Source organism: Mytilus edulis, chromosome 7, assembly GCF_963676685.1.
Source record: "Mytilus edulis chromosome 7, xbMytEdul2.2, whole genome shotgun sequence".
Lineage (NCBI taxonomy): Eukaryota > Metazoa > Mollusca > Bivalvia > Mytilida > Mytilidae > Mytilus > Mytilus edulis.
The window spans coordinates 22,165,439-22,742,154 of record NC_092350.1 but is presented as its reverse complement, the minus strand read 5'-3'; the positions used below and the strand labels follow the sequence as shown (position 1 = coordinate 22,742,154).

Here is a 576,716-nt window from a genome sequence, read left to right as displayed (position 1 = left end):
TCGTTTTTTTCTGGGACGTAGCGATTTCCCAAATTTGTAAGGTAACAAACAGCTAAAAGATTATTTAGCTTAAAACGTAAGCCTTGGGGAAATGCTCTTGTTCATATATTCTACATATACATCTGCTAGGAGGTATTTTAAAATGACAGTTAAATGGCAACATTGGAATCGTATTTTATTTTTTATTAATTTTGATTAATATATAATAATTTCCCGGGAGGCACTCATAATAAAATAAAATTTTGTTTTGTTTATAAGCGTAAGAAAGCAACAACATTCTAACAAGAAACCGATTAGTCGAGTATCATTTTGGTACTCGATACTCGGTACTACCGAGCGACACTTGAGTCCTCGAGTACTCGTTGACATCCCTAATTCATACCCATTCATTGGCAATATGAAATAATATTGCTATAAGTGTTTTATACTTTTTTTATAACACAGGCACGTAACTGTATAAGATTACAACAGCTTCAGACTAAAATATTGGACAACGGCTTCAATATTTGCTCGATATGAATTGTTACTGCTTAATGATTCATGAATCAATGATACATTCAAATTGCTCATAGAAAGCATTCCCTCTTGCAAGACAACCACAAGCGAAGAAGATCTCTCATTTACAATAAAAATCATCACAAAATGGTAAACGATCACCTGGGACCGAACATAATACTAGTAGCCAAATTCATCTAACGTCAAATATGTTTGAAGGAGTTGGAACATTAGTTTCTTCAAAATTTCAAAATTTATTATATCAACGGATAGTTGATTATGCTTATTGTCCCTCAACCACTATAAATTAAAGATGTCCCAAAAGTATAAAATCAATTTAATCAATAATGTGTTTAACCTATATACGTATCTCTTACGTTAAATTACTTTAGTTTCTTCATAAAATTAAAACTTAAACAATAGCATTCAACATTTATTATAACATATATACCTTAACGAATCGTTATCAATATCTAGAATATTTAAAGCACCGTTTTACAATAAATACATAAACAACAATTCATAACTTTAAAATGTGAGATTTTAGATTTTAGATTAAATATCGACGTTGTGACGATTTAGTAGTATCATATGCATCCGTATGGTCGATATGATGTAAAAAGTAGGCAGGAATAAATATATACCATGTACTTTCTTAAATTCATCGTTTTGTTTTCTCTTATTCCTGGGAGATATTTATGGTCAGCTGATTCTTACTGGAGTAAATACTCATCTGAAGGAATTAACTATAATTCAGGTATGTATTATGTATTCATTGTCTGTTGAATTGATCCTTTTTATATGGAAAACCAATGTCGAATAAAAAGGGGCTACGTTCCAAAATAATTTGCAACAGGCAAACAAATATGTAGGAAATATACATATATATCATACACAAGAATTAAGAAATACGTTAGCTGTGTTTCGCCTCCTGAAATCTGTGGATTGCACATTTAACCAAAATATCGACAACCTATGGATTTGTAGAAGTACAAAAATTGAGGCAACTAGTGTTTTATATTATTACTAGAAAATTTCAATCACTGAACCACCAGTAACATGTCAGTGATGGTATTTTCTTATATGAAGAAAATGTAATATTTCCAATGTTATACGTAGTACTTATATGTCTCATATTCTTGTAAACACCAGGCGATCAATAAACTGCATATTGTATTTTGTTTCAATTAAATGGTTTTAAACGGATAACATTTTGAAAGATGATAATTAAAAGGATTCTTTTTTGTGAAAACTTGTTTAATTTTATAATTTATAAATATTGGTTAATGTTTCGATAAAACTTGTCATATATTTAGTTCGCGATAGTTCTACGTTTAAATGTTCTAACTGAACAGCACTTAATGCTGTTCGGTTTGATTATAAATAATGCATGCCACTTCATAATAAAAATTATAATGCCATTTTGTTTTTTTTCTTTGTTGACATAGTTGTTTGGTTTATAGTGATTATGATTATAGCACAATGTTGTACACCTATACTTTCATGTTAACCTATTATGCATGTCTGTTTGTTAATATGAATGCATTTTATGCGACTGTCATACAGGTGACAGATTTAGCTAGTTACAAACCAGGTTTAATCCATTTTTTTTAAATCTGGAAAAGTCAATACTTAGTAAGGGATATGACAGTTGTTTTACATTCGCATCATGTGTTTTGGCTTTTAGTTCTCTCATAATGAAAACTGTTTAAACTTGAAAAATCGAGTTCATGACATTACCAAATACAACATGTACCTTCAAGACTTGTGCAACATGTGAAGTATGGTCTGCATGCCCTTCCGGATCTTCACAGGTTTTGTTGTGTTCGTGTTGTTCATTGCTAAGTTATTTATGTTGTGTTTTATGTACTATAGTTTGTCTATTTTTTATTTTTGACATATGAGTTTGAATTTCCCTCTGGTTCTTTAGGCTTTTTTTCAGTAAAGTATATGAATAAGGAATAAATAACATGCTTATCCTGTTCATATTCAGTATTTTCCTCAGGTTTTGTCGTTTTCCTTAATGTAACAATGTCTTTGCTTAATATTTTAGTTCGTAGTTTAAATCAGAAATCAGTAAATTTTTGTCATGCTTTTTTACAAGTCTCACACTTTTTTCTCGCCTAACTATAATCTGAATATAAAATTTCATCAATATTAACAATTATCCTCGAATTAGATTGAGTCGATACTAGACCTGCTTCATTCAAAAATGCGTCCCATTATGGAATTGACTTTGATGACTTTGATGATTGTGTAATAATATATGAAAAATCTAACACAAAAAGCTTCCTTATAAAAGATTACTCTAATAGGTAGTTGAAATCTACTTCAGTAAAATAAATCGTCAATTGTGGAAGCTTATTGACTTTGATGTCTGTGTAATTACATTTTGAAAATTTTACGCAAAAAATAAAACTTTGATATAAAAGAATACTCTGATAGGTAGTTGAGAACTACTGCAGTCAACAATTCGTCCATTATGGATGCTTATTGACTTTGATAGTTGTGTAATAACATTTTGAAAATTAAACACAAAAAACTTAAATATAAAAGAATACCTTGATATTTAGTTGAGTGATCACAAAATGATTAAACTATCTTATAATTCTTGAATGACATAAAGATCGACTTAGGCAGAATGTTACTATAGTATTACCACAAATAAAATCATATCAACATAAAAAAAAACGAATTTAAAGCGCTGGCATGCTCCGACAACCTTGCCATAAAGTTTTATAACTGTCGGGAATCATCATTTAGACCACGCAAATAACTGCATAAAAGGTCCTTATGAAATAATATAAATTAATTTTTACATATAGAGGACTTAAAAATCTAGATATTTCTGTGTTTACCGATTCTTATTGAAATTTTTATTAAATCTTTATAGTTGGTCGTCAGATTATGCCAACATATTTATCAACTTAAACATATTTGGTTTGCATTTTCTACCATTGAAGTGTCAATTTAAAGTTCTACTAAAACAAATTTACTGCACTAAGACATGGATAAACTAGAATTCCTTGTTCAATGTCAAACAAATAACTCATTTTACAGGGTATATGTCAAACTACAATACTGGCCGTCGGTACAGCAGATTCTAAAGGTAACCCAGATTAAAATCTGCTGTACACGATTTCTTAATTTAATGTAGTCAAACTGCAATCGGGAACGTAGCCTCAAGTCTGAAGGACACGATAGCCAAAGCTAAGTCATATATTTTCGTATATTACGTACCATTAGCTGGTTGTAAATGTATATCAAGATCACAGAGTCATATTTTCTTTTCTTCACTTGATTCAAATGCATTTTAACCGAGAGAATCAGCGCACTAAAACATATTTGAGCGTGGCAAATCAATTTCAGGAATTTTAGTCTTCCGACCGGTTTTAGGACAATTAAAATTTTGCACTATTTAACAAGTTTATAAACGATCCTTCCTCCTACTCAGAGATATATGTGTAACAGAAAAACATAAAATCAAACTGTTACATCAGTTGGAAATGGCTAGACTCATTATATATATTGTATAAACCACGAAATTAAAAACCCATGAAATCTTATATAGAGACAAAACCACGAAATTTTGACCCCCACGAAATTAATGTTTCTACAGTAGATGAGATGTTAACTTCTAAAAATTTCAGAGCATTTTTTTTCTACATAATCAATATTGTCTCCCATTGGAATTTCCAAACATTTACAGTAGATCTGTAAAAGGCTTTAAAAATAGGATTTTACGGTTAAAGAGATTATGTGCGGGAAACGTGGGAAATATTCAATGTGTTATGCATTTTCTATGTTGTGTCTTGTGTACTACTATTTGTCTGTTTGTCTTTTACGTTTTCAGCCATGTCATGTTTTTTTCATCTATGAGTTCGAATGTCCCTCTGGTATCTTTCGCCCCTCTTTTAAGGGTTTTCAGACAAACTGACAGAAACCAATGGTTCTATACCATGATTACCTTTTGTATAAAGTACATAGCAATTTTGGAGTGGAAGGGTAATTTTAGGAGTGGAAGGGTAATTTTAGGCTAAAACAGAGCAGTGCTGCTGGCGTTGCAACTTTATATTCCTACTTTTCCGAATCATCATGTTATATTTGCTAGTCTATTAATAAACATAAATGCATATTACGTTGCTTGAATACTGATATATGCGTTTTATTTGTTCGTCTAAGTATATGGATCTTCTGGGATTGAGATTTGTGACTTAACGATGAATATTTTATCCAATATGTCGGTTTCACCGTTATTGGTGATTATCAATTCTCTTAGACAGACAGTCAGTCAGTTTTTTAAATTACATCTTTGCGTAATATATAGATTATTTTTCTATTTCTACTGGAATGTGTCAGCATTTGTTTATTGATTTTCAATTTAAAACGTAATACGTTGAAATAACCTTCATAAATAATTAAACACGTAAATTGAACACAAGATATGATTGTACAAATATATCTTTCAACGTTCAGATAGCTTCCTGGTTTACAAAGAGAACTCTATAATCGGAAAAGGTGGCAAAATACCTTTGAAAGAAATGAAGGATATATTACTATAACTTTGTGTAAAGTACTACGGGATAGATCTGCGAAGATTTGCAAAATTCTTATTTTATACTAATTGAATTGGGTACCATAAATATGATGTCTTATATCTCCAATAAATCGACAAGAATGATAAAATAAAAGTTGCCAGATGTAACACAAAATTCTTAATTCTAAATATTCGTCATTTCCTTCTTATCACACGATATAACAATGACTGCCCAAGATTAATTTTATTTCAATCGACCAATAATGAGAAATCATCCCTTGCCAAATAAAGTGCGACGTTGAGGAACATTGAGGGCCAGAGATTCCTAAACGTTTTGCCAAGTACACCTAAGGTCATCTATCCCTGAGGTACAAATTGTCCATACATTCTTGTGGTTCAAAGACCACAAATTAATAAGTCAATCAATCCTGCTATATATGATGAGTTTATTTGAACGTTTAAAATCATTTCATAGTGTTATCATTGATAGAGGGCACGAAACATTATATATTTTGTTTATTTACATTCGTATTATTAATGAAATTTTTGAAGATTAAATGATTAAATATGACTAAAAGTATATTGTAATAAAATTATTTATTAAAACTTGATTCAAATCGTCATTGTTTTGCTGGTTCAACGGAAAATAATAACATAAATAGGAAAAAAATCCGTTTGATCAACAAATACAACATTTACAAACGGTTATTTATTCCTTATAACCTTTTACAAAATATCCATGTGACCACAAATCATCGCCGTCGATTGTATTATTTTCAAATTAGCATTACATCAATACTTTCATAACATGTCCTCTTTACAACAATACAGTGACTTGTTTAAGAAACAGTCATTTATATGAATGTTATATTGTAAAGTGCAGTATTTATGTTAAGATCACGCTGTACAACTATTATCAACTGATTTTATTTTATTTCATATCTAAAATAGTTTGTAATCCAACAAAGTTCTATTTTAAACACATTATTACATTTGGTGTACTTCGGAATGTATTTTTGATAGTTTTGATGCAAAAACATAAAGATATGTTTTCTAAACAGTTTTCACTTTTATTGGATTCATTAGAATAAAGACTTACAACTGTATCTTTTTAACTTGATTAATTTTAAACTGTATCTATCGTATGATCTCAAACAAAATATTTCCGTCTCCATATTTAAACGATGTCAGTAAAATTTATGAATTCAGTTTTATTACCTAAACGGAATTAAAGTTGATCAACCCTATGTACTCCTGCTCTTACTTTTAATTTTGGCTGGCTTTACTCTTTAATTACTTTATGTTTGATTTGTCCTCCCAACTCGTTGTCCAACATTTTTTGTTTGATCGCAAATGATTATACTTTTGAATACGAAATGCCCTTCTGGTGTACCAAACTTTTAGCTTGATATATCTTATGAGTTTTTAGCATTAGACCGATGCCGCTGTAGCTGAAAGTTTGTCCACAATCCTGTCACGACATCAGTGTTGAGAACTTCTGAGTTTCAATAAGATCTCATTTACATATATTTGTTTTAAGTTAACTAACATTTGAGATTATAAAATACTTAGTTTTTCGAAACACTACGTTTTTGTTTATCTCCAAGCCTATCTTGCCTTAGTTGTTTCTGTAACAACTTTTAGTAATATTCAGTTGTAAAGCGCTTCAAGTTCAAAACGAGTTCAGTACCTTTATTGTGTTTTTTTTCACCTGGACTTGTTTTAATATCTATCGATTGATTCATCATTTAAAGTGTAATTTATTGATACAGGTTTCATAGATAATTGAACACGCACAGTAAACGATAGATATAATAATACAAATAAAACTTTTGAAGTCAAGATGACTTCCTGGTTACATTGAAATCAATATATAGAAAATGTGGCAAACTAATACCAATGAAATATATTTTGGTAGGCATCGTTGAACATATATTTTTCATCTTTGTGTTATAATATTGATGGCTGCGAGTACTCCTACTTTGTGTTTTTTTCTTTGTGTTATAACAGAGGTGGAATATTTTAAACAACATCCAACAAAACATTACATAAAATTTTTTTTTTTTTAAAAGATGACGTAATATGGCAAGCGTAAACACTACGTTTTTGTTTATCTCCAAGCCTATCTTGCCTTAGTTGTTTCTGTAACAACTTTTAGTAATATTCAGTTGTAAAGCGCTTCAAGTTCAAAACGAGTTCAGTACCTTCATTGTGTTTTTTTTCACCTTGACTTGTTTTAATATCTATCGATTGATTCATCATTTAAAGTGTAATTTATTGATACAGGTTTCATAGATAATTGAACACGCACAGTAAACGATAGATATGATAATACAAATAAAACTTCTGAAGTCAAGATGACTTCCTGGTTAACATTAAAATCAATATATAGAAAATGTGGCAAACTGATACCAATGAAATATATTTTGACAGGCATCGTTGAACATATAAAAAAAGATGACGTAATATGGTAAACGTATTACTCATACGTTCCAATTGGTTAAAGACGTTTTGGGTTTTTTTCCTTCCAACTTCGGTTCATCTCATTCTTTTTGGAGACGACAATACAAACTTCTCCTGATTTCAGTTTCACATTTGAACGATACACCACAATTTACGACAACAGATTCATTTGTGGTTCTTATAAATTATAGATTTTACTTTTTAAAACGATAAAGTTCTTTTTGTCTTTTCTAATGGTTTATATATTTCCCAATTCGTTCGCTATGGCAGTGTCTGTATTTATATTTTATATTTAATCAAACGTAATCATTTAAATCTTTGTTTAAATGATAATATAAATCAACTTTGATTTTTGATAAGCACAAATTATTTTAAACTTTTGCTAAATTATTTGACATTTTCAAAAAAGCTATAGAACGTTCGGCTGTATATATAGAATTATGATAAAAAATGGAATATAAACCAACATTATTTCTTTCGATATCGTTGTTTTAAGAGTCCACAAGTTTAGACACTGTCTATAAATTCTCATTGATCATTTGAATATTTTTTTTAAAGATTATCTATTTAACATTGTTGTGAGATCTTTGATTAAGTTTTTTTATTTGTAAGACATTGATTTTGTTTTGATTTATTTCAACACAGCTAAAACTGTATTGATGTACAGGCACGAAAACTTCATTTGTGTCTCATTTCAACACAATGCAATTATGGTCATGCTCGTCTTGGAATATTGATGGCTGCGAGTACTCCTACTTTGTGTTTTTTTCTTTGTGTTAAAACAGAGGTGGAATATTTTAAACAACATCCAACAAAACATTACATAAAAATCTAAGACTGACCAACACAAGCTAATCTAAGACTGACCAACACAAGCGCTAATCTAAGACTGACCAACACAAGCTAATCTAAGACTGACAAACACAAGCTATCAGTGGCTGCAATTACTCTTAAATCGGTATTTTTTGTTCGTGTGTTTGCGTTGAAATCTGACGAGTTGAATCAATTCCAAATAATGTGTTCAGTTTGTATGCATGCTGGTAATGGAAGCATTGAGCACTCACAAACATATTTAACCGACACATTTTAATGTGCATATCCCATGCCTGTTATACAGTGTTTCTTGTTTGTTTATGTTTGTCATATCTGTTGTGTGTTCACTGTTTTTAATAAATGAGGCCTTATTTCTTGTTTGAATTGTTCCACATTTTGTAATGTTGGGGGTTTCAATGGCTTACTATACAGTATTCGTTTCTCTTAAGTGACGTACGGTTTACAATTTATTTCAAAACTGACGTAAGACAAGTTAGAAACAGACAATGTTACACTGCAATACGTTAGAAATATACGGACAAATATTTCAAGACAAGCTACAATAGTTATCAAAGGTACCAGGATTATAATTTAGTACGCCAGACGCGCGTTTCGTCTACACATAACTCATCAGTGACGCTAATATCAAAATATTTATAAAACCAAACAAGTACAAAGTTAAAGAGCATTGAGGAACCAAAATTCCAAAAAAGTGTGCCAAATACAGTTAAGGTAATCTATGCCTGGGATAAGAAAATCCTAGGTTTTTCGATAAATTCCAAGTTTTGTTAACAGGAAATTTATGAAAATGATCACTTTATTGAATATACAAACAAACACATTATGGCAAGGACAGATAAATAACGTCAGATCTAATAATATTTCAAGGTTCATACATTAATGTCAAATCCAAGACTATACGTCAACGAATATACAAAAATATATCGGTCTATATATCAGACGTCAAGTTACAGATTATTCTTGAAGAACAAACATTACAAAAACGATAGGGATTACGCCGAAATCACACGAACAGCAAAAGTAATAAAAAGTACATACATATTATTAAACAAAATTTTTAATTTATACTGTGTAACTATTCATATAAATTAATTCGATTCAATTGATAAGTTGTTTAATCACAAATATAGAAACAAACTCAGCATTGTTTTCTGTACTTACACTAATGACTTTGTACAATTTGAAGCAATAATGGAAAAAAAATACATTCCATGAAAGTCGTAATTTCTTTTTCTATTCGTATTATTGACAGCACCAAATATTGTTTTCGTTTGTGAGTTAACAAACTTAAAACTATTAAGCATAGTGGAATAAAATTGTCGAACCATTTAATAAACTTCATTTAAAACGCCATTGTATTTGCTGTTTCAATAGAAAATAATAAATAAACGAGGAAAAGTACTTTGATAATGATCCATTAATAAAACATAAACACACATTTGTCTATTCTTATATTCATCTAACACATTATCCACACTTTCACGCCGTCATCAGTATTATTTTCAAATTTACTTCAAATAACACTTTTTCAACCCATCTCCTGTTTCAAACAGAACAATGTTTTGTTTAATATATTACAGTTTATAGGGATGTAATATTGTAAATTACAAAACTTTGGTTAAAACTATCCCATATAACTACAATTAACTGACTTGACGAGCTTTTGATATTTGAAATAGTCTTTCTTCCATATTTAAAGATTCATCTTAAACAATTTACTTCTACGGAATCTGTTATTGGTTGTTTCGAAGCTGAAACATAAAAATATTTTTCAAAACAGTGTTTACTTTTATTGGATTCGTGTACAATTAATCACAGACTGAAACTTTTTTTCATCTTAATTACACTTTGAACTATTTCGTGCAATGTCAAATATTAAATTTTGTCACATAATGTTCTTAAACAAAGTCCTCTAACACAAAACAAAAATTATTCAAGTTGTTTATTAAAAAATTAACGGGTTAAACAATGGAAATCCTATGTAATACTGCTCTTTTCTGATGTTTTTGATTTCCTTTAAATTTGATTTTGGCCTTCAAAATTTTAGATTTGAACACCTCTGATAAATCTTATGACGCAGATGTCATAATCTGTCAGGATGAGTTATTCCAATTAAGAATTGAATGCTTCTTTTTGTAAATTCATTTGGGTGTAAAAGGGCTGACCGCAGTACGATTTAAATGAAGCGTGGAAGCATTCAATACGTAAAATAACATTTTTTTCGCTATGATCATGAAAAATTGATTTTTATTATTTATTTATTTACCATGTTCACGGCATAACCTGTGCACCTTTTTGTGATAGCACGTGTCATCATGAATGTAATCTTCAAAGGATATGAAGGTGAATTTTAGTATGACGCACAAGCATTGTTATCCAATAAAACTAACAGATTCTTCTGAAACATACATGTAAGGTAATTAATATATTATAAAGCACTACTTTAAAAACAGTATAAAAAGATAATCAAAGTATGTTTCTTACATGATTATTACTTTCAAAAAATTTATTTACATATCCACTATGTCTCATTAAAAAATTATAGTGTATTGGTGAAATTTTTTAATCTGCTATTAAAGTCTGAATTTTTCCCTTCATGCAATTTGTGGTACATAATCAACTTATTGAAATATTAGTTATAGAAAAAAATAGAAAAAATGTGATTTTTATCAACAGGAACCATGGCGAAAGCAATAGCTAGTATGTATGTTTTAGTAACTTATTTTCACGTTTTATTGAATATAATCAAAATGGCAAATACACGTCTGGCATATCAAACTTTAAGCCTGGTGACTTTGTTAAATACTAATTTTTCAAGAATATGAAGATAATAATCAATCAAATAATGAAAATGTCTCTTTAAAAAAACCCACCTAAAATGTTGAAGTGTTTGAAAGTGTCATATCACTCACGCGTTTAAAGGGGGGAAACGGTTGATAATTTATTAAACAAGGAGTGGCATAAATATTTCTCAACACATTAAATTACCTGGTAGAAATGATCCGTGATAATCTTGTCCGTTTTCTCGGACAAGGAAGTTCACGTCGTACATTTCGATAACTATTGGTAATTAGTGATATTATTCAAACATTTTCTACGGAATCCATGTTAATTCATTTGGTTGTTGTTTAAAAGCTTACTTTACTAACATTAATCCTAATATTCTGTAAGATTTTTTTCTTACAATTTTATTTCCCAAATACATGAATATGCAGTCATCAAATATGAAGAAAAAATTTGTTTGCTGCTCACTTTCAAAATAAAGAATTTTCCATAAAATAAGTATATATTAATAGGGGATTAATTGAGGAATCAAAAAGCAAAAAACATATAGGCGTCAATGTGCTTGTTTTCGAGATATGTTATAAAGTATTGCAAACTAACATTATTTGTAATATCTTGCATTAGGACAGGTTTCGTTTAGTTGAGTGATTGTTATGAACGTTTTTCCTTAACTTAAGTTACTTTGTCTAAAATGAATAAATAATTTAACTTAAACCGCTCCAATAACTGAAATAAGTTAAACAAGCGACTTGCATAAAAAACAAATTTACTTTCAAGTCTTCAAGAGTAGTATAATCGACTGTTTTACAGACCAATAAATGAATGAAATAAACAAAAAAATACGGTATTGCCACAAAATTTCAAAATCCTGTTACATACAAAAATATGTATTAACACTGATTTATTGCATTTCACACTTTAAAAAAAGTATAACAGTGTTAATTTGAAAACGTTTACCAATATTCTTCCCTAAATGTGAACTAAATAGGAAAGGAAAACAGTTATCAAGTAAATTTCTATTTTTTTTTTATCAATTTACCTATCAGATACAAGAAAATGATAACTAGGATACACAAAAATGTATTCAAAAGTGATTGTTATCAAGGATTTACTTTTATTAACTGCAATAAACAATAAGAGTTAGTTTTCAAATTTAAATATCCTATGTAACTTTAAATCAAATGTTGATTTGTTTAGTTTGGAAATTTACGATTTAAATACAATAACTGTGCACTTTGGATTTACTCGGGTGCAATGGGCCACTATACGACCTTTTACTATAGCTAACCTTCATTTGACACTTTTAATACTTTCCTTTTATTATAGTGTGCAATGTATCGACTGGCGTTGTGCTTGTTATTTTGTCTACCTTTGGTGAAAAGTTATGGACTGCACATTCTTATTGGAACGCTAGGTATACCCCTCATGGAATAAGTTACAATTCCGGTAAGCCAACAATTATTCTTCTGGTGAAGAGCAATTTTTATGTTTGCAAATTATATAGTCAAAAACCTATTCTATATTTCTTAAAAGAAACCTCTATAAATATGGTAATTTTTCAATTACATTGTTGTTTTTTTTGTTTGTTTTTTTATAACGTTTACAATATTTTTAACCAAGACATCAGGATTAAGACTGTTCTGGACTAATGTGCTTAGCTTCCAAACTAGTGTGTTAAAATATCATCAAAGACACCTGGCTTTAGATTAAGTGTATCAAATGCGTTATTTCCACATAAAATATATCTTTCCTTCAGTGCAAGTATATTCCCGTTGAGCATAAAGAGAAACCAGACTCGAAAGTAGTGCCGAAAATAGTGAAGACAAATTTACTGTTTAGCTATTTATGAATTCTAGTATATAAAAGTAATGTTTTCTTGTTGATTTTGTTATCATTGGCATATATAGTGATTGTAATATATATAAAAGCAAATACTGTCCTTCATAATGTTAATGGTTGATATTCATCAAAATAACAATATCATCATCAATGAAATATGTGTTCAAAAGAGATGAAATAACACATCAAAACTACTGAAAAGAAGAAAATGATAATTTTGTTGATTATGCGAAAAATATTTCAAATAAAAGTATTTGGCTGTAACACAATGTCTTTTCAAAATGAAAAATATGATAAATCATAAATTTTAAACTATGTAAAAAGTTAAAATAAAAATAACAAGATATCAAACACATTTTAACCTATGTTTAATTGGTTTATGACAGATATTGATATAGCTCGAAAATTAGTATATAGAAGGAAAAAAAACCCGGAGGAGTAACAATTTATTAGTGAAAACTTTAAAAAAAAAAATATATATGTAGAACTCTAAAGTAAACGACTGTTAACGTCATAATCGAACTACGTTTTAACGTCTATATTTTCGCGGACCATCGGACTTTAGCGTATAGAACCATCGCACTTTAGCGTAGACCATCGCACTTTAGCGTTACCATCGTACTTTAACGTCCTATCGCACTTTAGAGTCCTACATATATAAACATCAAGAACTGATTACGCTTTATTAATTTAAAGAAATAAAAGTCAAATGAAAGACATATTATGAGGATTATCGCTTCATAACATTTCCATTGTTAACTCATATATGTTCTAAGAACTTTTTCTTATGGGTTGATTCACAATCGGAAACAGTTGATCATTGATTTAACCATCAGCAGTTTTAAAATTTTAAAAAGTTCAAAAACGCACCATTGAAATATTATAGAAGTATCATTAGTGCAAATGTAAATTTCAAGTACATTCCAGCGCATATTTAAAGTAACTGCACGAATTCATAAATTACACCTTTAATCAAGAGCTTGCTTACCTACAGAAACGAACTCGAGGGGACCAATACATACAGTTCATGTGAACAAACAAACAAACAAACAAACAAAAGATAGACAAAGCAATAATCGTAAAAATATACGCACCAAAAATTAATTATAAACAAAATGAAAAAAAAGTATAAAAAATATGAAAAAGAACAAAATTTGATAAATTTGGGATGAAGTCGAGTACTTCATTGGGCGAGCTTTTCTAGATCCAAAAATGGGCACCAATCATGTATATAATGGACAGATAAACCATGCAGATAAAATACAGATGAATGTGATAAAAAGTTTTAAAAACAATAATACCGAACAGAAAGTCCCTAATCAAACGACAAAATCAAAAGCTCAAACACATCAACGAATGGATATTAACTGTCATATTCCTTACTTGGTACAAGCATTTTCAGATGTGCAAAATGGTGGACTAAACCTGGTTTTATAGCTAGCTTAACATCTCAATTGTACTACAGTTATGATCGGAAAATTTCTAGCTACCTTAAGTAGAAAGTACCCGTTTTTATCAGTAATACATATATCAAATAATAGAACCGATTACACTTTATAAAATTAAGGAAATGAAATATATATGAACGACTGATTAACTTAAATGTTATCGCTACATAACAATTACCTTATTGTTATATTAACACATATATGTAATAAGAACTTCTTTCAAGGAGATGATTCATTTGATTTAATCATCAGCTGTTTAGAATTTTTAAGAAGTTAAAAATTCCACTATTGAAATATTATAGAACTTTCATTGGTGCAAATGCAAAAGAAGGAATTAAGCTAATCCCTGAAAACAATGTATACTATTGTCATAATTTTTCCTCTATTTAAACAGGATTTAAATTTTGTAAGATTTGAGACAAATTATTCCATAAAATACTTCCACATTTAGTCATATATATCATTCATTTTTGAACCTCTAAACCAATCTAAATTTTCCGATGTTAGTTTGTCGGAAGGGGATGATAAATGGCTGACCTGTGTTAAGACAGAGCAATATATCTTTTGTACATAAAAGACACCCTTGTAGTTTATGCCGCTACAAGGCAGCACTGGCACCCGCAAAGTTGAAAGGGATTAATATAAGTTGCAATGACTTGTTTCCCAATCCACTTACTTTTGAACCAGTTGAAAACAAGAAATAGTGTTCTTAGTCATATAAAATACATTTGATCTTTATATATATATGTAAAACTTATGATTACAGGTACTTTCTTTTTGAGCAAGGCAGAATCCCGATCACATTTTTGCATTTATGACTTATCTGCATATTTCATTTTGTCAAATGGTGGGTTCCCTTTTAAATCGAGACAAGCCTACCTTATTAAGTACCTTACTTAATTTCAAGTTTATAAAATGTTATTCATATCGTAATTAGTTTTGTTTCCATCATTATGTTGTTAATTCAATTTTCTTTTTAACGAATATGGCTTTGCCTTGAGAAATGTGTTCACATTTGGTAAAGTGTTGGAGACTAGTAGTCTTATAAAACCGCAAAATGAATGGTGGAATGTGATAAGATACTTGTATTTACCTCTTATTGTTGCAAATATCGTAGCGATTGGATCCTAATTTACCTCTCTTCATTTGTGTTTTGAGTGTTAAGATACCGTTTATTAAATTGAAAACTTTATGAAATGATCCCAGAGTTTCTTAAAGGTGAACGAGCTCTTAATTAAAGGTAAAATTTATCTATTTTTGCAGTTACTTCAAATATGTGCTGGAATGTATTCAAAATAAGAAAATAAACGTTTATATCATTTACATAGTCACTGCTCTGCTGTTTCATATATCACAGTACATTGTTTTATTTCTCTTGTCTAACCTTTACACAATTCGTAATTGAAAGTTGATTAAGTAATTATATGAAATGATCGAACTATTAAGTTTGAAAGGCAAACAAGAAGGATAGACAAAGCCATGACAGACAGAAATAATACTGTCTTAATAGGTTAATGACAATACCAACACAGAAAATTAAAGCAAATGATTACTATAGAACAAACCCGTCTGTGGTATTTATTGATGCAGAGGGAGCTTAATTAACTTATCTTAGAATAAGAACGCAAATTAACGAATCTATTAGTGAATACATCCATTCGTTTGATGTGTTAGAGCTTTTGATTTTGCCATTTGATTTGGAACTTCCCTTTTTGAATTTTCCATTTAGTTCGGTGTTTTTATGAATTTAATTTTGTCTATCCTATTGGACTAGAAATAAAGGATACCTGCAGTTAAGTCTGCTTCATATTTTGACTTACATCTAGAAGCTGACAACAAGAGTCGGTACAACTAAATTTTACAACAAAAATAACGATTTCAGCTTTCAAATTGTGAACATTCCAATTCAACGTAGCAATATCCAGTACCCCCTGCATATTACATATAAATCTCAAAGTTGATACCATATCACAGAGCTTGCGTTTCACTGACTGACTGCTGTTTGGTGTTATCGTTCGGCTATCGTGGTAGATATTACGGACTAGAATTACCTATTCTTGCTGTGTTGGATCTGCTGTTCTTTTCCCTTGTTCCGACCTGGTGTTGGGGTTGGTATGGAGGGTCTGGTCATTCTAGTAAGGCAAGGCAGTTTGAATGGCCTCTGGATCTGGGATAGATATCGGCAAGGTATGAGATGGTTAAATGTGCGAAGTAGGTCCTAAAACGCTTACTTCTAGGTTTGGATGGAGTATACGAACGTTTTTGCGGACTTATAATACTTCGGTAATGAAATATCCAATATCAAGGATAAATTTTTATATTCAGATTTATATAGCCACCGTTTTGTCCTTTTTTCTTCGATTGTGACATTCCCGGGTGCGATTTATAATCGTTTTTGTAATTGTCATGAGCAACATGGAGGCCAAGTTTCAGTAGCAGGAGCATATGTGCTTATCCTATCTGAGTTCACCTGAGAACCCCCTCCTCCCCCCTATTTTTCATGTTGTGTTTTGTATACATGTAGGACTCAAATCTATGGCGGGTTCCAAATCTATGACAGTTTCCTAATCTGTGGCAAATGTGACGTTACAAACGCCAAACAACTCAAATATATGGTAGATTTTTGTTTTCTACAATTCTATGGCAGATTTGAGGGAAGGAGTTACATAAAACGTCTGATTTGAATAACGCCATATTACATCTTCGCCGCTGCTAACGATGGCGGAACCCATAGATTTTAATACCATTCAAGATGAAAGTATTACCCTGACAACAATTTGAGGGAGCCTGTTTAAAGGAAAATGTGACTTGTTATCCCGAAGAGGAACAACATCTGTACCGGTCAATGCACCGCTATTTCAGTACCGCGTATTTTAGAAAAGGAGTTTTAATAGTAGTTTACTGTCTACGGCTGGCACAGTTTATAAAGTGAAAGATAAAATTACAGGATACAAATTTGATTTAAATAGTCATCAAATTAAAAAAATGTAATAATTAACGATATTGCTGAAATAAATATTATTTAAAATTCAAACTTTATTTTTATTTGTTATTTTTTTAATTTTATTTTTTATAAAAAGTGGCCTTCTTGTTTGTTAAAAGACTTATTAGTTGGTTTAATGAATGGGTTAAGCAGGTACCATGCACAGATTAAAAAATGTTTATTTTTGAAGAGCTCATCATTTTAATTTTGAAGTCTATTATTAAGGTATATGAATTTAACTTTTTTTTTTTGGTTGACTATTATGGAATGTTTATTTCACAAATGTTTATAGACATGCTCCCGTTGTCGTATATTTTCACTTGCTTTAAAAAAGACAAGTCATTGGTCGAAAAAATACTGCATTGTTTTCCATGTGCACAAAATTTGCCATAGATTTGGAAACAACATAAATCCGCCATAGATTATAAAATTACAAAACTTCCCATAGTCGTATATTTTCACTTGCTTAAAAAAAATACAAGTCATTGGTCGAAAAAGTACTGCATTGTTTTCCATTTGCACAAAATTTGACATAGATTTGAAAATAACATAAATCCGCCATAGATTAGGAAATAACAAAACTTCCCATAGATTAGGTTGTACAAAACAAGCCATAGATTTGGGATGGTATGACGTCACATTTACCATAGATTAGGTTGTAAAAAATCTGCCATAGATTTGGGATGGCATGGCGTCACATTTACCATAGATTAGGAATCTGCCATAGATTTGGAACCCACCATAGATTTGAGTCTGATGATATTTTCGTGGTTTTCCCTTTAAACTCGTCTGACTCTTTTGTAGTTAGTTTGCATCGGTTTATAATCATAATTTGAAAACCGTGAGTACACAATATGAACCTGGTTCTACGTAGAAAACGTTTCTATATTGAACAGTATATTTTGAACATTGCAAACACCAATTAAAAAATCATACAGTTTGCATTTTTCTCCTTTTAGATGACTCAGAAAATGGAATGTGGTCAGACGATAGTGGCGACCCTTACCTGCCAGACAGTTGGGGCAAATCCTGTTCTGGATGTACATGTCGGTATGAGTCAGTTTCATTAGTAGAACTCGGGACATGTACAGATAGCATGTAAGCATAATAAGGAAATTACTTATTTTGAATACTAACGTTACCATGGTTACATGCAAATTTGCTAGTCATGAAATATTGAATTATTAGTGTAATAGAATATACAGGAGTGCTGTGCACAATCTGAATGTACACGCGACGAGTAACGAGTATGTCTCCCATCTACTCATAATTAGAATTGGTTAACTGTGGGGGTTACTTCTTATATTTAAGTGTGCCGCAAAACAGGGTCGCTTTTTCATGCCCTGTTGGTTAGAACAGGGTCCCTTTTTCATGTCTGCTGGTTAGAACAAAACAATATGCTTTTTCATGCCGCCTGCTGGTCAGAACAGGGTATTGTTTCAAACAAAGTATTTGTCTAAAACAGGATCGCTTATTTAACTGTTTAAGATACAACCTAGAACCCGGGTCTAGAACAGCATCTATTTTATACGTTCTAGAACAGGCTCTACAATTTTGAGCGTGTCTAGAACAGGGTATGTTTTTCAATATTTCTGTCTAGAATCGGGTATGTTTTTCAATGTTTTCTGGTTAGAACAGGGTATGAATTGATTTGGCAAGTGCTGTCGGCACAGTTATACCCGAAAGGATAGTCAGTACCCTACCCCCTCCCAATTTTGCATCACTCCAGGATGTTTTTTATTGCTGGAATTTTATTTCATCGACACACTTTATTTTAAAACTTAATACAGTATTTATTTATTCATATTTCGTGTCTTGAACTCTTAGCATCAGATTTATTTGTGATATAATATAAATTTCATTTTTATTTGCTCATTTTTAAAAGGTGACTTTGTGCACGTCGTATGGCGACGTTTCCATAGATTTACTTTTTCAAGTGGATACTTCATGTTTCTTATATACTGTGAATGTTTTGAGTAGATTGATTCTAGATTCAATGGTCGGGTTGTTGTCTCTTTGACACATTCCTCATTTCCATTCTCAATTTTATCAACTATATAGTTTAAGGTAGATAGGGTGTCTTCCTCCATCTTGGATTTTGAAATACTAGAAAACAAGGTCTAGATCTTTGATGAAATGTGCAAATTTTTATAGTTGTAGGTAATTCATGTGTAAGAATTTTCATTATGATATAGAAAATGCCATGTTTGATCATATTTTTGATTGTATTTTACAAAAATAAGAATTCTTTTGTTTAATTCATTTTTTTCCAACTTTGTCAAATAAGGGGAGGCAACTCAAATGCAAGGGCAGATAATTCAGATAGTCTTACTTTTACAATAGAATGTGTTAGGAATTTACCCATTTTTACATGTAGCAAGAAAACGAGTCCGGTGACCCCATTTTTTCTTTTTCCTATCTGAAAGCATAATATTGAAGCTATCTTCTCATATTTTATCTCAAAATTCTATGGTGTGGTTTGCGTTTTATGGGGGAAAAATGGGTTTTCCATACATAATCTATACAAAATCTTGACAATTTTGAACAACCTGTAGCGTGAAAATAAGTCCGGTGACCCATTCTTTTTATTAATGTTTTTAAACAAGCAGGATATGAACTAAACTGGTCCGCCGTTCTATCTATAGCTTCGCACCGAAGGTCAGTGTAGCGATAAGTGAACACATCAGGGGTCCAGTTTAGATATGAACTACATTTTGGCAAATTATTAAATGATTCTATTGATTATGATTTAGACACCCCATCTACCTTAATAGCTATGTTGAAAGATGTCAACTTCCAAGCAAGGACCGATTGGCGGCGAAGCTCATAAACTCGGTAATCAATTAAACGCAGGACTTCGGGAATGTCCGGAGAGCCGACAACCTTGCTTTGGAAGTTGGAACTTCAAAGGAATATAAAATTTCTTTATTTGCCACAATACGATTAGTTTCTTTCCCCTTTCTCGTACATCTCATTTAAAAGTATACAACATCCGCTTCACAGTACTAGTGCACATGGTACAACTAAGAATGTAGTCTAAGCTTAGCAAAATAGTTAATCCATTTTCCATTAACAACATGAATTCCTGAAGATTTTCATTATACCAATTTGCTTTGTAGAAGGGGTCTTAAAGCTCCCCCCCCCCCCCACCAAAAATAAATAAATTCAAATTGGATAATAGTCCAAAAATTGTGACGTCTTGAACGGCTATTTTTTTTAAATTTTGCTATGACCCTAATGCGTCAAAGTAAAAAAATAAAATAGCTTGAGATATTTCTTAATTTTAAACAAATATTTTCAAAACCGTCAACATACGTCACAACATGCACAAGAATTAAGGACTTTTTTTTTTTTTACATTAATCTGACAGTACACGTTCTATGTCATTGATAAATCTTATAAATAGTTATACCCTGTTAAAATTTTTAATATATCTTTTTTACCTGAAATGTGATAAAAAATTTCCATAGCCATAGGCGGATCCAAGGCCCCCCCCCCCCCTTTTGTGGGAAAATTTGGTTGATTATATAGGGAATCACTGAAGCATGACTGGAGCAGGCCCCCCTTAGGTCAGTCAGGGGGTCCCCCTTATGAAAAGTTCTGGATCCGCCACTGATAGCAAGTGAACTTTTAGAAGAATTTCCAAATATATATACATGTAGTTCTTCAAAAAAAAATTTTAAGTCCGTGTTTGCTGTTGTCAATGGCCATTTGAAAATAACACGTTCTCATCTAAAATTAGAAATTCTCATTAACGGTAATTTGTCATAATTCGTACTCAAATAGGTCGAATTATTGCTCATCAGACAAACTTATGCAAAAAAGAGAAAAATAAAGAAAAAACACATTTTTATTTTATCAAGCACTTGGAAATCGTGAATCTAGCATTTTAACACCTGGTGTATGCTGAACTAAATTGTCATAAATTAACTCTCATTTCTCAGGCCTGTATGCTAGCATACGTACCTGGTGTATGCTAATGTCTACATTTAATTAATACATTGTATTTCTCAGGTATGTATGCTAGCATACGCACCTGGTGTATGCAGAACAGCAAATATTGAATCAGATGTTGTATTTCACGAGGTCTGTATGATAGCATACGAACCTGGGTGTTTAAAAAAATCCTTTACGTCAGTATAGTTGTGGTTTTACTTTATTGCCGATTTCGATTTTTTTTAAAACTAAAAGCCTTCCACTGACCTATTTATTTTCTGCCGTTGGTAAACAGAAGCGTTAATTTGCAAGGCAAACCGGTGAAGCGTTCACTGTTGTAAATCTATAAATGAAAACCTATTCTCAAGTTCCATGACTATGATCTCTTTATTGACCTAACAGGTATCTGTTTTGTTTGCAAATTAAAATTACGGAAAAATGAGGCGATCACAATTTGTGCAAGGTTCCAAGTTCGAAGTTGTTGACAAAAAAATTATATGACGTCAGGGACCTTGTGACGTAAAGCGGAAGGATATAGACGGATAGCCTTGACTTACACCAGTTACTTTACCCGTACACTTAATTAGAATAATAGCAATTGATTACAAAACAACCTGTTTTGTTTATTATACTTGGTATTGGTAATTATTAAAAAGTCAAAGAAAAAAGGACTATTTATCTGCGGAGTCACGCACTCCATCTAGATGACGTCATTTATAAGTGTAAACAATTTGAATGATCAATGAAGGAGTTCCCCTCACGGAGAAGAAAATGGACAAAAATACGCTCTATTATCTTGATTTGAATAAACCAGAAGCAAAACAGAATGGCGGATATATTTATGGTAAGTAAACCCAGCTGTTTTTGTACATTTTTGTACTTTTTTCACGATTTCCGATGATTTAACACCCTCTTTTTTGGAGGTCGGCTTTAACATGTACACATGTAGCAAGAAGAAGAATCTAAGGGGGTGCTATGCCAGTGCTTTGTGGGAAAACTTTTGTTGATTTATTGAGGGAAACAGTACTGAAGCGTCCATCTCTAAAGAAGTCATGCAGTGCCCTCCCTATCTCATCCCCCTTATGAAACTTCTGGATATTCATGTCTTATTCTTACAACTTTTAGGGAAACAACTGTCCCAGGTAAAAAAAAAGGGGGAAGCTGAGCACTCACATGTTAAAACCGGCCACACTATATAGTCTTTATATGCCTGTCCCAAGTCAGGGTTCTGACTGTTAAAGTTGTCATTGGTTCATATTTTTCCGGTTTTTCTTTTTCGTAAATTGTTTTGCTATACATTATTATTTCTTATTTTTCATGGTGTTGAACTTGGGTCCCATAGGCGGATACAAAAGGTACCTGTCCCCCTTTTGTGGGAAACATTTGGTTGATTATATAGGAACCCCCTCCCCCTTTATGAAAATATCTAATCCGCCACTAGACTGTTTAAATCAATACTGTAACAAGGTAATTTATGAAGATCTTTTTTTAAGATACTTCAGATACTTTATTTCACTAATAGTTGTGATAAAGCCCCTTAATGTTACAACAATAGCACTAAGGTTCATCCCTGTATTGTTAATGACCAATAAAACAAGGAGATTTCATTAGCAAACTTTTTATAAATCTACATATTATTACGTGTTGGAGAGCTACCATTTGATTTTTATGGATGAAAAATTTTGTCCTGCATTTTTTTTTAGCTGTAATCTCTGTCCTGCCTTTTTATGTTCACTCTGTTCAGTCCTGCCTTTCTTTTTTAGTTTATCCTGACTTTTTTTTACCTAAATTGTCGTCCTGACTTTTTTTTTTGCAAGTGTCTCACCCTGCCTTTTTTTCACTCAAAACACCTGTCCTGCCTATTTTTTTTCAAATTTCATCCTAGCCCCCCCCCCCCCCTAAAAATAAAATGGTAGCTCCCTTAGTTACAATTTTAATACATGTATACAATGAAAATGAAAACGTAGCTTCGACCGTTTTTTGTTTAGCTTTTTAGTTTGTTTTTAGAAAAGAAGTAATTCAAACAAATTATACATAAATTTATTGCAAAAGGATTAGAACAGCACATTTCAAGAGTGTTCAAATTGGAAAAATGAATGTTACTAAGGAAATGACATAATTCATTGATCTTCAATCAATCACATGCATGGCGACAATTTGTTTTTCAAGGGAACGAGTTCAATTCAACCACTATAAAGAACCTTTAGTTCATATAAACTTTTAAAAATCAGTAATTGTGATTTAAATGTAACCCTTAATGGGTCTTTGTTCTGTGTATTTTGGACAGTCATTATTTTGGATATATGTATCTGGGATCTAATCCTTCTTGTCCGTTTACATAAGGAAATAGCTATTAAATATTTCACCGTATATATATAGGCTCACTACCGTCTATATACTAGTAACGAAGTCTGTTTAATGTTCACATTTTTAATCATGTTAAAGTACATGTATTATATATGATAAATTTAAAAGGTTCACAGCTCAGGTTCACAGTTATAAATTCCAATACAAAACGTTACTTAGTTCCAACTCTATAAAACAACATGTTACTACACCAATATACGTGATCAATGCAAAAAGTTTCTTACAAAATCGTGCTATGAACCGCTGTCCTTAAATAAGATTAAACCTTGCTTTGATAAACGTCAAAATGTTATTACAATTCTACTGTGCAACTCATCATGTACCGTACAAACTGTCATATTTAATAATCATGATAAAAGATCATTCAACAAATTAAGTATAAGTGAACATCAAATCTTTGTTGTAGTTGACCACGCCACATCAATGTTAAATTTGTGAAGTGTAAAATATTTACTCGCATATATATATGTATATAATATGTAGTTTCCATTTCTCGTTTCAGCATTTTTCAATCATTGGCTATACCTTTCATGTAACTATTTATGTGTTGCTTATGAATTTAGTTGTAACACTTCTTAGTGACTGGATAGGTTAAACCAATGCCTTCCTAGAAAACTATGACACCAATGAACAACACCAGTCTTTTTGCTGTTCCTGCTAATAATGTATGCATGGCTTCACTAGAAAAGGCATCAATTCTTTGGCTTTCCTGGTTGAAGGATTTGTTTTTACAACTCCAGTGTATACACAATTGTTACCATAGTATATAGTTCAACTTGGTTGACCGTTATGGAATAACCGTTTCACAGATGATTGCTGATATGTTTCTCACGTCATAACTACAATCCCCTTCCCTTTTCATGGATTTGACTTACTGTATAAAGCTAGTTATCGGGTTTGTTAAAACATGAGCAACCCGACGGTGCCACTGTTGGACATGTAGGGCAGTATCTGCTTACCCTTCTAGAGCACCTGAGATCATCCCCAGTTTTTGGTTAGGGTTCGTGTTGCTCAGACTTTGTTCGTTTTCTATGCTGTTTCTTGTGTACTTTTATTTGTATATGCATACATTTAAGACTGGGGGCAAACCATACACTTACTGAACACCAGTTTTGTTTGACAATACTAGAATGTATGTAAAACTACAATTCAATAAAACATAGATTGGTATACAAGCAATTAAAGCTTGTATGTATCCATGCAAGAAAAATAAGTTTTCACCGTACACCAGTGTTGTATGCAAGAATACCGTGAACTGAAAATGGCAAACAAATATGCAAACTTTTATGTTCCAATGGGTATAGGATTATATGTTGGTATGCCGATAATCAACAACGGTTTATTGAAAAACCGGTTGGTATACGGGAATAAACCCCTGAGTGTTGCAGTTAAGAATTTTAAAAAGAGCTTTCTTTCAAATTCAAATGAAGTTGAAGGCTATACATAAGTAATTCCTTACATCCATGTACTTCGACCTTTTCATTTCACAATCATTAAAATAAAATTGAGAATGGAAATGGGGAATGTGTCAAAGAGACAACAACCCGACCAAATAAAAAAAAAACAACAGCGGAAGGTCACCAACAGGTCTTCAATGTAGCGAGAAATTCCCCCACCCGGAGGCGTCCTTCAGCCGGCCCCTAAACAAATATATACTAGTTCAGTGATAATGAACGCCATACTAATGTTCAAATGGTACACAAGAAACTAAAATCAAAATAACACAAGACTAACAAAGGCCAGAGGCTCCTGACTTGGGACAGGCGCAAAAATGCGGTGGGGTTAAACATGTTTGTGAGATCTCAACCCTCCCCCTATACCTCTAACCAATGTAGAAAAGTAAACGCATAACAATACGCAAATTAAAATTCAGTTCAAGAGGAGTCCAATTCTGATGTCAGAAGATGTAACCAAAGAAAATAAACAAAATGACAATAATACATAGATAACAACAGACTACTAGCAGTTAACTGACATGCCAGCTCCAGACTTCAATTAAACTGACTGAAAGATTACACATCTCCTTATTTTCTAAGGGAGGTATGCAAACATAATTTAAAAAAGAAATGTTACAACTCAGTAAATACTTAGCATTCAGGCATACAGACTTGCCAATACAAACATGAATCCAGAATAAAATTTTAGAATCCATGCAGGCATACAAGTTCCTAGCAGAAAAAAAACAAATAAATTTAAAGAATCGGTTTACATATCCCAGGTTCGTATACAGGCATACAGACCTTAACTATGCCAAAATAAATATATTAAAGTTCTAAATACACCAGATTTGTATGCAAATACAGACCTGACAAATACTTAGTTATATACGCAGAAAGTGAGAGTTTAACATACACCAGGTCGGAATACTAGCATACAGACCTGACAAATACTAGTATATGCATAGAGTGAGAGTTTAACATACACCAGGTCGGTATGCTAGCATACAGACCTGATAGATACTAGTATATATGCATAGAGTGAGAGTTTAACATACACCAGGTCGGTATGCTAGCATACAGACCTGAAAAATGCTAGTATATGCATAGAGTGAGAGTTTAACATTAACCAGGTCGGTATGCTAGCATACAGACCTGAAATATAAGTATATATGCATAGAAAAATGCTAGTATATGCATAGAGTGAGAGTTTAGCATTAACCAGGTCGGTATGCTGGCATACAGACCTGACAAATTCTAGTATACACATACAGTGAGGTTTTAGCATACACCAGGGTGGTATGCAGGCATACAGACCTGACAAATACAAGTAAGAGAAAAAAGACTTAATTTAGCATTCTGTTCATTGAAACATCTGAAATAAAGATGGGTAAATGCTATGTTATGTATATATTTCAAAAATGACATAAAAGTATAACAAAAATGCAGAATGAGTATCTTTTTAATGTTTATTTACTTGAACTATTTCCTTGGTGTTAAAATATTTCATTCTAGCATCCTATGAAAAAGGTTTATGATAAAATAATGAAATTTTGGTTCGCATTTACAAAGAAAGATCACAGATCATCACAAATCTTGCCAAAAGATGACAAACAAATATTGTTAATGCTATACAGTGAGTTTTTTACGCGAAATATATCAATAATCCCAAATTTTGTGGCCTTTTCACACAAAAATAAGTTAAGTGGCATATGAGAATTTCTAATTTTAGATGAGAACGTGTTAAATAACATTCACATATTTTCATCTTTTTCTACTATGTTTCTATTGTGGTTATTGTACCTTTGACCTTAATGGGTTGATGCTTTAACAAAATCATAAAAAATCCATTTTTCGTCGCAGTTAATTTTTCCCTAGCAGATAAGATTGTAAAATTATGAAACAATCTAATTATCAAGAAAAAAATATTTTAAATCAAATGTTTTCAACTGCATTTTGGAATGCAAACTCCAAACCTCTGTTCAACAGATGTCATATGTACAGTATACAAATGGATCGACATAATAGAAAGGCTGACTTTATAATAGTTTCTGCTTTGCCCATTTTTGGAAAATGACGCAGTCATTGTTCCATTACTGGCGACCTGAACTTCATTACATTTCTCTGCCTACCGCGCTTGGTTTCGTATTTACTATTTTCTATACAAACTGGAATTTGCTTGTGTTATCATTATGCATGAGAGGTCATTGTGTAGTAATCAGCCAGGAACCAGTTTACAAACTAACTGGTTTCTGCTTGTATTCCACTACACTCGAACAAAGTGTTGTAGTTTGACGGGAACCAGTTTAGAATTTGTAAACTACAAAACGTAATCGGTTATTGTTCATTCCGTTTTGGTGTTTCATACCGACTTTTATGGTTTGAATAAGCTTAAGACCCTTCAAACATTAATGTGATAGGTATATTAAAGACTGTTTTACAAAAGGATGGAACTGTTTTGCTTTCAAAGTCGTACTATAGTGATATCTGTTATGTACGGATTTCCACTCTCACCGGTTAATTTCTTCTTTTACACGTGCTTTTGAAACTTCCTGTTTAAACATCGCAAGTTTTAAAATTGTTTTTTGAGTGAATTTAACTTATTGTAACAATCATGAAGCGTTCCAGAATCATTTTCAAGCAGTTTCTTCTTCTCTTTGATGATGGAAAATAGGTTTTTCTCAAGAAAATACCGCAAACGATCGCAGAGGAATTGAAACGTACAAGTCAAGTCGACACCTGGTTAAATTGGCATCTAGTCAAATCGGCACCTATTTGACGTCAATTCGGCATCCAATAATATTTAATATAATATTTTCTATTCAATTAATTAATAACTGTTACCAAGTACATAGTGAATATGTTGTTGTGTATTTAGGTTAACAACAAAACCAAAGTGAAATTATGTTGTTGTGTATAAAGGTAAACAACGAAGCCCTTACCCAAGCTGTTGTTTTAACAATTAGACAATTATTAAAATAAAATGGAAAACTATGAGTCCCTTTCAATAAATTAAACTTTCATGCCAAATAATAAGCAAATTTAAGGTGTTTTTTTTCCAGTAAAGTTTAAAAAGCATTAAACAAACAATCCTGTAAAATGCTCAACTGGTTTAAATAATGCATAAAAATATCCAATATCTCATGTATTAGTCCAAATAATTATGACGTCTGGCAAGGCTATTTTTTTTTCTTTCTGTGATGTCTTCCTACGAAGTTCGTAGGAAGGCTTCGTAGGAAGGCGTCCCCGAAAAAAATTAACATAGCCTTGCGGTCATAGAAAGGTGTCCCAGAATAAAATTAAAAAAGCCTTGCCAGAAGTAATAATTATTTTGACTACTCATATATATATCATTAAAAATACACCAAAAAAGTCATTAAGTTGAGAAAAATAAATATATACAAAATGTACATGAACACCCAAAAATGTGAAAGTTAGTATTTCACTCTTTTTGCTTAAATACTGAAAAAAATTCTGGCAACCCCTTACTTATTTTTACTCTTTTTGCTTAAAATACTGTTAAAATTTATATTTAACATGGGTGACGAATTGACTATATCAGGTGTCGATTTAACCAGGTGCCAATTTAACCAGGTGCCGGTTTGACTAGAATTCTGTGACAAATGTTTGAAATTACCTGAGTTTCATTAGACCTTTGATAACAGTAACAAAAAGATTATTTACTTAATATTTTGTGGGAGAAGGGGGTTCAGACTATGTGGTATCAGGTCTGTTCGCGCCCAATACACTTTCGCACCCTACACGTTCGCACCTCGCACGTTCGCACTCAAGGTCCGTTTGCACTCTACTCATTCGCGCCCAATTTTAATTCAAATTCAAGTTGAATAATTGGAAAATCATGATTGTTGTTTTAAATTGCTTTGGTGTAAATACTGAATGTATTTATAGCTTGGTATGAGTAAAACATTGAAGATTTTAAAGGAAAAACACAAAAGATAATTGTTTTTAACAGCTTGGTCCCTTTGATCTGAAACAACGAAACAATAAGATATAGGAACCAAAATATAGCAATCCACTATTATAACCAAAACATGATAAAATCTATTCAACACACAGAAAAAAACATAGTCAGAATCTCACTTCATTTTGAAAGAAGTCAATGAAACAAAGTTATAGCAATACACTAACCAAAACATGATTAAGAGTTATTCAACACAAAATAAAACGTTGACAAAATACCACTTTATTTAGAAAGGATTATTATAATTTTTAACAATACGCTATCTAAAACATGATTAAGATTTATTCAACACAAAAAAAAATGCTGTCTCACTTTATTTTGAGACAATGACAACAATTATACTTATAAGAAAACACTTGCTTACAGAGTTATTAAACACAAAACCAATTAAGATTGGGTGCGAACATGTAGGGTGTGAAAGTGAAAGGGGCGAACATGAGTGGGCGCGAACGTACCCGGATTCAGACTATGTACATTTGTACCAGTGAGAAATATACAAGCCTTTCTACGGTATTTATTTGTACAATTCAGGTAGTCTTGACCTATTCATTTGTCTTAAAAAACAGCCAGTTGTCACCTTCACTTCACACACACACACATATACGAATATCAATTATATGCTTACGAGACATGTTGCATTGTTAAACTAACTACGGTATGTGAAAATCAAGACACATAAAACTATCCCAATATTAGAGACAGTGGCGTCATTTTTCTTCAGAGCTTTCAGCTCTTTGATCATTATTTAGAAATAAAAAGTGGTACATGTGTAATTGTTATTGAAAGTTCGATCGAATTTTAAGAGATTTGATACCGAAAAAATGTATCAAAATGACGTATTTGGTTTATGAATTTGATGTACCATGGCCATGATATATTTCGATAAAATAGAATAACACAGACATGACAGATACATTCAAAACAGAGGTAATGTCAATTTACCAAAATTATGAAGACTTAATTCAAATACACATACGAGATACCATGTGTGACATAATAAAATTATAACTCGGTGAGCAATTTAAAACTCAAAGTTTTTATAATAATTTCTTAAACAAATTGGGTTATCTCGCTTGGAAATGTCCAATATTTTCTTGAACATGAAATACCCCAATATATTTATCCTGCGGTCAACTTTTAGCAACCCCTAGTTGCATCTGACATGGAAATTTTTTATCATTTTGATATGTTTGGTTTGTCATTTAGCCATACAAGGGTAACAATAATCAAAAATGAGGAGAACCTTATGCATCTTGACTTCTAGACTAAAAGCCAAGCATGAATGAAAGACAATGAAAAGGTCAGATTTAGTAATGTGGGACAAGCACAAGAAATTAAAAGTACATGCAACTTGGAAAATAAATAAGGGAAAACATGAAGCACTCAAATATTGGCACTCCTAAGAAATTACAAGACACTGTGTTTTCCAAATGACAGTCGTGATAATTGATTACTTCAGTCATTTTTGATAAATTTCTACCAGCAGAATAAATCTGAAGTCCTTTTTGAAATTTCAGTGAACAAATAGATAATTTTTTTGGGGGAGGGGACTATATATTAACTATGTGGAGTATATAGATGTGAACTTGTTGATTAAAGTTTTTTTTCATTATATCTGCACAAATTAGGGCAAACTAAACAAAGCACATGAATGATTAAGGATCCTTGGAGCCTCTATTTAAATAGTAAGGACCAACTTCATGAGATTGTTCAATATACTTATTCATTTTAAAATTCAATCCATTTTTCAGGTCTGTGATAGGGCTCACTATTCCAGATAATGTTACAGCTGAAACATTTCCAGTCACAGCAACTTCTATGTGAGTACCTTCTTGAAATTCTCAACTTAATTTTTGTTTTTTTCATGGCTTGGTGCCATTTTGAATTGCTGGATATATATTCAATTGAGATTAAAGTCATATAAAACTTCAAACATATAAAAGAAGTGATGAGAAAATGTAAGAAAAAGTGCTCTTGAAGGTAAACAGTAATAACAGATTCTTAAAAAAAAAATTGATACAAAAATTCATTTAACAACTGTTAAGGAAAAGTTTGATTAGCAAATGGGAACACATTGAAAATTATAAAAAAAAAATATCCTGGCTCTATCAATTCATTTTTCTGTCATGTTTTCCACATTCTACATGTACATGTATGTCTTCATTGTCATTTGTGTATCAATATCATAATCTGGTAAACCTCGGCAACAAAAAATAATCAGCTAGTGGTCAACAATCACTGAATGAAATATGATTTGTCAATAAATACATTATAGATGTGTAATAGATATTAAAAAACCTGCATAATTCACTCAATTGCATATAAAAATATTCCTGATTGTTTATAAGAAGTTTGTGAAGTCACTTTCCTTAGTTCATTTATGTTATTTTTTTCCTTTTTAGAAACTTTTTAGGATGTACTTTTACACGTATTTCAGAAGATGCATTTTCCAACATAACTGGTTTAACCACATTGTAAGTACAATTTCTCTTTCAGTTTTTTTAGTCTGAGAGGCCATGAAAGTTATTGTCATCACTAAGAATCAATCTTCAATTGGATTTCCTTATATTTCAAAATTGCAGACTGATTATAAACATGGACAGGGCAAGCATCAGCAAAGGAAAGCTAAATATAACTAAGTGACATTCAAACTCATAAGTTGAAAATAAACTTACAATGCCATGGGGAAAATATTGAAAAGACAATCAACAGAATACAAAGCACAACATAGAAAACTGAAGACTGAGCAACGCAAACCCCATCAAAATCTTGTGGTGTTCCAGAATTGGCAAGCAGATCCTGCTCCAAATGTGACACCCATGAAAGTACAAATCCCTTAGTTAGTCTTATTTTGTAGGTTACATTATTCAAGGAAAAGATGACAGGATTGTGGTTATGAAATTTAGAACATATCAATCATCATCTGTGAAATAGATAATTCCGTAATGGTCAAGTAACTCTTGATTGTGTCCCAAAAAAGTTCAAAGAGTCAATTTCAACTTCAACACTTGGAACTCTAACTCAACTGTGTACACATGGTTGGCAATTAGGTTCTTTTTAGAATGCTATCTTACTCAATCTTGTATTTTAATGTTAAGTCTTATAATATTTTATTTTTAGTTTTCGACTATTGTACCGTATAGCGGGTTATTTTCGTGGGTGTAAATTTCAGTATTTTCATTGAATAAGGTATACAAAACATTTTGGGGGTTATTGATTTGAGCTTTGCACATGCACTTTTTAATTGGCGTAATTTATTTTAGTGATTTTGTTCTATCTGAGAAAATATTAGCGAAAATACACCCCACGAAAATAACCCCACAATATGGTATCATGTAATATTAGTTCTTATTTCTTAAAAGCCTGGAATTGGAACGAAAAACTATATTCATGAGTTCATAAAAATTACACATATTAATCTAAAGATATATTATACTATCAATATTATATTTTGTATTTTATTTACAGAACAATTCGGAAGAGTGGCCTGACTTTTATGCCAGATGTCAGTAAATCACAGATAACCACACTGTAAGTAAAGGATGATATCCAAAGGGTTGACTGGGGTATAGAAATATGCTAATTTCTTGGTCTTTTCAGCAGTAATACTTTTGCCAAAGTGTTGTGTCTTTTTGGCTTTGCGGGATGTATAAATCCACAGCTATGTCCAGTCAGAATGTGGACCTTAAACCAAATGCCTTGTGTAGAGTGCCACACTGTGTGAACATTTAAATACCCTTGCAACAACTCCTTGAGGGTTTAGTAGGTGGCCTGTTTGTTGCAAGACTGAAATTCTGTCCCTTCCCTCATTTTCCTGTGGTATTTCAAATTTCCTAACTTCCTTCCCTGTTTTTGGAAAGTACAGCCTGAGAACTAAGAAAGTTGTATTGTGATTAGTTGAAATCCTGGTAAGGGTGTACCAGGGGTAATTAGTGGTTGGTAAATCTTGTTGGAATCCCTAAAAATCAGTTATGACTTCCATTAAATTGGACTATTTTCAATAAACTACTGTGTTTAAAGGTATACCATGTTAATTTTGAAAATTCATTTCATAGTTGTATAGGTAAAATTTCTATTTTTATTGATATATATATTAGGTCTGAGACCACAATTGTCTTCCCTTGATATTCGTTGTTCACGAATATAGTCCCTAGTGTTGACAGTGGGTTACTTGCCATTAATTTTTTTACCCCTTCCAAATTTATTTCTCCATGTTTAATGCCTCAAATTGCATGAAGGGCGGTGAAATTACACTGTAAAAAAATTTGGGTCTCAAATTTTTAAGGTGATTTGGTCCAGCTGAAAAAAGTAAAAAATTAGCACTTCGGAAGCTGTCAAACGATTTCAAGACGCCCTATACATAAAATTGTCCATATTTTGAGTTAGAGCTGATGAAGTTTTCTATAATTTTGATATAATTTGTCCCAAAAGTAGTACAACACACTGTAAAAATTTCATTTAGAAAGCGCAGGTGGGATTTCATTTATGTTCTAAAAGAAATGCACTACAAAATAATTGTGGTCTCGGACCATATGGAATAAGTTATATCAAGAGTTCAGGATTTTGCCTAAAGAGGTACAATTTACTTGAATGACTTGACCATCAGAGCATAAATGACTCAATGTAATTTTAAAATCATGTCTCTTTCTATTTGTAGGAATTTGATAGACAACAGTATAACCCTTGATTCTAAATACAAGGGAACCCTTCCTGATACTATAGAATATCTGTAAGTTTTACACGGGAACACTACCAAGCACTATAAAATGTCAGTACAATTTACAAGGGAACACTTCCAATCACTGACTAGAATGTCAGTACGTTTTATGAAGGAACACTACCAAGAACTATAAAATGTCAGTACAATTTACAAGGGAACACTTCCAAGCACTTTAGAATGTCAGTACGTTCTATGAAGGAACACTTCCAATCACTTTAGAATGTCAGTACGTTTTAAGAAGGAACACTACCAAGCACTATAAAATGGCAATACAATTTGGAATGGAAATGGGGAATAAGTCAAACCGACCAAAGAGCAGACAACAGCTGAAGGCCACAAATGTTTACAAGGGAACATTACCAAGCACTGTAGAATGTCAGTACATTTTACAAGGGAACACTTCCAATCACTTTAGAATGTCAGAATGTTTTACGAGTGAATGCTACAAAGCACTTTAGAATATCTAATTTTTACAAGGGAACACTTCCAAGTACTTTAGAATGTCAGTAAGTTTTTATTTAGTGGACACTAACAAAACTTATAGAATGTCAGTATGTTTTACAAGGGAACATTACCAAACACTATAGAATATCTGTGCATTTTACAAGTTAATGTTATCATCTAATAGTAGATGTGTAAGTCTTCTGATTGATCATATATTTTTGATTGTAAAGTTCAGAACAACCTAGTTTAATTTGAATTCCTTTTTACTTTCAGAGCTTTGACTAACAATAAGATATATTGGTTACCCTCAGGATTTATCAATGGTTCAAATCTCCGACTAGTGTAAGTTTTATGTAGACTTAGTTGACCGACTGAATTAGACTTATAATTGGGTTTGTACGAACACCAGCAATATGACGGATGCCACATCTGAAGCCTGATCTGTTGACCCTCTAGGGCAACTGAGATTACCCCATTTTTTGGTGGGATTTGTGTTGCTCTATCTTTAGCTTTCTATGTTTTGTTTTGTTGTTGTTCTGTTGGTATTTTTCTTTTTTATGCCACAGCATGGTCAGTTTATTTTTTACTTGTGAGTTTAAATTTCCCTTTGGTATCTTTTTCCTCGCTTTAGTTAGAAGCAATAAGCAAATATAATGACCACATATACATGATATATCAATAAATATTTTGTTCATTTTGCTAAATGCTTTTTGTATTATTTCAAAAGTTTGTAATCATCAATTCAAGGATCCTTAGATGTATTAGGGCTGTCTACTTTTGGTAATGTATTATCAAATTGACTAACAAGTTTAAAAAAATAACCATTGGAATTTAATTTACATTTGTAGGAGCCTGGGAGGCAATGAATTTGTTAATTTTCCAGCAGCCTCACTTGGTGAAATTCCAAATATCATGTATTTGTAAGTATAAAAGACAATAAGATTTTATTATTGTTTCATGTTTTAAGAGGAAGATCCAATATTATGTATTGTTAAAAAGCTTTTTCAAAAAATATATAATTCAATTTTCACTTCATACTCAGAAATCTACATTCAAGCATAAGCATGTTTCTAATCATTGTACACCTATTTGTGTTAATGTAAAAAATAATTTTGTATTTCAGTGGAATAGAGAGTAATCAGCTGATACAGATTTCATCAAACCATTTATTACCACTGAATACATCAACATTTGTCCATCTGTAAGTAATATCTGTTTGGAATAAGTATTGCTGTTTCAGAATGTAATGCATCCTGGGAAATTTTTTTTTTACCATGTACACTAATTTTAAAGCGACATGATTGGTTAATAACATCCTAAAAAATTGAAATTCAACGAATGATGTGATGTTTTTTATTTTTATTTTGGGGGTATGATCAATAAAGTTATATGTAGTCCTTTAGATTCTTAAACAGCTTATTAGTATTGCTTTTTGTTTTTTTCTAAGAAATGTGTATTTAGAAATAAATTTAAACCTATCATCTAATGAAATATCAATACTACTATTATAGTTCATTTTTTTTTAGAGGTAGCATTTTACCTATGTTGATCTTTTAACATTTGTATAACTAGATGTAAGATGAGTAATGTGGTATGAGTGCCAATGAGACAACTCTCCATGTAAAAGTAGATAATTTTAGGTCAAAGTATGGTGTTCAAAACATGTAACTACAATGCAATGCAGCAAATAAGTTTTTGAAATTTTGTTTTTTGTTTTTTTTGTTTCTGATATAGGTATCTTGACCTTCAAATAGACCCTTTATTTTAGTAATATAAATTGGGATTTTTTTTTTGTCACAATTATGGAAGATGTCACATTGTTACAATCTTAAAAAAAAACCAAAAAAACATACAGATATTTGCTGTTATTCACATGAAAGACTTTAAAAATAGAATGCAACATTGGTAAAATTGCAACATATGTTTTCATATGATCAGGGGTCGAATTTAAGCTTTTTAGTGTACTGGCCAGCCAGACCAGTTGACTTTAGATCTACTGGTCCGGCTCAAAATTTACTGGTCCTGCCAAACTGACATTCATTTGATAACCACTAAATGAAATGACAGATGTTTAGTTTTATTTTCCTCAGCTGCTTTCCTCTTCTTTATTCCAAAAATAGCATCCCCAATACCCTAAAAATAATTTCTCAGGTTTATTTTTTTGTAAACAAACCGAGATAGAGATGCAATCATTGATTTTAACGAAAAATTCCTACTGGTCCGCCGGACCACCAGCTCACAAAATCTACTGGTCCGACACAAATTCTACTGGTCTCGGACCACCAGACCAGCGCCAATTTCGACCACTGCATATGAATAACATATGTTTTTCATATGTTTGAAAACATATGAAAAACATATGTTGAGGCCCGACATGAAAACATATGTTTTCGAACATATGAAAAACATATGAAAAACATGAAAAACATATGTTTTAAAATAATATGGGAAACAATTTATGTTGCAATTTTTCCTGTGAATAACTGTTCTTTAGGAATGGTCACCTCTGTTTCAAGTGTAATATATTTCCTACTGTATTTTCCTCAATTGAGATTATGCACGTCAACTTGCTTCTTTCTTCTGCAAAACATTAAACTTGCTTAAAGATAATCAGATTACAAAATCATGAGCAGTCTTAGAATGTAAGATTAAAATTAAATTTTATGAATTTACAAAAGCTTACTAAGTATTCATCCATGGTGATCTTCTATATTTATATTGATTGAATACATTTCAAAACAGCAATAAAAAAAACCCCATTATTGGCATATAAAAAAAAACTTTAATAAGAACATGTCAATTTAAATTGTTAAGATATCCCACATGCATAATTTCAAAGGAGATATTGTTTAATAATTAAATTTTTAGTACAAGTCATATTCTGTGCTTTTTCTTGCAAATCATGAAACATACATTGCTTAATATGCTTGAGTTAGTGTGATGATAAAAGTGTAATAAATATATCTCTAGTGAATAAATTTAAGAGCACAAAAGTAAAGGATTGATCATTGAGGACATAAGTTAAAATATGCCCTCTACTATGCAATTGTTAAGTTACGAGCAAAATGAATTTCAGTTTTAGTTCTATTTTTGTTTCCCACAGTACATGTTCTCTCGTTTCAAAAAGGATTAGTCAATTATCATTTCATAGAAAATACTTTGACATGTGTAAGCTATTTTTATGCCCCACCTACGATTTTAGAGGGGCATTATGTTTTCTGGTCTGTGCGTCCATTCGTCTGTTCGTTCGTCCGTCTGTCTGTCTTTCCGTCGTTCCGTCCGTCCGTCCGTCCGTCCGTCTGTCTGTCTGTCCCACTTCAGGTTAAAGTTTTTGGTCAAGGTAGTTTTTGATGAAGTTAAAGTCCAATCAACTTGAAACTTGGTACACATGTTCCTTATGATATGATCTTTCTAATTTTCAACCCAAATTAAACTTTTGACCCCAATTTCACGGTCTACTGAACATAGAAAATGAAAGTGCGAGTTTCAGGTTAAAGTTTTTGGTCAAGGTAGTTTTTGATGAAGTTGAAGTCCAATCAACTTGAAACTTAGTACACATGTTCCCTATGATATTATCTTTCTAATTTTAATGCCTAATTATATATTTTACCCAGTTTCATGGTCCATTGAACATGGAAAATGATAGTGCAAGTGGGGCATCCGTGTACTTTGGACACATTCTTGTTTAATGTCATTCAGTGTAATCTTAAAGACTGAACAAATGAAATCTAAAACCTAGAAATATTTGACTGCCAAAAAAGAAAATTTGACGCCTAGGAGCTGGGTTAAATTTGATTGTGCTGATATTTGTAGGTAAAAGAATTGAGAAGTCTAGAAAGGTTCCAAACATTATCTTTAAATGTTTTTTTCAGAAAATGAGAGTTATGAAATTTTGAAGAGAAAGTGTTACAATACTATATACTTGAAAAGCATCATGAAAACTTTTGCAGTACTGATGAACAATTTTGTAATATTGTTTTAATATTTAACCATACAACAATAGGTGGATCAAACTCTTTTTAGCTTACCTGGCCTGAAAGGCCAAGTGAGTTTTTCTCATCACTTGGCATCCATCCTCCGTTGTCTGTTGTTGTCGGAGTCCGTCATTGTTAACTTTTACAAATATCTTCTCCTCTGAATTTACAGAGTCAAATTTAACCAAACTCGTCCACAACCATTCTTGGGATATCTAGTTTAAAAATATGTCCTGAAACCCGTCAACCAACGAAGATGACTGCCATGGCTCAAAATAGAACATATGAGGTAAAATGTATATTTTGGCTTATATATTTGAAACCAAAGCATTTAGAGCAAATCTGAGATGGGGTAAAATTGTTAATCAGGTGAAGATTTATCTGCTCTGAAATTTTCAGACAAATCGGACAATCCGTTGTTGGGTTTGCTGCCCCTGAATTGGTAAATTTAAGGAAATTTTACTGTTTTTGGTTATTATCTTGAATAATATTATAGATAGAGATAAATTGCAAACAGCAATAATGTTAAGCAATGTATGGTCTACAAATAAGTCAACATGACCAAAATGGTCAGTCGATCCCTTAAGGAGTTGTTGCCCTTTATAGTCAATTTTTAACAATTTTTCCTAAATTTTGGTAATCATTAACATAAATCTTCTCTAAAACTACCAAGACATATTTAACCAAACTTGACCACAATCATCACTAGGGTATCTAGTTTTAAAAATGTGTCCAATGACCCAGCCCCCAAACCAAGATGCCAGACATGGCTAAAAATAGTACATATGGTAAAATGCAGTTTTTGGTTTATATCTCTTAAACTATAAAGCATTTAGAGAAAATCTGACAGGTGGCAAAAATGTTCATCAGATTAAGTTATATCTGCCCTAAAATGTTTAGACAAATCTGACAACCCATTGTGAGGTTGCTGCCCCAGTAATTTTATTGAAATTTTGCAGTTTTTTGCTGTTATCTTAGATATCATCATAGTATCTAATAAATGATATCTAATACTATAAATTATGATTTCCAAAGCATCAGTAAATACAGGTGAGCGACACAGGCTCTTGAGAGTCTATAGTTTATTTTAAACAAATAATTTAAAAATTGATTAGTTTTGATAGCTTATGAGTTAACCAGAATCTGCTAAAAAGAATCATGTAAAACATATTTATGACAAATTATTAATAACTAACCGGGGTAGTTGATTATTTTAGGAATCTCAGTAACAATGCTATCCAGTATGTTCAGAGAGGAGCTTTAAACAAGATGCAAAACCTGAAAATTTTGTAAGTATGACAAAGGTATTAACAGTGCATATACCAGATTTTCAATTACTGATTTATCAATTTTAAATATGAAAGCACATCAATGTTCAATTGATTTCTAGAAATATGTGACATGAGAAGATTTTGATACTTTTAAATCGACAGATTATTACGAATATACTGCCTGTGCAGTGGAGGATACTTCAATTTTCACCATCAGCCCCATTTGAGAAATATTGGATACGTCTTGAAAAAGCTACAGATGTTTCCATTGATATTTAGGTGTGTCTGTAAAAAAGCTGTAACCAAACAGATATTTAAATAAGATTTCAAATACTACTGTGTAAATATCTTTTTGAGTAAGAACTTGGGCAGTAGCAAATTTTGCTAAAAACATTGTATGAAATGTTCTTTTAAAAGTAAGATATGTAACTTTCAACATATTCATGAGGTCATAGTGACATCAAAACTGACATTTCTACACTGAAGAGTATTAACCTATACAATCTTCATCAATTTATTTATTATAAGCATATTCTTCCTCCAAAGGAGAAATATACTGGATTTTCTTTGTCCGCCTTTAGCGTAAGCTGTCAGTATCACTTTTTTCCACATTTTTCTCATCAACTACTATTCATAGTTTCTTAATTTATTGCCCCAAGCTTCATCTTGTTATATGATAATGTGTGACATATTTTCATATTTTTTCAATTCAATACTTGATTTTAGTGGAAATTTGCAACTTTAAGAAGTAATAATTTATATTTATAATTACATATAATTACAACATCTAGATTTTGCTAGCATATATGACAAGCTGCTGAAAGTGTTAATCCTTCAAACAGGCTTAATATATAAATGTGAACAATTTTAATAATAAAAAGCTTTAATTTTCAAATAATTATCTATAAAAAAATCTAAATTTTCGTTATTATAAGGTAATGAAGGAAATTATGACCAGAGCAGACTTGTTTTTCATATTAATTGTTTTTCTTCTTCTTTTTTTTCAACTTTTAATATTTTATTTCACAACTGGTTGTGAACAATGTCCCTAAGCGCTACAACAATGATGCTAAGGTTCCTCCCTGTGTTATTAATTGCTAATGAAACCAGGGGATTTGATTAGCAAAATATATCTTATATTTATATCTTGTGTTAGTTGCATTTTACAAAGTATATATTCATACGAGCACACAATACATATACATTATTCAGTGATCCTATTAATTGTTTTTCAGAGAACTGCATGGTAACAGTATATCACAAATACCCAGAGGTGTATTTGAAGATCTGAAAGAACTGATACATTTGTAAGTTAGTGTCTTTATCAGGCACATCTGAATCAAATGTTTATGTAAATTTTGTTAAATATTTTGTCAAATACTATTTAATTTTCATCTTAAAATATCTCAAATGTTTAGAAGACTATGCAACTCCAGATGTGTTACTGACAGTGGCATTCAGTAAATTAGGAGAGATATGCCTTAAATTTCAGGGCGATATCTTTTTACGCCAAAAAGACTCATTTGCGCCACAACTTAATTGCGCCAATACTTCTTTTGCGCCACATAATTTTCAAAACTATAGGTATCATTTGCGCCAATGAAATAATCATCTAATTGCGCCAATTTTATTTATTTTTATTCATATATAACAACTAAATGATTGACTTCCATCCTCCTATTTTTGGGCTTGGGTCCGGTAGTTTACCGACTGGCGGAGTTAAAGTCATTTTAATAACGAAATGTATGCTGAATTCAAACGTTCACCCGTAAATATACAGTTAAAACCATATAAAATGTCTCTGTTCATCATTGAATTAAAGGCTGGTATTTGAAAATAGACACATATTCCTTTCTGCTTACTTCTCTACTCATTAGTTCTTTACAAATGCCTGACGGAATTTGTGTTCTTCAAAAATGATGACCGGTTTTCCTCTATCAGACTCTAGTTTTTGAATGGTATATCAGACATCTTGACTCGTGAAAAAATATTCTTTTACTAAACAATTTATTTTTTGGTGAGTTTTCTTAAATTTGATAAGTGTTCAGTTGAATCTTAAGTGGAAAGGTTAATTATAATACATGTATGATATTGGTAAAAATTAACATGTACATGTATGATATAGGTAAAAAATATTTACAGGTAAGTCTGGCGCAATTTCATTTCATTTATTGGCGCAATTAATACCATGAAAATAAAAGACAGTGGCGCAATTAATACCTTTTCAAAACTGCAATTGGCGCAAATTGATTCTGCCCAAATTTCAGAAGAATTAAGTTATGTCCCTTAATGACAGTTAATGTACTAATATGGCTTTTATTATTTTATGTAGTCAGAAATATTTCTTTGAATTGTTTGTGCATAAAAACTACAATAAACTTTATGATTATATTGTAGAACATTTCTGAAAAGGTATTGAAAGTTTCATAAGATATTTTGGTAGGAAATTTTATAACATTAAAAAATTATGCTTTTAGGGACCTTCATCACAACAAATTGGAAAAACTGACCTCTGAATCTTTTATTGACCTTGAAAAGTTGATTGAGTTCAGACTTCACAGCCAGAGTCCAGCAATGTCCACCATTATGTTTGATTCTATGATCAACATTGGTAAAGCTTTAAAATATCTGTAAGTATTTAAAAAGCTGAGTCATGGCAATTGACTTCAGAATTTTACATTGAAAATATTGACTAGAATTTTTCACTAAAAGGTATGATGTGTTAAGATTGCAAATTAGAGACACCTATAGACAAGAGGAAATATACAGTCATTAGTTTTTCAAAGTGAACATATACAAAGTACTATGATACATTGCATAATATAAAAATTATGTTAGTAGTTATGCCCCACCTACAATAGTAGAGGGGCATTTTGTTTTCTGGTCTGTGCTTCCTTCCGTTCATTCGTCTCTTCATCCGTCCGTGCCTCCTTTCGTTCGTCCGTCTGTCCCGCTTCAGGTTAAAGTTTTTGGTCAAGGTAGTTTTTGATGAAGCTGAAGTCCAATCAACTTGAAACTTAGTACACTTGTTGCTTATGATATGATCTTTCTAATTTAAAAGCCAAATAAGATTTTGGTCCCAATGTCACAGTCCACTGAACATAGAAAATGAAAGTGGGAGTTTCAGGTTAAAGTTTTTGGTCAAGGTAGTTTTTGATGAAGTTGAAGTCCAATCAACTTGAAACTAAGTACACATGTTCCCTATGATGTGATCTTTCTAATTTTTATAACAAATTAGATTTTTTACCCAATTTCATGGTCCATTGTGAATTTTGAAATCTTCAAAAGTATGTTTTTAAATTGATTTTAGATATCCTTAATTCCTTTTATGTCTAAATACTTTTCTAGGTTGTTGGGTTGCTGTCTTATTGACATATTAAAAAATGCATTCTTTTAGACTTCAATTTTTTTTCTCAGTTTCTTGATAATTTCAAGTAAAAGAATATTGCTTTATTTCAAAAGATTTATTTGTTAAAAATGTAATCACATGTATGGATTTTCATATGTTATTATTGAAATATATTACAGATTTATAAGTCAAAATGGACTAACACATTTACCACATCAAGTTTTTATGGAAGCCAACTTTACAGAACTCATAGAACTGTAAGTTTTTATGGAAGCCAACTTTACAGAACTCATAGAACTGTAAGTTTTTGTGGAAGCCAACTTACAGAACTCATAGAACTGTAAGTTTTTATGGAAGCCAACTTTACAGAACTCATAGAACTGTAAGTTTTTGTGGAAGCCAACTTTACAGAACTCATAGAACTGTAAGTTTTTATGGAAGCCAAATTACAGAACTCATAGAACTGTAAGTTTTTATGGAAGCCAAATTACAGAACTCATAGAACTGTAAGTTTTTATGGAAGCCAACTTTACAGAACTCATAGAACTGTAAGTTTTTATGGAAGCCAACTTTACAGAACTCATAGAACTGTAAGTTTTTATGGAAGCCAACTTTACAGAACTCATAGAACTGTAAGTTTTTATGGAAGCCAACTTTACAGAATTCATAGAACTGTAAGTTTTTATGGAAGCCAACTTTACAGAACTCATAGAACTGTAAGTTTTTGTGGAAGCCAACTTTACAGAACTCATAGAACTGTAAGTTTTTATGGAAGCCAACTTTACAGAACTCAGAGAACTGTAAGTTTTTGTGGAAGCCAACTTACAGAACTCATAGAACTGTAAGTTTTTATGGAAGCCAACTTTACAGAACTCATAGAACTGTAAGTTTTTATGGAAGCCAAATTACAGAACTCATAGAACTGTAAGTTTTTGTGGAAGCCAACTTTACAGAACTCATAGAACTGTAAGTTTTTATGGAAGCCAACTTTACAGAACTCATAGAACTGTAAGTTTTTATGGAAGCCAACTTTACAGAACTCATAGAACTGTAAGTTTTTATGGAAGCCAACTTTACAGAACTCATAGAACTGTAAGTTTTTATGGAAGCCAAATTACAGAACTCCTAGAACTGTAAGTTTTTATGGAAGCCAACTTTACAGAACTCATAGAACTGTAAGTTTTTATGGAAGCCAACTTTACAGAATTCATAGAACTGTAAGTTTTTATGGAAGCCAACTTTACAGAACTCATAGAACTGTAAGTTTTTGTGGAAGCCAACTTTACAGAACTCATAGAACTGTAAGTTTTTATGGAAGCCAACTTTACAAAACTCATAGAACTGTAAGTTTTTGTGGAAGCCAACTTACAGAACTCATAGAACTGTAAGTTTTTATGGAAGCCAACTTTACAGAACTCATAGAACTGTAAGTTTTTATGGAAGCCAACTTTACAGAACTCATAGAACTGTAAGTTTTTATGGAAGCCAAATTACAGAACTCTTAGAACTGTAAGTTTTTGTGGAAGCCAACTTACAGAACTCATAGAACTGTAAGTTTTTATGGAAGCCAACTTTACAGAACTCATAGAACTGTAAGTTTTTATGGAAGCCAAATTACAGAACTCATAGAACTGTAAGTTTTTATGGAAGCCAACTTTACAGAACTCATAGAACTGTAAGTTTTTATGGAGGCCAACTTTACAGAACTCATAGAACTGTAAGTTTTTATGGAGGCCAACTTTACAGAACTCATAGAACTGTAAGTTTTTATGGAAGCCAACTTTACAGAACTCATAGAACTGTAAGTTTTTGTGGAAGCCAACTTTACAGAACTCATAGAACTGTAAGTTTTTATGGAAGCTAACTTTACAGAACTCATAGAACTGTAAGTTTTTATGGAGGCCAACTTTACAGAACTCATAGAACTGTAAGTTTTTGTGGAAGCCAACTTTACAGAACTCATAGAACTGTAAGTTTTTATGGATGCCAACTTTACAGAACTCATAGAACTGTAAGTTTTTATGGAAGCCAACTTTACAGAACTCATAGAACTGTAAGTTTTTATGGAGGCCAACTTTACAGAACTCCTAGAACTGTAAGTTTTTATGGAAGCCAACTTTACAGAACTCCTAGAACTGTAAGTTTTTATGGAGGCCAACTTTACAGAACTCATAGAACTGTAAGTTTTTATGGAAGCCAACTTTACAGAACTCAGAGAACTGTAAGTTTTTATGGAGGCCAACTTTACAGAACTCATAGAACTGTAAGTTTTTGTGGAAGCCAACTTTACAGAACTCATAGAACTGTAAGTTTTTGTTTATACTTTGTAAATTGTTTAGAAAATTTTGGAAGTTTTTAACTTAAAACACATCTTTCATGATTTTTTATACATGTACAATAGAATATCTCATTTTTATTATTTTACAGATATGCAGACAATAATTTGATTAAAAATGTAACAGAGCTCGGGGAAAGTGGTTATGGTGTCAAACTAAGACCAACTTACCTTAGGAAGAAAAAACAACTGGTAGCCTTTTCCACTACTCCTAATATTGTGAAATTGTAAGTTTTTGGATAATGAAAGATTGTGTTAATATTGTTGCATTTATATACTGATAGTATGAAATATCAGATATTTATTGAACCACTTCTAACAAGTGTCACAAAGGCAATTATAAAAAAAAATATTTAAAAGGTTGGGAAAACAGGAACAGAAGAACTTCAAACTATTCATTTTACTATTGTTAAAAATGCTGTTTTGTGAAATGACCTTATAAATATTATCTAGCAGTTCAGAGCAGAAAAATGACATTGTTAATTTTTTCACGCAATAACAGAAAATGTAAACATCAATGGTTACTTGACATATAGAGTGAGAAGCTAACATGTAATTTGAAGCTTTATTTAAACATTTACATCAAAACATTTTAACCTTTAGAGTTACAAAAAATAAAGATTTAAGGCAAATTGGATTAGATTTATGTAATCCTATGAAAAATTATTAAAAAAATATTTTCCTTACAGGTATTTACACAACAATTTAATAGAGATGGTAAACAATACAGATTTCTGTGAACTTCAGGTTTTACAATTGTTAAATCTGAGAGGCAATCGACTGAATGAGACACATATCCAGGAGGATGGATTCAAATGTTTACCTGTATTAAATTATCTGTGAGTTCAAGTTCAAAGTTCAAAAGCTTTTTTTATAGACGAAATCAGTATATATAACAGAAACCATATTTTTTTTAAAGCTCTATTGAGCCTTTATATTGTCTTATTACAAAAAAAAACCCGTTTAAAACATGCACATTTTAAAACAAAGCAAGCATGCTACAAATACAAGCGCTTACACAAAGCATATCATAACATTAAAGCATACATATAAAATATAATTGACAAAAAGTTAAATATGTTATACTTTGCAGAAATATGAAAACTACATTGAGCAAATAATATATAGAATATAAAGCACTTTAAAAAGTTGTTTACATATTTGAGATGTGCATTGGAAAGATAAAGATATTCTTATATCTCATTCATAATAATAAAAGTATGGATTATAGTACAGAAGGAAGAAGGTTTTAATTGTGGTGAAAGGAAAAAAAACAAAATACATTGGACAATACACAACAGAAACAAATCATAAGAAAAATCTTCAGGTTTTCAGACCATTTTTTGGCGCAACAAAATGATATCTGTTGGCTAAAATATATTAATGTTTTCATTGAAATCAGTTAGTTTCTATACAAAAACCAGCAGATATTACTGAAACTCCTCTATTAATGCATTTACCTGAGACCATAAAGAATTATTTCTATATTTTCCAGAAACCTTGGTAGTAACCATAACATGCAGTATGTACCAGTTGCACTGACAACACATGAGAGATTACCTTCAATTCAGACTCTGTTCTTAGATAGTAACATGATATCTGTCTTACCATCAGAGACTTTTACTAATGTTTCTACACTTGTCAGTTTGTAAGTTTTTAGGTTCAATGTGTGATATTTTATGAACAGGAAAAGTGGATTATTTTAAAATACACAGCATGTTGACATGCATCATTGCACATTCATGACCTTGTATCAACAGCTTACTAAGAATTGTCGTTCCTGTATTGTCGATTGATAATACAACTGCATGAAGCAGGCACATATTAACAAATTTAAAATATTATCTTAAAAATTGATAATTTTTATGGGTTTATATCTTTGGATATGGATATTTACGACAATGTTGTTAAACCTGTGAAAGAATAGATAACTTTTTTTTAATAGCTGAATTCCCTAGAATGATATTTACTCGTGATACACTGCAAAATTTTGTGAACATTCCGGCGATAGAATATATTGGGATCTGCTTTAGACATGTGTAATACTTGCAAACCGTGTTTTGGTGATGGTATTTATTGTGATTCCCTGTAGACTTTTGTAGGATTTGTCCAGCACGCTCCGGCGAAGGAATCATTTGTTTCAGAAATGCTCTGCTTTAAACTTTGTACTTGTTTGTATATTTGCAACTGTTGGCAATATGGACAGTGAAGGCAAAGTGGATTTTCCACGTAATGTCAAGCTGGTACATCTGGTGTGGTTATCCATCTTCAGAATTTATTAGACTTGGTTTCGATTCCATTGATTGAAAAAGACGATATCCCCGCGTTTAGCATTCTGCTTGGACAGCAAAAAATTTTGATGCGAGCAGTTGGAAAGACTTTTAAGGACAGTAGCGCTGAAGCTAGAATCATGTCTGTCACATGCACATGTAAAAATAAAAATGAGGCGACACAGTGAACTTCTCCTCTGATCCAAAATACTAGTGGCGCTGGTAACCGAAATGGCAACGTAAATAACCAGGATATTCATTTATGCCTTATAAAAGTTATTAAGATCCAGCAATAATTTCAGCTTATTTTGGGATAAAGATATTAAAACCATGTGAACATTTTTAATATGAAAACAATGACTTCTATTTTTCTTCATCAGATATCTTCAGAGTAATAGGATCATAGCTGTTGAAAACAACACATTTCCTGAACAACTTAGAACACTGTAAGATTTATACCATTCTGCTTTATATATATAAACAATGATAATTACAGTACTTTAGATTGCTAGAAAACAGTTTGTTACTGCCTTCCTTTATTGCTAAGTATCTCCTTTTATCTATGTTCAGTCGTATATTTCCTTTGTAAATAGTTTACTTTTGTGCAACAATTGTCATACTTGTTAACTTTTCCTTGATAGAAGGGGACTTACATTTATTATATCTGACCCAACACATACTTACAAGAGGTAAAAATATTCTTCATTGAAAAAAATTTAAATCCAATTTCTTATTTACAAAATGTTCTTTTTTAAGTGTCAAATCTATGTCCAGTGAGTGTCTCAAATCTGTGTCCATTTATCATCTCTATTTTCAAATCACTGTCCGTTTCTCCACTTTTCAAACAATATATTTTTTTACTTTTAAAAAAACCTATTTATTTCTTGGGGAGGTTTTCAAATTCCTGTTTAGTCAGGAATTGTAAAAAATTGTTCTTTGGTTGATAAGGAGAGTTTCAGGATAGTTATTGGTGGTTAAAAAGTCATATCACTCAACCATTTTGTATTTAATTCCCGACACTTTATAGATTTCTAATGTTATTATGTGACTTTTGTGTGTAAAATGTAATAGGTTATGGGAAAATTGATTGTTTTGTATTAAAAGTATTGGGTAAATTTCCAGATATAAGAAAAAAGAACATAGATTTGAGACTGTATATAGATTTCCATTCTCAATTTTATTGACTCCAACATATATTGCTGTATATATATAATGAAAAAATATGTTGTTCTCATTGTTAAAGTCCCTTTTATTTCATATATTTGTTTTTTTCCTCAATTATAAGAAAAATACAAGAAGTGATAAAGACCAATTCCAGTATAAGATTGTTCGCAAAATTACCCCCCCCCCCCCCCCAACCTTCACCCCCCCAAAAAACCAAACATGTTTTTAATAGAGACAAGTAGTTGACAGGTATGAACAATGTTTATTTGGATGTTAGAATATGTTCTGTAGGCTAGAACAGTACTAGTGTTGAGTGTGAATAAAGCAAAATGTAGTAATGTCTTAGTTTTTAGAATTTAGGTTTTCCTTGGTAATGTTTTGGATTGGATGTATAGTTGCTATCAGATATTTATCAAGTTTTAAAATTAGAACCTCATTATTTATAATGCCAAATGTGAAAATAAGAAGTTCCTTTTTTTTTTTTTTAATTTACACGAAAAGGTTCTGAATGTGAAAAATTTAGTCTTTTTTAAGGAATTTGTCCATCCATAACTATACTGGCAAATACATTATCAGAGAAAATAATTTATTCTGAAATATTCCCTCAGTCAAACATAGAACATGTTTCATAAGTTTTAAGAAAAAGATGAAACATTTGAAAAAAATTTGGCTTGCCTGATTAATCTCACTTCTCGAAAGACACTATGTTGACCCCCTTAATTTTTCATAACTTAACTAAAAAAAGTTTATATTGAAGATAAAGAGATCTTATTGAGATGAGTGTCATGGTTTTAGGCCCTCTACCATTTAAACAATTTTTCTTCCTCTATTCAATAATTGATTTATCTTGTAGAGGACCTAAGTTCACTCTTGGCTCTTGGTGGTGTTTAAAGTTGCTCAATGTTTAGTATTGTACATTAAATGTTTGGTTTTATATTGTTATTCCCCACTTCTGACTGTCTGTATTGCTTCACGTTAAGGCTTTTGATTAATGTTTTTTTTCAAGGTAGTTTTTGATGAAGTTAAAGTCCAATCAACTTAAAACTTAGTACACATGTTCCCTATGATATGACTTTTCTTTTTTTAATGTCAAATTAGAGTTTTGACCCCAATTTCACAGTCCAGTGAACATAGAAAATGGTAGTGTGGTGTACCATGGACACTTTCTTGTTTGTCTAGTTTTGACTAGTGTTTTTGTTTGGCTTTAAGTGGGTTTTTTTCTCATTCCTCTATCAAGTCATCTTGCATTTTCTATTACTGTGTCTTGATCAAACCAAGGTCTTGAAAATTGGTTTTGCTGCTTCAACACCAAGCATGTAATTTAAAATTGGACAGAGTGAAAACATTGACTGGTATAATGTGTCTGGGTATTGTGCTTTTCCAGAGGACATTGGGAACTACCAAGTTAGAAAATTAAGCTAAGATTGTCTGTCTGGTTTAAAGAAAGGTTCAAATTGCTATTTCATTAGGCTGTTCTCATCCTGAAGCATGTAATATTTCCACCGGACGTTAAAAACCAATTAACCATCATCATGATGTTAATATGGAATGAATCATCATGAAAGACCCTAATTATGATATATAATAGAAATGACTGACATCTTTCCAGGTTGCCAAAATGGTTCCTTGTAAACATATAAAAAAATAGATTATCCTTTAGTTTATGATTGAAAAGCTGCTAGAGACCTTACTATTAAACATGTACATCTACAATATATCTCATTTCTAAAGCATGGGTTTTCAATACTGCATAACTATGTAGAATGGCTAGTGTATGTATATGTATTTTCCAAAGGTGTTATTTTTGTTCAAATATGGCACAACATTTTATGTTTTCATCTAGACTTTTGCCAAAGCAACAAAAATGACACCTACATTGGAATATTTTTAGTTACAGCATACAATGATGGAAGTAAATGTGCTTCAATTATTTGTATAATATTTGATGATGTTATTTTTTTAGGTACCTTTATAATAATAGAATAGTCGCTGTAGAAGATGGTGCTTTTCCTTATGAAGTAAATACAATGTAAGAGGACAAGAGATAGATCAAATATCTCTGTTGAGCTACAACCCTGAAAAATACATCATTTGATGGTAGCAAATGAGAATTATAACATTATTTTGTAATTTTTTTGAACCTTTTGGCTTAGCTTATTGGTTTGTTAGTATCTGCTTACCAATGAACAGCATGTAAATGAACAGATTATGAGCCATTTTGCACATTGTGTTACAAGCACACCCCACTTGTTTGCTTTTAAAATGGATTGGATTTTGTCTTTGCAAATTAACTTTTACACTAGCATAGTCCAAGACAAGAAGGATTGTGTTGATGATACTGAATTGACTGTGGTGTTTCAACCATATTTTGTTCTCCTTAAATGAAGGGAGAGAGCTAAATATTTATGAAAATACAATGTATCTTGCCTTGTCCAACATCTGAGTATTCCAACATCCTCCTTTTACCAACACATTTTTCTGGTCCCAACATTTTCCTATCCTTGCAGAAAAAAACCTGAGTATTCTGACACCCTGTTTTAACCAGCATTTTTTTCTGGTACCTTCCTATTCATTTAACTGCTGATTTCCTCAGCAATTTACCTGAATTTACAGCTGTTTTCATGAATGATAATCTGTCCTTTCACAGTGTCTTCATGGGAAATATAGTGAAATTTGACAACAAATGGTTTAAAACTAGAAACTGGAAATATATAGACTGTCCCAAGTCAGGAGCCTCTGCCTCTGGCATTTGTTAGTCTTGTATGATTTTTAATTTTTAATTCGGAGTTTAGTATGACGTCCATTATCACTGTACTAGTATACATATTTTTTTAGGGGCCAGCTGAAGGATGCCTACGTTGCGGGAGTTTCTTGCTACATTGAAGACCCATAAGTGGTTTTCAGCTGTTGTCTGCTCTATGGTTGGGTTGTTTTCGCTTTAAGGAGGTAGACCTAGGTTAAGGGAAATAACTCTTAAAATCATCAGTACGTTTGTGTCAACCATTTTTAAAAATATATTCTAAGCTTCTAGGTTACATAGATTATTTTCAATCTGTTTCAGGTAAATGCTTAAAATACATTGATGAACTTGACTTTTACAAACGTACTGATGATTTAAAGAGTTATCTCCCTGAACCAAGGTCTACCCCCTTAACACATCCCCATTTCCTCTCTCAATTTTATTTGACATATCATAACTTTTTCCAAAAATGATATCATTAAAAAACATCTTCCTTACACCAACCACACATCTTTTCCCCTTGAAACATCACTCTTTCTAATAAATAAGTGTGATTTTTTAATGCAGAAGGCATATATATCATATTTTCACACAAACATTACTGAAACCATCTGAATACATTATAAATCACATTATATGAGCCAAATGTTTTTTTTTATAATTTGTTTATGACTGTGCTTTTTTTTAAGAAATGTGTATCTATGCAATTTTTGTTCCATGCAGTAATTTATCATGAAAAAGAGATTTTGATATAATATCAATATTAAATTAGTGACATTTCTCAACACATGTTGGTAATAGCATATCTATTTGAATGTGTAATAAATCTTAAGTTGAGTTTGTAGCAAAGGGATGACTCAAATGAGTTTCTTTTTATGTGTGCCATAACTAATAATAAATTTATTGTTCACTTATAAACAATCAAGTATACTTTAAGTATTAAAAATGCATTAAGCATTCATTCAAAAAGATAAGATGTAAAAATAAAAAATAAAAATCATGACATTATGATAAAATTAATGAAGATTATTTGTTTGCCTTTACAGATATATGTCGAATAATGATTTTCGATTCATACATGAGCATCAGTTCTCATACTTGTCTGAACTGAGGTCGTTAGATTTAAGCAACAATGCCATAGACTACATTCCAGATGATGCCTTTATCAATGCTACCAGCTTAGCATATCTGTAAGTTAAATTATCATACAAAAGCATCTTTCATGTAGCCACAGTACATTTGTTTTAACATGGTTGTCAAATATCTTATGATGATTTTGAGTAAAAATGGTAGACTTTATTGATAGAAGAAGACTGTTCTTTCAACTCAATTCATGTAATGACATTTTACAATTTCAGTACCTAAACTAATTTAATTTTTTGATACTCATCTGTTACCTTAGATTTGCCTGGTCTTTTACTATAGATGTTGTGTTGCAATTACCACTAAACATTGACCTTTGACATTAAATCTTAACTCCATGTCATATTTAAATTTTTTAAAGTTTCATAATCTTTTAAATCTTTCAATATTTGGCTTGATGGTATATGACCTGAAGATGGTGTATGGTATTCTGCATTTCTCTTAGTCAATTACACCTAAGTACAGGTCAACTATAGTTGGTCTATCATACAGTGTTCAAGTCAATTTAATAGGGCAAACCTCACCATGAATCCTTTCTTGCAAAATTTTTTGGATTTTTGGTCCTTAATGCTCTTCAACTTTCTACTTTATTTGGCCTTTTTAACATCTGTTGGTTGGAGCGTCACTGATGAGTCTTTTGTAGACGAAAGTGCCTCTGGCACAAATATAAAATTTCAATCCTGGTATTTTTTGATGAGTTAATTTCTCAGTTCACTGATTGACATATAGTGTAATCTAAAGAAAGATCATTTTCTAAATTGCTTTAAAATATACATGTATATTTGGTTATTTATATTGTATTATTATCTGCAATGACTCTTTGTATTAAAGTCTGACGTGAAACGTTTTTGGCTTTCTGCATCATTATCGTATCCAAACCATTTATCCACCTGCATAAGTCATTCTGATGTAAAATACATACATGTATATTAAATATGTGTATTAGATTATTCACATTTTCCCAAATATTTAATTGCAGACAATTTTCAAGCAACAAAATAACACATATAAAGAAAATATACTTTGAGAATTGCCCCTTGACATCTGCCTTATATCTGTCTAATAATGAAATTGGATGGATAGAAGATGGATCTTTGAATCATGTCAAATCTTCTGGAACATTGTAAGTACAATTTTTAAGTCTAATTTCATTGATCATCTTGTCTTTAATTTATGATTCATTGAATGTTAATAAAATTTTGATATGTTTCATAGTAAAAATTAAGCATTTGCCATAATAATTTATATCATAGTCGGTTTATAGTTCGTGGATAGCATTCCTTGTATTGAATTCAGCTAGACAGAAGGAAGCCATGTACATGTATAACCTGTAACTTTAAGAAGGTATACACTTTCTTTTGGACAAACTTTTGTTGGAGTGTTTCAGAAATTGGCATTGGATTTTTTGTTATCTTCAGAAAAATTGATATGGTTAAGTTTGCTATAAGCTAAGCTTGAGTTTTTGGTCTGAATTAAATCAATTGATTGTAGTTGACTTTTAAGAGGAATTGCTTGTGTTTATTTCAGCGATTTCTCCAGCAACAGATTGTACAAGTTGCCAATGAACGGAACCTTCCATGACTTGTCACTGTCAAGTACCAATGGTTTAAGGCTTGAAAACAACAGAATATCTGTCATACGTCCAGACACATTTAAGGATGTTAGCTGCTATAGACTGTAAGTAGTTTTATGAAATTAAACAGATGTAGTATGATTGCTAATGAGACAACTCTCCAGACTAATTAAATGAGATAGAGGTTAACTATAGGTCACCATATGGTCTTCAACAATGAGCAAAACCAATACCACATAGTCATCTATTAAATGCCTGGAAGTGACAAATGTAAATCAATTCAAACAAAAATAAACTGTAGGCGTGCCTGATTTATGTACAGAACAATGAATAAAAAACAAATATGATATAAAGCAACCAACCACAATCACTGAATTTCAGGTTCCTAACTTCTGATAGGCACATACTGAATGTGGCAGGTTCTACATGTTTGTTGGTGCCCATCCCATAACCTGGGACAGTGGTGTAACAGCAAAACATATGAAAAATCAGTTGAAAAGAGCCTATCTCATCAGATTAGGACAAAGCAGAAAAAACGTTCACAAAAACAGAGACCAGATATTTATACTTCTCCACAACCAAAAAGACACAAAGTACAGATCTGAGAGAACTCACAGCTAATGACAACAAGTTCAATGCAGCCATTTACACACAATACAAACATTCATTTATGTAAGACTTATGCATCAATCAGTACACATCTAACATCCCATGGATTTTATAATAAGTGTTCTTACATCATAAACCATCAGAGATAAAAATGACCTTTGCAATGCAAAAATACTGGTATCAATGGATTGTAGATTTTTGGCATGTTATTGATATATATGATTATTTTTAAGACATTTCAGCCATTGGCCTTCTTCAGTTCTTATTTTTCTTCACAACTACATGTCAGCCAGAAAAATAAAGAACTGAAGATGGCCAATGGCCGAAACATATAAAAATTGTTTCTTTACTACAATTATGTAAAGTATGTTCCCTATTGGAATTTTTAAAACAAGGATATATGATTATGTTAAGTCATGTTAAACTCATGTTACAAATTTTCTGATTTTTAACTGCTTCAATTTTAAAATAATTCGTTTTTCATGTTTGAAAACATTTTAGTAGTAGTTCTTATCTGAAATTAAAGTTACATGATATAATATTCCATTTTGTATTAGTGCTTGTTCAAAAAGTACTTTGATATTATAACAAAAATCTGAAATGATAATAACTATTGCTGCGTGAGCCAAGATTCTATTTTTTTGCGGTAAAGTGATCCAATGATGACCTTCTTACTGTTATTTATTAATACTTACAAAGTATTTTCACCTCCTGCATACATTTTGAACATTTGTGATTAGATTAAGCTGGAAAAAAAAAAATATTATACTGCATTTTTAAAATATAATTAAACATAAGAAAAATAGCTACTCAGCTGTTCCATCTGAGTTTTTGGACCTTGATGGAATTTTATCACTGGTCATTTCTAAAATTTCATTCATCCCCAAGCATTTCGGGGACAAATTTTATCTAAATTATTCCAGCGCCAGTTTAATAGACCCTGCTACTTACTACTTGTAATAGCACCACATGGGCTATCCCCTGATGCAGACCTTGCACAACCCGGCTGCAGATGAGATGTCTATTCTCATCCTCTCTGTGGAGACACTCCACTTCCTGGCTGGAACATTGTCGGGCAGGCAGGTTCTTCCTCACACTGAAGGTTGCAAGCCGACTTGCTCAGGCAGGAACTCAAAATTTTAATTTGGTATGCTGAGTGTTTCTCAAGGGCCAAAACTGTTTTGATTGTTTATAATAAAATTATTATTCTAACATATCTTCCTGCTTTAAACCAGAGTGACTTGCAAGGATTATGTCTTGGTTAACACACAGATATCCCTTATGTTAAATTTGTTTTAGTTGTGTTTTGAGCTGGTAATTGGTGTACAATGCTCAATATGTGGGTTGCTGTCTTGACTTTAATTGAGATTTGTTTTATCAGGAGAGTTTACTTGAACCAATTATTGAACTTCAGGACTTCTCATCAATACACACAGAAATAATTTACATAAATTACAGCTGTAAAATACAGGTTTATGCATGTGATTGTTAACTTCTTTTTTCATCAATGGAAGGCTTACATTATAAAACTTTGCTCTTTGGGATAGGTAAATGAATATAACTCAAAATATTTAGTACGCCTGTCATTTGTGACCTACATTGTTTTGTTCACTGACACTATACATTTATAAAAGAAGTTTTTGCATACCACTGGACAACAACAAAATAATAAACAACCACCTTCTTAAACTACCGGAAATATTTACATCTACAAGATTTCAGGAAAGATAAGAGACTACAAGAAAATTACAATATAAGACAATAATACAGACTGACTACATACAACAAGTTTGTATAAACATAAGAAAAAATAGCTGTCCCCAAATGATCTTTTTTTATTTCAGAAATTTGCAAAATAACAGAATCTCCCGTATTGAATCAGGAGCATTCCAAGATGTCACAGCAACTCATTACTTCAATCTTGACAACAACAAAATTAGAGTTATAGAATCAAATGCCTTTAATACTGTGTCAGCTGGTGCTTCTTATTATTATGGTACATTTTCATTTACTGGAAACCTGTTAGGAGAAATTCAGTCTTATGCATTCAATGGGTCAACCAGTAATGATTTCCAAATGCAGAACTTGAACCTAGGAGTCATACCATCTTATGCCTTTACAGACTTCACTTGCAGAAGAGCTTACTTGCAGTCCAGCGCAATAACTGATATAAAAAAACATGCATTTTACAACTTCCGAGCTAATGACTACTTGTAAGTAGCCAATTATACTAATCAAATATACAAATTAAATTTAAAATAAAGACTTTGTTTATGATGAATCAAGGAAATTGCAGATTACTTTTCTAATTACTGAAGACAATAATAAAATATAAGTTTTACATGACAAAATTCAACTGAAAAATAATGAATTATAAAAGTATAAGTGCATAAAGAGTATTCCAATTTTTTAAATTTCCATTTCAGCTATCTCAATAGTAATCAACTGACAGCAATATCATCTTCTATATTTGGTGGAACATCCTATGTAGAATATCTGCAAATGTTCAGCAACGGATTAACCAGTATTACGTCTGATGGATTTCGTAATGTTGATGTAGATTACATTTCCCTACAAAATAATGGACTGACCGTCTATCCCATAGCATTGAATGAAATTACTCCAATTCAAATGTAAGCACAACCAGAATTTTTTTTAAACTCCTCATTAATTTCACACCTAAAATTCTACATAAGTGGTAGTTAAAAATTTGAAAAATTTAAATTGTTAACTTCTGAACTCTACCCAGGAAATATACTTAAATTGGTATCCAACAAATAATGACAAACTTCATGGAATGTTTTGGAATGTGATTGAGATGTATTTAAATACATGTAAAGTAAAATTGATTGGTTTAATTTTGCAGACACTTGTACAGTAATGAGATCAGTATAATACCTAAAGGATCATTTGACAGTCAGACTAGATTACAGCGTTTGTACATGTACAACAACAATATAACACAGATATCAGCAGGTCTACTCACTCCAGCTACCAATCTACAAATTATGTAAGTACCAATAGATGGGAATTTGTACGGCTTATAACTGTTTAAATAACTACGAAAATATTTTGTGTGATGTGGGCTCTTTTCTTCAACCAAACATTTTACTTGAATCTCTGTTAACTTAAAAATTGCTTGCACAAGGGTAAACAAACTTGCCAAGATTATTCATGATACTACTAGAAGGGATGTTCCCCTCAAAAGAGGGAGCTGAACATTGAAAGTTAGACATGCTAAAGAATTTGTACTTCTGTGGATTTGAAAAAAAGTTTCCAATCTAACTTTGAAACCCTTGGAGATTGGAATGAAATTAGATGACATGCTTATTCAAACTTTTGGCCTCAAAAATATAGCATTTCATCAATCATTTGAATATATGTAAGATAAACAATGTGAATTTTACAGGTTAAGATCTTCCATTAAGAAACCAAGCTTAGGATTACAGCTGAATTTGCGAGGACATTTCTCAGTTTATTCCATGTCAGTCATGCTCGTTCATTATTTTGATAGTCTTAATTTAAGTTGTATAGAAACATATTAATGATGCATGGAAATGGTTTATTTGACTGTAAAAAAAATTCATTTTGGAAACCGACTTTTTCAGTGATTTCCACGTCAACCAGATCCAGTATATAGAAGAAGGATCATTTAATGGACTGTCCTCCTTACAGACGTTAGATTTAGGACAAAATGTCATACCCTACTTCCCGTCAGTCATACTACCAGCCATTACAACACTTGACTTGGCTGATAATAGGATTGAAGCATTAGGAGGCCTGAATCTAGGAGGTAGCACTAGTGTGTAAGTATTAATGTACACAAAGTTATGACAAGTGTGGATGTGTAAGTGTGCACACTGTTTATATAGTTAAGAAGATGTAGTATGATTGCCAAAGAGACAACTCTCCATCCAAGTCACAATGTATAAAAAAGTTAACACCTATAGTAGGATATTAATCTATTGCAATAAAAAATCATAATATCTAATAAAATTTGTAGATTTAGCTAACAAAGTCCTTATATTTGTATAAAGTAACATTCGTTTATAGTGGAAAATTGTTTTAACATTGAATAAGCTACAATTAAAAATTGCTTGCTGGTCCCTCTCTGTGATTACCATTATATTACGCTGGTTCATTTCCCAATCAATCTGTCATCAAGGGAAGATAAATAAATCGATTTTCGTTCATAGTCTTTTTCAAAAATGATGGACGGTTCTTTATATTGGTATGTAATCATTTTAAACGTTTCAAATTTATGAAATTATATTCGTACATCAATGTTTTTGATACACCAATAACAAAAACTGAAATATATTGAATTGATACATTTTGTAATTATTCAAAATTATATCAGAAACCTAAACTTAATTATAAAATAATGAACCTGTTAAGGGGAGAGAATACTCGCATAACTTTTTCGAATTGGCACATAATACAACGAAATGTCACTCTTGCAAACAAATGGCACATCAATATAATTAATTATCTGCGAAATCATCCCCCACCTTCAATGATGATTCTAAATTATAAATATAGCCAAAAGTTGTTAATCTATAGATAGCTAAGACTAATGAAAGCTAACCCAATGTTAACATATTTCTTTGCAATTTTTTAAAACTTCCTCAGAAAAATACTCGAGCCACTTGACTTTCATAGCTCAAAATTAACGTTTTTACACAATATTTGAATAAAGTAGTTGAAGATTATTCGCTTCTCAAAGTGTAAGATGCAATAAAAATCGTATGCTTGCACCATCCTACCGAAATACGGATTTAATTAAGTCCTGAACATTTCGACATTTTTTCGTATATTTTGAACAAAACCAGTTTTAACCAAATCACAAGTACGTGTTAAGATCCAACTAAATACCTATTTTCCTATATGGTCAGGTAAAGTTGCTACCTATAGGTCAAAGAACCGGTAAGGCCTTCAACACAAAGTCTTAGCTTTCATAGAACAGCAAGCTATAAAGAGCCCCAAAATGACTAAACAATTGAAAAACTCTCTCCAGATAATTATGATCATAACTGTAATTCTTTTCCCCTTCAAAGGAATATTTTTTTTTATTTCTTTGAAATGCAGTAATATTTAATGAAATTTGAGTTATATGTACATTATCACCGTCTTTCTGAGGATAGTTTTGGCCGCATAATTTTAGTTATTGTTTCATATTGTTATTGGTTTTTATGATCTTAATAAATTTAATATTGACAATGAACTTAGTTTTATCATTCCAATTTATAAAACTAAACTGGATGCAAATGTTAGATAAGTACTACATATAAAACTAAGCCGAGATGTGGTATGATTGCCAATGCAATTGCAATGAGACCACTTTCCACCACAGTTAAAATGGGAGGGTAGTAAGCAATAACAACCAACCAGATAGCCTTCAACAATAAGAAAACCTCATACTGTATTGACAGCTTTTAAAGGCCCTGACATGAAAAATGTGAAACAATTCAAACAAGAACTAACAGGCTAGTTTATGACCAAACAATTTACCAAACATGAATATGTTAGTCATAAACCAATGACAACCACTGAAGGCTCTTGACTTGGGACAGGCATGTAAAGAATGTGGTGGGGTTAAATATGTTTGTGGCCACTCAAAATTAACCCTTCCCCTAACCTGGGTTAGTGGTGTAACACCACAACATAAGAACAAATTTAAACTAAAAATCAGTTGCATTAAGCTTAACTCAAAAGATCTGTAGGGACACATAATTAACACATAGACACAAATTATTTCCAAAACAAAAATGTGTCCATAGTACACGGATGCCCCACTCCCACTATCATTTTCTATATTCAGTGGACCGTGAAATTGGGGTCAAAACTTTAATTTGGAATTAAAATTAGAAAGATCATATCAAATCATAGGGAACATGTGTACTAAGTCTCAAGTTGATGTAACTTTAACTTCATCAAAAACTACCTTGACCAAAAACTTTAACCTGAACTTTGCACTATCATTTTCTATGTTCAGTGGACCATGAAATTGGGGTCAAAACTATAATTTGGCATTAAAATTAGAAAGATCATATCATGGGGAACATGTGTATTAAGTTTCAAGTTGATTGGACTTCAGCTTCATCAAAAACTACCTCGACCAAAAACTTTAATCTGACGGATGAACGCAGGCACAGACGGACAGACAGACAAACAGAGGCACAGACGGACGGACAGACGAACGGAGGCACAGACCAGAAAACATAATGCCCCTCTACTATTGTAGGTGAGGCATAATAAAGAGTACTTGCTATTATTAAAAGATGGTATAAATGGCTTACACCACATAATGGAAAATCTCATTGTAATTATTTTCAGTAGAAAAAGAATATCTTGAGACTGTTAAATCTATTTGTTACCTTGGAATAACTATCAATTGTTCAGGAAGTTTAAATCATTCAAAAAAAAATCTTATGGAAAAAGGAAGAAAAGCTTGGTTTAAAATTAAAAAAACAGTCTCTTTAGATAATTCCTGCAGTATGCTTGAAAAATTATTTGATACTTTAGTTGTTCCAATAACTCTTTATGGAAGTGAAGTTTGGGGTGTAAGCCAAGTGTTCAAAGACTCAGATCCATTTGAACATTTACATATTAAATTTATTAAAGAAATTTTAGGAGTACAGTGCAAAACAACAAATGTTGCCTGTTTAAATGAGACAAACAGAATCCCTTTGTACTTTAAAATTCACCTTTCAGCTATAAAATTTCTAAACCACATTGTAAACTCGCCTAACACTTTAGTACATAAAATATATAATAATGTAGAGAAAACAAGTAAATGGGTTAACATTGTAAAAGACTGGTTAAATAAATTAGGTTTTGGTCATCTCACTTTTAATACTTGTAATTTAAAATATCACATAAATAGTATCCAACAAAGAGTCTATGACCAGGCTTATCAAATTATGAACTGTTCTATCAATAAATGTGAAAAATTAAATTTCTTTTGTCATACTAAAAGAATTAGAAAAAGGCCCCCATATATTGATATATGTAAATTCAAAACCGACCGATCAGTTTTCAGTAAATTTAAACTAAGTGCGCATTCCCTAGCAATTGAAAGAGGGCGTTATACCAACATTGAAAGAAGTAAACGCATTTGCTTATCCTGTAACAGACAAGAAATTGAAGATGAATACCATTTCTTCTCAATCTGTCCATGCTATAAATCATTAAGGGATACCTTTTTACAAAATATTAATAAACATCTTAATTTCAATTTTATTAAATTGCAGTCCACTATAACACTAAATCATTTGACTGTACTTTTAAATAGCAGTCTACCAGTCATTATAAAAATCACCATAAAGTATATTAATGATTGTCTTTTATTAAGAACATCTGTATAACTTTTTTTTTTTTAATATGCAACCTAATTTTTGTTTATGTTCTTTTTTTAATTGTTCATGAACATTAACAATGTGTTAACTGCTGATATTTATAGCCTTTTTCTTCTTCGCTGTGAATACCACTGTCACTCTAATATAATTATAATCAATTCAACTATTGTCAGTTTATTGTCTTATTTTTGTATGCCATAACCATTTAATGTAAATGTGTTTGTGCGAATAAAATATTGTCTATTGTCTATTGTCTATAAAACCTATAACAACTAGTAAGTATATTATGTTCTCCTAGACCAAAGTATCAATCAGTTCACATCCATGGATTTAATGTGAAGAAGTCATTAAAAACTCCCAAGAAATGTATGAGAATGTGTTGTTATAATGCAGAACAAACAAACTTAAATTGTTTAAACTAAGTACAAATAGTTCATACATAATGTATTTCCTACAGGAATTTAGACAATAATTTCCTTGGTTGTGAGTGTTCAACAGTGGAAAGTTTGTACAATGTAAAGGATGGACTGTCTGCCAATACCATGTGTTACAGTCCTACAGCATTACAAGGGGTTCTGTTTGCCTCCTCACAATCCAGCAGTCCTGACCACTTCACTAAGAAAGACGTGGCATTGTTCCAGTGTAGTAAGTCAATTCATCTTAAGTATTTAGGAACAAAACAAAAAAGTTTTTTTTTGAGAAATAATTTCAGGACAAAATATGAAAATATTTCTTGTATTCTAAACATCTTTTATTTTCTTATTTTACAAATAAGCCATAAATATGCAACTCTTACAGAAATGCTTCATGTGTGTCTAATTATTTATTTGATATAATTTTGTTAACAATACAAAAGTGGGTAATTATTTTTTTTCTAGTTTTCTTTTGTTCTTTGTATTGAAAAAAAAATTTAAAGATTTAGAATTTGATGCATAAAATTTTGCCAATCACAATTCTTTCATAGGTGTAAGATTTTCTAAAGCAGTGGATGTATTATGGATAATGGACGAAACATTTACCTACATTTTTAGCTCACCTGGCCCAAAGGACCAAGTGAGCTTTTCTCATCACTTGGCGTCTGTCGTCGTCCATCATCGTCTGTCGTCGTTATTTTTTACAAAAATCTTCTCCTCTGAAACTACTGGGCCAAATTTAACCAAACTTAGCCACAATCATTATTGGGGTAACTAGCTATAGTTTACAAAATGTGTCTGATGACCCTGCCAACCAACCAAGATGGCCACCAATTGGTAATTTTTAAAGAAACTTTGCCGTTTTTGGTTATTATCTTGAATACTATTATAGATAGAGATAAACTGTAAACAGCAATATTGTTCAGCTAAGTAAGATCTACAAATAATTCAAACATGACCAAAATGGTCAGTTAACTCCTTAGTAATTTTTAACAATTTTCATTAATTTTGTAAATTTTTGAAAGTTTTTACAAAATATTTTCCTCTGTAAATAAAGGGCCAAGTTTATTATAGATTGTAAGAAGCAAGAAAATTCAGTAAAGTAAGATCTACGAACACATCACCATCACCAAAACACAATTTTGTCATGAATCAATCTGTGTCCTTTGTTTAATATGCACATAGACCAAGGTGAGCGACACAGGCTCTTAAGAGCCTCTAGTTATTTTTATTTTTAGGTGGGGAGAATATTGTAGGCACAGCAGTATCAAGTACAAACATAACTATAACATGGGATAGACCATCATTCATTTATTCTCTTGTTAATGCTAGTAATGATGAAACTGAAACAGCAGAAAAAGTCACAAACAGTATTGAAACATGGTAAGTATATTACAGTAGAACAGGCATTTTTTACTTGGTGGAACTTTATGATAGTTTTTAATTTACACATTTTATCAGAATGAAATAGGATTTGACACATGAATAAAGATAGATCTAACAAGTCTCAAATTTTATACAAAAATTGCAAAATGAAAATTTTAATTTCATTTACATCACACTGCATGTTAAGAAACCACACTAGTCAATTATCAAAGAACATATAAGGAAAGTCATCTTTATCAAAATGTATAAGCTTGCATTCCAAATATGCCTATTTTTTTCCCTGTAGACAGTTTTTGTCAAGCCTGTGACTTTTGTCACAGAAAGCTCGACATAGGGATAGTAATCTGGCAGCAGCGGCGGCAGCTTTAGCTTACTTCTTAAAAGCTTTATATTTTAGAAGGTGGAAGACCTGGATGCTTCATACTTTGTATATGGATGCCTAATGTTACAAGGTTTCCGTCAGTCACATGTCCAATGACCTTGACCTCATTTTCATGGTTCAGTGACTACTTGAAAAAAAAGATGAGATTTTTTGTAATGTTAAATTCTCTCTTATTATAAGTAATAGGATAACTATATTTGGTATGTGCGTACCTTGCAAGGTCCCCATGCCCTTTAGACAGTTTTCACTAGACCTCAACCTCATTTCATGGATCAGATACTATAAGCAATAGGTCTTGTATATTTGTGTATGGAAGGACTGTGCGGTGTACATGTCCAGCTGGCAGGTGTCATCTGACCTTGACCCCATTTTCTTGGTTCAGTGGTTATAGTTTATTTTTTTTGTTTTATCTGTTTTTCTCATACTGTATGCAATAGGTCTACTATATTTGGTGTATGGAATGATTGTAAGGTTTACATGTCTAGCTGGCAGGTGTCATCTGACCTTGACCTCATTTTCTTGGTTCAGTGGTTATAGTTTTTTTTTCTCCGTTTTATCTGTTTTTCTTATACTGTATGCAATAGGTCTACTATATTAGGTGTATGGAATTATTGTAAGGTGTACATGTCTAGCTGGCAGGTGTCATCTGACCTTGACCTCATTTTCATGGTTCAGTGGTCAAAGTTAAGTTTTTCAGTTTTGGTCTTTTTTTCTAATACTATATGCAATAGGTCAACTTTATTTGGTGTATGGAAATATTTTATGATCTATTTGACAGTCCTGCAGGTTTTATTTGACCTTGACCTATTTTCATGGTTCAGTGCTCAGTGTTAAGTTTTTGTGTTTTGGTTTGTTTTTCTTTAACTATAGGCAATAGATCAACTATATTTGTTGTATAAAAGAATTGTTTGCTGTACATGCCTGCCTTGCATGGTTCATCTGACCTTGACCTCATTTTCATGGTTCATTGGTCAATGTTTAGTTTTCTTGGTTAATGTTAAGTTTATGTGACAGTTGTAATAAAGCTTTATATTTAGGACTATCAACATAATATCAATGATTAGTAAAGAAGGCGAGACATTTCAGCGTGTGCACTCTTGTGTTGTAAAAGGACATGAACATTTTTTCTTTGATTCAAAATGTTGATTTCTATGCTCATATTTTTTTTTCATGAAATGTAATGAATTTATGAAGAGTAATTTTGAAGGACTTGCTTCACTTGTGTATGTTTATTAGGCCAACTAAAATTAGTTAGTAGATTTTCATCCAAATTTTCGAGAAAAAAAATGGGGCGGGTGGGAGTATTTCATTTTAAAATTTTATTTCATATGAAACCTTCTTGTCACGTGTTATTCATGTATGCAAGTGTAATAATAAGTTTATATCATGTAAATACATGCAAAAGGTATCTTGTATGATTTTTCAAATGCTTAAATACATATCTCCGATTGGCAACCACTGTTCAACATGTAATTGCCGCTTTAAAAACATATTTTATAGTAAACAGCAGAAACATGGAGAAATGCTCTCTTCGGTTGGACTACTGACACCAAATTTATTTTGCTTTCTAAGCAATGGTTTGTTGTCCTAATAAAATAGAACAATGCATTGGTATGCAACACAAGTATTATAAGTACAGAATAAAATGAAAACTCAAACAGTGTTGAAATAATAAGGTTGGTCCTTAATATGCAAGATGCAATATAATTACAATGTAGAACATAAAGTTGTGTAATGACTCTATTGTGGGTATTGGGACAGAGGATGTTTGCTGTTTGTCTACAAAAATTGAAAGGCATGGCTAAATCTAAATCTAAGGGCTTGCTATAAATTAATAAATTAAAAATGTGTATATGTTTGTCGACTTTCTGAACTCAATATACGGTCACTAATCTAGCAAGTTCATGCTTGTGTCAATTTCTTTATTCCAGTCATGGTTTTTGTACTAATGTTTTCCACAATTCTTACGCTTTTGGGTTTCATTAACAGTCCAAATTTCTTGACACAAAGTCATTGTATAAAAAAAATAATCCAAGGTGTTCTAATCACAAGCATTTGTGACATACAGCGATTTGCATTCTTGTTCACAGCGTATTACTCGTAACCCGAATATTTCTTGTCTTTTTCGTAATCAATCTCTATTCTCAGTAAATAATGTTGTCATCGTAGATCAGCAGAATATATCGACTTAATCATTTAATAAAAATACTCTTCAGAAATACAAAAACCGAAATTTGAAACAGGAAGCTTTGAATGAAACAAAATTATCGACGGTTACCGGTAAAGGATATGAACAAAATCTGGAAATCATAATTTTTTTAAAAATTAAAAAAAAATTGGGGCGGGAAGATTTCAGAGGGGCGGGTGGGGATGAAAATCTATCAATTAATTGTAATTGGCCTTATAACATATGTACTTTTAGGGAATATTTAGTGACATGCACAAGTAATACGGCTGCCACCCTCACAACATTACAGACAGTTGTATTAGATTTCCCAGAATGCATTATTAATACACCCTGCAACACCACTGCAGACAACACAACAGTCACATCAAGTAACTCAACAACTTCCAATACCACTGTTACTGACTGTAGCACTATTGACTCAAATTGTACCAAATCAACTGATCATACTACATCTGTGTCGTTTGGCGATGTGGATGGGTTACTTCCCATGACTTTATATGAATGTGTTATTGAGTTGACAGTAGACAACTATACCAGTGCTAAGAGTGTACCAACGTTTATATTTACTCCAGCTGTCATTACTGGTTCTGGTAAGTAACTCACTCAGTTATTGTAAATTTCGAAAATTATTGCGTGTATCTATTATTGCTAATTTTTGAAGACTGGACAAAAGATGCAAGATCAGTTATTACGATCTCAAGAAAATCTAGGTACAGATACATGTACTATTTTATAGAATGCAAGTTCTTATTATCTTAAAAGATATATGTATATTTTTCTAGAATGCAAGTTATTAATGAGATATACCCACTCAGTCACATTATTAGCATTATTAAAAACCACGCAAAATTGTTTGACAAATGTAGGATTTGGTTTTCATCAGCTAAACTTAAAGAAAGAAATCTTTCATGTCAAGCTCTATGCTCATTTTAACATGGGTATGCATTATATTTGTCAATAGCTTTATACAGATTGTAAGCAAGGTATAAAATGTTGACATTTATAATGCCTACTTATGTTGAAATGAGCATAGAATATGTTATGATAGATTTAATTCAGAACTTTTGTACTTCGAAGCAGACCTATAGGACACAATATTCAAAAGGCAGCCATTTTGGTTCAACATACAACTGACTCAGCTATTTTGATGGTGACATCACACACCTGCACTCCATGTTCTATTGGAATTAAAATAAAATTGAGAAAGGAAATGGTGAATATGTCAAAGCGACAACCACCCGACCATAGAGCAAACAACAGCCGAAGGCAACCAATGGGTCTTCAATGTAGCGAGAATTCCCGCACCCGTAGGTGTCCTTCAGCTGGCCCCTAAAATATGCATAATAGTACAGTGATAATGGACGTCATACTAAACTCCGAATTATACACAAGAAACTAAAATTTAAAATCATACAAGACTAACAAAGGCCAGAGGCTCCTGACTTGGGACAGGCGCAAAATTGCGGCGGGGTTAAACATGTTTATGAGATCTCAACCCTCCCCCTATACCTCTAGCCAATGTAGAAAAGTAAAACAATAACAATACGCACATTAAAATTCAGTTCAAGAGAAGTCCGAGTCTGATGTCAAAAGATGTAACAAAAGAAAATAAATAAAATGACAATAATACATAAATAACAACAGACTACTAGCAGTTAACTGACATGCCAGCTCCAGACCTCAATTAAACTGATTGAAAGATTATGTCTTCATCATATGAATATCAGGTACAATCCCTCCCGTTAGGGGTTTAGTATCATACTATCATAAAATATATGAGAAGAACATAACCCGTGTCATGCCAACAACTGTTTTTTTAGAAATAAATGTGTTTAGTTCCGATGCAAAGACCCTATCAGTGAATCAATGTTAAAGCCAAAATATGCAATCTTTAATGACCTGACAACAGTATCGTAACTATATCCCCTTTTAATAAGTCTATTTAAAGGTTTTGTTAGTTTCTGAGGAGAATACTGACATTTTTGTGCTTTATAAAGAATATTTCCATAAAATTTTGGATGTGAAATACCTGAACATATAAGATGTCTGCATGTTGAGTTATATTTACGAATTATTTCTTTATACCGGTGATAAAATTTAGTAAATGTTTTGACCAGTTTGTGATATCGAAAACCCTGGTGTAATAATTTTTCAGTAATACATAAATTTCTCTCGCTAAAATCTAATACATTGTTACATACAGGAGCGAATCGTACAAGTTGAGATATATAAACACCATAAGATGGTGACAAGGGAACGTCACCATCTAAAAATGGATAATTAACAATAGGAAATGAAAAATCATCTCTTTTATCATAAATTTTTGTATTAAGCTTCAAGGTGATTTGTTCTCAATGCAAAAAAAGTGTTGTCCTAAAAAAAAATGAATTTTTGTATAATGATTGACACCTAGATTAACAAAGTAAATTTTATACATTTTATTTTGGTAGGAAATGAAACAACTGAAAACAACGTTACAACAAACTCAAAGGACATCAACATGGACATGACCTTTTACGATTTTAGTGCAGGTCATGACGATTTCAGCTCTACCAGTGGGATATTGTTTGTTAGTCCATTCCATGTGACAAGTCCCCTTGGTTCTTGGCTGGCTATTTCCAGTGATCCAACTACAGATACATTCTCTGAATGGTTTAGATCAACATCATCTAATGTTGTAGTTCAAGGGGGAATAACTCTATCTTATGACAACAGTACTACTACTTCTGTTGTTAGAAGGTATAAAAATAGACAGGTTTACAGAATGTTTTGTCTAGTGGAAAAAGAAAATGAAAACTGTAAAGGTGTAACTGAGTCGAAAATTGATATAACTTTAATTATAGGAGAAAAGAATTGCAAAGCACAACAAGAGATACTGTAAAATGGGATTTTTTTTAGGGATTTAATTCCATATAAAATTAATTGACAGCCAAAGAGGTTATAAAAGGTTGTATCCTACTAGTACTGTAAGCACAGAAAACAATTACCATCAAGCCAAAAAAAATGTATAACTTGGTGAAAGCGTGAAAAGAAAATTTTATCATGGTGAGATATTTAAGAATAAGAAAACATTCACATTTCGGAGGGGAAGTAAATTCATGTGGAATTTTTGATATCAAAATTAATGCAGACATAGAATATATATGTTTTATTATTATTTAGATATTACTCTGGATCCTTCTTTCCTGTGGATAATTCTGGCTACGGAGCAGAAGGACAGACTGATTGTGGTGGAACACTTCATAATTTTGCGTAAGTTTCATTGAAACATATTTTTTCAGTATTTTTTGTTGGACACACATCAAATTTCGGCTTTTAATGTAGTTGAATGGCACTACTTACATTAATACAATAATAACCGCTTCAAAAAGAGGTTATCTCTATTAATAGTAATAGCAAAACAATTTTTGTGTCATGTCTAGATTTTATTCAGTTTTGCATTTCTTGTTTAAATGTATAAGAAAAATGTGGTTTATATTGAGTTTTTTTTATATTGCATAATGACAGTAAATGTTGGTACAATGTATTCAAATTATTTTAGATCCTTAGTGAAAAATTGTCAATTCAATTCATGATTGCTTTTATGTTACACAATGTTTGGTTTCATGAATAATCTTGAAAAAATTTCAAATTTCCTCTTCCTGTCCTATTTGTAAACAAAAATCCATGTACAAGAAATGTATAAATGTATACACAGTTTATGAGATTTTTAATCTAAATCATTTGTTCAACCTAACCCCATATGGATAACTATGACTTTCTGAAGTTCAAAGACTTTAAAGGTATAAGTAAGAGATGTCAGACATATCATGTGAAAATGGCGCATCTGTTTCTATATTTTCTGTGACATATTGATTTGGGATTATATATGCTGTTTTGTTTTATAATTATTGTAATTGCTACAATTATTTTTTGTAGCTTCACATCAGCGATAAGAAGTGGCATAACCTTCAGTGGGTCAGAGGTCATAACCCTGGGTGGTGGAGAAGAATTATGGTTATATATAAACAAGAAACTTGTTGTTGAAATTGTACAAAATAGGACAACATCTGATATACCTTGTCAGAAAATAGATTTATCAACAGCAAATGGTAAATGCATCTTTTCTTATTACAAGCTTCTATCACATCAAATAACACACCACTTACTGATAAAACAAATAAAAATACTTTACAGCTTTTACATTAATGCTAGCAAGACAAATCTTTGTTTGGCTTGCTTGCTTTGCTTGTATCAATGTTTGCTCAAGCATGGCAATTAAGATAGACGGGGCTTTCAGCTTGTTTACATCATACTTAAATTTTATTGGCCCTTATGTTTGAGGTTAAGGACACTAAATTTTAAAACATCACAGGATGACAAATATAAAGCGCAATCGCAGAAATGGAAGCCAAAAAATTGTATTTTTTTTTCTCGATGATATGCATTTTTATCATCCAACTTAAAAGGCTGTCGTCAAGTACTTTTTGTAAAACAAAAAAGCTATTCGAACACACCTACTCTGATTTCGAGTGATTCATTACATAGGTATTTCATTTGACCCATTCATTTCATCTTTTAGTACTGTGATTTTTTTTATGTTATAACGTCAACCTGTAGCTTTGCTATATAAAAATGATAGAATCTGAAGCGAGATGATGTATCAAATATTCTTTCTTTGTACGTTTTCAACACAAAATATTCATCTCAAACACACCCTAACATAAGAAGGTGCACTTGATTTTCTAATAAAAGGGATAAATTAATTAGGGGGGATGACTTAATTATTTTAATTATTATGTCTATTGTTATTGAATATTGCGCAATTTGGATTAATTTTTGCTTGTAAACCTTCAAACTGATTATTCTTTGTTCATAGAGAAGGCAATATTAATGCTTTCTGTTATGTTTACTTTAGTAAGAAATTTTTTAAAAGTGAATAGAAACAAATAAAATAACAATTTTCTTCTCAAATACGAGTGTTTTATTGTAAAAAACAACCATTTGTATAAGTTTTTAATTTATTTATTACATAGTTAAGTAGAACAGTTAGATATCAAGTCGACGACATGGTTATCTATCAAGTTGGATGAAGAAAATTCTTCCCTTTTTTTTTTAATTAATACAGACGGAGAACATATCAATCTATAAGTTTACTTATTTCCGTGTCTGTCCTTCCATTACGTGACTCAAGAAAAAAAATCAAAAAATTGGAAACAATTGTATCAAAAAGAGGAAATCGAGCGAACCTCCTTATGTTAGGGTGTGTTTGAGATGAATAATTTGTCTAAAAAACGCACAAAGGAAGAACATTTGATACATCATCTCGCTTCAGATTCTATCATTTTTATATAGCAAAGCTACAGGTTGACTTTATAACATAAAAAAAAATCACAGTACTAAAAGATGAAATATATGGGTCAAATGAAATACCTATGTAATGAATCACTAAATCAGAGTAGGTGTGTTCGAATAGTTATTTTGCTTTTCTAAAAGTACTTGACCACAGTCTTTTCAGTTGGATGATGAAAATGCATATCTTCGAGAAAAAACAAATACATTTTTTGGCTTCCATTTCTACGATTGCGCTTTATATTTGTCATCCTGTGATGTTTAAAATTTAGTGTCCTTAACTTCAAACATAACCGTCCAATAAAATTTAAGTATGACGTATACAAGCTGAAGCCCCGCCTATCTTAATTGCCATGCTTGAGCAAACATTGATACAAGCAAAGCAAGCAAGCCAAACAAAGATTTGTCTTGCTAGCATTAATGTATTAGCTGTAAGATAAATTACAAATTCTACAAGGAACTAAATGATAGGTTGTTATATGCTTAAAAACTAGATTTAAGAGACAGAGATTAAATCTTCAGATATGATTATATGTCAATGGTATGGTTATGGTGTTCTTTTTATTTGTAAGTTGAATACCAAATTAAGTTGTTCGCCAAGAGTTATACTTTTTTTGCTCCTTCATTAATTATCAGTTTAAGTGGGATTTTTGTGTTTTATTCATATATATAGAGTTTTATACTTATTTATTAGTCCATATGCATAGCAGTTCAGTTTAAACCAGAAGTACTTTACCATAAACTTTAGAACACATTGACTATAGGAATGAATGAATAAATAATTTATTTAAGTACAACCTGAATTGCCATTATAATACATATGCTATGATCAGTGTTATTTTCAGCCAGCCTTATAGGCTTACGAAGCACTGTCATATAACATTATTATACATGTATAGCTACATTTGACTATATATCTTAGATAATTTTTAGGAGGAGGCTATGTTATTCCAGAAGGAGGTATTTTAGTAAATGGAGATTGTGTTGGGTTATCTCCCCTCACAAGTGCATCTGTATATGTAGAACTAGAGGTGAGTGATGTATGATAATATATACTTAAATATTACTCCATCTAGTGAGCTAACACTGTTGTGTTTATTTCAGTTGGAGACTTCTGAAGTGGATACTTTGGTATGCAAGGTTGTCAATATAAAATGAAATAAATTACCAATATTACCAATATTCCAACTACACTTCATAATACAATTTTATTAAAATGCTGGTCAACATGTCTCACCTCCTAGACAAGAGTCATCAGGACAATTTGCTCATGGAATAATGTTACCGAAGTTCAAAGCGTGGTCCATTGAACTGCACATTACAAGATGTGTTACTCTGTGTGAGACAAATAGTGCAAAGTAAAATATATCTTAATTGCTTTAAGATTTACAATATTTATGTCACATTTTCCATAATTATGTTATATTTTTGCTTTAGCCATGTTATAATAACTTGTTATTACATTTTTAAGGTAGGAGAAACATACCCATTTGAGATTTTCCATGCAGAGAGACATCCTTGTACGTCAGAGTTGTTTATTCAGTTTGAAAATGTAGATCTACCAGAGAATGGATCATTACCATTCAACTATCATCTTACTCCGAGAGAAGATCTTCATATCAATGGCATTGTGGGAGTTTTTAATGTCTGGGATGTATTTGCTACAGGTCCACCATTTCAAGTGGAATTATTATCAGGTAATTTATATTACAAGTTCTGAGACTGTTCTCACTTTAACAACATTACGATCAAATAACATACACACAGAATAATTGATGGTTTAATGGATGGCTTAAACTCAATAGTATTACTTTAACTATATTACTGAACATCGGTCCTACTAAAAAGCGCCCGGGAGCGCCCAAGAGCGCCCGGGAACAGAAAAAGCGCCCGGGGATGGAAAGTTAGCGCCCGGGAGAATAAAATGGTAAAATTTTATAACAATAAATATTTTCCTTGAAAATACTTAATCATTGCTTGTTTTGTCCTTAATATAAATGGGGATATGTACGATGCTACATCTAAAGTGTTGTTTCACTTTTACATTTTAGATTTCAAAATTTGTATATACATAAGTAAATAAATATAAATAAAAGAGGATATAGAAGAATCATAAGCAAGATTGTCCTCGATCAAAAAGTATATTTTGTTATTTAAAAATAATCAGTGCACGAGGTCTTATATTTTCGCAACTGCATGATGAACACTTTTTTTATGCAGATGCTGATATAGATTTATTATTTCTTTTTATAAAACTAAAACTGTTTAATAGCTATGCTTATCAGGGTTTAAATGCTTAGTTTTGAATTTAAACCACACTCCTGCGTTTTTACCCTCTTGTTTTAACTATGGTACATGTATATTACTGCTTTATTTGCCGATTTATTTTGTGTAAACTCTTTTAATTTTGATTAAGTTAATATTTATCTGCGAAATTTAAGCTAGTTTTTTACATTTTTTTCATGATTTTTTATATCGTTTTTGAAAAATAGGTCTTTTGATTTTTTACATCTTATAAATCTTCCGCATAAATTGTGATCCATTATTATCTGTCAAATAGTATTCACATATTATTGTTTAAATTGAAACATTCATACTTGTTTTTGTGCTTTATTACAAATGTCTATTATCTGAATTTGCAAATTATTTGTCTAAAATTTAAAAAAAAAATCAATGTGGATAACTTATTTCATCGACACAAAGTTGTCTCATGCCAATAAAATATCTATATATTTCCCCCGGGCGCTATTTTTTCTTCCCCGGGCGCTTTTTATATTCCCCGGGCGTTTTTTATTTTCCCCGGCGCTTTTTCTTCACCCGGGCGCTCCCGGGCGCATTTTAGTAGAGGAATTTATGTCTTAACTGTCCAATTGGTTATTATTATTGCTTTACTGTAATGAGTAATTCAAAACAAACAAAAAATCCTTTTTTTTTGTCTCTCTGTCATTTGTTCAAATGGTAAGGATATTCTATTAAACTTTTTTTTTGCTCTCTGAAGGAATTCATATAGAAATTTCTGGAAGTAGTTGTGCATCTTAGAAATGTTCAAAATGGATAGTCAATAATAATTTAAGGTTTGTGATTGTAAGAAAGTGTGTGCATGGTCTCTAGAAGAACTTTTCTAATACAGTCCTAAAAATAGTTTGAACTTTTGTCTAGAAGTCTTAGATATAAATATAGAGAAGAATACTATACAATCACAACTGAGAATATTTTTCTATAATGTACAATCACACAAGTACATTTCATAAAATGTTAAAAGATGCATTTAACAGAACACTGAAACAGGAGTTTGGTCTCAACATTAAATTTTGACATATAAAAGGACATCAAGTCATTGTTTTCATGATCTTTATTTTTCAGGAAATGAAGCAAGACATTTCACTCTTAAGGAAGATACAATAGCCAATAGAAATGCTGCTACTACAGTAACTCCACCTACTTATGAATATGTTTTTGTCAAAGGCACAAATGTGTCATATGTCGGTAAGTATTCAACCCTCTCTGAATATCAGGTTCACCATGTCAGTCTGTCTGTCAAGTTAAACAGCTAGACATATATTAATGAAAGTTTACATATTTGTAAAACTCTACATGAGGTTTGTTCATAAAGCAATATAATCCAGTACTGCATGGAGAAGGGGAGATAATTGAAATTACTTACTTTGATATGTACTTATAGTATGGAAATTGAACCCTAACTCTAAATTATTCTCCTTTCATGATTTTTCATAACCAATTGAAATTGAGACTGTAAATTCAGAATTATTGGGTGCATTTATCATTGTGATTTTGTAGTTTTAAGACAAAATTCAATTATTATTTTTGCGATACTGAAGATAATTCTGCTTCATTCATATAAAACAAATCCAAAATGTGAATTTAAATTATTGCAATTTTAATGCAACATATTATATTTGATCAACACTACTGAAACAGCATGTAACTAACTATGTGATGAATCAAAATTTTGAAAAAAATAGAGTTCCTGTTTTGAAAACACTTTAAATTTCTAACAGAAATTATGTCAAATTTAAAGCTATCATAATTCATTTATTTTCTTAAATCTAAAAATCTTACAATAAGATCCATCCTGTCCCTAGATCAATATCCCATGATATGCATAGACTGTGATTTTGCAATACATATCCTTGGACCTAGTTTATTAAGATTGTGGACTTCTTACTGTAATACTTAGAAAAAGTCTGTTTATTTCAGAATGTGCCCCTGAAGTTATGATTCCTGAACCAAGCACACCTGGATCAGAAATATTTACTATAAGTACCAGTCAAGTATTGTTGACTTTAGTAACAGAATTAGACTATGAAGTAGAACAGACTTATACTCTTACATTGAGAGTAGTAGATACAGGCTCAGGGCTGACTGGTTCCCTTGTCATAAGGGTAAGTATTTCAGAATTATACACTGAATTTGCCTTCTCAGAATCTAATGCATTCTGGGTTTTATTTTTGAAGATTACAACAAAATGTTTTGATTGGTTTAAAATGTCTTTAACAATGAAAATTCAAACAATGACGTAACTTTATATTCATCTTGGAACAAACTAACAATAAGATCACCCATAGTCCTTTAAATTATTAAAAGACAAATAAAGACTGTTTAATTGACAACAACACTGAAGTCAACTACAATATGTCAAACTGTGTCTTTAGGTCCAGAGATAGTATTTCACAGTCAGGTTTAAAATGAAACAAAACAGAAGCAATAGATTTACTTACAATATGGATGAGTTTTATGTATTGAACTATTTATACGAAGCAAATGACATGAGCTTTCTAGTATTTTAGGACAAAAGGGACCCAATTGATAAGTAATTTCTTCTAGGTTCATATACATGTGTATAAGCTGATTATAAAGAAAATATTGTGCTACTTTGTAGTCTATTTACTTTTTATTGTGGTTATAACTAACATTGAAAGAATCTTATTTATACAGGTCATTGTACAAGATGTGAATGACAACTGTCCAAGTTTGACCAGTATATCGTACATCACACCACGACCTATACTACAGTTAGATCCTTTGTTTAATGTACAGTCACAGGATTCCGACAGTGGGATCAACGCTGAGATACAGGTCTACATATCACCTATAATATATGAAAGGTTAGATCAATTAATTTTCAAAATAAAATAAATTGTTGATAGTATCTTAAAATAATGTAAATACTGTGATGTTTTAGGACACTGACCCTTTAAATTTGAACTGCTAATATTATTAAATTATCTTCAACAATTTATTCTAATGCACTTGTTTAAACCTTGTACTTAGCTTTGATTAAGCTCAATATTTAATGAAATCAGACCCTTACTTAACCCTATCTATCACAAACATAAAAGCAATGCCATTATATACTTAAGATATAATTCTTTCATGCCATGCTCTATGCTCATTTTAACATGGGTAGGCATTATACTTGTTAATATCTTAATACCAAGCGTTAGCAAGGTATTAAATGTTTACAAATATAATGCCTACCCATGTTAAAATGAGCACAGAGCATGGCATGATAGAATTATTTCGATTCTAATTGGAATATTTTGAATGTTGTACTTCAAAGCGGATCTATAGTAGACGCTCGAAATCTCACCATTTTGATTTGATGAAACGTTATTGAAAGATCAACATTTTTATCAATAAAAAAAGAACAGAAACATTTAATCTTACTTTTAGATGTTTTTATTCAATTTCCTAGCAACACCAACAAAAATGTCCATTTTGATCTCTGGCGTTCAAAATTCATCTGACATTGCAATTTTAATTCTGACGTCAATTACGTGCAGCCCATGTTCTATTCGAATTAGAACATGGCTTTGTACCCAAAACTAAAGAAGAACGTCATATTAGAATAGAGATAAATTGTCAGCATTATTAGAATTTGAATTTTCTTGTTAAGAAAGGATTCTGATTATAAAAAACTATTGCTCAGACTCAACTATCACTTTTCACTTACATTCACTTTGCATGGATTTAAAAAGAAATGATGCAGAAATATGATGCAGAAGTAGTGATGCAATAAAAGATACAAAATATTGTTCTGTAAAATAATGGTGCTTACCTTTTTCAGTCCACCAGTTGATTACACTTACATATCTGATATCAGACGTCAGGTGTACAATGGAAGCACAGAACTTACGTTAGAGATAATTGGAATAGATCAAGGGACACCACCCAGGGGTAGTGCTGTCAACGTTACAGTCAATATCAGTAACACGTGTCTGATAGATGAGTTATTGGACAGAACCAATATGTTATTCACAGTAAACCAATCGTCTGGTGATGTCTACCTTAGAATACCAGGGTACTGGGTCATTAATTATAGTAAGTTTTACCCAACAAGTTGTATCAATTTTTGTTTAGTACAGCACTGCAAATACAATTTCCTTTTTAGCTCACCTGGCCTAAAAGGCCATGTGAGCTTTTCTCATCACTTGGCGTCCGTCGTCGTCGTTGTCGTCGTCGTTAACAATTTTTCAAACATCTTCTCCTCTGAAACTACTGAATGGATTTGAATGAAACTTAGCATGATTGTTCCTTAGATTATCCTGCACAAAGTGTGTGCTTCGATTTTTGATCCGTCAAAAAACATGGCCGCCTTTACTTAAAATAGAACATAGGAGTCAAATGCAGTTTTTGGCTTATATCTCAAAAACGAAAGCATTTAGAGCAAATCTGACATGGGGTAAAAATGTTCATTAGGTCAAGATCTATCAGCCCTGAAATTTTCAGATGAATCAAACAAACCATTGTTGGGTTGCTGCCACTTAATTGGTAATTTTAAGGAAATTTTGCAGTTTTTGGTCATTATCTTGAATATTATTATAGATAAAGTTAAACTGTAAACAGCAAAAATGATCAGCAAAGTAAGATCTACAAATAAGTTAATATGACCAAAATTGTCAATTGACTCCTTAAGGGGTTATTGTCCTTTAATGACAATTTTTCACAATTTGTTCATCATATTTGCTAACTTTAAAAAATCTTCTCCTCTGAAACTACTGAATGGATTTGAATGAAACTTAGCATGATTGTTCCTTAGATTATCCTGCACAAAGTGTGTGCTTCGATTTTTGATCCGTCAAAAAACATGGCCGCCGTTACTTAAAATAGAACATAGGGGTCAAATGCAGTTTTTGGCTTATATCTCAAAAACGAAAGCATTTAGAGCAAATCTGACATGGGGTAAAACTGTTCATTAGGTCAAGATCTATCAGCCCTGATATTTCCAGATGAATCAAACAAACCATTGTTGGGTTGCTGCTACTTAATTGGTAATTTTAAGGAAATTTTGCAGTTTTTGGTCATTATCTTGAATATTATTATAGATAAAGATAAACTGTAAACAGCAAAAATGATCAGCAAAGTAAGATCTACAAATAAGTTAATATGACCAAAATTGTCAATTGACCCCTTAAGGGGTTATTGTCCTTTAATGACAATTTTTCACAATTTGTTCATCATATTTGCTAACTTTAAAAAATCTTCTCCTCTGAAACTACTGAATGGATTTGGATGAAACTTAGCATGATTGTTCCTTAGATTATCATGCACAAAGTGTGTGCTTCGATTTTTGATCCGTCAAAAAACATGGCAGCCGTTACTTAAAATAGAACATAGGGGTCAAATGCAGTTTTTTGGCTTATATCTCAAAAACGAAAGCATTTAGAGCAAATCTGACATGGTGTAAAAATGTTCATTAGGTCAAGATCTATCAGCCCTGAAATTTTCAGATGAATCAAACAAACCATTGTTGGGTTGCTGCCACTTAATTGGTAATTTTAAGGAAATTTTGCAGTTTTTGGTCATTATCTTGAATATTATTATAGATAAAGATAAACTGTAAACAGCAAAAATGATCAGCAAAGTAAGATCTACAAATAAGTTAATATGACCAAAATTGTCAATTGACCCCTTAAGGGGTTATTGTCCTTTAATGACAATTTTTCACAATTTGTTCATCATATTTGCTAACTTTAAAAAATCTTCTCCTCTAAAACTACTAAACCAAATTCAACCAAACTTCAACTGAATGATCAGTAGGGTGTATAAAATAAAGTTTGTGCTTTATTTTTTATTTCGTCAAAAAACATGGCTGTCATGGCTAAAAATAGAACACAGGGTAAAATGCAGTTTTTGGCTTATATCTCAAAAACTCCAGCATTTAGAGCAAATAAGACAAGAAGTTAAAGTATTTATTAGGTCAAGGTCTACCTGTCCTGAAATTTTCAGCCGAATTGGGTAACTGGTTTTTCAGGTATAATGCCCCTGAATTGATGATTTTAAAGAAATTTTGCAGTTTTTAACCGGATTTTTGTGACAAAAATGTCGGTTATTGATTTGGGGATGTACGGCGGGCGGGCGGGTGGGCGGGCGGCAATCAAATGTTGTCCGTGCATTAACTCATGAACCGTTCAACCAAAGCTTTTAAAATTTTAATATGTTATTACTGACAACTATTCGAAGGTCAAGTTCAATAATGGCGATTTTGACTTTTACCGTTCAGGAGTTATGGTTCTTAAAAGATTGAAAAATGGAGTTGTCCGTGCATTTACGCATGAACTGTTCTACCAAAGCTTCCCAAATTTTAATATGTTGTTACTTATGAAAGAATGGAGGTCAAGTTCAATAATGACGAATTTGACTTTTACCGTTCAGGAGTTATGGTTCTTGAAAGATGGAAAAATGGAGTTTCCAGTCGTGTCCGTGCATTTATGCATGAACTGTTCTACCAAAGCTTCCGAAATTTTAATATGCTGTTACTGATGACAAAATGGAGGTCAAGTTCAATAATGACGATTTTGACTTTTACCGTTCAGGAGTTATGGTTCTTGAAAGATTGAAAAATGGTGTTTCCCGTCGTGTCTGTGCATTTTCTCATGAACCATTCAACCAAAGCTTTTGAAATTTTAATATGTTGTTACGGATGACAAAATAGAGGTCAAGTTCAATAATGACGATTTTAACTTTTACCGTTCAGGAGTTATGGTTCTTGAAAGATCGTAAAATGGCGTTTCCATTCAGGTTGTTGCATTTACTCATGAACCATTCAATCTAAGCTTTTCAAATTTTCATATGTTGATACTGATGACAAAATGGAGGTCAAATTTGATATTGACGATTTTCACTTTCACCATTCATCAGTAATGGTTCTTGTGATATTGCCAGGACACAAATAAATGTTAATAAATCCGGTTTGCTGTCGTTGTGACAGCCTCTTGTTGGTTATTATCTTGAATATTATTATAGATACAGATAAACTGTTAATAGCAAAAATGTTAAGCAAAGTAAGATCAACAAATAAGTCAATTTGACCAAAATTGTCAATTGACCCCTTAAGGAGTTATTGCCCTTTAAAGACTTTTTTCACAATTTGTTCATCATGTTGACTTACTTTAAAAAATCTTCTCCTTTGAAACTGCTGTATCAATTTCAGCCAAACTTAGGCTAAATGAGTTTCAGAGTATCTAGTATAAATTTTATATTTCATTTCCTTGTATGTCAGAAACATAGCTCCTATGGCTAAAATAGAACATAGGAGAAAATTTTTTTTTTTTTGCTTTTGAAGAAAATAGGACGATTCAAAGAACATTTAAATAAATTGAAAAGCCAAAATAATCATTGATGAGAGATTTAACCAAAAAAATTAAGGTGAGCGATTCAGGCTCTTGAGAGCCTCTTGTTAAATTTTAATAACAATTTTGGTTTGAAAAGAATGTCAGTTACTTATGCTTATCCTTTGGTACACTTTTTTTTTTACATTTTATTTACTGTAAAGTGAAAAAAAGGAAAAATAGGTTTGAGAGCAATTTTCAAAATTTACAATGATACTATCAATAGATTTTTCCAGAATGGATATCATTTGCATGTATTATCTCAACATACATTTTATGGCCTCAGGTTTGTCATTGGCTATTCAATGATAATAATTATAGAAACTTTGAATCTAAAAGCTATATAGTCTACCTTTAAACCTTATGTATATATTATTGTATTTTATACCCCATTTATGGGCATTATGTTTTCTGGTCTGCGCGTCCATTCGTCTGTTTGTCTGTCCGTCTGTTTCTTTGTTAGTCCATCTGTCCTGCTTCAGGTTAAAGTTTTTGGTAGAGGTAGTTTTTGATAAAGTTGAAGTCCAATCAACTTGAAACTTATTACACATGTTCCCTATGATATGATCTTTCTAATTTTAATGCCAAATTAGAGTGTCCACCCGATTTTTACGGTCCATTGAACAAAGAAAATGATAGTGCAGATTGGGGATCCGTGTACTAGGGACACATTCTTGTTGATTGTGTTCACATGTGTTACAGTTATTTACCATTCATCTATTTTTAGCCTGCACAGATTATATTGGTATATATAATGGTTTAATACGAGATGACCAAATGACAGCATCATCATCCAGGAGTAAACTGACCCTTCCAGATAGAGCAAGATTAGAAAATAATGCATCTGATCGTAAGTCACATAGAAAACTTTAAAGCCATAATTAGATGTTTAAATTTCTGCTTGGAAAATTGGAGTGAAAAAAAACCACATAAATTTAAATAACAAACCAAAACAACAAAAATTGCAAAAACTACTTGGTATTACTGCACACAACATTTTATAAACCACCAACTTATAACTAAAAAAAACCCAGACAAATAAAGAAAACACCAAACACTTAAAGAATCAAAAATTTGTATTTTGACATCAAGCTGGTCAGCAAGAGTCAGATTAATATGTCAGTACATGATGTAAACACCTGCTACCTTGGTAACTATAGCTTGTTGAAAATCTGACTCAGCAGCACGATTTAAATTCATATCCCATTCGACATATTTTTGTCCTAATATGCATGTAATATATTATCACTGGACATCAATTTATCAATTTATATAATACATATGTTCTTTTACCATCGACTAATTACATATTGTCAAGAACATGACAGTTGTTTTGCCTTTGTTTGATGTGTTTGAGCTTTTGATTATGCCATGTGATCAGGGCCTTTTTGTTTTGAATTTTCCTTGGAGTTCGGTATGTTGTTAATTTTGTTATTTTTGTTCAATATCCTCCATTATCAATTGTTCTATATTATAGCTGTGTTTGGTCCTCTTGCTGGAGGTTGGGTAGCAGGTACAAATGACCTTGACCAATACATAGAGGTCAACATGGAAGAATTCTATCAGATTAAACAGATACATTTACAAGGTCAGCAAGATGAAGCTAATTGGGTGACAGCATTCAGAGTTTATTATGTTGATAATACAACAGGAAACTGGACACTTTACAAAAATGATGTGGGGGAATTTGTAAGTAAACTTGTTTTAATTAACAGTATCAGAAAAAAAAACATTTGGTCACTATTAATAGATAATATTATATGGATTTTGTCAATTTTACACCCCTAACAACACGAGACACCAATATAATCCAGAGAGCTCATCTTGAGGTACAATTTTAGTCAATTTGGTTGTCATTTGTTTATGTGTGACATAAATGTTTTTCTTTCATTTTTTTATACAAATAAGGCCGTTAGTTTTCTCGTTTGAAATGTTTTACATTGTCATATCAGGTCTTTTTTAGCTGACTATACGGTATGAGCTTTGCTCATTGTTGAAGGCCCTACAGTGACCTATAGTTGTTAATGTCTGTGTCATTTTGGTCTCTTGTGGACAGTTGTCACATTGGCAATCATACCACATCTTATTTTTATGCCCCACCTACGATAGTAGAGGGGCATTATGTTTTCTGGTCTGTGCGTCCGTTCGTCCGTTCGTTCATCCGTTCGTCCGTCTGTCCCGCTTCAGGTTAAAGTTTTTGGTCAAGGTAGTTTTTGATGAAGTTGAAGTCCAATCGACTTCAAACTTGGTACACATGTTCCCTATGATATGATCTTTCTAATTTTAATGCCAAATTAGAGATTTTACCCCAATTTCACGGTCCACTTAACATAGAAAATGATAGTGCGAGTGGGGCATTCGTGTACTGAGGACACATTCTTGTTTATATTAGATGCAGTATTATATTCAAAAACCCATTTCATTTACACTGTATTGTATATCTTTAATGGATATTTTTATCTGAAATAATTTAATACAAATTAAGGAACATGTTAGAGACTTTGTAACAGTGACTGACGTTGATGTACTGGATATACTGTTTACTTGTTTTTACTTGTATTGAGTATTTAGTCAAACCTGTATATAAAATTCAACCTTTGAGCCATAGAAAACTGATCTGATAATAGAGATGTTTGATTTGAGGGCACAATTTTATAGGTATTAATACAGCATGAAAAGAAGGTGACCTTCCAAGACAGGCCTGGCTTAAAAGAGTTGACCTTTATTGCATATAACAAATTATGGTACTGTCAGTATTTATTTGATAATAAGAACAGTATGTTAAAACAAATCCTCTTCATCTGAAGTTTAAGCAAAAAGCATTGAATATTCTCTTAGAAATAATGAACAACTTGCATGTTAAGGATGCATATTTGAAATTCATCATTTACATAGATATCAGAACAAATAATTTATTTCTAATTTTAGATATTTCTGGGTAATAATGACCAGAAATCTATAAGGACTACAGATCTTGTTCCACCTATTGTGTCTCAGTATGTCAGAATTAACCCCAGGAATTGGACAAATAACATAGGATTGAGGATGGAGTTGTCTGGATGTCCCCTATCACTACAGTATTATTGTAAGCTGGAATTGTTCACTTTAGAAGTTTCTTACTATGAGATGTAATCATTTTTTATGCCCCATTTATGGGCATTATGTTTTCTGGTCTGTGCGTCCGTCTGTTCGTTCGTTCGTCCGTTCGTCCGTTCGTCCGTCTGTCCCATGTCAGGTTAAAGTTTTTGGTCGAGGTAGTTTTTGATGAAGTTGAAGTCCAATCAACTTGAAACTTAGTATATATGTTCTGTATGATATGATCTTTCTAATTTTAATTCCAAATTAGAGATTTAACCCCATTTTCACGGTCTACTGAACATAGAAAATGATAGTGCGGATAGGGCATCCGGGTACTGGGGACACATTCTTGTTTTATTCTAAAGGCCAAATTAAAACAATATATGACAGCTTATTTTTTAAAGGATGAGTAAATATTAAAAAGATGTGGTATACTTGCAAAAGAGACAACCATTCATAAAGATGACTGGACGAGAAATGTGAATGAGAGATATTTTTCTATGAAAATCAAATAGAATTAAATTTTTTTTTTTTTAAATTTACATGTGTCAATTTTCAGTATGAATTCAGTAAACAATTCATTATAGAAATGACAAAAGCCAACATCAGCCATCTGGTATTTTAGGTTTTAATTTCTTTTAAGAAGTAAAATAATTGTATATTTGATTTTAAAAAGCATTTACCAACTTTTATCTTCTCTGATTTTACCCCCAATATTTACAGATGATACAAGCTGTGAAAGGTGTTATACATCTTCTTATTGTCTGGGAGATGGAAAAACACATATGTGTGGAAGATGTGAGAATGGAACTGACCCATGTGATAGAAGTCCTACAGAACATTCATTTGGTGCACAATCTGAGTGTTCCCCATGTCTGGATGGTTGGGTAGGTGTTAATCATTTAAGGTGGTACCCAACACTTTGACTAAAATTAATTTGGCTTGTTTAATTTTCTTAAAATTTTGACAAAGTATTTACTTTGACCCTTTGACAAAAATATAAAAATTTCAAAAAATTTGAACCAACCGTTTTATCAGAAAAATTACACTGGTTATATAGCAGTTTGATGAACACTTATTTTGATCATTGAGAAGCTTAATATTCCCTTAACAACACAATGTAATCAAAACGTTTAGCTGATTTTACAGAGTTATCTCCCTGTAGTGTTAGGTACCACCTTAATGAATAAATTGAGGCATGGTGTATATAAATATATCAATGAGACAGCAACAAATGGACACAAAAACCAAAATACATCTAATTTAAATTGTTAGAATTGTTTAGTCCTATGAAAAGGAATAATTTGGTACTCGAGGTGTTAGAATTGTTCAGTCCATTGAAAAGGAATCATTTGGTACTCAAGGTCATTTGGGAAAATATTAATAATGATAAAGAAAATGTGCTGTCTTTTATTATGACAAAAAATAAGCAGCTAGATATCATGTGATGTTCAAGGATTGGGATAGGAACATACTTTGTATGGAAGGTTATACCTTAACATATGATAATAATACATATGTTCTAGGATTACATATGTGTTATATTTTGTAGAAATATGAGGATAGTTAAATTTAACCATGTTATATTGTTTTATATATCCTAGGATTTACAAGTATGTTATGTTTTGTAGATAATACTAGTATATCTAAGGGATCATTATAATATGTCTTTTTATGTAATGTGTAATATTTTGTAGATATGTAAGGATGGTTACGCCACACCATGTGCTAATTATACATATGTATTGGGATGTAATGATACATACTGCCCTGACACATGTACACTGTGTGAGCCAGGATATGCATGTAGAGGTGGACAGAGATATGTTTGTCTTCCAGGAACTTATTCTAAGGGCAGTGATGGTAAGAGTATACAATATATGAGAATCAAATTTCGAATTTATGAATGAACTTCCCACTAGTTGAACTAGGCTAATTTTGGGGAAACATGTCATAGGACAGTTGACATCAAGTTAAAAAAAATGCTTTTGAGGTCAAATTTTTCTGGGAAAAAACACCATTTGGAAGTTTAAAATCACATCAATGCTGCAGAAACAAAAAAATCTAAAGGCAATACTCATAAGTTTGATAAAAATAATCTTTTGTTTTATATTTTCATCAGAATTTTGCACCATATGTACAGAAGGCTTATATCAGGATGAGATGGGCCAATCAGAATGTAAAAAATGTCCAGCTGGTTACTATAGTAGCAAGTCAAAAGACCGCTGTAATGCCTGTGATGTTGGATCCTATAGTCTTGGTGATGGGAAAGTAGGATGTATTGCCTGTACTAGTACTACAGAATGTCCTTGTATGGGAAATACAGCCTGTTTTGAAGCTGGGGGTAATAGCGCGGGATGTATTAACAAAGGAGCAGGGAGTTATGAGTGTCTGGACTGTCCAGCAGGATTTATTGGTGATGGAGTGACCTGTGCTGATATAGATGAGGTATTACATGTTTTATGTGACTTTTAGTTTGTGTGATACGGTATCTGGTTTTTTTCACTTTTTTGTGCTTATTAACTGTTTGTAATTATGTCATTCAGAAGAATAACAAACAAAAGTATTATTGTGACCAAAAGGATGAAGAATTGTTTTAAATTGCATTATATCCAATTATAAAAGTATGCAGCAAAATTAATAAGAATAATTGAAATAATAAGTTTAAAGTCTGAAGAGTATTAGACTTAAAAATTTGTGTCGCTCAGTCTATAGTTTTCTATGTTGTGTTTGTGTACTATTGTTTATCTGTTGGGTCCTTTTCTTTTTTAGCCATGGCGTTGTCAGTTTATTTTCGACTTATGATTTTGATTGTCCCTCATGTATCTTTCGCCTCTCTTTTAGAATTTATTTAGTGTCTCCACTAACCAATATTGATAGTGTAATTCAAATGGTACATCTATGAAAAAAACTTGTGAGCTATATGTTAATATGTTGGTATGTTTTGGGGTGTTTTTTTTATGTTTTTTTGTTTATTAATTCTATAGGGGCCTCATTCTATCTTTAACAGTGCTGAATGAAAAATGACATAAAATCTTTAGGGTTTGGTTATATTTGACTGCCAATTTACAAGCCACATTACACTTTACTATTTCATGCAAAATAATGATGTTTTGTTTGAATATTTGCTTACTGCTTTTGTTATCTTTTGTAGTGTGCATTACATCATCCTTGTTGGAACACATCAGCCTGTATTAACACAGTGCCTGGTTACCAGTGTCTAGCATGCCCATATGGATATACTGGTACCTATGAAGATGGACTGGCTTGGAATAACACAGTTCGAGTGTTTGAGCTAATGAACCAAGAGTTAGCTCCCCTACAGGAACAGATTTGTGTTGACATTAATGAATGTCTGACAGATAACGGAAGATGTGATCCATTGTCTCCGTGTGTTAATACTATAGTAAGTAAAACACAGAATTTTCCGTCATTTAATCACGTTCACCAAATAATCTCTAATTAAAAAATAACAAATATTGTAGTCAACATTGTTCTGACATATGATTACATATATATGGAAAGCAGACCCAATAATTTCTCCCATTACTGCTATGCAACTTAATCCAAATTAAGGGGCAGATTTTTTATCTCTATATAAGACTGCAAAATTTCATACTTGTATTTCCTTTAATGATCTGTTGGAGGGAAATGACTGACATTTAAGAGAGCAATACTGATTTGAGTATTACCGGTGATGGTGTCATTTTATTGTCGAGCCTGCAACTTTTGTTGCAGAAAGCTCGACATAAGTATAGTGATCCAGCGGCGGCGGCGTTAGCTCACTTCTTAAAAGCTTTATATTTTAGAAGGTGGAAGACCTGGATGCTTCATACTTTGTATATAGATGCTTCATGTTACGAAGTTTCCGTCAGTCACATGTCCAATGTCCTTGACCTCATTGTCATGGTTCAGTGACCACTTGAAAAAAAAGTTCAAATTTTTTGTAATGTTGAATTCTCTCTTATTATAAGTAATAGGATAACTATATTTGATATGCGCGTACCTTGCAAGGTCCTCGTGTCTGTCAGACAGTTTTCACTTCACCTCGACCTCATTTCATGGATCAGTGAACAAGGTTAAGATTTGGTGGTCAAGACCATATATAAGCAATAGGGCTAGTATATTCGGTGTATGGAAGGACTGTAAGGTGTACATGTCCAACTGGCAGGTGTCATCTGACCTTGACCTCATTTTCATGGTTCAGTGGTTATAGTTAAATTTTTGTGTTTTGGTCTGTTTTTCTCATACCATATGCAATAGGTCTACTATATTTGTTGTATGGAATGATTGTTAAGTGTACATGTCTAGCGGGCAGATGTCATGTGACCTTGACCTCATTTTCATGGTTCAGTGGTCAAAGTTAAGTTTTTGAGTTTTGGTCTTTTTATCTAATGCTATATGCCATAGGTCAACTATATTTGGTGTATGGAAATATTTTATGATCTTTATGTCAATCGAGCAGGTTTTATTTAACCGTGACCTCATTTTCACGGTTCATTGCACAGTGTTAAGTTTTTGTGTTTTGGTCTATTTTTCTTAAACTATAAGTAATGTGTCAACTATATATGTTGTATAGAAGCATTGGTAGCTGTACCTGTCTGCCTGGTATGGTTCATCTGACCTGGACCTCTTTTTCAAGGTTCATTGGTCTTTGTTTAGTTATCTTGGTTAATGTTAAGTTTATGTGACAGTTGTAATAAAGCTTAGCTTTATACTTAGGACTATCAACATAATATCAATGATTAGTATAGAAGGGGAGACATTTCAGCGTGTGCACTCTTGTTAACTTCCAAGTTAAAATCAAAAATGAAATTTGCACCATTTGCAAAGACAATCAATCACCCTATATATTTCAAAATACTTAAAATTCAGCAGAAGTTGAAAGTTTAATCAATACCCTTTACATATACTTAGATTTAAACATCTTTACATAATTTTAGTCTCAATAAGTAACTGAACTGGTATTCTGTAACTTGAATCTTATTCGTGTCGGACCAGATAATGATCTAAAAGGTCACCCCTTCACACAAAAAAAAATATTGAACATTTTTGGTCAAAATTCAACTTTGACCGAAGACAGCTCAAAGTGATTTTTCTTCAAGCAATGCCACTTTTCAGCTCTATGATAACTTTTTGATGAAGGACATGTTGTACAAGAATTGTCAAAATCATTTGTATAGTATTATAAGCACCAAAAATTTAGATTTTAGCTTCAGAGATAAGCAAATATATATAAAATGAGACATATCTGATGTATGTATACAGTGGCTTAAATATTTATTACTATTCTACTTCAACCAAAATCCAATAAAATAAGGAATCAGTCTTCAACAACAAATAGATGACTTTGTCAATATGTCAAGCTCTAAATTGCACATGGTCTCATAATGTTGTTAATTTTTTAAAATCATGACTATCCATTCTGCTACATACATCAGTATCCTAGATATAAAAAAGAAATTAAAATATACCAAATAGGAGGTAATGAACACCTGTAGGTTACATTTGAAAAAAGATGTTTTCATAATGACCTTTTGTTGATGTTAGTTTGTAATACACTTAGACAGATGATAAACAGTGGTAATTTATTTTAACAGGGTAGTTACTACTGTGGGTTTTGTGCAGAAGGGTATGCTGGTATACCAAGTATTAACTGTTACTCTTCTAACTACTGTCAGACTGGACAACACACCTGTTCACAGTATGCTACCTGTATTCACCTTGGACCAGGGGAATATTCTTGTGAGGTTTGTATTGTGTTGTGTTGGCACTCATTTTGACCAATTGATGATGTTTAAGAATTATCTGAGCATGCTACTTTTTTATGGCCCTCCAATGAAGTTGTCGATGCCATATAGTTTTACCCTTGTCTGAAATTCCGAAATTCAGTAATTCCATCATTCTGTCATTCCGCAACAAACCATTATACAGAGTTTTTTCTAAACGCCTTCAGATATTTGGTTGATTTTTGATATGTAAGTTAACCATGATGAGTTACAGATCAAGTTTAAGTTTCGTTCCGCTCTGCTAATTTTTGCTGAAATTATGGCCTTTGGACTTTGATAAATTGTTGAAAATCACAGTTATACAAACATTTTTTCTATACGCCTCCAGATGTGAGACTACCATCATGTTTGTGTCCACATGTGTTATTCAAATTGCAGATTTTTCAACTTTTTGGGAGGGCCATTCATGTTGCTTTAACACGTCTAGTTTTTACTCAGACCAATAACATATACCTTTTAAAATTAAAACTGTCACAAAAACTTATATATAAAATTTGAAAAGAAAATACCTTTGTGTAAAGTAACAACTAGTAATGCAGAAAGAAAAAGAACAAACAAGTTCACAAAGCACCCAAAACACTTAAATGTTAAAAGACCTAAGATTCCTTAAATTGTGGCAGCTGTTTGTTTTAATTAGTTCAAATTGAGGTGCACTCATATTCCATTGCTTTGTATTTAAACTTAAGCATTTTTCATAAGAAAAAATAAAGAATAAAGGATAAGAATAAAAACATATACACAGTTGACTGCTAGTTTGCTATGATAAGCTTTTGACTATAAAATATATATTTTGTTACAGTGTAACATTGGATATACAGGTACTGGAAAATACTGTGGTTTAGATTCCGATTTAGATGGCCACCCTGACATAACATTACCATGTACAGACTGGGGTTGTTATCGGGTATGTATGAATGGTTTCTGAGGTCATGTTATTCTTAAGATTCAACATTTAATGTCATCAAGGAACAAAAGAATTAATCTGTCTTTTATATTTTTTATGCTTGTATGCTATTATTTTTTTCACAGAATTACCAAAGGTGAAAAAAATCATGCAACAAGCACAGGTGAAAATGTCTGTGTATTTGATATATGAAAGAAAATGTATAAAAAGGAACAAAGTGAGGAGCTGTGATTGTCGATTTTTTTTGTCTTCTTACTTCTTATGTGATAGTCCTTTCTGATTAATTGTAATTATATTCAATATCATTTAGCCCTGTTCCTTGGATATCATTTCTAAATACAATTATGAAAGTATGAAGAATGGCATTTCTTCTCAAAACTTAAGCAAACTTACAATTAGGAAAGCCATATGTTTATAAAATTGAGATTGTGTCAAAGAGATATCAACCCGACTGAAGAGAAGAAACAGCCTACAGCTACCAATGGGTCTTCAACACTGAGAAAATCTTGCACCCAAAGTTGAATTCAGCTTTTAAACAAATATGTATACTAGTTTATTGAAAATAAATGTCACACTAACTCTAAAATGTTTATTACAGGATAATTGTCGGATGAAACCAAATTGTGGCCAAGAAGATGCTGACGGAGACAGAATTGGTGATGATTGTGATAACGACTCTGATAATGATGGCACCATTGATACTTTAGTAAGTCTTATTTTTGAAGGTAAACGAATAACTGATGGCTACAATAATGATTCAGATAACAATTGTATCTTTTGTAGGTATTATTAGTAGCTGTGGTTAGTAAAAATGAAATGTTGTAAACGTTCAACAATTATGGCTTGACAGGCATACCAAATTAAAAATTATACTAAAGGAGTAGGTCTGGTAAGGGCTGATTTTGGCCTCAAATTTAAGGTTCATCTAATGAAATAATTTAGACACCTTTTATACGCCCGTCAAAATTTTGACGGGACGTATTATGGTATACAAATGTCCGGTGTCCGTCCGTCTGTCCGTCTGTCCGGCGTAAACATGTCGCACCGTAACTTGAGAACGACTTATCCAAATTTCATGAAACTTAATATAGTTGTTTCTTATGATGGTCAAATGATCTGTATACTTTTTGGTGAAAATAAGATTTAAACTTTTTGAGTTACGGCACTTTGTAACTAAAACAGGGGTGTGTTTTTTTTCACATGTCGCACCGTATCTCAAAAACTCATCTTGATTATTGCTTAAAACTTTACACACTTCTTAGTTATATTAATCTTAATATCTGTATACTTTTTGGTGATGATTCAAAATTTCATTTTTGAGTTTTTGAGTATTTTGTAAAAAAGGGGGAGGGTTTTTTTACATGTCGCGCCGTATCTCAAAAACGATTTATGATTATTGCTTAAAACTTTACACACTTCTTTGTTATATTAATCTAAAGATCTGTATACTTTTTGGTGATGATTCAAAATTTCATTTTTGAGTTGTTGAGTATTTTGTAAAAAAGGGGGAGGGTTTTTTTACATGTCGTGCCGTATCTCAAAAACAATTTATGATTATTGCTTAAAACTTTACACACTTCTTTGTTATCTTAATCTAAAGATCTGTATTCTTTTTGGTGATGACTCAAAATTTTATTTTTGAGTTATTGAGTATTTTGTAAAAAAGGGGAGGTTTTTTGTCGAGCCTGCAACTTTTGTTGCAGAAAGCTCGACATAGGGATAGTGATCCGGCGGCGGCGGCGGCTACGGCAGCGGCGTTAGCTCACTTCTTAAAAGCTTTATATTTTAGAAGGTAGAAGACCTGGATACTTCATACTTTGTATATAGATGCTTCATGTTACGAAGTTTCCGTCAGTCACATGTCCAATGTCCTTGACCTCATTTTCATGGTTCAGTGACCACTTGAAAAAAAAGTTCAAATTTTTTGTAATGTTGAATTCTCTCTTATTATAAGTAATAGGATAACTATATTTGATATGTGCGTACCTTGCAAGGTCCTCATGTCTGTCAGACAGTTTTCACTTGACCTCGACCTCATTTCATGGATCAGTGAACAAGGTTAAGTTTTGGTGGTCAAGTCCATATCTCAGATACTATAAGCAATAGGGCTAGTATATTCGGTGTATGGAAGGACTGTAAGGTGTACATGTCTAACTGGCAGGTGTCATCTGACCTTGACCTCATTTTCATGGTTCAGTGGTTATAGTTAAATTTTTGTGTTTTGGTCTGTTTTTCTCATACTATATGCAATAGGTCTACTATATTTGTTGTATGGAATGATTGTAAGGTGTACATATCTAGCGGGCAGATGTCATGTGACCCTGACCTCATTTTCATGGTTCAGTGGTCAAAGTTAAGTTTTTGAGTTTTGGGCTTTTTATCTAATACTATATGCCATAGGTCAACTATATTTGGTGTATGGAAATATATTATGATCTTTATGTCAGTCACGCAGGTTTTATTTAACCCTGACCTCATTTTCACGGTTCATTGCACAGCGTTAAGTTTTTGTGTTTTGGTCTATTTTTCTTAAACTATAAGTAATGTGTCAACTATATATGTTGTATAGAAGCATTGTTAGCTGTACATGTCTGCCTGGCATGTTTCATCTGACCTTGACCTCATTTTCAAGGTTCATGATTGGTCTATGTTTAGTTATCTTGGTTAATGTTAAGTTTATGTGACAGTTGTAATAAAGCTTAGCTTTATACCTAGGACTATCAACATAATATCAATGATTAGTATAGAAGGCGAGACATTTCAGCGTGTGCACTCTTGTTTTTACATGTCGCGCCGTATCTCAAAAACAATTTATGATTATTGCTTGAAACTGTACACACTTCTTTGTTATACTAATTTAAAGATCTGTATACTTTTTGGTTTGATTCAAAATTTTACTTTAGTGATATTTGTAAAAAAAAAAAACCAGGGTGGGGGGTTTCACATGTCCCGCCGTGTCTCAAAAACAATAAATGGTTATTGCTTAAAACTTCCTCAGAAACTATTTATGATTATTGCATAAAACTTCCACACAAGACGTCGGGCGTATCATGCGCTCATGGCGCAGCTGTTTATTAAACATTGAAGTGTCTATTTCAATTGATTTAATTAGTTTATGTGAAAGATTTTAACTGATTAAGTAGTTAAAAACGCTCTGACTCAAGTTTGAATATGAAAAATCTATCAAATATGCCAAAAATCGTCACTTTTCAGATGGTTTTTGTCAAAAATGGAAGTGGCCGCATCCGTATTCATCCTCAACATTTATATATGTTATGTCTTATAATCCAATACATGAATGCGGCCACTTTCATTTAAGACTGAAACCGTCTAAAATTTTACTAAAATGCTAAAATTATGAAGATTTCAGTAATTTAGCATGACTTAATGATGTTAGTACCCGATATATGTGCATTGTATTGTCAAAAACAGCCCATATTTGTGTAACAGAAGCATTCTACTTTCCAATAAATACTTAAATGATTACATTTTCACAATTTTTATGGCCCTGCAACGAAGTTGTCAGTACCATATAGTTTAACACTTGTTCGTCTTTCCGTTTTTCAGTCTTTCTGTAATTCCTTCATTCGGCAACAAACCATTATACAGAGGTTTTTTTCTAAACGCCTTCAGATATTGGGCTGATTTTTGGTATGTGAGTTAACCATAATGAGTTACAGATCAAGTTAAAGTTTCATTCCGCTCCACTAATTTTTGTCGAAATTACTGGCTTTCGACTTTGAGAAATTGCTGAAAATCACAGTTATACAGACTTTTTTAAATATTGGACTGATGTTTGGTATGTGATTTAACCATGATGAGTTACAGATCAAGTTAAAGTTTAGTTACGCTCCACTAATTTTTGCTGAAATTATGGGCAATGGACTTTGATAAATTATTGAAAATACACAGTTATGCAGATTTTTTCTCTATTTCCCTCCAGATTTTGAGCTGATTTTTGATATGTGAGACTACCATCATGTTTGTGTCCACATGTGTTGATATTGAAATTGCAGATTTTTCAACTTTTTGGGACGGGGCCATTTGTGTCGCTTTGACACATCTAGTGTAAAACTGTTATATTTTGGGGCCAAAAAGGGGTCTTACTAACCTACTCTTTTAGGGGAACCATCCCCCTTTTTATATCTTGGTTATATAATAGGCTACATTGATGATTTATTGTTCAAAACAAAACAAAAAAGGTGTTTAAAAAAAAGTGCTAAAGGCATTAACAATTCTTTCCCACCCATATTTGTACATATTGATAAGAAATTTCATGTTAAATCATCACTTTTTGTTTGTTTTAAGCATTTAAAAATGAGAAGTGAAAACTTTTACCTGTTAACTGTTGTTTGATTACAGGATAACTGTCCGTATGTACATAGTTGGGATAGAACAGATACAGACAGTGATTCAGTGGGTGATGTATGTGATAACTGTCTGTCCATCAGTAACACAGATCAGATTGATACAGATAAAGATGGTGTTGGTGATGCTTGTGATACTGATGATGACAATGATGGTATGTAAACACTTCCCATATTGTAAAATATAAACTTTTTTAGGGTTTAATTACAAGGTACGATAAGGCCTGTTTTTGGCCCCCTATTTTCTAAATTTTGTTTTGGAAAGCTACTTATTACATTAAAATATTCCCTTAGGTTTGAAGTTAATTTGGATCAACTTCAAAACCATTAATATCAGAAAATGGGTGAGGTTAGGGGGGTAAAAGGGCATCAACAAATTACCCTGAAAAAAAATTGGCGATTTAGTCAGCAAAAACAGTTCTCATGACATTGGAATAAAAAAATTCCTGGGGCACTCAAAATCAAATTGTTGTAAACCTGCAAAATGAATAATGATAACAATATTTGAATAATAACAGAAAGTTAACCCTCCTTACCTAACACAGTTGCAAAAATTGGTGGTTTTGAAGTTCATCCACACAAACTTCAAACCTCAGGGAATGTTTTAATATAATAAGTAGCTTTCCAAAACAGAATTCGAAAAATGAGAAAATAGGGGGGGGGGGGGTTTCAAATACAGGCCTTATCTTACCTTGTCCTTCGGGATTGATCAATATCAAAGTTTCTGATATGTTTTGGTACAGGTTATTTGTGGGGTTTTAATCGCATGATCAAATGACATCTATGCATGAAATAGACAAAATGAAGTCCAAACAACAATTTGTGCTTGGCAGAATATAATAGCAGTGTCTTATACATGTACAATTGAGATTCATGTGCTAATTCATGCAGGACAACATATTTTGAAGAGTATCATTTAATGGAATTGTTTTCATAATAATATTTGTTTGAATGAAAGGCAAAACTTAAGGTTGAGAACTTTCATCAAACTTGAAATATGGTTATTTCTGGGGAGTAGCATATTCACAGTAAATATGTTTTGAATGAAAATAATGCTACTTCTTTTTTTTCATTTTAGGTATGCTAGATGGTACAGATAATTGTCCATTAACAACCAATCCAACACAAGATGACTCAGATGGTGATAACGTTGGTGATGTTTGTGATAATTGTATAAGTATAGGAAACACGGCCCAGACAGACACAGATCAGAATGGATATGGTGATAGCTGTGATCCCACTATTAATAAGGACAGGTATATCAACACAATTTAAATCATTAAATATTCTTTGTCAATTACAACTGGTTAATATTTATCTATTTGACAAACTGTAATTCAGAAATTATTGTGATGTTTTTGCTATTGCAAATAATGCAACAGGAATTTAATTGCAATAATTTAAACTTGCATTTTGATTTTTTTTTTTTTTTATCAAATGAACTTATTATCGCTATTTTGTCCATTTTTCCTTTGATCTTTTTATGTGATAATTTTTTATATCTTACTACTCTCTTGAGATGGAAAAAATATTGCTAGAAACTAAGGAGACACGTGGTTAATGAAATTGACATGAAATTGACAACATCGTCATAGGTAAAATAGCGATAAGCAGGTTATCATTGGTCATCTCAACTCGATTTCCTTTCTCATTGAGATGATCAACGGTAATCTATAATTCTTTTGTTTTCTGAGGAGGAACACATATATACATATATAAATATCAGGTTGAAGATTTAGATGGTGTCATAGAAGAGGATGTTTCTCAGCCTCAATCTCCTTGTAGGGTATAACTTGAGATGAACTGTAGCCAGGAAACATCCTTTAGTTTGAAAGACCATAGAAAATCTGTAGATCCTGTTTTCATAAGCATAGTCAAGGACATGGACTCATAACGTCATACATTCTCTTTTTTGTTTGACTAATAAAATTAAAATTACTTGAAAAGCATGATATTGAAATTTCATTAAAGCAAAATGTGATAAAATAACAATAGTGTAATTTATTTTTTGTATTTAAGTATTTTTTTATGTTTTGCTGATAACCACTATTTTTATTTCTGCATTGAATGACACATTTGTAGGAGTAATAACCTTAAACATTTAAAAAAAAAACCAAAAAACTGATTGATAAAAGAGTTTTATAGAACTTTTTTTAATGAGGAGTTCATCATAAGCTAAGGAAATAAAACAGTTGACATATTTTGACTTCAGTCTGTGTTGATAGAAATGTAAATGAAGCTGTTAAGAATTTTATGTTTAATTAACATCATATTCCAGGGATGGTGATAGTGTACTTGACATCAATGACAGTTGTCAGGAGGCAGCTAATGGTGAACAGACAGATACAGACGGGGATGGTATAGGTGAGGTCATATGTACTTTATTAAAAAATTAGATTATATTTTGTGTATGTAACAGTTGACAAATTGCTCGCTATACCAGTCAATAAATGCAATAAAAATTGCACAATGAAAACAAAAACAAGTAAAAAAAAGAGGCATAAACCATGATGATCCTTATAAATTACGCCAACATATTCAAGGAAACAAATTTAGAAAAAAAAAAAAAAAATATTATGGTTTTCAGTCATATTTACCAGCTGTTTCTTACAAAATATCATTAGAAGATGTGATATGACTGCTAACAAGTCTCCTTTTCATCAGAAATCAAATTTTATAGAAGTTAGCAATTAAAGGTCACAATTTGTTCTTTGAAAATGAGCAAATCCAATACAGCATAGTAAGCAATAAGAGGCCTTGAAATGACGTTCAAATGCATATGAGAAAACTAACAACCTGATTTATAAAAAAATATGATAAATCAGCAAAATAAATATGCAATCATTTAATAACAGGCTCGTGACTTTGGAAAGGCAAATACAGAATATGGTGAAATCACATACGTGAGTGGCCAGGGGCGGATTTAGGCGGGGGCGTGGCGGGCGTGCGCCCCCCACCCCCTAAAATTTGCAAAACATGGGTTGTCTTCAACTTATTTAAGTATCAGAAGAGACCATTCCATGTTTTTTAACATTCAAAGTATATAAAACAGTCAGTTTAATAGAATAAACGTGATTACTTATCAACTGACTACGATTTATTAAAGTTCTATACATTATTTTAAAGGAAGGTGTCAAACGCGGAGCTGCGTTTGATGACAAATATAATAGGTTTTTAGCAATTAAAGTAAAAACAAATGTCACATTGTATTTGCAATTTTTATAATCAATTTCTTTGATAATCGAAGTTCCCTTACTCACTTTCACAATTTCATCATGGCACGGTCAAGAAAACAGTCGCGATATCAGCATCTGAGATTCTTTCATAATATCCGCAATGAAAGATATATAGAAATACTGTTTCAAGCGAAAGGTTAGGTTATAAATTTGTATCTCTGTGCCTATATTTATTTCTCACTTGCAACCTAAAAATTTAATTGAATTATGTATCGTATTACATGCTTGGAATCCCAAGAAAATAAACATAACTTTGTAAATGCATATCTCATTCTGATTTTAGTTGTTTGTGGCTAACACAGTTAAGTCTGGCACGACCTCCGAAAATAAATAAAGTAAAAAACAGATGTTATGAAAGGACAATTAAAAATCGCTGGTAAAAGTAAAAATTTTCGTTAGCAAAACATAATATTATTATTGGTCAGGTGAGCAATTATGATCTGTCTTGTCTCACTTTGCGTCTGTCAGTCCTCTTGTCCATCTGTCTAACTCTTCACATTTCCATTGTCTTAACCAAGTTTGGCAGGGCTGGTGTTATGGAGTGTTAAAGTAATTCTTAAGTAAGGCAGTTAAATTTCACATTATTGAAACCATGTACAATTGGCTTAGACATATTGGCAATGTGCAAAAGAATTATTTATTTGTGGTGTTCCTGTATTTCTTTATGTCACAACTACCAGCACCATGTCTTTTAAGGTTTTTAGTTAAGATATTACCTGATATTTCTATATAAATAGTTTTACAACAGGTGCTGGTGTCTTGATTGTAGATTGGTTTGCACAGAAACACAGAATAAAAATAAAATGTTCCCATGACTACGGCTGCAGCTTTATAACTGTAGCTTTATAAACTCACTGATATATGCAATATAAATCCCTTAGTGCGTAAGTTAGGAGATTGTTGTAGTTTTTTGGGATATCTTGCCATCATAGCTCGGTGGTTCTCCGAAGAATAGGGACGTATTGTTTTACCTCTGGCCGTCCATCTGTTGGTCAGTCACTTGATATTTGGTCTGGAGGATCCACTAGGAAGCATACAAATCTATTACTAGTACGTCATTATTGCATTTCCCCCCTGAAGATATTAGATTGACTAATATGAATGTAACACCAGTTTTCCAAGCAACCATTGACATAACATTCGTTAGATTTTTTTATATGGAGGGTCAGCTTGTGTACTCCTGATTGAGGTCTGCCTATATCCTAATTGTCTTCATTCCTGTTTTCTGGGAAATATATAGGGGTAGTCTCAATGAATCGAAGCTCACATATTTCTTGTTAATTGCGGTGATTGTAGATTCTTGTCAGTGGTGGATTAAGGCGATTTCAGCTTGAAACTTTAATTTCTCGCTAATTTTACCACACAATAGTTCAAGTTATCTACATATCACCCCTATAGAAGAATATTTCAATAATTTTACCTCAAAATTTTTTTTCGCCTTGCTCTGCTCAGCGAAAAATAAATCTTTGCGCCCCCCCCCCCCACCCCCCCCCCTCATCCACTTGAAACCTAGTACATATGATATGATCTTTCTAATTCTAATGCCAAATTAGAGTTTTTACCCTAATTTCATGGTCCACTGAACATAAAAAATGATAGTGCAAGTGGGGCATCCTTATACTTGGGACACATTCCTGTTTTTTCATTGAATGTCTGTATTAATGTTGATATTTGTAGGTGATGTTTGTGATCCTGATTTAGATGGTGATGGTATAAATAACTCTGATGATAATTGTCCATACCTTAAGAACCCTCTACAGACAGATGTAAATGGTATGTATACACTTGAAGCAGTAGGGACATCATAACAAGGGTCTTTTTCATGCAATCTAGAAGTTCAGCAAATAATCAATCAGTCTATTTATAAAAGAAAAGTGAGTTTAAAGAGTAAGTGGAAAAATAGTAATGATCTAAATAATCTATTGTATATTCAGGTGACCAGGTTGGTGACGATTGTGTAGTTGACTCTGATGGAGACGGTATAGATGACAGTAATGACACCTGTCCGTATAACAACTATATATATACAACTTCCTCCCCCAATATTAATGTATATTGTATTATTCAGGAGACCAGGTTGGTGACGATTGTGTAGTTGACTCTGATGGAGACGGTATAGATGACAGTAATGACACCTGTCCGTATAACAACTATATATATACAACTTCCTCCCCCAATATTAATGTATATTGTATTATTCAGGAGACCAGGTTGGTGACGATTGTGTAGTTGACTCTGATGGAGACGGTATAGATGACAGTAATGACACCTGTCCGTATAACAAATATATATCTACAACTTCCTTCTCCATTCATTAATGTATATTGTATTATTCAGGAGACCAGGTTGGTGACGATTGTGTAGTTGACTCTGATGGAGACGGTATAGATGACAGTAATGACACCTGTCCGTATAACAAATATATATCTACAACTTCCTTCTCTGATTATTTCTCTGTTGATCTGTATCCTGGTTACAGTATAGATCCTCAATGGAGAGTTAAGGCAGTAGGCAGGGAGATATACCAGTTAGCTGATACAATGAAACCAGTCATGTTAATAGGTCAGTTTGAATGTACCTGTTTATTAGAATTGTGAAATAAATAATTTAAAACAGTATTAATTTTTTTGTATTGAAAATTTCAGTGAGTTCAGTTGTCTATTTGAAGAATTATGTTCTCTTTGCTCAAAATAAAGAATATATATTAAAGGTATTCAAACACAAACATTCAACAGAAAATCAAAATGTCTACTAAATTATTCTGTATAAAACCCACTATGACTTATAATTTCATAACTTCTGAACTATGTTTCCTTTCATTGAAAATAAAAACTTATCGTATACAGTTGCTTATATTCTAATGTCCTACAATGATATATTTCATGTTATATATTATTTTGTAAACAGGTCAGCAGACATATGGTTCTATGAAATACAGTGGAACTGTTTATGTACCATCAGATAAGGGAGATAACTACATCGGAATAGTGTTTGGTTATGTAAACAATAGAAAGTTTTATCTTTTGTCATGGAAACCAACTAATTACAACTTTGAAACTACAACTTTTCAGACTGGTGTTAAAGGACTAAATCTAAAGGTAATTCTGTAGAAACAATTTTGCTGACCTGTTTTAAGTTATGCAGGATTAGTTCATGTATTTGAATGTATGGTGAAATTATTTTCTCTTGTCTTTCATAGGAATCATGTCTATTGCATGGTAATTTTCACTCCAAAACAAGGGTCTTTTGTTATTCTATGAAATGTACAAAGTTCTTTTCAATATAAATAAGAATAAAGTTGGTTACAAAATTGATTAAGGTCCATTGGTAGTTCTGTCTCAGAATCATTTAAGGTTTCCAAAAAAAGTAGTTTTTGTAGTCCAATACAAGTAATGAACAGATGAAACACAATTAAAATCTTGACCATGGAATTTTTTAATGGGAAGAAAACAAAAAAGCTAAACAATAATGAAATTCATATTGTATGAAGAGCTTACTATCAAGTTTTCATTTTTTAAGTACTCATTTGTTATTTTTAAGGTTTAAAATAAGTTTTAATACACAGGGGTCGAATTGTTGTTTTTCATGTGTATGATATGCAGATTAAGACGTGTGGTTTCAACTAATCCTTCTGGATATTATTATTTTTTTTATATTATTTACGGGACCATTGTAACTAAAGGAGCACTTTTTTGAAACTATGATTAATATCCTTATCATTTAAATGTATTCATATTTCTTTACAAATAGGTAGTGAACTCCAATACTGGTCCTGGACAAACATTAGCTTATGCTCTATGGCACAGTAGTACAACAGTGAACCAGGATACAGTACTATGGCAGGATGGTAACATGACAAGATGGAGTAATTACACATCATATAAATGGTTCCTATGGCATTATACAGATTTAAATAAGATCAGGTAGATAAATTAGAGTATGGATCTAAAACCAAACACTAAGACATCTACAGATATTTTTATGCCCCACCTACGATAGTAGAGGGGCATTATGTTTTCTGGTCTGTGCATCCGTCCGTCTGTCCGTTCGTTCGTCCGTCCGTCTGTTCGTTCATTCGTCCGTCCGTCTGTCCCGCTTCAGGTTAAAGTTTTTGGTCAAGGTAGTTTTTGATGAAGTTTAAGTCCAATCGACTTCAAACTTAGTACACATGTCCCCAATGATATGATCTTTCTAATTTTAATGCCAAATTAGAGTTTTTACCCCAATTTCACGGTCCACTGAACATGGAAAATGATAGTGCAAGTGGGGCATTCGTGTACTGAGGACACATTCTTGTTATATCTATAAAATGGGATTGTTGAAATGATAGGTTCATTCTTTATGCAACTTCAATACTGACTACATTGTATGTCAGCACTTTCATCGATATTTGATGGAAATATATATATGGGTATTTATATCACAAATTTATTCCTACAATACTTCATACCTTACTTTTTGCATGTCACAGTTGGACTATACTTTGAATACTATATTGACTGCAAGCTCATGTTATGCTTTATTGACACCCCTGGAAAGAAAAAGAGGTCTTAAATATCGATAAATATATCCAACTTGCCTGCTTAGTTGGGTTTAATTTTGGAGAACTAGAAGACGATTTTACTTTTATGCTTTAATTATTGTGGACAATTGAATTTAAGTGAGACTTTTAGTACATTTAAATGAAATGTAAATTAGAAAAAATGAAAACACTTGGGTGATTTCTTTCAAATGCAGGCTTCATTTACTTGTGTATAATATGACACAGGTTTTTTCAAAAGTGATGATTTTCTAAAAATTGTTTAACATTTCACAGTGGTATCATACTTTAACTTTGTTTTAACCTGTTTTTTTACTTTTGACCTTAATTATTTATCCCTTATAATTTTTATTTACTATGTATTTGCATTCAGGTATCACAGATCAAATTTATTTTCGTTCATTGTGTGTTAATTTGCGTTTTTTGATTGAGTTAAGCTAATCAATTGATAATTGATTATGTGTCTTTCTATGTTGTGATGTTATACTATTGTTGCAGATAAAGAGAAGGTTTGGTACCATTAAAACATTTAATCCTTCTGCAAAATGTTTGCACCTGTCCTAAGTCAGAAATCTGATGTACAGTACATGAAGTTGTCGTCTGTTTATGTAGTTCATACTTGTTTCTCGTTTCTCGTTTTTATATAGATTAGACCCTTGGTTTTCCTATTTGAATGGTTTTACATAATTTAGTAATTTTTGGGGCCTTTATAGCTTGCTATTCAGTGTGAGCTAAGGCTCTGTGTTGAAGGCCGTACCTTTTTCTATAATGGTATTTTATAAACTGATACTTGGATGGAGAGTTGTCTCATTTGCACTCATATCACATCTTCCTATATGTATCTAAACCCAGAACCAAACAGAGAAAAACGTTATAATTTTTCATAATTATTTCAGATTCCAATTGTATGATGTAGATTCATTATTAGCTGACAGTGGTGACATCTATGACACCAGTATAACTGGAGGTCGTGTTGGAGTGTACCAGTTTGGCCAAGAATCAGTTTTATGGTCTGATCTGAAGGTCCAGTGTATCCCCAGAGACAATAAAGCTTTGTATCTTGATGGAGTGGATGATTATATTGTGCTTACCAATATTACTCGTTTAGACATTTATCAAAGGTGAGAATAGAAATAAATCCTTGTATACAAATTATTGAATTTCATTTCCATGTCCATATGGTTTTAGTGCATAATAACAAATAATGTCTTTTGTTGTAATTGACATGTGAAATATTTAATTCTTGAGGTATAAAAACTGTCAGGATTTTTCCCAAAAAAATATATCTGAATTATAACTACTTTATAACTTAATTTCTTTTAAACCCAAAATTCGCCTTTTAATAAGAAATTCAAAACATTTGGTATGTAGGAAATAAGAAAGAAAGATTAAAACATAAAATCATTATTTGAAAAATTGAAATTACATCAAGTGCTGATGGCAAAGGTTATATGACAGACACAGGATACTTATCAGTAGTTTCATCGCCTATTAAACTTTTCATGCTTTTTAACTTAAATGTTCAGTCAACACATTGAACTGACTGGATTGTGGAGTCAGTTATTTTTTCTTGGTCACCAATTTTCATGGATTAAGGACATAGTAAAATTTACTTGAATATTTGATTTCATGATTTTACAAAAGTCTTCAACAAGCCTATAGTAAATTTGAACTTCATTGGACATTTTATTGCATGGTTCACCCGTACCCACAAAATCAATAAAAGTGGTATCTCATGAATAATAATGAGTCAACAGTAATAAAAATATTCACTGTTCCTTATTTTTTTAATAAACAATCGATGTATTAAAAAGCATTTATTGCTATCAACAGTTTTTCCGTTGGACTATGGATTAAGATAGACTCATTGGCAGGGGGTGATATGCCATTATTTTGTACAGACACTAGAACTATATGTTTATGGTTAGATGGAGGTTTTATACACGGATCTTATGGAAACAATACAGTAACATCTACATCTACTATCAATACAAACCAATGGATCAGTCTGTTATACATATATGATGAATCAGGTGAGATTATACTAGAACGTTCAGTATAGCTAGGCTAGCTACACATTCAAAAGTCATAAATCTACGTAGCCCTATGTAGCCGCTACGATATTGAACGCAACCCAGGTAAGGTTGTTTGCTGGTAATGCAAATTCTGTTCCTCATGCCTTACTTCTTCAATTTTGAACCAATTGATTGATCTAAAGGAAACGAGAATTGAAATTCAATCAAAATCTTAAACATGTTCACAATTTGTACACTAGAAATTTTCTATTCCCGATAAAGTATAGAAATGCTTTACATTTGTCTCCTTTGTAACTTTAGAAAATGAAAAGCTAAACTTCAGTAAGAGGTTTCTATTAGGTGTGGACACACCCCTCCTTGATGATGAAAAAGGTGCTGACCTTGATAAGTCATTTTTGTTTACGAACATCATGGGTGTGCTATCTTATTAGAGATTGAAATAAAAATCTCCTTTTTTTTCAAAAGGAGAATTATCAATACATTTTTTCTATTAAAAAAAATGCAACAAAAAATTTTAAAATATATTTTAGAAATGTTTTTTCTTCAATTGTGTACATCAGGTTTATTTTACCACATTGTACTAATGATTTCATGTTCTATTTTTAAATTGACATATTGTCTTAATTTTTTATAGAATACTCAATGACTTTGTATGTGAATGGAAACTCAGTTGGTGTAACTAGTGATGTTACTCCTATTGACCTGGTGAGTTTAATGGATTTTAATATTTATATATTTTTAAAGACACAATTTATAAATCTGCACAAGACGAGGTACCTTGACTTTCTTCATTATAGTTAACGATAAAAAATATTTATCTACTCAAGATTTAGTTGATTTTATAGGCCCTAAAAATGGAAAAGTTATATAACATTCACATTACCAATATTGTACTTGATTCTCTTTGCATCATCTATTGTGTGTCTTTATGTCTTCTTTCATTTTTTCATTTCTTTCCAAGCGCTGTCAGTTTATTTTCGATTTATGAGTTTGACTGTCCCTCTGGTATCTTTCGTCCCTCTTTTAATGACCAATTTAAAAGATCAATAAAGTTGCTGTCATCAAATTATATATACCAGCAAGATAGCCATCTTGAATTGAATATTGAAATAATTCTATTTTAGACACAATATACCACAGATGAAGATACTTTATTTTACCTGGGGAAAGATGCCAATAACTTCTATAAAGGCTATGTTGATGAGGTAAGAACATAATAAATCTCACTTTAGGTCATAATTCCTCTTAGCTCCTTAACTTAGAATACTTTAACCTAAATCAATGATTTAGGTTCTATTCAAGTCTGATCTGTAGCATAGAGTGTGGAAGGAGGGTTCCTAATTTTAATTATAATTTGTTTTTTTATAGCATTTTTCTCTATTTATTTCGCCCATTTTTCAGTTTTATTTATGATTTAGAATCTGATTATTATCTATTCCTTTTTTATTTTATTTTTTTGCCTAATTTTTCTTTCTTTTCTTTAATTTTAGCCCTCCATTTTGCTCCTTGTGTCCATTATTCTCCATTTTATTAACCCCATCTAGACCCTCTTGTATGACAAGGGGTAAATAATATACATAAAGGCAACAGTAGTATACTGATGTTCATTAGTCATAACTGAGTGAAACAATGGAAACACTGAACTGCAACAGAAACAACAAACATACATAGAAACAGACTATTTGATAACAACTGCCACATTCCTTACTTGGCTTGGGATTTAGGGTAGTTATTTGACTTGGGGAAGAAAAGAGTAAGTTTTTTTAAGACTACAACTTTTAAAACTTAGAGAAATGTTCAGATTAGTAGTTGGGAATAGTTTTAAAGACTTTATATTTTAAGACCCTTTCTGTAAAGCAAGGTTTGGTATTATGTTAAGTAATGATTTTTCTTCATTTCAGTTTGTGTTCTATAATGTGGCACTGTTAGGAACAGAGGTTAATGATCACATCCATTTACCTTCAATCACAAAATATCCAACATACCACAGATATGGGCAGCTATACTATAAAATTGATCAGACTACTGGTACCCTGTATCTTAAAGATGAGGGACTACTTGATGTACCAGGTCAAATACATGGAAGTCCTATATTTGAAGATGTAAGTAATATGTAATTTATCTAGTTATAATGTTTTTTATGCCCCACCTACGATAGTAGAGGGGCATTATGTTTTCTGGTCTGTGCCTCCGTTCGTCCGACAGGTTATATATTTTATATTTTTATGGTTATTTTTTTTAATAATGTCGAGGTAGTTTTTGATGAAGCTGAAGTCCAATCAACTTGAAACTAAATACACATGTTCCCCATGATATGATCTTTCTAATTTTAATGCCAAATTATAGTTTTGACCCCAATTTCATGGTCCACTGAACATAGAAAATGATAGTGCAAAGTTCAGGTTAAAGTTTTTGGTCAAGGTAGTTTTTGATGAAGTTAAAGTTACATCAACTTGAAACTTAGTGCACATGTTCCATATGATATGATCTTTCTAATTTTAATTCCAAATTAAAGTTTTGACCCCAATTTCACGGTCCACTGAACATAGAAAATGATAGTGGGAGTGGGGCATCCTTGTACTATAGACACATTCTTGTTAAACTGTAGAATATTTTATAAAAAATATTTGACATACATATTATTTAATTTACTTGAAATATACTGAGTCCTATGCATAAAGCTTTCCTACAAATGGTAAAAGCTAAAATAGTGTCAAAAGTCAAAGATGAGTTAATATACTGAGGGCAAAATCATATTCTTTTGCCCCTTTGGTCCCTTTTTGAATCGAAGCAGTCAAAAAGTCAAAATGAAAAGCATTGAGAACCCTGAATGTAAGTATGTATATTGCTGTGAAATGTACACTTGGGAAGACCTGTTAAATAACTGATGTAACTTAACTCCTATATTTTTATTTTCATGCAGAGCCTCCAGGATTATAGCAGATTTAATTTGGAATATCCTGATAATTAGCAAGGAAATTGATTTACATAATTGTTAAGGACAGAAGTTCCAGAAGAAAATATCAACATATTTGGGAGAGATGATAATATTGAACACAGCAATTTACATTGTTTGATGAACTGTTATTAGATATATTGAATGAAATAAACTGAATCTGTGATATATTTTATATTTTTATGGTTATTTTTTAATAATGTTGATTGTTATACATTTTTATTTAAAACAAACATGTTATAAAAATGCAATTTATTTTATAATAAAAATTATTTGTATAAAATTATTACTTCATACTTTACTTTTTTTTAATTGACTTTTATGATTAAATATAAAAAAGGGACTTGATATTATTAAATTACAGATTAATGAAGTGTAGGTAAAAGGATTTTATTTTTTATCTGGATAGAGGTAACAAACAGACCACCAAATTAATTCCTTGGAATTGGCTTGAATTAGCTTTTTCGTAACAGTGAATTCAATAAGAATGCCATTTTCAATACTCTTAAACAATATTGGAAAACAACTGTAAAAATTCAATCCAAATCTATTACTTGCTTTAAAATGGAATAGTTGGTGAGGATGTGAAGACTTATCTGGAAAAATACTTTTTAATTTTGTTTAAAAATTAATCACACAACCCCATTTGTGTCTGAAAACAAGATAAATGCATTGCTGTTTGCTTCTGTGGCTGAAATATTTCATGCATATCTATTCACTGGTTAAGCAAGATGAGAGGATGTCGGCTCACTAGGAATCTATTAAACCAAGAGTTCCAAATAGTGAAGTTGAAATCATCCCTTCAGATTTTACGGATGCCATCACGAGTTGGTTGACCGTTAGGGAATAATCTTTTCACAGATGATATCTGATATGTTCCTTATGTAGTACTACAATACCATTCCCTTTTCATGAATATCACCTATCGAATTAGACTATCTACCGGAATTGTAATAACATAAGGAACACAACGGGTGCCACATGTGAGCAGGATCTGCTTACCTTTCCGGAGCACCTGAAATCACCACCAGTTTTTAATAGAGTTCATGTTGCTTAGTCTTAAACTTTAGTTTTTTATGTTGTGTCTTCTGTACTATTATTTGTCTGTTTGTCTTTTTATATGGTGTTGTCAGTTTATTTTTTCAATCTATGAGTTTGACTTAATTTTGTACCTCTCTTAATGATGGTACTGCAACTCATTTTATTGACAAATGACGAAGTTCAAAAGTTTGCATTTCCAAAGGAAGAAAACAATTGTCTTTAAATTGAAATAAAAATGAGCATGAAAGTTTTATAAAAAATGATTTAGTAATAACCTGTAATGAGAAATTCAACTAAGGAATTTCATTCATCATATCATATCTGAATGAAGCATTGATGGAATAATAAAGAAAGCTCAAGCTAATAATATTGAAACATTCGATGCTTTCCATATGAATAGATTTAAAAGGGGCACTAGTTGCGAGATATTAAAAAAAAAACAATATGATTTTGTTTCGCTCAATCATTAATGAAGGGAAATAATGAAGTCTTTAGTAGCCAGTTTAGTTAAACTTTGTCAAAATAAGCAAAGAAACAAATTTACAAATTTTCACTATTTATCTACATTTGTCAAACAATTTGAACAGTACTTAATTGTTCTTGACAAAGAAATTTGCAATTTTCTAGCTCTTTTGTTCCCGCCTTAATTTCGTTATTGGGACATCACCCAATGCGACTGTTCACTGAGTTATATTTGTGTGTCTCTCGTGAAGCAGGAACCGCCCCTCTTCCATTGAGTCGAATGAAGTTTAAAAAAAAGAGCGATGAATTGATTTATCCAATAAAACGGAATTTGATGCGACTGTCATATAAGTTAGAGGTTTAGCGCTAAAACACAGGTTTAATCCACCATTTCCTACATTTGAGAATGCCTGTACCAAGCTAGTCAGGAATAGGACAGTTCGTTTGATGTGTACATTCGTTTGATGTGTTTTGTCATTTGATTTTGCCATTTGATTAGGGACTTTATGATTAAATTTTTCTCGGAGTTCAGTATTTTTGTGATTTCACTTTTTGTTTGAACACATTATGCGTATACTGTTTAAATATTCAAGAGAAATACTTTGAGGTGAACGATTCTGTTCTTAAATCAGGTATAGGAACTGGGTCATTAACATATTATGCTCTTTGGGTAAAGAGGTGTATGATATGAAATGCATTACACACATACAACAAACAAGATATAATTAATTGAATCAAACAACAAATCAAACTAAAACAACAAAAATAAGCAAACGCATGCGATGAACAAACAAACAGAAATTGACAAAATACTCAAAATCTAGATTGGAACAGCTACAGTCTGTTCATATCTTATTTCTTTTTAATCATCATGATAGACTTTTTTAGTGGCGTTGTATTTTGTCTCCAATAATACCAGTAATTACCAGCACCACGTGTGTCATTGTATCTCCCATTCAAATTGGCATAATCGCAACTTCTAAACCACCAGCCAGCATGCCTGTCAACAGCACAATTACCGCTGTTTATATCGTTATCTGAATCTTTCGTGCTAAATTTCATGCCATTACCATTATGTAATCCATCGCCTGCAAAACGAGCGAAAAAAGTGTCTTAATATAAACATAGAATAAGATACAGCAGAGTTCAAATATAATATCATATAAACTGAAATCTATAGTTTAAGATAAAATTTTCCAATTAAAGCATTTCAAACTTTTCTTACAGTGACTTGACTGTTAGTGTTGCTATTCACCAATTGCAACTCATTCAAAATTTTGACCCAATTGCAATTTGTTTTATTAATTTAAATTGTTCAACTGGTCAAAAATTTGAACAAACTGTTCAGCCAAAATGTGAAAGTGCAAAGTGATAAAATAAATCATACTTACAATCCTATATGTCTGTCACTCCACTGTATTGATGTAATTCCTAAATCAGTCTATCAATCTGTATAGGTATATTACAGCCATTACCATACTAAAGGGGAACTGTTTTATTTTGAATTGCTATAAAAATGTCAAAACTAAGCTTTTATACAGTTTTTCTTTCGAAAAGTATTCTATATTTATAAGAATCACACATTATGTGAATAAAAACATTTCATATTCAGTAAAATATTTGAAATTGCAATATGTTTGTAGGAAGGGGAGATAATCGCTTTTTGGTTTCAAAAAGTCTTTATTCAAAAGAATAGTATTTTAGGTTATCTCTCCAAGGAAGCATATTGTTATTTCATACATATTTTACTGAATATGAAATGTTTTTATTCACATAATGTGTGATTCGTATAAATATAGAATACTTTTCGAAAGAAAAACTGTATAAAAGCTTAGTTTTGACATTTGCTATTCACCAATTGCAACTCATTCAAAATTTTGACCAGTTGAACAATTTGATTTAATAAAACAAATTGCAATTGGGTCAAAATTTTGAATGAGTTGCAATTGGTGAATAGCAACACTAACAGTCAAGTCACTGTAATTGGATTATATATGTTCAAGAAAAAAAATGACTAAATACAGAACAAAAGCCATAAACCTGGATATAATAGTTCCAATGACTGATACGTTATGGACCACTACAAATGATGATTAAAATTGGCACCTGCTCAAATTATAACTCTTAATAAAATAGTTATAAAAGGTACCAGGATTATAATTTAATACGACAGACGCGCGTTTTGTCTACATAAGTCTCATCAGTGACACTCAGATCAAAATAGTTATAAAGCCGAAACAAGGACAAAGTTGATAAAAGTTGATGACCCAGCTAACGACGAAATGTGTTGCAATTTATTATTTGATCATGACAGCTCTGGTTTTGATGTGAATTATTTTGTTACTTTGTTAATTTAGAATATTAAAAAAAAAGACGTATGATATATTTCACTATTGAAACATCTTAACAAAAACACCATGCGTGACAACAGTTAGAATAGTTTAGTTTGAATATACCAGCGGAAATTTATTTTTGTTTGATTTTGCGGGCTTTCAGATAGTTCCTGTGCATAAATGTGAAACACATTTATAAAGTATGCACGATTGTCGTCCTGAGCACACATTCATAGTGTAAAAATGGTATAAATGGACGGGGCAACAAACACTATTTCTTAGTTTCAGTTCAAAATATATTTCTTATTGTAACACCCTGTAGTTCATAAAATTTGTTACCTGCATCACCAACATATCCAGTTATATCTAGCAGGTACTTAGTACTCTCATCACCTATTAGAAAGTGTGAATAGTTTGCATAAGCGTGGAGGCCATTGAAGTCTTCTACATACACACTAAGATCATGATCGCCATTAGCAGAAATCAAATGTACATTATCATTTCCTGAAACATAATCCAACATTGGTATTTATAGTTTTAAAGGCTTGTGTGTTCTTTCCTAGGAACAAACATAAAGTTAAAATAAACTCGTCATTGATACCAGTATTAAAATTATGTACGCGAGCCGCGCTTTTCGTCTACAAATAAAAAACCGTAAATGACGCTCGATTTAAAAACGTAAAAAAGGCAAACACATTAAGCATGAAGTTGATAAGCATTGAGGACCAAAATTTCTGAAAGGTTTTGCCAAATACAACGAGGGTAATCTATTCTTTGGGTAGAAAATCCTTAGTCTTTAGAAAAATTTAAAGTTTTGTTAACAGCTAATTTATAATTATAACCATATCAATGATAACTCATGCCGACACAAAAGTTCTGACTACTTATTTGTTGATCATCAAACTTCATTTTAATTTTGATGTTTTATTCCTCTTGTTGAAGGATAAGGATAATAGTACTGCAACTGACATCGAAAAAGACGCTTAGTTTACGAGTTTAATGGTCCAGAATAACACACGGGTGCAAATTGTTTTAAATGATAGAATAATATCTATATTTTAATTTCCGTCTGGTCGTAAAAAGTTTCTATGGTCACATTTCTGTATTGATATTTCTAGGTCTGACCTATATGACCTCAATTTCACAAAAACGTGACCACTCTGGATTTTTACGACCAAACTTTTCTTATACATATAATTTAGGTGTGTGTTCTTCCGGACCCTTGAAGTTTTAAAAAATGAACTCTGGTTGCAGTACTATAAGTTGACTGTCCCTCTGGTATCTTTCGCTCTTCTTTTATGTGGTTTCATGATGAGTTTTTAATATTCTCTTGGTATTTTCTTTTTTTTATATATCTTTAATTTACAATGACAATATTTAACCATCTTTTATCCGTCAGGAAAAAAAAGTTACCACATAAGCACCTTCATATGAACTATATATCTCCATTCAATAAGATGTTTCAGGGCTTTCGTTTCATACCTTGAATTCATCGATAAAAGGTTACTTATATATACAAGAAGCTATATTGAACCAAGAACTAATAATAGCAAATTTCAAAACATCTCTTGGATATTAATGATGACGGAAAAGCCTGAGTTATGGTATATAAATGAAGCAAACGAACAATGATCTATACATTTGTGAAAGGAATGATCTTGGTCTCCCGTTAATAAATTATACAGAATGCACTTATTACCAAATTTATTCACGTCTGGGCATGCTACTGATGTCATCGAGTCTGCTTAATCTGCCAAAAGGCCTGCGTTTACAGCGGATTTTGGAGAGGTTTGTGTTGATCGTATTTACAATGATCAGTCTGGATATTTTGTTTAGTATTTTGTTTACGGTTATGTATGGAAACTTAGCTTCATTTCGAAACTATCAATACATTTTGCCTTAGCATTGCTTTCATTTATTTCTGTTTTTTTTTTTACTGAAGATGCAGTTTAAAGGTATTTTTGAATACTAGATATTAAAATATGCTTGAGTAATTATCAATAAGAAAAAAATATATCTGTTAAACAGTCTCAAATTATTTGAGCTAATAAGTCATTATCTGTAAAATTGCAAAAATATAATTACCTAGCCAATACTCTGTCTGAACGGTACCAAACCCAGATTTATAGTCCGACCAACTTCTATAAAAATCTTCTTTACCATTTATCCTTCTTTGTATTACCTGAACAGTACTATATAATTCATTCACCTTATGACATGCATAATTAATCCAACCAAACATATTTACTTTTGTCGGTGTTTTTCGTATGTGAAAAGCAAAATCACAAAAATACTAAACTCCGAGAGAAATTCAAAACGGAAAGTCCCTAATCAAATGCAAAATCTTATGATAAAACACACCAAACGAATGAACAACAACGTGTTCTTATCAATCTGAAATTGAAATGTCAGTTTGTGTTGCAGTGTTGTTTTTTTTTTATTAATGAAAGAAAGTGATGCATCACATTTTGATGCAGCACTGGGGTAACATAGGTTTACATCTCTAGCTAAATTGACATTGATTCCTTCCTTTTATAGTTGCTGAACGTCATTAAGGTGATCTTCAGGTGTAAGCATTATGTGGGTCATTTGAGGAAAGTGATCTCATGGTCAAGCATAGATAACTTCTACTTATGTTTTAATTTTCATATTATTTTTTTTTTGTTCTGTATCGTGTCATTTTGACAGAATTAGAATTTGAATGATTGGGAAAGCCTGCTCTGAAGAAGACACTTATCCTTTGAATGCACCCGGTCTCGCTCTATCGGGTTCGCCCCATTTGGTTTTTAGGTCAGACCCTTGTGATTTTTTATAACGATTGTCATGCTCAAATTGATAGCAATATCTGAACATAGTTTTACTTCGATTGCGTCTCCATACTATGAGTTCAGGGTCAAAGTGGTTACCAATACGAAATGAATCATGTGACAGTAATACGTGGCATAGTCCTACATTACTCTGACGCCCAAAGGTTGTTTTGCCAGACAGCTGGGCTGTAAGTAACATAAACTGTAGGCCTTTTCAAACACGTATTCATAGTTACCGTCCATTTGTTTCCTCCTCTCATTAAACAGAACACAGATATTTCCTGAGAACTTCCTTTTGGGATGATAGTATACACTCCATCTCTATCTGAGGCTATGTCAGCACATTCTGTAGGCGGTCCTTTGAAGAAAATTGACAAATTACCACTATCTACACACAAAACTAAACACAATCGCATATTCTTAAACTTATTCTTTGTTATCCATCAAAATTAAACACTTAAGATAAACGAAGTTAAATGTTTCATCATCCAGAATCAGCTAGAATATACATTCTTTTTTGTGTTTTATATATAAAAAAATCTATTTCGAAGAAAAATCAATCAAAATCTTAGAAAAAAGAGAACAAATGATTATTGATGATACAATGCATTTAAATATATGACGGACAGTTTTCCAATAACGACCAAGGCGGAGAGGACTTATGTTTAAAATATGTCCGTCTCTCTGTCTATCATTTAGTCTTTCCGTCCGACCGTGTGTGAGTCCATCGTAAATCTTAGAAAATAATTTGAATATTCTATATGTATTGTCTTGCCACTGAATGCATGTGTAATGACAGAAGATACAAGCTTGGGTTTAAAACTCTTGTTTTCTTGTTATGTATCTATTTCATAAGAAAATATACGTCTAGTAAAATAAGTTTGATTTTACGATCCTTTGAAGTGAACACTTTCTTGAATATCATTTTTTTATAAGTCAATTGTTGTCGTTCATTTGACATAAAATTTACAAAGAATAAGCTTATTTAAAGCAAAGCTATTTCTAAAGCAAAACAAATACTGTATTCTATTTTTCCTCCATCCAAATTGGGATGATATGCACATGTACAATATTATTGAAACATTACTAAATACAAATTAAAACAAAATAACCAAAATATTATTATAAATAATATACAATAAATATAGAACATTGCAAAGTAGTCTTCTAAAAGTAATGATGGTGGTTGATCCTTCGAATTTCTAATGAAAAACTGAACTGCCATCTCTGGATAATTCCAGAGATATTTTACATGTGAAGATACATGAAACTTCTCAGTGACTAGTGTAATGCATATACAATGCCCTCAGCATGCTTGTCGGTAAAATATTAGTGAACAATGATACATTTACATGATATTGGCCTTCTCTATTTAGTTTCATTTATTAATGCAGCTTTATTTGTATATTGTGTATGAAAAACTTGACAGTTGTTGGTGTGTATTAAAGACCTGAAGAACTTGTTGTAGTTCCAGTAGTACTTGTAGAGACGTGTACAGTGGTTGTTTGAATAGTCGACTGGACTTGTCCATGCAGACGGTCAATATCGTTACACAGATTATTATCACAGCATGACAGCTGTGAAGTTGACCTGGATTGTTGAATGGATCGGCGTCCAACGATAGGTTTATTGAACTGGACATCGCAAATCTGTAAAATAAATTAACTACTTGTTTGAAACGACCTTTTATAAACAAAACAAAAAAAAGTTTCAGATATAAATAGATATATAAACAGTTTTGGTACTGAAAATTAATTATTGGATTTTTGAATGTATCATCGCTCAAACCATACGCATGACAGCATTTAAATCGGTATAAACACAAGAAAACACCATGGTATAAGCCCTCGGTAAAATCTGAAGATTGTGTCTTATTGAAGATAACATGTCATGTATATGCTGTTCTATTTTTATTTACAGATTTATCGCAAATTTTCAGAGCTGTAGATCTGACCTCATCCACATTTTAATAATCGATTTATCTGCTAATACATGTATGCCATACTTTATTTATAATTCAATACAGTATAAGATGAAGAACTTACATGCTTAACTTTACACCCACTATTGTAAAACTTTTCCCCAAAATAAGACTTTTCTTCTAAATAGCACATCTAAAAAGATAAATAAACAATACTGTAAATGATTGACTGAATGATCATTGTCTCAATTTCTCAAATTACCAGTTACTTTTTCTCAATTTCTTAAATCACTAATGAATTATGTCGAAATATTGGGTTGGTTTCGTGTTACTCGGTTATTAATTTTCATATTACGTTTTGTGTAGTATTGTCGGATTTTGAACTTTTCTTTGATATCTTTCGTTTCTCTCATACAATGTCTTAATTTTTCGACTTACCAGTTTCTTTTTCTTAATTTCTCATCTCAGTAGCTACAATGTGTTAGTTTATAAACCAAACCGTTACATTTTCTCAATTTCTTACCTCAGCAGTCACATTTTGCCAGTTTCTGTACTAACCAGCTGCATTGGTTTCAATCATCAACTCACTAGTTATTAACGCCTGTGTTGCTATTCACCAGTGACAGGTCAACTCTGGCAATGTTTTTCTAGGGTTGTTTAGCATTTAACAGCGATATAATACTTTCACTTTAATTATTAAGCCCCTTTGTTTATCAACTTTGTATTGCATTGTATCATAGATCAAACTTATTGATTCAGCTAACAACGAATTGTGTTGCACTTTATTATTTGATCAGGACAGCTCTGGTTTTGATGTGAATTATTTTGTTACTTTGTTAATTTAGAATATTAAAAAAAAAAGACGTATCTATAATACTAAAATTACGAGGTCCAATTTGTCAGCCGTCATCACGTAAAAACGACGAATCAAAGAATTCAACTTTATATATAACTAATATAGTACTAAGGTGTAGATTAAAAATTACACCACTCCAGGCCCTTTTGTTTTTCACGTAATTAATATTGCCAATAATTAAGAAGTTCCGGGTCGAGTCCGATACCGATACCAATAGTATATTCACCTGTTACCGATTACCTTATCTGTACGTTCCGCACCTGACAGGCGCACCACCAAACGGTGTATTCAGGATTAATATGCTATATAGTATTACACGGGTCATAATCACAGGGTTGACACTACTTAATTGTCAAATTGTTACCTATTGTAGTATTTTAATCAGTTAGACTTTCTAAGATAACAATACGAATACTAAAAATCTAGAATAAAATAAGGCGTATAGGTACAGTTTTCAATTTGTTAGCTGGCATGACGTAAAACAGCGAATCAAAGAATTCAACTTTATTTATGAATAATATAGGACAATGCTGTTGATTAAAAAATACTCCATTCCGGGACCTTTTGTTTTCCAAATAATTAATATATTGTTAATAAGTTCCAGTTCGACGGGCTCCAACAGAAATATTTGAAAGCAGAGAAAACTGTGTATCTTAATTATAATCGGCATGACTTTATCAGATGACAATACTAATAACACATTCTGTTTCAACTTGTCAATATTCTGATTTGTCAAATATGGAGAGTATGCAAGAATCTGCTTAATAACATCTCCTTAAAATTTAGATAACTGAGGTTTCTTCCCATATCTAAGAAGACATTGACACCTGTTGATGCAAATCGTGTCCTTACGTATTTTCAGCTATTTTCTTAGAAGTACACGATTGCAAATGTGCATATACTATTTTGTTAGTCTGAGGATTTCGGTCTCTGTTTGGAAAAATATATTAGGCACAATGGGTACTTGCTTCCATTTGTGTAATCTGAAGCTGGATATACTATTTTTTTCAAATAGGACCAGTAACATATTCAAGAAGCCAGAGAAAACAGTCCAACAATTTTTTATTTATCATGTTCAAAAACAAAATAAATGAGAATATACGTTTTATTCAAACTGTTAAATTGTGACTATTTTTTTTAATGAAAATCTGTTTGTCCCAGTTATCTGTATGAATAAAAACTGCATATGTGACACCATAGTCATGACTGAATTCAGTCATCTTGCACTATAACTTTCATCTTAATTTATTTGAATATTCAATTGATATTAAAAATTGGAGATTGGTAGCAGTTGTGTGTGCAATATCCTACACAACAAGTAAATGCTCGGAGTGGTATATACAGTTTTTACAGAAGTGCATAAGAAAACTGTTGACTGAATTCAGTCAATTTACAAACATCAAGAATCATCTTCCTTTTTTCAAAACTAGATTATAGTATTAAAGAAAAAATTTCCAAGTTGATTCTAAATATACATATAAATGTTAGCAATAACGAAAATCTTGACTGAATTCAGTCACTGGCACCATTATTTATTGACATTATAAAGTACATCGGTTTGTACAGTAGAAATATCTATACAATATATACAAACAAATTTTAAATCTAAGTCTATGACTGAATTCAGTCACATACTATTATCGTTCTGTCTTATACATTATGGTATTTTCCCTGTTTTTATCCACATCATAGATGTTTAATAAGTGATCTTGTAGTTTTCAGACATCAAAACAGTTGGTCTATATTTCTATTGACTGTTTATTATTCCTTGAAACTTCTTTAAGCGTAGTAAGGTAATCTTCTAATGTTACTACTAATGATGTTACTACTAATAGGAGGCGTACTTCTATCAGCAACATATTCTTTTTAGAAACAGTGTTATATAGACAATCCCAATATCAGTAGCGTTGATAGCAAAACAGGTATATATAGCCACGACTGGGTCAAGATCGATTGGTAGTAATGCTTGGGATAAACTGTCTTTTTCATTATGATTAGTGAGGCTACTATTTATAAAAAAAACCTGTAACTATGATTAAATATTTTCCTCTCTTATTTATCTTGATCTCTATATCATTTTTATTCTCAATTAATTGTCAATCTTAACTTTTAGGTTGCCTTGGCCGTATTTGGCACAACTGTTTGGAATTTCGGATCCTCAATGTTCATTAACTTTGTGCTTGGTTGGCTTTATGAATGTTTTCGTATGGGATTCACTGACGAGTCTTATGTAGACGAAACGAGCGTCTGGCGTGCTAAATTATAATCCTGATACCTTTGATGACTCTAAGTTGTCCATTGCTGATAAAGCTTCTTCTACCTACAAAGAAATTTTATCTTTAAATTTGATGTTATTTGTGCATATATTTTGCAATTGACGACTATAAAGACACTAGTTATCTTTACATATGAATATCTAGACCTTTATCATGATCATTTATTGAATTCAAGTAAAATTAAGCTTTAAAAATAATTATTAGAATTTGGATAGGTTGTTTTAAGGTGACACACTTTACCATGTTTACATCAAATACAATTGACATTTGGCTTAGAGTTAAGAGATGAACCACAATATTCTTCTTTTATATTCACTGAAGAAGGAACACATACTTACATAAAAATTTGCACCTGAATATGACCAATCAAAGAACTTCATACGTTTTTGTTTTTTTTATAATTTGAGAAATTAAAGGGAAATAATTGATAACTTTTCGGAAAATAACCTTCCATTGCATACGTATATAAATCTTCCATACAACTGGAGATGACAGACATAAAAATCTTCCACGAGGAACGAAATGGTTTTATTATGATTCAAGGCTTCTAGATGAACATGTACTCTTGTCAAATGTAAAAATAAATCTTCTAAATATTCCTTTCGATTAGAGGAAAATTAATTATATTATAATTATGCTGCTACATAAAGTGCATCATACCGACCGTGCAAGGGCTGTATAGCCAGTCAAGGTCGTTAAAAACTTCCATTTGTTGAAGTACATCATGATGAAAATGTTGTGTACAAAACAAGTAAATATGTTTGTGAAACTGAATAAGGCATGTAACAGTTCATTGTCTTCTTGTATAAATGGCACCAATGAATTTTGACGGGACGTATTATGGTATACAAATGTCCGGCGTACGTCCGTCCGTCCGTATTTCTGTCTGTCTATCCGGTGTAAACATGTCGCACCGTAACTTGAGAACACTTTATCCAAATTTCATGAAACTTAATATAGTTGTTTCTTATGATGGTCAAAAGATCTGTATACTTTTTGGTGAAAATTAATAGATTTAAAATTTTTGAGTTACGGGACTTAGTAACTAAAACAGGGGTGTGTAACTGTTTTTCCTGTGTCGCGCTGTATCTCAAAAACGATTTATGATAATTGATTTAAACTTAATACACTTCTCAGTTATATTTATCTAAAGATATGAATACATTTTAATGATGATTAAAAGTTTTATATTTGAATTATTTAGTATTTTGTAAAAAAAAAAGTGAAGTTTTTTTTTACATGTCTCATATCTCAAAAACAATTTACGATTATTGCTCAAAACTTAACTCACTTCTAAGTTATATTAATCTAAAGATCTGTATACTTTTTGGTTTTGATTCAAAATATTAATTTAGAGATATTGAGTTTGTTTTTTTAAGGGGGGGGGGGTTAACATGTAGCACCGTATCTCAAAAAACAATTTATGATTATTGCTTAAAACTTTACCCACTTCTTAGTTAATATATTGATCTTAAGTTCTGTATTCTTTTTGGTGATGCTTCAAAATTTTAATTGTGAGTTACTGAGTTTTTTGTTTTAAAAGGTATGTTTTCACTTGTCGCGCTCAGGTATCTCAAAAACAATTTATGATTATTGGTTAAAACTTTACTCACTTCTTAGTTATATTGATCGTAAGATCTGTATACTTTATGGTAATGATTCAAAATTTTATTTAAGAGTTATTGAGTTTTTTGTTAAAAAAAAAAAGGTGTGTTTTCACATGTCACGCTGTATCTCAGAAACTATTTATGATTATTGCATAAAACGACGGGCGTATCATGAGCTCATGGCGCAGCTGTTTATTTAGTAATGCGTGAAGTACCAAGCAAACTTTAAGATCGATGACTTGGAAGGAAGAAAAATACAGATCATTTAGGCATATTTTAGATAAATAAAAAAAGAGATGTGGTATGATTAAATAAGTTTTTATTGATTCAATGTACTTCATATTTTTATGAGATCAGAAACAGGTAAAATTTTAAATTATCTCCCCCAAAGAAAAAAAGAAAAAAGGCCCCCCCCTCTTTATGCTTTAATGGACCCCAGATGTAGACCGTAGAACTAGACTCTTTGTTTGCAAATTATCAAAACATGTATCACAAGTTCACAATTGGTTCATGTTTAGACAGTAGGGTGCATAACCCAGGTTTTTTGTTAACATAAACCAAAGGAATTTGGTTAAAGTCCGGTTAACATAAAACATAAGGACAACTTTCTATATATTTATTTCATATTAAAGAATCGAAAATTCCGGAAATGAATTTGCATCAACATGATTAATGAAAATTGCAACAATAAATGTTAAATTGTTGTAAACCATGTAAACTGAGGTCACAACTTTCAATCATTCAAATATTTATTAAAATAATGAAATAACAAAATTTTTATTGACAATGATAAAAATGTAAAATCAAAATTGTAACTTAATTGCAAACAATATATGTTTGACTTTCGATCCTGCATAGAAGGTGCGGAAATTTAAACCTCGACAAGCGGTAAACCTCTGCAGAAACTGAATTCGCTAACCTATAAGTTTGTATGATTTGTCGTAGCCTCGGGTCCTGGCTCACTGATTGCTATAGCCTGTGATCCTGGGCCACTGTTTAACCATAGATCGAGTATAAGCTAACGCTTACGAAATAGAAGGCTGGATTAGGATGTCAGTGTTGCCGGAAGAAATCTCAGTACGACTTATATAATTGATTAATGATTTTTACCTAAGAAAATGGGGTCTATATAGGGCAAAATACTTTATATCGATAAAAAAACAAACAAACAAGGGGATCGAGCATTGATCAAAATTCCTTAATTGTTATTTGATAATTTGAATAACAGTTAACAACACACATATTTTCTAAATACCAGTTAACAAAAGTATGAAAGTACCTAATCAACCTAAGCAAAAAAGACCCCCCCCCCCCCATTTTTAATAAAGAATTATCCATATTTTTACATATAGCTTGGCAAGTCCTTTCTGTAATTTTGATGTAATTTAGGTCCAGCCATTTTTAAAAGGGTCCGGGTTCAAACCCAGGATAAGGGTGGGGGGGGGGGGGGGACAGCCGTATGTATACCTATTCAGACGCATTCATCGTCAAAAAGGGGGGTTCAACCACCTTAGATACGCCGCTTGTCCCAAAAGTAGTATTTTACCGTTCGCTGTGAAAACTTTTTTGAGATAGAAAAGGACTAGTGTGATTTTTTAATTTGAATTTATTGTCTGAAAGACCTGCAGAGACAAAATGTTACCCAGAGTTTATAATATAAGTTCACTGACTTGGACGTTCCCGTTCTATTTATAGGATATCTGATGAGGAGTTGTTTTTATTATTAATCACATATTCTTGCTGATTAGCGACTGTGAAAAAGGAAAGAATTAATTTTCTTCAATGCGACTATCCTGTCCGATAAAGGTCTTTGTCAATTTTGGGAAAGCGTCCTAGATTTTATCCTTCCTCCGTCAAAGTTTTATCTTTGATTATATCATCATAAATCTGTCTGAGCATCTCATTACAGTATAACCACAGTATCCGTGAAAGACTTATAATTTACTGTATTCGATACATACGTACAATATCATTTTCAAAAGTTCAGATTTCATTCCCTAAATTTGTCCGTCGAGTATTGATTTGATATTTAAAATTCCTTTTCAGTTTTTGAGAGATTTCTTTAATTGTCCTGCCTTGTATTTTAAAATCTCAATACTGGTTGGAGTGTATCATCTGGTATATAAATAAAGCGCGCTTTTCAAACAGCGTAAACACATGGCAACACTGAGATTTTTAAAAATGAAATATCCTATACTTTTTGTGTACATATGAAGAGTTTAATTATATTTTGTAACCAAAAGAAATACAGGGGTCCTGAAATATAATATGTCACAAATGGTCTTTATAGGTGGTTTTTTTTAAGAACCTCTTTGATCTCCACTGAACACGTCGGTTGTCTCGTATAAACTCTTTTCGTGTGCGTGCTACATCACGCCTTAAAAAGTCTACATGTATTTTATAAATCTAACGTCTCAGAAATTAAAGAAACTCGTGTCCTTAAAAAAAAGTTTTGTGATATAAAAGAAGTTTTGTTGAATTCTTACCTATTTCAGAGAACTAGCGCAAGGACACTAGTTGTGGTATGTCCCCAACGACGAATACACATCTAACTTTGCTCATTTTGTGAAGAAAAGGAAACTGCCAAATGAAAATCAATGTCTGTATTTAGTTTTTAACTGAACGTCTTCCTGTCAAAATTTTAAGCGCGGAATCTTGTTTACAAATAGGTTACATTAAATAACCTTAACCTTTGCACCTCAACCTATGATTTATTACAGTTGCGAACATTGGGATGGGTGTTACGGAATTTCGATTAATGACTAAACCTTAATGAGGTCAAGAGCAACTCTGCAAGATCCAAGTAAAGATAATAACAAGGTCACTTAAAAATTTCTGATTCAGCTTTAAATATTGTAAAATAAAAATGAACGGAGATTCAGACTGAGTTATTACTGTACTAAGTTATTTATGATGTTAATGCATCTTTAGCAATATTAACAAAACTATGTCTAATGATAAGTTATATCAAATTATGTGATAAATATCGTTGGTTTTATTGTTATTTAACTAAATACAAGTTTCCCATTTATACTTTGAAACTCTTGAGATTTGTAGACAGAACGTTAACTCATAATTTATATAGCACGATTTTGAAGAGGATTCCAGTTTCTAAGCTGGCTTATTCCGCAGTTTTTTAAGTAAAAATTCACAGCATTTCAATACCACCCCTCTCTCTCTCTCTCACCTTTCCCCCCAACGAAAATTAAAGCATCTCAGGTCGTTTCCTTGGATAGGACAAACACATAAATGTCGCTTCGGAAATTGTTCAGAAAATGTCAAATTTAGGACATTTATATATATAACGAAATTGAGCTATCATCTGCGAAAAAACTGAGTGACAGATACAATAAACATATTCACAACTTTCTTTTCACTTTTAGTGAATTAAACTTGCGCTTGTGTATTGTCATTATTGGGACTCTGTTCCTTGTGTTGTTTGTTGAAAGTCGTATCCATATCAACATCGCTTGCGATGACTTTTTTGGTTTGGTGCTGTTGGGTTTCTGGCTGAATTACTTTCACTCTCATATACTTTGACTCACAACAACAATTCTTCTGAAGATCTGCGTTTACCGCAGAATTTACGTTGGACCCGTGTTTATGTTACTCTTTTTTGTCATTTCTTGAACATTTCATTTTACGGTTGGACTATATTTTGTCTATATGACGTAAACATTTATCTTCTACATTAAGAAAACCTGTTTAAATTTTTATGTCAACCGATATAAATTTACAACTTAAAATGTTGTGTACAAAATAAGCAAATACATGTTTGTGGAACTGAATCAGGGAAAACAGTTCATTGTCTTCTTTTATACAAAAAGATTAAAGTTTATCTTGATGAAATTGTACCCATGATTTTTTTTAAGTATTGCATGAAGTACCAAGCAAACTTTAAGATCGGTGACTTGAAAGGAAGAAAAATACACAGATCATTTAGGCAAATTTAAGATAAATAAAAAAAAGAGATGTGGTAGGATTAAATTAGTTTTTATTAATTCGATGAACTGCATATTTTTATAAGATCAGAAACAGGTTAAATTATAAATTCACCCCCCCCCCCCCCCAAGAAAAACATAAAAAAGCCCCCCCCCCTCTTTATGCTTTAATGGACTTGAGATGTAGACCGTAGAACTAGACTAGAGATGTAGTAGATATTTTTTTTAATTGATTCTATGTACTGCATGTAAATTATAAATCAACCCGCCCTTTACGACTTTTTAAGGCGTGATATAGCACGCACACGAAAAGAATTACGAGACAACCGACGTGTTGAAGATCAAAGAGGTTCCTTAAAAAAAAATTGTTTTAAAGTTTTAAAGTATAGTCTATACATACATACCTACCTTTTGTCTTTTCATCTTCTATGTTTTATCGCTGTCTGACTTTGTAGTCTGTATACAAACATTCTTCTTGAAATCGTATGCAAATCTTTCAGTTTTCGAACGAGCTCCCGTGAATCCAGAAAATTACGATCAGCTATCTATTCGGTTTTTTTTTAATATATTTCAAAAATGTATGTAAAGATCAAGAATAAAGACTTGATGTTGGTTTTAACTGTAACCATGAATTGTTTAATTGATAAAGGGGCAATATTGACAGAAACAAGTGCGTACTATACTCACTTCAACGGGAGTCTAAAGCTACAACCGAATGTAGGTTATAACCTAACACGGTACAGTAACCGGCTATATTCTGGTTTGAATCATTTTACATTTGTGATTTCTTGCTGACTATGCGGTATGGGCGTTTTTCATTGTTGAAGGCCATGCGGTGACCTATATTTGTTTTATTTTCTGTGTCATTGAGTCTCTTGTGAAGAGTTGTCTCAATGGCTATCGCACTACATCTTCTTTTGTATATGTATACAAATTACTTAAACGGCATCTAAACAAAAGTCATCCGACCTCGACACAGATTTTATGGCCAGATCCACGAGACAATTCATGGTGACCATATTTCTATAAGGAAGTTGGGTTCGGTCACTATAGGGGTTATTTCACATATGATGAAAAAAATCATGATATTCATGATCATGATAGAATAATACATTTTTGCAGTCGTATAAAGAGGTTAAATAACAAAAATGAAGATTTCAGTCATTTATATAAATTGCAACTATTGATCTATTGATTATTTCCACTTCGTTCTTTATTTATGTCTTGTCAAATTATCCGTGTTTAATGGTAATTATCCATAATAATGGAATTAGATCCGCCCATTTTGATTTAACACAGTTCGTAGCCAGGGGGTTACATCTACTCGTTAATAGTCGTTGTTCCAACAAATTTTCAAATTTAACAGTCACAGTTCAAACAGAACGTCGACTTGAAATGAGCTTATTCGTTTTCAAAGCCTGAGATTCGTATACGAATCCCTAGACCCCTCTTTTTTTTTTGGCTACTGGTCTGTTAAATATATACTAGTATATATGTATCTGTTGGTTCAAGATTTAACCGTCTTAGATTTTGAGTTAAGATAGGTCCTTATCAATATAGAAAATATATTATGAAATCATGATTACTTAAACAAGATATTTTATTCGGATTATGTGATATTCAAGTTACAAATTTACTAAACAAGTTATTTTGCTATAAGCGTTTGGGAAGGGGAGTGTTTATTTTACGGTACTTTGGTATATTTAAGAATACAAGAATATGTGAGATCGATGTCCATGACAAATAAACCGAGAAAAAAATAGCAATACATGTAACAACCAGAGGATAACCGAATAAAGTAATACTGTGGTATCTGATGTAAATTAAGAAGACAAGGAGCACAGTAAATACAATACAGACAGCAATACCTGTCCTTTTCTAGATTTGAATATTTCACTACACTAACCGACAAAGTAGACAATTTTTCGTACCAAATTGTCATGTTTCCCTTTGATTTTCCTTAAGCCCCTTTCTCCTATGTACATGCATATTTCACAACTTGATAACCATGATCGTTACTGTAGTCCCGTTTAAGTTTCGATGAACTGTTATTTATGCAATTACTGTCCGATAAATTTTGAAGGCCGTTGGATGTGTAATTTTTTCAATCTCGCACATCCTTAATGTGCATTTCCTATAAGTCAGGTTTATGTCTGTCATGTTTTGTTACAAATGATGCCGTTATTTTTTTCTTTTGAATTGTTTTACATCTTTCATGTTGGGGACTAATATAACCGACCATATGGTATGGTTTGGTTATTGTTGAAGGCTGTCCGGTTGCCTATAATTGCATACATTCAATTTTTATCTTTTAGAATACACGTGACTGAGCTTTTGGCTCTATCTTGATACAGAAATAATCAGGCAGTGATATACGCAGCTGTTTAACTTGAATATATTTTTTTTTTATTTCGAGAATCCTGATGTCGGGGTTAACGGGTTTTAATGCGACCTTAGTGGAAAAAGGGAGATATTTTTCAAGTTTAAAGCATACTATACACTAATGACATATTTTAATATTAATGCAAATTGAACAAGTTTGTTTTGAAATTGAAACGACTGAACGTGAAAATGTATGGACAGCAAAGCTTCGATTGTCTGCCTGTTTATAAAGCTCCTTATTAATGTACATAAATACACCATAATGTTTAACAACAATAAACCTATCCAATCGGTGAATTGACCAGTTGATTCATCATTTAAATGACGATATAAAATTATGAAATATGAATGTCGATGTGAAACCACTCCTCCAGAGAACAAATGGCATATAGCAGTTAGCAACTTTCATGATATCAACGGCCTTCAAAAGTAAGCAAAGCTATACTGCACACATAGCTACATTAAAAGGCCCGATACGACAAATATAAAACAATGCAAACAAGTGAAACCTCTAATTATTTGTTCTCTCGCAGTTTTCGAGATATAGGAATTGGTATTCGGCGGCGGTGGTGTAAATGGGGTAAACTATTTTTATGAAATATACATAATTTAGAAGGAAGAAGACATGGATGCTTCATATCTAGTAAACAGATACATTATGTTACGAAGTCATCTGTCATGTGTCCATACATTGTCCTAGACATATTTTTTCATGGTTCAGCAACTACATAATAGTTAAGAGTTGTCATGTAAATTTCTCATTTACGGTATCATAATAAAAAGAAGAATTATAATTGGTATATGGTTTCCTTACAATGTCTATATGTCCGTCGGGTGGGTGTGGGCGCAGGACATATTAGCGAAAAAAAAATGAACTACAAGGAGACAATAGAGCCCATTTTAGCGCGGGATTAATCCGTTCACCTGTACACGTATTTTCGATGGCAACACTCCTTTTGCGCCAATTACTGTTTTTCAGGGGTATCATTTGCGCCAAATTTTGTTTTCAAAATGTATCAATTGCGCCAATATTCGGAACTCATTTGCGCCAATTTACCTGTACCCATGCATATCATAAATATTAATGATTAATATTTATTCTTATGTTTGGCTTAAAAAGTATCATATGTTCGGAGATATATTTCACCATGAAGATGAGCATCTGGAGATAAATGACTTGAAGTGCATTAGACAGTCCATGTACAGAGAGAGAAGAAAAATTATTGCTTTGCTGAATATTTAATACAAGATATGACAAAAAAGAGAAGAAAATAGAACCTTTTGCTGATTATTTTTTTAGCCACATATGTTGATGACACAGTGCTGTGTTACCACCATCCGTTTTGGCCTGAAACTCTATCTATCAGTTATGGAACATAAGTATTCCACAGGAATTATTAGGAACTGTTTTATGCATTTCATCTTTTAATGTTTATCTTTTTGGACAATAAAGTGAAGTTACAAGCTACTACATACATTAAATTGGGAAGTAGTAAGGCGGTAAAAAGAAAGTATGTTTCAGAGAAGGAAAATTTGCCGTGTAAACTGCTGGTTTCAAGTCCGAATAAAGGAGGAGGGAAGTGATTTTTCTTCTCTTTGGCGCAATCGCATGTTTTATTTTTGGCGCAAATGATACCATGTAACTTTAAATCAGGCGGCGCAAACGTAGCATTGGACAAAAAAAGTTGTGGCGCAAAGACGCATTTTTGGCGCAAACGGATCTCTCCCTTTTCGATAGTCCATTTTAGCGGAAACTTACTTACCTGGTTAAATAATACTCGCTAAGCTCTGGCCAAGAGTTTAGTGTAATTGAAAGCGAACTAATAATGGATCTGAGTCGTTCCATGCCATTATAATGGGCAACTTTATAATTATCATCCAGCTATATACTTTTTTTTAATATACTTTTATCGAATTGCAAGGAATAGCATATATAAAAATACGAAGTATAGACAAAATTTAATATGCACCACATTAATCTAGACAAGATAAAGAGAAAGAACAGTTCATAATGCAATTCAACAATCTTGTACATCGGGTATATCCGGAGCCTATTATGTACGTTCTCTAGGATATAAATTCCAGGCTAGAACGAACTTTTAACATTTTATTAAATCTTTTAGACTTTTAGTGCTGTATTTTGAAATTCTATAATTTTTCTCTAAAATGGGTTAAAAACCAGGCGCTAAAATGGGTTCTACTTTGGCGCTAAAACGTCCCATTTTTCTCTCTCAAATTTCCTTTCATTGCGCTAAAATGTCCTCCGCCGATGTCCGTCAGAGTTCACCTGACCTCGAACTGTGTGTGCCGTCTTGTTTGAAATATAGAAACTAAAATTTAACTAGTTAGAAGAAGATCAGTCTATTTTTTTAAACTGTGGGTAAACCGGTTCAATAGTTATCTACCTTCCAAGTTAATATCACCAGTGTTTGATGCGTTTGTCGTCATGAATACTTTGACTACTGCAGTAAATGCATATACAATATATATTTTGATAAATAGTGAAAGAGGGAAAGAGGGAAATAACAATGCGCTAGAGTTATCAAAAAAGAATATATTTTCCCTCGACATCTCAAACGATCAGATATTATATGTTTTTTGTAGTTTTGTATAAAATCGTTTTAAAAAATCTGATACTAACCAACGGACCACTACCTGTATATGTGTCATAGAAACAATACTATATATAATAGAGTCGAGTTGTCGTAGATTTGTCACTGGCTCAGACGTAGCTTATAATATAATTATTTATGTGACTGCATCCTACATTTTGCAAGATCCTCTACGATAGATAATTCAGCTGATTTTTGATATTCCATATTTATGCCTTATATATTATACATGTATTTCCCGTGCCTCAGGTAGATATGAAGATTTGTTCAACAAGGATTAGAATATTCATATTTCACGAGGGCTTATGTTTTTTGTTACGACGCTAGATAAAAATAGACGAGAAAAGGTATCACTCGGCAACCAAAAGCTTGATTTTTGTCGAGCCTAAGTGCTCGAGTGGTCTAGCGCAAGGCGATTTGGTACCACGATATCTCTTTAGCATGTCACTTCGAATCCCAGCCAGGGAAGAATAAAATTTGCATTCGCTTTGCAGGTCTAAAATTGTTGGGGTGTTATTTAGACGAATTATAATTTTATATATTGGAAATGATTACGGTTAGTTTTTCCTGACATTTTTTACTATATAAAAAAGAAGATGTGGTATCATTGCCAATGAGACAACTATCCACAAAAGACCAAAATGACACAAACATTAACAAATTTAGGTCACCGATCGGCCTTCAACAATGAGCAAAGCCCATACCGCATAGTCAGCTATAAAAGGCCCCGATAAGACAATGTAAAACAATTCAAACGAGAAAACTAACGGCCTTATTTATGTGAAAAAATGGACGAAAAACAAATATGTAACACATAAACAAACGACAACCACTGAATTACAGGCTCCTGACTTGGGACAGGCACATACATAAATATTGCGGCGGGGTTAAACATGTTAGCGGGATGCATATATTGGTCTTTCTTAACCTTCTCCTACCATTCAGTGAAACCCATGCTTAGATATCGTGCTGATCTAATATTTTTGGAAAAGGGAGGTTGGGCGTGTAAAGCCAACATTGGAAGTGATACTTGTAAAAAAGTCTATGTATTAATACATTTATTAATTTCGAAGCTCAATAAGGGAGGACGCCGGTTCTCTCTAAATCCGACGTTAATGCTTAAAGGGAAAGACTTGTAGAGAAATGCTAACGCTTTTAAATTTACATTAATAAAAGGGTATATAACAATTAATGCTAGGACAATTATACTAACAAAAAGTACTAGTGTAAAACCATTCAAAGGGAAAAACCAACGGTCTAATCCAGAGGCGGATTTAGGAGGGGGCCCAGGGGGTCCGCCCCCCCCCTTTTTGGGAAAATTTTTTGTTGCTTATATAGGGAATCACTGAAGCGTGACTGGAGCGGGCCCCCTCTTAGGTCAGTCAGTGGGCCCCCACCTAGGCCCCCACTTATGAAAAATTCTGGATCCGCCACTGTTAAATTTATATAAAAAACGAGAAAAGAGAAACAATTATGAACCACATAAACAGACGACAACCATTTTATTCCTTACAGTACGGATTCGGTTTTTTTCGTTGTTGAAGGTTCTTTACATAATAAATTTCAATTGCTGGCTTTCTCATAGGCAATCACATCACATCTTTATTTTTTATATTAATGTTAAAAAAAATCATTATTCTAAAATCTACAAAACATGAGAAATACATATACTAGTAGTATGGTGCACTGTACAAAGAATATTCATAATACAGATATATAGGAAAGGTATCTTTTCGGAAATGTTTTATCTATTACTTTCTATTTTTAAACAGTTAAAATGCAGAATGCCTGTAAGATGTGGTTATCGATACATCTGATCTTTGGTATTGTTGCAATTGGTGTGGTCGTAAACTAGTTCAGATTAAAATTGCAGTGACTTGATTCATCGAAAGTTCAGCCTTGGGTAATTAACCCAGCCTGTTTCACTTGATAAAAATCATAAATAATGAAAACAAATGTGTTTTATTTTAAGCGGTGCTTTACTTTTGCGCCAATTCGCATTTTATTTGCCCCAAAATAATCTTTCATTTACGACACAACCTAGATTTCATTTGCGCCAAAACAAAACTTTTTATTTGCGCCAATAATATAAGTAACTTTATTAAAAAATATATACTTTTATTCAAGAGAGACTTTCAATAGTAACTTGAAAACAAAGTTTTTGATTGTATATCAAAATCAAATAATGCTATTATCATATAAATCAAAAACATGATCTGTGACAAACATCAAAACACAAATCCGTCATCTTAACCATATTCACCCCGTATTTTAAAATAACCTCGAAACACATAAATTCGGATGTTAACGCGTTCGAATCAAACACCGCGTACCAATGAGTTCAGATAGTGAAGAGTGCATATTATAACTTTTAAAAAATAATCTTATATCTATTTTTCGGATATTTTGCTCCAATATATTCTTTGTCATAATACTCAATTCTAACTACAACTAGTACAACGGTTTTCAAATATGTGACATTTTATGGGCAAACATTAAAAAAACAATGCCACTGATTAAAGCAGGCTGGGTATTTTTATAATAATTAAAAACCTACTGTTTATCGTGTCTCATAGTTTTTAAAACATACATTTTTGAAAATTGCATTGTTCAAAAGTACCATACTTATAAAGATCGTGGGTTAAAATGGTACCTAAAAAAACAGAAAATACACGTTTTAAAGTGTCTTTATTTTCATGCTGTGTACGGTTCTTCGTCTTTACACTTTTTTATACTACGCTTCGTTGCTGCAAGTTTTCAATGAATTTTGCATGTGTTAAAGTATGCTTTGAACGTTGGTTTTCCCGTTTGAATTGTTTTACACTAGTAATTTTTGGGCCCTTTATAGCTTGTTTTTCGTTGTGAACCAAGGCTCCGTGTTGAAGGTCGTACATTGACCTATAATGGTTTACTTTTTAAGATTGTTATTTGGATGGAGAATTGTCTCATTGGCACTCCCACCATATCTTCCTATGTCCATTTGATATGATGTTAACTAATATTCAGGTTTAAAAAAATAATTTACAACCATTACATGCGTACAGCAACCTATAATATCCGTTGTATTGTTGAAACACTCTTGAGGGTATTTTGTACTTGGCATTTTTTTTAAAACGTCCTAGCACTTTACAACAAATAGTCACACTCAATGTACTGTTGCACCACTGTCCCAGGTTCGGGGAGGGTTGGATGCCCGCTAACATGTTCAACATTGCCAAATTCTGTATGTGCCTGCATGTCCGAAGTCAGGAGCATGTAATTCAGTGGTTATAGATATTTGTTTTTCGTTCGTTTTTTTTTTGCATAAATTAGGCCATTAGTTTTCTCTTTTGAATTGACTTACAGTTGTCATTTCGGGGACTTGAATACATGTAGCTGACTTTGTGGTATGGGCTTTGCTCTTTTTACTGTGTGCCGAAATCTAACGGATTTGTTGTTCTGTATATTATAAGCATCTTTTAAAAAGTCTATACCCATCGATATGAATTTCATTCAAATATTGACTTATGTGTTTTATACCGTCTTATCTTCATGAAAAAAAAAATCACACACACAAAAATAATCTGAAGAACCAACGATCTGGAATTGTTCTCTAGGAGATGGATATCGAGAACCCCGACAAACTCAGTGGTCTTGATTTTTCGATCCCTGGAATGGTTTAGTCCGATTGAACGATCATTTGAAAAAAAAGTGTGGAACATGTAGTATTTCTGGTGAAATGCAAAATTCTGTTACCAATGTCAGTATCTATCAGCATTTAGAAACACAAAAACTTTTTGATTTTCTTAACATTTGCCATTTTTAAATTGTCAGCATATATATAAGAATATAATAGCGTTAAAATATATAGCCCATGCACGTTCCTTCATATTTATACTCAAATTAAGAAATAGGATAAACATAAGAAATGGATTAAATCATGCACGTGTAGTTAGAATGATTGCTGTTTTCCTAGCGTCCTATGGTTAATAAAGTATACATGTACTTTAATAATTGCCAACAAATACAGTTTAAACGTCATATGATCAAATTTGATCGGGATGAGATGGTGGTGGTAGGGGGTTGACTGTCCCTTCAAAATGCCACTTATTGGGTCAACAAAGAGTTGTTGTAGTGATTCGAATTCTTTTAACATGCAAATGGCAGGGCACTCTCAATGCGGGTCATCGGAGTGAATGTCACAAATCTAAACGAACGTGTTGGCTAATTAAGACATTCATCATAGCCAAACGAACACCCAATTTCAGCACAGGTTGTACTGTCGGTCGAAAGAAGACCAAGGGGACCATATTTTTATACCCCAGTTACACATGGCGTCGTCGGTATAACTGATACAGTTGGACAAAGCATCAATCATCTACATAACCTTATATATTTGCGTTGTTGCGTCTTTCATGCATGTCTTTATAGTTATCAATAAACAATGAAACGGTTCAAAGTTGGTACTGGTGAAACTGTCCTGAAAAATTTCTGGAGCCCCATGTGTTAATGACACTCGTATTGATAATGCATGATTGTTGTTTGCTTAACGTTCACTTGCAAAAAGTTCATGAATGTCCAGGAGTAATTTCGCGGAAGTTTGGACTGGCACTGGATAAAATAAAGTACATTGGAAAAGGACAAAAATGTTGCCTTGCAACAGGCGATTTACGGACCCCTCGTAGAGTTTTTACAAGGGTTCGTAAAGTGTAGAGAGAGTGGTGCTCTTTGTTTATGAGGCATTGCATCTTATATTCCCATTCTGACTGGACGTGGTAGCGTTTACATCCCACACAGCTCAACAGATGTACCACTTCGGAGAGGGTTTACCTCCGTTCGGAAAAATACCAAAGTGACCATAACTATTCCCCAGACATACTTGTAATTCGCTTGGGTAAATCATGTTTGCAAGTCCATCATCTACTTAAACTATAACAATAGTGTAAAACACAAGATGAACCTCGTCATGAAAACCTGAAAATGCATGAAATACTTGTCACTGGATGAAATACATATGACAATCAAGCAATCTCTACTAAATCCGCTCAACCTTTACGTACGGGTTTTTTGTTTAGGGGATTTCTCTAGGCACGTATATATTTACTTTGAAAGTTTTAAAGCGGTTATAATAGATTGTTCCGCGCATACCCGAATCCCAAACGATAATCACAAGTTAATTGTTTGCATAATATTCTTTCTGCTGTTGGTCTACATGTAGCTCCAAGTTTATGACGTCTATAAGGGTAACGAGAGCTAGAAGAACGACTTGCGCTATCTTTTTTTCTTAAAATGAAAAAAAAAATCCTGGGTGAAATCTAATTCCACACTTCGTTGACTGATGGCAATACATTAAGATGTTGAGCATCATCCTGTGGTCCTATAAAACTACTGCGGGTGAATTTAACGATTTCTATTGTACACAAAAACCTGCGCAGGTATAGAATACCGGTATGTGGAGTAAAATTATGCACAAGGCTCCAAGTGTGGTCTGTAATGACATTCATGAAGATTGCTGTCGATTTCCGCTATATCGCTGTAAGCATTTTATGCCACCCTCCACGTAGTTGTCACCAATATTCTATTGTCAAATAAAAAGTATTTAGTGCATAGATTTCACAAAGGATAAGCATATATTTGTGCACTTGCAGCAAGTGCAGAAAGTGCAAAAAAAATGTGCAGGAATATGTATTTAGATTATCAAACAGGAGAAAAAGGAGTCACATGTTACATATATACCAGTACATTAGAGGGAGTACTTTTCTGACTATTTGAAAGGCTGAATGGTCAATCGAGAAAGACAATTTCACACCTCAGGAATTGCAATGCGAATTTGTTTTGAAACTTTACATGACTATGTATAGCTTGACCTACAGTTTTGTGTACCATGCACGTTCATGCTGCATTCCTACTACGCTCTCAGCAATAACGTCAATAGCATGTACCATATAACTACTGTTGTATTCCTTCTATTATTCATTTATACGTAGATTTCTCGGAAACAGTAATGCCATCATAATCTACCAGGACTCATGGGCGTGGTAGTAGGGATAGAAGTAGAGGCAGATGTTGACCTCTGGTCTATTCCTGCATGATCCAGTAGACAGGTCGACTGACCAATCCAACCTATATTAATTGCTGGTCCGTTAAAATTAAATGACGATGTTTTTAGTGAACGACAGTGGGTCGTAATATGAACGTAGTCAGTTCGTAAGAAGAGCGTGATGAGGATGGCATGAGCGTACTATAATCGTACTATAAGCTTGAACAGCGTGGTATGAACGTGGAACAGTCGAAGTAGAAGCGTGGTTGGGTCGCAATGAGAACATGATGGTCGTAGTAAGGTCGTAACATAGTCGCTGTGAAATCGTGTCGCAATCTCTTCGACAATAATCGTGCTTTTGCTACGCTCTCGCTACGATAGTACAATTACCGTTATGATCTTACCACGACCTAACTTCACTCTCCCTATTATTTCTACCGCGCCCTGATTTCGATACGACCGCATCACGATTGTTTGGAACATGTTCGAAGTTGGTCCTCGCTCAGCACGATCAAAAGACTTCATGATCACCACAAACATATACCACGACTTTACTATGATCTACACGATTGCATTTGAGATCATAGTGCGACCGTGACCAAGTGTGACGGGGTGTAAACCACACACCCTCCTCTCATGCATAATACAAATTTAACAATTCTATAGGTATATGTAAAACTTTTATGCGGTTTTGTCACGATTTCAGTTCAAATTATCACAGACACTTGTCTCAGAGTGTATATATAGAGGGATATATTAATTTTTTTTCCCCCAGACACCAATGAAAACCATCAAACCCAACTTTTACTTTCAATCTCGGAGGGGGGTCACTTTCTATGTAATGAGTGGTAGGGATGATCCCCTGGAATATTTTCACTTTTTCATGCTCCATCGGCATGGTATATGAAAAGGGTGAGAAATTAAATTCAGATTAAATATATCAATAGATTGATATTTTTACTTGCTTGATTATATCATAAGTATCTGAAACTAATCATATGTCCTTATTTTTTTGTGATGCGGTTAAACCACAGTCGTAAATGCATCAAAAATATTTGTCAAACCATTTAAACATTTAAACATGATTAACTCTATTAGACCTATGTGGTATTTCCGCTAATGCTAGATACAGATGCTATAAATCTCATCATTTTGACATTTGCACCTATTAAACATTCAAAGGTTAGTTTACATGAAACATGATAACAATTATTTAAAGAGATTTCATAGTGTCAGCTATGAGATAGAACGGCAATGTACAAATGTAACTTTTGATCAGTTTTTTATTAACTAATATAAAACTCAGTGAAAGTGTTTCTCTCGGGAGTGTTACTATACTTATCTGACCAAACATCTTATATTGTCTTTTGAAATTAAAATTTCTTTTTTAATGAAAGATATAAAAGGGGCAAATAGAGGAAAGTGTTTAAGGTGTGATGAATTTATTAAATTAATTGTGATTATTCCAACTGCTTTGCTTCTAAACAAGTACGTGAAGATAAGCGGGACCCAAAAACAAATTATAAATTCTCATATTCCAGAAGATGAAAAATATTCAAATATCTCAATAGGTTTTTTTTTTTCGTTGATATATGACAAGGTATATAGTTCTAATAAACAAAGGTTGGGTACTTGATGTATCAGCTGCTCACCCCTACAAAAAAATCTTTAAGCCCCCCTCCTGAGCTTTCAATATAGACTTTTTTTCAAGTAAAGTTTTTTTCCATTCTGTTGATGTTATTAAACCACTCCCAAAAGTTGAGGTTACGTTACATAAAACCTTGCAGTTTAAAGTGAAAAGAAGTTAATATCATGATATTATGAATTTACGTTTACAATATACATTTTTTCTTTCAACATTAACATATTGAAACGTATAATATTTCGAAAATAAGGACCACCGTATGTTCATAATGGTTATATCCAGTGGGTAATACACATGCTGGTTCTTTTCATTTTCTTCTCATATTTTATTGCTAGAGATGCTAATTGGGTGGTATATCTATATCCTTCTAGATTGACCCAATACTCGGAAGGAAGTATTATATTGAATACACCGTATGGTTAACCGTTATCATGTTTATTCTTACATCAGTAGAACTTTCGCGGTACAATAATAATTTGGGATTGTTGTGTGGCCGGTGATGGATTATGTCGCGTGTTTTGTAATACACGCATTACTGTAAAGTGAAACGAGGTCATTCTGTTGTGTACTTTAGTCAAAGGAAGAGAAAGATGGAGTCCCTTATAAAAAGAAAATGAGACTGATGGGATTTCGTTTTAAAGGAAGAAGAGTCTGAAGCTAACGTGTATACCTACGAGAGTTCTGGTAAGATATACTTTTTAATCCATAGAAAATATGAAGAGGAAAAAAAAACAAATTGTGTTGTTATTTAAAGTATGATTTAATATGATTAGGCAGCAACCATTTAATTTTCTAGGGGGCGGGGGGGCTATGGATTTTTTTCTGGACAAACTTTTTTTCGTCTGCGGGGAAAACAATCTTTCTTTCACGACAAGTCGAAAACAATTCTTTTCTTTCAATTTTAGCAGTACATATAGTGGCAGCTGAGGGTGAAACAAGCAATTTTTTTTTCTCAGAATCAAAAACAATTTTTTTTTTCCTAAAACTTTTTTTTCCAAAAAAATCCATAGCCACGAATAAAAGTGTCTGAGGCCTATTTAACATTCAAAAAGGATATTTCTTATTAAACTTCACATTTACTTAGCATGATAACTTAGTACAATAAGTGCCAATTTTTTATTAATGTTTTATGGAATGTTATATATATATAAGTGTATATATGTTATGTTATTTGCAATTGTATTAAAAATTCAGTCAAAACTATAAGAAAATATTTGTTAACATGGTTAAGTAATTTATTTACCATAATAAGGCTCGATACAGTCAGTAACCATACTTGTACTTAGTTAAAATGTGATAATTTCTAAAGCTTACTGCCATTTATGTGCCAGTTTTTTTGTGCAATTTTATATCTCTCTGATGCTCAAATGAGAAGTGGTCAATATGATGAGTACAGATATAATAAGCATAATTGTGGGTGAAATAGTACTTATAACTTTATATATTTCCACTGCCTATCCTTATTGGTTATAAAACCCACCACTTTTATTCCCCTTTAAAAGTGTCCTGTACCAAGTCAGGAAGATGGCCATTGTTATATTATTGTTCTTTCTGTGTGTGTTGCATTTTAACGTTGAGTCGTTTGTGTTTTCTCTTATTTTTGAGATAAGACGTGGCACGGTACTTGTTTATCCCAAATTCATGTATTTGGTTTTCATGTTATATTTGTTATTCTCGTGGTGTTTTGTCTGATGCTTGGTCTGTTTCTGTGTGTGTTGCGTTTCGGTGTTGTGTCGTTGTTCTCTTATATTTAATGCGTTTCCCTCGGTTTTAGTTTGTTACCCCGATTTTGTTTTTTGTCCATGGATTTATGAGTTTTGAACAGCGGTATACTACTGTTGCCTTTATTTATGTGTACTTCAAAGCAACTTAAAGAATATAAATTTTCAATGTTAAGAAATTTTGCTAGCTCTTTATATTTTGAATTGTATATGTGTTGTTATGACATTCTATCTCATATAGGGTCGATTCGTTTTTGGAAAGTTTATTGAAAATGCTTCCTATTAATGAACTCTCATTTATAATGAAGTTATAATGTGATGCAGTCTTGCGATTTTTTTCTTTAATTTTATTTAAAAACATATAAACGGTAAAAATAGACAATACCTGCTTTACATGCTTAGATATGGTCAAAATATAAAATTAGAAGATGTGGTATGATTGCATATTGGCAAAGTCAAATGTGTGTGAAAATCCTGTTTTTTCAATACATTTTTAAAGAAAAAAATATATACAATTACTTGTTGTATGCACTGTTCTAACTTTTTGTGAAACACTGTTTAAAACTGTGTAATTTGTATTAAAACAGACGAATCACCAAAGAAAAAGAATAACTCAAAGTTCTGGTGGCCTGGGTGCCGTGAATTCGAAATATCAACAGCGAACCTAAAATACAGAATATGAAAGAAAAAGGTGAGGTTACAAAATTTTATTTGCAAACTTTACTTTATAACTTCCAGGTATCACTGCTAACAGTCAGGGGAATTACTTAAATGATCAAATTTTATTGTAGCTTTAAATATATCATACCAGGCGGAAACCCAGTTGAAATCGAAGCTCTTTGTTAGAGAAGGCGACAAATGCTTACTGCAATGTTTACTATAGTAACACAATTTTTAAAAATTAATATAGAAACAAACACAACGACAATTTTCTTCTCAATAACGAAGTGTTTTATTTTAAAACACCATTTGCATAAGTTTTCAATTTATCTACATATCAATGCAGACCCAATGCTGCAGAACAATTCTATATCAAGTCGACGACATAGGAATCTATCAAGTTGGATATAGAAAATGCATAACCTCCGATTTTTTTTAAATTACCACGGACGGAGAACATATCAATCTATTAGTTCAGTAATTTTCGTGTCTGCCTTTCCATTATGTGACTCAAGAAAAAATTCTAAAAAATGGTTTAACAATTGTATCGAAAAGAGGAAATCGAGTGCACCTTTTTAGCTCACCTGGCCCTTGGGCCAAGTGAGATTTTCTCATCACTTTGAGTCCGTCGTCCGTCGTCGTCGTCGTTTGTTAACTTTTACAAAAATCTTCTCCTCTTAAACTACTGGGCCAAATTAAACCAAACTCTGCTACAATCATCATTTGGGTATCTTGTTTAAAAAATGTGTCCGGTGACCTGGTCAACTAACCAAGATGGCTACCATGGCTAAAAATAGAACAGAGGGGTAAAATGCAGTTTTTGACTCATATATCTCAAAAACCAAAGCAAATCTGACATGGGATAAAATTGTAAACCAGGTGAAGATCTATCTGCCCTGAAATTTTGAGATGAATTGGGCAACTCGTTGTTAGGTTGCTGCCCCTGAATTGGTAATTTAAGGAAATTTTGCCGTTTCTGGTTATTATCTTGTATATTATTATAGATAGAGATAAACTGTTACAGCAATAATGTACAGCACAGCAATAATGTACAGCAAAGAAAAACCTAACTAGAGGCTCTAATGAGCCCCTACGAGGCGTATGGGGTTAGTAAGTTTCATATGGGGTTCATGACGCGTTAATGGCGACGTCATCTATTAATGATGTTGTATTTCATTGTTTATTTTTCAACAAAACGCCGCAGAAAAAGTCCAGCGTCCGATAAATTCGTTATACGGTTAACTACTGACCCCCTACGGATCTATAGAGGGTGAAGAAAATTCATAGTGGACTCGGCCTCCGGCCTCACCCCCTATGGATTTTACTAATTAGTTAACCCTCTATGGATCCGTGTGGGGTCAGTAGCGAACCATATAAATTATAATGTTGCTATACAATAAAAGGGTTATTGCATGAATATTTGGAAATATTGTCCCTCGTACAACATATATTGCACTCGCAAGCTCATGCAATATAAAATTCTACTAAGAACAATATTCCAGAATATTCATGCAATAGCCCTATATTATATGAGATATCTCATATAGTTTATAAGATATCTTATATACTTTATAAGATATCTAATAAAGTATACGGGATATCTGATATATATTTTTAATATAAGAATATCTGTGGACGGCAACGACTGAATGTATGATCGCTATGTCTCGCTTTTTCGACAAAAGTCGAAGGCTCGACAAAAATGCATTTACAAAGAATGGAATTATTCTCACTATTTAAATGATCTTTTCTTTTCTGAAATAGGTCTTTAGCATAATTTATTTTCTTTTTTAGACTTTACTATCTATGAGTACCAACATAATCTTTAAGCAGATCAATGGATTTTGAATCCAGACCAGACAGTCAAGAGAATTAGCAAAAGTGACAGCAACACACGTATGTTTCGATTGGTGTGATATATTTTAGACAAGAGTAGCAGACTGTGGTGCATCGATTCCAAAATCTTGCCAAAATACAACAAAACAACAACTGAACACCTTTTTGTCTCTTTCAAGTAGGAGTGTGCTAAAAAAAAATTTAAATGCCAGAAATTAATATTGGATAGTTTGAAAGAAGAACTTTCAAAATGACACATATTAGCATAAGGATTCATTGCAATGAGACAATTTCAGATTTTGTGTATTTTCAACTTTTTATTTTTTTATAAACTTTAAATAATTTGATGAAGTGCAAGTATTGTTTAAATATGAACACGTAAGTCTCAAGTGTGGTTCATGCAGTTTTTAACTGCTTTTCGTTTAAAAAGGGATTTCCCTTAAAAGAAAATTCAATCAAGACATCGAAATAAAATATTGAACTCGATTTCAAATTCATTTTATTTTCCTATTTTTGCCATGTTTTTATCAAATCTTAGCATATTTTTAAGTGAGAAAAGAAGACTTCTTGATGCTTCTAGTGTTCCACACTTAATTTTAGACATTGTCACCTTTCATATGTTAAAATCTTGCTTTCAATATTTTATGTATTTTTTGTTTGTTGGTGAACGTGCAAATTGTGTTCTGACCAATGTAATTTATTAAGCAGTTTATTGAGCTTGACTTTGTTGTTCTTTTAACAATGAATAACCATTTTTATTAATTTAAAAATAAGGAGAAATTCATCATCTGTTCATCTCTATGGTTGCTTCTACTCAATGAGATATTACCATTTTATAGATCAATAATATTAAATATATCAGTATGTCACGTGCAGGTGAAGTCATTTCTTCTAAATGAAACATCATTACTTTCCTCATTTTCATAAAATTATAAATATTTGAAAAAATGATTACCAATGAGACAGTTATCCACGAATGTTCAGATGAGGTGAATGCGAGCAATTGAAGACAACCATACGACCTTCAACATTATAAGAAACAGCCATACCGTATATTCATCTATAAAAGGCCCCGACATAAAAAAAATATGAAACAATTCAATTGAAATTTTTTTTTACGAAGAACAATATGGCAGAAATGAACCAACAACAACCACTGAACGACCGCCTCCTGACTTTGGTCAGGCACATTGAGAATGTGGAGGGGACAAGTTTGTGAGCACTCAAACCTCTCCTAGCCTGAGACAGTGGTGTAATAGCATACCATACGAATAAGCATTTAGATTGTCCAGTATCATTTAAATACAATAGTTTCAAAATTTCACTTAATTTTGAAATCAAGAATTAGTAACAAAACAAAAATGGAAAATTTTATACAGATTAAATCACCTGGGTGCAATGTTGACAGATATGTATAATACAAGTGTTGAAATTTAAATTACAGTACTTAAATAACTAATTACCACTTTTTATCAGTGTTCTGATATATATAAATATATACAAAAAAGTATTAAAAAGTCCCAAGCTAGACAATGCTGCTTTTAAAACTCTTTTTGTGTATTTAATTTTTTATTAAAAATCGACCCTTTGCAAAAGTTAAAAGTCAATGAATCATGAATGGGGGAGGGAAAATAATCATCATGCAAAAGCTAGTACATCTTATGTAATCATCGTTAGTGTTAAGCTTTAAACTGGACCAAATCACAAACATCGACCTGTAAACTAACTATGTGCATTTATTGCTCTATTGAATATAACTGTGTAAACCTAATTCTGTGACTGAATTCAGTCATTCTATTTTTTACTTTTGCAGAATTGGTCTATTTTGAATAAATATTTACTGAATTTGTGTTGACTGAATTCAGTCATCTGTTTTATAGATGTTAATACTATGTAATCTGACTTGGTGTAATTTAAGTCTTATTTAGTTCAATTTCTTGTAGCTTCTTTCAGATGTTGTGTGACTGAATTCAGTCAACATTTTGTGAAAATAATGAATAGGATACAGAGTTAATTTCATTAAGCTGTTGTTCTGTTATATGTTGTTTGTATTTAATCTGTAATATCTGTAATCCGAATTCTGTTTCCGAATTTACAGTTTGGGCTTTATTTAAGAACCAACAAGTACAAATAAGATTTATGTTACTTTCAAATATAAAGATGAAATCGAGTGACTGAATTCAGTCACTCAAATAATAATAACAATACAATGTTGTTTTTTTCTTCTTCATATGTTGTAAGTTAATAATACTAATAAAGTATTTATGCAAATGTTTCTTTGCCACGGTTGACGTTTTAATACGTTTTAAATAAAATGGAAATGAAATGATGCACATTGCAAACAATGTTGAATGTTAAATGGTATAATATAATGAATAATATATCTATTAAGTTCAACCCTTGAGATTTGACAAATCAGAATATTGACAAGTTGAAACAGAATGTGTTTAATACTAAAATAAGGCTTGCGCATAGTAATATACTTTAATTCAGTCACGGACCCGCGATATCACGGGTGTGTTCTAGTGATATATATGAAAGAGCATTGAGGATCCAAAATTCCAAAAAATTGTGCCAAATATGGCTAAGGTAATCTATGCCTGGGATAAGAAAATCCTTAGTTTTACGAAAAATTCAAAATTTTGTAAACAGGAAGTTGGGTCGTTTTTTTTTTAATATAGATTAGACCATTGGTTTTCCCGTTTGAATGGTTTTACACTATTTATGGGGCCCTATATAGCTTGCTGTTCGGCGTGAGACAAGGCTCCGTGTTAAAGACCGTATCTTGACCTATAATGGTGTTCTTTAAAAATTTGTGACTTGGATGGAGAATTGTCTCATTGGCACTCATACCACGTCCTTTTATATCTATTGATCACATTTATCAATTATTAAATTATTTCATACGTATCCTGTCTCCTACTCATTGGGTTAATGCAATTTTAAAAGTTGTTTGCTGTTACCTAGATTGATATGACAGTTGTAATCCATTCGTTTGATGTTTTCGAACTTTTGACATGTTTGATTTAGCTATTTGATTAGGAACTTTCATTTTTGAATTTACGTCGGAGATCTTTTTTTATTTACTTTTATTTCATTATATTGATAACATATAAGTTTCCCTACAGTAAACCATCGTAACTTTACTATCAAAATGTGGTGAATATAAGTAATTGGGTAGTTGATCTTATTACTAGTAATCCTCTTTATAACAATTCAAAATTAGAAGGTCAGACACTTGTGTATAGCTTCGATTTGGTAATGAAAAAAGCAATAGGTTGATATACTATATACATTAGTTCCATTCGGTCATAGCTTTTCATTTATATGATACATCATTGGCCTTCAAATATTCGCCTTTGACCGTCCCTGATGAAGTAGAATAAAGGAAATTCGTCGAAAGCATTCAAATTATAGTCAACGTGTTGTTTTCATTTGTTAATGCTGGATGTTTGATATAAATAAATGAAAAGTTTACAATTAAAAGTAAATTTTATTTCTCTGATATGTAGTTTAATCAAAACAAGGTTTAATTGAAAATAACACTTTATAAATTTCGTGCGTTCTTATATAAGTTAAGAAGATGTGGTATGATAACTTATATTCAAACAATAGTGGTGTCAACCAAGTGCTAGCAGACTTAAAGGGGCACTAGCTGTCAAATTCATGGTCACCGATTTGACTCAAATTCTCATATTTGATTTATAACAATGAAAAACATTTATCCAAACTATCAAAAGTCTAAAATAAACAGTTTACAGAGCATGGGTAGATAATATATAGGTTCGTTTCGTGTGTATTTTAGACCTCAGATGACCATATAAGCGATGTAAACATAAATAAAGATATGAATAGATTAAACGAACACGTGCAATTGGATTTTTATAGGTCTGTTTGATTTCATTTTGTAGATATAAAAAAAAAAATGTTTCTCATTGCTTTTAACCGTATAAGAATGATTTTATGTGCATCGAATTAGTAATCAAAAGATTTACCGTAGTTTCACTTTCTTTGTTGACATTCTTTTTCTTTAAATAACCAGTGCACGTACAATGCATGCGTTGTCAATCTCTAGCTAGGGGTTAAATTGAAGTTCACATGAATACGGATTTAAAGAGGTCGACTCATTCACTTGCAAGTGAATAACTAATTATCAATGTTTCTTAGCGTAATTTGACAAAATTGAACCTTTTTGGCTGCAAAAAGCGAATTGTTATTCACTATTTCACTTTCATTATTGATTGAACAGAAACAAATCAAACTTTAGATTCTTTATATATCTCGTAGCTAGTGCCCCTTTAAATTACACTATATAAATTTAGTAGGTACGAATATGGCCGCCTGTCTGTAGTTCTTGAAAAGATAGGAAAAAAAAACATTTTTGACATATGTGAATAGAAGCCAACAAAACTGATCTAACCTCAAAACTTTCACAAAAAGATACTGTATGGCACGAGTCAGGTTTCTGTTGACCAGAACAAGCGTAACATAAAGTTCCATTCTTCGTATAATCTTGAAGAGCCAAAAAAGGGGCATATTAGTTAAAACAGATACTAGTATTTGAAACATAACAAACAATCGTTTTCCAAATGCAAATAACAAAAGCATTGTAATTATTTTTAAGCAGTAACAAAATTATGTTCTTGTTCAACGATGTTTTTTTGTTTTGTTTTGATCAATTTTCAAACGAGATTTTACAACGTAATCGATATTGTTTAAACGTATACAACATAATGTAGTTAAAATATCAAATTTACACAAATAAGATTTTTTATAATGATCAATATCGAAAAACAAATGTTTGTTTCTTTTAATTTTTTTTTTAAATATAACACTTTTACCACTTATGAAATTTCATAATCTCAAAGTACGTAATAAGCATTCACAGATTTCTTCATACTAACACATCAATAGCACAAAACAATATTTTGTTGATAATTTTTTTCGAAGATTTCAATACCTCAGGTGAAGTTTACCTCAGATGTTCATTTTTTTTCTAATTATCTGTTTATGCTTTTAATTATTGCGTCATGTGTATCTACTGTTACAGATATGAAATGTCTGCGACTTTACAATCGAATATCTATGGTATTCCAAAGGCAGTGAGTTATAAAAATGCGTTTTAAACCCAAACTTGATCATGTGACACATAACTGAAACTATCGAGTAAATTAACCATGTTTACGATGATAAAGTGTATGTATACTGACTAATGTGTAAAACAATCACAGTATTCGCTTATAATTTGATATAATAGTATAAGAAAGTACATGGTGAACCTGTAATATGACTCATACTGCTCGATGATTTGAATTTGAGATGAGGAACCAACAGAAATTTATCTGATCAGCAGAATTTAACAAATACCAAATAAGAAAAATAATTGAACATGCAGTCAAAACAGCAAAACAAAAATATGAATACTTAAACAAAAATACAAAACTAAACAAAAATTCAACGAATACAAAATCCCTAAAACAAAACTAAGTAAGTAAAAGCAACTAAATAATTATAAACATTACCATTTAAATACATTGTTCCAAAAGAAAACATTGAAAGAAACATATTAAATTCAGTGATAAGGCAATAAAATTACCAAGTTCTCCACATCCATTTGTGTAACAGAGATCTGTCGAACAGCAACTCAGACATGGCTGATTTGTACCCACGCCTACATTGCTGGTGTCGCATACCTGAAACAGTTGTTTGATAGTACCATACATTAACCAGTTACTAGTAACTCAGATACCAGAATAGAATTAAGGCACTTTGTCGGACATCCTTACAATATATAAGAATTATGTATATGAAATAAGAACTACGTGATCGAGATACTCAGTTGTATGTGACATCTTCACATAAATATGATTCAACATAACAACGAAATTATTCAATTATAATGATTTTCTAAGATAAAGCAAATGATGCAAATGAAGCAACAAATATTCAAAATTTCTGAAAAAAAAACTTATTTAGCGAGAAATCTGTGATTTAGATAATAACACAATTCTGACCCTTTTTGACATTTTCACGCTTGATGTCTGTTTGTTTAGTTCACATATTGTTGTCAATATAATGAATTTAAAGCGACTGTCATACAAGTGAGAGGTTAAGCTCGCTAAAAAACAAGGTTCAATCTTCAATTTACTACATAGGGAAATGCTGTTTCAAGTCAGGAATATGAAAGTTGTTATCCATTCGTATGATGTGTATGAGCTTATGATTTTGCCATTTGATTCGGAACTTTTCCTCGAAATTTATTATTGTTGTGGATTTTTTTTCCTGACGTAATCCATCAATAGTAAAATTTCAAAATGTCATGAAATGTAAAGCATAAGATGCAAGTTCAACATTAAAGTAACTTTCGTCAGTGTTCAGGTCTTTTTTTAAATCAATTCATAAGTATATTATGTATATGTAGCCTGTCTAACATAAAAGAGGGACAGAGCTATATCTCTTGCACGTTAAAGACATCCTTGTAGATTTCGAAAAAGAGAAGGCCAATGCCGCTACAAGGCAGCACTCGCACCCGCAAAGTGGAAAGGGATTAATATAAGTTGCAAAACTTGTTTCCCAATCCACTATAAATAAATATGTTTAAACTAAACTAAACTAAAAGAGGGACAAAAGATACCCGAGGGACATTCAAACTCATAAATCGAAAATAAACTGACAACGCCATGGCTAAATTTAAAATGAAAAAGACAAACAGAAAAACAGAAAATCAATAGTACATATGACACAACATAGAAAACTAAAGAATAAGCAGCACGAACCCACCAAAAACTAGGGGTGATCTCAGATGCTCCGGAAGTGTAAGCAGATCCTGCTTCACATGTGGCACCCGTCGTTTTGCTTATATGATAACAAATCAAGTAAATAGGTTAATTCGGTAGGTCACATTCATGAAAGGGAAGGGGATTGTAGTTACGACGTAAGGAACATATCCGATATCATTTGTGAAACGGTTATTCCATAACGGTCAACCAACTCGTGATGGCATCCGTAAAATTTACGAAGGGATGTTTTCAACTTCACCATTTGTAACTCTTGGTTTAATAGCTTCCTTGTGAGCAGCAACCCTCTATCAAGTAAATCATGATAGGAAATGCAAGCACGGGAATATCGTATCAATTGGGAGATATATAACCCGTATGCAGGTGCTGCTGGAATGTTGCTACTTAGAAATGGAAAGTTCACAATTGGAAAGCTGGAATCGTCTCTTTGGTCGTAAAGTCTTGTTTTCAACCGACCCTCATTGTCAATTTCTAGATGTAAGTCAAGATATGAGGCAGACTAAACTGTATCTGTAGTATCCTTATCTCTAGTTCGATGGGATAGATGCGTTCAACATAGTCACCAAATTTTGAATTATTTATTGAAAGAACATTATCTATATAGCGTAAAGTAGAGTTAAGGGATATTGCTAACTTCTTATCTTTCTTCCTAAGAAGTTCCTTTATGAAGTCAGCCTCATAATAATAAAGAAACAAGTCGGAAAGAAGAGGGGAACAATTTGTTTCCATTGGAATGCCAACAGTCTGTTGAAAAACACGTCCTCCGAACGTAACACATATGTTGTCAATCAAGAAATCAAGCATCTTGATAATGTCAGTTTCAGAGAATTTTTTTGTTTGAATCAGAGTGATCCTTTACAAGGTAGAATTTATCCCTCCCTAAGACAAGATACTTGTATCTAGTTGGCCATTCTTGAACTTAATAAACGTCGTTTACATCAATGAATGGGATGTCCTAGTATAACCGATTGAACTTGCAAAATTGTCCGATCCAACTTTCGGAGCAGGATCTACTAACCTTTCCAAAGCAACTCAACAAAGTTTTGGCAGGTCTTGTCTGACGTTTTTATTTCATGATAATTTATCTTTGGAAAGAGCATATCCAATGACTGTTTAACCGGGTCTGACAACATGATCATGACAAAATGATTAGCTACAATCATAATTGAAGACAATATAAAAAGAAAATTTGGTATGATTGCCAATGAGACAAATCTTCACAAGAGACCAGAGGACACAGAAATTAACAACTATAGGCCATCGTATGGCCTTTAACAATGAGCAAAGCTCATACCACATAGTCAGCTTTATCATACCTCGAAATGACAAATTTCATAACAATTCAAACGAGGAAACGAGGAAACGAGAAAATACACAGATTTATTTATGCACATAATTATGAAAAATGTTTAATATAGCAACAAACGACAACCACTGAATATTATGCTCCTGACTTGAGATAGGCATATTCGGAATGTGGAGGGGTTAAATATATAACGGGCGATCGACCCTCCCCTACCCTGAGACAGTCGGTTGTCAGCACAACATAAGGACAAAATATGAAAAATAAGGCTTAACTCATTAGATGAATGCAAATAGAAATTCATCTTACAAAACACGTGGCCGGATATATGTACATTCGAATAACAAAAAACATTAAGTACTGATCTGTGAGTACTTGCAGTTACTAACGGATAGTTCAAAGCCACTAACAACTTATAAAAAAATCATGAATCTAAGAATTAATTATCAATCAGTTTTGATTCATGATGACACTGAAAATGTATTAAAAATATTGTGATTAATATTTCTCAACGAAAATGGTAAGTGATAACGTCATTTTAGATGGCCTTTAATTTTTTTTAATGGAATATGATATTTACCTGCGGTGTCATACATCCAACGTTGTATATAATGTCCCCGTTTGACTTTACCTCTCGTTCCAACCCGCAAATCTGTTGAAAATCAATAATTCTTAAATTCCTCAAACAATACATACATTAAAGTGAGAGAATCAGCTAGATATATAACAAAGTTTAATACATGAGTTTCTATATACGGAAATGCCTTTACAAAATCACGATTGACAGTTGCGTTCTATTTGTTTGATGTATTTGAATTTTTGATTATGCAATTTGATAAGGGACTTTCCGATTTGAAATTTCCTTGAAGTTCGATATTTTTGTTATTTCACTTTTTATCATAAATATTTTGGGTTGTTCTGTACTTAATTTCTTGTATCATCGCAAAAACATGCATCTGACTGTTTACGTGTAAAACAAGTTGTTCATTATTCTTTTTTGTGTTTCTTTCCAAACTTTTATTGTATGTCATATGATATAAAAAAAAAAAAAAGAAGATGTGTTATGATGGCCAATGAAACAACTGTCCACAAGAGACCAAAATGACACAGAAATTAACAGCTATAGGTTACCATACGGCCTTCAACAATGAGCAGATCCCATACCGCATAAGCCACGTAATGACAATGTAAAACGAGAAAACTAACGGCCTTATTTAAATAAAAAAAATTAACGAAAAACAAATATGTAACACATAAACAATCGACAACCACTGAATTACAAGCTCCTGACTTTGGACAGACACAAACATACATAATGTGGCGGGGTTAAACATGTTAGCGGGATCCCATCCCTCCCCTAACCTGGGACAGTGGTATAACAGTACAACATAAGAACGAACTATAAAAATCGTTGAAAAAGTTAGTATGTTTAACTCGAGTTTTCTTATTATCCGAAATTCTATGCAATACTTCCCATCCAATTTAAATAATTTTCTCAATTCTTTAATATATGTTCCATAATAAAACTTTCTCTCTGCACGCTGGTTTTTTTTTTTTTTTTTGTAAACTGTATGATGCATTTTTAAGCTTTAAATCGTAAAACGACGAGTAGTTGAACAAATTTGAAAATATTTTTTACAGTTCTTACCTGATTGTCTTTACATTTTCTGACCTGTTCACAGAATCGAGGATGACTAATGTTTTGACAGTCAAAACATGTTAATGCTGTTCAAAAATATGAAAATTGAAAATAACTCCTGTACATGTGTTTATTAAAAAAAACACATACATCATATACAGATCTATCAAAAGGATAAATATAGAGAGTTTGTTAGGATCAATTATACTTTTATCAATCTTAAAAAATACCCAATTAGATAATAGTTATCAAAGGTACCAGTATTATAATTTAATACGCCAGACGCGCGTTACGTCTACATAAGACTCATCAGTGACGCTAAGATCAAAATAGTTATAAAGCCAAACAAGTACAAAGTTGGAGAGAATTGAGGACCCAAAATTCAAAAAAGTTGTGCCAAATACGGCTAAGGTAATATGTTCCTGCGATACGAAAATCCTTAGTTTTTTGTAAAAACCATAGATTTGTAAACAGGAAATTTATAAAATTGACCATATAATTGATATTCATATCAACACCAAAGTGCTGACTACTTGGCTGGTGATACCCTCGGGGACGAAACGTCCACCAGCAGTGGCATCGACCCAGTGATGTAAATAGTTATCAAAGGTACCAGGATTATAATTTAATACGCCAGACGCGGGTTTTGTCTACATAAGACTCATCAGTGACGCTCAGATCAAAATAGTTATAAAGCCAAACAAGTACAAAGTTGCAGAGCATTGAGGACCCAAATGTATTGGTTAAACTATATGAACTAAATATACATCCTACAGAAAATATATAAAAAGACAAAAAACAAAATCAAGGTAATTTTGTTAAATAGGAATGTTTGTTGATATGATTTCATCCTTGGCTTTCAAACTTTATGGTTGGGATGTTCCTCAGGAAGATAAATACAAAGCAGTGTTTTTATAGTGATTAAGATGATAACACAATGTTGATTTCTATACCCCTATTTTTGACATTTTTAACTATTATGTCTGTTTGTTTTGTTCACGCATCGGTGACAGTATAATGGAATGTGATACGATTGTCATACAAGTGAGAGGTTTAGCTAGCTATAAAACCAGGTTCAATCCACCATTTTCTACATTTGAAAATGCCTGTACCAAGTCAGGAATATGACAGTTCTTGTCCATTCGTTTTTGATGCGTTTTGTTATTTGATTTTGCCATGTGATTATGGACTTTCCGAATTGATTTTCCTCTGAGTTCAGTATTTTTGTGATTTTACTTTTTTCTGGCGCATCAAAGTTATAAATTGCCCAAATGCTATTTGTTTTTCATTATAAATATGTACATTGGAAATCTCTTTCATGGTGTCATTAGCATATTAATTATACATTATTGTAACAGAATGAATCATAGAATAAGTGTTTTAACCTTTTATACACTCTAACTTCAATAAACATTAATGTAATTAGCAAGTTAAAGTCTCGAATTTTAGAAAATTATTATTGCATATATATGTTCTACTTTCCCACCCTTTATTTTGTATCAGTATGTGACAAAGTGTTCCCGGTTTTTCTGGTACTGTTTAGTTTAATATCAAGGGGCTGATCGATGTTCGGCGTGTAAACTCTTGGTTAAAATATCACCACAAATGATTACTTGCCAAAAGTATATATATTTACAGTCGTAATTTACTGTTTGTACTTACTTCAGCTTACATCAGCTCTTTGGAATAGTACAAATATTTTGAGCAGTAATATAAAGCTTACCAACAGTAGATTTGCTGTATAGTACTAACAATATGAAGCCTGAAACAAAAAGAAAAAAATTAGATACACTCATTTAAATATTACTTTACTTTTGTTTTACAGTCTTGACAAAATAGCATGGCAACCGAAATTTTGGCTCATGCATTATTATTATCAAGATTGCCATTTGAAAACAACGTGTAAGTTGTATATACGGGATTATCTTAGATACTAGGAATTTAATTGTGTGCGACGGACGCACGTTTCGTTTCCAAACTACTCATTAGTTACGCTCGAATAAAAACAAAGTAAAAAATGTCAAATAAAATACGAATTTGTAGAGCATTACGAACCCATTATTTCAAAATATATTAAAAGTCTGAGTATATGATTCACATACAACATTTAGTTTACGGTCTAGAACATGACCTTGACAAAATCTAAACAAAGTCGGACGGGTCTTTATAATTGGCTACTATGGTGAATCAAGGCATGCATATAATGTACGTATTTCCCAGTTGAAACTATAATCAAGAGCGGATTTTTGTTTTTGATTTATTTAATAAAAGGTAGCTTCAAGGAACATATAGAACCAAAGATTCTTAGTGGTAAAGTTAAAGATACTTGTTCGAAGATTTACCGACGTCTTTGTGATTTGTTAACCTTTAGGAAATATCTATGTCACAGATTAAGACGAATATGTGAACTTTTCGTGTTAATCTTGTTGGTGCCACATGTGGAGTAAAATAAAGTTACTCCTTTAAGGTGGTACCTAACACTACAGGGAGATAACTCTGTAAAGACAGCTAAATTTTAATGACGTTGTGTTGTAAACAGGAATATTAAGCTTCTCAATGATCAAAATTGGTGTTAGTCAAACTGCTATATAACCAGTGTAAATTTTCTGATAAAATGGTTGGTTCAAATTTTTTGAAATTTTTATATTTTTGTTATAGTGTCAAAGTTAATACTTTGTCAAAATGTTATGAAAATTAAACGAGCCAAATTAATTTTAGTGAAACTGTTGGGTACCACCTTAATGCGTCTGTTATCACCTCTTTGTTGTGGATTTTGTTGTGCACAACATTATTCATGAAAGGTTTTGTAGATCTATGCTGCTTGTCGGTCTTTTCCATTTGTGAAGTTTGATTTGTTACGCTGGTACCTTCAGCCTCTTTTTTTCAAGAAAAAAATCAAGTCAAATAACAAAATTACTGATCTCTAAGGTAAATTAAAACAGACGAATTCGCAATGTTTTTTCTTCCCTAGCCGGGATTCGAACTCATTCTACTGAGATATCGTGGCACCAAATCGCCTGCACTGTGTCCCACGCGCTAGACCACTCGACAACGTATACTATTAAAATAGAAAAACTTTTGAAGGCTGGTTGTTACCTTTCCTCGTCAGTTTTAATCTGGCGTCTTAACACGGTACATGATATAAGGCATGAAGATGGAATTGTTACAAATCAGCCGAATTATCTAGTGTAAAGGATTTTACAAATTAATGTGAGATGCAGTCACAAAAATAGTTATATTATAAGTACGTCTGACCCATTGACGACTCTACAAAAGATTTTATCCATCGGTTCACCAGCAGGGATGGTGAAACAAGGCTGAAAGTACATTATTTATATCTAATTCGTTTTAACGTTAGCCCAACAATGTTAGATTAAATATCTATATATCTAGATCGTTTTCAGATGTCAATCTTCTAGATCAAACTTTCTGACAAATTACTCAAACTGTAATGTACATGCCTTGTAAAATACCTATACTTCTTGCTACCGATTGGAATAAAAGATATTCTAAATAGCCAACTTGGTTTTTGTAAACTTAACGTATGCTGGCAATTATACTGCGCGTAAAGAATTGTATCAACTGTCATTCAGTACATTCAGTACAAAAAATTTAAAATCCAAGTACATCAAAAACAGCTGTTTTATTCAAAACAAACTATACATAACAGCCAAACGATGAATCACGTATTTGCCTATGGAATTATATATAATATTTCCATTTTATCATTAGTTCAACCACATAACTTATCAACTGAACATTTACCAGTAAAAGGTTATTATTCAAATTTTAAAATCTAGTTCCATGAGGTAATTATGTGTAGTTGGTGAATACAATACTATGAGCACATCCACTCGAAATAAATCCCCCCCCCCACCAAAAAAAAAATATAACAGCTTATTTTTTCTCTCGTGTATGCATGAAAAGCGACATTAATTAACGATGTTTTTATTTTTATTTTCACTCTCGTTTCACTTTTCCATTTTTTTTATTACATATTGTACGCGTTATTGGGTAGTACCAGATCTCATTTGATATAACATATTTAAGATATCTCAATCAGACAAACATAAATGCATCAAAATTCACAGATCGGTACGAACTGTGGAAACAATAATATAAGAAATTATTTTGGGTGGATTCGGAAGTATAAACACAATAAACGTCTGTGTCCTTGCTATATTGTAACGAACATGCGTCGCATTGGTCAAGCACCTGAAATCAATTTTCTTTATATACTGAAATAATCCGTGCAGAAAAGAATTCAATGAATGTTTCCTTATCTAATTTTAAAAAATGAAAACCGTTATGTTAAACATAGAACGTTTAACCTTTTTCTAACCTTTAATGATCCACGATAACTTGAATTTAAAATGCTATTTTATAGATCTGAATAATTCAAATTGTAATCAAGAAAGACACATGCACAAACTTTAACTTACAATAACACAGTATAGTTTCCATTAAACTTTGTTGTCTCTTATCTTGATTGTCACTTAACGGAATTTCTAATCTTTATGCTTATCTGTCTCAAACATTGAGGGAATAGTTATCAAAGATATCAGGCTTATCATTTAATACGCCAGACCTGTGTATCGTCTCCATAATACGCACCAATGACGCTCAGATAAAAACAAATAGAAAGCCGCACAAGTATAAAGTTAAAGAACATTGAGCATCAAACATTGTAGGCAAAATGACGTGAATTATTAACTCAATTAATCAATCACTTTATATTTTCCACAATTGAGATACATTACTTATTTCTTATTCGTTTATTAATTATCTTTACGTTCTATCATTTTTGTATATGGATACATTAATTTCACTTTAGGCTTCGTGCACACGACTACCAGTTTGTATTGTTTAAGAGAGGTTAACTACTCAATTGAGTGTTATGCCGTACTTTGGTGATCATACTACTGTTCAAATCAACAATGTTCTATTTCTCAAACGCATGTATATGTAGTGGTCACAGTTAATCAGGAATACACATCAACTGTCAAACTATTAATAAACCAAAAACGGACTTCAATCCACAGTACGCGTAGCCCAATAACTGGTTAAGGAGAGAGGACTCTCTTAATAGCATGCTTAATTCACCAAACGTCTTGACCATACCAAACTGACATATAACATGAAGTCATAGTGTTTATACCCTTATTCATCTTTCAACACTGTATGTTTACTACAAAATTGAATATACCTGTCTGGGAATGTCTGCACATTTATAGAATAGTTTACTCATTGGATGTTCAAAATACAAACCAATATAAAAAATAAAAGTATGGTCAACATAGATACAAGTATGAAGTCTTAGGGAGGGATAAATCGTACTATGTAAAGAATCACTCTGATTCAAACAAAAAATTCTCTGAAACTGACATTATCAAGATGCGTGATTTTTTTGATTGACAACATATTTGTTACGTTTTGACAAAATGTCGGAAATTCGAATGGGAACCAATTGTGTCCCTCTTCTCGCCGACTTGTTTCTTTATGATCATGATGGTGACTTCATACAGGTACTTCTTAGGAAGAAAGATATGATGTTAGCAATATCCTTTTACCTTACATTCCGCTATATAGATGATGTTCTCCCACTAAATAATTCAAAATTTGGTGACTATGTTGAAGGCATCTTTTAGATCGAACTAGAGATAAAGGATACATCAGATGTAGTTAAGTCTGCATCATATCCTGACTAACATATATGAATTGAAAATGATGGTCGGTTGCAAACAAAACTTTACGACAAAGCAGATGATTTAAGCTTCCCAATTGTGAACTTTCCATTTCTAGCTATGAAGCAACATTCTAGCAGCGCCTGCATACGGAGATAATATCTCCTAATTGATAAACAGCAACAGACGGCAACTTCTAAATTACATAATCCTGACTTGGGACGGCACATATATACAATTTTGTGGGGTTAAACATGTTAACGATCGCCCCTCCCTCTTTCATTACCCTCAGCAGTGTACTAGTGATGTCAAATTACAACACACTATATAAATCAATTGCAAATGGCAAAACTCACCATTTCGAAACGACGCAGAAAAAACAATATACAAAATACAGAGCAGAAGTAACAGGGGGTTTATATTACATAATATAAAATCATTTGTCTTAGACCGTAGTATAAAACAGTATATATCGTACATCCAAAGATGTAATGTAAAGACAACATAAACAGGTAAAGAAAAATATGACCTTGTGACATGCCACAATACAGGTATGGATATATTGTAGAACCTTGAATGTGCATATGAATATGTATAACAAATAATTTACTGATTACACAAAACAAATCTTACCGATAAAAGATATATTAAAAGATCCAATTATAGTGATGAATTGGTATTCTTTTATAATAAATTCACTTGAAAAAATGATGATTTTTACCTGGAACGTATCTAAATTTCCGGGCTCGGTAAACAACATCTCGATAAAAATAAAAATGTGATATGCTATCTCGATTGAAATAAGTTTTCTACAGGTACCACCATACACACAAACCGAATATTTGTATATACGAGAGAGTTTAGGTAAGGGTTTATTACCAGATTCAGTTTGTTAACAGAGGAGTTTGTATACTTTTAAATATTGTATTAGTGAATCTGTATAAGTAGACAGAAGATAGCAGCAACGTTGTATAGAATAAAATAATATTTATTGCAATCTTTCATATTATGTTAGTTCAATTTAGGTTTGCCTCTACCATATGCATGGAGGCAACATACACCTATCTGCGGCCAAGCTTGGCGAAACGTCGTGCGACATAATCAGTCAAACAAACTTTATTAGATTAACTCTTTAAGGAACGATCGTTTTCAGTGGTCAATTCAAACCTTCGACCTCACACCTGCGAAAATAGAACACACGTACTATAACGTTGAATGGACTGATCAATATTCACGTAGCTGGTCAAGGTCATTTAAAGCTTCCATCGTCGTATTTGCGTACATGATTGTGTTCTTGATTATGCAATCACAATTCTAGCTTTTATAAATGTGCATGTGAAATTCATTGATTTTATAATTTTCTGCAATCATGATAGTAAAATTTTAAACTTTAAAATCTTAACAGGTTTCACATCGAAATATTTAATTCAAATTTGTCCTCTGGACGACACCAAAAGCTCAATGAAAAATTAAAATAAAATCAATCCACTTATTTTTTTCATCGATTTAAAATCCATTTAAAATCAAAAGCAGTACATTTATATGTCAAAAAGAAGATGTGGTATGATTGCCCTTCTGATCCCTTCTGTCCGGTGGGCGTCCGTTATTTTTACGGATGTGTTCTTAAAAAGTGACAAATCTTAACTGCGGGATAATACCTTGTATACTATAAATACATATATAAAAGAAGATGTGGTACGATTGCCAATGAGACAACTCTCCACAAGAGACCAAAATAACACAGAAATTAACAACTATAGATCACCGTACGGCTTTCAATAATGAGCAAAGCCCATACCGCAAAGTCAGCCATAAAAGGCCACGAAATAACTCAAACAAGAATTGTTCCTTATAAACTACGACATTTCTCACAAGCATTAATTTATTATTTTGTTCAACACATGTAAAAGAACTGAATAATCTTCGCCGATATAACATTTCAATTTATTACAACAACATGCCTTCACTGAATTCATTCAGGTGCACAAATGATACGATTAAAGTTATTTTGTTTCTATTTTGGGGGACAGTTTCTTCCGTTTATGGTACGCTTAGCTACTGTGTGTATGTTTTATAGCATGAAAATAATAAAAGAGGAATGTCAGTGCAACCCATCATTAATTATTGTAATCGATCAGTATTATGAGATACTTATTATAAGTGACTATGACATTGTTAGGATTATAACCTATCGTCAGTATGAAAGAAATTAAAAGTGGTTCATATATTCATCCGTATAAAAGCGGCACATGCATTTTATTTTATCCTTATATGTCTCATTATGCGGTACACGATAATTGAGTTGCTGCATGCATAAAGAACTTAGAATATTACTTAATACAAAATATCGGTATAATATTTCGTCCCCACTATTTGAAGTTAACAAAAGATTTATTTAATTCTTTTGACCAAAGGTTTATAAAATAAACAAATGCTTGCTTTTACGTTCGTAGTAACATAGTACATTCCATTATCGGTCACCTGTGTCAATTCACGTGCTTCAATCTTTGTTTTATTAACTTTCATAATTTGAATATTATTTTAAGTACAAACCTTTATCCATTTAGATTGAATAGGTTGGAAACTATTGTGTTATTTTGTTACAAAATATAATCGAAAAAAAAAACCAATTATATCAGTACTTTTAGTGAACGGTATAATTGAGTTTTCCTATTGCAAAAAAGTGTTATTCATCAAAAATATAAGGATAGCATCAAGCTATTAAGCTGTACATAGTTTTCTTAACTAGCCACCTTTATTTCAATATGAAATTTTGCCACAACACTGTATACTTGGTATAGCCTGTTTTAATTGGTCACCTTTTACATTATAGAAATGAATAACATACCTTTTGTATTGTCGTTTCATTTCTGTTTAGGTGTCATACCACCAATTAAAAAATCCCTATCTGTTCAACCAAATTTTGCAATTTTCATAGCTTTCTATATATTTTACCTTAAGTTTAACTTCAAGGAAACCAGGTATATCCTGAAGTGTACATGTTTCACCAATGTTTAAAGTCTTACTGGTACTACCAAATAACTCCTGGTTTACTGGAAATCTTAAATTAGTGTACTATGTAGCGCATTAATCCTGAATTTTTAATGCAAACTCATAGACAAATGAATTTTGGCTCAAAATGGTCTAAATACATTGGAGGGAGTAATTGTTGGTCTGACACGTAAAGAGCCAAAAAAGGTCCTCAGAAATCTTTGTTTTGCTTCATTCTTAATCCTTAGTCAATTTGTAGTTAAAAACACGCTATCTGAGCATGGTGTGACTTATATTACAAATTTCACAGCTCAATTCAAACTAATACTTGAAAATTTCATTTTGGACAACAGGAACATAAACTTTCAATATCAAGATCAGTTTTGTTGATTTTTTTTCTTGTTTGTTCTACTGCTTTAAAGACTTTCCACAATTTTTACAATGAGTTAAGTAAAAAATCCAATGTATTGAAGAGTCAAGGAATATTGACCCCCCCCCCTTTTTTTCACCTGGTGTCAGCAATGGGACTATTAATTGATCAAAAGTGCAGTCATGGTCATTTAACTGTTTTTATTTACTATCAGTTGATACCATTTAAGTTATAAAACTTTCATTTGAGATAATAAATGGGATTTTTGTAAGTTTATGCAATGTTTACATCAGGCTATGTTATCTGCAAAATTCATGTATGACGCAATGATACAAGAGATAAGAATCAAACAATTTCATTAAATCTTGATGAAAACATCTTTTTTTTTGTAGTAAAAAACCTATATTTTTATGTTTAACACCACAGAAACAACTTACTGTGCATTTATAACAATTTAGGACATTTTTTTTATATGAAAGCATATTGTCAGGGTGGGGAAAGCTAAAAAAAAAAGCACAAATTCAGGTTTAGGGCTCTAAATTTGCAATATATGACTTTTTGCTCCAAAAATGTTTGTAATGTGACTATTATTATGTCATATGATCAGCTATATGATCATGTACATATATCCCCTTTCTACATGCCAATTTTTAACCAATGTTTAAAGTCTTATAAGAAAATTCTTATCTTGAAAATACAGGTACCACAGGTGAAATTTCAACCCCACCCTATACCTCTAGCTAACGAAGAAAAACCAAACGCACAGCAATACCTACAGTTAACTGAGTTTGAATATCTCTCTGGTATCTTGTGTCCCTCTTTTAAAGAATTTTCTGAAATTGGGAGACTTTCTTACAATTTTAGAACTACTGTTGTCTTTATTCAAGTCAACTCATCATAGATACCAGGATTACAAAAAAAATGTATTTGCGCCAGACGCGTGATATGTATATATTTTGGTTATTTTCTCAAATACTGATATGTAAGTCAATTTAGAAACTAATCATAAGATATACGAATACGTATGCAATTAGATAACCCATTTACACAGGATCATGTATAATTTTATTTCAGTCAAACTTATTAAGGAATGACTGTAATATTTTTTCTGTCTATGAAGAAATAACATAAAAAAAATTGGTGCACACTGAATAACGCGCGTGTCTATTTCAAATAGACAGAAAAAATATTACAATCATTTCTTATAATTTAATTCTTATTCCATTTTAAACCGCAGAAAACCTTGAAAAAACGCTGATGACGTCACGGTCACATGACTAAATTATGTCTATGGTCTGATAACAAAATAACGTCGGCCAATTAGAAGACGCGTTACATCCAAAATTAAATTATTTCATGATAGATGTGATATATAAAAAGGTTATTTGACAATAGAAAAGAGGACACAATCCTGCTTATTCGTTTTCGTTCCTTTAACTGGTGTATAATCAAATCTGTTTAATAAGACAAAAGCTAGTAGCAAAGTTTTATAGATTACAATGAAATTTAATTGAAATCATACTTATTATGGTTTGCTTAATTAATGTTTCTATCAACACGAGGACAACGTGTACCTATCCTGTTAACGGTTTTATCTTACCCAAGACGGAATACACCGGCATTCCAATTATACAAGTAAGATGATATGCTTACATTTACGACAAATGACATACATATATATAGAACATTTATTTGTATCTGTTTTGTTTTCCAGTAATGTTTTGTTCTTATTCTTAATTTAGATAGTCTGAATATCTTATTGTAATTTATTAAAAAGAGCATGGTCATGCGTCAATCTTGTGGTTAACCAAAACTAACGTTCTTTGATATTGAATGTTAATTTCATAAATGAAACTAGATGTTAAGTAATTATTTGTATGATTAAACTCTTTTTAATTTTCATAATATTTTGGATATTATTTTTAGTGCTGACAATTGGCCATTTATATTTCATAGATACAATTGGAAGAAATTGTGATATTTCGGTACAAAATGTAATCGAAAAACTCACAAAATTATCAATATCTTATATGAAACATTTATCAAAAATATAAATGTATCATTAACCCCTAATTTTCTTAGCTGGTCACATACTTTCAATATAAAATTCTGCCACAACATTGTATATATCTTTGGATAAACTGATTTAATTAGCCACCTTTTATATGTTAGAAGTTAATAAGCTACCTTTTTGTTGTCTTTTCATATGGTCTCACATACAGTACATTATGTTTGAAATATAAAATTCTGCTTACATTGAAAACAAAACAGCAAATGATTTCAACGCTTTGTTTAGCAACTAGATATTGGTATGTATCATTCAATTTGAAAAGTTCACAGAAACTCCTTTCCAAGTTTTGAAATAATTCCGTTATATTTCCATTGCTGTAGTTACGCTATCCTTATTCATCAATTGTGGACATTTTTATTCAACGTCACCTTGATAACACAAAAAATCCAGAACACACCAAATATGTGCAAAATCCAAGAAAGAAACCAAATATGTGCAGAATCCCAGAACATACCAAATATGTGCAGAATCCCTGAACATACCAAATATGTTAAAAATCCCAGAACAAACCAAATATATTAAAAATCCTAGAACATACCAAATATGTGCAGAATCCCAGAACATACCAAATATATGTCGAATCCCAGAACATACCAAATATGTTAAAAATCCATGAACAAACCAGATATATTAAAAATCCCAGAACAAACCAAATATGTGTGAAATCACTGAATAAACAAATATTTGCAAAATCCAAGAACATACCTGGAAAAAAACACAGAAGTTTTGAATAATTACGTTTAATGTTTGGTTTAACTACTTTTAAGTTTGGTATATAATTATGCTTAACTTTGGTTATAGTGCTTGTCAGTGGTCTGTTCACACATCTTGAATCTAAATGGAAATAATGCATATTGCCTTTCGAAAAAAAATATTACTCATAATATTGACTCATGTCTCTTAAATTAATAGATATATTTTTAAAATATACACATGAAATATTCAAATCCACTCTCAATTTAAATTTAGTAAAATTGGTGTAATGTCAAATATAATTGATATAATTGGCGTAAACTATCATCCCAATCACGTAGAAAACGGAAATTTCAAATTAAAAATTGACAAATCTTTTGAAGTTGATGACACTTTAGATGGTTAAATGTCAATTGTACGTAACCTCTATTGATACATTTTGTAATGTTTTAGTTTTATATAAAACACAGGAGAAAGAAAGTAAAGTCATTTTTGTTGGTAGATTTTTGTTTGAAAAAATATAATTTTCCGAAAGAAATAAAAAAATAAACAATTGAACATGAAGCGTGTCATTAAACTTTGGTGTTTAGATTTTGTTTTTACAATTATAATATCCTTTGCAGAAACCCTAACTATACCTCTATATGTGATGAAAATATATATATTGACTGCAGATTTCGTCATTTTATGTTCAAAATGTGTTCCACGTCCATCTTGATTGTTTTTCTCATCACAGTAAATTCGGTGTCGTCAGATATTATTTCATCAGGTAGAGGTAAGACAACCATGCATGTATAAAATTATTATAGAAACTATATATATTCCGTTGAAGAAAAATATGGCGTTAACGGATTCATTCAGTAGTGGAAAAGAAAGTGTATTGATATTCAATGCGATGGCAAATAGCTTAGTATTAATTCATATCAGATATGTTGATAAATCTCTTGTTGTATTATACTAATATTATTATTACATTTTTGGTAAATTTAATAAGTGAAATTATCAAAGTTAAAAAATATTGATGTACACTAAATGTCGTGTGTAGTATTGTTTACTAGTACTTAAATTAGTTAAATTGTAAAGCGGATAAATGTTTTCTTCTTTTAAAAACAACTCATGTTATTTGTTACGTTTGAATGGTGTGTTTTTCCACAATCAATCGGCATTCATATGGGGAATCAAATGAGCTCCTGTTTTTACCGACAAGAACGAAAGGAATTTAGCATTAACCTTAACTTCAACTCTTATGTCAACTACTTTTGATATTACCAACAAGTTTCGATGCAGCTATTTAAAACAGACAAAAGGTGTCAAACAATATATTATAAAAGGGGTCCTAAAAACTCAAATACAGGGGACCAAATACTGCATGAAGAGGAAATCATATTCAAGGGATCAAACACTGCATGACGGGGGAATCAAATTCAAGGGACCACACACTGCATGACGAGGAAATCATATTCAAGGGAACATACACTGTATGCCTAGGAAATCAAATTTCATGGAACAGTACACTGCATGAAAACTATATCAAACAATACAAAATTGGCAATTGTATTTTCAGATACTAACTGTCCCGCTAGAAACCAATTCAAATGTATGAAAACTGGCAGATGTATAGCAATTAATTGGATGTGTGATGGTGAAAGTGACTGTGGTTATGGTGATCAGTCTGACGAACAAAATTGCACTGGTATGTAAAAAACAGATTTTAACTGTCAAGAAGGATGCAGCATTTAATCCCCATAATGGGTTCTTTCTGTATTTAACACATAGTACAAAATCACTAGCCAATGCACATGCACTCGACTCTAATCTTATATGGATTGTCAGTTTTCTTATCGAAGGTCGATGGTTTTCTCCGGGCACTCCGGCTTCCCCAACCAATATAAACTGGCCGCCACGAAAAAGCCCAAAAGCGGTGCTCAAAAGTGGCGTTAAAAAACAAAAAATCAAAAATCAAAAGCATTTAACACCCATTTTGACTATCATATTTAACTACTGCTTCAGTAATTCCAAAATTACATTATAAGCACTACTTTATTTTTGCCGTATTATGATTGTAAGCAAACTTTGGCAATACAACAAATGACAACCGGAATTCTAACGACAAAAAGTAGTGAGACCATGAACATAATCAGCAAATTGGCGATGATTTATAATTCAATATGTTTCTTCCAAATCGACTTACAAGATTTAAACATCGGTAAGCTGCTGTTGCCTTAATTTGAATGTATCCACATTTTTATACCGTTTATAACGATAAAGTTCTGTAAAACTTAAAGTAAAATATCTGTTAAATTGAAGTTTTGAATTAATTTAACCATTATACATGTATCTAGATATTTCTAATATATAAAATTATTTTTTTCCTTCCAGTCAACTTTAAAATAACGCCAGTCTATTGTATTGTATATAAATTTTAATATACTAACAAATGATATTGTTATTCAGTTTTTACATTTAATTGAAAAGGGTTTACATTAGTACTTACATAGACGTCTAGCTTATAACAGCATGTTAGAGATGACTTACAAATTGATAGCCCACCTTCATTTACATGTTTCTATAAGGAAAAAACATGACGATTCAAATATCCTTCTTGTAGCATTAATGAACACAGCGATAACTTCTTTTCACATTTATCCATCTTTTCTTTCTCTATTTGCACTGATCATAAGTCTTTATATCAGAAAATCGGCATACCAGAAACATTTTGTAGAGTGATCAATTGGTAGAAGAATTCGGCTCATTGCAAAGGAAAGCCAGTAGTTTTTTTGTATATTAATTTTAAAACCACACAGTTTAATGATCGATTTTCATGAACATAATATCAATATTAGTGTTTAAAAAATACCAAACTTTGATTTAAAAACCTAATAAGGAAATTCGATGATTCATTTGTACTGAATACTACTACATCATGTCAATCAACAGTTCTTTTATTTTTAAAATGTCTAAAACAGATTTCAATCAAATTTGGCAACAACAAATACCAATACAAATTTTACAAATCTGAATAAAAATGTTTTTTAGAAATACACCCCCCTTTTTTTCAAAAAAACAATCATAGAAGCCAACAAAACTATGTTTCAAGTAAAGCATGTAATATAAATTTACAAACCACATCATCTGAAGTGAGACTGTATTTAAATTCTAGGTACACACACATGTGGTGGTGACCAGTTTCTGTGTGATAATAATCAATGTATAGCAAACACATCAAAATGTGATGGTCTTCAAGACTGTGAAGATAGTTCAGATGAGTCAAATTGTAGTAAGTGTTTATACTATACATCCTAATCAAATCAAATAGACAATGTAAAATAAATATACATTTTTTTTAAAATCTTCCTACTTGGAATGCTATCATTGCGTCTGGTCAATGATTATGCAATGAAAAATCAAGAGAGAACATTTTCCCGCCAAAATTACAATGGATAATATTCCGAAAACAAGCACATTGACCCCTATATCTTTTTTGCTTATTTGATTCCTCAATTAATCCCCTATTAATATATATACTAGTTTTAATGGAAAGTTATTTACTTTGAACTGAGCAGCAAACTTCCTTAATCAGTTAAAAGAAATATCTACAAACATGAGATGTCTAAACGTATCACTACATCATCATGATTATTGTCGTATGTTTCATGGATTTTACAAAAGTTATTTTCAGAACAAATGATTTTCTAAACTATATTTTCGGCTCACCTGGCCAACAATCTTGTTTTAAAAATGTGTCCGCTCACCCGGCCCGTGTAGTTTTGTCTATCATTTTGCTGATCGTCATGAATACAGAAAATCTGACAAGGGCAAACATGTTGAGTTCTTCCAATTGTTTTGGACTTTAAAATTGTCAGGTGATTTCTTATAGGAGAAAAAATGCAAATGTGTGTATGTTTTAAATGATGCCAATGCTTCGCCGCGAACATTAATAACATACATTTCTTGAAATCAGTTAATAGATTTAAGAAAAAAAATCTCTCTCCATCATAGTTAACATTATATTATATTGGCTATTCTTTTTTATGTCCTCTTTGGTTACATACCTTGTTCAAAACAAAAAAATTCTGGCTTTTAAAATTTTGTGAGCTTCCCTGGTGAAAATTGATCAAAAAAAGCTCTTCGAACGCAGCACATATTTAAGTTTATATTTTTTTAATATAAAACTACCAAACTTTATAGCACTAATTATTATAAAACAGTTGCAACTGAATAAGTTATCCATCGACATACATAGGGTTGTATTAGATTAATTAGATACAAGTACTGTAATTGACAGTTTATGTGTTCTATTGTTTGCCCCTACATTTGTAAATAGAACAACATGTACCGTACAAGTCTTTATTGTGAACCGAGAAATGATTTTGTACTTCAGCTTTTTTTCGTGCAAATACCATTTATGACCCTTATTAACTTCTTATATTTATATTTTAGCAACATTCCAGCAGCGCCTGCAAACGGAGTATATATCTCCCTATTGATACGATTTTCCGACGCTTGTATTTCCTATCATGATTTTCTTGATAGAAGGTTGCTATTAAACCAAGATTTCCAAATGGTGAAGTTGAAATCATCCCTTTGTGAATTTAAGGACGCCATCACGAGTTGGTTGACCGTTATGGAATAACTGTTTCACAGATGATATTGGATATGTATCTTGCGTCGTTACTGCAATACCTTTTCATTTTTACGAATGTGATCTACCGAATTAGACTATTTACCGGATTTGTAATGATATTAGCAACACGACGGGTGCCACATGTAAGCAGGATCTGCTTCCGGAGCACCTGGATCACTCTCAGTTTTTGGTGGAGTCCGTGTTGCTCAGTCTTTAGTTTTCTATATTGTTTCTTGTGTACCATTTTTTTTCTGTTTTTCTGTTTGTTTTTTTTTATTTTTAGCCATGGCGGTGTCAGTTTATTTTCGGTGTATTAGTTGACTTTTCTATTGGTATCTTTCACCCGTTTTTTTTATATTTAGCTGGAATATATTTTATGCCCAACTATCTTTGAAACATACAAGCATTTTTTTAGGCACAGCTTATCCATGTACGATAAATAATGGGGGATGTGATCATATTTGTAATGAAAATGGTGAATCAAAAGATCTTTGTTCATGTAGAAATGGATACAAACTAGAAGAAAAGACCAGATGTGTTAGTAAGTACACTTCTTTCATTGAAATGGTGGATATATAGTTTAATATTTAGTTAAGACTTAAACGGTAATTTTTATTTTTAACATAATCCAAAAAGTCTAAATAAGTCAGGCATATCCATACTCAAACAACAAGTGGGCTAAAATCGGTAGTGTTCGGAAAATTCGCTTCCAGTCGATTTTAAATGCTATTTATTTATTAGTGTTTCAGAAAATTTATTATAAAGTTGATGTACAAAAAAAAAATATTGATTTTATTTCACTAAAAAAAAGTATTCTAATCAGATTTAAGCTGATTGATTGTTGTCACTGATAATAAGCTTGGAATAGCATGCATGCTATGTCTATTTATCAACTTTTTGTTAAAATTCCATACAAGGTCAATATTTTACAATTACTGTCTTTTGAATAGGTAAATATGTAGTTTTGTTCACTTTTGAAAAACTGATATTCACTGAGGCCAACCAACGGCCGAAGTGAATATCAGTTTTTCAAAAGTCAGTTAAATCACATATTTACCAAACCAAATGACAGTTATTGTTTTATTCCATATTCCGAGAGAAATGTATTTAATGGCAATTATTTACCAAAACCAATTGTACATCAAACGTTTTTTTTACCAAAATTATGCACGTAAAAGCAAGCGACATTTTGCGCGGTGAATATTCTTTTCCGCAGGTTAATATGCTTTTTTTTAATTTAAAATCCCATTTATATAGAAAAACCTACTAAAATGTTCTCAATACGGAATAAATGACATCATCATATTCCAAAAAAAAGTTTTGTGTCACTGTCCTTTGTAATTTTATTTCAGAATAATAAGGAAATATTTGGATCATTGTTTTTATAATATCTTTTCAGACATTGACGAATGTACAGTTAGCAGTGCTCCCATTTGTTCACAGTTATGTATTGATACACAGGGAACTTATGAATGTGAATGTATTGAAGGCTATAATACGAGCGTCGTATTTGGTGATGTAGCTGGTGCAACAACATGTAAAGTGAATGGTAAGAGTCAACAGCGAACAAACAAATAATCATTTGTTACCCGATATGAATTAATTTACAGCTCATAAGATATTGTGAACATTTAAAAATAAATCCTTTTAACGTTTTGTCATTAAACTTGTTTTTTTTTTGTCTAACGAATTGCATTTCAGTTTTAAAAAATACCCCTTTGTATATTGTACATCCGTGTGTATTACAAATGTTTCTGTGATAACTTCCATCGGGTATGTATGAGGCTAAAACGACTGAGGGTCTAAATATAACTCCTCTTATTCTTTGTCAATAAGAATCTCATCTGAAGTTTTAGCACAATACATAATTATACGAACTACAAATTTAAGACACAATATTTCGTTTAAATCACGTCGATACGTGAGCTATGGTTAGTTAGTCCTCGGGAAGAATTTCCACAATTAGCTGATAGTAGTTTTCTTTTGAACAACATGAATTTCTGGAATAACCTTAAAAATGTACATTAACGGCCGCAGTAAGGCCAAACATTTTGAAAAAAGCAGCACCAAACGTTAAGATCTTAATAAACTATCAAAGCAAGTTGTATTAGCATACAGCAACAGAAAGAAGGCTTGATTTTTTTTAGGGAATACAACAAATTATAATGATGTTGACAAATTATTTTCCTTTGAATATGTTATTCTAACTCATTATCTACATCGCTAATAAAGAAGATAGTAAAAAGTAAAGTCACAAAAATACTGATCCCCGAGGAAAATTCAAAACGGAAAGTCCATAGTGATAGGCAAAATCAAAAGCACTAACACATCAAACGAATGTATAACAACTGTCATATTCCTGACGTGGTACAGACATTTTTTTCATGTAGAAAATAGTGGATTGAACCTAGTTTTATAGCTAGATAAACCTCTCACTTCTATGATAGTCGCATCAAATTCCATTATATTGACAACGATGTACGAGCAACACAAACAGACATAATAGGTAAAAATATCAAAAATAAGTGTACAGCAGTCAACATGGTGTTATAATCTAAGACTTAATCACTAAAAGAAACAAATATGTAACAAAGAAACACAAAAAATTGGCATATAAATTAAGCATATTAGCAAATATTAAAGACAAGAATACACAAATTTACCATAGTACAATATCAAAAAGTATAAGCATAAATATCAAATTGAAAAATTGAAATAAGGATAGTCAAAAAATTAAACACTCGACTGCATCAATCAACAGAAAGAATCAAAAACAACTATCATACTTCTAACTTGGAACAAGCATTTTCCGCAAACAATAGTGATTCCTTGTTTTATATCTAGCTTAATTTCCTACTTATATGAAAGTATTTTCAATTCCGTTTTATTTACAAAGTTAAATGTACAACCCCAAACAGAAATAATTCATTAACGTGTAAATGTGTAAACATATATTATTTTCTACATTTGGAAATGCCTGTACCAAGTCAGGAATATGACAGATGTTGTCTATTCGTTTTGTGATGTATTTTGTCATTTGATTTTGCTATGTGATTATGGACTTTCCGATTTGATTTTCCTCTGAGGTCAGTATTTTTGTGATGTTACTTTTCACAGATATACGATATAACGGAATTAAATTCCAAACAAATAAAGGTAATAGTTGTATACCGCTATCCAATAGTCATAAATTGATTTAATTGAAACAAATCCGAGTCCCAAAATAAACTGAGGGAAACACAACAAACAACTTTTAGAGGAAACAAAACGGAGCAACAGAAACATTGAACTGCTACAAAAACACACGTCAAAACGCATGGGAATATAAAGGACATAGACATCTAAAAAAACGTAAAGTAACTAATTGCATCTTCCCATTAATCTGATGACTATTTATTAGTTTCTATGCGATGTAAAACAATAAGAAAAGTACGTTAGTAAAGCATCCTTGAAATTGTATTTCTTATTATTCTGAAATATGTCATCTTTAATACACAAAAACGGAAAAATCTTGCAATGTCAGATTATCGAGAGGTAGATTAAACCTTAGTTTAAGAACAATATATCAAATGTTTTCAAAGGATCAAATAATCTTTTATTCATTTCAACCACACAGCACATACTTAAGTGATTAGTTTTCGATAGTTACAGATTGTCTACCAGTGACTTCCGGTACTGATTTTCTCTTGATATTCTTTTAGTTCTAAAATATTAGGCTCCGTGTTGAAGACCCTACCTTGACCTATAATGGTTTACTTTTATAAATTGTGACTTGGATGGAGATTTGGCACTCATACCACATCTTCCTATATCTATACCATGTGTTAATGAAATATAATCATGAAATGTGTATTTTATAGGTCCAAGACCGTGGTTACTGTTCGCAAATAGAAACGATATTAGAAAGTTTGAAGTTGGTACTTGGTTCCAAGAAACGTTGGTGGATGGACTATCCAGCGCTGTTTCTGTTGATTTTTACAAAGATAAATATGTATATTGGTCAGAGGTGTCAATACAACAAATAGCTAGGTATTTATTGGTGATCATTTTCTTTTGATAATGTAATGACGTGTCAAGATTAAGTATTTTCTAAATTCTAAAAAAAACAATGTTTGAATGAGTTATTCGACAACTGTAAAATCGATGACGGTAAATGTATTCGGATTAAAAAAAGAAAGTGAACAGTTCTAAAATGTATACTTGCGTTATTAAGAATAATCGTCAATTGGTTGAAGTTTTTTGTAATTGCGAACTCCATCAAGCACCCATGTGAACATAAGTAAAATAATCTGTTGATTTCAAAGCTTAGACATATTTTGTTTTTTAAAATACATGTAGGTACGGAAGAAGTTTAAAGATATATGACCTGTATGCTATATCTACATAATAAAGGACTGATAAAAACTAAATCATAGTAACAAAAATGTATGCAGTCAATTAATATACAATAATTGACTTTTGATTAGGTCGATACAAAGATTTATCAACACTAAGATATGATATTCACAGAGGCAAACGGCCAATGTGTCATATTTCGTGGGTTGATAAATCATTGTATCAACTGAAATAATAAGTCAACAATGGTTTTATTATATGACTCTTTATCCTTAAATTTCAAGTTTTTGTTCAAGATACTTTTAAAATTGCTCCCTACTTTAATACTAAATATATCATCTGCAAAAGATGAAATGTTTTATAAAGTTTACCAAAAAAAAGAAAAAAAGAAGAAGAGAAAAAAATACACCAAAATTTAATGGAATGACCTTGGAATGTCTGAGCATATCTATATTTCGGTACATGGACGCTGTTTCAAATCTTATATAAACTTTCATGATTTTTGCAGCGGTAAATATACTGTTTTATCAAAGAGGATTTTCTACGGTTTTATCCAATGAGAAAGCAGAAAATTTATAGTCGTATAATAAAAACGTTGAAAGTTCTATTGGTAAAAACATAACAAAACTGATATCATTATACATCACACAATGTTTTATGCAGTTTAAATTGACAAAACAACGTATAAAAATGACATCTTTATACATGTATGTGAGAAGCTTAGCTTTAAAAGACCATGCACCGAGGGTGAACGACTATTTTTTTTATTTAGCATGGTGTGTTCTAATTTAGGAAGACACTTCTGTTTTGTTAGATTTTAATCTCCTTAACGAGCTGATAAGTAGAATATGATGGTTATAAAAAAAAGTAGCAGACTATAAGAACAATTTCAAATCAAAGCTCTATTAGATCCTGTTAATTTCTGTGTCATCTTGTATATGTAAAGAGTTGTATAATTGGCAATCGTACCACATCTTCTTTTTTTTTTATGTCTAATGATGAAAAACATAACAAAATATGCATTATACATCACAAAATGATAAATGGAATGAAGATTGACAAAACAGCATGTACAAATGGAATCTTAATATATGTGAGAAACTTTAAATGGTCATTATAATCAACGAGGTTGAAAGACAATTCAATTGTTTTGTTATTAATCATGGTGTATCTCAAATTTAGGGAGACACTACCTTATTTAATCTGACAGACCTACAGATTGTAAGAAAACATTTACAGCTTTATTCAAATATTTTCAGATCTGAAATAAAGGATGGTATGATGATCAAGAAACAAGTAATTGTAAATGAGGATATAGACGCACCTGATGGTATTGCTATAGATTGGATCCATGACCATTTGTACTGGACAGACACTGGACTAAATACTATTCAAGTATCCAATCTCGAAGGCGATAAAAAAGCAACCATTATTGATAATGATCTAGATGAACCAAGAGGAATCGCTTTAGATCCAATACATGGGTACGTTGTAAATATGTACCTCTTTGAATAGGGATAAAAATAATATGTTTCGTTTCAATTCAATTGGGCTTGAATCGGCTATGCATTCAGCTGAGATTGACTGTCATTCACTGGGAGTTTATCCTACAGTTGTTCCATTTTGGCATTTGTCTTCCCATATTTTTATTCTTTGTACACTATGATATAAATTTATTTGATTTTTTTTTTTAATTTTTTTTATTTTATCTTAAACTAATTGTCCCTTATTTGTTCAAACAAATAGAGTAGAAATTGATTTTGCGGTTTATTTTGAAAATAAATCTATAATTATAGATATTTTTATATGACGGACTGGGGAAAAGACCCAAAGATAGAAAGAATCGGTATGGATGGATCAAACAGAAAAATAATTACAAATGATGTCGTATGGCCTAATGCTATAACTATCGGTGAGTAAATAATATGTGTATACCTGCTTGCACAATAGTAGTTACAAAGCTACTGACGAGGTTTAAACAAAAATGCCTTAACTGTGTGACAATCATCTTTTAAAACTATGTAGCAATATTATTCAATAATCGACGTTTTGTTTAGTTTCAGTCGGAATTTTCATTCGATTAAAACACAAAATCTATTCAGTGTTTTGTAACGACGACAAAAAAAATAATAATAAAATTGATTTTGTGTCAGTTTTTTTTTTTTTTTTGCCAGATGTTGTTATTCGTATGAGTTAAAATATGTGTTTCCCCCGCATTTATGTCGATTTTAACATTTTGTGATCGAATTTGAAAAAAAAAATATGAATCACAGAGAGGTTGAAGAGGCAGTTACCTTCTACAACTTTCTAATAAAAATATATGAATCAAAACAACTTTATCCGTAGATATTAGAAGATGTGATATGAGTGCCGGTGAGACAACCATTTATCCAAGTCACAATTTATAAAAGTAAACCATTATACCGAAAAGCAAAAAATGACTTATGTAAAACCATTTAAACATGAAAACAAACGGTCTAATCTATATATAAAAACAAGAAATACTCATGAACCACATCAACAAACGACAACAACTGAAAGTCAGGTTCCTGACTAAGGACAGGTGCAAAACAAATGCAGCAGGTTTAAACCTTAGAATCGGTACCAACCTCAAGTCGGAAAAAATAATACATGTGTATTTTGTGCGAGAGAACTTCAAACGACACCATCCGAAAGACATTTTATATACACCAATCAATTAGCCAATATTTGTACATCATTTTTAACGAGAAAATTCAGACGAGTGATTGCTTTTGTTTATAAATGATGTTAATATTTTTGGTAAGGTTTACGAAGATAACAGCTAATTTAAAGCAGTTATTTAAGGAAAATATTTAAAGCCATTTGAAACAAACAAAAGAAATTTCGTTTTCCCTCCCAAACTTTGACCTTTGGAATATAGTGTGTTAAATTTTCAATTTCTCCACTGCAAAATGTTTGCATTCATTATCTTTTATTATTTCTTATTGTTTTACTGATAATTTCAGTGCACAAATACATTGTTATAAAAATTAAAAAAAAAAACAAAAAAATTCAGAACATAAATTCTTTAGTCAAATGGCAAAATAAAAAGCTGAAACACATCAAACGAATGGATAACAACTGTCATATTCCTAACTTGGTACAGGCATTTTCCAATGTAGAAATGGTGAATTAAACCTGGTTTTACAGCTAGCTAAACCTCTCACTGGTATTACAAAAGTCTTCTCCTGAAACCACAGAGTAAACTTAACAAAACTTGATTGCAATCACCATTAAGGTAATTAGTTTAAAACATGTGTCCGATGACCAACATGACAGACAAGGCTAAAAACAAAACATAAGGGGAACATGCAGTTTTTGGCTGATTTCTCTGGAACTTAAGCAAAAAATGTAACGGTTACATTATATCATGCATTATTGTAAATGAAAATATAAGGTGAGCCACACAGTCTCCTTTGAGCATCTACGTTTTGTTACCTTAATTTATTTTTAAATCTATAATTCTTAATAAATATCGGTCAACTGTACCTGTCCTGATTTAGCCAAGAATTCAAAAATGTCTTATGCTCCAAAAAAAGTGGATACAATTGATTATATGATAGTGTGCAAGTGACTTAATACGATATAAAAGTGGTTAATAAATTCCATATGTATGGAGTGAGTGAACCTCAAATCCCAATCTGGAATTTACTGACTCCATATAAAGGTATATCGTATTAGGTCACACACTAGCACACTGTGTACCGACTATACTAACATGTGTTTTTATACTAGTGACATAGCAAAGTGATTAAGAATAAAGAACCTGCTTCTATTGGTCTATAAAAAAACTTATGCCAGGGTTTGAAAGTTTTAAAAGTGTTTTAATGAATTCGTTTCAATCGTCTATTATCTATGTCTTCGATCGTAGAAGCCCTTTCAGATTTTGCTCAACGCCGTGTTGTTTTTTATAAGAGGACGTACATGTAACACAACTGCTAACCATGTATACACCTTATCTGCCTGCCATAACTAGATCTCACAAAAGTTCCCGTAAACTATTAACGTCATAACAGAAAATATCTTACGCAAAAATGGAAAAGTAGTTGTTGTATGGCGTTAAAAGTTCAAGCGGAACAGATAACCGGTTCAAGCGGAAAAGATTTCCAAATAGCGATATGGTGTATTGAAATAAGCCCCGCCTACTAACCCAATATGAAATATACACGTTCTCCACGCGGTTACTGTTAAACATTCATATTTCTAGAAATGTATTGGAGGTAGGATAATGCTCAGGTACATACATTTTGTAAATCAATAACTCTGTTTTAAATTTATATGCGTATTAAAGTATTTGTTATACATACCGATTAATATATTTCACTCGCATATATCCTTGGATGTCACTTTTTATTTCCCATACATTTCTTTTGGTAATTATTTTACAGATTACATTGATAGTAGAATTTTCTGGATTGATGCTAAACTACATACTATCATGTCTGCTGATTTAGATGGTTCCCGAATCCGTACCGTATTACATAATAATGAACAGATATCTCATCCATTTTCTATGGCTGTATTTGAGGAAAATATTTTTTGGACAGACTGGTCGGGAGGAGATATTCGCATGGCTCATAAATATACAGGAAAACACTTCCAAAAAACTGTACTAGGTCTTAATTCACCAATGGGTATCAAAGTGTATCATGAATCTCTACAAAATTCGGGTAAGCAAATAAGTTTCACGATGAAAGTTGAGATTTAAAAAAAAATACCGAACTCCAAGGAAAATTAAAAACGGAAAGTCCATTATCAAATTGAAAAATTAAAAGCTCAGAGGATTTGCTTATCTCAGGCATAAATTACCTTAGCCATATTTGGCACAACTTTTTGGAATTTTGAGTCTCTTCAACTTTGGCTTTATTTTGAATATTTTGATATGAGCGCCACTGATGAGTCTTATTTAGACGAAACGCGCGTCTGGCGTACTAAATGATAATCCTGGTACCTTTGAATGGCATATAGACAAAGCAATTTAGCATAAATGAAAGACAAGAATACAAAAATGACTGTAGCACAATAACTGTTTAGATTATCGCGGGAACATAACGTCCAAACTATTGCACTTGTCCATGGTCGACGACGTATTGTTAGTGACGTGACGTCGCCTTGAGCAGATATACGTCCTTGTATATTAAGGTTGTATGGGTGTCTTTTGCCATCTCGGATTGTGAAAAACAGAGAATCTAAGGTTCAGATTGTCAATCAAGTTAGCAAAATTTGATGAAGGAATGCAGTTAACAAATGTGAATCTGCATTTAAAAGAACAAATTTGTAAGATTATAACTTTAAAATATTAATATATTTATAAGTGTAAATTATCATTGCTTGATTTTTCATGCTTTTTTTTTTAATTCGCATTTTAAGGGGAGGTAACTCTAATATAGTGCATTTTCTGAAGGAATCTACATGGAATTTTGCTATTTTGTATTCTAGCTTGAAAAAACGCGCGGTGACCCTATCTCTTCTTTTGATATTCACAAAGTAGTTCCAAAAAGCTATCTTCTCGTATTTCATTTTACATTTCTATCATTTAGTTTAGCTTATAATTACATAATGATGCTTTTTCCTATATAATCCATACAAAATGTGTCATTTTGTCACAACCCGTAACTTTAGAAAATGCGCGGTGACCTATTATTTTAATTATATTTTTGAACATATATCAATAGATACTACGTTTTGGCAAAGTATGAACAAATTCGATCATTTCTAATTTAGTCTCCCATACCATCTTAAATGTATTTTCTGAACAGTTGTTGTAATTCACATTGCCTTAACTATCCTCTATAATAACCTTTGCAACCGTTTGCTTGTAAAATGTTACAAATTCTCTTTAACAAGCACTTGCTAATGAAGTTGAAAAATGAAGGACAATCATTATTTTTTTCATTTCACAAATCAATACACCAAAAACTCACATCACTATACATACATTTTATATCAACATCGATTTAATTGATAAACCATACGCAACATGAGACGAAAGGATATGATTTATACGTTACCAGGATCACAGGCATCACTAAAAAAACACACAGGCAGTATAATTACCACATCAACCTCCAAAACCAGTCTTCTACAAAAACACAGGCGTACACGCAAGGACTAAAAGCAACGATAAAAGAATAATTCAGATGACCTGACAAATGCTAAGTTTTTTTTAGCTTACGCGCACACAAATTTCACTGATACCTTGATAGATCATTTGTCGTCAATCAACATAATTATCAACAGTACAAATATAAACTGAATAAGCACTTACAAGAACAAGGTGCTTATAATCAAAAATGGCACAATTTAAAAAGCATGATCAAAATGCCATCTTTATTAAAAGAAGCAAGCTGAGGGAGCTACACGTGTTTTTGGAGACTCCTGCTCAATAAAACAAACAGATCAGAACAGCACTATTAACTGGTGCCATAGTTGTCTTTCTCATCAAAGAAATCTGCTTGAATCAGACATAATATGAAAGGTAATGAACAACATGACGATCGTAAGTATCAACATTTCTTTTTGGGGGATACTTTCATTGATTTTTGTACATCAGCTCCTAATCAAGCTAGTCCTCGATGTCTGCACTTGAGTTTGATTTAGGTTGCCTAAGCTATGAATAATGGTGTTGATGAAGATTCAAATCACCCTGTCTCTTCATTTAAAATTTTTATTGATGAAATTTGAAACTGTAACTTTTCACTTTTTCATAAAAGGACACAATGTATGTGATGATATTCAGGTGAACTGTGAATACTTGTGTTTACCAAAACCACGTGTACTGTCAGACGATTCAACTTTACTTTCGTATACATGTGTTTGTCCAGAAAACAAGAATATATCACACAACGGTCACACATGCGTTCCAAAAGGTAAGATTATTTTGATATTGTCACTTTTCAGATAAGGCAGTTTCCTCAATAATACAGTTTGCAATTTGTATATGGAATATATATTTATATGGATCATTTCTTACGATTAAAATGTTTGGCATTAAAAACAAAACCCAGAAGGAAACCACGAAAACAATACCATAACCAAACGAAAAAGACGAATAGACAATTAACAGCAGTAAATAAGAAAACTACAGATCGAGCAATAATTAATACCAATCAATCACCCAAGGTTAACTCAGTCTTTGTGCCCAATGAAATTGCAATACTGAAGTATATCAGCCAAATTATTTCATTATGTTTTTGAAATTCATGCCCAATGTAAGTTTATCCATTTGAATAAAGAAAAATGTATGAATTACTGTAAAAAGTATAATCACAAAAATACTGAACTCCGAGGAAAAGTCAAAACGGAAAGTCCCTAATCAAATTGCAAAATAAAATGACAAAACACATCAAAATAAGTTTCAGATATGAATACAGATTATCCGTCAACTGTAGTGACGACAATAACAACACCAGAGAGAACTGTCACCGATGACAACAACATACTAACTGCACAAGCATCGGCTGAATCGCAACCAACATCCATTTAGACACTTAGATTTGATGAAAGTAGAACATTATTATAGTATAAAATCATTTTTTTGTGTGTTAAAAGAACAAAAGGGGATTTTGAGTTTATGTAGATCACACATCATATACGAACCAGTGTTTACTATTAAACGAAAAAAAAACCAATATATTAGGTCAATGAGATAACTACCACACAGAACAAATAGACGAATAGACAATAAACAGCAGTAAATCAGGAAACTTAAGATCGAACAATAATTAAAACCAACCCCATCAAACCCCGATGGTGAAATCACGTACGCCGGCTTAACTAGTACATTTTGTTTGTTTATTTCTTCAGTCTTTGTGCCCAATTAAATCATAATATTGAAGTTTATCAGCCAAATTATTTCATTATGTTTTTAAAATCCATACTCTAATGTAAATTGATCCGTTTGAATAAAGAATAATGTATGAATTACTGTTAGTTTCAGATATGGATACAACTGAAGTGACGACAATGACAACATCAGAGAGAACTGTAACCGATAACAACAACATACTAACTACACAATCATCGGCTGAATCCCAATCAACATCCATGACGACACTTCGAGCTGATAAAAGTAAAATATCATTATCATACTAAGTTATTTTTTGTGTGTTAAAAGAACAAAAATGGATTTTGAGTTTATATAAATGAACTCGATAGAACAATCACATATCATATTCGAACCAGTGTTTCATAATAAACGAAAAAACAATATATTGGGTCAATGAGGCAGCAATCACAAGGCAGATAAGATCGGTCAAGGTCTTTTAAGGGTAGATTGCACAAAAATCTAGACAGGTTATTGCTATATCCAAGGATCTGCCATCAACACTATATTCTTGAAAATTAAATAACGTTCAGACGACCTTTTTTTTTCGAAAATCAAGAAGTATTAAAAATCTATCAGATCAAATATTCGTTATTCTTCATACATTAATTGTCGGATTTCTGTATTTATAAGCTGTGTTGTATGATTTATGAGAAATCTTATAAACTTTATAATATAAAGGATACAAACTCTATTAATAAAACAGAAGTGCAAAAAAATACAAAATATTCATATCTTTGAGGTCTTGGCACTTTTTTGAAGTGTGAATATGGCCCAAACCCAAATTATACGTTGCTTCAAGTTGTCTTGTACAAAGATGACGATTTAATGAAAAGATATTTTTTGGTAATGCCATGTCTCATGCCTATCTTTTTTGAATACTATGGGTAAAATTGAAATATGGCTAAATATATCCGTTTTGCTATGTTTAGGACTTCACTTCACAGAAACGAACTATAAAAGAACAATGGCCATTTTCCTTTTCATTTTAAATACAATCAAATTAACGTTTCAATCACGATTATCTGGCAACAATCATATTTTTATATATATATATTTAGAACTCACGATCAACTCAACATGCGAACATACTTATGAGTGCAGTGGAAAACTTTTATGCATAGATGGTATTTGTCAGTGTTGTAAACAGTTTGTTTGGAATGGAACTATTTGTGTCAAAAGTAAGATGTTTTATACACTAGTGAAATAGATTATGAAACCAGCAACAATATACTATTTTCAATATATATTTGGGTTTTTTTTATTAGAGAATAAGAATCTTATTGATTGTTTTATGTCATATGATACAAGTTATGTTTTGGTATTTAGAATGTGCAGTCTACTGCAAGTCACACTATCTGGACAATGACTTGTTGGGGTTTTTTATATATATATATGTGTGTTTGTAAAGAAGAAAGCATTTTTTTAAAACTTTTTCATCTTGTACAAATACTTGGATTTCCAAAAGCAGTAGTCTTTGACATTTGCGCATCGTGTCGCAAGGCTCATGTGAGCCAATCTCCATTTTGCGGGACAAGCAGCTTGAAACATTAAAAAAAATAAGTAAGAGAGCGAAAAGCTGCCTTGGTGTTGTTTTATTCTTATCTATCTTTCTCCACGAGTAACCCTAATGAACATGAAGAGAAACAGAGTATTATTGCTAAAATATAGGCTATTGTCTTTATTTTGGGGTGAATCTGTCATTTTGAATGTTTCTTACCATTAAAATCGTATGTTACTTGTCATCCGTCATTGGTTGCCAGATTATTGAACAGTTTATCATGTGTACATAAATGAACCTTTGTTTTGAAAATAAAATTTTCCAGATAGCACAAATATGAAAAAAGATTGACTCTTAAACCGCACACGATTCCTTGCATATATCATGAACAAAGAACCATAAATCATGGATCCACGTTGGATGAAAAGAAATCGTTCTCAATTTTGATAAGGTATTTATTATTGTTTAGTGTACCACAAACGTTTTTCTTTCAAGTTTTACTTATCAAAACTTCATTATTTGTTGTTCACTCAGAGAAAGAAATGGGCAAAGCTTGCACAGATTCAGTAGAATGTCAAGACGATTTGAACTGTATAAATAGTAGATGCAGTTGCAACCGCTCAACATATTGGAACGGTATAAGGTGTGCCCGAAGTAAGTTTTTATTAGTGATTTTATAAATAGTTTTATAAAATAATTATTTATATAAAAAAAAAAAGAATCTGAGTGAACTCTTGTATGTGATGCATGGTTGGTAGTTTATGCAATGTTGGAGACGCTTACCCTTTCAAAACACAAAGTCTCGCTCTTTTTAGAGTTAATGTGTTTTCCCGCAGTTATTTTCTTTGGTTTGTATATTTAAAGAAAAAAACACTCTGCAAAGATAAAAGGTTAGGATTTGGTTCGCTACACACGTTAAGTCTACATAAGACAAATAAGTGGATAACGAGTTTTCAGTATGGGTTCAAATATGTTGCTACTTATTTGAACAAGTTCAGAATTTGAGAACTTTTCAAATTTTCAACACAATTACAATATCGTGCCACACACACACATCCATACATTTATACTCCATTATTGACATTCTTACTTATTATGTCTGTTTGTGTTGTTTACACATCGTTGTAAATGTCAATATAATTTAATTTGATGCAACTGTTATATAAGTAAAATGTTTAGCTAGCTTTAAAACCAGGTTTATTTCACCACATAAGAAAATGCCAAAAAAGTCAGAAATATGACAGTTGTTATCCATTCGTTTGATGTGTTACAGCTTTTGATTTTGCCATTTGATTAGGAAACTTCCTTTTTGAATTTTCGGAGTTCAGTATTTTTGTGATTTTACTTTTTATAACGTTTAAAAAATGTTTGTTTAATACCCAGCCATTTTGTACTTCCTATATATCTGCGAACCGTTTTGTAGAATTACCTTCTGAATGTGAGGATATTTCTAGTGATAAGGATGGTGTATATTTGGTCTACCCTAAAGGCAAAATGACGTCTCGTAAAATATTTGTTTACTGCATCATGAGCGGAAACAAGAAATGGACAGTAAGTATAAATATAAAATAAATAGACCTTATTCAGTATCATGAATAATCATATATACCAGGTTTTAAATGTTATGCTTGGGCCAGAAGCGCATTTCGACTACATAAGACACGAATAAAAAAGTTAAAAAAACCCAAATAAATTATGAAATTGAAAAGCATTCAAAACCAAAAATGTCTAAAAGTTGTGCAGCCAAAGTTATCTTTTCCGGAGACCTTAGTACTCCAAAACCAAAGTTGTGTAAACAGTTAATTTATAAATATGACCATATCAAAGATAATTCAATATGGCAGCATGTTTTCAGAAAATAGGTTATGTTTCTTTTCGAACAATGTTTTCATATCTCCATACACTTTCAATAAAGTTACAAAAATGTTAATTGAGTTGCAAAAAAAAAATCAAAGTGATGGAAATCACTCATGTAAAGATTAGAAGAGTAGTTTGAATAATTTCATATTAAGGTATTGTGGGGAAAACGAACATTAATAAAGCACTATTGCTGAAAATTGCATTAACAGAAGGTCTTTAGAAGGAAAAGTGTTTTTCCAGTATGAGAATGAAATGAGTTCATTTAAATAAATAATATGGGTTTCTTAATTTGCACAATTTTATTTAAATTCCAGTTTATATATCAAAATAATGTCGCCTGTTCTGAACATGTTTTTTTGAGAAAAAAAAACAATTGCAAATCAAAAATTCTTTTTGTAAGTTGAAACATAGATTATATGACATTGAAGATTAAAAGTTGTAGAGTGCCTTTTGATAAATTTTATTTTTCAACACAGGGCATTGAAAATGTACTTTTTTGATGTAAACAAATTAAAAAAAAAATATTGTGTTAAAATGTGGATTCTTTCTTGATTGGAAAAATATATATTCCTTCTAATAATGATTAAAATAGACATAATGATTGATGGGGAATAAATTAATAAACAATGGTTTGTACGAATCTAATTTGTTGATAAATTACAGATGATTATTGGAAATTTATTAACTAAATTATTGGCCTTACTTGAATAGCTTTTAAATATTCATATTTATATTCATATTTCATTTTTTTTTAAATCTTGTTAATCCACTAATCATTTATCTTTCAGACATAATTTACAAAAATACTTTATGTATTTTAGATCAAAAGTATTAGTAATAGGCAACAAATAAATCTATCATCCTTATATATATCAAACATCTAATATATACATGTGTGTATTCAATTATGAGGTCAAATATTTGTATATTGAGATGTTCTGTATAATTATGTAAGACTGAGGTTGATAAGTAATGTGGTCAATTTGGTTGACAGTTTAGGAGATGGGGCATTGTAATTAAAGGTCCACCTTGTCTCTGATTGTTTGTTGATAATGACAGTTGTCAATACCCAATTTTATCAATACCGAATTACCTAATCAAAATGTTTAAAAAGCCTGAACATCAACACACTTTAATAACATACATTCTTGAAAGAACTGCTCCAAAAATATACCCATTTTTTCAGTTCATATGTGTATTATGTGCACATACATGAGAACTATAGGGAACTATATTTCAGTGTGAATACATTTAGTAATAGTAGCTAACCTGTCGTGTTGTTAGGGAGGCCAGTGCCTTAGTCAAGATTTAGAAACAAGTTTTAATCTTTCCAAAAACTAGCATTCAAGTGACAGAATAATGAAGCTTTATCTTAAAACAAGCAGAATCTATAAAGATAATTATAGAATAACTAATCTAAGAATTCAAATAGAGAAAAATATACAAGTGACCGAACAACACATTAATTCACGAAAGAGCGTAGCGCAAGAGTTAATTATCAGTGTTGTTCGATCACGAGTTGAATTTTTTTCGATATTTGAATTCTTTAATCAGTTATTCTTTTTATTACATTGACAAATGGCATTTTTTAAAAGAAATTAATGTAAAACATGTAAGGAACTATATCTTTTTTCTACGCGTTCACAATTTGCTTTGATCCACCGTTATAGACGTTTTGACAACGCATGACGTCAGAGAATGAAATAACCACGTTTATTTCACATGTGAAATTATCGGTTTTTATCTAACTGGGAAATCTATGTAATTCATTGCAACCAATGTAAGAAAAGTAGATAAATGATCACGAATGATTATATTGTTCAATATCAACGATGTAGCAAAGTTAAGTATCCTTAAAGGACCTAAAACATTGTAGGCTGTGTTTTGTGTGTTATTCTTTCCTTTCAATTAAAAATTGATTTTAAAAATAATAATTGAAATACTAAAGAACTCTATAATTTAAAAAGTGGACAGGTTGATGAGATCTTATAATAAAACTTTAAACCGTTTTCAATTCCGGATTCACTCATTTTTGGTTTTCCTTGTGAGTTTTTGGTATGTTTAAGTTGAGAGCACCTGTATTTATGTTTTATTTTTGCACACAGGTAATACAGAAGAGAACTGATGGATCTATGGACTTTTACAGAACATGGTCGGAATATTCAAACGGATTTGGAAGAGTAGATAAAGACCATTGGCTAGGTCATTACTTTTTCTATGATAGTTTGAACAATATGACCACGTAAATCTTATTAAAGTGAAGAAATATTTATTATGGTGTCATTATGACATTAGCTTGGCCTGAGTATTTTAAAAATTCATTTTACTCACAGCTCATGACAGGATTAATTATGTACAAACAACAGTTTTACCCCTACAGACATGTCTTCGATATCAAAAAGAGAAGGAATAATTTGGCCGTAACATCAAATGTATTTTAAGCTGACTGTAATTTCAAGAATCAAATGTTTAATCCTAAAAGCTAAATAACACAAAAACTTTTAATTTTACAATACACCCTTAAACGCCCTTCAAAGACACAAAAAATAAATAGAAATTCTCGCAAATTCTGGATTTTTTTGTCTTGCATCTGATTAGAACTAACATAGAGCACAGCAGTTGCCAAGAAAGATATCTACACACTAAATTGATTATGGTATCTATCAATCAACTAAAACCCATCTCCCCGAAAAACACAACAACATTTGGCAGACGCTTGTGGCTTATTTTTATATTCATTTATTTCTTTAAGCCGAAGTGTTCCTGCAATTAGCCTATTTTGCTAAAATTCTATAACGCCATCAAATGACGTCATAGTCAGTTTGTTTAACCAAGGCTTGCTTTATATTCATAATTCAGAATGACTTCCTTCACAAACTAAATGGATGATATTAAACATCGTGAAACAAATTATCGTTCTGGTTATGTCTGTTATTCATATCTAGATAGAAGAAGATCCTTATTTTTGCAGCCTCTACATGTCTACCGTAATTACAAGCGTCTTATAGGTTGCACTTTGTAAATTCAGCTGTTTCTCAAACCACGCCTCTTTTGGGGAGATCTTGAATATGCATAGAAAATTAATTTTGTTTACATACTGGTTCCCAGTTATGGTATCTGTGTTCCATCTCAAATAGACATTACTTGGGAATGTTACCAGTAAATATACACATGCATATTGTTTACATGGAAATCTGTGGTAACCCTTCATTCGAGGTAGGGGTAGTTAAGAAAATTAGTGTTAGTTTAAACTCTGAAAAGTTCAGGGCATATAAACGTTGAAAATATGCCGCACAGCCCTATATTTTGACCTTGGAAAACAATTGTAGTGTATATCAACTTTCAATTCTAGGTTTCAAAACTTCATAGTAAAAGTGGTACAGTTTTAGCCGTAAAAGGAGTTCCTATGGGAAATTGCATTGTCAATATTTACAGAAATGCAACCTAACACCCCTGCGAAAATTAACATAAAATTGTATTTATATAAATATATGTTTACCGATATATAGTTGTGATTATCTGAATATATATAAATAGTATTTGTTGAATTATATATTTGTTAGCTCTTTTTCGAATGCAAGGGATTGAAAAGTGGTATCTTTTTCTCTATAAATATTTTGATATGAGTGTCACTGATGAGTCTTAGATGAAACGCGCGTCTGGCGTACTAAATTATAATCCTGGTACCTTTGATAACTATCTCTCTCTCTCTCTAAAAAATTTTACCTTGCAGTCTAATACTTAAAAAAAACTATATTAATTTTCAAAAGTTACACATAACAGGCATTTTTTATGCATAGACGTATTAAACATGGTTTTGTACTAATTTCCCTTTTAAAAATTATTTCAGGAAACGAGAATATTTACCGTTTATCACAAGATGGCACACATGAACTAAGCATTGTCTTAGTAGATTGGGAAGGAAATCTAATGGAAGCTAACTATTCTAAATTTGCAGTAAAGAGTGAAGAAGACAACTACTCACTCAGTGTGTCAGGATACTCGGGAAACGCAGGTTTGACAAATTTATTGAGGTCTTTAAAAACATATTGCCAGTATTCATAAAAGGCAAGCAAAAATCATTATAACTTAAGAAGCGATTACATCACACCTGATATCCATTATGTTTAGAATGTTAGAAATAACCCCAATTGAGATATATTAATGCTTATTGTTATAGTCCCATGATCGACAGTTCAAAGGGTTATAGGAGAAAACTGTTTAATGTTTTTACGACCAACACCTCAGTCACAGATATGAAACTTTAGGAAACTATCCAGTTTTCAAAACTGAATTGATTTTTTTTTCGAAAAATTAAGGATTTTTCTTATCCCAGACAAAGATTACCGTAGCCGTATTTGGCACAACTTTTTGGCATTTTGGGTCCTCAATGCGCTTCAACTTTGTACTTGTTTGGCTTTATAACTATTTTGATCTGAGTGTCACAGATGAATCACAGATGAGTTGTTTCTGACCATGTAAAATTAACTTTTATGTTCATGAAAGGTAACATTCTGAAAAAAAAAGCTAGATAATTTAATTTTAGATCTATTGATGATGTTCTTTCCATTAATACAAACTCAATCTTTTTTGATTGGGCTCCATTAATATACACTCCAAAATCAAAAATTAAACAAACAACAGACAAGACTCATCAATGTTGCTCGAATAAAAAAATGTAAAAAGGCTAAATACAGTAGGAAGTTGAAAAGCATTGAGGACCAAAAGTTTCTAAAAGTTTTGCCAAATACAGCTAAGGGAATCTATTCCATGAGGTAGAAAACCCTTTGTATTTCAAAACAGTTAATTTATAATAAAGACCATAGCAATGATAATTCATGTCAACACAGAAGTGTTGACTACTGGGCTTGCAGCTGCTACTAAGACTTTATAAAACGTGACCAGTGTGATGAAAAAAAAGCTGATGAACCAGGGTTGTGTAAAATAAAACGAAAAAAAAAGTTAATCGGAATATTCCAAGACCTTATTGATAAGTAGTCCGTTTCAACTTCATTAATATGGCACTATAGTCTTGAAGTATAGAATATAGGTACTGACTTTGTTTATCATTTTAATAACCTTTTATAGCGATCTTTCATTTGTCTTTTTAAATTGTTACTTTTACTGCTTTATTTATTTTTCTTTATATCCATTTGACGTGGCTCGGTACTAATACATTCCTTCATTGTGTTATTATGCAATGATAATTTTTTGTATTCTTGTCTTTCGTTTTTGTTTATGTGCTTTGTCTATATGCCTTTTTGTTTCTCCTTGTTGGCATGTTTGTTTGTTTTATAGTGATTAAGATTATACCACAATGGTGACTGCTGTACCCCTAAAACTTATCTAATAATCAGGCAATATCATGGGCTCATAGTTTCACTAGGAGAAGATATTATATAGCAGGCGGAGGAATGTACCAACAAATAGTCTGATAGGTCAATATTATATATCAGGCGATAGTATGGAGTTAAAGTTGATCTAATAATGCAATATTATCTACTAGTATGTATCAGATGATGATATAGGCTTAATTCATTTCTGATACTGCAATATTATGTATTTATCAGTCGATTATATTAGCTAATAGCTGCCCTGACGGTTTAATTGAATCTCTTTTATCTGGCATGGTATGGGTTTATAGCTACTCTGATGGTTCAATACTATCTATTTATCAGGCGATAATGAGAAGCTAACAACTGCTCTGATGGTGTAATATTATCTTTTGTATCCGGTATGGCATGGGTTAACAGGCGAAGCAGGAACTTTCTATACTTACTGTTTATATCTGCACATTTGTATAAACATTATTGTTATAAGTGATCAGTATCGTTAGTATAGAACAGACTGTCCCTGGGCGATGGTACTACCTTACAGCTTTTCTGATAGTGAAATAGTATCTACTTATCAATGGAAGTATGGGATAACAGCTGCACTGTGTGATATTATCTATATGTAAGTGGATGGTATTGGCGAACAGTTTCTCTGGTAGTGCAATCTATAATACTAAATAATATGACTGATGTGTGGTCGCTTTTCCGTCTTCCTTATGAAATCAATAAATCTGTCTCTCTACCATATAGGAAGTATGCAGATTGTTGTATTTTTATTTTATCAAATAATTATTTACTGTTGATTAATTGAGTATGCCTGTTGTGTTATTTGGAAAATTACAACCATCGTAACCTTTCAATATTCCTTGTATCTAAATGATTAAATCTGGCATTTAGATTTAATGCTTAGATTTTCTCCCTTCATGCCAAATATCATAAAAATGTCATTTTCTTAACTTTATTTAATGTGTTCAAACATAAAAACGTCCTTCTTACGAATTTCATGGGTGATTCAATCGGAAAAGGGGATTTCACATTGGTCTGATGGTGTGGGCTAACATCTGCTCTAATAGTGTTCTGCTAGTGCAATATCTATTTATCAGCGAATTTATCCAACATTGGCTCTGAAAGTGTAAGATTGTAAATTTATCAGGGAATGGTATGGGCTTAAAGTTGCTCTGATATTTTAATATAAAATAGTCATAAGGGAAAGTCATGGACTAACAGCTGCTGCTATAATTAAATCTTATCTATTGACTAGGTGATGGTATGGACTACCACAACTCCAAATCATTTTATACAAAAGATCGGGACAACAAGAATGGATGTGCTGTCAACAGACATGGTGGTTGGTGGTATGGCAACTGTTACCTAGCAAACCTAAATGGGAGGTATAATGGGACAATAAATGAATCTGGAAAATATACAGGACTAGTATGGTTTAAATGGAAAAGGGACTATTCCTTAAAGGCAACGCTGATGATGATCAGAAGGAAAGAGTAAATTCATAGACTTGTGTGAAAGAAGCCAACTTATATTACTTTGCTTAATGAATGAATGCATGTATTTAATTGCTTAGAAACAAGATGATTATTCTTCTAATTTGTTCCCAATAAGCTTCCAGTGTAATCAAATGATTGACATTTGAAAGCACTGCTGCAGGATATTATGCATGAAAAGGAAACGCTGACTACACATCTTTGCACCTATTTGTGTTGGAGATCATCCACTTCAGTTGTTGAAGTGGACAAGCCAATTCACTGCAATCTTTTACATAAAATAGACAGAATGAACATGTCTTCCAATGTTCTATTAAAATGCACAATACCAAAGCTACATATGTGTTCTTTGGGGTTTTAAAAACATCATGGCATATTTTAAACATTTTAATCTACAAATTCGAAAACTTTGGGTACTTGTCCTGAAAATTAGTAAGCCCTTAGAACAATTTGACCAAAACCAATTATCTTGTAATCATGCATACAGTTTTTTTTCCATACTTCTTTTTTAATCTACTTTGTATAATATGTCATTTTGCAAAATTTTACTAAAAAACGTTTGCATTAAAATTGTATTTAGCTGGTGAGACAAAGAAAAAACACTTGTTTCTATCAAGCAAAATACGCAAATACAACTGGATAAATCAATTATCAAGTTATCCATATATTTAGTGTTAATAATTAGCTGTTTTACACAATATGAAGCAGGAAGTAATAAACTATGTTTGCGAAGGAGGATGTAAATATCTTAATTAAAAGTTCACTGATAAACAAGTTTTCTCAAATAAATGTTGGAAAATGATTTCTAGGTTCAAATACTCTATGAACAATAATAAAATTTTGTAATGCTACTTATATTTTATTTTATCATTAATATTATATCATATAGTGTTATAATTAAATGTAATAAACATAACAAGCATTAGTTGTATAATATTTGGATACTGAATTTTAAAAATACCTGGTCAACTGTAAGTTGTTTTCAACAAATAAATCAATATCGTTACAACCATTGAAAGTTATTACTATTTTTTTGTTAATTTTGTTTTTAGAAGCAGATTCCTTTATGTCTATGGACAGACTTTTAACACTAAATAAGAATATAAAAGTCTATGTAAATATATGCAATTATTTAAACAAAACTAGAAGAAGCAACAGTATCACAGTCTTAAAACGGACGGAAGAATAAAATCACAAAATAATCAATTACTATAAATTTGATGTAAATCAGTTTTCAAGTCAATTCAATCACAGCATTGGTGTCTTAGTATCAGGATAAAGACTGTAGGGAACTTGGTCATCAGTTGATGATTCATTTTGTTCCGTCACTCGTTATGGCGACTTTGGTCTTTGACCTGATGCTGGTCTTTCTGAAGTTGTCATCTCCAGATCTATTTCTTGACCAGAGGATTCTGCAGTCCTGTGACATGTGAATTCAGGTGTCCAGTTCTTTAAATCATTTGATTTTGGTCTTTTTGGCTTAAACTTTGGTGGACGGTTAGAGCCTTTCAAAGGATCTGGCATGGCAAATGCTGTTGCAAGTGAAGGAATTACCCAGTTTTCAGGATAATCCTCTTTGGCATCCTTACTACGCTTTCTCTTCTCTTTGCCTTCTATGCTGGACTTTTCAGGATGGACAATTTTTTCTAGTTGAGCTGGTTTCCTGTTTCTCCCTTGTGAATCTGGTGTAACTCCCTTTGCCTTAAGGCCCTCAGACTTTATGATAACAGGAGCCGTTGTAAAACCTCCAACTGTGTCAGATTCAGTTGGTTCCAGAGATTTTGGCTCAAATACTGGTTTAGCATTTGGTTGTAGTGGTTCTGGACTGACTGATGCGTTGTTAAAAAGAGGAAACTCTGATACAAATGGTCGTCTCCATCCTTTCTGGGGCTCAGCTTTGCCGTCTTTTTCTGGGAATAGAATTAAGCCCTGAAAGAGAGTACTTTGTTGTATCAGTATCAGTAAAATGAATCAAGATTAGCTCATAGGAAAATGGTGGGCTATGTGGGGTATAGTATAGTTCATATATTCATCAAATTTTCCAATGACTGATACCTGTATTCCAAGAGGTAAAAAAAAGGTTTAAGACCGATTATTCCAGTTGTTGTAGTAATGATCCAGTCTTTAATTGTGACATCATCGAAAGTATCATCTCACCAAATATTTACAATATTATATATTTTTTGGTATATATTTACAACACCATCGGTGCCACTTATGGAGCAAGAATTGCTTACCATTATAGAGCACCTGCTTTCAACTAAAGTTCCATGAGAACTTCCTGTTGCTTAATCTTTCATTGCAGTGTTTTGTGCACGTTTTGTTTTGAATTTTTCTTTAAGACTTGGTTTTGTTTCTCTTGAGTTGATTTTTTTAAATATCCCAATGGTACATCTCTCATTTTTTTTTAGATACTAAGTTTCATTAATTCAAAAAAGATTTTAAAGATTTAACAAGATCTCTAATTCTAAAGAAGAACTTTAAAAATGTATATTTTCATTCATTTTCTTAATTTTCAGTATTTCTATGATAAGAGGTACTGCCTAGGTGGTTTATTGTTCGCTCGATTGAGGGAGATTGCAGGTTGAAAACCCAGCAGAGCCAAATCAAAGACTTTAAAATTGATAAGTGTTACTTCTCCACTGAGTGCATAGCATTAAGGAGTAAGAGGAAAGACTGATCGCATCAGTCAGCATAATGTATGTCTTCCTGCGGACTGCTATCTTGTGAAGTAGCATGTTAAAAATCTATCTTAACATTTTGGTCAAGTACAAAGCAGGGTTAATAATCATATTACATTTACATGGTCTTGTTCTGACTGCATTTAATTTAATTCTGGACTTCTATAAACAGCTATACATCACCATCATCATGATACCCATACATGTAAATTTAATTCTTGTATCATTTTCAAAATCCTCCCTATCAGACTCCATGATCTACTAATACATAAAATGTATAGGCCAGATATTGACCTCGACATTTTATTTCTGATTTTCTGTTTATTGTTGTGTAACTATCTAACTGATTTCAACCTAATATCCTTCTTTATGAATTTCTATTTATTAGTATACCTTGTCAACAGATGATTCATTTGCATCGCTGTCAAAAGGTCCAGTTTTACCTATAAAAAGACAACAAACAAATAATATTAATTTATAACATTTCTTCATTCCTTTAACGTAAATCTATTAGATCATCATAAGCAACATGAAACAGTACATCTTACCTGATTCACCAATTTCCCCATAAAAATTATAGTAAGAGGTAAAAAAGCAAGTTTCAAAAAATAATAAATTGGATTTTATTTTTCATTTTGATATAAATGAAAATAAACAGACAATTATCAAAAGTATGTGTAATGTTTCAATTACAATTATTCTTTATGGTTTCACAGTAGAAATATTAGAATCAAACCACACATATCAATATAATATTTGGAAATACTTACCATCAGTAAAAACAAGGCTTCCGAAATTTACATCTCCCATACTGTCCTCTGAGGATTCAGATCTTAGTGATGTCAGGGAATCGTTCATTTTTCTCTTTAAGATGTGCTTCTCTACCCATCTAAAATGGCCACTGAAACAAAATACATAACATTTATTTACTGTATCAAATTAACAAATTCTTCTGCATTTAAAAATTTTAGTTACATTAAAATTGTCATAGGGTATGGTAGGTTTGAGTTCCCACAAACATGTTTAACCTAACCACATTGTTTTTGAACCTGTCCAAAATCAAAAGTCTGTAGTTCAGTAATTGTTTTGTTAGAAAAAAAGCCCATTTGTTTCTTAATTGAATTGTTTCACAGTCTTCATGATTGGGCTTTTTATAGCGGGCAATATACAGTATGTGTTTTTCATATTTTTGAAGGCCATAGTAATACCTATCATTGCCTCCTACCACATCATTTGAACTACGGTGAAGAGTTATCTCATTGGCAATCATTTCACATCTCCTCATTTTATATATATATGTACTGTAGTTCCCTAAAAACAATTTTTATTTCCCTCCATTTTAAACAAAATATCTCTAGGAGCTTTTTCAAAATCATTACAATATACAGATGTGTAAGAATACAATCATATTAATGTTGAATTTAGGGCAACATTTTTTCATCAGAATTGCTTTGCATTCAGGTCTTCCCATGACCAATGATACAAAGATGACATACCTCTTTTTGACTTTACGTCTGTAGAGAGCTGCCAGTATTATAAACAGGAACATCAATCCCCCCACCAACAGCTACTATCCATGGTTTAAAGTCACATTTAGGATCATCCTGTGGACATGCACATTTGTATCCATTGATCTGGTTGTAACATACATGGGGCTCTGTACAGGGAGAGTAAACACACTCATCTATCTCAAATTCACAGTGTATTCCTGTGTACCCTGGTTTACATAGATATCTGTAGTACTTGTCAAAGCCCTCGGCTCTGTTTGGATGCTGACAAGGATACAGTGGGAATGAACTGTCATTCTTGCCTAAAACAGAATAAATATATACCATTATATATCTGTATTACAAATCCAAAGTCACTTTGTATTTTCAAACGGATATAATGACTCTTTAAAAACCTAGGATAAGCAGTTTTAAAAACTAATTGGATTTCTTTTTTAAAGTACAACATGTTTAACCATGTATTGTCCTTTTTTATATGCGTCCCAAGTCAGGAGCCTGTAATTTAGTGGTTGTTGCTGATTCATGTCTCTTATTTTCCTCAACTGTTTTGACATAAATAAGGCTGTCAGAATTCTTAATTGAATTGTTCCATATTTTTCATGACTGGCCTTTCATAGTCACCTATACAGCATGGATTTTTCTCACTGTTGAAGACCATATGGTTGCCTATAAATTCTCACATTCACTTCATTTGGTGTCTGGTGGATAAGTCACAAGAGATCTCCTTATTTTTACATTTATAGTTAGCAACATTATTTGATTTTAATGAAATAAGACACAATAGTTAGAATTTTTCACAAAATTATTGCCCACAAACAAACATATTAAGTAATCTCCCATTTCTTGGTGATTTACAGTAAGTTCTACATTCAAAAGTTACATATATCCAGGTAACAAAAACTAGATTCTAAACAATTTTGCCTTTTCAGATTACAATTAAATTTCCTTATGTATCATATTACTGAAAATATCCACCGCTAATATTGATTGATCACAATGCTTGCTTTACCATCATTTATAAATATAATTACCTTCACAAATTCCTTCATTTTCGCAAGGCGACTCCATGATGATAAATTTAATAGTGACAACATTTGATGTGGCATTATGGGTATCATTGATATAAATTTTGATTTCATCATAACCAGAAAACAGCATAGCTTGGTCATAACTGATGCTGTAATAAATCTATGACATATTCATCCCAGCATAAGGTAATGGATGGCTAAAGTTACCACAAGGTAGGCTGTTCATCTGAAAGATATCATAATATCAGTAATTTTATATTTCCAAAATCATTTATCTTCTAGTAAGAAGTCTGTTCTTTCCAGGATGTTACAATACATATTCTAAAAATCTGAATATCATATTATTACTGAGAAAGTACATATTTCAGTTTGTTTTATTCTTTTTAAAAAACAAACAGTCTGTGGCAATATATTACATGTAAATAACTTTCCAGTTTTACTTATCATTGTCAATACAAAGTAAAGACACATCTGGTTGATATCCACAAACTCTTTATTATAAAATAGCCTTTCACTCCCTGTAATATATAGCCTAGCATTCATTTTTCAGAATTGTTGAACATTATAAAAAAACTTTAAAAAATTGTTCCTGTTAACTTTCTTTCAAAATTTTAAAAGCAGTTCTTTCAGGAGATGATTGAAAAAAAAAAAAAAAAATAGGCACTCAGGAAATAAAGTAACAACAAAGGATCACATAATATCAAGAATAGTTGTACAGTAGCTAATGAGACATCTTCAGTCGGACTTGATGTAGGCAATCATTTCTATATAGATCTGTTGCAATTTTTTCTATGTATGACCAGGTTGTCCTCTCCTTAATTTACCTACCTTTGTTTATATATTCTTACCTGTAGACTTTCTGTACATGGCTGTACATCAAAGGGAGCTGTAGATTTCTCTGTCAGAGTGTGGTTACCATGACCTCCGATGTTTATATAAGCGACATAAACATAACTATAGACATGAATACAAAGCGAACACGCGCAATAAGATTTGTTTCTTAATCTATTTAATATCATATGATAGATTAAAATTATATGTAAATCGTCGTTTTTACAAGTATAAGAATGATTTTTTGGGGGATTGAATCAGTCAATCAAATGATTTACTTTTGTTTCACTTTCAATGTTGACATTTTTTTCCTTTTGATAACTCAACACGCACACTGCATGCGTTATCCATTTTGTTAAAGCTAGGTAGGGGCTATATTGACGTTCACATGAATACCGATTCAATGAAGTCGAACTATTCAATTACAATAGAATAATTCATCATCAATATTTTTATCTTTATTTGACAAAATTGAACCGTACTGGCTGCTAAAAGCGAATTGCTACTTAGGTTTTTCACTTTCACTTATGATTAAACAAAAAAAAAATCATACTTGAGATCTTGTTATATATCTCGTAGCTAGTCTCGGTTGAAATAATAACTATCGCCTACAATACATTACATCATCAAACAAATGGGAAAAAATTATGTAAAAAAAACACATTAGGTGTATTTCATGAAATAAAGAAGGTCGGAGAAAGAACAATACATTTCGATGCTTATGCTGAATCTTATATTAATACGTGATTTAAGAGATATAGAAGGGCTATGTGTCTAACTAATGGCAACAGTAATATACCGATGTTCGAAAGTGATAAATCGATTGAGAGAGAACAAATCTGGTAACAAACTATAGCAGATGGAAACAAATCAACTAGATTGGAGGAAAACAACGAAACGACAGATACACTTAAGTGCAACAATAAAAAGTTCTTTGAACGTATTTTCTTTCAGTTTACAATTAATGCCATCAATAAAATAAATTAGCAAAAATAAAATAGTTGAAAAACACATATGGACAATATTTATTAATTAAGTGCATCAAGAGTAAATGTAATCATATAGTGTATGTAAGCAAGTGGATCGAGATACTACATTCAAGATTAAGATGTGTATTGAAAAAACAACAACGCGAAACTTCGTTCTGTGAACGTTATTTCCATTTTTAAGAGGTAAAAAGAACGTCAGTTAAAAGTTTAAACACAGACTAGAAATAAACGTCAGGGGATTCTTGAAAACTATTTTCAATTAGAACAATATAATCATGTCAGAGAATTGAATTAAAAGTAAAATAACATAAATACCAAACTCCGAAAAAAAAATCAAAACTGAAAGTCCTTAATCAAATGGCAAAATCAAAAGCTCATACATATCAAAAGAAGGTCATATTCCTGACTTGGTACAGTTCAGTTTTCTGTGTTTTGTTTTGTGTAATATTTTTTTTCTATTTTTTATTTTTCTATTTTAGCCATGGCGTTGTCTGTTCATATTCGACATAGGAAAACTTCTGACGGCCCCTAAACAAAAATGTGCACTAATTCAGTGAAAATGGACGTAATACTAAATTTCAAAACATATAAATGAACTTAAATTTAAAAAAAAAGCAACATTAATGACTAACAAAGGCCGAAAGCTCCTGAATTGGGACAGGCGCTCAATTGCGGCGGGGTTAAACATGTTAAGTGAAATTTCAACCCTCATCCTATACCTCTTAGCTAATGAAGAAAAACCAAACGCACAGCAATACCTACACTTAACTGAGTTTGAATATGTCTCTGGTATCTTGTGTCCCTCTTTTAAAGAATTTTCTGAAATTGGGTGTTATGTATATATTTTTGTTTTTTTCTCAAATACTGATATATAAGTCAATTTAGAAGCTAATAAGATATACGAATACGTATGCAATTAGATAACCCATTTAAACAGGATCATGTATAATTTTATTTCAGTCAAACTTATTTATGATAGATGTGATATATAAAAAGGTTATTTGACAATGGACGCAATCCTGCTTATTCGTTTTCGTTCCTTTAAATGGTGTTTAAGCAAATCTGGTCACATACTTTCAATATAAAATTCTGCCACAACATTGTATGCTTTTAAGTGTTAGAAGTTATTAAGCTCCTTTTTTATGGTCTTTTCATATGGTCCCATAAACAGTACATTAACATGTTTGAAATATAAAATTTTGCTTACATTAAAAAAAAACAGCAAATGATTTCAACGCATTGTTTAGCAACTATATAATTGGTATGTATCAGTAAATTTGAAAAGTTCACAGAAACTCCTTTTCAAGTTTTGAAATAGTTCCGTTATATTTCCATTGCTGTAGTTGTGCTTTCATAATTCATCAATTGTGGACATTTTTATTCAACGTCACCTTGATAACACAAAAATCCAGAACACACCAAATATGTGCAAAATCAAAGAAAGAAACCAAATATGTACAGAATCCCAGAACATACCAAATATGTTAAAAATCCAAGAACAAACCAAATATGAGCCAGTCCATGCGAAAAGGTACAAAAACGAAAAGTTTACGAAATTCTAAAAAGTGTGCATAATTATTTGTAGTAGACTTGTGATTTATAAAACACATTTACTTTTCCTCATATCCTTAAGCTGTGAGCTACACGCACCTGCAAGTGTTGAGACCCCATACCCTCCTTTTAGTTTTATCAAGATTTTTAATGAGTTATTTCATATATTACAATCATTTTCAAAGTACAGTTTAAATGGCTTGATTTGCCAATTGATGATGTTAACCCCGGTAGCAGTGGGGATAAGGCTCTCGCTTACGGTGCTGATATAAATGCAATCAGACCGGGCAACGGTTCGAATCCCGTGCAATGACGGTTGATTACTATAATATTAAAAAACGTAACTTAAATTTCAATTTCTAAAACATAAGAAGTCATTAGTTTTTGTATTTTCCCTCATGTTTTAGGGACAACATCAAAAGTTCAATGAAGGATAAAAAAACTTAATTCACATAGTTTTTTCACTGACCTCCTCACCCCCCTTTTAACTTAATTTGGGAAAAATTGTTTGACCCATGTAGATATATGTAAAAATCAATGTCGGATAACCACATCTTGCAGAAATTCAACCCCCCCCTTCCCAATCCCAAATTATTTGAACTAAGTTTTTTTTATCTTACATTGATCTTTTGATGTCGTCCCTTATTGTAGTCTTACTTTCCTTAAACCGGTAAAACTGAAGAAAATTATTGACTTTGTCTCTCTAGTGTCGTAAAATTTTCTAGTAGGTATAGCATTAGTCCGGGTAACAAATGATTTTACACTTACTCAAATACCAAAAATTCAAATATTTCTACGTCTTTTGCTGTTTTAATTGACAAATTCGGGATATAATTGACAATGTTATGAATGTTTACATTAATGTATTTTTTTTTCGGATAAAATCGTTTTTCAAAAATATTATAACAAACTTTTATTACATGTCCTGTAAAGTTTATCAAAAGGACATTTTGTACCTTTTTGCATGGACTGGTTCATATATAAAAATTCCCAGAACAAACCAATTATGCGTGAAATCACTGAATAAACAAATATTTGCAAAATCCAAGAACATACCTGGAAAAAAAAACACAGAAGTTTTGAAAGATTACGTTTGGTTATAGTGCTAGGCAGTGGTCGGCTCACACATCTTGAATCTAAATGAAAAGAAAGCCTATTGCCTTTCAAAAAAAATATTACTCATAATATTGTCTCGTGTCTCTTAAATTAAAAGATATATTTTCAAAATATACACGTGAAATATTTAAATCCACTCACAATTTAAATTTAGTAAAATTGGTGTCATGTCAAATATAGTTAATATAATTGACGTAAACTATCAACCCAATCTTGTAAAAAGCGGAAATTTCAAATTAAAAATTGACAAATCTTTTGACGTAAATGGTTAAATGTCAACTGTACGCAACCTTTATTGATACATTTTATAATGTTTTATATAAAACACAGGAGATAGAAATTAAAGCCATTGTTGTTGGTAGATTTACTTTGAAAAAATATAATTTTCCGAAAGAAATAAAAATAAACAATTGCACATGAAGTGTGTCATTAAACTTTTGTGTTTAGATTTTGTTTTCAAAATTATAATATCCTTAGCAGAAACCCCAACTATACCTCTATATGTGATGAAAATATATATATTGACTGCAGATTTGGTAATTTTATGTTCAAAATGTGTTCCACGTCCATCTTGATTGTTTTTCTCATCACAGTTAATTCGGTGTCGTTAGCAGATATTATTTCATCAGCTAGAGGTAAGGCAACCGTGCATGTATTAAATTAATATAGAAAAAAATTGATATTCCGATGAAGAAACATGTGGATTGAACGGATACATTCAGTTTTGGAAAAGAAAGTTTATTGATCTTCAAGGCGATGACAATTAGCTTCGTATTAATTCATATGACATTTGTTGATAAATCTTTTGTTGTATTATTTTTACATTTTGTGGTAATTTTGATAAGTGAAATTATTAAAGTTAGAAAATATCAATGTAAAATAAATGTCGTGTTTAGCATTGTTTACCAGTACTTAAATCAGTTAAATTGTGAAGCGGATAAATGTTTTTCTTTTAAAAACAACTCATGTTTTTTTGTTCACAACATATTTGTTACGTTTGAATGATGTGTTTTCAACAATCAATCGGCATTCATATGGGGAATCAAATGGGCTCCTCTTCTTGTCGACAAGGGCTTTTCATTACGAACGAAAGACATATAGCATTAATCTTAATTTCAACTCTTATTTCAACGACTTTTTATATCACCAACAAGTTTTAATGATGCTATTTAGAACAGGCATAAGGTGTCCTAAAAAATCAAATGCAGGGACCAAACAATGCATGACGGGGAAATCATATGCAATGGACCAAACACTGGATGAAGATGAAATCAAGATTAAAAAAAAAAAACAGACACTGCTTGTCGATGAAATCAAATTCAAGGGACTATACACTGCATGATGTTTAGAATCAAAATAAAAAACAAACAGACACTGCTTGTCGATGAAATTAAATTCATGGGACCATACACTACATGACTGGGAAATCAAATTCAATAAACTATAGACTGTATGGCGAGGAAATCAAATTCAAGGAACAGTACACTGCATAACGACAATATTAAACAATATGAAATAACAAATTTCAATTTCAGATATTTTTGATAATTTGATTTTTTTCTTCCAAATCTATTTACAAGATTTAAACATCGGCAAACTGCTGTTGCCTTGTATGCATCCACATTTCTATACCGTTTTTAAAGCTAAATTCTGTTAACCTTAAGTAAAATGCATGTTATGAATTGAAGCTTTGCATAAATTAACCCATCATACATGTATCTAAATATTTCTAATATATTGACTTATCTTTGTCCTTCCAGTCAACTTTGAAATAAAGCCAGTTCATTGTATTGTACTTATATTTTTATATACTAACAAATGATACAGTTTCATTTTTTACATTTCATTAGTACTTACATAGACGTATAAGTCTAGCTTACAACAGCATGCTGGAGATAGCTCACCTTCATTGATATGAATCTGACATTCTATAAGAAAAAAAAAACCTGACGATTCAAATATCCTATTTGTAGCAATTGAATGAAATGATTAATGACTAAACATAGCGATAACTTCTTTCGCATTTATCTATCTTTTCTTTCCCATATTGTACTTATCATAAGTCTCTCTATCAGAAAATCGGCATATCAGAAACATTTTTTTACAGTTATCAATTGCTGAAAAAATTCGGCTCTTTGCAAAGGCAATCAAGTAGGTTTTCTGTATATTAATTTTATAACCATCAAGTTTAATGATCGATTTTCATGAATAGAATATTTATATTAGTGTATAAAAAACATACTTTGATTTTAAAACCCAATAAGAAAATTTGATGATTCATTTGTACTGAATATTAGTACATCATTTCAATAAACATTTCTTTTATTTTTAAAATGTCTAAAACAGATTTCAATCAAATTTGGCAACAACAAATACCAATACAAGTTTTAAAAATCTGGATAAAAATGTTTGTTATCAATACCCCTTAAAAAAATCATTTTAAAAAACTTTTACAAAATAACATACGTTTGTTTGGTTTTAGGGAAGACCTGTTCTTCTGGTGAATTCACATGTGACTCTGGCCAGTGTATTCATATAAATTGGAAATGTGACGGAGAAAAAGATTGTTATGACAGCACGGATGAACTTAAGTGCAATGGTAAGTTCCGAATCATGAACAGACTGCAGTTATCAAAACTCAAGTAATACATTGCATTGTTAATTATTGAACTTTGATAATGCTTCTTTATCAGGTGGCTATGTAAATTCCTCTGGTAGCATTTTTGTTTCAAATAGTTACATTTCGTACTTAGCTTAATATGTTTAGATTATGATCGTGTAGACATGAATTAAGGACAAACTTAAACAATAGGTATTTTAAATAATGCAAATTACTGTCTTAAAGCACAGAAGTTAACAGAGAAACAATGAAAAGAGTGAAATAAAAACCGATCATTTCACATTTGAAATAAACATGATTATTTCATTCCTCTGACGTCATAGCCATTGTCATGACAGCAGAGCAAAACAAATTGTGTTTTCCTAGCTTGTAAAACTAGCGTTTTAAAGAGTGTTTTCCAGTAGACTTGTATTTTTTATTAATATTTAAACCATTTTAGTTTTAGAAGTAAAATTTGACTGAACTAACAATGATCACAGTATTCCATGTTTGAACCTCATAACTTTATGAGATTTGAAAAACTTATAAAATGCTGTAAATTTAACCGTGCATCCAAAAATTTGTAGTACTTAAATTTCAACTACAAATCAAGTACTGTAAAAAAAAAAGGAACTAAGTATTACAATAATTCTTAAGTAACAAAATAGTATTGAATATCAGAAGTAGATTTAAAGTACTACAGATTTTTGGTACAGAAAGAGTACCTATGCAAAAGTAGCAGTGTACCATCCGTCCTGTTGTCTATGACAAACTCTTAACTCAGATAGTCGAATCGTATATTGGTACAATAGAGGTTACTAACATTATCAGAAGAAAATAATTGAAAATCAAAAATTGAATACAAACCTTGAGGAGTTGACAAAATAAACAAGTAGACCAAAAGTATGACCAAATTAGAGCAAGGAATCAAAAAATTTGAATGTAGGAGTGATACATTACAAAATAGGATTACACCAGATTTCAATCAAACAATAAGAAACATTATAAGGCAATTTTGTTTGATTGCTGAATATTATAAAACAAAATCATTTATATTTATTTCATTTGTAATACAGAGGTAACTTGAAATACTAACTCGATTATTTACTACTGAACTGTTCTGCCTTATAAATAATATATTCGGTAGAGCAATAGGTATAGGAGACCTCTTTCATGCAGTTAGAATCATATTATCAACCAATCTCTACATATCGTCGCTGGGCTTCTAAAATGTCGTATATGACTTTTTTGGCTAAAAATACTTTTTGACACCAATGGGCTGGGCGGGAGGAAATCTTTGGTATTACTAAATAGCATGCAGTTACACCAATCAAAATGTGTGAAATAAGACACATTACAAAATTGCCAATGTCAGTTGTTTGTAAAGTTTGCTTCCAAAATGTTGTATGAAAACTTGAAAATTGTTGTAGAATGGATTTGGGAAAAAAATAATTGTACATTCCTTTATTTCTGTGAAAATAATTTAAGTTCTTGGATAATCCAGAAATGTAAAAGTTTTTATTTCACTGCTATTTACAAAAATGTTCAAGTTGACATACAACATTTTGGAAGCATGCATTTTGCCAAAATTTTCAAAGCCTGTTTGTGAGATATTTTTTTCTTGAAAAATTTGTCATTTACAACATTTTAGAAGCCCAGCGACGATATGTATCATAAGCTAGAAACCATTTTGACCTACCTGCTTTTAATATACAATCAATATTGTTGCAATTTTTCGGGAACATAAAAATTCATGTCAATCTGAGACATCAATTCAAACACACACACACAAATCTAACCAAAGAATCTCAGCTTAGAAAATAAGCTTTCTATTTTGAACGCTAGACATGCATTTAGAATTTTTTGAAATACTAAGGCTTTACTACCTCAGGCATACATTACCTTAGCTAGATTTGGAAAAACTTTTAGGAATTTTAGTCCTCAATGCTCTTCAACTTGGTACATTATTTGGCTTTTTTAATTTTTTGGGATTCGAGCATCACTGATGAGTCTTTTGTAGACGAAATCGCGTCTTGCGTATATACAAAATGTTGTCCTGATATCTAAGATGAGTTTATTTACAACCACTGGGTCGATGCCACTGCTGGTCGAGATTTATTTCCCCGAGGGTATCACCAGCCCAGTAGTCAGCACTTTTTTTGCTGACATGAATTATCATTGATATGGTTATATTTATAAATTAACTGTTTAAAAAAAAGAATTTTTGAAATACTAAGGCTTTTCTACCTCAGACATAGATTACCTTAGCTGGATTTGGCAACACTTTTAAGAATTTTAGTCCTCACTGCACTTCAACTTCGTACTTCATTTGGCTTTTTTAATTTTTTTGGATTCGAGCGTCACTGATGAGTCTTTTTTAGACGAAACGCGTATATACAAAATTTTGTCCTGATATCTATGATGAGTTTATTTGTCACTGACGCTTACAGCTTTTGTGATCTATATTGCGGAAATTTTTATTCAAAGTTATGACCATATCATCGATATATCAAATAATTTGTTTTTCACTGAATATTTGAAGGAAGGAGTATAAATAAGACGGATGAACATTATCATATAAATCTCTGACATCACAATTCAAAAATGTCAAATAAATTTTAGCATTGAATTATTCAGGGTTAGTTGATGTTATATGTGGCGTCATCGGGTATGATCGCCTTTTTCTGCAGACACAATCAAGGAGCGTCTGAAGAAAATTCAACGTCATAATTAAATTTCGACTATTCATATGCTAATAACAGATATTTCACTATTGAGGAGAAATAATTTTCTCACACCTCTCAGGAAATGTGAAAATAGCACAAAAATTAGAAAATTTTTTAAATACATTCCAAATGCGATTTCCAAACAATAAACTTGACATTTCAGCATCAACATGCCGTGCTGAACAGTTTAAATGTACACATGGAAAGTGTATAGACATTAAATGGCGATGCGATGGAGATAAGGATTGTGATGACAACAGTGATGAAAAAAGCTGTGAAACAGAGAAATTATGTAAGGAAACAGAATGGCAATGTTTTAGCAAAGAGCAGTGCATTCTTGCGAATTGGAGATGTGATGGCGAAGTAGACTGTCATGATGGATCTGATGAGGTTAACTGTACGTATATGGCCATATGCACATGCATGTCTCTACAATCTGTCGATACCTGTATCTATCATCGGCATGTACTAGATCATGTCTGTATGCCTCACCTACGATAGAAGAGGGACATTATGTTTTCTGGTCTGTGCTTCCGTCCGTCCGTGTGTCCGTTCGCTTCAGGTTAACGTTTTTGGTCAAGGTAGTTTTTGATGAAGTTAAAATTACATCAACTTGAAACTTAGTACACATGTTCTCTATGAAATGATATTTCTAATTTTAATTCCAAATTACAGTTTTGATCCCAATTTCACGGTCCACTGAACATAGAAAATGATATTGCGAGTGGGGCATCCGTGTACTATGGACACATTCTTGTTTTATGACTGTTAATGACGTATTTACATTAACTCCATTAAATGTTCTATATAAACGATTGATATTTTAGTATTAAATGACTATTTTTTTCGTTTTTTTGTTTGTTTTTTTTTTGGCTTTGAACTAGCTGTCAGTAACTGCGAGTACTGTCAGATTTGTAATTAGTGGGTTTTTTTGTAGTGGGAATGAATATGTGTACCTTTATTTTATTAAATGATGGATCAGATGATAAGTGAACTATTGATGATTCTTGTAGGATACACAATTTACTGATAATTTTGAATAATACAAAAATGTATGACAGAATTTTAAAATTAAAAGCACATATGGCCCTCTTAATTGGTTTTTTGCTTATATTGTACTGTTAATTACTGTAACATGTTAGGGAAGGGTTGGCGCGCCTACAAACAAGTTTCTATTTAACCCGTAACATTCTGTATGTGCCTTTCTGTGTCGTTAATACGTTTGTATGACGCACAGTTTATTCCCTCCGTTTTGGTTTGTGATCAGGATTTTTTTCAGTTAAAATGATTTATGACTATTGAATTGCGGTGTTACCTTATGTTTGTATTTTGCTAAAGGACATTAGTGGAATTTTTAATATGTTGTCAGTAGACTAGAAATAGCTTTCATCGTCAAATTTCCTGACATCCTAGGCTTAACAATGTATTCCGATTTTTTGTTTATTGTGAACTCCTTAAAAATAACATCGAAGGACGCATCTGAAACTCAAAACGATCTAAAAATAAAATAAAAATAGGACTTAATCGAATCTTTGAAATATAAATTTGATGCAAGATAAAGGAATCAATACTATAAAATATGTGTGAAAAGTTTGGATAATGGTTCTGAAAATAAAATAAATAAACTCCGTATTTGGTAATTGTTTTTGAATTTTTGGGTCCTCAATGCTCTTCAACTTTATGCTTGTTTGGGTTCCTAACTATTTTGATTTGAACGTCACTTATGAGTCTGATGTAGACGAACTGCGCGTCTGGCGTATCAATTTATAAGCTTGGTACCTTTGATAACTATTTACAACCACTGGGTCGATGTCACTGCTAGGTGGGTATCACCAGTCCAGTACCTGATACCTTTGATAACCATTCGACCTCGTGTGTTTTATGCCATTTACACAGTTTAAAATGTGATCATTTGCAGTGGAACTTTTCGGTATTTGATTTTATCAGGACTAAACTCAAGCTTCTAATGCCAAACTCAAATTTAAAGAATTTTAGGGAAAAAAAGTTTCTCGTTAGAATTGTTTTTCATTTTGTCATGCCGGTCCCCATAATAGCATATTAAACGAAATGGGATGTGTTCATGGGTTTAGGCCTTACATTGATATATAGTTGATTAAATCATTGTCTATTCTGAATACAATGATGAACAGCTTTTAATGTTTAACTGTTAAAAATCATAAGGTACTCACATTATCAGCTTGATCATGTTTCAAGTAAAGCATGTAATATAAATTTATCACATATTTTATACTGATATGTACGTTTTTGCATGGCCAATAATAGCCGGAAGTCAAGGTTGGTTATCAGCCCTCGGGGCCGATATCGATATCAGCCCTCGAAATCCATATCAAGCCCCCGAGTTTAACTTCCGGTAACCTGTTAATCAAAATTTATTTGTAAACAAGTTGTCAGCCGAAGCAGCAAAACGACAGGAGAGTTTTCTCTTAGATCAAATGACGATGCATGTAAATTCATACAAAAAATGAAAAATGAGAACACAATGAAAAGAAATTTAGAAATTTACGAATCTGCTGTAGTAGAAAAAAGTAGATATCAATAGTGAAAATCACAAAAGTTCTCGTAAAATTTTGATGTCATAAAGAATTTAGATGTCAAAATTTGACGCCACACTGGAATGAGTAGCGATATGGTATTCTTCCTATAAAGCATATTTAACATTGGTAATGTAACACTTTAAGTCGTTTAATATTTGCAATTCTTAGAATTAATATATTTATTGTTAATTATTTCTGAATCTTATCACAAAACGTTGCTTACCTACTGTGATACGAACTTTTTTTTTAACTCACAGTGATCATGGTGATACATATTTTGATTTTTTTTTCATTAAATGTCTTTTTGAATTTGTGATGAAATATTAAACATAATTTGGTGTATGCTATTTTTTTTCTCTTGCTTGAAAATATGTGATAAATAGATTATTACATGTCATTTTCCATATGGTCCGTGGTATCAGCCCACGACCCATATCAAGCCCTCGGGCTAAAGCCCTCTGGCTTGATATGGGAGTCTAGGGCTGATACCAGGGCCATATGGAAAATGCCATGTAATAATCTATAATTACAAACCACATCATCTAAAGTGGGACTGTATTTAAATTCTAGGTACACACACATGTGGTGGTGATCAGTTTCAGTGTGATAATAATCAATGTATAGCAAACGCATCAAAATGTGATGGTCTTCAAGACTGTGAAGATAGTTCAGATGAGTCAAATTGTAGTAAGTGTTTATGCTGAATGTCCTCTAATAAAATCAAATAGACAATAAAAATAAATATATAGTTTCTTTTAAATCTTCCTACTTGGAATCATTGCGTCTGCTTAATCAGTTAAAAGAAATATCTGCATATATGAGATGTCTAGACGTATCACTACAACACCTGTAGTAGACTCTTTTTATTACAAAAGATATCATGATTATTGTCGTATGTTTCATGGATTTTTCAAAAATTATTTTCAGAACTAATGATTTTCCAAACTATATTTTCAGCTCACCTGGCCAACAATCTAGTTTTAAAAAAGTGTCCGCTGAGCCGGCCCGTGTAGTTTTGTCTATCATTTTGATGATCGTTATAAATACAGAAAATCTGACAAGGGCAAACATGTTCAGAATGTTCAGTTCTTCCAGTTGTTTTGGCTTCAAAATTGTCAGGTGATTTCTTATAGGAGAAATGATATAAAAAGAAATAATGCAAATGTGTTTATGTTTTAAATAATGCCAATGCTTTCCCGCGGACATTAATAACATACATTTCTTAAAATCAGTTAACAGATTTTTTTAAAAAAATCTCTCTCCATCAAAGTTAAATTATATTCTGTTGGCTATTCTTTTATGTCCTCTTTGGTTATATACCTTGTCCAAAACAAACGTTTTCTGGCTTTAAAAATTTTGTGAGCTGCCCTGGTGAAAATTGATGAATAAAAGCTCTTCGAACGCAGCATATATTTAAGTTTATATTTTTTTAATATAAAACTACCAAACTTTATAGCACTAATTATAAAACAGTTGCATCTGAATAAGTTAGCCATCGACATACATAGGGTTGTATTAGATTAATTAGAATCAAGTACTGTAATTGCCAGTTTATATGTTCTATTGTTTGCCCATAAATTTGCAAATAGAACAACATGTACCGTACAAGTATTTATTGTGAACCGAGAAATGACTTTGTACTTCAGGTTTTTTTCGTGCAAATACCATTTATGACCCTTATTGACTTCTTATATTGATATTTTAGCAACATTCCAGCAGCGCCTGCAAACGGAGTACATATCTCCCTATTGATACGATTTTCCGACGCTTGTATTTCCTATCATGATTTTCTTGATAGAGGGTTGCTATTAATCCAAGAATTCCAAATGATGATGTTGAAATCATCCCTTTGTAAATTTTACGGACGACATCACGAGTTGGTTGATTGTTATGGAATAACTGTTTCACAGATGATATTGGATATGTATCTTGCGTCGTTACTACAATACCTTTCCCTTTTCACGAATGTGACCTTCCGAATTAGACTATTTACCGGACTTGTAATGATATTAGCAATACGACGGGTGCCATATGTAAGCATGATGTGCTTCCAGAGAACCTGAGACCACCCTCTGTTTTTGGTGGGGTTCGTGTAGCTCAGTCTTTAGTTTTCTATGTTGTTTCTTGTGTACCATTTTTTTCTGTTTTTTTTTTTATTTTTAGCCATGGCGTTGTCAGTTTATTTTCGGTGTATTATTTGACTGTTCCATTGGTATCTTTCGCCCGGTTTTTTTTTTTATAGTTAGCTGGAATATATTTTATGCGCAACTTACAAGCAATTTTTCAGGTACAGCTAATCCATGTACGATAAATAATGGTGGATGTGATCATATTTGTAATGAAAATGGTGAATCAAAAGATCTTTGTTCATGTAGAAATGGATACAAACTAGAAGAAAAGACCAGATGTGTTAGTAAGTACATTTCTTTCATTGAAATAGTGGATATATAGTTTAATATTTAGTTAAGACTTAAACGGTCATTTTTATTTTTAACATAATCTAAAAAGTCTAAGTAAGTCATGTTCTGTCTTTTAATCAATACTCAAACAATAAGTGCGCTTAAATCGGTATTGTTCGGAAGATTTTAAATGCTGTTTATTAGTGTTTCAGAAAATTTACTATAAAGTTGATTTATACAGAAAAAACAAATATTGATTTTATTTCACTAAAAAAAAGATTCTAATCAGATTCAAGTTGATTGATTTTTGTCACTGATAATAAGCTTGGAATAGCATGCATGCTATGTCTATTTGTCAACTTTTTGTTAAAATTCTGTACAAGGTCAATATTTTACAATTACTGTCTTTTGATGAGGTAAATATGTAGTTTTATTGACTTTTGTAAAACTGATATTTACCAAAACCAATTCTACATCAAACGTTTTTTTACCAAAATTATGCACATAAAAGCACGCGACATTTTGCGCGGTGAATATTCTTTTTTTATTCAAAATCCAATTTATATAGAAAAACCTACTAAAATTTTATCAATATGGAATAAATGACATTATCATCATATTCTAAAAAAAAAACGTTCTGCAGTTAAAACATTTTCGGTCAACAAATATTTTAATACATATGTAAAAAATTTAATACAAATTTTGTGTTGCTGTTCTTTGTAATTTGTTTTCAGAATAAAAAGAAAACATTTTAAATCATTGTTTTATAATATCTTTTCAGATATTGACGAATGCACAGTTAGCAGTGCTCCCATTTGTTCACAGTTATGTATTGATAAACAGGGAACTTATGAATGTGAATGTATTGAAGGCTACAATAAGACCGTTGTAGCTGGTGCAACAACATGTAAAGTGAATGGTAAGAGTCGACAGCGAACAAACAAATAATTATTTGTTACCCGATATGACTTAATACACAGCTCATAAAATATTGTGAACATTTAAAAAAAAATCCTTTTAACGTTTTGTCATTAAACTTGTTTTTTTGTTTTGTTTAACGAATTGCATTTCAGTTTTAAAAATACCCCTTTGTATATTATTCATCCGTGTGTATTACAAATGTTTCTGTGGTAACTTCCATCAGGTACGTATGAGGCTAAAACGATTGAGGGTCTAAATATAACTCCTCTTATTTTTTGTCAATAAGAATTTCATCTGAAGTTTTAGCACATAACATAATTATACGAACTAAAAATTCAAGACAAAATATTTCGTTTAAATCACGTCGATACGTGAGCTATGGTTAGTGAATCCTCGGAAAGAATTTAGCTGAACCTACCCATTGAAAGTATTTTTCTTTTGAACAACATGAACTTCAGGAATAACCTTAAACACGTACATTAACGACCACAGTAAGGCCAAACGTTTTGAAAAAAGCAACACCAAACCAAACATTAAGATCAAAATAAACTAACAAAGCTAGTTGTAATAGCATATAGCAACAGAAAGAAGGCTTTTTTGAGGGAATACAACAAATTATAATGATGTTGACAAATTATTTTCCTTCGAATATGTTATTCTAACTCATAATCTGCACCGCGTGTATAGCTAATAAAAAAGAAAGTAAATGCTTGTAAAAAGTAAAGTCACAAAAATACTGACCCCCGAGGAAAATTCAAAAACGGAAAGTCCATAATCAAATGGCAAAATCAAAAGCACTAACACATAAAACGAATGTATAACAACTGTCATATTCCTGGCTTGGAACAGGCATTTTTTATGTAGAAAATAGTGGATTGAACCTGTATGATAGTCGCATCAAATTCTATTATATTGACAACGATGTACGAGCAAAACAAACAGACATACATTGAAGGCCATACATTGACCTGTAATGGTTTACTTTTATAAATTGTTATTTGGATGGAGAGTTGTCTCATTGGCACTCATACCACATCTTCCTATATCTATATAATTGGTAAAAATATCAAAAATAGGGGTACAGCAGTCAACATGGTGTTATAATCTTAATCACTAAAAACAAACAAATATGTATAACTTCTAACTTGGTACAGGCATTTTCCGCACAAAATAGTGATTCCTGGTTTTATATCTAGCTTAATCCCCTACTTATATGAAAGTATTGTCAATTCCGTTTTATTTACAAAGTTGAATGTACAACCCCAAACAGACATAATTTGTTAACGTGTAAATGTGTAAACATATATCACAGATATACAACATAACGGAATTAAATTCCAAACAAATAAAGGCAATAGCAGTTTACCGTTATTCAACAGTCATAAATCGATTTAACTGAAACAAAACCGAGTCACAAAATAAACTGAGAGAAACACACCAACTATAAGAGGAAACAAAACGGAGCAACCGAAACATTGAACTGCTACCAAAACACACGTCAAAATACATAGAAATATAAAGGACATGGACACCTAAAAAAACGTAACGTAACTAATTGCATCTACCCATTAATCTGATGACTATTTATTAGTTTCTATGCGATGTAAAACACAATGAAAAGTACGTTAGTAAAGCATCCTTGAAATTGTATTTCCTATTTTTCTTAAAAATATGATCTTTAATACACAAAAACGGAAAAATCATGCAATGTCAGATTTTCGAGAGGTAGCTAAAACCTTAGTTTAAGAACAATATGTCAAATGTTTACAAAGGAACAGATAATCTTTTATTCATTTCAACCACACAGCACATACTTAAGTGATTAGTTTTCGATAGTTACATATTGTCTACGAGTGACTAATGATTTTCTCTTGATATTCTTTTAGTTCTAAAATATTAGGTTTGTGAGTCTAGGCTCCGTGTTGGAGACTCTACCTTGACCTATAATGGTTTACTTTTATAAATTGTGACTTGGATGGAGATTTGGCACTCATACCACATCTTCCTATATCTATACCATGTTTTAATGAAATATAATCATGAAATATTTATTTTATAGGTCCAAGACCGTGGTTACTGCTCGCAAATAGAAAAGATATTAGAAAGTTTGAAGTTGGTACTTGGTTCCAAGAAAAGTTGGTGGATGGACTATCCAGTGCTGTTTCTGTTGATTTTTACAAAGATAAATATGTATATTGGTCCGATGTGTCAATACAACAAATAGCTAGGTATTTATTGGTGATCATTTTCTTTTGATAATGTAAAGACGTGTCAAGATTAAGTTTTTATAAATTCTAAAAAACAATGTCTGAATGAGTTTTTTGACAACTGTACAATCGATGACGGTAAATGTATTCGAATTAAAAAAAGAAAGTGAACAGTTCTAAAATGTATACTTGCGTTACTAAAGAATAATCTTCAAATGGTTGAAGTTTTTTGTAATCGCGAACTCCATGAAGCACCCATATGAACATAAGTAAAATAATCTTTTTATTTCAAAGCTTAGACATATTTTGTTTTTTAAAATACATGTAGGTACGGAAGAAGTTTAAAAATATATGACCTATATGCTATATCTACATAATTAAGGACTGATAAAAAGCAAATCATAGTAAAACAAATGTATGCAGTCAATTAATATACAATTATTGACTTTTGATTAGGTCGATACAAAGATTTATCAACACCAAGATGATATTCACAGAGGGCAACGGCCAATGTGTCATATTTCTGGGGTTGATAAATCATTTTATTGTATAGCAATATAATATTTCCCACAGAAAGTAACCAAAAGTTAGCGTGCAATAAATTCTAATATTGCACTAGTGCAATAAATCTTCAAAATTCATGACGTCATCAACGATCAAATCTTAGTTTAAACCAGTTTTTACTTTTAAATATTATATTGCTATAAAATAAAAGGGTTATTGCATGAATATTGGGGAATATTGTCCCTCGTAGAACATATATTGCACTCGCAAGCTCGTGCAATATAAAATTCTACTTGGGACAATATTCCCCAATATTCATGCAATAACCCTATAGTATCAACTGAAATAATAAGTCAACAATGGTTTTATTATATGACTCTTTATCCTCAAATTTCAAGTTTTTGTTCAAGATACTTTTAAATTTGCTCCCTTTTTTAATACTCAATATATCATCTGCTTTTTAGTTTACCAAAAAAAAAAAAAAATAGGAAGAAGAGAAAAATACACCAAAATTTAAAGAAATGACATTGGAATGTCTGAGCACATCTATATTTCGGTACATGGACGCTGTTCCAAATCTTATATAAACTTTCATGATTTTTGCAGCGGTGAATATACTGTTTTATAAAAGAGGATCTTCTACGCTTTTATCCAATGAGAAAACAGAAAATTTATAGTCATATAATAAAAAAGTTGAAAGTTCTATTGATGAAAACATAACAAAACTGATATCATTATACATCACACAATGTTTTATGAAATTTAAATTGACAAAACAACGTATAAAAATGACATCTTTATATGTGTGGAGCTTTAAAAGACCATGCATATTGATAAATCACCGAGGGTCCAAGATTTTTTTTTTTTATTTAGCATGGTGTATTCTAATTTAGAAAGACACATCTGTTTTGTTAGATTTCAATCTCCTTAATGAGCTGATAAGTAGAATATGATGATTATAAAAAATGAAGCAGACTATAAGAACAATTTCAAATAAAAGCTCTATTAAACCCTGTTAATTTCTGTGTCATCTTGTATATGTGAAGAGTTGTCTCATTGGCAATCGTACCACATCTTCTTTTTTTATGTCTAATGATGAAAAACATAACAAGATATGCATTATACATCACAAAATGATAAATGGAATGAAGATTGACAAAACAGCATATACAAATGGAATTTTTATATATGTGAGAAACTTTGAATGGTCATTATAATCAACGAGGTTGAAAGACAATTCAATTGTTTTGTTATTAAGCATGGTGTATCTCAAATTTAGGGATACACTACCTTACTGTAAATTAAATCTTACAGACATTCAGATTGTAAGAAAACATTTACAGCTTTATTCAAATATTTGCAGATTTGAAATAAAGAATGGTATGAAGATCAATAAACAAGTAATTGTAAATGAGGATATAGACACACCTGATGGTATTGCTATAGATTGGATCCATGACCATTTGTACTGGACAGACACTGGACTAAATACTATTCAAGTATCCAATCTCGAAGGCGATAAAAAAGCAACAATAATTGATAATGATCTAGATGAACCAAGAGGAATCGCTTTAGATCCAATACATGGGTACGTTGTAAATATGTACCTCTTTGAGTAGGGATAAAAATAATATGTTTCGTTTCAATTCAATTGGGCTTGAATCGGCTATGCATTCAGCTGAGATTGACTGTCATTCACTGGGAGTTTATCCTACAGTTGTTCCATTTTGGCATTTGTCTTCCCATATTTTTATTCTTTGTACACTATGATATAAATTTATTTGATTTTTTTTTAAGGTTTTATTTAATCTTAAACTATTTGTCCCTTATTTGTTCAAACAATTAGAGTAGAAATTGATTTTGCGGTTTATTTTGAAAATAAATCTATAATTATAGATATTTTTATATGACGGACTGGGGAAAAGACCCAAAGATAGAAAGAATCGGTATGGATGGATCAAACAGAAAAATAATTACAAATGATGTCGTATGGCCTAATGCTATAACTATCGGTGAGTAAATAATATGTGTATACCTGCTTGCACAATAGTAGTTACAAAGCTACTGATGAGGTTTAAACAAAAATGCCTTAACTGTGTGACAATCTTCTTTTAAAACTATGTAGCAATATTATTCAATAGTCGACGTTTTGTTTAGTTTCAGTCGGAATTTTCATTCGATTAAAACACAAAAGCTATTCAGTGTTTTGTAACGACGACAAAAAAAAAATAATGAAATTGATTTCGTGTCAGTTTTTTTTTTTTTTGCCAGATGTTGTTATTCGTATGAGTCAAAATATGTGTTTTCCCCGCATTTATGTCGATTTTAACATTTTGTGATCGAATTTGAAAAAAAAATATGAATCACAGAGAGGTTGAAGAGGCAGTTGCCTTCTGCAACTTTCTAATAAAACTATATGAATCAAAACAACTTTATCCGTAGATATTAGAAGATGTGATATGAGTGCCGGTGAGACAACCATTTATCCAAGTCACAATTTATAAAAGTAAACCATTATACCGAAAAGCAAAAAATGACTTATGTAAAACCATTTAAACATGAAAACAAACGGTCTAATCTATATATAAAAACAAGAAATACTCATGAACCACATCAACAAACGACAACAACTGAAAGTCAGGTTCCTGACTAAGGACAGGTGCAAAACAAATGCAGCAGGTTTAAACCTTAGAATCGGTACCAACCTCAAGTCGGAAAAAATAATACATGTGTATTTTGTGCGAGAGAACTTCAAACGACACCATCAGAAAGACATTTTATATACACCAATCAATTGGCCAATATTTGCACATAATTTTTAACGAGAAAATTCAGACGATGATTGCTTTTGTTTATAAATGATGTTTATATTTTTGGTAAGGTTTACGAAGATAACAGCTAATTTAAAGCAGTTATTTAAGGAAAATATTTAAAGCCATTTGAAACAAAGAAAAGAAATTTCGTTTTCCCTCCCAAACTTTGACCTTTGGAATATAGTGTGTTAAAATTTCAATTTCTACACTGCAAAATGTTTGCATTCATTATCTTTTATTATTTCTTATTGTTTTACTGATAATTTCAGTGCACAAATACATTGTTATAAAAATTTAAAAAAAAACAAAAAAATTCAGAACATAAATTCTTTAATCAAATGGCAAAATAAAAAGCTGAAACACATCAAACGAATGGATAACAACTGTCATATTCCTAACTTGGTACAGGCATTTTCCAATGTAGAAATGGTGAATTAAACCTGGTTTTACAGCTAGCTAAACCTCTCACTGGTATTACAAAAGTCTTCTCCTGAAACCACAGAGTAAACTTAACAAAACATGATTGCAATCACCATTAAGGTAATTAGTTTAAAACATGTGTCCGATGACCAACATGACAGACAAGGCTAAAAACAAAACATAAGGGGAACATGCAGTTTTTGGCTGATTTCTCTGGAACTTAAGCAAAAAATGTAACGGTTACATTATATCATGCATTATTGTAAATGAAAATATAAGGTGAGCCACACAGTCTACTTTGAGCCTCTACGTTTTGTTACCTTAATGTATTTTTAAATCTATAATTCTTAATAAATATCGGTCAACTGTACCTGTCCTGATTTAGCCAAGAATTCAAAAATGTCTTATGCTCCAAAAAAAGTGGATACAATTGATTATATGATAGTGTGCAAGTGACCTAATACGATACAAAAGTGGTAAATAAATTCCATATGTATGGAGTGAGTGAACCTCAAATCCCAATATGGAATTTACTGACTCCATATAAAGGTATATCGTATTAGGTCACACACTAGCACACTGTGTACCGACTATACTAACATGTGTTTTTATACTAGTGACATAGCAAAGTGATTAAGAATAAAGAACCTGCTTCTATTGGTCTATAAAAAAAACTTATGCCAGGGTTTGAAAGTTTTAAAAGTGTTTTAATGAATTCGTTTCAATCGTCTATTATCTATGTCTTCGATCGTAGAAGCCCTTTCAGATTTTGCACAACGCCGTGTTGTTTTTTATAAGAGGACGTACATGTAACACAACTGCTAACCATGTATACACCTTATCTGCCTGCCATAACTAGATCTCACAAAAGTTCCCGTAAAATATTAACGTCATAACAGAAAATATCTTACGCAAAAATGGAAAAGTAGTTGTTGTATGGCGTTCAAAGTTCAAGCGGAACAGATAACCGGTTCAAGCGGAAAAGATTTCCTAATAGCGATATGGTGTATTGAAATAAGCCCCGCCTACTAATCCAATATGAAATATACACGTTCTCCACGCGGTTACTGTTAAACATTCATATTTCTAGAAATGTATTGGAGGTAGGATAATGCTCAGGTACATACATTTTGTTAAATCAATAACTCTGTTTTAAATTTATATGCGTATTAAAGTATTTGTTATACATACCGATTAATATATTTCACTCGCATATATCCTTGGATGTCACTTTTTATTTCCCATACATTTCTTTTGGTAACTATTTTACAGATTACATTGATAGTAGAATTTTCTGGATTGATGCTAAACTACATACTATCATGTCTGCTGATTTAGATGGTTCCCGAATCCGTACCGTATTACATAATAATGAACAGATATCTCATCCATTTTCTATGGCTGTATTTGAGGATAATATTTTTTGGACAGACTGGTCGGGAGGAGATATTCGCATGGCTCATAAATATACAGGAAAACACTTCCAAAAAACTGTACTAGGTCTCAATTCACCAATGGGTATCAAAGTGTATCATGAATCTCTACAAAATTCGGGTAAGCAAATAAGTTTCACGATGAAAGTTGAGATTTAAAAAAAAATACCGAACTCCAAGGAAAATTAAAAACGGAAAGTCCATTATCAAATTGAAAAATTAAAAGCTCAGAGGATTTTCTTATCTCAGGCATAAATTACCTTAGCCATATTTGGCACAACTTTTTGGAATTTTGAGTCTCTTCAACTTTGGCTTTATTTTGAATATTTTGATATGAGCGCCACTGATGAGTCTTATTTAGACGAAACGCGCGTCTGGCGTACTAAATGATAATCCTGGTACCTTTGAATGGCATATAGACAAAGCAATTTAGCAAAAATGAAAGACAAGAATACAAAAATGACTGTAGCACAATAACTGTTTAGATTATCGCGGGAACATAACGTCCAAACTATTGCACTTGTCCATGGTCGACGACGTATTGTTAGTGACGTGACGTCGCCTTGAGCAGAAATACGTCCTTGTATATTAAGGTTGTATGGGTGTCTTTTGCCATCTCGGATTGTGAAAAACAGAGAATCTAAGGTTCAGATTGTCAATCAAGTTAGCAAAATTTGATGAAGGAATGCAGTTAACAAATGTGAATCTGCATTTAAAAGAACAAATTTGTAAGATTATAACTTTAAAATATTAATATATTTATAAGTGTAAATTATCATTGCTTGATTTTTCATGCTTTTTTTTTAATTCGCATTTTAAGGGGAGGTAACTCTAATATAGTGCATTTTCTGAAGGAATCTACATGGAATTTTGCTATTTTGTATTCTAGCTTGAAAAAACGCACGGTGACCCTATCTCTTCTTTTGATATTCACAAAGTATTTTCAAAAAGCTATCTTCTCGTATTTCATTTTACATTTCTATCATTTAGTTTAGCTTATAATTACATAATGATGCTTTTTCCTATATAATCCATACAAAATGTGTCATTTTGTCACAACCCGTAACTTTAGAAAATGCGCGGTGACCTATTATTTCAATTATATTTTTGAACATATATCAATAGATACTACGTTTTGGCAAAGTGTGAACAAATTCGATCATTTCTAATTTAGTCTCCCATACCACCTTAAATGTATTTTCTGAACAGTTGTTGTAATTCACATTGCCTTAACTATCCTCTATAATAACCTTTGCAACCGTTTGCTTGTAAAATGTTACAAATTCTCTTTAACAAGCACTTGCTAATGAAGTTGAAAAATGAAGGACAATCATTATTTTTTTCATTTCACAAAACAATACACCAAAAACTCACATCACTATACATACATTTTATATCAACATCGATTTAATTGATAAACCATACGCAACATGAGACGAAAGGATATGATTTATACGTTACCAGGATCACAGGCATCACTAAAAAAAAACACACAGGCAGTATAATTACCACATCAACCTCCAAAACCAGTCTTCTACAAAAACACAGGCGTACACGCAAGGACTAAAAGCAACGATTAAAGAATAATTCAGATGACCTGACAAATGCTAAGTTTTTTTTTTAGCTTACGCGCACACAAATTTCACTGATACCTTGATAGATCATTTGTCGTCAATCAACATAATTATCAACAGTACAAATATAAACTGAATAAGCACTTACAAGAACAAGGTGCTAATAATCAAAAATGGCACAATTTAAAAAGCATGATCAAAATGCCATCTTTATTAAAAGAAGCAAGCTGAGGGAGCTACATGTGTTTTTGGAGACTCCTGCTCAATAAAACAGTCAGATCAAAACAGCACTATTAACTGGTGCCATAGTTGTCTTTCTCATCAAAGAAATCTGCTTGAATCAGACATAATATGAAAGGTAATGAACAACATGACGATCGTAAGTATCAACATTTCTTTTTTGGGGATACTTTCATTGTTTTTGTACATCAGCTTCTAATCAAGTTAATCCTCGATGTCTGCACTTGAGTTTGATTTAGGTTGCCTAAGCTATGGATAATGGTGTTGATGAAGATTCAAATCACCCTGTCTCTTCATTTAAAATTTTTATTGATGAAATTTGAAACTGTAACTTTTCACTTTTTCATAAAAGGACACAATGTATGTGATGATATTCAGGTGAACTGTGAATACTTGTGTTTACCAAAACCACGTGTACTGTCAGACGATTCAACTTTACTTTCGTATACATGTGTTTGTCCAGATAACAAGAATATATCACACAACGGTCACACATGCGTTCCTAAAGGTAAGACTATTTTGATATTGTCACTTTTCAAATAAGGCAGTTTTCTCAATAATACAGTTTGCAATTTGTATATGGTATATATATTTATATGGATCATTTGTTACGATTAAAATGTTTGGCATTAAAATCAAAACCCAGTAGGAAACCACGAAAACGATATCATAACCAAAAGGAAAAGACGACTAGACAATTAACGGCAGTAAATAAGAAAACTTAAGATCGAGCAATAATTAATACCAACCCCATCAAACACCCAAGGTTAACTAAGTCTTTGTGCCCGATGAAATTGCAATACTGAAGTATATCAGCCAAATTATTTCATTATGTTTTTGAAATTCATGCCCAATGTAAGTTTATCCATTTGAATAAAGAAAAATGTATGAATTACTGTAAAAAGTAAAATCACAAAAATACTGAACTCCGAGGAAAATTTAAAACGAAAAGTCCCTAATCAAATGGCAAAATAAAATGACAAAACACATCAAAATAAGTTTCAGATATGAATACAGATTATCCGTCAACTGTAGTGACGACAATGACAACACCAGAGAGAACTGTCACCGATGACAACAACATACTAACTGCACAAGCATCGGCTGAATCGCAACCAACATCCATTTAGACACTTAGATCTGATGAAAGTAGAATATTATTATAGTATAAAATCATTTTTTTGTGTTTTAAAAGAACAAAAGAGGAATTTGAGTTTATGTAAATCACACATCATATAAGAACCAGTGTTTAATGATAAACGAAAAAAACAATATATTAGGTCAATGAGATAACTACTACACAGAACAAATAGACGAATAGACAGCAGTAAATCAGAAAACTTAAGATCGAACAATAATTAAAACCAACCCCATCAAACCCCGATGGTGAAATCGCGTACACCGGCTAAACTAGTACATTTTGTTTGTTTATTTCGTCAGTCTTTATGCCCAATGAAATCAAAATACTGAAGTATATAAGCCAAATTATTTCATTGTGTTTTTAAAATCCATACCCTGATGTAAATTGATCCGTTTGAATAAAGAATAATGTATGAATAACTGTTAGTTTCAGATATGGATACAACTGAAGTGACGACAATGACAACAACAGAGAGAACTGTAACCGATAACAACAACATACTAACTACACAATCATCGGCTGAATCCCAATCAACATCCATGACGACACTTCGAGCTGATAAAAGTAAAATATCATTATCATACTAAGTTATTTTTTGTGTGTTAAAAAAAGAACAAAAATGGATTTTGAGTTTATATAAATGAACTCGATAGAACAATCACATATCATATTCGAACCAGTGTTTCATAATAAACGAAAAAACAATATATTGGGTCAATGAGGCAGCAATCACAAGGCAGATAAGATCGGTCAAGGTCAACATAATTTTTTAAGGGTAGATTGCACCAAAATCTAGACAAGTTATTGCTATAGCCAAAGATCTGCCATCAACACTATATTCTTGAAAATTAAACAACGTTCAGACAACCTTTTTTTCGAAAATCAAGAAGTATTACAAATCTATCAGATAAAATATTCGTTATACTTCATACATTAATTAGTCGGATTTCTGTATTTATAAGCTGTGTTGTATGATATATGAGAAATCTTATAAACTTCAAAATATAAAGGATACAAACTCTATTAATAAAACAGAAGTGCAAAAAAATCCAAAATATTCATATCTTTGAGGTCTTGGCACTTTTTTGAAGTGTGAATATGGCCCAAACCAAAATTATCCGTTTCTTCAAGTTGTTTTGTACAAAGATGACGATTTAATGAAAAGATATTCTTTGGTCATGCCATGTCTCATGCCTATCTTTCTTAAATACTATGGGTAAAATTGACATATGGCCAAATATATCCGTTTCGCTATGTTTAGGACTTCACTTCACAGAAACGAACTATAATATAACAATGGCCATTTTCCTTTTCATTTTAAATACAATCAAGTTAACGTTTCAATCACAACTATATGGCAACAATCATATTTATATATATATTTAGAACTCACGATCAACTCAACATGCCAAAATACTTATGAGTGCAGTGGAAAACTTTTATGCATAGATGGTATTTGTCAGTGTTGTAAACAGTTTGTTTGGAATGGAACTATTTGTGTCAAAAGTAAGATGTTTTATACACTAGTGAAATAGATTATGAAACCAGCATATTTTCCATATGTATTTGTTTTTTTTGTTTTTTTTTTATTAGAGAATAAGATTCTTATTGATTGTTTTATGTCATATGATACAAGTTATGATTTGGTATTTGGAATGTTCAGTCTACTGCAAGTCACACTATCTGGACAATGTCTTGTTGGTTTTTTATATATATATATATATGTGTGTGTGTTTGTAAAGAAGAAAGCAATTTTTTTAACTTTTTCATCTTGTACAAATACTTGAATTTCCAAAAACAGTAGTCTTTGACCTTTGTGCATCGTGTCGCAAGGTTCATATGAGCCAATCTCCATTTTGCGGTACAAGCTACTTCAATCATTAAAAAAATAAGTAAGAGAGCGAAAAGCTGCCTTGGTGTTGTTCTGTTCTTATCTATCTTTCTCCACGAGTAACCCTGATGAACATGAAGAGAAACAGAATATTCTTGCTAAAATATAGGTTATTGTCTTTATTTTGTGGTGAATCTGTCATTTTGAATGTTTCTTACCATTAAAATCGTATGTTACTTGTCATCCGTCAATCTTGGTTGCCAGATTATTGAACAGTTTATCCTGTGTACATAAATGAACCTTTGTTTTGAAAATAAAATTTTCCAGATAGCACAAATATGAAAAAAGATTGACTCTTAAACCGCACACGATTCCTTGCATATATCATGAACAAAGAACCATAAATCATGGATCCACGTTGGATGAAAAGAAATCGTTCTCAATTTTTATAAGGTATTTATTATTGTTTAGTGTTCCACAAACGTTTTTCTTTCAAGTTTTACTTATCAAAACTTCATTATTTGTTGTTCACTCAGAGAAAGAAATGGGCAAAGCTTGCACAGATTCAGAAGAATGTCAAGACGATTTGAACTGTATAAATAGTAGATGCAGTTGCAACCGCTCAACATATTGGAACGGTATAAGGTGTGCCCGAAGTAAGTTTTTATTAGTGATTTTATAAATAGTTTTCTAAAATAATTATTTATATAAAAAAAAAGAATCTGAGTGAACTCTTGTATGTGATGCATGGTTGGTAGTTTATGCAATGTTGGAGACGCTTACCCTTTCAAAACACAAAGTCTCGCTCTTTTTAGAGTTAATGTGTTTTCCCGCAGTTATTTTCTTTGGTTTGTATATTTAGAGAAAAAAAATACTCTGCAAAGATAAAAGGTTTAGAATTTGGTTCGCTACACACGTTAAGTCTACATAAGACAAATAAGTGGATAACGAGTTTTCAGTATGGGTTCAAATATGTTGCTACTTATTTGAACAAGTTCAGAATTTGAGAACTTTTCAAATTTTCAACACAATTACAATATCGTGCCACACACACACATCCATACATTTATACTCCATTATTGACATTCTTACCTATTATGTCTGTTTGTGTTGTTTACACATCGTTGTCAATGTCAATATAATGGAATTTGATGCAACTGTTATATAAGTAAAAAGATTTAGCTAGCTTTAAAACCAGGTTTATTTCACCACATAAGAAAATGCCAAAAAAGTCAGAAATATGACAGTTGTTATCCATTCGTTTGATGTGTTACAGCTTTTGATTTTGCCATTTGATTAGGAAACTTCCTTTTTGAATTTTCGGAGTTCAGTATTTTTGTGATTTTACTTTTTATAAAGTTTAAAAAATGTTTGTTTAATACCCAGCCATTTTGTACTTCCTATATATCTGCGAACCGTTTTGTAGAATTACCTTCTGAATGTGAGGATATCTCTAGTGATAAGGATGGTGTATATTTGGTCTACCCTAAAGGCAAAATGACGTCTCGTAAAATATTTGTTTACTGCATCATGAGCGGAAACAAGAAATGGACAGTAAGTATAAATATAAAATAAATAGACCTTATTCAGTATCATGAATAATCCTATATACCAGGTTTTAAATGTTATGCTTGGGCCAGAAGCGCATTTCGACTACATAAGACACGAATAAAAAAGTTAAAAAAAACCCAAATAAATTATGAAATTGAAAAGCATTCAAAACCAAAAATGTCTAAAAGTTGTGCAGCCAAAGTTATCTTTTCCGGAGACCTTAGTACTCCAAAACCAAAGTTGTGTAAACAGTTAATTTATAAATATGACCATATCAAAGATAATTCAATATGGCAGCATGTTTTCAGAAAATAGGTTATTTTCTTTTCGAACAATGTTTTCATATCTCCATACACTTTCAATAAAGTTACAAAAATGTTAATTGAGTTGCAAAAAAAATCAAAGTGATGGAAATCACTCATGTAAAGATTAGAAGAGTAGTTTGAATAATTTCATATTAAGGTATGGTGAGGAAAACGAACATTAATAAAGCACTATTGCTGAAAATTGCATTAACAGAAGGTCTTTAGAAGGAAAAGTGTTTTTCCAGTATGAGAATGAAATGAGCTCATTTAAATAAATAATATGGGTTTCTTAATTTGCACAATTTTATTTAAATTCCAGTTTATATATCAAAATAATGTCGCCTGTTCTGAACATGTTTTTTTGAGAAAAAAAAAACAATTGCAAATCAAAAATTCTTCTTGTAAGTTGAAACATAGATTATATGACATTGAAGATTAAAAAGTTGTAGAGTGCCTTTTGATAAATTTTTATTTTTCAACACATGGCATTGAAAATGTACTTTTTTGATGTAAACAAATTAAAAAAAAATATTGTGTTAAAATGTGGATTCTTTCTTGATTGGAAAAATATATATTCCTTCTAATAATGATTAAAATAGACATAATGATTGATGGGGAATAAATTAATAAACAATGGTTTGTTATAATTAAAAGTTTTATAAATTTTAAAACTGTTTCAAGCCAATTCCTGATGATAAAAAATAAGTGAACGAATCTAATTTGTTGATAAATTACAGATGATTATTAGAAATTTATTAACTAAATTATTGGCCTTACTTGAATAGCTTTTAAATATTCATATTTATATTCATATTTCATTTTTTTTTAAATCTTGTTAATCCACTAATCATTTATCATTCAGACATGATTTACAGAACTACTTTATGTATTTTAGATCAAAAGTATTAGTAATAGTCAACACATAAATCTATCATCCTTATATATATCAAACATCTAATATATACATGTGTGTATTCAATTATGAGGTCAAATATTTGTATATTGAGATGTTCTGTATAATTATGTAAGACTGAGGTTGATAAGTAATGTGGTCAATTTGGTTGACAGTTTAGGAGATGGGGCATTGTAATTAAAGGTCCACCTTGTCTCTGATTGTGTGGTGATAATGACAGTTGTCAATACCCAATTTTATCAATACCGAATTACCTGATCAAAATGTTTTGAAAAAAAGCCTGAACATCAACACACCTTAATAACATACATTCTTGAAAGAATTGCTCCAAAAATGTACCCATTTTTTCAGTTCATATGTGTATTATGTGCACATACATGAGAACTATAGGGAATTATATTTCAGTGTGAATACATTTAGTAATAGTAGCTAACCTGTCGTGTTGTTAGGGAGGCCAGTGCCTTAGTCAAGATTTAGAAACAAGTTTTAATCTTTCCAAAAACTAGCATTCAAGTGACAGAATAATGAAGCTTTATCTTAAAACAAGCAGAATCTATAAAGATAATTATAGAATAACTAATCCAAGAATTCAAATAGAGAAAAATATACAACAAGTGACCGAACAACACATTAATTCACGAAATAGCGTAGCGCAAGAGTTAATTATCAGTGTTGTTCGATCACGAGTTGAATTTTTTTCGATATTTGAATTCTTTAATCAGTTATTCTTTTTATTACATTGACAAATGGCATTTTTTAAAAGAAATTAATGTAAAACATGTAAGGAACTATATCTTTTTTCTACGCGTTCACAATTTGCTTTGATCCACCGTTATAGACGTTTTGACAACGCATATTATTGCATGACGTCAGAGAGTGAAATAACCACGTTTATTTCACATGTGAAATTATCGGTTTTTATCTAACTGGGAAATCTATGTAATTCATTGCAACCAATGTAAGAAAAGTAGATAAATGATCACGAATGATTATATTGTTCAATATCAACGATGTAGCAAAGTTTAGTATCCTTAAAGGACCTAAAACATTGTAGGCTGTGTTTTGTGTGTTATTCTTTCCTTTCAATTAAAAATTGATTTTAAAAATAATAATTGAAATACTAAAGAACTCTATAATTTAAAAAGTGGACAGGTTGATGAGATCTTATAAATAAAACTTTAAACCGTTTTCAAATCCGGATTCACTCATTTTTGGTTTTCCTTGTGAGTTTTTGGTATGTTTAAGTTGAAAGCACCTGTATTTATGTTTTATTTTTGCACACAGGTAATACAGAAGAGAACTGATGGATCTATGGACTTTTACAGAACATGGTCGGAATATTCAAACGGATTTGGAAGAGTAGATAAAGACCATTGGCTAGGTCATTACTTTTTCTATGATAGTTTGAACAATATGACCACGTAAATCTTATTAAAGTGAAGAAATATTTATTATGGTGTCACTATGACATTAGCTTGGCCTGAGTATTTTAAGAATTCATTTTACTCACAGCTCATGACAGGATTAATTATGTACAAACAACAGTTTTACCCCCTAGACATGTCTTCGATATCAAAAAGAGAAGGAATAATTTGGCCATAACATCAAATGTATTTTAAGCTGACTGTAATTTCAAGAATCAAATGTTTAATCCTAAAAGCTTAATAACACAAAAACTTTTAATTTTACAATACACCCTTAAACGCCCTTCAAAGACACAAAAAAATAAATAGAAATTCTCGCAAAATCTGGATTTTTGTGGTCTTGCATCTGATTAGAACTAACATAGAGCACAGCAGTTGCCAAGAAAGATTTATACACACTAAATTGATTATGGTATCTATCAATCAACTAAAACCCATCTCCCCGAAAAAACACAACATTTGGCAGACGCTTGTGGCTTATTTTTATATTCATTTATTTCATTAAGCCGAAGTGTTCCTGCAATTAGCCTATTTTGCTTAAATTCTATATCGCCATCAAATGACGTCATAGTCAGTTTGTTTAACCAAGGCTTGCTTTATATTCATAATTCAGAATGACTTCCTTCACAAACTAAATGAATGATATTAAACATCGTGAAACAAATTATCGTTCTGGTTATGACTGTTATTCATATCTAGATAGAAGAAGATCCTTATTTTTGCAGCCTCTACATGTCTACCGTAATTACAAGCGTCTTATATGTTGCACTTTGTAAATACAGCTGTTTCTCAAACCACGCCTCTTTTGGGGAGATCTTGAATATGCATAGAAAATTAATTTTGTTTACATACTGGTTCCCAGTTATGCTATCTGTGTTCCATCTCAAATAGACATTACTTGGGAATGTTACCAGTAAATATACACATGCATATTGTTTACATGGAAATCTGTGGTAACCCTTCATTCGAGGTAGGGGTAGTTAAGAAAATTAGTGTTAGTTTAAACTCTGAAAAGTTCAGGGCATATAAACTTTGAAAATATGCCGCACAGCCCTATATTTTGACCTTGGAAAACAATTGTAGTGTATATGAACTTTCAATTCTAGGATAAGATTTTTTCAAAACTTCATAGTAAAAGTGGTACAGTTTTAGCCGTAAAAGGAGTTCCTATGGGAAATTGCATTGTCAATATTTACAGAAATGCAACCTTAAACCCCTGCGAAAATTAACATAAAATTGTATTTATATAAATATATGTTTACCGATATATAGTTGTGATTATCTGAATATATATAAATAGTATTTGTTGAATTATATATTTGTTAGCTCTTTTTCGAATGCAAGGAATTGAAAAGTGGTATCTCTTTCTCTATAAATATTTTAATATGAGTGTCACTGATGAGTCCTAGATGAAACGCGCGTCTGGCGTACTAAATTATAATCCTGGTACCTTTGATAACTATCTCTCTCTAAAAAAAATTTACCTTGCAGTCTAATACTTAAAAAAAACTATATTAATTTTCAAAAGTTACACATAACAGGCATTTTTTATGCATAGACGTATTAAACATGGTTTTGTACTAATTTCCCTTTTAAAAATTATTTCAGGAAACGAGAATATTTACCGTTTATCACAAGATGGCACACATGAACTAAGCATTGTCTTAGTAGATTGGGAAGGAAATCTAATGGAAGCTAACTATTCTAAATTTGCAGTAAAGAGTGAAGAAGACAACTACTCACTCAGTGTGTCAGGATACTCGGGAAACGCAGGTTTGACAAATTTATTGAGGTCTTTAAAAACATATTGCCAGTATTCATAAAAGGCAAGCAAAAATCATTATAACTTAAGAAGCGATTACATCACACCTGATATCCATTATGTTTAGAATGTTAGAAATAACCCCAATTGAGATATATTAATGCTTATTGTTATAGTCCCATGATCGACAGTTCAAAGGGTTATAGGAGAAAACTGTTTAATGTTTTTACGACCAACACCTCAGTCACAGATATGAAACTTTAGGAAACTATCCAGTTTTCAAAACTGAATTGATTTTTTTCGAAAAACTAAGGATTTTTCTTATCCCAGACAAAGATTACCGTAGCCGTATTTGGCACAACTTTTTGGCATTTTGGGTCCTCAATGCGCTTCAACTTTGTACTTGTTTGGCTTTATAACTATTTTGATCTGAGTGTCACAGATGAATCACAGATGAGTTGTTTCTGACCATGTAAAATTAACTTTTATATTCATGAAAGGTAACATTCTGAAAAAAAAGCCAGATAATTTAATTTAAGATCTATTGATGATGTTCTTTCCATTAACACAAACTCAATCTTTTTTGATTGGGCTCCATTAATATACATGTAATGAATATGGATAACACCAGTTTACTCGGAACTACACATACTTGGGTTCACTATTACATATGTACATTCGGAAGACTACTGCGTCATATCATGGAATTCCGGGTTTCCCCATCATATATTTGACAGTCATATTATAGTTGCTATCCTGATCGGACGTCCCCATTTGATGAGCGGCCTAAAAGATAACCATTGACTCAAGCCTAGGATTGTGATATTATAGGTAATCTATTGCATACACTATAAAATCATTACAGTGGTGTCAGAAGTCGGCACGAATCCACTGATTTACACTGGTAATCGGTGACATCCATTCGCGCCATAATTTCATATTTTTTCTTTTTTTTCGCGAGAGGAAAACCTTTGTTGCTTCTCTCCCGCGATTGTATTATTTCATGGCGCGCTGATTTATCAGTACTTTTGATATTTGCGCGAGTGATATATTCGTTTCATATTTATATTGTGATTATCAGACTATCCGTGTGATAAAAAATCCCATCCCCCTTTTTGTAACACATTTACAAAATACACAGATTTGCATACACCTTGAGAATAAGATAAAAATAACCTTATAAACAAACTACTAGAGGATAGTTTTTGATTATCTATTTGGTTTATTTCAGGCTTTGTTTATTTATATAAATACAAATCAACACATTTTTCATTCATTGATATTCCGTTGAGCGTCAGATCTTCTGATGCCAGATATCATTTATAAATTTTTCTTTTGTTTTTCATAAATTATTGATACAATTGTGTGCGTCAGATCTTCTAATGTCATAGTTGTTATCAAATTATTTTTTTTTCATTTTGTTAATTTTTACCGTCTGAAAAGTGTTCACTCATTAAAGAATGTGTTGATAATAAACTGGTACTGTACTACTATCTGTTGTGAATTGTGTATACATACATCATTGTTTACAATTTCATACCTGTGTTTAAATTTTAAAAAATCTGAGTTTAAGAATTGGTATATTTGATATTAAAAAGAAAGACAAATATAAACATATTTGATTGTGTCACTTATATGTTTATTTACATGTATGCATATGTGAAAGTTTTGAATATTTAGGTCCCTTGACTTATATGATGATATACACAGGGTTATTAAAATTATTTAATTCCTGAAGTAGCTTTGCGCGTCAGATCCTCTGATGTCATAGGTGTTTTCAGATTTTGTTTTTTTTTTGCTATACTTTTGTTTTCATTGGAAAATCAGAACACAATCAGTATACTATTTTTTTCTGAAATTGTTGATTGTAGGTACAGGTGTTTGTGATTTTGTGTTGGGATTTGTGTTGTGTTACACAGTTATATTGTATATATTTTGTGTGTAATTCCTTGTAATTTTCGTTTTTTGTAAAGCTTTTATTGTAATCTTAGTAAATTACAACTAAACTCAAAGTATGAGTAGTTCAAGTCATTTTGACGGAACAGCGACGCTCGGATGGTCCCTGCTAAAAGCTGATATTGAGTCTATAGCTTTTGTGAAAGGATGGCATAGTGAACAAAAATTACAAACATTGGTATCGAGAATTACCGGGAAAGCATTCAAGTTCTATGAGAACAGGTCAAATACAGTACAAGCAGACTATGAAACATTGTGCGAACTCTTTAACGACCGATTTGACACAGTGGGCTATCCATTACTCATGTTGAAACATCTAGAGAATATCTTTCCATATCCAGATGAGTTATTGGACGAATTTACAGACAGGATTGAAGAGTTAGTAGAAGGGGCATTTCAAAATGAATCAGAAAATGCAAAAGAACATCTGGTCATAAAGTACCTCACTAATGCCTGTTGTGAGGAGGAAGGGAAAGAGTTAGTGAAAGCAGTCGCCGAAGGTTCTGTTAATGTAGCAAAAAGTTATCTTTGTGTATTGGCAAAATGTAATAGATATTTAAAGCTCAATAGTTTATGGGAACCTGAAATGGAAAACAAAAGAGATGATCCCAATTTACAGATTGAAAAGAATGAAGACCAGGATCCAATGGTCAAAAACCAGGGAAGAGAGGAATTTGTTGATTTAGATGAGAACGTTGACACAGTACAAGTACAAAACGACGAACCAGAACTGTATACCCCTTCTAAACATTTGAGTGAAGTGGAATGTAATGGAACTATGGAAAATGATGGAGCTGATACCAATTTGATGATAGAAAAGACGGAAGACCACAGTCCCGTAATGTTAGGACAAAGAAAAGAGCAAACACCTCATAAAGGAGAAACAATTGAGAAAGTATCAAACCCTGCAAAAGAATACTATACAACACCATACCATTCCAAAGATGTGATGGCGGATGCAGTATACAAAATGGAAAGTCCAAGTCCAAAGTACGAACCAGATTGGTTAAGTGAAGATGATGAAAAAATACAGTCAGAGGAAAGTCCCAGTCACAACTACAAACCAGATGCAATATGTGATGCAGATGAAGAAGAGCAAACACTACCTACAACTCCCCAATGTTTAAATAAACCGAACATTAATGGTGGATTAAAGATAAACGAAAGAAAAGTCAAAGTCAAAGAACAGACGGAGTCCCCAAGGTTAATTACACGACAAAAGCTCCATTTTATGGTTCAGTCAATTGTCAATGAAAATAACAAATTGAATAGAAAGATATTATCAAACAGACGGGAACGAATACCAGAGGAAGACAACAACCTTAGTGCAGAAGCTTGTATTCAAAAGTACGACGAGGCCAAACAAACTCAGACCAAATATGAACCAGGAGAAAACAAGGACACTAAAATTGAAGAAAAGAGAACTTTGTCATCAAAATATGAAATAAAAAGAGCTTCATGTCAGAGTCGGTTAAATCACCATGAGTTAAAAATGCTCAGTGACATCATTGACCGATTAGCTCCAACTTATGTTTATCGTTCAGATAAGTGGCTGACTAGTGAACTGAAGAGTAGGAAATATCGTTATTGGACAACACCACCAATGGTTGATGAAAGAAATACAGGAGAAACTGATAGTGAAAGGAAACGACAGATTGCTGTTCAAGGAAGTCAACAATATTTCCACGGCACCATGTGTTACCATCCCAAAGAACAGACTTTAAAGACAGAACATTTCACCCAAACTGACAAAGAATTATTCCGGATAGATGTCAGTCATGAAAGAAAGGAGACAAAAAGTCAGAGTACGCAAACAACGGTTGATTTACAAATGGTTGATGGCAAAGACAAAAAATGGACATATGATTTCACACAACAAACAATCAATGAAAAATGTGAACATCAAATGGACATACATGTAGGGGAAAAGAAAAAAGGAAACAACAGGGAAGAAATAATGCATAACAATCTGACCAATGGTAAACGGGAAACAGAAACTGAAAAGAAATTTTACAAAGTGACTCGATCATCCAAGACGAAGACGAAGAAAAGCAATGTTGTTCAGAAGATAAAATTAGAAAAACGGAAGTTGATCTACCTAAGAGGAAATAAGGAGACACACTCAAGGAAAACAATTCCAACTACTTCGAGAACACTTATAAGAAGAAAAGAACGACTTGATACGCCAGCTCTACAGAAAACCATGAGTAGGTTTAGAAAGGGACTTCAAAAACCAACAACAAAGCAAATGAATAAAAGAATACATTGTACTACAGTTGGAAAATTAGTAAGAAATACGAACACTTACAGCACTGATATCAACCATGAATGTTTGGTAACAGACACACAGTTTAGCGGTTCTACAGCATTTGAGAAAGACAAGTGGTCCTTATTTGCTACCTGACTGTTTGTATTTTCTAAAGTTCTTCTTAGATTTTATTGTAAATATATGTGTAGTTTATATTTTGTATTATCTATATTGAATGCTGTATATTTTTATAATGCATATGTCATGTACAAAATGTAAGCATGTATTTGCGTTGCTTCATAATTCTCGTTTGTCATTTGTTTGCATTTCAGACATCTTTTATTTTTTAAACGAATATTTGTTGAGAGTGAATATTAATAAGGAAAGTAAAAAAAAAAAAAACCGTAATAAACATGTTTTCTGTTTGAAAGTCTACGATAATTTCAGCTTTTGCTTCGATTATGCCGGTATAACAACTGTATTTGTTATAGAAACCAATGTGGAATTAAGAACAAAGAAGTATAATATTAGATTGCTGATCATTTTGATAGGAGAGGGAAGAAGTGGAAAGGATATTTATTTGATATTTTACGTTGAAGTTTATCCAGACACACATCAATGACCATCAGACAGTTAATCCGAAATTGTAGGATTCGTTCTGTGAAACAGCACATGGTTGGCATACATATTCAAAGCCCTGATATTATTTTGATCATTCATCTTTACAGTATATGACTATGCGTTATTCTCAGTAGATGAATTGTATACAGTCCTTGTTTGGCGATTTCAAGATGTCGTACTGAAAGCTGTGTCATCAATATTTTGTACAAGACTTTTAAAAATAAGCCTGTCATGATAAATTTTGTATATATATATAGAGAGACCGAGATTCTTTTGTATATGCGTGTACAGATGGGAAAGGTTAGCTGCGTTTCATAAAATTAAGGAATATATATAGCGTTATATTGCATAACATTGGAGAAAATATTTACATGTATCCACTACAACTTTACTGACTATAGTGAATTTCAATTAAAGGATGTATTTATTCATGTTATTCGAACTTAAACTATAGACAGTTCATACAAATTAGTGCTGGTATATAAAAGAAAGTGCCATGACTTCATTCTACAGAACGGGTTCATTTCTATGAAAGAGGGAGGAATGTAATGAATATGGATAACACCAGTTTACTCGGAACTACACATACTTGGGTTCACTATTACATATGTACATTCGGAAGACTACTGCGTCATATCATGGAATTCCGGGTTTCCCCATCATATATTTGACAGTCATATTATAGTTGCTATCCTGATCGGACGTCCCCATTTGATGAGCGGCCTGAAAGATAACCATTGACTCAAGCCTAGGATTGTTATATTTAGGTAATATAACACATACACATAACCCTATAAAATCATTACATACACTCCAAAATCAAAAATTAAACAAACAACAGACAAGACTCATCAATGTTGCTCGAATAAAAAAATGTAAAAAGGCTAAATACAGTAGGAAGTTGAAAAGCATTGAGGACCAAAAGTTTCTAAAAGTTTTGCCAAATACAGCTAAGGGAATCTATTCCATGAGGTAGAAAACCCTTTGTATTTCAAAACAGTTAATTTATAATTAAGACCATAGCAATGATAATTCATGTCAACACAGAAGTGTTGACTACTGGGCTTGCAGCTGCTACTAAGACTTTATAAAACGTGACCAGTGTGATGAAAAAAAAGCTGATGAACCAGGGTTGTGTAAAATAAAACGAAAAAAAAAGTTAATCGGAATATTCCAAGACCTTATTGATAAGTAGTCCGTTTCAACTTCATTAATATGGCACTATAGTCTTGAAGTATAGATTCTATAGGTACTGACTTTGTTTATCATTTTAATAACCTTTTATAGCGATCTTTCATTTGTCTTTTTAAATTGTTACTTTTATTGCTTTATTTATTTTTCTTTATATCCATTTGACGTGGCTCGGTACTTATACATTCCTTCATTGTGTTATTATGCAATGATAATTTTTTGTATTCTTGTCTTTCGTTTTTGTTTATGTGCTTTGTCTATATGCCTTTTTGTTTGTCTTTGTTGGCATGTTTGTTTGTTTTATAGTGATTAAGATTATAACACAATGGTGACTGCTGTACCCCTAAAACTTATCTAATAATCAGGCAATATCATGGGCTCATAGTTTCACTAGGAGAAGATATTATATAGCAGGCGGAGGAATGTACCAACAAATAGTCTGATAGGTCAATATTATATATCAGGCGATAGTATGGAGTTAAAGTTGATCTGATAATGCAATATTATCTACTAGTATGTATCAGATGATGATATAGGCTTAATTCATTTCTGATACTGCAATATTATGTATTTATCAGTCGATTATATTAGCTAATAGCTGCCCTGACGGTTTAATTGAATCTCTTTTATCTGGCATGGTATGGGTTTATAGCTACTCTGATGGTTCAATACTATCTATTTATCAGGCGATAATGAGAAGCTAACAACTGCTCTGATGGTGTAATATTATCTTTTGTATCCGGTATGGCATGAGTTAACAGGCGAAGCAGGAACTTTCTATACTTACTGTTTATATCTGCATATTTGTATAAACATTGTTGTTATAAGTGATCAGTATCGTTAGTATAGAACAGACTGTCCCTGGGCGATGGTACTGGCTTACAGCTTCTCTGATAGTGAAATATTATCTACTTATCAATGGAAGTGCACTGTGTGATGTTATCTATATATAAGTGGATGGTATTGGCGAACAGTTGCTCTGGTAGTGCAATCTATAATACCAATTAATATGACTGATCGCTTTTCCGTCTTCCTTATGAAATAAATAAATCTGTCTCTCTGCCATATAGGAAGTATGAAGATTGTTGTATTTTTATCCTCTCAAATAATTATTCACAATTGATTAATTGAGTATGGCTGTTGTGTTATTTGTAAAATTTAAACCATCGTAACCTTTCAGTATTCCTTGTATTTAAATGATTAAATCTGGCATTTAGATTTAATGCTTAGATTTTCTCCCTTCATGCCAAATTTCATAAAAATGTAATTTTCTTAACTTTATTTAATGTGTTCAAATATAAAAACGTCCTTCTTACGAATTTCATGGGTGATTCAATCGGAAAAGGGGATTTCACATTGGTCTGATGGTGTGGGCTAACATCTGCTCTGATAGTGTTCTGATAGTGCATATCTATTTATTTGGGAATTTATCCAACATTGGCTCTGAAAGTGTAAGATGGTAATTTTATCAGGGAATGGTGTGGGCTTAAAGTTGCTCTGATATTTTAATATAAAATATTCATAATGGAAAGTCATGGACTAACAGCTGCTGCTATAATTAAATCGTATCTATTGACTAGGTGATGGTATGGACTACCACAACTCCAAATCATTCTATACAAAAGATCGAGACAACAAGAATGGATGTGCTGTCAACAGACATGGTGGTTGGTGGTATGACAACTGTTACCTGGCAAACCTAAATGGGAGGTATAATGGGACAATAAATGAATCTGGAAAATATACAGGACTAGTATGGTGTAAATGGAAAAGGGACTATTCTTTAAAGGCAACGCTGATGATGATCAGAAGGAAATAGTAAATACATAATGACTTGAGTGAAAGAAACCAACTTATAATACTTTGCTTAATAAATATTCTTCTAATTTGTTCCCAATAAGCTTCCAGTGTGCCGGTAATCAAATGATTGACATTTGAAAGCACTGCTGCAGGATATTATGCGTTAAAAGGTAATGCTGACTACACATCTTTGCACCTATTTGTGTTGGAGTTCACCCACTTCAGTTGTTGAAGTGGACAAGCCAATTCACTGCAATCTTTTATATAAAATAGACAGTATGAACATGTCTTCCAATATTCCATTAAAATGCACAATACCAAAGCTGCATATTTGTTCTTTGGGGTTTTAAAAACATCATGGCATATTTTTAAACATTTTAAATCTACACATTTGAAAACTTTGGGTATTTGTCCTGAAAATTAGTAAGCCCTTAGAACAATTTGACCAAAACCAAATCTCTTGTAATTATGCATACAGTTTTTTTTCCATAGTTCTTTTTTAATCTACTTTGTAAAATATGTAATTTTGTTAAATTTTACTACAAAACGTTTGCATTTAAATTATATTTTGCTGGTGAGACAAAGAAAACACTTGTTTCTATCAAGCAAAATACGCAAATACAACTGGATAAATCAATTATCAGGTTATCCATATATTTAGTGTTAATAATTAGCTGTTTTACACAATATGTATAAGCAGGAAGTAATACTATGTTTGTGAAGGAGGATGTAAATATCTAAATTAAAAGTTCACTGATAAACAAGTTTTCTCAAATAAATGTTGGAACAATAAATTCATATCTTGAAGAATGATTTCTAGGTTCAAATACTCTATGAACAATAATAAAATTTTGTAACGCTACTTATATTTTATTTAATCATTATATCATATAGTTTTTAGTGTAATAAACATAACAAGCATTAGTTGTATAATATTTGGATACTGAATTTTAAAAATACCTGGTCAACTGTAAGTTTTTTTTACCAAAAAAACAAATAAATCAATATCGTTACAACCATTGAAAATGATTACTATTTTTTGTTAATTTTGTCTTTAGAAGCAGATTCTTTATGGACAGACTTTTAACACTAAATAAGAATATAAAAGTTTATGTAAATATATGCAATTACTTAAACAAAACTAGAAGAAGTAACTGTATCACAGTCTTAAAATGGACGGAAGAATAAAATCACAAAATAATCAATTACTATAAATTTGACGTAAATCAGTTTTCAAGTCCATTCAATCACAGCATTGGTGTCTTAGTATCAGGATAAAGACTGTAGGGAACTTGGTCATCAGTTGATGATTCATTTTGTTCCGTCACTCGGTATGGGGACTTTGGTCTTTGACCTGATGCTGGTCTTTCTGAAGTTGTCATCTCCAGATCTATTTCTTGACCAGAGGATTCTGCAGTCCTATGTGATGTGAATTCAGGTGTCCAGTTCTTTAAATCATTTGATTTTGGTCTTTTTGGCTTAAACTTTGGTGGACGGTTAGAGCCTTTCAATGGATCTGGCATGGCAAATGCTGTTGCAAGTGAAGGAATTACCCAGTTTTCAGGATAATCCTCTTTGGCATCCTTACTACGCTTTCTCTTCTCTTTGCCTTCTATGCTGGACTTTTCAGGATGGAAATTTTTTTCTAGTTGAGCTGGTTTCCTGTTTCTCCCTTGTGAATCTGGTGTAATTCCCTTTGCCTTAAGGCCCTCAGACTTCATGATAACAGGAGCCGTTGTTAAACCTCCAACTGTGTCAGATTCAGTTGGTTCCAGAGATTTTGGCTCAAACACTGGTTTAGCATTTGGTTGTAGAGGCTCTGGACTGACTGATGCGTTGTTAAAAAGAGGAAACTCTGATACAAATGGTCGTCTCCATCCTTTCTGGGGCTCTGCTTTGCCATCTTTTTCTGGGAATAAAATTAAGCCCTGAAAGAAAGAACTTTGTAGTATCAGTATCAGTAAAATGAAAACACGATGATCTTTTATATACAAATCATTAGCTCATTGGAAAATGGTGGGCTATGTTTGGTATAGCATAGTGCATATATTCATCAAAATTTCCAATGATTTCAAAATACCTTTATTTTTGTAGTATTGATCAAGTCTTCAATTGTGACATCATCAAAAGTATCATCTCTATAATATTTACAATACATAACACCATGGAGCAACAACTGCGTACTATTAGAGAATACCTGATTTCACCTGAAGTTCCATGTGAACTTCCTGTTGCTCAATCTTTCATTGCAGTGTTTTGTGCATGTTTTCTTTTGAAATTTGTCTTTAGGATCTGGTTTTGTTTCTTTTGAGTTGAATTTCTTCCTTACTGTTAATTCAGAAATTATTGTCTGCATTTATCAATGTGATTTTCATTTTAGCGATATTGAGAATAATCCTGCTTAGTTTATAGAAACAATTTTAAAATGTGTGTCTTCCTGCGGACTGTAACCTTGCAAACTAGCACATTAAAAATCTTGCTCAGCATTTTGGTCAAGTACAAAGGAGGGTTAATACTCATATTACATTTACATGTTCTTGTTCTGACTGCATTTAATTCATTTCTGGACTTTTATAAACAGCTGTACATCATCATCATCATGATACAAATGTGAGTAAATTTAATTCTTTTATCATTTTCAAAATCCTCCCTATCAGAATCCATGGTCTACTTATGTATAAACTGTATACTCCAGGAGATGACCTCAACATTTTATTTCTGATTTCTGTTAACTGTTGTGTAACTATCTAACTGATTTCAACCTATTATCATTCTTCAGGAATATTTAATTTTTAAGTTACCTTGTCAACAGATGATTCATTGGCATCACTGTCAAAAGGTCCAGTTTTACCTATAAAAAGATACAAACAAAAAATATATTTTTTTAACATCTTACCTGATTCACCAATTTCCCCGTAAAAATTATAGTGAGAGGTAAAAGAGCAATTTATGTTTCAAGAAATAATAAATTGGATTTTATTTTTTTAAGTCCTTTCTGATCAAACACTTCCTCAACTGTTTTGGTTCTTAGATTCCAAATATTCATCTTTGAGAATTCCTGTTGAAGGTAAATCCAGAAAAGCGCTTCAAACCAATGCAAATTATAAAGTGTTCTTTTCGTTTTGAAATAAACGAAAATAAACAGATACATGTGCAATGTTTCAATTACAATTATTCTATATGATTTCATATCAAAATTTATTAGAATCTTAATGTACATCATTGTTTACCTATTACATACAGATGTAAAAAGTTTTATTTCAGGATTAACCCAGTAAAAAAAAAGAACTTCCTTTCAGACATTTACTTTTGGGCTGCCTATTTTTTTAATAAGAAAAAGTGAACAAGCTGAGCATATCTGCAATCATTTAAATCTCCAATATAGGTTCAATTGAAGTTTTCCTTGATATGGTTCTTAATGACATCAAGTCAAGGAAGTTTGGGCGCATTACGTTTGTGCGCATTTGGGGATTAAATAATTTTACGTTTGCGTGCAGCTTTTTATTAAATTTGCGCTTTTAGCTTACAGGTAAAAAAGGTATCAATATAAATATAGATAATAAAAAAATATAAATGACTATAATTTGTTAATTTCCATAACAAATATGACTATAAATCAGTAACTTTGAAAATATATTTTAAATCAAATAATATTGTCATACTGAATTCTAAGTTAAAATATAAAGTGTTCATGGTAAATTGGCTGGACAATTTTTTTTTAATAATAATCAGAACAAATACAATATGTCTTTCCACAGTAAAGGGGAAAGACCTAATAATAATCAGAACAAATACAATAGGTCTTTCCACAGAAAAATGGAAAGACCTAATATTATCATAACCTGTTTTTACCTGAGTTTACCTATCAAATAAATGGGTGCAATTGTAAATCAAAACCTGCCCGCAAAAGTAATGATTTTTGCGTGCAAATGTAATGGTAATGCACGCAAATGTAATACAACGGAAAGTTTTGTGTCCTATTTTCACAAAATTGAACCTAACTGGCTTCTTATAAGGAATTTGTTTCCAATAATTTGTTCTTGCAGAAGTTTTAACCAAGGAAAGATACTTATATTATTTCAACATATATTGTTACAATTAAAGCTAATGTGAATGACCATCTGATAGACATTTTCAACTTAGGAAAAATCAACCACAATTTCCATTTAAAAAAAAAAACTGTCCAATATTACTACTACTGGCAACAAACAACACATATCAATATAATCTTTTAAAAATTTACCATCAGTAAAAACAAGGCTTCCGAAATTGATATCTCCCATACTGGCCTCTGAGGATTCAGATCTTAGTGATGTCAGGGAATCGTTGATTTTTCTCTTTAGAATGTGCTTCTCTACCCATCTAAAATGGCCACTGAAACACAAAACATAACATTTATTTACTGTATCAAATTAACAAAAGTTAACTATTTTCTAAAAATTGCATTACATTCTATTTATAAAAAAAACAAAAAAAAGATGTTAAGGTACACTATCCCTAAGCACTATAATTTCAAGGTTTTCTCAATTTCTCAAAGTTTTTGTATATCCCTCTATTCAAAACAAAAATCTCATGTACTAGTAGCTTTTTTTCAGAATTATTACAATATACAGATGCATATATAAGAATAAAATCATATGAATGTTAAATTCAATCATCAGAATGACTTTGTATTTAGGGTTTCCAGAACTTGAACTTGTCAATGATACAAAGATGACATACCTCTTTTTGACTTTACGTCTGTAGAGAGCTGCTAGTATTATAAACAGGAACATCAATCCCCCCACCACACCAACGGCTACTATCCATGGTTTAAAGTCACATTTAGGATCATCCTGTGGACATGCACATTTGTATCCGTTGACCTGGTTGTAACATACATGGGGTTCCGTACAAGGAGAGGACAAGCACTCGTCTATTTCAGTTTCACAATGTATTCCTGTATACCCTGGTTTACATGTACATCTGTAATACTTGTCGAAGTCCTCAGCTCTGTTTGTATGCTGACAGGGATATGGACCTAAAGAACTGTCATTCTTACCTAAAACAGAAAAAATGTATCCTGTTATACATCTGTAATGTATTCTCAGTTTCTTTGTATGCAAGTTCAGATGAATATAAGTGATAAAAGGTAAAAATACCAAAAGTTCTTGGTCTCTTTGTAAACCAGATAATGATCTTTTCATTTTAAAACCTGATCATTCAACAAATTTGTTATAACGACGTTAACGATAAAAAGAGAAAGTGTAAGTGAAAATAAAAATAGTTGAAATGAATATAAAATTAAAATATTAAGTCAATGAAGATATAAACGGTGGTTGGCTGCTATTCACACACGTCTAATTGGAGGTTCTGAGTGGTATCATTAAAGAGATGATGAGAGTGGATGATTAAATGTTCGGTTTAATTTCCCATCATGTTTAAGTAAAATTACCTTCACAAATTCCTTCATTATGGCAAGGTGACTCCATGATGATGAATCTAATGGTAACAACATTTGATGAAGCATTATGGGTATCGTTGATATATATTTTGATTTCATCATATCCAGAAAACAACATAGCTTGGTCATAACTGATGCTGTAATAAATCCATGACATATTCTTCCCAGCATAAGGTAATGTATGGCTAAAGTTACCACAAGGTAGGCTGTTCACCTGAAAGATATCATAATACCGGTGATGTTTTAACTTCCAATATCAATACTTTTTTTTATTTCCAAAATCATGAATATTCTTGTAAGGCCTTTCCAGGTTGTTACAAGACCTATTTTAACAAGAATGTGTCCTTAGTACACAGATGCTCCACTAAAACTGTCATTTTCTATGTTTAGTGAACCATGAAATTGGGATCAAAAATCTTATTTGTCATTTAAAATAGAAAGATCATATTATAGGGAACAGTAGTGTTAAGTTTCATGTTGATTGGACTTCATGTTAATCAAAAACTACCTTGCCCCAAAACATTAACCTGTAACTTGCCCTATCATTTTCTATGTTCAGTGGACCGTGAAATTGGGATAAAAAATCTAATTTGACATTTAAATAAGAATGATCATATATATCATAGGGAACATGTGTGCTAAGTTTCAAGTTGATTGGACTTCAAGTTCACCAAAAACTACCTTGACCCAAAACTTTAACCTGAAACTTGCACTATCATATTTAATGTCCAGTGAACCATGAAATTGGGGTAAAAAATCTAATTTGGCATTTAAATTACAAAAATCATATCATAGGGAACATGTGTACTTATAGTTTGTTTCTAGTTGATTGGACTTCAACTTCATCAAAAACTACCGAGGCCAAGACTTTAACCTGAAGTAGGACAGATGAACAGAAGGACTGAATGTCACACAGACCAGAAAACATTATGCCCCTTCTATTATTGTAGGTGGGGCATAAAAAAACTGAATACCCCATCGGTCCTGTTAACATTCTTTCAAAATTAAGCAGTTCTTTCAGAAGATGATTACAATTCAAAGGACAGGCACTCAGAAGATGGTGACATAAAGTATTTTAACAACATTGGATCACATAATGGTAAGATAAAAAATAGTTGATCAATAACTAATAGGCCATCTTCAGTCAGATTTGATGTAGGTAATCAATTCTATGACCAGGTTCTCCTCTCCTTACTTTTCCTATGTTAGTTTATACATTCTTACCTGTGGACTTACTGTACATGGCTGCACATCAAAAGGTATGGTAGAATTCTCTGTCAGTGTGTGGTTACCATGTAATGGTTCATTCACCTCAATATGGAGGCTATCACTTCTATCAATATCATAGGCACCAATCAGTGCTGTAAACGTCTCGTTCCATTTCTCTTTGTTAAATATATTCATCTGTTCTAAATATACCTAAAAGTGATACAAAATATACTTTAAAAATTATTTCATGTGGAGAAATAGTTGATCTACAATTATTTCAAAAATCCCTTCATAAAAATAATGAAGTTTAATATAAAATTTCATAGATTTAATAAATATTTTTCAGTGTGGAAAATCAGGCAATTTTGTTATTTAATGCTTTCTTTTGTGGAATAAAGACTATGATTACTAATATATTTATCAAAATGCACATACTTTAATGTAAAAGGTATAGCAGAATGAAAATATCAATTTATGCAATGTCACTAAACCAAATTACATAACTTAGGTTTCTGGAAGAAAACCAAAACATATTAATCAATCTTTCCCCTCTTTCTTATCTTAGAGGTATATATTTATTTTAAAGTTTAATTCATTACCAGTCATGTTCATGTACATTTGATTTAGTATAAAATATAACTAAAGGGTTTTCACACCTTTATTTACATGTAGTATAATTCAAAATTACCTCAATGGGTTCTGTAGGATCCAAATCTAAGACAGACCGACCATACTGTGTAACAAACATGACTGGAGGGTCGTTAACATCTATAACATTGATGGTCACTGTGACTGGTGTGTCAGCTGGTGGAATGTCTGGATCTGATTGGTTCTCCTTTAGTATGATAGGGATAGATTCCACTCCATAACAATCTTTACAAGGTGTATACAGCAGGCTATAAAAAATTAAAAAATCAAAACTCATTAAACATAAAATATTCACACCAAAAAACAAACACACTCAGGGGGTACTTAAATCAAAGAACTACAAATCATTACAAAATCAGTTTGCTGTTTCCGTGTATACATTAAAGCAAAACATGGATCATCTCACAAGTGATCTTTGAAATCTGAGTATAAACCCTAATTTGGTAAACATGTTAGAAAATTCACATGATTGTGTTCTCAGTTTCAAGTTAACGCATGTGACTAAACTTCATGATAAACCATCTTTAACCAAAACTTAAAGCTGATATGGCATGGACAGCTGCACTTCCAAACAGATGAATAGACATACTTGGTGGAAGAAACATACGGTTATCCCTCTGTTACTGTTGATGGTGCATAAAAACAAGGTCACCGCTTAGGACATATCTATACAATAACTGTACAAGAAATGAAAGAATAAAGGAAAGAGTGATTAATAATGTGATGAACAATGTAAACAAACAGTACCTTTCCCTGCCAAATTCCTTCAGAGCAGATGGTTTTCACTTTTATTTATAATTTGGACTTACATTCCATCTTCAGTTAGTAGTGGTTCTGACATTTTATACCCAGTAAAACTGTCATCTAAAATAAACTGAATCTCTTCTCCTTCATCATCAAATGCCTGTAAGGGATACTGTAGGGTACCTAGAAAACCATATATACAATGTCATATACTCTTCCTAACTTAGAATTAATTGCTCTTGAAAATTAAGACCATTGAATGAATTTCTGTATCAGGCAGCATGATAGTATTCCATTATTTTATAAGATATAATATTTTCAAAAGATATTTAATGAAAAATATTTCATGGAGATCTTCATTTTCATACTAAAACACTAGTTGTAATGGATCCTAGAAAGTGGAATAACAGGTATTCACAATGTGCTAAAATTAAGTCCTCTGTAAATGAGGCCTCAAACAATTGGGGGTTTTCCTCAATCCATGAAAATTGGTATTATAAAAACTTAATGAATCTAACGTGACGGTACCCAAATTGCACCTATTTTGACAGTTTTTTCAACTAAGTTTTTTTATGATCAAGACAAAAATTTCCATTTTGTGTTTATTTTGTAGCCGTATCCTTCTTTATTATAAAGGTACACCAATTTGATTATCAATCCATAAGGAATCATAGAAAAATTGGTCTGAACTTACCTCCAAACCATCCCAGATTCTGTAATGAGGAGTACCCAAATTGCATCCATGCTTAAATTTGCATCGTCAAAAGTCGATTAACAGAGCTTTTGTTTATTTTTTTCAAATATTTTGAACAATTGGATATTTGTCCATGCTTACTCTTCATTTTTTAAGAAAAGGATACTTGAAACGTATTGTATTTGTTAATTTTAAAAAGATGACGTTTTGATGACGTCGCATGGCGACGTTTCAGTACATTTTGCTTTTTCAGTAAACACTTCATCTGTTGATAAATATTGTAAACGTTTTGTGTATATCTAAATATTTTTACCTATGTTGAAAGACGTGCATAGTTTCAAATCATAAAAATACCATTTTTTTAGTCTCTAGGAAATCTTGTTAGATTTTCGCTGATATTTTTGATAAATAGGTGCAATTTGGGTACTCGGTGCAATTTGGGTACCGTTACGTTACAGTTTAATTTAGTATTAATTAAGTGTGTTATGCTACCCAAGAGTAATGTCAAGCAGATGTATCAGAACACTCACACATACAACGTCTCTGGTACCGTATAGCGGGTTATTTTTATCGTATGTAAAATTTCACGATTTTCATTGAATAAGGTATACAAAATATTTTGTCGGATTCAAAACTTTTATCAATACCTTTGCATGTACACTTTTAAATTAATGGAATTTATTTTGGCCATTTTGTTCTATCCACAAAAATAAGCGAAAATTTACACCCAGCTGTACAGTATTCTTTAATATAACACCAAGTAATACTTTAACTAACCTGAATCCTCTTCTATAGTAACATTATCAGAACTGATGAGCCAAGGTGGGGAATTATAGATTCCTTTGCTGAGGGATACCAGTATAAACTGGGTTTCTGTTGACAGATAAGGAGTTGTAACTTCAGCAGATCTCTTCTTCCTGTTGGACTTGTCCTGTTTGTTTTCATGTTCAATCCATGTATTACAAATCTACAATAAAGGCAATTGATTTAAACTATAGTTATACCATGAAGATTTATGAGGAAGAAATGGACACTACTTTTAATTTTACCAATTGTGTTTTAATTCTTTAGGGACATTTTGACTGAGTGTGGATTCACAGGTTGCTTGATGAAAGCATAATAGTAGACGCTTACTCTATCAACACCCAAGTCTTACTTTTTTTCATTTTTGTTTGTTACCTTGATTTTTAATAGAAAAATGAGATTTTATATCTGCAAAATACAGTTGCCTGATATTATAAAGAACAATATGATTATTTTTCTTCACTTGTTATTTAATCTAGACATACAACCTATTGGGCTATATTTTTAAAAACAAAATTCAAAGAGAAAAATAAAAACTTGTGTAACAGCAACATATAACACTTTTATAAATTTTGGTATTAAAATAATATAGAAAAACAGATAAATTATGCATATTGCAAAAAGTAGAAATAATATAAATACAATATTTTAACAAAATAGCTAATAAGAATAATGTTACCATAACAGTTATAGTTCCGTCTCCATTGACAACCTCTGAATCCTGACCACATGTTCTACTAGTTATCTCCCATTGTTGCATTACTGAAACACAGTTTTTCACATAATTTATGGGGTTGTTTCCATTTTACTCAATACAAATTAACTTTAGTTTCATGAAAAATTACTTATCATATTAATTTATTATCTAACTAATTTGATTAATTTAGAAAGAGTAACATGTGCAGTCCATCTACTATTTTCAGGTTGATATGTCCTTGTAACAACCTTATGCAAAGGTTTTAAAAATGTAATATTTTATGTATCATATAATGTGACTACAATTTGTCATTCTCATATAGATTCAATGATTATTCTTTGCCTGGGAAACAAATGCTAGTGAAAATAAATACCTAATTTTAATACCAGCTTTAATTCGTTTGACAGTTTATTTTTAACTAAAGAGTTCCAATGTCCCATTGGCATCTTTCGCCTCCAATTAAATTTATTCCATTTTCTTATTAACCCAATAGCATCTTAAGTCTTGTTCTAAACATTGAAATAAATATTGCATACATCATTGTTTGCATTCTTTGCTATAGCACACTTATTCTATAGAATCAAATTATGACCACAGAATCATAAAAAGCTATCTGAAAATAATGTATACTTTTATAGAAAGACTTGACAGTTAACACCATCTGATACTAATACATTAGTTAAATGTGATTCTTACTAGGGTTCCAATGTAAAAGTGCTGTCTTATTCTCATCATTATCACCAACTAAGTCATTGAATGTGATGTTTACTGGTCCTGGCATTGACAGATGTCCAATAGGTACCAGTGCAAAGGAGTAAAAACTGTGCAGTGGTCTGAAATAAGAAACAAATTATACAAATAAATAGGCAAAGATTGATAAATTTTAAACAGATGTTTGACTGATATGTCTTTCCTTAAATCAATCTGTAGTTATATTAGATATTCATTCCATCATTGTAATTTCCATTTAAATATTTTAAGCAGAAAACTTCAAATCATATTTTATCTATACTAGGATTTCTGTATAAGAGAAAATGTTTAAACACTGAAAAAACAAGGATATACTCAAGGTATTTTGAAGATTTCATTGCATTATGTTGCAGAATTTAATTTATTGAACCGAATCTACAAATACATCAATTTTCTACAGCTTAGCTCCAATTTAAGTTGTTTGTGATCCAACCTATTCCTGTATACTTCATACAATACACAACAAAACAGATAATATTCCACAAATTATCTGAATTGTCCAATCTTTGAATTACAAAAATCAAAGATGTGTATCTATTTATTATACCTACATTTTTCTGGGTACTTTTAAAATATGCAAAGAAAAAGGAAATTACAATCAGAGCACATAATTATGATATTCCTCAAAGCAGGTTGTTTTAGGACTTTGGCCAGGGTATCTTGTATCCCCCTTGACAGAGACTATTGTGACTTGAGATGGACCTTATTTTTCCCATCCCAGATAATTTTGAGACTTGGGTCACATTATCTAATCATGTAGAACTGAAGTCCTATATAATTGTCAGTATGCTTTATCGTATCACCTAGCGATCTGTTGATTTGACTATTCTATGTCTTCAACTATTCGTTAAAATGTCTGACCAGGTGAACAGTTTTAATGAAACAAATTTTAATTTTGTCAGAATTTTGAATGAACAGCAATAAGTTGAGAACAACACTTATAACCAAGACACATATCATACCTTTTATATAATAATCTTTCCACCATATCAGATGTGGTATCTGGGTTAACTATGTAAGGCTGGAAGTGTGGAGATGAGTCTGACCTATAGTCTGTTTTCAAGTCGTTTTCCTCTAGTGGCTGCATCATTATACTCTGGCCTGACTCAAGTCCTACAATATCAGATCAGTATTAATTAATGTAAAACATTAAAAAAAGAATATGTAGTATGATTGCTAATGAGACAACTATCAACAAAAGATCAAATGATGTGGATAAAATTGAGAATGGAAATGGGGAATGTGTCAAAGAGACAACAACCCGACCAAAATAAAAAAACACAACAGCAGAAGGTCACCAACAGGTCTTCAATGTAGCGAGAAATTCCCGCACCCGGAGGCGTCCTTCAGCTGGCCCCTAAACAAATATATACTAGTTCAGTGATAATGAACGCCATACGAATTTCCAAATTGTACACAAGAAACTAAAATTTAAATAATACAAGACTAACAAAGGCCAGAGGCTCCTGACTTGGGACAGGCACAAAAAATGCGGCGGGGTTAAACATGTTTGTGAGATCTCAACCCTCCCCCTATACCTCTAACCAGTGTAGAAAAGTAAAAGCATAACAATACGCACATTAAAATTCAGTTCAAGAGAAGTCCGAGTCTGATGTCAGAAGATGTAACCAAAGAAAATAAACAAAATGACAATAATACATAAATAACAACAGACTACTAGCAGTTAACTGACATGCCAGCTCCAGACTTCAATTAAACTGACTGAAAGATTATGATTTCATCATATGAACATCAGGCACAATCCTTCCCGTAAGGGGTTTAGTATCATACCATCATAACATATATGAGAAGAACATAACCCGTGTCATGCCAACAACTGTTTTTAGAATAAATGTGTTTAGTTCCGACGCAAAGACCTTATCAGTGACTCAATATTAACGCCAAAATATGCAATCTTTAATGACTTGACAACAGTATCGTAATTATATCCCTTCTTAATAAGTCTATTCAAAGGTTTTGTAAGTTTATGAGGTGAATACTGCCACCTTTGTGCTGTATAAAGAATATTTGGATGTAAGTAATTATATTAAGTCTATTTTTAAAATAGTATTTTGGAGCTTAGATCTAACTACTCTTCTGCAACATAATGTTGATTGCCCTCTCCCCTTCAGATATGAAGAAGTTATACATGATTAATCGTATGCTGAAAAAGTCATCTTGAAAGAGAAAAACTTAGCTATCTTATCATATGAGATGCCTAAATGGAATGGAAGTAACTATATCAAGTCTATTTTAAAATCAGCCTGTCAAATTGCCTAAAAAGCTTAGCGATCCACCAGCAAAACTAATATACATACCATCAGGTGTAGTTATAGTAAGTACATCCACACTTCTCTTTCTCCTTGTAGAATTGGATGAGAATGAATGGACCAATTTAATGGCTTCTCCATTAACAGATGTCTGTAACACTGCCTTTTTGTCGGTGATAGTGATAGAGCCTAGAGATTTGTTGGTACACAGCATTGCATCATTACAGACTCTCATTGTCATAAACAATGTCCGACCTGGTTCCATGTGGAAGACATTGGTACTTGTGTCTGTTGCATTGTTATCATTAGGACGTAGTTCTGATAATTGTCTGATTTTATGATCATTTATGTACAGCCAACCATGTTTTATTATAGCAGAGCCGGAAATATTATAGCCTACCCACAAACAGGGGAAAATGTCATCATTGTCTTCTGATGTCCCAATACACATATCTACAAAATCAAAAGTTTTGAAAAATACTCATTTTAAACTAAATATAAATATAACCAAGAAGGTGAAGTTTTATAGTTGTATTGGTTGGTACTGCTGTGGAAAAAAGTCATACATAATTAATCAACGCATTGTTTATTTTTTGATATTTTTAAATAAATGGATTCTTTGTCTAGATTTCAACAATTATCAATTGGAGGTTTGGAATCCCCTCTTCATTTAAACTACTATCATTGAAACCACCAATGGTTTAATCCACTTTACTTTATATTCTAATAATCCAATTATATTTTGATACTAAAACTATTAACAACTTTTAAAGGTGTATGTTTATGAAATATTAATCATAAACATGTTACCAGCTAGGGCAGACACCTACACATCTTCCTAATGTGACTAAGTCTTTCAACGCTACACCAAAAAATAGAAAAATGGCTGCTGCTGCATTTTTTTTGTATTCATTCATTACAACTTCATACTGCTGTATCTTTTTTATTATAAGAGATACAGGCAAAGTTAGTGCATGAAAAATGCTAAGGAAGTTTTTATCAGGCTCCCTGCATTTTCAGGTAATTAATAGGTAAAGGTTGCACTTTGTAAATACAGCTTTTTCTCAAACCACGCCTCTTTTGGGGAGATTTAGAATATTCATAGAGAATTAATTTGGTTTACATACTGTTTCCAAGTTATGCTCTCTGTGTTCCATCTCATAGAGACATAACTTGGGAATGTTACCAGTAAAAATACATGTGCATATTGTTTACATTGAAATCTGTGGTAACCCTCCATTAGAGGTAGGGGTAGTTAAGAAAATTAGTGTTAGTTTAAACTCTGAAAAGTTCAGGGCACATAAACGTTGAAATTATGCTGCACAGCCCTATATTTTGACCTTTGAAAAAAATTGTAGTGCATATGAACTTTCCATTCTAGGATAAGATTTTTTTCAAAACTTCATAGTAAAAGTGGTACAGTTTTAGCCATAAAAGGAGTTCCTATTGGAAATTGCATTGTCAATATTTACAGAAATGCAACCTAAAAGGTGTAAATTATTGTATTCAGGTTGAATTTTGAATAAAAACAACTTTTAATCTTCATTTATTTTGTTGTTTTATCTGCCATATAATACAGAAGACACCAGGGGCTCGATTCCATAGTGTATTGCACCATAAACAATGTATAATGTAATCATGGCGCAAATAAGTGGCTCTGTCCTCAAAATTTTCAGTCAACCTCCGTTTCACCCCTTTTTCTACGTCTTGTAAAAATTGATCAAATCATATTCCTCACAGGAATTGAATGTAAGAAACACATTGATATAACTGGGAACCTATTAACTAACAAGTTGTGAGTTTTGCCATAGAAATGCTGAAATATTTCCATATTTACAGCGCCGTTTTTGATTTCCGCTATTAGCATTTGTCAAAATATTTGTTTTCATTTTCCTTCTACTGATGATTTTACCATATAAATTTCTGGGATTTCAAGCGCAAACGGAACCTTGTATATCCTCCATTCATACCAGCCAAAAAGAAGAGAGGATCTGAATGAAAACCGAATGGTTTAAGAGTCTGGATAAAAAAATCCATTGTCATCGCGGCAAATGCTGCAAATAGTGTAATCAGCCATACAACTTATCAGTTGACTGACCATGCAAGTACAATTTAAAAAGTTTGTTCATAGATGAAAATGAAAATCATCATTTTGATGATGAAAAATTGAAATTTCATCATCAAAATTATGAAGTAAATTATTTTAACCTAAAAACAATTGAATAATTCCCAAAGATTAAAAATAAATTATTATCTACTCCAGGAATAATAAGTCTGTTCACATTTCAGGCAAAATTTATACTGTTGAGATAGTGTCCAGACATATTTAAGACTGTCAAGAATGTGTCCAGACATATTCAGAAATTATTTAGAATGTCAAGAATATGTCAAGAAATATTCAGACATTATTAAGAATGTCAAGAATATGTCAAGACATATCGAGACAAATTTAAGACAGTCAAGAATTGGTCGAGACTAATCTAGACTCTTATCAGATGATACAGGAAGTGTCGAGAAATTTTAAGACAATGTTCATACTGTAAAGACACTTGTCAAGAAAAATCAAGAACCTTATTAGACAAATTCATACTATGTCAAGAATTTTTTAAAATTATTCAGGCAAATTAAGAATGTCAAGTAAAAATTCATGCTAATTCAGACAAAAACTGGTCTTTTCAGACTTTTTGACTTTTGTAGTGGCTGAATACTGTGGATTCATATATTTTATGGAAGATGCATACATGAATTTTGTGGATATTTGTTTTCATGGTTTTGAAGAAGTATGAACACATGTTTTATAGAAAATTTGTATTTTGTTGCAAATTATAATTTGTGGTTCACTTATTCCCACAAAATGCACAAAAATTGGTATCAGACAAATCAAAATATTCACACTAGTGAACTTGTGGATGTCTTACCATATCTAGTGACTGATTTATCCTCACTGACTGAAAAGGTAAACCCTATACTAGTTGGATCTGTACTTTCCTTAGCATCTGAAGGTGTGACAGGGTGAGGGAATTCTGTAGCACCTGGTATTGTATTGTTTATATCATCTACCAATGGGGGTTCAAGTAAGACAGTCACTCCTGAAATTATACATGTTTTATAATACTATTAAGTCAAAGATTAAATAATTGTTGTAAAAAATAAATAAAAGGGGAATGTGTCCAAGGCATACAGATGATGCCCCCGCTTCCATATAAAGATACAAAGGGTCATAATTAAACAATGGTAAAAGTGACGCTACCAAATTCATACTTGTTCTGAGTATTATGGGTAATAAGCTTTCTGCATAAGTTTCATAACATTTGATCAAGGCAAACTTAAGTTAGAGAACAGAAACAAAACATGAAGCAATTTTTCCATTTGTCAAGGGCCATAACTCTAGAATTGTAAAAGTGACTACACCACAATTGTAACTTGGTCTGTGTTTTCTGGTAATTTGCATTGTGTATAAGATTCATAACAATTAATTGAGGCAAACTAAAGTTAGAAAAAGAATACAAAAAAATTCATCAGTTTTCCATTTGTAAAGGGATATAACTTTAGAAAAGTATAAGTGAAGCTACTTTAATTCAAACTTGATCTGTATTCTTGGTAATAAGCATTGTGCATAAGTTTCGTAACATTTGGTTGAGGTAACTAAAGATAGAGAAGGGAAACCAATTCTGGGATGAACAGACAGACATACAGACTGGTAGTAGAAGAAGTTCTTAGACAACACCTGTGAGAAATTGGTCTATTTTCCAGAAAAAGGGAAATGTGAAAGGGTTTATATATGGGAAGTAATTCTGTACCTCTATAAATGCAAAGTGTTGTCCTTACAACATACAGCAAGTTCTTTGTATTTCATGTTCTGTTGTCTTTTGTACGTCTAACAAAATTTCAAATCTTCAAAGTTTTCTTTCTTTTTAAAATTAAGAAGCATTAGACTATTTTGACTGAGACTTGATATTTCATTAATAAATATTATACATATAACAATTAAAGATCCTAGCTGACCTGTAGTATCATTCCACTGTGTTGCCTGTCCTCCACCATTTACACATCTGATTGATACATAGTACGTATGGTTATGTTGTAATATGCCTTCAAATGAACTGTTTATAGCTGAAGCATTGAGGCCTACAGATGTAAAGGGTTGTAATTCTTCTCCACCTGTTGTATTACCAATAGCCCAGAAACTTTCCTGAAAATATATTCATAAGATGAACTGGAGGGCCATAGGCAAGATTTTGATAAAAATACCAACAATTTTAATGTATTTCTAGAAGTAAAATAAGTTTTCTAATTAAGTGAAAAACAATACATTTTCATGATTATTCTCTTTTTTATCTTGTATAGTAAAAATAAATAATCCTTTAAAAAGAAATGAAAGGTGAGATCTACTACCACATATATGGGGTCATAAAACCCCTTTCTAACATAAAGAAATTTCACTGCAATATTTATTGATAAATATCTTTGTTGCAGTTCATCAAGGCACATGCAAGTTACTGGTATTGTTTAGAAATTTGAGATTCATTGTTTCTGTTTAAAATTAAGAAAGCAGCTAGGAAATAAGGAGAGGGAATCTAGTTTCTTGCATTGTCAATATTTACTTAAAAACATTGGAACATAACTGTGAAACAATAAAAAGAAAACCTTTTCAAAGTCAAATATGTTGACAGTGATTGCCTTTTGTCATATCTTAATATTTTTTTGTCATTTTGTCTGCCTTTATATGCAAATCTCCTGATAATATCATTTATTTTGTTTGTGTCAATGGGTTGCTGTCCCTTTAATATAAATCCAATTTCTCCATTGAATCATTTATGTATTTATGAATGTATGAGATAAAATTACCTTGACAGAACTTTCCTCATCCAAACATCTCCAGAATGCTTTAATGGTACTATTGGAAGCCTGGTAAACCACTGGTGTAAATTCTCCTTGTGATACATCTATATATATCTGGGTCATGACATCTGGGTCAAATATCGGTGAGGTCATATCAACATAGAATCCATCAGATGAGGCCATTTTATTGATTCCAGAACCAAGAACTGCCTTCACTATAAAACAAAGAAATATCTTTCAGGTTTAAATGTTATTGCATAGATATTTAGATATTTTTGCCCCAAAGTTGGTCCTCATGGCAAAAAGCGTCAATTTTGACGTTTTTACAGTCTTTTCCTCAACATGGATGTCTGAGGGATACTGATTGATGCATCCAACTGTAGTTTACATGTACAGTGGACCCCAGAGAACACATTTATTACAAAATAGGTAAGTGTGAAACTGATCTGGGTACATCTGTCTAAAGAAGGTCATTTGCACAAAAATTCAGAAAATATCTGATTTTTTCCGATTTTGAACTATAACCCAATAATGTCCGATTTCAATTTTTGAAATTCATATTTGAGCTCAAAATGAACATTAAAAGTGAGAACCATGACAATCAATAGTGAAAGATTGAGGAAACATGCATACACTTCAATTAAATGGCATAACAATGACCTCCAAATGTATGGAGCACCATTGGTGCCAAATAACAGTGGTCTTGGTAAGGCCGTAATATTACCGCCCCCGCATGGCAAGGGTTAAAACAGCTTTGAATTTTACTTACCTGTGAAGAAATATATTAATGTTTTGTTGATTTGATGTCCTGTGTCATTTGTTACCACGGCAACAGATTTCAGATCAAGATTGTTTAAGGTGAAGGTCATATCTACATATTCATTAGCATTACAGCTTGCATCACAGTTATATTTAGAACATTCTCCATAGCAGGGAATGCATGGTTTTATAACTTCTCTAAATGGTGCAATGTCTGTCAACAACTTGTCACTTCCAATTCCCACTTCATATCGGAGGATTGGATTGGTTCCTCCTCTAAAGGGGTCACCATAGCGACACAATGATCCTGGAGCAGGAGGCATGACTAGATCTTTGAAGTATGCCTTAGTAGAGAATACATTAAACATATCAGTTATATCTGGCACAAAGTTGTCTCTGTTCCACACATGCAGAATTAATTTAGTGGAATCACTTAGTGGAACTATTCCACAAATCCTTGTCAACTGATCCTCATCCACATGTACTGTCATGCACCAGTTCAGCTACAAAACAAAAGAATGAATTCATTTTTGTACATACCAATGGTTTATATATTTTGTAATGTCTTAGAATGATGTTAAACAGGAGACATTTATGAATTCACTTCTGTGTAATGACTTAACATTTATAATTTATGACAGAATCTTACAGCTGTAAAGAGTAAATTTTAGATGCATCTACTGATCCAGAGTACCTGAGTTCACTAACATATTCTGGTTGGGATTATCTTTTCAATCTTGTTTGAGTTTATGTTCATAATTCTCTACCCTTGTAGAACATACCTGTTTTGTTTTTTTCTTGTTGTTATTTCCTAAAGTGAAAACATCTACCTTAAATGATTTGATTTGTATCTTTTCATGTGGAATTAAAAAAAAAGAAAGTCAGTAATGTAACTACATCTTGAACATGTTGTATGAAGAAAAGATTGAATAATAAACAAAATATAGTACCAACCAAGTATTCTTTTAAAGTAAGTAAGAAGTAACATTTATACTTAGCTTCAGAGGCTTGCTGGAGAGCAAAAATAAATTCACCACAGTTTGCACGTTCAGTTCAATTTAAATAAAGTTTCCAGTTATTTCTTTTTATATAATGTAGAAATAATGATTTTTGTGGGGGTTAAAATTTTTTGGTTTTGTCTCTAAATTTGACTTCAAGGGAATTCAATTTTGAGATTTAAAACATGTAAAAGTAACATTCTTGTTATGGTTTGATATCATGAATAATGTCTATCTATAACAAATTTAAAACCCCAATAAAAAGTTCTGCTTTTACAGTATCCAATTTCTACACTAATAATTATGAATACTATAACTTAATATTACATCTACAGCTTCCTCCTTCTCAGCACTAATCTGGATTCTGTATCTATGGAAACTAGCAGATGGGTCAAAGTTGACAGGTATATTTGTTTTCATAACCCTAAAAGTGTCATTGAATGTTCTGCACCATGTTACAATGTGTGGATAGGCACCTATAACCAAAATGTAAATAGTAGTCAACAAATTAGTAAATACTTATACAGTATAATGTTTTATATTTGCAGGAAGAGAAAGGTTTTATCTTATATATGCTGCAAAACTAGAAGCTACAATTCATCATAGATTTTCAATAAACTAGAAGAGACTTTCTAGATATGAAAATACAGAATTGTGGACTTTAAATGTGTGTTGATCGCTGAATTTATGAATGCATGCTTAACACAAGCTTGCCCACAATCAGAACATGCTACTTTCATTGAATTGTTTCTGTTGTTTGGTTGCTGTCTTATTGATATATACACATAGAGTATCATTTGAAAGCAGTTTGAACTCAGTTTAATTCAAGATGTAGCTGTTTTCAGCTGAACAATATCAATTCCAATACCTTACACTTAGGTGGTGTTAAAAAAAGCTCCTAATCAGTTTAAAAATTGGCTAAAACATGTATATGGGCCCTTTATAGCTTGCTGTTTGATGTGAGCCAAGGCTGTACCTTGACCTATAATGGTTAACTTTTATAAATTGTTACCATTGGCGGATCCAGAACTTTTTATAAGGGGGGCCTACTGACTGACCTAAAGGGGGCCAGCTCCAGTCATGCTTCAGTGATTCCCTATATAATCAACCATTTTTTTCCAACGAAAAGGAGGCCCCAGGCCCCCAGGGTCCCCTTGGATCTGCCTATGGTTACTTGGATGGAGAGTTGTCTAATTGGCACTCAAACCACATCTTCCTATATCTATATAATTTATGCAATATATAAATCATGATTTACCCGAGAATATTTGTATTCCACAAGATGACTGTGCTATAGGTACACTTGTGTCCATAGGTGTGTCTACTATACTTCCATCTGGTTTGTTTACCACATGGTAGGGTGGGTCTGTGATGTTCTGAGGGGTTATTGTAGTAGTGGTGGGAGAGGCTGTGGGCACTGTTGAGTTGAAGTATCTGCTTTCAAGGTATGTAGTACAGTTTATAACTTTCCAGCATTCCTATAGACAAGAAAATACATAGGTATATACTTCATGTACATTAGTACTACACATATTTCTAACATTTGCCAAATTTTGTTCACCAAAACACATATAATTTTTAAGTTATTATCCTGCAACTGACCAGCTCTATTTGAATTTTACCAAATGCTTTTTTCATAAAAACATTTACTAAGTGCTGAAAATAAAATTTGGTCCAATAAAACAGTATGAATCAGGTAGCTTTACTTAGTTCCAGGTAAGTTAATTTATCACACTTGATATTTTATTCAAACCACTCTCTATAAATCAAAATTGTAAGGAGGATTTAGAAGTTAAACTTTGATTTTGACAACAACTGTTGTGTCATCTAAATTTCTAGTGTTTGCCACGGGCATATTTTGCCCATGACATTATATTTTAACAGAAATCATTTAACTATTCAAAGTCAAATATAATGACTTACTTTAGGTATGATATCTAACAAGCAGCACTGGGCCACAGACTGGCTCCAATCTGCCTCCTCTTTATAGTCATAGGTAGCTATACCATCTTCTGGTCCGTCCCATAACATTATACCAGTAACACCTATCCCTTCTCCTCCGGCAGCTTTTACGGATATCTGTAGTATAAAAATGATATCATTACGTCAAATTTTCATGGTGAGGTCTTTGTGAATCTACTTTTATACCAATGAATATTTTTTTAAAGAATAACATAAAGAAAATGAAATGCATTTTGGGTAATTTTAACATCAGACTGTTTTATACTCTGGTAGTACATATATATAAAGATTGCAATTAATGAATTAAGCATTTTGATTAAAGAGGCTGTACACTCGGAACAAGAGTCAATATCTAAAAATGCGAGGAAAATCAAGTTTATAGATCAAGGGACACATGCACACACCCCTTTATGAATCTGATCTGAAAAATAAATATATTTAGAGGCTCTGATACTTAAATATCAAAAATTGTATATAACAAATGAAAGAATGTATATTTTTATTTAAAAATAAAAATAAAAAGGAAATCATGTCACTTTATCTATTAAATCTAAATATGATTATAATCAGTTAACATGAGATGTTAAGATTTTACGAAGTACATACAGAGTAAGTGCCTCCATTTTCATAGTCAGCTGATCTGTATAATGCCCCAGTAAACATCTGTTTTTTATGATTGTCTCTGCCCAGCTTGATGGTCACTGTATCATCATAGACAAGTCGGTCAACATTCTCTGTACGATGGATTAGTGACCATTTCTGTCCACTGGGATCCCTCAGACCAATCTGTTGGAGTTCTGTCCACTTTGGATCATTGACCATAGATATACTTCTTGATGGACAAGCTGGACCAAATGGACTAGCCAAATGCAGCAAGGATCCTATTAAAATACTCAAAAATTATATAGGATAAACATACTATACATGTGAAATCTTTTTAATGAGCTAGGGAACACTCATATTTTCTGGAATTTCAGTATATTGTTTGAAAAAAGTATTAAACATTATTCCCTTACCATGAACACTTTTTGAACAGTATGATACTATATATGTTTTACATATGCTTAATTTTTTGTGTATTTCTCCTTTGAAAATGTTTTAAAAATTTACAGCAAAAACAATTTGAATGAAAAGAATAACAAACAACAGAAAAAAAATTGAAAATAAAGTTTGAAAATAAATGCTTATCTTCAAGAATTCAATAAAATCATATCTACATCACATTCATCATAGCTGTTTCAAATTCTGTAGAAAAATATCAAATGTTATAATTATATATCAAGATCAAATAAAATATAGTGTTCATACCTGTAGCAGTTGTAGATGAACTAAACCAGACTTGATCATTCAAGAAATCTTTTCCATCCACCACTTTACCAATGGATGGTTGTGAGACATCAAACAGAACTGGTGAAGTTTCTTGTAGTATAAAAAGGCCTGCTTGATTTGTCACCTTGAACCTTACTGTATAGGGAATGTTTTTCTAAAAGAGTGGAAAGAACAAAAATAAATTGATTAAAAGTTTCTTTTATAATTAATTTAAGTAAACAAATCATTTTTGGCTTTACAAACATAATGATTAGAGGTTCTGGCATAAGAACAATTTACTCTTATTTCCTATTTTGCTTGAAACATAGTCTCACTGTGCTTAAACGGCTGTGGGTAACTTAAGTTACCCACAGCCCAAGATGGAGCCGCCTTGCGTCGGTTAGAAACTTTTCTTCTATAGAATAACAATACCACGAATGCATCAATTAAACAACTGAATTTAAAAGTTGTATTAATCGTTTAGGGAAACCCCTAAACTGGAAAGGTGATTAAATTCTACAAAATAAACGATCACAGCACGATTTTAAAAAACACATAGGCTGTCCGTAACTTCAAAACAACTTGTCCGTAACTTTTTTCATCATACCAATAGAGATGTCCGTAACTTTCAAAGAATCGACATACGCGGATGTAATGTATAAACTGATGATAGAGATTGCATCAAATACATATTCACAAAACGAAGTAGATGTCTAGTATGATATAATTCATTGTATCGATGGAAGACAAAATTGGAAAAAATATGAAAAAAATCACGATAAATCCGCAAAACTTGGGTCTCATTTTGTATAACGTCGGGGTACCCGAATCGCCTAGTTCGGAGGGTTATTTTCGATCATAGCAGATAAACTGTTGAAACATCATTGTTCGTTTTTATTTTTGAACAAGTAGACTACACAAGTATTTTTTACAAATACATGTAGCATGTATACACTTACTGATTTTCTGCCAGCAACGACAAGGGTAGCGTGAATCCGGGATTTTGGAGGGGAACCCAAATTGCCCAGGCATGCAGTTGATAGACTATACGAGACTTAAGTGCACAAACTTTTTCCGTCTTTTTGAAAAAGCCAAAAACACTTTTCTCTCATCCCCACAAAAACAAATCCCATCAGCATTGCCGACAGTAAAATAAAAGGGGTGTCAATCTGGACACACTGGGACGTTGCGCACAGTGATATTGCGGCACCCTGGCCAAGATTTACAGTAAATGGGAAAACTTAAAAAAAGGACATTGTATAAATGAATAAACCTAGTTTTACAGCTAGCTGCATATTTCATTTGTATGCAAGTTGCATTAAATCTCATTAAACTGAATAAAACTAAAAGACACAATAGGTAAAAGTCAGTGACAATAAAAGGAAAAGAGCAGTCAACATAGTGTAACAATTCGATATAGTATATAAAAATATAAATAACTACGTAGGACAACAGGGTAATTCAATTGTCTAACAAACCCTGATAACATACAAAGAGAGAGAGAAAAAAACATACTAGGAAACATATTCAAACAAGAACTATCTTTAAAAAAGATATCCGACGTGTTTAAATTTGAGTATAAATTATGTTTAAAACTATCATTTCGATAACCTTCAGAAGCACAAAGATACCATTTAAATAACGTTTTCTCTGTTTGTGTTCAGTATTCTCGGTCCTCGTATCTTTCTGTTTACATCACCAAAACCCCGCGGAAACATATTCAAAAAATCATAACACTATAACTAACTGGTGGGATGTATAAATACCGAGCCGCGTCAAAGAGTATTCATCAAAATACACATAGAAAGAAACAGAGGTGAAGGTAAACCGCAAACATATAATTAAACTCAAAAGAGTATGAAAAAGCCTTGGTCTGACAAGCGAAAAACGTCGATAAGACGCACATCAGTAAATAAAAGTTCAAACCATAACCAAGATGGAGTACCACAAACCCCATATAAAACTTCTGTGGTGTAAGTATGATGCGTTAATCAAATCACATTTGGTGGTGAATGAGTAGTATAAACGCGAAGGTTACAAATATGATGTTAATTGTCTTCTAATTGTTGAAATTTTAATTCTTAAAATTTTAAATTCAAAAGTTACCCACATCTAAAAATAAAGTTACGGACAGTCTGCTTAGTTTCGATCAAAAAGTTACAGACATCTTATGCATTTTTTGAAGTTGACCTTGCGCTTTAGTGAACTCTATATTAACAAATTTAAGGTAATTGTTAGTCATTTCTTTATTCAATAATCCTATAAATATTTACATTCTGCATGAAAAACGTTGCAAAAGGTACATTTTGTATGAATTAAATATCAACGAGTTTAGAGTCCGCCATCTTGGGCTGTGGGTAACTTAAGTTACCCACAGCCGTTTAAGCACAGTGAGTCTGCAGATGCAGATTACAATTCTGATTTATATGTTTTTGAGCAAGGTCAATGCAGACATGGGACTAAGATTATGCTGTTACTACGCCTGTATGATACATACCTTAAGTTCCAGTTCCACAAAGTCATACTGTGTATAATTACTTGTCAGCTCTATCCAGTCAACCACTAACTCCTCTGTACTATCACTGTCACATGATAAATTCCTCCACAGTGATACTTCAAATGTATCTATGTCAGATTCAAGGTCAATAAAGTCCTTCCAGGTCACCGATATTGTTGAGTTGTCTGGGGTATAGGTTACAGGCTGAAAATAAATCAAGATGGGTTTGTACCTAGTGGAGGAATTATATTCAGTTTTATTTGATCATCAGTTTATTACATCACCAATGGAACACTTTCAAATGGAATAAATAAATTATCAAATTATATAAATATTTATCTCATACAAGTGAGAGGTTTAGCTAGCTACAAAACCAGGTTTAATCCACCACTTTCTACATAAGAAAGTAAAATTGAGAATGGAAATGGGGAATGTGTCAAAGAGACAACAACCCGACCAAATAAAAAAACAACTGCAGAGGGTCACCAACAGGTCTTCAATGTAGCGAGAAATTCCCGCACCCGGAGGCGTCCTTCAGCTGGCCCCTAAACAAATATATACTAGTCCAGTGATAATGAACGCCATACTAATTTCCAAATTGTACACAAGAAACTAAAATTAAAATAATACAAGACTAACAAAGGCCAGAGGCTCCTGACTTGGGACAGGCGCAAAAATGCGGCTGGGTTAAACATGTTTGTGAGATCTCAACCCTCCCCCTATACCTCTAACCAATGTAGTAAAGTAAACGCATAACAATACGCACATTAAAATTCAGTTCAAGAGAAATCCGAGTCTGATGTCAGAAGATGTAACCAAAGAAAATAAACAAAATGACAATAATACATAAATAACAACAGACTACTAGCAGTTAACTGACATGCCAGCTCCAGACTTCAATTAAACTGACTGAAAGATTATGATTTCATCATATGAACATCAGGCACAATCCTTCCCGTTAGGGGTTTAGTATCATACCATCATAACATATATGAGAAGAACATAACCCGTGTCATGCCAACAACTGTTTTCAGAATAAATGTGTTTAGTTCCGATGCAAAGACCTTATCAGTGACTCAATATTAACGCCAAAATATGCAATCTTTAATGACTTGACAACAGTATCGTAATTATATCCCTTCTTAATAAGTCTATTCAAAGGTTCACCTTTGTGCTTATAAAGAATATTACCATAAAAAATTGGATGTGAAATACCTGAACGTATTAGAAGTCTGCATGTTGAGCTATATTTACGAATGATGTCTTTATACCGTGCATGTACCAAGTCATAAATATTACAGTTTTATGTTGGGAAGTTGTGTTTAAGTTCTTGATTTTGCAATTTTATAAAGGACTTTTTGTTTAATATCCCTTGGATTTCTGTGTTTTTGTTATTTTACTTTTCTTCTCAAGATATATCTCGCCAGTTTAAAAAAAATTGTGAACACTTCTATTGAAATTAAAATTTTAAAAGGTATTATACAGTATTTTTCTGACTCTACAGGTAAAAAGTAATCAAGTTAAAGTTTTACCATATCATAATAAGGTCCTGCTTTGATGTGGCCAGACTGTGGTGGTGTTATATCTACTGTAAACTTGTGATAGGTCATTCCACATTCACCAGATTTGTCAGTGCCTTAAAAAATAGAAAAGAATGTTTCACATCTAGACTCCATAAAACCACACTGAATTCATATGTACCTAGATACATACATGTCTATGTTACACCATTGTAATGCTATGCTATACCTGAGTGCAATGATTAATTCAGATTTGACCTACATTTTTTCATTTAACCCAATAAACAATTCGCCTTTTCAGAATCTAATGCATTTTGGGTAAAAATTTCAAAACCTCTGACTTAACAATTTTCTTATTTTGGTATATGAACAATTTGATTACCCATAGCCCTTTCCTCCATGGAATTTTTTTTTTAATATACTTGATTCGCATTGGATTTTTTCAGTTAAAAAAATCATCAGTTTTAAAGTGTTAATGCAATGTGAAAACCAATATTTCATCAATGAAATTCAAGTCAGATAATTCTCATGAATCTCCTTTTCATTTTGGATACAATTTTTTTTAAGTCTGATGCAGACATTTTGTAGTCAAAGCATTTCAACTGAGGTACTACACAGGCGTCAAAAGGCGTCATTATGGAGGAAAGGGTTAAGTTTGTTAGTTTGAAGATAATACATTTACATAGATGGCCTTATACACAGGAAATAAGTCACATTATATATAATTACTTACCCATGACATATACATAATATGTGTGTCCCTGGTCCAGTTGTAGAGGTGATAGTGTGTAGAATGTGTTCTTGTTGATATTACTGACAGGGAAGATACTGAACAGGTGCTGTTTCTCTTCTTCGGTAGCTGATCCTCCATCAATCTATTAATAAACAATAAGTTAACACTGTAAACATGTTTAAAAGTATGATAGCATACTATGTAAAACTACTTTTTCTAAGAACTAGCTGTTCTAAAATGGCAATCATTAACAATTAACAATTAACAAGCTCCTGTGCAGCTGCCCACTCAACCAACTGCCCACTGTACATAAACACATCAATAACCCATGCCTTTAGAAGTCTAATTGATAAAACATAAATTTGACTATGTGTCTCAGTCAATTAGGTGGAAATAATCATTTTAACTTTTTTTTCATCCTGAATACAGCTTCAATGTTTGCAATAATTCACACTAATTGCCCTGCTTACTGCATTCTTTTATAATTTTCAATATTGATATTAATAGGATAACTTTTCTATAATATATTAGAACAATTGAAAACTTACATATAATTTACAGTCAGTTCCATTGAGATCTGTGTTATTAGATATAGCTACATAATACATTAGTATGTCTAACTTGGATGTAAAACCTTCAAACTGTACATCCACCTGCCTGTCTGTGTTTATGTAGTCATTCATTATAATAGTGCCAGCTGTAATAAAAATGGTTTTATAAGCTGACTGAACTCCAATATTCTAAATGTTATTTATTCAAAAAGCTAATCATACTCAGTTGTGGTAAGAACCAGTTTAACATGTTAAACTAATTAAAAAACAAAACCAAATGGAACTGCAAAATAAATTCTGTCAAAGTAATTCAGTGCTGGAATAAGTATTTGCCATAAATCTTTAATACAGAAAATATCAAAATTTATAATCTTGATTGTTTCTTTTAAACTGTTTTCTACACAAAATACCAGCATTGTAAAGCAGTTAGGTAATGGTATATCTAAATAACACAACCTTATTTTTTGAAATACCTGTAATGGTTTATTTGAGATATAACTTACGAGTAACACCTCCATCAAATCCAACATGGAAGCCATTTGATGTTACTGTTGCAACTGAATATGATGCACTGGATGCTTTAACAGTGAAATAATAAAGTCCAGTTCCAGGTACCAGATCAAGGTTATAGAAGGTCACAGTAGTATTTTTTCCTACATTTGAAAATGGCACTATATTGTCTCTGGTCTTTGGAAATCTTCGATCTGTTCCTACAGCAACCTCATAGAATGCCACCTGTTGGTTATCTGGTTGTTCTTCTAATTTTGATTGGTCCACATGAATTCCAGGATTTCCTATTAATAATCAGAATAAAAAAATCACTTTTCTAAAAATCAACTAATTAAGCTGCATGTCAGTGTAGAGTGAACAAAGAGAGCAAAACAGAAACAAAAACAGAGCTATACTTTATAATTCATGTATCTGTTCCAGACCATATGAGTATTTGGACCGTATACGTATACTCGTACGGTCCGACCATACGCGTACGGTCGGACCGTATGAGTATACGCGTATGGTCCAGTACGAGCTGACCATACATGTGATTGGATCATATGGGTTATATTTAAACAATTTATCACAATCTTTAAATTTAGTTTTACAAATTATTATTACACAAATGTATTACAATTAGATGGATAAACTGAACAAACGAACAATTGAAATTAAATATTTGTTTAATTGTATATCTGAATCTTATGTTGGTACACTCGCCCAAGGTGACACTTGCTACAACAAGTAACGTAATATTTTTTACATTTAAAAATTAGGGGCGGTCGGATCCAGCCATTTTAAAAAGGGGGAATCCCAACGGCCAGAGTAAAAGGGGGGTCCAACTATATGCTCCCATACAAATGCATCAATCGTCAAAAAAAAGGGGGGTTCCAACAATTATGTTTACTTCAGATATCTTCAATTTCAGTGATCATAATTCAATTAATGTATAACTGATTGATATGCTAAATACTAGAGATCAACGGAGTTGATTAGCGTGATTTTTTAAAATAGTTAGAATATGAAGTTTTTATTCCAATCACAATTGAACTTTTTTATATTAATTTGAGAATTAAGTTATGTTGATCTGTAATATACATTTGTAATTAATAAACTTGACCAACTTCTTAATATTAGTCAGACCGTACACGTACAGTCCGACCGTATGAGTATTTTGAAAAAGTACGCATACGGTCCAGACCGTACGCGTACGGTCCAAATACTCATACGGTCTGGAACATATCCACTTCCCCTATTTGTATGGATATGTGAAGTTCATGCTTTTTGGAAAACCCAAAATATTTACTATTTTGTTAAAAACTAAAACATGACGTTCATATTGGTACTATGTAAGAAAGATCAGATGAGGAGTTGCAGATAAAAGACACATGGCTGCTTTGATATGGGAAATCCCCAAATCCTTAGGTTAAACAAATGAAAGGCAAAAAATGTTATATAGTTCTAAATATTCTCTGAAAAACATGGCTACTTATTTAGGATGAATAGCTGAAACAAAGTGTAAATGGATGTAACAGATTCCTGCATCATATTTTACCTGAAATCACATCCACTTGAGATGAGGCACCAGCAGGGAGTCCAAATCCATCCCAGTTAGCTGTGACCATTGTTTTAGATGGTAGGAAGTTTAAGTCATACCCTGTGATATCCCCATCAAACACTTTGCCTGGTAGTAATGGATCCTGTTCTATAGTTACTCCATCAGATCTGATGATGTAGGTATAATTCAGGGCGTTAGTCACTCTCAGTAACGAGTAATACAACTCTCCATTCTTCATATGTAGACCATCATTCATTCCTGCTGTTTTCACTGTAAAATGTAAGTTGTTTATCATTTAAAATTCTTCTGATTTCCATTAAAATTTAATCTTTTCTCTGGTGTTAATGGAAACTTATTATATAGATTTTTCAAAAGGTATTATTTTCTATATCTAAACACCTAACATATTTTTTCTACAGCTCCTTTCACCTTTGAACTTAAAAACTGAATTGATACATACTTAATTCTTTCCATTTTGTTTCTTGATAATCAAATGCAAATTAGATATTTTCATTATACGGAAGATGTCAGATCTGCTAACTACCATTTATTTCCATTCATTCATCCATCCATTTTCTTTTTAATTTCATATAATAAATACTTTACAACTCACCTCCAACATCTAGCCATTCTTGTACAACCAACCCATCCAGTCTCTGTATCTGCCATTCATATTTAACAACTGGACAAGGGTCACCTGACACATCCCATGATGCTCTGTACGTGTCAAAGCTCTCCTGGAAATTCCTAAAATAGAGGGTCATAATCCATCATTATGTAACCAGAGAGAATGAACTTCATTACAAAATTCCTAGTCTCCACATCCACTGGGACTTCAACCCAGGACCTTTGTGTTACAAAGCAGCGCTTATACTGACAGAGCTAAAGAAGTACTTCCTTAGCTCAACTGCTTAGGCTACGAATCTGCCACATTTACTAATGGAAACAGTCCAGTCACACTTCCCCTACCTCAAGAGTCATCATACCATCCTGACTCTCACACACATACCCTAGCTGGAAATCCTCTCTAACAACCGTGTTTTTTCTTAATTGGGCGTCAAATTTAACCGTAGAGCATGAATTTCATTACATAACTGTTTTTCTCCACCAGGACTCGAACCTGGGACCTTTGTGTTACAAGGCAGTGTGTATTATAACAACTGAGCTAAAGAAGAACTTCCTTAGCTCAACAACTTACAGCTGACTAAGTGTCTAACGCATTTACTAAGGGAAGCAATCCCATCACAATTATATCCTCAAATTTAAATTTTTTAAATCCATTAATACTGTTTAGTTTTCAGTTATTGATGCATTAAAAAAAATGAAAACTCATCAACTGTAATATAATGTTACAATAGTAACCATCCCATATTTAGAAGGTAGGTATAAGTGCCATTGATTAACAGTAAAAGGCTCTCTACAAAAAAATCCATTCCAAACTGGCTTATGGCACTAGATGAACAACAACCTCAACTACATGAAAAAATAGAAAAAAAACCTTACTAAGGAAAATTCATTAAAAATCGCTCATAAAAATCAAACAAGAGGTGTTTTTAGTTTATAAATGGATTAGAACATACAAATGGTGAATTTTGTGTTAATCTATATATTGTAAATTCAGAAATTATTGCAATGTTTTTATTAATGCGATAAATGCAACATAATTGTTAACACAATAATTTAAACTCGCATTTTGAAATATTATACATGAATTAAAAAGAATTTTTCTCAAAATCGTAAAAATTAAAATCGCATTAATGTCTAATATGACAAAATCGCAATAATAAGTGCACACAATAATTTCTGAATTTACAGTAGTTGAACATTCCAATAAATGACTTACACATCACCATGTGATCCTTTAAGTACATCATACACTCCTATGTGTGTAAGGGGAGGTAATCCTTGGCTGATGTAAGACAAAAACAGACCATTTGATGTTGCTACACTAGATAGTCCAGCTCCATTGGTCCCTTTGATGGATACATAAACCTAAAATAGCCAATCAAATGAAGCATACAATTCATAATCAATCTTTAATTTCTCAGTGATGAGAAACAACTTTCAACCTTTATAAGAAATTGACTCTGTAATTAGATTTAATTGTAACACCAATAGTAAACTTCTAATCTTTTGGAAAGACAAACTTTATCTTGTACTTTTCAATATACAAAAGTGAACCTTTCCATTTTGCAAGTGACCAGTGGGTGTCTTGAAATCCTTTAGTTGTGCTAGGCTGGCTTAATATGTACAATTAAAAGCTTCTGTTATCACCATATTTTCTAGACAATAAGATTAATTTTTTGTCATACTTTTATTGAAAGCATATTTAAAGTATGCAGACCAGAAGTGATAATAATAAAACAACAAAATGTACTCCCCATAAACTATTAACTGCAATGACCCATGACAAAATTGACTAACCTTTCTCTGACCCATCAAATCTAGTCCTCCAAGGGTGAAATACTTTACATCAATAGATATGTCAAAGAATGGTTTAATTTGTCCTCCACCTGGAGTAGTTCCTAAGGCTATCTGGTACCTATATACAAATTTCCATATATTGTACATTTTAATGTGTTGGAATTTGTACATTAACTTTTTTTAAACCAGAATGAGACTCTTTGGGAAGTAAATTCACAAAATAAACAATTTGAAGAAAAGATAGATCATCTTATACAAGGAAACAATATTGTGACTTCAACAAATCAGCATATACTCTTATTACAAAATGCTGCATGCTTGACAGGAGGCAGATTATTAACTGTCTGACTTAAACTGGTCAAGGAGCTAACTAACAAACTAACGCTTTAAAGATATAAATGCTATTGATCACTGCCCTTTTCAGTCAATGGAAATAAATTTAATTTTTCTTCAGATTTTCCTTAAATAGAATACACATATAGTATCCTTTTGGTTAGAAAAACCAATGTCAGTAATAATATCCTACCCCTCAATACCAGATTCTTCGTCATAAAATGGTTGCCATGTTGCTGTTACTGAAGAGAGAGATTCTGAACAGGTAGCATCTAAATCTTCACACTCTATTAAAATATAAACAATGTAAATGAGAGCATTTCAATAAAATAGTATTAATTAGAACTTGTGAAAGCGATATTTATAATTGATCTTTTTATTGTATTTCAAGCACAAATTCACCAAAACAATAGTATAAGAATTCTTCAAAAACCACAAAATTAAACTGGAATTTATCAATAAAGGTACTAAAATGACAGTATTCACACCCATTTCGCTGCTTTACCTTTTTACATAACTTAGGACTATTTCTGTTCAATATATTTGTGCAACTTTCTCTACAATAGTTCATTTGAATACATATTTACTGGTGAAAAAGTTGAAGAACCAGTTAGCCATGAAAATTAGGCCAGAGTCAAATGAATCTTCACAAAGTTGTACACCTTATGATCATTATATAAACCAAACAGTTAGTTTATATCCTCTTATAGTATCTCAGAAATTGATCTTGTAACTTAACCTTCATGTGACCTTCAATCAAAACAATTTACTAATCAATACTTGCCTTCATCATTAGAACAAATCTTTGCATTCATTCTGACAGTAGCTTCATTGTCTCTCACATCAATTCTGTATGTCGTATGAAGGTCAACAACCTTCCCATATTTTGGTGGGGTTGTATCTATGGCAACAGGACCAGAGAAAGCGTAGGTTTCCATACCCACTGTGTTAATGGCTGTAACTGTCACATAATATGACTTTCCATGTTCTAACAAGCTATTAACACCTTTAAACAAAATTGGTATCAGATATCAGAATATTACATGTATTAAGTTTACTGTTAAATAGTTACTTATCTAAAATAAATGTTACATAGCTGTCTTGTTTCAGACTTTGTTTTCATAACAATGCCACATCAAGAGAAGATACAGCAAATGTGTGCCAAGGTGGCATTAAACAACAACCAATCAATCTTATTCTTGAGTAGCAGAGCAATGTTACATTAGAAAAAACAGACAACCAAAAATAGAAATTTGTGCAAAATCATTTACAAAAAAGATTTTAGATGGTCTTATCATTCAAGCTTTATACATGGAGTAAAACTTTACCTTGTATAGAATACAGACTTGTATACCCAGACTTTACCTTGTATAGAATACAGACTTGTATACCCAGACTTTACCTTGTATAGAATACAGACTTGTATACCCATACTTTACCTTGTATAGAATACAGACTTGTATACCCAGACTTTACCTTGTATAGAAAACAGACTTGTATACCCAGACTTTACCTTGTATAGAATACAGACTTGTATACCCATACTTTACCTTTTATAGAATACAGACTTGTATACCCAGACTTTACCTTGTATAGAAAACAGACTTGTATACCCAGACTTTACCTTGTATAGAATACAGACTTGTATACCCAGACTTTACCTTGTATAGAATACAGACTTGTATACCCAGACTTTACCTTTTATAGAATACAGACTTGTATACCCAGACTTTACCTTGTATAGAATACAGACTTGTATACCCAGACTTTACCTTGTATAGAATACAGACTTGTATACACAGACTTTACCTTGTATAGAATACAGACTTGTATACACAGACTTTACCTTGTATAGAATACAGACTTGTATACCCAGACTTTACCTTGTATAGAATACAGACTTGTATACCCAGACTTTACCTTGTATAGAATACAGACTTGTATACCCAGACTTTACCTTGTATAGAATACAGACTTGTATACCCAGACTTTACCTTGTATAGAATACAGACTTGTATACCCAGACTTTACCTTGTATAGAATACAGACTTGTATACCCAGACTTTACCTTGTATAGCATACAGACTTGTATACCCAGACTTTACCTTGTATAGCATACAGACTTGTATACCCAGACTTTACCTTGTATAGCATACAGACTTGTATACCCAGACTTTACCTTGTATAGAATACAGACTTGTATACCCAGACTTTACCTTGTATAGAATACAGACTTGTATACCCAGACTTTACCTTGTATAGAATACAGACTTGTATACCCAGACTTTACCTTGTATAGAATACAGACTTGTATACCCAGACTTTACCTTGTATAGAATACAGACTTGTATACCCAGACTTTACCTTGTATAGAATACAGACTTGTATACCCAGACTTTACCTTGTATAGAATACAGACTTGTATACCCAGACTTTACCTTGTATAGAATACAGACTTGTATACCCAGACTTTACCTTGTATAGAATACAGACTTGTATACCCAGACTTTACCTTGTATAGAATACAGACTTGTATACCCAGACTTTACCTTGTATAGAATACAGACTTGTATACCCAGACTTTACCTTGTATAGAATACAGACTTGTATACCCAGACTTTACCTTGTATAGAATACAGACTTGTATACCCAGACTTTACCTTGTATAGAATACAGACTTGTATACCCAGACACTGTATGACCAGCCAGAATATCATTGGAACCCTGTGATGACCCCATAGAAATGTTGAAGTTCTCTATTGGACTTTCATTGTCTAAGAACCCTGTCCATTTACAATGAATTGGCATTTCAAGCTAAAATAGAAAATAAAACATTGCATGAAAGTACTCTTTATAGACCAGTTGATAAATTATTGAATTCCCAAAAATTACATAATAAAAACTCATCATTCTCTTCTTTTGTAATGGTATGAAACATCTTTGACCTTTAATTTCTTAAAAACAAAAAGTATAAATTTTCAACAATAACTGATTCATTGATTCGTTTACTAAATGAGAAATCCTGTTATACATAGACAATACTTTAAACTTTTATTCTATTATTTTAAAAGCTAGAAACTTACACCTTTTTGGAATTGGATTAAAATGAGTAAGGATAGTATTGACATTTTGATTTATGTTAAGTTAACATATTGCATGCATGGTACCACACAACAAACGGTGTTAAACACTTACACCAACATATTCTGGACACTGTACCACACCAGGCCCTGGAGGGGTTGTGTCAATGATTACTCCACCAGACATACTCTGGCTGACCAATCCAGCTTTGTTTTCTGCCCAGATATTTATAATGTTGGGCTTTCCTAAAGAAAATATGTTTCAAATTATAAATCATGAATATAAAGGTCCAAGCTGTTGATACACAGACAACAAAATGTGTTAATAAATCAAAGGTCAAAATTTGAACAGTTAACATAATAAATTGTACGTTTTTAGTAAATTACTAACCGTAACAGAAAAACACTTTAACCTAGTAATGTATTGATTTCACATTATAATTTAAATTTTTAGTGACTCCTGACGATTAAGAACTTTTTATAGACACCTGTCTAGTGTTGAAGATTTTATTTAGCCCTCTAGATGTCTTTTTAAAATTTCAATTCTGAATTGCTGTCTCATAGATGTATACCCCTATCTCCTTTTATTTCTTATGTATACCCTTCAAATCTTGAACTGACCTGTTAAGTCAGGAGTGACTAATGCCAGTGGAAGTTCACTGAGGAGTACAGATGAAACATCCACCTCTTTCCTAGGTGAAACATCTTCAGCATAGGGATAAGTTCCTACTGAGTACCAAGCCCTCTCAATACCACTTTCTGTGTCGTTGTAATGCCACATAGCAGACAGGGAATCAGCTGATTTCTGGTAAACAGATCCTCCTGATAGTATATTATTGTCAGATGATGTGAGGCCTGTCAATCTAAATATTCAAATACAATATTCAGTGAGATAATGGATATAAAATTAATGTGCTTGGTAATGTGTAAAACTTCAATGATATCTATCAAGTACACCTAAAGCTAGAATGGGTTTGGAAGAACCCCATTAAAACAAAAGATACTATTTCAGACTATGAAATGCAAATCACATTAATTCCCCCTTGAAGACATCCTAGCATACAGACTTGTTTATACGGAAAAATATGTCAGACAAAATAAATTATATATTGCTTTGTTAAAAAGTCATAGGACAGTAGCTTTTGTGTTAGCATGCAGACTATGTACTTTGCACTTGCTTCCATCAACTGTGAGCATTCTTTTGAAAGGAATAATTTTGTTGCTTACCTTTCTTTTGTTGGCAAATTTTAGATAGTTTCTATCAAATTTTATTTACAGCTTTTCTAAATTAATGGTGATTAATTAAGAGTTTATTTTGATCTACACATTGGATAGAGAAATGTCTATTGTATAAATATGTATGTCGACCATATATATGTCTTCTGTTTTATTTATGATTAATGTATTAAACAGGAGTTTTCAAAAAATCATACACATAGTCTGAAGAAAGTTGAAACAAGTAATCAATGAGGTAAACAAAAATAAATACCTGTCAATTGCTATTATAGGAGGAGTTATATCGACAGTAAACCCATCAGATGTAGCCTCAATCACATTTCCTGCATTAGTAATACCCCTGATTGTAGTGTAGTATGTTGTCTCTGGTTCTAGAGGGAGAGTTATCTGTGCATACCCTGAACTGGTTACTCCTGAAAATTATTAAAAAAAAATTCAATATGAATTTTTCTAAATGTACGCATATATGTTAATCCTGAAAGATATTTATAAAAAATTTGATACAAATGCTGGAAATGCTGGAAATTTTGTCAGATTTTTTTAATTTCTATTCTATACATTTTTCCAACCTTTATAAAAAAAGAAGATGTGGTATGATTGCCAATGAGACAACTCTCCACAAGAGACCAAATGACACAGAAATTTACAACTATAGGTCATCGTACGGCCTTCAACAGTGAGCAATGCCCATACCACATAGTCAGCTATAAAAGGACCCGAAATGACATTATTCCTTTTTTTAACATGCATTACAACAGGAATAAAGGTTCTGTAGTATTTTTTTTCAATTTCATTTTAAAGATAGTGTGTAATGATAATGCTATATCATCTTATCCATCTGTTTACATTTATACAGACTCCGCCTATCTTATCTTGATTGACAGTTTAAACAGTTACGCTGTATTACACCTAATCTTACCATCTCCTTTCACATCTTTCTCTTCGTTATGGATGATTCCATGTGGCATGAAGGGTTGTACTTCCTCTCCTCCCTGTGAAGTCCCAACAGCCCATTCATAGGCCATAACACCATGGAGGTGGCTCTCAAACCCTGTATACTGTACACTGACTGTTGAAATGTCTGACTGGTAGTCAAGGTCGTCACCAACATCTGACATAATTGGAATTTCTGTTCTGTCTGCTCCATCAATAACTATACCTATACAATAAATATAATACTAGGTATTGAGAAATGTGTGTGTCTAATTTCATAATGCCTATGGTATGCATTAACCATGAAATTTGCCTGCTATACACATTTTTTTTTAAATTATTTAAATGAAGTGGACAAGGCCATGAAATGAATTGTATATGCTCCGGCCAGTGTAGATGAATACCTGTCCCATGATCAAAGGAAGATAACATGATGGGTTTAGATATGATTAGATTTTTGTACCTATTCTAAAATTAAAAGGAGCTAATTAACTAATGCTTATTACCTGGTTCATCTTCATCAACAACCATGATAGGTGAAGATATGACAGGATCACTCTCTAGACTAGCTCCAAGGGAGGTAACAAATGTTAAGATTTCTTACCTGGTTCATCTTCATCCACTACCATGATAGGTGAAGATATGACGGGATCACTCTCTTGACCTGCTCCATTGATAGCCTTCAGACTGACGTAGTACACTGGATAATGAGCTGTCTCATTACTGACAGTCAATGTCAAACCTTTGATGTATATATCAGTATCTGATCCATAATCTTTCCATGAGGAAATGTCTGTTCCTCCTGCAATATACAACAAGAATGAGTCCATAGTACAAGGATGCCCCACTCGCACTATAATTTTCCATGTTCAGTGGACCGTGGAATTAGGATCATAACTTTAATTTGGAATTAAAATTAGAAAGATCATATCATAGGTAACATGTGTACTAAGTTTCAAGTTGATGTGACTTCAACTTCATCAAAAACTACCTTGACTAAAAACTTTAATCAAAACTTTCACCTGAAATTCGCACTATCATTTTCTATGTTCAGTGAACTGTGAAATTGGGGTCAAAACTTTAATTTGGCATTCAAATTAGAAAGATCATATCATGGGGAACATGTGTACTAAGTTTCAAGTTGATGTGACTTCAACTAGATCAAAAACTACCTTGACCAAAAACTTTAACCTGAAGCAGGATGAAAGGACAGACAGACAAACGGACGGAGACACAGACCAGAAAACATAATGCCCCTCTACTATCGTAGGTGGGGCATAAAAATCATTGATAACTGAATTTCTGTTTATCAACAAGTTTGTACATATTCAATTCATAGTTTCTAAGTCAGATGAATAAGCTTATCACTTAACCATCTGTTCCATTCCTGATACTAAAACCTATATATATGGTGGGCAATGATTCTTAATTTATTGTACTCTATCAAATGCTTATCAAATATCATAAACACATTTTATTAGACTTTCTGTGAAGTCATAAATATCAAGGGTGAAAATGAGTTTTTTCAACAACCAATTTGCACATAATAAATCAAAATTGTACTGCTCTGAAGCCAAACCTCAACCAACTTATGATGGGCTTCTTTTTCAAAATTTGATGCCACTGGTGTTTCTATAGAGGCATAACAGTAATAGTACCTACCTTTAGTAGTACCCACAGCCACCTTGTAGCCAACCACACCAGACTGATGATCATCTGCATCCCAAGCGGCTTTAATGCCACTGGTGTCCGCCTGCCACACATAGCCATCAATGTCTTCTTCATGTCCTTCAGATAGTGTACCAACTTTCAACCAATGGATCTACAAGTACAAATATTCAATTATGTAAAGATTGAATTCTAATACATGTGTATCAGTAATTTAATTGTCCTTTGTAATACATATCAATAAATGATGAAGTGTAGAATAGTAAAATTGGGTGCCTCAAGTTCATTAGTTGAGTAGTCTAGGCAGTTGATATATAAACATAATAAGTTATCTTAGGCTGCCATCACTATTGGTTTCAAGACTTGCTAAGGCCATTTGTAGAGATGGACAGTGCACTTGATTTATTTGATGGGATAATTCTGTCATTTACCAAATGAAGGGCAGAGATAGCCTTAAATAATGTTCTCCTGCTTATATTGCATTATATTATGTTAGGTTGCATATTCCTATGATCCCTTTTTCATTTCAAATTGTAAAGGAACTTAGAACTATAAAACAAGTAAACACAGGGCAGAAAGGTAGGTCCTATTACTGTAATGTACAGGAAGACACTAACATCTACAGAATTAGTAGTTATTAATCATTCAACCTAGTATCAGCAACAAAACTTCTTTTTAAAACTAAAATAAAAGTTTTATCACTGCCTCTCTATTAATTATAAATTGTCATCAAAATCCAGTTTTGTCAATACTGTAGATTCATTAATTTTCATGGGTATCAATTTTCGTGGATTGCTGAAAATTTGCATATTCATGGATATTTGATTTCGTAGTTTTGCCAACCTCTGTATACAAAACCTATTGAAAATATGTTATTCGTTGAACATTTGAATTTGTGGTTCACCTGTGCCAACAAACCCATGAAAGTTGGTGTCAAATGAATAATAATGAATCCACAGTATGTCCCTGTTTACTTACTATAGGGGGTTCATGGTCTATCACCACCCCACTGGTATCAAAGGCTGCTACAAATCCTGCTTTGTTAACAGCCCCCACCCTGATGCTGTACAATCCTCCCTGGTGCAGCGACAGGCCTGTGTGTGTATATTTAGCTCTGTGTATATCATCTTTTACTTCTAACCATGCTCCATGTTTGTCTGAAATAAGACAAAAGGTTGTTTACATAATTATATGAAACTCTCCTCTCTACTGAAGTTGAAAGATTATTAAACATTTCCACTTATCTTTTAACAAATTTGTTAATAATCTGTTTCTCCTTTTTCATTCAAAAATGTATTATACAAAAAACCTACAATTTAACAGTTCAAAGACGACAGTATTTTTCTTATAAATGGAATAATTATTTCATTTTAAACCAATTATAAAGTAAATATTGACATAATAGCATCTACTGAATAATTTTCAGCAAAACTGACTCAATTTTACCATTTTTAATTTAATATTTATTTGACTAAAATGTATTAACATGGATTCATCTATTTTTTCGAGGATTCCAATTTTTGTTGACACAGGATTTTTTTTATGTTTGTTGATATTTGATTTCATGGTTTTGTCAAAATTTGTACTTCGTTGGATGTTTGAATTTACTTCAGCAATGAAATCCACGAAAATTGGTATCCAACAAATAATAATGAATCACCAGTATACTTTAAGTACATTAAGGCATTTAAAATAATAATATAATATCAATCCATACTAGGTACAATCTGTGTGGTGATTCCCTGATGTCTCTCATATATTTGGAATTTATAATGGTCCAGTCCAGACTCCTCATCCACAAACTTGAAGTTGGCTGACAATGTGGTATTCCCAGACTACAATATACCATTGAAACGTTCTAAACATAAATTGGTTAAAAAGTAAAGAGCTATAGTAACTCTAATGAATTATTTCACATTGACTTTTAAAAAAAATCTATCTAAAAATAACAAAAATACAGAAATTAAAATTTGAAAGTAATTTATCAAATGCCAAAATCAAAAGCTCAAACTGATCAAACGAATGGATAACAACTGTCATATTACTTACTTGGTAAAGGCATTTTTTATGTAGAAAACGGTGGTTTAAACCTGGTTTTTTATAGCTAGCTAAACCTCTCACTTGTATGACAGTCACATAAAATTCCATTATATTGATGATTTGTTTACAAAAAAAAAAGACATAATAAGTAAAAATGTCAAAAATATAATATAAATGTGTTCGAAGAGACATGCAAGGTGTATCATAGGTGGGAACTGCGGCCAATTTGAAATACCCCTATTTCATTTTTGTTTACTCAATCAGTAAAAGAAAGAGTGGGTAGCAGCTGTGGTTTTACATATTTTAAAATAAATAAAAGTGAAACTCTGAAATCACAAAAGAGAGGAAAAAGGAGGATGCAAGTCTTGCATTATAATGGAACAATGTATCATATTGGATTCATTACCTGAAATTCTATATCCTTTCCTGGTTCCAAACCATCTCCCAGACTTATTAAGGTTGGAGGTGTCAGATCTACCACAAACCCATTTGTAGTATTCACAATAGTATTCAATGCTCCATTAGTTGTTCTAAGGTTGACCTTGACTTTATCCTTATGTTGAAGGTGAAAGTTCAACCATTTGACACTTCTTGTAGTATTGGAATATGGAACCCAGTCTCTGATAACACTGTAGTCATTTGTCTGATTCCTGGACAAATGGTAAAGTAGCATTTAAAAATAATATGTGAGAAGAAGGCTATTAAAAAAACAAACATATTTTTATATTATGTCATACATGTATATTTTGAAGAACAAAATCACTATAATGATAATTTGGTTATTTACATATATATATTCATTAAATTAGAATTAAACTTAAGTTTGATAAACCTTTCCCCTTCTAGTTTGAGAGAAAATTTTGAAAATAGACCAATCAGAATCAAAGATGTCTCTCAGGGTCATGCTTTTCATCCAATGGATAAACAACAGAAAAGGAAATTATTTCTTTAATATTGGTATTATTCTCAAGTAATGTTTGGTTTTTGAATAAAATAGCATTTTCATCTGAAGAAAAGTGATATTCTCTGTACAAAACGTCTTATGTGTTTACATGTATAATCATAGCAAAATAATATTGCATAAAACAAATACTGTCCTTAATTGTTTCTGTAAATAAGTGCTTTAATTGACTTTTGAAAAACAAATTCAGATCATCCAAAAACATAGAAATTGTCTTATATAAACATAAAAACAGAACTTTTGTGATAATGATCTACATACGGAGCTCTCTCAACTTGTACTTCATACTGTTTGATGGTAGACTCGGGATCATAGTAGTTTCTCCATTGTACCTCAACCTTGGCAGGACTTGGAGAAAACTCAATATCTTTAAAACCAGTAACATTACCATCAACAACCTGTCCTGGCACTGGCTTTGTCAAATCTACTGTCACTGAAAATAAATTGTTCATCTTTTATAAATATTAGTTGCAAAAAAATTGCATAATCATGATAATTGAGTGAAATTACACTTGACAATTCATTGTATACTATAATCATGTTTACTTATTGTAATGAAAGGGTCTATAGAACTGGAAAGTATCATAAAATTGTATGTAAAATATCCGCCCGGTTTAATCCTAAATAATACATGAAATTATCATTTACCCAAGGCAGCTCATGATACATTTTTAGATAACTTTCTTAACATTAATTCTAAATGCTTGACAACACCTTCCCTTGTTCCACAATGTCACAACTAACCTCCATTTGATATTCCCACACAGTTCCTCTGTCTAATGGCTCCATTGTAAGCCCACACTGTGGTGTAATAAGTCTTTCCATGTTCTAGATATTGACCTGTAGACAAGGGTACACATGCTTCATGTGTTTTCCTGTTGTACTGAGTCAGGTTGGCAATGTCTGTAACATTAATGTCTGGTAGAGAGCCTGCACTCACCATGTAAAAGGCAATACCTGACTCAGGATCATAGAAGTGTAACCAGTTAGCACATAGCTGCAAAAAAACAATTCATAATAAGTTTTAAAACTGAAGAAAAACTGTTTATAGAACATCAACATAGCAGTGTACGAATTCATACATTATTTGTAGATTTATGAAACTGTATTTCTGAAAACATATGTGAACAAGATCTATAACAATATATCAAAATTGTAATACAGTAACTATACATTTGTTTTTAAAAAGTGGGCAAATAAGGTATGGTATAATATATAATAGACAAATATGTTTCTTTACTAAGCTTTAGAAAGCATGTAATCAAATAATGACATGCTTCGCTATTGATACAAAACATGTGTTCTTTGTAGTGGGACATGGTGGTGCCAAATCCTTTCTGTGTCTGATATCATATGCATGGTCTTATTTCCATTCCATCAAAATTTAAAAAAACCTTGAACAACCAAGTGTTTTTGTAATAATTAAATTTTAATCTACAAAGACTGAAATTCAACCAAACATTCAATAAATTCAATAAAATAACAATTTGGGGAAGTTGTATGTGAGACAAATCTTTCTCGAAATCAAAAGATAGGGTATACACCAATCTATCATTGTTACACTTACAGTATCAAAGTTTTTGGTGTAAAGTAGGTCTGTTCCATACAATGGTCCATCATTTACTGTACCAGGTTCTGGTGGGGTCTTGTCTATAATAATGGCCTGATCAGCTACACCTATAGTCCTCAAATCAACTACAAGAAGAGAACAAAAAATGCATTAATTTTTATATTCATTGAAAGGGTCAAACACCAATGGTAATGAGATCTTTAAAAATTTTGCCACATAAAAAATAAATTGTTTTACGAATTTTTCATATTTCAACTACTAATCAAAACTCTTTAAGGCTATAGGCTTCACATTCTAACATTACACAGTTGTCATGATAAATACTAAATGTAATTTTCAATTTTATAATAACATAAACCTTAAATTGTCTTGTGTCTGAACAAGAATATACAGTTATTGCATTACATATTAGTTTTTTGTGAATTGATGCACTTCTCTTCTTAGAAATTTTTATCAAATAAAACCACAGCTGACTGTAAAACAAGTTGAAGGTTTCATGTTAAAAAAAAGTCACTTTAAAGGACTTTAATAGCAAAATTTAAACACGAGTGTGTCATGAATTGATACGCTACATTTTTTTTTTCCATTTGAAGAATTGAAGTAAAATTTAAATCCTGGAACTCTATAATATATATTAACCTACCTCTATTAACTGCCTTGATTTTGATCCAGATTGGTATACCATTTGACAGTCTTTTAGTGTATGAAATGTTAGGGTTAAAGGTTAGTCTTGTCCATTCCATCTCATCACAATCACGTGTGGTGTGTCCAAAACATAAATCATTGGACTCTAGTCCAGAATCTGGATCACTAAAATGAAGGAAAAAAAATAACTAACAAGTAATCTTACTAAAAATCTAGAAAGATTAAGGAGTAATCTTTTACGTCTATATTTGGCCATACATATATATAGGAAGTTTAAAATATGATAAATGTATCAACAAAACTTACCTAGAATTGTGTTTGGCTGTCAGTTCTAATGTATCTTCATCATAGTTGATATCAAATATCTCCCACACAAATGGAGGAGAATTGTCCACTATATATGGTGTGGTATGACATACTGTTGTTGATAATGGCCCTCCATACTTAACTTCATTTAAAGCTCTCACTGTGATAAAGTATGTTCCATCTGAAAACATGTCATATAATCTATGTTCAATTTCAAATTACAAAAGTTCATGACCATTCAACTCATACTTGAAACATTGATGGATTCGTCATTAAAGCCCCTTTCAACAATGTAGTGCTATTTTGTGGGGGTCAGTTTTTATTTGTGGAGGAAGCCAGAGTGCCCTGATACAACAACCAACCTTTGGTAGGAAAAAACTCATACTTGAGATATCAGGTATGACATTATAGAATCTAAACTATAATTTCTAGTACACATGCAGTTAACCTTTTATAGGGCCTTGTTCTGATTGGTTCCCTTCCCACATCTCACAAAGCAATTAGAGAGCAAGATTTCAAGAGTTGCCAGTAGGGAATTCCTTACATCATTGGTTGTTATTAATACATATAAGCTGAACTAAAATACCCTATCTGCAATAAAGGAGTGACCTTCAACAATGAGCAAAGCCCGTAACGCATAGTTACCTGGAAGTATTGTATATGGAGCTGGTATTGGACTGATCATGGCTGAATTAGTCCACTGTGACTTGTCGAACAGATGTTTATGTGGATCATGATGAGGGTGGATTAAATCCTCACAATGTTGTTTACCCACTGTAATTGTGTATCCCAATAATCCACTCTCCTTGTCATTAAAACCATCCCAGTTAGCTGAAATAGTGATATATCTCTTTTAATGATCATGGAATCCTAGCAAGTTCTTAACACACACTTTTTATATGCCAATTTAAAAATACCTTTCTTTCTTAGAACCCATGAACAACAGTAAAAGTAAAGGATTCAGAAAGATGAAAATATGATGCAACAGTCTTAATAACTTAAATATAATCTTGAAATAAGTCTTATTTAAAAAAACTAACAATTGGTATACTGTGTAATGTCAGAGATAGTTTGGAATATATTTGATTTTAAGGCCAAATTTGGCTTCCAATGGCAATTGTACTTCTCCTTTCAAAATCAAACAGCCTGAATAGAAAAATAGTGAATAATATTGAATCTCACTAGATGCAGTAGAATCTATATTCCTTTAAAGGTAAAGCAATGACATGACATATAGATATCTTTCAAATTCTTGCACTTTCCTGTACATTTCCTATGTCACAACAAGAGCCGATTGTTCAATAATATAGTGTTATTAACTGGCTGTTTCTGTATTGGCACTGGTATAGATTCAAGGTTTGCTGTATTGGCCTCGAGACCCGTAGGGTCGAGGGCCAATACAGCTGACCGAGAATCTATACCAGTGCCAATACAGAAACAGCCAGTTAATAACACTTTTATTAAATGATTATAAGAGAATTAAAAACCGGAAGTAAACGTCCCGTATGAGCCCATGGGCCAATACAGCTTTTTTCCCGCTTTTTTCTGTATTGGCCCTGTTTTTTTCCGTTTTAAAACTTTAAGACGTTACAAAACATTGCACATCATTAAACCTGTTTATTTTATGACTTTAATTTAAAAAATATTATACAAATGTTTTTATGCATAACGATACTTCCAAAGTTAAGTAATGGCGTAAGAAAATTGAAAACCGGAAGTGAACGTCCTGTATTAGCCCTAGGGCTAATACGGCTTTTTTCCCGCTTTTTTCTGTATTGGCCCTGTTTTTTTCCGTATTGGCCCTGTTCGAAGAGCAAATATTAAATCTTGATTTATATCGACAGTGGAACGTTTTTAGTATTGCACATGCTGATTTATCCGTATTAGGGCTTATTTGCTCATATCATTTAATAATATAGTGTTATTAACTGGCTGTTTCTGTATTGGCACTGGTATAGATTCAAGGTTTGCTGTATTGGCCTCGAGACCCGTATTGGCCCTGTTTTTTTTCCGTATTGGCCCTGTTCGAAGAGCAATATTAAATCTTGATTTATATCGACAGTGGAACGTTTTTAGTATTGCACATGCTGATTTATCCGTATTAGGGCTTATTTGCTCATATCATTTAATAATGTCATTTACACTGATATGGTTAATCCCTATTACTCATCCATGAAGACCAACATGAGATACTTATTAAGGGTCGACATCAAAAGATCGATGTAGAATAAAAATCTTAAGGATGTACTTAGGTGAGGTTAGGTGAAAACTAATAAATTAAGAAGTTAATATTGATACTATAAGCTGGTAGAGCCTCAATTAAGGATAAAAATAAGCTAACAATATTGATAGGTCATGGACCTCCTTTTCAAGATATTTGAGAATTAAAATATGGCGGGAAAATGCTGACTCAGACTTTTACCTCATATTTGCATTGGTATTATTATGTCTCGAAACAAAAGAAAGAAAATTAAGAATCTTCTAAAATTTTGGTAAATGACCTTTCATGAGCTATTTAGTCATATTTGAAAAAATAAATGGGTGTTATGGGGCAAAATATTTTACATTGTATTGTATGGAAAAACACCAAGGAGTCCGAACATTTGACACAAATTCCAAAACCTCACCTAAGTACATCCTTAAATCAAATAGTTTTGGGGTGGGGGTTAAGATAAAATCGATTTTTACATATATCCCTATTGGTCAATCAATTTTTCCCAAATTAAGTCAGGAGGGGGGGAAGGGGGGTCAGTCAAAAAAACTATGTGAATTAAGTTTTTTATCCTACATTGAACTTTTGATGTCGTCCCTAAGCTTACCAGAAATATATCTGTTTGCTCTGGTGTATCTAAGGTCAGTCATCGGGTCTGGTCCATTGAACACAGTCAGAGATCCTTGCCCATCAATAATTAATCTGAAACATGCAGGATAACCATCAGCAATTCATTCAGATTTAAAAAATATATACATTTCAAAGTTCACTGAATACAGGTGTTGGTCTTTTTTTTTATATTGCATTTAGAGTGGGGTGCTCATTTTCGCCATATCTTTCCATGTTTTCTACAGTTACTGATATTTCTATAGGAAGATAACTTCAAATGCAAAATATTCTTAAGCTTGAAAACGTCTTTGTTTGAAAATAATGATCTGAAAAGTAAGATTAAAGGGTGTTTGAAATTGCTGATATTTTGTCAATGGGGGACACATATCACTGGTGGTAAGCGGATGGTCGTAACTAAAAGTTACGACCATCCGGAGATAGGAGACAACTCTAGGGATAAGTTTTTCTTTTCATATTATCGTGCAGTAAAAGGTTCATTTGAGCCAAACCGCTGGTCTCATATACACATATCGTGAGTGCGTTGATATTGAAACCAAATTTGATAGACAAAATCATTCCAATTTTCGTAAAATAGTCATTCAAAAGTTGGAGCATGATGGTCGTAACTTTGAAAGATGACCGTAACTCGAGTATTTAGACAAACTTTTATTAATGTATTTTAAAAGTAAAAGTAATAAACTCAGATGTCATACATGATTTGTTACAAACAATATTATTTGTTACCATGATAATGGTATGCAGAAATTGAGCTAGAGAATTATTAAACACACACAGTTCTGATGTTCTATTCAAAACGCTCATCATTTAGGAGGAACAATGAAAACTGTTCAACTCGCATTAAGCCAAAAAGTATGTTTGGGTTGAGTATTAATATTTTTTTTTACTGTACGTTAAGGCATACAATTATCAAATGCACGTGTGGTCACTCATATTTTTTTTTTATTTTCGACTTTTTTTTCTGCAATCATGTCGGCAGATGAAATTATTAAACGTACAATTCTGAACAATCATCGTTAACTTTTAATCAGCTATTGCAGTTCTTATAAATTATAGGGCTTCAAATATTCGGCTTTTGGTGGTTCATGCGGAAATTAAATCCACAAATACACTTCGGAGTCCTGGGTTGAGTTCAATATCGTAGCAGCTACGTATAGTGCTACGTAGATTTTGACTATTGAACGTGTAGCTATAGACTAGTTGCTACATAGATATTGATAGCAGCTACGTAGCCGCTACGATACTGAACTCAACCAAGGATATTTTAACGTGCTGTCTATTGTTTATCGATTACATAACGATTATATATAGCGGTATATCATTGATATTAGTTCTAAGTATTGGTACGGAATGAAAACTGAATCCATTGTGTCGCAATGAAAATTGTATTAATCTCTCGAAAGTAGGAATAGTGTTGATATATATATTTTACACTTCTACACGCGCTGACTTTAAGAGTAAAATAAAATACTAGTTTGAAGCCAGGCTTAAGCTTGTAACCAGGATAATATGTCAGAGACTTAGGTAGAACTAAATGTACTGCGGCGACTATCACATACAAACCCCACGGTATGCAGATTTAACATTATGTGTATGTTATATGTTTATATTGTATGAATGGCTACACGCTACTCATGGACTTCGTAATGGACATAACTGTCCACCTTATTATCAGCTTGATTTCACCAAATAACAAGATGACTTTCAATAATCCAGGCTAAAAATAAAGCGTATGTTCTTTAACTCAGGTACGGACCTGCGAATTCGCGGGAATGGTCTAGTCTAGATAACGACCTTCATAGCCTATCAATATTAACTTTTAGATTATTTTGACTCCTTACTAATGCTCTTTCGACTTAATGTATCAATCTTAAATTGTAGATTTAAAAAAAAAATCAACTAGTAGGTACATCCTCAAAAAGTTTTTACAATGTTTATTTTTAACAAAGATGCAAAATCTAAAGAAGAAAAAAAACCAGGATACTGTTATTTCATGTGATGTCCATTTTCCTAAAAATGCCTTTCCTTAAAATCATTTATTTTGTAATTAAAAATGATTTGATACATTTCGTGCTTTTTATTTCTAACTAAGAATTATCATAACCAAGGCTGTGTTTCTTGTTTTAAAATGAATTCTCCACTTTTGAGAAATTTACATTGTTAATGAATTTAATTGCTTATACATTAATTCAACTTTTTGCCTCTGGTTAGTTTTATACATTATATTTTCAGTATATATGACTGTCATTTCATTTTGTATTGTTTCGTTCGATTCGTTCCAATTTTCTTCCGTTTCGCACTTTACAGGTACCCCTCTCTTCACCCCCTTTAGATTTTATCATTGGTGAAAACAATATATAATATAATATATTCATATAATAAAAGTCACGTTTAAAACTCTTGACTTGACATGTTCGGTCCAAAACATTTGAAAAATTTGGAATTTTAAACCAATTTGAAACTTTAATCAAAATTCCCCCAAACTAATATTTGAAAACTTTTTTAAAAATTTTAATTGATAAGTGTTACACGGATTGAAATTGCTTTATTTTACGTTGTATGTAAAAATTTTAAAAAATCTTCAGAAATACAACATATAATATATATGCATACAATAAAAGACACGTTTAAAACTCTTGACTTGCCTTATTCGGTTTTATTTAAAACAGAGTTACGACCATCACAAATTTTCGTTACGACCATCCTCAACATTTTTGTTTTTTTAGTTACGACCATCATGCTCGAATTTTTGAATGACTATTTTACAAAAATTGGCATGTTTTAATGCATCAAATTTGGTTTCAATATCTCCGAACCACCGAATAGTATGTATGAGACAAGCGGTTTGCCTCAAATGAACATTTTACTGCATGAAAATCGGAAAAGAAAAACTTATCCCTAGAGTTGTCTCCCATCTCCTGATGGTCGTAACTTTTAGTTACGACCATCCGCTTACCACCAGTGACATATTCGCCGTTCTACACATCTATTTAAAACCAAATAACTGCAGCTTTGAACAATATTTATCAAATCAATTTCATTATAGATGAATAGCAAACATTTCAAATGTGTAAAGAACTGACATTTAGGGCAATCAGTCAAAGAATTACTAGGAAATACTTCTTTGAAATATTTTTTTTCATTCAGGAAATGGGCTGAAAATCCTTGTCTGTTTTTTGGTCCTTTTTGGTAAGTGCTGAAATTTTGTCTTAGTTTAAAAAATAATCATATTTGTTATAATAATATAATTTACCGGCATATTTCTTCCATTTCACCAATCCTTTGAAGTTTTTACACCTCAAAATCATAAAACGGCGAAATTGTGTCCCCGGCAATTATGAGCGCCCCACTCTATTTATTTCAATTAATAGATTTTTTATTTAAATCATCTCAAAATGTGAAAACTTAAGCTTTCTAGCATTAGAAGAAAAAAAGATGTTTTGGTGGCTAGTACTGAGATCTATTCATTTATGCTTTGTATAAAGTATAAAGTACCTGTGATTTTTCACTTTAGGATTGATCCCTTTGCACCATATTTTCCAGTCTGGTCTGTTTTGTTCTGGAATCATACTTAAACACGGAACAATTTCTAGGTAGTCAGCACTGGCATTCTTGATTAGACCTAAAAAAAAAGAAAGTTAAACCGTCTGAAAAACCAATCCAATGTGTTGCGTAGGAAGAATGACAAACAAAGAATAGTGTCAATAAAGGACACCATGCATGCTCTGCATAAACTATCAATTTCCATTTTGAGTGAATTACGAAATCTTGGCAATAACCTTACATTGGGCTACATTTACAAACTAGAGGCTCTAAAAAGCCTGTGTCACTCACCTTGGTCTATGTGCATATTAAACAAAGGACACAGATGGATTCATGACAAAATTGTGTTTTGGTGATGGTGATGTGTTGGTAGATATTGGCACACCCCTGTGATGCCATATTACTTTACTGAACACTCTTGCTGTTAACAATATATCTATCTATAATGAACTTTGCCCAGAAGTTACAGAGAAAAACATTTTGTAAAAATTTACCGAAATTTACTCAATTTATGAAAATTGTTAAAAATTGCCTTTAAAGGGCAATAACTCCTTAAGGGGTCAATTGACCATTTTGGTCATTTTGACTTATTTGTAGGTCTAACTTTGATGAACATTATTACTGTTTACCGTTTATCTCTATCTATAATAATATTCAAGATAATAACCAAATCAGCAAAATTTCATTAAAATTACCAATTCAGGGGCATCAACACAACAACCGGTTGTTCAATTCATCTGAAAATTTCAGGGCATTTAGATTTTGACTTGATAAACAATTTTACCCCCATGTCAGATTTGCTCTAAATGCTTTGGTTTCAGAGTTTTAAGCCAAAATCTACATTTTACCCCTATGTTCTATTTTTAGCCATGGCGGCCATCTTGGTTGGCTGGCCGGGTCACCGGACACATTTTTTGATTTAGATACCCTAATGATGATTGTGGCCAAGTTTGGATAAATTTGGCCAAGTAGTTTCAGGGAGAAGATTTTTTTAAAAGACAAAGACGGACGACGATGATGACGACGCCGGACGCCAAGTGATGAGAAAAGCTCACTTGGCCCTTTAGGCCAGGTGAGCTAAAAATGATATTGCACATGTTAAAAAAAGTTCAAGTTGATTTGAAACAGACCTTAAAACAGAATCCCTCCTACATCGGAGCAGGATATATTTATTTTTTATATGTTATTTTATCAGGTTTTTTTTTTATTTCATTCAAAGTCTTAGAAATTAAAACTAAACATCATCTAACCTGTTAATGGTGTAGTCAGGTCTACCAATACGCCTCTAGATGATATGATATTAGTGTAAGCCAGAACATTCACCATCATAAAATTGAAGTAGTGTATCTTATTATGCTGTAAGATCAGTTGATCATAAACAAACTGTTTTGTTTTTCCTACACCAAGTCTTTCATAATGTTCAAATAGTCCTGACTTGGATCGTTTGTAGTCATGGCCTTCTATGGCTTCAACTAGTTCACATGTAGCCTTGCCAAAGTCATAATTAAAACTCATGCATTTTGTGTGAGGTAGATCAGCACATGCCCTGGCACAATCTCCAGGTGAATTCTTGGTAGTATCTGGGCCAGCTTTGGGTGCTATCAAACGTCCTGTACGGGAACCAGTGAACATCTTTCTCAAAACTTCATGGTTAAATGGATCATCACCTAAACAATTATAAAAAGAGCAATTAAATGTTTAGGGATGAACATTATATCAACAGTACAACTATATGGCTTATATATTATTTATTCATCTAATATCAAATTAAATGGTCCTTTTCAATTATTGTTTTAACATAAACCTCCATACAACACTGTTTGTAAGAGTTAATTCCCTTTTTTACAAGACTACATTTTTGTATAAAATTTGCACACAAAGTTTTCATATCATACTAAAGCTGAACATAAATCCTATATATTTACCAATGTTGAATGTGTGCTGTTGTTCTTTCATGGAAACATCAGCCCAACTAATAACTTGATCTCCATAGATATCCTTGCCAAATCCTACACCAACCATAGACTGTTGAAGGTCTGAGTCTTCATACACTGTAATTGATGCTCTCATTACAGCTGGATTACTAGAAGTAATGTATTCCTCTTGGAAACGACCTCCAGGCAAGGTAACATCATATGTTGCTAAGTAACAGCTTGCCCTTGACCTTTGACCTGAGTCATTTTCAGCAATCATAGTGAAGTAAAGAGGAACTCCTGATGTTTTTAATCTCTGAAAAAAATATTACAATATTTATCAAATTTCATAGCTATAAAGAAGAGAAAACAAAAAATATAAGATTTGAGCTACATGTATCAATCAGAACTTGGCCAATGGATTGGCTACAAAGCAACAACACTTGGTCAACACCTCATAAGGAACAATCATGCCATGTTTGGTTTCATTCCATTCAGTGGTTCTCTGAAAGAAGTCATTTGTATGCATTTCCCATAGGGTCCTATGTTAAACTAAGTCCCCAGCTGGCTGCCATCTTGGATGATGGATCGGGGCAGCTAAAAGTAACAACACTTCATCAGCACCTCATAAGGCACATTCATAATAGGTTTGGTTTCATTCCATTCAGTGGTTCTCTAGAAGAAATCATTTGTATGCATTTCCCATAGGGTCCTATGTTAAACTAAGTCCGCCGCTGCCGGCCATCTTGGATGATTAATCAGCTACAAAGTAACAACACTTGGTCAACACCTCATAAGGAACAATCATGCCATGATTAGTTTCACTCCATTCAGTGGTTCTCTTAAAGAAGTCATTTGTATGCATTTTCAATAGGGTCCTATGTTAAACTAAGTCCCCAGCAGGCTGCCATCTTGGATGATGGATCAGGACAGCTGCAAAGTAACAACACTTGGTCAGCACCTCATAAGGAACATTCATGCCATGTTTGGTTTCATTCCATTCAGAGGCTCTCTACAAGAAGTTAAAAATGTAAAAAGTTAACGCCGCTAACTGACGACGAGGAGGGTTGACTGACGACGTACGCCAAGTGATAAGAAACGCTCACTTAAATGTTTGGATTAAAAAAGAATAGGTCTAACCAAAATTCCAAGAGTTTTAGTCAATCTACTGATGATGTGACCTTGATCTTTGAGTAATTGAGCTCAAATTTGATATTGAATATAGTGTAGGTTTATGATTTAAAAGCACATAGTGTATCCATGTCTCAAATTAAATGAAACTACTTACATTTCACATTTGTCACAGACTCACAGTATTCCTTTGCAAGATAGCCCATTCATTCTTACCTCCTTTACTATTGTAGATGGACCTCCCAGTTCTTTCTCATTCAGGACATCATGACCTCCAGGAACAGTTCCCACATTTAGAAATAATTTGACCTGACATCTGTCGTCTGCTGCTCTTACAGCTATCTCAAAACGAGGCTCAGTAAAGTCTAGGCCTGGTAACTGTCGAACCTGGCATGGTGCAGCTCCTCTCTTTTTCTGATTAGACAAATACAAATACTACTGATAGATTATAAGTCAATATAAACAAAAATATTTGAACATTAAAGTTATTGATTTAGTTACTTACTATTAATAATTTTTGTCATCTTATGTAGAACTGCTTGATATAGCAGTTACATAATATTGTTACAATAATGGAGTAAACAATTTTTGATATAGGTTGGTATTTACTGTAAATTCAGAAATTATTGCAGGGTTTTTATTATTGCGAAAAATGCGACAGAATTGTAAACGCAATAATTTAGAATCGCATTTTGAAATATTTTGTATGAATTAACCAAGATTTTTCTCAAAATTGTAAAAATTAAAATCGCATTTAGGTCTGAAATAACAAAATCGCAATAATAAATGCATGCAATAATTTCTGAATTTACAGTAATTCAAATATTGTGGATTCATTTATTTTCATGGATATCATTTTTCGTGGATGAAGGGAAATTTGCATGTTCGTGTATATTTAATTTCATGGTTATGACATAAGTCTGCATACAAGCCTCTACTCAAGAAAATTTGTCACTTGTTGAGCATTTAATTTAGTGGTTTACCAGTACCCACAAAATCGACAAAAATTAGTATTCAACAAATAATAATCTATCCACAGTAGAAGCAAATGGAAACAAGGAATGTGTACAAGAAACAACAATTTAACCAAATAGCAGAAAACAATGGGTTTTCGTTGCAAAAAATCATAATGACTAACAAGGCTAAATTTTCCTGACTTTAGAAAGGCACAAAAATGTGTTGGGATTAAACATGTCAAATTAGTTTACAAAGACTATAATAAAGACAAATTACCCTTTCAGCAGTTACTTTATCGACAAAGGAGTCTATTTCTGGAGCAGACTTGTCGACCTCTTTTTTAAACGTATCCACTATTTTGGCTCTGATGGTAGGTGCTTTGTAACCCCAGATTTTATGCTGATACAACACCTTCTTAAACGATACAAATAGTAAATTGATTTCGAGTGTCACCAGTCCTAGCAGTCTTATCTCTATTGGTGTCAGCTCCAAGTACATTGACATTCTGAAAATAAAAAACAACTTTTACAGTCTCCATCAGATACATGATGTAATTAAAATTATTTAACGAAATGGCAGCATAAATTGTTCAATGTACAAAAGTGTAAAGAGCAACTTAAATTGAAAGTATATCAACTGTTAAAATTAACAACTCCATTGAAAAAGACATATAGTTACAAAATATAATGGAAAATAACAGCACATTCTAAATTTTCAGTCAATTATATTAAGAGTAGACTAGTCTTAAATGCAAGATTTTTTTATTAGTTGTAAGTGACTTTGAACTAGCTGTCAGTTAACTGTGAGTACTCTCAGATCTGTTTCTAGTGTCTATTTGTTGTTGTGATGTACAAGTACCCGGCCACATCCACTTGTATTTTTGTTCATCTGATGAGTTAAGCCTTTTTCAACTGATTTTTATAGTTCGTTCTTATGTTGTACTGTTATACAACTGTCCCAGGTTAGGGGAGGGTTGGGATCCCGCTAACATGTTTAACCCCGCCACATTATGTATATGTGCCTGTCCCAAGTCAGGAGCCTGTAATTCAGTGGTTGTCGTTTGTTAATGTGTTACATATTTGTTATTCGTTCATTTTTTTATATAAATAAGGCCGTTAGTTTTCTCGTTTGAATTGTTTTACATTATCATTTAGGGGCCTTTTATAGCTGACTATGTGGTATGGGTTTTGCTCATTGTTGAAGGCCGTACAGTGACCTATAGTTGTTGATTTCTGTGTCATTTTGGTCACTTGTGGAGAGTTGTCTCATTGGCAATCATACCACATCTTCTTTTTTATAGTCCGACATATAACCATTCTATCTCTCAGTAGGACTAGGCTACTTTCTACTCCGACAGAAGGGTAGTATACCTTATCTAATAATGACTTCACAGTTCAGATAACCAAAAATATTGCATTTGCATACAAACTCAATGGAATCTGCTGTAAAACAAGAGGCTCTCAAGAGCCTGAATCGCTCACCTGAATTTTTTTGGTTTAATCTCTCATCAATGATTATTTTGGCTTTTCAATTTATTTAAATGTTCTTTGAATCGTCCTATTTTCTTCAAAAGCAAAAAAAAAATCATGTTCTCCTATGTTCTATTTTAGCCATAGGAGCTATGTTTCTTGACATACAAGGAAATGAAATATAAAATTTATACTAGATACTCTGAAACTCTAAAACTCATTTAGCCTAAGTTTGGCTGAAATTGATACAGCAGTTTCAAAGGAGAAGATTTTTTAAAGTAAGTCAACATGATGAACAAATTGTGAAAAAAGTCTTTAAAGGGCAATAACTCCTTAAGAGGTCAATTGACAATTTTGGTCAAATTGACTTATTTGTAGATCTTACTTTGCTTAACATTTTTGCTATTAACAGTTTATCTGTATCTATAATAATATTCAAGATAATGACAAAAAACTGCAAAATTTCCTTAAAATTACCAATTAAGTGGCAGCAACCCAACAATGGTTTGTTTGATTCATCTGAAAATTTCAGGGCTGATAGATCTTGACCTAATGAACATTTTTACCCCATGTCAGATTTGCTCTAAATGCTTTCGTTTTTGAGATATAAGCCAAAAACTGCATTTGACCCCTATGTTCTATTTTCAGTAACGGCGGCCATGTTTTTTGACGGATCAAAAATCGAAGCACACACTTTGTGCAGGATAATCAAAGGAACAATCATGCTAAGTTTCATCCAAATCCATTCAGCAGTTTCAGAGGAGAAGATTTTTTAAAGTTAGCAAATATGATGAACAAATTGTGAAAAATTGTCATTAAAGAACAATAACCCCTTAAGGGGTCAATTGACAATTTTGGTCATATTACCTTATTTGTAGATCTTACTCTGCTGATCATTTTTGCTGTTTACAGTTTATCTTTATCTATAATAATATTCAAGATAATGACCAAAAACTGCAAAATTTCCTTAAAATTACCAATTAAGTGGCAGCAACCCAACAATGGTTTGTTTGATTCATCTGAAAATTTCAGGGCTATTAGATCTTGACCTAATGAACATTTTTACCCCATGTCAGATTTGCTCTAAATGCTTCCGTTTTTGAGCCAAAAACTGCATTTGACCCCTATGTTCTATTTTAAGTAACGGCGGCCATGTTTTTTGACGGATCGAAAATCGAAGCACACACTTTGTGCAGGATACTCTAAGGAACAATCATGCTAAGTTTCATTCAAATCCATTCAGTAGTTTCAGAGGAGAAGATGTTTGAAAAATTGTTAACGACGACGACGACGACGTCGACGACGACGACGACGGACGCCAAGTGATGAGAAAAGCTCACATGGCCTTTTAGGCCAGGTGAGCTAAAAAAAGGTGTATAAAATTTTCTATTAAAATATATATTACCCAACATCAAGTGGAAACTTGTTGAAACCAATCTCAGCTGTTGTTGGAAACCTCAGATCCATAATTCTGCCTTCCAATCTAAGTTTGCCATACAATAGGAAACCTATTCCTAACTCACCCCAAACCTCTACACCACCATAGGGTACTATTGTAGCATAAGCTTTCATATCCATTAACTTGGCCCCTATCTCAAACTTCATCCCATAATAAGCACCAGCACCAAACTCTATAAATATAAGTTAACATGATATAGATTGACTTATTTTGAATAGCACACCATGCTCACACAGACATATATTCATGTTTAGGGAACCTTGAAGTTAGGGTCTTTGCTTTAACAATGTCATATTCATGTATAAATTTAGAAGATGTGATATGATTGCTCATGAGACCAAATGATGTAGAAGTTAAGTCACTGTACTTTGTTCAGAGAACCACAAAATGGAGTCAAAACCATAATCTGGCATACAATTTAATAGCACAATGAACATATGCACAACTTTTCAAGATGATATGACCATGGCTTCACAGTCAAATTATTAACATATCAAAGATTAGTATCATGACTGAGGTTCAAAAGATGGAAGTAATTTATATAAACTATTATCACAGAGATATCTGTGTTGCCTTTTTGTAATTTTGATAATACAAATGTTGAAATTAAAACAGTTGTACTTTTACATGTTAATTTTGCAAGTTTTCAAAGTCAATGCACCATGACTGAATGTACATGGCTAAACATTCTTCATGGAAATGAGATATGCCAATGTTAATACAATTGCATACTAAATACCAACGACTTATAATAAGTTGTTCCCTTCAAATAGACAGAACACAACATTAACTTGTTAACTATGTAAAATTTTCAAAGGCAATTGTTCATGATGATTTCTATGGAAATGAGACTTGCAAATGCAAATAAATTTGCATACAAATTTCATTGACTAAACATAAGTGGTTCATCTGAAACTGATTTAATCACTAACTATTACATGTAAACTAAGCAAAAGTTTCAAAGTTTCAAAGTCAAGAGACCATGACTAAATAATCAGAGGGGAAAATGAAAATGAGATCATAGAGATGTGCCATTGTTAATACAATTGCATACCAATAGGTGCAATAGCTAACCTATTGCGCCAGGTAAGCTAATAAATTAATGGGACAAATAAAATATGAAACATAAGTGCAAGTAGTCCTCTCCAAGCTTACTTACCAAACGTCATTATTATAAAGCCGCCAAGAACATAGGTCTGGTGGTATTCGAAGAAAGTGGCATGCTGTTTAGGAAAACTAAAATCTCCTTTCATTGGAACATCAAAGGATTGAAGTATGTTCATTATCTGCCCATTCATTATATGGTCAATGAACTCAGACAGCTGAAAAACAATTAAAACATAATCTTTTTTGTATTAATTTTCTCATTTTTCTCACAATACTATACAACACCATATCATTTAAATTTATATAAAGTGTGACTAACTTTGGTTAGTAAATAATTGAACTGCCAGATGTATACTTGGAAACTTCTTCAAAATATAAACTATATAAAGTGATGCCCCACACTCCACTCTGAAGTAACTGTATTATAACAAAGTCAATGTAGGACTTTCTTTGAGATATTATTGTTTCTGTGAGACACAAATGATACCCCTCAGATGCAAAGTGTTATTTTAAAATACACAAATTTGAGCATGGTAGCACATATGTCTATGGTTCAATGTAGAAGGAGTTATCAGGAAATGGTATGCATCTCTTATGCAAGTAAATTCTCCAATATTGACAAAGTTCAACTATCTCCCAAAAGAGCAAATATTAGAAAAAAGCAAAACTTTGACCACATGCACATCTTCAATTTATGTACAAACAGTCAGAAAAGTGAAAAAATGGTCAAGTATTCAAACTGTAGGAGGAGTTATCTGGAATAAAAATATACCCATAATAGGAGAGGACAGAAGGACAGACAGAAGATTGATAGACAGACTGACAAACAGGGGTAAAACAATATAACAATATCCCCCCCCAACTTTTAGTTGTGGAGGCATAAAAATAAATAATAAAATATTTTAAATTAAGCTAAGTTAGGCCAAGTAAAGAAATACCAGACAGGCTCCTCATATTTTGAATATATTCAATTTTCAGAACATTAAATATTGATCTAAAAAATAAAAAAATATGGTATGACTGCCAATGAGACAACTACTCACAAAGTTGGAAAATTAATATGTTTAGTTTTTCAAGTCTTACTTACCAAAGCCTTTGCCAAATCTTTTAGTTGCAATCCAAGTTTGTATATAAGAACTGGATCAATATTTTTCATATCAAACATAGTACCCAGGTCACCAATGGTCATGTTGGCCACTTTCTCTCCCAGTAACTTGATACCAACATTAGTCAAACCACTTCCAACAACAAATGCCTGTTTTGTTCTGCCTTTTATGTCACCAGTTACACCCATCATATCAGCTATAGCTGACCCTAGTTATCAAGATAGAACATTTTTTTATTAATATTTACCATTGTGCTGAGTATTATAGCACATAAAAGAAGTTCTTCAAATATAGGCAATAATTAATCTAAAATTGAATTTATTTTAAACAGTTTCTGTAAATATCTAAACAAAATACTAACTATAAGCTTGAAAATAAGCATTCCTATTCATCTATATTTGTTGGTACCATTTTTTTGCACAAAAAAGTGTTTATTTGTTTTTTTAATTGAGTTTGTGATGTTTAACCAATTGTATTTGTGCATCTATACACACATAAGTCTATGAAAAATAAGTATCTAAAGAAAACAAAAGAATTCACAGGCTACAGTGATTTACTGTGTTAACAGAATGTTAAATGAACACTGCATAAAAGTAAAAAGTTGATTTTAAATGACCTTTTTTTTACACCCCCCCCCCCCCCCCCCCCCCTAATAGATGTGTTTTTGTATATCTTATGAGGTACATACCCCCTTCAACAGGTGTTGGGGCAGCTACTTCTCCCGTAGTTACTATGGCTGCTGGGTTATTCTTCCCTAAAGCCTTCAGTGCAGACTTTGGTCCTATTTTAGTATCACCCGGTGAAATTTCAACACCTTCCAAATTCATCAGTTTTTCTTCTTGCTGTAAAATGTCAGAACAGGAATGGTAACTACATCCAAAACATAAAACAACACCTCTAATATATTATGTTCAAATAATTTGCATTGATGATTGTGACTTGACTGTAAGTGTTGCTCTCAACCTATTGCAGTAGTACTAGTGTATTCAATATTCTAACCAAATTGCAATGTGTTTATCAAACCTTACTGTTCGTTTGGTTACTAATAAAAAAATGTTCAGTTTGAAAAACAATTTGAAAACTTTAATTGATGCCAAATGTAGATCAAATTGACTAAATGTATTAGTTAATGCCAATAGAATAGGGTCATATTGATAAAAGATCATACTGGTTTTTGAAAATCAAAACAACGCAGAAATAAACAAAAAATATAGTGTGGTTAACAATTAGTGAAAGATGGTACTGATTGATAAACACATAGGATATTTAATGTTATTCCATATTGATTAAACTTTAGAAGGTTTTACTTTATAAATGGGATTTTGAATAAATAAGCATATTCACCTGCGGAAAAGGATATTCACAGTGCAAAATGTTGCGTGCTTTTATATGTTTTCAATTTTGGTAAAAAAAAGGTTTGATGTACAATAGGTTTTCCATTACACCCATTTCTCTTGGAATATGGAATAAAACAATTACTGTCTTTTGTCTCGGTAAATATGTGGTTTAATTGACTTTTGAAAAACTGATAATCACTTCGGCTGTTGTCCTCAGTGAATATCAGTTTTTAAAAAGTCAATAAAACCACACATTTACCTCATCAAAAGACAGTAATTGTATAATATTTAATATCCTATCCTTTTTATGGCTGGCCATAACAATAAATGAACTAAAATATCTAACCTCATGTTGTTGGACTTCGCCAATATATGATTCCATTTCTTCATTAGATGCTTTTCTTTCTGTTAGAATTCTCATTCCTTCATGGAAGTTGGCAGGGCTTGGTCTGAAATAATCCAAAGCATATAGTGTGACTAATTTCTCTTATCATGAAATACAACTGTACCCTATAGCTACAAGTGATAAAACTATTTGTCTTCTTTGCATGATGTTACATTTGGAGAAAATATTTTTCCCAATTTTAGCTTTCATTGAAATCAAAGAAGACATTGTGATTAAAGCTCAATTTAATGTAACAACAAAAAGAGAAAGAAATGTGGTATATAATGAAACAACTGTTTATTAACTAAATTTTATTGATAAAGTGTGCCTCGTTTTTTTAATTTGTTCATATTTGGGTTTTTTAAAGCATTAAATTCAAACTCACTCAGTAGCTTCCCTCCTTCTCCTTCTCCTACCAGTACATGATGGCTTTGTAATGGTTACTCCAGCTTTAGGGGTCAGTTCATATATATCACATGGTTGTTGTTGAGCTAGGTAGCATGCTTGTAGAGACATGATAACTCTAACAGATCCAGAGGCATCAGTTAGGGTATAGTTCATCTGGAATGATTGGCCCAAGTCCTCTGATACTGGGTTGCCTACAAAGTAAAGTGAAGATAAAATCTGTCTGTTGAAAAGGAAATTTTCTCCAAACTTTACGAAATTAAATGTAATAACCTGTTAAGTTTTTTATCCCGATTTCAAAATGATTTTTCAATTAAGCATTAGGCACAGAGAAACATTGCATTCAAGTTTCAAATTATATTACAATCCTTAAAGGAGTTCATCTAAGGCCTGTTGAGAATCAGGTTTCATGAACATCAAGATCAAATAATTCAAGATTTTGTAAGGTTTGATATTAATTGATAATTTATTTTTCTTGCAACATAGATAAAAAAAAAAAAAAAGGATTTTAAATAAATTAATGAAACTACAAAAACAATTTCTGTTATGCTTGAAACGTTTTATAGGAAAGATATTAATCAGGAATTTATGCACATATGGCATTAAAAGATACATAGGATACAAAGTACAAAAGTGTTTAATTTTGGTTTCATGTAGTCTTCCCCTTAGGTATATTACTAACCAGAAATGACAGACAATCCAGATTTAGTCCATTGTTTCCTCTCCACACTGTACTGTACCTCATCACAGGCAGACACAGTAAACTTAACATTAACATTCCTATTTCCAGATCGGAACTTCAGCGGCATGCAGCATTCAAAATTCTGTCCAGTGGCTGTTGCAGGACATCCTGTAATATTGATGTGAATAAAATTTAATTAATCTTACATTGCAATTTTTGAACCAATAAAAGACTAGGCTTTGCTGATATTGCAGTTGTTTAAACATTAAATTTTACAACAAACTACATGTATGAACTATATGTCTGAGCAATTTTGGTTTCACCTCACACTTTTAAATTGACTCCTGCTGGTGAAGTCTGTCTTACATAAGGAATTCAAACTAGAGGCTCTCAAGAGCCTGTGTCGCTCACCTTGGTCTATGTGCATATTATCAATGGACACAGATAAATTCATGACAAAATGGTGTTTTTGTGATGGTGATGTGTTTGTAGATCTTTCTTTACTGAACATTCTTGTTGCTACAATTATCTCTATCTATAATGAACTTGGCCCAGTAATTACAGTGGAAAATATTTCCTAAAAATTTACAAAAATTAACAAAAAATTATGAAAATTGTTAACAATTGACTATAAAGGGCAATAACTCCTTAAGGGGTCAACTGACCATTTCGGTCATGTTGACTTATTTGTAAATCTTACTTTGCTGAACGTTATTGCTGTTTACAGTTTATCTATAATAATATTCAAGATAATAACCAAAAACAGCAAAATTTCCATAAAATTACCAATTCAGGGGCAGCAACACAACAACGGGTTGTCTGATTCATCTGAAAATTTCAGGGCAGATAGATCTTGACCTGATAAACAATTTTACCCCAGTCAGATTTGCTCTAAATGCTTTGGTTTTTGAGTTATAAGCCAAAAACTGCATTTTACCCCTATGTTCTATTTTTAGCCATTGCGGCCATCTTGGTTGGTTAGCGGGGTCACGCCACACATTTTTTTAAACTAGATAATTGTGGCCAAGTTTGGTTTAATTTGGCTCAGTAGTTTCAGAGGAGAAGATTTTTGTAAAAGTTAACTACAACGGACGACGACGCCGGATGGCGACGCCGGATGACGATGCCGGACGCAAAGTGATGGGAAAAGCTCACTTGGCCCTTCAGGCCAGGTGAGCTAAAAAGATATGAATAAGATTTTTTCTAAATAACAATGATGAGGGGGGATATGATCTTTATCAGGACTCCGGGATCGGGTGTTTTTAAGCTAGGGATTTCGGGATTGACCCTTTCCGGATCCGGGAATTCTTTTTTTCGGGACCTCGGAATTCGTACTTTTAAGCCCGGGATTTCCGGATTTCATGTTTTAAACCCGGGATTTCGGGATCAGGACCCCTCCTACCCCCCCCTCAATGATCACATATCTAATATGGTAGTAACTGTAGTAATCTTTCAGAAATCATCAAACCTATAAATTTAGTACATTACCTGTTAGTGGATTAGCTCCCTTTTGGACTGTACACTCAGTTATTTTCCAGAAGTCAAAGGATAGTCCTGTTTATAAAGAAAAAGTATCATGTTTAAAATATACTATACCAAACTGATTTCTACTTATCCACTCCAGACATCTAATTTTCAAATCTTAAATGGTTTAAATGGGAGATTAATTGCAAAATATAACTTTTTTTCAATAGCTATTGAGACTTGATCAATATTGTTGAGATATAAAGTTATAATGTGGAATTTGTGTGAGTTATCTAATGATTTAATGGCAAAAGTAGAGTGCAATGATTTGAATGGATATTGTGGAGATTACAGAAAGAAACGAAAAACATTCAATCAACAAATTTGTTAATTTTGCTCTATCTTGTCAAATTGGGTTTGAATGCATGCAGAGGTAGAGAAATTGTCAGATATGTGACTAATCATAACACAGTATTTCTGTAAATCTGATACATTTACACATCACATGAAGAGTTACAATAAATGGTTAACTTTGACATAAAAAAAACCAAGGAAAATATATGCTGCTGAAAACTCTGACATACCTTTAAATGGCATCATGTTTTGTACACTATCACAGGAAGGAAACAGAAGGTCTGATGTCTTCATCACATTATACACATTTCTACATGGACTTTTACCAGCTTCAAAACACACATGGATAGAGGCATCTACAGCAAACTTTCCTTGTGATGGAATGTTGTTTACAGCATATCTACAGTGAAATTTGTATAAAAGTTTATAAGATAACTTTTATAGGGAGGATTTTTTTTGTGGTGCAAATTCAGTTTAAACAAAAGAAACATATCATATAGGTATGTAACAATTATGAAAACAAGAATGTGTCCACAGTACACGGATGCCCCACTCGCACTATCATTTTCTATGTTTAGTGGACCGTGAAATTGGAATAAATTCTCTAATTTGGCCTTAAAATTAGAATGATCTTATCAAAGGGAACATGTGTCCTAAGTTTCAAGTTGATTGGACTTCTACTTTATCAAAAACTACCTTGACCAAAAACTTTAACCTGAAACTCCCACTTTCATTTATTATGTTCAGTGAACCGTGAAATTGGGGTCAAAAGACTAATTTGGCTTTAAAATTAAAAAGATCATATCATAGGGCACATGTATACTAAGTTTCAAGTTGATTGAACTTCAACTTCATCTAATACTACCTTGACTAAAAACTTTAACCTGAAGCGGGACAGACCAACGGGCGAACAGACGCACGAACGGACGCACGGATGCACAGACCAGAAAACATAATGCCCCTCTACTATCGTAGGTGGGGCATAAAAAAGGAACACTCAGTGTACTAGATATCAAAGAAAAAACAATATATTGCTGTTGTTAATCTTACTGTTTCTTTTAAATTAAGTCAGGAAATTATACTGTTTAAAAGATTTAAAACAGATCCTATAACAATTTCTTCTAAAGGTGCAACCATGCTATTGTACATAAATTAAGGATATAGTGGAAATTAAATGAATTAAATATACTGCTTTTTTAAAATCCTTGGCTACACTTGTACATTTATGGGAAGAACAGTAACTTTAAGTTTATGTAGTACCCAACTGAGACAAACAAAAATTGCCAAATATATAAATATATGATAAACTTACTTCAAACGGAATGCTCCATGAAGTTGCATCTCTTCATTAGTTCCTATAAAAGACAAACATTTTAAACAGACATGAAAATCTTACAACAGCTCATTTGACAACAATACTTAAGAGTGGATTATTTGTTTTCTTTTTAAATAGACAAATTTAAACACATGCATAAATTTAGGACAACTCCCTCCCACAGTTACTTGCACATTATTTAAATGTTTTTAAATGCCCTATTGTTTCTGTCCAAGGTGAAGGAGTGGACATTTTAATATTAGCAGAGTGAAATTTTATCAACAAAATGTGACATTCTTATAACTATTAAACAGGGTAATATTCTGAAAGATACATACCCCATTTGTAATTCAGGAGTTGTATTTCATGTTGAAAGTCCTCTATAGTGACAGTCATGGTATAAAGACATGTATTGAGGTCTATAGAGGTAAACAGTGACCTCCTTAGGAGGTCAGACTGGACACAGCAAGTCATAGAGTTACATGTGGATGGTATGTGACAGGCTATATCACCGGAGAGATCCAGTCCTACTTTAGTCAGGTTAGAACATTCTGTAAATATAACAATGCTTCTACATGTATAACATTATACAATCAGAATTTCAAAAGTGCTTTAAAAATGTTAGAACTTCATTAACCCCAAATACAGTTTTAACGATTTTTTTCAATGTTTACACAAGTTTTAATCTAGATTACCGATGTTAGATTTTTTGTAAAACTATGTATATCAACAAACAGTTCTTAAAAGGTGCCCAATATTTTACCATTAGTCCAACCCTTCACAGCCAGGCTGTATGGGGGTGTTGTTAAGTCACATCTACTGGTAGGTCCCATGTAATCATTCAATCCTAGGTCAATAATCAAATCATTAGCTGTGACATCAGTGGCGGGAGAAGATGTAGTCAGTCCTCGGTCTGTCAACCATTTTGTTAATGAAAATGCTATAAAAATAAACAAAAGAAAATCATTAACAAATACGTAGACATCAACAGACAATCCACTGAGACAGTAGGTGGAAAATATGTTTGCTGGGGGCAAAATATTTGACCTTCCAGTAGGTGACCAATGAACTCCATGATGAGTTGTTACAAAGGGTAAATATATCATTCCTGAGAATTTTTTTATACATTGACCTTATAGTTTCCATTGAAAGTTAAAAGGATGTGGTTAGTATGACATAGACTGAAAATAGATATATGCTGATATTTGAAGATCACATGGTCCTTAATTTACAAGTAAACTGAAAAGCCAGTAAAAATTATAGATTATTCATATAGTTGATTTATTAGTTGCTTTCTAAACCAAGAAAAAAATCCTTATAAATAAGAATAAAAAGATGAAGTTGACAAAATTCAGGTTATTTGAAGCATTTCATGCACTACTTGAAAGATTAAATTTACCCTTATCAAGAAATCCCTCATCCGTACAAGTTGTCTGATTGAGGATTGTATTGTTGAAGACCTGTACATTTATCTGACATGGTCCTCCAGTTTCATAACAGACAGATATATTAACATTCAGTTTATAGGCTTTCTCCAGGCTCAGCTTGTCTATCTGGTATCTGCAAATGTGAATATAAAAAAATTAACAACTGTTTTCTTCAAATTTCCAATTTTTATTTTATTTTATAAGTTGGGAGTTCTGTTTGTTTTCAAGTATTTACACCTTATTTTGACTAAGTACTGTCATTGTGTGGAACATAAATGCTTATTGTGACTCATCCTAACCATATTCACAAAAGATTTGTAAACTTTAAATTCAGAAATTTCAGCAAGGTTTCCATTTTTTTTATACTCAAAGCAGTTTTACACTGAGGTCTTCACCTTCAAGAAACATATAAACTTACATTAACTTAACTATTCCAAACATAGAGAATGTATTCTCAATACCTGTAAACAAAAAATAGCAATTAAATACTTTTCATTATAAACATACATTCTTTTAAATACTTTTAAAAAACTAATGTTTTGGAATTTTCAGTATGAATGATTATAAAAAATTAACAAGAGATTGTATAAAGTATTAGTAAGCTTAAGAGCGTACTTTTACCTATAATGGTTTATTTTTACAAATTATGACTTGGATGGAGATTTGTCTCATCGGCACTCATACCACATCTTCTTATATCTATTAACTTCTTACTTCTGACAAATAAGGTACATTCATATTTTTATATAAAAGTCATTATTACTTATTTGATCTGCAAGGGGGTTCAATGTAAATGTTTTTTTATATCATATATTACTGAAGTAATGATGATGATTGATGGCTGTTTAACATTAGTGGTGAATCAAAATCATATTCAGGACAAGAACATTTAAATGTGAAATGAATATAATCCCTGCTTTGAATACTTCTAGTCAAAAATTCTGAGTCTGATTTTTAACATGCTAGTTTATAATTTAAAAGTTTGCAGGAAAACATGCCACCCTACCAAAACATTAATCAAACTTTACTTAGACTGACTAGTCTTTGTTCTTACTCCAAAATGCTATGTCTTTAGCTGGCAAGCAGTAACACCAAATTTCCTTGGTTTAACCCTGAAGGGGATCAAACCCAGGAACTACCCCATTTGAAGGGAGTATGATACCACAAATTCACGGAGACAATTATTTGAATTATTCACTTCTTTGAAAAATAGATATTTACTGATCTAACATATCAAACAAATATAAATCTTACCATATGGAACCTCATTCAGTCTGATGCTTGTCTGTCTTTCTCCTATCTGTACATGTAGGGTGTTTCTACAGTCAATGATGCTTAGAGAAGTTTGGATGGAGGTATTCAGTAATGGTGTGTTGATACAACAATCTAAGGCCGTACAGGATGTTGGTATAGAACATACCACACCACTTCCGGATATATCTGGTACACTAACATCATTAACACATTCTAAAAATGATACAAGCATTTACTGTAAATTCAAAAATTAATTCAATATTGTGATTCATTGATCATTTGCAAAAATGTAAAGTCTAATTAATTTTAACAGACTTTTTGTAAGAAAATCACTCCAGAAGTTATTTCAAACCTAATAATGTTGTATTTTTCAATAAATTCTGAATTTACAGTAAGTGATGGTGTTTTGATGCAACAATCCGGGGTCCATTCTTTCTTATAAATCTGGTGTGCTAATATCATTGATGCATTCATTCCCAGAGCACAGCTCACAAAAGTGAATCCCTGTCCTATCTATAAAGTTTGATCACATCAACATTACACACTCCCATTAGGTACACATTTCCTTTATATGATGTTCCAATAGAAAAAGTACATTTTGTTATCATATATCAGGGCTAACATATTTGGTATAACCCTCATATAAGCCAGTTAGTAACTGTATATTATCCAAAAACATGTAACAACAACTATTGCAATTTCCTTATTTAACAATAAATGGATATCTTTCGATTATTTTGATTGTTTGGTTGCTGCCTTATTGCTGTTTATCCCACTTTTCCATTTATTCATACTATAGTTTTATGCATACTCTTGGATATATCTGTAGCTAAATTGTGTTTTAAAAGTTAAATCCTGTTGAACAATGATATAGTAATATTACCAGAATTCCAGCCATCATCAGTAATCATAAACTGATTGGTAATATTATAACACTGTTGATCAGACAAGAACCTGGATAGTCCTAACTCTTCTCTAAGCTGGAGAACTGCCCACTGTGGAAGGCTATCTGTTCCAACTGGTCTGGTTAAGTAGTTTTCTGACAACCATTTAGTCAATGAGAAATCTAAAGAAATAAATGCATGATGGGTTTAGCTTTAAACAGATATAATAGTGATCAATACAACTTAAGTAAATAATGAATCACTATCGAGTTCATGCACTTTCCTGTCTCCTTTACATTTTCTTTGTTAAAGTTATTTTTGTCACAGTAAGATCCAATTGTTCAATGTATATATGTGCATGTCCCAAGACAGGAGCCTGTAATTCAGTGGTTGTCGTTTGTTGATATGTTAAATATTTGTTTTTTGTTAAAAAAAATTACATAAATTAGACTGTTAGTGATCTCATTTGAATTGTTTACATTTGTCATTTCAGGGCCTTTTATAGCTGACTATGAGTTATGGGCTTTGTTCAATGTTGAAGGTACGGTGACCTATAGTTGTTAATTTCTGTGTAATTTGGTCGTGTGTGGAGAGTTGTCTCATTGCCAATCATACCACATCTTCTTTTTTATATTTACTTATACAGATTGACCTCTGGTAAACCAGTGAAACTCATTCATAAAAAAAAACACCTCAAGATTGGTGTATGTTTAATACCATTAGAGATCAGTGTCAGTTCAAGCAGCTAATTAAAAAAAAAATATTTGCAACTGTTGCATTGTTAAGAGGAAACAAGAAATGCTGCAAACAAATTTTTCAATCAGAATTTAAAAAGTATGATCCAATTTTAAAAATATGATAACAGTGTGATAAAAAAATAACAGTAATACACCAACCTTTGCCTGCCGACCAATCACACTTTGTTTGTGGCAGTTTGACATTACTTAGTACAGATGTACTAAACACACAAGGTCCAGTTGTTTCAAAACAAATTTGTAGATCAAGATTCACAAGGTAACTGTCTTCTGATTCTAGGTTATGTACTGAAAAACTTGAAAACAAAAATAAAAGTTTGGTATAGTAATTTCACTAACAAGGCATTTCCAGGGTGATATAAAATAATGTTAACATTTTTTTCAACTTTCAAGACAAAATAATTAATAATTGTAATTTTTCGCTTTTTTTACTGAAGGTATTCTAGAAAACATGTCACTGCTTCTTAAATAATATTTTTACAGTTCAAAGTTGAATTTTTCAATAAATAAATTGTTAAATATATCCATACTGCTCATGTAATAGATCTCATAAAATAATGGCACTTACTCTGCTCTGAGAACTCCTAACAAGTTCAATTGTTCTTGAGTTCCTGTAACAAATAATAAAATTAATTCTCATTCCTTAGTAGAAATAGGTAACCCCAAAACAAACAAATACTCTCTTGCTTAAAAATGGTACCAGATTTTACAGTCAACAAGTCAAATCAAAATATTTATTGAAGCACTTTTAACAAATGATTTATCCAGAGTCAACACCAGTTATTGAAACCTGTAATTTCTGCTTGGTAAAAATGAACTAAATTTTGTTTACATTTTTTCTGTTGATATTATTTGTGCAAATCATATTTATAACTGTAACATGTAAAATATTTTGCAATGAGTCCTTCAAAACAAATCAATGTCGGTATAGGTTTTAGCATACACTGTTCATTCTGCAAAATTAATAAACTTCAAAAAGCCTGATAAAATATTTATTACAAAACCATACCCCATGTATAGTTAAGAAGTGACACATCCTTAGTGAGTCTTTCTAGCTGTATCGTCAGTTTCTGTTGGCAGTGGTCTATTGACAAAGAAGCCATTAAAGTCTTTCCTACTTTATCTACATCAATACAACAGTCCACAGTAGAACATGTGTAGTCCAAGTAACAACTCAATGGGTCTGTCAGGTCACTAAGACTAACATTCCTAGTACATACTAAAAGTATACAGCTTCATTAGTATTGTTGCCATGGTAAACAACTAGGTGAATCTTGTGTATTTTCACTGAAAACTTGCATGTTTTATAAAAATCATTGTATTATGATGGTTATGTATCTGGCCTCTTGCCAGATAAGGGCTCATGATTGGTTAAATAACATAATGTCTAATGTCTAATGTCATATGGAAATTTGGTTCTTCAAAAATATTTAACAGCTTGAGTTTTTGTTATTGTTTTTTTCTTTTAAAATATATCTAAAGTTTATCCTACTGTATGGGTCAAAAAGCTTTGGAAATGGACACCACTGCTTAAATTCATTAAAACTTTATTTCAAGTCCGAGAGATAACAGCCCACTAATTCAATACTTAGAACACACATAAAACATTTTTTGTATGTTTGCCAAAAATCTTACAGTTATTCCAGCCTTGTTGTGAAGGTGTATAAGGATTACTGGATCGACTACATGCTGGCGATTTAAGGTAGTATGATAATCCTAGGTACTGGAATAGTTTGGAGGCCATGTTGTCTGAGAGCTGTGATGATGGAGGTATCATGTGATCTGTCATCCAATCAGACAAGGAGAAATCTACAAGTAGAAACCATAAAATGTGTATCCATATTAGCATTGAATGACTTTTTTTATATTAAAAATGTTAACAAATATGTTGTAATGAATTATTTTAAACCTTATTCACTGCATTTTAGCTGATGCATTGTTAATTATCTATTGATCTTTATTTTTGATTCTGCTTTGGAAAAATCTAATGAGTAATAACTTGAGTTAACTTTGAAGAAAATATCTAGAATAACATCACAACAACAAATATTGACAAAGTCAGAAAAATACCACAGAAAATAAAAGAACAAGACCCATGAGAACAAGGGTACAAACAACATAAAAGTGCCAAGTTAAATGTGAAAGAACAAGAATAATCAAAGAGCTGAAGAGCTCTGAAGGGAAAAGACGGCCATTGTTCCAATTTTTAGGGGGGTATCTTTTGATATTCTACATACAAAGAATGAGCAAAAGAACAGCTAGAACATATAGAAAGGCTGACAATAATGAAACTAATTGTTGTTTATTGTTATTACATTTCCTTAGTCAAGAATTCATCATAGAGACAATTTGGACCAATGAGATCTGCACCTTCTTAATCAAAACATTTGATTTAAGTTGGGAGTTAATTATCTAAAATTCAATTGAATTTAACAACTACTACATTATATTTAAAATTTTAATTATGTACAACTGAACGGCAGGCTAAGACTATTCTCAATTTTTTGTGACAATATTCTCAAGAAAGTGAGGACTGAAAAATCTATTCAGTTTTAATTTTCCATTGATAAAGTTCCCAGTTGCAATTGCAACTCTCATCACAGGGATACATAGATAATAATACATGGCAAAATCCGTATCATATGTCGTATCATCCCGAGAACTTTACAGAAACAATGAAAACTGCCGTTTCTCTCCCCAATCTCATGTATCCCCATTGACATTGTTTACCGCGAAAGTTGACCTACATATTATCTGATTATAGCCTCAGATTCAAGCATTTCATGTTGGTGTGTGAATCATCTACACTACAGCAAACATCATTAGGTTTATATTTAACAAGTACGGATTTTAAATTAGTATACAAGTACTGTGAATGATTTTTATAATGATTCTGAATAAAGGATATCCCTGTGTAGTGTGGCATTCCAACAATGACGTCACTAGGTTAGATATATTTAGAATATTTCGTAATACTAATTTTTCCAGACTGTAAAAGAAACATATATAGTGTAAGGGAAAGCTCAATATACGATAATTTCATGATAAACAGAAGGAAAATGTGTAAAAAATGTATTTAAGTCAAATTCTCCTTGTCATCAATTTCAGTATGACATTTTGAGGGGGTTTCCAAACTATCAAAACAAAATGATTGACGTGAGGGAATGATACTCTGGCCAACCCCATTAGGGAATTGACGGCTTGAAGCCGTCTTTCCCCAAAAACTAAAGACAGGGAATTAGGAATTTCCTTTAAGGTCAAGTTACAGTAAATGGGCTATATCACAGATTTCAGTAAAATTTGGCATACAACTCTGGCTCGATGAACTCCAACTGAAAATCGAAAAAATAATGCATTTATCTCAATTATCATTTGAAATATTACTGATTAAATTCTTACAAAATGGGTGAACATTTGTATAGAAAGCACATTAAATCGGCAAAAAACATTCTAAAATTTGTCTTAAAATCGCCAAATCTCTAATTCTACTCCATAGATTTTTCTTTCAAAACTACATAAATTTCCGAAGGTTTTAGAAGGTTTTCGCCAATTTTATGTGCTTTCTGTACAAATATTCACCCATATTAAAAGAAATCAATCTGCAATATTTCAGATAATAAAAGAGATAAATGTATTATTTTTTCGATTTTCAGTTGTAGTTCAACGAGCCAAGGTTGTATGCAAAATTTTAGCAAAATCTGCAACATAGCCGATTATCCAGTATAACATAGTTCTTTTTTTACTTACTCGCCACACTGAACCCTGTATCCCAGTCACATTGTAGGACTGGTAGCAACACATTGTCTAGTATAACATAGTTTTGTTCACAAGATTCCTGACTCTCTGTACAAACTGATACATTCATGGACATCATGTAGGAATGCTCTTCACTTATCTTTTCTATGGCATACCTGCAGAAAAGTCACAGTATATTTTTTCATTTTGTCTGTTATGAAGACACTTTGCATGTGCACATGGGTAAAAATCAATAAAGGTTTCATTGTATATTAAATTTGATTAAAACCTATACCTGTCAACAACAATTAAGCAATCAGAATTTTATTGTATCAACCTGACTACTACTGTTGACTTCAGTCCAGCAAATCAGATTTTGTGTGAGATATGAATACCATCATTTCAATTTTTGAATCAATGTATATTTTCTGTCATACAAGTGAGAGGTTTAGCTTTCTATAAACCAGGTTCAATCCACCATTTTCTACATAAGAAAATGCCTGTACCAAGTCAGGAATATGACAGATGTTATTTATTAGTTTAATGTGTTATATCATTTGATTTTGCCATTTGATTAGGGACTTTCTGTTTTAAATTTTATCCAGAGTTCAGTATTTTTGTGATTTTACTTTTTGAATAAAAATACCACAATAATATGAAGGCACACATATAAGCAAACATTAGTTTCCTTGAATCAACATTCATTTAACAGACACATTGCATGTTCAACACTACCACAATTTCTTTTGTAGTTTTTATTCAAATAAAAACTTAATTTTTCTTATCACATTAAATGACTAATACTCACGAGACAGTAACTACTCCTGCTATAGAAAACTGGCTCAACTTTCCTACAACATAAATCACTTCATAATAAAATATTAAATTTTCAAAGCAAAAAAATCTATTTTCAATTATATAACAAGCACATGTAAATACCTAATAGTAATATTCAACAATGTTAAACCAAGCAAAAAGCAGAACATCTAAAGAAGCTTTGATATTTTGTTAACCTTAACCTTATTTATTAGTACCATGACTTTTTATTCTAATTTGCAAATATTGAAACAAAACAAAGATTTCTTATCATAAGATTGAAAATACATTCTTATTCTTATTCTTTTACATATACTTTAAAAGTACAGTTGAAAAATATTGTTAAAAAAAATCCAAAGAATCTGTGCAATGGGAGATAACTTTATAATTGTTTGTAATTCAGGGGAGATAATTAAACTGGAATATCAAACTTTCTTAATATTTGATGGTTAAATTCTGTCAAAAATAAATAAACAAATAACATGAGGTTTCAAATATTTATTTTCATGTGTTTTGAATAATGGATTTCTGATTTTCAGTAACATTCTTAACCCTTTCAACGCTACACAAAAAAAATAAAAAAATGGCTGCTGCTGCTGCATTTTTTTTGTGTTCATTCATTAGAACAGTATATTCCTTTTCAGACTGCTGTATCTTTTTTATTATAAGAGATACAGAAAAAGTTATTGCATGAAAAATGCTCAGGAGAGTATGAACTGTAATGTTAGGCAGTTATTTCAGTAAAATTTTTATCAGGTTACCTGCATTTTAAGGTAATTAACAGGTAAAAGGTGTAATTTGTTACATTTGTGTTGAATTTTGAATAAAAACTACTTTTCGTCTTCATCTATTTTGTTTTTTTTATCTGCCATATAATAAAGAAGACACCAATTGCTCGATTCCGTAGCGTATTGCACCATACACAACGTATTATGTAATCATGGCACAAATCAGTGGCTCCGTCCTCAAAATTTTCAGTCAACCTCCGTTTTCCCCCCTTTTTCTACGTCTCGTAATGGTCGATCAAATCATATTTCCCACATGAATTGAATGTAATAAACACATTGAGATAACAAGAAACCTTTTAACTAATTCTCGTCATCAGTTTCGCCATAGAAATGCTGAAATATTTCCATATTTACAGCTTCGTTTCCAATTTCTGCCATTTGCATTTGTCAAAATATTTGTTTTTATTTTCCTTCAATTTTCCTTCTACTGCATGATTTTACAATAAAAATTGCCGGGATTTCAAGCGCAAATGAGACCTTGCATATCCTCGATTCATACAAGGAAAAATTAGAGAGGACCCGAATGAAAACCGAATGGTTTAAGAGTCCTTATGAAAAATCCTTTGTCATCACGGCATATGCCGCGAATAGCAGTGGCGGATGGCGTATGTCATCGCGGCATATGCCGTGTATAGCGTTGAAAGGGTTTAAACACATTCTTCAAAAAGACTCACCAAATTCATACTTGGCCAAAGATATATTGTGGATGAAGTTATCTATTCCAACACTGACCACAAACTGACATGGGTCCACTATAACTCTGGTCTGGAAGTCTCTGTCTAACTGGACAGCATGTAGACAACACTCCATGCCAGTACAAAGGGAGGTAATCTGACAGGGAATTCCAACATCATGTGTCAACGTCCAGGATACAGTAGTGTTAAGAGGACAGGCTGAAATTCATTTTTAATCATATAACTGTTGCTGAATTCTAAAATGCCTATCACAATTTAAATGTGAAGTTTAAAAATTCGTTTGGAAATGATGTATGACTACATAGATGTTATCATCATTTAAATCTCTTCAACAATAAATGAAGATCTAAGAAAAAATGCGACAGAATCCTGAATTTAATTATTTTTTCTTATAAGTTTTATTGTAAATTTGTCTAAGCTAAGTTAAGACAATTGTGTTGGACAAGAAAACATATGAGACTCAATGTATTGAATATTTTTACTTGAATTCAGATTCATCTATTTCCAAATACCAACATCCTAGATCAGAATAGTCATAATATTTGAACAACTAGAGGCTCTAAAGAGCCTGTGTCGCTCACCTTGGTACAAATGTATATGTGAATATTAAACAAAGGAAGCAGATAGATTCATGACAAAATTGTGTTTTGGTGATGGTGATGTGTTTGTGCATCTTACTTTACTGAACATTCTTGCTGCTTACAATTATCTCTATCTATAATAATCTTGGCCCAGAAGTTTCAGTGGAAAATGTTAGTAAAAATTTACAAATTTTATGAAAATTGTTAAAAATTGACTATAAAAGACAATAACTCCTTAGGGGGTCAATTGACCATTTTGGTCATGTTGACTTATTTTTAGATCTTACTTTGCTGTACATTATTACTGTTTACAGTTTATCTCTATCTATAATAATATTCAAGATAATAACAAAAAACAGCAAAATTTCCTTAAAATTACCAATTTAGGGGCAGCAACCCAACAACCGGTTGTCGGATCCATCTGAAAATTTCAGGGCAGATAGATTTTGACCTGATAAACAATTTAACTCCGTCAGATTTGCTCTAAATGCTTTGATTTTTGAGTTATAAGCCAAAAACTGCATTTTACCCCTATGTTCTATTTTTAGCTGTGGCGGACATCTTGGTTGGATGGCCAGGTCACAGGACACAATTTTTAAACTACATACCCCAAAGATGATTGCAGCCAAGTTTGGATTAATTTAGCCCAGTAGTTTCAGAGGAGAAGATTTTTGTAAAAGTTAACAACGACGGACGACGGACGCAAAGTGATGAGAAAAGCTCACTTGGCCCTTCGGGCCAGGTGAGCTAAAATAGGTAAAACCTGCCAAAACCTTTCTTGTATATTAATGTCCATAGCAGATTAAAAATTTACAATGATTTACAGAACAATGCAATAGTATGATTTAAAAATCCAAAGATGTGTAAAATTGGAAATTCTATAAAACACAACCAAAGGAGTACAATAATTGAATAAAATATAAATTGTACCATCAGTCCAGACAGTCTGGTTGAACATGGCCGTATTCTTCCCACACTCCTCCTGCTGTAGATATGGTGAGATTCCAAGTTTCTCAAACAATAATGATTTGCCAAAATCTGGTAAAGAAGCATAGGGATCCATGCCATTGTGTGAAGCTTTCCAGTTTCTTAGTGAAAAGTCTGAAATGAAAACATGAATAAAAGTAACACTTTACTAAATTTGGGCATTCAACGCACTTTAATTAAACATTTGATCTAAAATTGTATTATTATTTTTGGAGTTAAAGTAACTTAATTTGTTACACACCTAAATATAAATCTAGTTTTTATACTTACTTACTATTATTGGGTTTAAAAAAAAACATCCAGATTAATTGCTCTGCTTGAAAAAAATTGAGGCAACTATTTTTTTTTTCCCCATCAACATTTCACCATAAAAATTGTTTGTTCCATCTACAACTTGAGTTAGTCTCAATTGAAAACTTTTATTTGCGTGTGAAAAATGTAACATAGTTTATCCATGTCTAGGGAAGAACTCAAATTGATTAAGCATTTTGTGAGTTATTTATTTTAATAGTAATATAATTCATGATTTTAACTACTAAGATTATAAGCACATTAGACAATAGGCAAACTTACAACATAACTGAACATTAGTCTTCAGGAAATATTCTCCACTCCAAAATTCTAGTTTTTATTCAAATTTCTTACAAATTAAACTTACTAGCAATATAGTAACTGTTGTCCATAACACATAAGTCTTTAGGTAATCTGGTTTTGTTAAGAACTATAGTTGTATTACAGGGTTGACCATCTTCAAAACATTCACTCATATTGAGGCTCACAACATAAATTCTCTCCCCTGGTAAATCATCTATAGTGAAGGACATATGGAACACACCAACTAACCATAAATCTTCTTTCTGGCCTAAAAATCCAATATAAACAATGTCAGGAATAAATATCAGTAATTGTATGACATACATGTAGGACATTAAGTGCCACATGTGAAACAGGATCTGCTTACCTTCTAAGAGCAAATGAAATCATCCCCAGTTTTCGGTGGGGTTAAAGTTGCTCAGTCTTAAGTTTTCTATTTTGTGTTTTGTGTACTATTCAGAGGCGGATTTAAGGGGGGGCCAGGGGGCCCGCCCCCCCCCCCCCCCCCTTTTTGGGAAAAAATTTGGTTGCTTATATAGGGAATCATTGAAGCATGACTGGAGCGGGCCCCTTCTTAGGTCAGTCAGTGGGCCCCCACTTATGTAAATTTCTGGATCCGCCACTGCTATTGTTTGTCTATTGGTCTTTTTTTATTTTAGCCAAAGCGGTGTCTGTTTATTTTCAACATATGAGTTTGAATGTCCTTCTGGAATCTTTTGCATCTCTTGACATCTTAGACAATAGAAATTGCTGTGACATAGTCCTAGCTGTGCTAACAAGACACTTTTAAAATTTACTACAATCCATCAATCAGATTTTTATATATAACATTTTTATGTAATACCTACCCCATTTGTAGTTAGTGAGGGAGATGTTTCTTCGGAACTTCTCTATGCCTACTATCAACTCGTATGAACATGGATCAATATGTAGGTAAAATCCAAAGGACCTTGGAATGAAATCCATATCGACACAACACTCAATACTGGTACAGTCATCCATCAGGTGACAGGAAGTAGGATCAGGAATGCTGGGCAATGAGACTGATTTGATGCACGCTAAAAAAAGATTTATAAAACCATTTTTTTTAATTTATTCATGAATTCACCTTTCATCCAAATAATATAATTCTGCCACAATTCATCTACAATATTCTGTTTATGCCCTTTTTTAATTTTGACACTTTTTGGTACATGTTTGTATATGAAATCTTGGGTATGCCTAATGTAGTTAATCCTAGAAAAATTTGAGAATGTATCATTTTTCCTTTTATTACACAACACTTTATAGAAGCAGACTTTTTGCAAACCCATATTTCTTTCATATATTAAAAGTCACCAAAAGCATTGTACCTTCAGTGATTGTATATCCCAGATGTTTATATAGTCAATACAATTTGACTGAAGGAATAGCAAGGTTGCAAAACAAAATAATCTAACTTTCCTCCAACCTTAGAATACACTATCATGCACTGAAATAGAAGCTAATCATGTAACAAACCTATCGGAGTACATATCAACCCTCAGCATGTCCTCTGTGAATACTTACCTTTATTCCATCCATTAGTACTAGGTGTATATGTGTTGTCACTACGTCTACACTGTTGAGTATTGAGATATGAAGAGATAGTTAAGTCATTGAGTAAGTATGATATCATCCAGTCCTCTAACTTGGCTCCTGGTGCTAGGCCATACTCGTTGTACCAGTTGGACAAAGAGAACCCTGTAGTTATAAAGTATAAAATTCACAAAAAGTGAAGTCTGCAGCTTAATTTGTTGCTGCCAAAATCAAATTTGGTTTTAAATTTGTTATTTCAAGGCCTTTTAAAAGTTGACTATGCTGTATGGGCTTTACTCATTGTTCATTTGTTAAAATTAATTGTTTTTCTTTGTCAGAAAAACCCGAGACAATAAAAGTTAAATAATTGTCTAGGGTAGTTTCAAATTCTTCTAGTCCAACAACAAGAATATAATTACCTGAGGGTATAGAATGACTTGACCAGTCACAATGTTGTTTAGGTAGTTTGGTATTCTTTAATACTGTGAACTTTTTGTCACTGTCACACTGTGGAATGTTAGTCTCGTAGCAGAACATCACCTCTATATTAACCAAGTACATCCTTTCTGTCTGTAAGTCCTCTATATTGTACCTATCAACCAAAAAAATTAAAGATCCTTAGTGAGACACAGTTTCCAAAAGCAACTTAAAATGACTTTTTCCTTGCTTCTTTTTTTTTTTTTTCTTTTATCTCTCTTTAAATTGAATTAATCCAAGCTGCATAAAAAAGACTGGAAACATTTTCTAAAACATAAAGAAAATTTCACAAAAAAGTCAAAAAGCTACAAAAAGAAGTGAGAGTTTAGATCTAAGAAAAACAAATATACTAGAACAAATGGTGAAATATACAACTGTTCATCTTTCCTCTTTTATTTAGTACTATGAATTAGCTAAAGATTTTGTAAAAGATATTTTCTAATATATCTTAATCCAAAAGACATGTTTGATGAAAGCATGTTCAAGTTTTTTCTTACCTATGTGATGAATCATTTTTATCTTTTGATAGATATACTATTTTTTGTTTTAATGTGAAATGAATGCATTCTATTAAGATGGAGAAAAATAGTAAAATCTTTTCTACTTTGATATAATGTGAATTCTAATATCTAATACAATTAACTTTCCTTACACATCCAACCAAGTTCCATCCAAAAAAATATAAATTTTTTACTGACCATCCCATTCAAATGAGATAATATTTAAAAGGTTCTTAGTTCATATACATATAAAACAAGAATGTATCCCTAGTACACGGATGCCCCATCCGCATTATCCTTTTCTATGTTCAGTGGACCGTGAAAATGGGGTAAAAACTCTAATTTGGCATTAAAATTAGAAAGATCATATCATTAGGAACATGTATAATAAGTTTCAAATTAATTGGACTTCAACTTCATCAAAAACTACCTCGACCAAAAACTTTAACCTGAAGCTGGACGAACGGACGGACGGACGGACACACAGACCAGAAAACATAATGCCCATAAATGGGGCATAAAAAACTTTTAACCTCACAAATATTACACTTACCTTACTCTGACAATGCCTTGCATGCTGAAATAATTATCTTCACCTGAAAAAAAAAATAAAACAATCTAAAGTATAGGAATTTCTAAAATTGTCTCTTTAGGTGATCACCCTGTTTTCAAAATCCCTTCTGTGGATACCATGTCTGTATTAATAGAACAGCCCTAATTAACTTTGACAATCTCTTATGTTGTCTTGTGTTGTCTTGTGGTAGCATTATAGCCCTCGTTCTGAGAGACCTGACCAAAGACAAATCATTTTTTTATTTTTAGAGGTTTTTTTCTAGAGAACTTGAGGCATCCAAATTAGATCACATATCTTCAAGTTGGATGTTAGCTTGAGAGCTAACATACTAAATAGTATAAGACTACAATAGCATACTCATTCAAAGGGACTCTTGTCTTTTATAAATCAGAACTCCAATTCAATTAGATCTTAAAGCAAATGTTTTATCTTGAATACGTCTAACCGATATCCACTAAAAGTTTATCATCTATTACTGTGAAAGTACTTTAATTCGTGGGTATCAATTTTCGTGGTTTCAGGAATATTTACATGTTCGTGGGTTTTTAAATTCGTGGATTTAAGTTTTCTAAAAAAAAAATGAAAAATTGAAGCCTTAGAAACGACGATTACACTTAGTCTGGATTGAAGGAAATTGCTAAGTAAACAGTGACCCGTATAAATCGTAGTGTCAACACTTATTAACTCAAGGTAAAGTGATCAACAGATTAAAGACCATCAAATGTGTTAATTAGGCCATAAACATGTCACCTAAAGAAAACAGTAACATAATCAAATGCTATAAACATATCTTGAAATGTAAAATATTTCTTATCAAAATCAAGCCCAACATAAAATTATTATTTCCCATAGGTACGAGAACTGTGAGGATATAAAATGAACACTTTATCATACTAGCATATCAATACCGGAAATCTGACTTCCATCGATCAAAAATATTGTATGAGTATTAAAAGATAAAAGTTGTACAGTTTAGGTTATTTAAGATTAAATGGATATAATCCTGCATGCAGTTGTACAGTAGTTCATAGTTCATTTGCCCTGTGACTACTATTATAGTATTCTCAGATTTGGCGTTTTTTCAATATATTCTCTAGATCATTACAGTAGTCAAACTTACATCTACATGGATATCTTTCCATGACTTGATTTTGGTTGTTTTATTTCGTTGGACACTTAAATTCGTGGATAAAGTCACCCACGAAAACCACGAAAATTGGTACCCCACGAATAAAAGTACTTTCACAGTATTCCCCCCACAAATGGTTGGAATCCCTACTCAGCTTACCCCATTTAAAGTCATTTAATGTTCTGTTATACATAGTCTTCTCTATACCAATACTGAGTCTGTTCTCACAGGGATCCAGTTGGAACATTACTTCAAATGTTTGTTGTAAGAACTGGTTATAGCTACAACAGGTCAGACCAGTACAGATATCTGAGATGTGACAGGCTAACTCTGGTTTCAAGGTTGGCAAGGTCAGGTTCATTGAACAATCTGAAAGTAATTAAAATAGAATACAGTACTTTTGATTATAATGCCAAAAGGTTTATCTTCTGTTTTATTGTTATCCACTGAACCAAATACTGAAGAAAATTTGAAAAACAAAACATTCCAGCAAAAATCATTGAAAAAAACAGACCATCTTAAGTCTTATATTTATTAAACTTTTTAAAAACATTACACTTCAGATAAAGAGCTCCAACACTATATCAAAGTGGCATTTGGTTTCTCATATATCTGGTACAAACTTTTGAGTCATCTTCAGGCTTACATAACTATTAAAAGAGGAAAGGAGGTAACAACTTATATGGCATACATCAAACAGATTTCTTCCTCATTTTATGACATACTTTGATAGGGCATCTCTGGCTTTATGTTAGACAACTACCTGTACTAACCATATCCTTACCGTGTGACCATCCGTTATTATAAGGGACAACTACCTGTACTAACCATATCCTTACCGTGTGACCATCCGTTATTATAAGGGACAACTACCTGTACTAACCATATCCTTACCGTGTGACCATCCATTATTATAAGGGACAACTACCTGAACTGACCATATCCTTACCTTGTGACCATCCATTATTATAAGGGACAACTACCTGTACTGACCATATCCTTACCTTGTGACCATCCATTATTATAAACACAACTACCTGTACTGACCATATCCTTACCTTGTGACCATCCATTATTATAAGGGACAACTACCTGAACTGACCATATCCTTACCTTGTGACCATCCATGATTGTAAGGGACAACTACCTGTACTGACCATATCCTTACCTTGTGACCATCCATTATTATAAGGGACAACTACCTGAACTGACCATATCCTTACCTTGTGACCATCCATTATTATAAGGGACAACTACCTGTACTGACCATATCCTTACCTTGTGACCATCCATTATTATAAGGGACAACTACCTGTACTGACCATATCCTTTATAAGGGACAACTACCTGAACTGACCATATCCTTACCTTGTGACCATCCATTATTATAAGGGACAACTACCTGAACTGACCATATCCTTACCTTGTGACCATCCATTATTATAAGGGACAACTACCTGAACTGACCATATCCTTACCTTGTGACCATCCATTATTATAAGGGACAACTACCTGAACTGACCATATCCTTACCTTGCGACCATCCATTATTATAAGGATGAACACCTCTGTCACATTTGTTATCTAGGAAGTAAGCAGCCAGGTTTGTCTCTTCATAGAGCTGATACAGCATGAACTTTGGTAGGGCATCTGTAGGCTTAAACCCCCTGTGTGATAACCAACTATACAGGGAAAATCCTAGAAAATAACAAAAATACTTTTGTAAGTGAATAAATGCTTAAGAAATACTTCTTATTAATCCTACTAAACCTAGGTTAATTTTCTCATGAAGACAAAAAAAATTGTTTAGAAAGGTTCAAAAGATTTAAGAGCATCTTTTTTATGCATTTAGGTACTTATCTATGAATCTATGAGATTCAAAGTCTTTATTAAACATGTGTTAAAAAATTGAGAATTCATTTCAAGAAAACATATGTTTATTACCATTGATGAAATAATCCGACTTCCATTGACAAGCCTGTTTAGGTAGTAAATGATTCTCAAAGATAACCACATGAGACTCAACAGCACCGCTGGCTTCAAAACTGTTGGTTAGGTTCATATTGATTAGGTACTTCTTCTCTTCATACAAGTTGTCAATGGAAAATCTGTTAGTAAAATACAGTCAGTGTAAAGAAAATGCAAGATCACTTCTTTTTTAAATTATCTCCTACATATAAAACATAAGTCTAATAAAGAAAATACAAACAATGCATAAATTTGTAAGTGTGTCCTAGAAGCTACTGCGGATTCATTGATATTCGTTGGATACCAATTTTCGTGGATTTCGTGGGTGCAGGTTAACCACGAATTCAAATGTTCAACGAATTGCAAATTTTACATTGGCTTATAAGCAGACATTCGCAAAATCACGAAATTAAATATCCACGAAAGTGTTAGTTTTCCTTAATCCACGAAAATTGGTACCCACGAAAATAAATGAATCCACAGTATCTGACAGACATGCACTCATATATTATGACTATAAGACAGTAGTTTGTTACCAATTATCCATGGTCTATCACAAATATTTATTCTAAAACTAAAGGATCAATGCAAGATGATTGCAAGTACATTTCCTTAATTTACAAGAAAAATCACACTACTGTATGTCTTGGGTCATGTTACATCTACTTCAGACCAGATGATGATGGTGATGAATGGCTGTTTGATGTCTATTGCCTCAGACAATATCAAAATATTGTGGTTCAGTAGAAAGAATGAAAACTAATATAAACATAAAGAACCAACTGTTTTAAAAGTTTTACTTAAGATAGAAAAAAAACAGGTGAATCTGAGAGCTACTGCTCACTGATGATACCCCACCACAAGTAGATAATATTAATAGTGTAAAAATATGCAAGTGTTCAGTAAACAGGAAGTTGTCCAGTGATGACTCTGAAAACATCTCACACAGTAAAGCTGACTTCTATAAACCCGGAAACCAAATTTCAGAAATCCTTGTATTGTAGTTCCTGAGAAAAATGTGATGAAAATTTTCAACTTGGCTATCATGTGTTAAATCATACAAGTGTTCAGTAAAGAGAAAGTTGTTCAGTGATGAATCTGAAAACGCATCACACAGTATAGCTGACTTATATAAACCCTGAAACCAAATTTCAAATTTCTCTGTATTGTAGTTCCTGAGAAAAATGCAACAAAACATATTCATGGGACTGACAGACTGACGGACTGACAGACTGACGGACTGACGGAAGGATGGAAGGATGGACAGACAGAGGTAAAACACTATACCCCCCTTTTTTTAAAGCGGGGGTATAATAAAAAAAATAATAATGTATAGACTTACTCTATCAGCATAACTCCATACAGGTCAAAATATTCCTGTTTTCCTGAAAGAAGATTACACAAATTAAAGATGACATAAACATAGCAATAAAGGGACATTTACAATTGCCTTAAATTTCATTAATTTTTTCAAACTTTTGATAATTTTGAAATATTTTTTTATCCCTTGAACATCTTATTTGTATATATGGAATGATAAAATGGTCTATGAGAAATTAAGTTAACTTTTAATTGTGTTGAAATGTCTATATGTCTTTTACTTTTTCTGTTCGACAGTTGCTGTCTCATTGATATATAACCCAAGATAAATAAGAAGATGTGGTATAAGTGCCAATGAGACAACTCTTCATCCAAGTCACTATGAATAAAAAGTTAACTATTATAGGTCAAAGTATGGACTTCAACAGCCTTGGCTCACATCCAACAGCAAACAATAAAGGGTCCAAAAATGACTAGTGTAAAAAAATTCAAACAGGAAAACCAACGGTCAAACTTTTTTATTTATTTGTATGCAAAACCAATTAGGTTTTACTCACCCCACTGGTAATCGAATAAGGTCAGTTCAAAGGTCAACTTCTCTATCCTGACTGTCAACATGAAGTCACATGGATCTATCTTGACCTCTGCCTCCATGGAGGTACTGAGCAGTCCTATATCCATACAACACTGGACATCTGTACAGGTTTGGTCAATATAACAGTTTATATTGAATGGTAGAGCCTTCAACTCAGACATGTGGGTACTACATTCTGTAAAATAGTTATGTTATTTGTATCAAGTTTACCATAGCTGTGCATGTTTTCTATAAATAAGAATCTTCCCAATATATTGTGTACAATGTAATTCGGAAAAATATGAGTCCGTTTTGGCTTATAAGTTTAAATAGAATGATACAATTACAGCAATCAGAGGGTAAAAAAGCAAAAGAAATCCATGTTAAAATTTTAAAACAAAACCAGTCAAATTCTAGGTGCTCTGTAGAAGTAATTTTAGTCAAAATTATGTTTTAAACTAACCTGTTCTCCACCCATTGAGAGGTGGACTGTAAGGAGAGTTATATCTCTGACAAGCTTTGTCACTGAGGTATGGAGCTATACCTAATGTCTCCTTCAGTTTAGAGATCTCTATCGGAGATAATGCACTGGTTAGATCAATGCCATGCTCCTTTTTCCACTCTGACACAGAAAACTCTGTCAAAAATTAGAAATAGTGGTCAAATTTGTTGGAACATAAAACCATAATTCTGATGTTCTCAAAAATACCAGTATCAACATTTAATTCTAAACAACTTTTAAAATGATAATTCAAATGTTTTGTTAAATGTCTGTATTTAACATATGTTTACTTGAAATTAGACTTGATATTTCAAAATCCTACTACTTGGTCAAATAACAGTATTTACATAGATATTTTATTTTTTTTTCTTCAAAAATATACACCAATGATACCAGATTTTATAGTAGTGACTGGTATTATATTCAGTATTTTAGGCTGATCTGAATAAACAGACAGAAAAAGTTGTTAGACTCTTACTTGGATTAACAAATCCAGTCTGCCAATCACAAGGTTTCTTTGTAAGTTTAGTGTTGGAGAATATTGCTTGTGTAAACATGCACGGTTCTGATGATTCAAAACACAGACTGATGTTCAACTCTATCATATATTGGTGGTCACTCTCTAAGTCATAGATGGCATAGCTGGGGGAAAAAATGTAAAATTAATACCAGATAGTTCAAAATCTACTTACATTTATTCAGCTCCAAATTCTTATCTTTATATCTTTCATATTGCCCTATATTTATTTCAATTGTTTTCTGAATGTAGAAATCACTATTTCTACAACATGTTTCTTGGATTCTTTGCAAGTTAAATAAAACATTCATGTATGTCCAGTGACAAATGTTTCGGTTCAATATAAGATGACAAAAAAGAAAATAAAGCACATCTATTACAATATGGGACTCCTCTCATAAAATGTTTGAATAAAATTGATCATAAGTTTTGATCTTATACGATGAGTGTTTTTACTCTTTTGGTTTTTTTTTCTGAAAGGAGAGGATGTTATAAAACAGGATTTATTTAAATTTGAAAGATCATGAGAGATTGAAATTCATGATTAAAATGCATACATGCAGTTGGTAAGTGGTTGTCATTTGATGATGTAGTTCATAAGTGTTAATCAATTCTTGTTTTTTATATAGATTAGATCGTTAGTTTTCCTGTTTGAATGGTTTAAAACTAGTCATTATGGGAGCCCTTTATTGTTTGCTGTTTGTTGTGAACCAAGACTTTGTTTTGAAGGCCGTACTTTGACCTATAATGGTATTCTTTTACAAATTGTTACTTGAATGGAGAGTTGTCTCATTGGCATCATACCACATCTTCTTATATCTAAATACAAATTTTACTGTATTTAAAGATTGAGTGATCGTTGGTGGCTTTACGCCGCATTAGTACAATTTAAAGATAAATATCCTTACTCTAAGCGGAAGACTTTATCCATGTACAGTTTGTGACCAGTGGCTGTAAAATAAATAAGGTAAAACAAGATTAATTTATATTAAGGGCAATTAAGAGTCAAATTAATTATTTGAAAATGCACTAGATTTTGTCAAGCTAGTAGAAAAAATATAAATATGCAAAATAATTTAGGGCCTTGATTGTTTTTAGTCAAGAAACATTTGACATGCTGCTAATTTTCATCATTTCAAAGATATAGTTTCAAGTAAATGATTACAAAAAAAATAGATGAGATGTAGAGTATTCTTCATTGAGACAGAATCCCAACCACTAACAAATATTTTCATTGATCAACTCTTTTCTAACAAACTACACTTTTTAAAAGTTCTAGATATATTTACTTTGGTAATATGATATATATGTGGGATACTGATGGGTTTTTTTCTAACAAATAATCCCTAAATATTTCTTTCTAATTGATTGATTGTTGGTTGCTTAACGTCCTGTTGCAATTCTTTTAAATTGTTAATTGGGCAAAACTAAATGTCAAATATCCTTTAAATTAAATTGTTGACTGGATAATTGTATTTAAAGTGAAATTTTAAATAAATGCAAACTAACTTTGCTTAGAACTCTTAAATAATTGATTTGAAGCATTTTAAAATAGACAGAAAACTTACCCCAGTCAAAGTCATACAAGGAAACATTAAACATGAGGTTCTCTATACCAATGGTCAGTCTCTGATCACAGGGGTCAAGAGTTAGGACAGCATTGATAGAATGACCTATAATGTCTACATCTAAGCAACAGTCCACAGCAGTACAAGATGACAGCAGTCTACAAGACATTCCATTCTGGAGAGATGGTATCACTGTTGTTACAGGACATTCTGTGATGAGAAAGGGAAAGCATAGTACGATAAGAAAACATATAGACAGCATATCCTTGTAAGATAACATAGACTCAAAGACAGACAATTCTGTTCGGTAAATATGACCCGACAAGTGTAAATATCAGAATCCTGCAAAAATCAAGGTACAAACCTGACTGTGCTTTCATGTAAAATGTATCTACTGAATGTTGTCATACAACAAAATACAAATTAGGAATGTATGCAGGCTTTAGCAAAACAAAGAAATCAAATATCTCTCAAAATACTAGTTTTTCTCAATCATAGGAAAATTGGTATCCACATGAACATATGAATCCACAGTACTTTAACTCGACTTCCTTACCATTCTTCCATCCCTGTACAGCAGGTGTATAGTCAGTTCTGTTACATGGTGTTCCTTTCAGGTAACCAGCCACACCCAGATCTTTAACCAACTGCAGAATAGCATACTCAGGCAGGGTGTTCCCAGGAACAAAATGTCTCTCTGTCATCCAGCTTTTCAATGAGAACCCTGTAAAACAAACTTTCTATTATTCTGTATGCTTCTACTATATTGGATGACATTTAAATTTGATTTCTTGTAGCTATAAATGGTTTTCATTTTACAATGAAATAAATTTAAGTTGCTGCTAAAATTTAAATAGGTTTTCCTGCAATAATATTAAATGGAAATTTAGGGAAAAGGAAATGGGTTTAATATACATGAGACATACTACTCCTCCAATATATATGAGGCTGTGTATTTATTGCTGATGTTCATCTTGTTAGTTGCTTGAAGGTCCTCCACAACTATTTTACAGCAAGGTAATGACTCACTGTACCTTTTTAATGTGAATTGTTAATAGTAATAATACTGAAATGTTTAATCCAATTCATGAGACAATTCCGATACAAAAATAATAAATCAGTCATTTCTATTTACTCCGTCAAACAATTTGCCACTGACCTGGTATGTTATAGTCTCTGTTCCAGTCACACTTAGGTTTAGGCATCCTTACATTCTCTGCTATGGTCCTATTGATCACACAATAGGTAGGTTCCAGACATACACTAAGGTTGACTGACAGCAGGAATTCATTGCTACTCTGTAACTCATCTATGATGTAACTGAAAATAAAATTAGGAAAGTAAATATATGACAAATCATTCACAAAAAAATGAAATGTTCAAAGCAAGTAATTTTGGAACAAACAAAGTATCTTTTTTTATATCACCAATTTAGTTTGATAAACATATATATATATATTTCAAGTGATGCAGCTATGAAATTAAATTAAAATTATACATTGGATAATTCACTCACTCAATTTTTAGCACTCCATTCATGTAAAATTGTCTTTTCTCTCCTGCAAAAAGAAAACAAATGATCATAGTTGTGACTGTTCATATTCCAGATTATTTCATTAAAAATGGTGAGGTACTGAATTGAATTACTTTTTAGAGTATTACAATAAGAATTTCATAATCTTTTATTTCTACTGTTTCAAATTTTTATGCTTGATCTTACCGGTATTTCTGTTTGTGTGTAATTTTTTTCAATACATATAAAAAAAAATTTCAACAAAAATCTCTGCCATTTGCATTTAAGTGATATTTATTCTATTTCAATGTAAAAAATATGCTTATTCTAATATGGTTGTGAAAGCATTTTGAATAACTCCATCTTATAACTAGGATATATATCAAACAAAGTTTTTAAATGTTGGTATTTCAATGACCATTTTGTTTTTTTTATCTCAATTCTGAAGCTGTAGATTCAATTTGACAAATACCGTACTTTATTCAGAGTTATACAAAGTTTTGAATAATATTTTTTTACCATATTTATAACCAATCAGTGAATGATTATGAGTCAGCTTCTCTATTCCAACACTCAGAACAAAACTGCAGGCATCCAGTTTAATAAAATACACAAATGACCTGTCTAGTAAGGACATTTCTACACAACATCTAACAGCTGTACATGTGTCCTCCACTATACAGGTTGTCTCTGTCTCTTTCAGGTAGGGAACAGATATTGGTGTTTTACATTCTGAAAATATACCAATTACACTATACTAATGTATTAATTGAAAAAAAAATATGTTTCTACAATATTTGATGAGGTGCAAACATGGCCAAGGAGAAATCAGGAAATTCAAATACAAGTTAGAAAATATTCTTTTTTTTTTTTTTTTTTTTTTTTTTTTTTTTTTTTTTTTTTTTTTTTTTTTTTTTAAATGTTAAAATATTTTATTTGAATTTTACATTTGTTAGAGATATACATGAAGTACCGGTACCTTATCCCGGCCTCGTTAACGTTAGTATATAGCATTTTATTGATAAGTTAGTACTTGTTAGTGCACAATATGTATATATAGTAATAATGACATGTATGTAACTGAATAGAAATATGATAACAAGATGTATAATAAATTCTAATTTATGAAATTAATTTAATTTTTTCTGCAACCAGATTATGGAATTTTTCATATTTGCCTTCTTTATTTATCAATATTTCGTGATATTGAAGAAATTCTTTTTTGAAAATTTCAAACATATTAATTTGTTTTGTTTTTTGTTCGGATGTATAGTATCCTTTGTATACAGTAAAAATAATAATTGTAATTAAATCATTTATACTGTAGTAACTTGTATCGTTTATTTTGTATCCGTACAAAAGTGATTTAATTGATATGATGTGATGTCCTATTTTAAGTTTATCAAGTAAAAGTTTTATTTTATCCCAAAATGATTTCAGAAATTTGCATGTTAAAAAGTAGTGCTCATAATCTTCGATGACATCACAAATATTACATAGCGGAGTTTTAGTTATTTTCCAAGAGAAAAGTAATTGTTTGGTTGGTAAAATGTAGTGCAGAAATTTCCATCTTAACATTTTGAATTTATTATCTTGTATATAATAAAAGATATAATTTAGCATTTGTTGTCTTTTGTTTGTGTTGTTTTCCAAGATAAATATGTTGTCCCATTTTTGAAATCCTATTGGTTTTTCATAATATCTATTTAAGAGGGAGATGTAAATGTCTTTGGAGGAAATGTTTTTAAGTGATACCATTTTTCCTTTTTTATCTTTAAATTTATATTCGGAGTCAGTGGCAACTTTTGTTTTTAATGATTCTTCTTTAGTTAGCTCTTGTAACCACTGTTTTGGTATTGCTTTCATTAATTTAGAATATTCTGAAAACCAGTTAGCATGACAGGAAAGTTTATCTAAGATCATGTTTTGATTAAATTTTCCTTTATTATCAATAATGTCATTTAAAAAAAGAATTTTGCTGTTTATCCAGTTTTTGAAGATGAGACATTTACCGTTTAATTTGATATTTTTATTGCCCCATATAAGCTGCTGTCTTATTTGTTTATATGATAGATGATCCAATTCCTTTTCAGATTTTGTATTTATCCATGATTTGATTATTCTTAAGTAAAATTGTGGAATTAGTTTTTTCAGTTTATAGACCAAATTAATATTGTTGAAATTCATTTTAAATATAAGGAATTCTTGTCCAAATTTATCAAAATAAAATCTTGGTAATACTTTCCAATTGGGTGATAGATCTTCGTTTTCGATGAGTTTTTTTACCCAACTAATATTTATCGCTTCTAGATATTTATCTATGTTTATCATTTTAAGCCCGCCAGCATGGTAATTTTTACTTATTATATCCCTTTTAACCTTTTCAGATTTATTATTCCATATAAAACTGTATATTATTTTTTTAAATTTTGCTAGGTATTCGTTATCAATTTCGGTTACAGATGCAACATAAGTAATATTCGGTAAGATTAATGATTTAACAAGAGTTATCTTACCTAACATAGTTAAATTTCTTTTATTCCAATCTTTAATTATTTTTTCAGATTTTTCGTATTGTCGTTGCAAGTTTAATTTTTTACACTCATTTTTATTAAGTCCAAAGTATATTCCTAAAACTTTTATAGGTTTTTGTGTAAAATTAATGTTTTCAACTTTATCTTTGCAGGCTTTTAAATTGCCGAGCCATATTCCTTCTGTTTTATTTCGGTTAAGCTTTAGGCCTGAAAGTGATCCAAAAATTTCTATAATATTCAGAGTTAATGACACTTCTTGTTTTGAATTTAAAAATAAAGTGGTGTCGTCTGCAAGCTGGCTTAATTTTAATGTATGGGTTTTATTATCTAGTTTAATTTGAAAGCCTTTAAAATTTTTATTTTGTCTTAATCTACTAGCTAAAATTTCAACAGCAATTACGAAAATTATAGAACTCGCGGGACACCCTTGACGGATACCGCGCTCAATGTTGAAGGGTCTTGAAATCCAGCCATTATTTAATATGCAACCCTTTATATCTGTGTATAAAGTATTTATCCACCTCAAAAGAGATTCCTGGAAGCCAAATTTCTTTAAAGAACAATACATAAATTCCCATTCTAGCGAGTCAAATGCCTTTGTGAAGTCTAAAAATAAGATAGCTCCATCTACATTGAATTTTTCCGAATAATCTATAATATCCTGGATTTGTCTAATATTAAATCCTATATATCTGTTTTTTACATAACCGTTTTGATCACTATGAATGATTTTATGCAATATTGGTTTCAGTCTTTGTGCAAGAGAGTATGCTATAATTTTGGTATCTACATTTAGTAAGGTAATTGGTCTATAATTATCTAAATTTAATGGGTCATTTTTCTTGTATATAAGGGTAATCAATCCAAGTTTCTGAGAATTTGTTAATTCTTTTTTTTCATAGCAATTATTAAAAACATCTACAGCAAAGGTTTGTAAATTTGACCAGAAAGCTCTATAAAATTCAATTGAGAGACCATCGATACCTGGTGTTTTATTATGTTTCATTTTAAAAACAGATTGTGTACATTCCTCTATTGTCAGGTTGCCGTCAATTTCATTACCTTCTTTTGTACTTAATTTGTAATTTATTTTAGTTTTTTCAATATAATTTTCAATTTCTGTTAGATCAGGATTAGTTGACTTATATAAATTGACATAATAATTTCTCCCCGTTTCTAATATTTTGCCTTGATCTTCTGTTAATTCTCCTTTACTGTCTCTTATAGCAGTAATGTTTTTCCTTGTTTGTCTTGATTTTTCTAATCCCAAAAAATATTTTGTATTTTTTTCGCCCTCTTCTATCCATTTAACTCGTGATCTTATTTGTGCCCCTTTTATTTTATCTGAATATAAAGTTTGTAGTGTTTCTTCTGTTTTATTTATTGAATCTATTATATTTGGCAAATTATTATTTTTTTCATCTATGTAGTTATCGTGAATTTCATTCAAAAGTTTAAGTTCTTGTTCTAGTTTTGTAATTTCATCTCTTTTATGTTTAGCTTTTATTTTACAATGTTCTATAGTTTTCTCTCTAACTTCTATTTTAAAAAGATCCCACACGATTGCTAGACTTTTTTTATTTCTTAATTTTTCATATTTATCTATCAAAGTATTTATTTTTAGTTTGTATGATTCGTCGTTAAGGATATTATTGTTTAATTTGAAGTATCCCTTTCCTTTGTTCCCTTGACAATGATTAATTTTAAGTGAAATCGCTAAGTGATCTGTATATTGAATTGTTGCAGGTCGTATATCAGTGCTGAGTACTCTTGGTCTCACATCTTCACTTACTAGAAAATAATCAATTCTACTAGCTACTTCATTATTTTTTCTTTTCCAGGTATATTGCGTTTTATTTGGATTTATAGCTCTCCATATATCTATAACTTTTAGTTTTTTTATCAGAGTTTTTAGCCCATTTGTCTTATTTTTTATTTTTTGTTGATCTTTTCTATTACTTTTTCTATCTTTTATATTAAGCGTTTCATTCATATCACCGCCTATGATAATTATACCAAGACTATATTTTTCAATGACACTTAAAGCTTTTTTAAAGAATATATTTCTATCTTTACTTGTGTTTGGGGCATAAAGGTTTACAAAAGTAAATATATTTTTGTCGATTTCTATGTTGATTAAAACAATTCTTCCGTGTTGATCTACATATTTATCTATGATTTCATACTTAATTTTTTGGTTGATATAAATCGAAACACCTCTTGATTGTGTGCTTCCAAAACTATGATATAAATCGCCCGTAAATTCTTTATCTATTAAATTGTTCGAAAAATGTGTTTCTTGTAAAAATATTATGTTGCATTTTTGTTGTTTTATCCATTCTTTTAGTCTAATTCTTTTTTCATATTTTCCTAACCCCTGACAATTTAAAGAACATATATGCAATGGATTAAGTGACATCTTGATTTTGTTTTAAAAAAGTATTTGATACATGTATTTCAAATATAAAAAGCATAATATACATACAAATATATACAGAATTTAGAGCTAAAAATACAATCATATGTGCATCTCTAGTGACAGGTTTAGCTTTGACTGTACATGTGTGAGTTGCTAGACGAAATATAATTACATGTACACACATACATTTAATTTCATATTGACTGACTTTATTAGGTTTCCACCTATTTCTATATTTAGAATTGTTAGCTGGTAAAATATATTGACCTTCACATGTAAAACGATTAATTCGCACGAGGATTAACTTTAATAGACTAATATACCGTACATAGAAATATATAAATGTGATGGATGTAATATATATCTTTCTGAATTGGTGAGTATTGAATTTATTTTTCGTTAATTGTATATTTTTAAAACACATTTCAGAAATAAAGACATTAATAACCAAGTAGCAAAAATAACGGGAGAATATTATCAAATACTTTCGTATGCTTGTGATAACAGTACAGATAATATTACAACTATTTTGTTTAAGGGGCTTGACTTTAATTATACAGATATTTAGCAGGACACGGAGATTCTGATGCAAATAATTAAAAAAATGAAGACATAATACATGAATGAAAACTTTTGAGGCTACAACTAAAAAAGGATAATTATCTGCATATAAAAACAGGTATAAATAGGTCAAACTGATTTGTTTACATTTTGTATACAGGTGTGTGGAAATAGCGATGGAATTAATTTGCATATCTATATAAATATAGTAGAGTGCTATTGCTTTTCTGTTTACATGATTATATGACATAGCGCACATATTGATATTGTGGTACATTGAAACACAAATTATTACATATATATATATAACTATACTAGTTGTTTCATATGAAAAAAGAAGAATTAGTTTCATTGATCTATACATATTATATTGACAACAATCTATATATAGAGTTTATTGTTTTATTTTGTTTTGTGCAGAGTATATACAATCTAATGTTATTGTATCATACACTGCCACATATTTTTTTAATTGTTTTTTATGAATATATATAAAATAGGAGTATATACAGATATTTGTACAAGTGCAAATTATTATGTCCATTGACTTAGGCATTGTTGTATGGATAATATATTTTGAAAGGAAATGGTATATGGTAACTGTTCTTGTACCTATGTCTTTGATGATTTACTGGAATCAGTTTGTCTTTTGTGATATTCATCTGTAGGGGTTGTTGCTGGTCTTTTCCCCTGTTTTTGTACTGGTGTTGTTGATTCAGGGTTTACAATGAATTTGTCTATTGGTCCTTTTGATTCAACTTTTGGCTTGTTTTTTGTTTTGTCTTTGTTTTTCTTTTTTCTTGTTTTTTTCTCCTGTGAATCAGGATCAATTTCTGTAACGACTTTACTGATAGCTGTTGTTTTTGCTGTTATTGCTTCTGTAGGTAGCAATATGGACTGTGAAGGTGGGGTTTCACTGTGATCAACATGATCACCAATGTCAGTCTCTTCCCCACTTTCACTTTCACTAGAATCAGACTGGTCATCTGTTTTATTAGCTTCATTGTCTGATGCTGTTTTACTAGGAGTGTCATTATCTGGTGCTGGTTTACTAGGAGTTTGGCATTCTTTTGCTTTATGCCCTTCTTTTCCACATTCATTACAAACCCAATCGTTTTGGCATTTGTCCTGTTTGTGTCCCTTTTTCAGGCATTTTTGACAAGTAATATGTGCATTTATGTAGATTTGGCCTTTGTAATATATTTTGGCATTGTACTTGCTTATCCTTGTGAATCTGGGTAGTGTGCCTTCCAATGGTTCGACAAAAAAGATTCTGTCTCCAGATTGGCAGTCGGTCATTTCGCCATTTATTCTCACTCTCTCTCTGAAATAGCTTGTAACGACTACGCCATTAGATTGAAAGAACGAGAAGATCATACCGTCCTCAGCTGATAGTGGAATGTTGGACACACGTATTCGGAGGTATTCTGGGCGTTGTTCAGCTACAGGGATTCTTGGGTTTTTATCGTATACTGTTAAAAGTTTGTTACGTATAGATACACCTCTTGTAAGGAGGTGATCTCTTGCTAGTTCTTGTGCAAGATAAATACGCCACATTCCCTTGACTCTTTGTAACCCTTTCATTTGGAATCTGGGTACCTCTGAACCGATACTTTTGTAAACTTCTTCATGTTGTAAGAAGTCTTTTTGTTGGAGTTCTGTATTGCCAAATAAATCTGTTTCTAAAATGAATACCGGTTTTACTGACCTCAGTTCCTCAAGACCTTCATGTATCGGGTAAAAGTTGGTATGTTTATGATATGCTGGTTGTGAAACCGCATCGGAATATGAGTTGATTTCAGCCATGTTGTTTGTTTTGGTTTTCTTGACTGGTTGGATATATTAAATTTACGGTGTTAAGCGTTTGTTAAAATGTTTAATATACTTTTCAAACTTTCCTGATTGTTATTTTCTGTAACACTATACAAATTGGTAATCTTAGACGAATATTTCTTTGGTTATTTAACAATATTTAAGGAGCACGACGAGTTCCGTGGATATCGTTCGATGCCCCTTACATATTCTACTACTTGGTCCAAAAAGAATACAATACCACATCCTCACTCCTAAACTTGTTAAATTAAAAATTTTAAATACATAACTAGTAAAATATTCAACAGTTAAATAATCAAAGCGCTGAAAGTCCTGGAAGTCATGCAAAATTATAGTGAGGTAATACAATGGAAGCATTTGTTCTTATGACTTTTTTTTAGATATATGGTTAAAGTTTTTTTTATTGGTTTGCTGTCTCATTGACTATTACCCCTCACATTGTATTTATCCATTTGTGCTGGCTTCAATTATCCTTAACACATTGTAATTACAATATCTCCTTCCACTGAAGTATGTAAAACTCATATTTGACAAAGAAAAACATATTAACCTTAACTTGAGAACTTAGGCATAACATTTTTTTATACTTCCTATGTTTTCCTGCTGATCTGCCAATTACAAACTGATTAAAAACTAACTCTTCTAAGTAGTGGTTTTTATGATATCAGGTGTTTCCCATGTGATTCCATACACATGACACCCATCTCTAATTAATATAAGAGCAAAGAAAACTGAGAACAATTTTACCTTTCATCCATCCATCAAAGTTTGGTCCCCAAGGTGCTACCTGTCTATTACAAGATGTGTCATGTAGGTAGGAAGACAGGTCTAAATATTCCATCATCTGGGATACAATATACTTTGGTATAGTTTTGGTTCCTTTTAGGTCCCTTTCTGTCAGCCATCTTGACAGGGAAAATCCTAAAACATTCCAAGACATCATAAATAAGGTAACAGAAGGCATGATTCATTTGTTTTGTGAGGATTTTGATCAAAAAGCATAAAACATTATTCCAAATGGTCAAGAACTGATAACTCATCATTTCTGGTCAACATTGTATTCATAGTTTACTTGCATGTTTTTTACATAAAGTAAAAGCCTACTATTTTGCAATTATTTATTGCAATATTTAAACTCAAGTTTTTTGCATATAAATTTTACACACATCTTATACAACGATCTCTGTTCTTAAAATCAGTGTTAGTAGTATTGAAATTTAGTCTCTCCCCTTAAATAAAACAGTTCTATGGTTAAGGGCCTTTATAAACAACCTTCATTCAAAAAAATACTAATAACCACTAATAAAGCTGGTTTGATATTCAAGACAGCCAGTGTACCTTGTATATTGAATCCATGTGTGAAATTGCACTGCATCTTAGGTATCAAAGAATTTTGAAGGATTACAGCTGATTCTATAGCACATGGCCCTTTCGATTCAAAACATACACTGATGTTCATGTTTACAATATACAGGTTTTCTTCTGATAAATCATCTACTGTTAATCTGTAAAATATTTTAAATGGACATTTAATCATGTTTATTTAAGACAAAATAGATACATGTAGTCAAAAAAACTAAATTATGTCCCCTGAATGTAAATCTTGTGTAAAAAGAATCTGTCATTAAAGTGTAAAATGTAGGTCAGAAAGACATGATTTCTAAATTTTGTTTTGTATTTTGAAAGAGAAACATATCAGTAAAATAATCACTGTTATACCATTTTGAATTCATTGTGTATGTTCACTGTCCAGTGGCAAATGTCTCATGCATATTCAGGTCAAGAACCAATTAATTAAGTAGGAAGGTTTAATAAAGTAAGTAAAGAATTTATATATAAATAGAGATAAGGCTAAATCAGTGATTAATAAAATAAATATTTGCAACAAAGTCTCTGCTACAAATTAAGCCAACAGTCTAAATAGCGGCCCCTAAATAGATCTTACAAATGTATATTCATATTTCAAAATTGTGGCCTGTGTGAAATTTTATTCAGCTTTTTGTCTGACCTTATTGATGATAGATTTTTTTTTGCAAAATATAAAAGATAAAGTCTTCATTTAAATAAAAAGGGGTGTAAATTTCAATGAGAGAACAAGATTAATATCTTAAGGTCATTATAAAGCTAGGAATGACAGACAAGAACTAATACAGTAGACTCCGGCAAATCGGATACCCAAAATGTCAGCTAAAAATATCCGATTATCCGATATATTCAATTAGACGATGAATGTATATTCATTGAATATTCTGTAATAATGAGTAGATCTAATCCTGAGATGTTTATAACCCTGACAATTGCTAAATGTGTGAAAGGACTGAAGGATTAATGACGTGATTTTCATTAGTTACATCAGCACGATGTTTGTGTAAAAATCAAAGCGCTGTAAGCGCTGAAGGCAGTTAACCAAAAACCAAGGCAACCGTAATTATGAAAACTGTTGCAATGTTGCCTCAACATTAAACATTCATATATAGTACATTCATGTTTATCTAATGATTTATTTATTAAGGCAAATAATTTATATGTTATCAAGGTTTCAAAAGCAATGCATATGTCAATGTATATTTTTTATGGTGAGTCTGCAGTAGTACAAGTTCCCAATGATTGCAGTTGTTCTACTTGGTAGTTAACCTTGGTTTTATTTGACTGCTAGAAGTTCTATTTGACTTAGTATGAACATGTAATAGTATGAATGGACTGGTTTCCCTGGAAAGAAAACTGAGTTTGTGTTCTATAGTACAAAAGTTATGAGACACGAATCAGACAAATGTTCACTACAACAGGGATCAAAGGTGAGGTCTGACTGACTTGCCCATAGTAAATGTAAATGATTTGTTATTTTGTCCCATACATATGAATATATATAATTTAGGGGTGGGGATCTCAACGGTTTTCAAGTTCTCAAACAGGTAGGGGTAGGCAGAGGATTTAGGGGGCAGGGGGCCCGCCCCCCCCCCCCCTTTTTGGGAAAAAATTTGGTTGCTTATATAGGGAATCACTGAAGCGTGACTGGAGCGGGCCCCTCTTAGGTCAGTCAGTGGGCCCCACTTATGAAAATTTCTGGATCCGCCACTGGGGGTGGGTGACCCTAGGGACTTCCCCTACATTTCATTCTATATGTTATATTGCCCCATACATGAATATATATGGTTTAGGGGTGGGGATCTCATTGGTTTCCAAGTTCTCAAACAGGAGGGGAAGGGTGACCCAAGGGACCCCCCTATATTTCATTTAATTAGTTATATTGATCCATACATGAATATATATTGTTTTGGTGTGGGGATCTCGACCGTTTCCAAGTTCTCAAACAGGAGGGTTGGGATGACCACAGGGACTTCCCTATATTTCATTTAATTTGTTATATTGTCCCATACATGAGTATATATGGTTTAGGGGTAAGGATCTTGACCATTTCCAAGTTCTCAAACAGGAGGGTGAACAGTGACCTCAGGGACTCCCCCTATCTTTCATCTGATTTGTTATATTGTCCCATACATGAATATATATGGTTTAGGGATGGGGATCTCGACCATTTTTAAATTCTAAAACAGGAGGGGTGGGTGACCCCTAGCGACTCTTCCTATATTTCATTTGATTTTTCATATTGTCACAAACATGAATATATATGGTTTAGGGGTGTGGATCTCGACCGTTTCCAAGTTCTCAAACAGGAGGGGGTGGGGTAACTCCAGGGACTCCCCCTATATTTCATTTTTTATTTATCATATTGTCCTATACTTGAATATATGTAGGGGCGGATTCAGATGGGGGAGGGTTGTGGGCTTGTACCCCCCTTAAATTTGCAAAGTATGGGTTGTTCTCAGCTTAATAAAGAATATTCTGATAATTTTACCTCAATTTTTTTTTAGCCTCGCTCTGCTCGGCGAAAATTTAAGTTTGCGCCCCTCCTAACCTAAAATCCTGGATCTGTCCCTCATATGGTTTAGGGGTGGGGAGCTCGACCGTTTCCAAGTTATCAAACAGGAGGGGGTAAAGTGGCCCAAAGAATGCCACCTATATATCATATGATTTACTTACATTAAGGTATATATAATATAGTTGCATTATTTGTGAAAATAAAGAATGAAACTTTAAGCTACTTTAATTGACCCTTCAAAATTGAGAAAAACAAATAACCCCTCGAAATTGCAGTAATATGTTTACACTTTAAAAGCATCTCACATGCATTATCATCATTTATCATTTATAAAGAAAATTTAGACTGTGACCATGAACATGTATATTGTTAGATATACTGTTCCCAGCTGTCACGTTGCATTGGATTTTTAAATTAAAATTTGTCAAAAAGTAATTTTGAGTTTCTGAATAAAATATTTTTCTGCTTTTTCTTTCTTGTACATATATCTTTCGGTGTACAATAATAGTGTTTATATTCATTTACCATGCATAGATGTATTTTTTCACCTGCTTGGATTTATTTTGTAAATGATCGCCAAACCCGGAATTACCCTTATCCGCTTCTGGAATCGGATCCGATTTTGTAAAATTTTTCACGGCCGCCATTGTTATGTGTTTACAATGTTGTTTTTGTCAATCAGATACGATTTTACTCGAATTTATACAATATTTGTCGGCGATTTTCTGTATAAAGCTAGCGGTTGAACAAAATGAACATCGCCGTCATGAATAATAATGATAAAAATAAGTTTTTAGCTTGTTTAATTGGAGACTTTGGTGAACATGGTGAAAAGGTTTGCAAAGTAATTTCTTATTTTCTTTCAAATGTAAGGTGACTACGTCGGGCGTAGCTAGAAACCAACTATCCTAGTCGAAATTTCGCTTGCAAAAGTGGAAGGTCGCGGAACTTGGACCACCGCTAATTTGCACACCTGCCTCCAAATTGAAAAGCTACGAAAAATTTCTTTTTCTAATTTGAAATTGCCGCCAACAGCATGAACAGTTGAACTTATTATATAATAGACTACTGACGTAGTTGTACTACGTATTGATGACAAACAATATTCCTACGACTTTTGTCATTTGGGAAATCTAAACCACTTGTCTTAAGAGATTTTCGGCGATTAAATATTTCATACAATTGTTCTTTGACATCTTAGCTAAAAGCACAAGTCATAATGAACTACACAATGATTCTTAATAAGCACTACTTCCTATGTGTAACTTTAAAACTTTTGGATAAATCGACGATCATTTAAGGTTTTTCTGGTCATTTTTTTTGTAATCCAGAATAAAAAGTATTAAAGAAGTGTTCAATTAGTTATATATAACATAGTAGCAGGCTAGATAATAACAATGGCAAGTATTTCAGGATTTATTGGGTAGAACACAAATCTAGGGTGCTCGCATAATGCAGCTTAACTGCATAAAAATATCAGCTGATTATGTAAACAGTAATGATTAAATTTGTTTGCAGTTTTTAAATCCTATATTTATTAAAATAAATTAAATGTCCTAAAATATTTACATGAAATATTATCTACCATCCATAGTTTGTGTTTTAATTTGTTTTGTAAACAAATTAATATCCCTTATTTACATTATCACACAGGTAAACTAATTTGGCTATAATAGCTCAAAGCATGTTTGTGCAGAATCTCAAAACTAAAATCGTATTTGTTATAATTTTATTTCTTTAAATAATCAAGTTTAAATTTATGAAAATAATCATTATTGATAAAATATAATTGTATAAAGTTTACTTTTGCACTTGTGAAAAAAATATTTCTGACAAAAGTCAGATTTCTCTTGTCAAAAGGGATTTATATTTACATTGCAATAAATTATTCAGAAGGAGGCACATTCTGTTAAGATCATATTTCTGATTCTGTGAGCATTTAAGAGTTTTATTAAATTCTCCCAACAGCAACGTACTGATCTTGTAAATTCTAACCATTTGAAGTAAAAGGACATCTAATTCACATGGTAAAGGAAGATAATAAATAAAGACAACAATTTATCAAGAAATGGTTCCCTTTTATTCAGTAAAAACGAAATCTTCTTGTCTGCAAGATTGTAAATTCGCAACTTCCGGGTCTATTTCCTGTCAGAAAAACATTGAAAATATCCGATTGTGCATGGATTTGAACAAATTTACCTGAACATTCTTATCCAATTTGCCGATATATTCTTTTATCCGATATTCGATTACACAATGAAATTAACATTAAACATATAGGGAAGAGTTTGGTGTTTTGAAATAATATTACAATAGCCGATATATTCGTTTAGCCGATATCCGATTAGGTGGAGTCTACTGTAATCATGTCATGATGCTTGGAATTATACACTTGGACATACTTACTTAAATCTGACAACTCCATAGAGAGCCACATCAATAACTGATCCCCAAGTATAGTCCATTAGACTGGTATTGAATCTCATCCTCTCTATACCAACTGTCATTCCTAGATAACATGGATCTATATCCACAGTGGTGTGGACAGATTGTCCTAATAGTTCAACATCCACACAACAATCCACGCCAGTACATGTATTGGGTAAACTGCATGACACTTCTGATGGCAGTGTTGGCAGAGTGTCTTCTAGGGCTGGGCAGGCTAAAATAAAAGCACAAGAATCCATAAGTGTAATCCTTGTTTCTATATAAGTAGCAAATTATCTTCTTGTTATTGTGACATCATTATCATAATTGGAATCTAATTTTAGCTAACATTCCATTTTGAGACTTTTTTCTTCCGCTATATTCAAAATGTAGAATATTAAGAAGTTCATATTTTTCTATGCTTTTCATCTCATTTATTAAAAACTATTACGAAAGAATACAAATTATATACATACAGACCTGCAAAATATCCCAATTTATGAGGAATATCCCCCATGAGGGATGTTGAGCTGAATTTTGAAATTCTTTATTCTCCTCATATGGGTAAAGTCCTCCATGGAGATTTTGAAAAGACAGCAAGTATATACATATTAAAACAAATTAGTCAGAGCTCTAAACAAGTTTGTCTGGAATGAACTGACTATAAACAATGTAATCAGTGCCTTACCAATATTCCATCCATTAGCCTCAGTAGGCTGATAGGGAAGCAATGTCCTATTACATTCACTGGTTTCATAATATCTAACAATCCCTAGCTCCTCTAAGATGTCAGTCAGTGGGTTACCAGTCAGTGTTGTTGTGGCCTTGTATCCAGTGTCAGTGTACCATTGAGTCAATGAGAAATCTGAAATAAATATTATATTTTCCATAAATTACAGAAATGGAAATGATACCTGATCCCCTCACCAATAATTCATATTATTTGTAAGTATGCTAAAAGAGAAGCAAAAGAAACCACCATAGTTGTACATTCAATGTCATAAGTCAAAAATATACTGACAAAGCCATGGCTAATAAAAAAGTAACATAGAAAAGAAGACTGATCAAAACGATTTCAACAAAAAAACAGGGATCTAAGATAGCTTAATTTCCAGTTGTTTGTTAACATGATGTTTCATCAACTGGCAAAATATTGTTCTCTACAAAGACTTGTTATTGTCTAAATATGGAACCTAACTCAAAGCCACTGACAAATGAATAACAAATAAAACGCTATAATCAGGGGATAATAAATACTCATATCAAATTAAAAGGAAACTATAAAATTATCTGACATACAAAAATCATATAAAACTATATAATTTGCCAAGTAAAGAGTTACTATTTTGCTAAATTTCTAATATTGAGGAACCAGGATTAACAAGAATATGTGTCCATAAGACACTATGAAGTTGTGGTTCCAGCTAATATTGCTGTTAACACTTACTTACCATTTGTCAGATAATCTTTATTGTAGTTACATGTAGGTTTGGGTAACTGTATGTTCTCAAAGATCTTTACACTGTAATCACATGTACTGTTGTTGTCCCAGCAGATACTGCTGTTAACGCTTACAATGTAGACTCCTTGTCCCGGCAAATCCTCTACATCAATGCTGAAAAATAGATTTTATCTTCTTTACCGAACAAATGGTAGGTAGAGATTTGTGAGAAAATTTGTTTTCTATCTACTTGATAATATAATGAATATAAATCATACAATTAAGTTCACTTTTCAATTAGAACTGCAAAATTGGTATGCCATTAACAAAGGATTTATAGATAAACATCCTTTATCCTTCTCCCTTTTTTACAATACATCTCATGCATATTACTGAGTCATAGCTGTATAGAACATTTTAATATTTAAATGTTGGTTCTTAATTTGCAGTTTCGCAAAATGTTCAGTTATTGAAAAACTTCGGAGTTTTTCAGGAAAACAATTTCAAGATCAAGACAAAACAATTGGTGACAATTTGAACTAATTTAAAGAAAATTAAAATGTTTATGAACATTCTGTTTTGAGGACTTATTTAAGCTAGGTTATGAACATAATGACAAACTCTTTCAAATTCACCTCATTCTAATAATTCCTTCCATTTCAAACACGTATTGAGACTCTGAAAAAAGAGAAGAAAACATTTCTTTAAACAATATAAAGCAAAAGTAATATATTACAATGATTAAATTAAGTATATGAATATACAAATGATTAGTGTATGAAAAATAAACTTAGATTTGGCACACTTAACCAAGCTTTTAACAATAAAACAAAACAAACGGCCCAGTCTTGAAAATTCAGAAATTATTGCATGAATTTATTTTTGCAATTTTTGATGAGTTGACAAAAATGCAAGATTATTATGGCAACTTTAAGATAATCTGCATACAAATGTGTGTATCGAAATTTAGATAGTGAGTTCTAATACTACCCTTGTCACATTATACGCATTAATAAAATCCTTGCAACAATTTCTGAATTTACAAATAATAGAAAGTATCTTAATAAATTTGAAAATAAATTAAATCATCAAAAGTATTTATCTCAGTACCATAGTATATGTACATTCCTTGTTAAAATATAATGTTAATCTGTTTTCATATATTTGTATAAAAGCTAATTATTTATAAAGTTTCGAAAGGTTATATGAGTATAAGATCAGATCTATTTACATATTCCTATACTTACTCCATTTGAAATCAAGGAGAGATTGAGTAAATGTGTATTTTTCTACTTACTCCATTTGAAATCAAGGAGAGATTGAGTAAATGTGTATTTTTCTACTTACTCCATTTGAAATCAAGGAGAGATTGAGTAAATGTGTATTTTTCTACTTACTCCATTTGAAATCAAGGAGAGATTGAGTAAATGTGTATTTTTCTACTCCAATGATAAGTTTGAAGTCACAAGGATTTATGGTAAGATAGATGTTATAATTTCTCTGGGTAATCTCATCTTGTACACAACAGTCCACTGATGTACACTCTTTACTGATGTGACAGTGTATTGGTCCATCTAACACTCCTGGGCTGATCGGTGAGGGACATTCTAAAAAATAAAAAAAACACACATAGCCGTGTATATATATGGATTCTACCACTGCATCAAGTGTGATACAATATTTCTCAAATGGAGACCATAAATTTTCAGAATTTTAAAACATGAGTCTTGCAGAGATTTTCATATATTGAAAATTTAACAATTGAGAGTGAAGAAATATTGTAGTGCACTATATTGGGTGGTGGAATCATTTTTTAAATGAAGATTAGACAATATGTAGATAAACATTTTCACTGATCTGCAAAAAGATGTATTCTTTTAATATGACCTCATCAAGCATTGTTCCATTTTCAAGACATCATAATAGGATTTTCAACAGACAGGAAGAAAATGTGACATCATACTTGAATTCTAACCAATAAAGAACTGCTCCCGAACGAATCACACGTTTGTGATAAAAAAATAATCAATTAATTGGAACAGTAAAAATCCAGTAAGAATTACAGAATGGACTTATACAACACTTCTATAATGAGATGAGAGCAAGTCTCAGAAATAAAACAATAACATATGGCAGTGTAAAGAGTCATATAACACTTCAGGGCTGTGATGAGGGGGGAGTGTGCAAAACTAAACAATTCTCAAATGTAGCAACATCACTTACCGTTCTTCCATTTACTAGAACCCGTTGGAATGATACATTGTGCATCATTGAGATAAAATCCTAATCTTGTTTCCTCCAGTAACTGTGATATTTCATACTCAGCCAGTGTGGAAGCCTTAAAACTTTTTATCTGTTTCCATTGGTCAACAGAGAAATCTACAAAAAGATCAAATACTATTCACCTTTGGACATAAAATAAATAAAACAGAAAAGATGGTCTAATAAATAGCCCCACCCACTTTCATGTTTTTGTCCAAAGACAGGAACTTCTTAAATGGTTCTCTTTTGTTGGGGAAGTTGGTAGATCTTTGAAAGTCTCAATTACAGTCTTCTCTATGGTCAATATTTCATTCCAATCCCATAAATGCTACCACATTTTTGTCTAAAATATAATTGTTCTAAGAAATCATAAGAAACATTGCAATATAACTTACCCTGAATTTGATAATCTTGTTTCCAATCACAGACCACTTTAGGTAGTTCTACTTTATCTAAGATTGTAACAGACTGTGAGCATGGCTGACTGGACTCAAAACAACTGTCAAACTGTAGAGACAGTCTGTATCTGTTGGCCAGGACTAAGTCTTCAATCTTATAACTGGAAGTACAAATGCAGTAGGTTTTAATGTAAGAATAGGGACTATCAAATGTACTTAACTAAAGGTGTATTCAAATTATCAATCTCCATATTTACAGGTCATTTCTAAAAAGCATTTTCATATCAACAAGTATAAAACTATACTTAAATGTTCATACTTTTTTTAATTGGGATTATATTTTGAGAGGAAATAATACACTATTTAAAAACATGGTGTTTCTCTAGTGGTGCAGTTTACTGTAAGGAAAGCTGAAAATTAAAAAAAAACTCTACCTAATGATAATCATATATAATTTGAGTGAGTTTGTATTCAAATATTGTAAAAGTTTTTATTTTCAACAAACTACAGAGTTCTAGATATGAAACTTCAATACCATTAAATATAAGAATCACACATGATACAGAAGAAATAGGCATTTCATTTACAATTTCAAAGTTACAACCAATGTTATTGTAGGTTATAAGAGAATCATGTATATAAATGCTACTAGGTAGATAAATGACCTACCTGAATCTAAACACCCCTCTTAACCAGAACGAATCCTGAGTTCCCCAGCTGTAGTTATACAACATCTGGCTGTATTCCATTCCCTCCAATTGGACTGTTAATCTCAGGTCACATGGTTCTAGGTTTATCTGTAAGCTAACAGATCTTTGTAGTATTGGGATGTCTACACAACATTGAATGTCTGTACATGTGTCTGTCACATGACAGGCAGAGTTTGTAGGTAGTGATGCTAGGTGGATTTCTTTGGCGCAGGCTGTAGGGAAATAATGTGAATGTGTTGAAAAGGCAATATTTGTTAACAGTTTTACAAACCCTGAGTGTCACCTCCAACTATTTTTTTTTAATCTTGCCTAGAAATCGGTAGATTGTAGACTATATTCTGTTCATGTTTTATGCTTAAAATTAAAGAAACTATATCTATCAGTCAAACAGGAAAAATGAGAGAAAAAAATAATAAAAGAATTACTCATTCCTGTCTCTTTATTGTTAAGACAAGTTTGTCCAAGTTTCATAAAATTTCATCAATGTCCGACAAAGCTATTGGTGTATAAAATTACAGTTTTAAAATTTCTGTTAAGATACATATTCATCCTTACCTGAATTCCAACCATCTGTTTGTGGTTGATATGGTGCTAGACTTCTGTTACAAGACTCTGTCAAATACCAACCAAGGTCAAGGTCTCGGTACAATTTGGAAAGGTCAAGGTTATTCATTGTTGCTGTATTAATACCATTACTGTTTGACCATGATGTTAATGAAAAATCTACAAAATAATAAGTTATTAATTTAATGTTATTATTTAAAAGGAGAGAATTTCCCCTTTTAGTTAGGAATTGATTAGATTCCATTTAAAAACAAAATTATCAAGGAGTAGACACCATATACGTATCTTGTTAAAACTCATAATAAATCAATTGATAATGTCACTTTACAAAAGTATCAAAACTCAACTTTAGACCTGATTACTTTCCAGATTCATCAGGAATTTCTGCCGCAATAGATATAAAACAGCTATTCTAAGATTCTAAAATATAAGTTCTTCCACAGTGATCTTTTTTAAGACATGTATATCAGTGGGGTTTAGTATTGTCACAGATACTTACTTGGAATATTGAAACCTGTCTGTTTATTTCTGGTCAGTTTAGGCAGTCTGGTGTGGTCAAACACTTTGGCTGTCCAGTCACATGACTTGTACTTCTCCCAACACATTGATATCTCCATGGTAACAAGGTATTTGTTCTGACTCTCCAAATTATAGATATTATATCTGATAGTAAAAAGCAATTTGTAAGAAAAGAGGGAAAGGTTTTATACAACTTCATCACTTTATTTATTTAAATTCCTGTGGATTGATAAATTTGATCAAAATTTAGATTTATTAACTTTAAATTTTTAAATGAATATTTCAAGACAAAAGGATGTATCCATAAAACAAAGAAGTTCCTAACTAACATTTATAAATAATATGATGATGGCAGACCAGTCTCTGTTAAATTGACCTTAAGTTTTTTAAAACCCTTGTCATGTGGGGGCCGTAATATTACGGCCGTACCCAGACCACCGTTATTTGGCATCAATAGCGCTCCATACATTTGGAGGTCATCATAATGCCATTTAATTCGTAGTGTGTGCATGTTTCCTCAATCTTACACTATTGATTGTCATGTTTCTCTCTTTAAATATTCATTTTAAACTCAAATACGAACTTCAAAAATTGAAATCAAACAAAATTGTTTTTTTTGGGGGGGGGGTGGGCTTACCTTCGAGGTCTGAAACACGGAGTTATGAGGACTGAAACCTTGACAAATACTGTTAATACAAAATCATATAACGACTGATCATGTTTATTATCAAAATACGCCAAGGAAACAACTACTTTCGGTTGCAAATTCAGTTAAAGTTCAAAATCGGAAAAATCAGAATTTTTTTTGAATTTTGGTGCAAATGAACTTCTTAAAACTGATGAACCCAGATCAGTTTCACTCCGTCCTAACAACTGTTGTGATAAACGTATTCACTGGGGTCCACTCTACATGTAAACTACAGTTGGATGCATCTATTAGCATTTTCGGACTTCCAGGTCGAGAAAAAGAAAGGAAAACGTCAAAATTGACACTTTTTGCACATGAGGATCAACTTTGGGGCAAACTGTTTTGTTGAAGATGTATGTTAACATCTAGATTTTGTGAATACACAGGTGTAATTTATCATTAATAAAAATGCTTTATCTATTCAGAAGTACAGCAGCTGATATAACAACACAGAGTTGAAAGATGTGAAACTAAGGTCACAATTCACCTTTTAACATATCTTGATTCACTCTACTCTATGATGAAGTACATGTATCATATCTACCTCTTAACTACCTTCAACAAAACCTCAACCAGAAGTTGGATGTAAATAAAAACTAATTGATGCTGTTAACCTGTAGAACTAAATGTCGTCCCACCTTCTACACTCACTGGCATGAAACATAAACAAAACTTTATCAAAGAATACTAACCTGATTCTGACAACGCTATTCAGTCTAAATTCATGGTCTTTCCCTAAAAAATAATGACATCAAAATGTTCAATGTTGTAATGGATAAAACTTTCTAAATTCAAATATCCAACAGTAAAAACAAAGAAAAAAGATAGCATTTTGATTTTGCTTTACTACACTGTACTTTTCATTAAAAAAAAATCTAGAAAGAAGTTTAAATTTTGACCTGAGGAATAATTTCATCACAGTATACTAACCTGATTTTTTGTTCCTATATTACCTTTTTTCACTTGAAGATACAATTTCAACATTCAGTAAAGCAGACATTTTTGCCTTTTTTATGAAAGTTTATAAACTTAAAAGATATCAACTTGAAAAACATGTATTTCAATCATAATGTATATGCATATAATATTACCCTCTAAAAAATCTATTATTAGTAACAAATCAGATTGGTAAAAATTGTTTAGTTTTGTACTATTTTAACAGCAGTGCATGCTCAATAATATACTTTAGAAGTAACATTTTATCATATCGGAGTTGAGTTTAGGACTGCAAACACAGGTATACAATTATGCATGAATCTACTTCATTTAAATTTAGAGACAATAAATATGCAAATAGCATTGACTATAATTTACCAAATTCAAAATCCAGCAGAGATATTGGAAACTGTAGTTTTTCTATTCCAACATTTAGTATTTGTGTATCCTGGTTCAAGTCTAGTATAGCCCGGAATGTCTTCCCAATGAATGGTACATCCATACAACATTCTACTGATGTACAGGAACTATGTAACTGGCAGGTCAATGGGTTAGAGGTCAGATCTGGTAGGGTTACATTTTCTGGACAATCTGAAACAGAAAACAACATTCAACTTAATAAAAGGTGTTCAATGCATATCTCACTGATTCTAAAATTCTATAAAGTGTTTTTTTTTATATAACTCCTCTGTTCAAATACAAAATTATCTTGTATTCTACTTTTGAATAAGTTATTGGTTGCAAGCTGACATTCAACTGATTTTAAAAAGTTACTAAAATTTTAGATATTTTTTAACCGGGGTCTTTTTTCATTTGTACAATGAAGGTATGAAAAGACTTTCAATTATTATAATCTTATTTCTGTTAAAAAAATTGAATTCATTACCTTTTATCCAGCCATTAGTACTATTTTTCCTTGAACACATCGGAGTATTCAGATAGTTGGTAATGTCTAATTGTTGTAATAACTCTGACGTGTGATAATCAGGAAGGACTGCACCTGGTTTCTGGTTCCTTTCTTTAGTCCATTGGTCAAGAGAGAAATCTAAAGAGTAAGTCAGGTTAAATGGATTTTATTAATTGTTGATTGACACAGAATTAGGACAAGACAGAAAGAATATAAATAGAAACATGACCCATGTGTCAATTCAGTACATTTTTAGTTTCAAAAATGATTATGTAACCTTGAACTTATACATTTCACATTTCAGTTTATGATATGGCATACATGTCCTATGTCAGCAATCTAGTCATTGGTTTTCTTCAGTTGCTGTGGATTCATTTATTTTCAAGGTTACCAATTTTCATGGATTAAGGAAAAATTAAATATTCATGGATACTTAATTTCATGGTTTTTGCTGGAGTTTGCATACAAGACTATAGGAATTTGTCAGTGGTTGAAATTTTTTTTTTTTTTTTTGGTTGCTGTTTCAATGATGAATACCCTATATCTTCTTTTAAATATAAGATTAATATCTAACCTTTGACCTTGTAATCCTCAGTCCAAGTGCAAGTTTTCTTGGGTAATCTGACATTTTGAAGGACTGGAATGCTGATGTTACAGTTACTGCTGCTCTCCACACAAAAACTCACGGTCAAGTTCATCACATACATTCCTTCATCTTTAAAGTCAAACATGCTGTATCTATTCAAACAAAAAATTATCATGTTTATAAAATGTGTTAAAAAATAATCCTGCAAGCTATATATATGGAAATAAACTCAAACATCTTGTATCATTTTTTATCTTAGTTTCTTGTGTATAATTTGGAGTTTAGTATGACGTCCATTATCACTGAACTTGTATACATATTTGTTTTGGGGCCAGCTGAAGGACGCCTCCAGGCGCCGAAGTTTCTCGCTGCATTGAAGACCCATTGGTGGCCTTCGGCTGTTGTCTGTTCTATGGTCGGGTTGTTGCCTCTTTGACACATTCCCCATTTCCATTCTCAGTTTTATGTATTAAAGGAAACAGAAGTCATAATTACTGTATTTTTAGCCAAAAGAACTATATATGCTGTATATTAGATGTATATCAGTATTGAAACCTTTCATATACTTGATATAAAAAAAAATATACATGTAAACTTTTTATAAAGGCTATAATTGTATACTGCAGATTCAGTATCATTTGTTGGATAACAAATTTCATGGATTTTGTAGGTACAGGTGATCCAAGAAATTACATGCTTCAATGATTGAAATTTTTCTAATAGTTTGTATGCAGACTACTGAAAAATCACTAAAATAAGTAACTGTAAAAATGTAAGTTAATCCCAGAAAATATTGGTTCCCACGAAATTAAATGTTTCCAAAGTATAATTACAACATGTAAAGTTAGTGCTGATTTTATCTTGACTTACTCAAATCTCAGTAGTCCAAGCAGGTTAAAATTCTCAGTTTTACCATAAATATAGTCCAGTAGTTTGTACTGGTTATGCATCTTCTCTATACCCACAGATAGCTTTTCATAACAGGGATCCAGTTTGATGTAGGCATCAAATGTTTTGTTGATCAGTGGAATATGAACACAGCAGCTAACATCTGTACATGTATCTGATATGTGGCATACAATGTTGTCTGGGAGATCAGGAACTGCTATCGGTGTTGGACATTCTGCAACAAACATTTCAAATGATCTCTTTATTGAACATTCTTAAGAGAAGAATCCATTTTTTTATTCAAGAATTGGTGTCCAAGTGGTCAATTCAAATATATAACAGAAAATCTTTTTACTTTTACAAAATTGTAATTTATCATCAAGCATACAAGATTTGTATGGGTTGGGTATACATATAACAAAACAACATTAGCTCTGTAAAGCTTTTAACAAACAAATATATGATAAACCCAAGAATACCAAAATTAAATTGCCCAAATAAAACAGCCATTAGTCATTTTCCCTGAAATGAATCACAGTTCCTTTTTAGAATTTTCATATCGATGGTTCCACCTTTCTTTTAATTTTGTACTACTAAGAAATGGCAACATGTATGAACAGCACTGCATAAAATGTAAAATGGTTTCTATTGAAATAATTAATGAAGTCTGTAATTGCATCTTAAATTTGTTAAAATAAAATTACATAAAAGGAATTTCAATTGATCATAAATTGGTCAGTGAAAATTGACTTGTATAATAATTTTTATAAATGCTTACCACTCTTCCATCCCTTAATATTTGGAGTGAATAATGGTCCATTCAATTTACATTTTTCATTCTTCATATAGGCTGCTACATTGAGATCAGAGAGAAGTTTAGATGTCATATATGGTGCCAATGTTGGTGTGGCAGTAAAACTTTCATTCTTCATCCACTGGTCAAGTGAGAATCCTACAAAACATAACATAGACATTAAGCTAAATCACAAATCTAGTAAATCATTATGTTTACAGTTTGTTCATATGTTGTACTTGTACATGACTGTGATAGGTTAGGGGAGGGTTGCCACCTTCATAGTTTTCCTGATTGAATTGTTTTATATTTGTCATTTCAGGGCCTTTTATAACCGACTGTGTGGTGTGGGATTTGCTGATTGTTGAAGACCAGGGTTTCCCCTGGATCAATTATTTTTTTCGCCACCTCTTTCGCCAAAACAATATATTTTTCGCCACTTTATTATTTTTTTCGCCAAGTAACATAACTATATTTTTCTTTAAAATTTACCTTTTTTCTACCCACCCCCGCCCCTCCCTTAAATAAGACAATTTTGCTCCATTGTGTCTATGATTATTCCCTCAAACTTATTTTATTTTAAATGAATTTGGATAGATTTCTTTTCTTGACCATCGTAAATGAAAAAGTTGAGACGTAAAACTATGCTTGAAACACGCGTGTCACTCAAACGACTTTACAGTAGTCTCCCTAATCAATTACCTATATTAAAACCAAATGATAATTAAAGTTTTAAATCGGAGACTTTTCTTGCTTTTGGACATTTTTCGTCACAACAACAGCTTTCTTTTCTAAACTATCTTTAAAAGGAGAGGAGACGTCAAAAGTTTGCTTCAAACACGTGCGTCGTGGTAAATAAATTCTGTATGTGACATTTAGCGGAAGCCATTTAACCATATCATTTTGTCAAACAATTCAATCAACACCTTTATTAATTAGTCCTTTGTTGTCGATAGCTTTTAAATGCAATCAGCTGATTATTGATTTTCTGTCAAAATCTTAATGAGGTCAAGGTGAATTCCGAGTATTGTCTGATCGGGTAAAGTCCGAGAAACTCGAGAAAAAATGAAAGTAAATAAACAAGATGGAGGAAAATAAATCGTTTTATATATTTCTTTCGCCAAATTCTTTCGCAAATGACGAATTTTTATCGCCACAATTATTATTTTTTCGCAAATTGCGAAAATGGCGACCGCCAGCGGAAACCCTGTTGAAGACCATTCTGTGACCTATAGTTGTTTATTTATATGTCATTTGGTCTATTGTGGAGAGTTGTCTCATTAGCAATCATACCACATCTTCCTTTCATATCACATAGTATAGCTTTGGAGACTAATAATAAAACAACTTTAATTCTTTTGAACCATAAACTTATGATTATTTGCTCTCACAAACTCCATTTGTGGTCTCCTTGTATCCTTTAATTACTTGTGCAAAATCATCAACAAAGCAAAAACTATCAACACTCTATTATTACCTTTAATGAAGAAGTCTGTGTTCCAATCACATGCTGGTTTAGGTAGTCTGTACTTGTTAAAGACACTGACAGTAACATAACAAGGTCCTTCAACTTCAAAACAAACTTTCAAGGTCATATCAAATAAGTACTGTCCTTCTGTCTCCAAATCAGATATAGTAAACCTGTAATAAGATTTGTAACATAAATTCATCACTGAAAATCTTGAAATATCGACTGACTGAAAATTTAACATACATAAATCATTTTTAAAGGTACACATGAAAATGAAGGTGAAATTCCTATTGAATTATAAAAAGCTGAGCAACCATGAAACATTTAAAAATTGCACCAAAATAATAGGTATTATGATGTAATTACAGTTAAAGTTTAGCAGAAAAATTTAATTGAAATGTAACACCAAGAAAAACTAAATAAGGTGAACAAGTTTGATTACTAGACATAACAACTAGTATTTTTATCAATTGTCCTGGTAATCTGATATTCAAATACATTTGGGTTGGCTTCTATATCTTCCAAATCAATCAAAATAACAATTAAGAAGAAATATTCACTCTGACTAAACTCTGTCCCACTTTGGTACAGATTGTCCATATTTCTGTATACGTTCTACTGGTATACACTTACTCCAATCTGACAAAACCAAACAGCCAGACTTGTACAGGTTGTCCCCACTCATAATTAAACAGAAGTCGATCAAATGTCAGCTGTTCTATACCAACAGTCAATTTAAACAAGCAGGGTTCAAAGTTGACAAATGTTCTGAATGATCTACCGATCTGTTCTGCAGTAACACAGCACTCTATAGCTGTGCATGTATTGTATATGTTACATGTTGCTGGGCCTGTATTGTTGGGTAATACTGCCATTGCTAACTTACAATCTAAAATTATAATTCATAAGATATACCTGTGCTATTTGAAAGAAGAAAAAACATTCAAAAATTGTACAATAAACAATAAATGTAGTAATGTAGTAATATAATAAACTACAATAAAATACACATGAAACAAAGCTACATATTATCGAGTCCGTGTCCTGTTAATTGTTTATTTAAGGCATTTTATAATTTTGAGTAAAATCAGTGAACATGAATTGGACAGCTATTGTCCTTTGAAAGATTTCTGGGTTTCTTTTCTTATCCCCCCTGTTATCCATCTATACTGTACCATTGTTCCAACCATTTACACTAGGACTGAATGGTGACTGACTTGGATCACACTGGCTGTCCTGTAGAAACTCTGTAATTCGTAATTTGTCCATTAAACTTTTCATCTCATTTGTGTTCAGGTGATGATCTGGTGATAGTCTTTTTTCACTTAAGAATCTTTCAAAGGAAAAATCTACAAAGAGAATATCCTAATTGTTATTTTGCAAGCATTGAATGTGCATATATTTTGCATATATGTGTTAGACTCAGATTGACATCTTGTCTCTTATCAATGTCCGTTCCTCAAATCGACCTCCAAATCTGACGTGACGACAGAAAATTTTATAATCATTCCTATAGGTCAATGTATTTGCAAACAGGAAGTTAGTGTCTAACAAATCCAAAAATTGCCCATACTTCACAACTTATCAAATATAAAATCATAACAGAACAACATACAGACAACAAGACCAACAGACAAGATGAAAGCAATAAAGCCCCACTTTAAGAGTGTGGGTATAATTACTAGACAAAATTAATATGTATACTTACTAGGATCTATGAAATCACTCTTCCAGTCACAAACAGCCTTAGGTAGCCTTGCATTCTTCAGAACTGGTATACTAACTACACAAGGACCATGTGATTCAAAACATATACTTAGGTTCAGACTGACCATGTACTTCTTCTCACTTTCCAAGTCTTCTACTTGGTAACTAAAAAATATTTGGAACATGTATATATCAATAAATGATTTTGCAAATAATTTAAGCAAAAAAGTTTGAAATATGTACATATATATATAAATGATCTGAAATCAAAGTCAAGCAAAAAGTAACAGAACATTCACTTTGTTAGAACATACTACATTGTTGCTGAAAAAATGTAACAGTTCATTTTCATTCCTCCAAATTGCTTTCTTAACATTTAAGGAAATTCTGTTCTCTCAGGGTAATAATAAAATAAGCATGAAAAATGTTTAAAGTGTAATTTTTTTTATAAAGGTTGCCATTTGAAAATCATGAATATAGTTGTATTTGAAATATGAAATTTTTTAAGAGAAAATTTTGGAAACAACTTTTATGTTAACTCTTAGTTACTTTATTTTATGATTTTTAATTCCCCATTCAAAAAAAGTAAGTTTTTTAAAAAGAACATAGGAGTTTTTTAAAACTTACTCCAAGTGAACAACTCCATGAAGTTTAACTCGCTCTATTGAACCAAAGTGATAATCAAACAGACTGGTATTAACACTCAGTTTCTCTATCCCTATGCTCATCTTTCTGTTACAGGGATCCAGACTGACATATGTTTTAATGGTTCTACCAATCAATGCCACGTCTGAACAACATGTGACACCAGTACAATATTCATACAAATGACAGAAAGTATTGTTAGGAAGTGGGCTCAGTGAAACTGGCTTGGGACATCCTAAAACAAAGAGATATTGATCGATTAATTACTGTAAACCAACTTTTTTATGGCATTCTTTATTTCATGTTAAGTTCTTTCTAGTTAACATCATAGTGATTTCTTCTCTTGATCTTCTCATTATGTTTTTTTTATACATTTATAAAAGGGAAGGTAAAATTTCACATATTACAGACAATATAAACACTCTGTTAGTCCTTTAACACTATGAAGTTCATAATTACCTTTATTCCAACCATCTTTGTTGGGGAAGTATGGTAGATTTCCTCTGTCACACTGGTCATCCAGAAGGAATGGAGCAATACCTAGATCGTGAAGTAATTCTGAAGTTGTATGGGATTCCAATTTCTTCAATGATGAACTGAGACCAAGATCAGTTAAGTATGACCTCAATGAAAAATCTGAAAAGAAGTAAATTTTTCTGATTTGATAATGTTATTCATGTTGAAAAAGACTTTAACCACAGATTGAACCTAAATGTTGATGCCAGCAATGCCAACGACAGAATCTAGGAATTGTTACATAAAAAGAGTTTGTTTTGTTGTTTCATATTAAGTGCACAATTAAGTTGATAAACAGAACAAGAGTGCACACGCTGAAATGTCTCGCCTTCTATACTAATCATTGATATTATGTTGATAGTCCTAAGTATAAAGATTTATTACAACTGTCACATAAACTCAACATTAACCAAGATAACTAAACAAAGACCAATGAACCTTGAAAATGAAGTCAAGGTCAGATGAACCATGCCAGGCAGACATGTACAGCTAACAATGCTTCTATACAACATATATAGTTGACCTATAACTTATAGTTTAAGAAAATAGACCAAAACAAAAACAAGAGGCTCTCAAGAGCCTGAATCGCTCACCTGAATTTTTTTGGTTTAATCTCTCATCAATGATTATTTTGGCTTTCCAATTTATTTAAATGTTCTTTGAATCGTCCTATTTTCTTCAAAAGCAAAAAAAAATCATTTTCTCCTATGTTCTATTTTAGACATAGGAGCTATGTTTCTTGACATACAAGGAAATGAAATATAAAATTTATACTAGATACTCTGAAACTCTGAAACTCATTTAGCCTAAGTTTGGCTGAAATTGATACAGCAGTTTCATAAGAGAAGATTTTTTAAAGTAAGTCAATATGATGAACAAATTGTGAAAAAAGTCTTTAAAGGGCAATAACTCCTAAAGAGGTCAATTGACAATTTTGGTCAAATTGACTTATTTGTAGATCTTACTTTGCTGATCATATTTGCTGTTTACAGTTTATCTTTATCTATAATAATATTCAAGATAATGACCAAAAACTGCAAAATTTCCTTAAAATTACCAATTAAGTGGCAGCAACCCAACAATTGGATGTTTGATTCATCTGAAAATTTCAGGGCTGATAGATATTGACCTAATGAACATTTTTACTCCAGTCAGATTTGCTCTTAATGCTTTCGTTTTTGAGATATAAGCCAAAAACTGCATTTGACCCCTATGTTCTATTTTAAGTAACGGCGGCCATGTTTTTTGACGGATCAAAAATCAAAACACACACTTTGTGCAGGATAATCTAAGGAACAACCATGCTAAGTTTTAACCAAATCCATTCAGTAGTTTCAGAGGAGAAGATTTTTTAAAGTTAGCAAATATGATGAACAAATTGTGAAAAATTGTCATTAAAGGACAATAACCCCTTGAGGGGTCAATTGACAATTTTGGTCATATTAACTTATTTGTAGATCTTACTTTGCTGATCTTTTTTGCTGTTTACAGTTTATCTTTATCTATAATAATATTCAAGATAATGACCAAAAACTGCAAAATTTCCTTAAAATTACCAATTAAGTGGCAGCAACCCAACAATGGTTTGTTTGATTCATCTGAAAATTTCAGGGCTGATAGATCTTGGCCTAATGAACATTTTTACTCCATGTCAGATTTGCTCTAAATGCTTTCGTTTTTGAGATATAAGCCAAAAACTGCATTTGACCCCTATGTTCTATTTTAAGTAACGGCGGCCATGTTTTTTGACGGATCAAAAATCAAAGCACACACTTTGTGCAGGATAATCTAAGGAACAATCATGCTAAGTTTTAACCAAATCCATTCAGTAGTTTCAGAGGAGAAGATTTTTTAAAGTTAGCAAATATGATGAACAAATTGTGAAAAATTGTCATTAAAGGACAATAACCCCTTAAGGGGTCAATTGACAATTTTGGTCATATTAACTTATTTGTAGATCTTACTTTGCTGATCTTTTTTGCTGTTTACAGTTTATCTTTATCTATAATAATATTCAAGATAATGACCAAAAACTGCAAAATTTCCTTAAAATTACCAATTAAGTGGCAGCAACCCAACAATGGTTTGTTTGATTCATCTGAAAATTTCAGGGCTGATAGATCTTGACCTAATGAACATTTTTATCCCATGTCAGATTTGCTCTAAATGCTTTCGTTTTTGAGATATAAGCCAAAAACTGCATTTGACCCCTATGTTCTATTTTAAGTAACGGCGGCCATGTTTTTTGACGGATCAAAAATCGAAGCGCACATTTTGTGCAGGATATACTAATGAACAATCATGTTAAGTTTCATTCAAATCCATTCAGTAGTTTCAGAGGAGAAGATGTTTGAAAAATTGTTAACGACGACAGACGACGACGACGACGACGGACGCCAAGTGATGAGAAAAGCTCACATGGCCTTTTAGGCCAGGTGAGCTAAAAATTAACACTGTGCAATGAACTGTGAAAATGAGGTCACGGTCAATAAAACATGCGCGACTGACATAAAGATCATAAAATATTTCCATACACCAAATATAGTTGACCAATAGCATATAGTATAAGATAAAAAGACCAAAATTCAAAAACTTAACTTTGACCACTGAACCATGAAAATGAAGTCAAGGTCATGTGACATCTGTCCGCTTGACATGTACACCTTACAATCATTCCATACAACATATATAGTAGACCTATTGCATAAAGTATGAGAAAAACAGACCAAAAAACAAAAATTTAACTATAACCCTTGAACCATGAAAATGAGGTCAAGGTCAGATGACATCTGCCAGTTGGACATGTACACCTTACAGTCCTTCCATACACCGAATATACTAGCCCTATTGCTTATAGTATCTGAGATATGGACTTGACCACAAAAACTTAACCTTGTTCACTGATCCATGAAATGAGGTCGAGGTCAAGTGAAAACTGTCTGACAGACATGAGGACCTTGCAAGGTACGCACATATCAAATATAGTTATCCTATTACTAATAATATGAGAGAATTCAACATTACAAAAAATCTGAACTTTTTTTTCAAGTGGTCACTGAACCATGAAAATGAGGTCAAGGACATTAGACATGTGACTGACGGAAACTTCGTAACATGAGGCATCTATATACAAAGTATGAAGCATCCAGGTCTTCAACCTTCTAAAATATAAAGCTTTTAAGAAGTTAGCTAACGTCGCCCCTGCTGCCGCTGGATAACTCTCCCTATGTCAAGCTTTCTGCAACAAAAGTTGCAGGCTCGACAAAAATGAAAGCATGGGTTCTAAATCCCCTATACTTATTAATGAATTTATTTGCTGTTTTTTTGTGCCAATTTTGCCCACATTTAAAAAGGCAAACAAACAATTAACTAAATTTTTACTTTCAAATCACGATTAATCCTTAAATTACCTTGAATTTTATAATCTGTGTTCCAGTTACAAGTCTGCTTTGGTAGTTTAGTTGACTTGAAGAGATGAAGATGTAGCTCACAAGGACCTGACGATTCTAGACATATGGACACATTCATATTAAAGACAAATACATCATCACTGGCCAAATCATCTATGGTAAAGCTAGAACAAAAATGTCATCTAGTATCATTATGTTATAAAATATGACTGAAGAATAACTTTTTTCAGTATCTTAAATCTTCATTGTGTCATAAATATATATTCATTTTGATAGTAGAAACTTTTTCTAAAATCATGTTTTTTCAAATAGGCTTTTCCTTATCTTGTCCATGTGCTTTTTAATATTGTTTTAAATGAAAATGATGTGTTTTTTATTGTTTTAAATGGAAATCATATGTTTTGGTGGCACAAAACAATTACCAGCCTTTGTTTTTCAATTTTTAAGGTAAATCATCTTTTAAATCTATTTACATTTGTTCTTATTTCAAATGAAAAATCATTTAATGAAGAAAGTGAGTTTCACAATGGGATATCTTGGTACTGTTTAGTTGTAAAATTCCTTGTTTTTATTCTAATCCTTTGAGATATAGTGGTGGAATTTTCAAAAACCATATATACTGTATCAAATTATAAATAAATATAACTTTAATAATATAAGCACTTACTTTAAATTGATGACACCAAGTAGAGAGAATTGTTGGAATGATCCCCATTTATAGTCCACCAACGACAAATTCAAATGGACTTTTTCTATAGCGATACTGAGTCTGTATTCACATGGGTCCAGATCAACAAATACATTGACATTACGTTTGAAGCTTGGTAAGGTGATACAGCAGTCTATAGCTGTACATCTGTCTGGGATGTGGCATGCAGCGTGGGAGGAAATGTCTTCAAGGGAGGCAACTGGGGTCTTACATTCTACAATTAGAAAATCATATTTACATTGGGATTCACATCACTCACTCACTTCAAAAGTTATATAAAATGGAAGTAATTTTTCCAGTACAAACTTAATTCTGTCCAGTAACGTATTCAATTGTTCAACCCAAACATGTGCTTGTCGTTCCAGTTTTTCTCTGTTTGAATATATACCTATTTTTTTTGGTGTGAATCTCAATAAATTTGGTTATCATTTGTTAAATATTACTTGACTAAGAATGGAACATAATATTTGATTAATCGCTTTTCACTTTGCCTTTAAAGAAAACTCTGAATATCGAAAACAAAGGAATTCAACTGATTCATAAAGGCAATATTTTTTTTCTTTTCTGAAAGTCTACCATTGTTCCATCCATTGACTTTTGGTTTATATGGTAGAGCTGATCTGTCACATGTAGGTGAGTTGAGATAAGTAGACAGTCCTAAATCTTCTGACAGTTGTGATATCACAGGGTCAGTTAATGTAGTTAGTCCTTCTGATGTCAGAAATGTCGCCAAAGAAAATCCTACAATAAACAACAGACAATTAACAAAATCGTTTAATTTCTGCAACTTGAAATATGTTCAAGTGTATATTAAGTATCCTTAACCCCCAGTACCCATCAGTAAGCCATTAATTATTTGAAAGCTTAAAAATGTTCAACTTTAAACATTTCATACAATGAAATAGACTGACCTACCACTTTAATTTATTTATTTGGCTTAACCTGTTCAGAAACATGTAAAGAAATGAGGTTCCTCTGCAACATCTTCCTCCTACTATTGTTAACAATCACAAGGTAACTGATAAAATTCTAAAGAATAATAATTCAGTTTAATTTTTGACTTACCTGGAATTTTGAAGTCCATATTCCAGTTACATGTTGGTTTTGGGAGACGAGCATTTCTAAATATGTGATGGTCCTGACAACTGCCATGAGATTCCCAACACAGACTTAAGGTCAAGGACAACAAATACTGGTCCTCAGCATATAGATCATGCAGAATAAAACTGTAAAACATAAGAAATATGAAAACCTTTTGTTCATAAGATAAACCTTAAATATAATAACTTGGGATTTATATTAAAAATATCTGTGCTATGACTTATGTTCTTATTCTATACATTGCTTTGATTTTTAGATGATAAATTTTTATTGTGTCTGTACTAAAGCCAGGAATTCATGTGCTTCTCGATAACTTGTCTGTGCATTTGATGTTATTTGTTTCATATTTTGCAAAGTAGATTTTCAGTCTTCTTTAAATAATCTTTCATTCTTGGATACATAGGCCTATTATAACTCTCCCGATATTAAATTATCTCTACATTAAATGTACTAGAATTACTGAGATTTCTCTTGCCATGATTACAAATCAAATTTAATTCTGCACATTTGAAATTAAAACTATCTAAAGAATGAAGGGGGTATAAATCAAACAGACAGCAAACCAACAATACAAATTACAACAAAACATAAAGAGGAAAGCATTCTGTAAATCTGAAAATTATTTTGAGCATTTATTGTGATTTTGGGAAAAGCTGCATACAGATAGATATACAAGAATGAGAGGTCTTACTATTGCAATACTCACCCAGTTGCATAATAATTGCATTAATAAAAAACATCCCAATTATTTCAGTACAGTATGTAAGAACTAAGTTATGCTCATACAAAAGAGAGTCAACCACTTAAATTTACCTTAACTTGATGACTCCATATAAATCAATCTGTTTCCATTTACCCCATTCATACTCATTCAGTGTAGCATTTATCTGTAGCTTCTCAATTTCAAAGGTCATTAGGTAATTACAAGGGTCAAAGTTCACTTGAACCTGGAAAGATCTACCGATGAAAAGCTCATCCATACAACATTGTACATTTCTGCAGGTGTTGTCAAGGTAACAAGTAATATAGTCATCTTGTAGTCTTGGTAACACAACTGAGGTAGATCTGCAATCTGTAAAAAAATATATAACAGGTCTTACTAAAATAAGTACTACTATAGATTACCACCATACAAGAAGTGATAACAAAGGAGGAGAACTTTTTCATTGTCTTAGTCAGCTTGGGTTGAAACCTATGTTACCTATCACAAAACCAACTACCAAAACTCTACTATCGTAGGTGGGGCATAAAAAAGAAAAGTTTACAGAAACATGTTTTTGCTTGAATGTGGAAGAAAGAACTGGCAAAATGGTAATTTATATAGCTGTACTAGTATACATATTTTTTAAGGGGCCAGCTGAAGGACACTTTTGGGTGCTGGAGTTTCTCGCTACATTGAAGACCCATTAGTGGCCTTCGGTTGTTGTCTGCTCTACGGTTGGGTTGTTGTTGCTTTGACACATTCCCCATTTCCTTTCTCATTTTACCTTTAAATTACCTGTTGGTCACACCAATAACAGAACTAACCTGTGCTCCACCCTTCATACTGTGAGGCGTACACAGAGAATGGGTCATGTCTGTCACATTGTTTGTCATTAAGGAACTCGGCAACACCAAGGGTGTCCATCAATAGTAAGACTAACCTGTGCTCCACCCTTCATACTGTGAGGCGTACACAGAGAATGGGTCATGTCTGTCACATTGTTTGTCATTAAGGAACTCGGCAACACCAAGGGTGTCCATCAATAGTAAGACTAACCTGTGCTCCACCCTTCATACTGTGAGGCATACACAGAGAATGGGTCATGTCTGTCACATTGTTTGTTCTTTAGGAACTCGGCTATACCAAGTGTGTCCATCAATAAAAGAACAGCATCAGTAGGTAACTGGGTCCCTGTTTTCAAACCCATGTTGTTGTACCATGTAGACAAAGACCAGTCTGAAAAGGTATATTAATACTGACAGATTATTTCTCATTTTGCATCTCTGTGACTGAGCTAGTCATCCTTTATGTCCCTTGCGCTACCAAAAAGTATACTGGTCAGCATTTAATGCTAGAGATAGATAAGATAGATTATTCTTTTTTATATGAAATTTATAGTTGGGTTACTATTTTTCCAACAAGATTTTTAGTAACGACATCAACATGAACCAGAAATAAAACCTTTCCAAGCTATTCAACCTTTTTCTATAAGAAGTGAGGTGAAACAAGGGGAACTAACTTTCAATTTTATTTTACAAATGTTTTACTTTCAAATCCCTAGTTTTTTTTTTTGTTTATTTGCAGTTGATATTATTTCATTTTAAATAAAACAAGTGGTTCCTGCTTTTATATCATATGCTATTATCATTAAATGAAAAGCAATATGTATTTTGCTTCGTAGATACTTTTTGATTTTTCATGTTTCAAGAAATTTACAAGCACGTTGCATCCTCAAAATAATGAGCCATTAAAGGCCTTTAACTAGAAAAATTATCATCTGAATATCAAATTATGTTTCAACAAATTTAAAATCACCTTTGATGGTGATCTTGGTTTCATCAAGAACACAATGACTGGAAAAGATATTCACAATACTTACTCGAGTCAACAAATCCTTTCTGCCATCCACATTGAGTCTTTGGTAGTTTGGTTCCAGATAAGATGTTGGTGTGTATCAGACAGACTTTGGTGTTTAACAGACCAGGTAGTCCCGGGTCATCAAAGCAGACCTTCAAGTCAAGGTCAACATAGAATGCAGCTTCACCTGGTAAATCTGTTATCTTGTAGCTTAAAAAATAGTGGTATAATGTTAGAATAACTTAATATCACAAATGTGTCAAAAACATTTTTTTTTAAATTATCAAAAGCAAAGTTGACCTTAGATGCAATTTGTAATTACAATGTATTTCTTTGATCCTTAAGTACTGTTTTTAAGATGAAGGATAGTCCAGAAAAAGAACTTTAAACACATGAAATTAATAAATTGTTCTTTTTTTTTTGTACTTATGAAATATTACTGGACTTCAAAATATCTAATATTTAAGAATTCAGTGGTTTAAAATTTCTTTTGTTACTAGTAAATACATTTCAGTACCCCCATCAACTTAACTCTATTTTATGTGCATATTTGTATAGTTAATAAAAATTCTGTGTAACAGTAATGTGAGTTGTCTCACTTGATTTTCTACTAGATATATTATATATAGGATACTCACTCCATCTCCATAACTCCTGCTATATGAAAACGTTTGCGTATTCCAAACTCAAAGTCAAGGAGAGAAAATTCAAACTGATATTTCTCTATGCCTATATTTAGTTTGTAGTCACATGGATCTAAGGTCAGGTAGACACTTATTGATTGGTCAATTAGTCCTACATCAACACAACAGCTTATACCTGTACAGGTAGAATCTAGGTGACAAACTATGTCATTGGGTAATGTTGGAACTGTTATATTGGAACTGCAATCTGATATATAAAAGGAAATATAATACTTTAGCAAGGTAGTGCATCAATTTTTCCCCCACTTGTACGTACAAAAATTGAAAAAAAACAAGAATGTGTCCATAGTAGACAGATGCCCCCAATCAAACTATCATTTTCTATGTTCAGTGGACCTTAAAATTGTGATCAAAACTCTAATTTGCCATTAAAATTAGAAAATTCATATCATAAGGAACATGTGTACTAAATTTCAAGTTGATAGGACTTCAACTTTATTCAAAACTATCTTGACCAAAAACTTGAACCTGAAGCAGCAAAACAGATGAATGGACGCACAGACCAGAAAACATAATCATTTAATGTAATGCCCATAAATGGGACAGAAAAAACTAAAGATAAATTCACTTTTAATCCTACTAAATTTTTATCCTCTATTCTCAATTAGACTGTCAATTGCAATAATAATGCTTTAAAAGAAAATATGAATTATACAAGAATGTGTCCATAGTATACGGATGCCCAAACTCGCACTATAAGTTTCTATGTTCAGTGGACCATGAAATCAGGGGTCAAAATTTGGCATTAAATTGTGTACCTGAAGCGGGACAAACGAACGGAGAAACAGACAACGAATAGACACACAGACCAAAAAACATAATGCCCCTCTGCTATCGTAGGTGGGGCATAAAAAAAATATTATACAAATTTATAACCTACCAGATTTCCATCCTTGTCCATCAACAGGACTGTATTTAGCTGAGAGTTTATCACAGGAAGGATGTAACATGAAGCCTGCTATACCCAGATCTTCTAACAGACGAGAAGACATCAGATCAGTCAAATGGCTGGTGGTGTTTGATAGTCCTTTGTCAGCAAACCATTGAGCAATACTGAAACCTACAAAATGTGTAATGAAAATAAGTTTAACATGTTCATAATTCATTTCCACTAGACTCTAATATTAAGGTATCCGACCCATAATAAAGATTTACGGAAAATTTTCCGGAGTTTACCGAGGTGTCAATTTTTTTCAACACCTCGGTATTTTCCGCCTAGTAAGCGAAAGTATAGTTATTATTTTTAAAATGACGATTAAAATATCAGAAAGGCTTAATTGAAGTATATTTTCATTAACTATAGAGTGAACGCTCATTTTTTCGAAAAATTGTCCAATTTTGACAATCCGGAAACAGAAGTTATGGTAAACAAAATATATGGACGACTCGGTCAGCTGCAAGACAGATGAAGGCGTTTTACCAAAAAAAGTACACCGATTTAATTAATTGACTAGGATTCTCAGTTTTCCTACCTAAGGTTGTGGTTCTCTCCAGGCACTTCAGCTTCCCCCACCAGTAGAAACTGACTGCCACTAAATACCACAGTAGTGTTGAAAGTGGCGTTAAACACCAATCAATAAATCATTACCACTATGGCAGTGGTTACAGATTTTTAAGAGATTTTTGAGACATCAAGTTCTAAAAATTGTGTATATTTTGACTGGCAAAATAAATTAAAATGAAATTCTAAGCAAAACTTTTTTCTGTTTTATATTTTCTTAATTGATTAATTGTTTTTCTCATCATCTTTTACTAGTTATACATGGTTGCACAAATAAATTGTATAGTGAAGAAACTTTTACAGTTAAAATAATAAAACATGCATGCAAACCAAGAGTTTATATGCCTTGCTTGCAAACTTTGTTTGGTTGTTTGCTCAGGCATTGTAATTATGATTGACAACTAAATTCAAAGGAGAGGCGGAGTAACAGTTTGTTTACTATATAAAAAAGAGTTGATTGGACAATGGATATTATTGTGGAAGCAATTTTGATATTCATTGACCAATCAAACCTTTGTGTATAGTAAACAAACTGTTATACTCCACCTACCCATTGAATTTTGGTGTCAATCTTAATTACAATGTCTGAGCAAACAACTGAACAAAGTTTGCACGCAAGGCATTTAAACTCTTGGTTTGCATGCTTTATTATTTTAACTGTAATCATTTGAAAATCTTGAAGAATATAGTGAAGGTTGATGATGCATAACAATTTCAATGACCAAACAAGAAAATTTTCTTTGAAATTTTAAATTATTATTACACTGAAAAATATATCATTCTTTAGAAACCAACAAACCTGGGACAGCAAATCCACTCTTCCAGTCACATGGTTGTTTAGGAAGTTTTGTATTCTCCAGGACATTGTAAGAATATCTACAGTCTCCACCACTCTCAAAACAGACACTTATTTTAGCATTAAACAGGAACATTTTCTCTGCCTCCAAATCTTCAATCTTATAACTAATAAAATAAGAATTGTTTACTGGTAATATGTTCTCTGGTATGCTCATTCATATTTCACGACTTAAGCAATAAATCAAACAAAAGTTAACCTTTAAAGACATCACATATCGCATCGAGTCAAACTGCCACAATCTTGACACCCTTGTATAATCATCTCTAAAGAAGACAATGATTTTTTGTTGAGTTATCATAAATAACTAATTCATACAAGAATTTTACGATTATATATGATACATCATTAATTCTGTACAGTTTTTATTAATTTACACTTTGCCTTGATTCTAAATAAAAGTTACAACAATCTTCCATATTTGATCACATTCCGGTTATTATCAATGTAAGTTTTTCAATTTGATTTTTTTATAGCTTGACAGGCATTAGCATTTGTCCTTGTTCCTTACCTTAGTCTGAACATATTCCCAAGGGAGACAACTTCCCATGTATTGTAATGATAATCAAACAGGGAAACATTTAGGACCAGTTTTTCCAGACCAATACTGAGCTTATAGTGGCAGACGTCCAGTAATACATGAGCTTCGAACGATCTGCCCAGGAGAGGAACATCAGTACAACACTGGATCCCTGTACAGTATTCTGGTAGGCTACAGGCCATGGTAACAGGTAAGGTTGGCATGTTAACAGCTTTGGGACAGGCTGAAAATGTTATAAAACGTTGAATAATTTACATAGAATATCATTCATTAAAATAAAGGCTTTATGTTTTATGAGTTTATATATATTTTTAAGCATGTACAAATTTTATATCAACCCATTTTTATGCAAGAAGTCAATATTATTCAAATTTTTATTCTCAATTCAATTAAAATAAAAAAAGATGGTTGAAAAACGACTCAGTGGAAACTCATGTAAATTGCACATTTCAATTTAATTGAAATGTTGCAGGTGATTTACATAGATCTGTTTACTGATCATAAAAGTAGTCCAATAGAAGCAATGATTACCTGTTTTGTTCCATCCGTGACCATCAGGACTGTAACCCTGTCTCTGACATTGTGTTTTCTGTAGGTAACCAGCAACTCCAAGCTCTTCCATCAGTAGATCTACTCCAAACTGTGGTAATTTTTGGCTCAGGGTGATATCTTGTTCCTTCATCCAAGTAGTCAGAGAGAAGTCTATGGGAAAAAGTATTAATCATAACTCTACTACATGTTCTACTAACAAAGGTCGTCAAACCATAAAAATACTTAATTCAAGGATGTGTAAATACCCAAAAAGTTTGGATGTCATTTTACATAATAATTAAAAATTTACAATGTATCAGATTCATTAAAAACGCACCCTTCTGGAATATTTAAAAAAAACTAGATGTGTCAAAGCGACATGAACAGCCACGTCTCAGAAGTTGAAAAATCTGCCATTTCAATAACACATGTGGACACAAACATGATGGAAGTCTCACATATCAAAAATCAGCTCAAAATCTGGTGGCGTGTAGAAAAATGTTCGTATAACTGTGAATTTCAAAAAAAATGCGGGGCCATAAAAAGTGAAATTTTGCAGGACTTCCATTTATATAGATATGGTTCTGCGGTACTCTCCTAAGATTTGAGACCAATCCCATAATCTCTTTACAAAAAGCACTGACAAAACCTATATACTATGAATGCTTTTCATCATTCATGTAATCAATCATTTCCTACTGCCAATTTCTTGACCCTCTTATAAATATAAGATGCATTCCTATCTTTGTATACATACTTGCAATAGAAAATTCTCCACTGTAGTGACAGAAAGGTTTTGGTAGTTTGACATTTTTTAGAATTTCTAACTGTACATCACATGGTTTGTTGGATTCTAGACAGACACTGACATTCACACTAACTACAAATGTCTTCTCACTTCGGAAGTCCTCTATCTTGTACCTAGAAAATGTAGTATATAAATAACATATAGTTATTGTTCCTTTTCCTTTTTGGTGTTAAAGTAAAATAAATCTTAACTAGACATCATTTAAATGGAAGCAATCTCTGTGGGCCCGCTGTAAGTAATGTGTGGTAAAATATTTGTATCTTTATCTAAGAACATGGGATTGTCAACTGAAACCAAAGTTTTTGACCTTGACATTTGACCTAGGAAGTGGTACAAACATCATGACACACCCTGTGGGTTTGTTTAATTTTCATGTCAAGCATAAACTTTGAAATCACAGCTGTTCTCAAGATATAGAACGGACACCATCTTCACCATAAGCATGGGGTTGTAAACTGAAACCAAAGTTTTTGACCTTGACCTTTGACCTAAGAAGTTGTACATACATTATGTCACACACTCTTGTGTTAGTTTATATACATGTCAAGTATAAGCTTTAAAATCATAACTGTTCTCAAGATATAGAGCGAACACAATCTTTACCATAGGACATGGGGTTGCCAACTGATACTATAGATTTAGACCTTGAACTTTGACCTAGAAAGTTGTACAAACATTATGACACACTCTCTGGTGTTGGTTAATATAAAGGTCAAGTATAAAGTATGAAATTATTATGGTACTCTAGATATAGCGTGACACAAGGACGGACGGACACACTGATCACTATAGGGTGCACGCCATGCAACCAAACCCTAATTATTATTTATATTTTGAATTCTATTATCAAACATGTTCTTTCTTAATTTGATTGTCATAAATATTTATTATTCCATATCATTTTCTTTCAATTTCTGCTTCAACATCAAAAATAAAAATACTTAATATTTCATGATTTATGAATGTAGTTTTCTTACTCTATTTTGGATAATCCAAGGAAAGAAAATGTCTCAACTCTCCCAAAGTTGACATTTAACAATGATATGGTCCGGCTAAATTTCTCTACACCCACTGTAAACTTGTTGTCACATGTATCAAGCACGACATAGGTGTTGATTGATAAACCAAGTTTACCCACATCTAGACAACAGTTTATGCCTGTACAAGTGTCTGTTATATGACATGTGACATTTGGTGGCAGTGATGAGAGGGTAAGTTGTGCTGGACATTCTGAAATATAAAATATGACAGTAACTTTTTGTTGTCCACATATCAGAGTTGACATAAAAATTAGTAAGATTTTGAATGAGTGTTTTGAAAATGGAGAATATTTGGAGTAATTATCTGATCCAAGCTTAAATTTCTGAATCATCATTTGCTTACATTGCTTCACAGTGTATGATTGAATAAATGTCCTTCTAAAATGTTATTTATAGATGAATAACTTTATTTTGATTGCTGTATAAAAATATTTTAGATTATGTGATTAACATTCAATTTTTTAACCACAGTATATATCATTCATATTTATTTGTATTATAAATGTTGTTTTTTTTCTCATTTAAAAAAAAGTAAAATTAGAAATTAATTAGAAATCACACTACCAATCCCTCCACCACATAAAAATTGACATATAAGTAACAACCATGTAATCAACATACCTGCACTAACATTCCATCCCTGATTATCTGAGGGTATATAAGGTGAGGCTCTCCTGTTACACTGTGGGACATTAAGGTATTCCTCCACTCCAAGTTCTCTTAGTAACTGCTGGACAACATACTGTTGTAGCTTATCTGTGTTGGTTATTCCATTATTCGTTAACCAATGATTGAGAGAAAAATCTAAAAATTCATAGACAATACCTTTAAATTTTTGATAAAGGAACTCTTTAAACATTGTTAACACTATTAAATTGATAAATAATATGATCACATGATGATTTTGAAACAGTATTCACTGTCTTACATCAGCGAGTACTTCACGCTTGTTTTAAGGTGCACTCTACAAGTCATATATATGTAGGACTCAAATCTATGGTGGGTTCCAGATCTATGGCAGATTCCTAATCTATGGTAAATATGACGTCATGCTATTCCAAATCTATGGCAGATTTTTTAAACCCTAATCTATGGCAGATGTTTTACAATCCTAATCTATGGCGAGTTTTGTAATTTCCTAATCTATGGTGGATTTTTGTTGTTTCCAAATCTATGGTAGATCTTGTGCAAACGTAGAACAAGGAAGTACATATACAATCAAGGACTTGTCTTAAATAAGTTGAAATGTACGACAACGGGAGCATGTCTATAAACATTTGTGAAGTAAAAATTACATAATGACCTACCAAATCGTCACAGTGATGTCAACTATAAAAAAAAAAATAACACAGAAATCAGAAGGAAAAAAAGTTAACAGTTTGACTTTTCACATTATATTTATTTCAACTCTAATTATTTTTTTTAACTATTGACGATTTGTAATTTAATTTTCTCACTTTAAATACTTTGCCAGCCGTAGACGCTAAGATATTTACTATAACTCCTTTCCCAAAATATTCACTTCTAAAAGCAGTTGTGCCTTTCTTGATCACGGGATTCGGAAATATTGTCCCTCCTATGGATAAAACATCACATCTTCTTTAAACCATCAGCAAATTGTTCTTGAGGGAAAGTGGAAAGTTTTTTCCCCCTGCATATTTTAAACACAGTACCTCAGGAAAGTTTGGTGAGCCAACAACTTTGCTGAAGTCAGCGTTATTTTGATGTGACGTTACATTTTACTCTTTTTCCAGGAAATTTACACAAATTCTAAATCTGCTATAGATTTGGAGAAAACAAAAATCAGCCATAGATTTGATTTGTTTGGAGTTTGTTACGTCATATTTGCAATAGATTAGGAATCTGCCATAGATTAAGAATCTGCCATAGATTAGGAATCTGCCATAGATTAGGAATCTGCCATAGATTTGGAACCCACCATAGATTTGAGTCCTACATATATATATATATATACTGTTATACACAAAACATGTCATTAATGTTTCATTAATTGGAGATTTATTTTGAACATGAACATTACTGTAATAAGTGTCTTTTATTCTATTATTTTTTGGTGTTGGGTTACTTTCTCATTGATGCATACATAACATCTCCTTTCATTAATCTGAAGTAATTTTCTTCCAAAGAAACAAACTTTTCAAATATTAATTCAAAACTGTGCTTTATCAGTTCTTCACATAAGTAACTGGTGAAATGTAATGTTGTCTCTAAGAGAAAGTACATCTATTGCAGCAAAATGATTTGAATCAAATAAAATAAATTGCTTACTTGGTACAGAATAACCCATATTCCAGTTACACAGGGGTTTGGGTATCTTTAGATTCTTCAATAATGGTAAATTGACAACACAGTCATTGGGTTTCCCCTCTTCCAAACATATAGCAAACTCCAGATCAAGCATAAACATCTTCTCACTGGCTAGGTCATCTATTCTATACCTGTTATAGTATTGAAAATATGTGATGAGATGTATTCTAACTGCTAATTTGTGTTTTTCTGGTCTATTTTTCTTTTGTTATTCATTTTTTCCTTTTAATTAATTTAAATTCATTAAAATATTTTCTTAGAAGGAGTATACATGCAGGCCACTAAGTGGGGCATAAAAACACATACCTAAAGAACAATATCGCTGTTCTTCATCATCTGTAAGTTCTTCAACATTAAGGAACCTTCTTTTAAAAGATTTTTTTTTAAAGATCAGAACATCCTTTATCATTTGATTAAGCAGTAATATATGACATTCTTTGAAAACAGTCACTGAGTGAAACCCAAACAGATAAATTTTCATTGTTTTACTGTTTTCATATAGCAGGAAGTTGTCTTTTAATTTACTAAGAACCAATCTGCCTATGAATCAAGCAGTGGTGAAAACATGACAAACAAAAATCTGCTCAGCTTTACATTAGTGTAAGATCAGAATATATAATGATGCATGAATATAACATTTGCTTCTTTTCCCTGTTCTGATTATTCAAGATACAATTTAGTTGAAATAAGTAAACTAGAAATTAACAATTAAGGGGAGACAACTTCATAATATGCTATCATTCTAACCAAGATTTATGTAGATATCAGAAATGAAAGACATACCATTTCTAACTCAGAATGAGTGTACCTTCAAAATAAAGTGGTTATGTCGGTCATGTTATGATTTTTTTCTAAATTGCCTGATTCTTACATGCTTCCTAATTGAGAAAATTCTGAAATCTTACTGTAGTTTTATTCCTCCTTGTAAATTGAAGGTCTCCTTTTCTCCCCATTTGTAGTTGAGTAGTGATTTTGTGATCTGGAGAGCTTCTATTTTCAGCTCCAATTCATATTTACATGGGTCCAGTGATATCTTAGTGTTGATGGTTCGACCTATGAACTTGACATCCATACAGCAATCTATAGCTGAACAGGTGCTTGCAACTGTGCAGGACACAGTTGAAGGTAAGGCAGGTGTTCCTGTTATTACTGGACAAGCTGAAATATAATATATAAGTACATTCATTTACTTATTTTTCTAATTAAACTCAATACATTATAAAAGTTGATTGTTGAGTGCAATGTAAATTTAGCTGTTGTATTCTAGTCAAGACAGTGAGTGGTGATGGGTTTTATATATGTGTAAAACCATTTATCGTTAAAATATAATATAAGTAATAGAAAAAAAAAGTTCATTGTTTATATATGCTACCAGCATATTGAAAAACTAGTAATTACATTTACAATATGGTGCCAACCTATAATTTTTAACATTTTTAAAAACATTGTGACTTAGATAAAGAGATGTCTCATTGGCACTCATACCACATCTTCTTATATTTTATACATAATGAAGGTAGCCAAATGACTCTAGACAGCAATAGGAATTATCTTCCTCTGATAAATTTATTTTTCTATCTTCATCTGACTAAAACTTAAAAAAGATAACATCAACAATCAAGAGAAAACAGCTGTTCCACTGTGCTACATATACATTTCGATTATTCTTCACATGTGACTTCAATATAAGTGAGTTTTACATACCTGTACTGTTCCATCCTCCATTAGTCAAAATATATGGACTAGAGGATCGTTGACATTCTGGCTTCACTAGGAATTTATCAACACCCAATGTTTTCATCAGTAATATTGTGGTACCACTTGAAAGAATGGTTCCTAGTTTCTCTCCCTGGCTCTCAAGGAATTTCGTCAGGGAAAAGTCTGTAAAATAAAAGATGCTTTTTTCATGAACAGAGGAAAATGTTTTTACTTGAAGATAAATCTGTTGGACTACTAAGCATCTCTATTTTGAAGTTTTGTTTATTATATTCACTTTGTATAGAGTCTTTAAGTTTAAATGATGCAGTGTTTCACTGTTCTGACATTTGACTGAGGGTAAGTCTATTATATAAACCTGTCTGTTATGATTGCCACAGTGGAAGTTTTTTATTGAACTTTTGTTAATATGTCCTAAATATGTCCATTTTCAACATTTGTTTACAATAACTAGCTATAGCCTTATACATGTACAAATCATCAATATATTCTTAAATTATGGTCATCAATGTACTTTTTTACTTATCTTTGACTGTATCACTTCTATCATAATAATACATAGTCCCTCATACTAACCTGGTATTAGAAAGCCTGTTCCCCAGTCACAGAAGACTTTTGGTAACTTTGTATCCTTGAAGACATTCATCGTAAACATACAAGCCTTCCCATCCTCAAAACACAGACTCAGATTAAGGTTCAGTTTGAACTGTTTGTCATCAACCATGTCTTCAACAATAAACCTATAAACAAAAACTATTTAACATGTCCAGTCATCTACTATATGACTTAACTTTAAAATAAAAGAACAGTTTAAAACATATTTTATCTGGAAGGATGGATTGATGCCCTGTATTTCTATGTCTCATGCAATGCTTAGTACAGGGGGCATAGATGAATATTACATTACTTAGGATGCTCATAAAAACTTTTTATGCATTCATCTTCCAAAAACATTTGTTCAAAATCTTCTCTGAAAAAGGTTATTGTAGTAACAAGTCATCTGCAATGAAATCTGAAGTCTTAACACAAGACATTTTACTTTTCTTTTCTAACATGCTCTGTATGCAAGAGTTTAAATATCTTACTGAATTGGTTTATTGGCGTTTGCTTTATACAGCATCAATATCTTACTGAAATCTAATACAAAACTTCACTTTTACATGTATATCAAAGACAACACAATATTTTTTTTACTTCTTCACATGACATGACAAATTGCTATGAAGTGACTGACTCTACTGACAATTTCACAGATTTGGTTTAAAAAGAACGTTTTTTATATGCTGGAACATAAAAGAATTTAAAGCACTTACTCAATCCTGACTACATTCATCAGATACTTTTTCTCTAGGCTTCCTAAGGTAAAAATAATAATAAATAAACTTTATTGCATAGTACCACAAAAAATGGTAAAAATGTGTATTTTAATATCCATATAATATGCAATTCTAGATCTGCATAAGGTAATTACAGAACTTTCCAATTTGTCAATATCTGTTTCTCTAATTATTTTTTGACGATACAAATGCACAACTTTTCTTTTTTATTCAATGATTTGCAAAAAGGTGTGTTCATTCTATGTGACTTCATCAGACATGGTTGTTTGATCTTGACGTCACAACAGGAAATTCAGAGGAATTCTAGAAAATTTGACTTCATAAATAAATTTTGACCTGTCAAATGCTGAGATAACTCTTTATGATTTTATAAAAGTAAAATTTCTAAATGTACAATTTATTTATACTGTAATGCACATTTAAAGTTAATAAAACAAATAAGATTTTACAAATGTATAACATTCTCAATTACAGGTGTATACACATATTCTTACCCCATTTGTAATCAAATAAATCTATTTCCTGGCTGAGTTTCTCGAGACCAAATTTGAGTTTGTAGTTACAAGTGTCTAGATCTACTCTAGCATTGAATGCCCTCTTCAGCACGTCTACCTCCATACAACAACTAACGGCAGTACAGGAATCTCCTATGCTACATCTGGCTGTGGGTGGTAAAGTTGGTAAGGCCAGATCATTCTTACAATCTGAAATATATACAGTTTTGTATCTATCATTACATCTAGCAAAGGAATGTAAACTGAAAACAGTATGGTTAACTAATGTCAGTCTCACTCCTACTAAGGGCAAAATTATATCTATCGACAATAGCTTGTATATATCATTGCAGAATTTGTAATTCATTCTGACAATCTGTACAAGGATATCATGACTAAATTTAGGAAAAGTCATTAAAGTTTTCTATCCAGGCTGAGAGTAGTGATCAGAAAAGGAATACATTAAAAACATTAAAGTAGGCAAATTAAAACATCATTTCAAATGTGTTTACAAAAAGATAAACTGTTCAAACCGGTATAAGTTCAGGAGTAAAATAAAACTTGATAAAATACACATTTTTTATAATCAATTATAAATAAACATTTAACAACAATAATATTAGTGGATAGAACACCTTGCACCTATTATACTCTCACCATCTTCAATAAAACATAAAACCTGGGGCATATTTATTTTTAAAAGTTCACATCATAATGATCTTGTTTACTATGTTTCATGGGACGCTTCCTTAAACAAAAACTTAATCCAGATATGGGTTAAACTGACAAATGGATGGACACACAGACCAGATAACATTATAAGTTCCCAATTGCAGGCATGGCAAGCAAAAGACATTTTAATGAATCTACAGATACAAACCTGTTTTCCATCCATCTTTACTGGGTGTATACTCATTCAGATGACATGGTGTATCCAGTAGGTAAGATGATATACCCAGCTGATTAAAAAGGTTAATCAGGACAGAATCTGTCAGTGTTTGTCCTATAGACAGGCCAGCATCAGTTACAAACTTCTGAAGAGAAAATCCTGAAAATAAAAAAAAGTGATCATTTTAATGAATCTCATATAAACTCCAGTAAGTGCATTTACTAATAGTTTTATTTTTTATGCTTTCATTTTTTTGAAATCAAAATTATAAATTAAATATATTTATTATATGACTATAAATTTTCTGCTTTATCATTGGCTAAAAGTAAAGGAAATCCTTTTTATAACGTTATATTCACCCAAGGAGAAATCATGAATTTTTGGCATTTTGAATGGTATGTTTTAAAAGGTTAAAATATTCATATAAGGGATTTAACTATATGTTAATGCCATGCCAATGAATAAATTTTTCAATACCTGGAACAGAGAATCCTGACTCCCAATCACAGAGTATTTTGGGAACAAGAGCATTGTTGAACAGTTCAAAATCGTATAAACATGATCCAGTGGACTCAAAGCATATGCTGATGTTCAGGCTTACACGATACTTTCTCTCAACCTTCAGGTCATCTATGTTATACCTAAAATAATAAAGTATTTGTGAAATTAGACAATTCAATTTTACTGATGATTGTCATGAAATATTTAAGCATAACCACAATAAAATCTAAATGTTTTACATAGTATATATTTTTTTAGCCATCTCTGGACAAAACTGAACTACTGTTTAAATATTTATTGAGATACTGTTTTTTGTAGATGAAAACTACTTATTTATAGTGTATCTTATAAAATACAATTATGGCCCGTACAAAAGGTGAATATCCAAAATTGTCATCATGAAAAGGTTATTTGACTGAGGGCACAGCTCGAAGTGAAATAATTTTTGAGGGTTGATAATTTTGGATATTCATCGCTTCTAAGGTACCACAATTGTTTTATTATACTAAACTAACAGTGGGAGGGCCATTTGAACCAATGAAAAAGCACTTACATAACATGCTACCTAATAGAATTGTTTATAATAAATATAAGGTATTATTACATAAATTATGTACTTACGTGACACGTACAGCTCCTTTCAAATTGAAATGATTTGTTGTTCCTAGAAAACAAAACTTTTATCCTTAACTTTATTTATAAAAAAGTTGACATGATTGTTCACCAAAAAGACAAGAAAGTTTCATCTTACTTTTGTTTATTTATTATCTGCTGTCTTTAACATTTGCATATTTTAAACTTTTCTTACACTTTTTAAAGCATTTTGTTCCCTCTGATAAACAGATTTTCAAAAGTTGTGATCAAATCAGACACCAATATTTTCTGATTGGCCAAAAGTTAATTGTTAAATGTCACATAGTCACAAGACCTACTTTACTATTTTGCTGCGAAATGAAAGCAGGATAGGAGTTACCTTCTCCTCAAAATTTTATGAAAGGCTTGTTCAACAAGAATTTTCAGTAAATTTTGTGTTTTTTTGTGGATTTCGTTGCAACAAGTGAACAAAAAATTAAAAATTTCAACGAATTACAAACTTTCTATACATCTGTATATAATCGTATGATGACTTTGAAAAAACCTCTAAATCTAATATCCACGAAAATGCATGTTTAACTGAATCCACAAAGGAGTAGGTCCGGTAAGGACCGATTTTGGCCTCAAATTTCAGGTTCATCTGACGAAAGATTTTGACCACTTTTTAAACATTTAAGTGTCTATTTTATTTGAATTAATTAGTTTATGTGAAAGATTTTAACATATTCAGTCATTAAAAACGATCCGATTCAAGCTCAAATATGAAAAATCTACCTAATATGCCGAAAAATGTCACTTTTCAGATGGTTTTTGGTAAAAATGAAAGTGGCCGCATCCGTGTTCATCCTCAACCTTTATATATGTTATGTATTATCATAAAATACAACTTACATTTCAATATTAAGGATGAACACGAATGCGGCCACTTTCGTTTTACACGAAAACCGTCTAAAATTTAACTAAAATGCTAGAATTATGAGGATTTCAGTAATTTAGCATGACTTAATGGTGCTAGTACCGGATATATGTGCATTGTATGGTCAAAAACAGCCCATATTTATGTAGCAGAAGCATTCTACTGTCCAATAAATAACTAAAGGTTTACATTTTAACAATTTTGTAAAACTGCTATATTTTGGGGCCAAAAAGGGGTCTTACTGAACCTACTCCTTTTGGTACTCATGAAAATAAAAAAATACAGTAAAAAGAAATACACCTACCAAATTTATAATCAATCAGACTGACAGGATCCAGTTTTAGTTTCTCAATCCCAACAGTGAACTGGTTGTTACAGGTATCCAGATCTATGTAGGCATGTAAGGATCTTCCTAGGAGATCTATGTCTACACAACAGTCAACTCCAGTACAGTGTGAGGGTATCAGACAAGTGGCCGGTACCTTCAGAGGTGTCATTGGTACATTTAATGGACAGTCTGAAAAAACATATACTTGCAATATATATATAATCATTAACACAAATAGCTCAGTGTCATCGATGGAATTACATGAATTAATAAGTTTATACCTTGAAACAATAAAAACCAATTACATAGTAGAATACAGGCTGTTTTTCACACATTAGGGTTAAGTCTGTAAAACAGAGAATAACATATGAATGGTTTTGCTGAAATTATTTTTATTTATAACATTATTCAACATAAAAAAGTCTTCAAGATATTGTTATTTGTTAAATATTCTTAATATATTACGTTACCTTTCTTCCAGCCATCAACAGCAGGACTGTATTTAGGGCCAGATCTCTGACAGGAGTTCTCCTCCATCAGACTACCTATGCCAAGTTGTTCAAACAGTTTTGAGGCCATGATTCTAGATAACTGTTGTCCTGATGGCAAGTTTACATTCTGCATCCAGGATGTCAGAGAAAAATCTGAAATAAATAAAGTAAATTTAACCCTGTCTGATAGTCTGTGTTCATTTACTGGTACAAGTGAAACAATTACACATTAATTGTTGTAAAATAAATCAGCCAGTTGGTTTTCTCTTTTAGATTTTTTTACAATTTGTAATATTTGTTTTCCATTTATCGCATTCTATTGTAATTGGTTTGCTCATTGTTGAAGACTGTAAAGTGTCTGTAAATGAGAAATATTTGTTCTTTTGTTTATGTATAGTTGTCTCATTGAAAATGATAAATTTTCCATATTTTTCATATTGATTGATTGTTTGTAGTTAAATGACCATTGGCAAATATTTCACACATATTCTAGGATTATTGTAATACATCAAACAATATAAACTGAATATAAGTTCAAAATGTTTCAGAAGTAAACAATTTCTTTCAATATGACAGTTTTAAGTTAGCAGTCGTTCCATTTTGTTGTTGAATTTAGTATACCTTTTACAGCAAATCCACTGTTCCAGTCACATGGTATCTGAGGAAGGGGTGTGTCCTGTAACAAGATCCAATCAAACATGCTGTTCCCAGGGTCAAATCTAACACTGATATTGAGGCTGACTTTAAATATGTTTTTGTCATCTCTGTTGTCAATGCTGTAACTGTTGGCAAAACAAAGTAATCATAAAAACACATGACAGAAAATATCTTTTGATCCATTCCTTTAATCTTTTTTAATAAATCACCATCAAGGGTTACCAAAAGCTCATAAAATCCAAGTCAAGTTAAGCCTGCATAACAAATGTATGCTCAATCTTATTATTTCCAAAAATCCCAAAATGTATATGCACATAAAAAAAGTCTATTAAATAAAATAGAAAGTTAAGGGAGCTTTTTTTTCAATAACAAAAACTTTATTAAAAGTTATGAAATGGAAGTCAATGTCAGTGTTCTTCCAGTTTTGTTAAAGAAAATTATAAAGTAAATGTACATACTCCATAACAACTGTATCCATAAGTTTATAGCTGTCTTTTACACCTGTATAAAAACATAATAAAAATGTATTTATACCCAACAACCAGAATTTTTCAGATATTTGAAATTCTAACTATTTAAAGTATTTTGAAACTACATTAAAAAAAATAGCCATAAATGTGTAAGTAAGAAAGCATTCTTATTCTAATTGGTTTGTGATTTGTAAAGCAGGATTTTGATATACTTAAAGAGATTTAAATTTAAATTAAAGCTCTAAAAAAACATTTGTAACATCTTGATACATTAAAGTTTTATATTTTCGTGCTCGTTACCTCTATTTTGTGAATGATCTAATCAAGATAACAAGAATAACTTACCCCATGTGTAATCCAAAACAGAAAGATCCATTTTGAGTTTTTCTACTCCAAGAGTTATCTTCCTTGAACACATATCAATATCTAACATAACGTGGAATGATCTTTTGAGGAAATCAACATAAATACAACAGTCAACAGCAGTGCAACTTGATTTGAGTGTACATTGCAAGGATCCTGATAAAGCTGGTAGGTCTAATTTGCTTGATGGACAATCTAAAACACACAAAGTTATTCTAAAGCAAGATAAAGTACTTAAAGGGAAATTCCGCGATTTTTTACTTATCATCTAATTATGTTCATCTTAACATAAAAAACACATTTGCAAAGTTTTAAATTTATATTCCTTCTAATAACGGAGAAAATCAAGTATTTGTAACTTTTTTGGTTGAATTCTCGAGTGGGTCGTGACGTATTAGCCCGATTTATTGAATTCTGGGAAAAATAAAATCTGTTTAACTCTTATAGCTTATCGACAATATACGTAATTAAAAGCGCACAGCTGACGAATGGTCGAAGTTATAAACCACAATATAAGAATGAACGAAAGTGAATATGCATATATATACCGTTTTGTATTGATTGAATTAAACTCCTATAAAATTATCTCTAGTAAATGTTTTTGAATAAATTTAATTAATTATTGTTGAGATTTTTTTCATAAAATATTTATTGAACATTTTTACTGATATTGAACTGAAAATATTTCAGTTCTATTTACCGTTATTGTTTTGATAATCATTTCAATGCAACTAATGTGTGAGCAGAGTGTGTATATTATTTTGTAAAGGTCACTGTATATTTCTCGGCTTGAGGTCAATTCGTTTACCTTGTAGCTATTTAGCCGCAGGTGTGAGTTCAAGCGTACACAGGTATAAATGTTGTTATTTGGAAAGGATAAATAGAAAGGATTAGAGTATATGCTGTCATGATGTTAATACACTAAGATTAAATACACGATGAGAATAAAGATACAATAATTAAATTGTGTAAATTAATTGAAAATAAAATTCAGATTCGTAATTCCGAAAGTGTATAAAAATAAAAGGAAACAATTTTTGATTACTTTCTTAGCGGCAATTGGCGTAAAGATTCAAATATGAAGCAAAAAATAGTAGTTTTAATCTTTAATAAAAACTAAATGCAATATTACCCAATTTGATATACCATTGTACATCTGTTTGATATCATTGACTTTACCGGAATTTCTTAACTTGTATTCAAATCTGGCTGTGTTTAAATGCTAATAAAACTATTGCAATTTTAAAGTTTTTAATTGACAAAAAAATACAACATACAACATGCATAATTTTTTTTAGTTTCTTTTTAACATTTTATTCTTACATAATTAAATTCATTTGACAATCATTTACACGAACTTTTTGTGAAAAGAATACTAATTATCTAAGCTAAGGCATTATATCTTTTGAGGATTTTTGAGGATTTTTTTTAAAATTCTATGATAATAGTTGTGCAATGTTGAACATGATAGCCGTCATTAATCCAAATAAGTAATACAGTAGTTGTAATAAAAGTTATACTTTAGTCATGCATTACAGATATTGACGAATTTATAATAGTTCGTTCATACATCGTTGTTCATGAAACAATCATTATTAGTATACATGTAAGTTTCCTGACGTATAAGAGCCATTGAGGATGAGCTCCAGAGAAATCAGACTAGTTGCGTTTCGTTCGTTTGTTTGTTGGGAAAGGAGAGGAAATGCAACCGCTTGTACAGATAAACGACAGAATTACCATACAAGCATTTATAGTCAACACAATCAGAAAGAGTTCCCATCGTTAGACGGGGAATATAAAGGCTTCCAAGAATGAACAAGTGACATGTCTAACTCTGAACAGTTAGAGAACAGACTATCGACATCGAACGCTTGTTCTTGATATTTGAAACTGTATGCATATATATACATATACGTTTATGATATAGTGATGAGTTCTGACAAAAACTAAATTCCTTCATGGTTATATCTTGCCATACGTTTATATTGGTTTGTAAGGTGATTACTCAAAATCGTTATTTGAAAATCCTGTTTGTGAGATGTAGATTCATTTCAATACAGAAATTTCGTCTATATATTTCACAAGTGTATAACACGGAGAAGCTCTGAAGGTTCATTACTCCCATTTTGTTTGGGTGTGAACCATCGATGTTTACAGCAATATCAAGGAATAAGGTGATGATGGTAGAAAGAACTATGGGCGTCATGTGGCAAATATTACATGCATATCGGACAATGAGTTGTCAATCTGTATGAAAAGTTTTCCAATACAACCATATTATTGAGAAGGAATGTTTACATGCTATACTCTCGTACTAGTATTACAGGGTTCTTGTGGCGTTCACCTTAGACACACATCGTTTTAACGATGTTTAAAAAAAGACAGAACCAATTTAATGTCATATTTCCCTATTTTTTAAATATAACTAAAATTCTTTTATCTGACAAGAATATCCCTATTTAGCGAACAAGTAATTTATTCTTTTTTCGGTTATTGAATACCAAGAAAGAAAATAAATCCCGAAATTAATTTGAAACTTTGATACTCAAAAGTTTCCCAGCAAAATATTCACATCCCCTGGGGATAATTAGTGTTCGTCCAGTGGCATATATAACAATTGTGATGACGAATTCCTTCCTTTGTTTGAGAACAATCTTATTGAAATATAAATCTGTGATTTTCCTAGGTCCACAGCTTCAATGAACCAATGCAAAAGTTATACATCGACCTGTATTTAAATCAAATTGGTTCTCTTCTTCTTTTGGTATACAACTGTAGTCTATCGACATTCGATGATTACATACTGTTGGCATACGTTGGCTAGTCTATTTACAACACTTTTACCCCTATTTATTCAAATATGTTTTTTTCTTATGTTCAATGTATACACGTATATATTTTAAATTGCGCTATAGTTCCGTAACTTTATATCCAGTCGTATAAACGAATCGTCGGCAAGTGCGTACATTTTTTTAAATCAATATTTCTGGTCTGTTCCAATCTGTCCTTCACTATTGACAATGACTATATATTACATTTTCCCAAATTCACCCTTGGAAAAAATATTTAAATAGATTTTAATTTCATCAAATCTTATTTTTTGGGTATTATTTATATATTATGAATTATATTCTTTACACCAGAAATGTTATTTATAAACAAGCGTATGAGTTTAGTAATGACAAGTAAGACAGAGTTGTATATTATACATCTGATAGTTCAAAATGGAAAGTTATAAGTTATAAGTTATCAGCCGTGTACACTGATCAATACCTGCAGAAGTGAAACGATGCATGAACTTGCAAGCCCGACAGGAAATCGCTTGAATACCTGGACGTGTCACCTCACACCCCTCACAATACCTTTGGAAGTAATACCTTTAGCCATGCTGGTGATCAAATAAGGGAAGATCAAAATATATTTGAAAAAAGTTTATTACTTTAAAGAATTATGAACAAATTAGATTTTCGAAAACAATTTTCACGGAACACTTATTTATGATTTCAACTTTGACTTTTCACCTAATTCCAATATCAACAGTTTAAAAACAACAGACCATGGTAATTTAAAAAAAGTAAGAATATTTTCCGTATCAAGTTAGTTAGTCGTATTAAACAACCGTACGATTGACAAGATATCGACACGCAATTACGACTACATCGGTTACTGTAGTTTTGTTTCTTTGTGGTTTATAGACATATCGTTTTTATTCATCGGGAAAGAAGACAAGATGGCGGATCTCGGAGAATTGATACTCTAAATTTAAAATCGATGGTGATCGTTTATCTAGCAGAATAAAACTTTAATATCTATGAATTTGAACATTTTTATACAGAATGAACATAATATCAATTTTTGATTTTTTTGCGAAGTTTCCCTTTAAAAATGTTTGCTATGTTACTATTATCAAAAAATATTGCAACAGGATTAGTTTTGCTTGCATTGTCAATTTTGATGACATTATTTTTTGCAGCATGTCCTGAAATCAAAAAAAATTTTAGTCTAGCTTGCATTGAATTTGTTGATCAACAATCTCACTTATCATTCTGAACAATATACTGGGGATTCCTTTATTTTCGTGAGTACAAATTCACATGGATTGAGGAAAACTTGTCTTTTCCTGGATATGTAATTTAGTGGTTTTGCCAAAGTCTGCATACAACCTGATAGAGAAGTTGTAACTCATTGAACATATAAATTCACCTGTACCCACAAAAACCACGAAAATTGGTATACAACGAATGATAATGAATTCACAGTAAAGAGTACTTCCTAATTGAGTTAACCAAAAACAACATCAAGTAATCACTAAATATCATTTGAATTTACTAACCATTTTTCCATCCATTTTTAGAAGGACTATAGGTAGAGCTATGTCTATCACACTGTGGACTCTCTAAGTATTCTGTAACACCTATCCTTTCTAACACCTGGGAAATAACATTGTTGGATAATTGGTTGGATAGTGAGAGACCCTTCTCCTTCAAGAAATCTGTCACTGAAATTCCTGTAATATAACAATGTACAATGTTAAAATTTGTTTATATGTATGATGAGAAATTTAATATATTCTTTTATAATGCATCATTCAGTGTGTTTTCTTTTCAAACCATCCTCTCACCAAACTTCCAATATGTCTAACACAATTGCCAATGAAGATTTGTTTCAATTTACAATAAGGACAATAGATAATATTTAAATCTATTCAAGTTTTGAAAAACAGAATTTCAAAACACAAAAAGTGATTTTTACCCTGCTGTCTATTCATTTGCAACATATAAGTTTGAATGTCCTCTGGTATCTTTAACCAATCATGACTTTTAAAAAAGAAAATGAGTGACAACTGAAACTTTTGTTTACCTGAGAAATCAACATTCCAGTCACATCCAATCTTCGGCAGATACACTTCATTAAATATTTCCACATTGATGTCACATGACCCTGGCTCTAGACATACACTGAGGTTCATGTTCACCATGTATTTCTTCTCATCAAACAGATCATATATGGAGTAACTAATAAAAGTATCAAAGAATATTTGAAGTCATTTTATTTGCAAAGTTTAATATTATTTTTTTCATATTTTCCTTTTTTCTTAATTCATCAAAATGAAGTCGCATTATTGATGATCAAGTTTCATTCATTTACATTTTTATTCATTTTCATATCAATAACACTGGCTAAAACATTTTTTGAGAGGAAAATCAAACATATTTAATCTTCTACATATATTTGAAGTCATTTTCATTTTGATCTTCACTAGGAATTTGCTAAGACAAAAAAGGGTTTAAATATTCATAGATCTATATGAACATGTTGAGCAATATCAACTTGGAACAAATTAAATTAACTGAAATTAACTTTTCCGGTAAATATGAAACCTTAAATATTTTCTGAAGCTAGTGTTTAAAAAAAAATGTTTCAAAACCATTTGTGTGATTACAAACTTACTCGACTGTAATAATACTGGCTAGTTTGGCATGTTGTACAGCACCTGAAAGGTAATAAAAACATTATGCTTTTGTATTCACAAATTAAACAAGTGAAACTGCGAGCTACTGTTCACTGATGATACCCCCGCCGCAAGTGGATAATATTAATTGTGTAAAAATATGCAAGTGTTCGGTAAACAGGAAGTTGTCGAGTGATGAATCTGAAAACGCATAACACGGTATAGCTGATTTATATTAACCCTTAAACCAAATTTCAAAAATCCTTTTTTTGTAGTTCCTGAGAAAAATGTGACGAAAAATTTTCAACTTGGCTATCATGTGTAAAATCAAACAAGTGTTCGGTAAACAGGAAGTTGTTGAGTGATGAATCTGAAAACGCATCACACGGTATAGCTGACTTATATCAAGCCTGAAACCAAATTTCAGAAATCCTGGTAGTGTAGTTCCTGAGAAAAATGTGACGAAAAATATTCATGGGACGGACGACCTGACTGACAGACTGACGGACTGACGGACTGATGGACTGACGGACTGACGGAAGGACAGACAGAGGTAAAACAGTATACCCCCCTTTTTTCAAAGCGGGGGTATAATAACCCTTTCATTTACTGTCCCATTTAAAAGACATTTTAATCAACTGGGAAAAAATTCAATGCAAATATATGTGAACAAATATCAGAATTAACAGGGTAACAGAGTGATAGAATCTGTGTTTCTCTACGCATGAAAATAATGGTGAATGTGTCCATGGGACACAGATGAAGATACCATTTGCATATAATGTTATAAAGGGACATAACTCAAGATCTGTATAAATGACGTTACCAAAATTTGTACTTGATTTGAGTTTTGTGGTAATAAGCATCGTTTATAAGCCATATTCATATGATGAAGACATAATCTTTCAATCAGTTTAATTGAGGTCTGGAGCTGGCATGTCAGTTAACTGCTAGTAGTCTGTTGTTATTTATGTATTATTGTCATTTTATTTATTTTCTTTTGTTACATCTTTTGACATCAGACTCGGACTTCTCTTGAACTGAATTTTAATGTGCGTATTGTTATTCTTTTACTTTTCTACATTGGCTAGAGGTATAGGGGGAGGGTTGAGATCTCATAAACATGTTTAACCCCGCCGCAATTTTGCGCCTGTCCCAAGTCAGGAGCCTCTGGCCTTTGTTAGTCTTGTATGATTTTAAATTTTAGTTTCTTGTGTATAATTCGGAGTTTAGTATGACGTCCATTATCACTGTACTATTATGCACATTTTAGGGGCCAGCTGAAGGACACCTACGGGTGCGGGAATTCTCGCTACATTGAAGACCCATTGGTTGCCTTCGGCTGTTGTTTGCTCTATGGTCGGGTGGTTGTCGCTTTGACATATTCACCATTTCCTTTCTCAATTTTATTCATAACATTTTGTTGAGGTAAACTAAAGTTAGAGAACAGAAACCAATATTTCAGCAATGTTTCCATTGGTAAAGGGAAATAAATCTAGAACAATAAAAGTGACACTACCAAAATTCAGACATAATCTGTGTTTTGTGGTAATAAGCATTGTGTGTAAGTTTTATAATATTTGGTTGAGGCGGACTAAAGTTAAGACAGAAACAAAAATTTTTGCAATTTTTCAATTTGTCCCTATGCATAACTCTAAAATGAAAAAAGTGACTATACCAAAATTCAAAAACTTGACTTGTGTTTTGTGGTAATAAGTGTTGTGTATAAGTTTCATAACATTTTCGTTGAGGCAAATTAAAGTTAGAGAACGGAAACCAATTTTGAGACATACAGACATTTCTTTCAAAGGCTAAGCTAATATGAGGCAGCTTAAGTTAAGTTTAATCTGAGTTCCATTTGAGAATTTTTTTTAAAGGGTACTAATTTTCTTGGACGACATGGAAACAAAGAAACCAACAAGCTTATAAGGTCTGGTGTATGGTTAATTTAATGTTAATTTAAAATTCTTTTTTAAAACAGCAGTTGAACTAAACATTTAAGTTAAAACCCTGAGGTGTTGAAACATGAAAACATTTTTCTTCAAATATATGTGTTTCCCATAACCTATAATTTCTCTGTATCTAAAGGGATAGCATGCAAATCATAGTTATATCACAACTAAACAATTTAAAAGTGCAGTTAATACAAGCATACCAAATTCAAAGTTGAGGTATGAGATATCTATTCCAAACTTTTCAATTCCAAGTTTTATTCTGTTAGAACAGGCATCCAGGAAGATGTAGGCATGGAAGGATCTACCTATGGGTTTCACATCCACACAGCATTCAACACCAGTACAATAGTCTGGGATGTGACATGTCAATGGTCCTGTCAGCGCTGGCAATGATAAATCTACTGGACAGGCTGTAAGTATATTTAAATTAATAATGCCATTTGTACTTTCAATAGCCAATGTCTTCCTTTTTTCCATGATTTTAACATAAAGCTGACATGGATCCACGTAAAAATGTACAAATGTACTTTTTCTCACCATTTCATAATATATATTGAACCTTGATAAACTGAAGGAGATTTAGTCAATTAATAAATACTAGTTGTTGATTCAAAAATATTTGCTATGGAAAACACTTAAATCCATAAGGATAATATAAAATTACGTTGCATGCATTTTCCTACACAAGATTGGCATGAAAATTTCATTGAAAAACAGGTCTGTAACTTAGAGAAAACAAGTGAAACTGTGAGCTACTGCTCACAGATGATACCACCGCCCAAATACTTGATGGTAAACAGGAAGTTGTTGAGTTATGAATCTGAAAATGCATCAGACGGCATAGCTGATTTATATAAACCATGAAACCAAATATCAGAAATCCTTGTAATGAAATGCCTGAGAAAAATGTGACAAAAATTATCAACTTGGATGTTATGTGTAAAATGTTGTAAGTGTTGGGTAAATAGGAAGTTGTTGAGTGCTTAACAAGTTTGAAAACTTAAGTATTGAAGGAAATATATCTATCCAGGCTGTTATACTTACTCTTATTCCATCCATTCACTGCTGGACTGTAAGGGGACATCATCCTGTCACATGGCTTCTCCTCTAAGAATTGGGATATCCCAGACTTTTCTAATAACAGGTCAACAGCATAGCCCGGTAGTTGATCTAGTATGTTCAACCCTACACTCTGAGTGAAATTCTTCAGAGAGATGTCTTAATAGAAAAAGAATATTTGAATAGAAAACATTAAATACAAATTGTAAAATGAGTTGTAAACTATAAGGTCTGTGAATCAACAGATGTTGTTTGAAGTATGCCAGACATTGTCAAAGTTATTCTAGGAGTCTAACAAACAAATCTTTTAAAAGTTGACCTTGAAATTATACATGAACAAAAGAACCAAGAAAATTATACAAAAAAGAACTTTAATTTCACAGTAAGCATTCTACCTGGGAAAGAGAATCCACTCTCTAGGTTACATAATGGTTTAGGCAGTCTAATTTCTTCTAAGATTGGAATTGATTTTGCACATGGTTTATTAGCTTCGAAACATACACTGATATCAACACTGACAAGGAACTGTTTCTCTCCCTTTAAATCATCAATGGAATATCTGAAAATCATTGAAATAATAATAAGAAAAGTGATATGCTAAAGAATCACAACTTGAATGTCAAGTAAAGATGGAAAAATGCATTTACTGCACAATTTAGAGATATACACTAAAGTATGACAAACTTAAGTTGTTAAAAAAAATGTATTTTTAAAATTAGCATCAACTGAAAATTAATACCTTAAAAGATGTGTTTTGGTTATTTTTGTCTTAGGGTTGCTATCTCATTATTGTTTACCCAAATCTCCTTTTGTCCATACTAAGATGTCTCCGGGTGCGGGAATTTCTCGCTACATTGAAGACCTGTTGGTGACCCTCTGCTGTTGTTTTTTATTTGGTCGGGTTGTTGTCTCTTTGACACATTTCCCATTTCCATTCTCAATTTTAAGATGTAGGATTTTAATGACAGCCTCTTTAAAATATATTTATTTGACATTATTAATACTAACCCAACTCTAAACACATTCATTAAGTTGAAGCTTTCTTTCTTCCCAAATTCATAATTCAGCAGTGACTGGTTGAATGTTAGCTTTTCTATTCCAGCTGCAAATTGGTAGTTACAGGCATCCAGTATTACAAAAACATCAATAGATTTACCAATCTCCTTAATTTCAACACAGCACTGGATCCCTGTACAGGTATCAGTCAATTGACAAGTTAGGGGACCAGATAATGTTGGCAGTCTATATGGAAGGTTCAATTTACATTCTGTAAACAAAGAATGTAGATAATAGTAGATAATAAGTAAAAAGACTTTTGTGACCGACCAAAATTAACCAATAATGTAAATGCATTTCACATTGTTGTGACTTTATATCGTATTATTCCAGCCATCTGATTGTGCTGAACTAAAGGGAGGTAACTGTCTGTTACAGGGCATGTCCTTTAAGTAAGGAGTTATTGTGAATTTATATCATACCTTTATTCCAGCCATCTGATTGTGCAGAGCTAAAGGGAGGTAACTGTTTGTTACAGGGCGTGTCCTTTAAATAAGGAGTTATTGTGACTTTATATCATACCATTATTCCAGCCATCTGATTGTGCTGAGCTAAAAGGAGGTAACTGTCTGTTACAGGGCATGTCCTTTAAATAAGGAGTTATTGTGACTTTATATCATACCATTATTCCAGCCATCTGATTGTGCAGAACTAAAGGGAGGTAACTGTTTGTTACAGGGCGTGTCCTTTAAATAAGGAGTTATTGTGACTTTATATCATACCATTATTCCAGCCATCTGATTGTGCAGAGCTAAAGGGAGGTAACTGTCTGTTACAGGGCATGTCCTTTAAATAAGGAGTTATTGTGACTTTATATCATACCATTATTCCAGCCATCTGATTGTGCTGAGCTAAAAGGAGGTAACTGTCTGTTGCAGGGCGTGTCCTTTAAGTAAGGAGTTATTGTGACTTTATATCGTACCATTATTCCAGCCATCTGATTGTGCAGAACTAAAGGGAGGTAACTGTCTGTTATAGGGCGTGTCCTTTAAATAAGGAGTTATTGTGACTTTATATCATACTATTATTCCAGCCATCTGATTGTGCAGAGCTAAAGGGAGGTAACTGTCTGTTACAGGGCATGTCCTTTAAATAAGGAGTTATTGTGACTTTATATCATACCATTATTCCAGCCATCTGATTGTGCTGAGCTAAAAGGAGGTAACTGTCTGTTGCAGGGCGTGTCCTTTAAGTAAGGAGTTATTGTGACTTTATATCGTACCATTATTCCAGCCATCTGATTGTGCAGAACGAAAGGGAGGTAACTGTCTGTTATAGGGCGTGTCCTTTAAATAAGGAGTTATTGTGACTTTATATCATACCATTATTCCAGCCATCTGATTGTGCAGAGCTAAAGGGAGGTAACTGTCTGTTACAGGGCATGTCCTTTAAATAAGGAGTTATTGTGACTTTATATCATACCATTATTCCAGCCATCTGATTGTGCTGAGCTAAAAGGAGGTAACTGTCTCTTGCAGGGCGTGTCCTTTAAGTAAGGAGTTATTCCTAAAGCCTCCATCAGCTGATCTAGTAGTAATCCTTGAACACTTCCTATGATGTTATTTTCAGCTAGGAATTTGTCCAGTGAAAATTCTACAAAATAATAATAAAAACATTAAGAAATCTATATATAATGTGTATATTCTAAAAAATAATACATAACAATCTGTGACTGTTCACAAGCAAGTCTTATGAGTCAACTACATTGAATTAGTAATTATGGAGAACAAAAGGTTGCTCAATAGTATGGTCTTATCTTATATAAGATGGAAGACTGATATATGTGTAAAGTACAGTAGCAAATACTACAAGAATAATGTGTTTTGTCCCAGAACAACAAGCTGAATCAAATTTTCAAAGTTCTTGCTCAAAACACAGTAATTTGACTCTGAGCTAATTACCTGTTTCGTTTGCTTAGAAAGTTAAAGTATCTGTTTTGACCATGCCAGCATTACATACTACAGACCGGCATGATATAACCAGACCACTGTGGTAACGCTTAACAAAAATAGGACACAAAGTGATTGCAAAGACCCTGAATATTTGACAGCACTGTATACTGATCCCATTTACAACCCTATGATGATGATCTAGATGGTTACCTTACACGGCATAGTTTGAATTCTTAAACTTTCCTTCAACAAAATCCTTTCTAGAGCACTTTGGTAATGAAATATTATTAACTGTAGTAGATCTGATACCAGTTTATGAATTATCTAAGCTTAAAAAACTTTGTATTCTAAAACATTGTACACAGGGTTTCCCCTGGATCAATTATTTTTTTCGCCACCTCTTTCGCCAAAACAATATATTTTTCGCCACTTCATTATTTTTTTCGCCACTTTATTATTTTTTTTGCCAAGTAACATTACTATATTTTTTGTTTAAAATTTACCGATTCTTCTTACCCCCCCTTTTCCCTTAAATAAGTTGATTTTGCCCCATTGTGTCTATGATTGTTCTCTCAAAATTGTTTTAGAGTTTACATTTCAATGAATAAACACTAAACATTTACTTTAAAACAACAGATTTTGTTTTTAACATAAAAGGGGAAAATATTCATTGTATTTTAAACAACTTTTCTAAATGAGGGAGCCACTATACTTTTAATTATAAAGAAGATATAAGTCCTGGAATATAAAAATACTGATGTACCCTTTAGTACTAAGAAGTGGTGTTTACAACAAAACAAAAGCTTTTATCACATGAAATTGATCCCTCATTTCATGTGTAGTCATAAAATAGAAGGGCTATTCTTTTTCGAGAGGTAATTCCAGGATAGATTTCTTCATAACGACAGTTTTCTTTTCTTGACCATCGTAAATGAAAAAGTTGAGACGTAAAACTATGCTTGAAACACGCGAGTCACCCAAGCTACTTTAAAGTAGTCTCCCTAATCAATTACCTATATTAAAGTCAAAGGATAATTAAAGTTTTAAATCGGAGGTTTTTCTTGCTTTTGAACATTTTTCGTCACAACAACAGCTTTCTTTTCTAAGCTATCTTTAAAAGGAGAGGAGACGTCAAAAGTTTGCTTCAAACACGTGCGTCGCAAAGTGGTAAATAAATTTTGTATGTGACATTTTGTGGAAGCCATTTAACCATAGCATTTTGTCAAACAATTCAATCACACCTTTATTAATTAGGCCTTTGTTGTCGATAGCTATAATCAGCTGATTATCCTAATCTTAATGAGTTCAACTGAATTCCGAGTATTGTCTGATCGGGTAAAGTCCGAGAAACTCGAACTTTAAATAAACAAGATGGAGGAAAATAAATCGTTCTTTATATTTCTTTCGCCAAATTCTTTCGCAAATGACGAATTTTTATCGCCACAATTATTATTTTTTCGCAAATTGCGAAAATGGCGACCGCCAGCGGAAACCCTGATTGTACAACATCAATCATTCTATTAACTTACCTGGTATTTTGAAGCCACCAGACCAATCACATCCTAGTTTAGGTAGTTTGGTGTTTTGGAAGATTGGTACAGAAACTAGACAAGCTCCATCCTGTTCCAAACAAACACTCATATTCATGTTTAACATATACTTCTTCTCAGCATTCAAATCATGAATTGTAAATCTGGAATAATATTTGAATGGAGAATGGAAGAAAGCCACATGCCAGTTAAAAAGTCAGACAAACATTAACAATTTAAATGGTACAAGTTTACAATTAATTAAACCAGGTACTGCTAATCATGTTTGCTGGTATAACTCATAATAGAATATTTGATGGTTGTAAACTGATATTTCTTAAGTCCATAAATCCAATAAATTGTAAACTGCAATCAGTAAATATTGAACAAGTAATATAAGAAAAATGAAATTTACCACAATTTCTAATATGTGAATACAACATGTGGTAAAACTTGATTTTAAATTACTTGGAAGTGATCTGCATCAACAGAATATGTTGATAGCATCATTTGTTAAATTGATGTACTGTAATTTTAACATAGTCCAATTGAAAGCAATATCGATTTCAACTTTCATAAAAGTTATGTGATTGTTGTCCCTTTAAAATGTTTTTTTTTTTTTTTTTCATTTTAGGCTTTTTAGTATGTTGAACCAACAAGATAAAAGCATCAGCATTTATAAATAAAGTTCAATAAAAATCTATATTTTTCAGAAAATAACACTTTCAAAATTTTAACACTGAAATATATTTAAAACAGTTATCATACTTACTCTAATCGTATAACATTAAGCAATGAGAAAACCTCTTTTTTACCTGAAAATAATTGAATTTTCAAAATAGTACTATAAAACATAAATAAATTTTCTTAAAATCTACAAATTAATCAAGAACAAAAAATGAAAAGTTCTGCATTTATATATCTAATAACGTGACAACTGGTGTTTGTAACTATGTAAAATTTCTCAGCTTGAACGAAAATTACAAACTATAAATTTGTAGAGAGTCTTATAACAACAACACTTTAGGGACTGCTGCAGAAAATTTATTGATCGACATGTTTCGGTGCCTAGGGCACTGTCATCAGGATAAAAACAATACATAAAATCATGTTGAAGTAAAAAATCGGGTTGTTAAAATTTAAACGTCACAATGTTACAATGGTAAGTAACGTTATTAATAGCAACGTACTGAAAGTGAAAGTGAAAGTTCATTGGAAGTATGTAAATAAACTATAAAAAGAAATTAAAAATAAAATGTTTTTGTTGTGAAAATGTTTGTTAAAATTATTCTGCCAACATGTGTTTGTCCTCTTGCATCGTGGAAAGAATAATACAATAAGTTGTCAGGCTGTGTATATACTGTATAGGTTGTGTGGTCTGAATGTTCTGTTAACTTTCTTCCCCAAAATAGACGACATTTTATCAGCAATTCCGTACCATTTCGACTGGCTTCCCTTGGCCAGAGGTACTGCTTCCAATCGCGTCAGGAATGCTGTAAAATGTTTTGGTCGCCGAAAGTAAAGGACAAAGTATAAATATCACTAGTCTATGTTGAATTTTAACTATGTGTTCGTTCATCAAACTATCGGGTATGGCCAGTAATCTGTAAAAGTTGTTGTATCTCGAGGGTTGTCCTTTACTTTCGGCGACCAAAACATTTTACAGCATTCCTGACGCGATTGGAAGCAGTACCTCTGGCCAAGGGAAGCCAGTCGAAATGGTAAGGAATTGCTGATAAAATGTCGTCTATTTTGGGGAAGAAAGTTAACAGAACATTCGATCAATAAATTTTCTGCAGCAGTCCCTAAAGTGTTGTTGTTATAAGACTCTCTACATTTTATGTTTTTATCATAACGACCCTGCATACCCTCGGGTATCCACTTTATGGACTCTACCGTACTACAGACTCACCAGGCGTTGGTTCACTTTCGTTTGTAAACTATAAATTTGTTCAAACATTTAATCTGGAATTCTGGAAAAAATAACTATAAAGTATTCATTTCAGTGACCAATTCCAGGAAAATAAACAAACAAGTATAAGGACCAAACACGATATATATGAGATCAAATCAAATTTAAATTATATATAAACAAAAATAATATAAATACCCCATTCATAGTTTGACAGTGAGATATTGAAGCTCCTTTTCTCTATCCCCACACTGAGTTTCCAGTTACATGCATCCATTAGTGCATATGTACTGAAGGATTTTCCTATCTTTCCAACTTCTATACAACAGCTTATTCCTGTGCAGTAATCTGGGATATAACAACTCACAGAGCTGTGGATCTTAGGGAGTGTCATATTCAGGGGACAGTCTGCAAAAAAAAAAGAATTAGAAACTCAGTCACTAGTCTATTAAAAGCAATTCAATACTGCTTTCAATGAAGTGCTTTCAAAATAATATTTTTTCAACAGATTTTCTTTGTTTAAACTTGATTGTTGTATTTGATGTTTGTGCTTTCTTTAAATAAGATTATTTTCAATAAAAAAAATCTATAAAAGAACAAATTACTAGCAAATTCAACCTATGTTTATTTTAAAGAGCACTGCATGTTGAATTTACAATGCTACTTTAGGTTAATAATCTTTTTACTGGTAATAAAAACATTTTTTTTTAAATAACTTTTTATGAGCAAGTTTTAACTACTTAAATCCATATAATCTTTACAAGACTAAAATCCTTGCCTTCATAATACTAGATATTTTAAAAAGGCTCAAGTAATGAAATCTTCTGGAATATATCAGCTAACACACATTCATTACCTTGAGAATTCCAGCCATCAACAGTTCCAGCAAATACACCTGTATATCTATCACATTGTTCTTCATTCATAAAGGGAGATAATCCTAGTTCATCCAATAATCTGTTAGACAGTGCTGTAGACAAACTCTGACCTAACTGTAATCCTTTGTCTTTCATCCATTCAGACAGTGACACATCTAAAAACAAATAATACATATAAAACTATGCACTCTTTATTTATAAGTTTGACTAATTGGAGGGAAGATTTCATAGTAAATACTGGGTAGATGTTTTTATGATGGAGTAGTATTAAAGATTGGTGTTGCAAGGTGTTGTTGCCATCCTTCCATTTCAATTTATAAACATAAATGAAATGCTTTTGGTCTGGTTGTTGTCTCTTTGATACATTTCCCATTTCCATTCTCAAACTTAAGATAGATTTTTAACATATTTACAGGCTATTTTCTACCCAACTTACAAAGCCTGTGATGATGCAATAACACAGATTTGCAATCAATGCAAAAGTTTCAGGTTTCTAGATTTCACTTTAGCTCATACCTACCAAAGTTTATTCCCTTGCTGTAAGAACAATTGTATTTCTACACTTTAACCTAGTCTTCACTTAACCGTAAAATAAATTAAGATTTTTTTTTTAATGAAAGCCTTAAATTTTTCAAGTAAAAAAATACTTTTTTTCATTAACCCTTTCACCGATGAGTCCCGGTTTACCGGGATTCACGCTTCAGACAACTGACGATGAGTCCCGTTTTACCGGGATCGGAATACATCTTTTATGTTTCCCGCTCAAAACAGTGCAAACATGAGTTATCTTTCTTTGATGAATACCCGGATGAACGTGTAAACATGGGGCTTCCGTTTGTTGAAAACCGTGTCAAAATCAGACGAAATTTACGGAATTTACGAGAATTTGAAATGAGGGAACATTTCTTTTGAAAGAATATGGAAGAATTGAAGCCAAACTAGTATACTTTTTTGACATAAAATGTCGTTTTATGTACAAAACACTTGGAATGGACATCGTTCAGTGTGAGGAATTTGTACAGCCTCATAAAATTTTTCAAAAGTTTGCCGTTTTGGGTTAAAAAATTACGATTTGGGGTCAAAGAGCAGAATTTTGAGAATTTCACCTAAATAATGCCGAAAATTTGAAAATTTGAATATTTTATGAGGAAAAAATTATCAAAACATGAATAAAACTGTGAACATGGTGTTAGTGAATGAAATAAATACACAAATAACTACAAACAAGTTTTTATTGACATTTATTATGAAGATCTCCCACTTGAGCAATAGTAGCCAGGGAAGCCATCGTCTCAGAGTAGCTTCTGTCTGGGCAGCAATCGGTGAAAGGGTTAAAACATGTCAATGACACACTTAAGTTTATTACTACACATCTTAAAGCTGTATCAAGTATACCTGTTATACTGAAATTCATATTCATATCACAGAATGGTTGTGGTATCAACTGTTTGGTAAACAATGGAAGCTTGGTAGCACATTTATCCTTCTCAAGACAAATACTGAACTCCAAGTCTACAATGAATTTCTTCTGTTCTGACAACTTGTTAATTTTGTACCTACAAGTAAATAAAATAAAATTTAAACAAAGTAAGTTCTGTCTAAAAGATTTAAAGTTAAATTTATGTTCATTAGTTGGATCTTTGATACAATTATGGAAATTCAAGAATGACTATGCCGTATGGGCTTTGCTCATTGTTGAAGCCACTTAAAGGCCCTATGTTGATCTGCTGAAATTTACAAAACATTCACATTTGATCAGCAATATATTAAAATAATTTGTTATGAAATAAGATAACAAAATGTACAGGACACACACTGATGTTTTAAGACTGATCACTTACTTGATCCTGATAACTTCTTGCAATCTTTCTTCTTTTTCTTCACCTAAAGAACATTCATTATTAAGCATTTAATGGTCATATATTTTTTATCAGATTGCATATACAAAGAGATTCAGTATAAAACAAGAATGTGTCCATAGAACACAAATGCCCCACTCGCACTATCATTTTCTATGTTCAGTGGACCGTGAAATTGGGGTCAAAACTTTAATTTGGAATTAAAATTAGAAAGATCATATCATAGGGAACATGTGTACTAAGTTTCAAGTTGATTGGACTTCAACTTCTTCAAAAACTACCTTGACCAAAAACTTTAACCTGAAGCGGACGGACGAACGGACGCACAGACAGACGGACGAATGGACGGACGAATGGAGGCACAGACCAGAAAACATAATGCTCCTCTACTATCGTAGGTGGGGCATAACAAGTAAAACTGTGAGCAGTAGCTCACTGATGATACCCCTGCCGAAATATTTCTGTAAACAGGAAGTTGTTGAGTGATGAATCTGAAAACGCATCACACAGTATAACTTACTTATATAAACCCTGAAACCAAATTTTCAAAATCCTTGTATTGTTGTTCTTCAGAAAAATGTGACGAAAGTTTTCAACTTTGCTATCATATGTAAAATGTTACAAGTGTTCGGTCAACAGGAAGCTGCTAAGTGATGTATTGTAAAATGCATCACACGGTATAACTGACCTATATTAACCTTGAAAACAAATTTCAGAAATCCCTGCTTAGCAGTTTCTGAGAAAAATGCGACGAAAATTTCAACTTCCCTATCATGTGAAAAATAATACAAGTGTTCAGTAAACAAAGTTGTTGAGTGATGAATCTGAAAACGCATCACACGGTATAGCTGACTTTTACAAACCCTTAAACCAAATTTCAAAAATCCTTGTAACATAGTTCCTGAGAAAAATGTGACAAAAATATTCATGGGACAGATGGACTGATGGATGGATTGACTGACAGATGGATGGATAGACAGAGGTAAAACAGTATACCCCCACTTTTATTAAGCTGGGGTATAACTATATTAGAACAATATACACAAAGTCATAAAAGAAATGTCTGAATCAAATGTCAAAAGTTACAATATATGTTGCAGATTCTGAAAAGTTTCAAGCTCTTTTACGTTTGATGAAAATCTGATGACTAAAAATTAAATTTAAAGTTATAAAATGTATTGCCAATATCTTTTTCTGAGTGACAAGCTCCTACAAAAGTATTTTTTCAAAGACATGACTCTTGAATGTGACCTTTATATATTTGAAATTCCATTTGCTCACAGCACAGGAAAATTCAGGATCATAAGTTGCAGATACTGTGTGTTTATTATTATTTATGGTCTACCAATTGTCTTTGATACTGTGACTTAAGGTTCTCTAAGAATTCAAATGTTATTCAAAAGACACATTTTCTATTGGTTTACATGCAGACATTAAAAACACAATAAAATTCAAATATCCATGTGGAGAACATACTATTTATCCTCAATCCATGAAAATTTGTAATCCCCCCCCCAAAAAAAAACAGAACCTAAAAATTAAGCAAAATCTGTATTCAATAGTCAGTAATATCATTCCGGAATAAAGTATCTTTACCTCATGTATAAATGTAACAAAAAAAACAAACAATATACTGAGTACAATACTCACCCCAGTTATAATGGAAGAAAGGTAACTCAAAGGTAAATTTCTCTATCCCTCCTTTGATGACATAATTACAGGTATCAATATACAGGTAAATATTGAGTGACAGATCCAGGTAGTCAAAGTGATAACAACAGTCTATGCCTGTACAGTAGTCTGGGACGTAACATGTTAAAGCTGAGGGTAAATCGGGTAATGATAATGGCTTGGGACATTCTATAAACAAAATCATAACAAACTATAAACATAAAAACAAATACAATTGTAAACCTTAAATAAAATAATACCAAATAGTCACCTTTAATAAAAAAAAAAATAATACCAAATAGTCACCTTTAATAAAAACAAAAATAATACCAAATAGTCACCTTAAATAAAAAAAAATAATAATACCAAATAGTCACCTTTAATAATAATAAGAAAAAAAAGACTATTGTTCCATAGTTAAAAAACCAAAAAATAAAAAAAAATCGCAAACTCAATTTTTTGAAAAACTTACAAAAATATTCAATGAAAACAAGACAGCTGTTTATAGAAAGAACACATTTTCTCGTTTGGATTGTTTTACATATGTCATTTTGGAGCCTTTTATAGCTGACTAAGCAGTATAGGTTTTGCTCATTGTTGAAGGTTGTATTGTGACATATAGTTGTTAATTTATGAGTCATTTGGTCTCTTGTTGAGTGTTGTCTCATTGTCAATCATACTACATCTTCTTATTTTTAAAATCAGTATATGTTCCTAGTACAAGCACTGACTGTCCCATGCATACGTACCACTTTTCCATCCCTTTACTGCAGGAGAATACATCTCTGACTGAGGGTCACATGAGGGTTTCTTTAACATGACATCAAGTCCTAGCTGTTGTAACAATATCTTGACAAATTTCCCCTGTAACTGCCCTGCGATCTCTGCTCCAACCTGACTTGCCCAATCAGTCAAAGAAAAGTCTGAAAAAATCAAATAAACAACAAGTTACAATTTATGGAGGCAGAGGCAAATAAGTAATTTCAAGTATTCATAGAACTGTATGTTACTTTGTGAGCAGGTATCAACAAAACCCATGTTATTTAATTTAATATCTGTAAAAGAAGTTCATGTTGCAGCCATGGTATGATTACATGGCATTTTGGATTGTCAATAACATCTAAAAAATTTAAGTCATCAGTAAAAGTATGTGGCAAAATATTGATAAATTGCAAAAACTCTTTTTTCATGGTTTGGTGGGCTTGGCCTAAATATTGGCTTCAATAATCAAAGAATAATCAGAAAACCCTAATTTTAAGTCCTTTATTGAGCTTTCTGATATTTCAATTAAAAGCTTGAAGAAATTACTAATTCAGAAAAAATTTCAATAGCACAACAAAATGAATTCTGAAAAACAATGTCCACAGTCTCAAAAGCTGCCCTATTCCCATTTGCATCTGATACGTATACAAAGACTGACAAAATAAACAGAACTTATAGCATGATTTGTAAGTAAGAAGTATCTTAGTATTGCAGCTTTTAATTTCTTTTTATCTTGATATATTTCATGTGATTTTGTAAATTAAATGTCCAACATCTTGTTTTGGTATATGTCATTTTTTCATCTCCTTTTTCAATTAGTAATTGAACTAGACACTTATTCTTAAAAGTAACATTTGTTGATAGTTCTTACTTTTGAGACTCATGGTGGCCTCCATGTCACACATTGGCTGAGGTACTTCCGTTCCCTGGAATATTGCTTCATCAACTTCACATGGCTTCCCTTCTTCCAGACATGTCTTTACATTTAAATCTATCACAAACTTTTTCTGTTCTGGAGGTTTCTTTATGGTAAACCTGAAATAAATAATACAACAAAATAATATGATTTTCAGCAGGTTGGAACCAATCGTCCTGTAAATGAAACCTTATTTTCATCACATTTGTTCCTAATTTCTTTTGAGTAAAATATAACACTTATTATTATCTTAAAATCAGTCAGACATTTTTCTTAAAAAAAAACCATTGAAGTTATTCAAAAGATTTTGTGCTTGTTTTGTTGTTTGCTTTGGTTTCACTACTGGAACTCATTTTCACAGAATTGTAGCTCTATACAGCTGCAGTACTTACTCAAGCTGTATTACTCCATCTGCTAGAGAAATCTTCTCCTTCTTCCCTAAAATATAAGAACATTACAATGTCTTAAAGTCTATTACTTTTTGATAATTACTCAATATAGAATACTGTAAATTCAGAAATTATTGTGTGCATTTATTATTGCGATTTTGTCATTTTTGACTAAAATGCAATTTTAATTTTAGCAATATTAAAAAAAAATCCGGTTTAATTCATATAAAAAAAATCAAAATGAGAGTTTAAATTATTGCGATTATACCCCTGTCGCATTTTTCGCAATAATAAAAACATCGCAATAATTTCTGAATTTACAGTACTTAGACTATGTGGTATAATTGCCAATGGGACAACCTTCCACCAGAGACAAAATGACATAGATGTTAGCATTTTCAGGTCAAGATATTGCCTCCAATATCAATCATATTTTGTAAAAATCTATTCAGGTCATTTATAGAATTGGTTACTTCATTGTAAGGTCTGTTTTTATCCTTTATGTCCAAATTGAATTTTCCTTTCAGTTTTCTTAGTTTTCCCCTTTGGTAAAACTTAATGAATTGTTTATTCTTAAACTTTCTTGTATTCTTAGTATGCTTGCATAATTTGCATTCATTATACATCAAACATTTATCAATCAACTGCATGTAAAATAACATGGGATACATGTTAGCAATTATTTCATAACTTTTAGCTTTTAATAAATCTTACTTCAATAATGTTGTCAGCACTTCATAAGTATTGTCAAGGTATATATAGCCATCTTTAAATAAGATCTTAACTTTTAAACATGAAAATTACTGAAATGGGAGAGCTTACAAAAGTTCATTTAATTCATCTGCTTTTTTAGCTGTTAAAAATGAAGGAAATCTACATAGTTGATCCCATATCTAAATTCAACCTGCAAATCTTTACTTACCCCATTCATATTCAAATAGAGAGAATGTGTTGTTGATTGTATTGATACCAAAACTGAGTGTATACTGACAGGGATCCAGTAAGAAGAATGGATGGAGTGTCAGTCCAAGGTATGGTATCTCCACACAACATTCTATACCAGTACACGTCTCAGTGAAGTGACAACTCATCATGTCCTCTATGTTTGGTAGGTTAAAGATACTCAGGGGACATTCTGAAATTATAACATTAACATAAATATATTAATAATCATTATTGAGGGTGGTAAAGGGGGGGTGCTTGCACGAAAAAAACGTGAAATAAGACATAATTTGTTTCACGTTGAACGTGAAATAATTTCTGTAATGAACGTTTCACGAAAAATAAATACTTTTATTTGAACCTTTTGTGACTGAGTCACTGTCTTCTTGTATATATTAACTCTTTGTTTTACTTGATATTCCCGATTTAGTATACACATTTATGATATGATTGGTTTACGGCTTTTAAAAAAGTATTTCTTGACGATCCCTGCCAAGTGTTTGAATTTTATTTGAAAAATACCAAGCATGCAAAATAAGACTTTGAAAATCATGATGCACGTAAAATTAAATAAGCAGAACACGTTGAACGAGACACCCGTCTTGCACGACTGAACGTCAAATAAAAAAGTAAAAGCATGTTGAACGTGAAATAAAAAATGGCTATCACGTTGCACGAAAATAACCCTTTACCACCCTGATTATTAAGAGCATTTGTTCCATTTGTAGTATTACAAAGAAACTTGTATTTCATGACAATAGACAAATCTTTGTTTGGAGGGTTAAAGATACCATGGGGATATTCTGAAAATATAACAGTATAATAATGTCTGTCGACAATATTCTATATGAAATTTTGGCAATATTCCATGGGGGACAATATCTTCTGTTACAATAACCTATTATATGTCTCTGCTGTAAGGCCTTTAACAATGAGAAACCACATAATATATAGTCTGCAATAAAGAGTAATTTTATTTGATTCTTCATTCTTTTACACTGAATATTTTTTTTTTTAAATGTGTTTTTTTTTTTTGGTAAATATAAAACAGCTCCCTACCATTGTTCCATCCTTGTACAGCCGGACTGTATGGTGGTCTCCTCTTGTCACACTTTCGTCCACTGAAGAATTCTTCCAAGCCCAATCTTTCTAGGATAAACTGAACAGCTCCTTCTTTCAGTCCTGCTTTTAATTCTAAACCAAAATCTTTTGCTATTTCTGAGACCGAAAAGTCTAAAAATTAAGAACAATGTTTTAGTGAATAAATACAATTAAGCCATTTAACGGTAACTTAATTCCTGCTTGCATGATCCCTATAGTCTCAATTGAGGTTCATGCATCTGATATTTTACCATGACAAAGGTAGAATACCTGATTATTCAAACTTATTGTTCTATACATTTAACATTCTCAATAAAAACAAAATGTTTTAAAATATTATCAACATAAACTTTTCTCTTTCTCATAATAACTAAAATCTCACTCTTCATCATATCTGTAAAGTTTTTAGAACATGCTGGTATTTCCTGGTGTTGCAGCATATGTAGTCCATGCTCTGGTATACAGAATGGGTCATCACCCAGGGGGAAACAAATGGTAATCTTTACATCTACGATAAATCCTTGACCATTAGGCATCTTGTCTATGGAATAACTAAAAAAACAAAAAAATGGTCAGTAGATTTTCAATCCTAATAACTATAGAGTTATACAAATTTTTATTGATCTATCATGACAAGAACATCTTTTATTGTTTTTTATTGATAAAAAGGAGGATGGTTTAAACTAACAAAGTCTCATTCAGCAATCACAATTTTAACAAGCTGGCTGGTTTTTGTATACATTTATTGAGTTTTTTAGGGCAGAGAGGGTTTTTCCAGTAGGAAAATATTTTTGGCAGCCTGTCTCTGTTAGTCCATACATTTTTTCAACTCATCCAGATTAAGGTGTAAGACAAATGGCTATAGTTGAAAACTGTATTTCTACCTCATAATGCCTTTCTACATATTGTGTTGGATTGTTGTCATCTTGATATTTTCTGGTTCTCAGCAGTACTTTTAGAGGAGTAGAATTTGATTTATTTTCCAACCAGATCCTATGCTAGACATTATTCCATTGCTGCATCCCTTGTTTTGTAACGTCAGTGAGGTTTTGGATAAAGTGGAATTTTGAGAGTGGAATTAGAACTCTCACTTCAGAGAAAAAAAAATGTCTGATATATAGACTGCAATTTAAATTACAAGTTTGTTCATCGAACTATAAACTTACTTAATGGTGATAGGAGGCTTGTCCCCTTTTCCAATAGTCAAGACGCCTGGTGTACCTGTAAAAAGGTGTAAGAAATTCAAATTATTGTCATAAGTCTAGAACACATATCATTAATGCAAAAATTACTGGGCGCAGTAGGAAAAGTTGCACAGCTGACAAACTTGGAAATGAGCAAATTTTATTTACTCAAAAACGATGGCATCCTGAAAATTATGCAATTCACCACAAAATAGAGTTATAATTTCTGACATTTTATTCAAAAATATATTACATCTCACAAAATGTATTTTGTCCTTTTTTTGCATACAATGAATGTTTAGATAAAGCAGTCCAGCTGAACAGGAAATAATTTTAACTACATGTATTTCAAAATATCAGTTGAGCTTAAAAAGTATGAATGCTATATAATTTTCATAAAACACAATGACCAGGTAAAAGGACATAACATTATCTTACCTCCTATACATTTCCAGGAATATGATTGGTTAAAAGCGTCCGCGTGCAAACCATGTATATTTGATATTAGGTTAGTAGGGAGGCGGGGCTTATCTCATACACGGTTAGTAGTGGAGTTATGTCCCTTTATATTCCTTATTAGGTAAGAAGGGGGAGGGGCTTATTTCATACACGGTTAGTAATGGTGTTATGTCCCTTTATAAAAAACAAAACGGTACTGAGAAAAAATCTTAAAAGTTCCAACAGACAAAGAAATTGATGATTAAGATTGAAACAAATTCATAAAACACATTTAAACCTTACAAGTTGTTATTGTTGCCATCTGTTTTTGTAGGATCAATGGAAGTATTTTCTTAGTGCTAACAGTATTGAAGACTTGCTCATTTTGAGAATCACTAGTCTTAATTTCACACGTTAAGATAGTTGGTAAGATAAATTCGTTACATAGTGTGCTAGTGACGTAATACGGTATATATGGGGTCAGTAAATTCCATATGGGGATTCGAGCTTCGCTCTCACCCCATATGGAATTTACTGACCCCATATATACCGTATTAGGTCACTAGCACACTATGTAACTAATAATATTCAGTGTAAATGTATATTTCACAATTTATTTCATGCCAAAATGTAAATTGGTCATTTATCATTGATAAAATTAGCAACAACAATAATATGTATAATGAAAATAATATACTGCAACTAAGAGTTTGATGCTTAATCATGCATGTTCAAGTACTTACCCCAATCATAGTTCAATAATACAGTTTTATGTTGGAAAGGTCCAAACTTAATGTCAATATCAAAATCACATGGGCTCATTTTGAACCAGAATGGTATGTTGTATGACACATGGAAATCACCGAACGGTAACTTAAATGATAGGTCCAGACCACAATTAAGTCCAAAACAATTCTGTGGCATCTCACATCTCAACATGTTCCTGATGGCCGCTGGGAGGTACTTCTGGGGATTGATGTCCACTGGACAGTCTGTTTTGAAAACAAAAATAATTGCATAAATTCTAAAAGATTTGGAATTTTCATCAGTCGTGTTAAAATATTATATTGTATGAAGGGCAAAGTAAATTAGACTAATTATATGGTTTTGATTAAAATATAAAATTGTGGAGCTTCAAGTCTGAATGAAACATTCAATATTTACCTTTAGGTCCCTCTGGAATACTGAAATGTATCTTTTTAAAGGTTGTCTGAAAGTAGAAAATATGTAATTCATATCATTATTTGAATCAACAGATTTTCATGGATTGAGTTAAAATTGCATTTCAGTGGATGCTTGAATATTAACCAAAATCTACGTATAAGCTACTAGGAAATTTGATTTTTGTTGAACGCTCCAATTTGTAGTTGACATTTACCCTCCAAATCCGAGATCAGCTGTTCATAAGATACTCTAAACTTCATCAAACAATAATTTGAAATGCTGGTATTCGTTTGACAATGATATTGGACATTGGATTTATATGATGAATTGACATTTACTACGCTTTTCAATACTTCTTCATAATATTTTTTATTATCGCTATTTTGAGAATTTTTCCTTTGATCTTTCTTTGTGTTAATTTATTTATATCATGCTACTCGCCTGAGATGGAAAATTATCGCTAGAAACTAAGGAGGCACGTGGTGTTGCTAATGAAATTGACAAAGTCGTCATCATACCTGTCAACCTGTGACGATGAAAATGCAGGTCCTGCATTGAGGAATGAAATCTCAGGTCAAAACATGTACGAACATTTTTTCGAGCTGAATTTCAGTATTTAGGGGACATTATTATTTCATTGCTCTTTGAAAAGCTTTTGATAAATTTTTGTGACACTACCTTATCTCATTTGGTTGTTGATTTTATTGACATTTCTACATTGTGCTACATGCTAAGTGTGAGTGGCTGTACAGCCTTTGCCCAACTTCTGTTTCATATTACAATTGTAATTAGGGGAAGGTAAAATAAAGTTAAACAGTTAAAGGAAGTAAAGATGAAAAAAATAATTTTCAACTTTTTTTTTTTATAATTGTATTTAGGTATGAATTTAATAAAAAGTTATATTTCAATAATTATTTTAATTCTATTTGTTATAGATTTAATCTTTTTTACCCCAGAAACGTATATATAAGAAACAATTTTGAATGGTGACAAAAAAGGGGAAGTAACTCAAGTTGAAAAATGTTTGTAAAACAACAGTGAAATTTATTTACGACCTAAAGATAAGGTAATTGGTGTTAATTAACAGTGTGTTTGACACCAAAGCTGTCAAGTGAAGCCATGCACTTAATGGGTCACTTAATTTGACAGATTACACAGCTAGCTGTACTTCTGTTGATGGAAGAATTACGAATTTGCCGGTATTTCAAAGGAAAATCACTTATGAAATCAATATCAATGCTTAGAAATCCAGGTGAAAACGGGTCATTTTCGAAATTCCCGGGTTATTCATTGACCCGGTGGGTGTCCCGGGTAATCCCTCAGAATTGTGAAAATCTCTTGTCACACCCGCAGAATACGGGTCAGTTGACAGGTATGGTCATCATAAATAAAATAGCGATAAACAGATTATCATTGGTCATCTCAACTCAATTGCTTTTCTCGGTTTCGCCATACCGGCTCAAGCGAGAAAATCAATCTTGTTGAGATGATCAACGATATTCTATAAGTATTACCAAAACTGCTTGACATATAATTTATTGTTTTACCTCCAGTCCCATCTGTTTTATAACTAAATCAAATGCCTGTCCAGTAAGCTTTCCACCAAGTGCAGTCAGGAAACCAGCAAAAGAACCACCTCCTGTGTTTAACAAAATATTTATACTATATTGGGACTATATAACATTTTTTTTTTTAACCCACCCAAAAAAAGTGTGATGGAAGGAGGATTTTGTCCTTCTTGTGATAATTGCGATATTTACATACGATTGAAAAGAATTTAAAAACGACATTTGAACAAGTTTTCTTTTCAAATATATGAAACTGAAGGTAGAAGTAGTTATTTAAAAAAGAAGGTGAGAAGCTAAAAAAAATTTTTTTTAAATGGCCTCAAATGAAAAGCAACAACTATTTTCCAAAGTTTAACTTAATCTTATAAAAAAAGCATGTGTACTATCTTTTGAATGTTCAAAACACCCATGTTCATGTATATTTTAGTCTTTATCTTAACAGTTACAAGTAAGTTATCAGCAGAAAACATGTTTTCTTTTCTTTTCTTTTTTTTTCGGGGTGGGGTGCTGGGGGTGTTCTTTTACATATTGTGGATGGAGAGTTGTCTCATTGGCACTCATACCACATCTTCTTATATCTAAGATCTTAATAGCTCTTCGGTTCAATTGAAGGTTTTGATATTACAATAGGATCACTAGTACTTCTATTATAAATAGAATATACAAAACTATACCTGGTAGTGTAAAGTTTTCATTACATATTGGTATAGGTATTTCCTGCTTTGTCAGTAAGTATTGATCTATTAATGGCTTTTCACCAACGACTATCTTCAATCCAAAGTCTATAATAAACATCTTTCTGTCATCATCCTTGTCTATATTCAATCTAAAATTCAAATATCAAGGATTAAATGTTTAAGCAAAAGTGCTACACAGATTTTTCCATCAATTTTATTACATAATACAAAACAAATTTCTCTAAGGTTTGTGATCTTCTTTAAAATAGAACAAAGAGTGCCATTTCATATAGACTTTATAAACACCTTGCCTTTATCATTCAAAAAGTATATTTTTATTCATCTTTTTGAAGCAACTAACTTTAATTCAACTATTATTTTAGCACATTGTACATGGTACATTTTTATGTTTATTCCATGTTATCAAACAAATATATTTTTTTATAAAAAAGAATAAAAAAAATTGTTGCTGTGTGACACAAAATATTAAACTAAGAGTATGATTTTTTTTTTAACTTACTTGATTTGTATATCTTTAGATATTGGAATATTTCTTTCTGTGCCTAAAATACAAGGTAAGTACATAAAATTTCAATTAAATGAAGTACATCTGAAAAATGTGTAAACAAGAATGTGTCCCAAGTACACGCATGCCCCATCCGCACTATCATTTTCTATGTTCAGTGGACCTTGAAAATCTCTAATTTGGCATTAAAATTAGAAAGATCATATCATAGGGAACATGTTTACTAAGTTTCAAGTTGATTGGACTTCAACTTCATCAAAAACTACCTCGACCAAAAACTTTAACCTGAAGCGGGACAGACGAACGAACAAAGGGACCAACAGATCAGAAAACATAATGCCCATAAATGGGGCATAAAAAGAGGGTGTAAAATGACAGCAAACTATCTTTTTATTACTAATTTGAAAGTGTTTATAATTGTAATCCCAAATAAGGGCCATAATGCCTGAAATGCAAAAGGGAAACTTGTCAATATAGAATATGACCTTGAATTAGTCATCAGTGAAAAACATATTAATATGTTCCAACAAGGGATGGAATCAGGACATCAAACACTTGAGGCAAGCACATAGCCAGAAGACCACAGAGGCAATTCTACCATTAATGAAGTTGCCTTACTTGCGGTTAAAACACATTTTAGTCAATGTTTTTGAGATTGTAGTAATTGAAACAATAAATTTCATCGTTTTAAACAACCTACCCCAATCATAACTAATCAAAACCAGTGTCTCCTTCCAGCCTTCAAATCCAAATGATAGGATAAATTTACAAAAGTCCACATCAATAAAGGCTCTGAAGGCTTTTGTATAGGCAGGAATGTTTGCTCCCAGGTCTATGGAAAAGTCTGTACAAGCATCAATCCTTAGACAGTTAGATGACACGGAATAGTATAAATGGTCCTTCAGAAAATCATTTGTGATCTCCGGTAAAAGGTTATGGTCCTTTCCAAATAACTTGCAACCTGAAAATGCAACAAACATTTATAAATTATCACAGTTTTACCAGTTTTCATAGAAATCTATGCCACAAATGTTACTTTACAAACGGATAAAATTTCTAAAGTGTTACTAGTAATTTCACTTTTTTTTACTTTTTGTGTCATGGTTTTCATTCCTGTTTTAAACATATCTAGGAATTATCATTGCTGTTCATAATCTTGACCACAGACAGCTTTGTGCTTGTAATATAGTCTGTATTATTTTATGTTTCTATGCTTTACTCTAGCGTCAAGAACTGTTTTAATTTTGAACCATATGTGAAATATGTAAAAACATGTTATTTAATGTTTCAAAGTACTGAATTTCCGCAAAATTTCATTCTGAGAATTTTTTTATTTTATTGCTAAGAAGTGATATAAACACAAAGGATTCTACAGATTTATTGATAAACTTTAATGGCATACGGTATAATAAGAAAAATTGTAGAAATATGATTTTGTGATCTAGGATCTTACGTCTGTCATCATCCTCAAGACGTTGTATTCTTTCATCATCTGTTCCAGTTACCACAAGTCCACGCTGTTTTAATTCCTCTGTCAGCTGACCTTTGGTCATTTTACCTGGCCTGGGACATGGTCCAGTGGATAAAAGAAGGTTCTATGCAAAAAACATATATTAGTTCATTACTTATATTATTATTAGTAGTCCATAACCACATGTTTAAAAATATTTTTCAAATTATTCTATCACAAATGATAAAAGAAGTCTTTACAAGGTTAAAAAACAGAAGCTTTTAACTTTGTTGGGGAAGAGAGGGTTGTTCAGAACAACATTTATTGGATATCTAGTTTCAATATTTTATGGTATCGTTATGTGTATTGTAGAACCACAACCAAAGCAGAATTCAATACAATACAATAAAATCCTACCTTTGGTAGTCCTAGAGCATTCAGGATTTCCCCAGCAGCAGCCTGGGTTATTTGTTTAGCTGCTGATTTACCAGCATTTTTCAGCCTCTCTAATACTGCCTCCTTACTGAAGAACTTTGACCAATCAACTACAATCAATACCAAATAAAAGTAAGTAAGTTAGTCAATAAACAAGAATGTGTCCATAGTACATGGTTGCCCCACTTGCTCTATCATTTTCTATGTTCAGTGGACCGTGAAATTGGGTCAAAAATCTAATGTGGCATGTAAATTAGAAAGATCATGTTATAGGGAACAGGTGTACTAAGTTTCAAGTTGATTGGATTTCAACTTCATCAAAAACTTCCTTGACGAAAAACTTTAACCTGAAGTGGGACAGACGGACAGACAGACAGACAAAAGGAGACACAGACAAGAAAATATAATGCCCATAAATGGAGGATAAAAACTAGAATTATAACTTGTTTGCTTAATTTCCAGTTGGAAAAATTAATGCACATTTATATTGAGAATAAATTGACAATTCAGAATAATCTAATTGGTTCCGACAACTCTACAACCTAAACATTTCTTGAAATTGTCCTGATGAAGCCTGCTTTGCAGGCTAAACATGTAGACCATAGCAAATAAACTTGCAGACCATTTGAAGTGTTGTTGTCAATTTGGAGTATTATTTTAATGTTGCATTCATTTGCATAATTTGACAACCCTGCATAACAAGGTATCCACTTCAGGGACTCTATCAAAATGATTCACACAGGCGTTGGTTCACCAAATGGAGTTTAATTTCTTGATATTGATCATTAAAACTTTGAAGATAAATCAAAATAGACGTACTTTTTGGCCATTCAAATGAACCATCGGGATGACAAATTGGTAGAGGAAGAATAGCATCCTTCAGTAAATCTACATAGACTACACAGTTGGATGTATCACTCTGGTCACAGAAACCTAAACCTACATTGGCAAACGCTTCCGAGTCGGTTTTCTGAATCTCTAATCTGGAAATATCAAACAAATATATAGTGAAAACCGATGATGATTCTTATTTATGTTAATATATCTTAGAAAATAAAATCTTAAATCTACAAACATGGTATAAAAAGATTATACGTAAATGTCCAAAATGTTAGAGAAATGAGTTCATCAGAAAAGCTCTCACATATCCAGTCCTTTGTCAACTTTTTCAAATAACACTATAAACAAATCTTAGCAGCATAAGTACCTAAGAATGATTTCTATTCCTCCAAGGATATTCATTTTGATTCCACTTCTAATATCTTTCTTCAGTCCTGCAATAAACAAAAGAAATGTAATAAACAAGAATGTGTCCTCAGTACACGAATGCCCCACTCGCACTATCATTTTCTATGTTCAGTGGACCGTGAAATTGGAGTAAAATCTCTAATTTGGCATTAAAATTAGATAGATCATAGCACAGGGAACATGTGTACCAAGTTTGAAGTCGATTGGACTTCAACTTCATCAAAAACTACCTTGACCAAAAACTTTAACCTGAAGCGGGACAGACGGACGGACGAACGAACGGACAGACGGACGGACGAACGGACAGACGGACGGACGGACGCACAGACCAGAAAACATAATGCCCCTCTACTATCGTAGGTGGGGCATAAAAAATATGCCTCTGTCAGGCACGAGGTAAACACATGACACGGTATTGAACAATTTTTATAAAGATGTTTATCCAAGATGATTTGCTTGTGCAAACAAAAAAACTAATGGATATTCAACAAACAAAGATCCAAACTGACAAATTCCTTTATTGTTTTTATGACTCATATCCTACACTCCCCCATTGTACAGAACAGTCCATTAAAAACTTGACACTGGTGTCAGTAATTTCAATCATTAAAGCTGACAAGTGTCGTCAAGGTGTGGAGAACATAACATGACAACTACCACATGTCTTCATGTGTGTGTACCTCATTGACCAACCCTAACAAATTTCACCTTATACTTACCATCAATGTGTATATCCAACTTTATACTATTGTGCCAATCATCAATACCATAATGGAATTCCATCTGACAAGGATCAAACCTGGCATAGGCCTTGACTGTGTGTAGGAACATGAAAAGTTTGACATTTATACAACATTCCACTCCCATACACATGGGGTCAAAGGTACAGACAAGGTTCTCAGGCATGGTGAAGGATAACAAGGGACATTCTGGAAATATATAATAGAATATTTAGATATGCAATAGATTGATTGATTGATTGGTTGGTATTTAAGGCCACATTAACACTATTGGCTATGTCTTAGATGTCAGTTTATATTTGTGAAGGATGCTAGAGAACTGTCAACATTTGGCAAATAAAAGCTGATATAATGGAAGGTGAAATAAAAGATGTTAGTTAATCCAAACAACTCTTCAAATGGAAAAGCTCAAAAAACATTTTATCAATCTTTTTCACAAAAAATAAAACAACATGAAATAATTCATCAATTTTTAGTAACATCTTTAATACAATTTAATAACACATCTGTGCATGGTTGCTACTACACATTTAAAAATCCTGTTAAGATAGTTTAACTTATAAGCAAAACTATTTCGATGTCCTTCAAAGACATGAATCAAGTAGTCTGGGAATTGTTGTTAGTCTAATGTTAGTTGTACACAGATATTTCTACATACGATTGTCAGCCTGTGTAAGACGTTTAATCATCTGATCTCTGGTACCAGTAAAAGGTTTGCCTCTCTCCATAAGCTCCTGAACAAGTTGGTCATCTGTAGCTTGTGCTGGGTTGAAACATGGTTTGTTGTCAATTATTTTCTAAAAAGATTGGTACTTTGGTGAAATTTATTTACTAAAAATTTATGACATTTGATATTTAGTTGCTTTTCACTATTCGCCTAAAGTTAAGCATATTTTTAAATACTTCAGATAATCAAAGAAAATAAAAATAAAGCACCCCCTTTTCCTCAAATAAATTAACAACTAAAAAAAGCTGGCTCTGCTGTGGAATCGGGAGGATGCCTAGGACTAGAGCCTCTAGTCTCTGCATCTCTGCATTAGTTTTTTGGCTCACTGCCTATGCTTATAATAGGGCACTTTTGGGAAAAAGTCTTCAAGATATTTTAACTTGTGTCTTTTTAATGAAAAACAATTTTCCCCTTTATAACAAGAATTTTGACTACATACTATAATTTTACATCAACCTTGAAATCATTTGATTATTTAATCTATGACCTTTTCTTCAACTTATAAATGACTTGTTGTTTTCAAGCTAAGTTTATTATTTCTAGTAACATGTCAATATTTTAAAGTCTTACCTTTATAGTTTTCATTACATCAGCCATTTTATTCACGCTGTCTGTCATTTTAAGTTTTTGTAGGAAGTTTATAATAGTTCCCATCTTTAATCTCTTTATTGAGAATTTCTTGAAGAAAGTGTTGGCTTTGTGTAGCAGCGTCATAAAAGGGTCTGTGAATGCAAGAATACATAGATTAATATCTGCCGTTTTCACTTGGTAAACAACATACATAATAATTTGGATCTTTTGAAATAAACTCTATTCTATAAAAATTTCGCAAACACAAAAAAAAATCATTTAGATTAAAAAGTAACATAAACAAAACAGGAAAAGTAAACTAAATTATTGTGTGCTCTTACTTTTTTTGTCACTTCCTCCAAACAATGATCTTTTCTTTCTGACCCCTGAACTCTCAAACTTGTTGTACATTCCACCAGGATCACCTACAAATACACAATTTTCAAATTTTTAATCTTACTTTCACTTTGTAATAAAATGACATACACCGATAAAATCCAAACCAATCCTAAATTTTTTTTTTTAAATGAGATTAACAAGCTGACCGGATGTCAATCAGCCAAAATGAAATCTTTGTTCAATTTGCTTTTACGTAATGACAACAGCATGTGACCTTGTAAATGTATGGAAAATCATCTATAAATGTGATTAAATTTGTTATTTTACAAATTACAACTGATGAAATAAATTCAGTTATGTTTTACAATATCTGCTCCATTATACATTTACTTTTAATGGATGAAACTTCAGAGCCTGGATTATCAGAAGAACTTAAATCAGAAGGCTGATCTACTGTACTGGTTATCTCTGGAGTGGTGTCTTCAGCAGGATCTTCTTCTCCCAAACATAATATACACCCTTCTGCTATTGTTTCAAACTGGAATAAAAGATCAATGTATTCATAGAACATAGATAGCCCATCTTGTTAATATGCAAGAGTCGATGTACTATGCATTGTTTTTCTCTTTGGCACATTCCCCATTTCTATTCTCAATTTTATTCAGCAATTTTTCATTTATAAAGAGACCTAGCTCAAGAAGGGGTGAAATGCAGCCAACCAAATTAAATTGAGCTTGATCTATATTTGGTGGTGACAAGCAAGTACAAAATATTTGGTTGATGCAAATTGAAGTTAGGCTGCTGAAAAGAAATGGCAAATTACGCAATTTTTTCATTTATAAAGGAACATAACTTGAGATTGGCAAAAGTGAACCTACCCAAACATGAACTTCATCTATGTTTGGTGGTAATAACATTTGGTTGATATTAACTAAAGTTAGAGAAAGGAAACAAATTTCTGACTGTATGTACTAACAGACCTACTTAATACCTTTTAGTAAATACAAACTATGTATATAGAAATGTTTTATTATCTGACAGTAATCTTTATACTTAATACATGCAAGATATTGATTTGGGATAGTGTTTAAGCATCAGGCTGTTGAGGCTAGTATAATTTTAACAAAAATCTTACCTTCCACACCAGTTTATAATCATCACATTTTTGATCCCATACTGGTACAGAGAATGGTCTGCCTTCAAAGAACCTTGTAGGATCTATAAATCCTTCTTCTCCCTTCTCAAAGGCCACATGTATATGATTCATACAGCCTGAATGTGTAGCCGTTCCAATCTTTACACCAGCTGATACCTTTAAAAGTATTTTCGAAAAAAATTTTCATTTTTCATAAGGTTATATTTGTAAATATCAATCAAAAGAAAGAGACATGAAGCCAACATTAGGCAAATAAAAACATCAAAAAGATATCTAGACGTCAACCTACAGTATTCAACAGTAAGAGATTGTCTTTCATCCTTTTTACATGCATCACTAAGGACAAGGAAATTAAAATTGCTGTGAAAAGTGCAACTCGACATACCTTGTTTGTTTACCTGAAAAGGCCTATTCTAAAGAAATTATTAGCACTTCAAGAAGTTAATTATGACAATAATATAGGACTCCACATATACTCAGCGTTAAAATAAATTGATCAAAAAAAGAATTCCTACCTACAAATATTTAAAAAAAAAAAAAAAAATCATATGTATATATATATATATATAAACATATTGACACCGTATGTTTGTGGCATAACATCGTGGCCACAAGTTAAATTTTTTTTCTGTTTAGTATTAAATTTATATTAAGATCCATTTTGTTACATCTTGTGATCAATTTTATTTGGCAATCGCCAATGGCAGTCAGCAGGGTTAAAGAACATCAGTTGTTCGACCTGTTAGTCAAATGCGTTTTGTTTAAATATACTTTTTCACTTTTTTGGTCTTTTGGAAAATGTTGTTTGTGCTGTTTTTAGACCCTTCTGCAACGAAATTTGTTTTACATGCACACATATAAAAATTGCGGTTTTTATCCAACGCAATCATAGGTTTGAACGTAGTTTTCAATTTAGACTCGTGTATATGTCGTGTACAAGTTGCGATTTTGTACAGGTTATAACATGTACAAAAATATTGTACATGTTATAACTTGTATAATGCAAAAATACAAGTTATAACATGTACAAAAGTACCTCATACATGTTATAACCTGTACAAAATATTGCTTAAAAATGGTTTTAACTTGTACAAAATTTAAAATAAATCTTAATGAAGTAAAATATACATTTAAATTCACCAATGCATAACATGCATAAAGAATAACAATAAATAGGCCAGAACGTGTCTTTTTCTGTACAGGACAATGATAAAAAAAACATGAAAAAGTTTTAGAAATATATGTTTCATGACTTATGTTGGCAAAATGTGTTTCCGTGTAATTGTATGTTTTAAATCCATTATGGCTTAAATAAGTGTGAAACTATTAACTAAAAGCTTGCATTCCTCAATGACAATTACATTAGATACTAGTAACTAAATTCTTCCAAAAAAATTAAGAACGATTCCTAATAATTTTGGGAAATACTCCTCCCTTTCGTTTTTATAGCATGCAAAGACTAAAACAATGTCTTATATGCTTACCCTGTAAAAGCGAGAGAGAGAGGAAATAGTTTCCATCGGACCACGCTTCATTATCAATATCTTTGGATCTACTCTTCAACATTTTTGGCCTTCAGCATGACTTATGTAAATTTATAACTCAATTTTTGTTTATAATCTATAAGATCATTGCATGAGGCGAATGTCATTTTGATGTTTTAAATATATATCCTCTACTTTGAAAGCATGTATTTGTGGCCTTTGGATGTTGTCTGCTCCATGGGCGGGTTGTTGTCTTTTAGACACATACCCCGTTTCAATTCCCAATTTTATTTGTAGACACATCTATTCTGGCAATCCTCTTATGTCTTTTATTGTCAACTAGAATGAAAGTATTTTACTATTGCCTTCAAAGTGGACACTCACAATTATAATTCATCAAATAAAGATAGGTCCATAGATAGTCATAAGAGGATCATAAGACATGTCCTAAGATATTTCTTATGACAGGTCTTAGGAATGCTTCGTAATACCGACCCCTGGACATTAACTGTATCAAAAAAGGACAAAACACACTAACATGAAGGAATAATAAAAAAGTTATGAAAATGTTGTTGAGGTCAATATCATCTGTTGCGATAATAGAAAAATATCCTTATTTTTCCATTTTGTACAAGTTAAAACCATTTTTAAGCAATATTTTGTACAGGTTATAACATGTATGAGGTACTTTTGTACATGTTATAACTTGTATTTTTGCCTTATACAAGTTATAACATGTACAATATTTTTGTACATGTTATAACCTGTACAAAATCGCAACTTGTACACGACATATATATATATAACATCTTCATGCCTTATATATCATGTACTGCAGTACGCCGCTAGATTAAAACTGACGTGGAAAGGTAACACACGGCCAGCGAAAGCTCTTTTTATAAGAGCCCAGGTGGTCGTGTGGTCTAGCGGGACGGCTGCAGTGCAGGCGATTTGGTGTCACAATATCACAGAAGCATGGGTTCGAATCCCGGCGAGGCAGTGATATTGTTGTCTTTTTTCAAAACTACCTCTACCGTTTTTTATTGGGAAAAATGCATATTTTTTATTGAAATTGGGAAATTTGTATATTTTATTCTAAACACATCTCCAATTTTTTGCTGACCTTTGTTGTCTTTTTTGCACTGTTTTTTCATGTATATTTTGGCCATATATTTTGGTTGTCAGACATTTTCAACCTGAAAGGTACTTTTCGGAGAGGGGAAAGAAACAGAAGCAATGATGGTACTTTATGCATTGAAAACTACATGTGTTACAAACATCATGATGATTCTGAACAGAAAACCGGATCTCAAAAGTGCTTTCTAATATCAAAATAATAGCATGAATACGATATTTACAAACATTACACCAATGCCATCACTGTTTGGGGAAAATTTGAAACTTTTTGGGAGGAATTTTAAGCCATTTTTTTTAGTAATTGGGAATTTTCTCTAGGGGAAAAGGCCGAATTTCGGCTGTTATTTGAGGCAAACAATATCACTGCGAGGGAAGAACCAAAAATTTGCGAAAGCAAATTTACAGATCTAACATTGTTGGGTTGATGTTTAGACGAGTTATATATATATATATATATATATATATACATCACTTACCAGCTTTCCTTTGTCATTCTCATCACTGGGATGATCAACACCTTCTGGATGGATGTTGGTAATGTAAATGTTGACATCTTGAAGAGATCCACCAGTTGCTTTAATCACAACTTCATCATCTCTATTGGTCCTTGTTATGTATCCTGGGAATGGGGCTACAATCTGTGGAAAGAAGCATTTTATAAGTGTTGATAGAAAAACCTTTACACCTTTAAGATGACAATAGAATTGATGTTTAACCTAAATTTCCATTTATTTAGTAATTATCAATGAAAATTAACAAACATTTTTTTATGGCTATGCTATCAGTTGTCTGGATATCTTGCTCATCATTTACACTCTTTATGTGTCTTTTTGGATAAAGAGTGACACATGTTTTTATGTATTTGAAAATAAATTCAAAGTATTGGTAGACAGGATGGAGGAGGTGTCTGACAGATCAGAAAAGTTTTCATATATCAAAAGTCATAACTGTCAAGTAGCTGATCAAATATGAAGTTTTTGTTGAGACGTATATTAGAAAGGTGTGAGAAATATTTGTTCAGACAGCCAAACTGAGAAGGTGAATGCATTATAGGCTCACATTTTAGAGGGGGAGTATAATAACATCTGAATAAAGAGAACTAACATCTTTTTAAATCTAAACTTACATCTTCATGATAATCAATCTCTAAATCAACTCCTTTTGACCAGTACTCTGATCCTCTATTATTTTTCTTGGAAGGATAGAACCCTTCACCTCTACAACCATTCCCACTAAGTCTTGTATCCCTAGGAAACTCTTTGTGAGCCCTGGGACCAAATAGTCTGTCAATGATGGACCTAGCAAATTGGTACCTGCAATGAAAATCACAAAATGTATGTTATATTATTATTATGGGTATTTGTATAAATATGTCCAAAACAAATATCATTCCACAACCTCTTAAAACCCATTTCTAATTGCTCAATATCAAATTTTCAAAGTTGCACCAAAACATTTTACAGCAAATGCAATAGGCAAACCTAAATTTTCATAATTTTCAAATTTTTGTGAAAGTGCTGACCAAGGTACATTTTGCATGAATTGCATTAGTGCTTCATTCTAAGAATGTACGCACAGACAAGGCTTATACAACCCTACTTAATTACTAAAATCAAAGTGCTGGATAGCACCTCTGGAAAGTTTGCAACTGTATATGTGTATTATTTCAAATAGGTTATTGACGTGTATTATTTTAAATATGTATTTAAATCACTGTTTTGATTTTTTAAACTAAACCATTGTCTCGCCAGCAATTTCCAAAAATCACTTTTTATGCCCCATTTATGAGCATTATGTTTTCTGGTCTGTGCGTCCCTTCGTCCGTCCGTCCGTCCTTCCGTTCGTCTGTCCCATTCAGGTTAAAGTTTTTGGTCAAGGTAGCTTTTGATGAAGTTGAAGTCCAATCAATTTGAAACTTAGTACACACTAGAACACACCCGTAATATCGCGGGTCTGTGACTGAATTAAAGTATATAACTATGCCTACGCCTTATTTTAGTATTGGGATTGCCATCTGATAAAGTCATGCCGATTATAAGATGCACAGTGTTCTCTGCTTTCAAAATCTGTCTGTTTGAACCCGTCGACCTGGAACTTATCAATTATTGGTAATATTAATTGAAAACAAAAGGTCCTGGAATGGAGTATTTTTTAATTAACAGCATTGTTCTATATTTATTAATTTAGTAATAAATAAAGTTGAATTCTTTGATTCGCTGTTTTATGTCATGCCCGCTAACAAATTGAAAACTGTACCTATACGCCTTATTTTAAGTCCAGATTTTTAGTACTCGTATTGTCATCTTAGAAAGTCTTACTGCTTAAAATACTACAATAGGGAACAATTTGACAATGATTGAATTTAGTAGTGTCAACCCTGTGACTATGACCCGTGTACATGGCAAAATCCGAAATACACTGTTGGTTTGGTTGTGCGCCTGTCAGATGAGAAACGTACCGATAAGGTAATAGGTGACAGGTGAATATTAATTATTTGGAAGAGTGCTGTAATTTTTAATCAACACCATTGTCCTATATTAGATATATATAAAATTGAATTCTTTGATTTGTCGTTTTTACCCCATGACGGCTGATAAATTGGACCTCGTCATTTTAGTATTATAGTTGTTCCCTATGATATAATCTTTCTAATTTTAATGCCAAATTAGAGTTTTTACTCCATTTTCACGGTCCACTGAACATAAAAAATGATAGTGCAGATGGGGCATGCGTGTACTGGGGACACATTCTTATATATATCTATACTTCTAAATCTAAAGACCGTTTTTATGTTTATGTTTTATATATAAAGGTATATATACTTGATAGGGTATACTGAAAATTTCACCCCTTTACATCTAGAATGGTAAAAGTGACGCCAACAAAATTCAAACTTGACTTGTGTTTTGTGGTTGCGTATAAGTTTCATAAAATTTGGTTCAGGCAAACTAAAGTAAGAGAACAGAAATCAATTTTGGGATGTATGGACGTACGTACAAGTAAGGGACGTACATACTTACAGAAAAAAACAAGGATAAAACTCAATATGGTGGGGGCATAACAATAGTAGTATGACCTCAGGAATAAAAATGTTTATATACACTAGATTCATACAATGTTGATCCGAGGTGCTTATAACCCTGTAACACATTTTAGTTGCTGCTGCGTAATTGCCATTGAGGCAATGACATTTGAGATTTTTGTTTTAAGCCATTTATTTAATCATTGCCTCTGTGGGGATACATTATTAACTATAAGTCAATCTTAAAAAATCATACTGCCCCAGGAATAAAGTGAGGATAAAAAGTTTGATAAAAATAGCTTGATCTCGGTCTTGATACACTGAACTATAATATTCTTAGAAGTAGTTGATGACTCAGTTGCTTTTAAATTATACGGATACTATGATACTAATTGTCATTAAGACAATGTTTTTTTCTGTTGACAGTTTGATCCACTTGAACATGCTGAACGAGTGAAGGTCCTTATATCCACATTGGAATGTGAAACAGCTAGTATTTAACGAATTAAAAGTTTCCAAATGATTTTTGGCATCAAAACTTTCAGATCGATGTCAGTTTGACAAAAACAATGCACTTTTCTATTTATTTCTATAAGCCGGTATTTACCTTTAATCGTCCTTGGCGTGAGACATAATTAAGCCATATAATTATCGATTATTTTATATTCTATCACCTGTGTATTGTTAAAATAAATCAAACCATTATCACTTGTCAATTATCCGACAATTTTGTCAAATATCAACTTGTTCTCGCATACCGGACTCTTTCGATGCACTCGGGCTTTTACTTATTCAATAATAAACAGTTGTAAATATCGTACATAGTAAAAAATAGTGCGGGAAAATGTTCATTCATGAAATATTCATGAATGAAACGCTGTCTCGCGTAGATTTCTTTGATTTTCTCTTCAGCCAATGGCCGATCCGCAAAGAAGTGTTTGTGATACTTATTTTCAATATGAAGCCAAATTCATCTGAATTGTCGTTGAACATTCATTCCTTTTTTATTCAAGCTGTAATCTTTTCAAAAGAGTAGCAACTCAAAGTATCCAAGAATCAAAAGTCGAACACTTGTACTACATTATCTTGGAGCAGAACATTGGGATAGTCTGTCTCACCGGAAGTTGAGGCCGACGCCTAAGGAAAGTAGCAATAGCAAGCTATAGCAAACTTTCCAAAAAGCATTCAATACTTTAATTAACATTTTAACTACATATAAAAAAAAAGATGTGGTATGATTGCCAATGAGACAACTGTCCACAAGAGACCAAATTGACACCAAAATTAACAACTATAGGTCACTGTACGGCCTTCAACAATGAGCAAAGCCCATACTGTTTTGCTATGATCATGAAAACACAATTTCTATCCAGTTTTTATTTTATTTACCAACTGTACTTTATTGTGGAAGCTCCTGTCATCATGAATGTTACATTTCATTATGAAATGAAGTTTAATTTCAGAATGACGCTAGATTGCTGTTAGCCAATAAAAATAACAAATCAAATGAAACTTCCATTTAATGTTATTATATTGGATTTGAATTCTGGGTAATTAACTTACCCTTCTTTGAGTATGTCATAAGCTTTCTTGACGTTTTTGATTGTTCCAAACACAGTATTATACAGCTTAAGGAATGGGTCTATAAATCCCACCAGTGGTTGGAATGGTTCTAACAGATCGTGAACTAACTTAGTGATGTTTTGGGTGATCTCTTTTCTCAGTGCAGACTGCAAATAAAGCAAGAACTAAAGTTAATAAGAGTTGTAATTTGAACTATATATACCTATATTCAATGCATGGTTAAAACAATATTAAATAAAAGTTCTTTAGATTGTGTAAAATAAAAAAGTAGATAAAAATTTCTTCATAACTCTTTACAAAAATTACCAAAATAAATTTAAATCCTTTAAAATCAGTTTCTTTGCTGATATGACAATGTCTCTCCATACTTCCTTAAGCTTTTATGGCAGAAAACAGTCGTCAAGTTCTATGCCAGTTTGGTTTCTTTTAAAACTTTGACCACAATGACATGCATACATAATTATATTGTATTGTGCGATTCAATAAAATTGTTGCTTGCCCTCAGCTAGGTATCCCAACTGTTTTTTTTTCTATCTATTTTTTATGAACGTGTACTGATTCCTTAGGAATACAATGCTGGTTCTCTTTCTTTACAAGTTGTTTTGTTAAACTAATTGCTGGCACAAAGTAACATACTGTGGATAGTCTCCCTTTAGTAAATGCAGCAATGTTATCAACGTCTTCTTGTATCTCTTCCTTGACCCAGTCTCCACTGTGATGGGCTATAGCATCAAAGGCAGCCTTGGACATTCCTTTCACAATCTCAAACTGGTGTGGGATGTCAAACCAGTATGGTTTATCGTCTACAAAAATACAGAAATTGTAAAAGTATTATATACTCTTTTTTTTCTGTCACAGTACTCCTTAAATTGCGATTTAAACAAATATTTCATTGAAATATTTGTTATTACATTGTATTCAGGACTCACTTAAAATATTTTGGTTTTTAGAAAAAAAAGTCTGTATAACTGTGATTTTCAAAAATTTATCAAAGTCAAAAGCTCGAAATTACAGCAACAATTAATCAAGCGAAACGAAACTTAAACTTGATCTGTAACTCATCATGGGTTATTTACTTATCACAAATCAGTCCAATATCTGAAAGCGTTTAGAAAAAAAGTCTGTATAGCTGTGATTTTCAACAATTTATCAAAGTCCAAAGCCTGTAATTTCGGTAAAAATTAGCGGAGGGGAAAGAAACTTAAACTTGATCTGTAAGTCATCATGGTTAACTCACATACCAAAAATCAGCCCAATATCTAAAAGCGTTTAGAAAAAAAGTCTGTATAACTGTGATTTTCAACAATTTATCAAAGTCCAAAGCCTGTAATTTTGGCAAAAATTAGAGGAGCGGAACGAAACTTAAACTTGATCTGTAACTCATCATGGTTAACTCACATACCAATAATCAGCCCAACATCTGTAGGCGTATAAAAAAACTCCATATAATGGTTTGTTGCGGAATGAAGGAATGACAGAATGGCGGATTTACAGAATGAAGGAATTACGGAATGACGGAATTACAGAATTTTTGACAAGGGTAAACTATATGGCACAGACAACTTCATTGAGGGCCATAAAAATATCTTTTACACATCAGAACACTAAAATAGTTTGGGTAGGCAGCTATTTTCTGGGTAGTTCGGACAATCAAACATAAAAAATGTCATGGCTTCAATTGTTTTTTTCTATTCAAGTTGACTCAATATTCAATGATTTTTAAAAAGATTTATATATTAACAGGATGTTATAAAGGATGAATATCTCACATATGAAGGATATTTATCCCTGTTTGACTAATAAATGTATTCCCGATTTGAAATACAATGGCTAACCCTCTGTATCCTTCCTACCTTTAAGGAAGAAACATGCTTCTCTTGTCTTGTTTACTGCATCAATCAGAGACATTACAGATGTGTAGATCCTGCAAAATAATAAATCATTAAATTTTTCAAACAGAACAGTACCAATTAAACAATATTGACACATTGCATTAATAAAAACAATGTAATAATTTCTGAATTTAAAGTAAGTCAGGAATATATCAATCAATTTATTAACAACCAAGTAATTGATTAAACAAATTTAAGAAACATTTTACACTTACGTCAATGCTCCTTTGCCTATTTGAGTGATAGCGGTTTTAGGATCTTTAATCATGATACTAAAGGCATGTATCACCTCTTTGATGGCCTCATACACATCTGTGGCACTCTTTGGTATTATCACTGTTATTGTCTCTTCTAGAGTCTAAAATACACATTATAGATATTATCTATTTAGTAAAAGATAAATCTTATGTTTTCAATATGAATTTTAAAAATGCAGGGCTGATTAGTCCATTTTTTTTTATCCATACTGGAATTATACTGAATTATTTTGAAGACATTTTCTCCGTATTTTTGAATTCATAGAAATATAAAATGAAAGATTGAATATCTTAAACTGGGAACTTTTTGAAAGTACAAAACAGATTATTTTTTTCATTTCTACAAACAAAAAAACTGGATATATCAGAGCCAGTACCAATTGTTATGGTGGCCTTAGTTATCGATAGGCCACTAGATATCCTCAAAACTGATATCAACTGAAGAATGATATTTACATTATAAAACGTCATGACATCTGACTTGATATCATTGAACAGCTTTGTAACATGCATAACTAATCTTTTTACTGGTCGAATAAAGGGAGGTAAATCTCTTTCATCAATTCTTCCAAGGGCTTTTATCACCTCTATAGCTGTTTCTCTCAGCTTCACTACCTGAAATTGACAAACAAAATTTGAAGGATAAATCACTGGGTTTTTTTTTCAATAAACTAATCGTTTATTTATATAGTTAGACTTGATCTATCATCATTCAGATTTACAGTATATAAAAAAGACAAGAGTGCACATGCTGAAATGTCTCGCCTTCTATACTAATCATTGATATTATGTTGATAGTCCTAAGTATAAAGCTAAGCTTTAATACAACTGTCACATAAACTTAACATTAACCAAAAGAACTAAACAAAAACCAATGAACCTTGAAAATGAGGTCAAGGTCAGATGAACCATGCCAGGCAGACATGTACAGCTAACAATGCTTCTATACAACATATATAGTTGACCTATTACTTATAGTTTAAGAAAAATAGACCAAAACACAAAAACTTAACACTGTGCAATGAACCGTGAAAATGAGGTCACAGTCAAATAAAACCTGCGCGACTGACATAAAGATCATAAAATATTTCCATACACCAAATATAGATGACCTATGACATATAGTATTAGATAAAAAGACCAAAACTCAAAAATTCAACTTTGACCACTGAACCATGAAAATGAGGTCAAGGTCACATGACATCTGCCCGCTAGATAGGTACACCTTACAATCATTCCATACAACAAATATAGTAGACCTATTGCATATAGTATGAGAAAAACAGACCAAAACACAAAAATTTAACTATAACCACTGAACCATGAAAATGAGGTCAAGGTCAGATGACACCTGCCAGTTGGACATGTACACCTTACAGTCCTTCCATACACCGAATATACTAGCCCTATTGCTTGTAGTATCTGAGATATGGACTTGACCACCAAAACTTAACCCTGTTCACTGATCCATGTAATGAGGTCGAGGTCAAGTGAAAACTGTCTGACAGACATGAGGACCTTTCAAGGTACGGACATATCAAATATAGTTATCCTATTACTTATAATAAGAGAGAATTCAACATTACAAAAAATCTGAACTTTTTTTTCAAGTGGTCACTGAACCATGAAAATGAGGTCAAGGACATTGGGCATATGACTGACGGAAACTTCGTAACATGAGGCATCTATATACAAAGTATGAAGCATCCAGGTCTTCCACCATCTAAAATATAAAGCTTTTAAGAAGTTAGCTAACACCGCCGTCGCCGGATCACTATACCTATGTCGAGCTTTCTGCAACAAAAGTTGCAGGCTCGACAACAAAACCACAAAGATTATTCTTTCATATCTTGCTTGATGTTTTTTAAGTTGTCACAGACTTAACTAATAAACTTGGTGATTCCACCTTTAGACTTAATTTCTAATTTCATTTGTCTACATATTAAAAAGTAAATTGTACACACTGTTTTTGGTAGATTCTCCAGAGCATCGACAAAGTCTGTAATCATTTGTTTAAATGACAATTTTCCAGAGATGATCTGCTTAAACAGATCTATTCCATCTTTTATCCCTCCCACAATTCCTTTTATGGCACCGTCAAATCCTTTTGCCATGTTGCCAACTTTCTTCATTTCATTTTCCTACAAAATAATATGTATGTTTTGTAGAACGTTTTGTCATTAAGAGTTCTCGCTTATTTTTTCTACTTATTAAGGTTAAATTAATAACCTACAAATATTTAACAAATATTCAAATTTTTAGTACTCTATATCTGCTTTTGTAAACTTATTGTAAGTTAAAAAAATAACAAGAAAGAACTTAAAGCAAAGTAAAAAATACAATTTTTAACAAAATTAATTACCCAAGATATAATTGAGATTTCTGTTCAACAATCAATCAATCATGTCAAAAACACTAATATATGTAGTACATTTTTTATAACATCTGAAAAGGAAACAAGATTCTCAAGCTGATGATTTTCATTTGATTATTTGATAAAAAAAAAAGACCAATAACTGAAATAATAACGAAGTTGCACAGAATGTTTCTTAGACAATGGATAATGCTCTATACTGAAAATTTAAATAATTGAAAAATGAAAAGTTACAATTCCTCTGGCAAACAGTCATATTTAATAGCAGGTTCACAGTTTTCTCCCCAGATATTTCATTTAGCATCCTGGTAAACATTGGAAATTGATAAAAACATCTTGTTTCTAATTATAGCATCACATCCAAATTATAACCTATAAGAAAACCACTTCAGATAGCATCACATTAAAGATTATAGCATCATATTACTATGATGCTTATAGGCACTGGGGAGAACACTTGGTTCACAGTTTCAACATATGTTATTTAGGTACACACTTTTCCATACCCATCCACCCCTGGCCTAATGCCTAACATCACCATACTATAAGCCTACAAATTTCATATACCTGTAAAATGTTAAGGTTGTATTTAGTGCCACCTTTGAAGCATAGTCTTGCTAAGAAAAAATCCAAGTTTTTATTAACTATACCAAGATGTATTCTAGCGTAGGCTTCATCATGGACATTCACTTTTACATGTCCACTAAGTGGTGCTGAAATAGAGATAAGTTAATTTTTGAAAACTATCACTAATAGCACAATATAAAGTATATTAATCTGGAGGTTACATATTCAGTTCTGATAAGCTCCAAATAAAGTAAATGTTTTTATCAAAACAATTTATTTGATAGATTAAATAATGGGTGCTTAAACCCCAGTTGGAAATATTGAAAGAATATGAGCAGGGAATATGCACTCGATCAACATGTTAAATCTTACATCTTTTTATTGTAGTCACAAAAAAAGTAAACCAAATATCACAATTTCTTAAATTTCTAACCTATTTTCAAATCCAGGTAGTTTTCAATGATGATTCCAAATGAAGCACCAACATCTTCAGAACCAAGCAATTTCCTCCAGTCTACACCTGGTGCTTGCAGTCTAAAATGTAGTCCGTCAAAAAATCCTCTCTTTGCTCGTTGATTCACAGCCACAAAATGCATGTCTGACGCGTAGGGATCTATAACACTAGTTTCATTACTGTCATTCCTAAAATAAGTAAATTTCATAGAGAAATTAATAGAAAATATCAACACACAGAAACATAATGTTTTTTTTTGCTTTTTCTAGGGTTTCAATAACCACTGGAATAAGACATTAATTGTACCTATACATGTACCTTGATATTTGTACGATTTATCTGAAGACTCACAAAATTTACTATGTGATGGATATCAACAATACAATCAATTATTGACTACCTAATGGTAACCACCTTTGATGGTCTGAATCTTTTTTAATGTTCCAATGCTTATTTTGTTATGTCACAGTAAGAGCTTATTGTTCAATGAAGTCATATATGATGATTAAACTCTGATCACCTGACATTCATCATTTTTTATTAAAAAGAGCTTGAAATTGGTCTATTGTGAATCTCAATATAATTTCAAAATTAGGAAATGTGGTTTCTGTACATATATGAGAAGAGCATTACTCTGCTTTCCAAATTATGTGCTTTTCATGGTTCAAGTTAGTGGTCATCCTGTTGGAAGCATCACTGTGTTTAATTTGTAGCTTTAAGACATATAAACTATATTTATATAGGCTATCTGAAATATGCGTTGTCCACTGTTGTTTACTGTTTTAATTCTAAAAACTCTGATGTGACAAACCCAGGGATCTAACACACAACATCTCACTCTCAAGGTGAGCCCGCTACCTCTAGACCACTGATGCAGTATTATGATGTAGGAACATACAGGTTACTTATTATCTGTTTTACCTGGCATTTAATGGATTAAGTAAGACAGACTTTGGATGAGCTTGGTACATCAGCAGAGCCTCATATCTTACATTCTCATCATCGTCATATAATGCAGTGGTCAGCAATACATTGGCTGCCTGAAAGTTAAAACCAATTTAATTGGCAAGTACAATCTAATTGGCATAGTGTGTATATGTCTACAGTAGGAAATGTATCTAACATATTATCTTCATATCAACATTTGACAAACATCCACAACTTTTCCTATCAAATTTTTATATAATACCCTTCACTGTAAAATGGAAAATAAATATAATTTTATCCATTTTTTAAGCTTAACACATCTATAAAGGGAATACACTCTAAGCCTTCAAAAATGGATGGATTGGATCTGTAATAAGTCAGGGACCAAGATGACATAAAACTGTTGTTTAAACTTTTTGACAGCAAGTAAATGGCCAACATGACCAACTTTGACTCTTACAAATAAATCACAATACTGTTTTAACTTACATTTTTCCAAGAGTACGTATCCCTGTTCATACATAAGTTAAGGTATAAAAACTTACCATATGGTGGTTTTATGATATTTCCTAAGAGCATTTACTCCCGCCCGTTTAATCCACAGAGAGTTGGTAGTATTGATGTGAGAGATGATGAAATGAAACGAGTGGTCCATTCTAGCATTACCCAATGTTTCCAGTAATACTTACATCATGGTGGTTATATTTCCTCAGAGCATGTACTCCAGCCCGTTTGATCCATGGTGAGTTGGTAGTATTGATGTGTGATATGATATAATCATATATAAGAGTGATCCATTCTAGCGTTACCCAATGTTTCCAGTAATACTTACATCATGATGGTTATATTTCCTAAGAGCATGTACTCCCGCCCGTTTGATCCATGGTGAGTTGGTAGTATTGATGTGTGATATGATATAATCATAAGAGTGATCCATTCTAGCATTTCCCAATGTTTCCAGTAATACTGCTCTATAACGATCATACTCCATCTTCTGTACTCTGGACTGTGATGACCGTTTCTGTCTGTATAACCAAGGATCTATAGAAAAGGAAGGTTATTTTAACCAAATAAAATGTGAGTCTTGCAAGGAAAACGTAATTGGCATCCCATCTCCTAACTATATACCAGTAAGCAGAAAATACAATCAATGTTTTGGTATGGGAATACTAAAAAAATCACTCGATCAAAAATTAAAATAGTTTGTGCACAAATTCATGTCATGTAGATTAATATCTGTGCCAGTTAGCTGGAGTTATGTGAGGTCATTTTTAAGATGTTGCATATTAACAACTTTATATTGAATACTGAAATGTTTAAATTCATGTTAAGGTAAAGGACCCTCCCCCCCTCCCCACCCCTGTTATCCCTCCAAAAAACCTGCTAAGATCCCAAATGAAAATTGTGGTGACCAATAATGTCATGACTCATGTTTAACAGTTATAATTTAACAAGGAAAAGTTATATACTGTAAATCAACTTATTATTGCAAGCAATTCATTTTTGTGACTTGTTAGAGTACAAAAATAACGTGAATATAAATTGTCATGCAAATGTAAAACTTGCATTGTTCCTTATTCAACTACTACAAGTAAATCTGATAATCCCGAAATTAAACCACAAAGAAATGGGAAAGTAAGGGCTTAATGCAAAAAAAGTGTATTTGTGAAAATAAGTTGGTTTACATTTACAGTGTATTTGAGACCAATCTAACTCTTATATACTAACCATGAAGTCCAATCATATTATGAACTCTGTTGATGATCTCTGTAGCTTTGTCTGTCTGTCCGGCTTTAGATAACTTGTGTGCTACTGAACCTAGTGCTAGAAGTACTCTGTTGTGAAGGTCACCTTCATACATATAACTAGGAAACTTCTCTGGTTTGAAACAAATATCTTCCATAGCTATAGTAATGTTCTACAATATTTTTAAGGATTAATTCTTTATTGAACTTATATCTGAATATCACTTAATTCATGTTGTACGAGATTATATATTGAATTTACAATATTCACCTATTATTTTACATTGCACACAATACATACCTATCTAAAAATAAACATGTGTACAACGAACCATCAGTTATAATAGGATAAACTTTTAACCATGACAAAACATCAATGTTACCTAGGTCTAGATATGAACAAGATCAGTCAAAAGATAAGACTAATGGTCTACAAAAGACTTTTGTACATTTCAATAAATCTAACATTCTAAGAGTGAGACAATATCAGCCTACACAATTGTCCAATTAAATAGAGTGGTCAAAATGTAACCTGAATATGGCATACCTCAACTGGCGGTTCATCCATGCCAACTATATGTGTCATCAAACGTACAATCAATGTAGGATTAGCTCTGTTTGCTCTCAAAATTTTCTCAGCTAAAAGATGTTGAGTAAGTTCTGTTCCCAAGGCCCCAAAAACATCAACCATTATTTCTGTGGCTTCTTTGTTTCTCATTAACCTGAATTTGACATTGATCACTGAATAAACCGATTGAAATTTGAAATTTTAAAAAATCTGACTTTTCAGGATGAACCTTCAGCAAAAAAATTTCAAGCAACATCGTGATGAATAAACCCTTGCTTGCAATGGACTAGAATTTTCTTTTTATTTCTTGTTTCTGTTCAATGTTTAGCATTTAAATATTGCATTGTATTAAGCAAAGAAATATATTTTGGCAATATAAGTGACTTCTATTGTCTGTAAATTGTAAATGCACTATTTCTGTGTAATTTTTAATATAAGGCAGGCATTACCTGTGAAAAGGGACAAAGTCTGTATGAATTATCCTTTTTTTAATTCAAACATATTTTAATTTCAATACAGAAATACTGTAACGTTTCCGATTTTGGTTCTGTTGTTAGGGATTTTAGTTGTGACGTTAATTAAATGACGTCATATGCAATGTAAACAAAGAAATACCATCAGGTTACGTTTTTTTTCAAATTAAAAATGATATTTTACTCAAAGTTTCATGCAAACGAGACCGGAAAAGAGAAGTAGATTTCTGTGCAGATGCAGGAATTGAAAAAAGTTACCAAAAAAAAGTTAACGATTTTGAGTTTATTAGTACAATGAAAATTTCCAGAGTTTTTTTAATTTATTTTTTTATTGATTTTTCTACTGTTATAAACATTGTTTTCTTAAGTAGTATATGGTAACAGATATTATTGCTATTTTACAAAATTTTGCTTTGATCTCACTGACAGATAATTTCCTTTCTCAGTGAAGTAGAGTGATATGAAAAGTTATCACTAGAAACTACGGAAGCATGTGGCCGTTGTCAATGAAATTTTGAACAAGGTTGTCATAGGTAAAACAGAGATAAGTATATTATCTTTGGTCATCTCAACTCAATTTTTTTTCTCATTTTACCCCCTCAAACGAGAAAATCATTCTCGTTGAGATGACCAATGATAATCTATAAATAACTACAAATCCTTAAGCCAATTAAATATCTGGGCATATGCAAATTGCTTGATATGGCCTTGATACCTGAAGAATGAACACCTCACTGCAATATGTCATGTGAAACCACAAATTCCACAAGCAGAGAGGAGTTTAAAATAAAGCTAACCAGATGATGTCTATTATGTGATCTATCCCCTCCCCCATAACTATGTATTTCTATCTATACAATTTTACATACAATGGTTTAAGTTGAATGAAGTAGAAATCTGCCACTTTAACAATCTCTTCATCAGGCAACAGCTTCATGATCTCAAGTGACTTCAGGAAACAATAGGATGCAATGGGGGAACCTGTAATATATCAGTATCATTACAGCCGATTGCATTGAGTGTGTAGGTAAACATTAAATCTTTGGTTAGCTTGCTAGCTGAACTGTAAAGTCATTATCAGGTAAGGTATACTACCCTCCTATCCCAGTCCTACACACAGATAGATCGTCTACTCCTAAAGGCGGGTAGTTTACCTAACCTAATAATGGCTTCATGGTTCAGCTAGCAAGCAAGCTAACTAAAGATATTATCTTTATCTAAACACTCAATGCAATCGGCAGTAATCATCTTCAATTATTAACTACTACCCAAGGTCAATATACAGTACTTAAAACATCTATGATTATTCCTTTAGGATCAATTAACCACTAATCTATCGCCCCATTGCTTTCATTATTAAAGTCCATTTTGTCTCAAGATTAAAAATTAAGTGACGGGCTTGTGCTGAAAACTGGACATATTCTTAATCGCATATATGAGTGCACTGGTTATCAAATGATTGACAGTAAAATAAATGGTACTTCTGATCTGAGAAACAGACAAAAGAAGCCCTCCTATTTAATTTTGATATATATTTGTTTTATTCAAAAGAAACTTTGACAAGGGGTTCTACAGTAATCATTTGATGCCAAATTAAACAAATAATTTACTTATTTACAATGTTACAGTTATGCGTAGGAACTATTTTGTTAAAATATGTACTTCTTTCTTGTATGTTCTATCTAATCAGACCCATATTACTGGTTCTATACAGTAATAAAATACAAACCCTCTTCTGGCTCCTCTCTGATACATGTCACATTACTCTTGAGATCTTGCCATAACTGCATCACAGGTACTTTTGGTTTCTTTCTCTTAAACTGTAGTAAAAGTGTATTTTAAGTCTGTCTCTCTTTTCAAAGTATGTGCTGTTGACATTAATTGCATGCTTCATATCAGATTGTATATACAGAATAGAAATCTTTTTTTTTTAAACTGTGTTTAGAGAAGCACATGAGCTGATGGATAGCTGCATAAGGTACAGTTTCAAATTAATATGCAATATATTCAGCACGTGAACATGTTAATATAATATGCCTATCAACACTGCTTTTTTATTAGAGAAAATAATACAAGTACTCTTTGGAAATTTGAATCCTGCTTGAATTTTTTTTCTTCAAAATTTCAGGATTAATATAGTTTTTAAAAGTTACTGTTCAATTAAAACAGAAAAGAATTCTAAACAAAGATTCATCTAATTTGTACATGCAACAGAAATAATTATCTTGGTGCTGATTGAAATGCTAAATTCTTACCTGTTGTACATGAATTGTTCCATTTAGTAGTTCTGTAATTGGTTTATCCAGCAGGTCAGTAGCTCTGTGTCTGGTCAGAAATTCAAGCTTTCCATTGCTAATGGCAGACATCTCTGGGTAGGCTATAAATGTATTATATATATTAAATTACTGAATTTCTAAATAATCATTAATCACATGTGGATATTTCTCAGACATGAATCAAAATCTTTTTTTTATTTTACTTTGGAGTGGGGGGGTTTGACTTTTTGACTAAAAATTGCTGAAATTCGTAGTGGTTATCGGTAAAAATAATCTTAACTATCAATCGTGTTCATTCCAGATACAGTTTTTCACATTCTATTCATAAATCATCTAAAGAAAAACCACTACTGACCTACCTTTTAAGTGATCACACTGTAATAATCCTGACCTTCACATTTCCCAGAATGTTTTTCATTGTAATTCTGCCATCTTCGTTTCTATGAGGATCCTTTATTTACATATGACATTTGTTACTTTCGGAGTTTCCGGTAATATTCTTGTCATTTATGTGATAAAGTTTCCTGCTCTTTATGTAAATTTTCTGAACTTGAACTCCACAGCAACACTTCTGGTAAAAACAATGGCTGATTCCACCATTCACAATCGTCTTGGAAAATGTGAAGGTCAGGATAATCACAGTGCGATCACTTAAAAGGTAGGTCAGAAGTGGTTTTTCTTTAGACAATTTATGAATGGAATGTGAAAAATTATATTTCGAGTGAACGCCATTGATAGTTTATATTATTTTTACTGATAACAGCTATGAATTTCAGCTGACGGTGACTATACAAGTCATTTGCATGCATACCCTACTCATTGGAAATCATAATGCAGCTCAATGAAAGTTATACAACAAATTAATGTTTTGGTAATCATAGAAAACCAAATAACATCTTTATATTTTGTTATCTATCATTTAGTGTAGAAAGACATCTCCATCTAAAAAACAGAAGTCTACCCTTGAAAAAAGTATACCTGTAGAACTGAATTCATTGACAGCTTTCACTTTCCTCATGTTGTAATTTGGGTCAAAACTGGAAATAAACAAAACAAAAGAAACCAATTAACCTTTTTTTCTATGTAACAGCGGAATATACATTGTACTGTTCAAATAAAGTTTCATGCAGTATTCCTGAAGAATAACATAAGCAAAATTAAAGTTGAGACATAAGTTGTTACCTTAAACATCCAGCGCCTTACATGAGATGTTAACCCTGATCTTGATATGCCTAACATAAGATGCTGTTCCTGAACATCCAGAGCTGAACATTAGATGTTATCCATAAACATTCAGAATTTAACATGATTTTTTACCCCTTAATATGAGTTGTAACCCCTGAACATCCGGTCCAGATCTTTACATGAGTTGTATCATCAGAAATCCAGATCTTTACATGAGTTGTATCATCAGAAATCCAGATCTTTACATGAGTTGTATCATCAGAAATCCAGATCTTTACATGAGCTGTTTCCTCTGAACACCCGTACAGAAATTGCTAACAAAAGCACATAAGTTTCACATGTGAAGCACACGAGATGCAAGTAAGAATTGTATGCAAATCAGGTTGCTCATATGTGCAGTTTGGTAGTTCATATGTGCCCACAAAAATCTGACACAATGCTCACATGTGCAATTCAAACCTCAGGTGAGCTTTTATCATCCATGTTAGTTTTATGTTAGTTTTGTACTTTGAAAAGTTTTTCCATTCTTCTAACCATTCAAAACTAACCTACATCATTGCTCATATGAGCTTTTTCAAAATGACATGCCCAGTCATGTACTTCCTGTAAATTCAAATTCATGAAAAGCATGCAATAAATGGAGGTAGATGGATATGGAAAATGTTAAGTCCTATATTGTGCTATTTGAAGAAAGGCATTGTTGAAATCTGATAAAACCAGTGTGGCTGTGGTTAATTATTTGTAAGTTATCATTTCTATTTCATTATTTTCATTTTTGTGTCAGATTTTGAAATATATTACAATTTTAAGTCCTTTATGGGAATATATATACAGGTTGCTTCAAAATAAGTACTACATGTATAAAGATTTTTCCTTTTTAAACTTTTTGAAATACAGTACTTATTAATCAAAGACATTCATTGTGTACTAAACTTGCAAGTACCTCTATTAGTTTTATATATAATGTTATGTTTTTAGTCATGATCATGATTATTGTTTAAATAAAAAAAAAAAAAAATCATATGAAAATCATAATTAACTGACAATAATTAAAGAATAACTCTTTTAACATGATGTATCAGTTATTTTATTTTCAACTGAATTATTTAAGATTTTCATTTAAATTTGAAAAATATTCCTTTTTTAAAGCAGCCATTTTGTTTTGGTCAACTATAATATTCACGTGTGCAACATGTGAGCAACTGCTCATATGAGCAATCTAATAAAATGCACATGTGAAACAAAAGCTCATATGAGCAGTTGCACGTGAGGTTTTTAACATGCAAATTAGGTTAGTTTCATATGTGCAATTTTTTTGCTCACAAAATGCTCACCTAATTTGCATGTTAAAAAACTCGTGTGCAATCATGTTAGTTTCTAACGTGAGCATCTTATGTGAAACTTATGTGCAACATGTTAGCACTTTTTGGTAAGGGCATCCAGATCTTTACATGTTTCCCCTGAACAACTCATGTAAAGAGACGTAAAGAGATTTGGGTTATGGTAAACATAAAATACCATCTAAATAGTATTACTTGTTACAAAACCTGTACTTACTTTGATTGTGTTGTAGGACCTTTAAAATGTTCTTCAATGAGAATTTTATGAATGGTTCCAAGTTCATGGTGGAAATGTAATGTCTAAAACAGAGTAGCAGAAACATATATATTAGTCAGAAAACATTACATATTTGATATAAAATTCTCAATCTGTTTGCATATCATGTAGAAAAATATAATTCCTACATTATTGATTATAAATAGGAACAATGCGTACACACAGTGATTTACTGTGAATCAATAATAAAATCCTCCAAATACTTCTGAATTTACCGTATTCTGTCCTGTCAGACAGACCAGTACGTCTTACATATTCATCTATTGACCTTCTACTCTTTTAAAAGTAATTGAGAGAAAATAAATTGTATAGAAATACAAACAATGCTGATGCACAGTAAATTATTACATACAATTAATCAGACTTCCACAAAAAATTAACTTTCATGTATCTTTCATGCATATTTCTCTTTGAATATACATGTAGTTCAGATAGTTTTGGAAGAAAGAAAACAAGTGTGCACATGTTGAAATGCATTGCCTGCTAAATTAACTTCAACTGACGTAGTTGAGTGAATCATTTAATTCTCGCATTGAGAAGAAATTCAAATTAAAATATAATCCATACCTTTTGAAATGTACTCTTTGAATTAACAAATGGATGTCCCAATCGTACTTTCCTGAATTCAATTCCAGTGGCAGTATCCACAACAGTATAGGTTGCATTATGAGGTCCTAAAAAAAATCAAAGAGCACCTGTACATGCTGTCTCTTGTCTCAATTCATATATATTATATACTAAGAAGAATGCTAATAAAACTGATCAACATATGATAGATCAATGATACATCATAAATAGTTGATCTGTAATAACTATTGAATAAACTTTTGTATAGCTCACTACATGCACTGATGATACTCATGCCAATTTATATTATATGACACATTTGTTCCAAGAACTTTGACAAATATAATTAAATACTGGGAGGTGAAATTTTATATGTCTGTTTTGATTGCTCTAAAGTACACACTACTAATTAAACCTTTTCAGTTCTATCTAAACTGAGTATGCCTGCCTACAAGCTAAGTTCACCATCAGTAATTTTACTTTCCTATTTGGTAATTTTACCTTCATTTCCTATTTCTTTCGTATGATAGACCCACTGATTTCCTCTCTTGTTTCCCAAAATCTACAAATGAGCAAAATATTTCAATGTAAGAAATGTACAGCTCAGGAGTCAGTTTCACAAAATCAAAGCGCTGTAAGCGCTGAAGGCAGTTAACCAAAAACCAAGGCAACCGTAATTATGAAAACTGTGGCAATGTTGCCTCAACATTAAACATTCATATATAGTACATTCATGTTTATTTAATGATTTATTTATTAAGGCAAATAATTTATATGTTATCAAGGATTCAAAAGCAATGCATATATCAATGTATATTTTTTATGGTGAGTCTGCAGTGGTACAAGTTCCCAATGATTGCAGTTGTTCTACTTGGTAGTTAACCTTGGTTTTATTTGACTGCTAGGAGTTCAATTTGACGTAGTATGAACATGTAATAGTATGAATGGACTGGTATCCCTGAAAACTGAGTTTGTGTTCTATAGTATAAAAGTTATGAGACACGAATCAGACAAATGTTCACTACAACAGGGATCAAAGATGAGGTCTGACTGACTTGCCCATAGTAAATGTAAATGATTTATTATTTTGTCCCCTACATATGAATATATATAATTTAGGGGTGGGGATCTCAACGGTTTTCAAGTTCTTAAACAAGTAGGGGTAGGCAGAGGATTTAGGGGGCAGGGGGCCCGCCCCCCCCCCCCCTCATTTTGGGAAAAAAATTGGTTGCTTACATAGGAAATCACTGAAGCGTGACTGGAGCGGGTCAGTCAGTGGGCCACTGGGGGTAGGGTGACCCAAGGGACTTCCCCTACATTTCATTTTATTTATTATATTGTCCCATACATGAATATATATGGTTTAGGGGTGGGGATCTCATTGGTTTCCAAGTTCTCAAACAGGAAGGGTAGGGTGACCCAAGGGACTCCTCCTATATTTCATTGAATTAGTTATATTGATCCATACATGAATATATATTGTTTTGGTGTGGGGGTCTCGACCGTTTCCAAGTTCTCAAACAAGAGGGTTGGGATGACCACAGGGACTTCCCTTATATTTCATTTGATTTGTTATATTGTCCCATACATGAGTATATATGGTTTAGGGTAAGGATCTTGACCATTTCCAAGTTCTCAAACAGGAGGGTGAACAGTGACCTCAGGCACTCCCCTATCTTTCATCTGATTTGTTATATTGTCCCATACATGAATATATATGGTTAAGGGATGGGGATCTCGACCATTTTTAAATTCTAAAACAGGAGGGGTGGGGTGACACCTAGCGACTCTTCCTATATTTCATTTGATTTTTCATATTGTCACAAACATGAATATATATGGTTAAGGGGTGTGGATCTCGACCGTTTCCAAGTTCTCAAACAGGAGGGGGTGGGGTAACTCCAGGGACTCCCCCTATATTTCATTTTTTATTTATTATAGTTGTCCTATTCTTGAATATATGCAGGGGCGGATTCAGACGGGGGAGTGTTGCGGGCTTGCACCCCCCTTAAATTTGCAAAGCATGGGTTGTTCTCAGCTTAATAAAGAAAATTCCGATAATTTTACCTCAATTTTTTTTTAGCCTCGCTCTGCTCAGCGAAAATTTAAGTTTGCGCCCCTCCTAACCTAAAATCCTGGATCTGCCCCTCATATGGTTAAGGGGTGGGGAGCTCGACCGTTTCCAAGTTATCAAACAGGAGGGGGTAGAGTGGCCCAAAGAATGCCAACTATATATCATATGATTTACTTACATTAAGGTATATATAATATAGTTGCATTATTTGTGAAAATAAAGAATGAAACTTTCAGCTACTGTAAATTCAGAAATTATTGCGTGCATTTATTATTGCGATTTTGTCATTTTAAGTCTTTTTAGACTTAAATGCGATTTTAATTTCTACGATTTTGAGAAAAATCCTGTTTAATTCATATAAAATATTTGAAAATGCGAGATTAAATTATTGCGTTGATAACTCTGTCGCATTTTTCGCAATCATAAAAACCTCGCAATAATTTCTGAATTTACAGTACTTTAATTAACCCTTCAAAATTGAGAAAAAACAAATAACCCCTCGAAATTGCAGTAATATGTTTACACTTTAAAAGTATCTCACATGCATTATCATCATTTATCATTTATAAAGAAAATTTAGACTGTGACCATGAACATGTATATTGTTAGATATTGGATTTTTAAATTAAAATTTATCAAAAAGTAATTTTTAGTTTCTGAATAAAATATTTTTCTGTTTTTTCTTTCTTTTACATATATCTTTTGGTTTACAATACTAGTGTTTATATTCATTTACCATGCATAGATGTATTTTTTCACCTGCTTGGATTTATTTTGTAAATGATCGTCAAACCCGGAATTACCCTTATCCGCTTCCGGAATCGGATCCGATTTTGTCTTCACGGCCGCCATTGTTATATGTTTACAATGTTGTTTTTGTCAATCAGATACGATTTTACTCGAATTTATACAATATTTTGTTGTCGATTTTCTGTATAAAGCTAGCGGTTGAACAAAATGAACATCGCCGTCATGAATAATAATCGGATAAAAATAAGTTTTTAGCTCGTTTAATTGGAGACTTTGGTGAACATGGTGAAAAGGTTTGCAAAGTAATTTCTTATTTTCTTTCAAATGTAAGGCGACTACGTCGGGCGTAGCTAGAAACCAACTATCCTAGTCGAAATTCCGCTTGCAAAAGTGGAAGGTCGCGGACCTCGGACCACCGCTAAATTTGCACACCTGCCTCCAAATTGAAAAGCTACGAAAATTTCTTTTTCTAATTTGAAATTGCCGCCAACAGCATGAACAGTTGAATTATATAATAGACTACTGACGTAGTTGTACTACGTATTGATGACAAACAATATTCCTACGACTTTTGTCATTTGGGAAATCTAAACTGCTTGTCTTAAGAGATTTTCGGCGATTAAGTATTTCATACAATTGTTCTTTGACATCTTAGCTAAAAGCACAAGTCATAATGAACTACACAAGGATTTTTAATAAGCACTACTTCCTATGTGTAACTTTAAAACTTTTGGATAAATCGACGATCATTTAAGGTTTTTCTGGTCATTTCTTTTGTAATCCAGAATAAAAAGTATTAAAAAAGTGTTCAATTAGTTATATATAACATAGTAACAAGCTAGATAATAACAATGGCAAGTATTTCAGGATTTATTGGGTAGAACACAAATCTAGGGTGCTCGCATAATGCAGCTTAACTGCATAAAAATACTTACAATTCAAATTTATTGCAAGTAACCCGATATACTGAATTGTTAATGACATACGAACAATCTGACATCAGACTCGGACTTCTCTTACACTGAATTTTAATGTGCGTATTGTTATGCGTTTACTTTTCTACATTGATTAGAGGTATAGGGGGAGGTTTGAGATCTCACAAACATGTTTAACCCCGCCGCATTTTTGCGCCTGTCCCAAGTCAGGAGCCTCTGGCCTTTGTTAGTCTTGTATTATTTTAATTTTAGTTTCTTGTGTACAATTTGGAAATTAGTATGGCGTTCATTATCACTGGACTAGTATATATTTGTTTAGGGGCCAGCTGAAGGACGCCTCCGGGTGCGGGAATTTCTCGCTGCATTGAGGACCTGTTGGTGACCCTCTGCTGTTGTTTTTTATTTGGTCGGGTTGTTGTCTCTTTGACACATTCCCCATTTCCATTCTCAATTTTATTAATCATAAGTTTTTATTTGGGAAACTGACTCCTGGATAAATGTCAAGTAAATAGTGCTCAATATCCATAGTAAAAAGGGTGTCGCCGAATTTGTTTTCTTGCTTCAAGTAAAAATATTAAAAATCCCTATCAGTCCAGTATATATATTTTTTACTGAGTTATATGTATCTCCCATTAAATGGCTTTATATTTGAAAAAAAAATATTCTTAAAATACAAGATTTGATATTTGTTTAAATATTTTGAATAAATCACAATTTTTCTTCATATAAATAAAGTCTAACTGATAAATTAAAATCTGTCTCCAAATTCTAAGATTTGGGCAAATAATTATATATATAACTAGACCGATGTTGTACTGCAATTATACAATCCAAGATGGTGATATACCATGAATTTACCTAAAGTTATGATCAGTTACACCTGGAGCAATTGATACCTCAACAAAAGTCTGTGAAAGAGATGACAAAAGATGTGTGTGTTTTTGAGTTCTAAACAAGGCTCCACTAAGGGAGAAACCATTTGATTTTTATGGGGGTAGGGACTAGGAATCTGAAAGAAAGACAGGACAGGAGTTTTGAGTATTATTATCTGATTTAAAATAATAAAAATAACAGTACTGAATGAATTGAAAAATTAAAAGGCAGGATAGAGATTACAATGCCAACGAAAAATTGCAGGACATTTTTATGGAAACCCTCACCTCCCCCCAATGAAATTTTTGTTGGTCCTGAAATTTACAAATACTATTGATGTAGTCCAAATAATTATGACGTCTTGAAAGGCTATTATAATTTTTTTCTTTGACGCCTTACATCGTCAGGCGTCAAAGAAAAAAATTATAATAGCCTTTCAAGACGTCATAATTATTTGGACTACTATTGATGCAGCTAAAATGCACTCCTTTGTAAATATTATGCCATAAATTTAAATAGAAAAAAGGAAGTCCCTGTAAACTGTTTTTTTTTAACATTATATAACTGGGGGGTTCCTTGAAAACAGGGAATATCCCCCTTTTCCTGACTTGTGCCCAACCTATTTGTTTTATCGAAACCTCCCCTCCCCCAATGAAATTTTTGTTGGTCCTGAAATTTACAAATACTATTGATGCAGCTAAAATGCACCTTTTTGTAAATATTATGCCATAAATTGAAATAGAAAAAAGGAAGTCCCTGTAAACTGGGGGGTTTTAACATCATAAAACTGGGGTGTTCCTTGAAAATAGACATACGATTCTATACAGATGTTGAATTTAGGCTACCAAAATTACCAAGACCTATAGTACACATGAAACCAATATACATATCGATACCTGGAATTATCAAACAGTTGAAAAATATAAATCCTAACAAAGCAACAGGACCAGATCTGATACCTTGCAGAGTCCTGAAAGAGACAGCAGAACAAATAGCACCGTACTTGGAGGTTATATTTAATAAATCTATCAAATTAGGAACAGTACCATCAGACTGGCTCATCGGTAATGTCATCCCGATCTTTAAAAAGGGCGATAAAACAGATCCAGCAAATTACCGTCCTGTCTCCCTTACATCTGTCCCTTGCAAAATTATGGAACACATAATCTTTAGTAGTACTAGAACAAACCCGTGATATCGCGGGTCCGTGACTGAATTATAAAGTATATAACAATGATTGAATTTAGTTGTGTCGACTTTGTGATTATGACCCGTGTATATAGTAAAATCAAATATTTTGCCATGTGATTATGGACTTTCCCAATTGATCTTCCTCTAAGTTCAGTATTTTTGTGATTTTACTTTATACATCATTTGGTGGTGCGCCTGTTAGATGCGGAACGTACAGATAAGGTAATAGGTAACAGGTGAATATACTATTGGTATCGGTACCGGATTCGACCCGGAACTTGTTAATTATTGGCAATATTAATTATGTGGAAAACAAAAGGGTCTGGAGTGGTGTGATTTTTAATCTACACAATTGTCCTATATTAGCTATATATAAAGTTGAATTCTTTGATATGTCGTTTTTAACTGATGCCGGCTGATAAATTGGACCTCGTAATTTTAGTATTATAGATTATGAACTACCTGGACAACAATAATCTCCTGTCATCATACCAGTATGGATTCAGGAAAAACCACTCGTGTGAACAACAGCTCATAAACACCACAGAAGATCTAGCTAGAATAAGAGATAACAAAAGCCAGGCAGATATACTGATACTGGACTTCAGTAAGGCCTTCGATACCGTGCCACATCGCCATCTTGTACACAAACTTAGGAAAAAGGGTATTGATAAGTACACAGTAAACTGGATAGATAACTGGCTCCAAAATAGAAAACAGACAGTACTCCTAGATGGCTTTAAATCACAACCAGCTACCGTAAGATCCGGAGTCCCTCAAGGAACCGTACTTGGCCCACTTCTATTTCTCATATACATCAATGACATTGGGGATAACTTAACAACTGGCACCAGCATAAGACTCTTTGCAGATGATTGCCTACTTTACAGAGACATCAAAACTCATAATGATACAGAAATATTACAGAAAGACTTAACTGAACTAGAAAAATGGTCTATCGATTGGAAAATGTCATTCAATCCAAAGAAATGCTACGTTTTACAGACAACGCATAACATCCGTAATAGAATTATAAGACCATACTTCTTACATTCTACAAAATTGGAACTTAAAGAACATAACCCATACCTAGGGGTGGAGCTGGACAGCAAGCTCAATTGGAACCATCACATAACCTCAAAAGTTAACAAAGCTTCACAACAACTGAATTTTGTAAGAAGAAATTTATATACATGTAGATGCCCTCAAGAAATTAAACAACACGCTTATATTGCTCTGGTAAGACCACACCTGGAATACAGCAGTTCAGTATGGGACCCCCATTGGAAGAAGGACATAAAACGTATAGAAATGGTACAACACAGGGCGGCAAGATTTGTAACCAAGAACTACAATTACCAACCCGGCTCTATGACCGCAATTCTACAATCTTTAAATTGGCCTACCCTTGAAACGAGAAGAACAGCAAATCGATTAATATTATTTCAGAAAATACTGTACTACCAAGTAGCCACTGAAATTCCCCAATACTACCTCATCAACAACAGGAAAACACGACATAGTCACACAGTCAGCATCATGCAGCCACAATGCAACACCTCTGAATACGAGTACAGCTTCTACCCACGAACAATCCGAGACTGGAACCATCTACCAGGAAACATTGCAACTGACACCGACTCGGACTCTTTCAAGGAAAACCTCTGGTCACACTTCCATCCTGAGACCAGAGTCACAGTGATGCTGTAAAGATCATCCTTGTTTTTATCCTGCACAGACCACAATTTTAAACTTGTATATATCTATTTACTTTTCGGTTTTGTTGATCACAAATTGTACAGCACCTGCACTTGATGACACAGCATCAGCGTGATGGTATTTTTCCGTTGCTGATTAACGAAAGAAGAAAACAGGGAATACCCCTTTTTCTGACTTGGTGCCCAACCTGTTTGTTCCAGAGTGCTGGATAATTTTATATGTTTAAAACCAAAAAAAAACGTGCCTAATGTCTTTCAAATGAAGAAAATATGAAAGGAATGTTAGTGGGAATATAATATCAACATATCTTGACTGTCGGTTCCCACACTTTATTTAAGGGACGATGTTGGTAAGGGGAGAGAAACGGCAAATCGCAGTGTAGACGGGTTACACTAATGACTGGACCGAATGACAGGACCGAATGACAGGACCAAATGAAAAATGCTAATAACTTTTTCATTTCTCAAAGGATTGATCTCAAATTTGAAATATAATAAGATTTCATCATTTGATAAATAGATTTAAGAAAAAAAATAAAAAGTTTTGTAAGAAACTTTAGAAAATGTGACATGACCAACTTTGATAATGACAGGACCAACATCGAGAATGACAGGACCAAATAAAAATGATAATAACTTTTTTGTTTTTCAAAGGAATTATTTCAGATTTGAAATATAAAATGGTATGTCATATTTTGAAACCAAAATGTTATAAAAAATATAGATTTATTTTCAAAAACTTTCGAAAACGTGACATGACCATCGCTGATTGACAAGACCAACCTCGACAATGACTGGACCAGATGAAATTGCTAATTTCTCTTTTATTTCTCAAAATATTTTTCTGAAATTTGATATATAATAAGATTTCATCATTTGATAAATAGATTTAAGAAAAAAAATTAAAAAAAATTGTAAGAAACTTTAGAAAACGTGACATGACCAACTCTGATAATGACATGACCAACATCGACAATGACAGGACCAAAGTAAAATGCTAATAACTTTTTTATTTTTCAAAGGAATTCTCTCAGATTTGAAATATAAAATAATATGTCATATTTTGAAAAATAAATGTTATAAAAAATAAAGAAAGTTTAAACGTGACATGACCATCGCTGACTGACAGGACCAACCTCGACAATAACAGGACCAGATGAAATTGCAAATTACTTTTTATTTCTAAAAAATATTTTTCTGAAATTTGAGATATAGTCAGATTTAACCATTTTATACATAAAGATAGGAATAATATAGGAAAAAAAATATTAAAAGCTTGCTGTAATGTGACCTGACCAACACTGACAATGACAGGGCAAACCTTGACAAGGACAGGACCAAATGAAAATGCTATTCACTTTTTAATTTTGAAAAGGAATTATGTCAGATTTAAAATAAAATGTGATCTCATCTTTTAAAACATCAATTAAAGAAAAAAAAATCTAGATTTTTTTTATTGCGAAAACGTGAAATGACCATAGTTCCTACTATAGAAATCCTGGTTGAAATTAATAATAATAATTAAAAAACACACATTAAGTTTGAATGATTTGTAAGTTTTTAGAAAATAAGGGAAAAAGCTACCTTTATTTATCTTTGGTGTAAATATTTATAATATTAATTTATATTTCACACATGCTATATCTTAACTCTTTAACTATGTGTATTTGGGTTGAGAATAAAGATCATTCATTCATTCATTCATTCAGATTATTTTGTATATTAATTACCGGACATAATCTGACACGTCTGAAAACAATTATAAGGTAACAAACAAAAGGTGTGACATAAGCCATAAATAAGTTGATAAATCCAATAAAGATTGTGATGACAGTAATTAAAATCACATAATAGTTCATGTCGTTGTTTTATTAAATATTTTCAGAACATTAAATAATTATTTCCATGTATGCTTGAGTATATGCAGGCCCACGGTATATCTTGATAGTCCCCCCCCCTCATAATAAATAAACAAATAAACATTTCTTGAAGTATGCCCGACCCTTGCATGCATGATTTCTTGGTAGTTTCAAATATTTTCATAAAATATACTGAATCAAACATTTTCACGGACTACTTTAAAAGGTTTGATACCTTTTCAAAGTGGCTTAAATTGGGCTTCATGATGTCAAGAAATATTATGATGACAATTCAATAAATCTGAATTTATCTATAGTTTAATGAACAATCTCTTAAACTATAAAATGATTATATGTAATTACATATAAATATTTCAAGACCTCTTTCTTAAATAGGGTGTGTCTAAACACTGCTAAGGAGTCCTTAGTGCACTAAGGACTGATAACATGCCACTAAGAACTAGATGGAGAGCTGTTACATGCAATTTCTTTTCATATTACGGTAGAAATTGATATTTAATGCATAAATTTCAAATTTTATAGAAAAATAATAATAAATTAAGGAGATATTCAACATTATTTAGACACGTGCCTGTTTTTCTTTGATATGCCGAAAATCCATGAACCGTTTGACACGTGTCAAATTACATATTAATTGATTACACGGGAATCCTTTTGGTAAAGTTGGATACTAATAAATGAATTGTTGTTGAAATTTTATTAACAAAAAAATCTGAATGAAGAAGTATTTTCTCAAGTGTATATTTCTTGTAAATAATAAATTTGTCACCAGAGAAATATATCTAATGTCGGATTTTTATTTGATGTTCATATTAATAAGTGACTGAAATACAAATTTTTATAGATATTTAATTCACATTTATATATATTTTTTTTAAAGTACGTGTTGAAGTTTGGATAACCGGCAGATGCTTGTTGCGTTTTCATTAAATTCATCTTGTTATTGGGCTGTGATAAGCCCGGTAGTACCGAAAAATTAATCTAATATTTCGTAGCGTTCTTTGTCTCTTGAACCAATTTTATTTTTCAGGTGGTCGGACACATTATCTATAATGTGTTTTGTACCCGTATCTCTATTCTGTTTATTTTTTTTTGCAAGCGTGCTTTAATGTGGTGACAGGCGACGACGTACATGCGTTTGAACAATAGACTGGTTTGGAGCTGGAACACTTTAGTTTGTTTCTTATGGTGCACTGTTCAAAATTTATTTTCATATATGAAGACATTTTAAGAAATGTATAACTGGACAAAACGAAACCAATAAGATAATGCATTTTTACTACATGCAACACACTAAGTTCATATATGACCCGTTTGAGTAATATATTTCGGGCCTTCAACAGTGAGTAAAGCGCATAGCACATAGTCATTATTTCATAAATTATTTCGTACGATATGTTAAGCAGACAATTTGTTAAAAACAATACAAATCGGATTTCCTTCTGACATACTTGCCACAGGCATTTGTCTCAGAAAAAAATTCCTATATACCTTTTCTGAGACAAGTGCCTGTGATACTTGTTCTTCTTTAAGAAAAGTAGATTTAAAGAAATTATAGTTGAAAATATTTCTGTCGGCTTTTTCTTTTTTTCGCGTGATATATTTAGGTTTAAATATTCTGATTATATTGCATTACAAAAAATAATTATTTACACATCATGTGGTAAAGGCATATTTTCAAGGCATTCATACGAAGCATTCTCTTTCTCTGTCAGAATTATATCTTTAGCTCTAAATTTACACATACTGAAAAAAAATTCGTGAATACTGTACTAAAAACTGCGGAACATTTTTAAAACATTTGTCTCTTTTATATATTTGAAAATGAAACTTAATCTGACTTAAAATCGGGAAATGATTTATTTAATTCTTTTACTTTTAGAAGAATAATAAAATGTCGAAATATACAAACAAATAAGTGCCGTATGGAGCCTTTGTAAACAAATATCAAGCTGGTTGAAAACTAGTGGTTTGGATAAACCCCAAGAACGACACATAATTTTCTCTCTCTCAATTCCATCGTATTGTTTTAGTGAAACCATTTGTATATATACACGCATCTTTGTCGAAATTAAAATAAAAACAAAACACTTATCAATATATATATTTATTTTGTCTTCATATCTCTTACATAACAAGCTGACCACACTCTAACTTATTAGTCATTTAGTAGGCGCACATCAAAGTCGTGCACCTGTGGCAAATAACTTTGTCGGGAAAGAAGTAAAACAAAAACAAAATTATTTGTTCTGTAATCATTTTTCATAAGAACAACACATTTAATTATAAATATTAAGCATACATTTTTTTAGATACAATTGTTTATTACCTAAAATAAAAAGATTATGATTGTTTAATGAATTGTTTTGTCATTTGGCACGTGTCAAACGGTTCATTGATTTTCGGCATATCAAAGAAAAACGGGCACGTGCCTAAATAATGTTGAATATCTTGTTTATTTATGATTATTTTTCTATAAAATTTGAAATTTATGCATGAAATATCAATCTCTAACATAATATGTAAAAATAATACACACAACAGCACTCCTTCTAGTCCTTAGTGGCATTGTATAGTCCTTAGTGCACTAAGGAGTCCTTAGCAGTGTTTAGACGTACCGTCTTAAATATAGTGATCATTCGTGTCTTTTTGTCCTGTGACTCTGCATGTCCTGTGACTCTCTGCCAACATACGTTTAGCATGTTTAGTAGCTAGGTCAAGAATTTTAACCACCATAGAATATATTTTCCTGAATTTATAAGATATATCTTACTAATTATGGATCAGAATTGAACAATTTCAGTAAAATCATCAAGTTGGCCAGATCATAGCCGATGTTGGTCAGGTCACACAACCGCAAGCTTTCAATACGTTTTTTTTCTATATTTCTCTTATATGATGTGCAAAATGGTCTTAATTGTCATTATTTCAAATTTGAGAGGAATATTCTGACAAATGTTATGCATAATTAGCATTTTTATTTGGTCCTGTCATTAATTGTCGAGGATTGTCCTGTTATTGGCAACATTAACCAGGTCACATTTCAGCAAGCTTTTTATACCTTTTTCTTATATTTATGTATAAAATGGTATAATCTTCACATATTTTAATTTTCAGAGAAATATTCTGCGAAATAAAAGAATAATTAGCAATTTCATTTGTTCAGGTCATTGTCGATGTTGGTCATGTCAGTCAGCGATGGGATCATGTCACGATTTTGAAAGTTTTTGAAAATAAATCTTTATTTTTTATAACATAAATGTTTCAAAATGTGACATATTATTTTATGTTTCAAATCTGAGATAATTCTTTTGAAAAATAAAAAAGTTATTAGCATTTTTATTTGATCCTGTTATTGTCGAAGTTGGTCCTTTCATTATCAGAGTTGGTCATGTCACGTTTTCTAAAGTTTCTTACATTTTTTTTGTGTATTTTTTTTAAATTTATTTGATAAATGATGAAATCTTATTATATTTCAAATTTCAGAAAAATATTTTGAAAAATAAAAAAGTTATTAGCATTTTACTTTGGTCCTGTCATTCTCGATGTTGGTTCATGTCATTATCAAAGTTGGTCATGTCACGTTTTCTAAAGTTTCTTACATTTTTTTTTAATTTTTTTTTCTTAAATCTATTTATCAAATGATGAAATCTTATTATATATCAAATTTCAGAAAAATATTTTGAGAAATAAAAGAGAAATTAGCAATTTCATCTGGTCCAGTCATTGTCGAGGTTGGTCCTGTCAATCAGCGATGGTCATGTCACGTTTTCGAAAGTTTTTGAAAATAAATCTATATTTTTTATAACATTTTGGTTTCAAAATATGACATACCATTTTATATTTCAAATCTGAAATAATTCCTTTGAAAAACAAAAAAGTTATTAGCAATTTGATTTGGTCCTGTCATTCTCGATGTTGGTCCTGTCATTATCAGAGTTGGTTTTGTCACGTTTTCTAAAGTTTCTTACAAAACTTTTTAATTTTTTTCTTAAATCTATTTATCAAATGATAAAATCTTATTACATTTCAAATTTGAGATCAATCCTTTGAGAAATGAAAAAGTTATTAGCATTTTTCATTTGGTCCTGTCATTCGGTCCTGTCATTCGGTCCAGTCATTAGTGTAACCCAGTGTAGACACAAATTTGAAAAGTCCTGAAAATTCACTCACGGTTTATAACTGTATAGCCAGAGACATATAATACGATATTATATATATTTCTGGTTTGTGAATTTTAGTCTAAATACAAATCAGTGAAATGTACGTAACAATGTGGAATAATCAACTCTCATAAACTGTCACTATTTGTGGGGGGATTTCCCTCATGGAGGTTCCCAACTTAAAATTTTGAAAGAGCAGTTTTGTCCACAATTTTAAACAAAACAATTATTTTATAATGACTAGTATGAAAAGCCAAAAAATTAACATCAAAATGTATTTGAACGAGGCCCCCTTGAAGGTTTTCAGGGTAGGACTATAAGAACCACTTTACCCGTAAAACCCCCATGGGCATTTTGAAAAGGTATGAACTCCTTGTTTCCATAATGAACTGGATCGTTTTCAGTTTACTTCAACATATCTAATCAGTGTCAAACTGTCTGACAGTGTATGTTTATTCAGCGTAGTGCTAACACTGATGTATGCCGATATGTTATACCTGCTGTTTCCCGTGCAGTTTCGACGCAAGCAGAGCAGCAAATCCTTTCTTTGTGGCCAATACTTCACCATCTTCCTTAGGATGATAAACGTTCAAAATCTCCCCATGCGGAGTTATTTCAAAAGAAAACCTATGGAATAAAAAAAATAAAATATATATGATCCAAGATGAATAAATACTAATCGAAAGTTAGATCATGAAAAAAAATTATTTTGTAGACAATTAACAAAGTACAATTTCATCCTCACCGCAGCGACGACAATCAGCTAATCAAGAAAGTAAATGGTTGTCTGAGATTTCTCTTCTGAATCGCATATCTTTGCAGGCACCACACCATATAGCCTGTCAGATTTGGAGAAACACAATTGGCTAAACTAGTAAAACTCTTTTTTTGCGATTATACTTTCGGGGAAAAAGTCATTCCGCTAGGGACAGAATAAGCCCCTTACAGTTAGACAACCAATAAATCATTGACACACCAATGATAAACTTTACTAGGCAGGCGTTCAGCGATCAAATAAGTCACGATAGTTATGAAAGAAATTTATTCATCGCTGGGGAAACAATTTAATCCAATGACATTTTGCTCTTGTTAGTTTTTGTTTTCTCTTACCAAATATATTTATGATATTAATTCTCTTTGATACAATACAATAAATCATGATACTTTTATAATTTTGAATTTTTCATTCGGTTTCATTATCATATTAAAAATTTCACTTTGAGCGGGATATACTGTAACTCAAATCATAGCCTACGTTTCGTTAACCCCTAATGTAAAAAAAGCACGTTTCTCCAACAAAAATTTGTTTACCAAAATATAAAAATATCAAATATTGGTGAAACGTGATCACACCCCTTTCCTACATCCGTCACAAAACACACCAACATCACCACCACCAGAACGATCTTACTATGGGGGCCGGATGCGGGAAATCGAGAAAGCAAAAAAGCAAAAACACGTAAGCGAAGACGCGTAAACGTGAAATGAATTTCTCGATTTTGCGTTTTGTGTTTTCACTTTCTCGATTTCCCGATTTCTCAATTTCTGGATTTTTCAATTTCCCGGTTTCCCGATTTTCCGGTGTTTTCAATTTCTCGATTTCGCTTTCTCGCCGATTTCTCGATTACACGATTTCGCGTTGGAGAAGTGAAAGGAGAAAACGCGAAAACACGAAAAGTGGAAATGACTGCATCCGGCCACCATAATTTCCACCGTTTATACATCGATATCCCTTAAACAAATTATTATGAAAATACTAACCATTTTGAAAGATCCATGTCATGGCCAGAAGTACCTGAAAAAGATTGAATTAACAAGCTTTAGATCTGTGTATTTAAACTATCTTATTTGATTGAAGGAAAATATTAATTATATATTAGTTATTTACCCAAATGTGTGCTAATTATAACTGCTAAAAGTTTTCCAGAGGAAGTAAACAACTTCATCGTTAAAATAATGTCTTATTATCCCCACAACGAGGAATTTTGCGATAATGACAGTTCTATTCAAACGACACAATAGACATAGTGGTCAACATACTCATATCAACAATAAGCAAGTGTCTATATACCATATACCAATATCTTAATTCCACGATTCACGGAAATTTGTACAGATAAAATGAGGTCATCAATGATTTGCTATCTTTATAAATTTCATCTTAATCCAACTTTTGCGAGATTGTCTAGTACAGTTAGTCGAGTTTACTAGATTTTAGCCCTCCTTCACTCGTACTCATTCCTATGCTTTTAAATCTCTACCATTGGCATAACAGAAGATACAAATTAAGAAGGGTGTACAGTAAAAATTAGCTTAGGTCGCTTCCCCTTCATATATGATTCATACCTGATTCATGGTTAGCCTTGAATGTAAAGGTATAGACTTTCAGTAATATTTCCTGGTAAGCATCTGTTTCTTCTATGTTAGTGTAACTTATCTATAATAAACAAATAGATATAGGAAGATGTGGTATTAGTGCCAATGAGACAACTCTCCATCCAAATAACAATTTGTAAAAGTAAACCATTATAGGTCAATGTACGGCCTTCAACACGGAGCCTTGACTCACACCGAACAACAAGCTATAAAGGGACCCAAAAATAACAAGTGTAAAACCATTCAAACGGGAAAATCAACGGTCTAATCGATATAAAAAACGAGAAACGAGAAACACGTATAAATTACATATACAAACGACAACTACTGTACATCAGATTCCTGACTTAGGACAGGTGCAAACATATGCAGCGAGATTAAACATTTTAATGGTACCAAACCTTAGAATCCCTTTTTCTGAAACAATAGTATAACATCACAACATAGAAAACACACGATAAAATATCAATTGGAAGGCTTAACTCAATCAAAGAAATGTAAATTAATACACTATGAAAGCATGTTTGTTCAAAAATGTTTTATCATATTTTCAACTCGTTTAAAAGATTCATTAAGCAATACAAACTAAACTTAACAAAACTTCAAACAAAAACAACCAAAAAACAACCAAACGAACGAACGAACGAATGAACCGAAAAGATGATAAATACAAATAAACCCAAGGTTTTACTTATTTGGAATATGTTAAGGTATACTGAGTTATCAACACTTTAAGTTTCTACTTTCAACATTTTCCCACTTCTGTATATTTTTATAGAATTGATTTATAGGTATGATTTATAGAATTGATTATTTTTTCATTGAAATCTTTTACTTTGTTAAGCAGTAAACAGTCAAACAACATTGGTACAATAGAAAACAGAAGATTACATTGTAACGTTTTAATGAAAAGGAATTTCTAATAAATATATTACTTGTATTTATCATTGTCCCCGACATGTAAATAAACTTTCTCCTTACTATTTAAAATATTTGAGTTGATTGTTACATTATCAAGTGACGTCTCCTAGGATTACTTCCTTGTGGGGTAGGAACATTTGTTTACAAAACTTAATGTTCAATACGACATCAACTTACGTGATATCATTTTGTCGGCTCACAGAGGGATACACTTGTCGGCTCACAGAAGGGGAACACTTACCGGTATTTGCATTTCTATCGGTGATTATTTGCGTCCATTCGAATTTTTTTTTGCAAACATAATGAAAAGTTGCAATTTTTAGAAGTGGAAGGAGGGTATGAATGGTTTTTATTATATTTATTCGTATTATGCTCTTCAACTTTGTTCGTTTATCTTTTTTTTTTCTTCTTTTTTTCTGGTTAATCATTCTTAATAAATAAAAATTATTAGATTTTTGTTTACTAGTTATTCATAAAAAGTTAAGGAAAGAGTGTATGTATTTTAAATTGTTGGTGGATGAGAGCATACATTTAACTGTAAAACTTTAAGAGAAAAAAATAAATACAAATACATTAAGAGTCTTTTGTTTTATATTACCAATCAATATCGGTGCTTAAAACAGAAAACGAACGCAGTTCTTATTATCCATCTCAATTTTTTTCAAATTGGCCGTGCATTTTTTGAACTTAATACTTTTATACATCTATTATATCATTCTGGGCTGGAGACCTTTTTTCGTACAATAAATTTGATTTGATTTGATTTATTCTGCTCTTGTATATTGTGAAATCATGTAATATGACTTATCTTTATTTTAAAAAGTGGAGCAGGAACTGTTGTTCCTTTCGCAGTTCCTAAATTCAGTTTTAATCAGGTTCGGGTTTAATTGTATATTTCACTTTTTTGTGATTTGAATGTTGATTTCATTATATAGTTTTACCCTTGTCCGAAATTCCTTAATTCCGTAATTCCTTAATTCCGTAATTCCGTCATTCTGTCATTCCGCAATAAACCATTATACGGAGTTTTTTTCTGAACGCCTTCAGATATTGGGCTGATTTTTGGTATGTGAGGTAACCATGATGATTTACAGATCAAGTTTAAGTTTCGTTCCGCTTCGCTAATTTTTGCTGAAATTACAGGCTTTGGACTTTGGTAAATTATTGAAAATCATCGTAATACGGATTTTTCTAAACGCCTTCAGATATTGGGCTGATGTTTGGTATGTGAGTTAACCATGATGAGTTACAGATCAAGTTTAAGTTTCGTTCCGCTCCACTAGTTTTTCCGAAATTACAGACTTTGGACTTTGAGATATTGTTGAAAATCACAGTTATACAGACTTTTTTTCTAAACGCCTTCAGATGTTGGGCTGATTTTTGATATGTGAGTTAACCATGATGAGTTACAGATCAAGTATAAGTTTTGTTCCGCTTCGCTAATTTTTGCTGAAATTACAGGCTTTGGACTTTGGTGAATTATTGGAAATCATCGTAATACGGATTTTTCTAAACGCCTTCAGATATTGGGCTGATGTTTGGTATGTGAGTTAACCATGATGAGTTACAGATCAAGTTTAAGTTTCGTTCCGCTCCACTAATTTTTGCCGAAATTACAGACTGGACTTTGAGAAATTGTTGAAAATCACAGTTATACAGACTTTTTTCTAAACGCCTTCAGATATTGGGCTGATTTTTGGTATGTGAGTTAACCATGATGGGTTACATATCAAGTTTAAGTTTCGTTCCGCTCCACTAATTTTTGCCGAAATTACAGACTTTGGACGTTGAGAAATTGTTGAAAATCACAGTTATACAGACTTTTTTCTAAACGCCTTCAGATATTGGGCTGATTTTTTATATGTGAGTTAACCATGATGGGTTACAGATCAAGTATAAGTTTTGTTCCGCTTCGCTATTTTTTGCTGAAATTACAGGCTTTGGACTTTGATAAATTATTGAAAATCATAGTTATACGGATTTTTTTCTATACCCCTCCAGATTTTGAGCTGATTTTTGATATCTGAGACTACCATCATGTTTGTGTCCATATGTGTTATTGAAATTGCAGATTTTTCAACTTTTTTGGACGGGGCCATTCGTGTCGCTTTGACATTGATATGTAGTTGTATCTTGTTTTATATTATTTTGTTTCTACAATTCGTATATGTGTAATATGAGTTTTAAAGAGTATTAGAGGTTTTATCAATAGCAAAGACGAAAGACATTGGTTTGATATTGAAACTTTGGTTCAGCAATCATGTCGGTAGTCACATCTGAAAAGTTTATACGAGACTGATACTGCTTCCTTAGTGTCTTAGTGCTTCCGGTGCAATAACAAAAGAACAATAGACGTCTGTACGCTAGTTTAGAAGAATGGGATAGTTATTGAAGGTCACAAAACAAATTGATTTAGGCTAGTAAATTAAGGTTAACAGTGATAAAAAAAAAATTAGACATATGAAAATAAGAAGATGTGTTATGATTGAAACTTTCCATCAGAGACCAAATCACAAGATTATTTTTCATTTGATTTTATCAAGTGAAAAAACATAGGTTTTTGTTTATAGTTACACTGAGACTACTATAACTATTATAGTAGTCTCAGAGTTACATAACAAAAGTAAACAGCGTTTCATTTTTTTTTATATAAAAAAGGGAAACATTCTCCTTTTTGTTTTATAAAAAAAAAATATCCGAATATCAAACATGAATTATGACAAAAATGGCTTTGGCGTTTCATCTATTGAAAAAATATAAAAGAATTAGATATTTTAGCTAAAAGTCAATCGGACAGCAATTTACCAAAAAAAAAATTGATCAAACTGTAAACATTTACCGTAGAAAGCACAAAATTGTTGAGAACGACGGACAAATGCCCACCAATACAAAGGACGATCTACGTTTTCAGGCCAGTTTATCGTCTTATTGCATGACGTTCAACATTACAGCGCCACCGCCCTTTGTCTTGGGACTAACGGAAGATGTTTGATATGAAGTTAACGTGTTTTTTTTTAAAACATGTTTAAAATCTATAACATTTGCTAACTTGTGGCTATCAGAGGGCAAACTATTGGTAAAGAGGATTTGTGAAAAGGTTGTATTTTCCTGTAATACTGTAAATTACTACATATACAACACAGTTGTTCGAATTTCTAAACATTGGGATAAAGAGCAATTTGCATATGAATCAGAAAATGACGAAATAACTTGTGTCTCTAAGATTTGTATTCGTTATGGGAAAAAATCTGCAAATCGAGGTTTCTACAATCGATAGTTGTGTCCGTTAAATTCTTTGTTTTATATTTTTCTGATTTATATATTTCATGTACACCAAATCTCTATGATAGAGGAAATATAGTTATATATAATACTTTTATCCCCATTCAAAAGCTTCACAGCAAAATGATTCAGGCCAAAGATCGTATAGATTGACAGTACAACAATATATCGTGTTCTTAAAACTAAACAGCCCTTATTATTGAGGACGTATTCAGTTCTAGTTTAAAATCATCACTTATGTACATTATCATTAACCACCAACAACTTTTTGACTGTTTTAATTAACAACAGTTTAAACTCAACTTCTCAAACTGGGACTAGTCAATTTAAACCGAACATTTGCATATCTTCTATCAAACGAACACATTTTTTTATCAGTTAAAAGACAAATGATGTGAGATAGGAAATAACTTCAATTGGCAATTACGAATTAAAACCTGACAACGGAAAGATGCTATCGTTGTTAAATTTTCGTCGTCCATAAATAAACACTTACATTGTATTTAGTTTTATATGTGCAATCAAATATAATTAATGCATTTCATATTTGGAAGCAGAAAGGTTTAAATTTACAACAACAAAAAATAGAATTGCAATACGGTCGTTTAACTACGTATACAACTAAACAAAGTGATTCCGAGTAAGTTATTCATTTATAAAAAAAATCATTGCCTTTCGTTTCAAAGGAATACACACACAGTCTAAATTCACAGTTTGCAGGGTTTGCTCTCAAATCATTGATGGAAGCAGGGACTTTCTATTCTTACTAAGTATAGAAAGTCCCGGATGGAAGACGTCTGAATTGCATATACGTAAAACTTTTTTAAGAATTTTAGTAAATATATGCATCTATTTTAAGTGCATTTTGATTGAACATTCAAACAAAGTGAAAGTAAATCAACAATATGGTTGTTTAGAGGCCTACCTTTGCGTCGACTTTAAATTTTCCGAGGTCTTTAACGTCTGAATCCGACTGGAAATTATACTGGTACTCATAAAATGGTCTAAACTTAATAAAGTTAGTGTTGACTGGCCTATATACCATAAACAGGCATAAAAACCAGAATGTCCATACTACGGACCCTGGCTGGTCCATTGTAGTTGTAAAATAACTATTATATTATGTTTTGTTTAACATCAAGATTTGATCAAACCTTTTCACTATTGTATTAAATTGTGAATCAGGAAGTCAAAATGTCTTATATACTAGGCCTGATCAAATACAAACTCTTATCAAATATCTCGATTGGCCATAACAGTTTAAACTTTTAAGTTATTGGGCACCGAATTTAAACAAGAAAGTTTGTGTTAATACTTCGATAGATACCATGGAGCTGTTTATCAATTATATAAAGGTATATCTTGACAGGATATCGATCAAGTACGTTATATATATATGTTTTCTCCTTTTGAAGTGTGTCGTTTTGACTTACTAATTGAAGTCTACTAAATACAGTGAAAGAAATCAACACAAGGAGTACTTGCAGAATTCAAGCACTGTGCAAACAAATATAAATCTACCAAGAAACAAGTAAAAATCTTTCCTCGGAAAAACAATGAGGCCTTTTAAATAATTTGCAAGTTGATGTTTAATCAGTTCACTTCAAGCAAAGATAAAACGACATTTTGAGACGACATGTCAAGTAATAATTTTTCGTGTGTAATCTTAAAAGACAAGTTGGGATTATGTTGTTTCTGACAAGATTGTTATAAGTGCATGGTAATTTGAAGTGCATTTGTATTTTTCAAAAACTAATCTTGACTACACAAATTACATTTAAAAAAATAGGCCTTTTGTATTTTTTCTGTTGCGCATTGGTCTTGATATTCTGTTGCGCATTGCCCTTTATATGTTCTGTTATGCGTTGCCCTTGATATTATCTGTGGCACATTGATCTAATGTTTTGTCTGTTGTGCATTGTTCATGATATTTTTTGTTAGACATTGCTCTTTCTAATGTCTGTTGCGCATTGATCTTTGTATTGTCTGTTTTGCATTGCTTTTTGTATTATCTGTTTGGCATTGTTCCTTATATTGTCCTTTGAACATCGTTCTTTATACTGTCATTGCGCATTGCTCTTTATATTGTCTTTTGCGCATTTCAATTTATATTGTTTATTTCTCGTTGAACTGCCTTTTGCGCATTGTCCTTTATAAATATTGTATATTTAGTATTTCTCCTGATATTGTATGTTGTGCAGTGTGCTGTTCCGCCTTGAATTTTATATTGTCTATTGTGCATTGCTGCTTGAATTGTCTGCTATGTATAACTCTTTAAATTGTATGTCTCGCATCGTTATTTATGGTGTCTGCTGAGCTTTGCTCTTGATATTTTCTGCTAAGCATTGATCTGTGTATTGTCTGTTGAGCTTTGCTCTTTGTATTGTCTGTTGCGTATTGCTCTTTATATTGTCTGTTGTGCATTGCTCTTTGTATTGTATGTTACGCATTGCTCTTTATATTGTCTGTTACGCATTGCTCTTTGTATCGTATGTTACGTATTGCTCTTTATATTGTCTGTTGTGCATTGCTCTTTGTATTGTCTGTTACGCATTGCTCTTTATATTGTCTGTAACGCATTGCTCTTTGTATTGTCTGTGACGTATTGCTCTTTATATTGTCTGTTACGCATTGCTCTTTGTATTGTATGTTACGCATTGCTCTTTGTATTGTCTGTTACGCATTACTCTTTGTATTGTCTGTTACGCATTGCTCTTTATATTGTCTGTTACGCATTGCTCTTTGTATTGTATGTTACGCATTGCTCTTTGTATTGTATGTTACGCATTGCTCTTTGTATTGTCTGTTACGCATTGCTCTTTGTATTGTCTGTTACGCATTGCTCTTTGTATTGTCTGTTACGCATTACTCTTTGTATTGTCTGTTACGCATTGCTCTTTGTATTGTCTGTTACGCATTGCTCTTTGTATTGTATGTTACGCATTGCTCTTTGTATTGTATGTTACGCATTGCTCTTTGTATTGTCTGTTACGCATTACTCTTTGTATTGTATGTTACGCATTGCTCTTTGTATTGTCTGTTACGCATTGCTCTTTATATTGTCTGTTACGCATTGCTCTTTGTATTGTATGTTACGCATTGCTCTTTGTATTGTATGTTACGCATTGCTCTTTGTATTGTCTGTTACGCATTACTCTTTGTATTGTATGTTACGCATTGCTCTTTGTATTGTCTGTTACGCATTGCTCTTTATATTGTCTGTTACGCATTGCTCTTTGTATTGTATGTTACGCATTGCTCTTTATATTGTCTGTTACGCATTACTCTTTGTATTGTCTGTTACGCATTGCTCTTTATATTGTCTGTTACGTATTGCTCTTTGTATTGTATGTTACGCATTGCTCTTTATATTGTCTGTTACGCATTGCTCTTTGTATTGTCTGTTACGCATTGCTCTTTGTATTGTCTGTTACGCATTGCTCTTTGTATTGTCTGTTACGCATTGCTCTTTGTATTGTCTGTTACGCATTGCTCTTTATATTGTCTGTTACGCATTGCTCTTTGTATTGTATGTTACGCATTGCTCTTTGTATTGTCTGTTACGCATTGCTCTTTGTATTGTATGTTACGCATTGCTCTTTGTATTGTCTGTTACGCATTACTCTTTGTATTGTCTGTTACGCATTGCTCTTTATATTGTCTGTTACGCATTGCTCTTTGTATTGTATGTTACGCATTGCTCTTTGTATTGTCTGTTACGCATTACTCTTTGTATTGTCTGTTACGCATTACTCTTTGTATTGTCTGTTACGCATTGCTCTTTGTATTGTCTGTTACGCATTGCTCTTTGTATTGTCTGTTACGCATTGCTCTTTGTATTGTCTGTTACGCATTACTCTTTGTATTGTCTGTTACGTATTGCTCTTTGTATTGTCTGTTACGCATTACTCTTTGTATTGTCTGTTACGCATTACTCTTTGTATTGTCTGTTACGCATTACTCTTTGTATTGTCTGTTACGCATTACTCTTTGTATTGTCTGTTACGCATTGCTCTTTGTATTGTCTGTTACGCATTGCTCTTTATATTGTCTGTTACGCATTACTCTTTGTATTGTCTGTTACGTATTGCTCTTTATATTGTCTGTTACGCATTACTCTTTGTATTGTCTGTTACGCATTACTCTTTGTATTGTCTGTTACGTATTGCTCTTTATATTGTCTGTTACGCATTACTCTTTGTATTGTCTGTTACGCATTACTCTTTATATTGTCTGTTACGCATTACTCTTTGTATTGTCTGTTACGCATTACTCTTTATATTGTCTGTTACGCATTACTCTTTGTATTGTCTGTGACGCATTACTCTTTGTATTGTCTGTTACGCATTGCTCTTTATATTGTCTGTTACGCATTACTCTTTATATTGTCTGTTACGCATTACTCTTTGTATTGTCTGTTACGCATTACTCTTTATATTGTCTGTTACGCATTACTCTTTGTATTGTCTGTTACGCATTACTCTTTGTATTGTCTGTTACGCATTGCTCTTTGTATTGTCTGTTACGCATTGCTCTTTATATTGTCTGTTACGCATTACTCTTTGTATTGTCTGTTACGTATTGCTCTTTATATTGTCTGTTACGCATTACTCTTTGTATTGTCTGTTACGCATTGCTCTTTATATTGTCTGTTACGCATTGCTCTTTGTATTGTATGTTACGCATTGCTCTTTGTATTGTCTGTTACGCATTACTCTTTGTATTGTCTGTTACTGTTACGCATTGCTCTTTATATTGTCTGTTACGCATTGCTCTTTGTATTGTATGTTACGCATTGCTCTTTGTATTGTCTGTTGCGTATTGCTCTTTATATTGTCTGTTACGCATTACTCTTTGTATTGTCTGTTACGTATTGCTCTTTGTATTGTCTGTTACGCATTACTCTTTGTATTGTCTGTTACGTATTGCTCTTTGTATTGTCTGTTACGCATTACTCTTTGTATTGTCTGTTACGCATTGCTCTTTATATTGTATGTTACGCATTACTCTTTGTATTGTCTGTTACGTATTGCTCTTTGTATTGTATGTTACGCATTGCTCTTTGTATTGTCTGTTACGCATTACTCTTTGTATTGTCTGTTACGCATTGCTCTTTATATTGTCTGTTACGCATTGCTCTTTGTATTGTCTGTTACGCATTGCTCTTTATATTGTCTGTTACGCATTACTCTTTGTATTGTCTGTTACGCATTGCTCTTTATATTGTATGTTACGTATTGCTCTTTGTATTGTATGTTACGCATTACTCTTTGTATTGTCTGTTACGTATTGCTCTTTGTATTGTCTGTTACGCATTACTCTTTGTATTGTCTGTGACGCATTGCTCTTTGTATTGTCTGTGACGCATTGCTCTTTGTATTGTCTGTGACGCATTGCTCTTTATATTGTCTGTAACGCATTACTCTTTATATATATATTGTCTGTTATGCATACATTGCTCTTTGTATGATCTGTTACGCATTGCTCTTTGTATTGTCTGTTACGCATTGCTCATTATATTGTCTGTTATGCATTGCAATTTGTATTGTCTGTTACGCATTACTTTTTGTATTGTCTGTTACGCATCACTCTTTGTATTGTTTGTTACGCATTGCTCTTTATATTGTCTGTTATGCATTGCAATTTGTATTGTCTGTTACGCACTGCTCTTTATATTATCCATTACGCATTACTCTTTATATTGTCTGTTGTGTATTACTCTTTGTATTGTCTGTTACGCATTACTCTTTGTATTGTCTGTTACGCATTACTCTTTGTATTTTTTTATTGTTTCTTTCACATTTCTTTTTTATTGTTTCTTTTTCGCATTTCTCTTTAGTTGGTCTGTTGCGCTTTGCTTTTGAATTGCCTGTTGCGCATTGTTCTCTATATTGTCTGTTGGGCATAGCTTTTTATTGTATGTTTTGCATTTATCCTTGTATTGTCTGTTGCGCATTACTATTTATATTGTCTGTTGCGCATTACTATTTATATTTTCTGTGGCGCATTGATATTATGTGTTGTGCAGTGCTCTTGGTATTTTCTGATGCACATTAATTTTTATATTGTTCTTCTGATTGTTATTACAAAATTAGGACATATGTTACTGTTAGTTTAACATTTAAAAAAATACCAAAATGAATAAGCCGAAATTTGAATTTTATTAATTGTAGCCCGCACAGCCTCCTATGTCTATAGATGTATTAAACACTATAATATTTAAGATATCAACAACACCGAACAACATGACGTCTTAATAGAATTTGGACGAAAAAGATGAACAAAGCAATAATTTGAAAATCGAAAGAAATTACAAGACAAATGATAAGGGAATAGATTATTGTAAACAGAAAATATAATAGGAAGAAGATTACAGAACATTGGCTCCTTGCTATATGATACATCGGTATCGGTTACCTAAAATATCTGTGATGTCTCAACAACAACCAGCGGTATACTGCTATTGCCTTTATTTACCTAAAATATCTGTGATGCCTCATCAACAACCAGCGGTATACTACTGTTGCCTTTATTTACCTAAAATATCTGTGATGCCTCATCAACAACCAGCGGTATACTACTGTTGCCTTTATGTACAGCTATATTATTTGTAGTACGAGAGTATCAACACAATACAACACGTAATTGTTGACTCTGTAAGATGGAATCATCCCCCTTCAAAGTTTCTATTTTTTAATTGCAGTTTAAGATATCAACTATTCCAAATGCAGGTACTTTTTGGTGACATTTTGAAAATTTTCGAACTAGCAGCGAAAACGTAGCTCTATTGTCCTTTGATTATTTTTTTTGCCATATCAGCTATTTTCGAACCAGAAGGGGTCTTAGAATTCAAATATTCAATCTAAACGTTATGTATAACGACAAAAGAAATGTTAGATTTTTTTTATGAGAATTTGTCATAAATTGTGGTAAAACATTTCCACAAGGGTTTCACTACACTTGATTAACTGATTTTTATTACGTATGAAATATTTCTTTACCAAATTAACCACTTGGTAACATGACGGGTCTTGCAAAAGAAGCAATAGACTAATTAATTATGGTTCTCCTTTCTGCGCAGCTAATACAATTTCCCTGTTATAAGATTCAAAGGTTGTCTATACTTGCTGTATTTAATGTTATCGTCAGATCTATATCACTTCATTTTTTTTGTCTTGTCAGTATGGTACTTTTCCCTTTAGTTTTTTCCGATACCTCTCACATCCCTTTCCTTTATTATAATTTGTTTTGTGTCTTCTACGCAATATTTCTAAATGTATTTGATTTTCGTTGTCTTTAAAGATAAGAGTTTTCATGACTTTGTAAGTTTCGTATTTGTCACAAAGTCAAACTTCATTTACAACTTATTTGTGTTTAATCAACAAGAACTTGCAATATTTTACATATATAAATAAGATAAACCATATACTAGACACAAGTCAAATACTTTTTATTTAAGAGACGTTTAAATGCTGTGCTAGAAAAAAACAACATATAAAAAATCTTTTAAACAAAACAAGGACTTCACAGAAATAATTTAATTTAAGCAGCTTTCAACATTTTGTTATATGTTTAACCTGTGAAAGAGGTAATGTGTATGAAAAAATATGCAATAGCATAATGTTTGAAGGTGCGGATGTGGTTTACAGGATTAATATAGAAATATGGAAACAAAACAAGGGATAAGCAGTTTAAAACTAAAAAATAGAGAAATATAGGCAACAAAAATAAAGAATGGAGAAAAATGGGGTTCTAAAATATACAGATTGTCTAAAAAAATAATATAAATCCACAAAGCTTTTCAACATATAAATGGTAGCATATATTAAGCTATGAATTTATACAGCATATTTTGTAAATAGTGATCTGAATGGTAAAAAAGACTACACAGAGGAATTTTTGATCAGTATGCTGGAGTTCAACAAATTGTTGGCATTCCTATGTGAACGATCTGTGATCCGTTACTTGCCGACCTCTTCTGATTTTCTTATAAGTCGGAGTTTCGTCACTTCTCAATAACAAGAAGACTAAAGAAGCCATATAATCTAATTTCACATTAAGATAAATTGATGATGTTCTACCTCAGGAATAGATTACCTTAGCTGTATTTGGCAAAACTTTTAGGAATTTTTGGTCCTCAATGCTCTACAACTTCGTACTTTATTTGGCCTTTTTAACAATTTTTTATTCGATCGTCACTGATGAGTCTTTTGTAGACGAAACGCGCGTCTGGCGTAAATATGAAATTTCAATCCTTGTATCTATGATGAGTTTATTTCCATTAAATATCCTAATTTTTCTGATTGGGTTTCATATATATAATTATCTTCAAGAACTGGAAATTAAATAAACACTACACACGGCTTCCTATTCCTAATCATTAATGACTTATTTGAAGACCTTTGAAAACATAAAGATCATTAAAGTTGTTCCAAATTTGCCTGTGAAATAATAATTCTTAGTGTTTCAAAATAATTGCAACTTTTTTAAGAGTTAATTGAAAAAATAATATATTTCCTGCCTGCACCGATTGCTGACACTGGGTGTTGATACTCTCGGATGTGAACTTTCATTAGCAGTGTCATTTACCTAGTGGTGGTTGAACAAAACACATCAAACATACAAGGTTTATAATTAAAAAAGGCAGACGCGAGAAAAACCAAATTTGTTGTCAGGGTTAGCACATCATTTTTTCGTTGACGCAAAACAAATATCTAGACTTAATGGTCATATTGTAGAATCTGTTATGGGGAACAAATGTTAATATTAGTGAATGATCGGGAAGACGAATATATTATCATGCACAAATTCCATTGATAAGTCGATAAAAAAATATGTGGAATCTATCATAGAGAACAAATAGACTTGATATATAAGAGATAACAAATGTTACTGGTAAGGCAAAAGTGGGTATGTGAAATCTATGACAGAGGAAAACATGTCCATGGCAAGTCGGTAGTAGACGTGTGAATTTATATGATAGAGAAAATATTTTTTGCCGTATATAGTTTCAATAATTCCATTCTCTATCAATAATGTTATATCTTGAAAGGACAATTGGATTATTATTATTAACTTACTTAGTTGAAGTTCTTTGAAATAAATATATTCAGCAAATTCAATAAAATCGAAATTTTTAACAGAAAGAAAATGATCAAGATATCTACTTATTGTTTAAATTGTAATTAAGTCGGAATTGGGGAAAAAATGTACAATCAAGATTTTGCATAACATCTCTAGATCATAGAAGGATTATTAATCTCTCTCGGATTTATGATTACTTCTATTCAAAGGAGGAGATTTTGAATCCGTTACCTGCTTATTCTATTTCATTTTCATTACGGATATGACTATTAATTACTAATTTTGGGGATTAAACTATTTTACGTTTGCGCGCAACTTTTGATTACATTTGCGCGCATTCATTTTACAGGTAATCTCAGGTAAAAATATAAATAAAAAAAAAGGATGGAGGTTGTACATTTTAAAACTTTTAAACCCGCTGCATTTTTTTTTGCACCTGTTCTAAGTCATGAACCTGATGTTCAGCGGTTGTCATTTGTTGATGTGGTTCATAAGTGTATTTCGTTTCTCGTTTTTGTTTAAAGATTAGAACATTGGCGTTTTTGTTTGAATGACTTTACACTAGTCATTTTAGTGCCTTTATAGCTTGCTGTTGTGCTCCGTGTTGAAGACCGTACTTTGACTTATAATGGTTTACTTTTACAAATTGTGACTTGGATGGAGAGTTGTCTCATTGGTACTTAAACCACATCTTCCTATATCTATCATCTGAAAGGTATAACTGATAAATCATTATATCATGATTAGTCTTTCAGTCAATTGTTCGGACTATTCGCGTGCATTTAATAAAGTTTACCATCTGCGGGAATAAGAAACATACAACATGTTTTTTTTACGTTTGTTTGATTGCGTATTTGGATCAGACGGTTCTTAAGACCTATGCAAAACAACCAAATTCAAGCCAAGACATATATAAGATTTTATATATTATGTTTTTGAAATAAGAAAAAACTTCGGAAAAATTTACTTTCTGTTAAGACGATCGAAAAACAATTTGTATTTGTGCATGAGGCTCAGAAAAATCTTATTTAAGCCCGAATTTGTCCCCCCTTTTTTAATTTTTGGTGTTCATGATCTCTGATTATAGTTTTAAATGGTGTGTTTTCATTACTAACGTTTGTCTTTTTATCTTTAAAAAAATGCCATGGCAGTGTCAGTTTGTCTTCGACATGTGATTTTGAATATCCCTTTGGTATCTCCCGTCTCTTTTATGTCTTCTGTAGCCTCCAAACTCTGTTGAGTCTTTTATAGACGAAACGCGCGTCTGGCGTAAATTATGTTTAATTTATTAATGTGATGTTTCTGTATTTGTTATTGGTATTTTCTTAACTATTTGTTACCGTGGTTGTCCCTTGTATGTAATAGGGTTTCAAGGAAGAATTTGTCGGACCTGTTTCTCCAAATTTTTGAAATAATACTTTCGTTTTGCAAAAAGTCTCGATGAATGTCAAGCCTAAAAAAATGCATGTGTTTGATAAAGAAGGTAGCTTAAATTCAACCTGTTTTTGTTTAGAAATAAGAGAATTGTTTGCAAAGTAGGTGAAATCTAAAGAATATTTTCAAGACTTTAAATAATGTCAATAATTAAGAGTCATACATAAAATGTTGTTTATCCTTAAATATTTTTATCGATGGCCTATTTGATAGAATAATGCACTTTTTACATGTATCACATTAAAAATTAGTACCAAATGATCCACGAAACTTAAAACAAATTAAAATGATATTTAAAGACAGTGAATAATTAAATAGAAATTATTTTATATTAATGTCAATTTTTTATCCCTATTCATTTTCTGATAGATTTTTTTTATATCATTTTAATCAATGTTATTTTAATTTGATATTTTGAAATAAATAATGCGAAGGAGCATACTTTGTTCACTAAGACGCTGTAATGTAAATTTATGTGTCATTTTTAAGAACTTTGAAACTTAAAATAATAACAGCAAAATTGTGTTTCTGTTGTGTCGTAGTTCTCCTCTTATATATTTGACGTGTTCCCCTCAGTTTTAGTTTGTAACCTGAATTTTTTTTCTCAATCGATTTATGATTTTTGAACAGCGGTTTACTACTGTTGCCTTGATTTCAGACTTTTATATATGTAATAGGACATGTACAAGTGAGACGAATTCCTAGTGAAGATAAATCCAGGAAAGTTTTTCGGACGCATGTAATTTATAACATGTTGTTATCATTTTATATACCTCTGCTGGTGAGATACTAGTTTCCCGAGGGTATCATCAACTCAGAAGTCATTACTTCAGTGCTGACATGATTTATAACAAACTATTTAAAACTGCCCGGTTTAAATTTTGAAATTTTACAGAAACTGAGGTTCCAACTCCCCCAGGCAAAGCTGGCATTGGATGAATTTGCCTATTTTTTATGCCCTTTTTGGTTCATAGCTCCGAGCAACACGAACCCCACCAAAACTGGGGATGATCTCAGATACTCCGGAAGGATAAGCAGAAACTACTCCACATGTGGCACCCGTCTTGTTGCTCATGCTATAACAAATCTGGTAAATAGTCTAATTCGGTAGGTCAAATTCATGAAAAGGAAAGGGGATTGTAGATATAGACATGTCCGTTTGACCTAGTATTTAAAACAATTAAATTCAAGCCAAGACATATATTTATATATTTTTTTTCAATTTAAAAATTACAACCGCAGAAAAATTATCTAATATCCCAAACGGGAAATGATTTTTGCATAACGTTAGGGAACACAAATTGCACCTATTTTGACAGGTTTTTTTACCTACGTTTTTTTTACGACCAATACAGAAGCTTTTTTACGTTTATTTTGTAGATGCATCCTCATTTACTACAAAGTCCCACCAATTAAATTTTGAATCCATATTGATTCATTGAAAAATTGGTTTGAACTGACCTCCAAACGAACCATGATTTGGTAATGAGGAGTACTGTACCCTAATTGCATCTTTCCTAAAATTCACGTCCGTTAAATTCGATTTATTTAAAAATTAGAACAATTTGATAATAGATAAACTCATCATAGATATCAGATAGTCCATGCTAGCTATTAAATATTAGCTTAGAAATCGATTCCTGTCACATTTTGTATTTGCTCATTTTTAGAGGATGACTTTTTGTGGACGTCCCATGGCGACGCTCACGTATATTTGACTTTTCCAGTAAACACTTCGTCAGTTTGTCTTCGACATATGAGTTTGAATATCCCTTTGATATCATACGTCTCTCTTAGATCTCTTGTAGCATACCCACTCTATATAAACATGCGGCTATGATATCATACGTCTCTCTTATATCTCTTGTAGCATACCCACTCTATATAAACATGCGGCTATGATATCATTTTTTTTTTTTTTTAAAATATATATTTATTTTATTTTACCTGTAATAAAGTTCCTAAATTTTGACTGCTTTCTAACATATTCTCCAGTATCATTAATTGATGATTTCCAACTCGCGTTTTCTTTTGCTGCCATTATTTGCGAAATGTAGCAAAGGTCTTTTTCTCAAGAGTTCTATTTAAAATTCTGTATGGTGATTTTAATCACTGTGTATCATCGCCACCGGAAATTGGGTACTAACGAAGCGGAGAGAAATAGAAAAAAAAGTAAACAAGTTAAGAATTCATTCAATTTAAAGCATTTCCACTCATGTGATGAGGGTGCCGCTCAAGAAATGATTTTCTGATATATAATTCTTTAAATTATTAGGCCGATAAGTACAAAATTAATACACGATTTTGAGTAATACTCCAAAACTTGCCACTTAGTACCGGAAAATTTCGAGGTCGATCATCCTCTGTCGCCCCATTCTCAAGATATTGAACTGTTTTTCATTATTTTTCCAGACACGTTTTTAGATTATTATAGTGTGGCATCATATTTACTGAAATTTGTTGTCAAAAACATGTTTTTTTAAAGAATATGGACAAAGACATTGTTTGTTTGTTGTACGGCGAATTGCAGGACGTTGTACGGCGAATTGCAAAATAACAACTTTTGTCTGTACGGCGTCTTGCAATATATTATAATTTTAATTGCTGTTTAGATAATATCAAGTGACGATATTTTGTTGATATCAAAGCTTTACAGGCTTACAAATATACAAAATGTCTTACTTATCAAATATTATTAAATATATGCCGTTAATTCAGTTCAGAAGGCCTCGTTGCGTATCGCTTTTCGATTTTGTACAAAAAGGTTTTTTTCAACCATATTATCCTAAATACATTTATATATCGTTATACTACTAACGAATGTTATCTTATTTGTTGTTAGGTTGAAATTGTGTAAGTTCAATAAAATAAACCGTCCATTCATCTTGTGTTGGTGCTAGCTTTTTTTTTAACAGTGGAGATGTGGTATGATAGCAAATAAGATAACTATCCATCAGGATAAAATAAAATGTATGCAAGCAATTACATGCTATCGTACGGCCTTCAACAACGAAAACTCGTACCTTATAGTCGGCTATAAAAGGCACCGACAGAAATATGTGGAAGGACTCAACAAGAAAACTAACGGCCTAACTCATATACAGTGTAACAAAACAATTTATGAAAACAACAAATAAGATTGAGATGAAGCAACGACAACCACCGAACCACAGGATCGTGAATTCGGACAGACAAAATTAAGAAAATACTTTGTTGTCATCGAAAGTAAGGAGAAACAAATCGTGAATTCCATTTCAAATTAATTTTCTTGTCAGTTTCTTTTTAAAAATATATAATTTGTATACATCTAAAAATGCTGTCAAGGAAATGGTGTTTCTATCTAATGCATTTTATCTAATGCATAATTAGATAGGAGGAGGGGGTCCGTTAACATGTTAACAACACCTCGATTTTGGCAAAAACAGTTAACAACAAATTTTAAATGCTGATAAGAGTTAACAGCAACTTTAATTTATCCTTTTTTCCAAACGAACCCAAAAGCAATGAAAAGGGGAAGTCCATATCTTCAATGTATTCAAAAGTTTGAAAACCACTGTACAAAGTCGCAGAAATGCCAAGCTCAATAAGGAATCTTTTATAAAGCTGACTAATTTTCAGAAGACACACGAAAGTACCATATTTTTTTTATTGACATATGGACAGACATGTGCAGTTGAACGGAAGGAAAAGCAGACGGGGTGATTGACTCCAAGAAAAAGGACTATGTCATTAATAATCGAAAATGCTTCAAACAACAAAAGGGAGGCTTCTTTTGGTTATGTATATTGTTTAGTAAATGTTTTATGTCATCAGTCGAAGCAAACTTGGGTTATCGTCATGACGTAGGAAAGTGTAACAAACAGATAGAATGAGTGAATACTATAGGGCGCGAACATTATTTTTTTTTTATGGGGGCTCTTAAAAATTATGGTTACATCTCAGTCAGGGTATTCATACGACTCATTGCTTACATGATTTTATTAAAAGGAATTACGAAGGTTTACTGATTTTTATTTTAAATCATCAAAACCAGTGTATAAATTAGAAAAAAAACATGTAAGGTGTCACAAGTTGAAGCGCTCTTTCATCTCCAAGTCCCAATTAAGAACTCTGATCTGATATAAAAAAAAAAGCCTTGGTCCATCTTTACAATTCTGAAGTCTAAGACTATCAAATTTGACATCAATTTGAGAACCAAGTCCTCATTTTCGGCTTCTTCTACCAGACCACACTGTTCAGTTATTTTACGAATTGCAAATTGAAAAGGTAATTTATTTTCACAATTCCGTCCAGGTACTCTGGGTCAATATAACTTAACATTCCATATACATCTGAATTATTTTCATCATAGGACTGACCAGAGTTTTAGCTGGATAAGAAGTGGCCTTTCCTTTTAACGTTTTGGATACATTACAAATAGAAGGCAGATATAACTACATTGGTTAGACGTATAAAGAGGGGCATGAGATATCCCTAAACATGTTTAACACTGCCGCATTTGTTGCACCTGCATGACCCAACTTGAGTCCGTAACCTTTGCTACATTTGTATATAGTCTTTTTTACATAAATAAGGCCGTTATTTTTCTCGTTTGAATTGTTTTACATTGTCTTATCGGGGCCTATTATAGCTGACTATGCGGTATGAGCTTTGCTCATTGTTGAAGGCCATACCTATAGTTGTTAATGTCTGTTTCATTTTGGTCTTTTGTGGATAGTTGTCTCATTGGCAATCATACCACATCTTCTTTTTTATATTGTATTTATTTCATTTTTTAAATTTTGGTTCATTTATATGTTTTAAGAAACAAACATTGAACTTTTACCCCCTTTTTGTAGTTAAATGATTGCTCACTTAGGAGGTATTCAGGTATATCAATACACAGTTACAAGTTTAGTTTCGCATTATAGCCATGCTGAATTTTCTAAATATGAAAGTTTTTGTACAATTGAATTGATTTTTAGATAGTTGAATAATAATATAGCCTTCCTAGTTGGTTTATATGAACACTTAGATTGTTTTTAGCATGTTTTATAAGCCATTTTTCAGTTTGAACATCCATACGTTCCTATCCGTACCGCCATAGATTTAGAAATTTTGTATTGTTTTTCAACAAAGATTTGACGCTCGATCTTTTCAATGTTATGGAAAAAACAGCAGAAATGCATATGATTTTTTTTACCTTTTGATAGATATATGTCTATGGTTTCAGGAAAGGTATCACTCTTATTGATTGAAATTATCCTTTGGACCAAATTTTTGAGATCTTTGTGACATGTTCAACCCCCATTTTGCATATTGCCATGGTTAAAAAAAAGAAAAGATTATATTTCACCATTATTACTATTGGAAATCAAATCTATGGACGATTCTCTTTCCATAAATATACACATGCATAACTCAAATAGTAAGCCTTATTTATTAGGAAGAAAGGGAAAGAGGGTGTTTAAAAATTATGAGTGTCAATTCTAAGTTTTTTTCCCTATCTGTGAATTAACACCCCACCCTAGTGCATAATTTTCTCGTTGCGTTGGGTTGTTTTTCTATTTGGTCGGGCTTCTGTTTCTTTGACATTTTCCTCATTTCCATTTTCAATTTTATCAAGGATTTACTATACTCAAAGATTTTTTAAACACATGTACAGTAACATATATGCTGTTTATGTCACTCCTTTGCGGAACCAACGTAAAGAAAGAGATGGACAGCAGATTTTAATGACTTTTTTTTGTGATTCTTGTAAATAACAGTTAAGATCAGTTAACAGAGAAAATAATGTCAAAAACAGTGAACACTTTAAGTATTAAGTAACAGATAACAGGAATCTCAATTTCAAATAAACAGTTAACAACATTGCAAATTTTAACAAAACAGATTACAGACAGTGGGTCGAAAACAGTTAACAGTTTTAAAAATTTATCAGTCAAATAACAGTTTTAAACAAATTAAAACCTTGAAAAGGACAAAAACAGTTTAACATAAAAGGGTAACCACCCCTTCCCCCCCTTTCAACCTTAGATATTTGAACTTTATACTTTATTTTCTTTGAAAGGACGGTAAATAACTATTCTAAAATTAGCAAGTTGCCATACAGTTGAAAACAAGTTGCCATACAGTAAATTTGTTAACACGAGCAAGTTGCCGTACCCTAGACTTTATTTTTTATGGTCTATATTCTTTAAAATACATCTTTTTGACAACAAATTTCAGTAAATATGATGCCACACTATAATAATCTAAAAACGTGTCTGGAAAAATAATGAAAAACAGTTCAATATCTTGAGAATGGGGCGACAGAGGACGATCGACCTCGAATTTTTTTGGTACTAAGTGGCAAGTTTTGGAGTATTACACAAAATCTTGTATTAATTTTGTACTTATCGGCCTAATAATTTAAAGAATTATATATCAGAAAATCATTTCTTAAGCGGCACCCTCACCAAATGAGTGGAAATGCTTTAAATTGAATAAATTCTTAACTTGTTTACTTTTTTTTCTATTTCTCTCCGCTTCGTTAGTACCCAATTTCCGGTGGCGATGATACACAGTGTTAATAGAGTCATTATTTAGAACATAAACTTTTGTTTTATTATTTTTTTTTTTTTAACAGTTCTCATGTTTTATTGATAGTTTTTCACATTTGTTAGTTGATACATCAAATACCGGTACCTTATCCCGGCCTCGTTAACCGTTAGCAGTATATAATATTTTGTTAGTATTTGTTAGTTTAATTTGTGTTTGAAACATACATTTTTAATTATAATATAATCTGACTGATTGTTAGTCAATTACAAATAGAAAAAAAAAATACAATATAAGCATATATAATTGCAAATCATTCACATTTATTATTACGTAATTTTGTACCGTATTTGACCCTTACTTTAACATCCTCATTATTGAATCAATCTACCTGACACATATTGCTCGTTTAGAAAAATCGTGCAGATGTCTTAATGTGATCAGATAATCGTAACTTGACGTGATTGGGGGATAATATACTTCACGTGTTAATCTTTTCGCTTTTGGATTATTATCGAAAGGTGAGATATTTTATGTTTATTATTATAGAAATATGAATTTATTATCTTTGTACATAATCTGTACCTTATTGTGTTTTGATTTAAGTTTTAGAATAGGTATAATTTAAGGGTTTTTCTTTACGGCCGCTGAGGTGTCGATTTTTTTATATTTTATAATCTAACAGTTTAAAGATTTTTTTGAAATTTGCGAATTAAATTACTTTTACTTTTTTTTACACATCTGTTAACTTCAAAATATAATTCAAATTCTTTTTTAAAGATATTGTATATGTCGGCGGATTTTGTTCTTTGCTCCGACGTGTAAAATGATTTGTAAATTGAGAAACCTATCAACGTTATAATAAGATTTATGTCATTATAATGTCGGTCTCCTATTTTATATCCAAAGACTATATCTATTAAGTTTATTTTCTTACAGAAGTTTATGATATTCATTTTTTCTGTTATTTTATTCCACAAATCTTTTAAAGATTTACAGTCGATAAAAAAATGTTGATAATTGTCTGTGCATTTGCATAAAGTACACTCTGACGTATTATATATTTTCCATTTAAAAAGATTTTCTGTATTCGGCAATATGTAGCTAAATAGTTTCCATTTATATACTTTAAGTTTGTTTGTGTATATTTCTTTGTTTGTAAATGATAAGGAGTGTTTAATTTGTAATGGTTTTACGCCTAATAATTTTTGCCATTTTATTAATCCAATGTTTGGAGTTATTTTCTTTTTTAAAAAATATTGATATACGGTTTTGTTATCTAGATCTGCTAAATTTATTTCTGTTTCATTCATTCTGATTATTTTTTCGTTAATATTAACACGGGTTTTAACAGATTTATTTGTTTTCAGGATATCTATCCAACATTTTGGAATAGCTTTTTTTAATATTGATAGTTCGGCTATCCAGTTGTGTTTTATTTCTAACTTACGCAGTATTGTCTTTTCGTTGATTTGACCGTTTTCGTCAATTATTTCATTTATATAGATTATATTGCTTCCGATCCAGTTGAGCATCAATAATGGTTTATTTTTTATTTTTATGTTTTTATTACCCCATATAATTTCTTTGCGTATTTCTCTAAAGTTAGTGGGTGATTTAGTTTGACCTCCACCTTTCCGTATCCAACATTTTACAATATCCAGATAAAATTCTGGTAGTTCAGTTGTTATTTTAAGTGGTTTTAAATTTTTAAGTTCTAAATTCATTTTGAAGATAAGGAAGTTTTTCCCGTATTTATCAAAAAAGAATCTCGGAATAATTGACCAGTTTTCATGTTTTGACTCCATTAGTCTTGATACCCATTTAATTTTAAGTGTGTTGAAGTAGCTGTCGATATCTATCATATTAAGTCCTCCCGTACTGTAATCTGCTATGAGAGTTGACCTTTTTAATTTATCTTGTTTACCGTTCCAGATGAAATTAAAAATTTCTTTTTCTAGGTTGTCGCTATACATTTTATTTATGACTGTCATACTTGCTAAGTATGTAAATTGTGGGATGATATCATACGTCTCTCTTATATCTCTTGTAGCATACCCACTCTATATAAACATGCGGCTATGATTTGCACTATTCATTACAGTAGGACAATGGTATCAACCTTTAGCTTGATTAGTTCTGTTTTAGCAATTGTTGTTGGATCAGTAGAATATAATTCTATAAGTAAAGGTAAATCTCTTTTATTTTATTTTATTTTTGAAATTCAGTTATTAATGTAATGTTCTGGATTTCTTATGGTAATTTAAAAACTTGTCGTAACCGTCGTTTTCACTCATACTTGTATACTACAAAACTTGCAAGGAAGAATTAATTTGACTTTTATCTCTGTTTCGGCAATACGCTTTAGAAATTGTTTAACCAAATAAATGAAAATAATAAACATTTTAACAGCTGATATAACTGGAATCATATAACATAAACTTACGACAATTGTCAACCCTTACACATGTTTGTATGGTTTTGATAAAAAGGGTAGTTTGAAATACAACTGTTTTTGTTTGACTAAGATCCCGGTGCGTAAAGTAGGCGAAATCTAAAGTACATCTAATTCTTAAGACTGTAAATTATGTAAATATTCAAGAGTCATATGTAAGATTGATATTTAAAATTTTCATATTGTTATCGATGACATAATTATAGAATAATGCACTTTTTACAAATGCTATTGTCAAATTTGATGTTTACGCATATACGAACCCTAAAGAAAATCAATACACAGACTCGCTGTTAACTAAACATTGTGTCTATAAGTGTGAATTGTTCTTTTACTCATTTAAAATGAATAATCAAAATATGAAAAATTCTATAACTATTTTTGTTTAACGCAAATTTTAATCACTACTATTTAATTTGATAGTTAGTTATTCGAATTAAAGAACAGAATGTCAGAGTAAAATTGGCTCTACTTCATTAGCTTTCAAATTAAACATTGTAAATGAAAAAATTGCCTAAATTACAATATTGATATACTGATGGAAAAACTTCTTCTAGCATTGTTTTTTTTATATCATTGTTACGATGTATCTTTATACTTATCAACATTACAGGCTACACATTTAATTCAACATGCCGGAATTCATTTGAATGCAGGGGAAAGCTTATTTGCTTAGAGGATACTTGCCGATGCAGTGTAGAACTTATCTGGAATGGAACTAACTGTATCATGCGTAAGATAAATGTTAAGATAGTTTTGCCATTATAACACAATTATTAGTAACAGTTTTACTTTGAGTAAACTAAACATTTTTTTATTTTTCGATATCAACCTTATCCATGAAAAGATTTGCCTTAAGAATGATGTAAATTATTTGAAAAAGTCAATGAGGAAGTCACAATACAACACATGACTGCATCGATATTCAACAGGCAAAATAAAAATCCAAAACACTACTGTACAGATTAAATCTCCAAATATGAACATTAATTTTATGTCACTGAGATATCGATCGACACTTATACATAATGCAGTAAATTCAATTAGACAGGTGAAAACACTGTTTTGATGGGGAATATTTTATTTTTTTGAAATGTCAGTAGTTGGAATATCCAACCCTGCCGAATTTAAACATGTTAAGATTGCATGCAGTTTCTTGATTTTGTCTTTGTTACCTTAATTTGTATCTTCTCAATCGATTGATGAGACGTGAATATTGGTAAACTATTGTTGCAAAATTGTAACTTCACTTTAAATTAAAATCAGACGGACAAATATTCTCTTATCTGTTAAATGATGACGCTTATTTCACTTGACCTATTTTACTGCACCAGAAACTCTTTTAGATGCGCACGTTAGCCTCAATGTAGATATTCTAAAAACTGTTTGAAGACCCAACGCTACGTTTCTAAGTATTTTAAACCAATAGGTATTTATATTCCTAAGGTAAAACGATTTGCCTTTAAGTCAAGTAGAAGAACAGATATTTCGAGGATTTCTTTACGTTATGAATGTAGACGCGATATATATTTTCTTATAGGTAACTGTACATTACAGGACAAATGGCCGGCATGCAGTGTACTTCTCAGATTGAATGCCAAGACGACCTACATTGTGTGGAAGGAACGTGTTCATGTCATGAAACACATTTCCTGAAGGACAAACAATGCATCATAAGTGAGTGCTGACACGTGTCATACAAAATATTAAGTGAAACTGTTGTTGACATCACTTTTATCAAGAAACTGGGGTTTTTTTTCTATTGTTTTTTATCTTTCTTTTTTACTGTCCGAAAATGAGAATTTCACTTTTTGTGCAAGCAAGAATTTGTTTAATGTGATATGATTTTAAATGTAACATTGATGAGACTTCAAACTAATAATTAAACACGACAAGAAACGAACTTTGAAGGACACAACTTGTTACATGTACTTTGGTGCTAACCCTTCAACTTTGAATCTCGACTACCTAAGTATCAAAATAAGCAAAGAACTTACAAACAGAGATTATTAACTCACTCAATCATATCAAAGGCAATTAACACACATATTCAAGTAATTGCTTCTATGAAAAATACTGTCAAAGATACATTTGGTGCACAATGTCACATCACAATCACGGTGCAACATTGTTATTCACAAGACTTGAGTTTGAAACATGCATGTATTATATATGCGAGTGCGTTGTAACTAATATGCTTAAACAATATGAAATATTTCAATTAGGGCTACAGTATGTTATCAATGTTCAAATATTGTCTCCTAATCTGTATGTATCACCCGCCAAAAAAGTCTGTCGAAATTTCACAATCGAAATAAGACGTCGTCGGTAAAATTGCATTTAAGAGGTATATTCTAGATTTTTAGATCTGAGACCGCGGAAACATGTTGGTTATAAATTAAGACACAGACATAACGGTCAATAAATTGGTGTAGGTGACCATCACAGTTATTTATTTACAGTCGATTTCAGTCGTTCTACCTTCTAAGTCTGTTGAAGCTCTTTTTGTGTCATTGGGCCTATCTCGGTTATTGAAGCTCAAAATTTTTGAATCGTACGAACGTAAAGTACCTATAAAGGTATGTTAAAAAAGGCAACAGTAGTATACCGCTATTCGAAAGTCATAAATCGATTGAGAGAAAACAAATCCGGGTTACAAACTAAAACTGGGGTAAACACATCAACTATAAGAGAAAAACAACAAAGCAACAGAAACATTGAAGTGCAACACAGAAACGACGAACTATAAGATAAAAACTGCCATTTTCCTGACTTGTAAACGCTCAACGGTGGGACAAAGGTGATATGTTATTGCTGAGGAGTGAGACGTTGACAATAGGAAAGTTAAAGGCATCACTATTGTATTGGATTATAATTAATTGGTTTACAAGCGGGGGCATTAGAATCTTACCGATGCAAGTAGTTTTGTAATTAAAAAATGCAAAGAGTTCTATATTAAAAAAGTGCAAGTTTGACTAGTTTTATTTCTGGTGTCTTTAGCACATTTGTTTCAGTTCTTAAAACACTTACGTTCTTTGACATCACCAATATCGACACATAAAATACACTGTCAAATGTATGACGCAATTAAAAGGAGTCAAGGAATCAGTTCAATCAACAAGGATAAATCTCATTCCCTTTTTCTGTAACTTTTGTATACACATTATGCTGCGATATGAAATACCTTCATCAGGAATTAATTGTCTGTTTTTGCAGCCGTTTGATCAGATTTGGATTTTAAAAAAAATGTTCAAAATCTTCATACACAATCATTTAAATTTTGTGATAACATTAAACAAATTTAATTGTGTACAATTCTACATAACTTCCCCTAATAATTTGCTCAAAGAGGAACTATATCTTCTCAATAAACTTTTCTACGTACGTAGAATCGTACATGTTGACTGCTATCTCCGCACATTTTCATTATAAATTTGAAATCGCAGGAAAAATACCAAATCGTATTGTTAAGTATGCGACTGCATCAACAAGTATAAACTCCATGTGATATATTTGTTTTTGTTCTTAGGAAAACAGTCAAACGAGCTGTGTAGTTCTTCAGAAGAATGTCTGTCTACATTAGTATGCCATCGTCAAATATGCCAGTGTATATCTTCGGATTATTGGAATGGCACAACATGTAAACTGAGTAAGATCCAGCTCTTAATTAACCTAAGAATTGTCGTAACATTCTATCCATATGTATTTCCTAAGGTTTTAACAGTGAGGTTTTAGGATTTTCTACGCAAGGGCTAAATAACTTCAGCAGTATTTGGCAAACATTTTGGAATTTTGGGACCTCCATGCTCTTCAACTTTTTTATTTCTTCATTGTCATTCAAAAAAGTGCATTCCCGCCTTTTCATTATTTAAAAGCGTTTATTATATGTGCGTAATGTGTGTAACCTTTTAGTTTTCAAATCTTTAAATTACAATAATTTTTCTGTTAAGGAGGCTCGAGGTACAAATAATCAGCAAAAATTGAAGCATTTGTTTTTTCATCACAAATTTTATTTATTACACTTTTAGTTGTTACTTTATGATATGGTACAAATGTCAACCAAAAAGATCAATTTGTTTTGGCCCAAGATGACTTTTAAAATGATTATATCATTGAAAAAGCTCCAAATTATCTCCCTTTGGTGACAAAATGTCATTGTTTTGCATAGAAATTGAAATAACTTTTTAATTCATCGGTGACCTATATTTTTTATTATTTTTTTCAAATGAACTGAACTTAAACTAAACTCTTGTTAAAATTAAGCAATTTCTGGAATTTAGTTCTTTTTTTTATTTCGGTTTTACCTTTTTGTCTCCTATTAGTTCAACAGAAAAAAGTACTTTAACAGAAATACATGCTTCTTTCTAAGGCAGATTGTGAGCTCAAATGAACGGTGAACCAATATATTTATTTAATTTTTCTTTTAAGTATAGGATAAAGTTTATTTATAGAAAAAATACTGAAATCCTTTATTTAAAAAAAAATAATATAGACCCGCGAGCCCCCTTAATCTAAACTTTGTGATGCCAGTAGTTATTCTCACTAAAATGTCGTTAAAATAGTAATCAATTACTTTCAACCTACAATGCTTTGCTATAAATGCAAGAAACTGTTATATGGATATTACAATTTTATAATAAAAATGAGAAAAATTGTAGGAAGAGAAATAAACGTTCCATGTCAAAATCGTCGTCAGTGTAAGGAAACACTTGATTGCAGAGAAAATACATGTCAGTGTCATGACATAGACTACTGGGATGGCATCTACTGTGTAAATAGTATGTATGTTATATATATATTTATATCTATTTTGAATTGTCCAATAATTTCCATCACTCAGTGGAATAATAAAGTAATGAACAGAAATTGCCGAATGTTTTAAGATAACAATTGCTTTTAAATAAATGTCAAACAAGACAGCAAAACAATGAAGAAAATCAACAATTACAAAATCATATAACAGCCTTAATGGAAGGAAAAGGTAAACAAAAGTTAAATTGACTATGCATAATTTTCAAACTTAAAAAACAAAAACAACAAGATATCTAGGAAAAATAGAAAAAAACATATTTCTAAAAGTATTCATATATGAAGCAAATTCAAAACGTAATTTAACATTAATGTTATTAGGGAAAACAGCAGGAATGCCATGCAGTTCTCAGAAGGAGTGCCAAGACGACTTCCGTTGCCTAAATGAGACTTGCAATTGTCAGATGTTAGAATATCTGGATGAAGATAAATGTTTTCAACGTATGTAATCAATTTTAAATCCAATTTGTTTTGTTATGCTTTTTGAATAGTTGATGTTCAGGCAGGCAACTTGTATATAATGAGCTGCACAACAAAATCCACTGATATGACACAGACATAAAGATAACTTTTGTCCAGAAATACTTGATATTTTAAATGGTTGAATATTGAATGATGAGTATCAGCTATCTTTGTTCTTTAACGATTGGTTGATATATCAAAAACAAAGTTGGTGCCCTTAAATATTTAATTTAAACCAAATATAAATAGATATAGCTAAAAATATGTACATATATTTTAAATTGAAGGGTTTGCATTCATTCTTTTTAAATGTACAAATAATGTAATTTAAGCTATTATGTTTCAAAATATATTAGATGTATGTTACATTACTTTTTTTTAAATTTTTAGTTCCAGTGCAACATGTCTAATTTATATGCAAAATTTCATAAACATCTTTGACATAACATATGTATTCTTTCTTGACATAACATTGGTTATGCAAAAGAAAAAAAAATCTGCTTTTATCAAAAAGGTCTTTAAGCTTACTTCATTAAGATGTTTTGCGTAACATCATATAAAAAATTGTCTGACGTAAAAAAAAAAAGTGTGCCCCTCTTCTCATCGAATTGTTTCTTTTTTCGTACAAATTAGAGCCGACAGTAGTTATGCGAGTCTAAATCTATTAAATCCATTAGGATGTAAGTTGTAAGTCATTATAACAATTTAAAAAAAACCGGCGGGATTCGCATGAACTCCAAAATGACAGAGACAGGGTGCGTCCATATATTAAGAGTCTATCAAAAGGTCACAATGAACTATAGTACACCATCAATACACATCAGATATTAAATGATTACTCTGGTATCTAAATGTCTATGATCCCAAAGTCTTTTCATTAATGGTTTAATACAAATATAAGTCGTATTGTTTAACCAATTCATTATAGTGACCGTTAAACTTTATGAAGAATTGATTTTAGTTTTTTTCTCAATACTTCATCATTCTGTTGGGGACTCTTTTGTCACGGTCGGGAAAACACAACGGTTAACGAAATTCATAGTATATACAAGCGTAAGGTAGTAATTTAGATATATAAACTTAATATAAAGATAAGACTATATGATGATATTTCCAAAAGGGCAATTTGTATTTGACAACATTATTTAATTTTGTTAACTATTTTCGTGCCTATTTTAGTCCAGTATCTTGAACTATACACTATATGAGGCATCAAAGGGAACATTGATATTCTGACCTAACATATGCATTCTACAAAGCAAAACGTATGCCCTTAGTTATCGATTATGGTTCTCCCGGACGGAACAAGACCAAATTAATCATAATTCTATACCTTGGGCTATATTTTTAAGGAAATTGATAAAATATTATTCCAAAATAAATAATTGTATTTTCTTTTTTTAAGGAAAAGATTATAGATCTCCATGCAATGCTACAGTTCAATGTAAAGACACGTTAACATGCGTTGACGAGAAATGCCAATGTGACAAGTCAAACTATTGGAAAGGGAATGTTTGTATACAAAGTAATAACATTTAATACTAGTACTACAATTTTAGATGTACAAGATTGTATGGTTTAACGTATCTGATTCTCTTGAATTTCAGTTATACAATTTTATTTCAATTATTTATACTTACCAGTCAGAAACATACTTTTGGATTATCTTTCTTTACTACGTTCATAACTCGCAAACACACAGATGATCTTGATTCAAACATTCCCTGAATCAGATCGTCCGTGTAGCCATACTTCAGTTTATCTTTCGGCGTGTACAAAACACGTTCAGTTCGCATTTGGTCAGTAAATTTTTACTGCCGCATTTATTTTGTCGTTTGACAATGAACATTTAATTGTTTAACTATGGAAGAAACGAATAGAATATCAGAAGTTGAAGAAGAAAGTGACACTGTCGGTATTAGTATTACCGGAAGTACAGGTACACGGGAAAAAATGGCCAGAACTGGTAACAAAACAAGTAAGTCAAAGAAACGCTCGTCCAAGACAGCGGACATAGAAATGAAGCTCTTCAGCTTGGAAGAAAGCTTTGATAAAAGATTTGATAAACTTTTTGGTCTGCTACAGGCAGCTAATAAAAGTGCAGATAGTTCTCATACTGGTGGGTCAGCCACGCAGGAGAACGAGGTTACGAGAATGGATAACGTCCCTGTACAGAGGGAACGTAGACCATTAATACCTCTGGAACCTAACTTGAATGAAGATTTAGGTAGTCCAAGAATTGTAAGAGATTTTGATGAACGTTCAGAAATATCTTTACAAGTAGACCGTCGAGAGAGACGAGATCTGTTGGGTCTGATTTCAGATCATGAAGAGAGTGATACTCAATCAGTGAGTAGTCATTTCCTTGACAAAAACAGTAATTCTAAGAAAACTGACAGGTTTAGTAAATACTTAAATTCAAGTGTACAGAATATATCTACTGTTGATGAAAATTCTTCAGGTAATATTAACACTATATGCAACAATGTCAATAAAGTTGATAGACTAGCTAAAATTTTTAAAGATGATTTACCAGGTGACAATAGTGATGAGTCAGTGGGTTTAATTTTAGATGATTCTCAAGTTAAGATTTTATCTTATTCTTGGAGAACTCAACATCCTGAACGTTTGTCTGCTTATAAGGATGAATATAGATCATGTTTTCCTGTGCATGAAAAATCTTTACCTGTATTACAAGTGCCAAGTTTAGATAATATGCTTGAACCTATGATTAAACGTGTGCATACAAATAAAACTGTGAAATCTTGGGACAAACAAAAACAGTTATTTTCTCAACCTGTGAAACAAATTGAGAAGCTAGCCTATTCTGGACAAGTAGCTTCCAGAATGGGAATTGTATCTATTTCTTACATGCAACAAGCTTTAGGCACTTTGTTGGGTAATTTAGAAAATGACAATGCTAGTGAAGAGAATTGTCAATTAGTTAAAGATTTATTTGCCATGTCAACCAAATCACTTGACCAAGTGGTTCGAGCTGGAGCCTTTCATCATATGATTAGAAGGAAATGTGCTGCAACAGATGCAGGTATAAATAATTTAAATGATATTCAAGCTAAGGTACTTTATTTACCGCTTTCTGATGATGGTGTTTTTGGACAAGGTCTTGAAAAACAACTTGAGAAAAGGAAAGAGCAAAGGGAACAATTGGTAGATTTGTTACCCGAATTTCACAAAAACAACAAAAGAAAGTGGGACTACGATAGTCGTGATAGTTGGTCAAATAAACAATCAAAGTTTACAGGGAACTCAACTTATAATAATTACAATAACAATTATAAGAAACCGTCTTTTAATACTAATAGACAGTCTTCTATAAATTCGTCTCATAAGTCTTTACAGAGAGGTGGCTTTGGAAATAAAGACAAGAAAGACAAAGATACCAAGACATCAAACAGTGGTACCGGTTCCTGGGGTTCTTTTCGTATCCCCAAGAAACAGTCCAGCTGACTCAGAGATACAGGTAATTTTATTTCAAAATCAAGACAAGATACCAGTAAGGGGTCGTCTCAGATTTTTTCTAGAAAATTGGAAAAAGCTTACAAACGACCAATGGGTTTTGTCTGTAATAGAAAAAGGTTACAAATTAGAGTTCATAAAGAAACCAATTTGGCAAGGAATAAAACAAACAATAGTATCTAAAAAAAATATGGAAATTTTACTTCAAGAGGTAAATATTTTAATAGAAAAAGATGCAATAGAATCGGTTCAGAAAGAACAAATTCAATCAGGTTTTTACAGCACATTTTTTCTGGTCCCCAAAAAAAATGGGAAGATGAGACCAGTCATAAATCTGAGACCACTCAATGGGTATCTTCAGAAAAAACATTTCAAGATGGATTCACTGACCAAAGTCTTGAATATAGTAAAACCAGGAGATTGGGCCATAACGCTCGACCTGAGCGATGCATATTTACATGTCCCAATATTTCCAAGTCATTGCCAATATCTAAGATTTTACCTTCAAAATCAAGCATTTCAATTCAAAGCTCTGTGCTTCGGTCCAACATCTGCCCCACGAGTCTTTACAAAAATAGTATCCGTAGTGGCAGCCTACTTGAGAACGAAAAATATAAGATTAGTAGTCTATCTGGACGATTGGTTAATAATAAATCAACAAAAAGCGCATCTATGCCTAGATCGATCAGAATGTCTCAATCTCTTGGTATCACTAGGGTTCATAGTGAACAAAGAAAAATCCAAACTAGTTCCGAGTCAGAAATTGATTTATTTAGGGGCACTGTTCGACCTGGAAAAAGGGCTAATTTTCCCAACACAGGAACGAATAGACAAGTTGAATCTAGCCATTCAAAAAATAATGAAAGAAATCCAAGTGACAGCTTTAGATTTTCTTCATCTTCTGGGGATAATGGCCTCATGTATAGAACTAATTCCGAATGCTCGTTTGTACATGAGACCAATTCAACTCCATCTTCTCTCCTTTTGGAGACCAGCATGTCAAGAGTTCAAAATATTTGTCCCAGTGACACAACATCTCAAATCTCATCTAATTTGGTGGTTAAATTCAGCGAACACGCTGAAAGACCGCTGTTTGCAACCTCAACCGACTTGTATAACCATAACTACAGATGCTTCAAAAACAGGTTATGGGGGTGTAATGGACAAGAACATTTTTCAAGGGGAATGGTCTGTTTCAGAGAGCAAGAAACACATAAATTACCTAGAATTAGAAGCAGTAGTGCTTACAATCAAACATTTTCTAAAATATCTGATAGGGAAATCTGTACTGATAAGATCAGACAACACAACAGTGGTCCAGTACATCAACAAACAAGGGGGGACCAAATCACCTCAGTTGTGTTACAAAACCTGGGAACTTTGGACTTTAGCAATTCAATCCAATATAACCCTGAAAGCAGCTCATATAATGGGAAAGAAAAACATAATTGCAGATTACCTGAGCAGGAGAAAAATTCTGCACACAGAGTGGTCACTGAACACTCAAATTGTACAGAAACTTTTTCTCTTGTGGGACCAACCTCTGATGGATTTATTTGCCTCGGCAGAGAATCGTCAGACGAAAGTGTTTTGCTCATGAATTCCACATCCTCAAGCTTTTGCTTTGGACGCCCTGACAATATCTTGGGAGAAAATGTATGCCTATGCATATCCCCCAATCTGCCTTATACCCAAGATATTGCAATATATGAGGCAGTTCCAGTGTCAGATTCTCCTGATAGCTCCTTTGTGGCCCAGGAGACACTGGTACCCGGAATTACTTTAACTATTGATAGATTACCCAATCAGTCTCCCGATACAATCAGACCTTCTCTGTCAACCGAGGTCCCAAGTGTTTCATCCGGACCCGGGGGTATTCAGTCTGACTGCTTGGCTTCTATCGACAGATCGTTCCAAGCAGAGGGCTTTTCTCAAGAAGCTAGAAATTTACTCTCAGCTTCATGGAGGAAAGGAACTCAGAAAGACTATAGTGCAAAATTCAAAAAGTACTGTAGCTGGTGTGGTACAAGGGAAATTAATCCCCTTAATGCAACTTTAAATCAGGTAGCAGATTTTTTAGCCTATCTGTTTGAAAATGGATTGCAATATAGGACTATTGCAGGATACAGATCTATGCTTACCAATGTTTTACCTCAGGTTGATAATACTGCAGTAGGTCAACATCCATATATTACAAGACTTATAAAAGGGGTTTTTAATTCTAGACCACCTACCATAAAATTATTACCAGAATGGGATTTACAGTTGGTTCTAAATCTATTACAGAAAGAACCCTTTGAACCAATTGAAAATATTGATTTGAAACATTTGTCATTTAAAACTGTTTTTCTAATCTCTATTACCACTTTCAGGAGATGTAGCGATTTGCAGTCTCTCAGAGTGAACCATTCCTGTATGAGGATACAACAAAAAGGCATTACATTTATTAGATGTGGTTTGGCAAAGCAGGATCGACAAAACCATAGAAATTCAAAAATTGTTGTTCCTGCATTCACAGACAATAAAAAGTTAGATCCTGTTACATGTTTGTTACAATATTTAGAAAGAACAAAGAAATTTAGAAGTAGTTTAGATAAAGACCAACAGGGAAAACTATTCCTTTCTACATGTGAACCACATAAGCCTGTAACGTCACAAACTATTTCTAAATGGATCGTTCAAGTTATTAAATTAGCGTACCCTGATTCTTCATTGAAAAATATCAAGGCACATTCAACTAGAGCAATTGGACCCTCTTGGGCTTTATACAAAGGTGCTTCTATTAATTCTATTTTAGAAGCAGCTGATTGGAGTTCAGAATCCACATTTGGAAAATTCTATCTGAGAGATTTCTCAGTCGATGTATTAGACAATGTGTAAATATGTTAAATTTTTCGGCGAGTTGCGTTGGAGAATTTGTTATTGGTGGAAGTATTTTAAATATGATGATTTCATGATGAACATTATTTTGTGTTGAACTATTGATGTGTTATATATAGACATTTGTACATATGGTACAATTTAGATGACAGAAATTTATACAGCATACGCCTCCAGTTCAGTAGAAGTATTGCTTTGGAATCTATCCAAAAGTATGTTTCTGACTGGTAAGTATAAATAATTGAAATAAAATTCAAAAATTTGTAATCAAGTTAAAATTTTATGAAATATTTATACTTACCAGTCAATATTCCCACCACCACCCCATGCTTTAATTTCAGTGTGTGTGTTTTGTACACGCCGATAAACTGAAGTATGGCTACACGGACGATCTGATTCAGGGAATGTTTGAATCAAGATCATCTGTGTGTTTGCGAGTTATGAACGTAGTAAAGAAAGATAATCCAAAAGTATGTTTCTGACTGGTAAGTATAAATATTTCATAAAATTTTAACTTGATTACAAATTTTTGAACTTTACTGACAACCTGCTTTCTATATGTCATAATACCGTAATTTTCGAAACTTTGTAATCCACAAGAAATTATTATTGCATGCCAAAACTGCAAAGCATTATCAAACTTCATACAATGCAACATGTTGCCTTTCATTGTTTTAATTAACAACGTTTTGAACACTCAGTCTAAAATTGAGGCAACATCAGGTTACTGGTGTTGAAAATCGCATAAATCAGTAAGAAAGACACAAAGCAAGGTAACAAAATAACAGAGGAAACGAGACCGGATACTTCTACAGGATAAGCGTATCTTGATATGCTGGCATTACCCACAATTTCGAATTAACAAACAGTCTAAAAGTCATAATCTGGAGAGAATCGGTATAATAATAGAATAGACGACTTAAACGGTATCTCACTAGTTTGTTTTAGACACCCACACATCGTATCGGTCAACTCATGTGTGATTGGTAGTCGAATAAGAAATGCCGAGTCGATTTCAGTCGTTATTTTTTTGTCATTACAATGTTGGAGCAATTTCTTAAACAAATAAAAAAAAACCAACATATTTGTGTCATTCTATTTAAAATTAAGATGGACAACGAGTGCAACATGCGGAGTACCTGAGATCACCCCCAGCATTTGGTGGGGTTCGTATTGCTTAGTCTCTAAATTTTCTATGTTGCGTTTTGGGTACTATTTATGGACTTTTTCTTTTTGAGCGATTGCTTTGTGATTTATTTTTTATCATGATTTTGAATGCCCTTCTGGGATCTTTCGCCCTTCTTCTATAGGTTAAAAGCGCAAATGTTCGGTCAATTTAACACAGGTGTATCAAAATTTAAAGCGCAAATGTCTAAAATGTTTGGAGCGCAAATGTCATATCTATTTACAGGTGAAATAGCACAAAATGTCATTTGCCCATAAATAAGAATTATATACAACAGGAAAGAAGAAACAAGTAAATATGACGACAACTTTATCAGCAAAATATACGAAAATGATCACATGAATTATAACGCTAAAGTATATTCGATACTTTCAAAGTTTATATAAGTTATAAAACAAGTTTTTAACTTTCATCTGAAAGTTTGACATACATCTTCTTGATATATTGATAGACAAATGTATATATTTTTTGTAGAGAAAAGTGTAGATGCTGCATGTATTTTATCCACAGATTGCAAAGACAACTTAAAATGTTCAAATGGTATTTGTGTATGCAATCTAGATAAGGCATACTGGGATGGAATCTCTTGCACGAGTAAGACAGTTTAATTCTTCGATCAAGTTTTGATCTTTGTTTAGCAAAGATTAATCTTAAAAAGAATAATAATAATAAGTTAAAAGTTTTACAGAAGATTAACAGCATTGTTTATGTTGCTCTTATATGTCTTTTCTTTAAAGATCAAACTGATATGAATCAAGGAGATGTGGTATGATTGCAAATGAAACAACAGAGTCCAACTAACGTAGAATTTAATATCTTTAGATTATTTGACGGTCTTCAACCATGTGGAACACCCAAACGGTATAGTTGGAGACCGTCTGGGAATCTTAATTTGGTAAATTCTACGTAAGTTGTACTCTGTTATTTGATTGACAATCCTAACCACATCTTCTATTCAAATAAAAGGTAAACACTGATCTCTTGTTGATATAGATTCTGGCAATTGTTTATTTCGTGAATGATTTGCTTTTAGAACATTCATTGAAAATCTATTGTGGGTATATTCTATCAATACTCTGTTTGTGAACAATCTACTTTAAGAACGGCCATCTGAATGTGAAGATCTAAATTATACAGTTGATGGTGTTTATCCTGTGTATCCTGGAGGAAATACAAAAAGAACTTACGTATATTGTATCATGAGGGATAACAAGAAATGGACTGTAAGTATTTCCTATTTGTTATTTATCTTATAAGTCTCTTGATCAGACTTAATAACATTAACAGTACAATTTTTTCTTTTAAAATAGACAATTTATATTTCTAAAGGGATAACTAGTATAATCAAGCTGGGTATGGAATCAGAGCTTTGTATGAGAAAAGGTAAAATCACAAAAATACTGAGCTCCGAGGAAAATTCAAAACGGAAAGTCCCTAATCATAAATGATCATAATGATAAAACACACCAAACGAAAGGACAACAACTGTCATATTTCTGACTTGGTACAGCCATTTTCAAATGTAGAAAATGTTGGATTGAACCTGGTTTTATAGCGCTATAATTCTCACTGAGAGTCGCATCAAATTCCATTATATTTACAACGATGCGCGGACAAAAAAGATATATGTCTTCATTCAAAATAATTTTGAAAATTTTGTAAAAATAAATTTTTTAATAACACATTACCGAACTACTGGCTGCATTTTCGCGGATTAACAATCCACCATCAGATAAAATGCCTGTGCTTGATGTTTACCTGAATAACTTTAAATATGGGTTTAAAAAAAAAAGGTATTTTATTCCTTCAAAATGTTATATTTTCTTAATAACAAAATTATGCATAAAAACTGAGAAAATTACTGAGCAAATTAGATTTGTTTATTAATGAATAAGGTAATATGTAGTTTTATTTTGAAAAGAAACCTCGTTTCATTCGCTACCTCTGTTTTTTTTGTAGGTTATACAGAGAAGATACGACGGTACCGTAAACTTTTACAGGGCTTTGTTTGAATACACACAAGGCTTTGGGAGAGTAGATAAGGAACATTGGTTAGGTATATAGATATAGGAAGATGTGGTGTGAGTGCCAATGAGACAACTCTCCATCCAAATAACAATTTATAAAAGTAAACCATTATAGGTCAATGTACGGCCTTCAACACGGAGCCTTGGCTCACACCGAACAATAAGCTATAAGGGTCCCAAAATTATTAGAATAAAACCATTCAAACGGGAAAACCAACCGTCTAATCTATATAAAAAACGAGAAACGAGAAACACGTATAAATTACATAAACAAACGACAACTACTGTACATCAGATTCCTGACTTAGGACAGGTCAAACATTTGAAGCGGGATTAAACGTTTTAATGGTACCAAACCTTCTCCCTGCACACATGTTTTGGTTTTTAAATAAAATTTAAGGCCGTCTTTTGATATATACCATTTTAAAGTCTATCTTTTTGTTGTAATCATATCCCTTTAGAATTTGCAAACGTGTACTTTGCAAACGGGTTCTTCTAATCAACCATGTTGTTTTTACCTCCTGGTTTATTATTATGCATAATGGCATTTAGATTTTTTTCTGTTGCAATAATCCAAAATTCCTTCTTTATCTTAGAAAATTGTATATTTATTCAAATATCTTGAAGACGGGAAAAGGGACCCTTTCTATTATTTTCGGCAGTTTTTAAGCCAAGGAAATTTTAAACATCCTCGACATTGTAACAATTTTCAAACGGATCAGACTTGCAGTATATGATATGCGCATCTTTTTTTCAACTGTAAGGCTTTTTATATACATTGAATCCTTACAATGCTGACGCTGAACACAAGTTTTCTGGACTTTGTATTTCGAAATACTGTTTAACACACCTATGCTATACTCTAATGTTATAGATAAACCCTAAAACATGACTAAGATTTGCAATTTATCAACCAATCTGTGCTAGGTTTATTAGCGAAGACTTTCAATACATATATAAAAAAAAAGCTAGAATGTATGTGACGTTAAGAGTTGGTTCGTTATTCTTTATTTGATTTTTAATATCCAACCGGCTGCTAGAAGTCGGTTCGATATTCAAATTTTCTAAGTTGATTATCATAAAAAAAAATAAACATTCGATAATATTAAAAACAAGACAGGTATAAGTTGATAGTTGATTTTTTTTTTACAGATATTGGAAATATTGTGACCAATTCAAGTTATCGTAAATATTCGTTGATCCCTTTTGTTAATATGAATATTTCTCTTTATGACCTATAGATTTTTATCAACAGAATATAAACAAGAATGATCATTTACAAGACGAAATTTCAAGAAACAAAAACAAAAATACGACCTCTCTATCAATATTAAATATATAAATAGTAACAAAAATGGAAGGCCGAAAAAAAATATTTTCAATGACTACATATTCACCTATATCAAACAACGAGGCCCAAAGGGTTTGCTAAATTTTCCTGATACCTCAATCTTCATATTATTATGCATATAATTAGTTAATATATAGATATATAAATGATATCAAAAGGACTTTTGGTACACGTTTCGTCTTCTAAGTTTATGGAGGGCTCAAAGTTAGATTGTCAACATTTGTAGTAAAAACCTACCGGGAAAATATCTGAAAAACAGAGAGACTCATCTCCCCCTGGTCTATCAATATCCATAAAATTTAGTAATCTTGTATTTATTAGCCATAGCCCAGTGTCCTTTTAACTGAATGATCGACTATTTTTAGCTTTTAAGTGACATTTTAAGCACTCCGTAGAAATCGAAGATGACATTTTTCAGGAAAATCTTTTTTAAAAAGATATCTGTTATTACATAATGTAAAAGATCATTGGATTTTATGGAAATTTTTAAGACAAGGGGCCAAAACAAAAGGGGGTGTCTTATCGTTATTTAAACGTTCTCCTGTAGGTTTTCACTTTATTTTATTAATATACAACTCTCACTTTGAGCCCGCCGTAAACATAGAAGACAAGAAGTAAGCAAAATTCGTTTTAGTGTCATCTGTTTCTTTATATTAACTTACTTTCTGCATAATATTTGATATTAAGATGGAGAGTTCGGAAAGGTCTATGCATCGTCTTGTGTCCTTTTACCTGAATTTTCGACGATATCATGGGTAAAAGTGACAATTTAAGCCCTTCGTAGATATTGAAGATGACACTATTCTGAGAAATCCTTTTGATACGATCTGTATATTTACAAAGTATTAAAGATCGTCGAATGTTATGGACATTGGAAGGTGTATCGTCGTCATTTAAGCGGTCTCCTGTAGGATGAACTATATATTTTGAAATCAAATTGGCACTTTGAGCCCTCCAAAAACGAAGAAGACGATCAGTTTATCAAAATTTTATCCAAATTCCTTTTCGTGTCATTTGTTTCTCCATATAAGCTGTATTTTGCAAAATATTATAAAGAAGATGGAGAGTTCAGGGAGGACTAGCCATCGCACTGTTCCCTTTTAACTTAATTTTTGCGAATTTTAGCAATAAATGACAATTTAAGCCCTCCTTACATATCGGAGATCACATTATTCTGGCAAATCCTGATTATATGATATGTATACATTGTTTAAACTTAGTCTTAAAGATCATTCAATGTTATGGACATTGAAAGACCCATTAGGTCTCGTCATCATTTAAACGGTCTCCTGTAGGTTTTACCTGTCTATTTTTAAAATCAAATTGGTATGTTGAGCACTTCGTTAACATATAAGACAAGAAGTTTAACTGAATTCCTTTCAGGGTCATTAGTTTCTTTATATCTTCAAATTAGAACTGAAGAACCGCTTTCAACTCTTAGAACAACTCAAATGTAACAACATGGAAGAAAGTGAAACAGTAGACGAACAATGGCAAGAAGTGGAAGATCTGTTTAAAAAGACCAGTGAAAAAAATCTAGGGTTTCAATCGCCTAAAGCACAAAGAATGGATCAAACAAGAGACTTGGACGCTGATTGACAACAGGAAAGAAAAAAGAGCTAAAGAAAAAGATCAGCACCACTCACTCTGATAGACTAAAAAATAGACTAATGGGTTAATACTCCAACTGTAATAAGGAAGTTAAGAAAGCCATCAGAAAAGATAAAAAAAAAAATTCTTCGAAGTATTGGCTCTAGAGGCTGAAAAAGTTGCGTCAGAGCAAAGAAATGGCTACCTTTATCAAATAACAAAGAAACTTTGTGGTAACAAAATAAACACCAACATGCCAGTGAAAGACAAACAGGGTAATCTAATAACATCTGAAAGAGAACAAGAGAGTAGATGGAATTAACATTTCAAAGAAGTATTAAATAGGCAAGAACCAGAAACAACAGCAAACATACCCATAGCAGAACACGACCTTGAAGTAAATATAGAATTTCCTTCAAGATCAGAGGTTATCAGAGCAGTAAAGAGCCTTGAAAACAATAAAGTAGTTATCAAAGGTACCAGGATTATAATTTAGTACGCCAGACGCGCGTTTCGTCTACATAAGACTCATCAGTGACGCTCATATCGAAATAGTTATATTAACCAAACAATTACAAAGTTGAAGACCATTGAGGATCCAAAATTCCAAAAAGTTGTGCCAAATACGGCTAAGGTAATCTAGTGCCAGGAAACGAAAAGCTATCAGCAGAACTATTTAAATCAGATCCGGCTTTAACAGCGATCATTCTTCACACACCATTCAAACAGATTTGGCAAAATATGAAGATACTTAAAAACTGGTCAGAAGGTAACATCATAAGACTGGCTAAGAAAGGCGATCTCACAAACTGCAATAACTGAAGAGGAATCATCTTATTACCAATCCCAAGTACAATTTTCACCAAAATACTAATAGACAGAATTAAAACAGCAATTGACAACAAACTCAGAAAAGAACAGGCAGGCTATAGAAAAGGAAATATGTGACTACATATTTGTGCTACGGAACATCATCAAACAGTGCACAGAATGGCAGAGACAACTGATAATTAACTTTATAGACTTTGAAAAAGCCTTTGACAGCATACACAGAGAAAGCTAATGGAACATCTTACGATGCTATGGAATACCAGCAAAAATAGTTCAACTTATCAACATGTTCATACAGAATTCAGATGCACTTTGGGAACTTCATCAGACATCAGTTTTCTAGTCAAATCTGGAGTTAGACAATAAAAGTTGTCGATTGGGTAATGAATTTGACCATCAGTAACAGTAACAACAAAGGCATTAGGTGGACTCTTTTTAACTACCTAGAAGATCTGGACTATGCAGATGATCTGGCCTTATTGTCACATCTAGAAACACACATGCAAAACGAAACCACTAAGTTAGAAAAGAATGCAAGTATGATTGGATTGATTATTAACATCAAGAAATCAGAAGTCATGCCCCTTAACACCTCGGAGCCTCCTGTAATAGATTTAAATGGGACACCCTAGATTGCAATTCATCTTTCACTTACTTTGGGCACCATATTAACATCTGAAGGAGGAGCAAACAAATACATCAGGGCCAGAATATGAAATCCAAGAACTGCATTTAAAAAAACTAAGTCACATCTGGAAGTCTAGCAACATCAGTAAGAAAACCAAAATTAGACTATATAACAGTTGTGTACTAGCAGTGCTACTATATGGGGCAGAATGCTGGAGAATGACAGAAAAAGACATCAACCAGCTCTCCAGTTTTCACAACGGTTGCCTTAGTAAGATCTTAAGGATATTCTGGCCGCGTAAGATCACCAACATAGACCTCCATGAAACAACAGGATCCCCCAACATGGAGATTTTATTGAAGCAGAAAAGATGGAGATGGATTGGCCATGTTCTGCAGAGGACTTGACCAGAGTCGCATTAAGATGGACACCTGAGGGGAAAAGACAAGAAAGAAAGGACGCCCCAAAACAACTTGGAGAAGAACAGTTGAAGCTGAAATGAAAAAAAACATGGAATCAGATGGGGTGAAATAGAAAAAGAAAGCACAGACAGAGATGAGTGGAAAGATGTAGTCCTTGCCCTATGTGCCTACGGGCATAATAAGGACTAGGTAGGTAAGTAGGTAGATGAAGATGGGGCAGGTCTAGCCATCGCCCTTTACCCTTTTTGCCTAAATTTTCGACGACTTTTAGCTGAAAAGTGACATTTTCTTTTGGCTTCCTACAATTATTTATATTTACATGTTTCAATGTTACTAGAGTGACCGTTGGGTCTTTTTTCAAGAAATTTAATGAACAAAAGAACATCTTTAAATCTATATTTCGTAAGACAAATGTGCGATTATCATCAGGGTTTTATTTGAGGACAACAAGACATTACGACAGCTCGAAGAGGTCTAATAACGATTTCCTACATATCTTTTCATTCCATTTTTGCTATGACTATCATGATTTTAATGTTATCGAAATTTTTTATTTCTATTATTTTCAAATAAGACATTTGAATATCGAACCGACTGCTAGCAGCCGGTTTGATATTGAAAATTAAATAATAAGTAACTAATAACGAACAGGCCACTAGCTTCACATCTTTAAAACATATAAATATTCACTTGAAGTTTTTTATGATTAAGCCTTGTAGACACTCTTATACTTTGAAAATGATTTTTCCTAATATTTCATAGGAAATATGAAAATTCATCGTATAACGCAAGATGGGACACATGAACTTAGTGTTCACCTAGAAGATTGGAATGGAAATCAACGACAAGCAAACTATTCACAATTTTCAATTGAGTCTGGAAATTTATATAACCTTAGAGTGTCGGGATATTCCGGTAACGCAGGTAAATATTTAAAAATTTATTATGAGATTTGATATAATTGTCAAAGAGACAACATTTGATCAGAGACCACATGACGTAGATATAACCAACCATAGTATAGGTCACCATTTAGCCTTCAGCAATGAGCAAAAAGCATTCTGTAAAAAAGGCTAAAAATGTCCAAAGAAATCTATATAACAGACAGCAACCAACGCAAAACACAAATAACAAAAATTACAAACAAAAAGACGAAAATAACATCTGACTCACATCCGATCTGAGAGCACTTAAGTTGCAGATCAAGAAAGTTAGTTCAAAGCCTAATAAATATTATTACTACTAAATTCACTTTTTTCCTAGACTAAGATATCAATCAATATTCATCAAATTGGTTTAGATTGACATGTTTAAGTGCTCAAAAACTATTAAAAAATAACAAGGATTTTATAAAACTTTTAAAGGTGGCTTATAATTATACATGTAAAAGATTTATAAAAAGAAAAATGGGGGTCAATGGGCAAATTTTTTCAAGGCTTCAAATGAATAAAACCAGAGGATTCCAAAAATCTGACAAAAATTCCAAACCATGAAAAGCGAACATCCTTAAGAAAAAAGGTTTCCATGTACGCGTTGACGCATTAGTGATATTTACCAAATCGATTATGTAGACTTTTACTGTATTTTTGTTATAGTGTGTACAGTATACTAGTAATTTGGAACCCCCGCTTCACTGGCTATCATCTCCGAAAAGTTGCGATAACAAAATCAATCTTTGAAGGTCAGTCAGTGAAGGATTTTCATTTTCATTTATGGCATGTTTCCTTTTGTCAAATTGTTTGAATTGCGACATAAATGTGTGACTGGCTTACACATTTTTGTTCTGTGTTTCAATTCATCTGACGTCGTTATTCTTGTACACTGGTGTTTGTGTAAGTGTGTTTTATGATTTAAAAAGTTGATATCTGAAATGAACTACTTCGTCGTTGTAAGTTTCAATGTTCATGATTCCTATCTTTATATCAAACTTGTATTGGACAACTTTATCCGTCTTCTTTAATAAGTTCCATAAACTTATCGTTGAGTTGGGATAATTTCTTTTGCCTCATTTTGACAAGTTCCATCGCATCTTGTTTTTCACCACTACATAGGATTTTCTGTAATGTCTATGTATTTAATTACTTTCTCACTGTTCGGCAGTTTTGATTTATGAAATAAACTACTTCTCGTAGGTTTTTTTCACTTAAGCAATATCTTGTGGGTAATTATAAAAACTCATCAGAGATATGAAACATATAATTTAAAAAGACTCATCGATTGGGCTCGAATAAAAACATCTAAACAGACCTATGTGCACCACTTATTGCGGACCTGTTTTTGTATTGTTATGAGTTACAATTTATGACAAAAATAAGCAAAGACCCATCGAAACAACATCTGATAAACAAATTTAATAATACTTTTAGGTATTTGGATGATATTTTGGCTCTCAATAATGACGACTTCAGTATGTATATTAATGAAATTTATCCTGTTGAACTTACTTTAAATAAAGCTAATACTAACAATGACCACTGCCCTTTTCTCGATCTTGATATCTATATCACTAATGGAAAGCTGAATACTAAAATTTATGATAAAAGGGATGATTTTTCATTTCCTATCGTTAATTATCCGTTTTTAGATGGTAACGTTCCCTTGTCACCATCTTACGGTGTTTATATATCTCAACTTGTACGATTCGCTCGTGTATGTAACAATGTTTTAGATTTTAACGAGAGAAATTTATGTATTACTGAAAAATTATTACACCAGGGTTTTCGATATAACAAACTAGTCAAAACATTTACTAAATTTTATCATCGGTATAAAGACATTATTCGTAAATATAGCTCAACATGCAGACTTTTAATACGTTCAGGTATTTCACATCCAATTTTTTATGGTAATATTCTTTATAAAGCACAAAGGTGTCAGTATTCACCTCAGAAACTTACAAAACCTTTGAATAGACTTATTAAGAAGGGATATAATTACGATACTGTTGTCAAGTCATTAAAGATTGCATATTTTGGCGTTAATATTGAGTCATTGATAAGGTCTTTGCATCGGAACTAAACACATTTATTCTAAAAACAGTTGTTGGCATGACACGGGTTATGTTCTTCTCATATATGTTATGATGGTATGATACTAAACCCCTAACGGGAAGGATTGTGCCTGATGTTCATATGATGAAATCATAATCTTTCAGTCAGTTTAGTTGAAGTCTGGAGCTGGCATGTCAGTTAACTGCTAGTAGTCTGTTGTTATTTATGTATTATTGTCATTTTGTTTATTTTCTTTGGTTACATCTTCTGACATCAGACTCGGATTTCTCTTGAACTGAATTTTAATGTGCGTATTGTTATGCGTTTACTTTACTACATTGGTTAGAGGTATAGGGGGAGGGTTGAGATCTCACAAACATGTTTAACCCTGCCGCATTTTTGCGCCTGTCCCAAGTCAGGAGCCTCTGGCCTTTGTTAGTCTTGTATTATTTTAATTTTAGTTTCTTGTGTACAATTTGGAAATTAGTATAGCGTTCATTATCAATGGACTAGTATATATTTGTTTAGGGGCCAGCTGAAGGACGCCTCCGGGTGCGGGAATTTCTCGCTACATTGAAGACCTGTTGGTGACCCTCTGCTGTTGTTTTTTATTTGGGCGGGTTGTTGTCTCTTTGACACATTCCCCATTTCCATTCTCAATTTTATTAATAAAGTAAAACTTAAAAAAGTGTTGTCACAAATTCAGGAAAGTTTTGCCAATTACACGTTATGTGATAAATTCATCATTTGGTAGAAAAGGATGAATTATCAAAAAAATTGACGTTCTGCTTGTTCAAATGTTTTATTTTTCTTGTTATATGAAGATACGAAACAATAACGTTACAAATCATATCAATTTTGTACTAAAAATCTGGGAATTAGGTACGTTTCTTAACGTTCAATAAACGCTGTTAATCAAACCAATAGCTATTTTTATAAAGTATTGAACAAAAAATGAAACCTTTTAAAACAAAGCTATGCGTAAGACCTTAAAATGTCATTCCACAAAAATGTAACAAATTTTTAAGTTATCTTAGAAATAAAAAAAACCAAGTGTGACAGCTGTATATGAGGTTGAGTCCTCTTGAATGCTTACATTTTATTAGAGTAATCTGTTGCCTCTATTTATATTTTTACTTTGCATATTATTTTATCATATTTTAGGAGACTCTTTGACTTATCATAATGGTCAATCTTTTTATACGAAAAATAGAGACAACAACAGTTGTGCTAAGAAGTATAGAGGGGCGTGGTGGTATGGTAACTGTTATCATTCAAATCTTAATGGGAAATACAACGGGACAGGAAGTACAGGAGTTGTTTGGAATGACCTCGGAGGCGTTTCGTTAAAGTCATCAATAATGATGATAAGAAGACGTTAGTTGATTTTAGAATATTGAAACAAGGACTAAAACAAAATACTACTTTGACGTTTACGTTTCTTATGTAAGCCTAAAACTATTACACTATTTGAAGTATTCGAAATATACAATGACTCACTAGACTGTGTTATACTTAGTAAGTGTTATTTTTATTCTTATAATTTGTTCTGCTTCAAAATTATAATAAAAGTGATATACTCCAAACATGACTTGCTTGCTATCTTACTTATTTGTATTGAATCTGCATCTATCTAATAAATGGTTTCGACTTATTCGTATTATTCTTGCTATTATCAATGTTTGCACAACACATTTACGTTCACACACTACTGGAATAGACAAATGTATTTTTAGTTCATGTCCCTATTAATAGTACAAAACAAAATATTCCTAGCTATGAATAAAGTATTTGCGTTGTAATTCCAATAACAGAGTATATGATATATGAGGATGGAATTGTTACAGATTAGCTGAATTATCTATTGTAAAGGATACTACAAATTAATGTAAGATACAGTCACAGAAATAATTATATTATAAGAACGTCTGAACCAGTGACGACTCTACAATATATATATATTTATTAACCAATTGAGTACATAATTGCCAAAAATGACTGTTTATTACAAACCCTAATAGTGCTTAATACAGACAAACTGGGCATTAATACAGGGCCCTTACAGAAAAACAGGGCCATTACAGAAAAACCAAAAATGTTCAAATTTAATATTGTTAATGTTTTATTAAATTTAATTATGTTTTGAAAATAACACAATTACAAGACTTTTTTGTATTTTATTTAATTTAGTGACCAACAACCAACATTAGAGGAACCATATATAGGCATCACTGTTCATCCTGTTTTTCAACACATAACTTCTGTCAACTTAATATCTTGGATATTTGGTATATTAAAAGCTTTATTATGGTGAAGTACAAATTATTTTTTTCAAACTAAACTGTCATCAAAAGAGTAGAGAGTACATCAAGTTGGCAGCAACACATACAATTTTGTTAAGTTGGTTAATAAATGTATTAAGAAATGGGTGTTTTTATAATGGCCCTGTTATATGTCCTCGGTCAGTAATAATGGCCTCGGATGCCTGTAATGGCCATCGGCGTTTCCTCGACCATTATTACAGACCTTGAACATATAACAGGGCCATTATAAAAACACCCATTCATTAATACTATAATATACAGAGGAGTAAGTAATCAGTATGCTGGATGGTTTTTTTTTATTGACAACATATTTGTTGAATTTGAAGAGAATTTTTCAACAATTGTCGGCATTCCTATGAGAACGAAATGTAAGCCACTTCGTGTCGACCTCTTTTCATTATACCCCACGTAACAAAGTTGCGGATGGTATTACGATGATGACCCATCCGTCTGTCAGTCCGTCAGAGGAGTTTTTGTTGTTTTTATTTTTTCTTTATTAAATGAAATAATGTGTATCTGAAAGACAGTAGTTTGGTTAATTTTTAAGTTAAGAGTGTTCTTCTTTACAATTTAGCATACCACATATCTTTCATTTTGAGTCATGTACAAGTTCATAACATTGCGTCTGGCGTAAATACAAATTTTAATCCTGGTATTTATGATGAGTTTATTTTCATAAAATATGTCTACATGATGTCATAAACATTGTGATTCTATGCTATTGTGTATTTTAGTAAATCTCTAAACAGAGAACAAAGCCAAAGTGTAAAACAAATACAAGGGACAATGAAGCAAAAGTCTTTCATATTTCGTCTGTTTATAATTATATTGAGATAATACTAAAATGGAAGAAAACAAGTATTAAAAAGCAGTATCATCCACAATAACGCATATACATTTACTTCCAGAAGATAAAGAACATTACAATTTAAGTTCATTGAAAGAAAAAGCCTTCAAACGTACTTGGTAAACATTTGTGTTCTTCAAGAAATTATGTATCGGAACAATAACAAGTACCATCTAGACAGGATAATTCTGTTCTGCATTCAAACTGATCACTACATGTCATTCCTGGTAACTTTTCTTTAATGATAGAAAAACATAAAAGTATATCGTGAAAATAACTTCAAAAACAACCCACGAAGGAAGTGGCTGAATCTAATGCAAAAGCAACCATTTATATTATAACTGCAGTTAAATATAACCATTTTAAGAACCACAATCAACTTTTTACATGCCAGTTTTATAACATTACACAGTGTACACCGAGAGATAAAGACCTAAAATTTGAAACTTTAATATTGATGATATACTATATACACATTTCATATAAATAGTTTGGTAAATGCATAACGGTTTATTTTTTACGTTTTATAACCACAGATGTCAAAATAAATGAATACCTACCACAGACTAAATTAAATGATATAGACGGATTAAAAAAATCTGTTATTGGAAATAGTCAATAGACCGAAATACAGAAGTTCTTATTTGGAGGCGATGTTATGCTGAATCTTTTAAATGCCTGATCGGATTCAAATTGTTAATTTTTCTTAGGTTGTCCTCATCACAATGAAGTAGCAAGGTTTTTATATATTCTAACTGTACATGTCAAGGTTGTAAACATTAAGAAAAAAATACCTCCTTATAACACAGTAACTTCCATCCCAGTAATCGGTCTCTCTACATTGACATATATCCTCTTTGCATTCTAATGTTTCCTTACATTCTGGGTAACCGTGACATGTAGATTTAACAGTTTTTCTTGAAACATTAAATTATGAATTATTATCTATTTTACCCGCAAATCATCAACAACAAACTGCACGTTTTGCAAGTGGATGTTTTTAAAGTCCAAAAAAATAAAAATGTTGCTATCTTTATAAATTATTCAAGAATTGAATGATTCCTTTTGCGCACTCATTGAGGTATACATGCAATTAACGAAATACAGTCTGCAGTAAGAAATCATTATTAATGCTTTTGTCATTTGGAGAAATGTTTGGCTGATTGCAGATCCGTGATCGTATCTTTTAACTTGTTATATTTAAGATTCTCCTTTTGACACCTGTTTGTTGTTGAAAACCTCTAGATGTCTTTTTGGTCACTATATATAGTTTCTGTCTTTTTGACGAATACTTCTCATCTCCTTTTATTCACGTTGCTTTTGCATACATCTATACCATACAGGTGTGTTGCTTGAATTTTGAACACATATAAATCTATAATTTGAATGTGTATCAATTTATTCATACTCAATGTACAAATGGAACCATTTCAGAAATCCGAGGAAGTACACTGGCAAATCTGGCGAAAACAAGATACACTTGGTTGGCAATCTGCTGTCTTACTGCATTCCTCTTTAGAAGCATTCCCTTAATGGCAAAAAAATAGCATCATACATAATTATCATTAAACATAAGTTTTAATTTTTATAAATTATAAACGTACAAAAATGATTACAATTTTTAATTATTAGTACCAAATTCTTACATCGAAAAGGCTACATATGAACTGTGAACTATAACTTGTCAATCTAGGAGTTTTTTTTAATTTTCCACATTTGATAACCAGTTTTGTGTTTAAAACTAGTTTTATTAGAGATGAAAATGCTAAACTCTGGGTTGTTGTTTAGAAACAAAGTTAGATATTTATACACGCAACTTAAACAAAGCCATGACTGAGTAGAATCGTGTTTCAGTAAATTTGAAATCATAGATGAAAATAATTTTAACAATTTCACATAGTAACCTCCATTTTGAAATGTTTTATTATAATTAAAAGAAAATTAGAACATCAATTATAGTAGACTTCTTTAAGAGTATTTTGCATACAGGTTGGTTCGTTTTTAGGAATTCTTTAATTTATTTAAATGTAAGTATATATTTTGCAGATTGCTCATTCTTTACATCACGAGTAGATTGACTGTTATGAAATATCTGTTTTACAGATGACAACGGACATGTTCCTGTTGTGTAAACCACAATATTGTCAACTTTTCCCCAAATGTGTCATTCTGAATTAGACTTCTATTGGACAATCAGCAACACAACGGGTGCCACCTGTGTAGCAGGAGCTGCACTTTTGTTAAGTTTCATGATAAGAAAATGTACATGAATTTGTTGATGTCTAAGGGTTAGATAAGAGTCAATTACCCACCCTGTATTGAGTAATGTCTTATCATTTGATTTTACTGAACTGTGTGTATTGTTCACACATGGTTATCATACAAGTGGGAGGTTTAGCTAGCTATAAAATAAGGTTTTATCAACCAATTTTTACATAAGGCAAAGCTTATATCAAGTCAGGTATATAATAGGGTTTTTTTCCCGTTCGTTTGAGGTTTTGATTTTGCCGCTTGTTTAAGGGACTTTCCTTGCAGTTCGGCATTTTTGTTATTTAGCTTTTTATCCAAATATTTTATAAAAGTCAAACAACAGATATTACATGTAGAATAGTTTCTGTTAGTCCCTTTTGAAGCACATGAGATCACCCCTGTTTTTGGCGGGGTTCGTGCAGCTCAGCCTGGACATAAAATTGAGAAAGTAAATGGGGACTGTGTCAAAGCGACAACAACCCGACCATAGATCATACAACAGCCGAAGGCCACCAATTGGTCTTCAATGTAGCGAGAAACTCCCGCAACCGGAGGCGTCCTTCAGCTGGCCCCTTAAAAAATATGTATACTAGTACAGTGATAATGAACGTCATAAAAAAACTCCGAATTATACACAAGAAACTAAAATTAAAAATCATAAAAGACTAACAAAGGCCAGAGGCTCCTGACTTGAGACAGGCGCAAAATTGCGGCGGGGTTAAACATGTTTATGAGATCTCAACCCCTCCCCCTAATACCTCTAGCCAATGTAGAAAAGTAAACGCATAACAATACGCACATTAAAATTCAGTTCAAGAGAAGTCCGAGTCCGATGTCAGAAGATGTAACAAAAGAAAATAAATAAAATGACAATAATACATAAATAACAACAGACTACTAGCAGTTAACTGACATGCCAGCTCCAGACCTCAATCAAACTGATTGAAAGATTATGTCTTCATCATATGAATATCAGGTACAATTCCTCCCGTTAATGGTTTAATATCATACTATCATAAAATATATGAGTAGTACATAACCCGTGTCATGCCAACAACTATGTCTATGATGTGTATAATATACTTCTATCGGTCTTTTGAATGTTGTTTGTGTTAAGCAATGGTATTGCCAGTTTGTTTACGAATAAATAGTGTTATTATCACAAAAAAAACAGCTGCAAGTTACTGATAACATACCCCTTACTTAACTTACTTTGAACACATTTGTTTTTATCAAGGTAATACGTATCCGGACATGAACATATTCCGGCCACACAAAACAGATCGTCTTGGCATTCCGTCTGAGAATAACACTGCATGCCGAATATCTTTTCTGTAATTACCAGTAATTATAAAAACAAAAAGGTTTAATTGAACTACAACTTCTTGGTCATGATCATTTACCATTAAAAGAAGATATCACAAAATTATGTTTTCCTTTAAATTCAAAATTTAAAAATAATATGAAAATAACAACAGTCTGTAAGGTATCAGGTTTTTTTTTTTTAAATTATGCCTAATAATTTTGACAAGTTACATCGCAAATGAGATTTCTGCTTTAACGTGTCAACATAATTCAACTGTAGTTATTGATTAAATTGAAATTAATTTTACGTTTTACATATTTAGTCATTTTCAATCAAACATACCCAAACCAAATGACCATGATTACAACCACAATGTTCGGGTACACATTTAACAACAATGTTTTTTCTCGTGAATCATGTGGTAATGTGGCATAGTGTAACCTTACAACGATAGTTAAAAGTTACATCTGAAACAAACCTTGAAAAAAACGACCGAACAATATTACGATATAAGTTTATTGTCAAGCTTAAATTATTTGAAAATCTTATTATTTTATTAATCAAATAATGAATGATTAATCAAATACAATCAAACCTGCTAAAGAGACCACCTGTATTAAGCAAAAAACTGTTTTAAAAGACCACCAATTTTACATCCCTCTGTAGTACATTTCATATAAATTGAACCTGTATTAAAAGACCGCCTGTCCTAAGAGACCACTTTTTTCCTCTCCCTTAAGCGTTCTCTTAAAATAGGTTTGACTGTAATTATGTTTTGAGTCACATAATTTGAGACTTTTGTCTGAGACATGATTATTACTATAGTCTTGTCTGTAAAATGTAATGTTAACGGATAACCCCAACCTTTCAAAATGTGAAATCAAAAAGCTAACTCGTAATGCAGCTAGTGCCATTCCAGGTTAGATCTGCAACGCACTGACAGGTAACATCTAAACACAGAAGTTTCCTACTCCATTCCAATGAATTTATACATGTGAAATTAATCGTGTATTCTGTGAAATAAGCAAGAATATCTTTTATTATACAAATTAAACATAGATTACAACCTGAACAAGTTCTATCCAGAATTATAATTCATTAGAATATGAAATGGAAATAACACTTGATAAAATCCGTGCATGCGAAATGCTTTTCTGGTTTTATCTTCATCAGTATTGCTCAAACTTAATAGTTTGAAGTAAATAATGTATAAATACTCGAAAACGTGAGAAACAATTTGCTTTGCTTCGTAAAAAAGAATGGCCAACGTAGATACAAGTATCTTGTCTTAGGGAGGGATAAATCCTACTTTGTAAAGGATCACTCTGATTCGAACAAAAAATTCTCCGAAACTGATATTATCAAGATGCTTGATTTCTTGATTGACAACATATTTGTTACGTTCGGAGGACGTGTTTTTCAACAGACTGTCGGCATTCCAATGGGAACAAACTGTGCCCCTCTACTTGCCGACTTGTTTCTTTATTATTATGAGGCTGACTTCATGCAGGAACTTCTTAGGAAGAAAGATAAGAAGTTAGCACTATACTTTAACTCTACTTTTCGCTATATAGATGATGTTCTTTCACTAAATAATTCAAAATTTGGTGACTATGTGGAACGCATCTATCCAATCGAGCTAGAGATAAAGGATACTACAGATACAGTTAAGTCGGCCTCATATCTTGACTTACATCTAGAAATTGACAATGAGGGTCGGTTGAAAACAAAACTTTACGACAAAAGAGATGATTTCAGCTTTCCAATTTTGAACTTTCCATTTCTAAGTAGCAACATTCCAGCAGCACCTGCATACGGGGTATATATCTCCCAATTGATACGATATTCCCGTACTTGCATTTCCTATCATGATTTTCTTGATAGGGGGTTGCTGCTCACAAGGAAGCTATTAAACCAAGAGTTCCAAATGGTGAAGTTGAAATCATCCCTTCGTAAATTTTACGGACGCCATCACGAGTTGGTTGACCGTTATGAAATAACCGTATCACAAATGATATCGGATATGTTCCTTACGTCGTAACTACAATCTCCTTCCCTTTCCTGAATGTGACCTACCGAATTAGACTATTTACCGGATTTGTTATCACATAAGCAACACGACGGGTGCCGCATGTGGAGCAGGATCTGCTTACCCTTCCGGAGCACCTGAGATCACCTCTAGTTTTTTGGTGGGGTTCGTGTTGTTTATTCTTTAGTTTTCTATGTTGTGTCGTGTGTGCTGTTGTTTGTTTGTCTTTTACATTTTTAGCCATGGCGTTGTCAGTTTGTTTTAGATTTATGAGTTTGACTGTCACTTTGGTATCTTTCGTCCCTCTTATATAGCCAACAGGAACTTAAAAAAAGTAAAATTAATAGTAAATTGTCATATTTGCCTGAATAAGGTTGAGCCTTAGTTTCTTATTAATTTTATAATTTTTTTACGAAGAAAAATTTGTTATAAATCATGTCAGTACTGGATCACTGACTAATGAGCTTAACTTGCTTTCATTTTTCATAATGCATTTCGCATGCACGGATTTTATCATTTGTTATTTCCATTTCATATTCTAATGAATTATAATTACACTTAAACATATACAGATTACTTTTGTAACGTCGACTAAGAAAGTTTGAGCCAAATGAAGTTTGTAACTATTTATTTCAACATGCAGAGGCAAACTTTTTATTGCCAGCCCTCTTTTTTAAAATCCTGATTCCTCAGCTGACACGTATGTTTTTAATCAATCCTTATGTCATAACTTAATATACTGGTAGCTGTTTTGTAGACATACGTTCAATCTATTGTTTTCTGTGAAATGTTTTGTAATTTAGTTTGTATTGTGGTCGTCTTTGACCGTGGCTACAGTATTGTCTGATTTTTACTCTCTTTTTTATGATACATCAAACCAAAGCAATGTTTCTTTATGTGTGTATTAGCTTGAGGCTTTCGTTTGTTCTTCTCAATATATTTTGAATACTGTTGAACTTGCCCGTTTGTCCTTCTCGATATATTTTTTCACATTTATCTTGTAAAATTTCATTTGTGTAATTATGTTAAAGTAAAGTTGACATTTCATGATTTGCACAATTATTCTACCAAACAAAAAATGTTGCTAAATTGTAATTTAAGATAACTTTAAGTGATCTTGCTGTCACGTGTTCATCTTGAACCTCTCTAACATAATTAACCCAGAAAGCCACTTTAACCAAAGGAAATTTCCAAAATTTATTTTAGGATTAATTTTTATGAATCCTAACTAGGTCATTGATACCTGGTACGGCATTTCAAAACCCAGTTTCTAAAATGTAAATTTGAAATTCTCTTCGCCAAGCAGTTTACTCCCAAACAAATATAAAACTTCTGATCAAGTGTGACAAAAAATTGAAATAACAAGAAAATTCAAAACGGAAAATACTTCAACAAATGGCAAAACCAAAAGCTCATAAACATCAAATGAAAAGAAAACACTTATCATATTATTGACTTGGAACAGGCAGTTTCTGATGTAGAAAGTGGTGGTTGAAACCTGATTCTATAGGTTACTCATCTTTTTACTTGTATGACAGTCACCTAAAATTCCATGATATTTGTGTTGATTTTTAACGTAAGACAAACAATTAATGCACTATGATTATACTGTTACTAGTATTTGACGTTTATTTTTGAATATGAGTCTCACAAAATCGACAAAGAGACATGTCAAAAATGCCCAAGCCACCCATAACATATATTGAAAAAAAAGTAAATGAATTTAAACAGACGTACAGTACTTTTAGTAAAAAGTAAAATCACAAAAATACTGAACTTAGAGGAAAATCAATTCGGAAAGTCCATAATCACATGGCAAAATCAAATAACAAAACAAATCAAAAACGAATGGACAAGAACTGTCATATTCCTGACTTGGTACTGGCATTTAGAAAATGGTGGATTCAACCTGGTTTTATAGCGCTAACCCTCTCACTATGATGACAGTCTCATCGAATTCCGTTATATTTACAATGATGCGTTAACAAAACAGACACAGGCCGTACAGTGACCTATAGTTGTTAATGTCTGTGTCATTTTGGTCTTTTGTGAATAGTAGTCTCATTGGCAATCATACCACATCTTCTTTTTTATACAATAAATAAAATAGTCAAAATATGGGTACAGCAGTCATCATCGTGTAACAATTTTAAAAGGAACAATTTAACAGAACACAAAAACATCTATCTACAAACACATTCATTGATATGCGTGTCTGACGTCAGAAAATTGTATACGTCACATATATTTGTCGTTCAATGTACTGTAACGTGTTCGCAAACCGGTGAGAACCTTTCTAACCAACCAAACCAACCACCAGACCAGACAGACACCAACAACGAACCAAAAGAATTTAACAGGAAATATGAAGGCTCAGAATACATGAAATAATTACTAATACTGCTACTGCATACTGCATATCAAACAAATATAGTTTCTAGGTCAGCGTCAAGTCTTTTATGTGTGTGTGTGTGTGTGTGTAAGTCGGATGGATTTTTATACATGTAATGTAATCAAGTATCAGCTCTGTCTTTAGTTTGATGTTCTGAATGGAAACAAAAAATAGTTTCAAGTGTATATAATAACTTTTATTCACCAGACAATAATATCAAAAACAACTGGAACGTGAAATAACAGCAATAAATCTCTTAAAACAACAATCAACAATTAACAATAGTCCGCATAGATAAGACGGACATAAGATAATACTCTAAAATAGCTACACCAAAAATCAACATTCAGGAAACACAGATTATATCAGCAACTCTCCATATAAATACATGTAAAATACTACACAAATAAATAAATCTCAATTTCCGTAACCCTCTTTCTATATCATGAAAATATATTAACAGCAACACTGAGTATTTAAAACAGACGGATACTTTTGCCGACTTTACGCACCTTTCTCCTATTCAAAGTTGAAATTCATTATCAAACTTTATTCTCAAAACTTATAATATTTAGAAAACAAGAAAACTATTAAATGTCTGCCTCCGTTAAAAACTGGAAACCGGAACAATTAAATGAACTGCATAAATAATTATATTGCATATATATTGCAATATTCTGGAACTTAAACTGCTGCTTTAGAAAAACTGTACCTTGAAATTTATGAGACACGTAAATAAAGCTGCTAGCCGGCGGAAGGGACAATCTGGAACTTAAACTGCTGCTTTAGAAAAACTGTACCTTGAAATTTATGAGACACGTAAATAAAGCTGCTAGCCGGCGATAGGGACAAGCTGGACGTAAAATACTATGAATCTTACGCAAGTGTTGTTGTTTCGCGTGGGAGAAATTCCAAATATGGATGAATGAGGGACGAAAGATACCAAAGGGACAGTCAAACTCATAAATCTAAAACAAACTGACAACGCCATGGCTAAAAATAAAAAAGACAAACAGAAAAACAATAGTACACACGACACAACATAGAAAACTAAAGAATAAACAACACGAACCCCACCAAAAACTAGGGGTGATCTCAGGTGCTCCGGAAGGGTAAGCAGATCCTGCTCCACATGTGACACCCGTCGTGTTGCTTAAGTGATTACAAATCCGGTAAATAGTCTAATTCGGTAGGTCATATTCATGAAAGGGAAGGGGATTGTAGTTACGACGTAAGGAACATATCCGATATCATTTGTGAAACGGTTATTCCATAACGGTCAACCAACTCGTGATGGCGTCCGTAAAATTTACGAAGGGATGATTTCAACTTCACCATTTGGAACTCTTGGTTTAATAGCTTCCTTGTGAGCAGCAAACCTCTATCAAGAAAATCATGATAGGAAATGCAAGCACGGGAATATCGTATCAATTGGGAGATATATACCCCGTATGCAGGTGCTGCTGGAATGTTGCTACTTAGAAATGGAAAGTTCACAATTGGAAAGCTGAAATCATCTCTTTTGTCGTAAAGTTTTGTTTTCAACCGACCCTCATTGTCAATTTCTAGATGTAAGTCAAGATATGAAGCCGACTTAACTGTATCTGTAGTATCCTTTATCTCTAGTTCGATTGGATAGATGCGTTCCACATAGTCACCAAATTTTGAATTGTTTCAATGAAATCAATGACCAAATAAGGAAACTTCCTTATAAGGTGCATATCTTTGCACTAAACGTCTGATCAAATGACGTCATTGCAGCCCTATTACCGTGAAAAGGTGCGCAACGTCGGTGCAAAAATAGTTCGCAAGAAGCTATTACAATAATCAGAATAAAACTCTCTTCTACATAAACCTAACATAAAATACTCTAACATTTATCTCTATTTTGAAAAACATACAAAAATATAACTAAAACATGTCCCGAACAGTCTACAAATTATACGATTTCTATTGTCACTATATTTATAATAATACTCGTGACTTCCGGTAAAAGCGAAAGTGAAAGTAACGTAAAATTAATCAAAAGCTGCCGGTAAGAAAACACACGTTTTCTATCATTCTGGAACATACAATATTAAAACGATTAAACCATGAATAGGTAATAATGAAATAAAATACACACATTTACTGATTTAATAAAATAATACAAAGTAGGGTTGGAAGAACTTTAGCCAAAACTATGTAGACAATATCAATAAAAATTTAGGCACTGTTATCTGTCAAAAACGTCACATTACATACAAACAATTTTAAAATTTCACATAGGTAATGTTAGCATACAGGGTTAAAAAATCAAAAGTATGTAAGAATAAATTTCAGAAATAGACCGAGATTTAAAATAGTCCAAAAGTTATATAGAATTTATAAGAATCCACAAATAGTTAATTCCACTACGCTATTGAATGATTTTGACGTTTGTGGTTCAACGTATTTTTTAATTCATAATAGAAATATATCATAAAGACATAAAATAGAACAATATCATACTGACGGGATCTTTTAAAGTACAGAGTCACGTTATAGGAACCAAAGAAATACAAAAAGTCGCATATACAAAACACACCACCAAAAAATGAAAGACAATACAAACACATTGACGGGATGTATAAGTACCGAGCTACGTTAAACGGATATCACATAAAACAATCCAACAGTAAAAGTAACATATTAAGGTAAAACAGTAAAGAGTGATTGATATAGCTTACCTGGTTTTAGTTAATCATTTTCGTCATTTATCTTATCAATAATACTTCCCTCATTTACTGCTAAATTGAAAATTAAAATTATAACAACTAATGTTGAAAACATTTTTCAGAACATTAATACTGAATGTTTCAAACCATTATTTATATATATTTGTCGTTTGGGTGTGTAAAAAATTCTACTACAAGACGTATTGTTTGCATTTTACTTTTTTATAGTGTGATATAACACAATGGTAACAGAAAATACAGTTATTTTCTTTTTGTGAACTGAGTATATTTGTATACTAGGTAAAGGTGGCGATTTTTGAAGTTTACTACGTGTCTAGTCTTTTTTTGTGGTTATCCTGTGCGTCAATAATACTCTTACTTCATCGATGCGTTCGTTTGTTTAGCAGAATGTAGAAACATATAGCCACTTCCGTTCGGTCGAAATTTGAACATTTAAACAGACGATCCGTGTATGTTGAGTGTCACTCAGTGCGATAAAAAAAAACATGCATACCAGCCACCTCAGGTGGAAGGCAAAGTGTTGTACCTGATTATATCGATACCTTTCTTTCTAGATTTGTAGACAAAATTCCCATCACAATCGACCCCTTTAAAGAACCTTAGATTTTATCAATTGGTCGTTTTCTTAATCTGCCTAACAAAAAAAAAACTTATTTAGCAAAAAAGTTGCACACGCTATTAACAATAAAATACACTGACACTCTCAACAGCTAGACCGTCTTGCAAGTATAATATCGAGACTGGGTTACCAAAATTATCACTTCAGTTTGAAATTGCTAAAGTGAATGGAAGCGTGGGTTTCTTGTCACTATTAGGTAACAGTTTGATACTGACGCATTATATGTATCAAATGGAGAAGGCAAATATGTACAATGATCAAAATGCATTTAGTTACTCCCACCGGAGGATACTTTATCCCCAAACACTAATGGAATAATACATTATGCGACTACCTGAAACAATTTTAACTTAAATTTATTCTACACCTTACATTTGAAGATACTGTCACTCTATACATAAGAAAATGTCAGGAATATGACAGATTTTGTCCATTTGTTTAATGTCTTGGGCTTTTGATTTGCCATTTGATTAGGGACTTTAATTTTCGTTTTGAATTTTCCTCGGAGTTCAGTATTTTTGTGATTTTACTTTTTAATGGTGATTTTCAGAAAATTACCCAATTTATTGCATATAAGTATATGATAATGCTAATCTTCAAACGACAATGTGTCATTAAATAGCCATTTTGAAATGATTGGTCCGTTACATTAAAGCAAATGCTGAAGGTCATTTTTAAATTTGATTTAATTTCAAGAATTAATGTTCTTCCCAAGTAATTGTCTGTTAATTTAGCAATCGTGTCATCTATTTAATGTATGTAAGTCCGGTAGTGAATTACTAACTTTTTCACATAATTTACACTTTTAAACAGTTAAAACTTTATTCATGCATTTAGGCAAAAATTTGTGAGTTTATCATTTGGAAATGATAACTTATACCCCAAAACAAAGGCATTATTTATTTATGTATGTATTATTATTCACTAAAATGCAGGACAGAACAGTGTTATGAAAAGTAGTAGGACAAATTTAAATGAGGTATTTAAATTAAGTACTGGAGTTCTAATTGAATGAAATAGGAAACAGTTGTATACTGCTGTACAAAAGTCACGTTTTGTAATTTTGTTTTGTTTGGATTGGGCTTAATATGATAAATAATTTCAGTCGAAGTAAACCATCAACGCACATGTATTCGGGTGGAGCCTACCAACATTCATGATTTAGAGTTTGTAAAAACTGAGTGTAATTGTCTTACATATTATAAAAGGAAAGTGCTCACTCGTTTACAACTGCTAAGTTGTTGGCTAAAAATTTGTAATTCTGGTTATAAATTCTCAAAAAGTGTGTAACGAAAACAATTTAATGAAAATAACAAAGTAAAAGAGAAAAGAAAAAAAATCTTATAAAAGTAATTAATAGCAATTCTCTGTAACCAACAACCAATATTTCGTTGTTTTTTTTATAATCAATGATCGGTATATCAGATTATATTCAGATTTACATCGTGTTAATATTAAACCCAGTCCCGCATGCAGCTGTGGTCACCCTGTTGGGGTAGTATACACTATTTTTTAGAGTGCGCTTTTCACAACGAAGCAAGAGAAATACTGTTTTCAAAATAAGAAAGATATGCTATATCCATTGAGCTTCTATTAGCTGGTGACGGTGACCTTTATTTTCAGCAAAACAAAGACATTTTTGAGTCCGTACAATTTTACATTAGAATAACACAAAGATTTAAAACAATTAATTAAAGTCATAAGAAACGAGTGACCGGTGAAAAATAATGTTCTTCCAATTCTTGAACCAATGCATACAAACATCGTAAACTTAGTCTTCTGTGCTCGAATTTATCATTTTTTTCGTGTAAATTTCGTATAATTGTCAATTTTTTTTTCAATCGGTCAGTGTTGTTGTGAAAATATGGCAGGTAATTAAAGTTCGTGTCTTGAAGCCGAAGTTTAACGATTGTCACCTGTTTGTCAACAATTGACGAAAAATAAACAAAAAAGCATGGAAATTGAGCACGTGTTTAACATGTAAATTCAGATAATAGTTTATTTTAAGGACATCCATGCGTATTGTGGTCACCGGATTTTTACGAGATGGGTCACACTGAGGTCACCTTGCATACGGAAAATATCTCGGGGGAATTGCTTGCTGGAAGGAAGCTATTCGAATAAAGTAAACTTCTTCTAAATATGAATAAATTAAAGAATTTTCTTCAGAAAAAAGTACATGTACATAAGTTTTATAATGAAAACTATCCTATCCATTGAGTTATTAAAATCATATGCATTATTTTTTTTTGATTTGAGGTTTCTTATGACTTTAACATTCTAAATTTCAACTGTGCAACCCTTCACTCCAGTCCAGTTTTTTCATTATTATTCCTTATTATATGGTATTTTTATTAAATTTTTATTTCTAATTTTCGTTTGTAGTATGTATTACATGCATGCCTACTATGTTTTTTCGTCATTATCTAATGTAGTTTGTGTTTATATTTATATTGGAAGAGGACGTCTCTAATGTTGTTATAACTTGTGTCCAATCCCTTTCACTTCGTTTGCAAATAAAATATGTTTAAACTAAATTAAACTATCGGTATATCATATCGGTTGCACTTTGTAAATACAGCTGTCTCGCAAGCCATCCATCTTTTAGGGAGATATATGATATTTATATATATTTTGTTTCGTTAAACTACTGGTTCGCAGATATGATACTATGTTTCATCTCAAATAAACATAACTTGTGAATGTTAACAGTATGAATGCACATGGTAAACGATGGAATCGAATTTTGAGAAGGACTTATAGTGAAGTGAGTGGTAGAGCAGAATTTTAGTATAAGTTTAAACTCTTAGAAGTTTAGTTCATATAAATGTTAAAAAAAATGTGCTTTCAGCCCTATGTTTTGACCTTTGAATAAGATAGTAGTGCATATCAACATTTCATTCTATGATATATTTTTTACGAAACTTTATAGTAAAAGTGGCACAGGTAATAGACGAAAAGGAAGTTCCTATTGCATTGCTAATATTTACAGAAATACGACCTTCAATCATTGTATCTTACTAAATAAAAAATAGGAGCTTTTTAAAAAAAAAATAGACACTAATTTATGAACTAATTGATTGATTGATTGATTAATTGATAGATTGATTGATTGATCGATTGATTGATTGATTGATTCATTCATTCATTGATTGTCGTCCAGTGAAGGACCAACTGATACATTATGTCAATTTCAAAAGTGCCATCTATATTTTATTTCATTTAGATCCTATTTGTCGGTATTCAATCGAGATTCACTTTCATCTAAAAAGTCCCAAAAAGATTCATAATAGGGCAATTTATAAGTAACTTCCTTTGTTTTGGGTATTAAATGTAATGTGATCCTCTTTAAAGACTATGGTTGATTTTTCCATTTCTTTAAAAACAATTGTACAAAATGTAGTAGAAAAACAATTAAAAAAATCAAATATACATTTGAACATATGTTGTGGAAATAAACTTGTAGGACCAATTTCTTGAAACTTTTGTTTTAAGTTATATTTAATACATCTTTCCTTGTAGAATTGTGGCTATAAAGACATTAGAGAAATGAGATCTAAGAAAATATTACCTTTAAAATTAAACAAATAACAAAAATGCAGCATAGCTAAACGATAATTGACAAAATATGAATCGAAACAAAAAAAAAAGCAACACAGCTTGCATTATATTGTATATTTTTTATCTTCTTGATATGACGCAGCTTTTTTCAAAAGTGATGATTTTCTATAAATTGTTTAATATTTAACAATTGTATCATACTTTAACTTCGTTTAAACCTGTGTATTTACTTTTACCTTAAATATTTATCCCTTATAAATCTATGAATTTGCATTCAGGTATCCAAGATCAAATTTGTTCGTTCATTGTGCGTTAATTTGCATCTTTTTGATTGAGTTAAACCCTCCGATCGATATTTTATAGTGTGTTTTTGTATGTTGTGATGTTATACTATTGTTTAAAAAAAGAGAGAAGGTTTGGTACAATTAAAACGTTTAATCCCGCTGCAAATGTTTGCACCTGTCCTAAGTCAGTAATCTGATGTACAGTAGTTGTCGTTTGTTTATGTAGTTCATACGTGTTTCTCGTTTTTCGTTTTTATATAGTTTAGACCGTTGGTTTTCCCGTTTGAATGGTTTTACATTACTAATATTTTTGGGGCCCTTTATAGCTTGCTGTTCAGTGTGAGCAAAGACTCCGTGTTGAAGGCCGTACCTTGACCTATAATGGTTTACTTATATAAATTTTTATTTGGATGGAGAGTTGTTTCATTGGCACTGTTACCACATCTTCCTATATCTATTGAATTGTGGTTGACAAGCCTATCCACAATATCAAATATTGCTTATGTTACTACACATGAATTGAATTAGTTAATTTAAAGGTTTATAAGTGAGTATATTATGAGCAAAACGTTTTTATGTTTTATTTCAAGTAAAAGGAAGACAACTCAAAAATGTCTGTTCATCCAGAACAGATGCATTCTATCGATTTCACACACATGTCAAATATATATTAAGTTAGTATGTGCTTCTCTCGAATTCTTATAGAATTTGAAATAGAAGTGTGGCTTGATGTTGTTATGAACCGAAGGTAAGATAATCAAGTTAATTATGATATGAATTGAAGAAAAGACTCTCCATTTTGCATATATGCTTTTTATGTTAAAAACCAATATTTTGTTTTCAATAAACGTATTTTAAGACCACTCAGTTTACCCATTCAATCGTTTCTATCATTATGTATCCAGTTAAATCAATATGTACATGCATATATCGATAATTTACATATGATATGAGGTTTTTAAGTGCAATGTGTGTATTGATATACTATATAAATATAATACGCATTTCAAAGTAGATTCTTTTGAAAATTATTAAGTTTGTGTTACTATATTATGAATACATCTGTTATTAATATTATTAATGTTGCGTTTCCAAAAGATAGTTTATCATTTAGATATGGATGTTATCGTGTTATATTATATGACGTGCTTCTGTCATAATACAGTAACAACATACACATCAAAGATTCTCGTTGATCATTTTGTACGTCAGACACGCGTATCGTCATAACTGGCGCTTGAATCAAAATAGTAAAAAAATCAATATAAAGTACGACGTTTAGGCCGTATTTGGTACCTTTTGGGAATTAAGGTCCCCAACGCTCTTCAACTTTGTACTGTTTTGGCTTAATAACCATTTATCTTAGCGTCACTGATGAGTCTTATGTAGACGAAATGCGCGTCTGGCGTATTAAATTATAATCCTGGTACCTTTGATAACTATTAGGGGCATTGAAGACCAAATATTCCGAATGCAATTTAATTGTCAATTAAATTAACCGACATTATAAGAGTTAAACCTTGTATCTATGATGAGTTTATTTACAACCACTGGGGCGATAAAATTAACTCATCATAGATACCAGGATAGAAATTTTGAATATGCGCCATACGCGCGTTTCGTCTAATCAAAAAAAGTTTATAAAGGCCAAAGAAAGTAGAGCATTAAAGAACAAAAGTTCTTGAACGTTTTGCCAAATTCTGCTAACGTACTCTCACTACAAAAGTCTGGAAAGCCAATTTTTGTATTAATTTGCATGAACAATTACTCGATATTCTCTCCAAAAATTTTACTTGTGTCTCAATTGTTCTTGACAAATTCGGATTTATATTAAATTTGTATAAAATTAACTCGACAAATTCTCGACATTCTGAATATGGTCTTAAAATTTCTTGACAAATTCTTGACATTTTAATATAAATTCTTCATAGATACCAGGATTAAAACTTTGTATTTACGCCTTACGCGCGTTTCGTCTTCAAAAGACTCATCAGTGACGTTCGAATCCAAAAAATGTAAAAGGGCCAAATAAAGTACAAAGTTGTAGAGCATTGAGGACCAAAAATCCTAAAAGGTTTGCAAATACAGCTAAGGTAATCTATCCATGAGGTAGAAAAGCCTTAGTATTTCAAAAATTAAAAAGTTTTGTTAACAGTTAATTTATAAATATGACCATATCAAATATTTTTTTATGTAAGCACAGAAGTTCTGACTACTGGGCTGGTGATAATTGTGTCTTTAATTTCCTTGACATTTCTAAGTTTTACAAATCATGACCAATATACATGATATTATTAGTTACATGGTGTGTGAGTGACCGTATACGCTCTCACCCCATACGGAATTTACTGACCCCATATATATCGTATTAGGTCACTAGCCAATCGTGTAACGAATCTATCTTACGACTGTCTTTACATGTGGTATTAAGACTATCGGCCTATCAAAGTGATTAAGGCTTGTCAATATTTAGTTTTAACTTGTTTAAGAACCTACTTTTGTCTATACAAAAAAATAGATGCCAACAATAACAACGTGTTAGCTTTAAATTTTTATGAATGAATTTCAATCGTTCATTATCAGTTTCTTTGTCTGTTTAAGCCTTTCAGATTTGTTTTTTGTTTTGAAAGGGAAGTAATTCCTTACTAACCCCATATGGTTATTAACCCTATATGGGAACTTACCATGTATATTTTAGGGCACCCTACACAAAATATATATAGTTACCACGTGTAGTCTGTTAACCAATCATATCCCCATAAATCTATAGGAGGTAAGATAATATATGTTATATAGTGTGCTAGTGACCTAATAAGGTATATATGGGGTCAGTTAATTTCATAATGGGTGAAACCGAAGCTCAAATCCCCATATGGAATTTACTGACCCCACATATACCGTATTACGTCACTAGTTCACTAAGTAACGAGTTTATCTAACCAACTATCTTAACATGTGGCCTTAGATTAGTGACCTATCATGGTGAGCAAGTCTTCAATACCGTTAGCATTAAGAACCTATACTCCCATTGATCATTTGAAAACAAATGCCAACAATAGCAGCTTAAATTGTTAGCTTTAAATATGTTTTATGAATTAATTCAATCTTTCATCGATTGTTAAACCTTTAAGATTTTTTTCTCAGTACCGTTCTGTTTTTATAAATGGACGAAACACCACTACTTACCGTGTATCAATATTCAGATATTATTAAGAATGTCAAGAACATTTCAAGACTGAAATTAATTTTCTATGAATATTCTATTACTCCCCAAAAGAGGCGTGTTTTGAGAAACAGCTGTATTTACAAAGTGAAACCTATTCCCCAAAAGAGGCGTGTTTTGAGAAACAGCTGTATTTACAAAGTGAAACCTATACAGACATTTATTCAAATAGAAAACTCTCTAAAATCATCTTTTCTCACATTAATACTCATTTATCAGAATTAAAGTCTTAAAGAAATCACTGTGTATACTCTAAGTATTTCTTTACTATACATTTTATACCCCCTCCCCTGTTTCAATTTTTTAAAGAATTTGAAAACAAGACTTTAATTATTTCCAGCATACCCTATTTGCATATTTTCTGATAAAAAAATGCCTAGAACCTGTTAAAAACTGTTTTGATAACATATTGAAAGCATATCAGAATATCAGAAATGTAATGTGTAGCAATCAATCATTACAACATTCAAGATTATATAAAGTATCCAATCGAACCTCTATCTCCAGTCCACATCTTACTGTATGCCTATTTGTCAATTAAAGAACACATTTTCTGCCTCAAATGGTCAATTTAGAATTCTTGTCACAACAGTATCATCTGTCACCATATATCTGACACAATTTAGCTACTATATATAATAGAAGTGTTCAAACAAAGCCATATTTGCAATAGTTGTATGTATGCAGATACCAGTCTGAGATATAAATTCACTTAAAATGTTGTATAGATAACTGCTAACATCTGATTTTTGCATAACTTCCAAGCATAGTTATTGTTTTCTATATCAAGAACTTTAAAATCATAAAATCATAGCATTTACAAGTTAAATTATTTGTTTTATGACCCAGGGGGTAGGCAATTTTCTATGTTTTTTGCCCCTGGGGCCTCAAATTTCCTAAATCATTCTGCTGTTTCTAGCAATTTGGAATATTTAGTACATATTCAGGATAGAACACACTATTGTAAGTTTTCTTGAGATATTTTTGTTTTTCTAGCTTGTATTTATTATGCCGTGGTGACAAAAATGCAGATTTAGGTGTTGCTGCTTACTTTTGGGTTATCGAAAGGACACAAATACCCCATAAATAATATTCAGGAAGGATCTATGAGTTTCAATGACTGCAAAGAGTAAATATAAGCACTTCTTAACAATTTAACTTACAAATATGCAAATATTATGATTTAATTTTGTATCCAGGACTTTAAGTAAACTATGCATACTGTAAACTGTGAATTTATGCTGAGTCATCATATTTAAGGCCCAGGATTCTATCAATCTTCATTAAATATTTATAAAACTTCTTATTTGAGTTAATTTCTTTAAAATCTGTGAAATAAAGCAAATTTGGTTTAATTCTGAATATTCCCCTTTTTCACCCTATATACAGACATTTATTCAAATAGAAAACTCTCTAAAATCATCTTTTCTCACATTAATACTCATTTATCAGAATTAAAGTCTTAAAGAAATCACTGTGTATACTCTAAGTATTTCTTTACTATACATTTTATACCCCCTCCCCTGTTTCAATTTTTTAAAGAATTTGAAAACAAGACTTTAATTATTTCCAGCATACCCTATTTGCATATTTTCTGATAAAAAATGCCTAGAACCTGTTAAAAACTGTTTTGATAACATATTGAAAGCATATCAGAATATCAGAAATGTAATGTGTAGCAATCAATCATTACAACATTCAAGATTATATAAAGTATCCAATCGAACCTCTATCTCCAGTCCACATCTTACTGTATGCCTATTTGTCAATTAAAGAACACATTTTCTGCCTCAAATGGTCAATTTAGAATTCTTGTCACAACAGTATCATCTGTCACCATATATCTGACACAATTTAGCTACTATATATAATAGAAGTGTTCAAACAAAGCCATATTTGTAATAGTTGTATGGATGCAGATACCAGTCTGAGATATAAATTCACTTAAAATGTTGTATAGATAACTGCTAACATCTGATTTTTGCATAACTTCCAAGCATAGTTATTGTTTTCTATATCATGAACTTTAAAATCATAAAATCATAGCATTTACAAGTTAAATTATTTGTTTTATGACCCAGGGGGTAGGCAATTTTCTATGTTTTTTGCCCCTGGGGCCTCAAATTTCCTAAATCATTCTGCTGTTTCTAGCAATTTGGAATATTTAGTACATATTCAGGATAGAACACACTATTGTAAGTTTTCTTGAGATATTTTTGTTTTTCTAGCTTGTATTTATTATGCCGTGGTGACAAAAATGCAGATTTAGGTGTAATCTATATGATAAATTCATACTTTGTTAAGAATTTTTAAAATAATTCAGACATAGAAAGAATGTTGAGTAAAAATTCATGCAATTTCAGACAAAAATTGGTCTTTTCAAACTTTTTGACTTTTGTAGTGTCTATTCCTGTGGTAGAAAATCCTTAGTACTTGAAAAAGTCAACGTTTTGTAAACAGTTAATTTATAATTATGACCATATCAATGATAATTCATGTCAACATAGAATCAAATCTCCAACAGCAGTGGCAACGACCAAGTGATTGTAAATAAACTTATCATAGATACCAGAATTGAAATTTTGTGTATTCGTCAGACGCGCGTTTCGTCTACAAAAGACCCATCAGTGACGCTCGAATAAAAAAAGTTAAAAAGGCCAAATAAACTATGAAGTTGAAGAGTTGTTCTGTCCATGTTGTTAATGATTTTTCCGTCATTGTGTTATTGTTCTAATACAGTATGACGTGGCTCTGTACTTAAACATCCCGTCATTGTGTTATTGATTGATGATAATATGTATTCTTGTCTTTCTTTTTTGATAATGTGCTTGGTCTGTATGCCTTTTTGTGCTTCTTTGTTACATTTTTCGTTGTTTTCGTCGTGATTATGATTTTAACACAATGTTGACTGCAGTACCCTAATTTTGACTTGTTTACCGAATAAGGCTGTTTGTTTTGCTCAGACATCGTTGTCAATATAATGAAATTTGATGCGAATGTCATACAAGTAAGAGGTTAGGCTAGCTATAAAACCAGGTTTAATCCACCATTTTCTACATAGGAAAATGCTTTTGATTTTGCCATTTGATTAGGAACTTTCCGTTTTGAATTTTCAGAGTTCATTATTTTTGTGATTTTACCTTTTATCTCATTGCATCTTCTTACATTTTTGCACTTGCACTTTTAAATATGAATTATTACCTCATCATCAACTTGTTTTGTATTATGAAAATCAAAGAGATTTTTTAATCACATCACAATTTTATAATATCTGTTTTCCTATCAATTTTCAGAACGGATTAAAAACACGCAAACTACTCATGGATCTTATTGAATTTTTGGTGGTAAGGTTAATCCTGTCTATATTACCTGTCATCGTTTTAAAAAGCCTTGATACTTATATAGAACTGGATCTATGGAGAATATATATACCTATTATGTGGAGCATTCTTGTTTCTGTTTTTCTACCAAGGAAAATTAAATGGGTATTTAGATATTTAACCCCATATATTATTCTAGTGCTTCCACAAAACAATGAGCACATCGATACATTGGAGTTAGTTAAAGAATCAAGCAAATACAAGGAAATGTTCTATGATTGCTTAACATTCATTGATGTTATATCTCTCATGCATGTTTTTAAAGATGAAATCATCTCTATTACAAGTGTTATCATATACCGCCTCTATGAACGGATACAAAAATATGGTCAGAGTAGGGTTATATTGTATATAATAGTGTGTATGGTACATGCGTTTATATTGGTGTTCTGTCTTGACTATTTTGTTTGGATTGCTCAATACTGGATGTATTACTTTTTTTATTTAAAGACGTCCACTGTCTCTGTACAACTTTCAACTGATTTCCGAAATATGGATTATTCGTTGCCTGAATTGCAGTTGTATGAAAAACACCATTCTTATAAAGTACTTTCGAAGGGTATGCTAATATATGAGGGATCATATGCCAAAATAGACAATATACGTACACCATTATGTAGGGAAGTGTATTATCGAGTACCAGGAGAATATGTCAAAATATCGTGTAATGCGAAGATATGGACAACGCAGCTCCTTGACTTTAGAAATACATCATTTACTGGCAAATATCGATCGTATTACTGGGAACAAAATTTAAAACGTATAAAAGATTTTGACAATGATTCATATAGGAAAGATGAAACGTTTCACTTAACAATAAAATCTATTAAATCTGAAGACTTCAGTACAGAAATTAGTTTTTGGGGCGAAAGAGACGTAATCTACAAGAATAAAGTTCTGACCATAAAGATTAAAATTGGATATTTTTTCCTGCAATTGCAAAAAGATATTGAACATTATATTCATGTTCCAAATGGTTATATATTAAATATTTATAATCTTAAGTTTTATGCACAGTCGACTTATGATGACGTGGTAATTTCAAATAATATATCTAGTATTGTAAGTGAAAATGTATCTGGCGATACCTCGGCACTATGCGATAAGGAATTTGATGGTTGTAGACCCATGGTAAAGTATTTGTACACAGAATACTACAATAAATGGTTCGACAAACGAAAACTTAATTCTATTAAACTTTCATCTTCAAATAACGATTTTTTTGCAAATTCACTGGCATGTGTTTGCACATTCGTTTACGGCAAACACAAGTTCTTTGCCCAGCAATTGACATTTGTGAAGAATCTAAACAGGTCGGTGTTGACAGAGATAGAGCTACCATATTCTTTCGTTGTGCTCCCAACTGGTCTTACGCATTATTCAAGACAAAAATATGATAAGCTGAGGAAAGATGTCATTGGACGCATATCAAAAAGTGAAGATTGGAGATATTCCTTTAAATTTTTCAAAGATGACGAAAACGCATTCAATCATTATATGCACGCTGTGGAAAATGTTGTCACCATTTTATTTGTTATTGATTTATGCATAATAATGGTAGTGATTGTCAAATTTTATAATTACATATTTATAAGACGGGTTTCGAGGTACATTCTAATCCAGAGTCCTCAACATACACTCCCTGAAGCGTGTCCATGTAACATCGGAAATTTGTCCGTTAATGAGGCTATAAAATATGATATCATGATAACGTATAATGAAGATGAATACAGTCTTGTGAAAAATTCGTTCGTTCCATTCTTCGAAAATCATAACTTATCAGTTTTCGTAGCTGATCGTGATATGATACCAGGTAGAACAAAAGCGCATGCGTATTCCGAAGCAGTTCAATCGTGTAGGAACTTTGTTATCATTGGATCAGATAAATTCGTAAATGACCAATGGAATAATGATTTTATTTTGGGGGATTTAATTCTGCAAATGATTCACGAACACCAAGGACATCACGTGATCGTGGTTAAATGGAATAATGCAGAAGTCCCACGAGCGTTCCGTTGGGATCCAAAAATAACGATTATTGAATGGTCTGAACGCAGATCCACGTCGGAAAACATGACAATTTTTAAAAACAGAGTTCAGTCAATTCCATGTATTGGGAGAATGTTTTGTTAACTTGAACAAAAAAATAGAGCTAAAAATGATTAAGGTACAATATAAAAAGCATTGAAAAAATAGATCTTGAGATACAATCATAACAAAATAATCTCAGTATTAAAGCTTAACAAAAATCCAGGGTCTGTATTTATTCCTTATTTCTTAATCGTGGATATTCTTTATTTCTAAATCGTTGATATTCCTTATTTCTTATCCGTTACTTATTCCGTATTCGTTACTTCTTCCTCATTCATTACGTTTTCGTTACTTATTCTTCATGTGTTACTTTTATTTCGTTTTAAAATGGTAATCCTTTTAAATGCTTTCTCTTCTTAACTCTAGTGTTATAGTCATGGATTCGCTTTTTGATGTTTTTTTTATGTATCTGGTGTTTGTTCTGAGTTCGTGTCAGCGCATATGTTCCCGTTTTATGTGCTTAAATAAAGGCAACAGTAGTATATCACTGTTCTAAAGTCATAAGTCGATACAGAGAAAACGAATCCGGATTAAAAACTAACAAACATCAACTATGAATAAAACAACAAAATAACAGAAACAGTGAACTGCACAAAACACGCTAACACACATAGAAACTAACCATTTGATTACAACTGACATATTCTTGATTAAATTGATACAGGGCATTTTTAGAAAACTGATGGGTTGAATCTGGTTTTTTGGCTAGCCAAACCTCTCACTTTTCTACCTCAGGAATAGATTACCTTAGCTGTATTTGACAAAACTTTTGGTCCTCAATGATTTTTTAGTTAATTCGTACTTTATTTTACCTTTTTTTTTAAATATTATTCGAGCGTCACAGCAGATATGTGTAATATTTGAAAGAATTGTGCACTTCGTGTTAAAAGCACCAAATTTTCCTTAAACATACTTCCATCTATACTCTTCAATTTTAGATATGGAGGCAAGCTGGAAATATAGTTTACTTCCGGTAAAATCCAAGATGACGGATGCATGTTGAAATCTCAACGTTTTTAATTCTCTTTATTTTTTTTTAGTTTAAACTACAAAAACTAATATTTGAATTTGATCGGAATTGCATCAGATGGTTTTCAGAATTGTTTATGAAGTTGTAGAAGCATTTTCGTGACGTTTGGTCCACTTCCGATCGAAATTATGTGTTAAAATTCAAAAGAAATGTCGACTTTTAATTTGCCAAAAGTGAGAGGAAGGATGTAATAGAATGATATATTTAAAATTCATTTATGGTAGATATTATCGTTTCATTATTATTTTTGAATGTAGATAGACTTGCACTTTATAAATCATGAGTCTAAAATAACAATTCAAAGATGCGCTCTTAAAGATTTAAATAAAAGGACTCTGAATGTCAAAACCACTATTACGTCATTAATCGAGCGATTCGTTATTCTGATGTATGATTGAACAGATATATCAGAGAAGGTCAATGATCTTCAAACTTTTTTTTTTTGGCAACATTGCTTATTTTTATTAAACATATGTATTTTGTCCCTAAATTACGTTTTTCGTGATATTTTTGACCGGAAGTGAAAATTTTTCGACTTAAATACCCCGATGGCTTCAAAGAAGTGATACATTATGTCAAACAATGAATACACGATACTTGTATCGTCTACAAATCAAATGTTGGCGACTAGTTGTAAGAATTATTTAACCATATTCAGTTATCAAATGCATGATCGCCATGTTTATGATAAAAACGGAAGTGGATAAAATTGAACTTGCCTCCATATCTAATCTAGGTTGCTACAAAATTTTATGCTTTTAACACAAAGTGCACAATTATTCCGGTGTTTCTTCTGAATCAAACTGTAAACCAAATATATAGTGTAAATTTCGTTGATCCAAACTAAGGGAGCTACCATTTGATTTTTAGTGGGGGGAGGGGGCTAGGATGAAATTTGAAATATAAGACAGGACAGGAGTTTTGCGTTAAAAAAAAGGCAGGATGAGCAACTTGGCAAAAAAAAAGGCAGGATGACAATTTATGTAAAAAAAAGTCAGGATAAACTAAAAAACAAAGGCCGGACCGAATCGAGTAAAACATAAAAATGCAGGACAAAATTTGTCATCCTAGACCCCCCCCCTAAAAATCAAATGTTAGCTCCCTAAAATCTAATAAATGAACTGGATGATTAACTATCTTTACCATAACACATTGCCGATTATTGCTCCCGTTTGAGATCAGACAGCGATACGACACGAAAAGTGAAAAAGTCGGATTAGTATCCTCAATTATCTGAAATGTCCTATTATTGTCTGAACGCAGTCGTTTGACTTCGTAATGCCCGCGTCACACTGTCCCGATTTTTATATACGATGGACACCCGAATGCGAAAATTGTAAGTTAGTACGAAGTTGGTCCCGATCTCGTTAAAATACCAAAAAGTGACCGAAGCAAGTACGATGAATAACGAAGTCTATACGATGGTGCCGAAATTATATACAATAACAAAAGATGGAATTACGAAGATTACCCGATGACGGGTATTTAAGCTTCATACCTCAGCCGCAGCATACACGATGGATCACGAAGGCTACACGATGAATTACGAAGGCTACACGATGGATTACGATGATGGCGCGATGGCCATACGATGTCTTAAAGACGTGGAGTACAGCTTACGATGCGGGAAATCGATCTTTTTGTCTAATTCTTATAAAACTTAGTTGATTATTCCCTCGCCTACTACATGTAAGTTGCGTGTAGCAAAAATTGTTATGGACACTCTAGAACCAAAATGCTCAAAACTTGGTATGGTGTTACTCGTTTAGAATATCTTAAGCGCTATTGACTTTAAAGTTCAAAGGTCACTCTAAAACCAATATGTTTCAAAAGATTTTAACCACATTTGGTATATTGTTCCTCCTTGTAATGATCTGACATTTTTTTACGTTCAAGGCCAAAGGTCAAGGTCATGTAGATGGACTTGTTTTTTTCTCATTGACATAGCATAATACACAGGAAATTGGTTGCTCATTTTTTTACCTGCTGGTTCTAAAGACAATATTAAAGGTATTTCCAGTTACTGAATGTTTTGGTTGATTTCTAAAAAAATAGTTTATGTATCAAATATGCATATTCAATTTACCATTTTCTGCATGTGTCATATACAAATATAGTGTCCATATTTGTCCCCAATATGTTACATACGAGGGGATGCCACGTTCAGCATTGCCTTGTTTGAACTGTAAAATGTGTGCACTAGTCTGAATAATCACACATAATTATGCCCATGTTTAATGATCTATCTTAAAAGTAAGTAAATAGGTTCGTTGGTCCCTTTTATTCAAAAAGAGCTCTTTCCAGGAGAATATCATAATAATATAGACAAAAGGAAGGATGTGGGGAAAGCAACAAATGCGGAAAAAATATGACATATAGAAAACAAAATGGTTATGGAGTAAACATTCGTGTGACAACAACTCAAACGATACATAAAAAATCACAATAATGAAGAACAAGTTGGTTTCCCTATATATACGTGTATCTGCAGTGTTGGTGTACGAGGCGCGTTTATGATTTTCAATATGTTACTTGATATGAAAAATTGACAAAAAATAATATTTTACTTGTAAAAGTAAATCCTGAGCCTGTAATAGCTGCTCTTCTTGTTCCATTTGAATTAATAGAAACAACGCTGTCGCCTTTCTTGTTCTCATAGAATCATATGATATGAGCTCAATGTTTTGTGAACGTCTTTCTTAACTGTCGTATTAGACTGACCAGTGCATATCGCGCATGGCACTTTAAATGTATTTTAGCGCGAAAATTAACTTACATTTAACTGAATTTATTGCCGTCGTAGTTCCATCTTGTCGCCTTCGTACTTTTATTCGATGGCAACACGACGGGATCACGAGGTCTTCACGAAGTCGTGTTGCCATCGTAAGACCTTCGGGTAGCTTCGTGATTCATTCGTCTAGACATCGTAATGTCAAAACTTCCCGATGGAAACGATGGAAGCACGAATGCAATACGATGTTCAAAGATGCATTCCCGGTGACATTACGATGGTGAGGATGGTGATACGAACTCAATACGAACCCTCAACATCGGACGCACCTTCGGGGATTTTTTAACATGTTCAAAAATTTAGAAACCTTCACGAAGTTGTCCCCGAAGGCTAGAAAAAGTGGCCGATGGTTCTACGATGGTTAAAGATGGCACTACGAATAGCCCGATCTGGATACGATCAGTCCCGATTTTGAAAATTTCCATAATCGTGTTGCCATCGGCGTAAAAATCGGGACAGTGTGACGCGGGCATAACAGATTCCTACTGGTCGGGAAGGGTCCGAATAGTTTGACAAAGCACCCTGACAGTTAAGTGCGTCCCGTAACATTCGGGGAAACTCAGGCGATTTTGTCTAGTCGGATTACAATCGTGCCTATGTCGTGACAGATTCTGCTGTATCGGATCGAATTTCTAACAATGTTCTGTGTATTCGGGACGATGTCTTGTTGAACGGGAATGATCTGGAGAAATTTTTCATTGCTGTTTTTCTGTCGATTGAGTCCAGATTGCATCCAGATCTTGTCGATTGCGAACCGTTTTTGCCGAAACCGTTCCGAAACAGTCCGTTATTAATTATAGATTCGTCAATGATACCCACGTCAGAGTCCCGACAATTACAGAATACAATACGACTGAGACCAGACAAAGACGTTTGCAATGCGAAAGAGCGGACCGTGATAGGATTACGTTCCGACAGTACCTGATCATCCCGAGTATGCCGACAGTTTTCGAACGGATAACTTCCGTCAGCGTCGGTTCACTGTCATGTCACTATCTGATATCTGTCGGATTACATTCGGTATAATAGGGACGCAGTCGTGACAGACTCGGTCGAATTTTACCAGGCGAAAGATACAAATCGGATTAGAAGCGGATTTTGAACGGGATTATCGTGATAAATTCGCTTGGAAACGGTTGAATATTGACGCTTCCTGAACAATATCTGATTGTTGTCATGATTAAATTATTTGTTTTACAAATTTTTATTAAAGTTTGACTTTCCATCGTGATTAATTTTTCTTTTACAAATTTTAATTAAAGTTTGAATTTCCATCCACGATTCATAGGATCTTGATCAGACTTTTAATAAATCTAAATCGGGAATGGTCCTGTCAAGGACGGCAGGAAAAATCGTGAATGTGTGACCCCAGCTTAATGCGGAGTTTACACATTCCCGATTATTGCTCCCGTTTGAGATCGAACAGCTATACGACACGAAAAGTGAAAAAGTCGGATTACTATCCTCAATTATCTGGAATGTCCTGTCATTGTCTGAACGCAGTCGTTTGAGTTCGTAACAGATTCCTACGGGTCGGGGAGAATCGGAATAGTTCGGCGAAGTACCCCGACAGTTAGTTGCGTCCCGTAACATTCGGGGAAACTCAGCCGATTTTGTCTAGTCGGATTACAATCGGGCCTATGTCGTGACAGATTCTGCTGTATCGGATCAAAATCCTTACAATGTTCTGTGTATTCTGGACGGTGTCCTGTGAAACGGGAATGATCTGGAGAAATTTTTGATTGCGGTTTTTCTGCCGATTGAGTCCAGATTGCATCCAGATCTTGTCGATTGCGAATCGTTTTTGCCGAGACCGTTCCGGAACAGTCCCGTTATTAATACGAAATTCGTCAATGATATCCACGCCAGAGTCCCGACAATTACAGAATGCAATGCGACTGAGACCAGACAAATGCGTTTGCAATGCGATAGAGCGGACCATGATAGGATTACGTTCCGACAGTACCTGATAATCCCGAGTTTGCCGACAGTTTTTGAACGGATAAATTCCGTCAGGGTCGGTTAAATGTCTGGTCACTGTCTGATATCTGTCGGATTACATTCGGTAGAATCGGTACGCAGTTGTGACAGACTCGGTCTAATTATACTAGGCGAAATATACAAATTGGATTAGAAGCGGATTGAGAATGGGATTATCGGGATAAGTTCGCTTGGAAACGGTTAAATATCGACGCTTCCTGAACAATATCTGATTGTTGTCGTGATTAAATTATTTGTTTTACAAATTTTAATTAAAGTTTGACTTTCCATCCACGATTCACAGGATCTTGATCAGACTTTTGACAAATTTTAATCAAGAATGGTCCTGTCAAGGACGGCAGTTAAACTCGTGTAGGTGTGACCCCAGCTTTACACACGAATACAACAGAAAAAAATAAGATTTACAAACTTCAAACGTTAAGACATGTGACAAAATTCGATGACAATTACAAATATAACATCAAAACTAAATAAATAAATTTGGGATGGAGAAGTACCGTGACACGTCTTATAGCAATGAGAATTCACACTCGGCAAAACAGACACAGTCGTGAATAAGTCACGTTCCGTAATAAAAAGATCAGACGTCGAAATGACAATCTAACACGTGGTAAAAATTTCCATAGTTAGTTTGGACAAAGATACATCGTATGGATCATAGAGAACAAATTGATGTGTTACAACTATCTTCTTTTCCTCAATTGAAACATCACCAATTTGGTACGACAATTACAAGACAGTTGCGCAGACTCATTATCCTAATCTCCGCCGATTGGCTCTCTCTCACAGAGACCAGGCGACGAGGGCAATGATCATAAGGAGTTCAAGCCCTCTTGTGGGAGAAAATCGAACACGGAAAGGGCTTGAATTATTCGAGTTATTATGCCTTTAGCGTAATTAATAATATTTGCAGTAATACGATAATTCTTGACGCAATGGATTTAAGAAAGAAACCCCGCTTAGACTATAAACAGATGAATGATGGAGACATTGCCGACAGAAAAGAAATAATAAAAAAAAGAAAAGTTTTGCCATCCCTTTACGATGTAGAAAGAATAATTTCTGTTAAAAATGGTTCAAAACAGGTACGTTTATGTTGTTATATACCCTATATTTAAAAAGTGTGTAAATCTGTTGATTGATCCCCCCCCCCCCCACTCCCTTAATTTAGCACATTTTCTTTTTGTAAGAAATCTCACTACACACGGCGTCTACAGAAGTTGATTTTAATAGTCCAAATATTTTTTTTCGGTGTTTTTCATTTAAACAAGTTCAAAATAAGAAACCTATGAAAACTGGAGGCAAACTGTTCTATCCCTGTATATTTCTTTCTAATTAAGTTATATGGAAAATTCAAACAAAGAGGGACGAAATATACCAAAGGGACAGTCAAACTCATAAATCTAAAACAAACTGACAACGCCATATCCTTTCAACATAAAGCAGGAGTATTAATTTAATTATGATCAATTATGTACTATATAAAAAAAAATAACATTATTTCGGAAAAGAATTAAGAGACAATTAATGAATTATAATGTAAATCCCGGTTTTCATATGAAAAATAGTGTACTGCCAATTAACGTTGCGGGCCTCAATTTTTATTGTGTCTTGTTTTGCTAAATTATTCCCTAATGTTTAAACTTTAAAAATGCAAAATGAAATTGCAAATGTTTCTAATTATATTAAATTATCTGGTTAAAGATCGTTACGGTCAGTACTAACGAAAGTTCTTTTAACGCTATTCTCTATACATAATGGTGTTTTATTCTCTCTTAAGACAATGTCACTTGTATTGCAAAACAAAAAGCTGCATGTTGAAGCAGGAAGTCATCAATTATCAAAAGTTTTTAAATAATACTTGACAAATATCCTCCTCAAGGCACAGAAAATAGAAAAAAAATTACAGAAGGCTTTAGACTGCTTTGAAATTGTTTCGTAATTACTGTTGATAAAAGAATAACTAAATAAAAAAAACTTTTATCGAACGCTTCTCTAACTGTTTTTTTATAAGACCTTCTGAGCATGAATTCTCACATTTTCTTAAATTTTAGTCGTTGTATTTGTGACATTAACAATTTTAAAAAAAATCGACTAAATTCATTGGATAACAGTTAAAAACAAAATTTGCCGGTATATTTTTGTAAAATAATTAAGCTACAGAAAGTTGTATCATAAAAATGACAAGATGTACGTACTTTAATTGTTGTCAATTTGGAAGTAAGTGTGCCTGCCCCCTCTTCTTTCCAACTTATTTCGTTGTGGCTGACTTCATACGGGAACTTCTTATGAAGAAAGACAAGAAGTTAGCAATACCCGTTAACTTTACTTTCCGCTATATATGATGTTCTCTCACTTATAATTCAAAATTTGGTGACTTTGTTGAACGCATCTGTCCCATTGAACAAGAGATAAAGGATACAACAGATACTGTAAAGTCTGTCTCATATCTTGACTTACATCTAGAAATTGACAATGAGGGTCGGTTGAAAACAATACTTTACGACAAAAGAGATGATTTCAGCTTCCCAATTGTGAACTTTCTATTTCTATGTAGCAACATTCCAATATCATCTGCATACAGAGTAAATATCTCCAAATTGATACAAATTGAATATTCTCGGGTTTGAATTTCCTATCATAATTTCCTTGATAGAGGGTCCTGCTCACAAGGAAGCTATTAAACCAAGAGTTCCAAATGGTGAAGTTGAATACAGGTCGTAACATCGACCACTAACACCAAAAAGGTCAGCTTGTCTAGCACAATTTAAACGAGAAAACTACAACGGCCTGCTTTATGCGGCAGAGTTTACTAGTTTTGTGACTCCAAACCATACCCTAACATATGGCCAATGATGTAACAGTACAACATATAAACAACTCATATATGAAAATCAGTTGAAAATAAAAATCAGTTGAAAAGGGCTTAACTCATCAGATAGATTCAATGCAGAAAAAAATACATCTATCAAAAACACAGACCGAACGTGGCAGTGTATTCCTACATCCCCACAAGAACAAAAACACTAAAGACAGATCTAAGAGTACTTGCAGCTTCTAATAGCTAGTTCAAAGACATTAACACCTATAATAAGAAAATTCAAGCATTCAAGACTGAAATATCAATCGGTATACATCCAACATCTAATGGATTTAGTGTGAAGACGTCATTTACAGTCAGAGAAAAACAAAACATTGTGCAATGTCAAGATACATGTATCGACAGAACGTATGTTCGCTCAATATTGTTTGATTTTTCTTGTTATGTACTAATACATAGGTATATTGTTTATTTAAATATAAGTCAATTTTCAGTACTGTCCAATGTACACCTCTCTAGACGATCTTCCGAGCATTAGGATTTGAACACAGGTTTTGTCCATATTGACTGAGGTTACTTGGTTGATGTATTTTCTTGGGCGGCAGGTTCGTTAATAACAGAGTAAAACTTGTCAACTCGTTTTGGAAATTTTAATATTTTGTTTATATATATATTAGTCCTCAATGCTCTCAACTTCGTATTCTATTTGGCCTTTTAAACATTTTTTATTCGAGCGTCACTGATGAGTCTTTTGTAGACGAAACGCGCGTATGGCGTAAACATAAAATTTTAATCCTGGTATCTATGATGAGTTTATTTGCAGCCACTGGGTGTGATGCCACTGCTGGTGGAGATTTATTTCCCCGATGGTATCACCAGCCTAGTAGTCAGCACTTCTGTGTTGACTTGAGTTATCATTGATATGTTCATAATTTTTAATTAACTGCAAAAAAATCTTTAATTTTTTGAAAAACTAAGGCTTTTCTACCTCAGGAAAAGATTCCCTTAGCTGTATTTGGCAAACTTTAAGAATTGTTGGTCCTCAATGCTCTTCAACTTCGTCCTCTATTTGGCCTTTTAAACATTTTTTGATTGGAGCGTCAATGATGAGTCTTTTGTAGACGAAACGCGCGTATGGCGTAAATATAAAATTTTAATCCTGGTATCTATGATGAGTGTATTTGCAACCACTAGGTCGATGCCACTGATGGTGGAGATTTATTTCCCAGAGGTTATCACTAACCCAGTAGTCAGCACTTCTGTGTTGACATGAGTTATCATTGATATGTTCATAATTATAAATTAACTGTAAACAAAACTTTTAGTTTTTGAAAAACTAAGGCTTTTCTACCCAAGGAATAGATAACCTTGGTTTTATTTGGCAAACTTTTAGGAATTTTTGGTCCTTAATGCTCTTCAACTTCGTCCTCTATTTGGCCTTTTAAACATTTTTTTATTCGAGCGTCACTGGTTGGTCTTTTGAAGACAAAACGCGCGTATGGCGTAAATATAAAATTTTAATCCTGGTATCTATGATGAGGTTATTTGCAACCACTGGGTCGATGCCACTGCTGGTGGAGATTTATTTCCCCGATGGTATCACCAGCCCAGTAGTCAGCACTTCTGTATTGATTTGAGTTATCATTGATATGTTCATAATTATAAATTAACTGTAAACAAAACTTTAAATGTTTGAAAAACTAAGGCTTTTCTACCTCATGAATAGATTACCTTAGCTGTGTATTCGCAGTTACTGGCAGCTAGCTCAAAGCCAATGACAACCAATAAACTTTAGTAAAATCATGCATCTAAGACTAAATTATCGATCTAGCATCCAATGAATTTAGTGTAAAGACGTCATAAGCAGTCAGAGAAAAACATGACCTTGTGCAATTCCAAGATAAGGAGTCGACAGATTGTAGATCCATGAACGTACATGGGTCATTATAAAAAATCATGCAAATTTCGATGAAGTAATATTTGGAAAAATTATGTCATTGTTTAAAACATTTAAATGTGCCCCTCTATTCTATAGTATTACCTTATATTCAGAAATATGCAATGGGAAAAATGAAGAGTTCCTTCAATTTTAACAATTTTAGGTCATCCTTTGATAGAATCGTGTCAATGGTGTTACCAATTTAAAACATGCATTTGTGTTCTAAATATTATTGTTAAACATCAAACAACTCTTCCAATTTGTTGTTAAGGTTTAAAATACTACTTCTGGACATTATTCACATAACTGTGCATTCTATTCAAACATAGATTTCAGAATACATTGTCGTAAAAAAGTTGGCTGTCCTAATTATGGCTGTTGTAAATACTAAAAAATACACTTAAACTGAATATATGTAAAATATATAAGATTAAATGATAAGAATATGCCTAATCCTTAGTATACGATCTAATCACACTTTAATTTATGAATAAAAATATCGCATTTAATATAGTAACACCACTGACCCTTCAGTAACTCCAATGACACAAAAGTATCACCATTGACAACACATTTCAAATTTTACTTTTATTAAGTACTGAACACAAAATAAAGAACACTGAGAAAAAGAAAAAGAAGAAAAAATAATTCTTAGGCTAAAAAATCTCAAATTATATAACATAATATCAATAACTAAAAATGTCAGTAGTGTGACTAAATAGTGTCATTGGTGTTACCAGCATACACCAGTTTTTGAAAACTTTGTATACGTTAATAAACTCATCATAGATACCAGGATTAAAATTTTATATTTACGCCAGACGCGCGTTTCGTCTACAAAAGACTCATCAGTGACGCTCGAATCCAAAAAAGTTGAAAAGGCCAAATAAAGTACGAAGTAGAAGAGCATTGAGGACCAAAAATTCCTAAAATGTGTTGCCAAATACAACTAAGGTAATCTATCCTGAGGTAGAAAAGCCTTAGTTTTTCAAAAATTCAAAGTTTTGTTAACAGTTAATTTATCATTCTGAACATATCAATGATAACTCAAGTCAACACAGAAGTGCTGACTACTGGGCTGGTGATACCCTCGGGGAAAAAAATCTCCACCAGCAGTGGCATGGACCATATATACATGATATTGTTAAAACAATGTTAAATAAGTATTGTTTTTCATAAATAATATGATAATTCGCTTGTTTAACAAGAAAGAAACACAAATGCTGATTGTCATTATATATTCAGTGGTGTAACTTAACTGGTCAATGGTGTTATTTTATCAAAGTGGTCTCACCATTGACAGTAACACCAGAGACATATAATACATTATATATTATATGTCTCTGGTAAAACGAATAATTTACAGGTGTATTTTAAGATTTAAATTCAAAATTCAGGAAATTTTTCAAAACAATATTTTTATAAGCAGTCAGGATTCTACTTCGTCAAAATTATCACCCATTGCGCCAGTTAATTTTCACAGTCGTAGAAATGGAAGCCATTGTAGGGATGACGCGCTGCCAATTTTGCTCTTGAAAATCGATAAATTTATCCGCATGGCACCATTACGATCCTCAGTTTATATGTCAGTTGTATTTTAAAAGACAAATGTATCTACTAGCTAATGAGCATCAGTTAATGATCTTGTCTGCATTGATTCAACTTAATATTATTGTCTAATCGGTTGTCAGGTGGAATTTTCGAAAATTCATAAACATTTAAAAAAAAATCTAATTAAATATTTCGTGGAAGGGCAGACTAGATTTTTTTAGTAGTTGAAGACTATAAACCCTAGTTATCACACACACAAAATTATAATTTTTCGAAGATATGCATTTTCATCATCCAACTTGAAAGACTGTCGTCAAGTACTTTCAGTAAAAAAAAAATAGCTATTCGAACACACCTACTCTGTTTTTGTGATTCATTAGATAGGTATTTCACTTGACCCATATATTTCATCTTTTAGTACTGTGATTTTTTTATGTTATAAAGTCAAGCTGTAGCTTTGATATATAAAAATGATAGAATCTGAAGCGAGACGATGTATGAAATATTCTTGCTTTGTACGATATCAAGACAAAATATTTAACTCAAACACGCCCTAACATAAAAAGGTGAACTCTTTTTGGTACAATTGTTACCCATTTTTTTTAATTTTTTCTTGAGTCACATAATGGAAGGGCAGAAACGAAAATTACTGAACTATTAGATTGATATGTTTTCCGTCCGTGGTAAAAAAAAATAAAAATCGGAGGTTATGCATTTTCTTCATCCAACTTGAAAGATACCCAATGTCGTCGACTTGATATCTAATTGTTCTGCCTAACTATGTACTAGATAAATAGAAAACTTATGCAAATGGTGTTTTTGAAATAAAACACTTCGAAATTGAGAAGAAAATTGTAATTTTGTTTCTTTCTATTAACTTTTAAAAAAAAATTCACTATAGTAAACATTACAGTAAACATTTATCGCCTTCTCTAACAAAGAGCTTCGATTCTGTTGTTCTATTTCAACCGGGTTTCCGACTGGTATCATAATGACTGTCTATTTCGTGATAATCATTTAAAAAAAGATCAGCATATACACGACCGACACTCGGCTAACCGGTTATTAGTTAATATTTCATAATTGTAATATAACGTGAATAATACCACGTTTTAGTGAAAACTATGAGAATAAAGTATGTTAATGGGTTGGACAATTAAAATTGTGTCAGTTCAGAGTTACTTAGCCAAGAAAATAGTTTTGCTACCTTTATATTTTCCCATTGAGATGTTCTCAAGTAAAAAATGTGTGCTGGTGGTTGTACCACAGGATTGTGCATTCGTCTAGTGTGGTAGAGCCATAGGCTTTTTATCACCGCTGGCTAGCCTGCTTGCAGGTGAAAAAGAAAGCCGAGTGAGTAAGTCTTTCTGCCAGTACATAGCCTCTGCACTATTCAAGACTTCTGCAATGCCTCCACGCGACGGCACACGGTAACTAGGGTCTAGTACCCTAGGCATAATTGTAGAGGATCTCGGAGTAGCAAGGACCCCAGAGATGCAGTGTGTAGGCCCACCGGCGTGTGGACATGCCCTAGCACTCATCAACCTTGCCCCAGCTATGGGTAAATAGTTGGCCAGATGAGGGTCGTTAACCTTGGTTGGTAACTCATCTATGAGAGTAAACTCTATCTAAACCGGGTAGATCACAACTCGATAGCCATGGTAGGCAACTGATCTATAGGACGGGAACCTAGATGAAAAACCCCTGGTCCTCCTAGGTGGGGGTTAAGCATGAGGCTAATAACCTCATCTTGTAAAAAGACTATTATTACAGAAATCAACACAAGAAATCAAATTACAGATGGCGAGGACTTGTGTTGACCTTATGCTCAGATCGGAGCAAAGAGGATAAGTAAGTAAGTAAGTGTCACTTCAATATAGCGTGACATGGATTGGCCGCTGGAATATGCATGAATTAATTATTAACTTTTTCAATTAGCCTTAATGTTTGTGGCTGTTCAAAGTAGCACGTTATAAAAGGAAAAGAACTGAAAGTGTCTTTCTAATACAACACAGGGTACATATAACGTGTTGCCGTTCTCATATGCACATGATATATTTCACTGGACGTTAAACGCTAATTCGTCAGCATCATCCAATTGGTTCTGTTCTTCTATTACTTATCATATGTTATTTACAAATCATTCTAAAGAAGTAAATGGAAAGGAGCGAATGCAGCTACATTTGGTTATCTTGAGTTTTAATTCATTTTATTCCGTTTAGTTCCTTTCTACATCAGCGCAGACTCAGAGGAGAACTGCAGTTGTCCATATGCGTATGTAAACTTATAGCATTTGTCACCAATTTTAGTACATCGCAATCCGTTACTGTTTCAACACCCAGGAGTGTTTCATGTGTGTATTCTTAAACAATTTTTAATTTTTACTCTCTCTCTCTTAGCAATGCATCACTCTCTACTGTCCTTATCTTTCATTCTATATTCTGCGTCTCCATCCAGATTCTCGTGTATGCCATGAGGGTCCGGATTGGGAGTGTTGTTTATTTCTGTATATTATAAATTGTTATGTTACTTTTCTCTACATTTTATTTATTTTGCTCATTATTCTCTCTCTGTTCTTTATATTTTAGCATCCCAATATATTTACTTACTGATGTTTAGTTACATTACGACGTTTATCTCTGTTTATATACTAGTTACCAATGTAGATGACAAATTTGTGTCATTCATGGCTATATTAAACAGAATCCACATGAAATATGCGACCATTCTTGGATGAAATTAATATTACTATAATATTACACTTTTCTATCAATTTTCAATTTCCATTGTCTAAATTGTTCATTGTTCGTGTGTTGTTTCCGTATACTTTAGCCACTCGTCTTGAGCTTATCCATTTGATCCGATAACACCCAATATAGCAATAAAGTTATACTTTTATTGCCATTCATAACTCTTAACAGACCAATTAACAGACCGGGTTTTATACATCCGACCCATTGACAGACAAGGTTTTAAATAAAAATTGATTAATGTCACCAAAATACGGATTTTCGTGTAGATTTTTACACAATGATATTAATGTGGTCAACAAACATAATGCCTGTCTTTTTCGATGTTCCTAATATTGCATGCAAGTAAATTCAACCAATGTGTCATTTTGTGTACATTTTGTGTGTGTAAAATGTGTATAAATTTATTGATGAGTAACCCCCCTTTTTCATTTTATGGATCGTTTATCGAAGCTAGAAAAAAAAATTACACCACTGGATTCAGCTCAATGAATTGTTTTGTCAGACATGAATAATTTTTATGATAAAGTCTGAGTCAAACTTACTACTGTATTCCGATAGCCTGAGTCCGTCAACGCTGAGGTTGTGAGTTTGAATCATGCAGGTGTAAGCTAGGTGCACTTGACCCAAATCTTAATTAACTAAGATAGTTACTTTGCCTATAGAGATAGAAGCCTCTTCCAGGTCGGCCACTCCGTCTGTATACCAATCTCTGGTAGCTGAAAACGGCCTCACCCTGATACCATTAATCACATTCAACATATATTGTGTTGGCTTTTATTGACATATATATCCCAATTCAAGCCGGCAAAATAGCCTATTTTATAAAAATGGCTATTTTGCCGGCATCAACATTATAGTGACTTTATGTTAGTACTTGCGTGATGGGTCTTAGACCCTTTACATTTCAACGATGTAGATCATGTAGATGTAGTGATTTCCGACGCTGGAAACGGTATTGAAAATTTGTTATTTTGCTGACTTTATGTAAGTGGAAGCCAAGTAAAATAAAATATTTCCACAAATGTAATTCAAATAACTTGACAATTATTTCAAAACAAGTTCAATTTAGGGACTTATCATTTCTTATCTGGGAGTGGGGGCTGGTCATTTTGAATTCAAACATACAAAATTTCTTGATCCCCCTTTAATATTTGACTATTTTTATTTGATCCCCTCAGTAAAAACATTTAAAAAAATTTGATCCCCCCTCTATCAAACATGCAAAAACTTTAACATGCAAAACACTTATCATGTTATTTCACGAAAATTAGAAAATGAAATATTCTCAATTGATTGAGTCCAAAAACATATTTGAGGGAAAATTGTCTTGAAATAGGGCTCTTCCATGAGGCCTCTTCCATGAATATAAGTAGGTAATACAAGCCAGTGCTTTGAGTAGATTTTTCTGACTTTTTTTCTAATTTCCTATATTGTGCTATTAAAGAAAACTTGATCCTTAGTAACTTTAAAAAAATTACTTTTTGAAACAATAACAACACATTATTTACTAAGAGAAATCGGCAAGTATAATTATGTCCCTCTCCTGAACGCTGCTTAAACTTAAGTTCTACGTAAGGCCTTGCTTGACACGTCAATTGAGTCGCTAAACTTTTCTATGGATAGTTCATGCTTTCAGCTTGAACAATACAGTAACTCCTTTATTGTGAACCAAGTAACCTAAATTTTTTGATTTATTAGCCTAAAAAGTAAGAGTATAAATGGACCCAAAAGGATCTTGTAATGAAAACAAAAAGATGCATTACTAATTTAGTGGTGTTCAGCATCTCAGAATCGTCTTGTGTATCTAAATTCAACTGTTTGTATTCAGATTAGATGAATATTTAATCATTTATTGGAGAATTTATTGCTCTACACTATATTCTTTCATGATTCGGCATGCTTTGTTTTTTGGACAAAATTTTGCACAAATCGCTGTAGATTTCGTTATAATTTATATTTAATTTTTCTCAAACTATTAAGCTGATTAAGACAAAACTTGGCAGCCAGTAATGCTTGTGAATTTAGTGATCAAAGTGAGTGAAATACATGTATAACGACTGAATTATTTGGATTATGAAACACATATGCAGCTTCCTACATCACCAAAGTCTTGTGATGTTTTACTCATAATTAATTGTATATGAATGGTGCTAAAATATATTTAGATTTGACTGTTGTAATGTTCTTCTTGACATGTTGTCTCTTGAAGTATGTGAAATACTTATTTCCATGTGTAAAAAATATTGATCACTTTGAATTTACAAAAAAAATTGAACGCCCCTCTTCAACATAAAGAAAAAAAACTGATCCCCTGTATTTTGACCCGACTGAGCCCGGCCCCTCACAGATAAAAAAATGATATGATAAGAGGCGATGATAACTTCTGAGTTTTGTTCTTATCGTATGTTCATACAAATGTATGCTCAATATATATTTTTTTAATAGCTATCAAGGATTAATTTTGTATAGTTACTATACAAATCCTTGTAGCTATTAAAGTTACACTTTTATTGATAAATGTTTCGAAACGATCATATAATGGACGTTTTTCAATAAAAGTTTGAATTTCAGGAGGTCTAGGGACATGCCATTTTGGTTATTTTGAACCATTCAGGTATCAATAACCGATTAATCCCTCTAAAAATAGCATGTTTCTTTGCTTAAAAATGCAAGTTAGATCTAATTCAATGTGCTGACTGTACAAAAAATAACTCAGTGTATAGATCAATAACATTTTTTTTAAGTGGCTAGGACAAGAAATCACGTTTTATTGAATATAATGTGTTCCAAATATTATTACCTGTTTTTCTTATATAACTACTGGTTCTGATATAAAGACTCTTTTCCAAAGTGGAGTGCTCCAACAAATGGAAGTGTTTAACGACCTTGGCACGGTCGGTAAAGGAGTGCTCCAATCTGGTGATTTATATTTATAACAGAATGTTTACCTCATTCTTATTTTCATCTGGAATTTCCTTGCACTTCGCTCAAAGTTAAACAGGTATCCAGTCTACTCGGTGCTTCATAAATTTATTTAATTTGGATTCAAATAATGTTTCAATTTATTCTCAATCTCTTATTTTCCTAAAATTCGTGCCTTTCAAGTTTACTTTTGACATATTTAACCCTCTCTTGTATTTGAGGAATCAAAACTCCGTAGTCTTAAGACTGAGGAACTACGAAAATTATCGAAGCACGTGAAAAATCTATGTCGAGTTGTTGCCGTTGAACGATGCCTGCCGCCTCTACAAAAGCAGAGAAACAAGTCAATTCGGATGCTGGGGATCCAATGAAACAGATCCTAGCAGTTTTGGAAAAAAAAGTTCGAAATCTTGAAAAAAGAAAGGTAAATCATTGTGAACTATTCATTTGCTCATAGGAATTCGACCCTAGCAACTTCGGTTTCTTCGTGTATTCTCAATCGATAATTATAACAGTTTATTATATGTGTCATGGCGTTAAAGATTGATGATTAAAGATGCCGCTTTTCATACTTTTGTTGTTATCTTTTGGATTATATGTACAAAGACTATTTAGTTTTGTTCAAAAATGGTCATGACGCATTTACTAGACAAAATGGCGGACAAAACCGGAAACGTATTAAAAATGCAAGGTTCCTTATGATTCCAAAACGGTCGTATTACAAGAAGTCGATTTTTGATAACTTAACATCATTTTATAAAGAAAGCCGTATATTTCAAAGCAAGATTTAATTCTTTCAAACTACTGTAAAGAGTTCATTTTTAATTCTTAAATCAGACTGAGGAAGATCTTCAAAAATTATTTTGGGGTATATTACTCCTTATAGTCGCCGTCAGCTGAAATTCGTAGCGGTTATCGGTAAAAATAATCTAAACTATCAATCGCGTTCACTCGAGATATAGTTTTTCACATTCCATTCATAAATCGCATAAAGAAAAACCACTACTGACCTAGTCCAAATAATTATGACGTCTTGAAAGGCTATTATAATTTTTTTCTTTGACGCCTTACTTCGACGTCATAATGCTGAAGCCGCCATTTTCGGTTGGACTTTGAGAGCATATTTTGCTCTCAACTTTGAGACCCAATTTAGCCATCAAATTTTCAAAGAAGGCTAAAACAAAATGCATATATAAAAATTCTTACCTTTTATGTGTTTGTTTTACGAAAATATTTCCAATTAATCCCTACAGAAATAATAATATAAGTAACAATTCCATCCGAGGCGGGAACATGTCGACTGCATTTTTTAAAACGTTTGTCGGATTTCTTTTTAGGAGATTATAATATAATTTTTACACCAAACTCGGTAAAACCCGAATTTCCGGAACCATTGTTTTACATTATCCGGAAATTCAGGTTGGTCAAAATGTACCGAGTTTGGTTCAAAAATATATTTTATACACCTTAAATGAAGCATCTTGAGGAGAAATCAGCTAAACGTTTTTATAAAGCAGTAAATTCGCTATCAAAGTCCAACTGAATATATGAGTTTGGCGTTATGACGTTGATGTAAGGCGTCAAAGAAAAAAATTATAATAGCCTTTCAAGACGTCATAATTATTTGGACTACTACTGACCTACCTTTTAAGTGATCACACTGTAATAATCCTGACCTTCACTTTTTCATAGACGATTTTGAATGGTGGAATCAGCCATTGTTTTTACCGGAAGTGTTTCCGTGGAGTTCAATTTCATAAAATTTGCATAAAGCGCGGGAAACCTTATCACATCAATGAAAGGAACATTTCAGGAATCTGCCTACAGTGACGAATGTCATATGTAAACAAATGATCCTCATAGAAACGAAGATGGCGGAATTACAATGGAAAATATTCTGGAAAATGTGAAGGTCAGGATTATTACAGTGTGATCACTTAAAAGGTAGGTCAGTAGTGGTTTTTCTTTATGCGATTTATGAATGGAATATGAAAAACTATATCTTGAGTGAACGCGATTGATAGTTTAGATTATTTTTACCGATAACCGCTACGAATTTCAGCTGACGGCGACTATAAAAGAAATTGAGAACCCATTTATGAGAATCTTCCACAACTTAGTGAAATGATAAGACACTGTATCATCAACTCTGTAATCAGGGTCCCAATTTCTTACTGTTGTGTGCATAAGAGCAAATCCTCTAAAGTGAATAGACGCAATAAATTTTTTCTCTTTTCCATAAATTTCCGTTTTTTATCGCAATTTCTACATTAAAATCATGAGGTGACATTTAGAGAACTTTTTTGAAAAATGAGGGGTACACAAATTTATTGTTTTACATGTACATGCATCTTTACTTTAAGACAAAATCAGGAAGCCTAGGGAGATAAACTTGCCCAGTGGCAGTGTGTTGTGACCTGTTTGATAAAGCAAGGAGACAAGGAACTAGACATAAATTTTAAGGTTCATCTTTAGTTTAAGCCTGAAGGTGAAATCAACCTTAATGAAAACAATCATTTATGATTTGTGATGCTTAAACATGTTAAAAGCATTTAAAATGGTTAATGATCATGATATAGCAGGGATCTCCATGGATGAAAATTGAACGATGGAGAAACTTTCACATTACAAACCGTGTCTACGCTGTACAGTGTAGCGCGATCGGAAGTAATTTATCCCTCTATAAAGGAATTGTGAACATGCTAAATCATTGCTTATTTAAATTATATTTATTTGAATTTTCATTATAGAATTAGAAGTATCAATATTTTCATTTATTGCCGTTTTTAACCATTCAAATGCCAAGTCTTCATGGTCCCCCTTTCGTCGAGAATGACCAAAAGCTGTCATGAAGGTCCCCATGTAGATTTCTTGTATTTTTATACGACCGCAAAATTTGAAAAATTTTTCGTCGTATATTGCTATCACGTTGGCGTCGTTGTCCGAATACTTTTAGTTTTCGCACTCTAACTTTAGTAAAAGTGAATGGAAATCTATGAAATTTTAACACAAGGTTTATGACCACAAAAGGAAGGTTGGTAATGATTTTGGGAGTTTTGGTCCCAACATTTTAGGAATAAGGGGCCAAAAAGGGCCCAAATAAGCATTTTCGTGGTTTTCGCACTATAACTTTAGTTTTAGTTAATAGAAATCTATGAAATTTTGACACAAGGTTTATGACCACAAAAGAACGGTTGGGATTGATTTTGGGAGTTTTGGTTTCAACAGTTAGGAATTAGGGGCCAAAAAAGGGCCCAAATAAGCATTATTCTTGGTTTTCGCACAATAACTTTAGTTTAAGTAAATAGAAATCAATGAAATTTAAACACAATGTTAATGACTACAAAAGGAAGGTTGGTATTGATTTTGGGAGTTTAGGTCCCAACAGTTTAGGAATTAGGGGCCAAAAAGGGACCCAAATAAGCATTTTACTTGGTTTTCACACCATAACGTTAGTATAAGTAAATAGAAATCTATGAAATTTAAACACAAGGTTTATGACCATAAAAGGAAGGTTGGTATTGATTTTGGGAGTTTTGGTCCCAATAGAATAAGGGGCCCAAAGGGTCCAAAATTAAAACTTTGTTTGATTTCATCAAAATTGAATAATTGGGGTTCTTTGATATGCCGAATCTAACTGTCATGACTGTGTATGTAGATTCTTAACTTTTGGTCCCGTTTTCAAATTGGTCTACATTAAGGTCCAAAGGGTCCAAAATTAAACTTAGTTTGATTTTGACAAAAAATGAATCAGTTAGGTTCTTTGATATGCTGAATATAAAAATGTACTTAGATTCTTGATTATTGGCCCAGTTTTCAAGTTGGTCCAAATCGGGGTCCAAAATTAAACTTTGTTTGATTTCATCAAAAATTGAATAAATGGGGTTCTTTGATATACCAAATCTAACTGTGTATGTAGATTCTTCATTTTTGGTCCTGTTTTCAAATTGGTCTACACTAAAGTCCAAAGGGTCCAAAATTAAACTTAGTCTGATTTTAACAAAAATTGAAATCTTGCGGTTCTTTGATATGCTGAATCCAAAAATGTACTTAGATTTTTTATTATGGGCCCAGTTTTCAAGTTGGTCCAAATCAGGATCTAAAATTATTATATTAAGTATTGTGCAATAGCAAGTCTTTTCAATCGCACAGTATTGCGCAATGGCAAGAAATATCTAATTGCACAATATTATGAAATAGCAAATTTTTTATTAATTAGAGTTATCTTTCTTTGTCCAGAATAGTAAGCAAGAAATATTTAATTGCAAAATATTGTGCAATAGCAAGATTTTTTTTAATTGGAGTTATCTTTCTTTGTCCAGAATCAACTTAAATCTTTGTTATATACAATATACAATGTATATTCACTTTTTACTACCAACTGATAAATTAAAATAATCTTTACCATTCAGTGATAACAAGCAGTTTTTTTACATCTTATTTCCTTATCTTATCTAAAATGTTTTTAGATAATGTATGTTGGACATTTGCCAGACATGACTATGATGTCATTTTCTATTTTTATTTGCCAATAACTTTATGTAAATAACTTCATTGGAAATTTGCCAATATAAAATGTTGCTGATGAAGTTTTTTTTATTGTTTTATACAATAAACAATGTATATTCACTTTTACTACCAACCAATCTTTACCATTCAGTGATAACAAGCACTTTATTTTACATTTTAATATTTTATGATGTATTTAAAAGAGTAGTTATTGTTGCAAACTCCATTAGAAATTTGAATTGATATCAGTTTTGGAAAAAGGGAAACGGGGATGTGAAAAAAGGGGGGGGGGGTTAAATTTTTTTCATTTCAAATTTCATAAATAAAAAGAAAATTTCTTCAAACATTTTTTTGAGAGGATTAATATTCAACAGCATAGTGAATTGCTAAAAGGCAAAAACAAACCTTTTAAGTTCATTAGACCACATTCATTCTGTGTCAGAAACCTATGCTGTGTCAACTATTTAATTTTAGATTTAAAAAGTTTGAAGAAGAAATCTTTAATTGTAAAATTTGTAAAATCTTGACATTTGTTTTGTGTAAAAAAAAAACATGTAATGTCAAAAATTTGATCACAATCCAAATTCAGAGCTGTATCACGCTAGAATGTTTTGTCCATACTTGCCCCAACTGTTCAGGGTTCGACCTCTGCGGTCGTATAAAGCTGCGCCCTACGGAGCACCTGGTTGGTAATTGTTATGGGGGTTAAAAATCAAATGATGTGGAGCTTATTTTTCATGGACAGTTGTCAAATTCAGAACCCATTACCGGTATGGCTGATTTGAAGCAACAACAAAACGATTCGTACGGGTTATGTAAAAGGTTAAAGAGAGTTGTAAAGCAAACATTCACAAATGAAAACGTTTTTAATGACTTTATCTGTCAAATTGATGCTGTGCAACATGCATCTTTCGAGTCTGAATAGAAACCGGAAACGCGGATGTATCAATCCTCTATATCAATTTGATTGTAATATACGAAATGAATTCGGAATTACGATACGATATTTCTTTACAGGAAATATTTAAGTTTATACTTTTAAACTTTTAAAGTAATTCTTAATTATCGTTACAGCAGTATTCAATTTATTTGCAATGAAATAATATTTACTGTCTTATTTTGTACTTCTTAAAAAAAGGGGGATGCTGATTGCGTAAGACAGAATAAAGCACGTGTTCGACTTGTTAAACTGTTTTCTTTGTAACTGGATTATTATTTTTTTTATTTAATCTAAATTATGATGAATTACAGTGTTCTAGGATTTTTTTGGCACCTTGACTTACCACGGGTAAGATCAATAAAAAAATTACTTACCCACATCTAAAAGTTAAATCCGCCAACCAATGCGGACGGCGCAAAAAAAACGATTTCTTACTAAATTTGACAAATATGTTATAGTTATTACTATGTCATTTATTAAGAGCTATAATAAATGCAACTGTAAGTTTATTTTCCTCCGATGACAAGAAAAAAAATTGTTTATGTCCCGATTTAAGCACCAGTTATCAATCCGGATTTTCCGATTTTACCGACACCGTGACCGACTTTAAGAATGATAGGAGAAGAATGTGGTCCCTTTTGCGCTTGATTACACCTAGTAAACGAGTGCTTGAATAAAAGCGCCGATAGACATCGACAAAATCTTCGATCTTTTATCAAAGTTTTTTCTCATGATTTAATAAAAATAAAAAGCAGATATGGGAAAATTGATGAGGACCGGGAAATTTCAAGAGTTTTTCGGCTTCCCCGAACTTGAAAATTGACTTACCACCGGGTGACAAAGGCTAAAAAATGACTTACCCGTTGTCCTAATCCACTTACCCCAGGTAACGGGTAATGGGAATCCTAGAACACTGAATTATCATAATCATTTGCTAAAACTTAGTTGATTAATTCGACAATTGGATCGTCTATCCTCAGATACTATTTTCCTGTGTGGTTTGTTGATCTACCTGTACAAGCTCAGGTACAAGTGATTAGCGATCTTAATCCGGATATACCTCAGGCGTTAGAACTGTATTGGATTATAACATAAAAAGCCTAAGGGTTATGCAATTACATGCATTTGATAATAATTGATAAAAAAAATGGCGTCGGGCTGCAAAAAACGATGATGTTTTGAACGATGGCGGAAGACAATTTAACGATGGAGCAAGACAATTTAACGATGGCGCAAGACAATTTAACGATGGCGCAAGTCATTTGACGATGGCGCAAGTCATTTGACGATGGCGCAAGACATTTGAACGATGGCGGGGGCCATCGTTAAACAGGTCATGGAGATCCCTGATATAGAGTGCTATTATAAATCTAACATGTCTAATGTAAATGCATTGGGAAAACAACCTTCTTTAATATAGTGTTCGGTTTGGGTTTGTTATAGGACAGGGGATTAAGTTGAGTTCATTATACCTGTAGATTTTAATTGATTGAACTCTTGAACTCAGATATTTTTTTGCAGATTGAAGACAATGCAAAAATATTTGAAATTATAAATTGATGTATACATTATGCATGATATATATATGTATATAAATTCTGCTTATTTTTCAGGGGAAGTTGGATGCTTACAGGGAGAAGCAGGATAAAGGAATTCCTTTGGAGAAAGACCAGCAGGTATAGTAGTGTATGATACATGTGAATGTATATACTACAGATCAGGTGATATTTTCTTTCACCATCTACCCATCAGTGAAATATTGTAAATTTTTCAAAATTTGGGTGGACAGACGGGACAGGACCACAGTCTAATGCATATGTCTTTTCACTCAAATTTAAACAAAAGGTTTCGTAGAATTATTAAAACAATAGCTTAAGCTTATCATTCTCAAGGTATTGTATGTTCAATTACTATGATATAAAAGAAGCAACATATCCCTACACAAGGATGGGCATATGGTACCATCCACTAGTTTTCTCCACTTCTACAATTGACTGGTTGAAAAGATTGCATCCAAATGAGCTGTAGTATACTTATTCAAGTTTTATCTGTTATTTAAGTGCAACATTTGGACTGCAAACATACTAAATACCATGACATTGTCAGTCTTCACACTGAGTGGCAACCCAGGCTAGTAAAATTGCTCTCAGGCCTGTAAAAATCATATCTACAGGCCAACAGAATCTAACTAAAAAATTTCAAAACTTGAGCTCCGGGCCTGTAGATTTAAAAGTTTGTCGTGAAGACTGCATTGTATCTACACTACTAAATCTAAAGACCATTTAAAATGATTTTTTTGTTCACCTAATCAACGTATAACTGAAGAAAGCTAGAAGTCAAACTTATATAAGGGTATATATACTTGATAGGGTATACTGAAAATTTTACCCTTTTACATCGATTATTGTTTCAAACAATAAGCAATTAGACAAATTAATAAATTCCGGAACCATCCAATGTGATTTCCTTTTAGTCATGGCATTATATTTCACATTTTACCTTTAATACCTGTACATTTCATGTCTGTCAGGCGCACCAACAAGCGGGTGTATTTGGGATTTGCTATACACACTGGTCATAATCACAGGGTTGACACTACTAAATTCAATCATTGTCACATTGTTTCCTATTGTACAAATGTTGTAGCAAATTGTGAATGCAAAAAATGATTGAAATGTTATGAAAAAGGAAACATATATATTTTACCCAAAAAAATGAAATTAAAAAAAGAGGAATAAACATGATACGTTAGTGCTTGTGAAATTTTGACTGTTAAATAATGTGAGATGTATTATGATCTATAAAATAATAATTTTTTGCAGGTTGCAGTAGACAAGTACAATGAAGTTGATCAGAACTTGATCTTTGCTCAAGAGCTTATGAAGCAGTTTCTTTCCATCAATGCTGATGTAAGATAAATCTTTTATTGTTTATAATTATAATTTCATGCCAGTGTGTTGAAATTGAATGATCATTGCTTCCTTTAAACTTGCAAGCTGAAATAACATTAATGTAAAACGAAGGTCAAAATTACAGTTACAGAAAAATTTATGTTTAAGCATGTGGTAGTTCTAAATTAAAAGACACAATTTTAAAATTGTATAGTTTGCCTTTACATAAAGAAACCATTTAACAAACTGAACAAACAAAAATGGCGCTATAATTATCATTTCATAGGTTTCTGAAAATATTTAACCTTGCTGCTCCTAACTATAATTTCTACACCTGATACCTTCTTTTCAGTTCATAGATATTCAAATATAAGGCTTCAACACAGATTTCCTTTCATTGCATAATGATATATTATATATAAGGCCAAAAAAAAATATATGTCTGTTTCCTGTTTCCCGACCGACCCTGACTCAAACCCCCGACCCTAGATCTTTTTATTCAAATCCGGAAAAAAATTGTTTCCGGTCCGGAAAAATTCATTTCCGGTCCGATCCAGATCCGTATTTTACTATGCCCAAACAATCAAAATGGCAGCTCCCAGCACAAATGTGCTACAATTAAGGTTTAAAAAATGTCAGCACTGGAAGGATTAGGGATTAAATTATTTTGGGGTACAGGACCCTAACCAAACATGACATGTAACCGACTGCAAATCTGACAGGGAGTGCCAAAATGAAAAAAAAAAAAAAAAAAAAAAAAAAAAATCCCGACCTACCGACCCTGATTTATTTGCCTTGGAAGCAGGAAACAGACATATATTTTTTTTTTAACCTAACTTAATATTTGTTCAGATTTTGCATTTCACACTTTTGCCAGTGTTACGTTGAAGGCTTTCAAATTGAAGTTTTGAATAGGTTTAACAGTTTTCAAATGCTCCAAGAAAGTTACTTTATATTTGATAGGGCATTTCTTATTTTAGGCTGAAAAGTACAACAAGAAGCATGCAAAGAAGGAAAAGTTAGAACGTCAGACTGCTGAACTTAAACGTGTGAAGGAGATGTTGAGAGTTCAAAATCTTCTTGACGGTCTAGGTTCAGATCAAGTGAGAAGTGACTTCCAGAAAGGTAGACATGGAGCTGTGGTAAGTAATGATATTTTTAGGTCTAGGTTCAGTAAAAAGTTATTTTCAGACATGCACACATGCAATGACATGGATTGAGAGGTGGTTAGTTTGGCGTTAAGCACGAAGTTATCATATCTTTGGTGCTTTGATCATATTACAACTATTCCTAGTAATTAAATATGTATTTTTACAAGTTTCTATAAACATTTTAAATTTGCAATAATTACATGGAAAAGAATAAAATAGAACCTAAGACAAAATGACAGTGCTTTGTACTAACCTGATATTTTAAGAAATATTTTAATATGCTCTCACACAACAGACACAAGACATGTCACTGTACTCTTGCAATATTTTTTTTGCTTCTAAATGCATGAAATATAACGATCTGGAAAATTTGTTAAAAGAAATTCACTCTTCAATATATAAGTTTCAGAATCTAATTATAATTAAATGCCATGCCATGTTTTAAAGTGCAATCTTTATTACAGGTTTTGTCGGAAGAAAATTTGAATCAGTTGGACGATTTGTATAAACTGATTAATCCATCTCGGGAAGCTGACAAGGATCATCTAGCTCAACTAACCACTGCCGCAGATCATGTAGTCAACTTAATTGATGCAAAGGAGAAAGAAGTAGTAGGAACAACATACAAGGTATTAAAGGCACTCATTGATGATATAAGTGGGTGTGGCTACTTTGAACAAGCTCTCAAGGAAGAAACTGCAGAGGAGTGCAATACTGAACAGGAATTTGTGGTTGTCAACGCTCAGGAAGTTCCTGAACCAGACTCTGTAGAAGTTCAGTCTGCATTACCACCAGATGTGTCTGAAGAACAACCTGAAATGACAACAGAAAATGGACAACCACCAATGAACAATTTACAGGACCCAGATTCTTTTTTCTCAGAAGCTCCAACGGCAACAACAACACAACAAGATGTATCTTACCAACGCCAGCGACCATTCCAAGAAATAGTCTCTTCAGTACAAGGCAACTTTAATTTTTTACAAGAATCAACAATAGATATGGAATGTAAGATATGCAATTAATACACAGCATATGCCTGTCTCACTTCAGCTGTTATTGGTTCTCCCACTGTGACTATACTGTAAAGTGAGAAAAACTTTGCAAGGTTTCCATTTATGGAAATTTTGGGATTAGGATTAATTTTCAGAACAAATCTTGTGCAAATTTGATTTCTTAGGAAGGCAAAAATGAGAATTTAAGAAAATAGTAACCTGACAAATATGTTTGGTCCTATAAAGTTTGAAATTTTGAAGTCTGCAAAATTCCTCACTTTACAGTGTTCATTGTAATATACTAAAAGCATTTGGAGTTCACCCACCTAAAGTTTACTTTGATTTGACTCTTATAGCAAACAGGCATGCTTTTTATTCTTTTTTGTGTGAAAGCTTTATGGAATAAATGTTTGATTTATAATAATTTTAGAGTTAAGAGAAAACAGTTTTAGGGTATGATATGAGGTTTGATGTAATTTTGATTGTGTTGACACAGCTATTTCATAATTTAATGTTGAAAAGAGGAGCATTGAGGAGAAGGAAAAATAATAAATCCATACCTTTATACCAGGAAAACATATTATATAATACCGTAAGAATTTAATATGGGAAAATAGAAGCCTCCACCAGATATGGATTATGACTACCCTTTAAACCCCTTTCTGAAACAGTTTAAAGTAAATTGAGATCATAAAGTACTAGTATTTATAGGAAATATCATAAATATGTCTTTCCTTTCTCCAAGTACAAAATGTATCTTGTAAAGAAACAATTATAAACAGAAATAGGAGAAGGGGAACATTTGTTGTTTTCCTGTATTGTTTGCTCTAAGATTATAAACATTATAAACTGAAAAATAATCCCAATTTTGAGGAATACTGTACTCATTTATTTTAATTATTTTTACTGCCCTAATTTCTACTTTTGTAGTTAAATAAATTGTTTGATCTTCATAAATTTTGAAATAAATCCAATTACTATTTTACTCTTTATGGTACGAGGATGTTTCTGTCCTTTTAAGTTTGGCATGTTAAGAGTCGTGCACCAGAGTATGAATGAATTGTTGATAATTATTAGGTGTTAGTCTCCAGCTGTCAGCCATGGACTGTTGTAAGTATTGGTTTGCTGTGAATTAAATAATATATACAATTAACATACAAAAAATAACATCATTTGAGGGTTTAAAAAGTGCAGATATGACACCAAAACATTAGTAAGAGAGCCCTTAGTATTTATTGTATATTTCTTTTAAATTTTTTCGTTAAACCTTTACTTTTATTACTTAATGTTTTGATGCATGAAACTCAAAGAAATTGGGTCAAAATTTCACATAAAAAATCACAATATTCTGAAGTAATTAAAACAAACAGTTTTAGTAGATTTAAATATTTACATGTAGTTTAATTTATATAACATAGCCTGTTTGCTGTGTGTGTGTGCACAATTTTTATGACATATACCTCACCTCTTTATGTTATCTGCAATATATTAAACCAGTGTAGGTACAATATACACATGTTTGTTTAGGAAAGTAACAGATGAAAAACATTTGTATTTGAAAAATGATGATTAAAAAATAACAGCACTATAATTTACATCAGAAATTTGTATATTGTAATATCTTTTAAAAAAAGTGAAATTGTTTAAACCGTATTAATGTTTTCACTGGGGAAAAAAGAACAAGAAGAGTACATAGATTTACTTGCATGTATATTTGATAATGATTGATACCATGTATATGCAGGTCTAGATATTATCATAGGAGTGGGTTCAGTCAAGACAGTGGCTTGCTGTCTAAATTGGTCAAACATTTGTTTGCAAAATAGATTTTATGCTTTGAAAACCTCTACTTTTATTGATAGGTGAATTATTATATTTTCCCTCTCCTACTCAAAAACATGTATATAATATAAATCAACCAATTCAAAAGCAAAAGTTTTTCTTTTGTTAGTGAAATGAGGTCTGTAACTTTGTTCAACCTGACATGGTGTAACTAAAATATTTTTCTAAATCGTATAGCTATGCAGTTCATATAAGTATTGGTGAGACATTAACCCAGCAACTTCGGGGTGTTGTGACAATCAAAGCGAAGCTAATGTATGATATCTTTTACAGCCCCGCACATGAATCTAGTAGTTATGACAATCAAAACTAATGTTTGATATATTTTACAGCCCCGCACATGAATCTAGTAGTTATGACAATCAAAACTAATGTTTGATATATTTTACAGCTCCGCACATGAATCTAGTAGTTATGACAATCAAAACTAAAGTTTGATATATTTTACAGCCCCGCACATGAATCTAGTAGTTATGACAATCAAAACTAATGTTTGATATATTTTACAGCTCCGCACATGAATCTAGTAGTTATGACAATCAAAACTAATGTTTGATATATTTTACAGCCCCGCACATGAATCTAGTAGTTATGACAATCAAAACTAATGTTTGATATATTTTACAGCCCCGCACATGGATCCAGCTGTGGTAGCAGCACATCCTATGCCAGGAAGACCACAATCAAGACAGACCGATAGTGGTATGTCACAGACATTCACCAACTCGGGTTACGGAGGAGACGTTCATCAGCAGCAACAAACACCATCATTATCACAGACAGCAGAAACACCACAGTCATATTCACAACCTGGGCATTCATCACAATCATATGGACAAAACAGTGACTCTTTATTCAGTGAGGACACTATTTCACAAAAAGTTTTAGGACAAAGTGTGCCCGATTCAACAATTTCCCAGTTTGAATTACATTCACAGATGCCACCTGGTCGTGATTCCAATCAACAGGTACGATTCAAGCTTTAAACATAATGATGGATAAAGTATTTTCTCATCATCTTGTGCCATGGATTGATGAGTATTGTTTCATACATTGTGTATGTGTATGCATGTAATAGGTCCAGCTTTAAGGATACAAACTGTAAGTCAACTGTGTATTCTTAGATTTCTCTTGCATATAGGTCTGTAAGGAAAATAACCCTTTTCATGTTTATTTGTAAAGATGTATATTGACTATAAGGAAAGAAGATTTAAAAATTGGATCGATTATTTTTGTGGATTGCAGAAAACTTGCCTTCTTCCTGACTATGTGATTTCATGGTTTTACCAATGTCTGCTAACAACGTTAAAGAAAATTTGGAATTCGTTGAGCATTTAAATTTGTGGTTCACTTCTATGCATAAAAAATACAAAAAAATTGGTATCCAATGAATAACCAGTATATTAAAATGCAAAAATATTTTACTAGAAGATTATGTCTTTCTACACTTTGTGTTAAGATAAAATGAAATTCAAGAAAGACAGTTATGGTCACTTAAAACAAAATATGTGATACAACTGTTAGAAAGGACAATTCACAAATTTTGAAATTAGAATTAATAAATGTAAAATGTAAAATTGTATTCTTTGAACAGAACTCCCAGTCCGCCGAGTCCCAAGATAAGAAATTTACCATGAATCCAAATGCCGGAGTATTCCAGTCTCAGTTATACTCTGCCTCTCACCCAGATGGGGAAGACTCACAACAAAATGAACAATCAGAAGGTAGGTACAGGTAGGAAAAATAATCAGTGAATTAAATGTACATATTGATTTGTGTGTTACTTTAGATGGGGGTTACATGAGCTCATTTATTACCAGTAATAGGCGTATAAAAGGTTGAGATTTCCTTAGGTTTTATCACACAAGTGTAAGACCATCACATGATCAAGGTTTTTTGTTGATCTCTGATTTTACTGTAATTACAACCAATTAACAAAAATTGGAGTCGATTCAAATATTGACAAGAAGAATGATTAAACTGAGAATATGTATTAATGACACAGGACGCACTGGAACCTGGTATTGACATTGGTGGGTTAATACAGAAAATGTTATGCCAAACCAGTTATCGTATTATTCTTAGGTTTCAACTTATGGTTAACCCTGTTCTTTGGGTGACATAATCTTGAAAATACACATATTCCTTGTAAGGTGAACTTAAATTTCAAGTGGATCCTAATTTTTATGGTCATTTCAGCATGGACACATATTCTTTTATACTTTTAATATCTGTTATAATTGTATTGGACCAAAGCAATTTTAACAAGATTATAGTTCACCTAGCTGTTGCAGGCCCTGGCTACTGGTCAATTAGGAGAATGAAGTCACTTTCCTATCAGTGACTTCGCTTTTTCTGACCCTCAAAGGCAGTATCTAAATGCCCAGGTGTTCACATTATTAGTGACTTTTAACATCAGAAATTTTCCTTTGTAACAAGTTCATGAAACAACTAAGTTTTATTTACCAGTAAAGAAATTGAACCAATAATCAAAGGCATAGACATCTTATTTCTAACACTAATGCAATGAAATTTTTTGAAGGAGGAAATTTCCAGTCAAGCAATAGTTATAGAGGTAACCAGTGGAAAAGCCGTGGAGGAAGAGGTGGTGATCGAGGTGGAATGTCAAATGGCTACAGAGACAGAAATAACCGTGGATCAGAAGGAGGCAATTATAGGGGTGGAAACCGAGGTTAGTATGGCATACTTGCCCTAAAATTATCTTCTGTTTTTTCTACAGATTACAGAATTTCAATGATTGTTGCCACATACTTACTGCTGATCAGAAACCTATTTTGATATTCCAACATTAATATTTGTAAAATCAAACCATCATTAACAGTGATCGGGAAGGACGTGCACCCTGCGCCTATAGCACATATTGACAAGAAATGGCGCATACAGTGACAAATGTAAGCGCCCACTTGGCGCACGATTATTTTCACTTCGTTTCGAAACGTTTAGATATCGTCAAATTATTTCCGATCATGTTCCGTGCCGCCATGTGCATGTGTGTACCCAACTGTGTAATGTTCCTCCCTATTATTTTTGGGACGTCTCGGGTGTTTCCCTATGATAATAGAATCATGCCATTATTTTTTAAAATGGCCCATAATGTTTTCCTATTGTAATAATAGAACCATGCGGTCTAACTGATAACCCGAAAAACGTAATTAACCATCATTTATGATAAAAAAAAATTATAAACAACTTTAAATTTGTGAAATTTGGCTAGTACAGACGAGATATAACTCTAATAATAATCTTATTCAGTTAAGCTTGCTATTATTTCGATTGAAGAACCCCAAAGACTTTTTAGGAATATAGTTTTTGTCTCAATAAAAGACGCTTAACTGTCCTCGTCATTGTTTGGTCTTTGGCTCGTTTTGACATTTTTTAAACATGACTTCAGAATTTGTTGTTTTGTTCCATGAATTAATGGTACTCTATACTATTATTCTTGTCACCGTGATGAAGTTATAATAATACAAGAAGTGCAGAGGAAATGCCTGAAATGTCCTCTGATACGGAACGTCTGGAATAAGTATGGTATCGACGAAGACCCAAATTTAATGTACAAAAAAAACCCATGAACATGAACAAGGCAACAGTACCAGTTTAAACATTGTAAATAAAGGTTAACTTAAATATTGTTGGGGTTGAAGAAGTTATTGTATATTCATTGAAATTGAAATTACAAAAATCACAGGAACAATATCCATGATTTTATTTAAAATCATAAAGGTAAGTACCAACTTCTCTTTGCCAAAATATACTGATACCTTTTTTTTTACAGAAGTCAATAAAATGGCCCACTTATTTGACAACATGGCCCATTATTTTTTAAAATGGCCCATTGAATTTTTTTTTGAGGGGCCCTGGGCCCATAGTGAAAAAAACCTTCCAGATCACTGCATTAAAGAGCATTAGCATGATCACTTGTCAATAGGTTGCAAACGAAAGATTTTGCATTATACAAAAGACGAGACAACTTTAATATTAAATTTACATTTCAACAAACTTATAATTTGATATGCACAATTTTGAATTCAAAGCGTATGTTAGATTATTGTAAACTAATCCACTATTTTCATATAACTGACTTTTGACTCCGGAGTATATACTCGAGGTTACTCTTTCTGTGATTGATACTTGGTCAAGTAAGAGCAAAGTAAAAACAAACATATAATTGGGTTATTTGAGATGAAAGTCTACTGTTTTCAGATGATTTTGTTGTGTAAAGAATTGTTAAACAGTTAATTTTTCCCCAAAATTGTACTGATTGGAAGCTTGGTTTTACTTCTTTAGACAGCTCATACCTGACTTGGTAGCAAGATGATCTACCATAGAAAAGGTAACCAGTCCAAAAAATTATATAATCCAGAGTCAAAAGTCAGTAATATGAAAAATAGTCTATTCTCATAGTGATTTATAATACTGATTTTCTATTGTTTTTCGTGTACCAATATAAGAAGAGAACCAAGTTTAACAAATGAAGAATTGACAAAAATGCAAGACTTACTATTTCATATTTCTGTATGGAGCTTTTCTTGAAATTGTATCAGATATCAGAATGTAAATATTGCTATACTCACCAAGTGGCAGTAAACAAAAACTATCACAATAAAAATTACAGTATTCAACACTTCAGATTTGCATTATTTTGTAACACTACCTTAAAAATATGTATATTATTTTGCAGTATATATATTGTAGTGATACAAAGTAGATCACTCTTTAATTGTACAACAAATATAATTCAAACTTAGTTGTATGTAAAAAAATGCATTTTCTTGATATTTTATTCTCTTTTAAACCATTATGATTAACTGTGTGTAAAACATTTACTTATTTAGGTGGTTACCAAGGCTACCCACCAAGAGACAACTATCGTCCTGATGGTTACCAAGGTTACAATGGCAGCTACTCTCGTGATCGTGATGGAGGATTTAAACGTGGTCAATCACGAGGTGGACCTCGGGGAGGTGCGTGTCAACTTTGTACATCTTTATTGTCACAGATGTATTATCCACAATACTGTTACAGTTATAATCCTATTTATGCGTTAATGTCATTCCAGAAATTAATATCTAATAATAAACACACACATAAACAATCAAGATATCAATTAACTAATTGGTAAAATATTATTATAAAACTCAAATTTTTATATACCAAAAAAAAAGAGGTCATGATTGAGTCTTGATAACATTCGTAGTTATTGATTTGACTATATACAGTAACAAACATCATATCTGAGATGGCGGATAAAACTCAAGATTTATAAGTGGTCATTAACTATACATTGAAGGATGTTTGGAAAACTATGCACCAACCCTGTTAATATAAGAATGCATTTAAGATGCATGCAAAAACAGCTCTCCCTTGTACATGGGCTGAGAGTGATGTTTGTTTTGCATGAATTTTGTTATTGGAGCATGATATTTGTTCAGCCACCCATAACAATTACATTCATGTGATGAATGTTATGTCTAAGTTATTTCTGAAACAAGTCAACAAGTTAGAACTAATGTGAATTTTTATATAAGAGATAAAAATCATCCCTTCAATGAGTTTTAATGTTGTATTTATGAGTTTGAAAGTCAGTCCTTTGAAGTTCTTTCATCTGGGCATTTTAAATTTTGAATTTCTAATCTTTTTGTAGTCCCTGAAAAAAGAACTGTTCATGCAGTCATTACATTGTACATGTTCTTTGGTCTGTTTGTCACAAACAAATAGGTTCTGTATGCAATTTTAGTTTTCCTGTTGATAAAGGTGAAAGACACCAGCATGGGGGAAATTTCTTGTGCTTTTGGGGTAAATAGTTCGAAGTTCAAGGTCACTGTCACAGTAAATTTTCTTGTTTCAAAAAATGAATATGGTATCATAGGCTTAATTCCCTTGCAATATCAGCTGCTTAAAGGATCATAAGTGTGTAATTCTGATTTATTGAGTTCGACATTGGAACACCTATCATTCATGGAATAGCATATAGTTTCCAAATCTCTAGTTGGCATTTGAAGGTCAATGACTCCAAATCTCTAGTTGGCATTTGAAGGTCAATGACTCCAAATCTCTAGTTGGCATTTGAAGGTCAATGACTCCAAATCTCTAGTTGGCATTTGAAGGTCAATGACTCCAAATCTCTAGTTGGCATTTGAAGGTCAATGACTCCAAATCTAGTTGACATTTGAAGGTCAATGACTCCAAATCTCTAGTTGGCATTTGAAGGTCAATGACTCCAAATCTCTAGTTGGTATTTGAAGGTCAATGACTCCAAATCTCTAGTTGGCATTTGAAGGTCAATGACCAAACCTCTAGTTGACATTTGAAGGTCAATGACTCCAAATCTCTAGTTGGCATTTGAAGGTCAATGACAATACAACTTTACATAGACTTCAAGTTTATCAAATCATTTGATTCACATGCTACTCCGCTTTTAAATATAACACATTCTCATTTCAGCAGGAAGAGGAGCTCCGAGAGGTGGCCGTGGAAGTGGAAGTGGTGGACATCGTGGTGGCTCATCAGGTGGCTTTGGAAAGCCACAGACACAACAAGTGTCATAGACAGCATGTCAGAAGCTTTTATATATATAAAGTTGTGGATGATTAAGCATGTGGACTGTGGTTTATTTGTGATAGCATTCTTAATAATTGATCTTTGGGCAAATTTGATTACAGTTTTTGAAAGCTTTTTCTTTTCCTTGGGCTTTACATGTTTGAACCATGCATTTGTTAACAAAATTCTAAACATCCTCATTTCACATCAAAATACAAATTAAAATTACTGTAAATTCATTTTGTATTGATCGTAAGGGGTACTTATAAATTTGTATGTATGCATGTATGTATGTGTCAGACCACTCTTTTTTTGTCCACAACTTGATGTATAAATAGCATAATTCTGCCATTATAGACGTGGCAAGGCAATATTCAACGGCAAACAACGTTTAAACCTAAGTTGTGATTGTACAGATTAAAATGAACATCCAATGAAAGTGCTTCACTCAGATGATTTTTTGTACTTTAATAATGTGGTGTTGTAGAGACTGATATGAACTCTTTTGTACAAAAATTGATCAGGAATTGATTCAATACCAAGTAACTTACGTATTTTTTGTTTATTCATTCAGTGCTATGATTTTGTTTATATTTACATCTTTGAACAAAACACAAAAGTCAATCAAAGATAGTATTGATTGCATCCAGCATTTTTGTCAAAAAAAAAAGAAAAAAAATAATGAAAAAAAAAATAGAAAAATTTTCAGACATTGATGAAACTTTGAATGGTGTTAATCAGATTGTGATATAGTGATATATCGGTGGATAATGTTTCTGTAATCTTTGTAACATATGAACTTGTGCATTAAAAGTTTCATTTATATATATGTCGTTTTGTATGTCAATCTGTGATGCCTTTTAAAAAATCAAACTGAAATTATTTGATTTCCCGATCCAAGTCCACATGTATAAAAAATTAACAAATATAGGTTGAATTATGGCTTTCAACATGGAACTCTTGGCTCACACTGAACAGAAAGCTATAAAAGGGTTCAAAAATGACAAGTGTAAAGCAAATCAAACCGGGGAAAACCAACAGTCAATCTTCATAGAAAACAAACCACACTAACTTGTGACTCACACCAACTTATGATTTATGACAGGTGCATAAAATGCACTGGGTTTATAGCTTTAAAAATGTCCACCTGCCCTCCAATCTGATAGAAATGGCTTACCTTGATAAAAAAGACGTGAAGTGGATGTAAGCAATTATAGGCAACCTTACAGCCTTCAACATCGAGAAAAAACCTAGTGTAGTCGGATATAAAAAGCCCCAACATACGTCTCTCAGATGATTCACCTGACCTCTACCTCATTTCATTGATCAAGGCTAAAGTTACATGATAAAGTCTATTTCTCAGATACTATAGGTAGTAGGTCAGTTATATATGGTGTATGGATTGATTGTAAAGTTTTCATGTCTGTCTGGCAGGTATCATTTCTCCTTTATCTCATTTTCAATGATCAGTGGAAAAGTTTCTACAGTTTGTTTTTCCTAGGTCTAGTTTATGGTAAACCACTAGTGGTAAGTCGCATCTCATTACCATGGAGATTATTTGACCCCGCCCCTCAGTTATGGTCTATTGACTTAGAAATTTTGCTTATTTTTCATGTATTAGTTTGTGATTGGGTCAGTTTATTAGGAACCTCTAGTGGTAAGTTAATGACAATTGGTATGCAGTTGTAAAAGCATTGGCATATCTCATTTCAATGGAGATTATTTGGCCCTGCCCCCTCAGTTATGGTCTATAGATTTCGAAATTTTGCTTATTTTTCATGTATTAGTTTGTGATTAGGTCAGTTTATGAGTAACCACTAGTGGTAAGTTAATGATAATTGGTATGCAGTTGCATAATTTGCATATCTCATTTCCATGACGATTATTTGGCCCAACTCCTTCAGGCATTGTCTATTGACTGAAATTTTTGCTTAGTTTTCATGTATTTGTGATTAGGTCGGTTTATGGGGAACCACTAGTGGTAGGTCAATGATATTTGGTATGCAGTTGTATTACCATTGGCACCTCATTTCCATGGAGATTATTTGACCCCACCCCCTCAGTTATGGTTTATTGACTGAAATTTTGCTTATATATATAGTTTACATGTTTTAGTGTTAGTTTGTGTTTAGGTTTAGTATGCAGTTGTATTAGCATTGGAACATCTCATTTCCATGATTTTAGCCATGTACCTTCAGTCATGGTTCATTGGCTTTGAATATTTGCCAAACTTACGTGCTAAACTGTTGCTATTTTAATTTCAACATTTGCATTATCAAAATTACAAAAAAAGGAGACATATCTCTGTGATAACATTTTATTATTACTTTCAACAATAAATTAATCACAGTAAGTCGAGTGTTTAGATTAACTGATAAATGTGATTCACAAATTAATTCAGATCAGAATGCAAAATGTTTTTCAGCAAAAATGTATTCTCAATAAATGTTAAGTCCTGAAGGTACAATCATAGTTTCGGCAAGTAAGCCAGTTTATACTGGTAAAGAAAGCTTGAGAGAACCTACAACCTTTGGCAGGAACACTGGTGTAGAATTCACCTGCCATGTGCAGAATAAACTTGAAACCACAGTGTTGACTAGTTCAAGTGATTCATATATATTCTAGTTATTAGACAATTTGGCCACCAAGGTTGTACTGTGCTAGTTTTGCCTGCAACATACAAGACTAAAGGATTACAATCTGGTATAGAGGCACAAACTTTTGTGTATGTTATATGACTTGTCCTTCATCTCATTTCATGGTTCAGCCACAGCTTGAAATATTGATAGAAGCATTAAACTAACTATATTTGGTTATGGTACATATGGTATGAAATTAAATCATGATAAGTATAACAGCTTATGTAACGGTTTCAGGGGCGGATCCAGCCATTTTAAAAAGGGGGGGTTCCAACTACATGTCCCCATTCAAATGCATTGATCGTCCAAGAAAAAGGGGGGGTTCCAACCCCCGGAACCCCCCCTCTGGATCCGCGCCTGGGTTTATTTCTTCCTCTGTGATATATTTATATATTCATTTATATAAGTTAACAAGATGACTTACAACATGAATTTTTAATAAGACGGATAACATTTCACAGGTAAATACTATCCAGCTGTTAAAATTGCTTTTGTTCCAATATACTTTTATGCTATCATTTATCTGATTTCCATACAATCAACAACAACATCTTTGTCCCCAAACTATTTATATAGTTAAAAATATTATCATAATCAAATTCTTCCATTACTGTTAACAGTAGTAATGCAACTATATTTCTACCTTTACGTTTTAATTCATATTTGTACTGAGATCTGAAAACAACTCACTTTTACATGTATTTCACTACCTTATTTAATCATAATATTAGTTCACAATTACGATCTTTGAAATTTTTTCTGGTTTTCTTTCTTATGTTTAATGATAATTTTCTTTTTAAAAGAATTATATTTACTTGAATTTTTTCAGGAAATTTTTCAAATACACTATTATTATTTCATAGTATTTGTAAAGGATAGTTTTTTTTCTAATAACTATTCAATAAGTTAACTACCCAGATAGAATTTCACGGCAAAGGAAAAAATATCCCTGGGAAATATTTTCCTCCAGATAAAAAAATAACAACAACTACTATGACATTTTTTCCTCCGGATCAAATTTCACCCGGATATAATTTTGCTTTACACTTACAGTTACACATTCTTGTGTTTAATGCTGTATGCTGTCTTGCATGCAATATTCTTGATATGCACGACATCGGGATGCATATTGGCCACTAGCTCTGTATAAATCTGCATGTATTAGAGTGGCAAAGAGCTTGATAATCCATATCTGGCATACTGATAACAGACCCCTTACAATCTTGGAATTCCATTGGCATAATGTGGATTCATTATTTTTTGTTGGGTGCCAATTTACCTCTGGTACAGGTTAACCACAAATTCAAATGTTCAATGAGTTACAAATTTTCTATGGCTTTGTATGCAGAGATTGGCATAACCATGAAATAAAATTTTTCATCAATCCATGAAAATTGATATCCACAAAAATAAATGAATCCATGGTATTGTTGTTTGTCCTATTAGTGGTTCAATGACCACCAAGGAAAACTACAGCAGTTTTTTTTTGTTTTTGTACATGTTTTTTTCTTCTTCTGGAGAGCATTTTATTGTGGTAATTTCGGTGGATTCTTTTATCCCACATAAAGCATTTTTTTATGTCCTGATTTTTTCCAGTTATGAGTAATAGACCAAATAGATTCATTACTAGGTTTATAAAGTGATGTCCATGTGACACTGAACCCATTTGCATCAAATCAAAGTCTTGAAAATCGACATTTCTGCCTCCATTAAACACCAACCATTTAGGTGTAAAAGCAGGCTGGTCTACCCATAGTAATAAATATGTGTTGTGGTAAGGTAAAGGGGTTTTCCTGTGGACTGTTATCTTATGAACTAGTAATACTAGTATGTTAAATACTCAGCATTTTCGTTAAGTACACAGCCGAATCCACTTTACGTGAATGCATATGCATGTAGTATTTCCCACTGGATGTACAAAATACATCAGCTTAATCATGTACATATTAGATTCATAAAATGACTGCAAGTTGAACATGCCATATGACATAGCTCACGTGACCTTAACCTCATTGTCAAGGTTCCCTTAGTCAAAAAATGTTTTCCCTTATTATATTATGCATAACATAGCAAGAAGGGGAAAGAATTTTTTTTATACAATCTTGCAGTCCTAGATATATTAGAAGATGTGGTATGAGTGCCAAAGAGACAACTCTCCATTCAAATCACAATTTTATAAAATGTTAACCATTATAGGTCAAAGTACGATCTTCAACACAGAGCCTTGGTCCACACTGAACAGCAAGCTATAAAAGGCCCCAATAATGACGTGTAAAACCATTCAAATAAGAAAACCAACATTCTTATCTATATAAAACACATTTGAACACTTATTGTCCATTAAGATTTGAATGTCTATTAATAGATAGAAAAATAACAAATAAAATCATTTGTTTATACAATGTTTTTATTTATGTATTTATCACTACATCATTAATGCATACAATGACTCAGCTATCAAAGTTTAATGTAATATTACACTACTCAAAACACCTGTCCATTCCTACATCATGGTTAATGAAAGTAAAATATCAACAGATCACACAAAATATTATTTCCCTTGGTATTGACAACTCTAAAATATTGTTCAAGAAGGATACATCAAAACTATGCATTAATACGTTTTAACAGTTGTGCAAGCTTTAGGATTATTGCATGAATATTGGTGAGTATCATACAATTGTGGCCAGTAAAGGTAAATATTCAAAATTGTCAACCAAAAATGAACACAAAAAAAAATCCAAAAATAATAAAAAATGTATTGACAATGTGCAGCAAACATTGATGTTGAAAAATGTTACACTCTAAATCCTTTATTAGCATTTTTCCATTTAACATCCTGGTTTAAAAATGAGAAAAGGAATTGTTCATAAGAAATAAATCTGTTATTTTTACGTAATCAGGGGTTCTGAATTTTCCACACCTGTGTTAAATTTTGTACACACCTGATTAAACCTAGATAACTAGTAATATCCCAGATCTGTTCCTCGTCACTCGATGGACTACTTACCTGACCATTGCTTTTTTTTGTTTACACACTGGGTGCGGGAATTTCTCGCTACATTGAAGACCTGTTGGTGACCTTCTGCTGTTGGTTTTTTCTATGGTCGGGTTGTTGTCTCTTTGGCACATTCTCGATTTCCATTCTCAATTTTATCTATGACATCATTTGATAGGAGATACAAAAAAAAATGATCAAAAAGTTATTTATTGCTTGGTGTAAAGTTTTAGGGTTCTTCTTCTTTCCTTGTATTTAATTGAAAATTTACTAAATAATTCCATGTGACATAAGGTATTAATTATAGAATTGTTTATTATATATGAAAGGTATAATATTATCTCTAGTAGATAAAATTGAGGATGGAAATGAGGAATATGTCAAAGAGACAACAACCCAATCAAAGAGCAGAAAACAGCTGAAGGCCATCAGTCTTCAACGCAGCAAGACAATCCCACACCCAGAGGCGGGCTGAGGCTTGCACCTAAAGAATATATATTCGCTTGCAAACTCAGGTAATATAAAATCTACTTCGAAGTCAGGACATTATTCACCAATACTCGTGCAGTAGCTCTATTTCATATCATAAGTATATAATATAAGTAATGATCAGGTGTTCTGAGTCTTGTTATATTAATGAAAGACCTAAGAAATACATTCTTATACAATGTCATATATGGTGTACAAAAATCTGTATATAATTCTGAAATGTTTGACATACGATTACATTAAATTCTTTTAAATCACACATTTATCCCTAAGGATATTGTAAATACATGTTGTATGAATGTCTTAAAAGAAATTTATTGGTTCTTTTTATTGATGTTTTATTGATCCATGCAAATCAGGATTTTAAAAGTGCAAAACAGCAAAAACTGACAAAATGACCTCATTTTGAGATCCTGTCATCTATATTTAGAAATGAGCGACAGTTTTACACTGAAAGATACTTTGCTGCAAAATATATTATGCGAAGATGTAAATTTGTGTGTAATAAACTTTTTACGTAAAGCCAATTCAGGGAAATTAACTCTGAAATTTGCTATTATTTAACCAAAAGTTATATAGATATTTCATCTTGAATCACAGATATGAAAGACCTACCATTTCTAACTCAGAATGAGGGTAACTTCAAAATACTCTGGTAAGGCCATGTTTTGAAATTCCTCTAAAATGTCTGGTTCGTACAAAAATTGACACTTAATAATACTTTTAATTATGTATGTCGTAACAATATTATTTTAAAACAGAGAGAACACCACAATATTATTTAAGGTACCAATGGTATATATTTGAAGGTTTTGTATTCAATCATACCAATCATAACCTATTAATTTCATCAATAAATTATAATAATTAAACAATCACACTCTTGGAAATAGAATAATTCAAAACATCGCTTGATCAGTGCTCACTTATTCAAGTGAAAGAAATCACATACCGCAATATCATAATTCATAAACTATGATTAGTGTGATTTTCAATATATTAAATGGTGTAATTTTATTAAATGATAAATGATAAATGAAATTTACAAAATGATCTTTATTGACCTACTTTGGTCTGTTTTATTTGATTATCACTGGTTTTATGTAATTAAGGTTTTACAAATATTATTTTTTCTCTCTATCTTACAGTCATCAACAAGTCATGATTTTTATGTTACAATGTAATTTAGTAAACAAAAATGCAGTCTTATATATCACAACTTATGGTTACCCATATAAAATAAAGAGGACATTACAAAGGTGTGGTCAAAATAGGTACTAATGGCAATTTGTATTTAAGTTATGACCAACAAAACAGTCAGCTAAAAAATTCATAGCTAACCTGCAACGGTTTTAACAACAATATTTAACACAACCTGGAGAAAAGTAATGTGATAGTAAGTTTCCCTCAAGAGCAAACATCACCAATTGTAAAAAAAAAAAAAGGATAATAAATTCTTCTGCTCTGCAGAAATAAAAATAAATAATTATTTAATCATAGTGAATTCTTTAAATTCCTGCAAGCAAATTTAACAATTAAATTGTACCAAAAAAAGATATCTCTAAAATTCAACAGTTTAAATTACATTACATTAAGTTAGAAAAATTCATATATCAGAAAAAAAGAAACTATTTCTTTATTACTTCACTCTCATTTTACAGCAATGCCTGTTCAAAGAAGTAATTCTTAATAGTAATTTTTCTCAATTTCAAGATACAAAAAAAAAAATCTGTCCCTATAAACTGGTCCGACAATGATGGTGGGGGCATAAAACACAAACTTTAAATTAATACCTTAGGAACAATCAAGTTAATTAGGGTTGAAATTAGTTTAGTGGTTTAAGATTTAGAAAAAAAGTTTATATCACTATATCTGGTTAATAAAGACAGTAATAATGGTGCTTGCTGCAGTATAATGGTCCGAGACCACCATTGTCGTCCCTTGATTTTCGTTGTTCACAAATATAGTCCCTAGTGTTGACAGTGGGTTACTTGCCATTAATTTTTATACCCCTTCCAAATTTATTTCTCCATGTTCACTGCCTCAAATTGCAAGAAGGGGGTTGAAATTACACTGTAAAAAAATTTGGGTCCAGAATTTTAAAGGAAAGTAGTGATTTGGTCCAGCTGAAAAAGGTTGAAAATGAGCACTTCGGAAGCTGTCAAAAGATTTCAAGACGCCCTAAACATAAAATTGGCCATATTTTGAGTTAGAGGCGATGAAGTTTTCTATAAATTTGATATAATTTGTCCCAAAAGTAGTACAACACACTGTAAAAGTTTCTTTGAGAAAGCGCAGGTGGGATTTTTTTTATTTTCATTTATGTTCTAAAAGAAATGCACTACGAATTAATTGTGTTCTCGGACCTAAGAGGTGAAATCTGTAAATATAGAATTTGTACTCTGGCAACTTCCCTAAATGATTTGATGGTGTCAACTTGTCAAATAGCATGAAACTAAAGGATTTAAACTTTTATTTTATAGAATTTCTGCCAAAACGACCAATTTTGACATTTTATGGTCAAAATAGGCATTTTATAACTTTTTCAATATTGATGCATAAATGGCATCCTGACTTTCTATCTGACAGGTTTTTATGTGTCAATATTTGTGTTTCTATGCCTTTACCTGCTTCTTTTACTTATTTATGAACTCTGAATCTACAGAAAAGAAGTTTATCTCAGATAAAATGTGCAAAATGTGTTGTATGAATGACCCTTGTCTAACGCCTTGTTTGGATGAAGGCAATAGTGGGGAGCTTGGTATATAAAATTTGATGTCCATATTAGAGACTTCACTAAATTTGTATCAAATGCACTTTACAATGTCTATTGTACCTGTTCCATTTCACATACTATATTTCTTTTCTTCTGTAGGATAGCAAGTGGTTTAAATATAAGCCTGTTGAGAATAAATTGCATGAAAGTTTTTCCCTAAAAAGGCAAAAATCTTTGTTTCAGCCCATACTGCTTGTAAGAAAAGTTATTTGCAAGAGTCTTTTTGTGCTCAGATTTGTTGTATCATGTCACATGAGTATAGAAATGATAAAAAAGACACACATTTTTATTTTTTATAGCCTCAATATGCATTTTTAAATGTAAATATGTGGCACGGCCTTAATTGACCCTAAATTTTTTCCAGTCTTACTTGGCCTAAGACCCTTTTAAACTAATATGATATGTTATTTGTAACTTTTCTTTCCATTTAAAGTACTTTAAATACATATGTAAGGATTATTTATAACCAAAAAGCTTCACAAATTTAAAATTGCTGGAAAATATTACATCTTCATGTAAGGCTCCACTTCATTGAAAAACCTGAATTTTTAGGCGCAGGCTCATATAAATTTGACTTATGAATAATTATGCCAAGTCTGATAAATCAAATGAGTACTCTATTGCTTTTAGTACATGATAAGTTATATATTAAGGCATTTAACAAGTATTTTTTTGCAATATTTAAATTTTTAAAGCCCCAAATGTTGATAGTTGAAATTTTTCAATTTTAACGTCAAAATTTTACACGCAAAGATGAGTATAGAACTAAACTTAATGTCTATAATATACATCCTATTGTCATGAAACTTTGTAAGTAGTGTTATAATACATTAAGCTTTGTTCATACCAAGTTTTTTTAAGATTTGTCTACTCTTTCTACC

The 576,716-nt window shown here is 32.1% G+C and overlaps 13 protein-coding genes and 2 long non-coding RNA genes across 23 annotated transcripts; 7 read left to right on the top strand and 8 right to left on the bottom strand.

The window, feature by feature from the left end:
- Positions 1–987: 987 nt before the first annotated feature.
- Positions 988–108,575, top strand: LOC139481040 (uncharacterized). 2 transcript variants are annotated; one of them, XM_071264075.1, is made up of 60 exons: positions 988–1,252; positions 18,343–18,481; positions 30,856–30,924; positions 31,507–31,578; positions 32,573–32,635; positions 33,762–33,833; positions 34,542–34,610; positions 35,117–35,188; positions 35,392–35,469; positions 39,460–39,531; positions 40,749–40,820; positions 41,991–42,143; positions 43,042–43,119; positions 45,290–45,424; positions 45,887–46,036; positions 46,693–46,845; positions 47,848–47,913; positions 50,595–50,660; positions 52,418–52,561; positions 53,494–53,637; positions 54,042–54,191; positions 56,541–56,909; positions 57,123–57,329; positions 57,563–57,706; positions 58,305–58,502; positions 62,512–62,699; positions 63,706–63,850; positions 66,658–67,013; positions 68,874–69,162; positions 69,586–69,675; positions 70,342–70,514; positions 72,688–72,785; positions 73,226–73,451; positions 75,118–75,240; positions 75,973–76,157; positions 76,711–76,880; positions 77,843–78,096; positions 82,114–82,236; positions 82,864–83,075; positions 84,315–84,471; positions 85,188–85,351; positions 86,162–86,327; positions 86,587–86,912; positions 87,619–87,870; positions 90,065–90,214; positions 91,053–91,157; positions 91,756–91,863; positions 95,520–95,679; positions 96,603–96,780; positions 97,803–97,888; positions 100,438–100,533; positions 101,098–101,322; positions 101,668–101,858; positions 102,511–102,683; positions 104,197–104,421; positions 105,134–105,333; positions 105,971–106,041; positions 106,461–106,541; positions 107,238–107,438; positions 108,260–108,575. In XM_071264075.1, exons 1-60 carry the CDS (start codon positions 1,141–1,143, stop codon positions 108,305–108,307), a joined length of 9,042 nt encoding a protein of 3,013 aa, XP_071120176.1. In that variant the 5' UTR covers positions 988–1,140; the 3' UTR covers positions 108,308–108,575. The 2 variants fall into 2 exon arrangements, with proteins under 2 accessions (XP_071120176.1, XP_071120177.1); XM_071264076.1 differs by lacking the exons at positions 988–1,252; positions 18,343–18,481 and adding an exon at positions 20,358–20,400.
- A 1,926-nt stretch (positions 108,576–110,501) lies between these two features.
- LOC139481039 (techylectin-5B-like) lies at positions 110,502–156,679 on the bottom strand. Its single transcript, XM_071264074.1, has 12 exons — positions 156,593–156,679; positions 153,874–153,912; positions 152,160–152,236; positions 151,092–151,163; positions 148,008–148,104; positions 146,832–146,923; positions 116,981–117,049; positions 116,386–116,584; positions 115,172–115,293; positions 114,214–114,310; positions 112,468–112,632; positions 110,502–110,883 (listed from the first exon to the last, which is right to left on the bottom strand). Exons 1-12 carry the CDS (start codon positions 156,612–156,614, stop codon positions 110,648–110,650), a joined length of 1,287 nt encoding a protein of 428 aa, XP_071120175.1. The 5' UTR covers positions 156,615–156,679; the 3' UTR covers positions 110,502–110,647.
- Positions 118,800–124,268, bottom strand: LOC139482814 (uncharacterized). The gene is made up of 2 exons (XR_011654967.1): positions 124,082–124,268; positions 118,800–120,032 (listed from the first exon to the last, which is right to left on the bottom strand). It is a non-coding gene; the product is annotated as an uncharacterized lncRNA (long non-coding RNA).
- LOC139482813 (uncharacterized) lies at positions 138,729–144,682 on the top strand. Its single transcript, XR_011654966.1, has 3 exons — positions 138,729–138,878; positions 140,503–140,606; positions 142,370–144,682. It is a non-coding gene; the product is annotated as an uncharacterized lncRNA (long non-coding RNA).
- A 9,431-nt stretch (positions 156,680–166,110) lies between the features above and the next one.
- Positions 166,111–191,885, top strand: LOC139483022 (very low-density lipoprotein receptor-like). Its single transcript, XM_071267051.1, has 16 exons — positions 166,111–166,165; positions 167,120–167,236; positions 168,999–169,124; positions 169,983–170,132; positions 172,444–172,612; positions 174,178–174,402; positions 174,715–174,830; positions 177,328–177,609; positions 179,653–179,808; positions 180,873–181,010; positions 181,826–181,945; positions 182,800–182,919; positions 183,689–183,816; positions 186,231–186,327; positions 187,976–188,140; positions 190,720–191,885. The coding sequence occupies exons 1-16, from the start codon at positions 166,111–166,113 to the stop codon at positions 190,959–190,961; spliced, it is 2,406 nt and encodes an 801-aa protein (XP_071123152.1). The 3' UTR covers positions 190,962–191,885.
- LOC139481089 (uncharacterized) lies at positions 191,796–196,400 on the bottom strand. Its single transcript, XM_071264178.1, has 5 exons — positions 196,178–196,400; positions 195,135–195,448; positions 194,409–194,539; positions 194,032–194,081; positions 191,796–192,886 (listed from the first exon to the last, which is right to left on the bottom strand). Exons 2-5 carry the CDS (start codon positions 195,185–195,187, stop codon positions 192,290–192,292), a joined length of 831 nt encoding a protein of 276 aa, XP_071120279.1. The 5' UTR covers positions 195,188–195,448; positions 196,178–196,400; the 3' UTR covers positions 191,796–192,289.
- Positions 196,401–201,181: 4,781 nt separating this feature from the next.
- Positions 201,182–238,719, top strand: LOC139481086 (very low-density lipoprotein receptor-like). Its single transcript, XM_071264176.1, has 18 exons — positions 201,182–201,296; positions 203,144–203,260; positions 206,150–206,383; positions 209,112–209,228; positions 210,829–210,954; positions 211,722–211,859; positions 213,921–214,089; positions 215,936–216,160; positions 216,469–216,584; positions 219,078–219,359; positions 221,405–221,560; positions 222,626–222,757; positions 223,580–223,699; positions 224,561–224,680; positions 225,451–225,578; positions 228,078–228,174; positions 229,826–229,990; positions 237,576–238,719. The coding sequence occupies exons 1-18, from the start codon at positions 201,206–201,208 to the stop codon at positions 237,812–237,814; spliced, it is 2,772 nt and encodes a 923-aa protein (XP_071120277.1). The 5' UTR covers positions 201,182–201,205; the 3' UTR covers positions 237,815–238,719.
- Positions 238,720–238,890: 171 nt separating this feature from the next.
- On the bottom strand, positions 238,891–375,579 carry LOC139483021 (uncharacterized). The gene is made up of 138 exons (XM_071267050.1): positions 375,331–375,579; positions 374,387–374,556; positions 372,719–372,901; positions 372,035–372,287; positions 371,007–371,170; positions 370,250–370,420; positions 369,689–369,941; positions 369,121–369,284; positions 367,701–367,880; positions 366,755–367,007; positions 366,139–366,326; positions 365,316–365,495; positions 364,370–364,628; positions 363,521–363,681; positions 363,032–363,196; positions 362,414–362,669; positions 361,747–361,910; positions 358,280–358,456; positions 357,803–358,055; positions 357,177–357,340; positions 356,644–356,817; positions 356,102–356,357; positions 355,475–355,638; positions 353,983–354,156; positions 353,187–353,439; positions 352,305–352,468; positions 351,710–351,868; positions 351,202–351,414; positions 350,580–350,622; positions 349,180–349,343; positions 348,672–348,839; positions 348,076–348,328; positions 347,404–347,567; positions 346,970–347,125; positions 346,144–346,353; positions 345,382–345,424; positions 344,757–344,920; positions 343,994–344,170; positions 343,285–343,540; positions 338,337–338,503; positions 337,746–337,919; positions 330,171–330,383; positions 329,655–329,697; positions 329,298–329,458; positions 328,695–328,862; positions 328,139–328,348; positions 327,479–327,521; positions 326,532–326,695; positions 326,015–326,188; positions 325,535–325,747; positions 325,000–325,042; positions 323,634–323,797; positions 323,223–323,387; positions 321,849–322,058; positions 320,540–320,582; positions 319,429–319,601; positions 319,001–319,174; positions 318,301–318,510; positions 317,517–317,720; positions 316,802–316,972; positions 315,270–315,488; positions 313,800–313,842; positions 313,004–313,167; positions 310,892–311,065; positions 310,266–310,475; positions 309,825–309,867; positions 309,398–309,552; positions 308,501–308,683; positions 307,618–307,830; positions 306,782–306,824; positions 306,336–306,496; positions 305,700–305,876; positions 305,275–305,487; positions 304,934–304,976; positions 303,852–304,021; positions 303,292–303,357; positions 301,804–301,971; positions 301,102–301,315; positions 300,678–300,780; positions 299,683–299,836; positions 298,976–299,202; positions 297,941–298,103; positions 296,728–296,953; positions 294,130–294,358; positions 293,113–293,310; positions 291,778–292,081; positions 291,103–291,519; positions 289,805–289,931; positions 286,290–286,384; positions 284,116–284,301; positions 283,471–283,651; positions 283,163–283,329; positions 282,517–282,644; positions 281,694–281,946; positions 281,211–281,382; positions 280,395–280,638; positions 279,666–279,783; positions 278,927–279,105; positions 277,943–278,102; positions 276,885–277,082; positions 276,267–276,506; positions 275,601–275,760; positions 274,733–274,974; positions 274,227–274,357; positions 273,692–273,845; positions 271,816–272,037; positions 271,225–271,318; positions 270,699–270,816; positions 270,118–270,266; positions 268,888–269,021; positions 268,272–268,544; positions 266,728–267,018; positions 266,222–266,370; positions 265,674–265,815; positions 264,953–265,056; positions 263,421–263,624; positions 260,924–261,098; positions 260,222–260,496; positions 259,577–259,732; positions 258,912–259,131; positions 257,981–258,129; positions 256,666–257,158; positions 255,903–256,111; positions 255,060–255,246; positions 253,973–254,143; positions 251,103–251,507; positions 249,747–249,897; positions 248,731–248,867; positions 248,017–248,099; positions 247,311–247,500; positions 245,905–246,022; positions 245,136–245,343; positions 244,463–244,657; positions 243,230–243,452; positions 242,518–242,836; positions 242,039–242,169; positions 240,597–240,646; positions 238,891–239,723 (listed from the first exon to the last, which is right to left on the bottom strand). Exons 1-138 carry the CDS (start codon positions 375,495–375,497, stop codon positions 239,043–239,045), a joined length of 25,188 nt encoding a protein of 8,395 aa, XP_071123151.1. The 5' UTR covers positions 375,498–375,579; the 3' UTR covers positions 238,891–239,042.
- On the bottom strand, positions 334,855–337,176 carry LOC139481088 (uncharacterized). The gene has a single exon (XM_071264177.1). The coding sequence runs from the start codon at positions 336,969–336,971 to the stop codon at positions 335,778–335,780; it is 1,194 nt and encodes a 397-aa protein (XP_071120278.1). The 5' UTR covers positions 336,972–337,176; the 3' UTR covers positions 334,855–335,777.
- Positions 375,580–376,121: 542 nt separating the features above from the next.
- LOC139483020 (uncharacterized) lies at positions 376,122–378,660 on the bottom strand. Its single transcript, XM_071267049.1, has 5 exons — positions 378,630–378,660; positions 377,973–378,182; positions 377,455–377,497; positions 376,718–376,881; positions 376,122–376,306 (listed from the first exon to the last, which is right to left on the bottom strand). Exons 1-5 carry the CDS (start codon positions 378,658–378,660, stop codon positions 376,122–376,124), a joined length of 633 nt encoding a protein of 210 aa, XP_071123150.1.
- Positions 378,661–379,979: 1,319 nt separating this feature from the next.
- On the bottom strand, positions 379,980–393,542 carry LOC139483018 (uncharacterized). The gene is made up of 14 exons (XM_071267048.1): positions 393,426–393,542; positions 392,656–392,914; positions 392,043–392,206; positions 391,633–391,806; positions 390,789–390,998; positions 388,633–388,675; positions 388,042–388,196; positions 387,515–387,688; positions 383,164–383,376; positions 382,807–382,849; positions 382,313–382,473; positions 381,671–381,844; positions 381,177–381,389; positions 379,980–380,026 (listed from the first exon to the last, which is right to left on the bottom strand). The coding sequence occupies exons 1-14, from the start codon at positions 393,484–393,486 to the stop codon at positions 379,980–379,982; spliced, it is 2,091 nt and encodes a 696-aa protein (XP_071123149.1). The 5' UTR covers positions 393,487–393,542.
- Positions 393,543–394,039: 497 nt separating this feature from the next.
- LOC139481085 (uncharacterized) lies at positions 394,040–462,270 on the bottom strand. The gene is made up of 56 exons (XM_071264175.1): positions 461,994–462,270; positions 456,836–456,926; positions 456,251–456,284; positions 454,987–455,116; positions 441,407–441,467; positions 440,906–441,012; positions 440,279–440,361; positions 438,515–438,573; positions 437,516–437,637; positions 436,990–437,080; positions 436,130–436,241; positions 434,767–434,941; positions 434,203–434,392; positions 433,307–433,515; positions 432,469–432,587; positions 431,527–431,735; positions 431,094–431,239; positions 430,117–430,293; positions 428,609–428,767; positions 428,111–428,253; positions 427,857–427,927; positions 426,640–426,806; positions 425,983–426,149; positions 422,524–422,710; positions 421,874–422,035; positions 418,756–418,932; positions 418,011–418,158; positions 417,623–417,706; positions 417,282–417,433; positions 416,643–416,781; positions 415,964–416,173; positions 415,204–415,270; positions 414,816–414,979; positions 413,979–414,106; positions 413,565–413,706; positions 412,812–413,072; positions 412,106–412,148; positions 411,583–411,734; positions 410,888–410,979; positions 409,341–409,386; positions 408,920–409,168; positions 407,721–407,775; positions 406,937–407,106; positions 406,513–406,686; positions 405,434–405,646; positions 404,515–404,560; positions 404,078–404,241; positions 403,194–403,367; positions 402,424–402,633; positions 400,756–400,798; positions 400,310–400,470; positions 398,893–399,069; positions 398,235–398,444; positions 396,897–396,939; positions 396,125–396,288; positions 394,040–394,296 (listed from the first exon to the last, which is right to left on the bottom strand). The coding sequence occupies exons 1-56, from the start codon at positions 462,162–462,164 to the stop codon at positions 394,115–394,117; spliced, it is 7,782 nt and encodes a 2,593-aa protein (XP_071120276.1). The 5' UTR covers positions 462,165–462,270; the 3' UTR covers positions 394,040–394,114.
- A 17,889-nt stretch (positions 462,271–480,159) lies between these two features.
- On the top strand, positions 480,160–504,799 carry LOC139481084 (uncharacterized). 2 transcript variants are annotated; one of them, XM_071264173.1, is made up of 12 exons: positions 480,160–480,295; positions 481,174–481,293; positions 482,118–482,237; positions 484,090–484,209; positions 485,219–485,338; positions 485,691–485,810; positions 487,237–487,356; positions 493,849–493,968; positions 494,476–494,597; positions 495,334–495,430; positions 500,986–501,147; positions 504,378–504,799. In XM_071264173.1, the coding sequence occupies exons 1-12, from the start codon at positions 480,187–480,189 to the stop codon at positions 504,593–504,595; spliced, it is 1,548 nt and encodes a 515-aa protein (XP_071120274.1). In that variant the 5' UTR covers positions 480,160–480,186; the 3' UTR covers positions 504,596–504,799. The 2 variants fall into 2 exon arrangements, with proteins under 2 accessions (XP_071120274.1, XP_071120275.1); XM_071264174.1 differs by lacking the exon at positions 480,160–480,295 and having other exon boundaries at positions 481,169–481,293; positions 482,101–482,237; positions 504,378–504,710.
- On the top strand, positions 487,451–492,150 carry LOC139481038 (uncharacterized). The gene is made up of 2 exons (XM_071264073.1): positions 487,451–489,312; positions 491,681–492,150. The coding sequence occupies exon 1, from the start codon at positions 487,695–487,697 to the stop codon at positions 489,297–489,299; it is 1,605 nt and encodes a 534-aa protein (XP_071120174.1). The 5' UTR covers positions 487,451–487,694; the 3' UTR covers positions 489,300–489,312; positions 491,681–492,150.
- Positions 504,800–548,270: 43,471 nt separating the features above from the next.
- Positions 548,271–567,756, top strand: LOC139481083 (caprin-1-like). 7 transcript variants are annotated; one of them, XM_071264170.1, is made up of 11 exons: positions 548,273–548,468; positions 555,107–555,169; positions 556,316–556,402; positions 557,365–557,526; positions 558,000–558,543; positions 559,608–559,640; positions 561,000–561,340; positions 561,967–562,096; positions 562,915–563,064; positions 565,229–565,357; positions 566,841–567,756. In XM_071264170.1, exons 1-11 carry the CDS (start codon positions 548,355–548,357, stop codon positions 566,939–566,941), a joined length of 1,854 nt encoding a protein of 617 aa, XP_071120271.1. In that variant the 5' UTR covers positions 548,273–548,354; the 3' UTR covers positions 566,942–567,756. The 7 variants fall into 7 exon arrangements, 4 of the variants coding, with proteins under 4 accessions (XP_071120273.1, XP_071120272.1, XP_071120271.1 ...); XM_071264169.1 differs by having other exon boundaries at positions 566,838–567,756; XR_011654556.1 differs by lacking the exon at positions 559,608–559,640 and having other exon boundaries at positions 548,271–548,468; positions 565,229–566,366; positions 566,694–567,756.
- The last annotated feature ends 8,960 nt before the right edge of the window (positions 567,757–576,716 follow it).

Coding starts and splice junctions, on each gene's coding strand:
- LOC139481040 (XM_071264075.1), top strand. CDS start 1,141: ATGTACTTTCTTAAATTCATCGTTTTGTTTTCTCTTATTCCTGGGAGA. Junction 56,910..57,122: donor TTCCGAGCTAATGACTACTT/GTAAGTAGCCAA, acceptor TTTCCATTTCAG/CTATCTCAATAGTAATCAAC. Junction 57,330..57,562: donor GAAATTACTCCAATTCAAAT/GTAAGCACAACC, acceptor TTAATTTTGCAG/ACACTTGTACAGTAATGAGA.
- LOC139481039 (XM_071264074.1), bottom strand. CDS start 156,614: ATGGAAACTATACTGTGTTATT. Junction 148,105..151,091: donor TTGGATGTATGACACCGCAG/GTAAATATCATA, acceptor CAACTGTTTCAG/GTATGCGACACCAGCAATGT. Junction 146,924..148,007: donor AAATGGATGTGGAGAACTTG/GTAATTTTATTG, acceptor TGGCTCTTCAAG/ATTATACGAAGAATGGAACT.
- LOC139483022 (XM_071267051.1), top strand. CDS start 166,111: ATGATTTATAATTCAATATGTTTCTTCCAAATCGACTTACAAGATTTA. Junction 170,133..172,443: donor AACAACATGTAAAGTGAATG/GTAAGAGTCAAC, acceptor TGTATTTTATAG/GTCCAAGACCGTGGTTACTG. Junction 183,817..186,230: donor GCGGAAACAAGAAATGGACA/GTAAGTATAAAT, acceptor TTTTGCACACAG/GTAATACAGAAGAGAACTGA.
- LOC139481089 (XM_071264178.1), bottom strand. CDS start 195,187: ATGTTCCTGTTTATAATACTGGCAGCTCTCTACAGACGTAAAGTCAAA. Junction 194,082..194,408: donor AAGCCTTGTTTTTACTGATG/GTAAGTATTTCC, acceptor GTCTTTTTATAG/GTAAAACTGGACCTTTTGAC. Junction 192,887..194,031: donor ATGAATCATCTGTTGACAAG/GTATACTAATAA, acceptor ACTCTCTTTCAG/GGCTTAATTCTATTCCCAGA.
- LOC139481086 (XM_071264176.1), top strand. CDS start 201,206: ATGTTCAAAATGTGTTCCACGTCCATCTTGATTGTTTTTCTCATCACA. Junction 210,955..211,721: donor AGAAAAGACCAGATGTGTTA/GTAAGTACATTT, acceptor ATATCTTTTCAG/ATATTGACGAATGCACAGTT. Junction 219,360..221,404: donor TGAATCTCTACAAAATTCGG/GTAAGCAAATAA, acceptor TTTTCATAAAAG/GACACAATGTATGTGATGAT.
- LOC139481088 (XM_071264177.1), bottom strand. CDS start 336,971: ATGGCTGAAATCAACTCATATTCCGATGCGGTTTCACAACCAGCATAT.
- LOC139483021 (XM_071267050.1), bottom strand. CDS start 375,497: ATGGATGTCAAGTTCATAGGTCGAACCATCAACACTAAGATATCACTG. Junction 362,670..363,031: donor AGTCAATGGATGGAACAATG/GTAGACTTTCAG, acceptor TTCTAATTGTAG/AATGTAAGACCCCAGTTGCC. Junction 239,724..240,596: donor ATGAATCATCTGTTGACAAG/GTAACTTAAAAA, acceptor TCTTTCTTTCAG/GGCTTAATTTTATTCCCAGA.
- LOC139483020 (XM_071267049.1), bottom strand. CDS start 378,660: ATGCCCCAGGTTTTATGTTTTATTGAAGATG. Junction 378,183..378,629: donor TTTATGTTTTATTGAAGATG/GTGAGAGTATAA, acceptor TATATATTTCAG/ATTGTAAGAATGATCTGGCC. Junction 377,498..377,972: donor TTTATTTGATTACAAATGGG/GTAAGAATATGT, acceptor TTTTTACCTTAG/GAAGCCTAGAGAAAAAGTAT.
- LOC139483018 (XM_071267048.1), bottom strand. CDS start 393,486: ATGCCCTGTAACAGACAGTTACCTCCCTTTAGCTCTGCACAATCAGAT. Junction 382,474..382,806: donor ATGGATACAGTTGTTATGGA/GTATGTACATTT, acceptor TTTTGCCAACAG/TTACAGCATTGACAACAGAG. Junction 380,027..381,176: donor TCTGATTGATTATAAATTTG/GTAGGTGTATTT, acceptor TTTGTTTTCTAG/GAACAACAAATCATTTCAAT.
- LOC139481085 (XM_071264175.1), bottom strand. CDS start 462,164: ATGGACCAGCCAGGGTCCGTAGTATGGACATTCTGGTTTTTATGCCTG. Junction 409,387..410,887: donor TAAAACAGATGGGACTGGAG/GTAAAACAATAA, acceptor TTCTACTTTCAG/ACAACCTTTAAAAAGATACA. Junction 407,107..407,720: donor AAGCCTCCTATCACCATTAA/GTAAGTTTATAG, acceptor TTGTTTTTTTAG/TTATTCCATAGACAAGATGC.
- LOC139481084 (XM_071264173.1), top strand. CDS start 480,187: ATGATTTGCACTATTCATTACAGTAGGACAATGGTATCAACCTTTAGC. Junction 485,339..485,690: donor TGGCATCTACTGTGTAAATA/GTATGTATGTTA, acceptor TAATGTTATTAG/GGAAAACAGCAGGAATGCCA. Junction 501,148..504,377: donor GGGATATTCCGGTAACGCAG/GTAAATATTTAA, acceptor ATCATATTTTAG/GAGACTCTTTGACTTATCAT.
- LOC139481038 (XM_071264073.1), top strand. CDS start 487,695: ATGGAAGAAACGAATAGAATATCAGAAGTTGAAGAAGAAAGTGACACT.
- LOC139481083 (XM_071264169.1), top strand. CDS start 548,355: ATGCCTGCCGCCTCTACAAAAGCAGAGAAACAAGTCAATTCGGATGCT. Junction 555,170..556,315: donor CTTTGGAGAAAGACCAGCAG/GTATAGTAGTGT, acceptor AATTTTTTGCAG/GTTGCAGTAGACAAGTACAA. Junction 557,527..557,999: donor AAGGTAGACATGGAGCTGTG/GTAAGTAATGAT, acceptor TCTTTATTACAG/GTTTTGTCGGAAGAAAATTT.